Raw genomic sequence first — 575,407 nt, forward strand, 5'->3', positions numbered from 1 at the left:
CATAGTGACGTCTGAGTACCAACTTGATGTCTCCACGCAGGTGTCTCCCTGGTGGATGTTACTTGTCCAAAATCCAACTCTTGATTTCCCCCTGTCTCCAGACAAGTTCTCCCAGCGTGGGCAGCATCTTGCCTTCTCTCTGCTCCGCACATCCGTCATCATGTCTGGCCGATTTCATCTCCATTCTTCTCCATCTCCCACCCCATCCCTTCCCTGCCTCCATCATCTCTTCCCTGGACTTCCGCAGTGGTTTCTGAGCTCCCCGCACCCATCCCTGTCTCCCTATCGGTCATTCTCCACCCAGCAGTCGGAGTGGTTATTAAAATGTGTAAAACAACTCATGTCACTCTGCTGCTGAAAGTCCTCCAGGGGCTTTCTTTGAACTTAAAATAAAATACGAACTCCTTCCTTTAGCCTTCAGAGGGGCTCATGTGTGCCTCTTCTCTTCTGTCCCTCCTCCTCTCTGCTCCTTCTGTACCAGCCGCTCCCATGCGATTTGTTGCTAGAAGTAGCCATTTTTCCTGACCTCAGGGTCTTTGCACATTCCTGGAATGCACCTCCACCTGTTCTTCCCAAGCCTTGGGTACTTCTCATGTTTTAGGTGGCAACTTACCTGTCACCTGTCCTTAGGGAAGGCTTCCTTCATCTAAAGTAGATCGCTGCTGTCATTCTTTACCAAAGAATCCTGTTTATTTCTTTCATGATTCTAATTACAGTTCAGAATGGTGTTCGTCTCTCTGGTTAATTGTCTTCTTTTTTTTTTTTTTTAAAGATTTTATTTATTTATTTGACAGAGAGAAATCACAAGTAGATGGAGAGGCAGGCAGAGAGAGAGAGAGGGAAGCAGGCTCTCTGCTGAGCAGGGAGCCCGATGTGGGACTCGATCCCAGGACTCTGAGATCATGACCTGAGCCGAAGGCAGCGGCTTAACCCACTGAGCCACCCAGGCACCCGGTTTAATTGTCTTCTTGATAAGCCTTGTAAGCAAGGTTATTCTGTTCACCTTTTCTTTAATTCCCTACTGCTAACACAGTACATGTGATCAGTGCTCAATATACGTTGAATGGAAGAGTGTCACGCCTGCACTAAGCCCTCTATGTACGTTATTGTAATTAAAGTTCACAAGAAGTCTGAAAGATAGATGCTGTTATAGTCCCATTTTACAAACAAGAAAAACAAAGGTTACAGGTGTGAAATAATTTTCCCAAATCCACAGAGCCTATCTATAGGTGGAGAAGCTAGGATTTGAACTTGGAATGTTCAAAGTGCAGGACCCGAGTGCTCATCCCCCTCACTTCATCGCCACTGGGGTGTGTGGGTTGTGTAAGAGGGAGAAAGGAAGTTGTTAGGTCTCCAACATCAGCTCAGTCATACTCTGATGTAGAAGATCCTGACATAGAGATCTTGGCTCCTTTCTCCAATCTGCTAAATCACCTGTTTAGTAGATTTTTCTTTTCTTTTCTTTTTTTTTTTTTTTAAATCCACAAAAGGGAGTTCGGTTTGGAGCCAAGAAACCATTTAAACCCAACTTGCCTTTTCTAGCTCACCCTAAGTCCTCTGAGCTGATCACACATTTCCCAGCCTGGTTATTGTGATTGGATTCTGTTTCATCTCTCTCTGTGTCCATTGAAAAGAACTGCTCACCCAAAGGGCACTCTATAATAGGTGATTCCTTGTGACTCAGTGTCCCACAGCTGCGGAGTGAGATGCCTAAAGCATATTTACCTCCAAGATGTCTGCTTGGCTCCAACTCTAATCCAAAGAACAACTCTGGGCATATTAGAAAATGGCACCCCTCAGTTTCTACCCAAATGCCAATGATCTTCTTATTGTAGAAATAGGAAAAGTCATTCCTAAAATTCATATGGATTCTCAAGGGATCCTGAGTAGCTAAAATAATCTTGAAAAAGAAGAATAAAGTTGGTGGTCTCACATTTCCTGATTTAAAAACTTGCTGCAAAGCTATGATAATCAAAACAGTGTGATATTGGCATAAAGACACACTATAGACCAATGGAATAGACTGGAGAAACCATAAGTATGCTCTTGCATGTATGATCAAGTGATTTGGGGGCAGAATTTTTTTTTCCCAGAATGCATTTTGCCTGTGCCAAATGAGAGATACAGCTCCTGGGATATCTGTGGGCCCTGCGATCATGCTTGGGGTCTCCTTCTCAGCACCAACAAGGAAGAAACCCTACATGGGGAAGAACATAGGGGGAGCACTTTGCTGTAGACCTACTTCATCTTTCAAATAGTCTCATTTAAACCCCAAAGTTGTGGTGGTAGTGAGAGGGGGTTAGCAATGCATGTCATGTACTTTATCACCTAACACGAAAGTCCTCATACTAAAAGAGAAGAAAAGAAAATCTTCTTTCAAGCCTCCTTCCCCCCCCAAGCCTGCCTTCCTGTCCTTATCCCATCATCACGCCACTCCTCAGATGAGTGTCTACACTCCATGCTTCTCCTTCCTGGACAAGCCACCCTGTCTTCCTGGGACAGTCACGTCCTCCTTCCCACAGTTCCACGGGGCTCTCTCAGAGACTGCTGATGACTTTCCAAGAGTCAAATCCAGGGAACTTCTAAATTGTCATCTTATTTATTTCAGTTCTCTCTCTCTCTGACCGCACTTACACTTCTCTTCAGCTTGTGTCTTTCCTTTAGCGCACATCATCACAAGCATACTAGCTGTTTATCTGTCTGTTTCTATCTTTCCCATAAGAATGGAAGAACGGAGGTGAACATTCTGTTTTGCCCACTGCTCTATCCCGTGTCTACAGTGATGCAGGCACTTAGCTGATAGTATTTGTTGAATGAATGAAAGCACTTTGACATCTTCCTCTGCCTCAGAACCCAACCTCCAGAAAGTTCTTTAGTTCTGCTGTTTTTGCCTTAGAAATGTTTCTCCAATCTGGGCTCATGTTGGGCTTTCTTTCCCCTTTCTTTCCTACCACACTACTTAGATTAGGACCTGTGATCCCTTCCTAGCCTGCCACTGTAGCCCATTTTTTGCTTTACCATGGAGGTGGCTCTCTAAAGCACAGTCCCCAGTGGCTCCTTCCTCGGCTTCCCTTGCTGGATTTGCACACGACGGACGCTCATTACTGTGTGTCTGACAGTCTGGGACACCTGGGACTCCCTCCGGGAAAAGACCTCAGGGGAGCTCCACAATTTTGTCCCATTTCATAGTGAGTTGCAGGGAGGAACTGACACACAGAGCTCACAGGGGTAGGCACTGATGGGTAGAAAGAGGACAAACTGGAGACAAGTGATAGATCCTGTGAAAAGAACACAGGAGAGACACATGCCGTGTGGACTGTGGGCTAGAATTCTAGAATGAGTCATTACAACAGAGATCAACAGCCACACGGCAGGGAGGGGCTGGAGAGAGAGAGAGAGGGAAAAAAAAGAAAGAAAGAAAATCATGCTGAAGTCAGATAGGATTTCCACACCTGCCTACGTTTAAAAGCTAAAAATAGGGACATTTGGGGAGAAAAAATAGTGAGGAATCTTTTCATTCTACTGACATGGGCTATAAGAAGGGAGGTTTGCTGAGAAGGGTGTGTCTCTCACTCTTGGTAAAATTAGAATTAGGAAAATTTTATTTTGGGTTATCCCAGCCTTCACGTTTTTCTTTTTTCTCCTCAGGCTTGTTCTCTCCATCTTTCCCTACTACCAAAATCTCTTTTTTAGGAAAGAGTCTAATACATTGGACTTAATGTTACATGTTACAGAAGTAATTTTACATGTTAGTAGAAGCTCATATCTGAAGGTAAAGATGCTTAAATGAAGCCACCATTAAAGAAATCTATATAGTCCACTATATCCAGCACAGGGCTAAAAACAGTGGTTTTTCAATAAATATTTATTGAAAGATGTTCAAAAAGCATTATTTATACAATCAAACTCTGGAAACCATTTAAATACCCAACAAGGAAGAAACCACTGAGGAACCATTAATACCTAGAAATATTACACAGCTATAAAAAATTCAGGAAGCCCTTTTAACAGCCTAGGAAAATGCTTATAATGAAATGTTAGAGGAAATAAAGAAGATTCCAATTGCTACTATATGTTAACTCTAAAAATCATATGCATATAGAAAAGACAGAAAATCCATGGATATCTGTGGAATCTGGGGTTTGGGGGTGTTTTTAGTTCCTTATTTCTACTTTTCTGTATTTTTGAATCACTTATAGTTGGTATGAAATAAATATTTAAAAAATAACATTGGGAAGGGGAATATTTTTCAGGGGTCCCAGAGGTCATAGTGAGTAGGTATGGCTCTCTTGGTCTAACACATGGGAGGAGACAGGGAGGAGATACCAGCCTCTCTGGTAATGGAGGTTGGCTGTCTGGCCAGCAGAGGATGGATTTTTAAAGAGTAGTACAGCAGTGGAGAGTCTGACCTTTAAAGAAAAAGGGAGTACTTGGTGATACTGGTGTATTGGTGCTTTGACTGTGGCAGACTTCCTCTGGGAAGGTGTCACTGCGCTGGGCTAATAGGCTCTTCCGGCATCTAGAACATTTGGTGCTCCTTGATTCTTCCTCAGCGTTTATTCTTTAAACACTCAAGCCTTGCTCAGGTGTTGAGACATGTTTCCCATCCCTTCCCTTACAGCTGTAAGATTTACTGAAAACCTTTGTGTGTACCTCAGGGACATCCTACATTAATATCTTTAAAAACTGAGATTATGTGCCATTAAAAAAAATTATTATCTAATATCTTGCCTATAAAGACCTACGTAAAAGGCTCAGTGATCTTCATAAAGGGACCACAGATTTCAGCATTCATAAACAAGGGGACATTTCCTTTGGTTGTTTCTGGAAATCCCTTCTAAACATCTGCGTTTTTTTCGAACTTAAGTAGCTTCCCACCTCCTTCTCCTGAGATCTGTTGCCACTCTGTGGGAGAGTAAACTTCATAACCAGTTACAAACAAACAAACAAACAAAAACAAAACAAAGCAGAACCCTGCAACAGCAATCTGTCTCCATCCCTCTCCAAATTTTTAATTTCCTGCTTTAAAAAAAAAAAAGAAATATCCTAGGCTATACTTGTGTTTCAAGGATCTTAAGATCTAAATGGAGATTCGACAACTTTGAAAACCTAACCAAACCTAAGATTTTGTTTCTTTTATTTACTAGTTATTAAAATATCCGCCTTCCCTATTAAGGAAGGCTGGATGGCAGGAGGGGCCACGGAGGCGTGGGGGAGAAGTGTGAAAAGAAGAAATCCCAGCTCTGCCTGGAAGACTGCGTGTGAAAGAGCCCGACTCCTCCGGCGGCTCCAGGCCGCGTTTTGCAGGCGGCCGCATCTGCCTCCCCTGTCTCTCTTACCTCCTTGATGTTCGGCACTATTTGTGGCCGGCGTGGTGGAAGGACACAGTGAGGTTCTCACCCCCGCCCCCCGCCCCCCGCTCCCATCCCCAGTTCCATCAAAGCGAACCCGGGCCAGCGCAAGGATCTCCGAGTTGCGAGTGTGCTGAGGCTGGGACTGTCACTCATTCTCCGATCAGCGCGTGAACGCAGCTCGGCAGCCGCTGGCAGGAAACAATTCTGCAAAAATAATCATACTCAGCCTGGCAATTGTCTGCCCCTAGGTCTGTTGCTCTGCCGCCGTCCACACTCTGCAAGGGGGGGGGGCACAGAATTTACCGCGGCAAGAACATCCCTCCCAGCCAGCAGATTACAATGCTGCAAACTAAGGATCTCATCTGGACTTTGTTTTTCCTGGGAACTGCAGGTACATTTCGAAATTATGATTATTCTCAGGCTGATGTACTGATTGCCCCCTTACCCCTCCTTCTCCCCCGAGGACACTGCTATCTGGGGTGGCTTTACGTGGAACGCTAAGGGTGGTCGTTGTCGTTGAGCTGAGGAAGGAGCGCGTCGCCCTTGCTGCCCCGCGGAACCCCGCGCTCTCCCGGGCTGCGCCGGACCGGGGCTGCCTCCGAGCGCCGCGAGCGCCCGCCGCGCCTCCTGCGCGCCCGCCCTTCCCACTTTGTGTGCGGGCGGCGCGGGGAGCGGAGTCGCCTGCTCCCGGGGTCGGTCCCGAGAGCGCTACGGCCGCGCGGCTGCTGGGCAGCGCTCCTTCCCCGAAGCGGGCGGTGGGGCGGGGGTGCCGCGGCTCCGCGGTGCCGCCGGGGAGCTTGGGTTCCGCGGGGAAGGGGCTTGTCAGCCCTGGCTCCGCGACGAGTGAACAATAAGGCCGGGGCAGCCGCCCCATCGTTATTTCCCCGGGTCTAATAAAGTGGGGCTCGCCGCCTTCGCGCCCAGCCCCCCATCCCCGCCCAGACTGAATAACGGTTTGCAAAATGGGGCGAAATGGGCAGAATCTCAGGGCTGTGTGGCCGTTGTTGCACCCCCGTCGATATGACGTTAGTTTTTCATTTGCCAAATTGCTGGTTACTTGCAAAGCCTGCTCTCGGCCGGGAGCACGGAGGGATGGGAGGGCCGAGCGCCGCGTTTTGACAGGAGGAAGTGCGGAGGGGCGGAGGGCGAGGAGGGCGTGATCGGGATGCCTGGTGTGTGTGCGCGTGTGTGTGCGCGCGTGTGCCTTCACACCCAGTGTTGCACGGTGCGCGAGAAGAATGGCAGGTAGCCGCCCGCAACACCTCGCCCTAGCCTCCTTTCTTTGGGCGAGGTTCCTGATCCTTGCAAAGTGCGAACAATAGCGAGCCGAGGGGGAGACAGCCGAGGGATGCTGCCGCGGGTGGCGGGGGCTGCGCCGCCGCCCAGAAATCCTCGGCGTTCCGGAGGTTCATTTCATTTGGTGTATTTCTATCCCGGCCTCCCTGAAGATTTTTCAGTGCGTGCCCACCCTCCCCTCCAGCTGCTCTCCCCACCCCACCCCACCCAGGGATTTGCGCTCTGGCGTGGACGGTCGGGAAGGGGGTAAGAAAAGGAGCAGGGGCCGCAGAGAGCTGGGTGGGATGGGCGGACATTCCGGGCGGGGGGCGTGTGCTGGGAAGCGCCCGGGGAAAGCCGGGCGGAGGGGGCCGTGTGTCGCGGCTGCCGCTGCCAGGTGCCGCCGCGGGTGCTGCCCTAGACGGCCCATTCCGGGTGGGGGAGCGCGCGGGGCGTGCCCTCCCTAGGCGGCACGGGAGCAGCCCCGGCCTCCGCCTCCAGCCAACTCGGGTCCCTCTCCCATGGCGACCAATCAGAGCGAGGCTGGCTGGGCGGGAAGCCGCGAGAGGCTTTTATTGCGGCGCGGGTGGCGGCCCGGAGCTGCCAGGACCGTCTCCCGGTGTTCCAGCCTAACGGTCTCGCTCACCCCCGCCAGGAGAAACCCCGCCCCGTGGCCGGCCCTACAGTCTGGAGGAAGGAAGATGGAGTCCAGGTGTCCCCGGGAGGTCCGTCCCGTCCGTGCTCGCCCACTCGCGCCTCTCTCACGCAGACCCGAGGCATCCCTCTCGCCCCCCACCCGGGATGCACACTCCGCCCGCGTCGTCCCGGCCCGACAGCGTCACCCGGGAGGGCGCCGGGGCTGGGCGCACCGACGCGCGTGCGCCGACCGGTCGGCTGCGGGCCGGGGGCGAAGCTGGGGGTGGGGACCTAGTGGGGGGTGGAGCGGGGAGAGCCCCCAGCTGCGGGCCAGCCCCAGTCGGCAGATCTCTGGGTCCTGCCGCCACCTGGCCGGGGCCTCCCCGGGCTTGCCGTTTTCTGTCGGGCCTGCGGGGTCCCTCCAGGGGCCTTGCGTTTCTGGGACCTCCTCCCCTCGAGGTGGGGGTGTGGCCATGGAGACCTGATCTTTAGGGGATCGCGGGCCTACCTTTCCGCCACCGTGGTGGGTGGAACCTTCGGTGTTGGATTTGAAGGCAGGCTCTGGCTGGTACACGCCCAGGGAGTCCAGGATTGGGATCTGATGGCCGCCCAGACAAGGGTGGCATTCTGAGCCGTGTTCTCTGGAAGGAAAGCGGCGTCTGGGACCGTGGACCTGGCCCTGGGACCGTGAGGATGGGGCAAGGCAGAACATGAAACGCATACATGGTTGCTTAACAAAAGAAAGAAGTTGAACGGTTTTCCAAAGAGAATTTTTTGTTAAAGTACTGATAATACTATAGTTTAAAAAGAAATCAAAGACCTTAGTCAAAGGGTTAGGGGAAAAATAAAGGTATTATATACACACACATCTATGTGTCTGTGTATACATGTAATAATGATGTTACTATAATTATAATAGTAATTATTACTACTATTATTATTTTGGCCTCAAATGTTATATCATCTTCAGGGACAATGCTACTTCAGTCTCTGCACTCCACACAGTGCAAATGGAAATTTAGATACAAGGTATGCTGACCTTATTGACACAAAACAAATCGAGTCTGCAGCCTTTCTCATTTTGGTGTCTTTTGCTGTTTAGGAATAAAATGCCTGGTTGTGGAATAGAAAATTTTAGTCTATTCTAACAACGATTTTGGATGTTTTGTGGAAAAGTTATTTGAATGATCTGGAATGGTTAAGTGATATGTTTCTTTGACAATTTTACAGTCCTCCTCCAATTTTACTTGCCAGAGTGAAGGAATGAAGAGGACTGGTTTTCTAATAAGATAGCACTGGATTAAGAACAAAGGGCATCTTTGCTGCCTTACAGAAGCAGCTAGCACCTATATAAGTATACATAATACTCCTCACTAAATGAATTACCAAGAGGTGTTTCCGCCAAGTTTGCTGTAAGTACGGCAATGCTGAGCTGTATTTTTTCTCATTGTTGATTTTCGTTTTAAGACCAAAAATATGTTTCTGAACAGAGCTGTAACTGAATGTAATGTAGTCATATTCAAGAATGTGGTATAACTTTCATGACTCTATCCCAAAACCAAAGGCTAATTTTCTTTCAACAAATATTAGCCAACATTAAAATACCAAAAATAACTCAGAATTTATTTAAAATTCAACAGTTAAACACAAAGAGAATATAAGCCAGATATTGTGGAAGTGTGGCCTGTCCTTTATTTAATAGTTTTTGAGTTACCATCCCTGCTGTGGAGGTTCCCAGGATCTACCAATCACGCTGTTTCCGTTAGTCTGGCAATTTACATTTCTTTTAAAGTCAGTTTTTCATGAAACTTTCCCATTTTAACCCCAACAACTTGAACTTGACAACATTTACCCAGGGTCTTATTTTTTAAAAATAATGCTGGAATAGCAGGAAATTGCAGGATATATTCTTGTTCAATGAAGAAGGTTCATCCAAGTCTCTATGCTAATTGATTAAGGATTTGTTGATTTAACTGGTGACTATTTTTTGAGCACCATAGTTCAAGAATGAAGGCAGTAATTGTTTGCAAAAATGCTCCCAAGCCCCAAAATTATGGTGGATGTGCTATTCTCATGGGCTGTGGGTGCTTACTCAAGGCAGAGATAAGAGAGAGCAATTAGTCTCACAGAGCCCCACAATTCAGAGTTTTGCATAGTACTTCTCTTTGGAATACATTCATCATTAATTGACTACCTCAGATCGGTAATATGTAATTTAATGTAAGTAATCTGTATCTATATTTTTCTGTCACAGGGAACAAGGGCTTAATTGCCTTTCAAAATAAATAGCACCATTTTCTCATTCAAAACCTAATCTTTAGGCATGACAGATATTTTTGTTTGCTACGGAACTCAGTTTCTTAAATTATAGACAGCATCTCGTAAACTTTATGTTGCTTGAAATACGGACTTTGGAACTTCTGATCCAACCACTTAAATGTTTTAAGGTGACAAAGTCTCTATTTAAAATGAGTTTGATGAGTTCCCCATTTTTACATCTTCAACATGAAGGAAGTGTGGCTATTCTCCAGACAGAAAGTGACTTTAATACTACTGGCCGACCTCCAGAGAGATTTTACAGACAGTCCTTCCTGTCTCTCTGTGAAATAAGTGATTCATTACCTGTTGCTAAAGAACGGTTTGAACTTTCCCTGCCGATCTTGGGTTTGTGGTGATGGAGAGCAGAACCAATGGGCAGGGAGGGGAGAGGAAGGGACCGCACCTGCTGTCATCAGTCTTCTGGGAACAGACAGCTTGAGAGGAGACAAAGGCATTTGGAAAAGGCTCTCCAGGACTGTTGAAGTATTGAGTTTTAAGCACGCAAATGTTTTCTGGTGTCAAGATGAATATTTCAGTGTAGCTTCCATAACCGATAATTCCTCAGTTTAGGGATCTGACAAATATACAGGCTAAGAAACATCTGGAACTTTAAAAGAAATGGCAGCAAATTACAAATAGTGTTTTACTAGTCTTAAAAATGGGTTACAAATTAGACAAAATTGGAACCACAAATCAACTTGGCTATGTAATCATAATGACTACTTGACTTTTGAATTTAAAAAGACTTAAGTAGTTAAGTTCCTTTAGTTAAAAAAGAAGAAATGAGAAAAATTCAGAAGAACATTTTATACATGTCCTAAAATAGTAGGTCTCTGAGCAATACTGTAAGAGAGAGCCTCTTAGCAAGGGGGAGATGGCCAGGGAGCCCTCTGAATCCTAGGGAGTTGGTGTCCACGAGGGGCCCAGTGAGGAAACAACCCTGGCAAGCCTGTTATCAAGAGTACAGGTAGATGTGCTCACTACTGTAAGGCAGTAAAATCCACAAGTCTATCTGAAGGTCACAGTCATGTCATCTTTAGCCTTTTCCCTTGTGAATATTAACTCTTGGTGCCAAACCTTAAAACCATTTGCCGACGTAAAGGGATGTAAATTATTTGGCGTTGCCGCTGGTGCCATTGTGCCCTTTCATTTCAAGGTGTTGAAATGCTGTCTCTCAGCTGAAGATGATCATTCGGGGCGTTGCCTTTTGATGTCGGTCTTGGGGCCAAATGGCACCTGTTCAGGCAGTTTCCATACATTACCGTTAAGATGCCTTTAGGCCGCGTCTACATGCAGCCACGTAGTTAACTGCTTTTAGTTAGGATGGCACACTTCTCCCTTCTTGGGTGTTTGTGTAACTTCTAACAAGGAAGCTTGAGCGGGTGCTGGGGGAGGCTCAGAGGACCTTGGGTACCTGTGTTTTTTTGGGTCAAAAAAGGTTTTAATAAACCTATTGTGCATTCCTTTTCCCCCAGACAGAACTAAACACGTTTTCCTTTGGATTCAAGGACTGATTCCCATCACTGATGGGACTTGAGAGGCTACCATGTAACCTGTACTCTACTCTCTGTTCTCACCCGGGACTTTCCGATTTGTAGCTGCAAACACTGGCGACATCTGGCCCTGTTTTCTGTCTGTGTCATTCCTGGGATCACATGTGAGAAGCCTTTGGTATCTGATTACCTCATTGTTGAGGAATATCCCTAGTAATGTCACAGTGTTTGGGATTGTGTTACGTTAGGTGTTCTCTTAAAGGTTGATCAAATGTATTTATTGAGTGCCAGTTTTTATCATCAGCTCCGTGGGGAATTACAAAGGACTGAGATGACATACTTTCTGCTGTCAAGGAAGCTGGAGGGTAGAACTGCGGAGAGATTAAGAGTGGCCTGCAACCCCAGGTTGAAAGCCCAGCCATGCCGCATGTATCCCTTATTTACTGTCCAGTCTTGCTCGAGTCATTCAGTTTCCCTAAGCTTCAACTTCCCCTTCTGCAAAATGGCAAAATTAGCAATGCCTCCATTTTTGAGCTGTGAATGTTTTAGAGATCACAGGCCTTTAGTGCATGCAAGCTCTGTTTATTAATGAGAAAGAGGGATGTTTCTGGATCTAGGAAAAAAAAAATGATACTCTGACATAGTGCTCTTTTCAGGAGGACATAAAAAAGGATATTCTGAGAACATGACTCCTTCAGTGACTAGAACTTGACTTAAAAAAAAATCTTGTTAAATACGCCTGCATTGTCATCTTGGTTGTGAATATGTTAGAAAAGTGATCTCATGATGAGGTTGAAGACATTAGCACAAGGGTTGGTGTGGGTTTCGTGGGGCCTGAAGGATGTACAATTTGGAAGGCCCTCCTTTTTGACAATATAAAATTCTTGCTTCTGGAAAATATAGAAGATAAATGCCCATGGAACACATGGGCAGGTCCCCAGCCCACAGAGTCTTGGCAGGAGCCCATGCAGTGTGGAGCCCTGCAGATCTGACCCAGTGTTAGCAGTCGTGTGTTGGTCTGCTTGGGTCCACTTGCTTGAGAATAGAGACTAATCATTCCGGTTTGTTAAGCAGGTATCTCATAAAGGTTGCTTTGTGCTTTGAAGATCAGAATCATACATCAAAATCCAAATTATTTTTGGAAAGAAGAAGCCATTTGGCCTTATTTTATAGAAAATCTTAAGTAAGGCCTCAGGTGATTTAATATTTCTCCCTGCTTATATTTTTGTAAATTACTATTTGGAATAAAATAAAGTAATTGCTATTATTATTCAAATGAGTCAGACATAAGTGCCCTACTGGCAGGACAGGAAGTAGTTTTGCCAACTGCAAGGCATATGTTGTTTTGGAGAGGAGACTCAGATTTTGGGTCAGCTACCTAGGAGGAGAGAAACCGCATCGATAATCCCAATAGTTGTGACTTGAACATCATTAGCCAATCCCAGAGTTTTGATTTGCATTCTCTCATTTAATCTTCATATCATTTGTTCACTAAACATTTATTGAGTTCTGTGTTCTGAGAACCCAGGGGGGAGCATATATCATCTCTGTCCTCCTAGAGCGACCAGTCTAAGTGTGGAGGAACACAGACATGAGACAAGTCACACGCACATATATTTATAACCCCATGTCCTGATCGAAACTCGGGAAAAGAACAGGCTACCATGATTATTGGGGGAAACCACCTTTGACTGCGTGGTCGGGGTGGGGTGAGGAGGTGACATTTTAAAGAACTCCGTGAAATAGGAAGGACAGATGGTATTCGCGTTTAAGGCATGGTTGATTGCCTGATTCAACAGACAGGGAATCACAGCAAACACTCTCGAATTCCTCAATTCAGCAAACTTTCTTGAAATCTGAGAAGATTAGGTTGCTTCAGGAATTGTTCTGGGTTTCAGATTATAAAGTCAAGTAAGCTCTGCTTCTGGCTCTAGAGTTTACGTGGGAGACAGATATACTCTGCCTAGAAATAGAGATATGGATCAAATGCCATCGGAGACCAAGGAAGGAAGCAGTTGATTCTGCGTGGGCCTCCCTTGAGCTGAGCGTGGGGCACGAGTTGGCTTTCAGTCCGTGGAGCAGGAAGACTCGGGTGTCTGAGAGAGGAATGCCCACACTGATGCGCATGGAACAGGGTGTGGGGATGTGGTGAGAAGCAGCCAGAGACTGGCCGTCGGGGTGGTGGGGAGATGCCCTGTGAGGCCACATGGTGTTAGGTCTTGATATAGAACTGGCTCAGAGAAAGGGCTAAGTGACTTACAGGGGTGAGGCTGGGACTGTAACCTGCTTTGGTGGGCTGCAGTGAGGATAGTTTGAATACATACAGCATCAGATGTGCATCTGCTTGTTGTCTGCCCAGGTGCGGGATGAGTGACACAGTGGGGGGCGAACAGAGAGCACTGGGGCTGGTAGTCTAGGTTGAGTCCACTCACTGTGGGTGGGGGCCTGCGGTTAAGTGTGATTCTTGATTCCTGCTCAGGTCATGATCTCAGGGTCGTGAGATCGAGCCCCATGGAATTTGCTTAAGATTCTCTCTCTCTCTCTCCTTCTGCCCTCTCCCCTGCTTGCGCGCACACACACTCTCTCTCTCTCTCTCTCCCTAAATAAATAAATAAATAAATAAAGACTACACATTATTTCAAAAAAAAGTTCATCTTGAGTGGAGGTTTTCTTTGAGATGTTACAAAATATGTGTACTGGGAATATGACACACAAAGTTCTGTGCTGAAAGCTGAGGGAGAAAATAAAATAAATGAAAGAATGCTCTACCAGGCCTGCAGTGGCTTTCAGATCGGTAGAGAGGAACCACTTAGTTCAGACGGTTAGGAAATCGTGAGAGGTACTATATGAATCAGTGCCTGAAAGAAGGAGGCAGATATTAATTGTAGGCATTATTAAGTACGACAAAAAAATCGTCTCAGGTGCTATTGGTGTGTACAGAAGGTATGGACGAGCTAGTGATGGATGTGGATTCCCAGGGGCGTAAGGACAGCTAGGGAGAGGAAGGGCAGGACGAATCTAGCTGGAGAACTGAGATCTTAAGTGCTAGACGAGGGACAGGGACGCTGGAGAAATCTTTTAAAACATTTGAGAGGATGTTCAGTGGCAATGCTTGATCAGGTGCTGTGCTGGGCTGTGTGTTCGATGCTAGCCACGAATTCCCAGGGAGGGAAGTGGGAGCGGACTGCTGGGGTCAGTGCAGTGGAGTGTCTGTTTCTGTAGCCGCCACGCCAGCGGATGGACAAAATACCCGGCCAGGAAAAAGATTTTTGCTTCACAAAAATAAAATTTTAGACCATTTTATAAAAATCAAATTTTTATGGTTCCAGAGGGGCTTGTTAAAGGATTCCAGTGGTGATATAGTTTGTAAAACAGATAATCTTGGAAAGATACCCTTGTAGTGGTTTTGGATAAGGTTTAAAAAATGCACACGGCTGACATGTCAGAGATGACAAAGCGAAAAACTGGGGTAGACGAGAGGTTCAACACGGGAGGTGACGGGGAGAGAGAACAATCTTTAAGTCACAAACCCAAGGGAATGAAATCATGAAATCATGGAACAGTCAGTGTGATGGGGAGACTGAGAAAAGGGGTTACCTTGAATGAAACGTAGACTTCAGTAAAAACACATGAAGTTTTAGGGGAAAAAATTGGACATCTTGGTATCTTACCTTCTAGGTCAGTATTTTTCAGCGGTGGGTGGTGATATCTATTTAGCAGACTTCTGCCAGCATTAAAAAAGAGGAAAAAGAAGGAAAGGAAGGAGGAAGGAGGAAAGAGGAAATGGAATAGAATGGAAAAGGGAGTATGTATATCTTATGTAGCAAGGGTAAGTGTTATTTTGTGGAACTTCTTATTGACCCAGTTGTGAGGGTGAACATGCCTAATTATATGGCTCAGATCAAAATAATGTCATAGATATTATGGGACTAGACAGAGGCTAAACCACTGTGTGGTGCAGAGAAGGTGTAGGGCAGAGGCAGAAGAAGTAAGGGAAGAAATCCTTACTGAGCATGTGTGCGGTCTGTTAGCTGCAGGTGTACAACAAAGCCCCAAACTCAGTAGTACAATACCTTGACCTTGGAAAGCCTACTCTCTAGTGGAGCCTACATTCTGGTGGAGAACGGAAAGACAACTGGGAATATCGGGTAGCATCTAAAGCCAGAGACGTGGCTGAGATTTCCGAGGCAGAGTATAGATTACGTGGGCAGCAGGGGCGGTTGGAGAACCTTTCCCAGCGTGGTGAGAGCTGGAGGTTTTGTAGGAAGGATTTCACAGTGCATAGGGGAAGCCTGGATGAGGTGGTTTACCTGTTGCATGTTGGGAGGAAGCTGTAGGGAGCCCAGCAGGGAAACCAGGAAGACTGAGGGACATTAGTAGTCTATATTTTTGTCCCTTTTCAGTGGAGAAAAGAATCTTCATTGTAGAATCTTCATCACACCCAGAAGTATTCATGTGGTAGTATTTAAGTAGCATTTTTTTTAAAGATTTTATTTATTTATCAGAGAGAGAGTGGGGGAGAGAGTGAGCACAGGCAGACAGAATGGCAGGCAGAGGCAGAGGGAGAAGTAGGCTCCCTGCTGAGCAAGGAGCCCGATGTGGGACTCGATCCCAGGACGCTGGGATCATGACCTGAGCCGAAGGCAGCTGCTTAACCAACTGAGCCACCCAGGTGTCCCAGTATTTAAGTAGCATTTAGAACGGCATCTTGTCCATAATTCGGAAGGCAATATTGAACAAAAAGGCAGGGAGGGGGCAACCGGAGCCTGCCTAGTGGCATGGATGCTTCAGTTAGAGAAGAATAATGTTAAGTGGACAAAAGTTGGAAACAAATGGTATATATAAAACCGATTTTGTTTTTTAAAACTTTCCTTTCACTTCTTAAGCCTGGAAGAAGACACATTTTTTAAAGGCCATCTGAGTTTTCTCTAATGAACATATCTTGCTTTGTATTTGCATTACAAAACAAACACTGTATTAAAAAGAGGGCAGTGGTTACTGTGGGTTATGCCTGTCAGGAACATGAGGCACAATTAGAAACTTTGAATTTGTTTCATCTTTCAGGGGGATCTTAGAGAATTTTAGTTGGATGGTGGATGCATGTTCTGAGAGTCAGAGACTGACAGGAGCCGATATTCAGCATACTTGACCACAAAGAAGGGAAGAATGGGGTGTTGGGTTGGGGGAAGGCTTCACACCAGGGGGCCATCTGGGCACATGTATCTGTACAAAGGGAAAGACCCAGGCGATGAACAAACCTTGCAAAGGACAATGAGATGGGCTCATCTGAGAGGAAGTGAATAATGTTAAGAGGGTTTTCTCCCCAGGGATTTCATTCATCACGGCAGGCGATGCATTATAGACAGTTTTGTTTTCCTTTGCATCACTGCCCATGATATTCATACTTTCATTCTACACCTCTAAAAAAAGTTTGTTGAGAGCAACATCTTTTGAAGTTTGTTCAGTTTGTCACAGTGTAGATGGGTCGTTTTTACCAGATCGGCACAAGAGTGGACACGGGCGTGACTGACTACTGATGTTCTTTTACTCGTGCTGCCTGTGAGTGTCCCTTCTGTCTCTGTGAGATGCTGCCAATCGCTAGTTAAGCTGCAATTGCTGTATGAGAACTGGTTTCAGGGTATAACTTGGTCACGGCTGTCAGGAACATGAGAAGATGCGAATCCAGTGCAGGCTCTCTGATCTGAGTTACAATACAATTTATCTTCCTTTCTTAATTTAGTCTCCTTTTGGTGTTGTTGAGCAATGCGTTCTGTAGGGGGCGACTCGGGAGCCTTTGGCATCAAACTTGGCATCTTGTAGGGCGGCTCTCGTGCTTTCCATGATCTTGAGCCAGTTATTTTATGTCTCCTATGCTCAGTTCATTTCTCTGTGAAACAGGAATAATAATACCCCCCTAATAGGGTTATTGTGAGGAAGAAATGAGGTAATTTATGCAACTGTCTGGCACACAGTAAGCTCAGTCATTTTTTTCCCCATTTTCCCTTTTTCTGTTAAAGTTCACAGTTGAAGGGGTGTACAATTAGTGTTGGATTTAAGTATTGATTATAATTAGAATCACATTTTTTCCCATTTAGTTTCCATTCTCTGACAGTTCAGGATCACCATGAATTGCGGCTGAGTTAGAAACACCACGGCCAATGGCTTAGCTGTTTCAGCTCCCATGGCAGCAAAGTCTAGTAGATCTTGGTTCTGAAAAAAGGAGAATTTTAAAAAATAAATTGGTTTATATAGATTTATATTTGCATAGGGTTAATATTAAATCTGTCAATTCACCATAATGGTAGAGCCATAAAATTTAGTGTACTTAAATAATGGTTGCTGCTAAAGATCATATTGGTGACACTTCATTAATCTGGAAGTCATTTGCTGGCAACCTTAAATCTTTGGAACATGAAGCATGAAGAATAAGGGGAAAGAATGAAGAAGTGAGGGAAAGGCGCCTTTGGATAGCCAAAATAGATATCCCAAATTTAATTGTATGCATTTGACTGATAGGGAAGCCCTTTAGCACCCCCTTTTTTTTTTTTTCCGGAAAGAGTGCATATATTCTCAATTAATTTCCAATTTCCTTCTACCACTTTTAGAAGGGCTCTTAGATTAGAATCAAAGAAACATGACTGCTAGGTATAGGTACATTGATAGTAAGATATAATAACTTCAATGGATGGAAAAACAGATTCAAGAACACAAAAAACATGTCAGTCTCAGCCATTTAGTATTCAACTGAAAAACTAGCTCTTTATATCCCAAAATGCCAAGGGATTGTCTATAACACAGTGTAACATAAATAGTGGGTGTTCATAATTAAACCTCATTTGGAAGAGACAACTCTGGCCCATTCAAGCAGCGGCAACACTTGTATGGATTAGTTTATGGAGCATACGTCTTTGGTGTTCAGCACTTTGCTAGGTACCGAAGGAAGTATGATTTCAAGAAGTTTCCATATGGTTGCAAACATAAAACAAAATAAATGTAGATACCATTGTCTTCACCAGTGGCAAATTGGAATGAAAGAGGTGGTATAAATAGTGTTGCTCATATGGAAAATTCAATCATGAGACATTCTAATCCTAAAGGATTTAGGACAAAGGAGATTTCATGTTTCATTCTTATAGAATGACCTTGTTAAATATAGCTTCTCAGCTTGGTTTGAATTCCACAGCTATTTATTTACCATTAAGAGAAGTTGTGTCAGGGCACCTGGGTGGCTCAGTGGGTTAAGGCCTCTGCCTTCAGCTCAGGTCGTGATCTCGGAGTCCCAGGATCAAGCCCCGCATGGGGCTTTCTGCTCAGTGGGGAGCCTGCTTCCCCCCACCTCTCCCTTCCAGCCCTCTGTCTGCCTCTCTGCCTACTTGTGATCTCTGTTGAATAAATAAATTAATAAAATCTTTAAAAAGAGAGAGAGAAAAGTTGTGTCACCCATTTTCTCTCTTCTCCCCCAAATTTCTCTCTTCTCCACCAAGTTATAGTAAGTACATACTGAGATTAAAGATCTTAACTATTCAAGCAACTGGAATTCATTTGTTGTCATTCCTCCCTTTCTTAAATTCAGTTTTTTTCTTATAATTTAAATTCACATTTTAAATTTTAAATGTCATGTCCACATTGTTTAAAAGGTTAAATCATTTTATAAAACTTGAAACACAGAGCATTAGTCCCCTGCCCTGACCCTTAGGACCCCTTCTTACCCTTCCCTTGTTCTTCCCACCTCTGATTTCCATTCCCCCGAACAACCACTTTCTACCCATTTAGTTGTTTCTATATTTTTTTAATCTCCATATTTTTACTTTCTTACTTTTTTAGTTTTAGGCATTATTTGTTGATTTTTCTCTTACGTACTTCCCACCCCCTTATTTCCTTTACCCTGGTGTCCTCATATAATAATTTTTCTATTTTTGATTTAAACAATATTTAATGTTTACATTACTATGACCATGTAAATATTCACAGCTGAGCCTTGAGCAATTATATAATTTTTTATATCTTTTTTATATAACTTTCTTTTATATAACTTTTCTTTTTTTATGTAACTTTTTTATATATCTTTTTTATATAACTTTCTGTCTTTCCTGAAGTTTATGATGGCATCAGTTTTTTCCTTTGCATGGTTTTATATACATATCACTAATTCATTGTCCAGTTCTCAGATTAATGTGTAAATTTCCGCTAATAGTGCTCAAACGGCTATTTTCCTTCATCTTCAGGGGACGTATATCCTAGATCTTTCTCTCATTCTTCAGTCTTCTAGGCTTGCCGCAGTTAATTTATATTTGCCTGGTATACAATTCTCTAGATTGAAAATTTTTGTCTCCCAAGAATTTTGAAGATGTTACTCTGTGTTTTCTACCTTTCACTGTTGCATTTGTGAAGTCTAGTGCCTTCTGATTTCTGATGTTTTGTATGAAAGTTGCTTATTTCTCCTCTAGAAGATCTTAGGATCTTCCCTTTATCTACAGTATTCTGAAATTTCACAATGCTATGCCTTGTTGTAGGTCTGTTTTTTTTATTTATGGGAATAGATTCTCAGTGGGCCACTTTGCTGTGGAAATTCACATTTTTTTTGTGCCAGGAAATGTTTCAACATTATTTATCTGATACATTCATATCTGATTTCTCTCTCTTTTTTCTGGAGTTCTTATTCAGAAGTTAGATTGCTCTATTGGGTGAGGGTGTCTTCTCTTTCCTATCGTTCATTTCTTTTTTCCTCCAACCTCTCACCCTTTACTTTCTGGGAGGTTTTATCGGCTTCTTGCTCATTTTATATTGAATTTTCTATTTTGCTAACATATTTTTAATGCCTAAGAGTTCCGTTTTATTGTCTGAGCATCTTTTATATCTCTGAGTATTTTTTTTTTTTTTAAGATTTTATTTGTTTAGGGGCACCTGGGTGGCTCAGTGGGTTAAGCCTCTACCTTCGGCTCAGGTCATGATCCCAGGGTCCTGGGATTGAGCCCCGCATTGGGCTCTCTGCTCAGCGGAGAGCCTGCTTCCTCTCTCTCCCCGCCTGCCTCTCTGCCTACTTGTGATCTCTGTCAAATAAACAAATAAAATCTTAAAAAAAAAAAGATTTTATTTGTTTATTTGACAGAGAGAGAGATCACAATTAGGCAGAGAGGCAGGTGGGGGTGGGAGAAACAGGCTCCCCGCTGAGCAGAGAGCCTGATGCGGGTGGTCAATCCCAGGGTCCTGAGATCATGACCTAGCAGAAGGCAGAGGCTTAACCCACCGAGCCACCCAGGTGCCCCTTCTCCAAGTATTTTAGAAAAATTTTCTTGCTTGCTGCATTCTCTCTTTATCCTCTGAATTTCCCTTTATTGTCTGTTTTATATCTCCTCTTGTGTCTCATATCATTTCATTTCTCAAATTATAATGGCCCTTAGCTGTTTATTAGGAATTGGGAGCAAGGCACTGGAAAGCTGTGGGGAATCTTTGTGTGGGTGGACCTCACTGCGGTTGATCCGTTGGGTGGGGGGCACCCACCTTCACTCAGCACCTGCATTTTCTCTTGGACCGGTCAGTTTAAGGGAGCCAGCATTTTGCAGCCTGTGGGGGGTCTAAGTCAAACTATTGTCTTACTCTGAGATGAATGGTTTGGGAGTATTTTATCCACTAGTTGAGATTTCATGGGATCCCTCTATTTTCAGTGAAGGGTTTCTGCCCTCAGCAATGACGGGCATTCCCCAAGAGCAGATTCCCTGTGATTGAACTTTTCCAGCTAATAAAAATTCAGTCTCTTCCTGGAGTGAAGAAGAATTCAGGGTGGGAGAAGAGATACATGGCCCCACCCTCCTGCGGCTTACAGTTGGGTGCATGTGTGTTCAGTTGAAGTTAGTGGTATGAGAGGGAGTGGTGATAGAAGGGCTGTTAGCTTTCATTCTGAAGGAAGCTGTGAGAACCTTCTGATGGCCCGTCTCTCTCAGGGTTCATAATTGCTTTGAGCCAGAGCACATCTTTGAAACATTTCACTCACATGTTTCAGTATGGAATTTTCGAGATTTAAAGAAGCTTGCAGAATTCTTAAAGGAAAAAGCAAATGTCCCAGGGGTGCCTCCTAAGAAAAGACCTAAGAACGTGACTCTTAACTTCAAGGGAATTGACAGCTCAGGGACTTAGGACCCGTTGTGAAGAAGCTATTCTGTGTTGAAGAATCTTTTCTCAACTAAGAAGTCCTCAAAAGATTCCAGGGTGGGTGGCCTGAGATCCCACATTTCTTGGATATAAAGACGGGGCTTGGCAGGGACGCTGAGAACTAGAATAAGAGCAGTTTCATGAACACATTTGCAAATGGCTGCGTCCCAGCCTTGTTGGGTAGCAAGAACATTTATTAGAAACAGTCACTTAATTCCAGGATTTATGGAATAACTCCAGTGTTCCATGTAGTTGGGCTGCGAGTTGAAGATACAAGATGAATGCATTCAGTAGCTTTGTAAAAAATTCTAGATCACTTTTTAAATTGTTTCTGGTTACATTTATAATATTTATTCCTTTGGAATGACACCAAAAACAACCTTGAAATGTTGGAAAAAGATAACGAAGAGTTATTTATTCCTTTCTCTGATTTTTCCCTTTTGTGTATGTAAGTTAAAGTTATGCATGACATGTTTAAAATTTAAAATTTTCATTAAAGAAAGCCATCTGTCATAATGAAGCAAAAAAGGGACATCATGTGGTATTCTTTGAAGATAAGAGATTGAAAATGAGTCTGTTAACTGCCCTAGATTACAATTTGAGGTCATTTTGAGCTAAATTGGCTTTGGAATCAGAATTTAAATTATCGGTCAGACTCAATTAAGATAACTGGTCATGCAGACAGTTTATTCTCCTTCCTCCCCTCTCATTAAAAGAATATTTTTATTGTTTTTAAATACTTCTTCACAGCTAAGTTAGATATGGGATTTTTTTTTTTTTTTTTAGGAGATAAACGTTTTGCACATTAATTGATTTGGGTATCTAATTGTAATTTTATTTATAAATAAGAAACCCAGATGATCATTTATTATTTGGTTTTCTAGAGATATGCACAGTAGATCCTTCTGAAGTCGCTGAGAGGTAAATCAATACATTATTCTGTGTTATATTGCTGCTGTCCTGTGCAATATTAAGAGAATAGCTATCACAAAGTCAGACAGTTAAATTACTTTATTTAAATACAATAACAATAAATGTATAGTGTGGGACATTTCAGAAAACATAAATTTTAAATATGGGTAATCATTTCAATAATTTATGTATGCATTTCTAAATATTAAAGTTTTTGTTTGTGATGAGTGAGTTTAAAATTACATTCTTTTAGCAAACTCAGCATGAGAAATTTAAAATGATGAGTTCCATTGTTAATTTGGTCTTCACTTTCATCTCTTTTACTTATTTATAGACTAGAACAAATAAATCAGTTCTTTTTCTCTTTTGTTGTGAATTTTTTCAATTAGAATTTAAAAGTTGTTACAAAAGAAAACAATGTAAGCCTACAGTGAACATGCGATTTGACATTTGGGGCTGGTTATATATCTCATGCTGTCTGGAGACCCCAGGTGTGTGAGTGACTTGAACTGGTAGGACCCTAGAACTTCACAAGGAAACAAAAATATCCTGAATGATTTACTGATGTCCCCAAAATGATGGCAGTATCTCTCCTGGGGGCAGAAACTGATGGTACGCAGATGTCATGGTTGGTTCCTCATTGGTAGACAGAGTCATATGTGCTGGGACCAGGGGCTGCTGGCAAGAGGATGGGTTTGATGTGAACCATAATCACTATTGACCTACATCTGTTCTTGAAATATTTTCACTAAAATTAAATTTGAAGTCTCATCTGTATGTGACATCTTAAAACTGTCGCTATAGAGGATTTCTTTAAGAAGAACATAAAAGTCAAATTTACATCTTAATGTTTATTACATGGATTAAAATAGTTCATATCCAGAGCAAAATGTTTGAATCGTAGAAGATTTCTTGTTTTTTTGAAACATTGGGAAATGTTGGGCAGTTATGTGATTAGAGCCTGTTTGTGAGACTTTGTAGCTAGAAATAGGCAAAAACAAGAATAATGTGACAAGCGAGGTGTTTATTAAGGCAGGTCTAACCTCATATCCAGTACTTGACATTTTCTTGGAAATTTTAACAAAAAACCACCATGGAAATGTGTGATTGGAAATGCTTCTTCAGTTATTTTATTGAGATTTGATGTCACATGGACATAATTTGTAGTGCAAAGATTCTGTTTTCTTTGTAGCATTACATCTGATAAACTTTACTAAAGAGATTTCATTTAATTTTTTATCAAAACAAAGCCTTATGTTGAATTTAAGAATAATTTGGAAAAGTCACAAGAATTATAAAGGTGCACATAAGCTGGAGGAAGTACCATAATGATGTAATTTCTTAGTCTTATTTTGGAATTTATAGTGAATCTTAAAAGTTACAAGCTTTCAAAAGGCACATGCTAGACAGATCATTCACTATTTAAAAAATGAAGTGTAGTTTCTTAAAAAGAATGTAGAGCTTGAATCTTGCTTCATACAAATTGGGTTTCTTAAATTTGGGAAAAAAATTAATATATTAGAATCTATAGTTGACCATAGCTTTAAATATGAAACAAAGGGTTTAAAAATCTAACTTGTCATTGTTTACAAAATATTGGCAATCTGGAGCTAAAGGCTTGGCGTTATTGTGTAATCTTCTGTTTAAAAATAAACAGTGGAAATAATTGTAGAAACCTCTGGGTTTAGAAAGGCTTGTTGGTGGTTCTTCACATCCTACTAAAAAAGCAGGCTGTCTTTGCATATTAATCACCCTGTGAAAGGAAGCTTGCCTTATTTGCATTGTGCATGCACTAAGAAGTCCAATAGTGCGCCTGAGAAAAAAATGGGGGGATTGTAATTGTTGTTCTCAAAAGGGTTTTTATTCCATTCAAGTGGAAAAGCTGAATGCTGGAGAATTAGTGCAGTGTTTTGTGGAAGAAGAGTCCCTTTTGGTCACTGCATTTCGGGTAGTGCAATCCCAGTGAGTCAGGATCCTGATCTCGGGGGTGAAGAAGGAAGTGTGTCCTCTGCCTAGACCAGACCCTGTTCCTGTAGAGAGCTCTAAGCTTGGAAGCACCTCTGCTTGTTTGCATCCAAAAGAGTTAAATTCCAATTCTGGCGACACCCAGGGTGTGGGAAATCTCAGGATAATTAAATAGGAACTAAAAAAGTCTGAATCTTTGTAGTTTGTGTTTTAGGATTATGTTGGGGATACAGACTATGGAACTAAGTAGATGATGTAGTAACTTTTTTTTTTTTTTTTTTTTGAAAACACGTGTGATTTAGTTAACACCTTGCAGGTAGAACTTGCCCCCCAAATTGATTTTAGGTGATATAGTTGAAATTACCTTAATATCATGGTATCTTTTTTGCTTCGTTGTATTTTAAGACTCGATGGTTGAATATGAACATTGAGGATAAACAGCAGAAATGTTCTTAATGTTATCGAGGCTTTCTTTTCATAAGATCTCACAGAATGAGAGAGCTCCTTCCAACACGTTTCTCTTCTGACATGGTAGAACACATGTTCACCAAGCCTTTTTCTGATCTTGAAATTCTAGCTACTTCTCTAGATGGCAGCAGCCCTGCGAGCCAGTGTAGTTTCCAAAACCTCAGCATGTACATTGGTTAGTTTGGAGGTGTGTTACTTTGTACTGGTATATATACTTTTCATGTTTTTAGCATCTGTCAGACATTTCTGCACAGTATGTGGCATTCAGAGTTAAACCTTGAATTTTACAGGGGAGGGAATGGGTCATTATCTGTGTACACGTATTTTGACAACATGATTGTGGGCCATCATGGAGACAACCCCTGCTGCTCTAAATGATTGTATTAGATATTAGAAGGTAGTTAACTGATTTAAAAGGTTAGCCACAGATTTTTACTGAAAACCATTTGGCTGAAGTATATGTGACTATCAGTGTAGCTACTTTTTGTTGCTCTCTTTCATATTGTATGGACTTGGTTGTCTGACGGTTGCACACACATCCTCTGATTGAAACCATTTATATTTTATTTGAATTGCTTTCTGAAATATTCATGTATAGAAAATTGTGTGTAATTTAGGCTTATGCAGAGCATTCCAGAGGCTCTAAGTGTGTATTTGGGTTGCTGTTCTAAAGAATGGAAGTAGTCAAGATGTAGTTTGAGAAAGTAGGACCACAGAAGTTAGGCTGATAGAAGAAAAACACATATACTCGCCATGGTTTCTGCCATTCAAGAGACCTAGATAGAGTTCATAGTGAATTTTCTTCCAAGATAAATATATTAATGATATGTTTCTCCATAATTTTTGTTGTAGATATAGTTTTTAGAGTTTATAGTTAATAATTTAAATTTGAGCCCTTTAATAAAATATGAAATGCATTACACATTCATTGGATTGTAGAGATTTCATAAGTATGAAAAATCATTTATCAACAAAAACAGCTAGTATCAAGAACTGCATGATCATCTCAATAAAGGCAGAAAGGCATTTGATAAAATGCAATACTCATCTATGCTAGACATACTCAATAAACTAGGGATAGGGAGGACTTCCTCCATCTGAAAAAGGGAATCTCTGAAAAACCCAGAGGTAGGAGTTAGACTTTGCAAGTTGGCCAAAAAGCACAGGAAAAGATGTTGGACATCATCAGCCACCAGGGAAATGTAAATCGAAATCACAGTAAGATACAACTTCAAACTCGCTACAGTAGCTATCATCAAAAAGACCCATAGTAACAAGTGTTACTGATGATGTGAAAAAATTGGAACCCTCCTATGCCACTGGTGGGAATGGAAAATAGTTCAGCTCCTTTGGAAAACAGTCTGGCAGACCTTAAACAGAGTTACCATACATACCTGAAATTTCATTCCTTCAAAGTGTGAAAACACACATCTGTATAAAAACTTGCACATGGGGGCACCTGGTGGCTCATTGAGTTAAGCCTCTGCCTTCGGCTCGGGTCATGATCCTGGGGTCCTGGGATCGAGCCCCATATCAGGCTCTCTGCTTGGCGGAGAGCCTGCTTCCTCCTCTCTCTCTGCCTGCCTCTCTGCTTACTTGTGATCTTTGTCTGTCAAATAAATAAATAAAATCTTAAAAAAAAACAAAACTTGCACATGAATGTTCATAGCAACATTAAGAATGATCAGAAAATAGAACCAACCCAAACCGTTAACAGTTAACCCAGTCCGTTCACTGATGAATGGATAAACAAAATGTGGTATATCCATTCAATGCAGTATTATTGAGAAATAAAAAGGACGGAGAACCAATATGGGCCACCACATGGATGAGCCTTGAAAACACTATAAGTGAAAGAAGCTAGACACAGAAGATCACGTATTGTATGGCTCCATCTATGTGAAATCTGTGGAATAGGAAAATCCATAGAGACAGAAAGTAGACTGGTGTTTATCTAGGGCTAGGGGACTGGAGGGAGATGGGACCTATATTATATAGGACCTCTAGATGGACCTATAGTATGTAGGTAAGCGGTTTCTTTTTGGGGTGGTGAAATGTATAAAAATAGATTGTGGTGATGGTTGCATGATTCTGAGCATTTACTAGAAATTATTGAATTGTATACTTAAATGTATATTTAAAATGAATTATTATATGGTATGTGAATTATATTTTGACAGAGCTAACATATATACGTACATACACACATGTGTACATACAGAGCTGTTATATCCTGTCTTTTGGAAAGAAATAAGCAAACCATAGATTTTTTTTTCCCCCAGTGGAATCTATGAAAGCCAAGGTGAAATTACCAAAGACTTAAACTATGCCATTTAATTAAAATTAATTGTTACTATTTGGTAGGTGGAACAGAAGAGGATATAAAATAGAGATCTGTGACACTAACACCAACTACTACCCAACACATTTGTTGATGATATGCCGTGAGAGCCCATGCGCATGACAGCCAGAACTTCGCTTTATTCTTTGATAAACATTTAGTTGCCTAAGATGGAACTCTTTATTTTTCAAAGAAATAGAGACCCTCTTAAATACAGTTGCCTGAAAGAAAGAGGTTGTTAGGGGAAGGGTCATATTGAAGGCTTCTGGGGGCTGGTGATATTCTAGTTCTTGTATTAGGAGGTAGGTCATTGGCATTTCTCATATTAATTCATTAAGCCATGTAGGTCCTGTTATGCATTATTCTATATTTCATAATAAAAAAAAGGTTTAAATTAGATTTAATCACTCTCCTTGAGACATTCCCAGGGAAAGAAAATGTTGACTATGGTATTTTGTAATGTTTTAATAATGAAAAGCACATTTTTACACTAGAATTTCATTACACTAACTAGATGAAACTTCCTTTAGTCTGTTTGGCCTTGAAATTTTATGCCAATGAAGTTTTGTTTTCAGACTTTCTTGAGCTTTTATATAGTGCAGGCTTGGTTGATGGCGGGGCGTGTGAGGCGAGAGTAGCCAGAGTGGATTTTATCCTTTTGAACAATTCAGAATGGTGATAATTGGTGCCCTTTTGGTAGATAGCAGGTGCTTTGGGTGACCAGAGGGACTTGAACAGTTTCTTCTAGCGAGAGTATGTAAAAGAGAGAAAGAAAGGGCAGGGTTGGCATGTGCAGAGGCATAGCCATCACTAAATCACATGGGTTCTCTGTGGTCAGAGCATAGGAGAGGAGGGGAAGGTGTTAGGAACGAGAGACAGAGGGGCCAGACCTCAATCGGTCTTAACATGTGAGCTAAGTCCTGGAGTGACTCTCAAGGGAGAGAGTCCAGCAGGAAGTCGGGGGAAGATGAGCAAGTAACACATCAGGGTCTTCCAGTAAGTGGGAAATTTTTGAGAACAAAAGGCTAAACATAGAATTATGGTATGACCCAGTAATTCTACAACTAGGCATATACAAAAGATTGAAAACAATGTAAACAAATACACATATGCCAATGTTCATAGCATCCTGTTACTCACCATCACCAAAAGGTGGAAACAACCCAAGTGTCCATCAACAGATGAATGGGTAGACAAAACGCAGTACGTCCGTACAGTGGAATACTAGCCATAAAAAGAGATGAAGTTCTGGTGCGGCTACAACATGGTGAACTTTGAAAACGTTATGCTAAGAATGGGAGGTCAGACACAAAAGGACAAATACCCTATGATTCCACTTAACATGACCTTTGTAGAATAGGCAGATGCATACAGACAGACAGTAGTCCCTGCCCTTGACAGATAGCAGATTGAAGAAGCTGGGCTAGAGGGAGTTATTGCCTAATGGGTAAAGAACTTCTTTTGGAGGTGATGAAAACATTTTGGAAATAGATAGTGGTGATGGTTGCACAACACTGAATATAATTAATGCCACTGAATCATACACTTGAAATGTTTGAAACAGCAAGTTTTATGTTATATATTTACCACAATCAAAAAAAAAGAAGAAGAAGAAGAAGAAGAAAAAAGGAAAGGGGCGCGTGGTAGTGAAAGCAGCTCTGGGAAGTCCTTGGAGGAGTTTAAGCCGGCGATGAGTGCCTGGTGCAGCAGAGACACGGGAGCTGGAAGGGAGGTGGAGAGAGATAAGAAGAGGAAGCGGGCGGGCAAGGCTCTGCAGAGAGGGGAAGATGGGAGCAGGGTAGGAGGGGGCTAGAAGCAGTGCAAGCAGCTTGCCCAGGGTGTGTCTCAGGAGTATCGGGATGAGGGAATGACATTGGATTACATATTGTATCCCCCAGGCAATGAGATAGGATTTAAGTAAAGGAGAGATACCATGATTCATTTCTTTAACTACTTGTCTACACTGCAAACCTATCTTATAGATAAAAGCCCCCCCCCCCATTCCACTAAATAAACAGAGTAAGAAAGCCACTGTGATAACTATCATAGTCTCATTGGTGAACATACATTGTCCTAGAATCTATTCAAACCCATCTTCTTTCATTTGTTCATTCATTCAGTCATCGTCCAACAAATATGAATACTTATTCTATTCGCAGCGTTCTTCTGTAAGAACAAAATAATGACGATGGCTACCACTTGCTGTGCGCTCTCTTGAGTAGCAGACTCAGTCTTTATGGGTATTTTCCCATCAGCCATTTCCAGGGGCCATATGTGAAAGAAGTAGTATTACCCCTTTCACAGATCAGGCAGCCTGCTTGATGTGTCCGTGAATGGCCACCTTCCATCCATCTTCTACACCCTCTGTAGACCAACCCTCTGTAGCTAGATAGATTCCTCTTACTTCCTGTAACGTATGAATCAACAGTTCTTACTAATTCTACTTCCATAACATCTCTAGTCCGTATGTTTACCTCTATCCCCCTGCTGTCTGACTGGTTATGTCCCATCGTGTCTCCTGGGGACCAGGGACTCCCTCTCCCAGCTCATTTCCCACTTTTCAGTGTTGCCCCCTCTGATGGGAGCCATGTCTGGACTCTGAGCACTCCCTCCCCCCATCTCAGCAGAGGACCTTTCCCCTTGTTTGACAGGAAGAGGCGCTCAGATGAGAATTCTTTCCCTAGCACACCCGCACCCACACCCATCTTTGCCTTCCTCATGCTGTGACTCTGGTTTTGTCCAAGACTGACCCCGTGCGCCCAGTTCCCGGATCACATTCCCTTCTGCCTCCTTACAGAGTTCACCCTCCAACTGTTCCCTCTGTTGGCTCCTGTTCACGGTCATCTGAACGTGGGCAAGTCTTCTACAACCTAAGAATACCCTCCCTTGCTGCTTGTCCTCTTTGGGCTGTTATGTGGTCTCTGACCTCACCACAGTCAGGCTTTAAGCCCCATCCCACTAAGACTATTCTCACCAGAGTCACCCATGACCTTCTCATGCTGAATCCAAGAGAAATGCTTCTCAGTCCTAAACTTACCTGATTTCACTGACTTGACCCAACGAGGGCCTGCCTTTGGCTTCCACAGTCCCACATTCTTCTGACCTCTGCCCATCTCTTAAACACTGGTGCTCTCCAGGGCTCTCCTTGGTCCTCTTCTCGTCTCTGTTACACCTTCTCTGGGTTATCCCACCTATTCTCAGCTACCATCTCTGTCCAATGCATAATAATCACCTGGAAGGTTTATTAAAACGCAGATTTCTGGGGTGCCTATGTGGCTCAGTTGGTTGGGTAGCTGCCTTTCCGCTCAGGTCATGATCCCACGGTCCTGGGATGGAGCCCCATCTTGGGCTCCCTGCTCCTCTGGGGAGTCTGCTTCCTCTCCCTCTGTCCCTTCCCCCACGTGCATTTTCTCTCTCACCCTCTCTCTTTCAAATAAATAAGGAAAATCTTCAAAATCAACACAATGACACAGATTTCTGGGCTCTACCCTCAGAGTTTCTGATTCTGTAGGTTTACAGTCGGGCCCAAGGGTTTCTATTTCTAACATATTCCCAGGGGTTCCTGAGGCTGCTGATCCAAGCACCAGGCTCTGCGAACCACTGATCTCATGCAGTCACCATATTACAACAGGGGTGATCTGAGGAGGTGACCTCCCCTGCCTGGGCCTCAGAAACTACAGTAGCTGCATACAGCTAAAACCCAACCCCCACCATAGCTTATAGGGTCCTTCATAATCAGATTTCTCTTCCTATTTCCAGCCTTACCAGTCTCCACCCATCGGCTCCAGCCCCAGCTCCCACGGGCTCTGTGTAGCCTACAGCCATGTTTCTTCTTACTTCCATGCCTTGTCTCTGAGCTTTCACCTGTACAGGAGATCCCGCTTTACCTGGCAAAGCCTCACTAACCTCTGTGGTTCTCTACTATAAATGTGGCTTCTTTGAGGAAAGTGTTCTCCGACCTGTGAAGTCTGGGTTAGGTGCTGTGTCTTTCTGTCTGCTATGCCCCCCCTGTCATCTTTATTATAGTACTTCTCCATTGTACTGTGATTGTTCATTTGCTTCATTGTTAGCAACCACCAGACTGTTCTGAGAAGGTAAATATCACACAAGTCTTGGTTGTCATTATTAAAGTAGCAGATTGCACGATACACAGTAGGTGCTCAGTAAATATTTTTTGGATGAACAAATGAAGGAAGATTGGGGATGTTTTTAACTGTCTTAAAAGACTACACTGGATCCTCTACATAGTTCATATGATGTTTTAAAATGATCAGAATGCTGTTATGTAATATTTAAATAGCAGCATATACAATACTTTTATGATGTAGTGATTTAATACTTTTATGATATCTCCTAAAAATTTTCAGAAGAACATTAGATTGTTTATTCTTCTACTACATGTCACCACCAAGCTAGGAAATGGGGATCAGATATGAGGAGGAGGGTTCTGGCCTCAAGGAGCTCACAGTCTGATGGAGGATCCTTAACCGCCCTAGTCATTTATTTGCTTGTAACCATGAAATTTAATTTAATCCTAGTAAATCCAAGTACTTGTTCATATTTATCCTTTATTCCTGTTAACATTTAGGTTATGTGTGTTACATCCCCATGAGAATAGTTAAAATAATTTTATTTGGATATTCTTGAAAGGACTACCTGTTAAGAGTACGCTAGGGGTGCCTGGGTGGCTCAGTGGTTAAGCCGCTGCCTTCCGCTCAGGTCATGATCTCAGGGTCCTGGGATCGAGTCCCGCATCGGGCTCTCTGCTCAGCAGGGAGCCTGCTTCCTCCTCTCTCTCTCTCTCTGCCTGCCTCTCTGCCTACTTGTGATTTCTCTCTGTCAAATAAATAAATAAAATCTTTAAAAAAAAAAAAAAAAGAGCACGCTAGGATACACCTGGCACAGAGAAACGCACCTAGCCCCCCAAAACGTCCATGTCTGTCTGCCTTCGAGGAGAGGAGAAACACTCATATCTTCTCTTTGTGTCTTCATTGATGGGGGTACATTTTCCTCTCATTCTGTGAACTGTTACTCAGGGTGGCAGAAGACAGATGGTCACCTCTGCCCCATACCTCATAGCTTCACAGTGGTGCCGTGGTACTGTCTTATGCCGTATGCGGAGACTCTCACCCACCCCCACCCCCGCCACGCACCGTGATGATTTTAAGGCTTATTACCCGTTCTTTGTGTATGGGGAAAAATGGAGTGGTATGTTTTCCAGGATTTTCTAATCTTTCATCCGTGGGTTGCCGAGAAAGGTGTTCGTTTGTTCTTAGTCCCGTTAATCACAGAGCAACACACAACACATATTGTTGTGTTTTAAAGCCAGGCTAAGATGAATTTCAGATGTATTTCCTGGCATGCGGTACTTGTTCATCCTAAATAAGATGTTAATTAGAGAATGCTGTGGTGATTAATATGAAGATGGTGAAATAATTCTTAGATGGCCTGTATCGTGTTTGGCAAACATTGCATTGCTCTTCCAGAACAGTGGTGAGAATTCTGATACAACAGCTCTTTCCGCAGCAGCAGCAGAAGTCTTCACTAGAGAGCTTGAGTTACCTGGAACTGCTCAACTAACTTGTGGACCTCTTCCAGAAGCCTTGGTAAAGATGCATTTGGCCTGGTCCTTCCCATAATTACTAGAGGAGCCTTGCAAGACAGTTAACCCTGGGGGAATTAAGGAATTTGAAGGATCTTTGAAAGTTCATCTTAGTTAGGTTACTTCTTTAAAGCGAAATTCCCAAACATTTCAGATAAGAATCTGTCTTTAAAAATCAGACAGACATGCAGATAAAGGTTAAAGATCAAAGGTTATTTGAACTGTAATAAAATGAGTTGACTCCCATTAGGTGGTCATCATTTTTGAGAGTGAGTTTAATATTTAATGGAGAAAACAATGAAGTTTTATGTGCCTTTTCAGAGATACTTATTTAACGATATGGGCAGCAGTCAGCCTCTAATAGGGTTATTTCTCCCCAAGAGGTGTATGACTTATTTTGATTGGAAATTGGGATGCATCTTTTTTTCAGATGTTTGGACGTGCTGCAAATCTTTATATCCTCTGCAGTACCCAGTAAGCTCCCACTTGGCTCCCTTTCCATTCCAGTCTCTCGTAGGAGGCACTCATTCATTCCTGCATTCTGCGTGTATTTATGCCTTCAACTGAGAGGCAAGCTGCAAAGGATTTAAAGACTTAAATAGATATTACCGAACTGAATCGTAGAAAGCATTCCAGCTGGCAGTGCCTGCGCAAAGGTTTGGTGGCAGCGGGGAAGCAGGAATGCTGGTCTGGAAGGTTAAACGGTGGGTGGTCTTGTTCATCCCGTGGGGAAGCTGGGAGGTCACTGGAAGAGCTGGAGCCTGGGAATGACGTCATGAGAGCCTGTGTCAGAGAGCTGGATCTGGTGTCCTTCTCCGGGAAGCTGCGAGAGATGACAGCGGAGTTGGGAGAGGCAGAACGAGCTGATAGGAGTTTGAATTCGAGTTTCTCAAGTTTTTTATTTTTTCATTAAAGTGTAGTTGACACACAATGTTACATTAGTTTCAGGTATACAACGTAATGGTTGGTCAAGTTTATACGTTCCTCTGTGTCCACCATAAGGATAGCTACCATGTGTCACAGTGCCATGCTATTATTACAGTACCATGGACTGCACTTTCTGTGCAGTTCCTTTTTTCTTGGTGACTTATTCCTTCCACAACTGGAAGCCTGTATCTCACACTCCCCTTCACCCATTTTGCCTATACCCCCCCACTCTGCTCCCCACTGGCACCTATCAGTTGTTCTCTGTATTTATGGGTCTGTTTCTGCTTTTTATTTGTTCATTTGTGTTTTTTTGTTTTGGGTTTTTTTTTTTTTAAAGTCCACATATAAATAAAATCATATGGCATTTGTCTTTCTCTGATTTCACAAAGCATAATTCTCTCTAGGTCCATCCATGTCATCAGGAATGGCAAGATCTCCTTTTTTTTTTTTTTATGGCTAATATTCCGTTGTATATATATGCCACTTCTTTATCCATTCATCTATGGATGGACACTTGGGCTGCTTCCATATCTTGTCTATTGTAAACAAGGCTGCTATTAACATAGGGGCACATAGAGCTTTTCAAATTAATGTTTTTATTTTCTTTGGGTAAATACCCAGTAATGGAATTATGGGAACATGGTATATAAACTTTCTTTTTTTTGAGATTCATTTGATTTATTTTATAAGGGTGGGTGGGTAAGGACAGAGAGGAAAGGAGAGAGAAGCATAAGCAGACTTTGGGCTGAGCACAGAGCCCCACACCAGGCTTGATCTCATCACCCTGAGATCAGGCCTGAGCCGAAACCAAGAGTCAGATGATCAACCGACGGTGCCCCCCAGGCACCCCAGGTATTTTTGTTTTTAATTTTTTGAGGAACCCCCGTACTTTCATTTACTGTGGCTGCATCAGTTTGCATTCTTACACACAGTACATGAAGGTTCCTTCTTCTCCAAATCCTCATCAATACTTGTTATTGTTTTTTGGCTGTAGCCATTCTGACAGGTATAAGGTGATACCTCATTGTGGTTTTGATTTGTATCTCCCTGATAATGAGAGATGTTGACTATCTTTTCCTGTGTCGATCAGCCATCTATAGGTCTACTTAGAAAAATGTCTCTTCAGGTCCTCTATTTTTAATTGGATTATGTGGTTTTTTTTTTTTTTTTTCTGGTGCTGAGTTGTTTGTTGAATTTGAGTTTTGATTGTGTGAATTAAAAGAAGAGATTGCGCAAGAGACACTACAACAGGGGGCACCTGGGTGGCTCAGGGGGTTAAGCCTCTGCCTTCAGCTCAGGTCATGATCTCAGGGTCCTGGGATGGAGTCCCAAGTCAGGCTCTCTGCTGAGCAGGGAGCCTACTTCCTCCTCTCTCTCTGCCTGTCTCTCTGCCAACTTGTGATCTCAATCTCTCTGTCAAATAAATAAAATCTTAAAAAATATTTTTAAATAAATAAATAAAAAGAGACACTATAACAAGAAGATTGATGAACTCGGGCACTCACTTGGACAAGAGGGAAGAGTGGCCATGATTTAGGTTTCAGTAGTGATGACTTAGGGTAGCAAGAAGAATGAATTGCACTGGGAAAAGAAGCACGGAAGGGAAAGTAGGGGAATTTGAATTTTTTCAGAAGGTGATAGTTTGGCTTGTAGCAAGTTGATCCTGAGGTTAAAGTGGACTGTCTAGGGAGAAAAGCTGAACAGGCAGCTGGAAATATGGACCCGGAATTCTTTTTTTTTTTTTTTTAAAGATTTTATTTATTTATTTGACAGACAGATCACAAGTAGGCAGAGAGGCAGGCAGAGAGAGAGGAAGGGAAGCAGGCTCCCTGCTGAGCAGACAGCCCGACACGGGGCTCGATCCCAGGACCCTGGGATCATGACTTGGGCCGAAGGCAGAGGCTTAACCCACTGAGCCACCCAGGTGCCCCTGGACCTGGAATTCTTAAGAGGTTGGAGACACAGATCTGCAGTCATTTAAATAGTAGATGAGTCTCTGAGAGGGAGCCCATTTAGAGATAAAAGCAGAGGGGACCAAGGACAGAGCCTAGGGACACACCCACACTCTAGGGATGGGCACATTTTATATATAGTGTTTACCAAAAATGGTAGCTGAGTCATTTAAGCAAACTATATTTTTTGCACATTTCCAAAAAAAGTAAAACCACATGCATATTTTTCATATGTTTTGTATATTTCCAGAAAACCTAACCACACAACTATCATTTTTATATCAAGCTCCTGCCTTGAATTTTTATTTTCTTTTTATCTGTTCACTTTGGCTTCATTTTAATGAAGAAATTGGTTTCCAGTCCAGACCAATTTCTCATTGGAATTTTTAGATGTTAATGTTGGTGATGAGTAACATAACTGATGGATGAGAGAGTATTTAGCTTTCCTTGATCTCAAATCCCTTGGCATTAATGAAGTTAGATTCCAGGATATGGAAAGTATACTGTAAATAAGATTTTTGGACAGCTCCAGAAATGACCTTGAGAAATAATGAAAATGAACACAATTCTGATCTTTCCCCCCCAAATGGAAAAAAGATAGATTCTATGTACTGACGAATGTAATGTCCACCTTAGACACACTTTAAGGAATTTTTAAGAATTAAGAAAGTTTTCAGGGATGCTGGGTGGGCTTAGTCAGCTGAGTGTCTGACTCTTGTTTTTGACTCAGGTCGTGATCTCAGGGCTGTGAGACTGAGCCCTACATCAGGCTCCACGCTCAGTGGGGAGTCTGCTTGAGATTCTCTCTCTCTTTCTCAAATAAATGAGTCTTAAAAAAAAAAAAGGATTATGGGGGTGCCTGGGTGGCTCAGTGGGTTAAAGCCTCTGCCTTTGGCTCAGGTCATGGTCCCAGGGTCCTGGGGTCGAGCCCTGCATCGGGTTTTCTGCTCAGCAGGGAGCCTGCATCCCTGCCTCTCTCCCTACTTGTGATCTCTGTCAAATAAATAAATAAAATCTTCAAAAAAAAAAAAAGGATTATGAAAAATTTCAAAAACAAGCATGCATATGGGAGCCCAATGATGAAGGCCACCAGCTCATGGAGGTTTGCTTTGAGCAGATTATGTCAGGCCTCAGATCCTTCTCTTGCAGGATTTCTAGATTGCAGGTAAGAGTTTGTATTGGCTTGTCATGAGAGTCACATGGAGAAATGGAAGCTAGAAGCAAGGAATTAGTCAAATGACCACACCATCAGTAGCTTGACAGAATGTCCAGGTTAGGTCCTGCATTTGCAGGACTTTCTTCAAAATTTTTAAAAAACATTTTATGTATTTGTTTATTTATTTATTTGAGAGAGAGAGAGAGAGATAGAACATGAGCAGGGGGAGAGGCAGAGGAAGAGAGAATGGCAGAGGGAGAAGCAGACTCCCCACTGAGGAGGGAGCCCAGCTTGGGGCTCTCTATTCTAGGACTGGAAGATCATGACCTAAGCTGAAGACAGATGCTTAACCAGCTGAGCCGCCGAGGTGTCCCTCTTCTTCAACTTTTCCGTCACTATTTGACATGGAAATGCTGCATAGATAGTTCAGGGATGGCTGCTAGGACCAGAGTCCACTATCTCAGTAGGCTTGACTAGAGCTAAATTTAGCGTGGAATCTCTTATTCACTTATCACACTTGGATCCCAAACAGAGTTCATAATTCTCTTTTCTCCTTCCCTACCCCCTTTATACAACTTTTAGCAGAGCTAATTATTCTCTGTGCCATTAGCACCATAGGCTTAATTCTATTAAAGCTCTTTTCACCTTGTGCTGTTCCCATTTACTGGTCACTTTACCCCTCTATAGTGTGAACAGTCTGAGGACAGGAACTGTTATGCGGTATTTCCTGCACATCGGATGATTGCTTGAATATGTAAACTAGAACTCAGTGACTGCACTTTGAAAGAGGCTTAGCCACTTCCCCCAAGGTCAACGTATGCAATTGACAGATTATACCTGGTCAAGCCCTTCCCAGATCTGGATGTTAATGGATGAGCTATATCGACTAGGTGATCCTTTCTACTAAATGTTCTCTAGTGCATGACCTGAAATGGAAAGTGGACGAAGTGGCGGGAGCTGGGATCTTAGGGATTATTGAGTTTATCTAATTTACTGTACAGATGAAGAAGTGAGAACGAGTGACTTGGCCAGCCTGGTGCAGCTCATGGGGCTGGAGGGGGCTCTTGATTTCCGCTCTCAGCAGTAGTTTCATAGCTCATGTTTGTAGGAAAAAGTATTTTTGGTCATTATTTTGGACATATTTTGAAGTTTCATCAGTTAGTAATTATGAGTAATTATGATTCACATAAATTGTCTATAAAAATGGATAAAGTAGCATCAGGCTTGCATTTCTTTTACTGATGAGGAATGCAATAGCTGCCATCTGTTTGTTGTCTCACAGAAGTTTTAAGGTTCTCTCATGTCAGTTAACTTTTCTTAAGTCTTTAACACATGAAGTATATTTATGTGTTATTTTTAATGTTAGAGCATCTTTTCTTGGAAATTCCATTGTTAGTATGAGATGCTCTTGGGAGGGGGAGGGAGCCCTGCAGAAAATGGGGCAGGGGGGTTGCACAGGGGGTTGTCCGTTCTTTGTTTCCTCATGTGGCAGCTGCTTCCTCCTCAAGGCATCTTAAAGAAGGCTTTCTCTCCATCGGACGCTTTTTGTTTATTTTATGTGTTCAACTTTTTAATAAAAATTGATATACCCAATTGTTAAAAAATCATAGGTTTTTAATGAAAAGTACTAGTTGTGTAATGACTTCTACCATCTGTAGGAAGAACCCTCTGTACATCTTTTAATTGTTTCTCTGGTGTACTTGTCTCCTTGTTGCTGAGGAATATATTTTCATGTTTTAGATGTTAACATATTTCGTGATTAGAAAGGTGGTTCACTTGACATGTTTCAAAAATGAAAAGGTGTGGAAATGTATGTAGTGAAAAATCTTCTCACCACCTGGGTCCTATTCCATAGAATCACCACAGTGAGAAAAATCAGAAAAAAAAAAAAAATCAGTTAACTCTCATCACTTTTAGAAAATCTTGATTTATAAACAAATAAAAAATATACCTTTCCTTTTTATCTAAATTTGCACTGTTATTACTTGATTACTTTTAGTCACTGTTTATTGACTTGCCTCTATGATAAGGGTATCCACCTGTCCTCACCGCGTAGCTCACCTAACTCCCATCTTCCAGAACAGGTCTGTCCCTACCCCTGATTCCTGGGTATTGAGTCCTGAACTTTAAGCACTTCACCTGACACTTCACACTCTTTGTCATGCCAGCTTTGGATGGTTTTTCTTGATTCTCCACTCTGTGAGGTGGGGGTCACCGGCACCCCAAATCAGGTCTCCCCGTTGTCTTTCTTCTCTTTACAATCTGCCCTTTTCGTTTTATATTCTTCTCAGTGAGGTTAACACTTAACATTCTTTTTTTTTAAACCCATAATCAAATACCCCATGAGTTCTTTATAGCTTTAATAGTTGAAAATCAAGACGAAGTTTCTACATTATGCGGACTAAATACATATTGTTCACTGAGGGGCAAGTGGAGTGTTGGGATTATCTATCCTTTCTGACATACATTTCTTTTTTTTTTTTAAAGATTTTATTTATTTATTTGACAGACAGAGATCACAAGCAGGTAGAGAGGCAGGCAGAGAGAGAGAGAGGAGGAAGCAGGCTCCCCACTGAGCAGAGAGCCCGATGCAGGACTTGATCCCAGGACCCTGAGATCCTGACCGGAGCCGAAGACAGAGGCTTAACCCTCTGAGCCACCCAGGCGCCCCCGACATACATTTCTTAAAGCATGTTGGCGTTGGCTTTGCATTGTATTCCTTTATCGTTGGCTTTGCATTGTCTGCCTTTATCACCGTGTTAAGCTTATCCCATGTGTCCTGGCACCCAAGATGGCCAGGGGTTCTGCGGAACCCCCTTCTCTGAGGAGGGATCCCTGGTTTCCCCCGTCTGCTGCTGCCTCCCTGGGTTGATTGACCCCAGATGGGCTGCACATCTGACCTACAGGATGACTGTTCCTTGGTCTTCTTGGCTGAATCCAGATTTTGGAACTTCGTATCTTTTTTGTTCTTCTTTGTTTACTATCTAGCTTCTTTTGATACATTTTCAAATAATTTCCTCAGGAAGGGTGAGTGAAAGGTAAACTTTCTGCATTGTCAGTTAGCCCATGCATTCGAAAAATGACATCTGTGTTCTGCCCATGTGTGTGTGTGTGTGGTAATGTCTTTGTTCTGTCCTGTGGGTTACAGGATTAACCAGATAGGACTTCTAGACTGAAAATGCTTTTCCCATTAGAACCAGAAAGCATATCTCATTGTCTTTTAGCCTCCATGATTTTCATGAGAAGTCTGATGCCAGTCTAATTTTTTATTCTGCAAAAGTGTCTTCATTTTGTCCCCCTCTGGAAACTTCTGGGATCTTCTGTTCATCCTTGTTATGAACATTCTAACACAACATAGCTAAGTGTGGACCTTCAGAATTCATTTTCCATTATTACTTGATGGGTCATGTCAATGAGAAGACTTAAATCTGGGGTGCCTGGGCGGCTCAGTCGTTAAGTGTCTGCCTTCAGCTCAGGTCATGATCCCTGAGCCTCGGATCTGGCTCCCTGCTCAGCCTAGAGCCTGATTCTCCATCCCCAACTCCCTGTGCTTGTGTTCCCTCTCTTGCTATCTCTCTCTGTCAAATAAATAAATAAAATATATAAAAAAAAATAAAGTGTTTTTCAGAGTCCATAGTCTCTCATGATTCACCTCCCCTTCCAATTTACCCCAACTCCCTTCTTCTCTCTAACGCCCCTTGTCCTCCATGATATTTGTTATGCTCCACAAATAAGTGAAAAACAATCTGAAGGGTTTGAAGTGGCGGGGGGGTGGGAGGTCGGGGTAGCAGGTGGTGGGTATTATAGAGGGCACGGATCGCATGGAGCACTGGGTGTGGTGAAAAAATAATGAATACTGTCATGCTGAAAATAAATAAATTAATAAAAAAAAGGAAAGTACAAATGTTTAAAAGAAAAAAAATGGATTTCTAGAAAAAAAAGAAGAAGACTTATATCTCTCATTTTTGGGAAATCCTCTTGTATTGAGGATTATTAGGTTCAGAAACCTGAACATTTATTTATTTTTTATTTTTTGAAGATTTATTTAGGAGAGAGAGAGACCAAGTGTGAGTGGGGAGGGGGGAGAAGAGAATCTCAAGTAGATTCTGTGTTGAGTGCAGAGTGCCCTGAGATCATGACCTGAGCTGAAATCAAGAGTCAGATGCTCATCTGACTGTGCCACCAGGGATCCCCAGAAACCCAGACATCTAGCCCTCAGAGACAGGATGTTAAAGAGAAGGCGATGCGGGCTGTGATTCTTCACTAGTCCCCACTGATGTCAGCCCTGCCTCTCATGCTCCTTCTCCAGAGTGCCCGGCAGTCCTGTACCCGTAGTCTGTCTGGGTCTTTGCAGGGCAGGTCAGCTCCCTCCTAGGCTGTGGGTCCCACAAAAGTGTATTTTCTGCAGAACTTCCTTTTCCTTGCTCCTTCAGGCACCATTTTCTACCTGCTTTTGTAGAGCTCTGTTGCAGTCCTTGTTTGTTGATGCTCCCCTCCTGTTCTCTGTTCCTGTGCTTTCATGTTCCTGCTATCCCTTTATTTTAACTTTAAGGAATATTAGAATATCCCTTTGCAGTAATAGAGACTTGAGTGGCAGGTGAAATAAAGTTGTGTCTTCCGTCATCCCAAAGTTAGAAGGGCTCAGACGCGGAGTTGGAGCTTATCCTCAATAGGGCTCTGCCTCAGTCCCTAAAGCTAGGGACCTTGTCTTACTCATCTTTTTATACAGCCTGGAGCTTGGTGCATATAGTCAAGCCTGCATAAATGTCTGCTGAATTATAACAGGTGTGAAAATTGAGTTGTTCTGTGCAGGAATGATGAAATGACCTCTTTATGTTCAACTTTGGACAGACTTTTAATAGAACGAGTAAATTGTGCCTCACCCCCAACCCCCAGACTCCATAAGTATTAAAAAAGATGTGTGAAAAATAATGAGATTTTATGGTGAATTTGATACCTGCCCACTTAATTTTGGATTAAAAGAATTGCTGGCTTTAGTGATTTCATTTTCCATATCATAGCTGAGAAGTGGCTCCTCTAAGTACATGGCTTTTAATTGCCTGGTTTTTCCTTGCAATTAGAAGGCTGCTAGAACTTGACACTCCATTTTAATGTGAGCTAAGCTGAATTTTAACTAACGTAAGGATCTTGTGGTGGCATAAACTAACGTTTACAACAGTGTTTTATATTCTGTAAAGTGCTATACACGTTTGCTTTTTTGTTGGTATTATAATGTGAGAAGTGCCAGAATTATTATCTTTTTTTTTTAAAGATTTATTTATTTATTTGACAGACAGAGATCACAAGTAGGCAGAGAGGCAGACAGAGAGAGAGGAGGAAGCAGGCTTCCTGCTGAGCAGAGAGCCTGATGTGGGGCTCAATCCCAGGACCCTGGGATCATGACCTGAGCCGAAAGCAGAGGCTTTAACCCCACTGAGCCACCCAGGCGCCCCAATCCAGAATTATTTTTTAAGCTGTGCTGTTTTGAGCAGGGATAAAGGCATTATTTAGGATGTTGCTGATGTCTATTTTGTGCTTTAAATGGTGAAGGGATGATCTTGTAATATGTAGTGGTGAACCTTAAGTAGCAATGGGGGAGGTGGGACGAGTCTACATGGTGTATAATTATTTTCTAATTTATTTGGCTAGTGTGGACCTATCTTAGGGAAATGCAAAAGACTGAGCTGCCACGAAGCTCTTTGGACATCTCTCAAATATAAATGTAGTCCAGAGGCAAAAATCTGCTGACCCCTATCCGGTTCTGTTTGGCTAGTTCTGTTGAAGTAATCAATCAGCCTGGCCTGGCTGGGTAGAAGCATGGTGGATCCTGACGGCCAGATCTACTTATAACTTTAAATTTACTCCCAATTTTTATCTGTGTGTATTTGTACACTTTGTGTAGTTCTAAAAAGTAAGCACAGAGTAGTCTACTTTTCTTACTGAATACTATGTTAAATATAATTTGTAAACTCTGTGCTTACATGTGGACTGGTTTCTTTCTTTCTTTTTTTTTTTTTTTTTTAATATAATAAGAACACTTAACCTGAGATCTACTTTCTTAACAAATGTTTAAGTGTAAGCTGTAGTCTCTTAACCACAGGCACAGTGTCCTACAGCAGAGCTCTGGAATTTACTCATCTTGCATAACTGTAACTTCACATGTAATATTTTTAACAGTGATAAAGTATCCATAACATTGATACGCTGTAACATATTTAACCTTTCTCTCATTGTTATGAATCTGTGTGTTTTAATTGTTTACCATCATAAACAGTATTGATAGAGACACCCTCACACAAAAGACTATTATTTTTTGGTTTATTGTATTAGCATATATCCTTTAAGCAGGATTATCAGGTTTTATGTTTTATACCTCTTCTTTATGGAGACATTTTGGTGTCTAGAAAGACAGGGCCATGCAATTGTTTTCTTCTCTACTTCTGCCCTGGGGAGGCTGGGCATTTTCTCCTGTAATGATTTATTATTTCTCTTTGTTTTGAAAGGGAGAGCTCATCCTGCTGTACTTTTAGAAGAATTTGTTAATTGTAGGGAGAGAGTTTGAATGTGGGAGATGAGCGTCTTAATGATTTGATGATATACAGGTAAATTGTGAAAAACACACCACAATCAAGCTAATTAACATATGCTTCACCTCATATGGTCACTTTTTTTTTGGTGGTGGTAAGAACACTTAGGACCTACCTTCTTAGCAATTTCCAGTTACACAACATCTCATAAGGACACACAGTCATTTCTAGCCCTGCCCCTCACACAGTGTGTTTCTAGAGTAGATTTCTCCAGCCAAAGTGCAGACATTGCTGGTAAGAGTAACTCAGATTGAGTTTTTGGCGGCAGACCCTATGATAAGTAAGGATTAGTTTATCAGCCTGATGTCCAATCCTAACAGCTAGCTGAGGGCATTCTGTCTCAAGAACAGGACACAGGACAGGGTCTGCAGGAGTGGGAGTGGGCACAGAGGTTTGGGTTGGCTCTCAGAACCAGAGGTGGGGGCTGTAAACTAGGCACATTCCACACCTTTCTCTGGTCTCCTCCTGTTTATGCTGAAGTTAATCAGAAAACAAGGGTAATTACTGAATTGGGCTACGGGTGGTAAAGAACAATGGCTCGGTTGCGGAAATGATTATTTTGAGAAAATAGCTATTCAGAATTAAAAGGCTACTTTATTTCCACCAAAGTCAAACATGAAAACCAGTGATAATTAAAGTGAAGGAACATTAATTAATTGCACAGTATATTAATTCACCACAAAAATAGATTTATAGGTGTTGTCATGTCTTCTTGGTTTTTAGGGAGTAGATTTTCAAAAAAGAGGTTAATGAGGCCATGTAAAATGGTCATAAGAAGACTGGTTTTACATTCTTTGGTAAAATTGCTGTTGGAACATTGCCCGTTATTTCCAGTTGTCTTTCTGTGGAGATCCAAGTGATAAAGTCATCAGAGTTCAGTGATAGGAGAGAGTTGATTTTTTTTTCCTGAAAAATATGATTTATTTTATTAGATAATAAGAGATATGTAAACATATGTAAGTCTCTCCCTTTCTTTCCCTCTCTCTGTCTCTTTTTCACTCTCTCTTTCTTTGTGCCTGGAAGATAAATGGGAAATAAATGAATGAGTCAAAAGGGAGTTAAGACATAAAGGAATTATTTAGGGCTGTTCATTCCTGGAATGTCTCTCATAAGAACCATAATTAAATTAAGTAATAAAGAAGTTATCCCATCAAAGATTATTTTCACGTCTAAAGCAGTATATTTTGGTTGTAGCTAATTGATGGTTCAGCTTTAAACAGTATAGCTTTGTGGATATTTGATTCTATTCTTATGAAGACTTAAACAATTATTCTTTTCTTGTGAAGACTCTGCTCCTTCTAGATCCTTTCCAGTGTTTGCGCTAAGAGGTGGGTGGGCCTGTCTAACCTTAGCCCGCATGTCACGAAGAAAGAAGGGCCAGTTTGGGTGCTCAGCAGAGAGCTGAGGTGGGCTCAGATTTCCTCCTCAAGCCCCAGAGTCCTCACGTGCTAAGGGTGAATGAGGAGCTTGAGGCTAAGGGAGGACACATGCTTGCATCAGCGTACGCAGTTCATTAGTGGCACAACGACTCAGTCTCTGACTTGTCATCTGATTCACACCCAGACTCTCTTCACCCTGCCATGTCATGTTTTCCTCATAAAAGAGGTTGAAATTACAAGGTCGGATCTCCTGAGCCGTGGATCCTTCACCAAGACACATCCTGGTAGGACCAGAAACTGACATGAGCGGTGTCTGATGAGGAGGCCTGGCGGCAGTTCGACTTCTTTCAGGATGGATGGGAGAGAAAGGGGATTCCTACTTATTCATCTGATTATTCTTTTCTTTCATTATTGGTTTAATAGCATAAATATTTAAACTTTATGCTCTACAAACAAACTGTGGCGAATCCCACTTAGGAAGAAAGGGAAGAAAAATCCCAGAGACAAAGGTAGTCGTGGCTCGCAAGTTCTCCAGATACTTGCTCCGCCTCCCTTCACAGCCCTGGCTTCTGGACCCTGCTGTTTTCACGGCCATTTAGAGCTTCCGTGTTTCCTAGTTTCCACACGCTTCTCTACATTCAGGCGCTTTCTCCCCGTTTTAGGTTACCACATTTTAGCCAAAAGCTCAAAACAAATATGTCCTCTCTTCTTGCAGGTAATTCTGAACGCCTCTCACGCACACACACTGGGCCTGCCCCCGTCTGGTCTTTGCCTTCTCGCTGAGGACTTCCCTTTCTGAGGGCGATGGCGCATTGGTCAAAATGCCTTTGAGTATTTGGAGTCTGCCAAATAAAACACCATGTCCTAAAAGCCAAGCTAAACAGGTTCCTCTACTCCTCAACCTCCTCCACAACCCATAACATGGTTTCATTCTTGGCGGGCTGGGCCAAAAATTAAAACAAAAATAAACTCCCTTCATTTTAAGTCCTCATTGAACTACAGATGAAATCCCACCTCCTCTGGTACTTCTTTCAAAAGGTACGTTTTGGATAAACCATCAGGTTGGTATGAAACAGGTATTCAAAATAGAGGCAAAATATTAAAAAATATGTGGTACCATTAATAGGCCTCTTCCTCTGCTATTTTTATGGAACATCGAGTATGTTGTGCTAGTAATTGTACTAAAAAGGATCTACTGAAGGCCTTACCTCCTCCAAGTGAAACATGCCCCAGTACAAATAAAAATAGGGTCTCTTCGTTTTGAGGCTAATGGTCATTTTTGTAGTGACTTTTATTTCACAATGTTCAAAGGAGAAAGGTGCCACCAAAAATGTAACAGTAAAGTTTAAAACATACATCACATTTTCTGGAATACTTATAAGATCTATACACTGTACATTTTAGAAAATGCTTTTAAAAAAAGTGAAATGAAATATCTTTGCTTGTTTCCTTTTTTCTTTTTTCACTCTCTGGGTATTCATCTTTAAATTACCGAGCTTTGAGTTGGTCTGCATTTCATGTTTTGCAGGAGAGTTTTTTTTTTTTTCCATAAAAAATTAGAAGAAAGTGAATAATGCAGATAACCCCAATTAAGAGGAAACTAGGTCCCATACGGATATTGTCTGATTCATTATAAATTACAGCTTTAGAATTTAGAAAATTGTGTTATAAATCATGATGTCATTTCCAGGTAATCACATTCTGGGCAAGGTTTCCCTTGAGACTGTCCCTGTCACCGGCAGCTGTGTCATCAGCGAGAACTTGGTGGTGGGGGGGGGTGGTTCAGAATTATAGTATGCATTGTGTGTTTATTGTGTACTTTTTACCTTCATTATTGCTCACTGTAAGAAGTAAGGACAGTTTATTTAAATTAAAACACCAACATATGACTAAAGAAAGTTTATTTAAATTAAACACCATTTATCACTATGGCAGTTAATATATTTTCTACTTTAAATTATATTCAAATAATTGAAGATTCAGGTAAATAGGAAGCCTTGTAGCACGGATGCCAACCTGATTCCCTGCCACAGTTAAATAGCAGTGTGGCCTTTGCTAGTTTACTTGACTATTTAAAAAAACTTAATATCACTATCTGGACATGGTTTTCTTTATTCAGTAAAAATCATGGCGTCTCCACTACATACCAGGCACTTTGCTAGGTGCCGGGGATAAAGTAGAGCGTAAATAAGAAACAGTTCTTGATCTCCTGAGCTTACAGTTTTGTGGGAGAGCTCAGTATTAATGATATGCCTGCCTTTGTGTCTTTGTGTAGAGATAGCAAACAGACAGGCTGTGGAGCTATGTAGTGAAATCGCAATAATATTGTCTCCTGTCTCGAGCTTTGGCACAGAGCAAGCACAGTGAATGGTCAGAGGACTGTTGGACATGTTCTTGGTATTAGCGTCATGTCCTCCCTCACCAGAACGTGATCGAGGTCGGCCAGTGCGGATAACTCATTGCAGGTTATGTGATGAGCTAATGAAATGTGGTGAATCCAGGTTTGGGAGGTTTAACGCATGACTCCGTGAATTGAAATGCAGTCTTCCCACACCAGAGTTGTCATCTTCTAGGTGTTAGAGTGGGTGTTACCTTGATGGATCTTGGAGTGTTGCCTAGTTAATGCTCTGTTCCTGGAAGGTTGATGGGTCTGAATTGCTGCAAGAAGGTTGTGTTCTAGTGGTTTCCTTTTAAAAAATGCTTTTATTTTTAGCTCTTAGCTGTTTGGGGGCCAACCCTACAGAATTTCATGTATATATATGAATTTCATATATATATATATATACACACATGTATATATATGTGTGTGTGTGTGTACAAAGCCCATACATATGCATATAAATGCATGTAAACATCTACATTTATTTATATTTATATTCATTTTATTTATATATCTATGCATAAGCATGTGTATATGTTTATGGTTATGCCTCCCTCCATAGGAACTAGATACTTAGCTAATAACTAGGAAAGATGGAATCTTCCTAGGTCTGCAACCAGAAGTTGGGAAGCAGGCTGCCCTAAATCCAAAAATAGAAATTCTCTAAAGAGGTCATGTAGAGGTGAGAGGATTTGTGAGTCCTCCGTTTCCTTTTTACAACAGCAGTTCTGTGCATGTGCACGTGTACATGCACGTGCCTGCTCATTCTTGATGTGACAAGGCGGTGGGATGAGACAGTGCCCTAGATGTTCTCCTAGGTCTGCAGTGGTGACCTCATTACGATAGAGTACACCCCACACAAACACTGTGGGCAGCAAGTGTGTGGACTCTTGGCTGATGAATGGCAGTGTCTCCTGGAGCTTAGACATATCCTGGGAATGTTTACCCCATGCTGGGAAGCATTGTACTCAAGGGAGTGGAATTCTCTGCTCAAGTGACATGGAATGGCAGGTGTAGATTTCAGCCATGTTTCCCTTGTTAATAACAGTCATGTTATTGGGAGCTTCAGTATGTGCTGGTAACTGAGGAAAGTGATTTATATCGAGAATCTCACGTAATTCTTAAGACGAGCCTCTGAGGTAGGTCTAGTTGTGTCCATTTCATAGACGGGCATGATCCAAGGTGATGTATCCAGTAAATAGCACAGCTAGGTCCTGAACTTGGGTGTGTCTGATTGTGAAGTTGTTCTCACCAGATTTTCAGTTGTCCACACTTGTTCTCTCATCGTGGAAGAGGCACAAATACCCACATACTTGTCACATTTGCTGTTACAGCCCCATAGGTTGGCAGGGTGCCCAGCCCTGGTTTAGGTGTCTTAGTACTCTTATGGTTGCAAGTGACAGAAACATAACTCAAATCTCTGTAAGCGTAACCGACTGGCTTTTTTATTGGCTCATATAAATACAAGTCCAGTGGTGAGGTACAGTTCTTCAGACCTGGTTGGACACAGGTGGACCCCCTCTCTTTCTGCGGTCTTTTGGCTGTGCTTCCCTCGGTGTTGGCTTCATTCCCAGGCAGACTCTCCATGGGGAGGCAATTAGAGCAGCCAGCAGCTCTAGACTACTGAGCCCAGAAATAAGAGGTTGTCTTCTCTGATTGTCCTAACAAAAGCCCTAGGGGTGACTCTAATTGGCTTGGTTTGGGTCAAATGCCCATTTCTGAGACAGTTACTAGGCTAGGGAGATGACGTTCCTAACCCTGGGGCTTGGGAGTTGGAGGGTCAGCCTCCCCCATACCCCATGAATTGATATTGGGGGAGCGGTTGTTCCCTCAGAGACAGTGGGCAAGCAAAATCCTGTGTTCCTTGCCGAATGTATTTAGTAAATGTTTGTGGAAAGAATGAATGAGTGAAGGAAAGAACTTATCTGCTTTGTTCTCGGGGGACTTCAGAGGGTACAAGAGTATATAAAAATAAGGTGTCACAAACTGGGAACTGTAGTAAGCCTGCAGTACGTGTTTGTTTAACCGATATAGGAATGAATGGATACTAGTGAGGGAAGATGTAATCTAGATGTATTCTAGAGGAAGCCAGTTAGTACGTGTCCCTTCTCGGATTCAGGAATGTTTGAAGGGGCTTTCGTCAAGTCATTTCTGTTTCACTTTCTGCTGTGTCCCTCAGAGATTGGGGAAGTGCAGGGATATGGAGGGAGAGGAAGGTAAGGTAGGAGGAAATTGCATTTTCTAAGTTGCCTTCCAGCAGAGTCCCCTGTGGCAGAGGGAGGAAACTCAGATACCTTGTGGGCTCCTGAGAGAGGATAACCAAGTGGGAGGTCTTTGAAGTCTTGTGTTTTATCTTAAGGTTTATGCAAATTTGGGGACTATATGATATTTACATGATCCTTTTAACAATAAATGAATATTATCGATTATCTCGATTATCTTGAGAAGAAAACAAAACAAAACAAAACAAAAAATGTTTCCTGTGGGTCATAGTTAAATAGATGTTATATAATTGAATCCTACCAATTTTGGAAAATTGGGTTGATTGTGGAGAGTTGATGTCACAAATCAGTTTCGTGGTCCAAGCCTTTCCTTTTTCCTTGGGTTCTGTTTTCAGATCCATGTAAATAGAAGCTTCTTAATCACATAGGAGAACAGTTAAAATATTGCTGAAGAGGCTGGTGGTGAGAACACATCTCTTCTTGTTAAAGGGGTAAAAGTCATTATTCAGATACTCGTCTGATAAGAAGTTCTCTTTTTCCTATCTCCCTTCATCTCTCTTTTTCTCTCTGTCTTAGGGAGACTTGGTCAAAGGATTCCCGATGGCAAAATATTATTGGTAACCATGTTTTAAATTTTGTCACTGATGTTTTAGTTTTATCACATGTAAATCAACTAAGTGAACCAAATAATTCAGTCCCCATGATTTGTACTTTCCATCCAGCTTCACACTTTATTTATTTTTGCTGCTGTCCTGTCTTATGTGACAAAAGATTTGTTGTTCTTTTTTACATTACAGTTGTTGCTTGAGTATGAGTCTATTACAGTAGTCAACTCTGGGAGCTGCTGTATGTTAAGGTGAAGAGTGTGTTCATTCAACTTCTCCAGATTCTTAATAATGAGTATAGGTTTTTTTCATATAAGGAAAAATAAGAATTAGATCCCAGGTTCAAAAATCCTGATTAGTGCCTCCCTACCAAGCCAACATAAAAGCTACTTACCTGTGCACTTCAGGTTTGCTGTTAAAGTATTCAAGTTACAATACATATATGACAAATAATTTTAACTGTCCCTTTGAACGTGCTGAGCTAATTAGGTGTCATATTCGTTGAGGAGGAGAACTCCCAGTGAATGATGCATTGACTGGTATTCACAGAAAGTTTTTCTTCTCATGAATTTGTCCAAATCTGCTTGCATGTTGATACATATCAGTGTCAGCTTTGGTAAAAACTCCTACATCTCATTTAAGATTTCTTCATCTGATGGTTTACCTTAAGAATTTTTAAAGATAATTATCTTCAGAGACCTCCACTTTGTAACTACACCAGAAAATAAGAAGGTGACCAAGAATCATTGAGCAGGCTTTCTTCCAACCCTGAGAGAAACAATGAAACAAATTTTAATATCTAACTACTTTAAAATTATTTTTTCTCTCTCTTTTTAAGATTTTTATGTTCTTTCTGCCTTTTCCTTTTCTCTTTTGTTAACACACGTGCACACACACTTTTCTTTCTTTCTTTTCTTCTTATTTTTCCCTAACATGAGGATCATTTGAGAATTGTAGGTTGAGAATTTTCACTTGAAATTTTGAAGGCACTATTTTTTTTGTTCTTAGGCTTTCAGTATTGATGTCAACAAGTTCTGTTCTCTGCTCATTTGTATGTTCCCACTTTTCCATTTTAAGTGGGTTTCAATATCTTATTTCTGTTTCCAGTGTTCTGAAATTCCATAGTTCTGTGACTTGCTATGGATTCTTTGCATTGACTGTGTTAAACTCTTTATGGCCCTTTATGGTCTGAAATGCAGGACTATAATTTTGTGCAATTTTCTTGTGCTAATTCTTGGATTTTTTTTTTCTTGTTTTCTCTCTCTCTTTTTCTCTTTCTGTCTGTGTGTTTCTCTGTCTCTCTCTCTCTCTCTCTTTTTTTTTCATTCTTGTTATTCAGATTTGGAGCCTTTTGGATAGAGCCTCTGATTTTCTTAGTTTTTTAAACTGTTTATCTTTTTGTTATTCTGTTCTACATTCAAAGAGATTTCTTCCAACTCCAATATTGATTTGTCTTCATTTTTTGCTACTGTATTTTTTTAATTCTTCAGAGCTCTTTTTTGATGTTGCTCCCCACCCCAGTTCTTACTTCATGAATTTGCTATCCTTTCTTATTTCTAGGGTTTTTAGTTATTGTTCCTTTTCCATTTTGTTCTGCTCCCTACATGGTCTCCCTTTGTCAGACATCTTTCTTTCAGTGGGCTTGGTTTCTCTCTTTCATGTTAGAGGCTTTCTTCACATTTCCAGTGATCTTGGCTATCCATTCATCATCATACGAGGTACGAAAAAGCTGTGGGCTGTGGACGGCTATGGGTGCTGTCCTTTACCGTAGCGATACGAGTTGCCAGCCTGACTTAGATGAAAAGTCTGTAGCTCTCTTCTTACCAGAGAAGATCTTTTCACCCAGAGAAAAGATCTGGGTGGGTCAGTTTCTACTGAGTCTAGCCTGAAACCTGTGGGGGTTAGGGAAGAGGGGTTGCTTGACTGAAATGTTGGGATGGGGACCTGGAAGCCTAATGACTCAGTTGCAGACTCTCATCTTCAATATGGAAGTTAAGTGTCTTTCAAGCATGTTAAAACATCTTCTTTAACAGTGTCAGTCAGCAATGATGCCTTTTTTCTAAGTAGGTTCTTTTTTTCTTTCCTATTTTTTCTTTCTTTATTTTCTTCTTCTTTTCTTTTTTTTCCCATTTTTTTTCTTTCTTTCTTTTTTTTTTTTCCTGGAACCTGTCTTGAGCAGTCCAGAGCTTCAACAAATTTTCTCTCCAATAAGGCAGATTTGAGCAACCTTTTTATTTGTTTGCCAGATTGGGATTCATGTCGTATTGTTCCTGGCTAATACATGTCCCTTCTTGGTCTCAAAAAATTCTGGCAGTTTTCCTTCTGACTTTGTAGGATTGTTTGAAAAAAATGTCGTCCTAAAAGAAACGATTGTGTGCACTTCTTGCCTGTGTTTTCATAGGAGTTACCAAATTGAGCCTCATTTGCATCTCCATATAATAAACCCATATTTTAAAGAAACAGCCTATGCTTTCTTGATTAGCTATTGCTACTCACTATGGAGTCATGAATGGTGGTTGGGGGATTCCTGTCACTATCAGCTCATTGTGGGGACCCTCAGGAACAGTGACTTCCACGTCTGTGTCAATCCTCAATAACTTCAGGTAGTTATTAATTTTAATCATTATACTGCACATTTGCATGGTTTTAAAACCTCTATTTCTCATTTCCTGTTTCAAGCCCACAGTTGGAATTCCCAGATTGCAAATATAATTTTTAAATCATTTTATTTTAAACAAGTACATAAGTAATGATCACAAAAGAAAAAACACCATGTTTTTGATACTTTACAGTTGAATTGGAGAGTAGTTTTATGTTTGTAAACAGAGCTTTTGATCAAGTGCAATTATGGCAGAAAGTTGAATAAGTGGGTTGTTGTAGAGTCAGAAGTGAAAAAACAAAAGACAATGCTTTGTAAGGTGATAAGACAAACATAATTTTCAAAAAATTGGCCCTATAGAGGCCAGTATGAGCATTCACAGGTTCTCGGCATGGGATGGCTGGCGGGCAGTTCTGGCTTTGGTGATTTCTTACACAATAGAATCTTACTAAAGTACTCTGCCATTTACACAATAAGGGGACTGCAGCTGTGGTATTGACAGGGCAGTAAATTTTCCCATCTCTTAGGACTCCCATGAAGAAACAAAAAGATCTCAAACAAATTACCCACTGTAAAAGAATGGATTCTGCTTACCTTCATGAGCATGACAAACATTTAAGAGTACGGAAATTCACAACCCGTGATTCATCAGTTGCATATAACACCCAGTGCTCATCACATCATGTGCCCTCCTTAATGCCCATCACCCAGTTACCCCATTCCCCCAACCACCTCCCCTCCAGCAACTCTCAGTTTGTTTCCTAGAGCTAAGAGTCTCTCATGATTTTTCTCCCTCTCTGATGACTTCCTGTTTTGTTTTCCCCTCCCTTTTCCCATGGGCTTCTGCCCTGTTTCTTATATTCGAATAATTATACTTCAGGTCAGGACCTAGGATTTCAGGAAGAATCTCACAGAATGCATGCCATCAAGGGGAACATTTACTGAGTATACTGTATGCTAGACTTCTGGATGTTGCACCATGTGTGTTTCTTGAAATAGCCTGAGGCAGGGATTACCTCCATTTGAGAGAGTCATGGAGATGTTTCATAATTGTCTGAGCTCATGGAGCTGGTCAGTGGTGGACCCATGAATGGAACCCAGGTCAGTTCGGTTACAAAGGATATGCTTTTCCTGCTAGGAAATGATTCCTTTTCCTTGTGGTGCCCCATCCCTCCCCATCAGGTACAGTGCTTTCTTAGAGACCAGGTAAGTAGATATCCTTAAGCAAAAATCTCTGCAGTGCTGCTCAGGTTTGGGGCACAGTATCTAGAAATAATCTGTAAGTCTTATTAGGGAGCAGGAGCATTTAAGATCCCTCTGTAGTCTCAAATTGTTATAAAATAATCTAAAAGCATCCTGTGATTCTTTGGAATGTATCTGCCTAAACAGAATGGTGCAAATAAAATCCAAAGAATTTTTTTTTTTTAAGATTTTATTTATTTATTTGTCAGAGAGTGAGCACAGGAGAGCATCAGGCAGAGGAAGAAGCAGGCTCCCCGAAGAATAAAGAGCACGAAGTGGGACTCGATCCCAGGACCCTGGATTTCAGGATCATGACCTGAGCTGAAAAAGGCAGATGCTTAACTGACTGAGCCACCCAGGCATCCCAAAGCCAGACAGTCTTAAAGCCCTTAAGAGCTTTTTCTGCTTATCTAGGATACTCTTTTGGATTAGCAGACGGACTACGGGACTTGCCCAAAGTCACAAAACTACCATGATGTATTGATTCCAAGATGCACACGTTTCCATTTTACCAGTTCTGATAATAGGATTGCTTCTTATGGTCCGTAAGGGTTGTAAGGGTTCTCACCACGCAGCAGTTGGGATGTCCTTGTGACTGCCCGTGCATGTGCAAATATCCAAAGCACCAGCAGAATGGTTTATGGCGTCTGGGTGTCAGCAGCTTGGAAGGAAATCATGGGGACCATAGTGGAGCACTTTCACAGAACGCTGAGTCGTCAGTGCTCTCCATGTCCCCGAGGTGGTGGTGTGTGGGAAAACACGGGCCTCAATGGCTGGGAGTCAAAATAGAATTCGGAGCTGTATTCCGAATGTGAAAAATTGTTAGTCATACTTAACTCATTTATTGTTCAGGTATTTTCCTTTTTACTTGTGCAAGGGTGATATATCATTAAAATCTGTGTATAAAAGAACTTCCTTAATAGGTGTAAAATAATGATCTGGAGTGGTAAGACACTTGTATGTCATAATTTGACAACTTTTCTTTCTTTATTAGTACAAGAAATAATAGAGATTTAGAGTTCATGGATTAGGAAAGCCCCTTCTTCATACTCTTATTACAGTGTGCCCTCAGGACCACGGGTTCTGAATGTGAAGGGAGGCATTTTTTTTTTTTTAAGATTTTATTTATTTATTTGACAGACAGAGATCACAAGTAGGCAGAGAGGCAGGCAGAGAGAGAGGAGGAAGCAGGCTTCCCACTGAGCAGAGAGCTGGATGCGGGGCTCGATCCCAGGACCCTGAGATCATGACCCAAGCCAAAGGCAGAGGCTTTAATCCACTGACCCACCCAGGCGCCCCGGGAGGCATTTTTTGATGGAGGATCAGTACACTTACCCAAAGTTAGGCCTTCATACTATGATGTCCCGATACTGGCTTTATGAATAATCACTGAATAAGTTTTATGTGGCCATTTCTTGTAGGTTTCCCTCAGTACAAGCTAAGAGGATTTCTCCAAAGCACACCTCAGTGAAAGCAGTTTCATTGGGGTGGGAACACAAGGCGATGAGTTTAGCCAGGACAGTTTCACAACACAGTCTCTTCACTCACTTCAACCACTGAAAATATCTCATTGGTTCATGTGTCTAATTTTATTTCCTGCAAAACTCTCCCCACAAATTAGTTGCAAAATGTATCCCTAAACAGGTTGCTGATTATCAGCCAGTTAATATTGGAGGACTCCTTCCCAAAATTATGATCCTGAGTTGAGAGTTTAGGCTGAAGCCATTCTTCCCAGTGGTCGTTCTGGAGGATACCAGTTGTCTGTCTGAGCAGTGATCTGCAAGCATGTCACCTGGAGATGACTTCTCTCTCTATTCTCTATCATGATTTTAAATCGGTAAGTTAGAAGTTAAGAAAGAGAGCAAGAACGCTTTCTAGTTTTACACACTGGAATGTTTTCTGATCCACTGGAAGATCATTCTTGCTGGTCTTCCTTGGGGGATGATGTTAGGCAGCAGATTTCCCCTAACGGCTGCAGTCAGGGTCGGCGAGGGCCCGCTGAGCCCTGTGCACAGCGTGCCCCCATCAACGAAAGGTCAACACAAGCTTCAGACTATCTTATGTTGTCCTGACGGGTCTCTCATGGGGCAATGTAGGGGAGTGGTCACAGTGGAAGAAGACAGTAGCCCACTTTGGCTATCCATGAACAGGCTAGGGTAGACTGAGACACTCAATCTTGAGCTTCATAAAGGAGGAAAGTGGTAGACATTATGGTTGATATGCTATTCTTTCTGATTTGCTTTCTCTTTTTAAGATAGACTACTCCCATAGAATTATTAAAACATTGGCAAAAATTGTACCTGCTGAGTCAGAGTAGACGGTGAAATTGCGGGGACTGTAGGTCTTCATTGGGCTTAATTGGAAGGTCTTAAACAACCGCTGTTGACGTGAAGGCAAGCGTAACTAGACCTCCAAAGAGGATAGAAGCTCAATAAATATGTAACCGAATGTGACTTAGTGTTTCTCTCTCTCTAGGACTCATCACTAAAATATGCTCATAAATCAGAAAGCACTGTGTCATTGATGGGATGTATCTACACTTTGAAAAGTAAGATCAGCGTCCTAGAGATGCTTTGGGATTGTAGCAGATAAAACGTTCAGTAGCAGGTTGGAAGACTGAATTATCCTTGATAATTTAAAAAGGGCTACAGTGATGCTTACTTCTGTATAGGGATGAAAAAGGGGCCCACTGAGATAGGAATGAAGGGAACAAAAGCAGAAGGGACAAGATGACTTCCCTTCAAGTGCTTGAGGCTCAGTTGCACAGTCTGTAGTTTCCAGCATAAACAGAGGCCAACGGACAGGCCAGGATGCCGATGCTTTCTTTGACTTAAGAAATTTGAACCACATTTTGAAACAAAGTTGAACTTTTAATTCACTTTAAAAAGGAAAGCCAAAGCCACCTAATGAGCTGGTTTCATATTTTCTGGCAGTATGAAATTGGAAAAAAACCCAGATGTCAGAGCATTCTCTGATTCAGTCCTAAAGCAAATTAGTTTTCTGTTTGACTCATGTCTCTGGCTGTGAAGGGCTAATTACAGACCCTTCTTATATATTTATTAAAGCAGGATCTCATTTGAGCAATGCATTATGAATTGGTTTTAAAAAATAACTCTTTATAATTGAAAGAATTAAACTGCATTTCCTCAAAAACATTCTATAAGTCAGACTTTTCTATTTTAGTCAGATGGGCTTTCAATAATGTAAACACAAATGAGTGAGGCTTGATTCTAATCGCTTCATTTTCCTTGTTCTGATGAATATCAGGATCATATAGCTTTTCTATACAATAGTTGTTAATAAACCACCTTAGCTATTATTTATGATTCCTATTCTGTTCGCTGGGGTGCATTTTTCTAATGAGCAAACATCAGCTATAAACTGACAGAATAATTGTTCTTATGGAAGTAATTACTGATTTATAATTACTGACTTCTCCAAGATGGAAAGATCCACTTTTTATTACTTTCTTCTGTGTTATATTCAAGTCAAGCAGGAAAGTCAGTGAGTGAGAGTACCAAGTATTTAATTGTGTAATAAATTACTGAGAATACTAACTTAATTAAACTCAAGTGATGGATGTGTTGACAGAGTACTAGTTGTAAGGAGGACTTTGATAAGATGGGACACATGGGTATGAAAAGTCAAATGACAATGAAGTCAGGTTATCATTAATTGTCAAATGAACTCTTGAGACAGTCGCTCTTACAGAATTCTGGAAGAGGGAGGAATGACACGACTTGGGGTAGGTAGAGGATTCATGGTGGAAGTAGGCCTTAGTTTGGGCCTTTAATTAGGGGTAGGACTTTTAAGGGGGTGAGGAGATGTGTGGAAAAACAAAAATGTTGGTAGTAGTGGTACGTAGCAAAGCAACAACAAGAAAATGTATGTTCGGGATCTTAAGCTACCACTTGGTCCACAAACAATTGGTGTGTACGAACCAGAACTATGACCATGTTGAAAGACAAGGAAACGAAGAGCTGATCGAGGCGGAAGGAGACTCAGGAGGCTTGGCGTTGCTCAGTGCAGTCTGTGATCCTGGACTCAAGCCCGGTTTGGGGTAAAACGTTTTATAAAGGACATTACTGGGAAAATTTATGAAATTTGAATGCAGGCTGTCTATTAGATATTAGCATTGTATCCATGTTAAATTTCCTATAACTTTGTCAGTGGATTGTGGTTATGTATTGGTTCCCCAGGACTATTGTAATGAAGTTCCCCGAACTGGGCAGCTTAAAACATGCGAAGTCCACTTTGTCTCCCAGTTCTGGAGGCTAGAAGCCTGAAATCGGGAGTCAGGAGGGCCGGGCTCCCTCTGGAAGCCCTAGGAAAACACCTCTCCTTGCTTCTTGCAGCTCCTGGTGGTAGCTGGCCATCCTTATCTTGCCTTGCCTTTAGTTGCCTCACGGCTGTCAGTGCCTCCGGCATCACGTGGCATTTCCCCTGTGTGTCTGTGTCTTCACATGGCCTTATAAGGACACTAGTCATTGGGGTTAGGCCCCACCCTGACCCAGTATGACCTCATCTTAACTAATTGCATCTGCAGAGATCCTGTTTCCAAATAAGGTCACAGTCTAAGGATCCAGGTGGACCTGATTTTTTTTGAGGGGGGGTGTGTGTGTTTGTGTGTGTGCGTATTGGTGGGGGGAGACACTATTCAACCCAGTGTAGATTATATATGAGAACATCCCAGTTTTTAGGAGATCAGCACTGAAGCATTTAGGCGTAAAAGATGATGATGTCTGCAGCGTACTCTCTAATGGGTTTGCAATAATAATAATAATAATAATGTATATATTTATGGAGGGGGACACAAAAAGATGAGAAATAATGTGAACCATCGATGAATTTGAGTGAAGGACGTAGGGTTGTATGGTTTTTGAAATTATACAGAGGCTTGAAATTTTTCAAAATAAAAAATTTTCTAAAGCAAAAGCAAAAAAAACCACACAAAAAAGATCATATACCTTTTTCCTTTAGACTGTGTCATATCTGGAATGTCATCTGAAACCACTTAATCGATATGGCTGCAAATCAAAAGGTGTATAAAAGTTTAAAAATATTAGCAGAATTCCGAGGCAGTTTTTCAAATTAAATGCTTGCTTGGCATTTTGCCCAAGATTTTGGTACATAATAGCTGACCTAATTGTCCCTTTGAGTGTCCCAGATTAAACTACATTTCTTAAAGACAAAGAGAAGTCTAGATTTTCCCTCATGTCGTTTTGTTCCCGAAGGAAAGCACGCAGCAGGAATGTGTGTGAGTGTCTGTGTGTGTGTATTTTGCACGTTTCTAATATTTGAATGTTTGTATATTTATACTATAGCATGTACATGGTATTCTGTGCAGGCCTGGGGAACATTTTTCAAGTAGGTTTTGGTTTTTAGTTGATAATACAGTTTGACTATAAAAGGCAGTGGACTTGGCATTTCCTGAAATAAGTAAACCAGAACAGTGCAAAATACAGTGTGACGCAGCCCTTGGACACAGACCCGTGCTAGCTCAGGGCAGGCCGTTAGGTGGGAATAGCATGCTTTCGAAGCAGATGGCTCTGCTTCTACCACGTCCTGCAGAGGGCCAGGGGGCTTGTTTGGGCTCAGAGCCTCCATCTGATGGTGGGAGAGCCAGCTTGTAAAGCTATTCCCAGGGAGCTCATTCCCAGCTGCCCAGCGTCACCCCAGCGTCACCCCTGGCGGGGAACAGAACAGACGTGTGGCTCCTTCATTTCTGTAAGATGAATGAATGCTGTTGTAAAGAAGGAGTTTTATTGAGCAGTGTGATGTGGTGCAGAAAGAATGCTGTAATGAAATACAAAACTCTCTGTTATAAAAACAGGTAATAGAAGTCGTTTGGGGTGCCTTTTCTAACATCTCCCTTACTATCAGATGTTTGGAGGACTAAGTGAGAGCAGTAAAAGGCTGTGTCTTCATAGCATTGGCAACACCAGCAGGATTTCTGGGAGACTCTTGGCTGGTGGGACAGAAATCCATCCGGGCAAACCTGCACATGAGGCGCGGAGGGAAACAGGAGCCGGTGGAAATCGGAGAGCGGGGAGCCGGGGCTGGGCCTCCGAAAGCTGGGAGCTCCGGGGTGATTGTGAATCCCGAGCTGCTGGTCTGGGGCCGGCAGCAGCAGGTGTTTCTGGATCTTCACTTGAAGGCTGCGGGGGAATGTAACCCAGCAACCTGGGGCCTGGGTGAACGTTGCCAGCTGGCTTCCTGCCCTTCTCCCCATGGCTACCGCGCGGCCACCGCATGGCCTCTGTGCCACCGCCTCGGTTCCTGTTCTTTCCATATTCTCCCGGTGTCTCTGGTTCACTGCGGCCCCTCTGTCTGCCCCCGCCCCCCTGACCCTTGCAGCTTTTCTTTTTGCTCCTTCTTTTGCTGCTCTTTCAGGATTTCCTTGTTCAGATTCTGGGGTGGCCCCGGTGGGCTAGCAGGTGGAGCAGAACCTGGTCCCCTAAGGCCGCTTCCTTCCAGAGCTATGGGTATGGAAGCCACGGGGACGGAGACAATTGGCCCCACACACAGAGCACAAATATTTTCATTATGACCCTCTGCCGTCCTGGGCACTTTCACATAGTTGGGTTATGTCCCTCCCGATTTCATCTGGACAGTAACCAGAAGCAAGCGTTGCACTTAAACTCTTAATGTGCAGTCGGTACCTCTGTCTTAGGGTGGTTGTCAGGAGGGTGTTTGTTAGGAGGCAGAGAAGGACATTTTTCTTTGAGACGAAGGTGATAGTAGGAAAGAACTTTGATTTGAAGGCCTGAGGTTATCAGATGCCGAGCGGGCTCCCTAGGAGAAGAGCCAAACCAGGGGAATGGTGCAGGGCCAAGTTCTAAATATTTGATTTAAATTGATTAGAAACCAATAGCAGCTTTAATTGAGGAGCTCAAGGAAATGTCCATAAATGGTTCCATTGATGAAGCCCTTTCATGAGTTTCCTGAGGAGTCTGAGCACATGGAAACCACAATGGTCAGTATTGGGACTTCCCCACGATCAGCCCGGTACGGTCTAGAACTTGCGTGTGTGGTCCTCCGTAACCCCCTGGACAGGCTTTGGAGGGCACTTGTCCTTATCGAGTTTGTTTCACAGCGGAAAAAAATCAGGCCTTAGGGAGGTTAAGTAACTCCCCCTGGGTCACAGAGGTACTCACCCAGCTGGGGATTTGAATAGGGTTCTCTGTTTCTGGACACTGGGACCTTCTCTTCAGGTGCTTCTCCTACTGCCACCTCCCCCAACCCAGGCAGCTTTGACTAAGTAGTGACACGATGATTTGCCCTCTGATCCTGCTGGTTTTAGGCAGGAATACCCATCGCCGTGGAAAGCTTGTGGGAAGGGCAGCCCGTAGGACAGAAGGAGACACTGGGGGCCAGACGTGGGAGCTGCGCGGGCTGCACTAATAGCTTGTTGTAGGACTCTCTCGTGGGAGCCTTTGCTGAGGGCCTGCAGGTAACAAGCAGTACCCGGCTAGAGCAGGGAGACGATGAACAGGACCATTATCTTCTTCCTAACTGTCTGGAGGGTGTGTGCTAATGTACCGTATGGGATGGGGCAGGTCGACCCTTAAGCTTTATAGATCACTTGGAAGAATAAAAGGTTAGGACCTTGATCAGAAAGAAGACAGGGACATGTGTGAAAGCAACCATTTCTTAATGACAAATTATTTGGGTGCATACCCGGCAAACAGGTGGCACCTGGGTGAGTCTGCATCTTTGTTGCTTATTTTCCAGTGACACAGGTTTTTTTGGGAGAGGGTGCTTCCACCGAACGGTTGTGTTGAAGGGAATTGGGGCTCCTGGTCGGCTCAGTCGGTGGAGCCTCAGGCTCTAGATTTCAGCTCAGGTCATGATCTCAGGATCATGAGGGCTGGGTGTGGAGCCTCCTTGGGATTCTCTTTCTTCCTCTACTCCCTCCTACTGCTCTCTCTCTCTCTCTTAATTAATTAATTAATTAAAGGGAATCAAGTCCAGATACAATACTAACATAGTTAAGCTGCAGTTTGGAGCATGAGTCCTTCCTTAACTCAGAATTATGCCAGTGCATTTCAGGGACTATGGACCTGAAAGGCCCACTTGTTTCCTTCTTTGCATCTCAAGCAGTTTGCATGGAGGCAGAGGAAATTGCCCCACCGTCTCTCAGAGGACTTGAGAGAGCTTCTTCTCTTACAGCGGGAGCAGGTTTGTTGTTGGATGTGTCAGGGCTGTGAGCGAGGCAGACAGGAAAAAAAGCAGTGATGATACTACGTAATGAACCGGAATAGAAATTTAATTGTGTTTACATATGTGCAAAGTGTTGTTAAAGCAGACATGCAGTTGTTATGCTTTTCAAATCTTTAGAATTTATTTTCCAAGATTCCCCTTCTCTTACCTTTAAATAGGAACAAGTAGAAATAGTGTCTGTTGCTGTGAGTCCTGGAAAAAACAATGGTTTATATTCCCCTGGTGTCACAGAAAGCTTATTTAGCTAGTGAGTAATTCCCAGGGCTGCGATGATTTCACCAGTGGATCCGATGCACAAACAAAAACACCCTTCACTTGTGTCTAAAAACAAAAAAGATGATTGTTGGACCTTTTTGTTGATAGTGAAATCAGCCATGACGTGTGTGTGTGTGTGTGTGTGTGTGTGTGTGTGTGTCTCCAGAACTTGACGACACCTGGATACAGGAATGAAGCCCAAGCAGAAGCTTTGGAACTGAAGAGAAGGTATGCACACAAAGCAAACACAAGGCTTTTCTTTTCCCCTTCTGATGTATAGTGATGGCATACTACGTATGCTGTAGGTGTATCAGATCTTTTTATTGTGCCAACATCCCCATTTATCACAATAAATGAAACTTGCCCAAGATCACAAAGTTTGAAGTAATAGTGGCGCTGGCATTTCTAACGCAGGCAGTAAGGGTGAAATTAAGTTAAACTGGATTCCTCTGATCCCTTCCATCAAACGGATGTAAAGTAGGGACGTCAAAAAAGAGAAGTCAAACTAACCCCCAACTCCCCTGTTTGCACATGCGTGGCCATTTGTACTCATTATACTTAGAATAAGTTCCTGAGATTTGGACCTTCTGTCTCTTACACCTTCCCATTAGCCTATCATTTAGCTGAGCTTATGACTAGGGTAATAGCAGTCCATGGCTTTGTCTTTCTCTCTCTTCTTCCTTGCATTTTATTTTATTTTTTTAAAAAGATTTTGTTTATTTCTTTGACAGAGAGGTCACAAGTAGGCAGAGAGGCAGGCAGAGAGAGAGGGGGAAGCAGGCTCCCCGCTGAGCAGAGAGCTGGATGCGGGGCTCAATCCCAAGACCCTGGGATCATGACCTGAGCCGAAGGCAGAGGCTTTAACCCACTGAGCCACCCAGGCACCTCTCTTCCTTGCATTTTACTGAAAACTTTTAAACATTGTAATAAAAAGCCCACATAAAATTTTCCATCTTAATCATCTTTCAGTGTTCAGTAGCGTCGAGCACATTCACATTACTGTGCAAGAGCCGTGCTGTTCTCTTGCTTTGGCATCATCATCACCATCATTATTTCTGTGTGTGCATGTGTGCCAAGAAAAAGGGAAGAAGAATAAAAAGGAGATTTTGTTGGGGGGGGTGGGAGATGGAACTTGCATATTCCAAAGAATTCACTCCTCTGTAGCCTACCCCGTTGGGCACGTGGGTGAACCTATTCAGACAGCTCCTCCCTTGGACAATCTTTTTCAGGAGTGCGGTGCTCAGAGTGGTCAACGTTGCTTCTGCTTCTGATGATTCCCAAAATGGGAGTTCTGGATGGGGGGCTACTTAGAATTGCCGGATGATTCACCTGGTTTGAGTCACGTCGACCTCAGCCATGCCCATTTACTATACCTGAATCAGCCACTGCCAGATGAACTTGAATTAGTGGCTTTCATTAATGATTAATGATTAATGATCATTAATGATCATTAATCGTGTAGATGGTGGGCCCCAGTCAGTGAACAAACTGAAATATGGTTTTGGTTGCACTCAGTTTTTACCTCTTTCAGAGTAACTTAAAACACTCATAGCTTTAAATACTTTATTCGAAAAGGCCTGCCATTGTTGTTGTTGTTAATTGAAATATCATTGACACAGTGTTACATTAGTCTCAGATGTACAACATAGTGATTCCATGAGTGTGTGTGTTCTGCTGTGCTCACCACAAGTGCAGCTGCCATCTCTGAAAGACAGTGTTTTAATAGAGTCATTACAACATTGCTAAGTGGTCTGGTTTTATTAGACTATTATTTTTGGTAGCGAATTTTCAGTACAAAACTTACTCTCCACTACAGATTCCTATAATGGACAAGCATGAAGAACACGTTTCTGATTTTCAGGAGTGTTAGGAAGTTGTTTTACCCCCCTATGTACTCTGCCCCTAAGGTGAGAGAGGGACCCTCCACTTGGAATGCCCCAAATGAAGCAGGGGTGAGTCATGCCGGGGAGAAGAGATGGCTGATGTGTCATTAAATGGAAGCTCGCTATGAGCGCACCCCTGGACTGTTAACCCCCAACCGGTCTACCAAGCGAGAACAAACAGCCCAGCTGTGTCAATAAATCACACAGGTGTTTTGGAGTTCTACTCTGTTTTCAACAGCCATCTGAGGAGGTCATAGTTCTGATGTTTGCCTGATTTCAGTAGGTTGGGGCCAACTCTGGGCAGATGTCACCTCCTTTTTGAAGACTTGTTCATTTTTCACATTTATCCTTGTTAACTAGACACTGTCTCCTGAATAATTCCTATTTTTCTATTATTTCTTGGTTTTCTCCCCTGCCTCCTTTTCTCTGCCTTTCTCGTAAACATGGACCTGCCTTGGCCACGATCACTGTTTTCACAGTCTCCTTGGGCCATCTCCTTGGGCCATGGTGTGAAATACAACTAACATCTTCCTTATGGATCTGTCCCTCAGTCTGTCCATCCATCCATCCACCCATCTTATCTATCTATCTATCTGTCTGTCTCCCCACCTGTCTACCTACATTTGCACCTGAGTTCTAGGTCCCATATATTCAACTGCCTCTTGGATGTAACAATCCACGTATCTATACAGATACGGATATATACACAGTTTGTGTATTTGTAATAATTTCATATGCCCCATACAGAATTCATCCATCTGCTTTTCTTCTCTTCTCCTCCCGAACAAAAGTGTAACACACCGAGTTCTTACATGTGTTCCTGATCTCTGTGAAGGCAGGATTCTGGAAGCCACCCTTGACTTTTCCATCTCTGTTATTCCCTAGGTTTGCTGGTTGTTATGAAATGAATCGTGTCCCCCAAAATTCATATGTTGAAGCCCTTCCCCGCAGCGTGATTGTATTTGGCCTTTTGGAGGTAATTAATGTTTTATAAGGTCAGAAGTTCGGGGCCTAATGCTGTAGGACTGACGTCCGTATAAGAAGACAGAGAGACACCAGGGCGCCCCTTGAAGATGCAGTGAGGGGAGGGGGGCCTCTGGAGAAAGCAAGGCTGCCAGCACCCTGCCCTTGGCTGTGGCTTCCAGAACTGTGAACAAGTAAGTTTCTGTTGTAGAAGTCCCCCGGCCTGTGGTTAGTGCTGTGGCAGTCGCTTTGTTGATTTTCCTTCTGATCCCTCTGCAGTGATGTAATAACATGATACGACATCTTTTGCTTCGTGTTTCCCCTTGCAGTGCCTGGTTCTCAAGGGGTTCATTTCTGCAGCAGGGTGCCAGCAGTTTCCCGAGGGCCCCTACATCCTCTGGGAGTGTGATCATCCTCTATGGAAGCAACCTTCCTGTCACTGTCTGCGTCAGTTTTAACCCCGTCCGTGTAGGCCGGCCCTCTCCTGTCAACAGCTTTGCTGTGCCCTGAACAGGTGTTCGGCACTGCTCGTGGCCTTCACGAGATACAGCCTCTTTGTCAGCTCTGTGATGGTTTTCACCGCACACTTGCACTACGCCTTTGGTCTCCACCTCACCTGGCAGTCAGGAGGGGCAGACTATGACCCTGGGGGTGTGGGGGAGGACCCGGCACGGGGCAGGGCTGTTTCAGTGAGACTGCTCAGTTACAGTGCTCGGTCCATCTGCGAATGTGGCGCCCAGGCCGCCTGTGCCCTCCCGCGCCCCTCCTAACTGTGGGGACTTGGGTCTTCAGACCTTCAGACCCAAGGAACCCCTTGCACCTTACCTATGTACTGTCCCTTGGACTTTTTAATGTCGTTTTAAAATTTTATTTTGGAGGCTCTAAAGACTTTTTAGTAGCCAAGGATGTGCAAGCGTGACTTCAGATCGCTCTCAGAAGGAGGTGGGGGGCTATGCCTCCCCTGATGAAGCCACAGTGATGATTTTAAAAGCCTTTCCATATCCATCATTTTGCTAGATTCACGATTTCCTATCAGGTCATTGGTGATGTATCGCGGTTTGTTATTTTACTAGTCGGTGTCTCCTAACTTATGAGAAGAAATTAGTGGTGGTGATGGCTATGAGGGTGATGCCAAGCCCAGCACGTGCCCGGGGCCAGGCTGAGTGCTTGACTTGTGTTTGCGTGTGTGAACGGACCGAGCGCGTCACACCGTCCCTCCACACGGTCCTGAGTTAGCGCGCTGCAGGCCTTTCTCCATCTGTCCAAATGCGCCGAGCTCCATTGTGGAGGGTGCAGGGGACGGGCCTCCGTTGGTAGGATGGCTTTGCCGAAATGTCTAGTCAGGAGTCCAAGAAGTTAACCATGAATAGAGAAGACATGACATAAATGTGTCTGGGGACATGTTTGGAAGCTTTATTCTAATAAGAAACAGAACTAAACTGTGCTAACACTCTTTGACTATTCATTTGGGCTTAAGTCGTACAGTAGCTGGTTCAGGGAAGTGGTCTGAAGAGACAAACTGGAGTATGTTTTCAGCTTTCCGAAACCTCAGACGCAGCCAGCTTGAGGAATTTCTGTGAATTGTGTCCATGCTTAAGGATGGGAAGAAAATATTTTCCGTCTCTATATCATTATCAATGAAATCCCTGAAGAATTTCTCTTTTATACAAAATGCAACTAATCGTGTCATGGTGCTTTTCTAATTGTCATGTCACCGAATAAGTCGGTAGCTAATGCAGGTTTACAAATTGTCATTTTGCATGGTGACAGTATTACAAGAATTCTTTGTGGCTTTTAAAAAGATGACATGGCTTTGCTTGGCTTACCATCAGGATAATAGCACCATTGACTAGGCTGCCCTCAACCTCCGAAACCGCAAAGGTAGAGAACTGAACAAAGCCACAGCTATAGCAGTGGTTGTTTTCTGAGCTTGCAACGTGTAAGTATGCTGCCTGTCCTCCAATCTGAAATCTGAGTTTCGAAAATGCATTGAGATGAAGCCTATTTTGGAAGAAGTTGGTTTAAGCCAACAGACCTCTGACTGATTCACTTCCCTTAAGATAATGCTTTTGAAGCAAACACACTGTCTTCAGATAGTGAGTCTCATTCTCTGGTTCATAGTTCAGTGAGACAGACACATGTAGTTCTCAGAAGCAGATACTCTGCTGGCTTAGGAGGCTAATGAAGTGGACAGAACATTACAGAACATGGCCAGCAGAGTCTCCAACATGTTGTTTCCATTCTGAGCAGGACAAATCTCTTCTGGGGTTGCACAGGTGATCTCCAGTATCATTCCAAGATCATGCTATGCTTGCCATTTAGACCTGTGGAATGAAGAAATTTAGCTAATGGCTTCATATGAATCTTCCTGATGAAATTTGGAGACCATGTATTTTTAGAATTGCATATAAATGGTTTGAGAATAGAATTTGGTAGAAAGATTGCCAGGAAAACCCAAGAAGAATGCTCTATCAGTTAAGATTAGGTTTGGCCACATGTGACCAAAAGCCTAAAATGACAGTAGTTTCAATGAGATAAGTCTATTTCTCTTTTAAATAAAAGAAATTCAAAGGTAGGTAGTCCACGGTTAGTGTGATGTCTTCACCATGCTATCAGGAGCCAAGATTGTATTACTCTACTCTCAACCCTGATTACTAGGCTTCTACCTGATGGTCCAATATGGCTGCTAGAGCTCCACCCATCACATCAGATCTGCATTCTAGGCAGTTGAAAGGAGGGAGTGACAAATGGGCCAGTCTTTCATCCCCATGAGGAAGATACCTGGAGGTTTGGAGGTTGTACATTTCTTTGACTGAGGCTTGGTCACCTGATCACACCCAATGCAGAAGAAGCTAGAGAAAGTAGACTTATAGCTGAATGGCAGTGTACCTCACTAAACATCCAGTTCTTATTACTACAGAAGACACAAGAGAATATAGGAAGAAGTAGCAGACCCTGGTACAAGTGCTAGATATTCTACTCTTGATACAAAAATCAAATCTGGAAGAACTTGAATAAAAGTTGGCACTGTGGATGTGGGTTATCTTTCCCACCATGGACAAAACCGGAAAATTTATTGAAGAAACTCTTATTAGAAAACACATATTCAGTATTTGGTTGAAATTGAACATTAAAACATTGATTCCCTGTTAGCAGCCTGACATTTCTTATGCAAGCAAAAAGGAGCGATGTGGCCCAGGAACAGAGAAACGGAAATGATTAAGTGCCAACTCCGTGACTTTTATAGCGGTTCATTCAGCTGCCTACCCACAAAGCACTTCCCAAGGATATTACAGCCAAGAATTCACTTGGCTGGGTCTGTCCATTTTTTATTCATTTCAATGACCATCTCCAGGAAAAAAAACATTCTGAAAGAAGAAAACCCATTGGAGAACTTGTGGAGTATGAACAGAGGAGTTTTCCTTTAAAAGAAAAGAAAAAAGAAATAGCTTAAAGCCACCTATGTTTGATTAGAAATTTTAGGACTCTGTGTTCTGTGTGTGTGTGTGTGTGTGTGTGTGTGTGTTGTGTATTGTGTGTGCTTGTTTTTGTGCATCTACACCAGTATGATTGGAGTATTTACATACCTATTCAGGATCAAGTTAATAATTTTAGAGAATTAGCATCTTGGACTCTTTTCTTGTTTTAATGATGTTGAATGAAGACAGAAAAAAGGAGGAAATTCTTTTAAAATATCCTTGCCCAAAGCATCAAAAGGCTTTCAGCATTCAACAAACTATGCATTTCCCCCAATCAAGGGTCAGTAAACTCAGTTGAGTGCTTTGGCAAAATTTTGGTTTAATCTCCTGCAAAAAAACCCCAAACCAAAACAAAATCCAAAAACAACATTTTGTAAACCTGAAATACAGGTTTTTAACATCTTCTTTGTTAGACTTAGTTTTCAAGTTGCTTTCAGGTGTTTAAAATATTAGGTTCATTTCCCCTCCTTGCAAGTATCCATTATCACTCCAAGGGGTTGCCTTAGGGCACTTTCCTTACTTAGCTTCTGGTAGGTGAGTGCACAAGGTCAGAGCACTCCCAGGGGGATGGAGTGCTTTTACCCGGGAGAATCTCCTCCCCAGCAACCCCTAGTCTGTAAAGAGAGGAAGGAATGAGGTGATGGTTATGAATGGTCCAAAAACCATTAGGTAAGTCTTTTATTTATTTATTTGACAGAGAGAGAGAGAGAGAGAGAGAGAGATCACAAGTAGGCAGGGAGGCAGGCAGAGGGGGTGGGGTGGGGAGCAGGCTCCCTGCTGAGCAGAGAGCCAGATGCAGGGCTCCATCCTAGGTCCCTGAGGTCATGACCTGAGCTGAAGGCAGAGGCTTAACCCACTGAGCAACCCAGGCGCCCCCATTAGGTAAGTCTTAATAGAGTTGGAGGGGATAGTTCTTTAAGGCCAGAATAACTTTTCCCCCATTGACCTTTAGCTGGAGTTTAGAGCCAACAGGCAAATTTCCATTTTATGTCCAGTTTACATTTAATAAGTTTTATATCTTCAATGTTTTTTACTTTGTAGTTTACTATTTTACCCCCTTTGTAGTTTCTCCTTAGCCATTTTTGTAGTTTCAAGGATTTTCAAAAGATAGGATTCTATGGTTTCAAGGAATTACTTCAAGAAAATAGTTTACTATTTACCCATTTTTGTAATTTCTTCTGGTAGTTTCTTCTTCATGTAATTGTTGGACCGGTTTATTTGTTTACCTCTTGCTACCGTCTAACATGATCTAGAAAAAAAGATTAGTACGGGCCAATGAGTTGAAAAATTTTTTTATCTAATAAATACTCTGTAGAAGGTTTTCTGGATCCCAAAATGTGCTAACAAATTGTTTGCACAAATAATACAAGAATACATTTTTTATCTCATGAAGTTTATATTTTCAGCAGGAAAATGGAAATTCTGAAACCTTTTGACATATGATGTGGTAAAAAAAATTAACTAGTTGAACCCAAGGGTAATTTACAGCCTGTGCTTAGTGCTTACCAGAGAGAACTTGAAATTACTCTCCTCTTTTTTTTTTAAACCTAAAAGCGCCCTGCACTATGATGGTCGTCTCGGGTATCTTTACTAGGTGCATTAAAAAAAAGTAAGTGAACTGCTACAAGTGGTAGGTGCTTTCAAAAACCTGAAGTAATTGCTTCATCTGGACCATGTGTCCATTTGTCAGATATGGCCAATTAGGGAAAACTGTTTGAGCCAAGGTTGAAATAATTGAGAATCACATTGGAAATAAATGACCAGCATCCTTCCAGTTAGTCTCATCAATGGTTTCAGAAAATGAGGTAGTCAGAGAATAATGGTTTTGTCATTCAAATGTGTGACCATTTAGCCGGTGAACCACTGGAATTAAATAATGTTCTTTTTTAAAAAAAAATTTTTTTTGAAGAGAGAGTGAGCTTGAGCTGGAGAGTGGTGGGGAGGAGGGGCAGACAGAGAGGGGGAGAGAGAATCCAAACCAGGCTCCAGGTACAGCACAGAGGCCAACAGGGTGCTTGATCCCATGACCCTGAGAACATGACCTGACCCAAAACCAAGAGTTGGGTGCTTAACCAACTGAGCCACCCAGGCATCCCAAATAATATTCTTTTTTTTTTTTTTAAGATTTTATTTATTTATCAGAGAGAGAGAGGGAGAGAGAGCGAGCACAGGCAGACAGAATGGCAGGCAGAGGCAGAGGGAGAAGCAGGCTCCCTGCCGAGCAAGGAGCCCGATGTGGGACTCGATCCCAGGACGCCCGGATCACGACCCGAGCCGAAGGCAGCCGCCTAACCAACTGAGCCACCCAGGCGTCTCAAATAATATTCTTAACAGAGCCATTTAGATATTTCCCAAATCTTTTTTCAGCAGAGATTTTGTTAAATAGTATAGGTAAAATTGTTCTAAAGACTTTAAGGGATATAAAATAAAGAGAAACAGGCTCTTACCCATGTGTTGGATTATAGTTTGATTCACTTATGAGACACGACTGGAGAGACCATAAGAACCACTGATTTACTCATCTCTTCCTTCTTTGACATGTTCTTTGGTAGCGCCCACTCTTGGGTGCTGGGGTTCAGTGGGCACCTGTAGGTTGAACTCCTGCTGTCATAGAGCTGTCACTCTGATCAGAGGAGACAGATGGTAGGAGGTGAATGAATGCAGAGAAGAATGAACAAGTAAGATGTTTCCGATGCTAAGAAGTCCAGTGAAGAACATAAAATGGAACCGGGACAAAGAGAGTAAGTGGGCAGAGAGGAGGAAGTCAAAGCTCCTTCTGACTTTGGAAGTGAGACCTGAATGTTGTAAAGGAACCAGCAATGGGCAAAGAGGAGAGAAAGAGAATTGCAAACATCTAAGCATAGCATGAGAGAAACATCAACCATTGGCATGGGTTGGCTGCTGTAGGGAAACTTTTCTGAATTCTGATGTAGTTGTGCCCACACGATGCATCTCGATAGAGTTTGTGTGTGTTTTCAGAGTGGGTTACATCATCAGCTAATGCTTATTGAATTGTCAGCAAATATTTATGGAGAGCCTGCTGTGCTCAAGAACACTTATTAAGTGCAGAGCCCTGAATTATGAGTTTCAAGGATTTTCCAAAGATAGGATTCTGCAGCGTAAGGGAAATATTTCAAAGGAATTACAAATTAATTTGAAAAACTCTCGGGCCACCTTCAAGAAGCACTGTACATTCCTGATATTGCATATAAAGCCAAAAGATTAAACCAGATGGGCGATCATTTTCTTTCCCATTACCCAACTAATAAGACTGTAGAGATAGGCAGGGACTTGTGCTAGGACTTACATGAAATCATACTGGACCCAACTAGGAAGTAACTTAGTAGTTAAGATTTTTTTTTTTTTAAGATTTTATTTATTTATCAGAGAGAGAGAGGGAGAGAGAGCTAGCACAGGCAGACAGAATGGCAGGCAGAGGGAGAGGCAGGCTCCCCGCTGAGCAGGGAGCCCGATGTGGGACTCGATCCCAGGACGCTGGGATCATGACCTGAGCCGAAGGCAGCTGCTTAACCAACTGAGCCACCCAGGCGTCCGTAGTTAAGATTTTTTTTTTTTTTAAAGATTTTATTTATTTGTCAGAGACAGAGGGAGAGAGAGCGAGCAAGCACAGGCAGACAGAGAGGCAGGCAGAGGGAGAAGCAGGCTCTCTGCCGAGCAAGGAGCCCGATGTGGGACTCGATCCCAGGACCCCAGGATCATGACCTGAGCCAAAGGCAGCTGCCTAACCAACTGAGCCACCCAGGCGTCCCCGTAGTTAAGATTTTTATTGGCTAATTTGCTTCCCTAGGATTAGGGTTTTTTTGTGGAAATGGAATGTATCTGATGTGTAGAGAAGTACCTATTTTCTTGAGTGCCCTCAAGAAACAGAAACATCAGAGGAGCCTTCACAGAAAGGGGCAAGTCGCAGCAGACTTCCTGCTGTGGGTGTGGCTCCTTTGCGGATGCAGGTGGGGAATAATCAGTATATTATTTTAGAAAAATGAGAAGCAAACAGACACCGTGTCAAGTGTAAGCGGTGGCCACAGAAGATGCTAGACACTCTGAACTGTCCGTTATATGGTTCAGTATTTCACATAGGAGAGAGCACAGGCTCTGAAATGAGCCGGACAGATGGTTTAGATGAATGACTTCACATCTCAGAGCCCGAGTTTACTCCCCGTTAAGATCGTAAGAATAATGATGATAGCTGTCATTTATAAAGTACCCGCTTAGCATAGCATTTCACATACATGGCAGCCAGTGCTAGGTTGGAAGTTTTTAAAGTCTCTGTTATTGCTGGCAAAGCAGGCTCAGCACGGGTGGGCAACTTACCCACATGACGTGTTCAGTACATGGCAGAGCTGGACTCCCACCCGGACCCCCGGGGCCTCCGAGGTCTTCTGCCTTTGCCGCAGTTTACCTTGCAGGCTTATTACAAAGATTATCAACTGTGAATGCAGAAGGCTGGCAAGCAGGCTGGCAGATGAGGGAATGCCGTAGCAGAGCAGCGCTAGCGAAGATAATGATGAGGGAGGGGGAGTTGTCAAGAGTGAGGGTTTTTAAGGGGCACCCATAAAACACCAGTAACACTGTTGCGGAAGCAGAGATTCCTTGCATGTAGGCCAACTGCGAACATGCCTTGATTCGATCAAGTAGGCAGATTTACCATATAGAAGCTGTGCTATTCTAGAGAGGTTACATGAGAAGCAAGAGGAGAGAGATGTGGGGCTGTGGCCAGTCTTTTTTAAAGATGGTGTTTCAGCAGGTAATTCGTAAGCAGGATTTACTGTCAGTGTGCAACAAGCTGGGTGACTGGGGGCTGGACGTGCAGGAGCAGCCTGGGCTCTGAGTCACACCTGCACTTTCTGGGGGCGGGTCCTAGTGTGGGGAGCCGGGGGGCGGGTAGGATGGGGGGTTGGCTGTTGGAGGAGGCCACTCTCCAACCTCCAAGGTCATGGACTCCAGGAGACTCTTACTGCCCTGACCCAGCTCCAGACACCTTGGACTATTCCCAGACATTGAAACTGCTCTGATGTTACAAATCTCGGCTAACCCTGAAGCTACTCAAAGAATAAGCTTTAGGTAGATTATAAGCTATTTGTGAACAAAAGGCCAGTTCTCCTTACATTGTTAGCTGAAGACTTACTTTTTTTTCCTCCCCCATTTATATTTTGGACTGTATTGTTCTTCCGTTTTTCTTGTCGACTGCGGTCCTCGCGAGCTTGCTCCTGTTCAGCTTTGCTCTAACGGAAAGCCCTTCTTGGGCTCGCCTTTTTGCACAGGAAGGCTCATAGGGGAAACAAGATTCTGTGCAGGGGGGGAGGCGTGCAGAGCTGAAGTGTGCTCTGCGAGTGCCTCTTCCACACCCAAGGACCTGGGTCTTCTTGAGACCTGCCTGAACAGAGGAACAGTGCAGCATGACAAAAGCTAATTTTCAGAACAATTGAATTTTACAATTGACAACCTCTTTCATGTTACCTCCAAAAAGAAAGCAGAAATGTGTGTTTATTTGTTCCCTTAATGAGAAAAAGCAATCTAGGATGTGAACGATAACCTAAGACATACTGGGCAGTATGTAGGTGGAAGCGACTAGAGGTAAAGGAATGTAAAGCATTAGCGCTTGCCAGTGGACGTCAGTGTCACAGGCAACGTGAAGCCATGGTCCGGCGTGATGCGTTCCATTCCATGTCAGAGCTGCTCTTCGATACTGGGTTAATTTTGTGTTTCACCTAGACCTTGAAAGATGATCCTCTGGGTCTCAGTTCTCGGAATCATTGCCCTGTGGCCACCAAAAACCTGCTGAATGGTAAACCGTTGGTGTAGATAAGTTATCTGCATGAAAGTGGGTCTCAGGCAACTTATTTTGACATTTAATGATTATGGTGGGTTTTTATGTGAAAGTATAGAACTATCTCAGCCCAAACTGTCCAACCTAGGAAATTACTAGAGAAGCCACCTCCAAACATCCAAATACCTCAATCATAGGACTTCAGTGAGGTAATTTTCCTAAGAATGACTTGAGTTTCTTTTCATAAGGTTTGGTTTCAGTAACTTACAGTAAATTAAATCAGAATTTTACAGTATTTGCAATACAGCCATTTGCAAACACATTTGTTCAGCATTCTATGACTTACAGTAAATTAAATCAGAATTTTACATTCCTAAGGAGGTTAACTTAATAGAAACTGACTACCTGACAGGGTTTACATTCAATATTGAATAGGAGGGAAGCCCCTTCAAGGACCGGATCAGAGACAAGAATCGCACCCATGTAAACGGCGTTCTTTTCCGAGGGAGAAATGCACTGTTCATTCCAAAATTACTTGGAGATGTGCATCTGATTCATGCCAAACCAAATCCATGAACCAGTGATTGCTGGAAAGTGATCTCTCGAGGGTAAAAGACATCGATATAATAACTCGAATTGGCTTTGCACTGTAGTATTAAAAAGTTACTTAATAAATCAAACCAGTGTATATGCACATTTTAAGCAATACAGTATCAAAACGTTTATGCAGTGTGAGGGTGAATCTTCTAAGTTATTTGGGCAATTACATCGCTAGCCATTTTGTTTCTTCTGTGCACTCATCAGCAAATGGAAAGCAGTGAAACAACTCAGATTAGTTACTTTACATCCACTTTTATGTTTCCTTTTGTTCTCAGCAACATGTTAATGTAGTTCCTTTGGCGATAATCTAATAATATCGCTAGAATTTAGAAAGTGATACCTCCTAAATCTAATTTACAGACACATTTCTTCAGAGTTAGGAGAGGATCTGCTAATCCCAGCAGGCTGTGTGGTGGTGCAGAGCGGAAAGTTAACCAATCAGCCCTGCTCACAGACATCGTGAGCCTAATCTTTTCTCTGCCGAACCTAAGTCACATAGGTCAGTGTTTCTCAGGCACAGAATCAAACTGGCATGGTAGTGGTTGACCTGCTGCCAGGTCCCACAGGTGACCATAATCACAAAACTGCTTGAGAACGAACACCTGGGGGTATTTTTTGGAAGACATTTGAGGGGGATATGCTTCAGCAAAATGAAGAAGAAAACCAAGTAAGGAGATGAGGAATTCAGGAAAAATCTGTCTCTGTACAGTGGTGAGGTGACAGGAATACCCAGGTAACAAGAGATTTTCAGAGGAGCCGGTTGAGATGAAAACAGGAGAATGTAGGGCTCTTGGTGAGCGGATGCCGGGGAGAGGGTGTTTCTAGTTCAGAACATCAGGTATGATTAAAGAGCTTGCAACAAATTCAAGTAACATGAAGGTAACCAAAAAAAGGAAGGTAACTGAAAAAAAAAAGGCAATTAGAGACTTCTGGAAGCTATGTAAAAAACTACACAATAAAGGAAATTAATTTTTAACAGAAGATGTTGCTTTACTTTGAAGAGTGCAGCTCTTACCATGCACTCATCATAACATGAACTTTGCTATTGACTTAAATAAAATTAAGAATACAGTTATATTGAGGAGATGAGTGTGGTGTAAAAAAACAAGTCTCCCATCTGTCATGGCCAGAAGTGAAAAGATATCTGAAATTGATACATTGAACTATCTGTTTAAATAGAGTATTTAGAAATGGGAGATAGTCCCTGAAGAAAGTTCTCTGATGACTCCATTTTCTTCAAGGGAGTGGTTATGAGGTTTGGAGGGGTAAAGCAAAGTGCCTTCTGCTTTTTAGTATAGCACTTTCTGCTCAACTATTTGAACCATATCGCAGGTATTAATTAAATGGAATATTTCATTAAAAATGATGCTTTAATTTTTAAAGTGTCAGGTAAACTGAGATCATGAGGCTAGTGGAGGAAAACTTTGCCAGTCTGATGAAGCATGCTTGAAGTTAGCCTGTGCCCCACTGTTTTCTCAGAAGGATGGAAGTATGGTCAAAAACTATAGACTTGGAACCCAAAAAGGCTGGTGTTGAGTGCACCTTCTGTCTCTTACGGCTGCATGTCTCTGGACAATGGCCACAGTGCCATTGCATACACATCTACTGTTTACCTAAGGGCTTGGTGTTAGACCCGACACCTGAGGCTCAGGAGCTGGGGGCCGCAGGCAAGTTATTTGAACTCTCTGCACCTTACTTGCTTCCACTGGTATAAACAGAGCCTATCGGGTGGGGCGGTTGTGAAGATAAGGGATGCCTCTTGCACCCTGCCTGCATTACAGGCAGCGAACAGGTCTCCCTATTGTCGTTAAACTGTGTGGTTTTGGCCATGCTATGCATTAGGGGTTGGATTTAATTCCTCTTGTCTCTAAACGATAAAAACAGTAAAGCCAGACTACCTATCTGTCCAGTACTGGAATATGCTTTAGTGGTGTACATTGGAAGTTCTCTCAGGTCTGTGAGATGGGATTTGACACCGTAAGAAAAACTATGGGAGAACATGGTGTAGAGAGGCCATCTCAAGCATAGTCCTTTCCCTTCCAGAATTAAGGTGCTAACATTTGGTGATGCTTAATACTGAACAGTTGCCAAATAAATATGATACTTTTTATTTCCCCTATTTCGGTTTCAATGGGATTATCCGTCTCCTTGGAAAGCAGGAAGGGTCCGTAGATATTTGGAAATGAAAACACTAAAATCATTACATTTGTGCATTAGACAGATCACTTGGTTTCCAGATCTTGTTAAGTTACCAGGAAATCTCTTTATTCTCTGTTATATGAGGTAGTATTTGAACTCATAACATATCCTCTTTAAAAAAAAAAAAAAAGATTTTATTTGAGAGAGAGAGCACAAGCCAGGGAGGGGCGAGGGAGAGGGAAAAGCAGGCTCCCCATGGAGCAGGGAACCCTACTCAGGGCTTGATCCCAGAACCCTGAGATCATGACCCGAGCTGCCCTGAGATCATGACCCAAGCATAAGGCAGTTGCTTAACCTGCTGAGCCACCCAGGCACCCCTCTTATAATGTATTTTCTGTTTACTATTGAAAAGAGAAAATCTGGGGCGCCTGGGTGGCTCAGTGGGTTAAAGCCTCCGCTTTCAGCTCAGGTCATGATCCCAGAATCCTGGGATCAAGCCCCGCATCGGGCTCTCTGCTCGGCATGTAGCCTGCTTCCTCCTCTCTCTGCCTGCTTCTCTGCCTACTTGGTTCTCTGTCAAATAAATAAAATCTTTAAAAAAAAAAAAAAAAGAAAAGAGAAAATCTTTGCTCCACTAGGGATTTGAAGTAGGGTGGGGAGCAAATAGAGTGATTTCATTGGCCTACCATGCAGCTGAAGTTTAAAAGGAGGTAGTAGTCAACGTTTTTATACTCCCTTATGCATGCACCACTTACCATACATTATCTTGTATAATCCTCACAACAACTCTTAAAGCCACTAACAGACTTAGTTTTCCTTACTTGCACTGTTTTGGTTCTACAGAGTTGCAGAGAACACTGAATTAGCAACCATTGGATCATTGCTCCTAGGAGGAATTCCAGGGTTAGGTTCCTCTGAGCCTCTGGTCACAATCTTTTTGCCAGCTGATTACCGCGTCCCCTTGCTTCGTGTGTGTTTCTCCTTAAAGACAGTATCTCACATATATTGTTGATTCATTAACATTGAGCAGCCACCAGCATGACTAATTCATGACTGAGCGAAGCTTATCTAATACGTGTATTTTCTGTGTCGGGCACATTACGGCATTCTTGTGCTTAGGAACACAGGCCAGCTCTGCAGCTCTACTTTGGGGGCCATTTTCTACAGCAGAATCACCAGCAGAAAGAACAAAAATGTGAAGCAAAACATAGCACTAAATGGACCATGAAAAGGACACTTGTTTACAGTAGAAGAGCTGAAGCAAGAAGGCCGAGCGTGGCCTTGTTTGACCTCGGCTGGGACTCTGTTTCCTGTGAGGGTCTGCACACGTCCTTGATTGACCGTGAAGGTGCCGCGAACATTGGTTTGGGGGTTAGTGATAAATCTTACTGACTAGGCAAATCAGCGAATTTGGAATGTGTGAATAATAAGGATCGGCATTATCTTTTTTTAAATACGTTAAAAATTGAAGCTTGCACTGAGTGATTCTGGCGCATTTTGCACCTGCTCGGGCAGGATATACCCTCTACAGTCTGGCCTCTCCCACCGGGGAGATCACAGGGACTCGGCACAAGTCAGCCGGGAAGTGGCGGTGGGGCAGGTTTTGCTCCCTACAGTCATCCAAGGATTTGAACTCCTCTGTCTTCTGGTTCTTCCCAGAATTCCTGGCCCCCCACCCCCGGCATCCTGTCCGCTAACCTCCAGGTTGGGGTATGGGAGCGTAGAGGACCATGTGGGAGGTTCTGGGGACAAGGCTTCCATATGGTTTGCCTTACTTTCATCCACATTACACTGGCCCTGCTGAACTGCAGGGGATGCTGGGAAATACAGTTGACACTTGAACAACGGGGGGGGGGGGCGGTGGGGGATGAGGGGCACCAACCCCCCAGGCAGTCAAAAATCCAAGTATAATCTTTGACTCCCTCAAAACCTAGCTGCTACTAGCCTACTGTTGCCTTACCGATGGTATAAACCAGTCCATTAACACATATTTGAATGTTATATGCATTATATCCTATATTCTTACCAGAAAGTCAGCTAGAGAAAAGCAAATGTTAAACTCGTAAGGAAGAGAAAATGCATTTATGGTACTTTACTGTATTTATCGAGAAAAATGTGTGTATGGGTGGACTCCTCCAGTTCAAACCCAAATTGTTCAAGGGCCAGCTGTATTCTTACGTGCCAGGCAGGAAACAGAGTAGGGTTTGTGGAACATATGGTGTTTTCTCTGTCAAACATTGTACAGGGGGACATAACCATATTTTTGTGCCATTCTTAAAGGCTTTATGCAGTTTTTCTGTGTCCCTTTAAGAAGTATTAGGGACTTGGAGCTTCCCTTTGTTGGAATTCAATTGAAGAAGCGTGGAAGTCGAGGTTTTTGTATCTTGTGCAGTAAAAGTTTCCTTGTATGTCTGAGAAAATGAGCTGATTATTTCCTTATACTTAGCCGGGTATTTCAACAGTCTTTTCCAAAATTAAAAGAGTTTTCCAAATGAAATGACTTGATTTAAAATTAAAATAGATACAGAGACTCATTTTTCCCCCTCAGTAAATTTTCCGCACTCAGGTTCTTGCCTCCTATAATTGAAGGCAACCATAATAACGAATTTGATTGCATGGCTTTTCCTATTACTTTTGAGGTAATTGCCAGATTGGCATATACACAGTAATTTGTATGTGAGAGGTGATCAGATGTGAACATTTCCATTCAATCATCTCCCTGGAATTCAGACACATCACTGCTTCTGGCTTCAGAATGACGACCAGTAATTTCAGCTCTGGGATGAACTGTGCGTCTGAAATAGGCAGTGTTTCTAGTGTGATGGGTTATATGATCAGACCTGCTTTGGGAGGCAGAGCTGAGCAGATCCCTACCTTACTCCAGCATGAAAGTCGTCGTGGTAGTAGTAGTTGTTGTTTTGGGAATGGAGCAGGAAATGTGCAGATGGGGGTGGGGTTGGGAGGGCCCCCACTTCAGGACGCGCGAGTGTGCAGACAGAGGAGGGCTGGAGAACCGGGACGAGCTTTCAGAGGTTTCTCCCTTTTGCTTTCATTCCTAAATTAGGTACCCGGTTAGTTTTAATTTTCCCTTCAGCAGAAGGGAAAACAGATTTTTTCCCTCGACTCTGCAAAGAGAACAGTGGTTATTCGCAAAGAGAAGCGCAAGCTCCCATGAATTAAAGGCGAACAGCCACGCAGCTGTGGATGGCGTCTTCCTTCGGGAGCTGGGTCTTTACGAGGGATGCGTTTTCCCCGCTTCCTTACCCATCTTGGTGATGTGTGTGCTCTGAGAGCTCCACCCCCTTGGCATTTGCATACTAACCTTTTGAAATTTTATTTTTTAAATTTATAAAAATGTTAACTGGGTAAGGTGCCATATGTGCTTTACCCAGACACACATCATGACGTCAAAGTGACGTTATCTGTTTGCTCCGTGTCTTTTCCTGTCTTCCACTGTGAATACACGTGTTCCTCAACATCTCCCCAACCCACCCGGTGATCCTCTGACCGCTGATGGATGGGGATGGAGAAATAAGGCATGTGTTCAACTTGTCCCGGAAATAGAATTAGGTAGCACACTGTGGATTTTTTTTTTATTATTAATTTTGGGTTTTGCCAGTATAAAAAAGCACTTTTATCCCCCTGCTTGTCCTTAATTAATGAGCAGTTACTAAATATCCATTGTGTTCACAGCTTTTACCAAGCACTCCTGGTAGACACTAAAGAAATGACACTAAAGAAATTTGATCATTCCTGCCTATCTTGCAGGAATAGTTATGACATCTCTTGGGTGGCAACACTTTCCTACTTTGGTCCTGTTCTTAGTCTTGTTCTGGACATACTCTGTTTGATATCACTGAGCACGCATAAGAGAGGGAAAAATTGCTGTGAATTATAATCTGCTTTTGTTCAAGTTCTGACTTGTAGTCTATTCTGATTTCTTTTCGATTTGGTCTAGTTTTGTTTGAAGCTTGGGCCTGAGGGCTATGGTAATGTATGTGATTGATGAGCTGTCTTTTACTTTGTGCTATTGACAGAAAAGGAAAATTAACCTCAAATCCAGTCATGGTAATTAGGCTCATATTAACACCCACATGTCCTGGGGTTCAGTTTCTTCTGCCGTCTGTCCAGTAATACACAGGAGAGTGGCATGTTAGCATCCAGGCAGAGAAATTCTCGTCTGTTGGGGATTCGTCCTTGAGACAGAAAGCACATCTTTTTTTCGCTTTAACCTACCCTGGAGGGGCCATGGATGTGGGACATAGATTTCAAAGAAAACCTTTAAGGGCCTTGTAAACTAGGTGTTCAAGTTATAGAACACACTAGTGGAAGAGTGGGAGGGAGTCTTTGTACTTACCATGACTCTTTCTTTTATTAAGAAAGGAAGCTGTTTTTTTTTTTTTTAAACTGTATCAATGTGTAAATATCCAGCCACATTCCAAACATAAGATTATTTATTTGTACCTATGAATTGCTTATGAGGTTTTGTGGTTATTTCTTCTCCCTCTTGTTTTTCTTCTTTCTAATGGCCCTGGTTTCTGTAGACCTAAAAGATGTGTGTTTGAGTGACAGCTCCGATGGCTTAACGTTTCGTGGTGTAGGATACGACAGAAGATGAAGATGAAACATTGTTTTAATATTCCCTTTCCTTAGTTGTCAGCAGCTTTAGGGATTGCAAATAGCTTGTGGTTCATAAATATTAAATAAGGGATTCATTATTGGAAAGCGTCCGCATGACTTGCCAAACCCAGAATCCCAGTGATGTTGGCTATCATGGTACCATTAAGGATGAGAAACTCAGATCTGAAAATGGTTTCCATGCCCTTTGCACATTTAGGAACACATGGGAAATATTCCGTTATTATAATAAAATACTCTGGAGTCGATGTTAAGACCCTGTGAATAACCTCAAACCAAAACTCTCTAGAGTTTCTTTCTATGGAGAGGATAACACGATGAATACTTTTGTTTACCCGGGGGTCCGACTTTTAACACTTATGTTAGACTTTATGCACTTTGAGTGCATAGAGACGAGAAAATGGGACCCAGTGGAATATCTAAACAATGAGTAAAACAGTTGTCACCAAAGCTACGCCTTTTGCTTTGTTGGGAATGTATGGAGACACCCTAGAACTTTTAACTAGGGCCCACTTCGCTATACTTCTGTGAAAACAACAGCTCTTGGCCTAATAAATTTGATTGTATGTTTTTCCCTAGAACCCTTAGTGCTTTCACACAGATGCAGACAACACACTGTAAGATATCTCTGACCCTGAGACAAAGCTGTTGAGAAGAAAGAGGCTGCAAAATCACTAACTGTAGTGACACGGAGATCTAGGGCCTTTACTGAACGGGCAAGTACTTGGTACGTCTCAGCACCCCTGAAAGCATTATCATATATAGTCCAGCTAGTGACAGATTTTTTTAATGATGACCCCAAGACACCAGGAAGATGTTAAATTATGCTCGGCCTAGTAGGGAAATGTATTGCTCTACTTTAAGAACATGCTGTTAAAATTATTTTTGAAGGCCCTGGTGTTCTAGGAAGGAAGCCTAATTGTTTGGTAAATTCATGTATGGGGGCCCAGATTATCTAGCAGAGCTGGACGACAGGTGCATTGGTGATTTCTCTTAAGCTGAAATTAACACTGCTCCTATCCCCTATATTTGCATTTATTAAGTACATTTGGTCTAAATAATTAGTATCCCACTGTTATTTTATGATTACTGTGATCTCATCTTTAGTTTTATTTTCCCTGTTAACACATCATATTTCCAAGGCAGAGGAGTGGCAGAGAGGAGGGAAGACTGTCTCCCCCACTGCCTGGGACAAGTTCTGATCTAGGAGCATTGGGCATATCCCAGCCCTCCTGAAGAACACAAACCCTGTACCTGCAAAGTGCTCTGAATGAGAGCCTGGTCTGTCATTCCTTCCTCAGGGTGGCCCGGTCACCTCTCTGAGGGGGCAGAACCTCCAATCTGAAGCCAGTTCTCAGGGATTCCTTGTGGCCATGGCTCCTTGGCTTCCCATCTGGGTCCCCAGTGGGGCCCTCCAGACCATTTGCACAGGCCCAGACTCCCAGTCCTGGACCCCAGCCCCACTGCCCTTAGCAAAAGACCTTGGCTCCCGTGTGGAAATTGTAATCTGGTTGACCTTACTACTTCCCACTTTTTATTTCCCTACCTCACATTTCTCATGTCCTTAAACCCTGCTGCTCCCAGTCCCAATGGGAGAATCACCTTTTTCCTTTCCAACACTAAACCATGCACATGGGTGCCCACTCCTCAGGAATGGACCAGCTCCTCCATTCTAAGGCCTGAGCCATTTGTCAGCTCTCCTGCTATCTCTGCCATCCTCCACCGCCTTCCTCATCTGAACTCTGCCCCCTTCACTTGTTGCCACCTCTGCCCCCCTACTTTGTAGACCCCTCTTCTCCAGAGACCTTGGTGACTTCTCAATTCCTCAATCCTCTAGCTGCCCTAGGGTTCATCCTCCTAAATGGGCCGCATGATTTGGAACTTCTGACCACCTTTTCCTTCTAGAAGCCCCTCTTTCCTAAGGGTTCCCTGCATTCCAGCACAAAGCTCACAATTCTTGTTCTCATCTTACCTTGCTAAGCTCCCCTGCCTCCAGTCTCTGGAGGGGATTGATACTACACAAATAGACTGAGATTTCCATACCTTTCTGCACGTCTCTGATGCCCCAGGGGTGCCTGTGTTTAAGTTAAAAAACTAGAGGCTTCTCTAGGATGCCCAAAGCCAGGTAACTAGAAGTAAAAGAGCCTGGATTGGTAGCTGGCTTTCCAAGCCTCATGTTTTTTCTAACGCCCCAGTTAGCACACTTCCTGTTTTCTCTGGACTCTTGGTCATGGGACGTGGGCACTCATGGAGGTTAATCTGTCTGCTTCCTTCCCTCATGGTTCCCTCAGCCCTTTCGTCTGTCCTCATGACTTGAACTTCAATCTTAACTGATTTGACTTCCCAACTCCCCTTGAGGTGGACGCCTCAGGTGACATGGCTTTAGTTTATTGAGGCGCTGGATGCCACACCAGTGCCTCAGAATTAACAACCACATTGGATGGTATTTGTAAAGCATTTGGGGACTCACAGGGTGCTCCCCATATATAAACCTATCTGGTCCTCTTCCTAGTTTACGGGGGTTCAGTTATCAGCCGCCTCTTAACAGATGAGGCAGTCGAAGCTCTCTGGAAGGTTCCAGGAGTTGCTTGGCATGGCACATGGGGAAAATCAAGGAGCTGGGTTTGTGAATTCAGATCCCTGGTGCTTTGACTGCTGGGGCTGCTGTGGGGCCCCAGTCCAGGGCCGAAATTGCCCTTTCTCCCTCGGTGCTCCCCACAAATGGTAACAGGACACCACCACCAAAGCACAGACCAACAGCAGCCTCACACCAGTGCAGATGCCGGCCGTTCTGCTGCGGGAGCCTGTCCGACTCATCCCTGAGACACAGAAGGGGCTCGTTAGTAAGCGTCTGTTCTCTTGCACACCCAGACCCCAAACCTGAAAATCACCTCTGACTCCTCCCCCTCCGTTCTGCCAATACATTAAATAAGTCGAATAGAATTTTGTTTTCTCAGTGCGTCAGGTATTTCTGTGCCATGCTCTCCTTCAGCCTCGAACACATACCCTGGGGGGGGTCTCACTTCCACGTGACCCTTGTGGTGTCACTGTCGCCTCCTCCCTGGTCCCCATCCTCTCCCCAGGGGCTACATTGATGCCACATCAGCCTTCCTCCTGCATGCAGACTTATTCTTAGGGCAGGAGGGAATTTTAGAGACTGTTTCGTCCTGCCCACCTCCAAGGGAAAAAAAAAATCATAATATGGCCCCAGAGAACTCGAGTCACCCCCACCTCCCATCTCAGGGCTTCCCGATGCTCAGTTCGGCCTCTCGACTCCCTGTCATTCTACATCATGTCTTCAGTGACTGTCCCCAGCCTGCTAAATGGGGTCCGGGTCTCTTTGTGCGGCGCTGAGACACTCCCCATGACCCAGTTCCAGCTATTCGAAGTCTCTGTCACTAATCCCTGAATCAGTGTCCCAGCCAACACGTGCTGCTTATCATTCTTTCAACATGCCCGCTGCTGTCTTGCCTCTTTGTCTTTTGTAGGTAATTCCCTCCATACAGAATCCTTTTGTCGCCCTTCATCTCGCACCATCCTTTCCACGAAAAGTGGCCCCGCTGCTTCTCCAGTCGAAAAGGCAGGGACTTGCCTACCGGGGCGGGGCCCTCGTGCTTTGCCTCTCTGCTCGGAATTTACCTTGGTCTGCCTTCCGTCCGGCTTTTCTTTTCTTTTTTTTTAATTTTTAATTTTTTATAAATATATAATATATTTTTATCCCCAGGGGTACAGGTGTGTGAATCGCCAGGTTTACACACTTCACAGCACTCACCATAGCACATACCCTCCCCAGTGTCCATAACCCCACCCCCCTTCTCCCAAACCCCCTCCCCACAGCAACCCTCAGTTTGTTTTGTGAGATTAAGAGTCACTTATGGTTTGTCTCCCTCCCAATCCCATCTTGTTTCATTGATTCTTCTCCTACCCCCCCTTAACCCCCCATGTTGCATCACCACTTCCTCATATCCATCAGGCTTTTCTTTGCGCTCATCTTTCTCCTTTCCAATTCAAACATCTTTAGAGCAAGGAGGAAACGAAATCCTCTTCACCTTGCCATCAGCAAAGTGAGCGCAGCTGGCTTGGGGGTCAGTGGCAGTTTGGTGGTTGGAGACTTGAAATGCGACAGAGACAGAGAGACCGTGTCCCATGTCAGGGAAGGCTCTGATCAGCGTATCAGAGCACTGGGCTTCCGTTCATCCCCTAAAGAACTTTGGGTGTTTGGCCTCCATTGTGTTGAAAATGCGTAATTTTTAGAGATGTGGTAGAGGTGCTGACGGGCTGTTGGTGGTAGATGCTTTCCTTCCCACTTCCTCTGTCCCTGTGGCAGTGGCGAGCTGCTTGCCGAATGCTGCTGTTCCCTGAGTGGTGAAATCAGCCTGTTGCCGTCTCAGCCAAGCCTTACGTGGCAGGCCCCGTGTGGCTTTGGGAGGGGTGGGTGTGGACGTCTTGGGGAGGGGTACGATGTCCCACAAATACTGCAGATGTGAGGGCATGACTAGCCATCCCCAGGGCTGCCAGCATCTAATCGGCTATGGACATGTTCATCAGATCGTCTGCGCTACAAAGACTTCCATGAAAATAATGTGCTCGCCAAAGGGTAAACACACATATTCCGTATGTGGGTGTGAGGTGAGATACACACTCGCAGAATACATATGAAGCTGCAATGGTAGCTAATAAATTATGCAAGGGAGTTTGTATTGTTCAAATTTTCTTTGCATTTGGCAAATACGGGCTGACGTGAACTTGAATTTATCTGCCAGAGTGGTTTCTGCTCTTCTCCTCACCTCCACTTTCTTGCTTCTACGCTGCTGCGAATTTGCTGGAAGTGAGGGCTTGCGTTGTTCTTATCTATGCAATGAGGGAAGGTGAAAGAATGTAATTGAACTTCACCAGAATTTATTGTGCCTGGACAATTCGATCCTGGCAGCTTGCACTGTGTCTGTATGGACCTCAAAGACCAGATTATCCAGACAGGTGGTACAATTCAGTTGCTAAGCGAGTCGAAAAGCAAACCAATTATCTATCATTTGCTACTAGGTGGTAGGAGTAAAGCTTAGACACAGATGTAAGTTCAATTTGTTATTTTAGGGTCAGATCCTAGAAAGACCTAGTTCTCAGAGCAGTATTTGTTCAGGGCCTAGACTCTAAGCCACTACTAATCAATAGAAATAAAATGTATATACTTCATGTGCATTTAAAAATTTTCTAGTAGTCACATTAAAAAAAAAAAGAATGGCAGGCTAATTTTAATGATGTATTTTATTTAACCCAATATATCAAAAATACTATCATTGCAACAATATTGATCAATATTTTAAAAGATTATTAATGAGATTTTTACTTTTTTTGTTATTCTTACCGAGCCCTTGAAATCTGGTGTGTATTTTCCACAACAGTTCTGACTAGCTACATCTCAACTCTGGGCTGGTCACCTATGGCAAGTGGCTACCGTCTTAGTAAATGTCTAGACTGATTGGGATGAGATTGTCTGAGAAGCAGAAAGGTAAAAGAATCATTTATCGTTATTCTTCACCAGGAGTCAACAAACTTTCTGTAATGGAACAGATAGTAAACATTTAGGCTTGGAGGGTCTTGTGGGCTGCATAGCACTAAAGTAGCCACAGAGAATACAGAAACAAATGGGCGTGGCAATGTTCCAATAAAACTTTATGTGTACAAAACAAGTGGCGGGCAGATTTGGCTTGCCGATGATGGTAGTTTGCCTGTTCCAAGTTTTTTTGTTTGTTTGTTTCGTTTTGTTTTTTAAGATTTTATTTATTCATTTGAGAGAGAGAGAGAGTGGGAGGGAGGGGAAGAGAGAATCTGAAGTGGATTCCGTGCCGAGTGCAGAGCCCAAGGATATGGGACTCAATCCACGACCGCGAGATCATGACCGGAGCTCAAGTCAAGCCACAGACCCCACCTGTTCTAGTTTTAAAACTTAAAATAAACTGTTCTTCCGTAAACATCAAAATAATTTGTTCGGAATCATCGTCTCTGTGTTGGATAATCCTCTCTGTATTGAGAAGCTAACAAATGCAAATGTGTCCTATAGTTTATTGCATCTTTTGTGCAACTGTCGATGCTACTTCGTTACAGTTTGTTTGTTTAGAAAACGAAATGTGTTTCTATTACTATTAATCATGGCTTTTCTCTCTCCCCCCCTTACCCCCATCTGGCTGGAATAACATTTCTGGACGGGTTGGCTGTGGCATTCCTACTGTTATTATTGTGTTACAACAGGTAAGACCCTTCTCTGCCTTTTTGAATTATGATTCCGCCTAACATCATACAAAAATCAATATATAAGGTTCTGACTTTAATTTCAATGTTTAGGGAAATAACATGAAATAGTTTCCATAGATTTGCTTGATATTAAACTGTTTTCAGCTGCAAGGAGATATCACTGAGATAAGATTTCAGTCACCTGTGGAATGTCCCCTTAAAATATTTCATAAAACATGGCTGAAGACATAACCAAGAAAAAAGAAAGATGGGTGTGGGATTACACGGTCTTATTTTTTCATTCCCAAGTTGGATATAAGTGTATTATAAACCTGAACGTGCCTTGGTGTGTGTTATCAGGATGATGGGAAAAGAATGTTTCAGAAGTTCCTCTTCTCTGGAGTGGTGGTAGGTGGTGTTTCTCTGTGTCTGGGCATCGGGGCATGTTCTGGTACATTCTGTGAAGCTGGGAATGGTGGCTGTGTGATGAATTGCCCATTTGGTCAGGAAGGGGAGAAAGCTAGCTTCAGGTCTGTTGCGACCACTTGAGATGAGACGGTTGTAGACCTGCTCATTAGAGTGAAACAGGGAGAAGCATCTTGTGGTCTCTTCTTGTTGTGACATTTTGTTTGTCTTTGTGGAAAAAAAAAAATAAGATTTGTTCTCAAAACAATGTCGCGCCACCCCTAGGGAGCAGGGCCAGCCAGTGACTGACTGATGGCCCCGCTGTTGCCCCTAAGAACACCTGCTTCATACCTCTGTCCCTCTTCCTCATAACCAAGAAGGACAGTCCCCCAGCCTGGCAAGAACACCTTCACCTTTCCTTCTCCATCCCCCGGATGCCCCCTTTATTCTTAATCCACTTTCCTCCTCTTTCTCATTTCAAGGGAAAAAACAACTGTCTTTCCGAAGCAGAATTTTGCACTTGTCCCTCGCTTCTACCTCCTGTGACATCCTCTCACACCCTCTGGGAGGCTGTTTCACCGGTTGAGCCTCTCCCTCTGGGTGCCTGAAATCCGCTTTCCTCCAGCAGACCTTCCACTGCAGCGCTCCTACGTCGTGAGTTTCGCTCAGGCCCCAGAAGAGTGGAGAAGACTGCCCTCCACTTTCTTCCTTGTCCTTCCTTTCTTCCTCCTGCTTCCGCAGCCTTTCTGCTGAAATTGCGCCGCCCAGAACTCCCCGAGGGGGTCCTCCAGTCCCTGAGCACGGGTGGGCACTTCTCAGGCTCTGTCGGCCTGGACTGTGCTGTGTGTCCTTGGGAATCCTGTGTCCCGGCTGACGTGGGCATCTGCATCCCGGCTGACATGGGAAGCTTGTGTCTGCCCCGTGGGCCTGACCTGTGTCAGCTCTGTGCTCGTCTTTGAGCTCACCTTTGCTCCCACGGTCCCTGTGTTGACCAGCAGCGCTCCAAGTCCAGCAGGCCCCAAGGCCTCCACGTCTTCCTCCCTCCCTTAGGGCCTTCCCCTCTGCTGCTCTGTAGGGTCTCGCTCCTGCCTCTGCCCTCGCTTGCCCATTCCCTACAGGGTCATTGCCATGCCTTCCCTCTGGTTCGCCCCTTTTATCTGCCACTTTTTGACAGATCTTTGTAAAACATAATTCTGATCCCTCTCCGGCTCCAGAATCTTCCTTGACTCCTCCTCCTGACTGATAGTGAGGGTAAAGCACTTTGAACCTGACTTAACCCACTGTTAAGTGCTCGATAAATGCCAGTTATCTCTGCCCCCTGCTTCCTGCTCCTTGTTTGCGTTCTCAAGTCCTTATTCAGACATTTAAAGCCTTCTGTGAGCTGGGCCAACCTTTTTTGCTTTCTGCTGTTGCCTTATGTACTTGTATCTCTTCTTTCCTTGCCTTCCACCACCACATACTGATGGCCCCCTGAGGTGAATCAAGGACTGACATGGTTCCTGCCCTCAGGACCCTCAGTCTAGAAGGGACCGTGAGAAAGTGAGAAACGCTATGGGAGATTCTAGAATACGGTGTAAGGGGTTGCTGGGTGACCCTTTTTATTTTTTAAAGGTTTATTTATTTATTTGAGAGAGAAAGAGAGCGAGCGCTGTTGGGAGAGGGAGAGAGACAATCTCAAGTAGACTCCACTCTGAGCCCAGAGCCCGCCATGGGGCTCAATCCCCCAACCCTGAGATCAAGACCTAAGCTGAAACCAAGAATCGGATGCTTAACCGGCTGCACCACCAGACACCCCAAGCCCTTTTTAATTTTTGATTTTCTTACTGTTTTTCTGGAATTATGGCTAGGGAACAAAGGTGAGGACCAAGGCCCTAAGAGCCCTCCATCGTAAAGTGGAGCTACCTAGGGCTTGGGCCCTAACCCTGCCCCAAAGCTAAGAGGCAAGGGAACCAGCCTGGCTGCCATCCATCAGGAGAGCTCCAGTAGGGGCGTGGGGTTCTTGGTACTCTTGGCCTTGGGGATATGGGGTTTCTGGTGCTGCTCCCCCAACCCCAGGCCAAGTGCAACATGGCAGAGGCTGCAGGGAATTGGTCTGCTTGCAGAAGGGGATTCTTGCATTCTGTGCGGGTTTATGTGTGTGCTGAGCTTCTGAACATATGAGCCTTCCCGGGTATGGCCAGTGGGGCAGAGTGGACCAAAATGAACTGGATGGCCATTGGGGGGTTTGCAGAGTGTGACCTGTATCCCCTGAAAGTGCGCGCCCAGCTGAACAGGGAGAGTAGTACCACTGTTCTTCTGGAGATCGTTGAGTAGGGGAAGCTTTTAAAGATCCCCACAGTGGCAAGACAGGGAAGGATTGTACCCTCGAGTGTGGAAGAAGCAGATGAAGTTTAGAGTCTTCTCCTTGGTTCCCTGTAGTCCAGGGATGGTGCAGAATCACTCTTCCTGGGCCCCCGGACTCCATAATAAAAGAGGACAAGAAATGTGGCCAGTTAAGACAGTGCTGGAGGGGAAGGTTGGAGGCCAAGAGACGGGGGGGCTATAGAGACATAGTACTCGGTTCCAGGGACTGTGGGAGGAGCTGAACCCTGTTCCAGGAGATGAGACAGACTATACATGAGAATCATCATATCGTTGGAAGTCACCAGCAGACAGAGACAGAGGGAGCCCAGTGAGATCCGGCTGCCGCTCACGAGCAATGGTGGGCAGTCATGACCTCCCCTGTCTCCTCTTCCCATCCTCTCTGTGTTTTGGTCTTCCCTTTCCTCACCCTGACCTTAGAGAGGTGTGACAGAGAAGAGAGGAAGAGAAGGTCCTTCGTGCAGACCCCCTATTTCCCCATCCTCTGCCAGCCCCCTCCCCAGCCACCACAGTCCCAGGAGGTTGTCCCCTTTCCATCTTGCCCAGAAGAAGGGAAGGCAAGGAGTTGTGGAATGGAGTTTTACGTGAGAGTGGACTGACTTTAATGATCGGAACTGCCTGGAAATTTCTGGAATCTATGGCAGATGTGGCTAGGGCCTGGGAAGGGGGATTTGAAGGCGGTGATTAGAAAACAGAAACCGGTTTCATTTTCTGCCTTGACAAGCCGAGGCTTCTCCATGAGGCAGGACACGTGGCACGAGGAGAGTAGACCAGTTCTCCTGGGTTATGAGCAAGTTGGCCCTGAAGATCCTGGGCTTCAGCGTTGGGGACTGGAGCAGCCAGGTTGAGCTGGGCAGCGGGGGGACGGCACAGGAGGAGCAGTGTGTATACTGAAGCTTGAGGATGGACAGTGGAACAGGCACCTGGGGAACGACAGGTCCTGTCTCCCCGGGTGGGAAATGGGGAACAGTAGGAGGTGAGACTGGGGTGATCATTTAAAGCAGAGCCTTCACTCAGACTTTTGAATTCATCCCATGGGCGCCATGAAGGGTCTGAAACAGAGGCATGATGTGCTTGTGGACCACCAACCAAGACCACTCATTTTTGTACTTCACGCTATCCCCTCCCCTGTCTGTGCCTGTCGAGAGCCGACTTTTCATTGAGGCTGGATTTGGAATACCACCTTTTCCAAAAAGGCTTCTGTGACCTCTCGGGCTGTTAACACACCTTCCAAGTCCTCGAGTCTCCAGGGGCACTTTCAGCTTTGCGTCTTACGGTATGTGCCTTGTGTTCATGGCCTGTCTCCCTCACCACCTGCAGGGCACGTGGGGCACAGCTTGCAACCCTCCCAGTGCCTGGCACTGTGCCCCACACCTCATGGGTGACCTGCAAGCGGTTGTGTGAATTTCAATGGGATCGAGATGGTTTTAAGTACTTGCCATGTTTATTGAACATCACTATTTCTAGTGGATATTTTCAGACTGGGTGGAACCCTGATCGATCCGGCATATGCTCGTTAGCCACGGTCAATGAAATCGGTTCAGCCTAATGAATCAGGACTCTGACGGATCAACTAGGGATCCACCAAGTCTGAATGGTTTCCCCGCCAGATTCCAGACAAGGAGAGTACTTCCTTGCATGGTTCCTATCTTTCTAGCCTCTCTGTTTCCTGCTTTTCCTTAGGGACTATTTTCTGAACAACTCTGGCTGGGAAACCTCTCGAGGACGTGGTCACACAGCACGATGGACCTTTATTTCACTTTTTAGGGAAGATAAACTAATTTGTTTATAGTCGTTCTGTTGTGCTGTGTTTTCTTTGCCAGTTTTCACCACACACACACACACACACACACACACACACACACGGTGTAAAGATTGGTAGAGCTCAGTGACAAAACACATTTGTAAGCTCTTCCCTTTTTTTTTTTTTTTTTAATTTCTGGGGACCAGCAGGGTGGTATGTTTCCCAGCAAAACTATCTCTAGCTTTTGTGTATTCTTTAAATATATGTGAAATAAGGGAGTGCAGGTTAGCCTGAGGGAGATCACAGTTTGTGCATTTTGTAAGTCTTTAAGAGGAAAAAGCAGCTGGGGAAGGAGCTCATTTCCCCCGGTAGGCAAACCAGCCTTGAGCTACTCCCTCTGCTGTCCTCACTGTGCCCGGCAGGGGGCCAGGTGGCCATTTTCCAGGGTGGGCCCTGTCAGCCTCTCCAGGGGATGGGAGGGCACAGTGGGTCCCAACCTGGCCTAAGCAGCTAGGAGGTGAGGGAACCCCTCCTGGGGAAAGAGTAACGGAGGAGGGAAGTGCTTCGAGAGCCAGGTGAGCCCTGGGGGAGGCAGCTCTCTTCCCACTTCCCCCTGGAATACAGCCCTGCAGGGTCACCCACATTGTGACTACAGAGTAGAAGGGAATAGAACACACTTGGGGCATTAATCTGAGGTTCTGAAATGCCGTCATGCATTATTTATACCTCTTGCTAAAAAAATATATCACAAATGAATTTAAATGAGAGAGATAATATTTCTTCTTTTCCCCCTGATGATAGATTCAGACTGGATAAATTCCTTTATTTTATTTCATCCTCTCCGCTAAAATAGGCCGGCGTGTTACAAAAATATGCTTTTCTCTTTGAGGTGAGTGGAGTGGCTCAACTCAAGGAAATTTTTCTTGAATAAAAGAGTTTCTCTTTTTAAACTGGCTTTTTAACTATATTGCGTTATCTGCTGATCAGCTTTGGGAATGTTACAAATTCTGTCATTTAAAGCCTCGCTGTAAGATGAATAGAAAAACTGTAAAGCTGGAGGTGAATTATGAAAAAGAAGATGAATTGTGGTACGTTTCTGAAGACTCACTCCATCCCTTCTAATGGTGTTTGGGGAAAATAATGTGAAGGAGATAACACTGTTTGATTATATTTATCAGAAGGGCACACATTAGTCCATACTAATTTCATTGCTGTGAAAGGACGAGACGGAAAACCATCTGCAGGAGACAGAGTGGTAACATTCCTGAATGCTCAGGAAGTACCAGGAACTGTTTAAGCACCTTACTTATTTGATTTATTTAATCCTCTTCTGGGAGGTTGGTATTAAGATTGCCTTATTTCACAGCAGAACGAAGGGAGGAGCAGAGAGGTCAGGTAACTTGCTTAGGAGCACGGAGCGGGGAAGAGAGGAGGCCATGCTTGGAACACAGGCAGCCGGACCCCGGAGACCACACTCTCCACGGTTGTGCTGTGTCGCCTTGTTGGCCCAGGCTGGCATGGCCAAGACACCACTGGCCCAGGGCACACCAAGCCTGTGACCTGCTTAGTAGTGACACATGACTGTCAACTTCGCTTTCACGGCCATCGATGGACAGGAGGACCAAGGATACTCAGCCAGGCAGTTTTTGTCCACAGTCTTGAATGTTTTATGTTAGCAAGAGAGTGGATGATGGATGGATGGTTGGATGAACAGATGGACCGACAGACAGAGGACAGTTCATAGACATGGACAGAAACTGGCTGTTAATGTTCATCTTTTAAGAGTTTTGTGTTCCCTGGGTTTCTTTGTGTCCAATGTGGACAGTTGCCGGGGCACTGGCGAGAATTGAGACTTTCTACTCCTGGTCCTTACGGTGGGACACGTGGGTCCTTGCAGTGCTCATAATGCAGGAGCTGACTTTTTTACGGTGCCGTGTCATTTTTCTGAGTAATAATAGACAAGCGGAGTGAATCCTATTTTCCCATTATTCTATTATTTATTTCATTGAAACTTTTTTTTTCCATGAAGACTTCCTCATCCTATGTGTAATAAAATCATTATGAAGAGTAAAATGATACTTAAAAGGTAAAATAAAATGACACTTAAAAATCTTCTCAAATAAGATTATAATCTGAGAAAAGGGGTCATTAATAACGTGTTGGGCTTTCCTGAGTGAGCGCGGATCTCAGGCCACACCAGATGAAGGTGAAAATTGCGATGTGAGTGTTGTCACAGAACTATTTCGCATCGCACTCACTCTGTGGCAGTGAAATGATTCTGGATTGTCCTTGGCATCCCTGGAAGTCTGCGCCCTCTTTCTCCTAATGCTCACACGTATGATCCTCCTGCTTCCTGCCTTCTGTGGCACCAGCTGGCCGCAGGGACACCTGTCCAGGCTTCAGGTTCCTGGTCTAAAAGTGGGCCTGGTAGCGGTGGCTGCTTCCGAGGAGTCTTGTGGAGTCTGAAATGATCAGACACTGACTGCCCTGCCCTCTGCTTTCCCCAAGGAAAGGAGAGAGACAACGCTTAGAACTCTAAGAATTCGAGGAGGGAAGAACACTGTTTGTGCGGACCGGCACTGTCCTGTGCTCCAAGAATGTTCTTGACAGAAACAGTCAAGCTGTTTTTTTAACACTGGGCATCTGAATGGTTAGAGGGTGATTGGAAATTTTTTACCTCCCCACTTTACCTAAGTGGTTTTGTGTGTCCCTTAGAGATTAGGTTTGCCTTCTAGGGAGGCCTCCCCGCCCACGGTCCAGTCTGTACAGCCTTGCCCTGATCACCAGGAAACGGAAACGGCCTGTGACCGAATCACAGAAGAGCACGGACTCTCTCTTTTGGAATTGGATGCAAAGTCACCCATCCCGTTGGTCTTTTTCCTGCCCATCCTGCCCCTGAAGTGCCCTGAGCCCTCTAGTTTCTCTGAGTCCCTGGTTTCTCACCTCTCACAAAACTGGCAAAGGACTGTGCTCTGAGCCTTAGTCTCCTCGTCTGTAAAATGGCCATATTAAGAGGCAAGGGCTTGGGGCTGTAGTGCCCGGGTCCCTGCCGAGGCTCTGACACTGACCAGCCAGTGACCTCATACGAGTTGCGTTGCTAAATTTCTGGTGTCCTCATGGGGGATTAATGGGATAATGTAAGGTTTCTGTCACTTAGAAAGTGCTCAGTAAACCTCGTTCTCGAATCTGGTCCTGTTAACACTTACCCGAGTGCCCGCCCCCTACAGATCTCTGGATCCCGAACTGAAGGCCTGGCTCAGGGTCAGGAGGGGCACGAGAGGGTGAGGGGTTCACTGGCTTCAGAGGAAGGTCGTCTGCTCCTCGGTGGAGTTCTCCATCACTGAGCATCGCTTCAGCATGCGTTTACTGAGCCTTTCCTGGGAGTGAGGTGTGGTTCTGGAGCTGGGGACACTGCCATGGGGGGGGCAGCGGGCAGGTCCAGCCCTCAGCTCCAGCCCTCGGTGAGCAGGCCTCATGGAGACAAGCTGCCTTCGGTCCCGTGACACAGGGACTGACCAGGGTTTTCTGGTGGGGCGTTGTGGGTGCTTTGGAACTTGACAGAGCCGGCGGTTTCCCAATGTTGTGCTAAATGCCACTTGAATCGTACACTTCAAAATGGTTAATTTTTGTTATGTGACTTTGACCTCGATTACAAAATAGAAGACCACAGGATCAGCTCACTGGCCTTCACCTCAAACTATGATTCGTTTTGGGCCTGACTCTTACTGACCTTAGGTCATTTCTTCCCTGACAATGCCTTTCCTTTATTTGGAAATGCCTTCGAAACTCCCAGGCCAGGGCCGGATGGTACTCTTCAGGTGCCTTGCAGAGGGCTCCTTACTTGTGACGAGTTAGTCGTAATGAACTCTGTCTCCTAGTGAGGCCCGGAGTTCTACTCTTTCCATGCAGGATGATGTCCCCTCTCCCAGACGCCCTTTGGAGGTCTCGCAAAGTTGGGAACAGGACCGCTGAAAGCGCTGAGGGGGAGCTTGGCCCTCAGCCGTGGTCTCCACAAGCTGTCCCGCCACAGATGCTGCTGGTCTGGGCGCCGAAGCTCTCAATTCAAGACGGAGTGGAAAAAAGCAGGGCACCCAACGGAGGGCCCCCTAGCTGGCTCCAGTTTTCACCTTTCCCTGCCCTCCCCCGAGCCAGAAGGAGAAGAGTTACGGTCCCTAACATAAAACCACAGAGCCACGTGTCTGTCCTGTTGGCAGGGGCATTCGAGGGTCTTTCACCAGCTCTGCCGAAACAGGTGTCAGGGTCCCCATTCTGCTGGAGGCTCCGTGTGGTTCAGGCGTCTGACACAAGTCCGAAGCCGACATCTGTCTCCTGGTGGCTGGTGTGGGTACCTCAGAGTCAGTCGGGTCGGTGGAATGTTTCCATTTCTAGCCATCGCTTTGTTCTGAGCGAGCTGCGGGGCGGAGCGGGCCGTGGGGAATGGATGAGACAGAGAATGAATGAATGCCTGAGAGGAATAAAGGAGCTTGCGGGAGGCAGGATGTGACTTGCTTTCACAGAATCAAAGTAGTAAAGAGGTGAAGGTAGTAAGTAAATCGTAATTTAAAACAAAGCATTTTCGTGCTCATAGGATATAGACCAGATCAGAATCCAGAGCTACTTGCTCAGGTCCTGATCCAAATTTTTAGCTCCTATTTTTTTTCTAAATAGTAATAGATTGTTTTTAATAAAAGGTTTGAAAACACCCCTCTTTCCCCTCTTTTCTCAGAGAAGTGTGGTTAGACGCTTGGTTAAGTCACCATGATGCCGTTTTCCCTTCTAGTGCAGGATATTTGTTTTAACCTGGAGTAATGGGCTCCTAGGATAGTCACTTTCATGCTGTTTAACCCCAAACCTTGGTGATAAATATATTTTATATCATGATCAATAATACACACATACACACAAGTGATTTATATCATTAAATAGTCTTTAAATTTTTCTAGATATTATAAATAATTTCACAAGACAAAAATTTCACAAAATATTACTGACCCATCGTATATGCAAGATACAGTTTACATTATTTTATTCTTCTTTACTTCCTCATTTTCTATGCCATGTCATACGTTTTCACATCACAGTGCACACTGTAGAGCACACTATTGTGAGGGACCCTGGTTTGGGGTCGCTGTGAATCCCTAAACCGAATGATTTCTGTTTATTAGCGCTTAGGTGCGTTTTTCCAGGAACTCCATGGATAACATTCATCATGTATTTCCAGAGTCGTCTAAGTGACCCAGAAAACCTGAAAAAAAAAAAAAAAATGCTCTTCTGGAGGGCCTCTTGTTTCAAAATAAGTGAGAGATGATTTTGATAAGTTTGTAGTTCATTTAATTACAAATTTAATTTAGAGATAAACGTTAATGTGAATAGTGATTTAGGAAAGTCTTCTCCCTTACTGGTCGTAGAATCTCCCTTTTCCCCAGACAGCTTTCTGAGCTGCAGCCTCACTGTATGTACCATGGAACAGTGGGCGACATTATTACCTCCACTTCTTTTCTAATCCCAACTTTAACTGAATACTTCATTTTTTAGCGTTAAAAAGGTAATTTGTGCTTATTCTTGAAAATCTACAAATCTATAAACTCAGACATCAGAAGGGGAGGGAAGCCTGGGTGGCTGAGTCTGTTGCGGGTCTCATTCTTTTTTTTTTTTTTTTTTTAAAGATTTTATTTATTTATTTGACAGAGAGAAATCACAAGTAGATGGAGAGGCAGGCAGAGAGAGAGAGAGGGAAGCAGGCTCCCCGCTGAGCAGAGAGCCCGATGCGGGACTCGATCCCAGGACCCCGAGATCATGACCCGAGCTGAAGGCAGCGGCTTAACCCACTGGGCCACCCAGGCGCCCCGCAGGTCTCATTCTTGATGTACGTTCAGGTCTTGGTCTCAGGGTCCTAAGTTCTTGCCTCTCATTGGGCTCCACACTGGGCATGGAACCTCCTTAAGAAACAGAAGAGAAGAATGGAAATTACCCATTAATAACCACCTAAAAATAAATACTATTAACATTTTGGTGTCTATTCTTTGGGTCTTTTTTTGTGTACAAATGTGTCCATTTATAACCTAAAATTTTTATATGATGGCACAAACTATTTGATTATTCGCTTTGCGCACACAGAACCCTGTTCGTATATCCTTGTTTGTGTGTACTATGGTATTTTGTCGTGTCTGAAGGCACCTGTCGAGTATCTGCCTGGCCAGTATATTTAAGCAGTTCCTATCGCTGCACACCGGTTTGTCATGCCATCCCCAACACCACAGGGAACACCATTGAGCTTTCTACAGTCTCTGCCTTCTTGGTACCAATTCCTACAAATGGAGTAGCGACGTCTGGAGGTAGAAACAGTCCTGAGACCTGTTACACAGTGGTGCGTGGTACGGTTGTCCTCCTGGAAGGTGATTCTAATGTAGCACAAGGGCCGGGCTCGCCTGCGGCCCTGCGCCTCCCCGGCTTTCCAGGTGTCATGTCCACATGGCTCCGTGGACCGGGCAACTTTCGACACGGCACCAGATGCTCCTGTTGCCGAGAGGGTCTTTTCGGCATTCCTTCATAGAGAAGTATTCAATCCAGTAGTACGGGGATTTTATCTGGGACCGAGTCTGTGTGGGCAGTGAGCTGTTTACCTGCCAGGAATCCAGTCCAGGCCTCGGCGGGACTGCCTCTGCAGGTGAGGCCTACCTAAGGGGATTGCTGCAGGTGGAGCCAGCAGAGCTGATATCAGATGGAAGAAAACCTGAGCTGCCTGCGTGAAGGAGGAGGTTCCTCGGCAGCCCTGACGGTTAAAATGGAGTCTGCAGGACGCGAGAGCTGCCGTTTCTCACGAGCTGTCTTTTAAGCAGTGTGACTTGATTTCCCGTCTCGTGCCCAGCGTGGCCAGAAGCCGTGTGGCGACCCCCTTCCCTGCGCCCAAGAGGCAGTGTCCGCGTGGGTCCTGGGCGGATGCCGAAGCCCTGAGTAGGGAAGCGGGCAAAATGCCCAAGCTTTCACCGAAGGGAAGTTTAATGAGCACGTTTGAGCTTGGCCTGATCCAGAAGCGTTTCCTTGCTGCGCCGTCACTGAAGGAACATCTTCCCCTTCTCCCGGTTTGCTTTAAAGTTTGTGATATCTGGATTTATAAAGCAGTTTTAAACTTTTTACCCAAACCTCCCTAGCCTGTCCCTGCTTGTGTGACCGTAGTGAGGGTCGTACAAATAGTAGTGACCCTCGTGACTCCTGTCCCCCCTCCCCACGCTCTGGGCTCTTACCCATGGCTGAATTCCCCGCCAGCACCCGAGGGTCCCTGAGGGGGTTATCTCCTGTCCTGTCTCCCCCTCTGTTCTTCCTTTGAGTCTGCACGTCTGTCTTGGCCCCTGGGGCCTTCTGCCTCAGGTGCAGTCTCCATATACTTGAGAGGAGACCGGCACTCAGTTCCCGTTCGCCGAGTTTTCTGGAACGCCTCCCCGGGTGCCAGGTGTTCTGTGCTCCCTGGAGCCTGTGTTACAGTAAGCAAAGGCTCAGAGACGTGAAGTAACCCACCCTGTGAGTGAGTGAGTGAGTGAGTGAGATGGTTCTGATCCTAAAGCCTTTGTCCTGAGCCTTTTTTTTAAATTCCTGATACTTAACTGGAGCTCAGTATCACACAGTTTAGCACCCAGTTCTGGTGGGTTTGTGGCCTTAATATAAAAGTCCCTGCTCAGCACCAAATACCCTTACCGGAGGCTTTAGCTGACCCCTCTCCAGCCTGGTCCTGCCTTTGAGGAAAGGTACTTTCCAAGGGCAGTCCTCAGAGTGCTTGAGTTTCACTGGGTAAACCTTGAAAAATCTAACTGTAGTTAACGGCTATACCTCAGAAATTTCACAGAGGCTTGCAAGTTTGCTGGAATATTCTTTCTTTCTTCCCTTAGCATGAAACTAAGGGGAGGTCTCAGAGGCCTTCTTCACTGTGGAGAACTTGACATCTTTGGCTTTTGGGGAGGGGGCAGTTCAACCTGCTCCCCAAGTCTTGGCAGATGATTGCTTTATATTTTGATGGAAAGTCAAAAGCTTTCTTTCCCCCCTCTCATTTGTTATGTTACTTGAACGGCATTTGGGGGCTTTCTTCATGCTGTTGTGGTTAACCCTGAGTCAGAGGGAGCGGAGAGCCACTCTCAGGGAAAACAGGACATTTATGAAAAGGACCGAAGCCCTTTCAAGGGAGAGCACAGGAAGGCCTTGAGACACGGTTTTGCCTTGAAGTGACTGCTGTGTCATTGGCAACATTCAGTGCTGATTTGTCTGAAGAACAACTGGCCTGGTCATAACTTAGTCACAGGCTGCCATGTTTGTTAATAGATGTGACATAGTTTATAGGGATACATCAAAAAATTGCTGATGCAGTAAGCACATTCTTTATATTTTGAAATGTTTTAATATACTTCCTTGATGTGCCTTATTTTCATAAATTTCTCTTTTTCTGAAGAAAATTTGAACATTTCTCACTTTTCAGATTTCCATTTTTATGAGGTTGACATTTCCCTTTGTGTATTGTTGGCTATAAATTATTGAGGTATATTAAATAAAGTTCTGCCTTCTGAGCCCCAAACACCCTATAAAATGGATGAAAAATAAATGATTTAAGAAGATTCTCACTGATCTAAAGAGCCAGCTACAAAAATAATGATGCTAAAAGTAATGCACAAGTAAGAAATGGTCAATGTTTTAAATTTAACATTTGCCCCCAAACTCTGATCTATGCTTTACAGGATAAAAAAAATCATTTGTCGAGTTCTCTGGTAACCTAAAAGTAATTTTCACAAAAAGAAAAGGTGTATTTAAGATTGCGTGGTATGTTTCACACAGAAGCGTACTCCTTTTTAATATTTTCAACATACTTTAGCTCTTATTGGTCCTCTCCTGGCTGTTTTAGCTACATAGCCTTTCTGGTGAGTTCTCTCAAAACTGTGTATTTGTGTGGCAGACAGACTCCAAGGTGGCCCTTGGGATTCCCAACACCTGTTTTTCATGCCCTTGTGTAATCTCCACCCCTTGAGTACAGGTGAGACCTATGATTTGTTTCTAACCACCATAATACTTGTGACTTGTTTCTAACCAGTATAATATAGCAAAAGTGATGGGATATGGCTTCTATAGTTCCATTACATAGGATGATAATGTTTGTCTTCCTGAGAGACTCTTTCCCTTTCTGGCCATGCTGAAAAGGCCCATGTGGAAAGGACTGAGAGTGACCCCCAGCTGTCAGCTTTATGTCCTCTTAGTGGCTACCTTGTGAGACTTTGTGACAGAAGACCCAGCCAAGCTGTGGTTGGATTCCTAACCCAGAGAAACTGTAAAACAACAGATGTGTGTTGTTTTGAGCCATTGGTTGAAATGTTGTTACACAACAGTAGATTACTGATGTATTTTGATAGACTTATCCCCTGAGATAAGCCCATATAATAATTTATATATATATAATTTATATATGTATATAGATTTATATTTATATAAATTTATATATATAATTTATATATATAAATTATATATATATAATATAATTTAATAATCCGTACTCTGGTTTCTCTTCAGATCACATAAGTATTTATATATATATAATTTATATATGTATATAAATTATATATATATATATATAATATAATTTAATAATCTATACTCTGGTTTCTCTTCAGATCACATAAGTCTTTCGCCTTTTAATAATCCGGTCACTGAAATTTTCTTGAGCATCTGCTACAATGCCAGGCTTCATGTTTTGTGCTCGAGAAACAAAAGAATGAGTGAATCATCGTTTCTTTGAACTATATTAGTCATGAGTATTGTGTAGGGGGCTAGAGACACAGTGAGGGAAGGTGTCCAGGTCTCTCACAGAAACAGGGGCAGGGAGCCTAATCTGTGAGTGTGAAAGATGAAGGGTGAGATCAGGAATGGCTTTCTAGCAGCAGGGACACCCGGACCATCTGAGCAGTGATGGGAGATAACAAAGGAAGGTTGGGAGAGGACGGCTTTGGTGAATGCAGGCATCTAAGAGACCACATGGTGTGTTCTAGGAGCCACAACCCACAGAGTGAGGAAACAAGAGGTAGAATCCTGTACTAAAGAAAGGGGATTTGGTAATAGAGGATCTGTTCGTGGTAGCGAGGAGCTCGGGCTTCATCCTCTAGGCAGAGGAATTTAAACAGAATGATGAAGGTTTGGTGTAACTCAGAGCGAGATCTCTGGCTGCCTGGGAGTCTGAATTTGAGGGGACTGGGTTGAAATTAAGCCAGTTAGGACACCATCGAATGTCTACACTGGAGGTGTGATAGAGGAATGGAGAGGAAGCTTAAGCTTTAAAAATACAGGGATCTCAAGAAATTAAAAATAGAACTTCCCTATGACCCTGCCATTGCACTCCTGGGTATGTACCCCAAAGATACAGATGTCGTGAAAAGAAGGGCCATCTGTACCCCAATGTTTATAGCAGCAATGACCACGGTCGCCAAACTGTGGAAGGAACCAAGATGCCCTTCAATGGACGAATGGATAAGGAAGATGTGGTCCATATACACTATGGAGTATTATGCCTCCATCAGAAAGGATGAATACCCAACTTTTGTAGCAACATGGACAGGACTGGAAGAGATTATGCTGAGTGAAATAAGTCAAGCAGAGAGAGTCAATTATCATATGGTTTCACTTATTTGTGGAGCATAACAAATATCATGGAGGACAAAGGGTGTTAGGAGAAGGGAGTTGGGGTAAATTGGAAGGGGAGGTGAATCATGAGAGACTATGGACTCTGAAAAACAATCTGAGGGGTTTGAAGTGGTGGGGGTGTGGGAGGTTGGGGTACCAGATGGTGGGTATTATAGAGGGCATGGATTGCATGGAGCACTGGGTGTGGTGAAAAAATAATGAATACTGTTTTTCTGAAAATAAATAAATTGAAAAAATTAAAAAGAAAGAAATCAGTATTACACTGCATGTAGACTAATTGTAATTTAAATAAAAATTTTGAGGAAAAAAAAAGCTGTGGAATGTTCTAGAAAATACAGTGGGTTAGGGTGGTATGTTTTCAATGAGAAGGGGCACTGTGACAGCATAGGGAATGAGGGACTTTTGACTAAGGCGGTATATGTCCTTCCTCCATGCAGAAGTGAAGCTATGAAGCACTGGCCTCTTCCTGGGGTCTTGTGTTTATAGGATCTTTGTAGCGAGGAGTGTGAGTCCAGATTATTGAATGGGACAGTGTGAAATGCGCTACTGTTAAATTCAAGATTTGAGTGTCTTTCATTCGTATCTCTTTGGTAGATATGGTACGGGTTGCTTTCTGTCCACCTTTGAAGGAAAGAACAGAGTCTGGTCACCAGCCTGTTCCTGCTTCTTCACACCTTCACACGTCTTACGCTGACTCCCCTGGCTTAGCTGCAGCTGCCTCTGGCCGGCTGCATCCCCTGACACCCCTGAGAGCAGAGTGGACTCTCCTGGCCAGTAAAGACACCCTAATTCGGGGAAAGTCATTACTTACTTCTAGAGGTTCAGATAAATTAGAATTGAGGCCTTGAGGAACTGAAATACAGCCCATCTGTTATTGGCCATCTTTTTTTCTTGTTAAGTCTTTTTTTCCCTTTTAGTTCATTGTACATTTATGCTCTGGTCAAGCAGCTTGAAAAAATAAGCAGGAGGATGGCTGCACAGCCATAAAAGCGAGACAGAATTGTAGTCCTCTTCCTCTGGTTGCCTAAGACAATGTGACTGATAAACTCTGTGACCTTGGACAGCCACTTAAATGTTCTGGGCCTCAGTTGCTCTGTCTTTATACTTTGGAAATCTTAATATAGATAGCTCAACTAGGATTTCTTTAAATATTCCTCACCTCTAAAGCTCTTCCAAAAGCAAGGGGTCCATGGGAAAGTGTTGCGCTTCTCTCTTGCTGTATAACAGACAATCCCAAGGTTTGTTTAAAACCGAAACGTACAAGTTTATAGCTAAAACCAGAAGGATTTGGCTGGACAGTTTGTGCCTGATCATCATGGCATTGGCTTTGGCAGCTGGGCCTAGAGGATCTCCTTCCAAGATGGCATCTTCACTTGCATATCTGATGCTTCAGTTGTCCTTGGAGTCTCTTGCTACATGCCCACTCATCCTCCAGGGCCCCTTCTGGTGGCTTGGGCTTGTGACAGCAATGAAGCCTCATGATGATGTCTTCTAATGTGGCAGTTGGTTTCCAAGAGGCAGAATGTGGAAGCTGCCACCAAGTGAAGGTCTCACTTGTAACTGGCACAGTTCTACTTCTGCCATATTCTGTTGGTCAGGGCACCACAGGGTCCCCCTCTTGATGGCAAGGTCCCATGGGAGATGGGAGATATTGCTGTTGCCATTTTGTAAAGTATGCTCTGCCACAGCCAGTGATTTCTTCCCATTAAATGGAGAAAAAGGGTTTTATGGATAATGTATATAAAGCACTCCGCATAATAGTAAGTGCATATGAGTGACGCATTATTAGCAATCCTGCAGAGACAGAGGACAGACAGAAATGGTCGGCCAGACCTTCTTTCCTCACCAGATTGAGAATGGTGTTAGAATAGATAATAGCATATTATAGAAGATTAAATGCTGAATTGGAGATTTTCAAAACAGGTTTTAATATTTTTAAGATGAATTTTTTCATGACTTTAAAGTATCTGTCTTTAGGTTTTGGAGATTTGGGGTGTGTCACTTAAAAATTGGCAATTTGGAAACGTTTTCAGATAAGAGATTCAATATGATTGTGCTGCATACTCCTCCTGGTTGAGACATCATGTTTTATGACACTGTGGTGGCTGATTCCAGGGGATAATCGAGACTCGTGTCCTTTATATGGCATTAGGAACTGAGTTTGGATACTTGTATTTATGTGTGTGTGGTTCGGCCATTTTCTCACTGAAGACCTAATTGAAAGAAAGTATGTATTTCCTTTAAATTTTCTATTTCTGTGTTCAGCTTATCAAGAATTGTAGTTTTAGAAGTTGCTTTAGAAAGATTCTTCTGTGAACTCACTAAAACAGTTTACATTATTACTACAAAGACGATGTGTTTTACGTGGGGCACACACTATGGAAGACTCAGAAGGGTTCCCTTGCTCCCTATCCAAAAAGCAAATCTCCTGTTTCGAGCTGAAAATTTTACTTTTAAAATTCCTATATGTAAGTTTCAATATTTGGGTTGATAATGTGGATTCCAAAAGATATTTTGGAAATCTTAATATAGATAGCTCAACTAGGATTTCTTTAAATATTCCTCACCTCTAAAGCTCTTCCAAAAGCAAGGGGTCCATGGGAAAGTGTTGCGCTTCTCTCTTGCTGTATAACAGACAATCCCAAGGTCTGTTTAAAACCGAAACGTACAAGTTTATAGCTAAAAAGCAGAAGGATTTGGCTGGACAGTTTGTGCCTGATCATCATGGCATTGGTTTTGGCAGCTGGGCCTAGAGGATCTCCTTCCAAGATGGCATCTTCACTTGCATATCTGATGCTGATAGTTCCCTTGGACTGATATTTCCCTTGGACTTGCCATTAGTCAGTTGTCATTAGTCAGTCGGACTTTTTTTTTTTTTTTCCTGGAACTGTAGAAGAGTTCACACAGTGTTGATGCAGGTGTTGAAAGTTCATGAAGTTTATAGGTAAGGAAATGGTGGGTAAGTGACTGAATGATCTTAGCAGGAAGGGATGTCCTTCACCAGAGGGTTCCTCATAACCGTATAGTCCAAGTGCATTTTATTCCCAATACGGTGCCCTCCTTCCGACCTGTGTTTACCTGTAATCTCAAAGTAGGTGAACCATGGAAGTAAATATTACAAATACAGTGGGAGTCTTAGATGGTCATGGAGCTTCTCTGGTCATGACCACTGCCAATGGGACCGGCATTCACAGAAGCAGAAAAGGCACAGAAGAGGTCTTTTTCTGCTTTGAGATTTCCCACCTCCCATTCCCCCTCTGGGCCTGCTTGGCTGACTTGTTTCTGGGACACATCCATGGAACTCGTGTCCTGCTCTCTCTATGCATGAAATAAATGAGCTGCACCAGAGGTAATGTATTCATTTTCTACTCCTAAGTAATTGGTGCAGCTTGTCCTAAATTTAATTTGGCCAGGATAGTTACTATTGATTGTCAGCAGACACAAAGGGGCTGGCTTTGCTGTTGCGTCCTCTGACCGCTCACATCAGGAAGCTTTATGCAGGGCTCTGAGTTTGTGCATATGTGCAGCCCAAATGGGGATTTGCTTTTCACTGGGTGATGTCGCTTGATAAAACCAGGGAGCCCATCTTGATGGTTCAGTGTAAGCTCCTGGTCAGTGGCAGTTGTGTCCAGCAGGTAAGCGAGCCAGCAGCAGCCCGAGGAGAAGCTGCCTAATGCCCAGCAGGGACCGTGGGACACCCAGCAACAATGGACCATTGGTTTACACCACTGGGGGTTTTTTAGTGTAGTAAAAGACACATAAAATCACATTTCCTGTTAGTAACGTTGATTGCGCTACAGTGCTGTGCAACCATGGCCTCTGTATAGGCCTAGAACATTTTATTACACCAAAGCAAGCACCATGCCCATCAAGCATTCACCCCCCGCCCCCAGTGTTCCTTCTTCCCAGTACCTCACTGGGTCTGTCTCCACAGAGTGCCTATTTCGCGTATTTCCTAGAAGTGGAGTCTGCGACGTGTGTTGGTTTGTATCTGGCTTCTTTCACCGAGCACAGCGTTTTCAACATGAGCGATTTTTACTGGACACATGCCATGTGCCAGGCCCCACATCCGTAGTGACAGACAAAACCAAGAGGTTCCTGCCCTCAGGAATCTCATGCTGGAGTGGTAGACCAGACCCAAAACCAAGTAAGTAAATGAAATGATCTTGAGCCATACTAAGCGCTATAGAGAACACACTGTGAACTCATTGGCTGACTTTGAAATGACACACACCTTTCATCACCTTTGCCATCCCAGCGTTGACCTCTCTTTTCCTTTAGGATTTCGGAAGGTCAGTCCTTAGGTGAGAATGAGGCCCGGGAGGCCCCCTTGCTCCTCTTTCCCTCCAGAAAGAATGAGTCGCAGAGGACGGTACCCTCTTGCACAAGGAGTCGGCTGCCCCGTGTCTGCGTGCTGCTTTCTTCCCACTAGGCTGTGAGCGCCTTGTCTCTCCTGCTTCGTGTAGAGTTTCACACGTAGTAGGTAGTCGGTAAATGGAATTTGGCTCAGGAATGGAGGATGGTGCAGCATTGCCAGTGCCTGTAGTGAGGGCAAATACTTGTTCTCCAGCTTTCTTCCTGTTAAGTCTTCCAAAGAATCTCAGTCATGGGGAGCTCAGGGGTTCCTCCATGGATGTGAGTGTCCGAGGACGGAAGGAAGTGTGGCAGGACTGGAAAAGAACACAAGCAACTACTTTTGTGGTCTGCAAATTCGCAAACCGTGGTACCCATCAAGCAGCCTTTGCCACCGCTGCCCCTTTGGCAGACTGGCTCCTTGCGCTGGGTTTTGTGATTCATGGGATCGCATCACAGGACGTTGCTGCCCAATTCCATGAATGGGAAGAGAGTTTTCATTTGGCTCACGAATATCGTCACTGTTATTATGTTACCTGGCACTTGAGACGGTGACACGAATGCCTCCGTAGCTCCATCACTTGTAACAAATACTGCAATTAGCTCCTTTCTCCTTTTGGCCTCAGTGAGTTCATAATTCCTTCGGTTATCATCTAAAGCCAAATTGTGTTCTACAAAACATGTGCCCCCTGATATGTTACAAATGACTCCATTAAAAAAGGCTCCTGGAGTCAAATAAGCTTGGCGAATGCATGTTAAAGAAAGTTAAAAGGCTTGCTTTACTGAGAGACCTCTGAGAGTCCTTACATTATAATGTTAATGCTGACAGCAACCTCCAGGAAGGGCGTTCATGCACGGAAACTTGCTTGGACACAGGCTTATTAGTATGGTGGCCGCCGTGGTTACGGCCCTGGCTTCAGAGCCCTAGCCGTCTGGATTATGGAACTTCGGGAGAGTTCCATGTTTGTTTTAACTTCCTTAAAGGTGGTTGTACTAATGATAGAAGTTACTAAAGGAAATTAAATGAACTAATTGTCGGGCGCCTGGGTGGCTCAGTGGGTTAAGCCGCTGCCTTCGGCTCAGGTCATGATCTCAGAGTCCTGGGATCGAGTCCCGCATCGGGCTCTCTGCTCAGCGGAGAGCCTGCTTCCCTCTCTCTCTCTGCCTGCCTCTCCATCTACTTGTGATTTCTCTCTGTCAAATAAATAAATAAAATCTTTAAAAAATAAAAAAATAAATGAACTAATTGTGTATAAAGTACTTGGCACTGTGCCTGGCACTTGGGTGTCCTTATTAATAAATGGTAGTTTCTGGTAATATTGTTAATATTTTGGAGAAAAAGAGTTCTGGAGTTCTGCAAAACACCGTTCTGGAGGTGGCGAACTGTGATCAGACCCATCTGGTTTTACAGATGAGGCCCAGGAGTAAATTCCCGTGGTTTGCTGCCCAGGATAATAGGTCTGATATGTCCTAGTCCTCTATCCCTTGTATAAATGCCAGTCGTACAGAAGAAGACCACTCACTCCCTGTGCGTGTCGGGAACATTCTGCCAAGAGGGTCTCCTTCCTACACCTGGCCCCTGTGACTGTTTTAGGGACATTATGGCCACAAGATCTGAGATCTTGGTGATTTGGACCTAAAAGTAGTAGCTTACCTCTTCAGTTGTCTTGTTACGGCTCTCGGATATTATCTAAGAAGCCCTGAAATTTAGAGTACTGGGCAGTCCTGTCCTGTCAAGAAATCATAATATATGCTCACCAATGGACAGAAGGGGGTATCTGGCTTCATTTGATGGTTGTCCTTTGTTTATATGTGACTAATATTTGTACTGCTTTAGCAGATGTCCTGGCACATGGTACTTCATTTGTACTCATTAATTAATTCATTTATTGATTCTCAAATATTTAATAATTGCCTTCTATGTTATGGGTATGTGGAAGGAGGCAAAGATGAGTAATGAGGGGCCCTCATCTCCATGGCCTTCAAGTCCCCTTGTGGTGGGTGTCCTAAGTGTAAATAATCCAAGAACAGAGGAAGGAGGTGTCCTGAGGATGGACAGAGAGTTCTTCGGGGAGGAGGTCCCATTCAAACCGAAGCCAAAATGTCTTCAAGGTAGAGTAGAAATTTGACATGCAGCTAATGAGGGAGAAGAGGTTTGGGTGTTTTGTTTTGTTTTGGGTTTGTTTGGTGTGATGTAGGGGCAGGTCGGGGGGGTGGGGGGAGGGCAGGGTGGAGCTGTAGGGTGTGCCCTTGCAAGGGTAGGCTGGAGAAGGCCATGATGAGCCATCAGTGACAAGCAAGGCATTGAGACTGTGACATGAGGATTCCATTTCTTTCAATCAGGAGAAGGACCCAGAAGAAACCAAAGTGGGCTCAGGGAGATCAGCTAAAGGAAAAGAGTCATGCAGGACTGGGCTGGGTGCAGGATGAGGTATATTTCTGTTTTGGAATAGGGGGCACGCGTGAGTTTCAGAAAAGTCCAGGATCACTGTTCTGAGTCGATGAAGAGGGATTTATGAGGCAGTGGCCTAGGAGAAGGGGAAATGAGAAGATGTGTAAGCAAGAATTGACCGAACACGGTGGCTGTTTACGTTGGTGTGGGAAGGAGCGGAGAGGGACATCAAGGAGGACTCTGAGGTTTCTGGCTTTGATGTCTGCAGGAACAGTGAGGCCATTGACTGAGACTGGGCATGTTGTGGCCAGAGAGAAAAGCCGTGTGTCCCGTGGGGATCTGTTGGATCTGGGGTGTCTGTGAGGGATTCAGGAGGGAAGTGTAAATACAGCCTTTGCACTCCCAGAGGCCCTGCGTTGGTGGCGCGGATGTTCGCCCGTCTAGGGAGGGGGAACGCCCGTGAGAGGGGACGGTGGCACAGGCCAGCTAGGAGCGAGCAGGTGTGAGGGCCATCGGCAGGGTGAGCGAGGTGCCAGCACTCTGCCTGTCACTAAGGGTGTCCTCGGTTAGATGACAGATGGTATGCTGTGCTTGATGGAACCCTAAGAAAGTCCACTTTTGCGGGAGAGACAGGCCCTGAGGATAAGTAGGCAGACCGGCTACCATAACCAGCCGAGGAGTGGAGGGAAGGGCCTCTTTGCAGTGCCTTGGGCTTTAAAAGGACAATGAAGAAGCACCCCTCCTGGGAGAAGTACGCCTGCGAGGAGAAGGCCAGGCAGCTGGCAGAGGCCCTGGGGGCACCGAGAAGACGTGATCGTTTTAGTGACTGGGGGGGAGCTGGGCAGTGGACTGGGAGCCATCAGAGAGGGGACAGAGGATGACCAGTCGTGAGACCCCTGGGAGGGACGGGAGGAAACCAAGGGCCTAGGAAGGGAGAAGGAAGACTTGAAGAAAGGGTACAGCTTCTTGTTCGTAATCAGGAGTTGTGGGAAAGACGGAGGGATGTAGTTGGGAAAAGGGCCTGAAGACTGGTAGAATGTGCTCTGCGCCCTCCTTTTTGGCCATGAAGAGAGAGATGAGGGTATTTATATGAAAGGGAAGCGGAGGGAGGAGCTGGGTGCTTGAGAAGGTGCTTGGAATTTGGATAACCGGCAAAGGGTGCTGGCTGGATGCCTCCCTCACAGGAATATTTTTGGGGTACGCTGGAGCCGGATACTACAAAGTGGTCCCTAGTCCTGTCTGCATCGTTCAGGTTTCTTGGCTGACCCTGAACTGGAGGGTCACCTGGACACGTGGGCATTGGACCTATCCTGAAGACATGCAGGCCACGTGTGGTTCAAGGAAGAGGCATGAGGAATTAAGCTGGAAGGTGACTGAGCCCTGAGTTGGGGGATCGTGAAGTCGAAGGGGCTTCTTCGGTAGAAGAAAAAGGACCGGCAGAGGGATGCAGTCCCGGCTGGCGGCAGGAACAGGAAAAGGGAGGAACAGTCATGGATTATGGTTGGGGACCAGAGGATATGAATTTAAGCAGAGGTGAAACACTTCCCAGCAGTAACAGCCCAAGGTGTAGCCGTGGGAATTTGAGGGCTTGTTGAATGAATAATAGTATTCTCTGGATTTGAGCAGCCTTTCCTAAATGCCTTTGGCATTTCTTATTGCTGGTAGGCATTGTCCTGAGAACCTGGATCTCTTTGTGCCTGGTCTGGCTATAATACTTTGCTGGTGGGGGGGAAGCTACAGGACTCAGTTTTCATTTGTAACTCTTACCAATTAAAAAAAAAATTTTTTTTTGAAGTTTTTTTTTTTTTTTTGGTGATTTTCATTGGTAGTTGGTATCTGTCATTAAAAGTCATCATTGATAATTAACTTCTTCCAGAAGATGATACTAGTAGCTTTGTTGGATTTTGTCGTTAATGACCAATGGTTGCATTCATTTTGATTAAACTTACTAATAAAGACTAACATGGATGAGTAAATTAGGGATACTTCTTTTGGGGAAGACAAAGGGCATGGCCACATTTAAAATTTAAAAATGAACCAAAAAAGTTAAAAATAAAATAACCAATGATAGATTAGTCTCAGATGAGTGTATTATAGTGGAATGCAGCAGCTGGTTATTTTTCATTGCCTCTCCATTCATTTTGCGATGTCAACATCCTGGACAGTGAAGCAGAGCACTTCACAGAGACTTTGTAATGGTTCTTGGGGAGAGTGGAGCCAAAAGAAGGAAAAAAGAAAAAAAAAAGCTGAATCTGGACTCCTTTTATTGAGTTAGCATGTTTGATTAATCACATAGATTCCTCAGGCAGTGTAAGGGGATCACATTTTGAGACCACCCTCATTTACTGCACATTTATTACAATACTTGAAATATAATTTATGTCTTGATTTACAAGTGTGCTGACTCTGACTGTACGCGTCACACCTTTCCCAAATGGGTTGCGTTGTTGCTGGAGTCCCCTTTCTTTATTTTCTTGCTAAAGTAAACTTTATTCCACAGGTTTTGGACCAATCATCATGATTTCTAAGTGTTTTACTTTGCATCCTGCCTTGTTTTTAGACTATTACTTTTCTCTCTGAGTATAAATGCATCTCTACGGAAAGAAGGGCCTCTCCCCTCACCCCCGCCCCCGCCAAAAAAAACACAGCTCCTTTACAGTGGGTCCACCTGAAAAGACGTGTTCACCAAACTCAAAAGGATAAGACAGGGAGTCTGTAGAAAAGTTATATCCAAAAATTTAGCTTAGAAAACATTTTCACTTCTTCCAATTGGCAAGAACACCTCTGTCAAGATGTGTCTCTCTGTACCCCTCTCTCGCAGTCACTCCGCCTTCCGGCGCCCTGAGAGTATTTTTAGCGCAGCACTAGACATCCTGGAAGGTGTTCTTCAGTTTTTTAAATTGTAAGGTTTTTTATGTTAATTTTGTTATTTTAAAAATTTTGCAAACTTTTTTAATGTCCTGGGGCCATATGGAAGCATCTTATTCCAAGTTAAGCTAATGAGAAAAGAACCCTGAACAACACATTTGAATATACACAGCACATTTCAGAATACCGCCCCCCCTCACTGCGCATTGGATATGGCAGTGGGAGTGTGCGTGTGTCAGAAGTGTGGAACACACCTGCCGGGCGTTACTCTCCTGATCACTTCATTTGCAATGCCCCTGGAAGGAAAGTTGCAGAAGGAAATCGGAAACTCTCAGCTGTAATTTGAATTCTTACAGAATATCTACATCGGATATTTATGAGTCTTTAAGTAGCAATGCCTAGCTGTTTTCTGAGTGGGAGTTGATTTCTACTGTTGAGTAAATAGTAGGTGTTGGAGAAGCATTTGTAATGAGATTGGGAAGGAGAAACATGCCAGGGCAGAAGTAATAACAGTATTTTACAAGAGAGCACCTTGACTCAGGTACGTTATTTTAAAAATCCTTTTTGGTGATGCTTCTGGGTCCTTTTCTGCCAGGTTTTGTTTTTGTTTTTTGTTTTTTTGTTTTTGTTTTTTAGCTTGGCTGTATAAGGTCCTTATTTTTCCTGCATACTGAGGGATGACATGAAACATGCGAAGAAGATCATTTGGGGCGATCAGGGTTGCCCTTGGCAGCCATGACGCCGAGCAAGGATGGCATGCCTCTAGGGCACGTGACTGGTATCCTCTATGCTATGCCTGATACCCCTGGATTTGTATGACCTGGGTTGGGGGGTGGAAGCGCGCCTAGGGAAGCAGTCATTTCTTCAGCTTGCCCTCCACAGTGGCATTGACTTAAAGTAATGTGCATCGTCTCTGAGTTATGCCTCAAATAAAACTCTTGGGTCTCATTGGGAAAAGGAAAACAGTCTAGGCCAGCCCAGTCCAGTAGAACTTTCTGCAGTGACGGAAATGTGTTCTGCTGTCCAGTACAGTAGCCGCTGGCCACGTGGGGCTGCTGAGCACTTGGGAGAGGGGCAGTTGGCCTGGAGGAGCTGCTTTGTAACATCACGAAATGTAATGAGCTCACATTGCGATAAAATAGCCCGTGTAGCCAATGGCTGCTGAGTGGGGTCACAGGCATCTGAGATGAGCGCAGCCTCCTGAATTTCCGACTCCCTCTGTGCTCCCGTTCCCACCCCATCTGTGACTGTCAACCCTCTTGCTTAGGCTGTCTCCTCACACAACAGTCGGCATGAGGAAACTTGTCTGTCTCCCTGCTGGATCTGCGCCTCCATCCCTTGGCTCCTTCCCAAACAGTCACGTCGCTGAGCCATCCTCAGAGCTCACTAGTGATTTCCATGGTCAAGTGCCGAAGGCCAGGTTGAGGTGGATGGTTCTCGAGTCACGAGTTAGGGGTCTTTAGGGTAAGGCTCGCAGCTTGTCTTGACTCCCTCTACAAGTAGGAGACTGAAAAGGGACAAATCAGGAGAACTTCTTAAGGTCCTAGGTGGGTCTTGGTCAAGTTAGTGTGGATTAAAGGAAATGCCCCTGATAAGAAAAACTTTATCAGTCATCAAATGTGAACACTGGCCGGATGACCTTGAGTAATCCCTATAAGCTCTTCAGAAAGTGAGTTTCTTCTACATGAAGGGGATAATAATAACTGTTCTGCTCGCTTGTGTGGTTAAGAATAACAAATGAAATGATATAAATTTCAAAATGCTGTTTAAATGCTTATCGGCATCATTGGACAATAGTCTACTTTTAACTGTTTTCTTCGTGTGCGTCCGCTCGGACTCTTCCTCAAGTAAAAAGGAAGCTAAAATGAAAAAAAAAAAAAAAAAGATTGTACATACTAAAGGCCATATCTAGGACAATGAAAATCTTACTGTTGTTCAGAGAGAGAGAGCCCTGATGTCCAGTGGGCAAAGGTTTCCTCGTCCTCTTTTGCAGTGATTTGTACATAGTGGGGCTGGGCTCCAGCACGGGTAGTCCTGGGGTAGAATCAGCAAACTACGTGCCTCTGGTCAGAAAGCCACTGCAAAGGGAACTGGACTTGAGGGGAGAAGGAAGGGCCATTTGCCATCCGTAGTTTGCAGACTGAGCTCTCCTCCTTGCCCCCAGCAGCAAGCCACGTAAAAACCCATATGCCCGCCCTTCCATAATTCCAGTTTTTACTCTGCAAGTTGTGAGAATTGCCTGGTTATCCTCCGGCCAATTTCCCTAGGAACACGGCCTGTAGGCCCAGAACAGCACACTTAGTTCGTTGCCCTTAGAAGGAAAAACTGTGAAGGAGCGGGGGGCACGGGCTCCCTATCTCAGTGCAGGTAAATGGGTATTTCCTGGGTGTAGACATGAAGAACGACAAAGTTAAGTGACTTTGTCTTTCTTTGAGTCCTCATTCCCAAACCATGTCTTCTCATAGCAACCTGTTGACAGGGCGGTCTGATCTGAAATATCCCCTCCATGCACATATCTAGTAAAGGGAAACATTTCTAAGGGCATTTTCTTCCACAGAAGAGGATAGCAGATTTGTTTCTAGCATTTCCAGGAATTCTGTTCGGCTGGACTGAAACTGATACCTCTGGCTGAATCCCGTTCACGCTACCTGACGCATATATTTGCACCCACACTCTTGATTAGGTATGGAAGGTGGCTGAAGCCTTGGCGTTGCGCTCTGCTTGAGCAGAAAAGGTTTCTATTTTGTTACAAAAATATGATTCATTCTGACTTGCGAATACTACTCCACTTAAGTATCTGACCTCAGAATGTTTTAACATTTAATTATTATGCATGTTTCAACACAGGATCCTGACTCAGAATAAATAACTCTGACTCATTCATTCAAGAAATACGTTGAGCCGCTCTTGTGCCAGGTACTAGGGACTCAGGATCTAACAGACACAGTCCCTTCTTTCTAGGAGCCCACAGTTTGGAGAGGAGGCAGACTTAGAAGCAAATGGTGACAAGTCAGCACGATTAGCACCGTAACACAGGATTGAACGTACGGTTGTGATGTTACAGAGGGAGGAATGCTGGTTTTTCTAGGACTTCAGCCAGCAAAAGTTTCACCTGGGAGATGGCATTTGATTTTGGTGCAGAGACGCTCGGTGAGCAAAGAAGGGAGGCAGAGCTATCCTCCTTTTTATTCTTCCAGAGGGATCCGAGGCTGTTTCTTGTGTCCCAGAGACAGACGCCAAACTGATGCAGCAAATACAGAGTAAATTTTAACTTTTCTGCCAAGCTTCTTGATTTATTCTTTATCTAATTAATGTGAAAATTAAGGGCATCTGCGGAAAAAACCATGGACCCTCGCATGGTTTTCAAGGTATTTTCAAGATGCGATTATCTGTTGCATAATAAAATCAGTGACAGTTTTTTTAAATTAAAAAAGCCTGTGTTTGATGAATGTCAGACCACGACACTCTGGCACCTTGGGCTAAATCAGGCAGTCTTCCGTCTGTTTCACGGATGCTAAGACCACTGGTTTGATGATTTCTCCAGACCATTTTCCTTCACTGGCAGGATGTGGCCCCTGGGCTTGGACAAAACTATTTCAACATTGATCCATTGGAGAAATGAGCTCCTTCTTCAGCATACTTTTTTCTTTTGAAGGAATGGCCTTCGTTCTTCGGGAGACTTTGCCCATGGGTATAAAGGCATAAAGTCCCACGAATAATCACAGTCCTATTAGAATTTAGGCACCAAGTCTTCAAGGATAATGCTAGTGATTCAGGTCTGGAAATTCTACAGAGAACAGGCTCAGCTATCTGATTGTGTTTCTTGAAAAAGAGAAGCGATTTGGGGTTGAGTAGGGCGTGTGGGACTGGCGACTGTCATTGTCTCCCTATCATCCATGTATGGAATAATGAAAGAGAGGCTGCCAGCAGCTGATACGTCCTATTGAGTTAGTAATATATGGTGTGATTTTCAAGTGCCCACTACAGAAATGTCCTTTACCTGGTAATTTGAAAGAGGTCTCTCCGGTAAGCGTATATGTTTCCCCAAAGCCCAAAATGTCCTTAAAGAAATACTGTTTTATGATGAAAATTTAGGTTTGCAAAGTAAAAATACACCATCTTCCGTCTAAGTCACATACAGGTTGTCAGATCAGACACATAAACCCCTGCAAATGAAATGCTCTGAAAGACTTCTCTCTCTCTCTCTCTCTCTCTCCCTCTCTCTCTTTTTTTGAACTTGGAGGGGGGGGGTGGGGAGGGGGGGGGAGACCTGTCAGTCAGGTTTGACAGAGGCGGTATTCATATGCAGCTCCGCTTTTGTTTATAAGAGCAAGCATCTGTCCAGCTGAGCATCTAATTGGTAATCATGGATTATTAAGTTAATTGTTTGAATGGAGGCTATAACTGATATAATTTCTAAAGCTCTAGATCTATAACAGTACTTTCATAGTGACAAGGGGGAAAGAGACATGGCTGTGCCTGTAAATTGCCAAAACATTGGATCCTATAGATAGAATCATAATAGAGTTGTATTAGCCCCGGGTTGGAGGGTCCCTAAGTGCCGAGTCATTGTGTATCTAGTTGCCAAGGTAAATGCAAGTCATTAAGGGAACAGAGTGGGGTGACTTCTGCTGCATTATTTTCCACTTTGTTTTGCATATTGCTTGGATCCGGAACAACATGATTGGCGTTTGAGCAAAGACAAGCAGTGTACATGGGCTTTAAAAAGAAAAACAAAAAAGAAACCATTACTGGCTTGCAATAATAATTTCTTATGTTTATTTAGCCTTTACATTTTATAAATGTGCTCTTTGACGTGTCATGTAGGCCATTTCACTTAATGCTCCCAACACTCAAAGGTAGTGATTTCTACCTCCAGAAACCGATCAGAGGTTGGAAGTTACCCTGGGAGAGATTGGGAGTGCCTATAAAAGGAGAGACTGTCACTTTGCTCCCCAGTGAGCTGATTGCTTAGCCTGAGTGTTTACCCTCCTGTCTCTAGAGCTGCCCGAGCAGGACAAAGAGAACGTGTGGAGAGATGGTGGCAGGAGGGGGTGGGTGGCAGGAGGCAAGGGGTGTCTGTGGGAAAAGAAGTCTGGAAAAGCCCCCCAGCTTCCATCTTGAGACCTCAGTTCCCAGGAAATGTGCAGGAGTGGTCCCACCTCTGCTTGCAGGTCCACGAGTTAGACATGAACCACAGATGGTGGGAGCTACAGTCTTGCTGGACTTCCGCAGTGTGATGGGCAAAGAGGCACTCCCTTCCCACAAATGCTGTGTGATGTCTCTGGTTAGGGGTCTGCCGGAAGATGTACCCTGTCTCACGAAGCATCAGAGACTTTTCTTTTAAAGAAAATCTTTTCAAGATATTTTAAAATCTTTTAAAGATTTTATTTATTTGAGAGAGAGAGAGAGAGACAGAGAGACAGAGCAGGGGGAAAGGCAGCGGGAGAAGCAGACCCCCCACTGAGCAGGGAGCCCAACAGGGGTTTGATCCCAGGACCCCGGGATCATGCATGACCTTTGCCAGAGGCAGACACTTAACTGACTGAGCAACCCAGACACCCCAGACTTTTTTTTTTTTTTTTTTAAACAAAGAAAGTCTCTTCCAAGGATTTTTTGGTGGTGGTGTTTTGTTGTTTTTAATGGACTGAAAGAAAACAACGAATTCCCATGGAGGCTTTACTCTGCCTACTTGCAGTGATACTGACTTTGTATGTAATTTATATGTCATATACATATACACATACGTGTGTGTGTATATATGTAAATATACATATTTACCCTGTGTGCACATGAATTAAAATCTGTATTAAGATTATCTTTTAATTTGTATGCCTATTATCCTATTTAGAGTACAAGCACATCAAAAACTGGTTGCTTTTTCTTTTTTTCCTATTATTCTCTCACTTGATCCAGCCTTGAACTATAGGCTTGGTAAATTTTATTAAAAGACCAGTTGGTACTTCAAAGATACCAGTCATTAATGGCACAAAGTAGAAGGCCTGGACAAAGGCCAGTCATTAATGGAAAATCAAGAAGACCTTGTTGGAAGAGAAGACAGACCAAGATCTATATACATTGTTACTATATACTCTTAAGGCTACTTAGTATTTAAATTGGAAAAGCCCTGGTTCTATACTTTTTGATATGCCCACAGACTTGAATGTGTATCTCTTGAGACGCAGATTGGATTTTGAGCAAATATTTTGAACAATAATTTAATATAAAGCTATTGTAACACCACAGGGCTTAGTGGAAATTTTTGTTGTGTCACCATAGATACCAAAATCTAATTTGATTACTCTTGTGAATAGTTGCTAACTATAATCTGATATTGACTGTTACTTTTCATCAGCTGGAAGTAGTCTGCTAATTGAGCTGGAGCCAAGCCAGAGAAATCTTTCAAAGGAGTAGTTTTATATACAGCAGTGTTAATAAGCAATTCAATGAAATCCTTTATAAAAGCAACAAAGGCAAGAAGGGTCTGGACACGGTGAGCATGTCTGACATGTCATACAAAGGAAGGAGAGACAATACTGGATCATGTCGGTCACTCAGACCTAGTTTGGCAAGGTCAAATAAGAATAGCTTAATGTATTCAGCAGTGATGAGTATCCTTATTTGCTTAACAACTCTGTCAAAAGCAACCCTCTACCTCCCTGGAGTTCAATAAAGGAGCAAGGTGCCTCTCGTGCTATCAGATTACAGACATCTATAGTCATGCGCGGAGGGCGTTTTTGGCTGCTGGGTTTTTCAGTCCCAATTAAAGTTACATCAGATATCTGAACTCTGAAGAGAGGGTTTTCAAAGAGACAATGGTATCTTTGCCTGTCATCACTTAGACACCGTGTAGATAGACAGATGATTCCAAAACACGGTGAGCGTATTTTTTTTCTTGAGGAAATTGAAGCATAGATCACATTGGTAGGCCAATGATTCATACTCGTTTACCTTCACCAGCCTTTGCTACTGGTGACGGCACAAATGTACTTAGATTCTATCCTCTCTTAGTTTATTGATGACGAGATGGAATTGGAGATAATTTTCACCGCTAGCTGAGGTGCACGCGGTAGGTTTCAGGCTGTGCCAATGGAAAGTCTTGGCTTTGGTCCTTCCAGTTTTAGGGAGAGAGTGGGAGGAGAGTGTGATCCTATTTGCAGGAAGAAGTTTCCAAAATGGTGCTTTGTTGGCCCACAGTGGTCAGTATACCCTACTCCCAGAAGAACGTGCACGTGGGTCATTGAATTTAGATGAATCATTCACTTGTCTACCTTGTTGCACATAGTGAAGATGCTGTATGGAGAGCATTTGACACATAACTAGTAGCTGTTATCACTTGAGATGCTTTCCTGTGTATCTGGCACGATGCTGCCTAGTTGTGTGGTTCTCACACTTACTGTGCCTGCGAGGATCCTGGGAATCTTGCTAAAATTGAGATTCTGCAAGTCAGAAGTGGGGCATGAGGCTCTGCATTTCTCAGTTGCTTCTGGGCAGTGTGGCGCCAATGGACTGAGTCGAAGGCGCCGAGCCTGTGGCCATTCCTTGAGATCAGCAAGCGGTTTCCTTATGAGATGGGGTGTCGCGTATAAATCGGGGTTACAGCAGAGTCGCCAGCCCAGAGGAGCTCACATAGCTGATTTCAGTGAAACAGTGCAGACCCAACTGAAAGAACTTGGAATCAGGCATTTTAATAGAAATGGTGAGAAGTTGGAGAGGGAATAGAAATGCAAAGAAAGGCTCCAAGGCAAGGAAATACATCTCTACAGGAGAGGTGAATGTAACTGGAAATGGTTGCTCTTAAGTGTGAACGGATCATTATAAAAAGATCTTGAATGGAAAACCCAGAAGACACAGTGTCTGAATCCCCATGGTTTCCTCCATTCGAGACCCCTTAGAATGGGTCAGGCTAAGTGCCAGGGAGCGTGACTTAATGAGGCACTCCCTCTTAGGTACCCATCCTAGACTCACACCAGCCGGAGGTTGAGTGCCTCCTTAAATTTGGGGCCCTAAGCAACGTGACTCTCCTCACCCTAGCGTTAGCTGTGTTCTTTATATCGATGGTCCCTAGACTAGTCTGGTGGAAAAGGACCTTACTCATCCACAACTTCCTATTTTACAGATGTAGAAACTGAGCCCCAGATTATGTAATTTGTTCATTATAATTAGTGGTGCATTATATAATGCATTATATAATATCGTGCATTATATAATATAGTGGTGCATTTTATAAATTCTAAAATATCCATTTCCCCCAATTTAACACCTGCCTGTGGAATCAAGGTTGACTTAAATTGGTGGCTATTGACCACTGTGTCAGTCCGACTGACCATTTTTTCCTTTCTTAGTGGTACAGAAAAATGATAATGATGCACCTTATAATGGATGGGTTTCTCGTGCACCATGAAATACAGTAGTAGAGAACTGGCCTCCTGCCTCCCCCCTTCAGTACTCTTCTGCTGACTACCTTATGATGCAGATATCCTGAGGTTGACTCAGTTCTCCTACCCTGATGTCCACACCCCTACCTTGGTGCTCTCAGCGGCAGCATAACAAAGTAGTTAAGAGCATGGGCTCTAGAACCAGACTTTTCTACCATGTACTGTAGACAACTTCTGCCCACTGAAGATACTGCTTTGTAACACAAGGACAACAGAAATGTTAACAGGCTGAGAGCGTCCTTGTGAGAGTGAAGAGTGTTAAAGCATCCCAACCTGTTGGAACACTCCTGGCACACAGTGAGCCCTCAGTAAGCACGTGGTGGTTTGTGATGACGGTCTCCCCAACGGAGTGACCCCAGGACCCAGAACTGTCTGCAAACGTGCTCCCCCAGGCACCCTGTGTGAACATAACCATACTGAGAGTCTACAAAACCACAGACAGCGTTCTGGGCGTCAGTGTGATTCGATGTTTAGGTTTATAACTAAGGGAAACCATAGAATTTCCCTCCATAAAGGTTATTCACAAAGTACCTGGACAGAGATCTGTGCTGACCTATACAGGTAGTGGTCTGTCTGCAGAGCCGTGGCAGGAGAACTCCGTGATGATTCTGTGCTGTCCTGTTAGGGGAAGCCTGTTACTGTGTTGGTTCTAATCCTGCAAAGCCAGGGAGTTGTTATGGGATGGAGTCTGTTAGGAGATCAGGTGAGGCACAGTTTCGGGGTGCTATCCCTTCTCTGCAGCCAGCTCTGCTACTATCCCTCTTACTTGATTTGTCCTCTGACTGCCCAATACAATCATCTTGAATGGAAAAGATATGGACAACATTATGGTACTTCACACGTATCCTTAAGAGGCACCCCCTTTCTTTCCCCTCTTCTGTTCACGTGTCTCCATGGATTAGGAGCCTGGCCTTTCAGAAACTTCCTCTCTTCACCCACCAGGACACCATTTCTCCCACACAGCTCCCAGAGCATTTTGTAGCCTTCCTAGAACATTTATTACCGCCCGCATTGCCTTGTATTGTTTTCTGTGTTTACTTGCTCTGGCTTCCTTATGACCACCCTTGGAGCAAGGAGCTTGGCTTTCTCTTCTTGTCATTCTGCAGCGGCCAGTGTTAGCCCTTTATTGTTCTTAGGAGGACTTTATTGAGTGACTACTTTGGGGGCTTTCTAAATGGAGCAGGGATAGATTTATTTCACCCAGCTCGCATATGCTATGTAGCTAGATAGTAGCTCGTCTGAGGTTATGACAACCTCCCCATTGCTTGCCTTCTAAAAGCTGGACAAGCTCTTTCTCAAAGTTTAGTAACTTATATCTAGTGTCTCTAAGCTGCATTACACAGCACTAACAGGAACGGTGGTATGCCTTGACAGATGATAATAGATGAGTTCAGACAGATTTGTATTTGACAGTGGATTCCATATAACAGACTCATGTTGCTCTGACAACTGTTCCCATGAGAAAAAAATCTGTGCTCTCAGTGTGGGGGTTACAGGAGCCCGGAAGGGCCCTTGGCCCTGTCCGGCCAACAGATCACATGACCTGAGTTCTCGTTTTTCAGAATTTACAAAGTAGGGAGCACTTTCGGTGAGCATTTTGAGACGAACGTCCTAAAAGGCCCCTCTGCCTTCCTGCTCGTCTTCAGGTAACATTTCCCACGCATGTGACTCGCCAGCCTTGTTCAGTACATATTCAGCTGATCAGCCGCCACAAGCCGAAGGATGGCGCCGTCCAATCCTTAAGACCGAACAGCTATTTTTCTTTGAAGTAAAATCAACGTTCAGAGTCTCAAGAATGTATCCTGCTTCCAAGTTCTTATTAATGTCGTTAAAAAAGACAGCATTCACAGTTCATTGTCACCAAGACACTTAACTTTTTCTTTTTTCTCTCTTTCCTGTCAGAAATTGAGGGACACATGCCCATTCAGAAGGGTCCTTCACCTCAACCCAAGGTGAAAGGGACTGTTTCTAGCTTGGGAAGCTGTGAAGAGGTGTGCGCAGAGTACATTGGGAAAGCCAGATTGCCAACTTCCGGTAGAATCTTTAGTAGGTAGCTCAAAACCGCAAAGTTTGAAGTGTTAAATTTTTAGAGTATCAGTCGTAACTCGAATACAGTGGAAGAAAAATAAGTAAGATTTTTATGTTAGAATATTTGAAGAGTTTCTCTTGAATTCCCAAGCGTGATTATAGGTCGACTACACTTAAGCCCACTTTGTAGCAACACAGGGTGTATGTAGACAAAACTACAACAACCTTGAGGATCAGCCCAAGTCCCCAGGCATATTTTTTTTGACTGAGACCTCGGAAGCATCTATTTTTCTAAGACTCCAACAAATACAAATTTTAACCAAGAAGAAAGCACGTACTTATGTTTCAGCTGTTCTTTCTTGAGATGGTTGTTCTTAAACAGAATCCACTAAGCTCATCGCTGGTAGTGCATACAAGAGGCTGAGATACTCATTTTTTTGGAGGTTAGAGGATTTTTCTTTTTCTTCAATCCTTTGCAACTGGAGCTGGGCCGGTCACAGGTGCATCTGCCTCCAGGTCCGTCTCTGTTCACGTCACTGCGGTCCGCAGCGTTCCAGTTTCGAGCCAGCAGTGGGAAGACGGAGGGGCCAGAGAGCCTGAAGTACACTCCACACATGACCTGGGCTGACTTTGGTTCTGGCTTTTTCAGTTGAAAGTGAACATTTAGATCCACAATTCTGTCTGCTCTGATTCAGAGTTATTACAAACCGTAGCAGTTCTGTGACTCAGCCCCATTTTGCCTGACCTTTTCGGACGTTAGCACACAATAGCAACCCTGGAAATGCCCCACCTGCAGGCAGCTGACTTAAGGGGGCAGACTCCCCAGTCACCAGAGCTGTTGCACTTGGCCACCAGGATGGGGTGAGCATGAGGCAGGAGCAGCTCTCAGTTTGTTCCTGATCACTTACGGGCTTTCTGGCCTAATTTGACTTACTGTCATTGCGAAATGGATTTGTGCATCTAGGTCTGTGCATGGCTCTTTCAGCAGAAAGCCTTACTCCTACTTTGAGGTGCTTGGTCTCTGCACCTGCCACCGACATGGGCACTGCGGAGTTCAGAGGACATGGCGGCTTTGTAGCTGCTGATGTGGCCGTGTATCCTCACCACATCACTAGCCAGCCTGGGAGTACCTCGTCTGGTCTGCTTCTCTGGTGTCTGGGCAATCGCCTTCTCTGCCATTTGAGAAGAAAACTTCCCTTTAACCACTTTAACAAATGGTGACTTTTCTCCCCTGTTGTAACCGATTTTTTTGGCAAAATAAGTGTTTCTGGGGGAGCTCCACACACGGACGAATCAGAGTTTAGTGTGAGCCTTGGGCTGGTGTGTTTGAGGCGGCTTCATCAAAAGTGAACGCAGAGACCGAAGGGGAGATAGAGCATGGGCTTTAAACACAAACAGTAGAGGCACCTGGGTGGCTCAGTGGGTTAAGCATCTGCCTTCGGCTCAGGTCATAATCTCAGCATCCTGGGATCGAGTCCCGCATCGGGCTCCTTGCTCAGCCAGGAGACTGCTTCCCCCTCTGCCTGCCAACCCTTACCCCCGCTTGTTCTCTCCCTTGCTCTCTGACAAATAAATAAATCTTTTAAAACAAAGAAACAAACAGTAAGTAGATTGAAGTCCAGTCCTGAGCTCCAGATCACGGACAAATGAGCAGGTTGCAAAGGAGCGATATTCATCCTCAGTGGGAGGTGGGTGAGAAGACAGGAACCAGAACAGCAAGAGTGAGTCCATCAGATTTTATCATGATTGGGGGGGATGGTGGATGTTGTTCACTTGTCTTGTTTTGGACTAAGGCAGCTGTGACTGGGACCGGTATGTATGAAACATGTACAATTTACAAAGCAGCTGAGAAATCAGAATGTGCCATGTCTATGGATTTCATTAACACTACACTTTGGCTTAAAAATTCATTGGGTTGAGGGTTCTTCTCTTGAAAGTTTAAAAAATAGAGTTGACTAAGTTTCTCTTTCTTTCTTTTTTTTTTTTTTTAAGATTTTATTTATTTATTTGACAGAGAGAGATCACAAGTAGGCAGCGAGGCAGGCAGAGAGAGAGAGGAGGAAGCAGGCTCCCCACTGAGCAGTGAGCCCGATGCGGGCCTCGATCCCAGGACCCTGAGATCATGACCTGAGCCGAAGGCAGTGGCTTACCCCACTGAGCCACCCAGGCGCCCTCTTTTTTTTTTTTTTTTTTTTTTAATTTAGTGCATAAAGGTGGTTAACTAGGTTTAAGTTTATTCAATGAGCAAGCATGTTTCAAGACCATGACAGGCAGTGAGCCGCTCTCCTCTCCCCGCTGATTGTGGACTCACATGTGATCCAGCGGGCGGCAGAACTGGCTTGTGGGCAGAGTTGGGAAAGTGAAAGTAATTGTGTGATGAGAGAACATATTTCATAAAAAAGCAGTGGGGGCAGCATTTCTGAAAGGGGGGGATGAAGATACCTACCAGTGATAATCACAACATGAAAAAGATAGATTTTTCCAAAGGAAGAAGATAATGCTTGCTGTTTTGATTAATTGAGACCAAGAAAGCCTAACCAAGGATTCTGATGCATTTTTCTTCCCCCAAAGCAACTCTCAGGATTCTTGTCCCTTAGGCTTTCTTATTATATAGAAAAAAAGAAAAGAAATGGATTTTTCAGAACATCCAAAGTACTATTATGCAGATTGATGAAAAGAACATCTTTAGAATGTATGGGGGGTTCATGGGCCTTGAGTAATTGGAGTTTTTCTGGCTGTCTGTAAGTTGTGTTGTTTCCCATTGTTTTTGTTTCATAATCTCAATAAGTAGTTTCGAGAAAGTAATTTTTAGCTGTTCTCTCTGGGCTCATTTATATTGCATTATGCTATGGACTATTACTTGATAAACTCAAAGACCCCAGCAGGGAAGAATGTTGTTGGTTGTGTGTTTCAGTTAACATTTGCGATGGCTTCGCCTTGCATGGATTATTACGTAGAATATGACTGACCCATATTAATGGGGTCAAGACTAGTACATGTTCTGTAAAGGAGAAGTTTTGCATCACTGAACAATAAGGCAAGACAGCCAAGTTTGTGGAAAAGAAGATTTAGAACCACACAGCACATTATGTCACTTTCGGCAACATGATTTGTAGTGAAATGCAACGAATGAACTCTTGAACTTGTAGGGAACGCGAGAAGCATGAAGGCCAAGGGAGCAGTGGATGGGGATAATTGTCCAGCTGCTTTCCCCTCCTTCCTGACACCTGTGCAGTGCCCTGTGGCCACAGTGTGGGTCACACAGCTACCCCATCTGGGTCCATGCCGGGCAAAGTCAAGTCTGCATGTCTTACTTGGGAGTTATGTCTACAAAGCCCTAAATTCTAGCTCCTACATAGTAAAGGGACTGGGGAAAAGGAAGAGATAAAAACATTTTGAATTAAAATTTGACGACATTGGGGCGCCTGGGTGGCTCAGTGGGTTAAAACCTGCTGCCTTCGGCTCAGGTCATGGTCTCAGGGTCCTGGGATCGAGTCCCACGTCGGGCTCTCTGCTCGGCAGGGAGACTACTTCCCTCTCTCTCTCTCTCTCTGCCTGCCTCTCCATCTACTTGTGATCTCTCTCTGTCAAAAAAAAAATTTTTTTTTGATGACATTATGGGAACTTGGATGGAAACTTAAATTCTACCCAACACGGGACTCCCCAAAAGTCGACACTTCGAGGCATGGTGTATCTGATGTTCTGTTTTGATTCATTCATTTGCTTGGCAAATGCTCCCTGAGCAACACCATGGGTCAGGTATTGTTCTGGGTACTTGGGTTACATCAGCAAAACGAACAGCAGAGATTCCTTCTCTCGAGCTCCCATTCTAGGGGGGACTGAAGTAGATGATAGACAGTAAGCATAAGCATAAGTAAACAATTACATGGCATGGTAGTCGAGGCTCATTGATGGTGGAGAGGGAGAGCGTGGAGCAGAATGGCATGATTTGGAGCGTGTGTGGGGTGGGCAGTGTTGGGTTGTTGTCACAAGTTTGATGTCCTAGAAGAGCCAGTCCATCTAAGGGAACCTCCCCCACTAGTATAGACCATGTAGAATAAGTCTGTTGTAACCTAGAAGCTAAGCGTTCCTCAACAGGGTTAAGCAGCTGCCCCAGATCCAACTGGTGAGACAGACCCATTTGCATCATATACCCCATGGCCTCCCAGCTCAGCACCCTCCCTGGTCCCATTTCAGTTGCTTTCTGCCAGGCAGATCTTTGGCCCAAAACGGTTGATTTCAGGACAGTGTAGCATGGATGTTTTACTGGACTGGTGTTTTCTTCAGGCCACTCCGGGTTCCTATGCCAGAGCATAGTTCACTGATGCGGTCATATCCTCAGGAAGAGATGTCCTAATAACTGGGTGTTAGACATGCCTGAGAGGATAAGGAGGCTGAAATGCGAATGTTAGGGGGAAGGAAGTAGGTTAGAAGGCAGAGCTGTAGGAGAGGCGATGGGAGATCATCATTCAGCAAGATCGTGTCCGCGCTTGGTACTGAAGACTGTAATGAGGCATGAATCAGAAAATACTGGAACATGAATGATTAGAACTGCTGGCTCCTTCTAACACACAGCAATATCTCATTCAGTCCTCAAGTCTGACGAAACAGGTTTCTGCTCCCCATTTCACAGAAAATTAGAGGTGGCTTGCCTTGCTCACAATCACAAAAGGTGGGAGAAGGATTCATGCCCAGGCCGTCTAGCCAGAGAGGCTCCTTTTCAATACCTCCTGGAAAAAGAAGTTAGAAAAGGAAAGAGACAGAAATGAGAAAGAAGAACACAGCTTATCCTCTGCTATCTTCCAGTGATTCTTCTTGAGTAAAAAATGGAGTTCTGATTCAAGATGTATTGATAGGGTATAACACCATTAATTTCTACCCTTGTCTGAAGCCTTCTGGAACAGTCGTCCCCTCACGGGAAACTAACAATTCTCAGATTGTCTTTGATAGTACTTTCATAGCTGCAGCTTGTGAACAAGGACAGCTAACTTCTATTCATAATGTATGATTTCCCAGACACTGTCCTGAATTCCTCACATTAATTCATTGAAACATAGCGTGTGGCTGTGAGGTAGGGACTGTGATTTTCCTCATTTTATAAAGATGAGAAAGTTGAAGCAAAGAAAAATGGGCTTTCCCAAGATATCACAAGTAAGTGGAAGAGATGTGGTTTAAATCGAATAAGTTTTCCACCAGAGTGCCAAGTGGCGAGAGCCTGGGGGGTGCGGTCGATTAAGCATTTGACTCTAGGTATGGGCTCCAGTCATGATCTCAGGGTCACGGGATCAAGCCCCACTTGGCACTCTGTGCTTAGCATGGAGTCTGCTTCATACTCTCCATCTCTCTCCGCCCTCCTGCTCATGGTCTCTGTCTCTCATGCTCTCTCAAATAAATCAGTGACTCTTTAAAAAAAGAAGGAAGGAAGGACAGAAAGAAAGCCAGCTAGCTCTGTTGCTCCTCAAATGACAGACTAGTGGGTAATTAAAAAAAAAAAAAACAAAAACCCAAAACCATGCCGAGTGCTTTGCCGGGAATCGAATCATTACCACGGCCCTGGGAGGCAAGTAGTACTCTTGCTGTTACTATGACTTCACTCTATAGGTGAAGAAACTGAGGCACAGGGAATAAAACTAATACATCCAGTGGTACACTGCGACCAAGTAGTAGAATCGGGATTTGGATCCAGGCAGATCTGAGTCAGTTTCCAAATAAAATGACAATAATGTAAAAGTCTGTTGATGGTCTCTAAATTCAAAGGTAGTTACCAGTTGGAGGTTCTTGGAGGGTCAGAAATGTCTGACCACCTCCCTCCCTGCCTGCCTGTTTGTTGGAGGCAGTGGGGGCGGGGGAGTGATGGTGCATAAAATGAAGACACTATGGTCTAGGTGGAAAACTGCTTTTTCATCTTGGACAAATCCGTCATTACCCTTGGCTACTGGAAGAAAGGAGTGACATTACATAACAGGCCTTGTGACTGTCGCCGGGGAGTCCCCTTCTTTGTTGGGCAGCGGGAGCTGGCAGGTTCACAGCCTGGTTCTCAAACTAGGCTCCCGCAGGATACTAGCACTAAAAGGCTAAAGGCTAAAACCGACAACCACCTTAACTTGGCAATAAATGACTCTGTGGATAGAATGGGCTCATTTAAGTGTTTATTATAAATTCTTCCCAAGCCCTCGGCGCCCGGCTTGTTAATAAGTGACAATGCAAATGGATAGCAAACACAGAGTACTTAGAAGGTACCTGGTCCTTCCAGTTGTCTTCGTGGACGTCAGGCATGCAGTTTGCTCTTGCGTACGTCACCCACATCAGCATGATTTGGTGCCAACCCAGGGCGCCCTGCCTTCCCCACGGAGGCCCCTTCATTCGTGCTGCAGGCACAGGGCAGCGTGGAAAACCCACCATGTGCTGCCCACACGCCTTTTCTTTCTGGCATCCAGTTCGGCGCAGAGAAGGCCCACTCAGGGGAAGCTTGTTTCAGAGAGAGAGAAAAAAAAAAAAACGGTCAGTGGGCTACGGAGAATCTTAGCTCTTTCACTGCACCAAGTGCAACAGGAGAACATTTTTCTCCTTTTATTCTGAAACTTGAGTTTCTGTCCTGGTCTTCGACCCTCCCTCCCACCCTGTAACTGTTAGGCAGCTCCGTGCTGAAGGTTCTGCGGGCCGAAGATTAATGGTCTTATGGAGCACAGCTGGGGAGAGAGTCTTTATTCCCGAGCCTTTGGAAGGCTTCCCTTTGAAAGTTGAAAAACGCCCCGTCTCTTTTCTCTAGGTAGGGACGCTAGCGGCTGACTTTTATGGGAGGGAGGCGCGCTCGCTCAGCATCTGCCTGGCACAATCAGGTACACAGAGTCATTCCGTCTCTGACGGGAGGGAATGTTTCACAGCCTTTTACTCAAAAGCAAATAAGCAGATGGACTGGAGCAAATAGGCGGTTGTAAAGGGTGCCCTGCAGGTGGGCGGCGGCGCCAGGCAATGGCCTCCCCACCTCCGAGGGCCGTGAAGTCCTGCGGTTCTCCCACTGGTCCTCCTCCCTCCACAGCCCTCCTGGCCAATGGGAAACGGCCTTGTGCTGTGGGCTCTGCAGGGGATCCCTCCCTGCCAAAAACACACCTGCAAGCTGCCGCAGTTGCCGGGGCTTAGGAAGAGATAAAGCAGTCGTAGCAGATAAGTACTATCACGCTCCTTCAGACACAGAGAAAAGCAGAGCCCCCCTTAGGCAGTTAGAGCAGCAGCTACAGCAACAAAGAGAGATGATGGATGACGGGAGAGACGAAGGCTTCAGCTGCTGACCATTGGGCCGGTAGCTGGCGGTGGACCAGTTGGGTAGCTTGAACAGGGACAACATCAAGGGGAAAAAAAAGGCTGAACGGATTTGGGTGGTAGAGTTGGGAGAGAAGTCCTCCCGTTTGGCACCATTTTGATCAGAGATGGAAGTCAGACTTCTAGGTCGGCTGAAATCCTTGCAGGGATTATGGAGATGCGTGTTGCTATCTTCAGCTTTGGGTGCTGTACACACCTCCACGCCCTGGGCCTCTTTATCCTCAGAGTCTGGCTAGACAGTCCCCTCCGTCTTCCTTGCCGTCAGAGCGAGGAGTGGCTCTCCTTGGCTGCGCTTGTGTGATCTTCACGCACACAGGACAGGGCTCTCACACCGCCCTGCACCCCCATTTGTGCACGTCCTGTTTCTCCCATGGTAACAGGTTCTTGGAGGCCCACATTTGGGTGACATTCCTATGCTTCACAAGCAATTAGGGCTCGTGATTCACTGGACAGCTCCTTCCAGCCCTGACCCTGCCATGCCCAGGGCCGATGGGCTAGAAGCAAGCAGGACAGCAGGGGTGTCTGGGCCATTGGAACTGGACTAAAGGGAGAGCAAGCAGATATTTTCTGTTGGCTCTGAAACAGCTACGCTGGCTGTGATCTAGTGTTTTCTAAGTCATGTGGACAGGAACATCTAGCACACTTTCTAAATAGACACGTGGAGGGAAATCTTTAATACTATGTTTATATGCAGAAAGCCATAGCTGTATTTGTATACAGTGTTTTTATAGGAAAAGAAAATAGTATCTGGTTTTTGAATTATTAAATAATATAAACTTTTAAAAATGAAATGCATTTTACATTCTCTTCTTCCAGCTGCTAGGTCGCTTTCAGTAAATGGGACCTTTGAGGTTTGTAGTTAAGATTTCTTGATAATCTGGAGCACAGAGAGAGACTCAACTCTGATCATTTAGCTGAGGTCTTAGCAAAACCCAGTAATTCTGTAAAGGGAATGTGATTGAAGAACAGCCTAGCCAATCCATTATAAATGAGTATTTGCTGGGTGCCCTGATGGATTTCTGCTGAGTCATTGATACCCCCGCCCCAGGCAAAGCGCATGACGCAGTTTGCAGCGTTTGCTTTTCTCCTGGTATGGTCCTCTGATTGAGCCCTTATCTGGCTATGATATAATTTTTGTGTTTGCATGTTTACCTTGCCCGCAGACTGAGTATCTCCAATGAAGGATCTCATGTTAGGGAATCGGTGAGGTTAGCCTTCTTACCCCTGCTTGAGAACCTGACCCTCTAGGTTCACAACCTGTGCCTTGCCAGGTTGTGTGACCCTGAGCAAATGACTATAATCTGTCTGTGCCTCAGTTTCTTTATCTGTAGAATGGATAATAACAGCTGTTTCTAAAAAATCTGTTGTCATTTAATTTAAGTTTAAAAATCTGTTGTAAAGCTTAAATAAAATGCAGATGAAGTACCTAGTAGAATGCATGACTTGGGGGTCAATATTCGGTGTTTTTATATACGGATTATTGCTCTTAGAGTCACAGGAATTTGGAGGCAGACCAGTTGGGCTCTGAAGGAGTGGGCAGGGAGGTCTGGAAGCAGCTCGGGCAAAGGCCAGCCGGACTTCAGGAAGTGCTCGCAGCAGAGCTGAGTATGGCCTGGCTCGGGGCTGGCTGCCGGCCGGGAGAGGAGCCGAGGCTGTACGCCCCGCACCCACAGCGTTGTGGGCCTGGGCGGGGTCTCCGGCAGTGCGGTAACGCGGCGGGGATCGACTTGAGGTGCCTTTCTCAGACAGAACTGACAGAACATGTCATCAGTGAGAAGTGGGGAATGGGGACGGTGAGGCATCGATGTCGGGGGGCGGGGGGCAAGGGTGGCGGGGCTCTTCCCTAGAATGCGGAATAAAGGGGGGGAACCCGTGGGAGAGAAGGGGGTTTGGTGTGTTCGGTCTGGTGAGTGTGCGTGTGGTGTGCTCGGGTGAACGCACGGGTGAGTAAACAGCATTGCCAGCTGCAGCTTAGCTCAGAGGTTACGGCCGGGGCGATGGGTACCCTTGGGTGCTTACTGGAGGCATTGGGTGCGGGTGAGCGGACTCAGAGAAACAGAGGAGGGGGAGAACGGACGAGGGCTCAGGAAGGATCCCAACGGTCAAGTGCAGTAGGCTGAACCAGCACGTCCGGCCAAGGGATATGAGACTAGTGAAGTGTCCTTTGTGTCTTGGTTTGATTTTTTTTTTTTATCAAGAAACGTTCAGACTTACTCAAAGTGGAGTAGCACAACAGAACACAATATACCCATGACCCATGATCAACAATTACTAAGATCCTGCCCTGCTCGTTTCATCTGCCCTCGTTATTTGCCCAAAGTCCTTGAAGCGAATCTCAGACATGTTGTTTTGCCACTACATATTTTATTTTAGTAGGCATCTCTAAAAAGACTGGCATTTTCCTACATAGCAACCGTGCCACTGTCACACAGGCCGTTAGCCGCATTCCTGCACCTCCTCTACTCTCCAGGCCTCATGTGCATTTCTCTGTCTCGTTCTGTCTTTTTACAGCTACTGTATTCTTTTTTAAATTCAAGATCCCAGCAAGGCTCACGTGTTACATTGGGTTGGTATGCCTCGTACTCTCTTTCCCTATAAAAAGCAAATCCCTGCTTTTGATTTCTAATGCCATTGATTTGCCGAGCTTCTCACGCCCATCCTGTAGGAAACCTCACTTTCTGGATTTATCTCTTTGCTTCCGTAGAATGTTACTTAATTTTGATGAATGTTTGTAAGATACAGGCTTGGCAGGGCGGTGGGGGCGGGGGTGGGGCTGAGCCGGTCTGCTAGTGGAGTAGGAGCCAGAATCAAGGGAGAGGTTGGGCCCCTTCTGGAGAGAGGGCTGATGGCTGGGGAGAGCTTCCTGCGGCTGTCTGCTTCTCTGTCGCAGAGAAAGTCGTTCCCTGCCACCACAGTATCTACACTACACTGATGGGTATTTTCCTGTAAGCATGATGTGGTTGTGTGTGTGCACACACACATAAGTAAAATGCTGCGTTTTGGTGGCCATACACCCCATATTTTGGTGGTCTTGGGGACAAAGTGCTAGGTTGACAGGAGGCTTGGGTTCCAGTCTGGACACTGGTGCCAGCTTGTCTTGGATTCAGAACATATTTCCTGTGCACTCTGAGTATTCGTTACCTGATCTTTAAAAATGTGACCATTGGACCAGATCAGCCCTCAGGTTCCTTCCGACTCTGTGCTTTTGCAGAATTTCTAAACACATGGTTTGATTTTCTGGCAGTTTCTGTACTCCCTGCCCCAGACTCTCAGCGGATCTCTGCTTAACTGACGGTGCAGGTTTACAAACTCCTGGGTTTGGGGTTCAAAGGCCTCAGCCCACGCCTGTACCTTACCTTGTATTCTGCTGTCTTGTTTCTCTGGTTGGTCTAACATGGTTGACGAGAATTTCACTACCCTCAGACAGGTAAGGCCCACACAGCTCTCCTCCAGGCTCTGCTCACAGCACATCCTGTACCTGGAAGGCCTTCACCTGTCTCTCCCGTCACAGCTTTGGTTCAGAGCACAGCCTGCTCCCCATGGAGCAGGACTTCTGATCCCCATTTTACATAGGATCAAATTGAACCTGATGGGTTATGAAGTTTGCTGGAGATGCCACAGCTAGGAAGTCTCGGAGCTGGGATTTCCACATGCTCCATGAGTCCAGACCTCAGTTTCCTTCTCTCCCTCCATGCCACAAGCCCCAGGGGAGGTTGTAAATCTTTCTAATGTCGTTTTCTGCTTTAGTGCTTTCAGCATACTTTCATTGGGCATCCACTGTATGCCAGGCACATGTACAAATATTAACTCATCTGAGGGCACGTTCTGTGTCTTAGCAGTTGTATTCTGTCCAGGACTTCACTGAGAGATGGGACGCAGAGTAGAAATTTGATAAATGTTTGTTGAGTTCAAGCAAAATGAATAGAGTCACCCCGCTAATATAAAGAGTGATAATCAAATTAGGAGTCAACCAATATTTTCTCCTGTTAGCTGAGTGATCCACGTACCTGTCAGATGATTGCCAGTTTCACTGGGAGCTGTTAGCATATCAACTTGTCATTTACTGAAACTGGCTAAGAGATGAATTGGACTTGTTTTTACTCTTTGTCCTAAGGCTAGGAGCTGTGGGGTTTTTTGAGAACACATTTTAGAATAGCTGTTAGTGAAAACAATTGAGTTGTTTGTTAAAGGACAGGAGGCATTTATGTCAAAATAGATTTACTTGCTATTTGTGGACATTTGTTTTGACATAAATTCCTAAAATCACAGTAGGATCACGATTGTCATCAAAACGCATTTACAATGAACTTACGTAAGCTTCTATGTTACGTACACAAGTATTAAGTGTACAAGAAAGAAACCCAGAGAGAGACTTCATGTCTTTCCTATCTCAATATTTCAGATGGCTGAAGCGTCTTCTATGATGAAGTGGCAAGGCTTTTTATTTTTAGACATAATTGATGAAAGTATTTCTTAAGCAAATCAATAAGAGAGAAAATTTCTGAAATGTATGCAGTGTCATGAAATTTATGATATGGAATTTATTCAGCAAATTCATTTTGTAAACACTGGGCACGTACTGAGCTCAAGCTATTGTTTTAGCTTCCGGGGATGTGGCAGTAAGCAGTACAGGATGGCTGGGCTCATCGAGCTTTATTCTAGCAGAGGAGACATGTGTCTATAAGTAAACAAATCAATGAGAAAGGTCATCTCAGATACGGTGATCCGGGCCGTGAAGAGGCTACTAAGATAGGAAATGGTTTGCAAGGGTGAGGAAGGCGAGGCTGGTCAGGTGAGGCTTCCCTGAGAAGGTGACATGGGACCTGAGATCAGAATAATGACAGCTGTTTCAAGAATTGGTGGAGAACAAAGGGACTGGCATGAGAGGGAACATAGTGTGTTCCCATTTGAGTGAGCTGGTTCGGTTTAAGGGCTCATGAGAATTTTGAGGATTTCTTGAGAATTTCAAGAAGGGCTCATGAGAATTTTGAGAAGATAGGTTGGGCAGGCAGCTGGACTTGGGAATCAGGAACATGGGAGAATGATGGTGGAGGAGACAAAGACTGGACCGTCTTCAGGTTCAGAGATCATTAAAACCACTGCACAGGACCACTGCTTGGAAGAACCCTTATGGAAGTTGCTTCCCTTCCCTGGCATATATCCCCATAATGCTAAGAGATGAAATGCTAATGAGAGAAACTCATTGAGTCCTCAAAATGACATTAAAAGGGCGACGCCAATATTTTCCCCCTTTTGCAGGGAAGAAAACCAAGGTCCAGGGACATTAATTTTCCCAAAGTCATAGTTATTTAGTGGAGCTTGGAGACAAACCTAAGTACCTTGGTTTTGGAGTCCAGGATCTTAACTATGATATTCTGGTGCCTCATGGACTGTCCATCAAGAAAGAATAAGGAAGACCTTGAAGAAATCTGGGGAGAGGACTAGCGAGCACACCAAAGATGGGAGGGTGTTGAGGAAAAAGCGATAGATTTGGTGTCTGCTGAGCAGTGGGTGTGGCGTCCCCAATCTGAATTATGTCACTTGCATTCACCTGCCGATGACTATGGTCCTGTCACATTCACCAGAGGCTTTCCTGGACCAGTAGCTAGAACACCTTACTTCTGCTTGCAGTAACTTCTTCAGCTCACTAATGGAGCAATGTGAATGAGCAAACAAACCAGAAAAGACAAAAGGGGTTGAAAAACATAAGCAACAGAAGAAGCAAATCTCCACCAAACCCACATCAGCAAAGAGTGAAAGCACTAGGTTCCCTAACTGGTTATGGGACGATTGCTTGAAGTGATTTTTATTTTTAGCGAACAGACAGGCTGTTTGAAGTCCTGTCCATGGAAGAATCCCAGCTTCTCATCAGTCAGCCTCCCAGCCCGAATTTCGTGTATCGTGGCTGGTGGGGGCCACCCAGCAGTGTCTCTCCTGGCATGTCAGTTTCTAGACTCATCCTTGGTGGGTTGTCATGGAAACTAGAATCCAGGTTTTCCTAGAATGCTCCTGAACGACCCATCCCAGTCTTTGACCCCGCTTCCAGGTAATAAAAGAATGTGTTAAAAAGAGATCACTTCCTCCTTTTCTGTCTCCCTCTTTGTCCCAGAAAGGATCGTGATTGAATTCAAATTAGTAGGATCCATCTTATTTGTACCTGGAGGACTGAACCTACACTTTCTTGGGCGATTTAAGGAAAGATCTACCAGCTTTGCCTTTGACCTGGAAAGAGCTCAATATAATTGCTGTTCCTCGGCCTTGGCGTACTTACCTACTTCTAGAGTGTTCCTTGGTGACCATCCCAGAGTTCCTACGGTCTCCACTGTGTGGCAGTGCCAGGAGGTTTGAATAATTATGAAAAGCTTTAAAATGAGATATGAAAGAGCCAGAAGATTCTTCCATAATGGCTCGAATTCCCACATGGGCTGTTCGCACCACTAAAGGTGTGACCTTGTTTTTAATAGCATTGTTATTTTCCTCGGTTACTTTCAGACTCCACTTCTTTCCATGTTGAACTGGGCTCCTCTATGATTTCTTCTAAATGATGGTTGCGTGCTGTGTTGCTCCTTCATTATAAATCTGAGTGTTAACACTTTCTTCTGTTTCCTCCCCTCTTTTTGCTGATTATTTAATTTCTCCATTCTTTTTTGCCCGCCTTTATGCTCATTCAGCAACCGCTTTTCTTTTCTCTCCTGATGTATGAAAAAAAAGTAAGATCCTTTGGAAGAAAATGTGATTGAAACTTGAGAAATAATTCTAATAACTAAGTAATAATGGCTGACACCTTCAAGTGCTACAGTGTGCCAGCAGCTTTAGGGCATTAACTCATTTTGTGACCACAGTCTACGCTTCGACACCACTTTCCTTGTTGGGAAACTGAGGCCCGGGGTTATAGAACTTCATAAATTTGGATTTGCTGTTTCCTGGCATAGTGTTCCGAAATAGTTTGTATTATTTTATAATGTGAATAAGCTCATCTTCTTTTTAAAAGTTTTTTTTTTTTTTTAATTTATTTGGTGGAGGGGGGAGAAGCAGACTCCCTGCTGAGTGGGGAGCCTGCCCAGGTAGGGCTTGATCCCAGGACCCCTGGGATCATGAGCTGAGCTGAAGGCAGATGCTTAACAGACTGAGCCACCCAGGTGCCTCATGAATAAGCTCATTTCCAAACACTGAGCATTTCTGTTCTGTTTGCACACTTTAGCCTATTTACATGGTGTTCGGTTAGTCCTTTCTACAAATTGATTAAGAACACTGGTATGTTTGTTTTTATTTCCCCCTAAGTAGAGATTTGTACCCTGATAAAAACAAAGGGAAATGTGGATCTTTCCTAGTTCTGCAAACCCATTATTTGTTCAGAAGACTGTAATAAACTCTACCTTTGTAAAATGTCGGGAATAATAATTGCACTTTTTTAGTCATGTGAAAAATTTCCTTAGGGACTTAGGGAATATTATTCCCTCTGTGCTTAATTTCTCAAGAGGAGTTCATTTTTCCCCCTGAAACAAATTACAAATGCGATAGGAATTGTCCTCAAGAAAACATTAGAAGTTAGACTCCACAGGAGGACACATCTGGGCACACATATTCCCCCGCACAAACACGCATGTGGTGTTGGAGACACGGTTGACCTGTAAGAGCCACAAAGGAGATTGGGCCATTTCAGTCCCTATGGAACTTGGAGTCACATTGGCCGCAGACAGTGAGGTGAGACGCGGATGCCTTGCGTCAGATCTTTTCTGGCCCACGCACCGGTCTTGTGTGCTCCTCGGCTGGCGTGGAGGCTGTGAAGGTGGTGTTAATCCCAGCCACTGCCAGTTTGGGAGCCACGAACGGGATGACTGGCTCACGGGCATGTTGGTGCACCATCTGGGCCTCCCCTTGGTCGCCCAGCCATCTGTGCCTCTCTGCAAGTTGGTATTTACTTATTTACTTTGAATGATTAAAAAAAAATTTAAAAAAGAACTGAAGGGTTTCAGCGCGAACAAATTTTGATTAAAAATTAGGCCATCATGCTACTATTGTGCATAAATGAGCCACGGAAGGCAAGCCGCCGATTTAGCAATTTCATGGGGAAGGTGAAGAGTACAGCTGAGATTTCTGGAACAGAATCTTTTTAAGACCAGATCGACTATGAAAAGTCTTTTCATTCCCATTCCAGGATTTTGAGCGCCTTTGGAATCTTGCATTTTGGGTATTTCTTTATTGCCACATAAGAACAGAAACATATCTGCTTGATTATTAGACACACAAAAAAGTAGCTGATGTTCAGATTATGCCGTTTGGTCACAGACATTTTCCTGCGTGTTATTTTGAATCCGGAGAAAGACAGGGCCCTGCATTCCTTGGTAAGTGCAGGACAGAGTTAAGGAAACATAAGTACGTAGGGAGTGTTCATTAACCCATCCAATTAATGAAACTTTGACATCACAACGCTGGCTATTGTGGAGACCTTGCCTGTCTTCCAATTTCGGTTCACTAACTATTCTGTTTCCCCAGTGGCTTCCTTCCTCCCCCCGTCACACAACGGCCACATTATTAAGGGTGGATTAAAATGGCGTCCAAATTGATAAGAAGTAGTTATCTAGTGTTCCTGAATGTGTTTGTTACTTGAAAAAAGTTTCAGGCTAAATGGAGTGAAGAAGATTTGAAATGTAAATGGATTCCTTGTCCCTTTTGTAGATAATTGTACTAAATGCTAATTTGTGGGCAGCTAATGTGTTCTTGTGTTCACTGATAAGCTGTGTTGCTTGAAACAAATTTATAAAACGAGACAAGTCGTTTGTCGGCAGAAACTCTCAACCCAGTAAAGTTGGTGTGTCTGATTCTTTTCTGTGCTTCTTTGCAACAGGAATGCCATCTAAGCTGCCTCTCTCTGCAAATGCATGGCCTCCCTACCCACCCAGCGACAATGACAATGGGTGGTTTAGAACCTGTTCTGTTTCTTGAGATTCATTTTAGAGATTTGGGATGGAACGTACCCTTTGGCTAGGTTAGGCAAGGGATCTGCAAACTTTTTCTATAAAAGACTCGACAATAATTCGTTAATGGCCTTTGCAAGTCATCTGGTCTCTTCCAGGGCAACTCAGCTTAGCCTTTGTAGCCCACAAATAACCTTATGCAATGTGTAAATGAATGAACAAGGATATGTTCCAATAAAACTTTATTTTTTAAATTTTTTTAAAACATGTGATTTCTGGGGCACCTGGGTGGCTCAGTGGGTTAAGCCACTGCCTTCGGCTCAGGTCGTGATCTCAGGGTCTTGGGATCGAGTCCCGCATGGGGCTCTCTGCTCAGCAGGGAGCCTGCTTCCCTTCCTCTCTCTCTGCCTGCCTCTCCATCTACTTGTGATTTCTCTCTGTCAAATAAATAAATAAAATCTTTAAAAAAAAAAAAAAAAAAACATGTGATTTCTTTCTTTTTTAAATATTTATTTATTTGACAGACAGAGATCACAAGCAGGCAGAGAGGCAGGCAGAGAGAGAGGGAGAAGCAGGCTCCCCGCTGAGCAGAGAGCCTGATGTGGGCCTCGATCCCAGGACCCTGAGATCATGACCTGAGCTGAAGGCAGAGGTTTAACCCACTGAGCCACCCAGGTGCCCCAATAAAACTTTATTTAAAGACACTGAAATTAGGCTTTTATGTAATTTTCATATGTATGAAATACTATTTTATTTTTTACTTTATCTTAATAATTCAAATATATTTTTACAATCATATAATTTATCTGTAGCTCAGGGGCCTTTACCTAAAGAGGCAGTGGGAGAGATCTGGCCGAGCGATCACAGTTGGCTAACCCTTGGGTTAGATGCTTCTTTTGTCCTATGTGTGTCCATTTCCCCTTCAAATTTGTTTTCTTTTCAGCTTTCTAAATGCAAACCCACCACTGGCCCCAGTATCCTTCCTTGGTGGGTACTGCGACTGTGTGGAGCACCCCCCAACCCAGGTTTTTGTTTTGTTTCCATGGGGGATGGGAAGAGGGATAGGTGCACTTCTTTTGTCTGTAGGGGTGGGAAGAACGGCAGCAGTGATTTATACCGCCCCATTAAAATTTAGGCTTAATAGTTGAGGCACATAGAATTTGATGCTGCTTCTTGGCTCCTTTTTTTTTTTTTTTTTTTAATTATAAGAAAGTCAAATGCTGTAATTTTGCTGGGGGATAGGACCATAATGTGATGAGTGTATTGCATTTGAGACAGGTCTGTTTGTGATTTTTTAATTTTTTGTTTATTTTGGGAGGTATTCCTTTACAAAACCACAGATCCAATTGTGAAAACACAACAGGGTTTGGATGAGGTACTACTGGGCTCTGTGGCCTTTCAGCTTGGCTCGAAGTCCTTTCTAATGAGAACAAAGCTGAACTGGGGGTTATTGCTCATTGTCCACAGGCACAGTTAGCAAACTACCTCTTATAATTTGGAGGACACAAAACATTTCTCTGTCCTACATAGCTTCGTAATTATTGATCTTTTGAACCTCTAGTTGTGGAATAAATTGAGTCTTAAGCATTTGAGTCCTGTAGGAATATTTTACTGGAGGGTGAAGAAGTTAATGTATACCTTCTTCAGTTAGGACTTCAGACGCTTGGAACATGCCTTTGGTATTTAATCAACACAGAAACAAAGTAGATTGTAACTATGTAGGAATGTCTCAACTCTAAATAGGTTTTTTTTTTTTTTTTTAAATCAACTTAACCATTTATTGGAATGAGCTCTTTCCATTTGGAGGAGATGGCGCATCACAGTGGAAGGGAACTGTTAATGAAAATCTGATTTGCCTATTGACTTGCTTCAGTCTTTACTGAGAAAACCTTTTGGGGGGTCATTTTGGTCTCTCCCCATCAGCATCTGTCGTAGAGGAATGTCCTCGGGATTCGGCTCCAACATTTCTCTCTACTTCATAATCCAGGACTGATGATGGGTTTGGAGGATGGTTGGGGGGCGGGGACGGGGGGTGATGCTATGGTGACAGGCAAGCTTTGTCACCCGAGGCTGCATTTGGTTGAGGTTGGAAGCCCACAGACACACAGCTGCTGGTCACCACTGTGCTGGCAGGACAGCGCCTTGCATTCCCACACGGGCCTTACTTGGGTTGTTCCCACTTACCCTGCTCTCTCACACGTCTTCCTGAGAAACCCTCTCTGTTCACTGGCATAACATCATGCACACTTCTTTCTTTGCCAAAGATTGTGGTTCTTGTGAAAAATGAGACGCTTGACATATCCATGTGAAAAATGTTCATAGCAGCATTAGTTACAATAGTGAAAAAATGGAAACAAACCAAGTATCCATCGACTTATTAATGGATAAATTAAAAAGTGTGCATTCATACAGTGAAATATTATTTGGCTATTAACAGGAATAAAGTACAGATATGTGCTAGAACTTGATGACTCTTGAAAATATGAGACTAGGCTAAGAAGCCAGACACGCAAGACCACATGTCGTGTGACTCATTTACAAGGAATGTCCACAGTGAGCCAATCTATGCAGGCAGGAAGTTGATGAGTGATTGTTAGGAGCTAGGGGGAGAGAAAAGGGGGAGCAACTGCTAATGGGTACATTTTGGGGTGATGGAAATACTCTAAAATTAGTTGGTGGTGATACTTGTATGGTTCTATGAATATAAAGAAGAAACCACTGCACTTTAAAAGGCTGAATTATTTGGGATATGAGTTAGAGCTCAATAAAGCTGTTGTAAAAATGATGCATTTAGGGTGCCTGGGTGGCTCAGTCGGTTCAGTATCAGACTTTTGATTTCAGCTGAGGTCATGGTCATGGCAGGGTCGTGAGATCGAGTCCCATACTGGGTTCTGTGCTCATCACCGAGTCTGCTTGTCCCTCTCCCTCTGCTCCTCCCTCTGTTTGCTCTCTCTCAAATAAATAAATAAATAAATAAATAAATAAATAAATAATTTTTTTTTTTAAAAAGGATGCATTTGAAAATAAGAGAAATAATGTGTTTATAACACTTTGTTATCATGAAAAACCAGATTCTTCAGAGTTAGACAGTTGGCATAACTTCAATAAAAATCTAATTTTAGTAGATTCATATTTATGTATTGATTTGACCAGCTGGCACAGTCTTTGTCCCTGGGGGAGAAGGATCATCTGAAAAACCAAGTTTTGTTCCATGGATGACAGATCAAGTTTACGATTCTGTACTGTGATTTCAGTTCTTTCTAAACAGTATCAGGCCATTTATTCAGTTGAGTAGTTTGTGGTTGCAAAACACTCAAAAGAAGAAGAAAATAGAAAATATTTAGTTAGAGATAGAGACTACCCCCTTCCTCGCCCCGCCCCAACCAACAAGCACCTTAACTGACTATATGGTCGAAACATGGTCAGTAAGGTTTCTGCTCTGTACAGATTTGGCCTTTTGGGAGCCTCAGTGTTAGTGTCCTAACCTGTGCAGTTCAGCGGGGTGCTCCCCACAGAAAGGCTCCCCACCTTGATGAGTAAGAGGAAAAGCCAACAACAACAGTGAAGTTGCCCCCCATCTTGGATTTCCTCTTTTACGGCAGCAGAAGATAAAATGTCCTTGAACCCAAATGTTATTATCTGGTGTAGCTGCCTTAGAAAAGACAAAACAAAGATCAGGTGGTCCACAGGTTTGAAGCACTTCTTAGCTGATCTGCAAAAGGCCATTGTGGTTGAAAATTGACTGAACCATGGCTCTGGGACAGGAAGAATGCCCCAGGCCTGCGAAGTGGATTATTATAACAGAAGCAGCAGTTGTCTATGGCAGGAGAAATTATTCAGAAGGTTGCTATTTCTGCAATTCTGGGATGCTGCAGCTGCATACATTGGAACTGGTAATACTCCAGTCACTAGCCCATCTGTTTCTAAAAGAGTCCCAGGAACGATGTGAAGATGGCAGGCAGAGCAGCAGCGGCCGCGTGGGGTGGGCCGAGACGCAGCGTCAACAGTCACCCGTGGTTTCTCCCCCCTGTTCCCGGAGTGACTGCGCCGGAGTCAGAATTCTCTGCTTTTGCTCCGTGATCTTTTAGAGCATTTACCGCTTGCAGTTCCGTTTGATGAATTATTTGATGATGAAGATGAACATTAAGAAAATGATCAAATCCTGAGAGAGAGCTGGATGGGCGTGAGGTTTTGAGCTCCCATCTGTGGAAGGCAGAGATCCTTGGGGTGGGCGGTGGGGAATGTGGTTTTCTGTGGTAGAGTAGAAAAAGCCTCAGCTTTAAGGTTAGGAGTATCTGAGTTCCCCTTCCAGCTCTACCACATGATAGCTATACGCTCATAGCCAAGCAGCCCAACCTGCCGGGATGGTCATGGAGGGCCCTCAAGGGGGTTCAAAATACTAACGTCATCAGGTAATGAGAATTAACTGGAATAAAATGTGCAAAACTCCATCATTTTTGAGTAAGCACTCAATGAATGCTTTGGCGGTCTAACTTCTAAGAAAGAAAAGAAGCCTCCTAGAGATTCTATACCTGGTCACGTTGGCCAGATGGCACAAGTCCAGGGAGTGGAGCCTTCTGGAACAATCCCAGGAATGGAACCCAGCAGATGTAACTTTTGTGTCCTTAAACCTGCATTGTCCTTTGCTCAGAGACTATTAACTCCTAATAAAATTCAGAATTTTCTGGAACTTCTGTGATCCTTTGGAGATAAGCTTCCCCCAAACTCTGCGGCAGTGAGAAGGTAGGTTGTGTTCATCTGAGTCGATGGAAAAGGATTTGACCAACATAGTCTGGAGTCTCCATATTTTAATATTGGATTTTTAAAGATGAACTTGTGGGAAGTGAGCTCTGACTTGAATGTTTTCTGGTCTAGGGACTCTAGTGTATGCATGAGGCGCAGTATTGTCCTCTGTAGCGTAGGCTCCATGGGAATTCACTCACATTGTTGCGAGGACGGGGCAGGCAAAGCCACGCACTGGGTACGTGGTCGGCACATGTTTCTTGTCTCTGAGTTGGGTGCTGCAGGATGCCGTGTATTTGTTCCCCTGGCTTTTAAATTTTTGACACTTTGAAAAATAAGAGATGCCAGATGGGGATAGATATTGTTCCAAACTTTGACTTTCTGGGTAATTGTTTTATCAGATTTGGGAAGGAAATTACCCCTTTAGCATCCTGCTTGACTTAGTAAGAGGGTAAACATGCACTCTTTCTTTTTCTTGACTCCTCTCTCATGCAGGTCATTTAGTTGATTAAGACATAGAAGCTACCTGTGATTAGTGTGTAAGGATCTGGATAAAAAGTTCTTTTGTTGGGGCGCCTGGGTGGCTCAGTGGGTTGAGCCCCTGCCTTCGGCTCAGGTCATGAGCGCAGGGTCCTGGGGTCGAGCCCTGCATCGGGCTCTCTGCTCTCTGTCAAATAAATAAATAAAATATTTAAAAAAAAAAAAGTTCTTTTGTTACCTTGAATGCATATGGAAGATAAATCATTTCTTAATGCCTTCGTAAATCCCAATCCAAGTTCTCTGTACTGTCCCCAAAAAGTCTCCTCTTAAACTCTCAGCACTCAGATTGTTTTTTTTTTTTTTTAAAGATTTTATTTATTTGACAGACAGGGATCACAGGTAGGCAGAGAGGCAGGCAGAGAGAGAAGGAGGAAGCAGGCTGAGCAGAGAGCCCGATATAGGGCTCGATCCCAGGACCCTGGAATCACGACTGGAGCTGAAAGCAGAGGCTTTAACCCACTGAGCCACCCGGGGGCCCAACACTCAGATTGTTTTTGTCTTTCTGGAATTGGGCCCAGAGATCTTGTGGATGGACAATCTGACAGGTCCACCGAAATATTAACAAGGTTTCAAGAAGAGCCAGGAATTGTCAGGAATTAGAAATTCCAACGTGATCAAAGCCATATTCCCAAGCCATATTTTCTGGACTGTTCAGCTATTACTGTCTTATGAGAGCCAGCATTGGTTGTTGTGTCAAAATGGAGTAAAATATGATTCATTTGTTAGATTCAGAAAATTTATATCAAGCCCGTTTTGAACAAAGTGCTATGCCAGGGACTGGCAGAGAAGGGAAGAATACAAATACAAATTATCCACGGGCCCTGCTTTCAAGGAGCCTTTTGTTTTGTTGTGAGGAGAAGACGTGTACATAAAAAATCCAAAGTAGAAAGGAGGCCCTTATTGTTCCTGGCGTAGGGAAACTGGGAAAGGCTAGAGGGGGGGAGGCACTTGAGCTGTGTTGAGTGACAAATAGGACATGGAGATGGTCTGTTTTCTAGTTGAAAGAACCATCTCCTGTTATTAAACAGGCATTCGATGGAGTTGGGCTGGGGCTCAGGAGGTCATTCCCTGGTCTGTGGGATTCCTCAGTAATGTATATAGCGTGAACACTTTACGCACAGGCACACACATACATGCACACAGAGACATACACGGAGGAATGTGTGCATATGAATTTAGCTGTAATGTAATTATCATTATTTTTTGGCCAGAATGCTTGAGGCCAACTGTTCTGCTTTTAATATACGTGTACATTTGGCCAGAGACCGCAGACATGTTTTTATTGCAATTGCCATCTATTATGAAAAGCCTGAATCAGCTCATGAATTAGGAATTCATCCCAAGGACCTGAATTAAATGAGATGATCTATTTCAATCAAAACATTTGGGAGCTTCCCAATAGAGACAGACGTACTCACTTCCTGGCATGCCTCCCAGTCTTGGGAAGATAAAGGTAGATCAGATTTGCTTTTTATGAACTCATTCTCACCCCCAGGGTCTCTGACAACTAAAAACCTTACGGAGATGAACATCTACGATTGCGTGGTCTCACTGTGCATTGATCGGAGACGTCATGTTCTTGTTTAGACTACTAACTTTGCTATAATTAGGCACCCTTATCTCCCCTAGTTTGAGGTCAAACGGGATGGAGGAAGATCAGAGGGTTTGGGTGATGGGTACGGGGTGGAGGGAGAATCAGACCGCTGCAAATGCATGTGTTCATGAGGAGTGCGGAAATACGGCTTAAAGTGCCAAGCGTGGAGAATCTTTACTATTAATATTACATTTTCTGAGGCACCTTGAATAATGAGCCATCCCTTTTAAAATTTCAAGAATGGAAGATCACAGGGGTACACATTCATTCAGAAGTCGTAATAAAATAAGGATAACTTTGTTTAGAAAAATCAGAAGTTTTACGTTTTCTGAAGAGGAGATGTCTAGAATTTCATTTTAAGATTTAAAATATTGAGGGGACGCCTGGGTGGCTCAGTCTGTAAGCACCCCACTCTGATTTGGGCTCCAGTCATGATCTCAGGGCCGTGGGATAGAGCCCCGCATTTGGGGGGAGGGTGCTCCTCTCAGGGGTCAGCCTAAAGATTCTCTCCCCCACCCCACACTCAAGTAAATCTCTGTCTCTCTCACCCTCAAGTAAATAAATCTTTAAAAAATAAAATAAAACAAAATGTTGAGCTGGTGACCCAGCCCCCTTTCTTCTGCCCCTGCTTGTCATTGTCTATGCCGTGGCTCTTTTCCCTGGCCTAGAATGTTCTTTCATATTGAAACGCTCCCAGAGTTTCCAGAATGGTAGTAATAGTGACAAGAATAGCCAAATAAATCATAAACACAATTTTAGTACTAAAGATTACCGAGTGTCAGTGGTCTCCATGCACCGTCTCATCTAGTCCTTGTTACATCCGTACGGGAGGGGCACTATTTGAATCCCTAGTTCGACGTTGAAGCCAAAAGATGATAAGCAACCTGCCCAGAGCCACACAACTAGTCTGTAGGATTTTTGCTGAGCGCTGGCTGATTCTCTGTTGCCTCTCAAAGTTAACTTTTTGGTGAAGTAATTCCAGATTTTTGATATCTTGCACCAGTTTGTTCTCACACGTGCTCTCATGGCTTTATCTACTTATCATAAAGCCTATCACAGTTTATTAGCTTTTATTTTCATTTTTATAAATTGGAAAAATGTTTTTTAATGAAAAATTAGAAAACAGACAAAAGCAAAATAGCAAGAATCAAGAAATCATCACCTATAATCTCATATTCTAGAAAAAAAAAGCTACCATGATTCAAAAGGCTGCCTGCTGTATGATTCCATTTGTGTGGTGTTCTGGAATAAGCAATGGGATGAGGGAAAGAAAACAGATTATTGACGGTCAAGGTCTGGGTGAGGAGAGGGATAGACTATAGAAGGACATGGAAGAACTTTCTGGAAATATAGAAGCATTCTATATCTCTGTTGGGATGATAGTTATATGATCATGTGCCTTTCTCAAAACTCACGGAACTATACACAAAAATAGTGAATTTTACTATATATAAATTATTCCTTAGTAAACATGACTGAAAATACAAGCCCATATCAACACCTTGTGCATATCCTTCCGCTCGTTTTCCTATGCATCCTCATTATAAAAGTATGTTTTTAAAACAGATTATATATACTCTATGTACTTACAACCTATTTTTCACTGAAAAATATAACAAGTTATCCTGTACAATCAATATCATTCATCATAACTGTTAAAAATGAGCATGGTTATTTGAGTAAATTTCTAATTATTTAAACTAGTTCTCATCTGAGTTTTCTTACAGCAGATCTTGCTTCTAAGCTTTATCGTTAATACGTACTCTACAGAAAAGACACTGTCCCTGAACACAATTGCTTTGACTGAAAAATAGCAAAATGGGTGAATTGCCTACATAACCTCTTTGGGGACATTCTATGATTAGACTGCTCCTTGATAGGTGGTTGAAGACTACTTTTCTGTATACCTTTCTTGACCTTGACTTGGCCGTACAGCTAAGGCAGAACTAACTTGTGTGAGTGCACAGAAATGATGAGCTATTTTTACCTTACTGTTCCATTTGGGGCTGATGTTCATCTTTCATAACCTGATTTTTAAAGAACGAACTTCCGTCTTCCGTGTTTTGCCAGTGGAAATATTTACTTTATGTGGAACTTGCTTTTTTGGGAGCATAATGAATGTTATTTCTTTTAAAAGGTACAATAAATATTTTCCTTCTGACCTCTAAAAGTAAATGGATGAAAATAAAATCGATTGTTTTCCTCATAAATTCAAATAGACATATTACTTCTGTTTTAAAAATGACATCAGCTAGATCACTTTGCAGGCTAATGACACTTTTCCTGCCAGACCGAACACTTGATTTACCATTGTCATGAAGTCACCATGCCATCCTGTTTTCCATTCACGCTGCACACCAGAAGGATTGTGACATTTAACGTTTCCTATAATGAAAAATGAGAAAAATTGGACAAGACTCATTGTTTACCGTTAGGCGGAGAAAGCTCTCCCCAGACATGCAGAGAGCCTCTCCATGGGCCTTACTCTGCATAGCCAGCCTTCTCTTGCCCCAAAAGTTAACACACTCTCTGCCTCTTCCCCTCCTTTGTGGATTTTTTTTTAAAGCACGTGTTAGTTTTATGAAAGCTTTTCTAGCTTAGAGAAGTAGAATTAGAACAGAAGTCACCTTCTTTGTATGCAGGGTACCCCGACTTTGGAAAGCATTTTAGACTCTCAGTGGGTTTGGGGCGGGTGGGGTGCAAAGTCAGTTAAGCATCTGACTCTTGGTTTCAGATCAGGTTGTGATCTCAGGATCATGATCTCAGGGTTGTGAGATCGAGCCCCACATGGAGCCCTGAGTACGGAGTCTGCCTCAGGTTCTCTTCCTCTCCCTCTGCCCCTCCCACTCATGCGCTCTCTCTCTCTCTCTCAAATAAATAAATCTTTAAAAAATATTTACAGACTCTCAGAGGGTTTGATTAGCTACTGTTTCCTATCCTTCCTTAAAATTGCCATCCCCTGACCCAGTGGTAGCTTTGTAGAAGGGTCTGGGCCTCTGGTTCCTTTTTATATCTGCCCATGGATGGCTTTGTTTTGTTTTGTTTTAAATTAGATAATCAGTATGTCCCCTGTTGACCCCTTGCTACAGACCAGCCAGTGTAAGGAAATATACCAGCATCTTATTCTCTAGAAATTTGTTCCTGTTCATTTGAATTTGTTGTCTTTGTTTCTCTCTTGAATTATGTAAAATTTTCTATATGCTCCTTCTATGTTTTCCTTGAAAGAAACCTAAAACGGGCTGACATTCCCTCTTTGCAAGGTCCCATGTTACGGTTCCTCAGCAGGGAATGGTGTACCCATAGGCTCCCAGGACTGTCGTGCATTGGGGATGGGCGCCCGGCCGGTTCCAGCCAGGGCTGGAGAGCGTGGAACGGCTCAGGGAATGGGAGAGTCTTTGGTTGGTGTTGCGTGTTTTAGTCGCTGTAGACTAACCGACTCTCCAAAGCTTCATGAGCTAAGCTGAGCAAGTCTTGGCTACTTTATTTTGACGTGAGTCTTTTTCTTGAAGTCACAGTGCAGCTTAGATCACTCTCGGGGTGGCCTTCCTTTCAGATGGTAGAGGGCTCCGAAACCAACTTGGGGTCCGTATGGTGAATGGAGACAGGATTCCATGAGGGAAATTGGTCACCACGTCTGACCTTTTGAATCCCCTGGCTTGTCCTCTGCTCTTAACATCTGAGTGTGTTTTGATGCCCAGTGCTCCAGACGGATGCCCTTTTTAAGTCTAAGTTTGTCTGAAGAAGAAAGCGGAGACCTTGAATATTAAACTTCTGTTGCCATTTCTGTGTGTGAAGGCGGGTTGATGGAGAATTATTTGTTCTGAGGTGGAATCACAGCCCAGAGTGGGGAATGAAGTCATCCCAGCCCCTGTGCCAGGCCCAAAACAAGCCACAGAACCGATCTTTCCCCCAGAGTCAGAGACACAAATAGAATGGTTTCAGAGTCCCACGGAAGGGGAATTTCAGAGCTGTTTGGCTGTGGTCATTCCTCTTTCTGCTTCTAAGACGCGGTGCACAGTTGTGCCAAGGCGAACGTAACACGAGTGACCAGGAGACAGGCAGCTGCAGGAGATGCGGCCCACCTCGTGAACAAGCCCCCGACAGTGAAGCAGAAGGAAAAGGCAGGTCGGCTGGACCTTCATCCGCTCATTGCATTTATTTACATGGACCCCAAGATTTATTCTACTTGACTTTGGCTTTGACTTACATGCTTTCTGGTGGTGCACCCGTAGGGAACTTAGGATCTTTCCTCCTTTGGCACCTCTGTGGTTTCACACCAACTGTCCTGGGCACTGCGATGGCACCCCTACTCCCTCTGGTGGAAAGACCTGGTCCACTGGGCTCACGTAGCGCCTCACTTCCACCACCCGAAAGATCCAGACTAGGCCGCGCACTCAGATGACTCAGCCCTGCTGGTCAGTCAGTCAGCAACAGGTATTTCCGGCCTGATTGAGGCTGCAGAATCAACAGAAACGAAGCCAAGTCCCTGCCTCAGAGAGCTATTCTGGGGGGCAGTACAAGTTTGTCTCTGGAGTGCAGGTACCAAGAAACATGAATGAAGGCAAGTTCCCTTCTTGGTCAGAAAAAAGGGAAAGAAAAGTCTTACTGGATTTGGTGGACCCAACCCACCAGTGTCTCCTTTTTGTGTGAGGGAAACCAGGAATTTGTGGAAAATAGCTTCTTAGTCTGTGCAGGCTAAGGCAATCCAATAGCACAACCTGGGTGACTTCGAAACAATAAATATTTATTTCTCACAGTTTTGAAAGCTGGGAAGTACAAGGTCAAGGTGCACGTCTGGTGCCCATCTCTGCCTCCATGCCGTCTTCTTACTGTAACCTCACAGGTCAGAAGGGGCGGGGGAGCTCTCCAGGGTCGCTGATATAAGGACCTTCATCCTGATGCTACTGTTCTACACTCATGACCTAATCACCCCAAAGGCCCTGCCTCCTGAAGCCATCACTCGGGGTGAGGATTTCATTATATAAATGTTGAAGAGACATATGCATTCAGACCATAGCGGATAATTATAAATGTAGGGTATTTTTCAAGAGTCATAAGAAAATAAGTATACACAGAGAGGGGGGGGTCCCTGTGTGGTCAGCTCCCAGAGCCAGCACCAGCCCAGGAGAGAAGTGGTTGGGCAAGGCTGCCCAAGACCCACCTTGCATGTTTTCTGAGTTTCTGAGTTGCCATTTTCTTGGGCATTTTGTTCACTGCTCCCGCCACCTGACAAAGTGTATTCGGAGTGAGCACAAACCAGTTACATCAATCCAGATGCCCATCATAAAACATATAAAGCAGCTTGGAAATATGTGCTGGCAGATAAAGCTTTATTATTATTATTATTATAGTATCAATGGAAAGCCAAAAGTTGGACTGACATATTTTGCCTGCACGTTCCTGGAAAAGGTTCAAAATATGCAAGCAAAGAGTTGATAGCCAGTGTGAGCTTATCCCCAAGTCTCTGTTCACAAAAGGCCTGCTATCAGCTTTAGTTTTTATAGTTTCTGAGCATCACACAGAGAATCAAGAAAAAAAAAAATAGCCCCTCATCTCATGTCCAAGATGCCAGCAATGTCTTAGATTCTGTAAGGGACACAGTGAAGGTCAGGACTAATGGAGTTTACCCTTAGCCGACTCACAAAATGAGTTTCCAGATTGTTCTGGAAATGAGAGCAGAAGAACAGAGAAACTACAATAACAAGATCGCCGTTACACACACACTCCCGGGGATGGGTGCTCTGGGGGAAGCTTTATTTGCACGTACTAGTTGAGAAATGATTTTTGTTTCCAGTTTTTTTAATTTTTCAAGGAACCTTCATACTGTTTTCCATGGTGGCTGCACCAATTTAAACTCCCACCAACAGTTCACGAGGTTTCCTTCTTCCCCAGACCCTTCTCAGCACTTCCCCTGGTCCTTTCGAGGTGGTACCTCATGGTGGTTTTGATTTGCATTTCCTGGGTGATGAGTGATGCCAAGCATTTTTCCATGTACCTATTGGCCGTTTGTGTATTTTCTTTGGAAACATGTTTATTCAGATCTTTTACCCATTTTTTAATCAGGCTGTGTGTGTGTGTGCGTGCATTTGAGCTGTACACATCCCTTGTATATGTTGGATATTAGCCTCTTAGCAGGCCTGCGGCTTGCAAGTAATTTCTCCAACTCTGTAATTTGCCTTTTCATTTTGTGGCTGGTTCCCTTTGCTGAGCAAAAGCTTCTTTTAGTTTGCCACAACTGTGTGAGGCAATCGCTCTGTAAATTCACTTAATTATAATCCTTTCACAATACATCCATATGTATATGAAATCATTACCTTGCACACCTCTTTAAAAATCACGTTGTGTAATGTAGATATGTACAAATTTTACATGTCCGTCATACCTCAATAAAGCTGGGGATCCCTCCATCCATACATAAGTACATAAATATTTAGTAACAACAACAAATAACGGTAACAAAAACCTGGCCAAGCTTGGACTCAGAGGTTCAGAGTGGAGGGAACCAGGAAGTGAGAAAACAGCCAGAGGACATGTTAGCCCCAAGGAGAGGGGCCACTTATCCTTCACTCTCTCTTTTTAACTGTGGTACCATGCTACCACAAAATTGACCATCTTTACCATTTTTTTAGGGAGAGAGTGAGCACAACTGAAGGGGTGAGGGGCAGAGGGAGAGAGAGAGAAGATCAAGCAGATTCCCTACTGATCCTGGAGCCCATTGCAGGGCTTGATCTCACAACCTTGAGATTGTGATCTAGATGATCCAAAACCAAGAGTCAGACACGTAACAACTGCGCCACCCGCATGCCGCCATCTTCACCATTTTTAAGTGTACAGTTTAGCACATGGAGCTCTCTTAGAAATGAATGACCCTGCTAAGACAATAAAAAGTGTCTTTGTCCCTTCCCAAGTGTGACCCACCTTCTTTAATTCCCAGGAAGACAGGAGTCTGGCGCAAGCACAAAATCCTAGGGGCGCACTGGAAATTGATAGTTTCTGTAAACATTCATGGACATAATAAATATCTCCTTGTGTGTGGCTGCTGTCTGATTGTCTCTTCCCCTCCTGCTGGTGAGTTTCCTGTCCGGAAGTCGCTTCCTGTTGTAGCACTTAGCACAGTGCCTTCCTTGGGGATGCTTCAGAACTATTGCTGGAGAGTTACTACCTTTTTTGCGGGGAAGGGGGAGTAAGTCATCTCTGGTCCATTCAGTGCAACTGCCCTGGAATTATGTCCCTCTGGGCTCCTAAGCCAGAGGAGGGAAAGATAGCGGATAGGCCCCAGCAGGGCCCCAGGCTGCAGCTCTCCCCCAAGGAACCTTTCCTAGCCCTGCAGAGCCACCAAATAGCAGAGATGACAGCCCAGCAGATAGGGTGGACCTTCAACCAGAGCCAGGCCAAGGCAGCTGGCACCTATTGTCGAGTGAGTCCCAAACAAAACTTCTATCTGTATCAAATGATTGTGATCATTTTAGCTTGGAGTTATTAAAACGTATTGACTCAGGAAGAGAATGACAGGTTTTCCCTCTGGGCTCAGCCTATCTGATGTTAGTCTGCTCATTTCAAAGAGCTAGACAAATCGATAAAGATATTATTCCAGAAGATGCTGGGGAAGCTGACCCCAGACAAGGCTGGCCAAGTGCGTGGCAGTTTGTATCACTTCTCTGTGCACTGGGCGTTGTGGGTTGAAAATCCTTTGTTTGGGGTCTCGTTATGTGTTTCCTGGACTTTTTTGAAAGGGTACCATTGTGTTTTGGGGAAGGGACCAAAAAGCAGATTAAAATCTAATATTTTGACTAGAACCTTTTTAACAATGTGAGATTTCATGGAGAAATGTTTATAAAAATATGCCTCCTCCTGAACACAGATTACATTTTCTGTATTTGCTGAGTTCAAGTGGGTGCTCCCTATAAAATGAATTTTGTATTTTCTGCCTCAAGTCCTTTTGAGAATGATTGGAGAATACCTAAATTACATGTTTCTCTTTTGCAGATTGGCTTTCAATACTTCACATGCCAAGAAAATGTTGCAAAATTAGGGCAGTGCTCTAATGTATCTTTTTCCTAGTGCTCTCTGAAGACAGTTATTTTTTGTTTTTGTTTTTGTTTTGGGGTATTTTGTATCATCTCATAAGCCACTTGGGGACTGGCAAAAACTGGGGGAGTCAGCTGATGTGCTAGAGACTAACCTAGAATATATTCCGTGTTTGGATCTAAATCGTTACCAATTCAGAGTCCTTTCCCTTAAAGGGATCTCCGACAGTTTCTAAGAAACCTGACTGACAAGTGTGATGTCTTGCCTTCAGGTAAATTCCGCTGTTACTGATGAACAAAACCCTCCTTTACCCCTTGCATTCGGCTTGAGGGACAGACGGGGACCTGTACTTTGAAATCCCCACCTTCCCTCCTCCATCGCCCCCCACCCACCCACCCACCCACCCACAGACCATCTACTCTTCACATCAGAACTCTTATTGGTATTTCTGCTTTGAAACCAACCAAAACGACTGTAGGAATTTCGGTGATCCTCCAGAAATTTCTCTCTGTGGGTTTTAGTCTTCAGGAATAATGACATGTAATGATTTCCTCAGAAACTTTGTCCAGCTGTATTGAAGGAGAAACCAAACTGTGTATAAGAATTTTAAATTGGCAAAAACAACCTCAATCCTGGTAAGTTTCACACCAGTTATAAATGTGTGAGACTTCTTAGCTTTTATAGTTGGAATGGAATACAAATAAATTGACCTATGAAAGTCAAGTAATTATGCATCTTTTTATCATCACAGTGAACTACTTGACATTGTCTAAAAAAAATTTTGGGGGGGGATGTGGGTAGGAAAGACAACAGGGTTTTAAATGTACGGAATATTGTGCTTAGGCATCTCGGGCTGTTGTTGGTTCCACACCCACAGATCCTGGCTACTTAGCCCAAGGGTGATGAATAGCCACGATTGTAAGAAGACATTTTTTAAAGTGCATTATCATGTGTTATTTTCACTTTGGGTACCATGAGGTTACAGTGGTACTTAGTGTGATCCTTTAAATAACCCACTGCAAATAAGACTGTCATATCTGTCCAACTGAGTCTTTCCTTCTTTGAGGTTTCTTTTTATCGTTCGTATCTAGGTACTTAGAATCTAAAAATAAGTTACTAAATCTTCTCACCCTCTTTGTGCTCTCAGAGGACATTGATCTTCTTCCTTAACCATTTGTTCCTCAGCTGTGTCAGTGCTGGAGCGGGGTCCTGCTTTTTATTCAGCTGTTATTTTAGCTCTGATGGGGAGATGAAAAACCTAAATGAGCCCAAATGATTCTCACGTAATTAACAAGCACACCTGTTACGTGTCTCGGAGAAGACCACTGCCTTCGCGGGGACAGATTTTCTTGGGCGTAGGAAGATTTTGCTGAGACAGATCTGTTCTGTGTGCTGACGGGGCCTCATTTACAACCGTTGTTGCTTTCAAAACAACCGGATCTGCTACACTTCAGGGCCTTGCGGAAGGACAAGGGCTGGGGTGAAGGCCAGGCTTGGGAGAGGAGAGGCAGACAGCCAGGCAGAGGTGGACACTAGAATCAAGGCCCAGGGGCTGGAAAGGAGGCGGAAGACATCTATGTCAGGGGTGGATGGCGTGAATCATGACATGTATGACAGGGTCTGCTCACAAATCTGTGATTGATTGAATCAGATGAAAGGCCTGGAAGGGGAGGTTTGCCTTGCTGATTGTTTCCCAGGTGGGATCTACTTTATTTTGATCCCTCCCTATATAATACCCGAAACTCAGTAGATACCCTGATCTCACATCTGAGCTCATTACATGCTGCTTCTGTCTCATGTGCTTCCCATTCTTAGAATAGTTCCTTTTGTTGGTGGTGTTGGTGTTGGTTTAAAGCTGCTTTACTGTTTCAGTGAACTATTTGGGGAAACTACCGCACATATTTCATTATTTTAAAATTCTCATTAGTAATTTCTAAGGAAATCATGTAGAAAAAAAAATAAAACAAAAACAAACACGGATGGGCAGGAAGCTGTGCATCCTGAGTTTTGGAAATGAGGCGGGTCTGTTGTTTCACTGTTGTGCTCATTATCTGCCATCGAATTTCTTTGAGTTTGGAAAGACACATCTTGTCCTGTTTTCTGTTGAGTGATGTCCACTTTGGAGGTAGATTCAGCATGTTGGTGTGTTGGGAGGATGTAGCCAGTAATTTGGTCTTGGAAATGCCCTGGAAAGCACTTCGGACCTGGAGTCAAAAGGCAGGAGTTCAAATCCTCCTAGAGCGATGAGAAAAGTATCTTAAAACTTTGGTCAGGCCATTGCCCTGCTTCAAACCTTTCTGTGACTTCTTGGTGTCCTTAAGAATATAATCCAAAACAAACACAAAGAAACAATATATATATATATATATATATATATATATATATATATATATATATTCCAAATTCTGCAGAAGCATTCTGCATGCTGTGGTCTCTGCTGTGTCTACAGTCTTGTCATGTCACCTTCTCCCTTTTTGCTGGGCCTTGGTCACACATACATTCTTCCCAAGATCCTAGAAAACCCATTCCTTTCCCACCTCAGGGTTTTAGTGTTTGGTGTTCCCTCCCTGGAAGCCTCCCTCCCAGCTCTTTGCACAGCTGGCTCCCTTCAAAACCGGCTTCGAAGAGGCCTTCTCTGACTGCCCCTCTCAGACAGCCCCCTGCCTGGGCTCTCATAGCACAGAAATTATTTTCTTTGTAACACACATCATCTGAGCATTTTAGGTAGTCATTCTTTTCTTCCTTACTGTCTTTCTCCCTATTTAGAAGGTAAGCTGGTTGTCTTGTTGAATGATGACTCCCCAGTGCCTGGCTTACGTACGTGCTCAATAAAAAAAGTTCTGGGGAGTGGGAATTTGAGTCCAGAACTGAAGCGCCAAACTCGCGAATCTATGGAAATGAATCTGCAAGAAAACAAAACAAAACAAAACAAAAAATCTGGGGACTTGCTTACTGAATTTTAGTGTTGTTTGAAACACAGAGAATGAAATAAGCCGTTAGAAAACCAGAAATTAAAAAAAAAATTTATATTTAAAGTGAGTGAAGCATATAAAAAAAATCTCATGATTACAGAGCACAGACAAATGAAAATCAATTTAGCTTAGTTCCTCTAAATTTTTTTTTAGAAAGAAACATAAGATGTTCAAATCTCCTTAAAATTAAGAGAAGAATGTTAAAAACATTGGACAAATGCTAAGATATCTCTTTATGGCCAATTTTATTTTTTTTTAATTTTATTTATTTATTTGACAGACAGAGATCACAAGTAGGCAGAGAAGGAGGCAGAGAGAGGAGGAAGCAGGCTCCCTGCTGAGCAGAGAGCCTGATGCGGGGCTCGATCCCAGGATCCTGGGATCATGACCTGAGCCAAAGGCAGAGGCTTTAACCCACTGAGCCACCCAGGTGCCCCTATGGCCAATTTTAAAAGAAAGAGAGTGGGAAAAAGAAACAAAGTTGGAAGGTAAATAGGAAAAGGGGGTGGGGAAGGAAGGTAACAGGGAAATGGGGTGCCACCAAGGGAGGAAGGGAAGGAAAGAAAGATACTTCGAAGACTCCGGGCACAGGTCGGGTTGGAGAGTTCCCTCTGCCCTGTTAGATGCTCCTCAGGCAGTCAGCCTTGGCTCGGGGCTCTGGACGTGCCCCATGGGATGGAAATTGCTTTTAGGGCAGAGAGCCTCTCCAGAGCAAGAGCGGGTGATAGCCACGGACCAGGTGAAATCCAGCCAGTGCTTGGATTCAGCCAAAAGGACAGAAGCTCCAAACAGTGTTTTCTAAGCCACGGGCACTTGTGATCTGGAGGCCTTCCTGTCATCTGCACAGTGAAGTGGAAAATGGCGCCACTCACAGTGAATGGTCTTGTTTTTGTTAGCATGACTGGTAGCAGCACCCCGGACCCTGGGACCCATTTAGGGGCCTTCATGATGGAGTTTTTGGATGGGCGAAATTTGCTTTGGTAAGACTAATACAGGTTCTGACCTTGGTGGAGGAAGTGATATTTAATGTCACATAAAATCCAAATGAATTATTCTCTGGGGAGTCGTCTGGTTGGCATTTCTTTCCTATTTTTTCTTCCTTCCTAGGCCAACTCAATTCCATTAAAAATTCTGTTAGCTAAATGTCAGTGGGTTCAGCATGTCTCTTCTCTGTGCCACACATTGAAATTTTCCTATAAAATACTATTTTAATGTATTAGAGATAAACAGAATTTTATTAATGTCAGCACCATAGATCTACATATCCAACTCGGTACCCTGTGTGGAGTCACGTGTCCCAGCATCATCTGACTGTTCTTCTCAATTCCTGATGACAAAATAGTTAGGACACAGGAAGAAGGGAAGTAGCTTTGCTGCCAGATTGAATTGCCGGAGGGTGGAGATTTGCATGGAGCACTCCGGCTGCTGGGCTTAATTAGGCCCCACGGTTTCCTGAAAGAATTCAGTCTAAAGTGTTCTTCTAGTTGTCTTCAAAGAATTAGCCAGCCTTGACTGTGCCAGGTTGGAAAATGTACTGGTTTATTAAGAAAAGGCATTTCACAGAAACTACATTAGAGGGTTTTGAGCTATGCCGGCACTTTGGTTTCCCTGGTGAAGAATTTGTGGTGTTGATCCCGTGTTTGCTCTGAGGCACTTCTCTGGGCCATTAGCGCCCCGTGGGCTGACATTATCTGCAGGCAGTGTTCGGAGTGAACTCATTTTGGAAAGTTGGAAGGTTTCAGGGCAGAAGCGTCCTTATCTTCTTTAGTACTCAACTATTTACAAGTAACTGCTGACCTCTCTACCACTCCGCCTTGTAAACCCCCAACAACTGAGGCCTTAGTGGACAACCTTTAGTTTCGTTCAGGGTAATAATCCGCCATCAAGTAAAACCATCCCCCAGGCTCATTAGAAACACCACAGGCCTCCTGCGACATCGCTACCAGCTATCTTCTCAGGCCGATGTTATTATTCTGAGGACATAAAGCTTGGCCCAGAGCTGCACCGTGGATAGAACCGACAAAGCAAATAAACACTAATCTTACGAGATGAAGAGACACCCCACCTCAGAAAGTGGTTTTTGAGAAGAACTGTGGTGGTCTGCTTGAGGAAGGAGAACGGGAAGTAGAATTCACTGTGGGATTCAGAGTCGCCACCCTAAGACCCCAGAGGCTCCCTGTCTGCATCAGGCTTCGTGAGTCTCACGCCTGGATGTTCTCTTAGATGTGACCTTCTGGTCTCTCAGGGACCAGACTCCTTCCCGAGGAAGGCAGAGTCACCTCAGAAACTAGGAAAGGATGGGAAATAAAGGGAAGAAAAGGCAAAGAGGAAGCTTTGGAGGCCTTTTCAAAGATATTTGAGTTGTCCATAAATGGGGACTAACTGACTGTGTCAAGAATGACTTGCTCTCTAGAAGGAAGTCTTCGGCCCACACCGTTGTGCTTGCCTTGGTATCCTTTAAAGTAGATTTCAAATTCTTAATCTGGGTCTTTCTAGTCTGATTCTGATCCTGAGTGCCCATGGTTTCCAGGCTGTCACCGGCTTACCTTCCGATCCCATCTGCGTGGAAGACGTGGCACCGGATACCCATTGGCATGCCAGCCTCTGTCTCTCTACCTGGGACACCTCACGATGGTCTCCCCAGAGGACACTGAAATCCTTTCCTTTCTGTATACTCTGTTCTATCGCGATGCCTTCCTTTGGCCCCCCTCGCCTCCCCTTATGTAAGTCTTTGATCTCTCAGCACTTTTGCAGAATGCAGTGTTTTTCCTGGAAACAAAACTTTCTAAAAGCAATTGCTTCATCTTCGAAAGCTGTTGGAACTGTTTATGGACTGGCCTGCACTCGGTAGAGGTTCACTGGTTTTATTTCCCCCGCTCACTGTGGTTAAGTGTGCTGTGTTAAATCTCCTTTCCCACTTGTAGCAGGAGGGGCAGTGATCTTGTCTGTTGTGTTCACTGATGTCATCGTCAGCCAAGTACCTGAAATGGTACCTGGCACGTAGCAGAACCTCAGAAAACGTTTACTACATTGAACGTCTCTGGTGGCATCTTGTCACTTAAAAGTAAACTCAGGATCCTCCAGTTGAAAGCACCCATCGCTTGTAAATCCAACCTTTCGCTCTTGCCTCCCCAGCACTGGCCCTCTTGGGGCTTCAGGGCTTCAGAGTGGGGTAGGGGCAGGACTTCTCCTCCCATCTTCCTTTTCTTCCCCTCTCTTATTCTCCATCCCAGGAGAGACAGGTGTTGCTCACGTCACTGGCCTTGGCTGCAGTCCTCTTTCTGCAGGTGTGGCTCCGGTAGCCCTGGCTGATGGTGGGTGCCCGACCAGGTGAAAGACCTACAAATACTGGCCTTTTATCCTACGCAAAGGAGTCCCTCTTTAGGGGAATCTCCATTGCATGGTTCCCAGGTCTGGGACATCCAGTGTCCGCTCTATTCCATCTAGCCACCTGATGCTGTAACCCACCATCTGTTCTTCGTGAGGTCTCTTTCTCTGCAGACCGCCATCTTGAAAGGGTCCCGGCAAGGAGACTTATGGCTGAGTGACCCATGGGGAGCTTGTATATCCTTGCCTCCCCCAAGTGACCACCACCTCCTCTCTGCCATGCCTTTTCCTTCTGGTCTTCTTATCCCCTGCTCAGGTAGGCTCAAAGCAGATCAGCAAGTCTGCTGACCTAGCAGTCATGTGGCTGGGGACCAAGATGCCAGGTGCCCTTTCACATTCTCTCCAAAGGAATTCTCTGAGACAGTCACCTCTCCTGTCTTCAAGGGAGGGAGGGAGAAGCCATAGCAGCTCTCACTAGGTAGGCAGAAGACCCGGAATGAATGACTCCCCCTCCTTTCTTTCCCTCTGTCTTCCCTAGGCTGGGGAACGAGGACGAGGGACATGTGGGGAGTGAGGTGAGCCGGCCTCACAGGGAAGGGTCTCTTCCCAACCATTTGTGCTCTTTAGAAGGGAGAGCCCTGGACCATCTCTGACCTCGGTTTTCCTTCCTTGGTTACCAGGACGGGTCAGCCACCGAGCCCTTCTCAGCATTCTTCTGTTCAGTGATAGCCCCCACCTCTCTCTTTTGACTCCTCTACCAACTTGGGGGTGCGGGGAGAAGTCTGTCTGCGTAGTAGAGCCAATCTGTGCACCAGAGCTGTGGTGTGGGCCTCAGACTGCAAACTGTGGAGTCACGAGACATTTCAAAATCCTCTATTCATTTTTAGTCTTGCTCTCTTAAAGCTCATTACATATGAGAAATCGTGGTTTATTTCTTTTCTTCAGTATAGCTTCTGATGGTAATTTATTTTGAAGAACTTTCCTTGGAGAGCCACTTACCTAGAGACACTGGAGTGATAAGACATATAATACCTTGAAATTAAAAAAAAAAAATCCCATTATTCCTGTGAGTATTTGTCTGGCTTTCACTACAGCATTAAAGTCCGGCAGAAGGCACATTTGCTGACAGCTGGATCACTTGGGTTCTGGCGAAAGAGCATGAATTGATACTTCTGTGAAACTCCTCAGCGGGGCCTCGAATGCGTATTTACTGTGTGTCATAAAAGGACGCACGGATTGCTTAAGGCCTTCTGTCGTTAGAGGCCCAGATGCCTAGCACGAGCCATCCTGCTTGTGGTTCCTCAAATAGAATTGAAAAAGGTTCTAGATGAGCATATGTAATATTTGTCATTTCTATTAGCGCTTTAATTAAATCAGCCCTCTAATCAGACAACTTATAAAATTTTAAGTAATGTGATTAGAGCCAAACAGAATGCAACCCTCAGATGTTTGAAGCTCTTAATTGGGCAATAACTTTTGGGTAATGTTTTACCGAATGACTGAGGTCGTTGCATAAGGGCTTAGTTCAATGTTTGAGTGGGAAATCTGGTAGAGCAGGCTTTCCCTAAGTCCTCTGAAGATTCCAGACAAGGCTGGTTTTCTCGGTTACACCTGTCATCCAAGAGACCACATTTCATCTGTAATGAGTATTATAGCATCTGAGAAATTCTAATCCCCATCACTGTGTCATGCTGAAAAATGGTAGCATATTCCAGAGTGGATAAGGGGCTGTAAACAAATCAAGAGAAGTTTCAATTACCTTTATTAATGGAAGGGATTAAATTATATTAAGTGTTCTTTTTCCTTAATCTAATTGCACCATTGACTTTGGCCTGGGGTGGTGGTTGTGGCCTTTGCCACTGGATTCCAACAGACAGAACTGTCTACTTTGGTCTAGAGGCTGCTGTCTGAGTCAGGCAGCCACTGGTAGATGGCAGGACAGAAGGTCACCAGGTTGCACATGGGGGCAGGACTCCCAATGGCCCAACCCGCCTTCAAAATTAAAATACATTTTTGAAATCCCCCGTGAAGCCGGGTGGGTCCTGTCTTCCATTGCAAAGCTTGATCCTCCATCTTTCTGAGTCCTTCCTTCCGTAAACTACATTTAACAACAAGTAACAATAACAGTAAATTGCTTCTGTTTATTGAGTGCCCGCCATGGGATAAGCCCTGTGCTGTGTGCTTTCCAATATTAGCTCTACTTTTTCTATCACTCCTACAAGAGAGCTCATGGGTGCGGAGCTTATTCAAGGTTCACTCAAGGTCAGACCCTTCATCCAAGTGGTGGGGCCGGGATTTGAACTCATGTCTGCCTTGATTCCAAGGCACTGATTGCTTCCTTCCCCCCAAGGGGGAACTGAAGATGGGGTGAACGTCACTCACACGGCTGTGACGCTAATTCAGATGTTTACACCCCTGTTCCTTATGCTGTGCTTCCTGCCCTACTCTTTCAGGGCTTGGTTTTTAAGTAACACAAAAAGATCTGTCGTATCATTGCCGTTCGTTTTTCTCATAATTGAATTCTCAGCCGATGCGATTGACAAATTATAGAGCTTCTCTTGTCTCCCTTACGCTCTCATGTATTTCTGAAATGAATCTTAGATTAAAATTGCTCTCCTAAAAGCCATCGTTGTTATTTTCCAAATAAGAAGCTGCTCGGGGATGCAGTCCCCACTGCAAACACCATGCAAATTCGGCCCCACAGCGCAGGGAATGAACAGATTCATGCGGGAGAACCCCCTCTACCCCGCAGCTCACACCTGCCGCAGGGTCCCATACCCCCAGGACGCCCCGCCTCCCCGCCCCCGGCTTCCTCGCAGGATGAGGCTTACTCCACGCCAGTCAGATAGATCTTGGTGCAAGCCACAAGACTGGGCTTACCCTCCTCTAGAGGAGAAAGCCTCCCTCCTGCGGGCTGTGTCTGCCTCCCCCCGCCTCCCACAGTGGCGTCCCCGTGCCTGCTAGTTGCCCGCCCAATACACCTTTACCACCGTTAAACTCAAAGGAGGTGGCAACTTTCTGAAGGTCGTGTGAACCACACGTTGTTTCTCTTCCATCACCCCTTGTAGGTTAGTGAGAACTGTGATTCCCAAGTCCGATTCCCTCCCAGACCCACCTGAATACTTGTTAAATACGCATGCAGGGGCTTCACCCCAGAACCTCCAGGGATGGGGTTTAGGAATCACTTTTACAAAAGCTCTCCAGGTAATTCTGTTATTACCCATATCTAATTCGGCTGCCTTGGAATAATAAATGGAATTTGCAATAAATGGGACTTAGCGGGGTTGTAGCAATCCACCGCGTCCACCTGTGTGTGCCGTGGGGGGCCCTGAGGCGCATGCGCAGACAAGCGGCTTGTCTCTTTCGCTCCAGGAGCTCTTGCAAACAAAGCCTGCATCACCACTGTTCTAATTGCTCAGGTAACAAGAAGGGGCTGGAGATATAATGGAAGTATAAATGCAACATCTTTTTAGTCAGGAACTGTTTTCTAAAGATAGTGTTTTAAAACTCCCATTGCTTTTAGCAAAAATTGGTGATTGTTAAGTAGTGACAGGAGGATAGAAGTGAAAAAAGTATTGATAATAAGAGTTGCAAGGCATGGAAATGTTGTAATTCGATCTCCACCCAGAGGAAAAGTAATTTTAAGAATAAAAAGCTAAGTTATTGGTGCCCAGTAACAAAAACGAAGCAGCTGATCAGCAGGGTCCCTGTCCCTTCGTATGACCAGAGAGAAAGATTTGGGCACTTCTCAATTTAATGATGTATCTCAGTGGGTCATTTGTCTGTTGACTATTTGGAACTTATAACATCCTGGCCCTTGGATGTGAAGCAGCCACCTCTTTGTGCCAGGTACCCGTGTTACCAAGGGCTGGGTGCCCGGTGCTTATCACACTGGCGTGGCTGAACCCTCGTCTCTCCAAGGACTCCCTGTGGCATGTCACCCACCTGCCTGGCACTGAAGGGTGGCCCATTACTGGGATGGTTTTGTGCCTTTGCTCAGCTGCTCTCTGATCCATTACTTAATCTGTGCACCACTCACCCCGAACGTTTGGCATCAGCACTGCTTCCGGCAGCATCTACTACAGCATTGCCCGTTACTCAGTAACTGGTCATTACATGGGTTCTTCGTGCGGGAACAGAAGGATCTGGAACCAGGCAGACTTAGCACAGCTCAGGCTTGCCCCTTAGCTCCACAAGCTTGGGCAAGCAGCTTCTGACCTCCGTGCCTCCGTCTGTTCTTCTGTGAAATGGGAATAAAAGCACCCCATGAGTTTTCAACTAGTGAGATAAATACAAGAACGTCTCCTGCACGTAGGTTCTTCTCCGGGAGCTTCAGATGCAAGCATCAGTAATAAACAGTCCCTTCCCACAGAGCATTCACAGCCTAGGGAGAAAGACACTTGTGTGAGAAGAAAAGTCACTATACAAGGGGGTAGACCCCATGAAGACCGCGACGGAGACCTCTGCTTTTTTCACTTTGCAGGCCAGGGCCCTATCTCCTCTGCCCTCTTCCATGGGCATGTCCACTCCATTGGCCTGCTTTATTCTGCAAGATGATTGGCTCCTATCTCTCCTGTCTGGCCTTACAAGCTGAGAAATCGGCTTTGTATCGTGTTTTATGAGAGCCTCCTTTTCGGCAGGGTCGGCATGGGCTCCAGAGAGGAAGGAGTGAGTGGAGGATGTGGGGTTTATAAACACACTGACTGTGACCCTTGGCTCCATGCAGCCAGCAGCTGGAGAGTTAACAAAGTCACGCGGTCCCTGAACATGCATGCCTGTGCACGTGTGTATTCATGCGTGCTCACACACGCACTCCAGGACTCACACACACACAATTTATTAAAAATTAAACCTCCGGGGAGATTATGGATAGTGGAAAGGAGGGCAGAATCAATTTTTTAAAAAATTTTTATTTATTTATTTGACAGCTCACAAGCAGGCAGAGAGGCAGACAGAGAGAGAGATAGAGAGGAGGAAGCAGGCTCCTTGCCGAGCAGAGAGCCTGATTCTGGGCTCGATCCCATGTCCCATGTACCATGACCTGAGTCAAAGGCAGAGGCTTTAACCCACTGAGCCACCCAGGCACCCCAGGAGGGCAGAATCATTAAACCATCCCTCTGTCTGGGAGCCGCACCATTTGAGAGATTCCTTTTGTTCTCTCATTAGACTAAATCTTGGAGCGGGACTTCACCTGGAATGACAACTTCCCCCTTTCAGTTCTGCGGGATGGCAAGGGCCTCTCGCTTCCCAAGGAGGACCCCTTTTCTCTAACAAATGAAGATACTTTCCATCAAAATCCATTCTCAGCTTGGGATCTTAGGGCGAAGTATTGCATTTGAAAATCAAACTGTGGTCCTGGCAGGTTGGTTTCTGCATAATTCTGTGTGCACGCGGAGCTGGAGCTGGCACCGTACGTATCTGTTGGCTGTGTCTTCACTATAATGAGATGCTTCTTTGGTTTGTTTCCTGGGCACCGTGTAGACAAGGATCTGTATTTTTTTGTGCCCGTGACAGTGAGTGAGATGAGCGCGCATAGATCACAGGCTCCCTGAAATGCCCGCTCTGTCACAGCTGTGAGCCGAGCACAGGAGGCCGCGTGGCCGTGTCCTGTTCATTTCAGCGAGTGATTAAATATGGTGGGGTTTTGGAGGAACCCCTTACAATGCATGCCAGAGGACTACAGAATGTAAAATAAATAACCCTGGCACCCGATAGCTAGGAGAGAGGCAGGAATCTGTGTTTCGAGGTTCCTTATGGGTCTGCACGATATTGTGGGCGGGTGGAATAAAGATGTGTGAGGTAGCTAGGGTGAACAGCAGAAATTTCATTCTGTACCCCCCACCCCCGGGTTCTTTTCAGCCCCTCGCTAGCTAAGTACACGAGCCAAGGATTTAGCATCATGCTCTCTTAAGTCCAGGTTTTGCTGTATTAAAACATACATTTTGGGCAGGGCACGCTATCTCGCCTTCTTTATGTTATTGCCATATTTTTAATGGCGCTAAGAGCTCTAACGGTCCTTTCTGGACATGGGGGTGACCAAGGGTCACCTTCCTGGTTGCGCCATTACTAATTCAAATAATAAGATGTCCCCGTGAAACACAGGTTCTGCCAGCTGCATCTTCTGAATCCAGCCCCTCGTGCTCGACACTTGAGGTCCCCATCACTCGACAGTTGAGGTCCCCATCATTTCGTAGCCTTGCCTTGGATTTCCCTCTGGGGAGCCAGCTTACTGTCGTCAGAGAGTCTGAAGAAACTGGACCGTGCAGCTAAAGAATGTTTCCAACAACACAGTGATTGTTTGTTGTTAGTTTCGCTATTTAGCAACTGAGAGTGGTTTTCCTTCGTTTGGCCAGTATTTATTCTGCAACTACCGTGCCAAGAGCAGTGGATGAGGCCCTGGGATACAAGGGAGAACGAAATAGGAAATCCAGCCTTCAGGAAGCTTAGCATATATATTAGAACCAATTCAATAGCATGTTATGACAGCATGATATATATTATGGGGGAAATACGTCGAACAGGGCCACCAGACGTGGGGGACCCAGGGAACAGTGGTGTTGGCAAGTTAGCACATGGGTTTGAAAAACCAATTGGATTCAAACGGTAGGTTGGAATAGGCTGAATTCTGCCTGATGTTTGGGCTATTGGCATCTTTGTGACGTCATTATATTATCGTCTTGTTATTTTATTTAACCTCTGATGCTCACGCCCTGCCTGTACTCGTCGTTTCTAAGCAATTTGAAGACAGGAACTAAAACCCCAAAGTCCTGGCTTCCCCTTACAGCATCGATCCCAGTGTCACCCGTGTTACAGACACTGCATAGGTAGTAAATGAGTGTATACGTCTCCATCAGCATGAGACAAGTGTGACCTTGGCCATGGCTGTTTCAGCCTGTGTGGAGTGTGTTCTGGAAATGTGTGTCTGGGCATGTTTTCCTAAGGTGGAAGGTAGTAGTGCTACATCTCTCAGCTGGACAGTTCCTAGCAGTAGTCTCCCTGCAGCGTAGCACGCACAATCAGGAACACTATAGAGAGTTTTTCTTTTTTCCCTCCTCTGGAAAAGTTTGTTTCCTTCCTGTGGAAGTCACAGGAAGGATGGTCACCAAAGGCTTGACTGAAGCCAGTTGTTCCTCTATTCACGTTTATCTCCGAAGAGCTTCGGGACCTGTGGTCTGATCCAAGGTTCTCTGGCGGGAAATTCTTCATTACCTGCATTGTCAGTGACTTTAAGCCCCTTTGTCTTTTTCAAGGTGGGCTGCGGTGGAGGCCAGTGAGCGAGTTGGTGGTGTGGCTGTGAATCTTGTCTGTCAGTGCCTGTCAGGGGCCTTGCTTGTGGTGCTCTCAGCCCTTCTGGGGCGACCCCCCCTGCTCCCCACCCCCAACATTTCCTTCAAGAGTGTGTTCTGTTAAGAGATCTACTGATCAGGAGGAACAACTTATGTTCAGAATAACTTAAGGGGAGAGCACTTGTCCAAAGCATACAGAGGCCACTAACAGAAGTTAAGATCTGGAGCCCAGTCCCTCACAAGGTACTAGAACCTGTGTGTTCGTTAAGGGTAACGTGGACCTCTGTGACAGATAAACCCCAGACCCCAGCAGCTTAGTATAGAAATTGATTTCTTGTGCTCAGAAGCTTCAGCCACTGGGTGGGTGAAGCTGTGCTGCACACAGTCATTTGGGGCCCCAGGGCGCTCTGCCATCTTCACCCGGGACACCGGGTGTCCAGCAGACAGGGGTGGGGGGAGAGGAGAGCTGAACAGGTGGTTCGCTGGGCACGTCTTGGAGGTGGCATTGATCGCTTCCACGCACAGTCTGTTGGCCAGAACCCAGCCACATGGCCATGGCTTACTTCGAGAGAGACTGGGAGTTGCAGACCAGCCTTATGCCCAGGAGGAAAGGAAAGCAGGCTCAGAGTTGGTAATCTCTGACCCAACCATGAGATCCAGATCCATCTGGAACCAGGTCAGCCGTTTCCTTGGCTAGACAGAGAGCTGTGTGTCCTTCTGTGCTACTGTTCCCGTGAGAAGGAGTGAAAGGTCCTTCTTTTATGAGAGGGGAAATGCACATCCTCTACAGCCTCCCATGAGTTCTGTCGTCTGCTGGGTGGACCCTGGTTCGGCTGGCTGGAAGAGGCATCAGGCTGGCATTCAGTGAGTCCCATATGGTCCCCTTGCCCTTTGCCCTGGGGTAAAAGGTCAGCCAGGCTGTAAGCATATTTTGTGCCGGGCTCACCTCAGAAAGCTAACAATAGGCACTGAAATAATGTCTGGAAAATATGTTTAAAAAAAAAAAAAAGTTTTCCCAGGAGATGCTGACCTAAATTTTGAGCCAGGCTGTGAGAATTTGTCTTTTTTTAACAAGAAAAAGATGATTTTTTTCAAGTCATATCGGTTCAGATCGGTCCCGGCGCTAGGTAATGCGTGTTCCTCCATCCCTGAGGGGAAGGGGGCTTCACCATCTCTCCTTCCATTGTTTCAACCATGTGTTTTCTTCCCAGTGGAGCAGTGAGGACCACTCCCTGGTCCTGAGCCCAGCCACACAGCTTGAGAGCGCAGACGAGTTTGGGATCAGGCGTATTAGACAACATGTACATGGGGGGGGGGGGGCGTGGCTTTAGGCTCTGCCAGGGAGCACACTCCACTGTCCCTTTCCCTGTCCAGGGTTTGGGATAGCACAGCAATCCTGGGGGTGAGAGATACCGTCGACCTGGCCACCCCGTAGCGGGCTGCCCTCCGCCTCCCAGGATCGGGGTACCAGGGCTGCCTTCCTCAACAGAGACCCCTGAAGCCTCTTTTGCGGGGGCCACGTGTGCTGAAGATTTCCCAGTCACTTCCCCGGAATGTTGGGAAACATGGAAGTGTTGGTGCCAGCGTGTTAGAGGTATAGGGAGCGGACTTCTTTGCTTGGGTTCGAGAGAAGATGTTGCAAAGAGAGAACTCTGTACCCGGGAGCCCCAGAGTTCTGCGTTGTACAGGGAGGCATCACGGCCCTGGTGTTTTTAGTAACGGAATCAACCGCTAAGAAAAGCCAGGCTCGGGGCGCCTGGGTGGCTCAGTGGGTTAAGCTGCTGCCTTCGGCTGAGGTCATGATCTCAGGGTCCTGGGGTCGAGTCCCGCATCGGGCTCTCTGCTCAACAGGGAGCCTGCCTCCTCCTCTCTCTCTCTCTGCCTGCCTCTTTGCCTTCTTGTGATTTCTCTCTGTCAAATAAATAAATAAAATCTTTAAAAAAAATTTAAAAAAAAAAAGAAAGAAAGAAAAGCCAGGCTCAGGGAGGAAGTCACTGGGACGATGCCTGAGAGTCTCTTTGTTCTTTGTGCCAGAAGCAATGGATTTCTAATTACGATGGCAGGAGAGGTAGCTGTTACGGAGCGTGTCACTGAGTTTCAAGCTATCTCTGTGTTGTGTTATGCTGTGTTCCTCATGCAATAGAACGAACGTACTTTGTCCTTTTTTTCCAAGGACATAAACTAACGGCTTTCTCTTCCCTTTTCTTTATTGCTTTGCTTCCCAACCTGGGGATCTGCCGCTATGTCCCGTTGCAATGAAATGCCTTCACCTCTTTCACATCAAAACAAAAAGGTAAGGAATAGCAAATGGTATTATTTTGCTGAAGCAGCCCCAATCTATGTTCTGATATTGGAGATTTTTTTTTTTTTTCAATTTTGAAAGAAGAAGTAACTGATGGTGAGGCCCTCTGTTCTAGAATCAGTATTTGGCTGCTTGAGTTCATCTTTCCTGGGGACTGGTGTTGACCAAGGCACAGGTGGGGGGTGGGGGCTTCTTTCTGAGTTTTTGTCCGTGGCTCATGATCAGGGGCACAGTTCATAGGCAGTTCATGGCTAAGCTGTATAGACTGAAATGTTACGGGAAAGGAGGTAAGAGGAGTGAGAGGGCATATGGCTTTGTCTTCACACTTTGAAACAAAGTTAGTCCAACCAATAATGAGTGCAGTTTGGGGTTTTATTACACTTAAGGGATGGTAGGGGAGAGACCACTTGGGTTCTCTGCTGGTGGGAAAACTTGCAGTTTTATAGCTGCAAAACTCTGTCTATGTATCATCTGTGCTGTCTATAGATTTTGTTTATTGTGGTTAAAACCGCATAACCTAAAATTTGCCATCTTAATCACTTTCACATGTAGAATTCAGTAGTGCTAAGTACATTCACATCGCCATGCAACCAGTCTTTCTGACCTTGCAAAATGGAAACTTCTGTACCCATTAAACAATAACTTAACTTCCCTTTCCCCCCTCTCTCTAGCCCTGGGCAAGTACCATTCTACTTTCAGTTTCTATGAGTTTGACTATTCTAGACATGTCATATAAGTGGAATTACACGGTGCTTGTCTTTTTGTGACTGGCTTGTTCCACTCGGCGTCATGTCCTCCAGGCTCAGCCATGCCGTAGTATGGGGACGGACTTCTTCTCTTTTTAAGACTGAATAATATGCCATTGTATGTCTATAGCCCACATTTTGATAAGCCATTCACGTGTTGATGGATATCCAGTTTTTTCTCACTTCCTTGCTTCATGAATAGCACTGCTGTGAACAGGGGTGTGCAAAAGTGTCACCATATCTTTTCATCGGATGAGCTCTGCTAATACCCACTCCCAGAGCGAATTCTCGCAGCTTCTTGTTTTATTACATTTTTGGCAGAGCCAAGTCCTCTGGTGTTAGTGGCTCCTTGGGCTGAATATTCATGGGAGACTCGGTCTGGCAGGGATGTATATCCTGTCCTGTAATCTAGCCCTCACTTCTCTCCCCTAATTCCTTTTCCTATACGTTTCGGGCAGAAGGCTGTGAAGGCACATGCTCGTGCACCCTCCCCAACACCCCTGCCCCAGGATGGTGGTCCTTTGTAATAAACGGGTACAGGTGTTTCCCTGGTAACACTTACCATCTCATGGGCATGGTTTGACGTGAGCTAAGGATTAGTGATGAAATCAGACCTTGTTGCCTCATGATGCAGGAGATGCTCAGTCTGTTGCAGTAGTCCGTCCAAAGAGAGGGGAGTGTTGCGTGGGCCTGAAAGGGCAGCTGGTCTGCCTTTCCTTCCAGTTCCCTACTGGGGCACACTGAATCAGGCTGTGGCGAATGTCATCCAAGTCTGTTTGTGCCTGTGCTCTGGGCACAAACCTGGCCCCTTGGGGACCTGAACTTCTGATGACTAAACAGGACTGCTCTCCAAAATTTCTCTTGAGTGCCCCTACGAGTATGAGAACAGTGGAAAGTGAAGGAGCTCAAGACATGAGTTGGAGGGGCGTGGTCTGACTGCGGTCCCTGATGGTCTGCAGAGAAGTAGGACCCACCTTTGGACTCACCTTTGGATGGGCAAATTGAGAAAAAAAATAGTAACTATTTTCTGGTGTGTTAAAAACGGATATTAGGTCTGTAAGAAAGCATCAAGAATATGCTTCAATTTCCGTGATATTTTTAATGCAATTTTCACGACTTGTGACACCCTCTCTTCATTGCTTGAGAAGGTAAGTGAATGGGTGTGATTCAGTAGCAGTAGTAACGGTTTTGAGAGTGCATCGTAGCTGGACTCGGTTCCTGGGCAGAAAGCACACTTGGGCAAGGGGTCTGCGGAGAGAGGGTAGGAGAACTGAAGAGCAGAACCCACGTGTGGTCCCAGAGCGAGATGAAGGAACCCAGTGGGCGTCATCGAGTGCTCCGGGAGGTGCCATCCGGGCCCCAAGGCCTCCTGCTCCAGGATGCTGTGTGTCACCGACACTTTGAACCTCTGAGGGCAGCATGGGAGCCATTTTCCTTACCATGTATTTTGCGTCTATTTCTCAGTGCTTCCCGCGGGAAATCAGGGCATGTTGGATGACGCAGAGGGCCTTGGAGCCGGCCGGTCATGCCATGGAGGCAGGCTGCGCTCCACTTGCGTCCGTGCGGTGATCAGTGTGTGCGCCAGCTGCCCGGGGCCAACCATGTCTCGATGATCAGGAATGAGCTTTGGAAGCGGGTTCTCTTGCATCTTCGATGGGTCTGGAGGGCACCTCTATTTCCCCCACAACCCAGAAATTAATATAATGGATAGAATACAATGGACCTCCCTTGTGGTTTCATTTCCTTTAACATGAATTTGGAGGTAAGCGAGGTTCGACAGTGGACGCTGTTCAGGATTTGTATTTCAGTGCAGTTTGAATCGGAATAAAAAAATACACAGGAGGGCTAGTGATGGGGGTGGGACTGGTGAGAAAGGAGATTGTTTTAGGTCATTGTTGTCAGCAAATCACCGCAAACTAAGCAAGTAGCAAGGCACAGCAGTCCTGCCGAGGGACTGTTGTGGGGTTTGGTGAGAGAGACAAGATTTGGACATTATTCATATTAGGAATTACAAATGACCTAGGAGATGGGAAAAGGAACAGATAGGGTAGGTGGGGAAATGTCCTTTGGAGAAAATGCACCGGGAGCCACTAAAGATCAGGAAGCAGAACAGATGTCAGAAGGATCGGGATGAGCAGGGAAGACGGTCCGTGCCCAGAGCACAGCCGGCCGGTGACTTACCCGTATACACTGCGACCGTGCCGGAGATAGGAGCTCAGGTGTGGAATCACCTGGGGGCACTTTTCAAAATCGGCCAGTGTCTGAGCCCCATGCCAGGGTGAGAAAATTGGAATTTCTCCAGCCAGGACCCAGGCTGGACATTGTATTTTCTAAAAGCTTCATAAATGGTCCTTGTGCCCAGGCAGCGTTGAGAGCCGCTGATCAAGAGGGAAGGAAAGAGAAATGCTGATGAACTTGTCAAGACACAGGTGCGTGGTGAACCTTTAGTGTCGTTTTCAGTAACATCATGGAGCTAGAAGCAGGCCAGACTCTGGAAGGTTCGGAGAGGAATGAATGAACAGCGAGGGCCCACGGGTGGGAAGCAGGTAGTCAAGGGATTTGACAGGAAACACCATTTGACTGAAGAGCTAAGAGGAATAAGAGCGGGCTCAAATAAAGGGCTTTTTGTTTGTTTTAAAAAATAATGAGGTGTGAGCAAGGGGGCTCAGGAGAGAGAGAGAAAGTGTAGGCCGAGGTATCATTAAGAGTGGGCTGGGTATGACCTCAGACTCACAGGGCGGAGAGCGGAGAGGACCTTCTTGCTTTAATGAAGAATGGGGCAGACGTGTGACACACCCCCTGGAAGGTTGGCCTGCTCTGCCGTGTGGTGGCAAGGCTCTCCACTGAGGCCAGGCCGGGAGCATCAGCAAGGGAAACAGGCTGGAAGAGTTCCCATGGAGTCCCCACAGTGTCCTTGCTTCTCAAGGTGTCCATGTTTCGATCTGTACCAAACCAGGTATATAAGGGTTGGTGACTTGGTGGTAGGAATGGGCAGAATGGATAGTGGGGCTAGTCCAGGGCTGGGGGATCCCCTGGAGGGCTTTAGGAAGATGTCACAGCATTAACGGAGCCTGGGCCATGGGACAGCGTGGTTTGCAAATCATCAGCCCCGAGTCTTGGAAGGAGAGAGAGAGGCTGTTGTAGACGAGAGGTTGAATGGCCACAGGGCTCTGGGGAGCAGTTGGACTGGGGACCTGACTCCTCTCATGGAGGGTCATGGAGAGGGGATGCCAAGCGAAGAGCTTATGCTGACCAGGCAGAAGACAGCTCCGTGCCTGTCCCTGGGAGGCTGAGCAAGTGGGAAGAGTGCTCAGCGAGGGTCAAGTTTCAATTAAGTCCAAGAAGAGAAGGAAAGATTGAAAAGCTGATATGGGATAAAAAGTAGCTTCATTGTCCTAAAACAGAGCCTAATCGAAAGAGGTTGTTGGTACAGATAAATCTTTTTTAAAAAAGTCTATGTAGGTGTGTGTGTCCGAGGGAAGGGGGCAGAGGTGGGTAGCAGTCCTAACGGTTCCTTTCCCCTTCAAAGCCAGCAAATCAAAGAATATTAGTAAAATGTAGAAATAGCTTAAATAACACGAATATTCTATGTTCACCGTGTTATCTAGAAACCCAGCTGTTTGCTGGCCGTTAAAGATGGACGGTTATAGACCTGGTAGTGAGTTATTTAAAATGGAAACTCTGAACATGTATTTGTTAAAAGATGTTTCATATCTTGAATTCTCCATTATGTGTTTGGCCTCTGCAGAGAGAGAATGAAATAAAATTATGTACACACATCGTTAATTACTCATTAATCTGACATTTTGATGGCAGTAAGCAACAAATATTAATTTGAGACTCAACATAGCGATTATTTTCCGAGATGTATGACATCTCCAAAAATATGAAACCTGAATTTCAAAATTACTTTCTTCAAAGACTGATTGTGGCAAAACTCATTATTAGAGCCTTCTGTACCTTAAATGCTTTAAACGAAACACTGCAATTTACAGAATTCATTACTGTGCACCACTAATTAGAACTTTAAGGGAAATCGCAGTAGGGAATTAGACATTTTAAAGAGCATTTCCTTGAGCTGCAATGTTCTTCAGAATAAAGGTTGTTTTGCAGCAAATGAGGCACTTGAATTTTACATATATAGAGAGAGACACCCGGTCTAAAGAGTAGCACGTTTGACCAGCCGTGTTTGGAAACTGTTCCTGTTCTGTGCAGACAAAAAGAGAAGCAACAAAAGGCAGTGAGGGCGGGACAAGACAGAAATGCAAATCAGATGTCCGCGCGCTGTCCTCGGAAGCCCAACAAAAAAACACAGACATATATAATTAGTTTCCAAAGCCAGCTTTACCCTAGGAGAGGGAAGAAAAAAAATTCTCATCTAAGAAAACAGCAGTGAGAGCTGTGTGTGTCCCAGGTGTAGGGGTGATTACGGCGGAGAGCAGGGAAAGCCACTGCTGTTCCGCTCAGCTGCCTCCGCGCTACACAAATGTGTTTACAGAAAGAATATAAAATCGACCTTGGGTAACTCCCTCCCTTTCCCCAAACTGATTAATTTCTCGACGTGCTGGCAGATTTCTGCATGGACGGGGATGGAGTTTGAGAGATGAATGTGTAAATCAACAGCAGGTGGGAAGTTGAGTTGGTCTGGCCCAGCTGCTGTTCCGTGCGCTCCCTATTCTTTCTGGTTATCTCGGTCCAGCATCTGTCACTGAGCAGGACTCCCGGGTCTCTGTCATCCCAGGCCTGGGGAGCCACAGTGTGGCCTGCCTGTGTCTCCTGACAGCTCAGGGCCCCGGCTGGAAGTGCTGACAGCAAGAATGCCGGCCCCGTCGCTACAGCGGGAACTGACAGAGTTGAGCGGCCTGTTTCTTGGTGCTGCGTTTTGAAGCTTCTTTTCCTTCCTTTCCACCTTGAATTTGCCTTGCACTCTCTGGGCTCCTCTACCGCACCTCCTTACTTGATAATGAGACTCTGAGACTCCAGTGTGCTTTTCTTTGTATTTTAATCTTGGTGACGATACCCAGTGATAAAAAATGACCTGGTTTCTGGCCCTTTAGATGAAGTCTTGAAGGAACAGTGTGTTTTCCACACACTCCCGAAAGCTCTGTGAAATTTAATCATCCAGCAGACCCACATTTGCAGCATTTCCTAACGTCACAGAGCCTCGGAGTTGGGCAGAATCTGTAGAGGTGACCCCCTTGACTCTCCCAGGGTAGGACGAGCCTGTGCTCGGTCTCCCCCATCACAGATGGCCCCCCCCCCCCAGCTTCTGTCTCGGGGTTGCTGAGGTTTGCCGTGATCTCTGGGCAAACTGCAGATGTCTCTCAGACAGCACTCCCCCTCCTGGGGCACCATCCTGCAACTGCTGAGCCTACCTATCTTGGATAAGAAGGAGGATGGCTATTTCTCCAAGGCTTTCTTGAAAGATCAGACCTCCATCTTTCTTAGGGGCATGCTTGGATAGATCTTCTCTTCAAAATAAAATCACAGTCACTGACGTCATTTAAAAACGTTCTACAGAAAATACTGATGATTGCTGGCAGGCAGGAAATCAGATCCTTCTTTGATATTTATTTTAAAAGAGATGCACAAAAGTATTTTAAGTTTAGCTGTAGCACAGGATATTATGTTCACTACTACCTCAGGGTACTAGCTTGGGTATGTTTTTTCATGTGTATTTCTTATATTCATAATTTGGGCAGTGGTTTCCTTTACCATTTGTTTCCACTTGAAGTTTTTTAAAAGAATAATTTCTAATAAACTGAAATTGTCTAAGGAATTACTCTTTATTGTCCTGTCAAGTTGCAGGAAACATCAAATACTGAGCCTGTTCTGTCATCAGTCTGGTATGTGGCCAGGCCTACCGTCTCTTCACGTACACATGTCTTCGTGACATTTAATTATTTTTCACTCCCTAAACCTTAGCTAGAATATTTTAGGGCTTGTTATACCACATTTGTGTTTGTATTTATTTGCAGTCTTTAGAGTAGAGAGAGAGAGGACAAAGTGTTACTGTTTACAAATTCCTGGCAGAACTGACTTCAGTAATCTTTCTGTGCATTTTCAATAGAAAAAGAGATTGTCAGAAAGAAAAAAAAATTAAAAAGAAAATCCCAAATTATTTGGGGAAAAAAATCAAAGTTGATCTGAATAAAGAATCACCCATAGAGGGGTGCCTGGGTGGCTCAGGTCATGATCCCGGGGTCCTGGGATCGAGCCCCGCATCGGGCTCTCTGTTCTGTGGAGAGTCTGCTTCTCCCTCTCCCTCTGCCTGCCATTCTGCCTACTTGTAATCTCTCTCTCTCTCTGTCAAATAAATAAGTAAAATCCTTTGGAAAAAAAAAAAAGAATCACCCATATAAATGTGGAGTGTTCAATTAAAAGCTCGTTTAAAAAGCACAGAGATCTGTGCTACTAAGATTTTTAATCTGTCCAGGAAAAGGTTGTAGTATGCAAATATAAAGTTGTAGCCTCTCATAGTTGGCATTTCTTTGGACATAAAAGCCCATGCAGCCTCTCCATGAGGCCTTCAAGGAAAGAGATGCTCTTTAGCCTAACAAACATGTACTGAACGCCCATCAGACGCCAGGCACTGTCGCAGGTGTTGGGATGTGCTACTGAACAGACCCAGACCAAGTAACAGTTCGTACCGTCACGGAATTACGTTCGAGCAGACTGCCTAGCCGGTGTGGCGAGCTAAACGGTTTCAGTTCTGCTCCTCCTATTCTCCAGATCTGTTTCTGCATTTCCCAGACCCAGAGTTCAGAGTTAGGGTTATTGTCAAGGTTTGCTAGTCCAGCCTCCTACTGATGCCCGAAGCCTTTCTGGGGAGCCTCTATGTTTCCACGTGGGGTGGGGGGTGGCAACAGAATATAGGGATGCTGTTGTCTTCCCATTTCTAGACAGTAGAGCTTCCCGGAGGGAGGCAGCCTGAGATTTGGTATCTCTTATTAGCCCTGGCGCCTCGTTACCTGGCATGAAGCTGGTGGTCACCTACCAGTCTCAGTCTCCTTTACCATGAATTCCTTGGAACCACGTCTCCCACACCCTATAACTATGTATTGGATTTTTTGACCCAAAATGTAGAACTTTTTTTTTTTTTTGCATTCATCTCATGTGCATTTTATTATGGTTAAAATTATCCCATGTTGCAGCTTATTTTGAGTCCTGATTATTTTCTCTAAACATTTTTGATTGTTACTTCACCCATAAATAATTTTTGAGTATCCACTTTCCAAATATGTATTGTTTCTTATTTGATAAATACATGTGAGCTAATATCTCAAGCCATAATATATATACTTAAGGCAAGGTTTAACTAGTGAAGCAAATCCATATTGCAAATCCTTTTAATGATTTCACAATTTTTATTTATTTCCAAGCAGATCTCATCAGATCATTGTTTGGGTCTCCTGTGGCCACCATAGTGCTTATGCCTGGAGTGGGAGAACCTTCCACTCTACACTTTTCTTGTTCACCTGTGCTTTCTTTATTAGTATTATCATCAACCCACAATTCCTTTGTGGGAAACTTTTTTTTTTTCCTTAAACCATCTGTCTATTTTGCTAAAATTGGTTTAGTTAGAACTAGAGAATGTAATTCATAAGTCCACTGAACAGAGCTCTGCCAAAATGGCTGTGTTAATACAGCAAAAGAGACCAAGCTAGTCGGAGAAGGACCTTCGGTTGTCTGTGGTTACAGAGGCCCTCAGACTTCTTGTATACCTGACCTGACAAGCTGTCCTCTCAATACAGACCATGACGATATTGCAATGCACTGAGTGCATTTAAAATATTAGTGAGGCTGCACTCTTTTTTTTAGTTTAAAAATAGACAGAGCTCCGATGTTGTCTTCCCACACCCCAGTGGACCATCTCACATACTTCTTGGACTATCTTCATTCTACTTTAGTGATCTTCTCTCTGGCATGTATCAGTTGTCTCTCTAGGATTTTTCATCATGCGTATTTTTGGTAGCTTACCTGTAGGTGTTCATCAGTCTTACATAAAAGTAAAAACACGGTAAAGATCAGTTCTTAGAACGCTTAAAACCTCTCTCTAAGCTGACATTGGTCCATTCATCAGCCCTCTTAAAGCACGACTATTTTTTAAAGATTTTATTTATCTATTTGATAGAGAGAGATCACAAGTAGGCAGAGAGGCAGGCAGGTAGAGGAGGAAGCAGGTCCCCTGCTGAGTAGACAGCCCGAGGCGGGGCTCCATCCTAGGACCCTGAGATCATGACCAGAGCCAAAGGCAAGAGGCTTTAATCCACTGAGGCACCCAGGTGCCCTTAAAGCACAATCTCTAAACTAGCTAGGAATAAGTCTCATTGTTTTACAGCATGCCACTAATTTTTCCATGTCAGCTGGAAGATTACCACAAGACACCATCCAGTGTTTCCGTTCCAGCTACCCACGTGGCATCACTTACCGGGTCTCTGCCCGGGGGCAGGCTCCATACTAGGCTCTTTACAGATGTTATTTCCTTTGATTCTCATGGGATACCTATCCGTAGGCTTTTTATTCATATCTTACAAAGTAGGAAGCTGAGACACAGGAGGGTTAAAGTTGGGGGCAGCCCTCAGCAAGCAAAGGGCAGGCTTTTTGACATTGGCATTTGCCATTAAGAAAACGCACTCTGGTATGTCCCCCACATACGTCTCTAGAGGAAACAACAAGGTGGCTTCCGAGGTTCTGTTAGGAGTGTAACGCTTCGCTAACACTGTGTTCTGTTAGGAGTGTAAGGCTTTGCCCCCTTTGGAAAATTGGGACATCGGCACATGTGCAGTGTTCCAGTGCCTCCCTCTTCCCGCTGCCCAGCGTCTAGGACCTGGATCCGCACATGTCCACAGCTGCACACCCATGCTCCGGGAACCACCAGGTGAAAGTGGCCAGGGCCTGTGTGACGGCGCCGGATGCCCTCTTCTTGTAACCTCACCTGCCTGTGCTCTGTCTGCTTTTTCCCTGCATCGATCTCCTGTGGATGAAGACTCGTTCTAGGAAACAGCTGTTTTTTCTGATACCTCTTCCCCACCTCCTGCCCCAAACAGCGGTTCTCCGTTCTCTAGGGGTGGTGCGGGGTATGTAAGTGACAGGATTTTAAGTTATTTTTCTGAAATGATCGTTTAGTAACTTCTGATGTTTACTGTAAACTTTCAAACAACCCCCAAAATCTGTGAAAACAAAGTACAATGGACACCAATATACCAGCCACTTGAATTCAAACTAATGTTTTGCCATATTTGCTTCACCTGATATTTTTATGAATTATATTTTCTGAATTACTTATAATTTTTCTGAATATATATATATTTTTTCTGCATTATTTATAATGATCTGCAGGCATCTTGACACCTGACTCCCACATACTTCATTATTGCCTCTTCTAAAAATAAGGATGTTATCCCTAAAATAAGGTCATTCTCTAACATAACTGCTGTGCCATTTTCATACATAAGAAAATTAACACTAATTCTCTAGTATCACGTAATACCCAGTGCAATTATCCCTCCAAAATGTAGTCTAGATTTTCTTTCCCCAAACTAGGATTCAATTAAGTTTGATACATTGTGTTTGGCCTTTATATCTCAACGAGTTTTAGAGTTTAGACTTTCTGATGTGAAAGGGGCATAAATGAAAGACCTGGATGATTTTCAAAAAAAATAAAATTAAGTCTTATTTTACATGAATGATGACTTTTCAGATTAAATAGACTATTGATCTTGGTTGTTCCGGTGGTTTTTCACTTGGTAGTAAATGGTGCCAGATATGTTAAAGTTGTAAACTATAGAGATGTCTAAAGTGTGCACATGAACCACATCTTAACAGAGGCCGTCCGTCATCTGTAAATGGACATGGGACACTTAGTACTTTGATGTTCTATGTGTGAAACCATCTCCGAAGCAAATAGTGCATCAAGGGTTTTGGCTCAGCACCGATAATGGATTGTAATAGGTTGAAATTAAATATGATTTAAGTGACAGGAAAATGGTACCAGCTAAGTAAATAATTGATTAATCATCCCCCAGTTAAATCTGGCAGGTTAAATTGCAAGGGTGGGATTGAATGCTTGGTAGAAGCTCCTGTCCACCTTTCAAACCTAATAAAACTTGTACTAAGAGAGAAGAGTCAGAAACGATCTGGAGAAAGGGCACGTCCCTTGCTGTGTCTTACTTGCAACATGACGTCCTGTGTGTTCGTTGTGCTTTGGAAGCCTTGGTGAGAAAATAAAGATCCAGGAAACAGCTGTCATAGAAAACACATTAAAAAGTAGATCCATGGTCGGGTGGAAATCAACAGGTTTAGAAGGCAGATGACAGCACATCTTTTTTGTCTTCTCCTAAATTATGGTGAGTTGAGTAGGTTCAGTAGGACTTTGATGAATTAGGTTAGCATATAAAACTGGTTACCATGTGTCTTGGTCACTGTGTAGCTGCCACTGGACTCCTGGGTGGCCTTAGGCCAATCATTTGGCCTGCCATTTGTCTATGTCTCCAACGGCTCATCTGTAAACAAAAGGCTTGGACAAAGGACCTCTGAGGTGCTTTACAGCTCTGCACATCTAAAAGTCTAACAGCTAGAAATCTCTATGAAGTAGTGCCGTCCTGCTTCCCGTGTGTAATTTTAACTGGCCTTTGTCATGATGGTTCTACAGCATTGTAGTTTCCTGCTCCTGGATTATCGAAAGGTGTCCTTGGTTTACATTAAACACATACGATTTTGTTTCACTTCTTACAGATGGATGAGTAGTCTTCCCCTAACATTTAATTAGCTAGATTGTTTAATTAATCAAACTAGTCCATTCTAGGTCCATGTAGAATAAGATAAATTTTGTTGCAATTACAAGAAATATTTACATGTTAAAAAATGGTAGAGGGGTGCCTGGGTGGCTCAGTGGGTTAAGCCTCTGCCTTTGGCTCAGGTCATGATCTCAGGGTCCTGGGATCGAGCCCCGAGCCCCGTATAGCATCGGGCTCTCTGCTCAGCAGGGAGCCTGCTTAACCCTCTTTCTCTGCCTGCCTCTCTGCCTACTTGTGATCTCTGTCTGTCAAATAAATAAATAAAATCTTTTAAAAAGTGGTAGAGCCACTGATACATTAGTTATTGCTTAAAAATCCTTAATTCACAGTAATTTAGCAATCTAAGAGAGAAAGAACTGACTCACTCATCACCCAAGGCAATGTTTTTTCGCATTTTTTTAAGTTCATTTTTTTATTTATTTAAGTAATCTCTACACCTAACGTGGAGTATGAACCCACAACTCCGAAATCAAGAATTGCATGCCCTTCTGGCAGAGCCAGCCAGGTGCCCCAGTTGTGTTGCATTTTAAAGATTGGCTCAGTGTTTGTATTTTCCAGGTCAGCAGAGTATGTCCTATAGAGCCTTTAACAAATTTCTTAGAATTTTTAAGCTGTGTTTCTTCCTCCATAAATAGAAATAGCACTTACGTCAGAAAGTAGTAAGGATAGAAAGAAATCATGTAGGTGTAGTGCCTACTGCATAGCAGGTGTTGATGTGTGTTAATGATCACAGACATTTTACTATCAATGAATCCTTAGCAATTTCCTTCCAAGTAGGGTCCTCCAACCCATGTGCTTGATGAAGAACAAGACTTAGGACATATGATGTCCGTCATCTTTGTCTCACGACATTGGATTGACCTCAGGACACTTCGTTGTCACTTAACTCAGAACCCAAGAAAGGTAGACATTTCCTTTACTGCCGAAAATATGAATGCTCTAAGTTCCATGAATACTCTGTCTAGGAAACATTGACACCCATTCATCAACTTTTTTCATTTTCCTGGCCCCAGGAATACCAGTAGTTGCTGCCTTAGCATCAGAGGTAAACATATAATTATCATGAACAAAGAATCCACAAAACAAACATTTGTTATAAAATGTGATGATTATTCTTTATATTTGAACCTGGGCCACACCAAACTGTATTTCCCTAGCTATAAACACTAGAAGTGGCAAAAACCAGATAAAATTCAGGAACCTTGCCCAACACTAACATTACAATACAATCACTTATAATTTTATAAAAGTTGGTAAGTGATTTAGCATTTGTTTCTGTAATGGTTAAGAGAAAGAGAACTGAAATCTTCAACTCAACTTTTTCCTCTTAGAAAATTGAAAATATCCTTAATTGTGTTACTGAAGAAAGCTCTCACACTGATAGTCTTCCCAGTGTGGACATCATTTCTGTCTGTTGATTCCCTCCCCTAAAGACTTGTTTGCCCATTGTCTCCTTCATTGCTTTACAAATGGAAAAAATTTAGCTTTTAATATTTTCCAGGGCCATATAAAGAAAGGTCTCAATGTTTGGTTCATGTATATGTTAATTGAGGTCAGAATGGATTACCCTGAGCGTAGATTCCCACCCCCCCCCCACCTCCACACCCTTAGAATCAGGGTTAGAAGTAGTAAGAATTTATGGATAATTTAGGCACACCTAAAAGGAAACACAGAGACACACAACCCTCTGAAGTGAGTTTGCCCCACACCAGCTTTACGATTCATCCAGACACAAGCATGGGCAAAGACATTGACTCTGGTGACATTCCTTTTTTGTTTGGAAAATGTCAGTGTCTTTGGTTTTAATCAAAATTGTTCATAATCTGGTTTAACGATGCCATCAAGGCCTTGGTTTACTCTGCCCCAGGTGAATGAAAATATTTGCTGTGAAAAATAGGTTATTGGTTTTATAGCCCTACCTACTTCAGTGCCTCTATCAAGAATATGAGAAGAGGTATTAAATCTCAATTTTTAATAAAATTATTGACATCATTGGGGAGCTTTATAACACTTGACATTTGCTTGCAGTGTTGGGGGAAGAAGGAGAAAGTAAATTGATTTGGTATTTATTTCCTAGGTTGGAGTACGACAAGTTACTTTAAACATAAAATATGTGCATTGCCTCTGAAGGCAGTGAGCAGAATGGGTTGTTGGTTCTGAAAATGAACATAAATTTTAGAATAAAATAGGTAATATGGTCATGATAATGCAATTCCATTGCTAAATGAACCCATTTTATTATATTCATCATCAGATTCCTATTGCCACCTAGACACCCTTCAAAATTGATAGAAAGCAATGTTTGGACCCAGAAAACACTGCTCGTTGGTGAAAATACAGATCACCTAATCAAAGTGAACTTCATGTCATTAGTGTGCTCCTGGTGACACTTTTGCTACCGGCGTTAAAAATCAACTCTCAGAAAAACACCTTTGAATGTGGACTTCCTTGCAGAGACTATCCATTTCCCAGTAGAATTTTCTTCTAGTTGGTAATGATTTTGAGGTCTGGGGACGGGGCAGTGTTGGAGTTGGTAGTGGGGTTTGCTGGGCACAGGCAGGTCTGGGACTGGAAGAGGTGCTCTGAGAGCTTGGCGGGACAGGGTCAGAGGCCAAGGGTCAGAGGGCATCACTCTTCCCTACCTTGTCAGCTCAAGTCCTGGTTTAGTCTCCAGATATCGTATGCAGCAGGGTTCCTAACACAAGTTGATACATGATGGGTCTGCCTCATCAGAAATAGTGCTTCTTAAAATGGCAACTCTCCAGGGATGCCTGGGTGTCTCCCTCGTTTGACTCTAGACTTCAGCTCAGGTCATGATCTCAGGGCTGTGAGATAGAGCCCTGTGTCAGGCTCCAGCCTTGGCGTGAAGCCTGCTTAAGGTTCTCTCTCTCTCTCCCCTTCTGCTTCCCCAATCCCCACCCTGTAGAAAATAAATACATAAATAGATTTAAAATCAGTTCTCCACGACCATTGGTCACCGGCTCTAAAGAGAGCTGCTCCTGGAAAACACAAGGTCTGTTTTTTGGAAGACCTGTCTTGGTCAACACGTTCCCTCGTTGGGCCATCAGATGCTACCACACCTCTTGGAAAAAGCTGGTCGTGGTCATGACTGCTTGCATTTTCAGGAAAAGGCCTACAAAACTTGTACAAAGGCCAGCTGAAGTACAGTTCATTTTATCTACTGCTCTGAAACCGTGTGCGACAGACTGCCTGGCTTCTTTTTTTTCTTGCCTTACTAAAGATGATGCCAGCTTATTTACCCCAGCAGTGTTTTTAATGTAGATGTTAAACTGTGCGATAGATTTTAAAATGAATTTTTAATTACTTTCTGCTATTCTGAGCTCATTGCAATCAGCAGCCATCTTGCTTGAGGATAAAACAAAACAAAACCAGCTCGCTCATGGGAGGAGCAAAGGCCTGCAGAGAAAAGCTTTTGCAGGAATAGGGTACAGAAGCCCATTGTCAGCAGCAGCTGCTGGACGCCTCTCCCAAGCTCAGGTCCAACTGCCAGAGGGTTCCGGAGGCTTCAGTTTTCCACTGATGGTTCCTCCTCTCTAATGAGGTCACCTCTCAGCACAGTAGGTGGGATGACTCTGCTAATGGGAGACTCAGAAATGCAGATTGCAATTACAGTCTTTGTTTCCAGATAGCTCCCCTAGTTTCCAAACAGCCCAAGGAGCTAGAAACCGGGACAACTCCTCTACAAATTCCAAACAGCTACGACCTGTCCTTCCTCCATAATCATCTGAGTGCCTGACACCGTTCGGTGCTGTTTTTTCTGAGGAGCAGAGATGGGGGCGAAGGGGAGCAAGACTGGTCAGGGATTCATACAGTGACATTTACACCTAACGTCATGTACAGTTTCATGTAGTCGTGGTAAGGCATGTGATCCCTGCGGTGCCAACAGAAAATCCGTGGCGTGGAGGGTTGACGCGACCTGTCCTGTGGCCGCCACTCCAGGCTCGTCCTCTATGAAATGGGAGCAACACGGTCATGCCTATCTGCGCCACTGTGAGAATTTTGTCTGTGGCGATGCTTTTGGAAATGTTTAAGTCCTCTACACATAAAAGTTCCCTACAGCAGTGAGTCCTAAATGTTTATTTCTGTGCGTACCACACAGACAGTGGAAGAAATAAACATCTTCCCGACCCTCCTCTCCCTTTCCTTGCTGGAATCTGAGAGGAGAACCCGAGGTAGGGACCACGGAGCCCTGGGTGCAGCTCTCCATGGCCACTGCAGCCTTGGCGTCAGGGGCCTGGGATCCCGTGCCCACGTCGCCATGACAACAGGCAGCCGCTCTGCTCCCGGAGGCCAGATCTCGAGCCTGGGCCGGCACTGGCCTGCTGCATTTTTGTTGGTTGGTTTGGCTTTTGTTTAGGGGGTTTTCTTGTGTCGTTTCGCTTTGTTTTAATTAACCAGACAAAATCCTGTGTCTCATTTGGGTTTGTCATTGTCTTAACTCCTGACAATTTCTTGGATCTGAACTGTAAGCCGGCAGGTCTCCTTTCCCCGGATATTTCTTCCTAGTCAGACCAGAGAGAGTATGGAATACCAAGCAAGATTCTGCTTGAATTCCCGCCCAAAGATGATGATGTGGGCTCTCGTCTGAATGAAGATATTTGCCAGAGGTTGGTCAGGAGTTGGAGGCTCTGACCAAATGCTTTTGTGCGTCTTCCTGATCTCCAGTTTAGTTCATGCATACCATCTGTCTGTCTGTATTTTTCGGATGCCGTTGTACGCCCTTTCTTTGAGCGTGCTCCCTTAATCCTTACAGCAGCTGTGGGCGGAGGGCATCCTTTTTGCCCATGTATAAAATGAAGACACTGCAAATTCTCCGAAAAGGAGCTTTGCCCCAGTGCAGGGTCTCTTTCAGTATTGTACTGCATCTCTGGGTGGCTGTACTAATGGGTCTGTTCCCTCTGTTCAGAGAGATCCGTGGTAACCGAGATCATACAGAAGCCAGTGGGCGACCGTCTTACTTCCCCGTCCGCCCACTTTTAGCTGAGAGCCTCAGCATTCTAGCTCCTTTCTGAATTGAGGCATCACTTTCTGGTTTTCAGGAGAAGATCGGCCACTCGAAGACTGACTTAAAGGGAAAGAGCTTGTACTGTCTCCTGACCAGGAATCCCAGAAGTCATTTTGGGTGTCTGGATGACTGTGGATGGGAGCCAGTATTTCCACAGGACTTTACACAGGCCCCACCAGTGCGGGAGCTCTCCTCCAAGACCAGGGTGCTCACCACGACAGTTTAAAACTGGTGTAGGTCCTTCTGACTCAGTGGGGGTAGATGGTATCCTGTTGACACAGTGAGCCGCATGTTTAGAAAGGATGAGTCTGAGCGCTGGATGTAAAACGGATTTTTTTTTAAAGATTTTATTTATTTATTTGACAGACAGAGATCACAAGTAGGCAGGCAGGCAGAGAGAGAGAGAGAGAAGCAGGCTCCCCGCTGAGCAGAGAGCCCGATGCGGGGCTTGATCCCAGGACCCTGAGATCATGACCTGAGCCGAAGGCAGTGGCTTAACCCACTGAGCCACCCAGGCGCCCCTGTAAAATGGATTTTAAGGAGGAAATTGGACTTTGAGAAATCAACTAAGAAACCATTAAAATAGTCATGGGGATGGAGGGTGATGTGTGCTTGAGGACCAGGGCCGAGGCAATGGAAGAGAATGGATCCGTGGCAGAGTGAGGATGAACGAGGAATCTGGAGTGGTAACTAGATTGAGGAGCTAGGAATCCTGCAAGGGTTTGGAATTGGGTACCAGTCCTCTGGGTCTCTATAGTCTCTGCCCTACCGTCCTCCCAGGGAAAGAGCTATGCTGCACATATTAGCAACCGAGATAAACTATTTTTTTTTAATATTCACTTTAGAATGCTTCATTTAATTACTCATATTGTTACCATATTGCTTTCTGCTACTTTTCATTGCAGATGGATTAGCTAAGCTTTGTTTCCCAGCCAGGGAACTAACTGAATTACTATTTATAATGCAGTTTCTATGGAAAATGAATTATAAATTTCAAACAGCCTTGCAAATAGCGTTTTGGAATACAGACAGAGTTGCAGACTTCTCTTACTGCATTTTATTTAAAAAGGAGATATTCTGGTAGTAGATGTGGAGCTGACTCTCAGAAGAAAGGTGAGGTTGAGATGTATAGATTTAGGATTCGTCTGCATAAGTGTCAGAATTTAAAAGGATGAGTGTGATTGAAAGGAGGCAGTGGGGAAGCGTGAGGCACCAGTACCTGCCACTTGTTCATGTAGTTTAGAACTGAAAGACAATACAAGGTCTGTTTCATTTCAAATAAAAAAAAAAAATGTGAAGCTGAATCAACTTAGCTATGGTACAAATTAATTGAAAAAATGTGAAAGTAAATTGTTCTTTCAGAAAGGAGCGATCTGAATGAATGTATCTCAGTTTGTGAAAATATGAATTAAGAGTGCAAGCTATGTAAATATCCTCTTCAGGGGGAGGGGTGGATTGAGTTGCACATAGTAGTTTCAATTGATTTAAAATCAGTCGATTGGGCTGCTGCAAATGAATGGTGGCGTGTTCGGCCCTGTCTGGAGGGAAACTGAATGAGTCACCAGGGAGTTCATGAGCTATGAAACCAACCTGCTCCCTTGCTGTTTCCATGAGAGAGCATCATCTAGGACCCAAGTTGCCCCATTGGAAACAACTCATCAGGTGTTTATAAAGCGTCTGTCATATGCCAGTAGCAGTGTAGGCTTGGGGAAGGTTAAGAAGCATAAGACTCTTTCCCTGCCGTACAGGGATTTGTCTTTCAGTCGGAGGAACAGGACTCACACACATGAGTCAGCGAGAGAACAGAAGGGGCAGAGTGTGCTCTGTTCCCAAATTGTCGGGCAGTTTGTATGGCTGGGACAGCGGGAGAGAGAGCAATCTCTGTGCACTGAAGCAGCCTAGGGGGCTATGAAGCAAGAGGGTTTGGGGATGAGTTTGAGTGGAGACAGGATAAGGTGTCATCAGACTAGGACTATAAAAAATGAGGGTCTGGGTGGGGAGGAAAGGAAGATCAAAGATGCAGACTTGAGGTTGAGTGAGGCCTGCCAGAGGCCTGTCCGTATGAGTCATTATAGGGGAGAAGGCCTCGCTGGTTGAGGTCCGAGAAAAGGTTTTGAAGGCCTTGCATGCCTGGTTAAGGGATCTGGACTTGATCTAATAAATGACAGAAGCAGGATGTGGCCGATAAGCCACTATGGTACTTCCAAGTGAGAGCCCAGCCAGGTAAGGAGGACGCTCCTCTACGAGACATCACCAGCCACATGGGGCTTTCTGAGATGAGAAGCTCAAGAGTCGTGACTCTGACATGCCTCTAGCCGGCTCTTACAGACCAAATCTTAAATATATGAGGGGGAATGGGCTTGGCCTAAAAATGCCAACTGAAACCAAACTGAAAGAAACGTAGAGTCTAGGCAGAGAAACTCTTGCAAAAGACAGACCAAAGCTGAGGACCCCTTGCCAGTTTGCAAAAACCACGGCCCAGTCAGGCCGTATATGTGGGAGCTGCAGAGAGGGAAAATACAGCCCCAGTGAACTGACCATCTTCATGACCCTGAAATCCTCATCCCTCCCTCTGCTAGGGAGGCTGAACGTGACTAGTCAGTCGGATGTGGTTAGGAGACATGTCGCTGCTTGACAGATTCGGTGAATTTTTCACTTTTCACCCAGCGTGGCAGTGGGGAGAACAAGTCATAGAATTACCTGACTGGGGCGTGTTTTCTCAGACCCCCACACTCAGCCTGCTCTTGAGTAAAGTTGAAATAATGGAAAAAAGGAAATCTCTATTATTGACTTCCACTTCTGCCAGCAACGTTGATGGCAGCTCTTCACGCAGGGGCAAGGTTTTGCCGGAAGACACTTGCCTACCCCAGCAGCTCTGAGCCGTCCATTTTACTCAGCTCTGTCCCTCTCCTTGGTCACTGTGATTCAGTCTTTTCCCCCAGGGAGCGATGAGTGTGCAGCCAGACCCCATGGGTCCTTACTGGGCTCAGCAGCTTACAGGTGAAAGATGGAAAGGGGATGCTGGAAGGCCACAAAAGGGTCCTTACCCTTAAAGCATAAGATCCCCAGCAGGGGCACAGGCGCAGGAAGTGGGAGGTCATGGGGACAGAGAAGAGGCCCTCGATGTCTGGGCACCCCTAACTCTGAGCGAAACACTCCTGCCCCATGCAAGCTTCCAGCAGAGGCACACACTAAAAGTAGATCGTCTAAATGCAGATTTGGAGTGGGTTGAAGAGAAAGAGAAGACATAGTTGGAAGCAGCCAGAAATTTCGGAATCTTTTTACCGAGCTGTCAGATAGCATCCCTCACTGGTGACTGGAGATAGCAAAGTAGCTCTGTGAGCTAGTTCTGGGGTCAGAGCTCAGGGCTTCCGGCTTGATATACCCCATGCATGGGGTGGTAGGCAGGCCGGGCCTTGGCAGACCGGATCTAAGTGTAAAGGGTGCAGAGACCCCACGTGGACTGGCGGCATCACCGCTGTCCTGCCCGTGTGGATCTTTGCTGCTGGCGTTATGCTTCCCACTCCTTTTTTTAATCAATGGGAGCGATAACCACTGCACACGCCTTTGGCATCTTCTCCAAGCAAAGTAAGTCAGTGTAGCATGTTCTAAAAATATCCCTGTAACACACATGAATGCATCCTTGCAACACGCTCCTCCCCAGAGCACTTAGCAGCACCCTTGCCTGTACAGGTCTTTGCTCTCATGTTCCAGATCCTTCTGCAGCCATATTGGTTTGCCTTTGCTCATGTTCTCTGCGACACTGGCTCTCGGTGACAGGGCCAGGGAGCCTTTGCAACTGCCCTTTATTCATTCAACGGAACTGTATGGGACACCATTGCCACTAGCAGCTGAACATAAAAGGGAAAAAATGTCAGTCACTCCCTTAAGGAACTTACAATGAGCAGCAAGACAGCAAATACACAAATAATTGACACACCCTGTACGGACAGCATCATGGTCCATGGGAGCTTGAGAGCGGGCTGTGAGGACCTGGAAGGGCTTGGCTGTGGAGGGTGCATTTTGCAGTGTATCTAGGAGTTTGTGAGAAAGATTACAAGGAAGAAAAGCATTCCTTCCAGGACAAAAAGTGTGTGCAGAGGCAGCAGCGATGGATTGGAAGCAGCACAGTGGGGGAGGGAGCTGCGAGCAACCCAGTGTGCCCAGGGCAGGGCTCCCGCCTGAGGAGTGACTGGGGACAGAGGCACAATGAACCCCCCAAGCTCTTTATAGCCAGTATTAGGAGCTTTTGCTTGACTGTAGCATAATCTGGGAGAGCGGGCCATTGCACAGTGTTAAGAAGGGAAAGGACACCAGCAGACTCGTGCTTTTATAAAGACGCTCTAATGGAAGTGAAAAATATGATGGCTACATGGTCGAGCCAGAAGTAAAGAAACCAGAGAGATTTGAGAGCTGGTCCCCCCAGTGAGCTCCACAGGAGCCCGGACTCCAGCAGTAGGATGGTTGGGAGGAAAGGTTAGATGGAGAGGTGTTTAAAGAGAAAGGACAGGATGTAGTTGCCGGGGTGGGAGGGTGTGTGTGTGAGGGGTGTGATGGAGAAGAGGTGTCCCAGGGTTCTGGCTGGGCTATCGGAGTAGATGACAGCACCGCAGGTGAATGCGCAGGTTGGGGAAAGCTAGAGGTGGACTTCTGGGTGGAAATTTAAAGCGGACAGTGGTATGTGTGAGTCTGGGGCCAAGAGGAAGGGCTGGGCTCAGCATGCCAATTTGGGAGTGTGTCTTGAGTATGCAGGTGGCAGGGAGGGTCGGAGAGTGATGATCACAGGAGAGAGTGGAGAAAACACAGGTGACGGTGGGGTTGAGTGCTGGCTGTGCGCTCGCCATGTGATGCTGGGAAAGCCATTTAACTATTGAGCTTTCTTTTTCTCACATGTTAAATGAGGACAAGTATTAACTATTAATTCAACAAATATTTATTGAGTTCCTACTATGTGCTTGGGCCTGGGAATAAAAACGTGAAGAAAACAGACATGGGGTGTGTGCTGAGCTCACCCTTAGCCCTTTCTTTCATAGGGGATGCAGACATTAGACAGACAGTTGCCTCAATAATCATTAGAGTAAATGCGGAGAGGAATTGCATGAGATAATGAGTTTAAGATGCCTGGCGCAGCGCTGTGACCCAGAGCAGGCTCTCACCATACCAGCAGGAGTAACAGGATGCGTTAATGCTTTTCGTGGAATGATGCGACTAGACACTGGTTTCCAGTGAGTCAAGGAACAAGTGACAGGTGAGAAATTGGCAGTAAGGCACGAAGATTACTATTTCAAAAGTTCATCAAGAGAAGTCATGATTTAGAGGGCTATGTACAGAGAAAATTAGTGGTTGAAGAAATGTTTGGGGTTTTCAGCGTGGAAGATAGAACTGTGTGTGTACGTGCTGAGGGGACGTACCTGGTAGAGAGGGTGCAGTTACAGGAAATAGGGATGGAGGGCCATCAGGGCATAGGGAGAGGGAAAGCCAAGAGTCTTTGCTGAACCAGCAAGAGAAGCATGGAAAGAGGATTAAATGAGATAATGCATTACGAAAGGCTTGGCCCAGGGGTGGCACGTGGCGGGTACTTCAGACATCGCGTTGGGTGTGTCAGGACAGGAAGTGAGGGGCTGGACCACGGGGCTGGGCCAAGTAAGCAAGTTGGAGCCTGGTCGAACCCAGAGGATGGGTGACCCCAGATGGCTCTGTCAGATCAAAGGGTGATTGTAGAGGGTATTGACGGGACAGAGGAAGTGGAAGAACAGAAAACGGTCATTAGTCTCGTCCCGGAATCACAATCTTCAAGAGAAAAACAGACTTAGGTTGTGACTTAGGTAAGGAGTTGCTGAAGGAGAACGGAGGTGAAGGAAGTCAGGAATCTGGAGGCTGGTCTTCCGCAACGCTAATGAACTGAACCTTCCTCCTCCAAGGGCACCATAGTCTTTCATTGTCAAATGAAAGGGGCATAATGCCCCTTCTCCATTTTTCAAATCTTCGATTGCTCTTAGCATTCTTCACTGCTGACCGCTGCCTTCTTTGCACTCCGCCCGTGGTGGGCAGCTGGCATGCCTCCCCCCATTCTCCGTCCCCTCCCGTCCCTCTCCTGGATCCTCCTCTCAGCTCCCAGCTTGCTGGGGGACACGTTCCCTTAAGCCTCCCTGGGCTTGGGTGCCTGGGTGGCTCAGATGGTTAAGCATCTGCCTTCGGCTCGGGTCATGATCCTGGGGCCCTGGGATTGAGCTCCACATTGGGCTCCCTGCTCAGAGCTCCCTTCCCGCTTGCTGCCCGCTGGCACGATCTTCCTCTCCTTTGTCACTGCTGTGATGAACTCTCAAATATGTACTTCTAGTACTTGTTTCTCTCTTTCTTTTTTATTTTTTTTAAAGATTTTATTTATTTATTTGACAGACAGAGATCATAATCAGGCAGAGAGGCAGGCAGAGAGAGAGGAGGAAGCAGGCTCCCCGCGGAGCAGAGAGCCCGATGTGGGGCTCGATCCCAGAACTGCTACCCTTCTTGTGCTCTTCCTCTCTCTCTCTCTCAAATAAATAAATAAAATCTTAAAAAAAAACAAAAAAACAAAAAAAAAACCCACAAAAAAAGACTCCCTGGGCTGTCTCCACCTCCACCCTCAGAGTCACTCCCTAGCAGGGTGCTTGTGACACATGGGCCTGAAATAGGGACACGGTGGTGGGAAAAGGGAGTAGGAATAGATGTGGAAGGTATTTTAGAGCCTAGGATGAAAGCCAACAGCCCTGGGCAGCTGGAAGAAGTGTGTATGAAGGTGATGGAAACGGGATAAGGGAAGACTGAAATGTTAAGGCTTCCTGGGAGGCAGACACTAACAGAAAGAGAGGACACGGGGTGAGGAAGAAGGGAGGTGATGCCTCTGCATGGAGGACACATTGAATTTAGGTTTCCAGCTGCCCATTCAGGAGAGATGGGCAAATTAAAAATGGTGCTTTAAAGAAAGAGAGAAACAGGGCGCCTGGGTGGCTCAGTGGGTTGAAGCCTCTGCCTTTGACTCAGGCCATGATACCAGGGTTCTGGGATCGAGCCCCACATCGGGCTCTCTGCTCCGTGGGGAGCCTGCTTCCTCCTCTCTCTCTGCCTGCCTCTCTGCCTGATTATGATCTCTGTCTGTCAAATAAATAAATAAAATCTTTAAAAAAAATAAAAAAGAAAGAGAGAAACAAGTACTAGAAGTACATATTTGAGAGTTCATCACAGCAGTGACAAAGGAGAGGAAGATCGTGCCAGCGGGGAGCAAGCGGGAAGGGAGGGAAGGCCAAGTCGAGGCACTCGGGCACACCTGTGTCTAAGGGCGTGAGAAAGAAGCTCTTGGAAACACATTCATGGTGACGTGAGCAAGACAAGGCAAGACTGTGGAAGGGAGAGCAGTGTCTCAAGGTCTAGGGAAGGTTCTGGAGAAAGGAAAGGCTATAGTGTTCATGGCTCAGTGGAAGGAGAAAAGGGGGAAGAGAGAGATTACAAGCAAAGAACTGCCTGTTGGCTTAAGCGGCGATCAAAGAACATAGCCGGCGTCATTGTCCTTTGAGAGTAAGAGCAGGTGGAAGGGAACAAAGAATCCATGGCAAAGGGGGAGATGTTGAGGTATAGAAACATGGCGGCTGGTGGTCTTCAGTGAGAGAGAAGCCGCGTCTCTAGAGAGCTTGAGGGAGGTGTAGAGTAGATGTCCGGGGAGTGGGGGGATGGGGCTCGGTCAGATGTGGAGGTGATGGCCTGGGAGGAAGTAAGAACACCCTATGCCCTTGTTGGTCCTGGGCTGTCCCGATTGTGCCCAGTGTTCCCGCGTAAACATACCCCTTTTCCCTTGTAATCGGTCCAGGTCTGAAGCTGTTGCAAGGTTAGCCCAGAGAGAAGCACTGAAGACTTAAAGACAAAAAAGGGTCCCCTGATCAGGAAAATAAATAAAAGGGGACCCACCTGCATATTCTGCTTAAAAACCTGAAGCTCTTGAATTTGAATCACAATGTCCTGGCGAGCCACCAGGCCAGAGCAGCTAGAACACTGAAACACGGCTGACGCTTGATGGCTTAGCAGATGCCCACAGCCAAACTGAGAATGTCCCCAAGTTTTAGTTTCACATCAAACAAACCAAATAAATGACAATGTCGCATTCATATTGGTTCCGTTTGGAGCAATGGCCGGTGCATCCTTCTGTTCTCTTTGTCCCCGGCTTTGCCGGTATGCGGTATTCACTCTAGTTAGACATGAGGTTCCGTTGCTTTGTTTGGAACTCTGCCTTTAAAAAACAAAACCAAACACCCCTCCCCAAAAAACCCCAAACACCGTCATTGTCCACCTGAAACTAGTATGACACTGTTTGTTAGCTATCTGGAATTTAAATAAAAACTTAGAAAAAATAAATAAAATAAAACCACTGTCTACTTCATCAGCTCTTAATCTTTTAAGGCTCTAGGTTCTTGACACGTCTGAAAATTACTGCACTCCCCAAAGCGCTTTTATTTATCTTGGCTGTAGGAATCAATACTTATGGTAATAATGCTTACATTAAAAAATTAAATATTTATTTATTAGCTCATTTAAAGGTAGCAGTAATAAGTCTTTATGTATTATTATAAGGAATCTGTTGTATGAAAAATCACTACATTTCCACCCCCCCAAAATGAGAAGAGCAGCATTGCTTAACATTTTGGCAAATCTCTTTAAGATCTGTCTTAATGAAAGACAGCTGGGTTCTTCTGCATTCATCCGTTGTCCTATATTATTCTTATTGAAGTAGATGAAGAAAATCCAGCTTCACCCAAATATGCAGAGAAGTATTTTTAATAGACTTCTGGGATACTTGTGGATATTCTTTAACATTATATCAAAACTTGACAAGCAGCAGCTTCTTAAAGTTATTTGCAATGTGGAATGTGAAATTCTATCGGATCAGTTTCTTACACTCTATTGCATTAAAATCCATTGGTTTGGCACTTGGAGTGTGTCATTTACTCATGCGTGATTTTGTAATATCTTTTGAGCATTTAGAAGATACTGGTTCACTGAGTTATGCAGAGCTTCCAAATATTGATACATTTTATTATATGATACTTTAAAATTATTTATGATAGCACCAAGATTTCATCAGAGCAGTCTTTGGTATTGGAAAGCTGGTAAACTTACCTTGATGGATACAGGTTTTCTAAAATGCTAATTTTCACTTGAAAGCTTGAATGTTATCATTGGCCGCAAATACTGCCAAGTAATTTTTTGTAAGATAACACGCTCACTTCATTTATTTCTTTTCAAGATTTCTTTACTTGAAAGAGAGAGAGTGTGTGAGTGTGCGCGTGTGCACAAGAGTGTGCGTGCACGAAGTGGGGGCAGAAGCAGAGGGAGAGGGAGCATCCCAAGCAGACTCCCCAGTGAGCACAGAGCCAACACAGGGCTCGATCCCAGGACCCAGAGATCATGACTCCAGCCGAAATCAAGAGTAGGGCGCTCAACCCACTGAGCTCTCCAGCCGCCACTCACATCATGAATGTTGAGAAAAGTCTTCCAGATACCCAAGTCCAAATAACCTTCATTTGTCTGTCAATAGTAATCTCAAGTAAAAACGACGATCCATGAGAAATGGGGTAGTCATGCCCATAGTTGAGTTGTGTGAGTGTTTTTCCTCAAGCAGCCATCACACACAGTGTCCAGCAGGGACACGGTGTACCTTCTTGCCATTTTGTACACGGAGTATTAAGATGTGTGGCCTCTTTCATTCCCGCACTATGGTAAGGCAAGCCGTGTGTGTTCTGCGTTATCTTGGTTGCTTTTTAAAATGATCTCTTTAAGTTACGGTTCTACTGGCCAAATTCTGGAGACCTCCAGGGGCCCCAAATCAGGCTTCGGATCCTTCTTAGTACTAAGTGCCTAGATGCGTTAGGTGGACAGAACATGGCTGCTGAGTGGACATGGGACGAATGGAAGTGATGAGAGCTTCTCCTATTCATTGGGTTAATTATGGTCACTCAAGGCTTATTTCTGCTGAGTTGAGTGAAAAGGACAGGCACCATCATCCAAAACAGTAAATGTCCTTTATTGACCTGATAGAGCAAGTTTGTATTTGGAATCTGTTTCTTCAGTAATAAACAGCAGCATGCCATTTCTAACAATAGCTATCTCTAGAGACCTGTGCCTCCAATTGGAAACTAAAACTCGCCATCTCTTTTAATGTGAGGTGGGACTTTTTAGAGTGAGCATGGGTCTCTATTGAATAGAGTGACTTTTATTTTTCCGAATCGTGTTTAGAAGCCTGTGGGAACTCCGTAAGGTTAAGGCTCTCATATAATCAATGGCTTGATGCGACTTACCTGTAAAATGTTGCAGGGTAACTTTTAAAAACTTGCTTTCATGTATTTTCTCAAATGTGTGGTTAGGAATGTTGCAGTTTATAGATAGAAATTACACATAATCTACGTTTTATATACTTAAATTTGATATATTTCTTAAACGTTTCTATAATAGTTAGCTTCTTAGATATATAAGGCATCAATTAGAAATACATTAATGCTTAATGATTGGGAAATATCCGATTGCAGAAACCCCGTGTCTGCTTCCAGCTTCCCCGTCCAGTGTCATACCCTGAGCATCGCTCCCACACCTGGGCAAAACGTACCTGACGCTGTGAAGAAAACAGAACCATCTGTAGTGCGACTTTTACAGTTAATAATTTACCTGTACTTTCAGACTTTGTGTATGTAAACCTGTCTCTTATGTAGAGTTGTTTTTCTGAGTGCATTTTAAGAGAGAAACTCCAGTTGACGCTTTCAGTAATCTTTTTTTTTTAATTTTTTTTATTTTTATTTTTAAAGATTTTATTTATTTATTTGACAGAGAGAGATCACAATCAGGCAGAGAGGCAGGCAGAGAGAGAGGAGGAAGCAGGTTCCCCACTGAGCAGAGAGCCCGATGCGAGGCTCAGTCCCAGGACCCTGGGGTCATGACCTGAGCTGAAGGCAGAGGCTTTAATCCAGGCTCCCCTAGTAATCTGATTTTTAAGATATTTTAAGCACCCACTAACAGTCCTCAGTTGTTACTCATCACTGCAGGGGGCTTCTTCCTTCCTCTGTGCCTGACACAGGCCCCACCTGTTGTGGCTAAGACCATGTCGGCAGAGCCATGAGTGCCCAGCACTTAGAGAGAGACACTGTGGTCAGCAGAAGGTTCCAGTTTGCAGCCCATGTTATTTCCGTCAGCCCCTGAGGCCACACCTGAGGACAGACTCTGCTGGGTTCTCTCAGGCAGCCTTTGAGCCCCTAGCTAAGGAACTCAGCCTTGGACGGACTCTCACCACATTGGAGTTGACAGCACAAACGTGGTCCCGGAGCTACACTGTGTTTCGGAGAATGAGATCTCGCCGCCTCTTCAGCTCCCTTGCACCCTGGCTTACCGGCTGCCCCAGTTTCCATGGGATGGTTCCAATGGCAAGACGTGAAGTCTGAGGGCCCCTTTGATGGGACTCCATCTTCCTGGCACTTACAATATCCCACATCTTGCACAGTGAGAGTGAACTTGGAACGGTAGGGTGTTGCAGGAATTATGAAAGACTCAGACACAACCGGTGTTATTGATCTGCAAGGAAGAGAAACTCCAGAAGTTTCTTCCCCGGAGCTGGTTTAATTTCCTGCCAATAGCAGCCAATGCAAAGACTCAAAAACTTGGCATTTGGAATTTTTTTGTTGGACGCTGCCCACGTTGTTGGCCGGTGCTTGCCCTAGGTGTTCATCACGAGCACTCCCAGTGATTGCTTCTGCACTTGCAGATGGCTGTCCCAGCTCCAGACAAAGAGGGTCACAGAGGGTTCTGCTTATATAGTGCGGTTTCTGGAAGGAATGCGTTCCGGATTGTACCGCAAAGCACACTGGACTCTGCTGACCCAGGGAATTTTTACAAGGTTAAATCAACCGTAAATTCTGTCTGGGCATTGTCTGCTTCCCAGACTGTTCCTCTAAGGGCTTTTTGAGAGTTGCGATTAAACTGTACGTTCTTAGCCATTGAAATACCCCACCCCTGTGTCTTCTGTCCGGATCTGGGTCCACTCCGTCACTGGGACACAGGCAGAGTCCAGCAGACAAGACCGCTGAGGGGCAGGATGGGCAAATTACACTTGATCTTGGTCTACACACACAGTCTGTGTTAGAAAAACAAATCTATGAGAAAAGAGAGCACGGAATTAAAGTAGCTCCCAAATAGACAATTCCTTTAATTTTATAAAACTAAGATTATATACACTCTAAGGGCTTTCTTGGTCAGTTTTTAAAATGTTAACTCAAAAGTTTTTATTTCTTCAGAATGTTTAATTTCTTCCCCTTCTCCCCATATGGCATTTTAAAGTTGGAGGACATCATGCCATAGAGTCAAAATCCTTTGTTTTTCTTGCTGTTTGTGCTAAACCCCATGTTGGTGTGGGTTCCCACTGCCAAGTGTGTGGCTGCAGAATTATCAAAAATATTTGGACTTTCTTATCTTGACTCTGTTATCCTCTTTGCACAGCTCATTTCTAAGACTGAGCAATCTTGTAATCAGTTTAAGTCTCTTAAAAAGTGTACTTTTTAATGCACTAAAGTGCTTTTTAAATTAACATATAATGTATTATTTGTTTCAGGGGTACAGGTCTGTGATTAATCAGTAATGCACAGCACTCACCATAGCACATGCGCTCCCCAGTGTCCATCACCCCGCCACCCCATCCCCCCCACCCCCTCTACCCCCTCTACTCCAGCAACTCTCAGTTTGTTTCCTGAGACCAAGAATCTCTTAAGGTTTATCTCCCTCTCTGGTTTCATCCTGTTTCATTTTTCCCTTTCTTCCCCTATGATCCTCTGTCTTGTTTCTCAAATTCCTCAAATCAGTGAGATCATATGATAATTGTCCCTCTTTGATTGACTTATATCACTTAGCATAATACCACATTGTTGCAAATGGCAAGATTTTGTGTTTTTTGATGGCTGCATTTTATTCCATTGTATATATATATACCACACCTTTACCCATTCATCTGTTGATGGACATTTAGGTTCTTTCCATAGTTTGGCTATTGTGGACATTGCTGTTATAAACACTGGGGTGCACATGCCCTTTCGGATCCCTACATTTGTGTCTTTAGGGTAAATACCCTGTAGTGTGATTGCTGGGTCATAGGGTAGCTCTATTTTCAATTTTTGAGGAACCTCCATGCTGCTATTTTCCAGAGTGGCGGCACCAGCTTGCATTCCCACCAACAGTGTAGGAGGGTTCCCCTTTCTCCACATCCTCGCCAACACCTGCCATTTTCTGACTGGTTAATTTTAACCATTCTGACTGGTGGGAGGTGGTATCTCACTGTGGTTTTGATTTGTATTTCCTGATGCTGAGTGATGTGGAGCATTTTTTCATGTGTCTGTTGGCCATTTAGATGTCTTCTTGCAGAAATGTCTATTCAGCATTTAGTGCATTTATCAGTAGATCAACGTGCATAAAATCTATCTACCTACTGAATGCAGTGAGTAGGTTAAACTAGTAAAGAAGGTCACCACGCTTCCCCATTCAGCCTGAGGATGTAGCAGAAGAAACGCTTATTGGTTTGGCTCACAACCACCCCCACCCCCACCCCAACCTCTCTTGCTCCATCCTTCAGCAGAAACTGGAGTGTCTTGATGGTAGGCGGCTTGTGGCAGAACCGACGGGGAGGCGGGTGGGGAGGCGGGTGGGGAGGCAAGCCTGCGGCTGGGCTCCGTAGAGGAGCCTGCCTTCTGCAGTCTCCCGTGCCAGGGAGCAGCTGGTCGCATTGTCCTTCCCCTGAATTGATCTTTCCCCCGCAACTTTGGCTTGGATTGCTTCCTGCAAACGCTGTGTCACCAGCATGAATGTCGGGTAAACTGCCACTCCAGGTATTTCCAGAAATCAAGGGTGTTATGCTAGGAAGTCAGGATCCTCTCCGTCAAACAAACAAGCTAGCCGTTGTGGGGTTTTGCTTCGGTGTGATCTGTGACTTTAAGCTGTCATTCCTCAGGGAGGAGGAGCCGCCTGAGACGGTTGTGGTGTGTTACGAGGCAATTGCTGAAGGAAATGGGTCCAGATTCCTACTGTAATTGAGCGTTTGCAATTGGAGCTAAAAATATCAAAACACGATATTACAGCAACCGCCTGGTCTGCTTGGTTTCCAGTCATCTGAAACACATCCCTTGTTTTGTCGTTTATTTGTTAAAACACAGAATCCCGGCCTAGGCCGATAGGAGCGGAGGCGTGTGTCTAACCAGCAGCCAGGGCTGGGGGTTCACACAGAAGCGGGGAGACCGAGGCGCTCTCCGCTAACTGCCCACTCTTTCCCCACTGCCCTGTCCTGGCCCAGGAGCTGCTACTGAGCCTGAAAATGCAAGAATGCATTTTTTTTTTTCTTTTCTAAATTACAAAGAAAGCGAGCCCATGACATCACTCTTCCTTGAACAAATAACACAGGGAAAAAATAATTCCTAATGGCTTTTCAAAATCAAGATGAGTGGACGGGCAGAGGTAGCCATAATGTGATGTGGAAAGAAAGAAAATGAACCTAGGGTTGTCCACATGTTTGTCTCTACCAGACATGTTACTGGATTCAGCCCTGTTTGTTCCATTTGTTGTTATAGTCCTAGGACGTCTCTGCTGGCAGCACACAAGGCCAAGGCCACGGTGAAACCCGGCTTATGAATGACTCAACACGCCACCCTTGTGGACATGGGGACTTGAGATGGGCCTCGGCTCATGGCCTGGGCTCCCTGGGAGAGATGCTCGTGACCCAGGCTGCGTGTGAAAGTCACCTGGACCACGAACCATTCCTCAGGCCCTCCCTGTCCCCGCACACTCCGATTCTGCTGGCCGGGGGGCCGGGCCCAGGCGTCCGTATCTTCCCGACTCCCATGGGGCTTACTGTGCAGCTGGGGCAGAGCACCCCAGCTTGGGGGAACTTGCCTCCTGCCTCATCTGCGACCTCACGCCTCTACCCACATTCTCCAGCTGGAGAGAAATCTCCTTGCCTCCCAGAAGAAAAGCCAAAGGAATTCTTGGGGATTGGAGTCAGGGATGTAATTTTCTTAGTCTGTGGCAAATCTTTATCTTTCTGTAAAGTAAATACCACAAGGAGGCAGGAACACTCTGGGGGAAAAAAATTAAAAAATCACTCATGCTGCTGTTTCTGTGTCCGTCCTCTTCAGGCCTGGTCAGCCTGGCTCTTCAGCCTGGTCAGCCACACAGACTTACTGCTTTTGTCTCCATGAGGACCTTTTTCTGACCCCCAGGAAAATAGGACGTTGCGGTTTTGACCTCTCTGGGTTTCTCTGTTGAACTGGTCCTCAGAGCCAGAAGGTGCAGAGCTGGGTCTGACGTTCTGCTCTTGGCAGCTGTCAAGAGTGTTATGGGGGTAACTCGTCAGAGACAAGGCCCCTCTTGTCAGAGAGGTGATATTCTGAAGGGAAGGGTGTGTCCAGTCCTGTCCCAGAGAGCCAGTCAGCAGCGTGTCCCTTGCTTGCCAGGGAGGAAGGCCATATATTTTTTAAAGATTTTATCTTATTTGGTAGAGAGAAAGTGCGAGAGCGCACAAGCAGGGGGAGCTGCAGAGGGAGAGGGACAAGCGGGCTCCCTGATGAGCAGGGAGCTTAACTCCCCCCCCCCCCCCCCCCCCGCCAGTTCAATCCTGGGACCCTGGGTCATGACCTGAGCCTCAGGCAGATGCTTATAACTGAGACAACCCAGCACCCTGAATTTTGAGGTATTTTGAGCATTCTGCCTGTTGTGGGCCAAAGGCTAGATGAGAAGTGAAAATCTAGAGTAAAGGGAAAGTTTTGCTCATATCCGGCAGAGATTTAAGGAAGAAAATGTCAGGGTTCAGTTGCCCTAAAGTCATAAGTTTTGCTAATATGCCAGGCGCCGTGCCAACTGCTGAGGATACAGAGCTGTGCAAACATTTGCTGACCTTGGCATCCTAGAGTCTGTGGTAGGATGGGGAAAAATGTGAGAAGTATTTCCAAAGAGAAGTGCAGGGTGCTGCGGGAAGAGGCACCTGCAAGACCCTCTCCTTGGTGTGTTCTCATGTGGCTGCTGGACAGGGTCGTAGAGCACCCCACTGCCCCCCTGGGGCCATCGTGGACCTGATAGTGGCTTCAGTAGAGCTCAGAATCCCGGTACGCAGAGTGAATGTGGGTCCCTCTCGCGGTCTAATGGAACACTACGTTTTCCTCCCATGGAGATCGCATTATCTTAGACCAGATGCCTCTGGTGTGTTGGATTTGCAGTGGGCGCTTAGCACCTACACTTGAATTGAGGGTGGAAAAGGGTACCCACGGCTTGTTCACTGCCAAGCAGGGCCACACCTGTCCGTCTGAGCTGAGGACAGCAGCTAAAGAAAAGGCCACTGTGAAATAACCCCTCCCCCCATCAGCCCACCTTAGCACCCCTGGGGACCTTCCTTCTCCAAGATAGAGGGGCCTAGAAATGAGAGGGTCAGATCGACAGAGCAGTGTATGGAAGTAACTGCACAAACGCAGACTCATCGGGGGAAAGCGTGAGACATTTAGAGGTCTTGTGAGTTTGGACAGGGAGGCTTTATATAGGAAAACCAAGTCAGGAAGAGGAAATAGACCCAGACTGGAAAAGGGTCTGGGAATTTACAAGTCTGCTATTGCTTTGTTTTGTTTTTATTTATTTGCTTGTTTGCTCATTTCCTTACTTATGTCCTGAAGGCCGTGGAGGATAACAGATAGTCATTGGATAGAAGACCGTGCTGGTTTCTCATAGAGATCAGTGCCGTGGGCGGGTGTAGCACAGAGTGAAGGGAGAAGACACCAGAGGCAGGAAAGCCAGCTGCACAGTGATTCAAAGTGTCCCCACCGGAGATTATTAGGGCTTGACACAGGACACTTGTTTTCTCACAAGGACAGTACCCTTTCATTTATCCATGGCTGGCAAATAAATGCAAGTGGTCAGCCTTTCTTTACTGTTGCTCCGACAATTCCTAACATTGGTATGTTCTGGTCTTTTACCTGCCAGTAGCCTGATTATGTATTTCCTCTAAGTAGAAACAGAAGCGGGTTTTAAATTTTACCATTGTGAGGGGAGAAACCGTACAAAAGAGGAGAAAAACCTGAGTCAGGAGCCTGAAGATTATCAGTAGAATTAGATGTTAAGTTAGAATGATGAACAGTAATTGATGCTTTTATCTTGCTTAAAAGAGAAATAGGAAGAAAATTAAGCAGAACCACCTCTGTCCTCTTAGAGGGGTTTGGGCAGAACCAATAGATCTCAGAAGTGCTAATTCAGAAAATTAACTTCCCAGGGTCTTTCTAGAGCCAAGATCAGAATCTCACATGCGGTCTCTGGGCCCCGAGTAGACTCATTTACTCTGTTCTGATTGAGCCCCAGGCTCCCTACCTGTCTCACAAACAGTGGAGACCGGGAAGCACCGAGAATCACCACTTTGAGACTTGGGGTTAATTTTAGGAACAGCTCCTTAGAGAAGGAAGTTTGAACTTCTGCTGCATCTGGTCAGAGCTGAGACTGGTGTAACCTTTGTCTCTCACCCCGGACCGGACTGTTGTCTGTGTGGGGTGTCTTTCCCCAGCTTCAGGAGTCCATCACCCACCACCAAGTGAATGCCAGGTGGCCTCTGGTTTCGACCCACTTGAGAGATGCCCCGACTGCCTGAATTCCTCCGTGGTCGCTCACTCAGCTCTCGTGTGGACAAGACCACCAGGACCTACGCTGTCTTCTTGCCTGCTTCTTGCCACTGCTCCTAAGTAGCAAAATGGACTGATGCGTTTCCACGCCTTTTCATATTCCCTTCCTTCTCCCTAGGAGAGGTGATAATGATCAGAAGAATAGCAAAAAGGTAGTAGGAAGCAGGAAGCAGGAAGAAGGAGCCAGCCGGAACACAGGGCCTGGATCACAGCCATGGTCCTGGGCTTTCAACACCTTGCAGCTTGGTTGCTGGAGCGAGTTATGTGGAGGGAATTTGCAGAGGCAGGACCCCGAGAAGCCATACAAAAACGCAGTGACAGAATAAAGAGCCTCCCAGCGGGTTCCACGTATCTTCACATCAGGGCATCCGCTGCTGTGCACTTGCAAATCAGTAGAATTTGTATGACCTTGGGTGGGTCACTTCGACCTTTCTGAACTTCCATTCACCTTCCATTCACAAAGCAGGTGCCTTGATAGGGGTTGTTTTTATACCGATACTTTACCAAAGGAAGGTGACAAAAAATGACTTTGTTGGATAATGCAGGCGCCTTTCAGATCCTCAGATTCATGACCCGGAAGTTTTCTAGAAGGAAATCTGGGGCTCTGCCTCTGGCAAGTCATGAGACAAAAAAAAAGTCAATTCTATCTTACTTTATATAAACCTTACAATACGGTCTCCACAGAGGCAAAAAACAAAACAAACAAACAAAAAACCATATAATGATTAATAGAACTTTTAAGTCAGTCACAAGTTCAGCTGGGTTAGATCAGCTCGCAGACTTTAAAATGGCTTCTTACAGGATTCATTTACTCATTTGTCATTCTGTCAACACAAATTTGATTTCTGGCTCTTGGGAATTTGACATGCCGGGTTTTGACTTGCACTTGAAGAAGGCTGCGGTCCGGATAGCCATGCTCAGGAACATATGGGATATGATGAGTACACGGTGCTGATCCTGCTGTAATCAGAGGCGCCATCGGGGAACACATCCCTATCTGCATAAAGACGCCAGGCCCCCGAGCTCTCCCTGTTAGTCGCTGGGTCGGATCTGCCTCCCTTCTGGAAAAGGCTCATCTTTCTAAGCTTCCTCACTTCCATTCTTAGACAAAATTCTGTGTTTCTAAGTGATTTATGAGCAGCATTACAGAGCCCCACGGTCTGGGGTGCCATGAGGGACCCATCTTCCAAGGCCTCCCCCCAGTCCAGGCACCCTTGATCTGGGGTTGACTTTGGTCGGACAGTGGCTCAGGCCCCTTCCCCAGAGGCTTCCTTGTGAGGGTGGGCGCCAGGTTACCATGGCAGGTTACCGCCCACTATTTCACAGCGGCGAATGATTTTTTGTAAATGTTTTCACCAAAACCTTACTCAACATTCAGCAGTTACTAGAAGCCTCCATTTCAAACCTGGCCACTGAAGCCCAGCCCCTGGTGGGCGAGGAAGTCAAGCTAGTGGAGTGCAGGAACCTTCAGGCAGCTCCTGGCAGGGAGGCTGGGCCCCTCCAGCCTGCATTCACACCGTGTGGGGAACAGCCTCTGCCCAGGTTTCATACGACTCAAACCCCCAATGTGAACCAATGTGAATGCGACTCAATTTTTGGCACTCTGCCGCGTTTATAGGCAGACTTTCCTAGAACTAACCTAGTTGGCTGTGGTTTCATAACCTGGAGTGATGGGTAGGCTCTGTGTGTGTGTGTGTATGTGTGTGTGTGGTGTTTTTTATCCAACAGCTTGGGTTTTTCTTCTTTGAAAAGTTGAACCAGATCTCTAGGCACTCGTTCTAGAACCTCTCTAGAAACGGTATAGGTAAGTTAGAGTGTACTGGGACCACGAAGGCAGAATTTCACAGAACCCATTTTTCCATAGTGAAAAGGAAATGGAACTGAATTCAGAGCTGTGTTTAAAGTTGAACTGGACGGGGCACCTGGGTGGCTCAGTGGGTTAAAGCCTCTATCTTCGGCTCGGGTCATGGTCCCGGGGTCCTGGGATGGAGCCCCGAGTCTGGCTCTCTGCTCAGCGTCCTGTCTCACTGCCTGCTTCTCTGTCTGCTTGTGATCACTGTCTGTCAAATAAATCTTGACATATTTAAATATGTCTTTAAAATATATTTTAAAATATGTTAATCTTTTAAATAAATCTTTAAAAATAAAAATAAATCTTTAAAGTAAATCTTTAAAATAAATAAATAAATCTTTAAAAATAAAAAAATTAAAAAAAAAATTGAATTGGACAAGTAAGGCTTCTTCCAGGTCGGGCCAGAAACACAGGTTAATCAGAATTTACCTGTAGGACTCTCTGGAACGCGTGGCTTTGTGCGGGAGATGCCCAGCACGTGGTTCATCAGTCTGCATTCTCAGAGCCTGGATCTCTGTGCTCTGGCCTTCGTTTGTCTTTGGTCTCTTGTCCTTTTGCTCTGTTCACTTCCATTGCTTTTGTAAACACAGGTCTGGAATTCCAGCTCACAACTGTGCTTCGGAGCTGGACCTTGGACGATCCCACCCGATCTCTGCAGCCTCCCCGAGGTCTCCATGACTTGCCTGCCTCTCTGGGTTCAGGGCAGGCCCACGTAACCCGTCTTATTAAAAAAAAAATAAATAAAAAAGGGATGGTGTGCATTCTCTAAGATCGGTTTACACCCCGGGTCACTTAAGCATGTGTAATTGTAGTTAGTTGCAGTGTTGATATCCATTACCTAGTAATTAATGTACTTTCCCCTACTTCTATTTGAGATGTGTTATTAACTTCTCAGATCTGCCCTGCTGCTCCTGGTTTAGTCTGTACACAGTGGGAAGAAATCCTGTTTCTTACCCAAAATTGCAGAGCAATTTGATCCAGTTTCTTTTGTTGAAATGCTGAGTTAATTATATTTAACCACCGAAGATAGTAAAGTTGCACGAACAGCATTTTTTAATCAATGGGAAATGTTTAGCTGTGTGAGGTGGGGAGCTTGGAATCCAGATGTGGGGGGGGGAAGCCAGGGAGCCAATTCCACATGAAAATGTTAACTGTGTGATTAAGCATAAGCTTTTTAATGGAGTTATTACAGGATACTAAAGAGGCTTTTATTGCATGAACTTGGAAGCAGAATGTAAAAGGGCTTGTGTGGCTTTTAAAGAGGAGAGCGGGGATTACCTTTCTTCCTTTCTTTTTCTGTTTTTTCTCCCCCCCCCCTTTTTTTTTTTTTTGGTCTTTTGTTCATCTCCAGATTGCTTTGCAGAAAAACAACCAGCTTGGGAAGCCCAGGACAAGACTGACCTAGTTGATACCAACCATATACCAAAACAGGAACTGGGGACAGTTGTTTATATGGTTTAATGGCCGATAAGACGAACCTGTTTACCCACACTATGATGCCGGCAGATCATTTCAACTTGCCTTTATTGGTCGAACAATTAGGGCTGAAGTCTCCCCAGTGTCCAATCAGTAGAGCAGACCGGCTCCACATTAATAAGACAGACAGAAAAGCTGTTAGCATGGAAAAAGCTGGAACTCGCCTTCTTCTGCTCCCAAGGCTGTTCTTGCTCCTTCAAAAATCTATTGTTTAGAGTTTTACTTCACATAGGAGAACCGATGATTCGTATTTTCACTTATTTGTTAGTTCCTTGATTTTTCCTTAGGCTCTTGGGTATAAGTAAGATGCCTGTCATTTCCATGAAGACTTTGGTCTTGGTCATTGTACTGGGCTGTTTCAGAGTAGGTTGGGAAATATCTCTCACAACCTTATTTCATTAGTGTGTTTGTTTGATTGACTTTTTTCTAAGAGGCGTGAAATAAGAACCTTTGTCTAAGAGCCTTTCTCTGGTTTCCGAGTGTCTTCATTCCTTTATTTTTTCTGTAGATCAAAAGCTTCATTTTCTCCCTAGAAAAATTTTTTTTACATGTTTGTGGTGATTTTCAAAGCGCTTGAATGTTTGCCATCTCTTTGGGAACTCAGAGCTGCCCGAAACTGGGGAGGGCATTATTTGCTAGCATTGTCTCTCCCTGGGAGAGAAGGCTGTGGTCAGAAAGACTCAGGGCTTCATGGCCAACGGAAGGGAAAGGGCACCAGACCTCGCACTGCTTCCATAGGCCCAAGTCCCTTCCTTCTCCCAGTGAGGCTCATAGCAGTTTGCTCTCAGGTATGTTTTGGCCAAACAACTTCTTCCTGATATTAAAAATTCTACCCACTCTCAAAACGGGATTGCTGTCCTTTGGCCATGCCCATCCTCTCTGTTTCTCTCTGACAGCAGTGTGCACTGTGTAACATGTGTAACAATGAGTGAGCAGGAAAAAAGCCACAGGAAAATTGGTGGGAAGACAGGACAGATGATGTCCTTCTTACTTCACATCTAGGACCCTCTTACCCCCCCCAAATTGTAATGAATGTTTGTTCCATAGAGATATTTCTGCAAGTGTTGTTGAACCAAATGTCTAGTACTTCTTTCAACTTAAAGGATGAAATCAAAGAGGTGCACTGCCCAGATGTTAAGACGTTTTAAATATGCAACCTTATGTTCTACTATTTGAAAAAATATCCAAGGACCAAAATAATGTGAAGAGTCATTTTGAGGAATTAATCTTGCTGGGGAGGGGCGGGGCAGTGCAGGAAGGAGAAAGTGATTTTTGTTGTTCATTTCGCTTTATTTTGCTTTGTCTTACCTCGTCCTCTGTGGGCTGCATCTTTGGGTTTTATTCTTAGTCCTCCCTATCTATTTGCTTATAAGAAAGAGGCACTAAGAAAGCTAAGGGCAAAAAGGAGGCATTTTCCTTTCATACTACATTGGATAGACATGGGAAGTCATGAATCAGAGCTCGCTTGGGTGGAAAAAAATCAGTTAGCTTGTCTTCCAACACTGCTAAAAGCTAATTGCATTAAAACAATTACTTCTGCTGTAAATAAGGGCCAGGTAATCTGAGCCGATGGTGTTGTATTGTGTTTGTGCTTAGAAAATCTGCATGGTATAATTAAAAGTAAAATACAGTGACTTGATTTTGAGATGCCTTGCTTTCAGGGTTTAAGAGAGAAGCAGAAGAGGGGACAGGGGAGGTGATTTAATGGATGCTGCTGGCCCCGCATGACATAAGCTAGGTAGGACACGTGCTTTGTTCGCGTCATTTCATGTAATCCCCACTACAAACCTGTCAGGTTGATACTGCATTCTCCGTTTTACAGAGGAGGAGACAAATGTTCAGAGAGGTCAAGCAGTGTGCCCCTAAGCACACACTCTTTTTTTTTTTTTTAATTTCTTTTCAGTGTAACAGTATTCATTGTTTTTTTGCACCACAGCCAGTGCTCCATGCAATACATACCCTCCAAAATACCCACCACCTGGCTCCCCCAACCTCCCACTCCCCACCGCTTCAAACCCCTCAGATTGTTTTTCAGAGTCCATAGTCTCTCATGGTTCACCTCCCCTTCCAGTTTCCCTCACACACTCTTAAATGGCCGAGTCAGAATTGGAGCTCAGGTCTCTGTTGCTGCAAAGACCACGCTTCATGGAGCATCCTAACCCCCTCCCCACTGCTCCCCCACCCCTGCCTCCCCAGTACCACCACTGTCATGTTTTCCCAAAGGAGAGTTCTAGAAGGCATGTAGCTTGAAATGCATCTTAAGAAGGACAACTCCTTGCCCTCCCAGAGCTGATAGTGTGTTGGAGTTAACGATCAGCTACTGTCCAATTAGATAACCGTATCCTTCATACATGTTCCAGGTTGGATTGTGTCTCTTCTACAATTCATTTGTTGGGAGTCCTAATCCCCACTACCTCCGAAATAGGGTCACTGGAGATGTAATTAATTAAGAGGAGATCATACTGGTGTAGAGTGGCTCCCTGACCCAGTATGACGACTGTCCTTACACGAGGGGCAGATCTGGAGACAGAGACAGGGAGAAAGCCATGCGGAGGCCGGAGTTGCATTACCACGAGCCAAGGAAGTACCAGATGCCAGCAGAGGGGCCTGAAACAGACCTTTCTCTGGCACCTGCAGAAGGAGCATGGCGGTGCCAACCCCTTGATCTTGGACTTGTGTCCTCCAGAACTATGAGACAAGGGATTTGTGTTGTGTCAGCCACTCCTTTTGTGGTCCTTTGTCCGGGTAGCATTAGCGAACTCATATAATACATCTCGTCTTTTACTTCTATTTCGTCCTTAGTCCCATCCGCATGAGTCCAGACTGGGCTGTCGGAACTCCTGAGCTGCCTTCCCAGCCTGATGGCAGATTGTAGCAGCCGCCATCGGGCCATCTTGTCTGGTCTGGTGTACGGGGTAAAGGTCATCCCCTCTGCACTCCCAGTGAGGGTCCTCACCTGTCTGGCCCCCAACACCCTTGTCCGCTAAGTTCTCCAATTACTATTTTCTGTGCCACAGTGGATTCTGTAAGTTCTCCTTGGTGGGGGATGTCAGGAGGTTAGAGCGTGACGATCGATCTCAGCGTACTCTTTTTGTCTGGGTCTTTTATTTTGCCTTATATTGTTTATTCACAGATTTTAGAAGATTGCACATTTTGTTTAATTATGTTGGAGACAGACTGGCATTTTAGCTGTTACAGTCTGTAGGAGAGGGGTTGATAGCAAAAATTATGTGCAGTTTAAATTGTGTTTGGTGGAGGAAGTGGAAATGAATAAAGCTGTTTTACCATGAAAAGTAGGTATTTTGCCTTGGATCTTGGAATGGCTTTTTTTTCCCTTTCTTAGCTGGAGATGTTCTAAGTGGTGCATTGTCTATTTTGTTTGCCTTTTACAAGTCTGACTGTTATAAAAAGGAAATTTGTATCTGTATTTGCAAATTTGAGGCTGGCAGCTGTGTTTTGAAGGCTTAATCTGGGATCGAACTCAGATGCAAATGATCCCAGGTCGTTCGCTCATGATGGTATCAAGTTTTACTTTTTAAAAATACTGCTTGTGGCAGCTCCAGCCTCCACGGAGAGGCTGTTGACTTTGAGATTTTTAATAGGCAGTTCTGGAATGATGTTAGCTCGGGAAGGCAGTGGCTTCTGGTCGCAGCCTCCCTCCGCCCCTCGTGCATCGCCGCCCCCAGCAAGGACTGAGTCTCCCCCACCCCCCCACCCCCGCCCTGCTCCCCCGGCCCACCCCCGCTCTTATTACATTAGCCATGTTTTTGATTAGTCGGGGGGAAAAAAAATCCCTCACAAAACCACAAAGCTTTTTGTCTCCTGTGTCTGTCAAAATGTGGCTGATTTAATTTGAATGAAATTTTAATTAGAAAAATCCTGCCAAGATCCAGCCCTGATTTGAATATTTATAACTATGTTAAGAATCTCCATAAACCTGAGGTCTCATTTGAATTGCTTCTCTGGACCTCGGCCCTCACCGCACAGTAAGAAGGACTGCGTGAGAGCGCAGATTGCCCACGTGATGGCTGGAAGGCGACGTTCTACGTGCGTGGCCGCCGCTGTTCTGATGGGAGTGGTTTGTCCCGGTCCGTATGTTGGGCTCGTGGGCGCTTATTTGCAGGGGTGGAAAATGCGTGACCGACATGAGCACGTGACCTGAAACATACACGATCTAGGGACAGCAGATCTGGAGTTGGTGAGGCGGAGGGAGGAATTCACCATCGAGGTGCCTTCATTCCTACTTTGAAACTTGTGTTCTGGGGTTTAACCTGCAAGAGCCTCAGCCTCTTTATCTCTAATGTGGGAGAAGACAGGATGGGCACAGGCGCTGGAAGGGACCCACCAGCCCCGGGGACGGCGCTGCGACATCGCTCTTGGCAGTGGGCTTCTGCGGCTGAGGAGTAGAGGGGTTGCGTTCTTGAGGTGCACAGGAGTCAGCCTTGGCTAGCTCACCGCCAAATGTCACTTTGCCTGAGTATCCCTCAGCCCCAGTGAATGTGCCCAATATTAAAAAAAATGTCTGTGGCTTGTTACCTTTGTCGGTATGTTTTAATGTAAATGTTCTGTGCCGGTGCAGCAGAATAAAGCCTTTAAGTAGACAATGGAGTTCTTATTATCATCTGGTTTGATCTAGGACACCAGAAGTTGAAAATACTTTATCTTTCCCCTTCTGAAGATATCCTGACAATCCTATCCTTTTGACATAGCTGGAACACTGGAGAAGATCCTAGCAGGGGTTTAGTTTTCCTGCAGTGGGTCTCCAAGCTCACAGCCCCCCAGTACTCCTGGACTGATTGCCATGTTTCCCACTTACTGAGTTCTCTCTCTCGTAGCTCAGACTCCATTTCCCCCATCACACACCAGCTCTTTCTAAGCATCCTCAGTTTCCTTTAGGAATATTTATGCGAAGGAGCACAGGTCAGGCAGGAATGTGCTTTGCATTTGAAAATAAATTTGTTGGGCTTTAGTGAAAAAAGAAAAAAAAAAAAAACCCATCTGCAGTAGTGATTTGTTCTACTAAATGTCGTCAACAGGTAGGGCTGTGACTCCCAGAAAGGAGGTCTTATGTCATCCTGCCCCTTGGTCCCCGGCTCATGCTGCAGCCTGTGGGGCCCTCCTGAGCCCAGAGGCATGGAACAGTCCCTGCCCGGCTCTCCTGACCACCCTTGGCTGGCACAAATGTTAAAGATCTTACAAATTGGGGAATGTGAAATAGTTCACGTTCAGCTATGTATTTTTTTTGCTCGCATGTGACGTAGAGAAGCCAGGTCCTGTTCATGTTTCCATGGAGCTGAAGAAATAAAAGTAAAGGAATGGTAGTGAGGAGAAGGGAGCTGCATGAGGGGTGAACCCAGCCAGGGGCCCAAGCTCTGAAGCACACGACACTCACATCTGTGTCCGGGCCCACCACCAAGTGCGTCTCCTTCTTCAGGAAAGAGAACCTCTGCGTCTGCTGGAGGAGATATGGAGGGAGGGAGAGAGAGGGTGAGAGAGAGAGAGAGTGTGTGTGTGTGTGTGTGTGTGTGAGAGAGAGACTGTGTGTTTGCTCAGCAACTGGGAGCCCAAAGTCGTCCTCCTCGCAGCCCCTCCGAAACAAAAGTTTCCAGAGGTGTCTTGGCAGCTGAGGTTGTGGGGTGATGTCATGCTTTTGTGGGAGATCTGTATTCCTCAGATTGACTGAAGCCTTCGAATACTAACTTTGATGTGCTGTGCTAACCATCGGGAGACATTTTACAGTTGTTGTCGGGAGGCTGACTGAGGTCTCTCATGCAACACGACGAGTTGATGGGAGCTTAATTGAGTTTACCAGTTGCACTGGCTGTGAGTGACAGCACCCTAGTAACTCTGGGCCCGGGAGGTGGAGGCTGTGGGTGCTCTTTGAAGGAAGGTGGCAAGGAGGGGAATGCGAGGGGTGCGTTTTGTAACAGTTTAGAAAGCACTGGAAATATGTACATCCACCCAGTAGGGAACCTTTGTCCCACTGGTCACATGTATGTCATTCATGGATTCACCTTCTAGAAAGTTCTTTTAATATAGGAGTTCTGCACATTAGCCCCATTCCTCAAGAAGGGATGCCACACGTGGGTTTTACTCCTCGGCCAGCCTGACGTCCTAGGCAATGGCCTAAATACCCCCAGGGCCTAGGGCTGGGGGCTTGTCAGTGAGGTATTTATCACTGGAAGGGATGAGCCCTTGGGCTTTGTTCTGTCCTAATGTGAGGAATAATAGAATATCTACGTTTTTATGTTGGTTGTACCATTCATCATGGTGAAAAAAACATCATACTCCTTACATATCTGTACACATATTTATGTCCCTGCATTTAAAACCCAACACATTTATGCATGCACATAAATATGCATATGTGGAAACACAAGAGGGAAAGGAGAAAAAGGCAAGAATAAGGAAACTGACTATGCTATTTAAGTGAACTGAAGGCAACGCAGAAGTCGGTGAGTGGGTAGAAGAGGAAATGGTAGGGGGTAAAGACAAGAGCATGATGAGAACGTGGGTGGTTGGTCAACCGCCCACCAGATGCTGGTGTTTTTGATAAAATACAACATGTCTTAGTAGAAGAGGATCAGATCATCAGAAACTCTCATGGCAAGAATCCAGAGCTAGGAATGATGATGGTGGGCTCACTCAAGGCTCTTCCTCATCTGTGCCTACTCCCAGTCCTGTGCCAGGAATGGGGCTGCTGCCGGTGCTAGTAGGCCGAGAATGGAGACTGGACTGGCCTGTGAGAGACTTAGGTCTAGGGAGAGTGCTTGGTAGCCTTTTAAGAGCAAAGATGTGTAGTGAAGATTCCTAACATTACTTTAAGTTAGCTTCTGCTTTGATTGTGCTGGAAGGTTAATACAAGGAAGTGGCCAAGGTCGAAAGGAACGGTAGATATCCTATAGCTCATCAAAGCTGTTTCCTCCACAATGGACTGAATTGTTGAACTTTACAGGAGAGTAGGTAAAGCCCTATTTGACCGCTGTCCAGTTCTCTGACATCTTGAAAAATCATCTGGTGTGTTCTGAGGTCACCTCCCTTCCCCACCTCCGAGAACACCCACTAGTGTGGGAAAGATAAACACACCACTTCACAGTTTCCAAGGGAGGTGTTATGGGCTTTTGCAGAGACGAATTTTCTTTCTGAGTTACATCGTAAGATATGAGACATCTGTAAATCTCCCCACTGTTTATTTTTTATATGTTTAATTTATGTGGTTTTTCTCTGTGGTCATTGGGATGGGGCCAGATTTAACTTAACAGATTCCTGAAGGCAGATACAACAAATGCCTTCCAAATGTTTCCATTGTACCATTAAAAAAATACACCATTTATTTTCCAGCCTGTTGAGGAAAGCTTGTCCATCAACCCCTTATGAGGATTGTTCTCCTTGATGAGAAACGGCATACAGCAGGGCTTGAAAATGCTGTGCCGGGTTCACCAGAAGGGGTAAACTTGCCTTTGGGAGGTTGGAGCTTATGGCCCTGCTTCCACTTCTCCAAACTTCTCAATGGACTTTCTCGTCTGCCAGGGTGATAAGGGGTCATTGGCAGGAACACAGAATGTTTTCTCAAGCTTCTCCTGGGATGGTGTTTTCCTGGCTGGTGCAGATTCACGGATCGCATAGTTAAACACCTCCAGTTGGAATGCTCGTGGCGCAGGTGTGTATTGCACTCACAGGTAGCCTAGGCCCGGGTGTAAGCTGCTGCCCCTTATGGGGGGCAGGGGCGTCATAGCTGGAAGGGCAGCAACTCCTCAGGGCTCTGTCTTACCTGGAGCCACCCCACGTGGCCCGGAATTGTACCAGGAAGTAAGACAGGATACAAAAAGCCACAGTTAAAAGTCCTCTGGGAGAAGGAGCCTCCCATTTTTCCTAGAGTTTTTCATGGAACACGAGGCTGAGGAGAGCAGGTATGGTGCAAGTCAGGGCGATGCAGGGTGAGGGGCTGGTGTCAGGAGACAGACCCAGGCTGGCTGGGGAAGTACCGGCCCACCGTGGGCAGGCTCAGATGGGGAAGGAGCCAAGGGAGGGCTGCCCCGTCCTCCTCTCCACTTCCAGTTTTTCTCTTTTATTTCTGTCTCTCTTGCTTGTGAACCGTCATATTCTATCTCCCATGGGTCCTCCCCTGCTGCCCTCAAAAGGGATGCCTACAGCAGCAGTGACAGAGAATCCACTGGGGGAGGGGCTGCTATTTTAGAAAAGTGACTGTATAAATAGAGAGTTGAGCTCTGAAAAGACGTTCTTTAAAGACTGTGTGGGATTTAAAATCCAAGAAACAAGCAAGAGCTAGACGATACAGATGAAATAAATGCAAACACAGTCCTGGCGTTATGAACACCCTTTCTTCTTCATCCTGTGCTCTCTGTGTCTCCGCCTTAGAAGAGAAAAAGGAACGAGGAGAACCTACAAGCAGAGGAGAGACAGGGAGACAGAAAAAAGGAGGCAGATGCAGAGGAAAGCAGAAGAGGAGTCAAATAACTAGGATGGGGCTGCCCTCAGGTCACACCACATGCCTAGTGAATCAGTGTGTCAACTGAACTAGGGTGCAGAGCTCACCTGCAGCCCTGGGCCTCACTCTGTGCCCTTAGGCAGGCTGTGGAGCTCCAATGTATATTTCGTCATCAGAACCATGAATCTCGGGCAATGAGCCCCCTGCCTGAACATGCAGTCCAACCCCGGCTCATTCCCAGTTCTGATGAAGCCTCCATCATTGTGGGAGCCAACTGGCACAGTCTTTAACATGCCTGCTTTCTCCTAGCTCCTGACCAATGGTCTGGGTTTTGGCAGATGCAGGATGACCGAAGCAAGCCTGCCTACTGGAATCAAGAGGGAGAGCTCAGTAAAAAAGAAGGCTCGTTCCTTTCTAAGGAAGAGGAGGTAGCTCTCTGGTTGGCCTCACGAGAGAAAACCTTTGCTGGGTTTCTGAAGACTGCAGAAGCTGGGGAAAGAGCCCAGAGTGTGATGAGCACATGAAAGATGCCAGTGAGAGCTCAGTCTGCTGGGATGGCTGATGCCCGGAGAACTGAGGTGCCCTAGTGGGATGCTCATGCTGGGCTGGAAGAAGCAGCACTTGGTGAACCCCTCTTGGAGCCCAGAATTGGGGATTTTAATGTCAGGCAAGCCAACAGTGTTCTAAAGCTGTCCCATTGGCTTTCGAGAACTGATCATATGCAACTCTTTCAAACTCACGTCCAGAAATGTGGTGGTGGTGGCTGCAAATTTCTTGGTGGCAGTATTTACACCATAGGAATCGGCAGCTGCTATAGACGAAGGCTGTCCTGCCACCAAGAGTCACCTGATCAATATCTAGCAGCCTTCTACTGGGCAGACGGTAATGGCGGTCTTATATTTCTTAATGATCTATAATTACCCATTTTTAATGGCTTGAAAGCCTGGTCTTACTTTCTATGAGAGCATGGGTTTACGTGTGTACCGCTTCCACCTGATATGAATTCAGCAGTCTTTAGCTAGGAGATAAAATGAGAACACATTTCCATTTTCAAGGTTTGTTTAAGGATTTTGCAACAAGTTGAAGGGGATCACGTCTGCTCAGCTAAGCAATTTGGTGTCTGTTGATAGCCAAACAGCCTGGAAAATTATCTTTGCCTCAGCTCACCCACTGTGCAAGGAATGACACTGACAAGCCAGCTGCTTCCAAAGGCCTATTGTGTGGTGCTTGGCCGCACAGTGGTGAGGGAGAGGCGGACCTATGATTTAGCCACCTTTTTCTTCTGTCTGCTTTGCTTAATAAGAACACTGTGAAATAGTCTGTGTGTGGCTTTTCTATCAACACTGGGGTCATTTCTTTTCTTCCGTCTCTTGGGGGATATGGAGTATAGACAGTCATCAGTAAGATTCTGGAATGAGCTTCCTACAAACTACATGGAAATTTCTAGAAACATGAGGATGTCTGAAACCTCCTAAACATGAGATGCTGAGATTTCCTTTACTTTCAGATTGTGTCTCTTGAAATATATGGAGGCACATGGCTTTTGTGACAGTGTGTCCTTACGCAGATCTTGGAAAACAGGAGAAAGTAGATAGAAATCCAACTCATTCATACTCTAGAGTGAAGGAATGTTCACACTCAATAGCTCTGTTTTTATAACTGAAGAAACTGGGGACCTAGAGAAGAGGTGAACTTCCCAGAGGTCAGTGTGCAGAAGAGGACCCCAAATTTCCAGGCAGCACGGAGAAGTGGGTTCTTCTTCCAGAGCCAGGCTCTGCCCTTTCCTCCTGTTTGCAGCCCACTGGCCGTGGCTGAGGCTGTGCTCAATGTTCTGCACGCTCCTCCCTCATCTGACATGCACTGAGCACTGGCTGGGCCCAGGCACGGCCCAGTGCATGGAGGTTGGAGAGAATAAGAGGCAGCAGCTTACAATCTCTTCCTGCAGATAACAGCCATCCCAACAAGAAGGGCGTATTAAGCACATCAGGGTTGAAAGGCAGGGGAAAGTGTATTTGTTTAAGACACTTGGCCATCTCCAAGGTTCCTTCTTTGGGAAACATTAGCTAATGCAAGAAAATAAATCTCTAGAGGTAAACACTCTAGGGTAGAGTTTTTCGTAGCATGGGATCTGGTACCAAAAGAATTATAAGACATCGTCTGGAATGATCTTTCACAGAGCCTGATGTCTGGGCACCTAGCTTTGGGCAGAGGATCATTAAGGAAAACATGGATCTTTGGGACCTGTGAGCATGGTCTGTGAATGCACATTCCAAGGGACAGACTTTCTGCAACACTCAGATTTCCTTTCTTCTCTCCACCCCTTCTCGCTTCTCCGTCACTGGAAGCATCATGGTGGAAGAGAATGGACGTGGGAGTAGAACGGCCCTGAGTTCTCCAGGGCCAGCTCGCAGGTAGCCCGTCAGCCTCAGCGTCCTTATCTGCACAGTGGGTAGCACTAGGCTCCCAGGAGAGGTTCAGTCCTACAGTCGGGGAGTGCGCAGGCTTGGTACTGGGTTTGTACGGCGTCTGGCCCAGAGTCGGACACTTGGAAGCTGATGTGAGTGTTGCGTCTGGAGTGGGCGCCTCACTCATGTTGCAGTTTCTCCTTACTTCTCGGTACAGTTTCAAACAAGGATAGAAATGTCCCTGGTCTGGAATAGCCCTGCGGATTCCTCTGCTGGGACTTTGTTGCCATTTTCCCAGTCTCAATAGTGCTGGAGAGATGAGTTCCTACTGCCCAGGCCGAGAGAATCCGCTCGGAGGGATTTGCAAGCTGTGCTGTGAGCGCGCACGGTGTGGGAGAGCCCCGGACAACCTCTTGGGCACTGTCAGCCTCACGGCACCGAGCTGCCCGCTCGCCCGCTGCCTAAGTCCGAGCGACATTTATCCCGGGCTCTGTTTGGTGGGATTTAGACTGGCTGTCGTTGGCATGCGTGGATTCTAAGGCCTGAGTCCCTGCCTTGAGTGTGAACAGGCCTGTATGATATGCCACATTTTCCTTAGGAAAGGGTTTACCGTGTGATTGTAATTGGAGGCCTTCCGTCACCTTGCCGGGAACGGGACTAGCCTCAGAAGCCGGGGAGGCCGCTCCAGCCCCTCTGATTCTCTCCCTTTGTTACCACGACAGGCGGCCACCTGAGATCCAAGGAGGGAGTCCGCTCCATTTTTGACAAACTAGCCTCCAGAGCTTAAAAATTCTTTGAATGAGACCCTCAGCCACTTTTGCTTCAAAAAGTGTTCCCTGGAATGGGCCCCGGGGGTACAGCCGGAGCACATTTGTCGAGGTGGCCCGCGACTGCATAGCCCAAGAAGAAGAAGAAACACAGATAGATGGGGCGGGCAGTTTCTTTCTAGCTCCCTGGTTTCCTTAGAGCCGTGTTGTAATGATGTTATTTGGCAAAACACAGCTTACTGTCCTCCACGTTATTCATATGTCGTCTTTTAAGCCCATAGGGATTGCTTAACTCTTGAAGAAGCATCAAGCTTTCTGCCTATGCCCCAAGGGGACTGGAAGCCTTGAGAGAAGAATAGTCTGTCTCGTTCTCTCGTTCTCTAAATCCCTCCCCTATCAGACTGCAGTAGGTCCGGGGACGAGGACGGGTGACTTGGAGACGCGCTCCAGGCTCTGCTTCCAGAGCGCCTCCCTCTGCACCTGCACCACCACCCCTACCCCGTGCCCACCGGGTGAGAGGAGCGGGAAGGGGGTCACCTGTTAGGCTGGCTCTGACGCTCCTTTTCTGGGCTCTCCTGCAGTTACCGGGCACTGCCAGGCCCCGGCTTCTGAGGCCAGTCCCGTTCCCGGCAAGGTGACGGAAGGCCTCCAATTACAATCACACGGTAAACCCTTTCCTAAGGAAAATGTGGCATATCATACAGGCCTGTTCACACTCAAGGCAGGGACTCAGGCCTTAGAATCCACGCATGCCGACGCCAGCCAGCTATCGGGCGCTTGCTTTTCTGGGCCGTAGACTGTGTTAATGAAGAGCAATGGTGATCATGGTCTGTAGGGTGCCCACTGTGCACCGGGCGTTTCCCTTGCGTTCCCTTGCTCCTCACACCGTCAAAGAGCCTTCCCCTTTCTGATGGGAGAAGGGCCTGGGAGGGTCTGCCAATGGGAGCAGCCGCTGCAGGAGCGGGGAGGAGGGGCCGATTCTCAGCCCACCAGGTGGCAGCATGGTGTGTGTGCTGGGTCCCCTGTCTGATTGTGACCAGGATGTCAGCCAGTCGCTGAATCCAAGGACTAGGGCCCCAGCATGGGAGGGGGCTAGCAAGAGGTCAGGCCCACCAGGATCCCAGGCGTACTGTAGCAGCCCTTTAGACTTCCTGCCCTGGGGGTTAGGACTTGCTATGAGCTGTCGGGCTCCATGAAGTGTGGGTTGGCTTGGAACTAAGTGGGGTTTTTTGCCTGCCGGTTGAGGCCGCTCTGCCCTGCCTGACAGGATGGGATAAGCCAGCCTTGGCAGGAAGATGGGGAGATTGGGAGCCCTTTTGAAAATTGCCCAGCTGACCCCAGTTGTGTGACTATAAAGGTAGAATGGACCTTAAAAATCAGTCCAGTCCCTTCCTTTCTGCATGAATAAAGTGGGCCCCGGCCAGAGAAAAGGACTTGCCTCAGATCCTGTGGGTGTATCCTGGGGGCACGGCCAGAACAAAAGCCTGGTTTTCCGGTTCCTTTTCATCTGCTTTCTCACTTGGCCACCCTCTGCCTCTACTTTTATCCTAATTTTACTGCTGGGGCACCAGTGCCATGGCGCAAATAAGGTGATTAGCCCCAGAATCCAGGTCTCCTGCTATGTGGGTGCCGGATCCTCGTTCCACGGCACCTCCCTCCCGCACTCTTAGGGACTGACCCATGCATTGCCATTCAAAACAATTTTAAAATACGTTTTCTTAAACCATGTAATTTACCGGGAGATGAAACTTACATGAGAGGAAGGTTGCTGTCAGGCAGTGGAGAGCATTTATTGTAACCTGCTGGGTGTAAAGCCAAGTAGGAAATCCTTTGAAATTACAGAACGACCTGACCTCGCTCTTTGTAGCTTATGTCTAGCCACTTGGTGTGATTCTCTTATTCCTTCTTTTTCTCCGATTTATTACTCAAGTCATCTCTTAAATAATGTTATCAATTTCTAAATTTAAGCTCCCCATTATTTAGCCAGCCGGAAGTTAAGTTTGTACCAGCTACTTGAAAAGCAGGTGGGGTCCCCACATGGTATACAGGGCGTTCTCGGGGTCCTGTGGGTCAGTCCTCAAGATAGCGAGCTGTGCTGACATCTAGGTAACTTGCATTTATCCTGATAGTTTAAAACAGAGGAAGCAAAGGAGGAAGCAAAGCAATAGGAAAATGTATGTCTATACTTTCTTCTCCATTTCCTACCTGTGGGCAATTTGTAGGGAGTGTAAAAGACCTAGAGATCCACACTGAATGATCGGAAAGATCTGTAACTTAGGTGGAAAGGCTCCTGCAGGCCTGTAGTGGGTACGAATTCCTACACTCAGAGAAGAATGAATGAATCATCAAATGGCTTCTTCCTTTACAGTGAGACCTATGTTGTAGGGAGCGGGAAAAAAAATCAATGAGCAAGCATAAATATATTAAGAATAAATAATAATGTTTACATGGGATAGGAACATTTGTCCTTGGGACTCTGCAGCCTTCAACGCAAGATGAATTCAGCTATGACTTATTTGAAACAATTGGAAATTTTCTTTTATCAGCCTCTGCCTGGGATTGAGAGACCCGCTTAAATGCAGAGGTTTGAAGTGTATCAGTAAAACAGAATAAAGGTGAGAGAGAGGTATTTTCTTGTCCCACCAACCGGAAAGACTCCCGGGCAAAAGGACTCACATCCAGTGCTCGGTGTCCTTTCTAACTGCCATTGTGAAGGTACTCCATACAGTATTAACTCATTTTATTTTATGATTTATGGCTAATTCACGATTTTCAAAGGCTTTTTATATCAGAGCTGTGAAGTTTCATTTTAGGAGGGGGGGGTGTGTCATGCCTCCTGCGTATCTTCGCCTTCCCTTCCTGGGGCGGTTAACAAGGATCTGGGCCGAGCATGCAGAATAGATTTCTTACACCATAACTACGTAGGGACCAGCACATGTATCTGTGGGAGCTTTAAATGAGGCTTATGCAAGGATCATGGCAGGCTGAGCAGTGAACAAAAAAAAAGATTGCTGACCGGACCGACTGACACTTAACCGATGCCTTCTCTTTGCAGCTCATGAGTTCCCCGGGGCGGGACAGGCCAAGGACACTGGAAGGTGTGCTGAGGACAGTGGTAGCTAGTTGTAACTTCCTGTGCATTCGTACCGCACCCATTTTGAATGCAGGACGTATCTGCTTTAAACAAAGCATGATGTGTACGTGTGTTTGAGTTAGACTTTGCTGGCATCAGGTCACAGACCTGAACACCAGTGCGTGGAACAGGAGTTTCTGCAGAACAGTGCTCCAGCGCTTTGGCCACGGGGTGGTGGGGGGCAAAGTACCAGGGCAACATAAGAACATAAGAACGATGGTGAAGTAGAAACCTTGGGGCAAGAGCTGGAAACATTGCATTGAGTTTGATCTTGTTTGCAGTGTATCGGTTATCCCGGCTCAGCCAGGGATCCCTGACTTGGCTGCGTATCAGAACCATCAGAGGAACATTTCAAAGTTACTCCCAGGACCCCCATTGCAGAGATACTGAGTCAGGGTCTCCGCAGGTGCAGCAGGGAAATCTGCTTTCATAAGCTCTCCAGCTACTTCTTACCCAGGCCGACCCACGGTTCTAGGGCTTGGAGCCCCGCGTCTCATACACAATCCCACACTGTGCTAGAGCGAACCTCAGAAAAGAAGAGGCAGAACAGGATCTTCAGATTTGTTCAGGACAGAACTTTCAGGGTGGACGATGTGCAGAGCCCTGTGCTAAACATCGAGCGTACACAGGCTCATCTCTACAGAGGTCAGTCACCAAACAGGTATTAATCGAGTCCTCTGTGACACTGAGGGGCCGTGATGGAGGCAGAGCAGGGACTGGCCATCATACCTCATCACAACCCATTCCGTTCTTGTTATGGCCATGGAAGCCGTAAAGGCTGCAGAGGATCCCGGGGCCAGACCTTGACAGGCAAGACCAGGAAGTAGCCTCAGATCAGTCCTCCCATGGTCCTGGTTGACTTCCCAGGGAAGAAAAGATCAGAAGTGTCACTTTTCTGGAGACTGCACTCCATTCACTCAAGTCTGGGCCAGCTTTGCATGGGGAGTCGAGGTCTCGTGAAAGGTGCCAGCAGTAGCCTCAGTCTGTGGCACCCAACGGGAGGGAAGGCGCTGATCACACACAGCTTGGGTGTGAAGCTGATGTCGCAGTTGGTTTCTGCAAGGCTGAGAGAAGTCACAGAATTAGCATATAGGGAGCTTCCATACTGCATGAATGTGCCGACCAGTTCGTACCTTCTGTGTACCCTGATGTGCTTTCCTTCTAGACTGCAGTTCTGACCTCAGGGTCATTCTCTTTCGTGACCTTACAGAAGAATCTTGGTCCAAGACAAAACCCAACCTAGGACTCAAACTCATTTTTGGTCATTTAATAGCCTTGCTTCAAAGTGTTGGGGACAAAAGACAGCCCACAGAGGTCAAATTGTTCATGAGGTAGTTTGTGTTTAGGGTGTTTTTTTTGTTTGTTTTTTCAGCTTTATAACCTACCGGGAAGTTTCAGGTGGAAGTTTGGGTTTTATCATCACCTCTCCTTACCTAGGAAGCAGGCACTTCCCTCACAGTGCAGTGATGTTTGAGACGGCCATTGTTCAGACTGGGGGGTCTTGGGTGCGTGTGCATTGGAAATCTCTGGGTAGATGATTCAAAAAGTGTCATCTTGCCTGAATGGACACCATGAGAGAAAGTCTGTGAGATGCAGACCCTGCAACAGAAAAGTGGAAAAGAGAGGCATCACTTCTACCCTCGGAGAGCAGGATGAAATTTGGAAGCAGATCTGTTGCCCCCACGGGAACAGGAGCACCCCGGGGATCATGCACTTTCCTCTCTTAGGCATTTACTCAACCAGTTCCGGCCCGTTAGCAGACCTGGTTGTCAGACTGTCACTGTTGAACAGCTTTCTCTAAGATACTGCCCTCTTTGAAGGCCACCTAGTGATGCTGACAACTATGACTTGTTTCTAGAAATAAAGGCAGCTTGCCTTGTCACAAAATCAGGTCTAATGCATGACCAGGGAGAGGGGCATATATTCATGTGTGTCAGTGCTTTTTCTTCTTGGACATAGTTTGTTGCTGCTTCTGTTGGGAGAGTAGGACTATGTCTGTCTGTCTTATGGCAGTGAGGTGGGCAGGGAGGGAGGTGACCGAAGGGGAGTGAGAGCAGGGCCTCTCTTAGACAAAAGACAGGCCTGGTGGGGAGATCCCAGCCCGAGTGAAGCAAGTGGCCCATCCTGTCCCAATCCATGCTTCAAAGAGTCCTGCCGAGTTTACCCCTAGGACAACATAGTCAGCCTGCTAGTGGACAGAGGCTGACTCATGACTGACCTGTGGCACCAGCTGGCTGCATCGGGTTGGCCGTGCAGTGTGGTTTTGGCAAGGAGTCTCTTATGGGGATAGAAGGGACCAGAAATTTAACATAAAACAACCTTATCCTATGGGAGTGCCATTCATTCAAATATGACCAGGTCGCCTTCAGTCTTAGGGCTTCTGGGTTTTGTAGCTATGAGTGCAGTTTGGAATAGAAACTAGTGACTGCTCTCCCCCAAGTTTAGCTACTGTTGGGGCTGATTGTATTTCTAAAGAAGGAAAACTCACTGGCCAGTGGCCTCAGTTTGGCCACTGTGACCCGACACCATTTTGAAAGTTCAAAAGTTAGCTCCTGGACAAATCACTGTTGAGACAGGCAAGGTGAAGGAGAGATTGTGTGTGTGTGTGTGTGTGTGTGTGTGTGTGTGTGTGTGTGTGTGTGTCCTCCCCCTGTCCTGCCCAGGTCCCTTATGTAGACTTGGTGCTGGAAGTGTCAAGCGGCATCACTGTGGTCCCCGTGAACTCCCATTGCCAGGAGAGGGAGTCTGGTCTCCTGGAGTTAAGAGGAGGTTTTCCAGAAACCTCCCCTAAAGTGAGAATCTGTCTCTTGGTAGGTTTTCCTTCTTTTTGAGATGAGAATCCATAGGTTTAAGAAAGTTTAGTTACTTGGTGTTGAAGTTGCTATCACCTTGATGGAGAAGTTAGGAAGCATTGCTTCCATGAAGTCCTTCCTAAAAGAAAATTCTGCCTCCATCTTACAATTTTGGTTCTGTTTGTTTCTCATGAGTGAACCTTGAGTCTGTCCCTGACCTTCGAATTGGCTTTTTGGGATCCTACTCATTTTGGTCCTTGAACATCAAAGCCCACGACGACACGGTGCCAATGGGGGAGGGGGCCCTCTTTAATGTTCTGTCTTTGATTTCACAGACTGGGATTCAAAGATACTCCTGCCCATTGAGTAAAGCATAGCGAGAGTGTCAAGGACAGTTGTGTTTGGACTGGGGGAAGAAAGGAGCCCAAGTGAATAATGAAAGACCTTCACAGTGGTTGCTTAAATGAAATCTTGCTACAAAAACAAAATCTGAACAAAAAAACTAAAAAGGCTGTCATAAGAATCTCATTCCATATTTAACTTTATGACTTCTTAGCAGTTCTTTAGGGTTACAGCAGTATTGTGGGGGATGGGGAAAACTCGAGCATGATTAGCACATGAAGGAGATCCCAATTATCAAGATGAGCGTAACATTACCCATTGGGTTGTTTTTTTTTCCCAACTTCCCCAGCCCTCCTAAAAAATAACTCTACCCAAATCTTTGATTCATTATAATTTGAAAAGACTGATAGCGACCTAGAATAGAGCCAGCGGCCTTTGCTGTTATTAGGCATACAAATCATAAGGCAGAAGTACCAAGAGTGTAGGAAGGAAGGCCGATAAGCAGCCTGGGGCTGGAGAAAAGCTTCTGGGGCTCTTCTGGGTCCCTGAAATCACGCTGTGCGAAGACAAGAAGGAGGTGTAAGCGTAGCCAAAGGACTTTTAAGTGAGACTCAGAAAACAGTGTTATGGGTAATTCTATGGATGGATGGGACTGGAAGGCTGGCAGGTAGAATACCACAGTCTCCGAATGAAGACGGACTTGGGATGTGCCGCGACCACACATGGCCGCCATCTCCTGCAGCCTCTGCTTTCCTCTCCCCTCCCCACCCCCCTCCCTGGGCTGTGGCTGCTCTCAGCCCTAAGCTCCTGATAGGCCACAGAGCTAGATAGAGCATTTCAACTCGTACCCTAGATGGTGGTGCCAGTGGGTGCGTTGTTATTAGTTCCTAACTCGGGAAAACAATATGATTATTCTCCAGAATCATGGATGTATACTATTTGTAAAATTCTTACTTAAATGGCTCGGTTTTCTTCTGTTCTGTCCCCTTGAAACTATTGTGTAATGTGGTTCTGTGTGTCATCTGATAGGTCAGGCGCCGTCTGGTTGGGAGTGACAGTGGCTGAGGGAGTGGGGAATAGATTCTCCACCCAGGAGAAAAGATCGTGTGTGGCCTCTCCTAGGAAGCTCTTCACCATGGAAGCTCTACAGGTGGCCTTGTAGGGAGAATGACCCCCTGAGGGCCAGACGACCAGATCCAGGAATAATCCATTTCAAATGCACATCCTACAGAGGAGTGGAGATTCAGCCACAACTGATGTATCACCAAAGAACAATTTTAATATTAACATTTTGATAAGGGATGACATGGCTTATCCAGAATCCAAATCGGGGGGATTGGGAACAAGCTATAGATGGGAAAATCCAACGCAGAGCCTCCGGCTTGATCCTGTGGGCAGCCGCCACCAGTGCTAAGCACTTAGTGGTGGTGGAGGAGGGCTGCAGGGGGGCGTGAAGGCCAGGTCCGTGGGGGAGGCCGTGGAAGAGCAGGGAGGATTCAGTCTGGAGACGAAGGCAGGCTACAGTAGGGAGAGGCATGTGGCTGGTGGGCCCAGAATTCAAGGACCCTGTTTCCAACCCCCCCTTCATAGTCACTATATCCCGGAGTCTGAGTGGAGCATTATCCTTAAGGAGATAGTATTTTTCTCTACTTCCGTGCTTAGCTCATCCAGCACAAAACCAGCCCCTTTTCCACGAAAGTTGACAATTGAGCCCAAGTAACACAGACTTAAGATCAAGGATCCTGGAGCCGTATCTGCATTGGGTTCAGTTCTTGGTTCTACCTCTTCCTGGCTTTGTGACCATGGGCCAGTGACTTAACCTCTCAGTTCCTCAGCTTCTTTGTCCCATGGGATATAAGAGTACCTATCTCATAGGATTGTTCTGAGGCTTACGCGAATCCAATAAAGTGCTTAGTAAGGTGACTGGCACATACTAATTACTATATATTTATATCTGTCTTTGTTTGAAAGTGTGAATTTTTCACATGACAAACCAAATTTAACAACTCTTTGCACTGGTTGTTTGAGAGATTATAAGCCTTTGTATCTTCAATAGCCCAGATGTGCTTCAAGCTACGAACACATAAGGACATTTTTGAAAGACACGGGCAGGATCTGAAATTCTCAGGATGAAGTTGCAGGCAAGCGTTCTCTAAATTTCTATTTTCTGGGTGTAAAGAACACAACATCTGCAAACAACAGCTGGACAAATATTAGAACGTATAATTTCAACTTCTTGCCATGTTGGCAAAAGCTGTTGGGCGAGAGAGGAACAACTCTCCTTTGACCAAAGTACCTTTTCACAGCCGGAAGAAAAGAAGTTAGGTGAGTCATTTTGTGAACACAGCCTTTCGGGAGAGCGGACCTAAGAAAACCTTGTCGGGACGTCCTGGACACAATCAGATAGCGTGTAGGCAGATTGATAGATTTTTATGTTGTTCATCTGGAGAACCTTAGCCGAGTTCCAAAAAGCCATTTGCATCCTTGCTTGGTATTCCAGTAAGTTAGTTTCATGCAAAGGGCTGGCCTGAAAAAAAAGGCAGACAATAGGAAGGGCAGTCAGAAAAGGAAACAGGGAAGCGGAGCTTCTGCGAAAAAGGGACCGCGGTGTTGGAAGTAAGCAGGCGTTGTCATTGGCTTCAGACAGGATGGGCAGAGCCCCTCCCATTTGTCTGGCTTCCTTAACTGCGGTTTAATAGAGCAATTCTCTTACTTGATGACGCCTGCTCTTTGGGGACAGACGTGAGACTAGGGCTAAGCAGGTAAAATAACCACTGAGGACACACAGAGGAAGTAAGACACAGAAGGAAGAAGGGCCTCAGGGCGGGAATCCACTCGTGGAGCCAACACTGTGGGTCCCGGACTTGGCAGTGGGAGCTCTTGGCGGCTGCCCACCGAGTTCCACTTCTGTAAAAGGAAGGGGCTGCCAGTGATGCGTCAGGTCCTCTCTGGCTCTCCCCTTCTCCGTTACTAACAACTCTAGAGTCCTGAATCCAACATAGTGGCAGAGTGAGAAGTAACTAGACCCGCGTTTGCCACCTTTGACCACACACGCATGCTTTCTGCTGTGTGGTCCCCAATGCCGTCAGACAGTCCTGCCTTCACCCCTTGTGGACTGGATGAGAGCAGGGTAATGCCCACTTGGAAAGAATTTCACTCCTCATCTGGAATCGGGAACTTTTGAGACTTTACAAGTATACTTCTGGCTTTTTGCTGCTTTGGAGGAAAAAAATGTACATACATAGTAAATTCTTCAACACATCTCCTTCCGTTATGACCTTCTTTAAAATAAGCAAACAAAAAATAAACACACATCTCATCAGAGCCAAGCTGGCTCCTCTCCCATGTCTGATCGGTGGGTGTGGTGTGGAAGTCGTTGGGGTCCATCTTGGCTTGCTTAGTATCCCACTGGGTCATTTCTTCTGGCTACCCAGTAAGGATGCCCCCTGTGCTCCCAGTAAGAACTGCACTTTCTTGGGGATGGGGATTGGAAGTGGGAGTGAGGTCCTGGGCACCAGCATGAATCCGTTACTACTGAGCAGATTAAACGAACTTGTCTATCTTCTTGCCCTCTAAGCGGGAGCACAGGACAACGTGATGTGACATTTGTCGAGCCTTCTAGCTGCTGGGTGGTTTGTGGGGACACCAACTATGGCTTCAAACCACTGACTTCTTTTTTTCTATAAATGTAAACCATTTGATCAGACCTAACAAAAATGCTAATGTGGCCCAGTGAACTCGGGGAGGCCAAGAGAACTGAAACCATTACGTGCCTTGGCTCTGTGTTCTGACGTGAAGTCAGCCCCATGATTCAGAGCCGGCACCCCATTAGTCCTGGTTCCCAGCAGCTCCTGTCATGTAGGATACTAAGAAATAGAGCCCCCTGCTCCTGGCAGGTGATTTTGTTGTTTGGCTACCAGAGTTCCATAGGATGGAACGTCTGGGGAAATGGGGTATCAGATTAATCTCTTAGGCTTTGGTTGTGCAGTGATGCTCAGGACTTTTTTCCCTTGTTGAAAGGTCTATTGTAGTGTCATATGACATGGGAAGCTGAAGAATTCTAAGGCCATGTTCATGGTCTCCACACTTCCCCCATCACTTTGGAAGAGCCAGGGGACCTGAGGACACTAAAGAGAATTTTCACCGGGACTCTTTATTGTAAGGAAACATTGCCCAGTTTGGGTATTTTTATTAAAATGAAAGACTTCAGAAACCTGTCTGTTACAGGCACCCCGCATCTCCTTCGAGTGAATTCGGGGTAGCACTGTCTACATACATCTCTAACTTGGGTGTACGGCTTCATCGTGACACTGGGAGCTTTGGTGTCTCCATTCTGGTGAATAAAGAATGAACCCTGCACCACCCTCAAGATTAATCCTTCCTTCCTCTTCCCGTCTTGAACTGTGCTCTGACACACTGGCTCAACCAGGAAAGACCACAGCTTTCTGAAGGGCTTCCTTCACTCTCTCGGCTGGCTGGCATCCGGGGGGACGCCGGGGGTCTGGCTCGTTCACACAGAGGGCTTCCCCAGGGTCTCGTTATAAACTTAGTTGGCCTGGGAAGCCTATCTAGATGACTTCTGATGTTTAGGTTTAGATGGGAATTAGAAATCAGCATTTCCGTAGAGGGGGCCCCAACGGAGCAGCCCTACACATGGCTTCTAGATGGTTTCGGTTGCTGCTACAAGCCAACTTTAAGCAATGAGGATGCTTCCAGCGGCAGTTAGGGTACGGTCTGCCTTTGTGATGACATTATACAGAACCTGAAGCCAAAAATCTCTGAGAACACGTATTTTACAGTTCCTTTAAAATGACATTTAACTTTTGGGTTAATATTTGAAAGTGAAACAGTCTACCTCATTTTCTTCCTCTGCCCAGCTGGTATCCGCGGTAGCTCAAGCCAGAATTCTAGGACTCATGTGTCTAGTAAGGGCGAGACTCCTTGTGATTACTAATTGTTTATTGGTTTTTCTCTCCCCAAATGAGATAAATTTACCTACGTCTAGCTGCTTTTTGAAACAATAACAATCTGACCAGTTGCATTTTTCTACACACACACACACACACACACACACACACACACACGTTTATCTAGGCTCACAGCGAATAGACCATATATACACATAGACATAAACATAATATGTGTCTATGAATAGTCTGTAAAGGGTTCCCGCTCTCTTATTCTTGCTACAAGCATTATGGGGGATTTTGTTTGTTTGGGGGTGCGTGTGTGTGTGTTTAAATGCTATCATATATGTACCACCATGGGAAAAACAGCCAACAGAGCCTGAGCTGGTGTTTGGTACTCTACCTACATTACTTTTCTAAATCATCTCAACATGCCTAGAGGTAAATAAATAGGGTTGTTACGTTCATATACAAATGTGGCAAACTGGCTCGGAGATTTCTCCTGAGAACTCAGAGTTTTACCTGAAGTCCGAGCCGGGGTTTAGTCCCAGGCCTTTCTGGCTCTAGACCCTGACTTGTTAACTAAGGCTCTCTCTTGACATTAATTAACATGACAGTCCGGCCACACAAAGGCGATCTTACCATCCTTTCCATTTTACAGATGAGAAAACAGACCACGGTGAAGTGGTTGTCTAGAGCGCCTGCATGATTATTGTTTGCCTTTGATTGAATTCAGTCATCTTTTTACCAATAAAGTTGGGATTAGCAAGTAGAATATCCTAAATTAGTATAGAGAGTGGAATTGGGCCACCTGGCCAACTGGATCATTTGAGAAGGTTACCTGATCTTAAGCCATAAAGAGAAACATTGCTTCCCTCAAAAACTGTGATCAAAATAATTTCTTCAGTAAGGGTTGTTAATGCAGATTTGTTAAGAATAATAATACACAGCAAGCATAAGATGTTTATTATGTGCCAGACACTAGTCTAAGTGCTTCACAAATATTAATTCATTTTGTCTTTCCAACAGCCCTCCATCTGTCCCCATTTTACAGATAAGAAAACAGAGGCACCAAGAGGTTAAAACACACGGCGAGATCACACAGTTACTCAGTGGCACAGCTGAGATTCACACTCAACAGTCTGGTCCAGAGTCCCAGGCCTCAGCCATGCACCAGTACTGCCACATAGGTTTTGGCTTTGCTTTCGTTGAGTCTGGTTGGTTTAGTACTCAAGTTATCCTGTATGTTCTCTCAGGTGCTTTCCTCATAAGAGAGCAAACTGCTAGAGGCAAGTGGGGGCCCCTCCGTTGTTACACTCCTGGTCCAGACATCTGGATCTCCCACGGGTACGGTGACATGAAAGAGAGTTAGCATTCAGTTATAATTGAAAAATAAAATACAATTCTCCATGGAAGTGCTTGAGAATGGTGATATGCAAGGTTCATTTTTAGAACAATAGCTAACAAAATAAATGCATAGTGACACTTTGATGTCTTTTTCAAAAATCCTGAGCTGTTATTATATAGGTTCTAGAAAATTCTCTTATCTGGTGCATAGTCACCAATCACATTAATCCTCTGTTGTTCACCCTTAAATGGGTGACCAGGGCATCTCCTTACCTTGGTTCTGGGCCTGCTGCACACCTACAGTCCATCTTCCTCAGCAATTAGCATTTTTATCACCATTTAACAAGAAAATATTTTCAATTATCCGTGGGAGAGACCTGGGTTTGCATTCTGCTGTTACCTCCTACCTTGTCAAACACGTTAGAATCTTGAAAAGAAAACCGGTAAAAATCAAACTACAGCAAGAAGTCACTGACTCCAGTAAAATCTGTGGTCTCCTTCTTTAACTCAGAATAATTTTTCTCTGTTGCTTTGCTTTGGTAAGAATTCCACCTCTCCTGATAAGTGCCTTAGCATGTTTTATGAACTAAAATCTGAATTCACTTTTCTTTAGCAACTAAAGGAATTTCTCTTGCTTCTCTAGAAAGTCGAGGGTGCCCGAACTTCTATTTACCTCTAAAACGGTTTGCTAAATTAAGTGTGCCTCTTTGCGAACATAGCATTTGTTTTTAAAAACCAGTTAAACGGAAAACACATTTGAAAACGTACAGATCTCCCCCAAGCTTATTTTACTTTTTAAATCAGATGAGCACGGGGGCAGGGGGGGTCATTCTGTTCTTAAGAGAACCCTTTTTCTGTCTGTTCACAAGGGATGGAAGAGTATGGCAGAAATATCTAGAGTTTTCGACTCCATCCAGCCTGGGTTGGAATCTGGACTCCCCCATTACCATTACTTATGGCTCTGGGCCTCCACCTCCCCATCTGTGAAATCGGGATTATAATGCTATGATCATATAATATAGCTATGTGCGTGAAGAGGCCAGTTAGAGTTAGCCAGGGTATAGACGAAAGAGCAACTTGACTGTGAGATGTTTGTACACTCTGTTCCTTCTAGCCCATGATTTGGAAAGAGAGCAAATGCTGACTACTAGGTCATCATGAGCCTATGAGATAGCCAGCCAAAGGTCTGTGGTGGTTATGGGGTGTGGAGGGAAGAGCTGGAGCCTTAGAATCGGATGATTTTGAGGCACCTCCGTGTCTCAGTTTGTTGGGCATCTGCCTTCGGCGCAGGTCATGATCCTGGGTCCTGGGATCGAGCCCCGCATTGGGCTGCCTGCTCAGTGGAGTCTGCTTCTCCCTCTCCCTGTCCCTTTCCCCCTGCTTGTGCATTCTCTCTGTGTGTCAAATAAATAAATTGGGGAGGGGGGGAGAATCAGATGATTTTGAATCTTAACTGCTCATTAGCTGAGTCACCCGAGGCCAGTTATTTTGCTTCTCTGAGCATTAAAATTCTCTTGTATAGGATGGAGACAATCAGGTAGGCCCTTCCTCTGTCTCTGAACTGTTGTGAGCTTCAGACGAAGGAATGGCGTATGTTTTGTAAACCGGAACCTGTGATCTGGCTGTGGGGGATGGTGACCCTTTGGGTCCAGACACCTATGCGTGTCAGTGTGCATCTCTGGACGCATCTAGGAGGGGGTAGGGTAACGCATGGCCTTTTGCAGAGCATTTGTGCAAAGCAAGAGTTGAAATACTTTTTCAGGGAGAAGGGTTTTCCTAGGTGTCTTTAAAGGTAGGAGTTATGCCTGGTGAGGAATTTCTACTTATATGTGCAACCGGAGAAAGGGCAAAAGTTGTGGGAGGAATTTTTATTGCAAACAATGAAAGGCCTAATAGAGTGAGGAGGACGGGGCGCCACAAAGCAGAGGGAACAGGTTTGGACAGTAGAGACGGATTTCCACGTACCGTTGTTAAACCTAATAATTCAAGGTTGTGCGTTTGAGGAAGAGTCATAAGCCATTGTGCTTTGGTGGAAACCATCCAAGCGTTGACTTTCAGAGTCTGGGGTTCCTCTGGCCCAGCGTTAACTCTGCTGCTTTGCAGGAGGAATCACGCTACCTTTCCCATGTGTGCCGGGAGTCTAAACGGACATGTCTTCTCTAAAAAACTTCTGTGATGATGATGAATGTATGCGTGGGCTCTGCTTAAGCCGGGAATTCCTTTGAAACTTTTGTTTCTGATCGCTCTCCGGGGCCCAGAGGAGGAGACGGGCCGCATTTGGGTCTGAAACTCTTGAGCCTCGCCGTGTTCTCTGGCCCCCGGAGAGTCATGTTCCGTTTGAAAAGAGCTGAAAAGATGAAGGCTGTTTTTTCACTTGGGATAAGAATATCCTTCTCAAGGCAGCGAGAGCTCTGTGACAATAACAGGATCCGTATGTCGGAGCTGGCGGCCGATGCTCGGCATATGGGCCCGTGAACCTTTCCGGCAGAAATATGCCTCGAATTCTCTAAAGAATGCCCCAGTCAACTCCAGAAAGGACCATTACTTAGGTGACGGATGGCACAGGCACGGCTCCGGGGCTTTCATGGGCCCATCGTTCCGTGGAACGCGAGCCGCGGACAGAGTGGAGAGGCCTTGGTTGGCCTCACGATGGATGGCGCTGGCCTGCAGCCCTCGCCGTCAGGCCCGGCCCCGGAGTGGAAACAGCCTTAGCAGCTCTGGGCTCGCTCTGTTCTGTTAGGGGCTGGTGAACCCGAGCGGCCTGCCTCATGGTCTCCAGATTGTTCGTTAAAGCGAATGAGTGGAAACTTTTTATCCTCTACTCAGAGAGGCAGCGTTGTAATGGAAAGAATGCTTCCCCGGGAGCCAGGGGGCCTGGGCTCTACGGCCACCACCACCCTGGCCCTGAACAGAGATGATCTTAGCGGAAGCACTTTCTCTCTCTTTCTTGAGGGAGAAAGAAGCAAGTGGAACATGGTGCTGGTTGAGACTCCTCCTGTCTCCCTCGATTTGGAGCCGAGCGCACCTAGCTCTGGCCAGAGGAGACGAGAGAAGCACCACAGCTAGAGACACCATTGTGAGCTGCCCTCTCAGCTCCGTGTGTTGTCTGGCATTTCGGGAACGGTAGGGGATGCCCTTTCGCTGCTCTCTGAGAGTACAGTCCCGGCCCTTGGGTGAGTCATCGGCAGTAAACCCAGTGAGTGAGTGGCCGGCTGCCCCCGCATTACTATGGTGTTCCTTCCAAACCAGCCCTGGGAGGTCGGAGTCCAGCCTCCCCTAGTTCTCATGGTGGAGCACTCAGCATCCTCCCTCTCTGCCTCTGCGGCTTCTCCAGGGTCTGCCTTGTCATTGGTGGCGAGCAGGGTCTCGCCTCCCGTGGCCCAGTGCTCCCCACGGCTCCCCTGGCCAGCCCCCCACAGGCCCTTTGATCCGTCTGCTCTGCTGAGTGCCCCGTGGCCCCTTCATCACGGAGCACAGACTGAGACCCGCAGCAGCTCTGCCTGCGAGTCCGTCTCCATGGCAACCAGCAGGCCCGGGTTCTGCAGCGCAGAGAAAATGGCCGTTGGAAGGAAGGGCTCACTGAGTCTCTATTACCCGGCCTGTTGGTCCTGGCCCGCCTCCGTATCCGCTTGAAGAGGCGACATGCATCGAACCAAATGTCCGTTAGCTTTTAGCTTTCACATTTACTTTCCCTAAGAGGAGGGGAGGCAGAAGGAAGTTGAATCCAAATGGATAAAAGCAGTTTTTTCCCCCTGCCCTAAAACTATATTTTCATAAGGAACAGTTATCTGCTCTGAGCAGATACTCGAGGAACCAAATGAACCCGGCAGTCTGTGGGATGCCGGCGGTGTGTTCTGTCTTATTGGTGGAGAGGAATGACAGAGCACGACGATCATCAAAGGAAAATCTAGTGCAGGTAGCCAGGCGATACAGGGAACTCCTCAGGGCACAGACTACAGCCTTCTGGGAGGGCATCTGACTGACTGCCGTGACGAGGCTGTGCACCGTCTCCTCTCACGGAAAGAGGGGTGTGGGTCCCCTACTCACCCGGCGGGCTGAGCAGTAGGCGTCCCCTGCTTCCAGATCCGTCCGGGTCACCACGGTGACTCCTCCTCTGTAGTCATGAAGCACGGTGACATGGGGAACTGGAGAGGTCGGGAGTGGCAGGCCTCCTTGTCACACAGCTGTGGGGACACTTCAGGCTGATTTCCAGAAATAACTGATCTGTTATTTCTCTGAATCCCAGAAGTGCTTCTGTTCAGAGCAGGACCGTGGCCTACTCAAGAGGTCAGAAACATGTGGTGGGGGTGTCACCCCAAATCTCCCAGAGGACCCTGCGCTGTCTGATAGGGGATCGCCATTCCACAGGGAAGGATCCGGACCACGTCCATTCCTGGCTTTGGCACAGGAACCGTGGATTCTTTGGTGACAAGCTCTCAACCCAGACCACATCCTCCCTTCACTCTTGCTTAATGTGAGCAGGGAGACCCTGCTTTTGGATGAAAGCTCTGGGTTCCCCTCTCAAAAATCCTGATGTGTGTTTCAGCTGGACTTTGTCTTTTTCAGTTTCTCTGCAGGTGGATATCGTCCCCAGCCAAGGAGAAATCAGCGTTGGAGAATCCAAATTCTTCTTATGCCAAGGCAAGTGCCCCGAGCCCCACTGCATTTAAGGAAAGACAGTGAACCTAGCGGCAGCCCGTGGTCCGTGTGTGTGCATGGTCGGTCCCGCCTGGAGCTGCCCCACTGGAGGGTTGATGGTGCGGCCAGAGGGCCAGGGAAGCTCTCGGGCCCTCTTCCTTCCCCTCACTAAGGGCTTCCATGACACAGAGAAATGACCTCTGGGCTTCTGCATGATGGCAGAGGAGGGCTAGGGATTTCCGGGGGAAAGTCAGCACAGTTCCCAAATAGTGAAAGACCCCGGATTCCCTGCTCTGTATCCAGCCGGAGTTCTCTGCCTGATTCGGGAGAACCATGTATCAGGGGGTCGGCGTAAGGCTTAATTCTTAGAATCTCCCAGGACACGAAAATCCAGAAAAGTCAGAAACTTGCCTGAAAGACAATTGCACACTGGTATCTCTTGTGCCGTGAGGATGTGGGTCCCAGGTTTTCCAGGTCTGTCATGAATACCCATATTCTGTCCCGTGGTCCCCACACTGGGGCCCCGGGCTTTTTTTGGATCTGGTGTCCTTGTTCTTTGTTTAGAAAATGTGCCCCGTTTCCACAGCTCAGAAATCATCAGGAAACGTCCTGTGGAGGAAAAGCTTCAGGTTAGGCTTTGGATTCCCCATCTGTGACAGGATTGGGATTCGGATCGTGGAAGAAGCAGGGCCATTGAGCTGAGCTAGGTGTAAACCGTGACATTTAGCGAGCAGCTTTTGGCAGGGAGGGGCCTTTAAATGCAAACATGATTTGCGTTGGACGAGGTGCCTGGTGGCCGCCGGATGTGTTCACTCCAGCTTTGCCTTCATTACAGCAATTTAAATGATCTGGAGATGCAGCCGTGGAGCCCACAGCACATCTTGCAAATAGCGATATTTATTGAAAACATGATGGGCCCTGAAAGGAAGACGGCTTCATTTCCATACTAAGCATCTGTGCAGGGCTGGGTGGTGTGGCCTGGGGAAGGGCGCCGTGCAGAGAGAGCCCGGAGCCCTCGTTCCCGCACAGGGTCTGAGATGGCCACGCGGCAGCACCCGCCTCTCCTCGGTGCCCTGGGAGAGGATGCATGGGTGATTCAGGCTGTCTTCCTTGCAGGATTGACGGAGACGGATGTGTCTGTCTGAGAGGGGGTGCTGAAATGACAGTCGTGCCAGTTTTGGCGGGGCCAGACGCTAGAATAAAACGGGTTAGAATCCATGCTCTTAGATGATGTCTAATGTCCCCTCCTCCGCTCTGGAGACCACAGTCCGAGCCCTCACAAATAAGCTGATTAGTTGGTGCAGACTCGCCAGGCCCTTGAGCTCAGATCCTAGACTTGAATCCCCTCTGCTTTGTCTTCTGGGAGGCTGGAGCTGCTCACTTAGAAGCCGGCACACAGTAGGTCCTCAGCAAATACCTCTCCATTTCCCTCACCAAGGAGAAGGTGTACTCACAGGGGGTCGTCGAGTTCTTTCCAGGCACCCTGAGTGGTGGTGTGTGTGTCACGACAAAGCACGGAAGCCAGGGGAAGGCGGTATCACGTCCTCCACATGAATGGTCTCCCTGCCGGGTCATCAAGCCCCGTGACCTCTTGTTCCCTGGCTCTTGCTGAGTACCCTCGGTCACCCCGGAAGACACGTCGTCTTTTTAACTCCTACGGTTTGAAAATAATCTCTTCCTCTTCAGTGGCAGGAGATGCCAAAGACAAAGACATCTCCTGGTTCTCCCCCAACGGAGAGAAGCTCACCCCGAACCAGCAGCGGATCTCCGTGGTGTGGAACGATGACTCCTCCTCCACGCTCACCATCTACAACGCCAACATTGACGACGCCGGCATTTACAAGTGTGTGGTCACTGGCGAGGATGGCAGCGAGTCAGAGGCCACGGTCAACGTGAAGATCTTCCGTAAGAGCCGCCCCTGTCTCCTTCCGTACTGCCAGTCCTCTTCCTTTGGCCAGGAAGATGCAGTCAGAGTGCGATTTCAGCCGAGGGCCGCCTGAGGCCTTCCTCCTTTCCATTCCCCGAGTCTTTTCTGAACTGAGCTGAGAGCGCCAGCATGTTCTTAAATGATCCTGAGCCAGCTCAGAACTCACAGCCCCGGTTCACACGGATCCCAGCTACCTCCCTCTGGCCTCCATTCTCTAAATTCAAATTACACAGTTCCCAGAGGGCTGCTAAGGGTTCCCCTTCCCTTCTCCAGGCGCTGGCTGACTATCGTGCCATTCAAGTTTCCCCTCTTATTTCACTCTCCCCTGCTGCTAATGGAGTTCAAAGACTCAGTGGGATGTGGGGGGTTATTATCTGAGCACTCCGGGCCACTCAGAGCAGGCGGTTCCCATCGTCAGTGAAACCCGGTCTGGAGGTGGCATCTCATTACCTTGTTATCATGCCTCTGTCTCGTTGGCCAGTGTAATGGTGGGCGACAGCTAATGGAACAGTATTGATCGCCATAGTATTTACTCCCATTAAGCCTGCCTTTCCTCCGCTGTGTTCTTCAGAATTTTCTCTGCTCTAGGTAAATGGGTTTGGGGTGTCCGACGGGTGGGAGACGGAGGAAGGGCTGATGACCAGTCATTGTAGACTAGGTGTCATGCCAGTCCTTTCCGCCTGGCTTCGTGCTTCATCAGCATCGTCCCACATGGCAAGGGACCCTTGGTTGACAGACTCCTTTACCTCCATAGACCCTTTCCACACAAAGTACAGTAAATTTAGCACTCCATGAATAGACACTGACTGCCCAACATCGATGCCACATTCCCCAGCTTACACCAGCTGCTTTGCCTGGCATCTTGGCCAAGGATGGGGCGGGACCCTCTCTTGGGCCACCATGTATTTGGACTGAGAGCTGCCTACAGCTGGAGTCTGAGCAGTATGGCTCTAACAAAAAGGGGTCAGTGAGGGGGAAGCGGCTGTTGCCCTCACTCTCCTCTTGCTCATTTTCCAGAGAAGCTCATGTTCAAGAATGCACCAACCCCACAAGAGTTCAGGGAGGGGGAAGATGCCGTGATCGTGTGTGATGTGGTCAGCTCCCTCCCTCCGACCATCATCTGGAAACACAAAGGCCGAGATGTCGTCCTGACGAAAGACGGTGAGGCCTGAGTTCCCTGGCGGCTGCCCTTCCAGGCCCTGGGTCCCCTAGGGTTTCCACCTAACCAGCCTCTGAGCTTCAGATCCCAGTGTCCCACAGCCCTGTGTGCCTTTCAGGTCCCAAATGCGTGAATGTCCCGAGCTTGCACGTTCAGGCACTTGACCTTGTCTCCAAAGAAAAAGACAAATTTCCTGTAGACTTTTGCTCTTGGCTGTCAGTGCCAGGGCCACATGTCCTGATGTCAGTGTAAAGCCACTGCCCCCCTCCACACCCGACCCCTAGCTCTAGATTGTCGCTAGGGAAGAGAAGAAGTTCCCTGCAACCTTCCTGCAAATTCCAGAGTTCTCTGACTGACCCTTGGATGAACCCGCCTCTTGTCTCTTCTAGTCCGATTCATAGTCCTGTCCAACAACTACCTGCAGATCCGGGACATCAAGAAAACAGATGAGGGCACTTATCGCTGCGAGGGCAGGATCCTGGCACGGGGGGAGATCAACTTCAAGGACATTCAGGTCATTGTGAATGGTGAGGAGATCGCGTTCTTCCTGCTCTCTCCATTAGTAGCGCCTGGTCACCCCCAAATCACGCTCCGTAACTTCCTCTTTGGTCTGTTAAATAAATCCCGTCCTGACTTACGCATCCGTCTCAAGTGAATTGTTCCTCCTGGGATAACCTCTGGCTTGTTTTGATTTTTTTCTGAATACACCTGCCTTTTGGGTCTCCCTTAACCCGGGGGACTTCTAGCACCATTCTTGAATGTTCTTCACTGTTTTATAGCACTGGAAACTTTCCCCATGCTTTCTAATAAATCCTTATTCATCCTTCACTGTCCTTAATGTTATCATGATTGTGGGGTTAGTCCCCCTTGGTTCAACGTTCAAAGAAAATATTATTATCAATTCAGTCCTCAGAATAGTCAGAATCATGGGCCACGGTCTTATTAATCTTAATCTGCAGTGTGTCAAATAAACACACCCGTGGAATCGATCTGACATTTACAAGATGTTTACAGGAAATTATAATGTCAGTACTAAGAAAATAAGTAAATTAGGGTTGAATTGTTTTTGGCTTTTGATACATATTTTTTGCCAAATTCTCCCCCTCTCATTCCTTTGGTAAAAACTGTTTGTGCACAGGGCTGTTTATGACAGTGCCAGAGAAATGTCACTTGGTGAGCTGGTGACATCTAACCATTTCCAATTGGTATTAACCATCTAAGCACTGAGAACAGGCATTTTCAACTTTTTCCAGAATCAAGAGCCCCCTTTGTTCCAAAAAGCATCAAGTTCCACTTACGTGGTAGCTATAAGATTGATACGCATCGACTGAGAAAACACATCATGATATCTAGCAGCTATGAGTTGAATCCTGTTTTAAAAGGAGTACATCCTATTAATGTAGCTTTTAAAGCTATTTTATTAAAAACCAATATTATATATTACATGTAACGATAATCTAGCCACTGATGCATGTTTGCGGATGACTTATTCCGTTTGGAATAATTTTCTAGGACACATCAGAGTTTAGATCCCTCATGCAAACTCTGCGGCTGCCCAGAGCTCCTGACCTCTAGGCCATGACCCTCCGACCTAAGGTCCCCCGGAAGTGCCTCTTCTCCGGGCCACTGGGTTCCTGCAGGTTTCCACACACCCCCTGACAGCTCTCCTCTCCCTCAGTGCCGCCCACCGTCCAGGCCAGGCAGAGTATCGTGAATGCCACCGCCAACCTCAGCCAGTCCGTCACCCTGGTGTGCGACGCCAAAGGCTTCCCAGAGCCCACCATGAGCTGGACAAAGTAAGAACCTGGCCCATGCCTTTTATCGTGGGCTCGTGGAGAAGGGAGCGTGGAGCTCCGTGCTGGTGTGTCCGTGGCACGGGTGTGGGCCGCTGGGATCAGCTGCAGGTGTAGCACGGGTTCCGTTCTGTAAGCTGCTCTCCCCTCCAGCACTGGATCCCTTCCAAGGGGGCAGAGCCAGAGGGCGTGGGCTGGGAGGCCCTCTTTGGGAGGTGTGTAGGCAGTGTGCAGCCCTTGGAGAGACACAGAGGTTTAGGCAGAGGAAGCAAAGGTTTGTGTGTGGAAGTACAGTTTGGGGTGTTGACTTTGTGTGAAGACCGAGTCCTTCCGTGGGCTCAGTCTGCATTCCGTGGAGACGGGTTAAAAATAAACCTTGTACTTCCGTGGCCAAAATCATGGCAATTGGCTTTTCTGCACCATGTAGGGATGGGGAACAGATAGAGAACGAGGAAGACGAGAAGTACGTCTTCAGCGATGACAGTTCCGAGCTGACCATCAGGAAGGTGGACAAGAGCGACGAGGCAGAGTACGTGTGCATCGCCGAGAATAAGGCCGGAGAGCAGGATGCGTCCATCCACCTCAAAGTCTTCGGTAAGGACGGTGGAGGTCAAGGTCATTGTTCTGCCACAGTTCCTCTTACCCCACACGCTCGATCCAGCAGCAAGACCCCATTCTCTCTGCCTTGGAATCTGTCCCAGCTGCAACCACATTTGCCAGCTCCACCCCCTAAGCCAGAGTCCACGTTATCTGCCTCCTCTCCTGGTCCGTGACAGCCTCCCAGCCCCCCATCTAGTCCTCCCTCCGCCCCCGCCATGTGGTCCCCCTCAGCCCCGCCTCACAGTAGCCAGAATGACTTCAAGCACCATCCTCTGTGTAAAATCCTCCCGTGGCTTCCTGTTGCAACCAGAATAGAATCAGATGGCCCGCCCTGGCCTGCGAGACCTAACCCGAGCTGGCCCCTGCCCTCCTTTCCAGCCTCGTCTTTCCTCCACTTTGCTCCACACCGAAAACTCTCCAACCCCTCGGGCCTTCCTTCTGTGGCTCAGATGACACTGAGCTGCTTTCTTGTCTTCGGGACATTGCACTTGATACCGCTTCTGCTTGGAATGTCGTTCCCCCACATCTGCTCTGAGCAGAATCATGGTCTGCAAATTCCAGAGTTCTCTGACTGACCCTTCATCTCTCACCTCTCACCTCAACCTGCCTTCTCGATGAATCCTTATTCCTGCACTGCCCTGGCAAATGCACCCCCCCCAAGCGCCTCCATCCATCTGACTGTACCTTCTTCACCACACTTGTCCTACCCGACCTGGCCTCATTTCCATATTTGCCCTGGGGATTGTAGTCTCCCACCTCCAAGAAGCAGGTAAACCCTGGGATAGCAGATTGCTGGCTTTTCTGTCTCTTTCCTGCTTTATCTCTGCCACTCCAACCAGTGCCGGCCTCGGGAAGACCTGTGGTAAACATTAGGGACCAACCGGCTGACTGCCTGTGTGTCCCTTGCTTCTTTCCGTGGCCCGTGTGAAACGGTGCCATCAAAGCCATGAGAAGAGCCCCTCGTGTCTGCTCGCTCCATCTTGATAAACTCAGTTCACTTCCATTCATTTGGAACTGAAATGCATCTTGACCTGACCTTGAAAAGAGAATTTGTGGCAGAGAAATGCTTAACCTATTGGCTTTCAACACTTCCTGCTCATGTTTTTTAAAAAGACACGGGGCACCTGGGCAGCTCAGTCAGTTAAGCAGCTGACTCTTGATTTCGGCTCAGGTCATGATCTCAGGCTCATGAGATCAAGCCCCTCGTGAGGCTCCAAGTTGAGCACGGAGTTTGCTTAGGATTCTCTCGGTCCTTCTCCCTCTGCTCCTTCCCACTTCTCTCTCACTCTCTGTTCCTCATTTAAAAAACAAAACAAACAGGGAAGCTGGTTCAGTTTAGATGGTGCCGCCAGGCCCCGGAGGGCAGCTCTGGTTCCTGTGGTTCCCAGGTCGCTACAGTGTGTGCCTGGGAGCCCTCTGGGACCTGCTTGTTGGGCCTGGTCGGAGACCTCTGACGGGTGCAGCTGGACGTGCTCATCATAAGTAAATCTTATTTCTCTGTTAATGACAGTTGGGTTTAGAAACAGGTTATCAGTTCTGTTCATAGCAACTGGTTATACTGGAGAGTGAAAGCTGACGGCCTTGGAAAATATTCTTTTTTTTTTTTTTTAAGATTTTATTTATTTGTCAAAAAGCTAGCACAAGCAGGGAGAGGGAGAGGCAGAAGAAGAAGCCGACTCCCGGCTGAGCAGGGGATCTGATGCGGGACTCAAGCCCAGGACCCCAGGATCATGACCTGAGCTGAAGGCAGACGTTTAATTGACTGAGCCACCCACACGTCCCTGCCTTGGGAAACATTCTTCACAGTTCTTTATCTAGTTCTCCTCCCCAGTCCCTCGGGTTTCAGGTTCTTCCACATTGTAAAGACAGGTGCATTGTTAACATAGTCCTTCATTGAACAGATACTGATGAAGCAGCCTGTTGCTGGACTGAGGGGCATCTGAGATATGAGTATGATGTGGTCCTTTAACTCTAACAAACATGGGGAGGGAGAGGAATGTAAAAGCATATAAATGATAATAGAGAGTGTCCGCCAGCTATGTTTGAGTGCCTGTGTGGGCCCAGCCATTGTCAAAGTGATGAGGATGAATAACACGTGCTCTGTCCTCGTCCGTGGGCTCACGGATGACCGACGCTGAAATTTTTAATGACGGCTCATTGTAAGGACTTCGGAATGGCAATGGGCACCATGTTTTAGAGGAAAAGAAGACCTGTGGTCATGAGAGACAAAAGGCAGAGAGGTCTTCACAAACCGTGTGCTGTTTCCCAAGCAGGGCTTCCCAGGTGAGGAAGGGTGGCCATGGGTGAGGACCCCAGGCCGCCCGGGCACAGACATGGAGGCAGGAAAGATGCGTGCCGCGCCGAACGTGAGCTCCTTGCAGACGGACTGTGAACCCCCAGCTACGAGGACAGTGTCTGGCAAATTGTAGGTGCTAGAATTTGCCTAAGGGAAAGCAGAGCCGTTTGTTTTATGTGAATGAAGCACAGGCAGATGGTAAGGACGTGAGTCTAGAAATGGCTAACTATCCCTTGTCTTGGGAAATTCTCAGGTGTTAGCACCATAAAGTAATAGTAATACCCGACAGGAAGTGAGCACTTCTAATGTGTCAAGCACCACCTGAAGTCCTGTGTGTAACTGACTTGCAATCCGCAGCACAAGGCTGTGTGGTAGATTTCATCCTTGTCCTTATGTCACAAGTGAGGAAACTGAGCCCAGAGAACTGAGTGGCCTACCCAAGGAACCAGGGCTCCAAATCCAGGCAGCTGGCTTGGAAGTCCCTTTCCCTGAGCTAGCAAAGGGGAGTTACCACCCCGTGAAGCTCCACTTAACACAGACGACGTCTGAATTACGGATGGGACGGCTGAGAACGGTGAAGGTAGCGTGCCCTCCCTGCGCCCTCCCTGTGCCACCGGGGGTCACACGGTTTGTCTGTAGAAGTAGCCTCCGTTCTCACCGGCTGGTCAAGAACAGGTCTTGGATTCTCTTGCAGGCCTCTCTGGTGCTGGTGGCTGCCCCACGAAGGAGGCGAAGGAGGTGTGGGTACTGAGTCCGGAGCCAGGCGGGGCCCGTGGAGAGTGGGATCAGGTGTAGGGGCGGAGCTAACGAGGCAGGAAGTAAATTCCACATGCAGGAACTGTGGCAAGGCCGACTTTGTCTTTCCACTCGCATCTTCACCAGGCATTCCCTCCTGCACCAACCCCCAACCCCCACACACACACAGCTTCTTCCCCAAGACCACAGCTAGGAGAATAGATGCTATCCAGAAAAGCAAATAAAGGAGAGGTGGCCAGACTCCAGCAGAGACAAGTAAGAAAAGCACAGACTCCGAGGACTCTTGCCCCCATCCAAAACGCAAGCCCCTCTGTGAGCTTCGGGGGAGTTCACATAGCCTCCTGAGAAGCTTCCTCACCTACACAGTTTTCCTGTCCATTCCATGTTCTTAACCTCCTCTCCCTCCTCCTCTGGCTTCCCTTGGTTTAGGAGATGGGTAGTAAGGCCAGGACATGCGGTGGGGAGGGGTGAGTGAGGTGGGGCTCCCTCCTCCTTTTACTCTCTGTCCTGCCTCTTCCCCTTGGCTTGCTGTGGGGCCCAGCGCTAGGGGGGAAGCGAGGCAGGTTCCCCCATGGAGGCCGAGTTGGCAGCAGTGAGGCAGAAGCACATAGAAACCAGTAGCTCGGATTGTAAAACCAGAGCTCAGAACTCCTGTGATTCAAGACGGGAAGGCAATTAGTCAGTATGGGGCACGTCTAAATTAGAGACTGCCATAATTGTGCCTTACCGACATCATTTTTCCCTAAGAAAGGCGGATGTTCTAGCATGCATTGCCCTAGTTATCAGCCAGAAGCTCTTTTTACTAAGTAGTTACATCTTACCTTTCTTTAAATCTGGCAGTGAATTTCCATTGCTTTTCTCCCCCATGGGCTCTTCTGAAAAAGTATTTTTGTCACTGCATATTCCTGTTACGCTCACACAGGTGCTCATGAGGTCTCATGCTGCTGTGGCCTGAGGCAGGTTCACCAATGGCCTTGCTTATCTGACCCCTTGGGACCAAAGCAGCCCTTGTGAGCTACAGCACTGGGTAAAGGCTGAAGGGAGCTGCACCGGGTCATGTCCAGCCCCTCAGTTCAGAGGAGCAGGGCCGCAGAGCCCTCCTTGGGCTGGCATCAAAAGGCATCAACCTTTTGATGCCTGGATTTGGCGCCTGGGTTGGGGTGGGACTAGATGAGACCACCCCTCAGTGGCCGGGTGCAGAGCCGTGGGCTTGCCAGAAGAGAAGAGCCATTGTGCTGGGAAAACTCCCAGGGACATTTGTGCTCCCAGGAGGGTCCGTGGGGAGAAATGCAATGGAACACTCGGAGGCAGTAAGTCCCCCTCTAGGAGACAGAAAATAGAACGGGGATCCAAAGTCAGGGGCCCGCAACAGACGTCAATTAAGAAGGTGTAAGTACCATCTGAAGACAAAACCTGGAGATGTTCCCCTAGATGCTGTGTGCAGAGGGATGTGACGTTGCATCTGCCCGTTTGCCTGATGATGCCCATTGTCCCGGGGGAGTTATGTAGAGAATCCCTTTTCACTCTCAAGAGTGCCCTGATCGGGACTATAAATTATATTGATATTCTAACTCCAAGGCAATATTCTGAGCTTTCAATGAGTTCTGACAATGGGCCTGCTGCTTCTGTAGTACAGAGAGGTTAGGTCATTAGTGAGAAACTTGCCTGCCTTCCAACGGCCCTCTGTAGACTATATAAAATCAGCTGTTGTTGATAATGCTTTTAGTAAGAATATAGTTTGCTTTTTCCTAAAGATTTGTGCAGTGGACCCTTTGTAACCCTGTGGTAAATGGAGCTGCCAAACCAGATATTAATAGACGTTATCTATCCCTTGTCTGTCTTTTGTTAACCTTTTGATGCCCGGACAAAGTCCTAGGGGTCAGGACGAGTCCAGCAAACACTGTCTAGGTCACGATATCCATCTGGGCTTCAAGAGGCCAAAAATTCAAACAACTGTTCAGTGAATTCGGTTGTGTGGCTGAATTTTATTTTTTTAGACTTTTTTTTTTTTTTGAAGATTTTATTTATATGAGAGAGAGAGGGTGAGCGAGGACATGAGCAGAGTGAGGGGCAGAGGGGGAAGCAGACTCCCTGCTGATTAGTGAACCTGATGCAGGGCTGGATCCCAGGACCCCGCGATCATGACCTGATCTGAAGGCAGAGGCTTAACTGACAAAGTCACCAGGTGCCCCTGCATTACTCATTTCAATCTGTGATTTTAACAGTGTAGAAATTCAACTTTTATTTTGTCTTTCTCAGACCCCTGTCCAGCTGCAGTGAACAGTCCTTTCGTTATGAGTTGTGACCCCCTTGGAAGTCTTGTTTATCAAGATCAGCACAAAACCTTCCTGTGGGAAAATCTCGCTCAAGTGATCTCCATCAGTTCCAATTCGTGATCATTTGGCCCCGTTGGATGGAGACGTGCCTGGGTGCTTGCCGTCAAAAAAGGACTTGCCAAGCAAGCTGTTTAGTACAGATTAACTGTAGCAGAATATTTGACTACATGGATAATTTTATATAGAAGCAGGTATTTGCTGCAGAAAATGCACAGCCTAGACATAAAAGCAGAACCAGGGGGACCTCAGCTTGCAGGAAATGTATAGGGAGGAGTTTATTAACCTACTCACAGGCGGCGTATGAATTTGAATATAAAGGAAATGTAATTCTTTCAAAAATTATCCATAAATTTGATTTATTTATTTTTTTTGTTTGTTTATCTCGCCTCGTCTTTTTCCCCATTAGCGAAATAAGTTACATTTGTGCTGTGTTATCTTTTCTCTTCTGTGGAAGGTTTTGCAATTTCAGAGTATAATTGTTTTAAATCAGGAAAAGTCAATTTTCTCTAATGTTTTAGCATTTAACTCCACTTTTGAATGCTCGTGTTTTCTGGCATTACCCAAAACATTTGGAAAATGAACCCATCTTATCTTTCCACCCCAGCCCATTCTACAGCCCCCAACTCCTCTCTCGCCCCATTTCCTTGCTTAGTCAAAGCTAACACAGCTCTCCCAGCCACTGAGGAGCTCAGAGTCCCTTGAACTCCTTCTCATTCCTTCCTTCGATCCTTGCCCTCTGTTCATTTGGCACTTGGAGCGGAACCTCTCGTGAGCATCTCTCTCCAAGCCGCCCTTCCCCGTCTGCCTCTCCTCTGGGACCACCCAGTTCGGGACTCTATTTCGCCACCTCTGGGGCCCTGTCAGAGCTTCCAAATTGGTTTTCTCACCTCAAGGTTTCCCCTGTTCTCAATCATCTAGAGTGTCTTCGTAGATTAGGCTTCTTGAAGTACAAATGATCATTTCAGTCCTCTGATCAAACACCGCCAGTGGGCTTCTGTCAGTGCCCGGAGACCATTCAAAGCAAGCGCCATAACCAGGCGGCCATGACCCTGCGCCCGGGCTGGGCCCCACCTCCCCGCACCGCCATACGCCAACACCGGCCCCCATCACACTGCCCTCCTCCCGTGTCCTTGCTTCTTTGCTTCCAGTCAGGCAGTTTTCTACACTGAGAATGACTCTCCCCATCCCAAAGTTCCACGTACTGAAGATCTCATGGCCCAGCCCGAAAGCTTTCTTCTCATGAAGGCTTCAACCTCTGCCCTCGCCTTCTCTACCCTCTGCCCTGAGTGCTCTTTCTCTAGGATCTTGTGTTTCTTGCTCGCACACTGATGATGTCATGCACCTACTCAAGTGTACGTCTGTCGGGGATTCAGTTCTGTAGCTCCCACGACACCTAGAATATGGTCTTATACTTCGTAAGTCTGTAACCTGATGAGTGGGCACATGGCTGAATTTAAACCCAGAAAACAAAAAAAATCAGACAAACTCACACATGTCTTATCTTTTCAGCAAAACCCAAAATCACCTACGTGGAGAACCAGACCGCCATGGAGCTGGAGGAACAAGTCACTCTGACCTGCGAAGCCTCGGGAGACCCCATTCCCACCATCACCTGGAGGACCTCTACCCGGAACATCAGCAGCGAAGAAAAGGTATGACGTCACCAAGAGTTCAGGGTCATGGGGTGCAGGTTCAAAGCAGGTCATGTCTGCCCAGGCCCCGTTCTCTTCGGGGAGCCGGAAGATGGGATGCGGGCCCCGGAGGCCACGCCAGGTTCCACGGCCTCCATCCCCCAGCCTGCTGGCTGTGCAGGGGCAGGGCCACAGGTTCCTGCATAGATCTGCCGGGCTGTGAGTTTTGTGGACGTGGTCAAGTTAGACGTTCTGGGGAGGAAGCAGGGAGTGCTTTTCAAACCCAGGATTACGGAGCTCTGAGGAGCAGGGAGAAGCCAAGAGCTTGGGGGTCCAGCTCTCATCCTCTCAAGAGTCCTGACGGGAATGTGTCCTGGAAATAGCAGGGATCGGCATGAGCCCTATGAATTCTCCTTGTGTTTCGTAGCCTCACGCTGTACATGCACTTATGCACAAAAGCTTGGTTGCCTTTGTGTCTGCCTGTATTTCCGGTCACATTTGGATATCATTTTGTTCTGAAGGCAAAAATAATTAGCAGTTTCTTCATGATGATGATCACACCGGGTTCTCCACTACATTCTAAGCACTCAGCTTCAGCTCTCAGTAGCACATGGTAGCAGGCTTCCTGGTAGTTTGAAATGACTGGGGGAGATTCAGCTTTAAAGCATATAGATTTATAGGCCACCGGAAAGCTGTCATTATCATTGACAGTATGTACGAATTGAGGTCTCCCCACGTCAAGCAGCCCTTTGCTCCTGAGTGGGCCAAAAGCAAGAGAAAGAAGAGGCTTCATTTTAAAGCAACTTAAACCCCCTTATTGTACTTCTCCAATCTCATCTCATGTGCCCTGTAGTATAGGGCTTCATTTGAGTTGGCAAGAGCTTTGTCACCTGGTCAGGAGTAATGGCCTTAGCCTTAAAGAACATTTATAATGGATTGCTTCTTGACCACAATGTCACAGTTGATAGACCTTCACTCTTCTGCCTGCCTAAAGGAAACCCTTACAGAGGGTAAACTCAAAGTAAAAAAAGAGATAGGGTGACAGAGCAGATCCACATTTGGGATTTGAACTTGAAGATCTGGTTTCTGCCCCATGAATAAAAGACAAAATGAAATCCAAAGGAACAGAAACTGCTGTTCCAAAAAGCCCATGATTTTTTGCAAGTTTTAACTCCACAGTTGAATTCAACTTAACAAAAGCTCAAGGAACTGCTAAGTATTTTTGAAACTCGCATATGCTGTTCGATATTGTGGAAACCAACTGGATTAAGAAATGTGGTGTTTACTTGGATACTTTCTTTATCAACATTGGAATTAAACCCTAAGCTCAGATTTCAGCTTCCATCCTGTGTGTTACGTGGATTGAATGTACATTTCAGGGCTTAAACCGTAGGGCTGCGGCTCGGCACATATTTCTACATCAGGCTTGTGATTTGTCCAGAACGACCCAGTGTATATCGCTGACCTACAGGGAAGGACAGAAATAATATCTATCCCAGATGCATGATGCTTTTAAATTCGATGTCTTTTCTAGGAATAGCTTCACAGCTAAGCTAGACCAGAAGGGTTATTAAGATTTGTGCCTACCCTAAGTTCTTTCATAGGTGGGCACTTCTGGCCTGTATCTGTAAAGTCATTTTTACAGAGTGAGAACAAAAAACCAGGCACCAGTCCACACTCATACTTACTAAGTATTGATACAAAAGGCATCCAGCGAGATCATCTCCGACCAAGGAGGGTTGCATGATTCAGCTATTAGTGTAGACCATTTGTCTCAATCTGGGATAATTATCTAAGCCCAGCCACATAGGTTGGATTGTGGTTTCTTTTACTACGGACTGCCTTCAAGTTTACTCAGAGTGACATTACTGGAACGTGGGTGAATCCATGTTAGAACAAGTCCTCAAGCCCTCTAGACTGGCTAGTGCCATGACACCGTATTAACATATTTGCCGAAATGAAACCCTACGTAGGAAAGTTGCCATTTCTATTAGTTACATATTAACCCCAGAGAGGCTTGATGTCCATCTTATGCCATGAAGAGCTCATAATTAAGAGAACAAAGATGGCCGGCTCATGCTGGCCGGACTCTGGGTAATCAGTTTCACTTGCATCTGGCAGCAGCCCCTCATGTTCTCCCCCATCCGAAGGGGCATCGTATATGATCAGGGATCGAGATGATCAGAGGCACAGTGTCATAGTCATGAAAGAAAACAATGTCCTTTCTCAAGTCAGGATGGTCCATGAAGCAGATAAAAACAGATGATTGTATCTACCTGTTAAGGTCAGGAAGGGTCCTGAGAATTAGACCACACACAGTGCTGGGATCCTAGAGGTTGGGAAGGAGGGTCCCGTTTGAGGTTGTCCAGTCTCAGCCAGCACTCACTTTGCAGCTTATCTGCCCTAAAGGTCCCTCCCTGAAGGGTGACGGTGTCTGTCCTCTCCAGGCAGCTGGATCCGGAAGGTCTTCCTTTCCCCGCCCATTGCTCAGCCTTCCCACCTCTGCCCCTCAGTCCTCTGGGTGAGAACTCTTGGATTTTCCACTAGCTTCCACTCTCTGTCCCTTAGACACACTCACTGGTCTTCTCCATTTCCCATGCCGTGGGTTCAACCTCTTGTGCTTCCTGGTGGCCCTGTCCCAGAGAGTTTCAGTCCCCGGGCACGCCCCTAATGTTTTGTGGAGCCAGTGGAGCCAATGCAGATTTCCATGCAGTGACCTGCTCTTTTGTTCTGGATGGTTCCCTGTTCTGGGCGCCATCAGGCAGCTGAAGTGTTAGCGCTGTCGCCATTTCTCATTCTCTCGCCTCCTCTTGAGCTTGTGGTCAACTAAAACGCTCAGCTCGTTTTTACACAGACAGCACTGAGGCCACACACCCCCTTGTCCTGTTCTTACACAATTGATTGCCTCACCAAAAATGCAGAATTTTGTATTTCTGCTAAAAATTGTTTTGTTTGTTGCAGCCCGACGTTACAGCCCTTCCTTGGGGAAGGCTCTCCCTTCCTGGGATGGTACTACCGGTCCCCTTCCCTCTCAGTGCCAGCAGCCACCTCTAATCATTTTGACGATCACCAGTGCCACATATACAAACTCTTTCTGCCTTCAGAAACATTTTAGTCCATCTTCCTGGCTTTCCTCAGAGCTGTCCTTAGAGGTCTGGAAGTCTCGGGCATTTCAAGCCACGTGGACCCACCCCCACCCTGCCCCCCACCCCGGTTTTGTGTATGTGTTTTTAAAGTAATGAGGTCTAAGAGTGGTGACCCCCACTTCACAAGGCCCAAGGGCAGGCAGCTCGGTACCCTTCCCCAGTCCAGCATCGGTATTAGCCGTTGCCTCCAGTCTTGCATGGACACTTGCATGAAACATCTTTGTCCAAGCCGCTGATAAAAATGTCAACTGGGACAAGGTCAAGTGCAGAGCCCTTAGAATGCTCTCTTGACTTCCTCTGGGTCACTGGCTCGGATGGAGCCCCTACCACCACGGTGCTCCTCAGGATTGTGATGACATTTGTGCAAGGCTCAATGATTTCTTCAGTAAAGTTGGTTACAGTATAAGCTCGTTAGAACAGCTCGGTCTTTTGCTTCATTGCTTAGTTAAGTCTAGTATTTGTCTAGACTTAACTAAGCCTAGGTAGGGGTGTCTCTTCTTAAGAGGAGAGAAAAGGCTTCCAACCTTAAGCACAGAGTTAGCAACTTTCTAATGGATCCTAATATTCCTCTTCAAAAAAAAAAAAAAAAGTGGTGGGGGGGAGCAAGCAAAAGCCTGTCACTGAGCCTGATCGCCACACCCTGCCCGCTCGTGTCTCTAGGTGGAGCGCGGCTGCTCCTTGGAGACTGCTGCTGGTCAGTCGGCTAAGCCTCAGTCATAATTGGGTTGGTTTTGTTCACCAGCCGATAAGAGCTAAGCTAAATTTGGGTCATAAAGACCATTAGGGTAGATCATCTGTCTGAAAGTTAATCCATTCCTTAATCTCTATTATGTTGGCCAAAAAGAAGACAAACCATCTATGAACATCGTAACGAGGATTGGTTTGACCCGTGTGTCTGGAGGTCCTTGTGATAACGCAGAGCAAAGAAAGGTTGCCCACCCCCATTCTCCCACCGCTCATCCTCCCTAGACTCATTTTAAACATTGCCAGGTATGTGAGTGACTGGGACTAACTTCCAGGTGCCATTTATATACTAAGCGAGACCTTTGGAGGCTGATTTGCAAAATCTGTCGCTAGCAGAACACTTTTGCTGTGTGCTTATTTGAACATTGACTGGTAAAGAAATTCATATGAAACCTTAATATTTAAGGAAAAGAAGAGGGGCAAAGAGTTGAGATCAGAAGAGATAGACAAAAAATGGAATTTCATGAGCCTTGAGTCTTTAGCTGGTGGAGTATCCCACAAATGCCTCAAAGAAGAGAGAGCTTTGAAATTCTGGATTCATTGGAAACTGGATCTCTCTGTCACCGGGAGGAATTCCTCTTCTGTACAGCCTAGGTGCCCACGTATAAACACTGGAAAGGGTGCCTGTATTGAGCAGTTAGAGCCTGGCATATTCTGCCTGCGGGCACAGGTAGAGGACACTTGAGGACAACGGTAGGGGGCTTCTTGTAGTTTATTTACACATTCCTAAAGACTTGTGTGTGAGGTCATCAAATGTGCATATGAAAAGAACCTGGAACTTAAAATTTCTGGAGCATGACCAGTCCTATCTTAATGTGTTTCTGTGTGTTCGTATCAGATTGTCTTCACCTGAGCCACACCCCATCACCAAGTTGTCAGGGCCAGGGTATAGCCCACCATTCCCTGAGGCACACAGGCCAGAGGTCAGGCTACTGGAAACGTCTTGTTCCTAGCAAATACTTATTCTGAAAGCCACAAAACCATAGCGATCTGGGAGAGAAACAAGAAGACTCAGTTTTGAAAAGCAAATAACTCCATATGATATCGCCCTTAAGAAACGATCTTGATTCACACAGCCCTGGCATGTGACAGACAAGCTTCTCGGTGATGTGAACTTGGCAACCACGTTTGACATGTTGGCCCACTGTCCCTTTGGTCTCTGCATGCTCGTTCCTCTGTTCTCACTTTTTTCTTCATTTCAACATCACATGACATCATCCAACATTTCCCTCCTCGTTCCTCCCAAAAGCTCTTTGCGTTTAGTGGGCTCTTACTAAATGTTCGCTAACTCATTTGCGTTTCCTGGATTGCATCGCTGTGTCTCTGGCCTCTGTTCTTTCCTTTCTCTATCTGAACATCAGGGACAACCAGGCACTTGTGCCGTCTAATAAAAAGCACAATGCAGGTATGATGTTTTTCAATCCGGGTATGAAAACAGACACGCCGTCAGCATCGTAGATTCCCAAGTGCTGGATAAGTAAAATATCTGAATGTGGGCAGGAAAATACCCAAGCCTCTGTGCTTCTGAGCTGACTCATGAATGCCGTGTTGAGTGACGGTGGTGCACGCTCAAGCCCCCATGCCGTCTGGGCGTTCCTCTGGAGCTGGCCACAGCAGAGTGTGCTGGCCTGAAAGTTTCCTGCCCCACAACTTTAACGAATTCATGCTCAACATTCCTGATATACCTCTCTGCTCCTTTCTTAGTTCCTTTTTTTTTTTTTTTAAGATACAAACTTGATTTTTAATAGCATGCATGCAACGAGTTAGAAAAATGCATGAGCACAAAATGGCATTCGTTGTTTTGCGATCGACTGTCTAACAGAATCCAAAGGAGGAAACCTACCCTCTACATTTATCTCTAGATTATGTGGTTCGTATTAGGGGTGTCCTCAAATATGACGAGAAATGCTCAAGACATTTTAAAACAGAAGCAGTTGAACCCGTCTGCTGGTGTCCATGTGTATGCCTACCAAAGATTAGGAAAGACTTCTCCTTTGAATGATACATCATAATGTGCGGAAAGGGGGGGGGAACATGAACTGCCTCCTAACTTAAAGTGGGTGATAAACACACCATTGAAAGTGGGCCTTGGAAAAAGTTCTGAGTTTAAAAAAGCAGCTGCATGTGCACGGAACACAGTGTTATACATCAATGTTCTGAAGCAACATGTTGTAAAATTTTACTGCTTTCTTGTTGTGTTTTATATCTTGTTCTCTCCAGGCTTCGTGGACTCGACCAGAGAAGCAAGAGGTATAGCTTACCTGACCACTAGCCAGTCTTTAGTTTTTGAAAGCATTCTAGCTTAACTCACCATTCCAGTTCAATAACCAGACATGCTAAACTAATTAGTCCTAGAGTTAGATTAAAGAATAGGTCAATAGTGGTAGACATTACTTAGCAATAGTGGCGTTCTAGGGTGAGCAAGCAAGCTGTGTTGGGAGTGGATGAACAAAATCCTTATTACTTCTTAAAATTGGATCTTATTCTCTTGCTGGTGCTGGTAAAAATCACATCCAGGTAATTATACTTACAGAAATAAATCGCTCCAATTCCCAGGCCAGGCATTTTGAAATGACATTTTTTTTTTTTTTTTTTGACTCTCACCTGGTTGATGGGGCTTTGGGTCATAAAGTCATGGAGTCAGTGGTCTAAAAACCCACTCAACCCTTCCCAGCTCAACTCATCTTGTTGCTCGCTTGTTTTATAATGATTGGTCTCGGTAAATGATCACATCACATCCCATTTCGTGTCAAAGCAATGCAGACGACATCTCTCCTTGGTTTGCCCAAACTGCTAAACACACGTGTGTCACTTTCACAGAGCATTAAATTTATGAGATGAGCACGATTTGGCACAAGCAGTTGTATGTTTTTTAGAAGTCCATAGCATTTAGCCCTTGAGATTTCTCTGACTACTTGCTTCAGCTCGGGGAATGTGGGACTTTGTTTGAAAACTGAAGCTAAATATTAATCTTAAGATTTTAATGTTACCCACCCAAGACCCTAATTATAATCACGCTTATCATTGTTTTCACTGATTTGTGTGATTAAGTGACAGAGAGTGAAATAAGAACCAGTATGCTTCCAGTGGGGTTTGAGGATCCAACTCACAAGTATTTCTTTAAAAACTAGCTTTTGTCTCTTCTCCAGAGGAAATTTTGATCTTGTAATAGTATAAATGTAGACTACGGGAATCCTATACACTATATTCTAATCGGGTAACCCGGTCCTCTTGGTCTCCCAGAAATGATAATTATTCGGAACACATAACTCTTGTGTTCAGGTCGTGGCTATAAATATTTAATGCTGTTTAATATTGAAGAGTTGACTGCCTGTCCCCGGGCACTGATCCTAGTTTCTGCACGTTAACACGTGGTCGTGATCAAACCCAGTGTCTGATAAGCAATCTTCGTATCCTACCTACTTCCTTGTCATGGGGACCGTAGTCAAGTGCGCATCTTGCTGAAATCGCCCCGTGCTGTCCCATCCTAGTGTTGTATTGCCCCAAAGTCACGGACCCACTGGGATTGGGGGAGGGAGAAAGAAGGGTTCATTATCACCCGCTTCTGAGCAACTACAGATCTAATTCTGCTTGGCCTTCTGCATCTTCCCCTGTCATTCTGATGTGGACCTGGCTGGAAGGGGAGGGAGATTCATCAGGGAGCATTAAGGGAGGGTAGGAGAATTACTAGTATTATAAGTAGAAGTAATAGATTTCCTCCCAGGAAAGCAGACAAGTCACTTCCGTTCTCCAGAAGTATCCTTACCTTGAGTATCTCACTCTGGATGTAATTGACTTTCAAGTGAGTGCCGCCCCTGGGGCTCAGAAGTTCCATTCCTTCCTATTTGTCTCATTCAGAGACAAAGACCGTTAAGTCCAGATGAGTTCCAGAGAAGGCTTGGGCTATGGCCAGTTTTGTTCTGTAAGCTCGGAAAATTAGCACTTTCACCTGGAACAAGGGATGCAAAAAATGTTTTGATGAGAAGGTAACTGTAATTGCCCTACATGCTATTTTTGCGAAACAGGGTCTCCTTGTCCCAGCCGTCCTTCCATTCTTGCCCAGAGATCCTCCGCTTCCTCTGCAAGGCTGAACTGTGAGCAGGACCCGTACCTGGATGGCTCATAGCTCGCACTCCTTGCCTTTGTCCTGGTGCCACAGTAAAACGTTTCAGAGGGAAACAGTCTAATCACACTGGAAGTCTGTGCGCTTCCCCTTGGAGCGCGAACTGGGCATCTGACAAATTCCCATTCCCAATCCTGTCGTGAGCCACCGCGAAACAAGAATTCTGTGTAGAGGACTGTCTCCTGGCCTCTTGACACCATGAAATGAGAAAATTTTCCACACACAGAAATTTAGACCACCTAGAAGGGGAGGAAATCATGGCTGTCAATGAAACCACTTCCCAAACTTCTCTTCAATCACTTTCTAGAACATTCTGAGTAGACTGGTCATGCCCTGCTTTGTTGTTGTTACTGTCCTCCTCTTCCCTACATGACCCTCTTTGCATCTTTTGCTGCAATATTGCTTCCATTGTGGAAATGTTCTCTTGACTTCCCAATGATCTGGTCAGTTTTCCATGTTTGTGGGTGTTGAGCCCAGGACAAGCTCGTCTGTATGACACACGATCATAGTTCAGCCGCTGGCCGGTGTCACGGTCGGTTGAACCTGTGTTCTCACTGAGATAACCAGAAGGGCAGGGGGTAGATCTCGAGCCTTTTCTGCCTTTATCCCATTGTGTCTGGGGCACAAAGGAGTGGCAAACCGGTCAGGTCAGCCCTCTAGAGGTATTTGCAAGGATGCCCTCAATGCCACTCGCTTAGACTGATGGGTTCATTTCTGGATGGCTCGTGGAAGTGCCACTGGGGTGTATTGGGACAACCCTGTCAGCCCACAATAAAGGGGGTCCCAGGATCCAGAGACCTTGCGATGTGTCACGGCTTTCTAGTCAAGTGCTCCACACCTGTCTGTGGTCACCTCTCACTAATGTGTAGCATCTCCTCAGCCAGTCAGCCTTGCAGACCTACAGGTCAGATGGGGTGAGAGCCTGGGCTTCGGGCGCTCCTCTGAGAGCAGAATGGCCCGTAGGCAGTGGTGATTTTGCTCAGCCGTCTGCCTCCTTGCCTGCACTGGTGTTCCAGTTTCCAGATACCTACCTCAGTGGGGCTTAAATGCCTGAAGTGGATTAATTCCATCAGCGATGGTCAGAGGGACTTCTTGGGTCCCTTAGGTCTGTGGAGACTGCCCCACAAGGCCCATGGAACCTTGTTTTTGAGCTGCCCAAACCGGCTGTGTGTGACATTGCGATTCTGGGTTTCGGGCTTCCAAACCAGCAGATCAGAAGAACCTGAACGAAACAGGTGTTCTTTCATTCTTTAAAGGCCCAGCCCCATGGACAACAGGTGCCATATGGAGAGCGCTCCCCTGGCCCTCTCCACAGTATATCATATGCTAGAGATAAGAACGTGGCCCAGCCTACGAGGAGCGAGACTCCTTCTTCAGATTACCAACTTTCTTGAGGATCTGACCTTGGGCAACGCGCCCAGACTTTTCCTAGGCTGGCAGCCATTTCACTTCGAGCATCAAGGCAGGAGCCCCTTGGACATATTCCAGGACCCATTGCCTAGGGATCACAGGCTTATTCCCCTTTTGACCAATCACTGGAATTCCAGAGACTCGGGAAGCCAATTATGTTATCAAGGGCTGGAATGCAGAATCTGGTGGTGGCTGCCTGGGACTCTGTGCCACTGTCCCTGGAGAGGGGACCCAGGGACCCTCACTTCCAGCTCAACAGCTCCTCACCACCGAGCTGTTGGACTTTCTCTTGAATGAAATTATTTCACTTTTAAGCCTTCAGGAAGGCGAGGCATCTGCAGAAATATAGGTTTCTTGTATAAGTGTCTGCACTTGGCGCACTCTGATTTCCCATTATGCATGCGTGCACCATGGAGCTGCCAGATGGGCAGACGCCTGGAAGGAAAGCACAGGGCGCAGGTTTCCCAGAGTCTCAGGACGCAGAGCTGTTGCTGCTGGACCATCCACTGGCCAGGGCTTTTGCTTCCATCTTAGATGTGCCAAACAAAGTCGTCTTGGGGAACCTTGCTTGTCCTTGCCCCGAACCAATCTTGGCACAGAGTCTAGGCTGCTTCCCATGAACTGGGTCCCATTTTCTATTTTGGATGCACTCGAGTTCCCGTGGCGCTCTCCAGAGCCTCCCACACTAGCTGGGACCGTAAGTAAGAGACACGGGCACAGCTTGGGGAGAGAAGGTGAGACTGGTCCCAGACAAGAGGTGGCCCGGTCTCCTCCCCCTGCGCCGCCGTGGGCTCTCACGCACTCTCTTCCCTCCCGGCAGACTCAGGACGGGCACTTGGTGGTGCACAGCCACGCCCGCGTGTCGTCCCTGACCCTGAAGAGCATCCAGTACACGGACGCGGGAGAGTACGTCTGCACGGCCAGCAACACCATCGGCCAGGACTCCCAGTCCATGTACCTGGAAGTGCAGTGTGAGCCGCAGCTGTGGAAGGATGAGGGGAGGGGTCTGTGCAGGGTCGGGCTGAGAAAGGGGACAACGGCAGCCAGGACCCGAGCTGCATCCCCCTGGCTCTGCTCACACTCCGGTGGCAGTTGCCTGAGCCATTCCAGAGCTCTGTCCCCAAGTCATCCCCTGACACTGTCCCAAGCTCACGAGCCCTTCTGTCCTCCCACGCAGCTCATAGGACCGCTGAACCAGCCTGACCTTCACTACATCCCAGCGCTGGCTCTGTTTGGGGTGCACCCGCCCTCCAGGGGCTGGGAGACGGGGCGTGCGGGGCTCCTATGTAGTCGTGGTCTTCCTGATAGGCATTGTGGTTCCTTGCAGATGCCCCCAAGCTGCAGGGCCCCGTGGCCGTGTACACGTGGGAGGGGAACCAGGTGAACATCACATGCGAGGTATTTGCCTACCCCAGTGCCACCATCTCGTGGTTTCGAGACGGTCAGCTGCTGCCGAGCTCCAACTACAGCAATATCAAGATCTACAACACCCCTTCCGCCAGTTATCTGGAGGTGAGTCGGGGCGGGGTCAGGAGAGTGGGGAGAACGGACCGTCCGACTCCGGATAGGCTCCTCTATGCAGCTAACATCTTCTCGCTTGCTTCTCTGGCATCGTGACCAGGGGAGCCATCGGCTACAGAAGAAACTGAGCCTCAGCCCTGCCCCTTTTCTCTCCCTGGGGCCAGGTTCTGGCCCGGGAGGCCAAGAGTGCCTCTTCTCCCTGGCCCCGTGGCAGTTCTCTCTGGCTTCAGGCTGGGCTGGAGCTCATGGTTCATGCTTTCCTGGTTCTTTTCTTATTCGTCCAATAAATAAAGATCTGAGTTGGTGGCCATTGCTTGGGACACTCAGAACCCACGAGTTCCTTCTTTCCAAAGGTGACCCCAGACTCCGAAAACGATTTCGGAAATTACAACTGTACAGCAGTGAACCGCATTGGACAGGAGTCTTTGGAGTTCATCCTTGTCCAAGCAGGTGAGCCCCCTCATGGCTGCACTACCCTTCCCCTTGCTGGCCTGGTCCATGCCCTTCGGTGACACCAGGAGAGTGAAAGAAGAGAGGACCGGGGTGGGGGGGGGGCAAAGACAGAGAGAGAGGGTCAGGAAGCAGGGAGCCTGTGGAGCCTGGAGGGTGTGGGCACAGGACCTTCGGGGAGACAATCATATGGTGAGGTGGGCTGGGCGACAGGATCTAGGTGATAAGAATCCCAAGAAACGAGAGCCTTGCCTTGTGGCTGAGAGTGCTGTACCGGACCTGGTGGGGCTCACCAGGGTCTCCATCTGTGCCCTCCCCGCAGACACCCCATCTTCGCCGTCCATCGACCAGGTGGAGCCATACTCTAGCACAGCACAGGTGCAGTTTGACGAGCCCGAGGCCACCGGTGGGGTGCCCATCCTCAAATACAAGGCGGAGTGGAGAGCCGTGGGCGAGGAAGTGTGGCATTTCAAGTGGTATGATGCCAAAGAAGGTAAGCGGGGGAGAGCGGGCACTCCCTTTAGGAGGATGGGCTGCTCGGTGTTGGGCAGACACTGCACCCTGACAGCCCATGGGGGTGGCGTAGCACACCGCTGTCTGCTGCTGAGGGTACCACAGGCCAAGCCCTGCCAGCCGTTCATCTCCTGGGCCGCAGCCCATCCCCGTCCCTCGAGAATTAGGGCGCGCTCGCATCTCCTCTAGAATTGTTGGCCTTCTGTGCCCTGGTACCCGAGGACCTGCTTCCCGGGGCCATGCCAAGGTGGGCGAGGCGGTGTCAAGCACGCTCCAAGCAGAAGCCCTGCTTAGGTGCTGGGCACACCCAGAGGAGTCCGGCCACCCCTGCCCTGCACCTTTGGGGGTCCAGCGCTGCGGGTTCTCTGCCATCTCCCACCCTCTGTCCTCCCTGGTGGACTCAGGGACTGTCACGTACTTACAGTGTTGACCAAATAACGAACAGCCCGAGAGTAAAGTCTGCTCTTAAATCCATGCTGCAATATATTTCCAAACCTGAAGTTCAGAAGGTGACCCTTGGATGCCTGCAGTTTGAAGATTCTGAGCCCAGACCATTTTGCCCCAAGGACTGAGTGTATAACTGTGTCTGACTCTCCATTTGGGGTTTAACCAGGTCTGTGAAGCTTGCTTTGTTTCTGTAGAAAGTCTTAATTCTGGTCCTGTCTGTGGTGATGGAGCAGCCCCCTCCCAACCCGGTTTTACTGAGAATTTGTTTCACCAGGACGCTTTCATCATTGTTTTCAGTTTGGGGGGACGGGACCTGGGAGGAATTTCTGTGAGTCAGGATTGGAGCCAGAAGAAGACAACCTCTTTACCTCCCTAACTTCCTCTGAAAACTCACACCACATTCATGGCGAGTTGGTCCCATGGTTCAATCTGTCCAACTGGCTTTTTTTTTTTTTCCTTTTTGTCATGGCTACAGCTGGATGAAATAAAAAATGTTTATATTTTTAAATTCAAGTATGATGAACTTTCTAGTTTTATTTTTGTTGTAGCAAAATACGTAGAATCTGAAATTGACCATTTTGGCCACTTCTCAGTGCACAGTTTCAGTACACAGTACACACGGCATTAAGTACATTCACATTACTGTGCAGCCGTTACCACCATCCATCTCCAGAACTTTCTGGTGATCCTGAACTCAGCACCCGTTCAACACGAACTCCCCGTCCCACCTCTTGCTGGCCCCGGCAACAGCCATTCTACTTCCCGTCTCTGGGTAGCTGACTATCCCCAGGACGTGTATGAGCGGATCATACCATCGTCGTCCTCTTGTGTCTGGCTGATTTCACTTAGCTGACGTCCTCGGGGTTCATCTACACTGTAGCCCGTGTCAGAGCTCCCTTCCTTGTTAAGGCTGACTGATTCTCCTTTAAGTCCACAGCCTATTCTGGGCACCCAGTCACCCCCACGGATGGACAGGGCAGTCATTTCCACTTTTTGGAGATTATGAGCCATGCTCCAGTGAACGTGGGCACCAGGTATCCGGTCCAGGTCGTGTTTTCAAAGCTTTTGTGTGTATCCCCAGACGAGCAGTTGCTGGATCACGTGGCGACAGCAGGTGGAAGTGTCCGAGGACCCGCCGCGTTGTATTCCACAGCAACTACGCCGATAGGCTTTCCCTCCTTGGTGATCCTTCTCCTCTTCTCACAACAGCCAACATGGAAGGTATCGTCACCATCGTGGGCCTGAAGCCTGAGACCACGTACGCTGTGCGGCTGGCGGCCCTCAACGGCAAGGGTCTGGGTGAGATCAGCACAGCCTCCGAGTTCAAGACGCAGCCAGTCCGTAAGTACACGCAGCGCCTGGCCTCTTCCCCAGACCCACTGTCTTCTGGGGGGCGGAGGGGACCCCGAACTGCCCCATCCTCTGTTCGGATCCAGCTGTTTGTGCTTCAGATGGCTATGCTCAGGGAGGGCTCACCTCCTAGCCCCCTGGCCCTCAGTGCCGGCTGGTCCCCAGCCCCTTTTATGCAGTCTTTTCCCAAAGAGCTTGGTGAGGCTGTCGCAGTAGCTGGTCCCGCTTGTTAGCATCGCAGCCAGGGAGGAAATCACTGGCGCCTCCTGAAGGGGACCAGGCCAGGGATGCGGCGGCGTGTTGTGAAGGGATCTGGCAGATTTTGCTTTTTGATGCAGGTCACAAAGGCCCTAAAGCACCCTGTGACTTGAAGGAAGAGGGAAAAGACGATGATGGTCGTGTAATTAGTCGTGGGATTTTTGGTGCAGCAGAGAGATTACATCACAGAAAAGAGGAGACCGCTATGGGATGTGCGTGCAGTAGCGAGACCCCCCCCCCCCAGCAATGCGAAAGGGGAAGGAGGGCTGAGGCCTCTGCGTCCCACTCCTCCTCCCTCCCACCACGAGCACGCATCAGGGTCTCCCTCCCTTTTGGCCTCTTGTGAGAGAAGCGCTTCTTCCTGTTCCACTCGGGATGGCGTCTGCTTTCCTCCATCGCTCCCTCTTTCCTTACACCACACCTGCCCTGCTTTCCCTCCTGTCCCACCGACTGCCCTGGGCCAGCCCTGCTCCGGGGACCCCCTCTGCAGACCCACCAGGCTGCTGCCCTGGAAGGACCGGGCACCCGTCCAGCGGGAGCAGGTACGACAGACCCAGACTCCTCGAGCGGTGCAGAGCTCCCTGGGTCCCTGCTCCCTGGGTCCTCTCTCATTGCCGGGCTTATCAAGCAGGCAGGGCAGTCCCTCGCTTCCTTGTCTTCGAAGCCAGAGGCCTGCAAGGCAACCTCCCACCTCTTCCAGAAACAGGAGGCCTGCCTCGTCTTCCTTCCACAGGAATTGCTTCTTTCTGGATTTGACGTAACTTGATGATTTGAGTTCCAGCTCCGTGTGCTTCGCAGACTCTATTCATTTCTTTTCCATCTTTTTTTTTTCTCCCCCTTGGGTCTGTCTCTTGTCTTTTCTTTTCGTCTGTGTTTCGTCCATGGGAAATGCAGACGGCTCTCTTCCACGTAAGTGCCTCTTCTTACCCCCTTATCTGTTCCAATGGTGTTAACATCCGCTAGTTCTAGTTCTTAATTTAGTTTTGGTCCCTCTTTCGTCCCCTAGGCTGAAGTAGATGATGCCGTCCGGGCCCTAACCACACTGACCTTAGTCTAGCTGTGCTCTCGTCAATGTCTGTAGGTTCTACTCCCAGAGGCTAACACGCGCCCTGTTCTAGAGCATGCGACTTTTGTGTCCTTTGAAGTTGTGTTTCTTTATTAATTTCTGTGTGTGACGATTACCCCGTGGTGATGGGGACGCGCGCCTGGCCAAGCACAGTGGGAGTCTGCAGGGGGTCTCCGAGTCACACACGGCGGCACCCTCTCACCTTCTGCCTGGACTCTGGAAACGTGACCACCGCCTCACCAGGGATTCAGAATCCCTTCTGGGAAAAAGCAGCTGAAAGGATTTTCCCATTTGCTTTTAGGAGATGAGAGAATTGAGCACAGAGCCCCTTCCGTTTTCTGCCTGTGGTGGCTGGAGGGCTCCGGGAGGCCCGAGTGGCAGCTGCAGTTGTAGAGAATAGCGTGGGCTCTGGCTCCGGGTCACAGGTGCGTCCTGCAGACACTGGGCGCTTAAACCCACACTTTCAGACGGTTCTGTTCTTCCGCACTAGGTTCTGGCAACATGCATGTCCCTGTTCGGGAAAGACTGACCGGCCACTCAGTAACCTCACCGTTGAGCGGAAGCATAGGGGGATTCTCCATGGGGTGGAAGCGTAAGCTGGAAATTAAAAGTATAAGGAGCAAGGGTTATAGGAGGCCAGCGCGCTGTTCCACGGGGCACAAAAGGGTCTGACCTGCCCAGCAAGATGTCCCCAAGGGTCACTGCCACCGAGCTCTGCCTCTCACTTCCTGGGCTGAGCAAATAGTGAAGGGGAGCATTACCCAGAGAGACTCAGAAGGAAAGGTATTCAGAAAACTGCACACTCTTCTCATAAAAAGCTCCTAGCTCCTGAAAGGCACTCAGGGAAGCTTATCTTTTTAAAATTTATTCAGAAATATTGCAGCAACAGCAGAAACTAAGTAGCTCAGTGTAGGCGTTCTGAGATTTTGAGTGAGCGCAAAATCCATGATCTCAGCAGACTTGGTTCCTGAATGAACCGGTTCTGGAAGGAGTCAGGATTGGGGACTGGATTGGCGTTGTCAGGTCAAGACTGACAGCTGTCTGCTCTGGGCGGCCACTCGGACCCTGACAGCCCCTGCCTCCTGGATCCCTAATTGGAGCTTCGGTGTCCCTGCTTCTGGATTTGATCAGTGAAGGAACGGCGGCTTAGTTACATGGCGGAGAGCAAGGCCGAGATGAGGCTTCCTTCAGAGTTTCTTACCAGCCCCTGGGGGCCGAGTACTGAATCAGAGTGAGTGGTCTTTAGACGTCAAAGCCCATCCGTGGTTTTCACTCATTGTCAGTTCAGCCCCTAGAAAGGTGAGAATTTCTTAAGCAGATGCTTTAAAAGTCAATGTTTAATTTTAAAAAAGAGAGAACTCCAGACCTTGTTGTTATGTGTACCAAGATTCCAAGAACCCCTCTGGAAATCGGAGTGAGTGGTCAGCGGCCCATTCCTAGTAGGCCACAAATGGCACAGGAGCATGCATCACTAGTGGCGTGCAAAGCATTTTCTTGACCATCTAATGAAGTTATGGCCTAAGCAATCAAACTGCTAAGGAAAGAGAGTCATGGCAGAGCCTTACATTTGACTGCCTTTGTCAAGAACTTGAGCGGATTAAAAGCCAGCACACACGTACTCATATGCTCATGGAAGTTGCTTGTGATGGTCTTTCCTGTACCCCCATGACCTGCATAGAGGGGCTGAAGTGAGGGCCTAGCCCAGGGGGTGGCTAGACTCCTCCTGAAGAAGGATACAGTGAGGAAAGGCTCTCGCGTCGGACACCGCCATGCCCACACTCACTGCTACTGGGAAGGGAGGGCACGTTTCAGGCGGAACTTCTCTGAGCTCTCACTCCCATTCCTCAGAAGGCACAAGGGTTGTCCGAAATTAGGTAAATAAAGTCAGCCATCCGTTTAGCTGCATGCTTACACTGAGCCCAGGCCGGTCTCTGACACTGGCTCGTCTCGCCCGCTGACCTTGCTTTCCCCCTCCTGTGATGTTGGGGTGCTGATGCATGCCTGATCCCATGACGTTGGAGTTGGGCCCTAAGGGCACCCTCACCCCAAGGGGGAGAAGGTACGGGCTCAATAAGCTGTCATACTGAACAGAGAGTCATCGCTGCCAGGCTCCCTTACCCCCAACCCTTGACCCTCCTACTCCCCACCCCTACCCCAGTTAGGGGGCAATAGGTGAGAGCTGGTAGATTTTGCATTAGCTTATCACTCCAAGTTCCTTGTGTGCCAGTAATGGGGTTGCTTTCTTGGTTTCTTAATAGACTTACCCACATGCAGGGGCATGACCATGTCAAAGGGGTGAGCGGGCGAAACTAGCCAATGCTGCAAATACTTCAAAGAGTCGGGCTCTGAGCTACCGGGTCAGAGAGCCGGGCTCACCTGTTTGAAGATTCCTTTGTGCACGGCTCGTGTGTGTGTGAAGGTCACACGGGAGCAGTGACTCCAAACAAACAACCAGAACTCCAGCCTGGGAAAATGTCCTTGGCTCATGTATTTTTAGGCCGGATGTCTGCGTGTTGTCATGAAGCTTTTAGGTGGAAAGCTCTCGGACTCTGTCTGCTCTAGGAGGGGCTGCTTCCCTATCAGAGCCGCTGAGGCCCTGAAGACATAATGTGGCCATCAGTTACGCACCCTTTCCTCCATGACCGAGCCACACACCTTCATTTTGTTGCCCGAATGTCATCTCCTGATTCGCTTCTGAACCATGAAGCAAAATAGACAACTTCTTGCAGGGGATAAAGATCATGAAGGAGTTGTCTGCTTTTCAAAGGAGGCACCTTGAGATTTTTTTGTTTTCACATTTTGCCCCCAGATGGCATGTTGCAAGTATAAATTAAATACGTTCTAATATATTGTATTTAAAACACATAAATTTGCCAGAATAATATGGACAGTGATGCAAACGATTCAAGCCAAGAAAAGTACAAGAGAAAGGAGCGAGAGAGAGATACGCTTTCCCCTGAATGAACCAGCCCATCACATCCCAGCGAGCTCAGAGTGACTTCAGCGAGCACCTTGCCCCATATGCTTCATCTGGAAGAGAGACGGAAGACCAAACTATGAGTGTGCCAAGGCAATGGTGGAGATAACAGTGACGTTCTTCCAATGTTCATCTCGCTCTCAAAGGAGACTTTGTTTTGTGATTATTGATGGGACAACCTCTGAATAACTGACAGTGAAAAACTAAAGATCTATTCAGTGTCCAGAATGCCTCAGATGTGCCATTTCTAACAGCCCTCCGAGTGGAAAGTTGGGTTAGCGTTACTTTATTTAGTCCCAGTCTCTTCAGCGATCCCTTCTTCCGAGAGAGCAAGACCAACACTCAGCATTATTTGCAGGGGTCTCCACGCTCACGGCTGCCCCCAGAGAATCACCTTCTGTAGGGTTTGGGACGGCAGCAGCAGTTACAGTATCATCTGGATGCCCAGTGGTCCTGACGTCACCCAGCAGTGAACGTCAAGTGGAACGGTCATTTGTGTTTCTCTGGGACCTTGAGATTAGAATGAGGCACACAGGCTTTGTTCTAAGTATGTGCCCAGAGTGTAGACATGTGCCTGTCAAGAAGCACATGCAGAGATCTATCACATGAAGAGCCAAAGCCTCCTTTTTCCCACGTCTGCCTCCCCTGGGGGTCCAGGTTCCCTGTCCTCCTGACATCGGATCCCGTGGAGGCGGCTGGTCCTGCCCAGTTGGCTGTTTGTTTCAGGCAGAGTTGGAGGTCTCTGCAGCTGCTCCCAGCCCAGTCCCTGACCTGAACTCGGGGCTTGGCAGGCACACTGGCCCCCAGCTTGAAGCCAGAGAACCCAGCTCCCTGCGGGTCCGCAAGCCCCCTGCCCTCACACATGGCGTTCTTCCTCCTCACTGTCCCTGCTTCAGCTCCGGCCGCGGACACCCCCGGAGCGGCTCTTCTATTTTTTCATTCAGTGTCTATGTGCTTCAATGAGCTTTTTTCCCTTTTTTTTCACTTTCATTTTTCTTTCCTCAGTGGCTCCCGCTAGCTCTTCCACCCCTGTTCCATTGTCTCCTCCAGATAGTGAGTATCATTTTCTTCATCCGTCTCTCTGCAGGTTGCTTTCCACCAGCCGTGGTGGGTCTGCGTAATGTTATCTCCTTCACCAGGTGATAATTCAACTGTGTTGGCAGAAAGCAGGGCCGGGTTTTAGAGAAGCAAATGAGAAGAGAAATAGGCACGGGGCCTCCCAGATTCATGGGAGGCCTCGCTCCCCCCGAGGAGGAGGCAAGTGACAGGCATGGCTCTGGACAGAAAATCGCACAGTCGGGCTGCCCAGGGCTGGCGCGGCCCAGCCCGGCCCTGTCCTCAGGACTCTCCATGGGCTGGACCCAAGCTGACATTTGAAGAAACTGAAGGAATTTGCCAAGAAAAATATCTCTTCTGCAGGGTCATAAGAAATGCTTTGGGGTGTTGTGTTTCCACCCTTCATTTTAATTGGCACAGTTGGATTCAGACATCGAAATTAGATAGTGAGGCCTGTAGCTCTTGCTTTCTCCATAAACGCATACTTGTCTCGTAAATATTTGCAGGAAAATAAACAGCGTCTGCTTACAGATGTGCCTGGCGGTAGGCGCCTCGGCAAATTATTAACCCTTCCCAAGTGGGCCTTGTCATTCTCGTCCATAAAATAGGATGAGTAATCGCCCTCCTCCCCACTACCCACCCCTGTAAGAGAACATTCCAGCACGTATCAAGCTGCGTCTGCCCACCCCAAAGCAGAACCACTAAGCCTGGCAGTGACTCTGGCCTCGTCATTCCTCACTGAGCCTCTCTCCTTTACCATCTTGTTCCATTTGGTTGCCCTGTCCTTCTGTTCCCCTGGGGACTCAGGAGAGAGCGCTGTGCCTGCAACGGTGTGGAGTTTGGAACCCAGCTCTCGGGGAGGGGAGGGGAGCAAAGGGAGGTGGCAGCTGCCCGAGGCCAGCAGGCGCTCAGGGGGCCACAGGGTGGTGCCGCCCACCAGGCCCACAACCTCGGGAGGGGGCTCCAGCCCTGAGCCAGGAGCCCCTATCGCATCTGTGTGGCTTTAGCAACAGGCCCACCACGCCCACGTGGTGCTTTCCAGGCCATAGCTCTAGCAGCAAGCATCCAGGCTCAGGAACCAGAGATAGCCGTGGGTTCAAATCCCGTGTCCACTCCTGTGTCCAGCATCGTGGCCACAGAGTCATCTCTCCAGTGAAGGGCAGATTCTCCTTCTCTTGTAGGTGTCTGTGGAAATGAAAGACTCAGTATGAAAAACACAAAACACAGCGCCCAGCATGTAGTAGCTGGAATTTGTGGTGAGAGTAAATGAGGGTTATGTTATTTCTTGCCGAATGAGAGTAACTTGTCAGCAACATCTCTGATAATTTTCTTAAAATATCCATACTTCTATTGCTAAATCGGGGGAAGAGGCGGTGAGAGAATATTCCCTTCACTATCTCTTCCTTCTTTATGTGTATATCTATTTCTATATATATCTCTCTGTATGCACACATATGCACCCTTGTATAAACACGTTCCTGTATTTACTTATGACTATAATTTATATCTCCATTCTCTCCTTCACCTTTCCATGGCCTGTCTGCCTTTCGTGTTTCCATAGCAACCTGGCCTCTTCCTGCCCTCACAACCGCAGAACCGGCTAGTGAGTACAGAGTTATGGTGGCCCTTGGCCAGATTGCTGCTTGTCGCAGAGCTGACTTCCGGGTCACAGTGCTGCCCATCGTTGTCCCTTGTATTGAAAGTAACCGTTGTGAATGCATGAGGCTCTTTCCTGGTGTGGTTTCCTAAGCATGCTGCCTGCGTGGTTAGGAGAATAGACCCAGCGCCACCAGAAGGGCTGGGATGATTATTTGAAGAATATTCTGCATGAAGAGAATTTTCCAAATTTCCCTTCATGTGAAAAAAGAGAATAGGATTAGAGAAACACTAAGGAGACAAAAGAAAAGCACCTCCTCCCAGCTTTTGTTGTGTGTCCCCTCTCCAGCGTGCACACACGCACAAGTAGCCAAGTCTGTGGACGAGGGAAGGAGCCGAGGGAACGCTGCTTCCAGAGAGGTGGGGGGTGCGTCAGGGAGGGAAGTCGCTGCTCCTTCTGGACAGCTTGCCCTGCTTTGTGGGGCCTCGCAGCAGGGCCAAGGGGGCATGAGGAGTGCACAGAGCGCCCCAGGAGGGAGAGGCCTCCTCACAGCCCTCCTCCTCAGCGCTAGGAAAATGGCGGCCCCTGAAAGCAGAGCTGGGCCCGCCCAAGACTGTGTGCTGAGAGCCCAGATCCGAGTTCTGGAATTCATCTGCAGAGGGTAGAGTCAGGGCCCGACTTGTGGAAAACATCACACTTCATTGCAATGGTGACCCGTTCCAAGCTGGCCTTTATGAGGCTCTAATGAGGTGAGCTTGTGGGTTAGGCCTCAAGTCCCAAGTCAACAGGAGCCCCCGCTTGCACGGACGTGTGTGTGTGTGTGTGTGTGTGTGTGTGTGTGTGTACAGTGGTGTTCATAGCCATGTGGGGGTTTAGGTTTTATAATATTTGTAAGTGCACAGAAAAAAACTGACACGCGTCCATCGAGCAGTAGTCTGTGGGAGAAGGCAGAAAGCCGGTATCAGAAATACAGCTCCCACTCTGCTCCCTGGGCCAAGGTTTCGGGTACATAATTGAACAGAGAAGAAAAGAGTTTCCTGGTTGTGCGTGTTGCAGGAAATGGTTCTTTTTTCTACTGCAGAACATAGCTGAGGGTCTGCTTTCTTGGTGTTCTCTGTGTGTGTGTGTGCTGCAATGAATTTTAATTCCTGACGCTTTTTGAGGTTTCATTTTGTCAGCAGAGCTGAGCGGGTGACAATGAGCTGTGCTCGCATGGGTTTCACTCAAGAGGATGAGTTTGTGGTTTTGGTTTGATTTGGTTTGGTTTTGTTCTGTGTTTGGGAAAGGAATGCAATTAACCCTTTCTTCTTCAAACAGCCATGCTCCTGTCCCTTCCAGCTTGGGGCGGTGTGTGTGCGAGGCAGGAGAAGGCTACAGAACACTCGCATGGCTCGCGTCATATTCATGTGTCCCATGGTTGACTGGTCCTCCCTGACATCTAGAATCCAGATTTTTCCTTAAGGAGGAATGAGATGTTCCTCCCTGACATATGTTTAATTTTTAAACATCACACATTTCTGTCCATGGATCAGATACTCAGTAGTGACATCAAAAGAGAAGAAAGTTTGTTTTTGTTTGTTTGTTTGTTTGTTTTGGGCACCACTTGACTACTGACCAAAATTATAGGTCCCAGTGGATCCTGGGATATGAGGAAAGACAGTCACAATTGGGCAGCGGCTTGTATTTACCATGAGCGTAATCATAAAGAGGAAGGTAGTGGTCATCAGCCAGTCAGTAGAGCTGAAAAAAATGTCTGTTATTTTTGCCCATGTGTGTGTGTTAATCCTTTTATAATCATGAATTCATGAATGAATGAAGGTACCCTAGATAAGACCAAAAGAGAAACCGATCAGTTGCATATAATTCCAGCGGGGCACTGTTGGTTGGAATGTTCCAGAGCCTGTGTGGTATGGAACAATAGGGCGGACAGGTTCTATCAGCGCAGTGGCAAGGGATGTGTGACTGGGCTAAACGATTTCTCCTGCAGTATTTCTAAACAGTGGTGTCTTTTGAACAGAAAGGTACCTCCACCTCCCCTCTTTGCCCTCTTTGGCTTCAACCAGCCAAAGCCTGAACTTCCCCTTGATCTAGGGCAGGAAACCCAAAATGCCTTTTGACGAGGCAGGTTATTCAGTAACGAATTAGACCGTAAATACAATATAAGACAAAAAGGAATGTAGAGCAAGTCAAACAAGAAAACCTTTTTTTTTTTTTTCATTGTCAAGGTCAAATCCATATCTTATTGGTGCAGCCAAAAGTCTGGAGAAATAACTGTACCCAGATTGTCCAAATGTCCAGGCCCTTGTTCAGCATCAGAGTGTTAGCTTACGAGGCCAGGGGTTCAGTTTCATTGCCAGATGTCAACAGAGCCATCATCTCAGCCACCAGAAGGAAACCTGTTCCCTTCTGCACTGGCTTCCGCCTTTGTAGGTGGCTCAGTTCGGGTATCTCACTGGGGGCTCTGGGATAATGTGGGTCGATGAACAGGGGAGTGAGAAAGGACCTCCAGGACTGCATTCTCTGGCCTGCGTCCCCCAGATCTTATTCAGCCCATCCCCCTCTCCGCATGCATCACGGGAAACAGGAAATGGCTTTTCTCCATTTAATACAATATTTTGTACCTTCAGGGCACACAGTCTTGGGACTTTTCCTGCATGACCCATGTTCTCTCTCATCGCCCTTGTTTCCCAAGGATGCCGAGACATTTCTGGACTCTGTGAATAATAACTTGCTTTTTTTTCTTTTCCTTCAGCAGTCTCCTGGATTGACTTTGACCTCCGGGTCCTGAAAGAACCACCTCCCTATTTCCAAACAAGCGTACGCCCTCCTTGATGTATTAATATGCAGTGTTGCAACTGTATCTAATGCTTATTGGTGTCGTTAACCAAATGCCCTTATCGATTTATTATCCTCCTATTTCCGGGCAGTTTGTCCTCCCAATGTTTCCTATATATGCTGCTAATTTAATTTGATTTCTCCTTTTATTTAGTCTGTGATTTTGTTGTTGATTTTTTTTCCCTGCCCATTGTTTACATCAGTTTTTAATTTTTTTGTATTTTCCATGTGACCTCCTCCACTTTCCTTTCAACCAATCATGTGCGTGCGTATCATGTGACTTTGTCATGTGGCTTGCATGATGCTGATGATGTCGTCCGCGCTGGTGAACAGAAGGTAAAACTCTTTGTTCTGATTAGGGAACTACACCTGGGACCACAGCCTGGCACCTAGAGCCCACTCGTTTCTTCCTGTCTCCGATTTCCCGAGAGAAGCCATTTGAGAGATTTGCTCTCGTTCTCAGTTGCCCTCTAGAATTCATCATTCTTTGCAGCCTTGACATGACGATTTGATACTGGGACAGCCTTTGGTTTAACCTTTCACTTGGAGAAACTCGGCCCTGCAAACTGCCATCTATAGTGAAACCACGTTTGCCCCGGGGCAGTGGGCCAACTTGAATTTTTACCCAGTAGTTCGTAAAAATTATTTCCCAGAAAGCAGTTTTGCAAATTGCCTTTGCAACATTGTTGTTTAACTTTATCCAGTAGTCCTGAAAAACCACAGTTGCTCTAAAATGAGTCATGTCTGTGAAAATGTGAAATGTATCTGTTTGCAACCCTGAAAGGCTACAGAGAGAAATGTATCCATTACAGTGGTTCTGTTTGCTCAAAACCAATGAGAGCACTTCATAAAATTCATGCAAATTGAGGACTTAACTGAAACGAGAGTTCTAAGAATTTGGAATTAAAGCAGTTTGGATCGTTGATGTGTCACTGTTTAAGAGTGACCCTCCCCCTGGGCAGTGGGGACAAGAAATCACAGCTAGAAGTTGGCAGTTACCATGACTAGAGATCTCTTTGTAATCGAGAAGCACATGATTGACCCTTACAGCAAAGGAAATAAAATTATAGCCTAATTAAGCACAGAGCGGTGACAAAATAATTAGTTAATATTGTGACTGTCACAACCTTGTGAAAACATTTCTCACTTATCATAAAGAGAAAAGGAAGCCTCTGCTCACAGCTTCCCCACTGTAAAATCAAACACCTATTCGAAACCTGCCCTGGGAGTCATCTGCATTCTGTTCTCTTCTAACTGAAACTCGCACGTCAGATCACAACCTGAGACACACACGGGCTGCATTGATCACGAAAGCCAGACTAACACGAATAACCGCCCAGTGTGCCCGTGCATGCGAGGGGGTCCCCGTTTGGCCTCACATCTCTGAGGAACTGTCTGGGCGATATCCACACGGACAAAACCATCCACAGCTGTCTCGCATGCATGTTCTCTGTTCCTGGTCTGTCCTATCGTTTTGTGACCCCGACGTGTGTGAGCCCAGCATACTGACCACCTCCGGAGACGTCAGCCTTCTGGGCGTGGCCACTGTGCTCTTTTTGAGTCCCATTTACAACCAGAGTCCTGGACGAGGTCTTGGGTCAGAGCCGTCTATCATTTCCAAAAAGATGTTTGGTGTTAACGCTGTATGAAGTAAGGGTGTCCCCAAAACAGGGGAGTATCAGATGTGCTAAGGACTTTGACCTGCCTTTAAGAGGCGACCCAATCTGGGAGTCTTAGGACAGACAATACTCAGAGCCTATGATTTTCTAAACTCCCAAGTCTCACCCAAAATGCTGTGATTTCATTATTCCCCTGAGGGGAACCGTGTTCTTTTAAGACTTGAGGTGACGGCTCCAAGGCTAATGTACTAGGGAAAAACCTGGATCTTCCCCTGAGATCTGAAGCAGGAGCAGATGTGGAGTTGAAACCTGTTAGTTTCTGCCTTAAAAACAAGTGTAGTCATTTCCGTGCAGTGCTGTCATTCAGGATGAACCAAAGCACCACACGAACGAGGTTGAAACTGACCCACACCTCTGAAGAGAGATCTCTTCCAGAGGTTTTAAGCAAAGCAAGAAATGTTTGAAGATGTTTCCTGCAATTGCCCTAGAAACGCACCTTAGCAATGGCCTTGGGTGTCGGTAAAAATGTGGCCAGTACTAAAAAAAAAAAAAAAAAAAAATCCCTTAAGTGCCAGGGGAATTTGGAAGCATGATTACTCCCTGATCAAAGCACATTTCCCTTGTGGGACAGACTTCTCTGGCCATTTGCAAAGGGACAAGCAGAGGACTCCTTATACAGATGAATAGAAAGCAGCAGGAAATGGCTTTTAATAATAAAATTGAAGGGAATGGGCAGAGCAGAGCAACTAAAGTTTATGGGGGAGAGAAATAAAGCTTAGTTAAGAACACGATCACCCCCTTTCTCTGGACATGAGTAAGGCTTTCAGGTGAGAGGGGCCTCACTGAGGAAGGTATAGTGAGCAGGGAGTCTCCCAGGAGGGGACTTGCTGTGCCGAGCTACGGTGCACCCGTGCTAAAGTTTATTTTTAATATCCTGGCGCCTGGTCACGGCCCGACCTCCTTCCTCCAGTTACTCCCATCAGCCATGAGGACTCTGTGGAAATGGGCCTCCTCCCCCTCCCCACCCCCAGCATGTGTGCGCTGAGAAGCCCCCTGCACCCCCTGTCCGTGTGCCGCATGTCTGAGCATGGTTCCCCGGCCCCCAACCCATTCATAATGATGTTCTTTTCTTTAGCTACTGACACTGCCTCTCCTACTAGGACATGCTGATTCTGATGAACTAAACTCCGTAACACCCACTCTTCCTTCTTAGATTGAAAACATCACTAACCACCCCTTCCACTACCTCCTTTATTTTTTTTACAGCTGTGTGTCTGGAATGCCACGGGTCTCTGGCAGGTCGGCCCAGACTTGTCACCAGGGGTTCTGCTCTAATTGCCTTTATTCCGAAGGATTCTCTGCACTGGTGGCAGAGAGCTAGCGTGAAGGGTCTGCAGGGGGAGGCAGTGACGTGTATTGGCCCAAATCCCAGGTGCAGAGGCCGGGGGCTCTGGAAAGGGCCCAGTTCCCTAGCGCGTAGCAGTGTGAGGTCTGAAACCTCCCAGGGCCTCATGCTTCTTTCTGAGTAACCTAATGTGCGTAAAATAGTGTCGTGCACAACCTCCCTTGCGGCCTCGGAGGCAGGAGCTGAGTTCATTATTGGGGGCTATTTTGGTCCTAACTTCCTCAGCCTGGACACAAGCCACACCTTCGTGGTCATATTTTCTTTTTAGGTTGATGAAACAAAGATAATTGATCAATTAATCTGTTGGTGTTTTCATGACACCCACGAGGAAGGACTCAATGCCTCTGTGGTTCAGTCTGTCGAAGTTCATTTGTTGCTGTTTCACTCATGCCCCAGGCTGCCGTTGGTCTCCCCAGCCGCCCCCCAGCTGCCCCCCAGCTCATACACTCACACCCATAATTCCCGAGGAACCCAATTTGAAAGGGACGTGTAGGCCAGATGCCCCCATGACCGTGGCCTCAGAGTGAAACGTCCTTTCTGTAAGAGCCGTGCTCTCTCATCGTGCCCCCCAGTGTTTCCTGGAACCTGTAACCAGGATAGCAAAGAGTTAAGTCGTGTCAGCACAAGCAAATTCTTAACAACAAAGAGGAAAGAGCTCAGGAGAAAAGGAACACTTGACTCCCAAGGCCTGTTTTGGGGGCCCAGGGCTTAGGACAAATGGAAACCCATCCCACTGTCGGCCCCTCGCTAGGACTGTCAGCCCCCTTGGTACCCCTAGAGTAGCCAGGTGGGCCGTCAGAGGGGGCATCACAGGGACTTGGAGGCTCCAAGGCACATTGGACTCACCTGTTCGGCAGAGAGCTCGGTCTCAGGAAGGACAATTAGGCTAGCAACTGCACATCCTGCTTCCCTTAGGTAATTTGCCCATCCGCCAAGGACCAGCCAGACTTCTCACCTCTTGTAATTTCCAACGTTCCTGAGTTGGAAAGACCTAATGGGCTTCCTATTTGAATAGCCAAATCATACACTGTGCACTTTTCTAAACAAGTAACAAAAAGGCATCCCTATGCTTCAGATTGGTTTTTAATTGCTTGCAAGAAGTAGTTCAGGGCAGGGAGCAGGAGTTAGGATACGCAAAAGTAACAGAATTTGTGATGCCAGACAATCCTGTTTGATAGAAAAAGGGAGAGAGTCCAATGGGAGCCCTGCATCCGTCCCTGGTTTGCACTCAGATGCCCAAAACTGTGCCGTCCCCAAGTGGATGAGGAAAGAGTATGGGTCGGGCCTCCCTGAGCACTTCAGTCAAAAGATAAATAGAATTCTTGGTACTTGGGCATTTGTCAGTGAGAACTAGAGTCTTGTTTTCCTTTTCAAATTCACAAATGCTGTCCACACACCCTGGGCTTTGCTATAATTTGTGTTGTGGAACTCAGATACCCAGCAGTAAGATTTCTGACCTCAGGGCTTGTGCTGATCAGGGGAGGGGCATGAAGCCGACTCCGATTTTAGGGCACAATAGCACAAAAATGACAACCTACAATCTGCAAAGCCAGAAATAGACATTTCAATTACAATCTCTAAGGGGAATTTATAGGACCTGCCTGTAACATTTCTGACTGTATGCCATCTCTGTGGCATCTTCTTATTTTCTGGCACACACGATTTACATTCTTCAAGCGAATACCAGGGCTGCCTAATATTTTATATTTGTTATCAGCAAGGTTTATTTTTAAGGTGCTGTTGGGGTTTTTTTAGTCTTTACATAAAATATTTTGGGGGGGATGAATTTTACTCATGGCTGAAGCTAAATTCCAAAGGTGTAATTAACCCCAGGGGTTTTCTTGGAGCAACCTGCCGATTGCTGCTGAATTGCAAACCAACATTTACAAATAATTACAATATTGGTTTTGCTGAAATTACCCATAATGATTTCAATCAGAGAAGCCATTTCAGAACAGAGCGCACATTGGGACCCTCTAAATAATTTCCTCTCCTGATAGTGTTCAGTAAAGCAGTGAGCCTCCCAAATGCCAAGGCCCATTTCTCCAGCCTCAGCCAGACGTCAGACGTGGCTAGAGCCGCCTTCTTGCCGAGAGCTCAGGAAGCAGTTTCTTTAGCCAATTTGTAATCTTTAGAAGAACTGACAGATGGTGAACATTTGAAGATGGATAAGACAGTTCATTTGGCAAACAAAACCTTGTCTTGTTTACCTTTGAGAAGCCAATGCCTAAGGGTCTACCTAGTACCTAGAAGGGAGATACTCGGTAAACGTTTGTGGAGTAAGTCAGAGTTAAAGCACTTGAAGTGATAACACCTAAATGTTACACGATATGCTCTCAATTCTATAAGACAGTTAAACGTATGTGTCAGAATGATGTAGTCATCACTCCGATGAAATGATAGTGACAGAGAGCATTCCAGCTTTGGTCAATGTTAGAACTGTGTTCTAACCGCGCCGTAGAGTCTTTAGTGATATCTCTGTGATTCCGATTCTGTTTTTTCTGAGACACATCTGAGGATAAGACTTGACTACTTTCATTGGGGCTGTTGGCTTCCGCAGAAGTTCCTTGGCCAGATTTTTGCTCAGAGGTCTTTGAAGAGAGCTGGGGGAGGTCTCTTTTCAAAGACAGGACTTTTAGGAGGATAACGTTTTACATTGTTTAAAAAAAAAAAAAAAAGACAACCGTGTGCCTTAGAGATGTGGAATTAGTGATCTGGGGGTACATCGCCCTGAAATTGGCAGGACATCCTTATTTTGAGTCTCTTTCACAGTGTTGTGAAAATGACCAAGGTGTTCTTGGATAGTTCATCCTAAGGCAGTGACTGACTTCAGGTCACAGCGCTGGCAGAGGGAGAGTGGGCCCTGGAGAACACCCAGCCCAGGGCCCCTAGTCTGCATCTGCGGATAGTGAGGCAGAGGCCTAAGCGATTAGTTTTACAGGGACCCCCACAAACATGAAAGGGAGCACCTTTTCTAAGTAGATACTCCCCCCAAAGCAAAGGCCTTAGGGGAAGGACTGGGTCCTTGCCTGGCGAGTGTGTCAGAAGGGCCACGATGCTGCCTCCTTCCCTCCTTAAGGCAGATAGACCACCACCGAGTTAGTGTCGCAATTCCAAATATGGAAGTCGTCATCCGTGCCCATCCCTGTTTGGGCCACAATCCCTCCCCGTCTGCCTGGGACTGAGAGTTGTTCCAGAGCGCAGGACTTGCCCGGGCCAGCCAGGATGAGTTGGTCACCCTGCTTCAGAGATTAGGATTAGAAAGTTCCACTGGGCCTCGTGATTCCATTTGTTCAGCACGGGTGACTCTCCACAGACCTGCCCCGTTCTGACGTAGCCTCCACGGGGTTTGAGGTTCTTCATACACTGGATATTCATAACGATATAAGCCACTACTAAACTTCTGCGACTTAGTCCAAACGAATTTGGAAAGTGTGCCCCCCTTGACATTATCTAAACCAAATTCCTAAATGTCCTCCACTGAAGAGTTGAGGCCAGTGGCTAGGGAGTGGCACAAAAACAGGACATGTCTTTGCCTAAAACCTTGTTTTTATCTTTTTTAATTCTTGGTTTTCTTTGTCCTTCATCACCAATCGAGGAAAACAAGCCACAAGCACAATTTTTCCTAAATCCTTTCTCCCTCAGACATTAAGATGAGGCATCCTCCCATCACGCACCCCCACGTGTCCCCATCACCATGGCTTCGCAGGCCTAAGTGTGCACACAGATCGCCCGGGATCTTGTTAAAACGGAATCTGCATTTCTGATGAGCTCTGGGTGGTGTGCGTGCTACAGGCCCAGGCCGAGTAGCAAGGGCTGTCCTTGAGTGCTACCTCTCTGGTTCCTTCTTGTCTCAGAGGGAGGGGCGGATGAGCAGCCGTCGTGAGGTTCCCGAAGTAGCTGAATGAGGAGGACGGGCTGAATGGCTTTGCCGGTGGCCTTGTCACAAATGGCCAATGGTACACTTTGGGATGATGAGGTCCGAAACTTAGTGACAGACCTTTCTGGGTTTTCGGTCACATGTCTGTGATCCTGTCCTCCAACAGACAAGCCAAGACAACCCACAGGAGGGTGATTATTGGATAGACTCTCCCCAGTTTCTGTCAGAGGCCATGAACTAGACATAGAGTTATGTCCTCGTAGGAGATGCATGATCCCAAGTGCATTAAATATCCACTGGGACCCCTACCAGACCTTCTCTCACCTCCCTGCTTCTAGTATCCACTTATGATGTAGCTTGTCTTAACGTAAGTCAGTGTCTTACAGAGGAACCATCCCAGCCCTAGTAGTTCATCCCGTACGAGCCCAGCTTCCTTCTCTACCTTGGACTCACAAGCCGAGTGTGTACTGCAAATAGAGACCTCGACTCTTTTCTCTTGAGGAACCCTAAAGACATTTGTTTCCTCTCTTCTCACAAATAAAAGACTCTAATGATTGTCACTTTAAACAAGGTGCCAAGGATTATCACACAGGCAGCTGAGCCCTGAACGCAGGATATGCTTATAGGAGACTTGCCCCTGGCAGCTTGGGCTTTATTTAAGCACAACTGGAAACTTGTCATGTTTTTAAATGAGTCTAAGTAATAGACTTTAATTCATAGAAAGCAGGTCACAAGCATGCAGTGTTGTTCCACCCCTGCTAGAGATGTGGGTCCCCAGGACCCCCAGGTTGAATCATGTGTCCAGGGAAGAGACTGGCTGTTTTGAAGAATTATTTTCTGGGCTTAAGTTTTCTCCTTAAACACTCTGACACATTTTTCTGTATTTCAGGCCATTCTTCAAAATGTATCAGGCTCATCAAAGTTAAATCTGCAGTTGTAAGAGCAGGCAAAAAGGAAATGCAAGCACTAGAGAGAGACATTAAAAAAAAAAAATCCTGTTTCTAAAATGGTAAAAGGACTGTGCTATCAGGCAGGGTCTCCCGGAACATTCCCAAAAAGCGCTCCCAGTTTGGGGCTGAGTCTGACGCATTTAACTGGAACCCGAAGTTTTCTATTTATTGCTTTTTCACCATTTGAATTTCTGGGAAAGCAAGAGAAAAAAAAAAAAAACACCCCAGCCCCACCCCCATCACTACACCCCATGCTGACGGATTGGATTTTCCTTTGTGGGTGAAAATATCACATGACTTAACTGGCTGTTTCAGGTGAACCCAGCGCACCTAAGCTCGAAGGGCAGATGGGAGAGGACGGAAACTCCATTAAGGTGAACCTGATCAAGCAGGATGACGGCGGCTCCCCCATCAGGCACTACCTGGTCAAGTACCGAGCGGTGAGTGGCTCCGTGGCCCCTGCCCCATCTTCACCCCCACGTCTGCAACCCTAACATCCACCTTGTTAGCACAACATGCAAAGCCCAGGTGGGGCAGAAATCGTTCTGTGTCTTGCAGAAGGCTCAAGAGCCCTGGTCAGGGTTTTAAATCCCAAGCTTGACCTACAGCCTTCAGGCCATGCCCACACTGGGGCCATTTTTTTTTTTTCTTTTTAATTTTATTTCTTTTCAGTGTTCCAAGACTCATTGTTTATGGATCACACCCAGTGCTCCATGCAATCCGTGCCCTCCTTAGTCCCCACCACCAGGCTCACCCAACTCCCACCCCTCCCCTCCAAAACCCTAAGTTTGTTCCTCAGAGTCCACAGTCTCTCATGCTTCGTCTCCCCCTCCACCCTCCCCCAACTCACTTCTCTCCTTCATCCGATGACCTCCATGTTATTCCTTATGTTCCACAAGTAAGTGAAACCACATGATAATTGACTCTCTCTGCTTGATTTATTTCACTCAGCATAATCTCCTCCGGTCCCGTCCATGTTGATATAAAAGTTGGGTATTCATCCTTTCTGATGGAGGCATAATACTCCACTGTATATATGGACCACATCTTCTTTATCCATTCATCCATTGAAGGGCATCTTGGTTCTTTCCAGTTTGGCAACTGTTGCCATTGCTGCTATGAACATTGGGATACAGGGGGCCCTTCTTTTCAATACGTCTGTATCTTTGGGGTAAACAGTAGTGCAATTGCAGGGTCATAGGAAAGCTCTATATTTAATTTCTAAGGAATCTCCACACTGTTTTACAGAGTGGCTGCACCAACTTGCATTCCCACCAAAAGTGGAAGAGGGTTCCCCTTTCTCCACATCCTCTCCAACACTTGTTGTTTCCTGTCCTGTTAATTTTGGCTCTTCTAACTGGTGTAAGGTGGTATCTCAATGTGGTTTTGATTTGAATCTCCCTGATGGCTAATGATGATGAACGTTTTTTCATGTGTCTCTTAGCCATTTGTATGTCTTCTTTGGAGAAGTGTCTGTTCATGTCCTCTGCCCATTTTTTGATGTGATTATCTGTTTTTGAGTGTTGAGTTTGAGGAGTTCTTTACAGATCTTGGATACCAGCCCTTTGTTGGTAGTGTCATTTGCAAATATCTCCACCCATTCCGTGGGTTGCCTCTTTGTTTCGCTGTTTCCTTTGCTGTGCAGAAGCTTTTGAACTTGATGAAGTCCCAAAAGTTCATTTTCGTTTTTGTTTCCTTTGCCTTCGGAGACGTGTCTTGAAAGAAGTTGCTGTGGCCGATGTTGAAGAGTTTACTGCCTATGTTCTCCTCTAGGATTTTGATAGATTTCTGCCTCACGCTGAGGTCTTTCATCCATTTCAAGTTTATCGACATGTATGGTCTAAGAGAATGGTCGAGTTTCATTCCTTTTGCTGTCCAATTTTCCCAGCACCATTTATTGAAGAGACTTTTATCCCCTGTATATTTTTTCCTGCTTGGTCAAGGATTAGTTGACCATAGAGTTGAGGGTCCATATCTGGGCTCTCTACTCTGTTCACTGGTCTATGTGTCTGTTTTTGTGCCAGTACCATGCTGTCTTGGTGATCACAGCTTTGTAGTAAAGCTTGAAATCAGGAAATGTGATGCCCCCCGTTTTTTCTTTTTCAACATTTCCTTAGCAATTTGGGGTCTCTTCTGGTTCCACACAAATTTTAGGATTGTTTGTTCCAGCCCTTTGAAAAATGCTGGTAGAATTTTGATTGGGATGGTATTCAAAGTACTGATGGCTCTAGGCAGTATGGACATTTTAACAATGTTTATTCTTCTGATTTTGAAACCTCTAAATTGACTGAGGTGGTGACAGACTCCTACCACGATTGATTTCTCTGCTGCTTGAACATTTCTACAAAGTGATTTTGCCATTACCTGGTACTTTTTGCAAATAATATATTGGTATCTCATAATCAGTGTATTTGATAAAGTGTGTATTATGGGCTGGGCACTGCAATCATGTGCATTGTCTCCCCAGGAGAAACCTGTGAAGTTGGCCTTAGGATTATCTGCCCTTTACCAAGGAAGTAACGCACCCATGTGATCTCTCACAGCTGGGTGAGCAGAGTCTGAATCCGGGTCTGTCTGAAGACACTGGGCTCTTCACCCCTGCCTTAGGCTGCCTTACCATCCCACATCACAGTCGTTCTCACCTGCCCCTCAGATCCTCCCTAAGCTGGTCTAATCTTGCTCACAGTGAACTTGGCCCTGAACCCTTTCTTCCTGGTTTGCTCACCATCTAAGATCTAAGAGGTCATCCTACTTTGTACCTCCAGGCCCCCAAAATGAGAATCCCTCCCACTTTCTTAGGTTTTAGAATGACCCTGGGCCACTGCCAGCACACTCAGTTGCTGAGAGGTCGAGAGGCAGTGTCTGAGCACTGGGAATAGCCTCTTGCTAGGACTTCTTACCTAGCAAGGACTTACCTTACCTAGTAAGGACTTCTTACCTAGGAAATAATGAACCAGAGAGCAGTGTGCTTTCCTGAAACAGAAAGAAAGGATTTTTCAAGGAAGCTGACTTACTCCTCTTTTGATCAGCTGCCGCTGAAGGGATGGGGAGCCCTTGCCTGGTTAGGCTTAATGGAGAGTCACTACAGCAGAGCCCCACCAGGCACACTTCCCAGCTGGTAGGCAGACCTGTCATTCTACTCAGCCCTTCCCCAGTTGATTGCAAAGCCAGGCAGGAGGAGGACATCAGAGGAGGAGCTTCTGTGGACAACCCTGAAGCCAACCTGAGGGGTCCCTGTGGCTTCCTCACTGTGGAACAGGATCAGGTTTGAGCGGTGGCCCAGCACTGCCCACGGGAAGTGGACAGTGTGGTCAGATGGGCTGTCTCTGGCCCGTTAGGCCGATGTGGCCCAGCCAGACATGGGATGCAATTTCGGCTTTACCACTTCCCAATAGGTCACCCAGACTTCCAAAAACCTCCATTTCTCCACCCATAACGTGGAAATGAAAGAGCTCATCAAGTTATTGTAAACATCAGTTATAATATAAGCAAAGCACCTGAAATGTGCCCAACACATGGAACCCCCATCCCCCACCCCATAATACAATAATATCTGCTAAGCGCTCGGCCAGGGCTGGAGACACCTCCCAGATGAGGCCCCCAGAGATGTCAGTTTTCCAGAAGAGCCACTGTGGCTGTGCCTGGCAGGTCTGCCTTTAAAAATTGGTGGGGACAGGACATTGAGCTATGTGAGATTTCAACAGCCTTACCTGTCTTGTCTTCTACTCCAAACGCTCAGTGTTTGCTAAGTATTGTTGTTATATGTTACTAGTATTTTTGTGTAACATAATATTTGCTTTATATTCTGGTTGCCTGTTTTATAGAGTTTACCAAGGAAATCAGCCTTTGAGAGAAAGAGAATGTAGACCACTGAATTTCTTTTAAGTTTTTTACAAGACCAGTGCTCTAACCCCTGAGCTATAGGGCCCTTTTAAGTTTTTTAAATTCTAATTGGGCCACTGGTGACCCTGGCCAAGCAAACGTGTGGCCCAACAAAACCCTTCACAGGCTGGGATACAATGAGAAAATAGTGGAAAGCCTAGAAATCATGGGGTCAGGCACACAGTAGGTGTTCAACAAATGGTAATTTTTATTAACAAAATGAACCTATGCCACGTTCCCGTGTGGGAAGGTGAGTCACACAGCTGAGTGGGAGCAACATCCTGAAACCAGACAAGAAGCATATTCGTTGCATGGCTCTTCTGGGGTGTCCATATGCCACGTCTTCCGGAATGTTCTTGAGTCCCTGGGTGCCCTGGATGGCAATGGGACAAGACACTGGAGAGTTGCCCTATGGCACCCGCCATCAGCTGCTGTGCTTACAAAATGCGAGGTTGACCTCCTGACCTTCATTGTCCTTAGGGGTTTTCAGGCTGGTAAAGGACAACCACCCTGGCCTCTCATCGGTTTTTATTTGTATTATTTTGTAATAATAGTAGTGACTCCCTGAAGCTCTTCCCGTGAGTGGGTCTCACCAGCATTTTCATCTAAACTATCCTGGTGTCTTGTGTCCTTCCTGCCGGTTTCTCCCAGAAGCTCTCCTCCGAGTGGAAACCAGAGATCCGGCTCCCGTCTGGCAGTGACCACGTCATGCTCAAGTCCCTGGAATGGAATGCGGAGTATGAGGTCTACGTGGTGGCTGAGAACCAGCAGGGGAAGTCCAAGGCGGCTCACTTTGTGTTCAGGACCTCGGCCCAGCCCACGGCCATCCCAGGTATGACGGCCTCTGCTTTTCTGTGAGTTTCCTGCTTGGAATTAATGCACAATGCTTCACCTCCTAACGTGCCTGAACAGCCCCTGACAACTTGCTTGCTGCCAGCCATCCTCATGATTGGTCGCCCGTGCAAAGCTTTGTTGTGCTTTGTACCTATCTGTGCAGTGGGTTGAGATGTATTGGACCCCTGGGAAGGCTTGGCCAAGCATCCTGGGGCAACGGTCCTATGTCATTCAGCCCTGGAGGACGGAGGCTAAGCCGGCCCGCGGGACTCCTCAGATGGGAAAAACCCAGCTCCAGCCAAGCCTTGGCAGTTGGTTGAGTAAGGATCTTTTTTTGAGACCTTATCTACCCTCTGCCATTCCATACAAGGACCCCCTAATTGTTTTTAAGCGCTTTCTTTTCGATGCTTGCTTATTGCACAATCATGGTCCAGACCTCTTCTCTGTGGGGACCCCAAGAGAAGGAAGAGACGGTGCCCAGTTAGTTAAAAATCCCATTTTCTGAGGGCCTCTCCACTGCAACAAAGATTAAATTGAATCGCTTGAAACAGAGCAAGTGGAGAAAGGAGATGTTGGCAAACGCCATCTGTGAAAGGCATCCGCTGGCGACCATGACGGGAGTCGTTCTCCTAGGAGACACAGACCTGTCGCTAGGGATCCAGGACCAACTCAAGTGTGGGAACAAAGTGAGAGTCCTGCCTGCTGGCCCAGCCCCCTTGCCGCTGGTGGTTAGTCTCCGCATTGACCAGACTTCAGAGCAGAAAGCAGTCTTCAACACCACTCTGCTTCTCCAGATCAGCCAGTGCCAGCCACAGGCAGGAGAGGGGGACACCGGCCCTATAGTGCAGCCTGTTGGAAGGGGGCCCCGTAAACTCTCTGCGTCTTCAAGCATAGTAGGAAGATGTCCCAGTCTCCCAGCTGCCTTAGTGTGGCCCCCTCATGCCTGTCCTGTCTCTGATGCTTGCCTGGGGGCTCTGCTCAGTTGTCACAATAGCGCCTCCCAGCGGGAGAAAGAGAGAAAGGCTGTGGCCGCCTAGGACGTGGGCCTGCGTGTGCATGAATGGGTTAAGGAGATGGCAAAGTAAGACCACTGTGGTTTGCGACGGTTGAGTGTGCATGAATGCGTGTGTCTGACAGACATGCGGGGCTCCAGGGAGTGGGCAGGCCAGACGCTGATCAGTCCTACCCTCCACATTGTCAGGCAGGGCTCTTAGTGCCAACAGGCAGCAGTAAAGGCACTGGGCATGGCTGCAAGAGGTGTTCTCACTCCTGCTCAGCCCATGTCCAGAGGTGGCCCTACCATCCTGTGCCCCTTCTTTCTTTGTGCTCTTTGGTCCATTTTTCATTGAACTCGATAGTCTGGAGTGTGTCCGTCTGTGTTCAGCCTTTATGGGACGCTTAGGAGTTGGGGGAGTGACAGGTTTAAGTCAGCCCTTTGCAGCGAGAGAGATTTCTGACGGCACCTGTGGCCCAACCTAGGCAACATAGGCATGTGGCTGGGTTGCGCTGCGTTCCCATGCTGAGTGCTGCCCCTGGCATCAGCCTGTGGGGCTGGAGCAGGTGGAGACCCTGTGAGTCAGATACAGGAACAGAAGACCTTGTCCTCCCAGGTCCTTCTTGGTAAGCTCCCAGGTGCCCAAGGAAGCCAGAGAGTGCTAGAGGGATGGCTCACCTCACCTGCAAGGGCTCTGCTGTGTGCTGTCTTGAGGTAGTTCTGTGCTTGCTTGGACTTTCCTGGCCATGTTGTTGGGACCTGTGGACAAAACCTGTGAATTTTAAGCTGTGCATTCGTGGTGGGATCGGCGGTCAGCAGGGTGGCAGGAGGTGAGGCGTGCAGACTAGTTCGTCTGGAACAGTGGGGGGGTGGGGGAGGCAGGGCGTGGCGCCCGAGGAGGAAGAGTCCAACCTCTCACTGAGATGCTTATGGTGCATCTCTCCTACCACACGCAGAAAGCTGTAGAGGCTAGGAGGCTGTGGACAGGCTCGTTGACTGTTCCTAAGAGGCCTGACCTTAGTCAAAGGTAACACTCTCCTAATCACACTCCTGGATTTGACTGCAGAGGCTCTGTTCTCTCACTTGAATTTCATTTGCTCGCTGACCCCTAACCCCCAAATTCGCCCTGCTGTGCTGCTTCTGGCCTTGCTGAGCTTCGGAACTGGCCTTACGGGAGTAATACCATACTGAGCTCTTCTCTAACCTTTGTCAGTTTAATTTACTAAGTTGAATTAACCTTTGATTCTTGCGTTTTCTATATTTGACCTAATTTTTTTTTCTTTTTATCTATTTTTTTTTTCTCTGTTTCTGTCTCTACCTTCTCTTTCCTTCTCCCCCCTCCCCTTCCTGTGTCTGTCGTCACACATCTCACCTTGGACGTCCATCCCTGGGACATCCCCACTGCCACATTTGTTTTTAAACAACCACATTCTCTCTGGGCACCCACGGCTTGGACCTGCAGCGACCTTGGGCGGCTGCTCTGCGTCCTACACTTTTGTCTCGTTGCTTCTCTCCGCAGTGACTCTGCTTTTGCTCTGTTAGGAACTTGAATACACACACACACGCACACACACACACACACACACACACACACACATGCAAATTAAGTTTGCTTAAATGCCCAGTTCCTCTGAGAATGATCAGTGACCCCTTTGGAAGAACCTGTCAGGACTGCCACGGCCACACCACCAAGCACTCTGTGTGGAAGAGGAAGGTTTGGGAACTGGAAAAAGCTGGACGTGCAGACAGTTTACCATTCACAGATCCTCTGTGCTGCTTTACGAGGATGTTTGCCCCTTTCCAATGGCAGACTATGAAAACATGCGGGAGTGCTTTTCTTTACATGGTTTAAAAAAAAAACAAAAAACATTATGCTAGGTTTACAGAGACATTTCCACACATCTGCTACCTGTTGCTTTTTTTTGTTGTTCTTACCTGAAAATGATGTAGCAGAGGAAAATGTCTAAGTACCCCTAAAGCTTGCATCAGATTGTTGGGATGACCACGTGCTCCTCCTCTGCCCTTCCGAAAGCAGCTGGCTTCGCTTGCCTTGAAGCACCTGTGGTAAGAGAGCCAGACTCCTGGGACGCGCCCAGGCATTTTGCTGACATGATGGGCAGAGCCATCACATTGCCCATCCAGTGGAAGAAACTGGATTTGTTAGGCATTTTCTGGGAGGCGCTCTGGCCCTGGTATCACAGCCAGCAGCCTATGCTGGTTGGTGCTGCCCAAAGGGCCAGCCTATGACACACCTAGTGCCCATCAGCTGTGTAGGATGGGTGTCCCCCCCAGTCGGAGTGATTCGAGCTGCACAGAGCCTTGCGTCTCGGGTGTTGTGGTCCGACAGTCTCGCCTACACTCCAGTCCCCACCACAAGCCAGGCGTGGCTTGCGCGCTCCCCACCCCGACACACTCAGCAGAGCAGAGGGTGGGGACAGGTCACTCCCGGACTGCCCAGTCCAGAGCGTTTACACGCTGCGACCAGGCCAGCCTGTCCTACTTCCCAAATGCCCCAACCCCCTGTGGTGGTCAGTGGCTTTAGTGACCTTTAAAAAATTCTGGTGACCACCAGCTAGTGCTCTCTGCTGTTGGAAGGAGGCACAGTGTGCTCGCAGAGTCACATGGAGACGGCAGGCTCCTGCTCAGTAACACCTGTGCGTGCTCGGGGATGGACCTTCTAGTGGATAAAACCTCCCTCCCTCCATTGTGGTCACATCATTCTACATATCTCATCTCTAAACATCCCACGGAAGTTTAATTTTTGTTCTGTTTATTTTTTAGTTCTGTTTGTTGTATTGTTTTTTGTTGTTTTTTCTTTTTTTAAATTAACGTTTGAAGACTAGTCTTTCCCTTTGGGAACCCCAGTGATCCCGTCTGCAGGGCAGTGCTGCCCGTGTCACTTGGCACGGGCTCGTGTCCCCCAGCACTCACCATTTAGAGGCTCATGATAGACACCGGAGGCCGCACTTTTCCCAGTAGCTCAGGCAGGTAGTGCCTCTTGCCTGAGCCCTGCCTCCCTCCCCAGCCCCACCTCGAAACTCTGCCCCTGGGGTCCCTGCCCTGCCTTCACACCAGCACAAAAGAAGCAGGCATGGTTCTTAGGCACAAGTCGGAGCATGGAGGAGAGACACATGGTGCCTCCGGGCCTGGCTTAAGAATCCCAGGTCAGTTATCGAGAGCTCTGGGGAGGGTGAGGGAAGGCGAGATCTGTCCTCACACGAGTGGCCCATCACTGTCCTCCTGGCTCCTGGCACGCTCTTGATAGCATGTGGGGCAGAAGTCCCATATTCACCCAGGAGGGCCCTTGGTGGTGGGGGGGGTTCTACCCGAGCCTGACCCTGGTCCCACCCACAGGGGAGGGCCAGTGTCCTGTTTCCGGAGGGACTCTTTGGAGATCTAGCCAAAGTATAGGGAAGCCTGACACAGCCCTGTCCCACCCCACACACACCCCAGGCGAGGCGGGACCTCAGCCGAAGCTACTCTGGAGTCAATGCAGGCAGGCCCCTGGTCTGTAACGGGATGCCTTTTGAGAGACCTCGTTAGGGCACACCCACTCCCACTGGACACCGTTCTCAGTGGCGGCTGCAGCTCCTGGCCCTGCCAGCAGTCCCCAAGGTAGCAGCCCTTTGAGTTCCCGGAGTTGGGCTGGGGGGAAGCACTTACCACCTCAGCTACCCCCACCGCTGTGCCCTGTCCAGCGCTACCACACTCCGCACGCCGCGGGGTTCCTTTGCTCACTTCTGAAATATTTATACGGCAGGTTTGGATCACGTTTGTTACTAATAAGAATGCTAACACTGTTGTGTAGATAATCAGCGAGGCCTTGATGAAGTTTACACCTTTGCGTTATTAAAGGAAGTAACAGTCCGTGTGAACTCACCAGCGTGCTTTGAGTTTATTGAATAGTTGTGTGTCCTACAAAACGTCAAAAGCCCTTTCCTTTCACCTCATGTGTACCTGAATAGCTCTGATTACCCCAAATTGGACCCCGAACTTGGAGCCTGCTGCTTGGAGTTCTAGCAAAGGAAATGCCTTCCTTTTCTGATGAGGAGCTATGCATTTTGCTCGGCTGCCCTGAGAACCCTCGGGGGTCACTGCCTCCTTGGATGTTCCTGGTCCCTGGCAGCAAGTGGAGGGGGCAGTCCCTTCGCAGAACCAGGAGGTGGTCACTCTGGGGTCAGGGACACCCTGTGGGCCACCAGTTGGTAGCTCAGGCTCCTGATTTCATGGCTCCCATTAGAAGCCCATAGTAGGGGCTGCACAGATTGACCTTGTGATATGTGAGAGAAGGCTCTCATTGGCAAATCCTATTATGTTTATAATCACAGTGTAAGGACACTTACCGGAAGCCCTTGAGACTGGCCGTCTGTTTAACAGCAGGTTCTGGGAAGGAGCAAGCAGAGTGAACCGGAGCCCAGCGCAGTGGGCAGGACCCCTCAGCTGCACAGAGAGCTCCTAATAGGGACTCGGGCCCATCTGGTGTCTGTAAACATGAGACCCGGATTCCCATTCTGAGGATTTAAGAAAGACGTAGGATGTAGGTCTCGGTCGTGGGACAGTGAGCTCCCTGTTTAGGGTCAGCCTCTCCCAGGCCAGGAACCACAAAGGAGGGACAGCCCCCCGCCCCACGTCCATCACCACTGGGGCGGCTCTGACCCTGGAGGTTATGGAGGAGCTGCTCCCAAGAAACTTTCTTTGCATGCGGGTGTTCGGGTAAGCCAGTCAAGGCCAGCCAGTGGCACAGTCAGGCAAACGTAGACCCCCTGGAAGGGTTTTACATTTCCCTTCTATTAACTCTTACCTGAGATACAGGGATACCCTCCGTTCTTCCAGCAATCCTGGCCTACAGTCTTGTATCATCCTCCGAGAGCCAGTGGCTGTTGGCTTGTCTTCAACACACATCCGTTTCCTGGTATTTCCCTTACTTTTAGTTTTTTGTTTTTTTGTTTTTTTTGCAAAAACTACACACACTTTCTCTAGCTTGAAGGAGCGCCTTACTCCATCTGAAAGTCAAGACTCTTAGCGGTGAACTGGGTGCTCCTTTTTCCTTCGGGACCGTCTTTGCTTTCTCTCCGTCCATCCAGTCTGCTAGGTCAAGGGCACACAGCGAGACTCCGCAGCTCCTCCTCGGGAACAGCTGTGGCTCCTTGTAGGGCAGGCGTGGGAGGACCCGGACATGGCAACCCTCAAACTCTACTTGTGCGAGGATCAGGCGGGCCGCTCCTCCAAATCCTGATTCCCGAGCCCCACCCGGAGACTCTGACTGGGTAGAACTGGGAAGTCCCAAGTCTAAATTTCAGTACCCCAGGAATCCTGCTGCAGGCGGACAGACATTATGCTAAAAAGTATCTATTTTCCATATAAAAATAAAATCACAAGAATCCGTGACTAAAAACAGGCCCGCCTGAGTGTGGTGGTCTTCCAAGGAGAAGTCCTCAGTACACAGTGAAGGGGATCTGGACGGTGCTTGGGGTGCTGCTGGATGGTGACATGGGACCCAGGCTCTTGTGGCTGAAGAGGACGTGGGGACGCCGTCACACCAAGCCCTGCCCCGCACGGGGACCTCTTCCAGAACGTTATAGTATCCCTGCCCAGGGGGGTTGTCCAGCCTCTGCTCGGTGCCTCCAGCCACAGTGGGCCTAACTGCCCAAGCAGCTCACACTCTCTTAGTCCTTTCTTGAGGGGAGCTGAAATCTACCCCGGATCCTAGAGCTATCATGCAGAAGTGGACTTCTTCCATTTCATAGCCTACCTGTAAGTCTCTGGAGGTGGTGCTCTCATCTCCAGGCTCAGCAGCCACTCTTTTCTTTTGACAAATATTCTTTGAACATCTCCTGTCAGTCAGGTTGTCCTAGATGCTGGGGAGACATAAGACACAGTCATAAGACATAAGACAGTAGAACCTTCCAGAAGGGTTAGCCAAATGAAAAGCATGTAAATGAACAGAAAATGGCAGACAGAGGCAAAAAGAGGAAACAGGTAGTGTGGTAGATAGTGGGCAGAGGTCAGTCACTGGATAAGAGATCAGGGGATGGAGGGAGAGGGCTCTCTGACAAGGTGACGTTTGAGCTGAGGCCTGTAGGATGGCAAAGAGCCTCCCTGGACGTTATGGGGCTAGAGTGTGGCAGGCAGGGGTCAGCAAAGTCCCAAGGCAGGAATGGGCTGGGTGTGTTCAGCAGGTGGCGTGAAGGCTCCGGCCGGAGCACAGGGAAAGGGGTAGAGGGCCAGTGCCAAGACTGACAACAGTCAGAAGAGTGGGAGAGTCTATAAGCATGTAGGGCCTTCAGGCCAAGAGGAAGAGTCTGAATCTTACCTCCAGAAGAAGGGAAGACGACTTCCCTTCGTTCTGTCTCATCACAGGGGTCCTTGTACCCTCTGCCCTTCCCCAGTGCGTGCACGTGCTGCTGGCCTTCAGAGCCAAGGAAGTCCTCGCTCTGGATCTGACGAGCCCAGAGCTTCAGCTGGACAACCACTGCCTCTCACAAACCCGGAGCCACCTGGCAGTGGTCTGTCATCTTCTTTGGAGCTAGGATGCATCCCCTCAGACCATACTTATGCATTCACCTCTAAATGGACAGTTCGTACCACTGAGTCTGAAAACACAAACACTCACCTCACACAGATACTTCAGGTTCCTTCTTCAGGAACAAGCTCTCAGCACCTACGGGGCACTGATCCCAGGAGGCAGCAGTGGCTTCTGGCCCAGTGTCACAGGCTAGAGAAAACGCCCAAGGCTGATATTTCCTCCCTGTTTAGGGAAGCAGCTTTAGGACTCGAAAGATCAAGAAGGCTTGCCTGCTTCTCTTTTCTCATTAGGGTGGAATGTGTGAGGACCTGCAAGAGAAGAACAAAATGCTTTATTTAGCTTTTCTGAGCTGCTAGGGAGAAGACCCACTCTAGGAGACCTCAGGGGCTGGCCAGCCATTTGCTGCTGCCGAAGTCTGGGGACAGCGTGGCCAGACCTGGTTCCTCTGAGCACAGAGCCCTTGGCCCATCTTGATGCCTTCCTGGGGATAGGCTGGGGTTTTAAATATGGGTTGGATGAGACCAGCCAGCAAGCCCAAGGAGGAAAGCAAGGCCAAGGTCCCAAAGAAGCCACAAATATTCAAGAATTTGAGAATCTTCTCCATCTAAGGCCCATCTGTGCCATGGGCAGTAAGAATTAAGCTGTGAGTGAGCAGTCATCTCTGCCTTGCTGGGCTGGTGGTTCATACCCTGAATTAAACTTTCGAGGCAAAGACCAGTGGTGCAGGACCACTGCTGAAGAAGCCCCATGCGGCCTGAGCAGGGACGCCAAGGCAGACTGAGGAGTGCCCCCAGGAACACAGACTGCACAGAAAAAGAAGAACGTGGCCCGCTGTAGCACCTGTAACCTTGGACTACACGTCCCTCCGTTATCTGGTGTGATATGTGGCTGGCAGGCCAGTGGGCCTGGCCAGGTGTGCAGCAAAGGCACAGTGAGACCCAATGGTGTTGGCCACAGTTCCTGCCTCTAATGGGCAGACCTGGGTGATCCCAGGAGATCCCAGTGGCACAGGAAGCCTCAGGCCAGGTAGGGGGTGCCAGGGGGTACACCAGGGGCTGTCAGTTCTGTAACTGGGTCCTTCCAGAAGGAAGCAGATGTGCTCATGTCTGCAAAGGAGTCTCCATGGTCCCCACACTGGCTTATGGGCAGAGCCCTGCTGGGTTCCAGCTTCCCGGAGCTTGAGCAGGTGTCTCCCAGACACTGGGGGACTCACCAATCAGAGGGCCGCCTCAGGCAACTCACAGGCATCACGCGGGGCATGGGGAGCTGAGCCAGGGGCCCTTCTGTGAGACCATCAGTCCCCTGGGGCCCTGGGGCTTTATAGATGGACCACAGGAGAAGAAGGACACAGGCCGTGTCATGCAGAGTGAGCCCGGCCAGCATGGGAGCGCTGGGTGCCGCTTGGGTGTGAGAATGCGGGTCTGTCTGTAGTGGACACAGAGCGTACTTGCCCTGAGTGTGAGTGTGCCTGTCTGTGTGGACGTGCATCTCTGGGTGAGTCTACTGGGTTTCCTGAAGCCTGGTTCAAGTGTGCCTGGGCTCCCAGAAGGTGAGTACACCCAAACCTTTCACCTGGCTTACCGGGGCTGGGCAGAACTCCATGTCTCCAGAGTAAATGGGCTTCATTCGGCTCCCTGGGTGCAGTGAAGGATAAAACCATGTCTGTTGTCCAGTGCTGGAATCCTCTGGAGCTGGTCCTAAAGGGGAGAGGGAGCAGGATAGCATTTCGGGCATACCATTGCACCTGATGTCAGCACAAGCCCTAAAAAAGCCCTGGGAACCCCCTGCCGCTCCAGCTGGGACCCTGCCCCTGACGACTCCCAGGAGCCACGGTCCAGCCTGAAACCAGTGACCACTGTCCACCTGCCTGCTGCCCGGGCTCACGGGGAGATCAGCTAAGGATGGGTTGGGGGGAGGCTCAGAGACTGAACACAAGGATGCAGACACAGCTCCCAGTCCCCACTGCCATCCTGACCTATGGGTGCCTCATGCATCTGTCCCCTGGTCTCAGACATAAGGCTGGCATCCCACCCTCTCGAAGATATGAAGAGACTCTGTTGTCTCAACACTGGGGTACAGAAGGGCCCCAGGGACGGTGCCCCTCTTGACACGAGTGCCCTGACTTTGCCCCATAGGCTCTCCCCGACCCAGGAGCTGTTGCTCTGCAGGCCACAGAAGTCGGCCTGGTGTGTTAACCACCGACCATCTCTCTCTCTCCCTCCCTCCCACTCAAGCCAACGGCAGCCCCACATCAGGCCTGAGCACTGGGGCCATTGTGGGCATCCTCATTGTCATCTTCGTCCTGCTCCTGGTGGTGGTGGACATCACCTGCTACTTCCTGAACAAGTGCGGCCTGCTCATGTGCATCGCCGTCAACCTGTGCGGAAAGGCGGGGCCCGGAGCCAAGGGCAAGGACATGGAGGAGGGCAAAGCCGCCTTCTCGTGAGTGCAGCCCACTTGCCGCTGCTGGGGTCTGGGCTCTGCCCGGGGCTGGTGGGGGGGCCCAGCCATGGAGCCGTATCACGGGAGAACTGTTTCTCAGACACAGCCTTTGGGGGTACCTGTTTGCAAAGCAAACCGTTGGGCCCAGCCTCACAGCTAACACATTAGAATTTCAGAGAAATCTGAAAATCCCGGCGTGGATGAAAATGAGGGGAATTTTCAGAGCTGAACCCGGAGGGGAATTTCCATAGCGCTTCAGAGACCTACTTGCCTTGCTGTCATTCATTCACACATCTCCCCACAAACACTTACTGAGCAGCTATCGTAGGGCCAGCTGATGTTCTGGGCCCTAGGTTACCCCCAAGCATCCAACAGATAAAACGTCCTTTCCTTTCGAAGCTGAGGCTCCAGATGCTGTCCCTTCCAGCATCTCTAGACAAAGCTTGAGCTAATTATCAGGAGCCTTCACAGACTCACGGTGAGAAGGGACAGAGCCGGGGGCCAGGGGGTGGTAAGCTATGAGCAGCAGCGCGTGTCAGGCTCCATACATAAAGACAGACTATCCAAGTACTTCTCTGCGCCAGGCACCGTGCTAAGCCCTTCACATTCATGATCTCAGTTAATGCGAGACAGCTAGGCAAGGTAGAGACTTATTTACCCCATTTTACAGATGAGACAGAAGCAAGTGTGATCAAGACAGGTGCTCAAGGTCACATAGCTCACACAAGTGGGAGCTGAGGCTCAGGCACTTGGACTTGGCTTGAGATGTCCCTGCCCCCCCCCCCAACTGGGCCAGGCCCAGGTGCCATGATCTGTAGCTGTCTTCTCCAGGAGCCCCCCTCCCTGCCCCAGTGACCCAGAATTGAAACAGCCCCTCTCTCCACAGGAAAGATGAGTCCAAGGAGCCCATCGTGGAGGTGCGGACCGAGGAGGAGCGGACCCCAAACCATGACGGAGGGAAACACACAGAGCCCAACGAGACCACACCGTTGACAGAGCCCGAGTACGTGGGCGGGGAGGGGCCAGACCTCGTCAGCAGAGACCTACACCCACTATCACCCTACCCACACCTCCCATACCTCCCACCCACCCCCCACTCCCAGTCAAACCAGCAGGCCAGATCCTGGAGCCCTTGGCCAGAAATGCCTGACCCCCCTCTCTCCCTAGAGAGAAGGCATTCTGGGTTCTGTTAAGGGACTATAGGTGCTCTGCGGACTCCTGGGATGAGTGGGACCTCTAGATCCTCTCCCTGAATCACACACACATCCCGGAAATGGCCGAAGGGGGCAAGACTTCAGTGAGAGGGGCTGAGCTTTAAGAGGCTTAGCAGATTCTGCTTAGGGTTTTCAAGAACTCTAGAGGTTTCTGTGTCCTCCGAGAAGGGTGAGAACAGGTGGGGACCCATGAAGCTCCCCGGCCCTCCTGTTCCCAGAGGCCTGGGGAGCCCTCTGTCAGAAACCGTGCCCAGCCGAGCCTGGGAGGACTGCTGACTGTCCTGAGGGCTATGGGTTTGAAGGGAGTGGAGTTAAATGGTGGCACAAAATCTCTGGCTGGGGAGCCCGTGGCCCCTTGGGGCTGTTTGGAGCACTCATTGCCATCTTCCCGACTTTGCCCATCACTGCCGGAGCCCAGTTCCTCGGGGGGCCGGGGACACCGGCAGCGATAGACACCAGACCGAAGCCTGTCCCTCCTGAGTTGGGCTGCAGGCAGGGCTCGGAGAGGCCCTGACAGGGCTGTGGGACAAGGCACCTAGCGCAGAGAGCTGGAGGGGCATCCGCAGGGAGGAAGGGCCAGCAGGTCCCTTTAGACCTCCACGTGCTCTGTGTTTCCTGTCTCCGCTTTTGCCCGCCTGGGCGTGTGCTTCCTCTCGCCATCCTTGTTTCTCTGTGGGCCTGTGTCCGTGCCTGTGCGTCCCCGCATGGCTGCCCGCGCCCTGCTTCTTGGCTGCAGCCCTCCCCCTGCTTCTCTGTCTCGTCTGAGCTTCATCGTCTATTCTCTTCTACTTCCTGTCCTCCCACAGGCTGCCTGCTGACACCACAGCCACTGTCGAGGACATGCTGCCTTCTGTCACCACCGTCACCGCTAACTCTGACACTATCACCGAAACCTTTGCCACTGCTCAGAACAGCCCCACCAGTGAGACCACCACCCTGACCTCCAGTATTGCCCCCCCGGCCACGGCCACACCTGACTCAAACTCTGTGCCCGCCGGCCAGGCCACCCCTTCCAAGGGGCCCGGCGTCGCCACCTCCTCCCCAACCCCCGCTTCAGCCCCCAAGGTCGCCCCCCTTGTTGACCTGAGCGACACTCCGATCTCAGCCCCTGCTGCCAACAATTTATCTTCTAGTGTCCTGGCTAACCAGGGGGCAGTGCTCAGCCCGAGTGCCCCTGCCAGCGTGGGGGAGGCCTCCAAGGCCCCTCCAGCGAGCAAGCCGGCCCCTGTGCCAGGGCCCGCCACGGCCGGGGCAGCCAGTCCCCTAGCTGCAGTGGCTGCCCCTGCCACGGAAGCCCCCCAGGCCAAGCAGGAGGCTCCCAGCACCAAAGGCCCGGATCCCGAGCCCACCCAGCCCGGCGCTGCGAAGAGCCCGACCGAGGCAGCCACGGGCCTCACTAGCCCGAAGAGCGAGGCTGCCTCCGTCAGCGCCACAAACCCTGCCCAGGGCGAGGACTTTAAAATGGACGAAGGGAACTTCAAGACCCCAGATATTGACCTTGCAAAGGATGTTTTTGCAGCCCTGAGCTCTCCTGCTCCCGCCGCTGGGGCCAGTGGACAAGCCCCCGAGCTTGCTCCTTCCACTGCCGACAGCTCTGTTCCGCCTGCACCAGCAAAGCCCGAGTACGGCCTCTCTCTGTCTGCTGTGGTCGGGTTGTGTCCGGTGGTGGTGTGCGTTTGTGCTGTGCTGTGTCCTGTTTGAGAGAGGTGTCTTCAGCCTGATGCTGGGTTTCTCTGAGGCGACTGTCAAGCAGGGGCTGGGATGAGGCAGAGAGCCGGGCAGGCAGCAGGGCCCGGCGAGCCGCCGCCTGCGCACTAACTAGGCCATGTTAATTACGTCTTAGCCTGATCATACGAGCAGAGGCTTCAGTTTTCCCTGGGGGTGGGGAGGGGGGGCTGCCATCGGGCCACTGATGAGCATAGCTTGGCAGGCGAGCTAAGGAGGCCAAGGTGCCCTTACCAGCCACCCCAGGGCCCCCAGACAGTCTATTAGCCAGGGTCAGGCTGGGTCGTTCCACAGGAAGGAAAGGGGCAGGCCCCAAGGCCCCTGTGGGGAGAGGGAATGGTTCAGAAGGCCCTGTCCCACTCCAGCCCGGATGCCTACAACGCCCCCAGGACTATGGGCTACTTGGGCTTCTTCTGACCTGCAATGTCTGGGAAGACGTGGAGCTCACAGGCACCGAATGCCTGTTGGGTCTCCAAGTCCAAGCAAAGGTCCTTAAGATTACAGATGTCTTAACTGTGATGCCGAGATGCAGCCGGAGCCGGGGTCTGGCGCTGCACTTGCGTCCGTGTGCCCTTAAACCAGACTTTGACTCCTGGGACTGAATAAGGCAGAGTCAGACCTAGGTTTTTACAGAGGCCCGTGCCCCCCAGACGAGCTGTCATGCTGCCCACAAGAGCCAAAATGGGACCCTCCCTGCGAGCCCTGAATCTGAAGAAGTAGGAATCCACTAGTCCTTCCCACTCAGCAGCCCCGACTCCCCCTGACCCTGTCCCCATGTAGTGTGCCAGCCCACCCTAGCCTCCCGTGCCATGCGACACCACCTTGGTGGCAAAGAGCGTTTCCCACCCTAACCACAGAGCACAGGGCCTGCTGCACTGAGGACAGGCATGAGCAAGGTGGTCGGCAGAGTCTGGGTCCGCACCCCTGGACTCGGTGCTGGGGAATCAAGCCCAGCATGCGTCATTTATGCCGACCCAGGTGGTCTGCTACTGCACCCGGGCAGTCAGGGTGAGGAGCAGGCCACGTCTGCTGCCCCCTTACGCCGCCCCAGGGAAGCACTGGGCTCCGGGCCCCCAGCATTGCAGGAGGGCCAGAAGGGAGGGAAGGTCTCGTTCCTCTGATTCAGTGGCTCTCCACTTTGGCTCCATTTCAGAGTCACTTGGGTGCTTTTAAAAGTCATCGTGCCCCACCCGATTAAATTAGGATTCCTGGGGGGCTGGCTCAGGTGTTGGGGATTTTTAGAGCTCCCAGGTGATTCCAGCGGGCAGTCAAGAAGGGGGACCACTGCTGTATGCCTTAGCCCGGCTGGAGGGTGACAACTGCAGACTGTGGTTTCAGTGCTATTTTCCCAATTCTCTGCAGGAAGGGCCCAGTAGAAGCAAAGTCGGAGTGCCAGGAGACAGAAACGAAGCCAGCGCCTGCCGAAGTCAAGACGGTCCCCAACGACGCCACACAAACAAAGGAGAACGAGAGCAAAGCATGATGGGTGACAAGAAATGAGCAGATCAAAGTAAAAGTGACACCACAGCTTCACCAGAGCATTCCCAATATCTCACACACGCACACATGCACACACACGCACACACATCTCATTCCTCTAGTGTCTTTTGCCTTTAAAAAAAAAAAAAACTAAACAGATAAACATGGGATCTCCTTTTTGTAGGTTTATAGAAAGGGTTCCTTTGCTGCGCGCACTCACTTGTAAGAAAATGAGACAAAAAGGTTAAACCCATAGCCAAACTAGGACACTCTGTTCCCTGAAACCATTTAAGAATCAAACAAAAGGACCCCAAATTAAGAATCTAGGAAGCTCAGAAAAAAAAAAATCTAGGTTCAGGAAGACCGCACTTGGTGTTGCCCAATTGGCACAGACCAGTTTCAGAGAAATACTTCCAGGCACTAAGACTAACGAATGAACAAAGTCCAAGTTTATTTTTATACTTTGAGTCGAGTTTGAACTCTGTAAAGCCCCATAAATAAGTTATAATTTCTGTTCACTTTGTATTTGTTCAGTATGCAAAGTGTGTCCCCCTTGCTAGCTGAATTCAATTCCCACGTAGACTCCCGTTTTGTAGGAAGAATGCCAAATCGCAACTTCTGGGGGGGAGATCTCGGTTTGCAATATTCTGATTTCTTTTTCTTTCCTTTTCTTTTTCATTCTTTTTTTTTTTCCTTCCTTTCTGCCAACTTTGTTTTCCAATGTTTACAAGTTGACAAATGTTTGACTTTGGTTGTGTTTAAATGTCCGTGTAAAATCGCTGCCTTTTTTTTTTTTTTCCTTTAAGTTACAAACACTGCCTGGAGGCGGGTAGGGTCATCACAGGCTTGCTTTCGCACGGGACAACTTTACAAAATATGATTGTTTACAGTGGCTCTTCCCCCCACACACACCCCCTCCACTTTCTGATTTGAAATTTTTGCCTGTGTGCAATTCAGGTGAAAACCCATCTCGTTCTGGAGTGGTTTTGGTTTTTTTTGGGTGGGAGGGTTGGTTCTCAGTTCTTTTTGTATTTCCTTGGGAGTTAGAGACCACTTTCTGATTAGCCACCACCTGCCTGTATCTGTGGAAAAGGGTCTGCCCCCACCCCCAGGCGTCCATGTCCTTCCTTTTGAAGGACTCCTTAGGCTTTGTTGAATGAAGCAGAGAAGATTGTATAGTTGGGGCTGGTCTTGGTGAACACACATTTTTACCCCAAACATCCCCTTTTTGTAGAAAGCCAAACAAAATATATACACACAATTTCCTTTTGAGCCCAGAATCTAGATTTGAGCGGAAGAGCATTTGTGCTTCAGGGAATTAGTGTCTTTTTTTGGAAATCTGTTGAAGTAAAGTAACATCGGCCTTCTGTTCACTTAGGCAGCATTTATAGAAACAAAAGAGAGAGAGAAAAAAAAAAAAGAAAACAACCTGCTGTCTGGAGTCATAAACACAACTTTCCTGGATTGGAAACCAAGTGGGGGGAAAAATACAGAAACTTAAAGGGGGATGGGAGGGGGGAGAAGGGAAAAGCCAGCCCTTTGTATAGAAATTTTGCTTTCTTTTATCATTCTACTTTAGAAACTGCAAGCTTGTGCACTGTGGATGCGTGAATATTTTAGTGTGAAACGTGTTTTTGTCATAGTATTGAAATAAAATTTCAACATAGTTTGGTTGTGGAAGGTATAGCAGATAGTTCAGAAAAAAAAAATATTCAGGAAACAAAAATAACTCTTAAAAGGAATTAAAGCCTTTAAACAAAGAAAATGAAATTAAAGCAATGATGATGACACTGATAATGCTAAGGAAACAGCAATTCAGCCCTCCGGCATGCGTTCCTGTCCCAAGGTACAAAACAGCAAGAGGTTAGGGTGGCCAGACCGCCCCTGAGTCCGTCCCATGGGCCATCCACCCCCATGTTCTGACATTTCTGCAGTCTGATCCGTGGTGATCCGCTACGATTATAATTTCAAACTGTGAAAAATAATGGTCTTGTCATTTGCTAAATGTGGGGTTATTTTGCATTTTCTCAGCTCCTGGGGATGGAAATGGAGGAGCCAGTGTACCCAGCTCTGGCCCCCTTGATTGTAGGGCCTTTGCACAAATCTCTGGTTTCAAATGCACAGGCCCTCAGGCACGAGTAATGAACGCGCAGACAGTTCTTAGAGCACACAGAAGAATAGGAGCTCCTGGGGGTCTGAGATAGGAGGACCCAGCAGGGCGTGGGGGGCCCTTCCCACTGCTGGGCTGTCCACGGACTCAGCTGTTCATCTTCTGATGGCTGTGGTACTGACTACCCAAGCCAAGCCCACACTATCCCTCATTGAGACTGTGCATCTCATGCCAAGTGGTTGGGCCAGATGCAACAACCTGGGCTCTGATGGTTTGGAAGAGGAAAAGGTATAGCCGACCCTCAAGTAACCCGGCCCAGGGCAGCTGATCCTCCCCACCATCACCCACCCAGAACCGGCTCCGCCATCAACTGGCACCAAGACTCTGCCCACCTTTTGGTCTGCCTCTCTCATTATACATAGATTTGTCTCTGCACGCATGAGCTTTCCTTTCTTTTAAAAAAAAAAAAAATTAAAAATACTAAAAAAAGCAAAACAACAAAAACAAAACAAAAAAAGAGCAAAAAGCTTTCTCTAAAATCAAAGAGAGAGTCACTTTATTTTCAAGATGTTCTATCTTTTATGTTAAGAGATAAAAGCTTATAGTTTTCCTTTTTTAATTTTTTGAAGGCGGGATCAACTCTACCAGTTTGCAGTGTGTATGTGTCTATATGTGTATGTGCCATACATATGTATTCACGTAACCAGCGGCATGGCCACGTTCTGCGGGAGGGGGCGCACCCTGTGCCACATGCAGGTCTCTGAGTCCTGGGGGGCCGTAGTGTACGTAGTGCAGCTTCTGAAGTGGGACCGTTTTCACACTTTTCTATGGAGCCCTTCCGTCCCGGGCTGTCACTCGAGGCTGTCTGTCTGGATGGTGGTTTTCAGACCTCCATGAACATCCCTACCCAGCATTCCGTACTTCGGGGGCCTTCTCTCTTGTTATAAACTTTTTACCGAGTGAAACATCGATACCACCTTTGTTTCCATTCTCACTGGTGTAAATACTGAGTACTAACTGAGAATTTTGACTTTGCATTCTGTCAGAATACTTGTGTTCAATAAAAATTGAAAGAAAAGAAAAATGATGATGGTCCATCTGGGCTTTATTTCGATTCAGTGCAAGTCTGCCACATGAATCATAATGTGGAAATGCCAATTGTTTGGCTTTTTTTTTTTTTCTGTCCTTGTGAACAAGGTCTGTTAAACCCAGTGTCTTGAGTTCATGTGGCCTGAAGGATGGTGTCCCTCAGGCTGATAGAGGAATCCTCATTTTAGAATGGCAGTCATCAGAAGATTTCATTCAAGTCCTGGTTCTGCCATGTCCTTGTTCACTTTGGAAGAGTTCTTTAATTTCCCCAAGACTCAGTTTCCCCTTTTGGCAAACAGAAGATTCCAAGCTCGTAGAGCTGAGGCCCTGGCTAATGAGGGAAGCGATGTTTATGAAAGCAGAGTGTAGTGCTGGTGGCACTCCAGGGGTGTGAGAGCATCAAACCCAGTTGGAATAACAATCTGAACTGGAGCGCCACGGTTTCAACAAGGAGGCAGACACATGAAGCTTATTCCAGAATACATGATTCCTCTCCTCTCCCTGTCTTTACCATACTGCTCAGCCCTTGGAGTTTATTAAAGTCTCTGAGATAGATAGAGTGAAGGAAACTTCAGAATTCTCTTGCCTGTGCTGCTGTCCAGCTGTGCTGGGAAGAGCAGAGAGTTGGAATTACCTATTAGACTTCGGAGTTGGAAGTCCCTGGAGCAGAGCAGGTCCCAGGGCCAGCACTAGGGTGAGGCAGGTGAGTGAAACTTGTAGGGAGGAAGATGTAAGGAGGCCCTGTCTCAGGGCCAGTCCTGCACCTGCACGGGTCTGAGCACCTCCTTCCTTTGTGTCCTACATGCTCATCTCTAGCCCCAGCCTGGGGTGGTATCTTCCTCTGGGGTAGTGTCTGCCTCTGCCCCCAGGAGTTGGCCCTTCACTGGCCCTGGAGCCTGTTTTAAGGACCCAGAGCCACGTGTATATATGTGATTTCCTGGGCCACCAAAGTCCAGTTGCATATGGCAAGGTAAGGAGTGATCAACAAAAACATCATGAAATGATGACCCTCTCTCTAATGACCCATGGGGGCTTACTTCCAGAGCCTTCCTCCTTCAGGGTCGTCTCCTGCGAGACTCGCCCAGTAAGTATTCACTGAGTGTCTCCAAGATGCTCGGGATACAGCAGTGGAATGTTGGCTGACGTGTGGGGTGCAGCGGACAAGCTCATCGCCAGCATCCAGTTCTCCCTTCCCTCCTTCCAGGCACTTGATAGGTTTGTACTTCTCTGGTCACACAGAGCAGGCATGGCTGTATCAGTGGAGTATGAGCAGGGCGGTGCATGTCACTTCTCAGCAGAGCCTCAATGGCCTTTTCCCTTGTCACAGCAATCAGCAAAGCTGCAAGTGGTGGAAGGGCCACCACCTGGGCCCAGAGTGAGGGGTACACAGATGGCATGATGGACACGGAGAATGCATGAGGGGTAACCCCAATGGCGATCTCTGGTGAATGTTTAATAACCGGCCCTCCAAGGGAGGAAGACGAAGGGATGCATATACACGTGGTGTGTGTTTATCATAAACTTAACTGAGACAAAGAATGCAATTCACAAGTGATATACCATACTCCGTGTTGAAATTCTACATATCCATAGGATACAGAACATTTTGGTACATTTTTGCCGCACTCTTGTATAGAACCAACCTGCAGTTGCATGAGTTGGTAAGTGGAATTCCAGCAAGAGCATCGGTTGCTAACATTCATGGGTCAGATGGAAGTGGAGCACCGGGAGATCCGTGTGTTGGACCTTCACTTGCTCATCAGTGGTGTGAGTTTTGAATACTAGAGCAAGGCCTCGATGTTTTGTGCTAGCCACAGTGGGATGGCTATGCATAGGGCACAGTCCTAAGCTTAATCTACATCATAAGTATTTCCCCATCACTCTCAAGTCTACACAACCAAAACCAAGCAAACAAACAAAAACCTATTTGTGGCACTCTCTGCTCTCAATGGTGTGTAAATACTCCCAGCATGGCTGGTTTGAGCATGTCCTCGCTCACCAGAGGCTCGCGGAGAGATCCACTTCATCATACAGCCTACTCCCCCCGTAAGGATAAAAGACCACCTAAAGATCCTCAAGCTCAGAGAAAACAGCGATATCAAGCAATAACAACAATAAGCTATCGATATATGTTCGTAAGAGTAAAATGTAGTAAAATAATTGAGAAATGATACATTTGGGGTACTTAATGCCTTCACTTTAAACACAATTTTGTTGATTGTAGGTTTATGGAGTTAAACTTTTAATAACATCTGGCTCGTATTTATGAAAACATAATGATTCTCTCAAGCCAGTAAAGGCTGGCTCCTGCAGACACTTGGATAGCCCTTATGTTATAAGCCACTTAGCCTTAGTTAGGATCTGTTACTAAAGCATGACTTAGTCTGTCATGAATAAACAGGGAGGGGTAAGTGGCACCAAGAGCAAATCAAGGTCAGTAGGTGATCAGGGTCCTCCTCTCTGAAAAGGGGACATTTGAGCAGTGACCTGAAAAAAGGTACTAAAACACAGGACTATCAGAGCAAAGATACCTCAGGTAGAGAGAACAGCTAGTTCAAAGGTCCTGAGGTGGAGACTGCTTAGAGTGTCTGAGGAAGAGCAAGAAGGCCAGTGTGGCTGGAGCAGAGAACAATGGAGGGGATGGGGCAGAGGTTCCCATGAGCCAGATCACAGGGGGTCCTCAGACAACTGCAAGAATTTTGGCTTTTTCCTTCAAGTGAGGTGGAAAGCCAGAGGGAAATTTGGAGCAGAAGCCTGATAGGACTTGATTTTTGAGACAATCGTTTTTGGCTGTTGGTTGGAGAACAGACTGCTGAAGGGCAAGAGAGGACGTGAGGATGCCAATAAGGAGGCAAAAATCTAGATGGGACAAGACAGCGTGCTTGGACAACCGGCTTCCAGCCAAGTGTGGGCAATGGCCAGCTTCTGGCAAGCTCCCGAAGGGGAAGCCAGCAAGACTGGATAATGGATCGGATGTGGGGTTTGAGGAAATCATCAAAGGTGACTCCCAGATTTGGGGCCTAAACAATTAAAAGGATGGAGCCACCATCTACTTTCTAAGAAACAGTGAAGACGAAGCAGCTGGGTGGGGGCATGCAGAATTTGGTTCTGGATAAGCCTGAGATGCCTGTGAACACCCTCGTGGAGATCTGGAACAGGCTGAAGTACAAGAGGTCCAGTCCACAAACACAGAGGAGCTGTCGCATGGAGCTCGTATCTGAAACCCCGGCACTTTGTGAGATGAGCAAGGAAATGAAAATGGATTTAGAAGAGGAGAGAACTAAGCAAAAACCCAGAAAAGAACACTGCAGGCAGCTCTCTGCCGAGGAGAATCATGGGAAAATCCTGCTGTGCCATTTGCAGCCTCACATCAGAGGATCAGGGTGAGAGAGGCAGGGACACCCTAACAGAATTCGCCTCCACCCATCCTGCTGCCTGGCACACAGGGTTATGGCTCAAGAGTCTAGAGGATAGATTCTGACTTGCAGCTACAAAAAGATGCCCTGAAACACTTGCCAGGCTGGTGTTCACCTGCTCACTGCCGCTCCAGTGAGGGCCCACTGTGGCTGGGGAGACCCTCCATCCCCACTTCCTCCCACGGGGTATTCAGAAACACTCCAGTAAGGTCGCCTGAGAGGACGGCCTTATGTGACCACAGCCCCAGCCTCACCGCTAGGGCTAGGCGCAGGCAAGGTAGGACGCATCTGGGTGAGAAGAGTTGCTCCCAGCATGGTCATATGAATCTCACACATAAATCTCTACCCCAGAAGCTCTGGTCTCATGGAAGGCGAGCTTGGGTGGCCATAGCTGAGTCATGTAGGAAGTCTCATTGACTTTTATCCAGTGGTCTGGTGGCCACCAATCCACTGGCCCCACTTTACACAGAATGAGTTGGACAGAAGGTGAATTTTATCATACAAACCCCCTCTTTCCCCCATCTTCCCAAGAAGATCTTTAGGAACTCCCAACTACACTCAGGATCAAATGCAGAGTCCTTAACAAAGCTCACTAAAGCCATCTTGGCCACTGTCCTGCTCCTTGCTTACTGCTCATTCTTGGCACTCCTCCAAATCATCCTCTGCTCCGGCCCCTGATGTTCTACTACCTAGAGTTGTCTGCCTTCCCTCCCATGTTCCCAGAACTCACACAAACCCTATTTCCTTTCCCTGCAGTGCCTGGGATTGTGAAACATTTTTTACCTATTTTCTGAAAGTGAGCACACGGCTTCTGGTGGTTTTAACAGAGTTTCATACAAGCAGCTCAGCTGCAGAGTTCACATGTGGCGGGAGAGGGTCTCCCTACTGGGGAACCACAGTGGCTGCTGCCCCAGCCCCTGATCGTGGGCTGCCATACCCCTCTCCCTCCTCTAGGCTGGGACAGTGTTTGGCCAGTGAGTAGCAGCTCTACAATGGAGGCAGGCTGGGACCACTTGGATTAGGGGGCCCTGAAAGGCAGAAACAGGATACCCCATGTCTGCCTCTCAAAAGCACAGTTAGCTGGTAGACAAAGCTGACCCAGCACAACCAGGGATGCTCCTTTCTTGGCGTTTTCCCTAAGGGGGAAATCGATAGATTGGGAGGCTGGGAAGAGCAGACAAGAGGCAGGAGAACAGGAAAGTGTGATTGGCAAAGGGTCTGCTGGTCCCCAGGTCTAGGTATCAGGGGGCATTGCTGTGTTCTGTCCTTTTCCTGAGCAGGTAAGCCCAGAGCTGACTGTGAACTCCAGCTCAGAACAAGGTGACCCACAAGGAACTGTGTGTTTAGAGTACTTCCCACCACCATGGCTGTCAACAGCCTGCTGGAAACATGGAGGCGAGCATGAGGAACAAAACTGCGAAGACCTCAAGGGATGATGGGATGAAACTTCCCCAGGGAGCCACGATCTGGAGCCCAGGACCCCACCTACAAGTCCTGTCATGCTCCTGCTGAGGGAAGAAAGAAAGCAGGTCTGTAGCCAAGGAGAAGGTCACCAGCCTACCCTGTGGCCTACGCTGGGAAGTCAGCAGCCGCCCTACACCCTGGCCCCACTAGGACAAGCCCCTGCAATGACCCTCTCTGCAGGCCTCTGTGTCTCCAGGGATACAGTAGGGACTGCATGTTCTGGATCACAGCCCCTGGATCCCTGGACTTCGGATCTGGGGTGTGGCGTTCCATGACAGTTGTCTTCAGCCAGCACCTGGAGACGCACACACGGAGGCCCAGCTAAGGGCTGTGGCAGAACTCCTTCCCCTCTGGGCGGTTCTGCGGGCCCACACAGACAAGAAGTGCTAGAAACACAGTGGAGGGTCTGCATGTCAGCAAGACACCTCCCAAGGCTCAGCACACTTCAGCACACACACCTAAGGCAGACAAGCACCCCATATGAGCCCAGCCGACCAAGCAGATGAGCAGCCCAGATGAGGTCCCGCCACAGGGACCCCTGTCAACTATGCTCTCTGCAAATACAACTGCTGAAGTAGATGCTGAGAGGGGTGGGCTCAGAGGAGAGCATTTGAGAGAGAGAGAGAGAGGAAAGAAATAAAGGGAGGGAGGGAGGGAGGGAGGGAGGGAGGAAGAAAAAAGGAAGGAAGGAAGGGGGAGGGAGGGAGAGGAAAGGAAAGGGAAAAGGAAAGAAAGAAAAGAAAAAGAAAGGAAGGAAGGAAGGAAGAAAAGAAAGGAAAGACAGAGGGCAGGAAGGAAGGAGGGAAGGAGGGAAGGGAAAAGAAGAGAAAAGAGGAAGGAATGGAAAAAAGAGAACAAAATAAAAGGAAAGAAAGGAGGAAGGAAGGAAAAAGAAAAGAGGGAAGGAGGAAGGAAGGAGAGGGAGGGGGGAGGGGAGAAAAAAGGGAAGGGAAGAGAAAAGAAGAAAGAGAGAGGGGCACCTGGGTGGCTCAGCAGGTTAAAGCCTCTGCCTTTGGCTCAGGTCATGATCCCAGGGTCCTGGGATTGAGCCCCGCATCGGGATCTCTGCACCACGGGGAGCCTGCTTCCTCCTCTCTCTCTGCCTGCCTCTCTGCCTACTTGTGATCTGTCTGCCAATTAAATAAAATCTTAGAATTAAAAATAAAAGGAAGAGAGATAGAAAGAAAGAAAAAGAGAGAGAAACAAACAAAAAAATGAATGGCAGAAAGAGAGAAGAGGAGCAAGATGGCGGAGGAGTAGGAGACTAAATATCATCAAGTCCCAGGAGTTCTGCATGATAGTTATCAACCATTCTGAACACCGACAAACTCAACAGAAGATCAAAGAGAAGAGCAGCAATTCTAGGAACAGAAAAGCAACCACTTTCTGGAAGGTAGGATGTGTGGAGAAGTGAATCCGAGGCGACAGATGGGAAGATAGACCGCAGGGGGAGGGGCCGGCTCCCGCCAAGCAGGAGAGCAGCAGAGCACAGGATCAGAACTTTCAGAAGTCTGCTCCACAGGGGGACATTGCTCCAGAGGCTAAGCAGGCGGTGGAGCTCTTGTGGGGTCTCTGAAACACCAGGGGTGTCTGAGGGTGGCAGAGCTCCCAGGTAACCCAGGTATCAGAGCGGGGAAGCCGCTGCAGAGACAGAGGCAAGGAAGGGGCTCTCAGCTCAGGGTTACCTTAAACCATGATCCGAGACACAGTCAAACCCCTGCTCTTGGAATAGGGACCCCACAAGTGACAGATCTAGGGAGACACTCACCTTCCTACTCCGGGAGGAGCAGCGCAGGAGCACGCTGCAAGAATCTGCTGGGTTTGGAGACTCCAAACAGGGCCAGCGGCAGAGACAGAGACACTCAGTCACAAGCTGGGTCAGTTCAGAGCGCAGCCGGAGACCAGGGAGACGGGAGGGACTGATGGCTTTTTTCTGAGGGCGCACTGAGGAGTGGAGCCCTGAGCTCTCGGCTCCTCCTGGCCAGACTGGGCAGCTGCCATCTTCATTCCCGTCCTCCAAAGAGGTATGGAAAGTGATCAGGGAACAAAAGCTCCCCAGACCAAAACTGTGTAGATTACTTAGCCTAGCCCCTGGCAAGGGCAGTGCAATTCCGCCTCGGGCAAAGACAGGTGAAAATCACTGCAACAGGCCCCACTCCCAGAACATCCAGCCAAGACCAAGTTCACAGATCAATGAGAACAGCAAAACTCCAGCATTAAGGGAATAGAGCACATAGAATTCATGGCTTTCTCCCCATGATTCTTTAGTCTTTCAAAGTTAATTTTTTTTTAACTTTTTAAAAATTTACTTGTTTATTTATTTGACAGACAGAGATCACAAGTAGACAGAGAGAGAGGGGGTAAGCAGGCTCCCCACTGAGCAGAGAGCCCAATGCAGGGCTTGATCCCAGGACCCTGAGATCATGACCTGAGCCGAAGGCAGAGGCTTAACCCACTGAGCCACCCAGACGCCCCTAAAGTTAAATTTTTTTAGTTTTATTTTTTCTTATTCCATTTTTAAAATTTTTCCTCTTTCCTATTTCAACCTTTTTAAACTATTTTATCTTAACAATACCCTTTTAAAAGTATTTTTAAGTTTTCATTGTTATTATCATATTCTATCCCTTCATTATATTTAACCTTACATTTTGTATTTAACCTTATTTTTTATATACATAGAGGTTCTTCTTTCTTTAAAATCTTGGGATACAGGTTATTCTAACAGACCAAAATATACCCTAACTCTAAATATAATTTCAACTATATAACTCAAAATATACCCTACACTCTAGCACACTGCTTTGTTCTAGTCTCCAGCCTGATTACATTCTTTTTATTTTTCAACCAACTTCTTATCAATTCCTTTTAGAATCTTTTTAAGATTTTATTTATTTATTTGTCAGAGAGAGAAAGAGAGAGAGAGACAGCACAAGCAGGCAGAGTGGCAGGCAGAGGCAGAGAGAGAAGCAGGTTCCACGCTGAGCAAGGAGCCTGATGTGGGACTCGATACCAGGATCCTGGGATCATGACCTGAGTCAAAGGCAGCAGCTTAACTGATTGAGCCACCCACACATCCCTAGAATCTTTTTAAATTCTCATCTTTACAGTCATATTCCATCCCCTCATTGTGTTTACCCGTATTTGTGTGTGTGTGTGTGTGTGTGTGTGTGTGTTTTTCTCTTTCTTTACAATTTTGGGAGGCAGTTTCTTCTAACAGACCAAAATACACCCAAAATCAAGTGTGTGTCTCTGTTCTATTCATCAGTGTAATGTTATATATATATATTTTTTTTTTCTTTTCTCCTTTCTTCTCCCCTGATTTGGTTAATATATATTTTTCTGGGGAGGTTGCTACTCTTTTAGTATTTTGTTCTCTCATTCATCTATTCTTATTTGGATAAAATGACAAGGCAGAAAAACTCAACAAAAAAAAAGAACAAGAGGCAGTACCGACAGCTAGGGACCTAATCAATACAGACATTACCAAGACATCAGAACCAGAGTTCAGAATGATGATAATCAAGGTGCTAACTGGGATCAGAAAAAGCATGAAAGATTAACTAGAGAATCTTTTTCTGGAGAAACAAAAGAACTAAAATCTAACCAAGTTGAAATCAAAAAAGCTATTAATGAGGTGCAATAAAAAATGGAGGCTGTTACTGCTAGGATAAATGAGGCAGAAGAGAGAATTAGTGATATAGAAGACCAAATGATGGAGAATAAAAAAGGTGAGAAAAAGAGAGACAAACAAACTACTGGACCATGAGGGGAGAATCTGAGAAATAAGTGATACCATAAGATGAAACAATATTAGAATAATTGGGATCCCAGAAGAAGAACAAAGAAAGAGAGGGTCAGAAGGTATATTGGAGCAAATTATAGCAGAGAATTTCCCTAAACTGGCAAAGGGAACAAGCATCAAAATCCAGGAGGCACAGAGAACCCTCACCAAAATCAATAAAAACAGGTTCATACTACATCATCTAATAGTGAAATTTAAAAGTCTCAGTGACAAAGAGTAAATCCTGTACGCAGCTCTGGACAAGAGGTCTGTAACATATAATGGTAGAAATATTAGAGTGGCAACAGACCTAACCACAGAGACCTGGCAGGCTAGAAAGGACTGGAATGATATATCCAAGAATACTACATCCAGCTAGGCTGTCATTGAAAATAGAAGGAGAGATTAAAAAGCTTACAGGACAAAAAAAAAAAAAAAAAAAAACTAAAAGTATTTGCAAACACCAAACCAGCCCTACAGGAAAAAGTGAAAGGGGTCCCCTAAGCAAAGAGAGAGCTTACAAGTAACAGACCAGAAAGGAACAGAGACTTTATACAGTAATAGTCACCTTACAGGCAATACAATGGCACTAAATTCAAATCTTTCAATAGTTACCCTGAATGCAGTGGGCTAAATGACCCAATCAAAAGACACAAGGTATCAAAAAATAAATAAATGAAAAAAAGTTTTAAAAGACACAAGGTAGGGGCGCCTGGGTGGCTCAGTGGGTTAAGCCACTGCCTTCGGCTCAGGTCATGATCTCAGGGTCCTGGGATCGAGTCCCGCATCGGGCTCTCTGCTCAGCAGGGAGCCTGTTTCCCTCTCTCTCTCTTTCTCTGCCTGCCTCTCCGTCTACTTGTGATTTCTCTCTGTCAAATAAATAAATAAAATAAAAATCTAAAAAAAAAAAAAAAGACACAAGGTATCAGAATGGGTTAAAAAAAAAAAAAAGACCCATCAGTATGCTATCTGTAAGAAACTCATTTTAGACCCAATGACACATGCAGATTTAAAGTGAGGGGGTAGAAAACCATTTATCATGCTAATGGACATCAAAAGAAAGCTGGGGTGGCAATTTTTATATCCGATAAATTAGATTTGAAGCCAAAGACTATAATAAGAGATGAGGAAGAACACTATGTTATACTTAAGGGGTCTGTCCAACAAGAGGATCTAACAATTTTAAATATCTATGCCCCTAACATCAGAGCACCCAAGTATATAAACCAATTAAAAACAAAATCAAAGAAACACATCAACAATAATAGTAGGGGACTTTAACATTCCCCTCACTGAAATACACAGATCATCTAAGCAAAAGATCAACAAGGAAATAAAGGCTTCAAATAACACAGTGGACCAGATGGACATCACAGATATATTTAGAACATTCCATAGCAAAGCAACAGAATACACATTCTTCTTTAGTGCACATGGAACATTCTCCAGAATAGATCACATCCAGGGTCACAAATGAGCTCTCAACTGGTAAACTGGTACCAGAAGATTGGGATCATTCCCTTCATATTCTCAGACCACAGTGCTCTGAAGCTAGAACTCAATCACAAGAGGAAATTTGGAAAGAACCCAAATACAGGCAGAGTAAAGAGCATCCTTCTAAAGAATGAATGGGTCAACCATGAAATTAAAGAAGAATTGAAAAAATTCATGGAAACAAATGATAATGAAAACACAACAGTTTAAAATCTGTGGGACACAGAAAAGGCAGTCCTGAGAGGAAAATATATAGTGATACAAGCCTTTCTCAAGAAACAAGAAAGGTCTCAAATATACAACCTAACCCTACACATAAAGGAGCTGGAGAAAGAACAACAAAGAAAGGCTAAACCCAGCAGGAGAAGAGAAATTATAAAGATCAGAGCAGAAATCATGAAATAGAAACCAAAGAAACAATAGAACAAATCAATGAAACTAGGAGCTGGTTCTTTGAAAGAATTAGTAAGATTGACAAACCCCTGGCCAGACTTATCAAAAAGAAAAGAGAAAGAACCCAAATAAATAAAATCATGAATGAAAGAGGAGAAATCACAACCAACACCAAAGAAATACAAACAATTATAAGAACATATTATGAGCAACTATATGCCAGCAAATTTGACAATCTGGAAAAAATGGATGCATTCCTAAAGACATATAAACTATCACAACTCAACCAGGAAGAAATAGAAAACCTGAACAGACCCATAACTAGTAAGGAGATTGAAACACTCATCAAAAATCTCCCAAAAAACAAGAGCCCAGGGCCGCTTCCCAGGGGAATTCTACCAAACATTTCACGAAGAATTAATTCCTATTCTCCTGAAACTCTTCCAAAAAACAGAAATGGAAGAAAAACTTCGAAACTCATTTTATGAGGCCAGCATTACCTTGATCCCAAAACCACACAAGGATCCCACCAAAAAAGAGATAAATATCCACACCAATATCCTCGATGAATACAAAAGCAAAAATTCTCACCAAAATACTAGCCAATAGGATCCAATAGTACATTAAAAGGATTATTCATCACAACCAAGTGGGATTTATTCCTGGGCTGCAAGCTTGGTTCAACATCTATTGGCAAATCAATCAGTGTGATATAATACATCAATAAAAGAAAGAACAAGAACCATATGATATTCTCAATAGATGCTGAAAAAGCATTTGACAAAGTAGAGCATCCTTTCTTGATCAAAACTCTTCACAGTGTAGGCACAGAGGGTATATACCTCAATATCATCAAAGTCATCAATGAAAAACCCACAGCAAATATCATTCTCAATGGGGAAATACTGAGAGCTTTTTCCCTAAGGTCAGGAACACAGAAGGGATGGACTATCACCACTGCTATTCAACATAGTACTAGAAGTCCTAGCCTCAGCAATCAGACAACAAAAAGAAATTAAAGGCATCTGAATCAGCAAAGAAGAAGTCAAACTCTCACTCTTGGCAGATGATACAATACTTTATGTGGACAACCCAAAAGACTCCACTCCAAAACTGCTAGAACTCATACAGGAATTCAATAAAATCTCAGAATATAAAATCAACCCACAGAAATCAGTTGCATTTCTACACACCAACAGCAAGACAGAAGAAAAAGAAATTAAGGAGTCAATCCCATTTACAATTGCACCCAAAACTATAAGATACCTAGGAATAAACCTAACCAAAGAGGCAAAGAATCTGTACTCAGAAAACTATAAAGTACTCATGAAAGAAATTGAGGAAGACCCAAAGAAATGGAAAAACTTTCCACGACCATGGATTGGAAGAACAAATATTTTGAAAATGTCTATGCTACCTAAAGCAATCTACACATTTAATGCAATCCCTATCAAAATACTCATCAATTTTTTTTCAAAGAAATGGAACAAATAATCCTAAAATTTATATGGAACCAGAAAAGACCCCGAATAGCCAGAGGAATACTGAAAAAGAAAACAGAAGTTGACGGCACCACAATTCTAGACTTCAGGCTCTATTACAAAGTTGTAATCATCAAGACAGTATGGTACTGGCACAAAAACAGACACATAGATCAATGGAACAGAATGGATAGCCCAGACATGGACCCTCAACTCTATAGTCAACTCATCTTTGACAAAGCAGGAAAGAATGTCCAATGGAATAAAGACAGTCTCTTCAACAAATGGTGTTGGGAAAATTGGACAGCCACATGCAGAAAAATGAAACTCAACCATTTCCTTACAACACACATGAAAACAGACTAAAAATCGAAGAAGGACCTCAATATGAGAAAGGAATCCATCAAAATCCTTGAGGACAACACAGGCAGGAAGCTCTTCAACCTTAGCCACAACAACTTCTTCCTAGAAGCATTGCCAAAGGCAAGGGAAGCAAGGGCAAAAATGAACTATTGGAACTTCATCAAGATCAAAAGCTTTTGCACAGCAAAGGAAACAGTCAACAAAACCAAAAGACAACAGACAGAAAATACTTGCAAATGACATATCAGATAAAGGGCGAGTATCCAAAAATCTATAAAGAACTTATCAAACTCAACACCCAAAGACAAAAAATCCAATCAAGAAATGGGCAGAGGACATGACCAGACATTTCTGCAAAAAAGACATCCAGATGGCCAACAGACACATGAAAAAGTGCTCCACATCACTCGGCATCAGGGAAATACAAACCAAAACCATAGTGAGATACCACCTCACACCAGTCAGAATGGCTAAAATTAACAAGTCAGGAAACGACAGATGCTGGCGAGGATGTAGAGCAAGGGAGACCCTCCTACACTGCTGGTGGGAATGCAAGCTGATGCAACCACTCCAGAAAACAGCATAGAGCTTCCTCAAAAAGTTGAAAATAGAGCTCCCCTACGACCCAGCAATCGCACTACTGGGTATTTACCCTAAAGATACAAATGTAGTGATCTGAAGGGGCACATGCACCCGAATATTTATAGCAGCAATGTCGACAAGAGCCAAACTATGGAAAGAACCTAGATGTCCATCAACAAATGAATGGATAAAGAAGATGTGGTGTATATATACAATGGAATACTATGCAGCCATCAAAAAAACCCAAAATCTTGCCATTTGCAATGACATGGATGGAACTAGAGGGTATTATGCTAAGTGAAATAAGCCTATCAGAAAAAGACAATCATATGATCATATTATCTCTCTGATATGAGGAATTTGAGATGCAGGCAGGGGGTCAAGGAGGGTGGGGACGGAGAAAATAAGACCAGAAGTGCCCAGGGAGGGAGACAAACCATAAGAGACTCTTTTTTTTTAAGATTTTTTTTTTTTTTAATTTATCAGCGGGGCGGTGGGGAGAGCGAGCACAGGCAGACAGAATGGCAGGCAGAGGCAGAGGGAGAAGCAGGCTCCCCGCCAAGCAAGGAGCCCCATGTGGGACTCGATCCCAGGACGCTGGGATCATGACCTGAGCCGAAGGCAGCTGCTTAACCAACTGAGCCACCCAGGCATCCCGGAGACTCTTAATCTCAGGAAACAAACTGAGGGTTACTGGAGAGTGGGCTGGGGGAGGGATAGGATGGCTGGGTTATAGATATTGGGGAGGGTATGTGCTACGGTGAGTGCTGTGAATTGTGTAAGACTGATGATTCACAGACCTGTAACCCTGGGGCAAATAATACATTATGTGTTAATAAAAAGAAAGGAAGGAAGAAAGAAATAGAGGGATGGAGGGAGGAAGGCAAAAGTCTTTAAAGGGAAAGTCTTTAAAGGGAAAAGGGTTTAAATTGGCTGTAAATTTGGTATCAGTGTAAACATTCAAAAAATTTGTGATGTTGACATCGATAGTTTTAACATTCTAAGCACTTAACAAATATTTACTCTGTTGGTGCTTGTAATAATTCTATGAAAGAACTATTAGTATTAACCCTGTTTTACAGATGGAAAAACTGAGGCACGGAGAGGCTTCTTAACACGCCAGAAGTCACATAGCCATTAAGAAATTGAGCCAGAATTTGAACCTAATCATAAGGGATCCGCAGCAAGGAACATCTGAGTGTGCCTTGCCCTGGGTGGTTTAGATTTCGGATCGCACCCCACATCCAAGAGCACTGCAGAGATGGGCCACCACTTTCTCCCAGCAACACCACGTCGAGGTCAGGCATAAGACCTTCCCACCTGCTACCACCTACCCACCTCACCCACACCTCAAAAAGAAAGCCAATAGTTCTGCCACTATCCTTGTCAGCAAAACAGTAGGTTCTGGGCAGAACCTGTCTCCTCAGGTTGCTCACATCTGCAGAGTGAAGTCTCACTTGTGAATCTGGTCGGAGGGACCTGTGTCTCCCCTGTGTATAGTGGCGGGCAGTGGCAAAGACATGTGGAGAGGGTAGGTCTCAGGCTTCAGCATGACAGAGGTGGGACTAAGGCTGGAACATCCTCCAACAGGAGCAAGGATGTTCCATAAGTGCTGGCACCGAATGTGAAAAATGTCTGCTAGAGTCCCAAGCCCAGGCTGTTCCCCAAACACATCCCCATCCTCCTGCCAGTCCTGCAAACTTCTGGTGGAGGTACCCCACACTTGTGCAAACCTCCCTGCAGTCCTGACACACCACTGAAGTCCTCGGTATGCTTCTGTCTACATGTGACTTGTCCCCATCCCCAGCACGAGGGAGCATCTCATGCAGAAAGTTTGAGAAGTGTGGACCCTGAGGCTCCTGGGAAAGCTGCAGTACACTTGCAGGCACCAGGCAGGGAAGGGCACAAAACAGGCTAAGGCTGCCACCCTGTGGCCATCCTGAGAACCACACCTTCCCTCTAACCCAGAAGTCAGGACAGAAAGCCGGGGACCCCCACCACCAAGGCCTGGGAAATTGAGCTCCTCCTCCCCTCTTCTCCTGAATTGGGTTGTCTAATCTGCTCCGAGCTCCAAAGGAGATAATACCTAACATTCATCTGTTACCCTGCAGTGTACAAAATGCTTTCACACCATAATGATAATTACACGATAATATTAATTATTATTGTAGCAACTACTATTAATCGAGGGTTTACTATGTGCCAGAAACTTCACAATCTCAACCCTTAATCCCTACAACAAAGCTGTAGTAAACAAATATATCTTCTCAGCAAGCACCCATGTTCCTTTCTGCTCTCAACGGCACCTTCATTTTTGGGAAGAGACAATTCCCTTCTACTCCCAGGACTTTTATTGAAACTACTGGCAAAAGTCAGCTCTATTTTCAATGAACCCAATAGAAGGTAAGTCTTCCGGTGCCACCCTGAGGGGCAAGACTGCCTGAGATTGAAGCCAACACACAAGAAGCAGAACAAATCTCAGTGGCATTGGAGACCCCTGGATTCAACTGTGCCTGAGAGAGTCTCTGGACTTTTCCACTCCATGAACCAATGCATTTCCCTTTACTTAAGTCTATTTGGGTGGGAGGGCTTGTTTGTTGTTTGTTTTTTAACTCAAACGCAAAAGAATTTTATTAATTTTTATTTCATAAAATAAATTACCATGTGGAAACAGGGAGTTTTAAACAACAGATCCAAAAATAGGAATTATGAAAGTCAAGGGTGGGGGATATTTATTCCACACCACATGCATGCCACTCCTTGTTGTCTGTGCTGAGGACAAATGAGCGCCATACTGTCCTGAGATAATTTGGAAGCAGAGAATGCCACGGTGACTGAATTAGACGACAACAACTAGGAACGGATGCCATGCAACAAAGGAAAACAGCTCTGTGATTGCTGGAGCAGCGGGTGGCCACTTGAGGTTGGTCAGGGCTGGTGATGTTCTCTGTTGCCATGGTTACATCAGGGATGGCATTTCCCAGAACTCCCTTCCTTGGATGGTTCCAACTAGAGTTGGCCAAAAGAAGCGCTCGTGTGACGGTAGAAGGCAGAAGGGACATCGTGTCCATTACTTTCTTCTGGACAGTGTGCAGTCCCGTGTACTGATGGACAAATGCCAAGGGCCTCAGTGAGTTCCAGTGCATCTCCCCCAAGCTCCACTCCAGGGCAGCGGCCCATAAGCAATCTTTTGGATCCCGAGCCACTGGCAGATACACAAGCTCCCACAACAGCTCCTTCACAGCTTCACGAAGGTGGTGACTTGGGGGGGGAGGGAATACGAGCAATGGAAAGGGAATAAGTTCAAGACCTGCTTTAGAGCTAGACTTGGTAGGACTTGCTGGTGGGTAAGAGGGAGGGTTTGACACAAAGGGGTCTTTGCCTTAAGCAAGATGGCAGATGTCTGGGGCCATTTTCTAGATAGGAAGAAGCATACTAAGTGCTGGAAACAAGAGTTCTGTTTTGGAAGTTGTGGTAGACTGGGAAAAAAAAGCCACATTTTAATGCATTGAAAAAAATGACCACAAAAAAAAAAAAAAGCCACAGCTCCTCCCATTCATAACCATAAACTTATATAAAAGTGGTGAGTACAATGCAAAGACGTTTCTTTTTACTGACCCATTTGTTTCGGGCCTGATATCCCATCATCTGCAAATATTTTACTATTTCATACAATCAAGGACCTTCCCTCCCCTACCTAACCACAACCAAAGTCAAAATCAAGAAATTAACATTGATACAATACTATTGTTCGATCTGCAGTCCTTATTCAAATTTCTCCAGCTGTTTCACTAATGATCTCTAAAGCAAAAGGAAAATCATTTTGGTGTGTCCATCATTTACTCCAGGAATCCACATTTCATTTAGCTTCATGATGACCCTCATCTTTTCCAATCCAGAAGATCTATCCTTTAGTGTGTACCATGACCTTGATCTTTTTGGAGGGTACAGGCCATTTCTTTTGTAAGAAGTCCCTTGATTTTGGTTTGTGTGAAATTTTCTCACAAGTCAAGTCAGGCAATGCCTCTTTGATTTGGCATATCACAGAGGTGGTAATGGGTTTTTCTCACTGCATCCTGTAAGGTGGCACACAATTTCCATTCCCCTTTATCTGAGGAGGATGTGCACTCTGATCACTTAATTAAGGTGATGTCTGCCAACCTCTCCACTGGCAAGTTCCTCCTTTCCCCTTCGTAGTTAATAAGCATTTGTCCATTATTGTAGTAAACAGCATTAATTGAGGACTTTATATACAGGAAGTATTTAAAGTTGTAAATATCCTTTGCCTTAGCAAACTTTTGATCGAGTTATCCTTTATTTATATCAGTGTCAATTAATGGTTTTCAGTTTCTTTCAGTGGGTTGTTACTCTCATTATTTATCTTGATGCTTGTATTGTCCCTTGTCTGGACCCTCAGTGAGAACCTTTCAAGCTGGCTTCTGTGTCTTTCGTAAATGACCTCATGGTTTCCGAGTACCTTCCTGCTTGCTGGCATGAGATGTACCATGACCATCTTGCACCATGTCCGCCTCAGCAGTGCAAGCGGCTGAGAAGGGTGTGTTGCCTTTAGTCGGTCTCCTGAGGCTGACCCATCTGTGGCTGCTTCTCAGCCTTTCCTTGATTTCCGTGATGTCGATTCTTTTGAAGAATGCTGATCGGGTATTTTGGAGAATGTCCCTGAATCTGGGTTGTCTGGCATGTGCTCATGGCTAGATCTGAGTTACAGACTGGGGGAGGAAAATGTTGCAGAGACAAGTGCCCTGATCATCATATCATATCATGGATGCATGACATCAACGTGACTCGTCACCTTGGTCACCTGGATAAGGAGGTGTCTGCAGGTTTCTCAACTGTGAAGTTAATATTTCCCTTTCTGTACGCTGCTATTTAGAAGTGAATCACTAGGTCCAGTGAACACTCACGAGAGAGAAACTGACCTCTCCCTGGAGCCGTAGTATGTAATCACTTAGAATTCTACTATGATAAGATTTGTAGGACAGGAGTTTTCAATTTTACTTTTGCCAGGACCCCCACCAGAAGTCAAGTGAAACCTATGGATCTCTTCTCAGAAGAGCATTTTAAAATTCAATATATTTATTTAAAAAAAAAAAACCCAAGGAATTGCAGAGGAAAACAATGATACTGAAATACAATGATCAAAATATTTTATAAACAAATGTGTGATGTGGCAATAAATGTGTTTGTTTATTAACACATCCAAACACATGTTCTAAGCTTCATGTCTAGTCACTACTGTAATTTCCAAGTGTTGCTGAGTATAAATGATACCACTGCTCCTGCTAACACAATGGTTTGTTGCCTGCATTCACGATGGGATGGAAGGAGTGCTACCTCAGGGACAAGTTTATAAAAATAAAGATTTATTTTCCCAAACAAGTTCACAGACTCCCTGAATTCTATCCACAGATCCCCTGGGAGAGTCCCTGGACCCTAGGTTAAGAACCTCTGATCTAAAAGGATCCAAGGTAGCAAAGATGCTCTCAGAATGCAAAGGAAACAGAAAGTGCCTGCATAGTGGTGAAAAGTAAGAGCGGTTTCACCCTCTCTAATGATGAAAGACATGCAAAGAAATCCACATATCAGAGATTTTCTTATCAGACCATTTATCAACATTTTTCCCCCCAGTAAGCTCTACTCCAATGTGGAGCTCAAACGTAAGACATGAAATCAAGAGTTGCATGCTCTAACCCCTGAGCCAGCCAGATGCCCTATCATCTTTTAGAGCGAAACAACAACAACAACAACACTCAGAGCTGGTGAGGATGCTGTGAAACTGGCATTCCCATATACTTCTAGATACAGGGCAAATGTGTACAAATGTGTGCAACCCCATTGAAAGGCAATTCAAAAATATCCACAGTCATAAAAAGTTCAAACTCCTGATTGAGAGAACCACTTCTGAAAAGCCACCCTAAGAAATTAATCCTAGATATATAAAAAGTTCTATTTAGAGAGCCTTGTGACAGCAATATTTATATCCACACACACAAAGAAAGATTAGCGGCAAATAGAGATCTAAAAGGAGGGCGAGGAATTAGGTGCAATGCATACAGGTGCATGGATGCATGGAAGGCAACGCAGGTATGAAATGAACATTACTCCAACAACACAGCGGTCTGCTACAGACTGATGAGAGGCAAGAGGTGTAGGGATCCCCTCTGAGCCTCAGTTATCTTATCTATTAACAGAGGGATATAATACCACCTCCTAAGATTGCCAAATGGCTTCATGAGATAACATATAAGTCTCTAGCAGGAGCAACATGGCGGAGGAGTAGGAGACCTAAATATCATCGGGTCCCAGGAGTTCTGCATGTTAGTTATCAAACCATTCTGAACACCGACAAACTCAACAGGAGATCAAAGAGAAGAGCAGCAATTCTAGGAACAGAAAGTCGACCACTTCCTGGAAGGTAGACCGTGAAGAGAAGTGAATCCGAGGCGACCTACGGGAAGATAGACTGTTGGGGGAGGCGCCGGCTCCTGGCAAGTGGTAGATCAGCACAGCACAAAATTGGAACTTTTGGAAGTTAGCTCCACTGAAGGAAGTCGCTCTGGGGGCTAATAGCATGGTCTAAGGACCCATGGGGGTCACAGAAAGACCGGCGGCGCCTGAGTTGTGGCAGAGTTCCCAGGTATCAGAGCGGGGAAGCCGACTGCAGAGACGGAGCTGGGGGAGGCTCTCAGTTTGGCGTTACCTTAAATCATGATCCGAGGTACAGTCAGGCCACTGTTCTTTGAGCAGGGACCCCACAGGTGGCAGATCTGGGGAGACCCCCACCTTGCTCCTCCAGGAGAAGCCGCAGGGGAGGACGTGGCAGGAATCTGCTGGGTTTGGAGACTCCAAACTGGCCGTGCGCCAGAGACAGAAATGCTCGGTCACAGGCCGGGTGAGCTTGGAGCGCGGGCCAGAGACCAGGGAGACGGGAGGGACTGATGGCTTTTCTCTGAGGGCGCACTGAGGAGGGGGGCCCTGAGCTCTCGGCGCCCCCAGGGTGGAGACTGGGCAGCCGCCATCTTCATTCCCGTCCTCCAAAGCAGTACGGAAAGCAATCAGGGAACAAAAGCTCCCCAGACCAAAACTGCGCAGATTACTTAGCCCGGCCCCTGGCAAGGGCCGTGGAATTCCGCCTCCAGCAAAGACATTTGAGAATCACTGCAACAGGCCTCGCTCCCAGAACATCAACAAGAACATCCAGCCAAGACCAAGTTTACGGATCAATGAGAACTACAGAACTCCAGCACACAGAATTCATGGCTTTTTTCCCATGATTCCTTAGTTTTCCAATGTTAAAGTTTTTAAAATTTTTTTAATTTCTTAATTTTATTTTTTCTTATTCTATTTTAAAAATTTTTCCTCTTTCCTATTTTAACCTTTTTTAACTATTTTATCTTATCAAAATGCTTTTAAAAATATTTTTTAATTTTCATAGTTATAGTCATATTCTATCCCTTCATTGTATTTAACCTTATATTTTGTATTTAACCTTAGTTTTTGTATACATAGAGGTTCTTCTTTCTTTAAAATTTTGGGATACAGGTTCTTCTAACAGATCAAAATATACCTTATACTCTCACACATGGCTTTGTTCTAGTGTCCAGCCTGATCACATTCTTTCCTTTTTTTTTTTTTCAACCAACATCATATCTTATCAATTCCTTTTTTAGAATCTTTTTTAATTTTCACCCATTCATCATGCTTACCCTTATTTTTGTATATATAAAAGTTTTTTTTTCCTTAAAATTTTGGGAGGCAGTTTCTTCTAACAGACCAAAATATACCCAAAATCAAGTGTATGGCCCTGTTCTATTCACCAGTCTAACATATATATACACACATACACATACACATATATACATACACACATATATATAATACACACACACACACACACACGATGGAATACTATGCAGCCATCAAAAAACAAAAAAACACAGAATCTTGCCATTTGCAACGACATGGATGGAACCAGAGGGTATTATGCTAAGTGAGTAAGTCAATCAGAGAAAGACAGCTATCATATGATCTCTCTGATATGAGGAATTTGAGAGGCAGGGTGAGGGGGAATGGGGAGGGAGAAAATAAGACCAGAAGTGACCAGGGAGGGAAACAAACCATAAGAGATGCTTAATCTTAGGAAACAAACTGAGGGTTACTGGGGGGTGGGGGCCTGGGTGATGGACACTGGGGAGGGTATGTGCTATGGTAAGTGCTGTGAATTGTGTAATGCTGATGATTCACAGACCTGTATTCCTGGGGCAAATAACACATTATATGTTAACAAAAATAAATTAATTAATTAATTTTTAAAAATAAAAACTCTAGTAAAGAGCATGGGGCATCCTGGGTGCTCAGAATGGATCATCTGTTGCCATTATGATGATATCATGCTGTACAATAAAGTAAAACAAAAAATCATACATAAGCACAGTTACATCATTGCAAAAAAAAATGCAGGAAAAAAAAGCAGAGGAAGTACCTCAAAATATGAATAGCAATAGTTTCAGGGTAAAGAGGTCAGGCATAATTTTCTGTTTTTCTCTATTTTCTAAGTTTCTAGGATAGGCTTTTAATACACTATCTACCTGTTAATACAAAAAGCAGCAAAGGCATGTGCTGGAAATACACATCCCTCCTCTTTCCCAACAATTGAGATGGAGCCCATATCAGGACAATAAGTAACTCAAAGTCCTACATTTCCCTACGTGCCCTCTCACCCCCGAAACCTTGGAGGCAAAGGAAATCCCACTGTCCAAAGCTGACATCTCTTTATAATCACCGCTGGGGGGAAGTGCCCCAAATGAACAAAGAAGAAATGCAAACGCTCACTAGAGCCTAGACCGTTGCCATCACTGAATTCACTACCCACAGAAGGAAACTCAGCAGCAGCAGCAGCAATAGAAGGAGCCTAGCCAAGTCCGCGAAACATCATCCGTTCTCAACAAACATTAAATAAATGCGCGAACACTGGGTGAAAGGGTTGCCTCCGTGGTGGTCCCAGCAGAGCCACTGTGCCCACAGGGTGGCAGTGTGGTTCCACACTAGGCAGAATGGGTTCCACCAGGACCTAAATGTCTGCAGCCCAGTCCCTTTCCAGGCAGAGGAGCCCTGAGACCCACAGGAAGCCTCCAAAGGAGAACACGGCAGGAGTCGCCCTGTTTTTACTGGAGTGGGTGACACAGCTCTCCAGCTGTTAGAGAGAGGCACCCTGTCCGTTTGGAGGGTTGGACCAGCCCCTGCAGCAGACAGAGCGCCCTGGAGGGAAGTGCGAATATCCAGAAGGCAGAGCTAGGGCGGAAGGTTCCCAGGAGGGCGGCTGCCCTCAGGCCTTGGAGACAGAGCCCTCTGCGAAGGGCGATACTGGGGGCAGGGTGCTGAGATGGATAGAACAAACTGGGGGGCCGCTCAGACCAGGGTTCACATCTTGGCTTCCCTTCTGGCAAGTCCCATCACCTCCCGTATTTCCTTATCTGTGCATTTCCTTATCTGTGTAATGGGAGTGGGACCTTGCCAGGTTGTGAGAGACGGAAGTTCACTAATGCAAGAAAAGGACTAAGAGCGACACCTGACATGCAGCCCCTTGGCCAGGCTGGTCACCAACATACTGTTTTTTATTGTTGTTGTTAATAACTGTGGTGTCATTAATTACACATAGACATCCCAAGGAAGACTTACCCTCTGTGGGCACACAAGATGAAAGCTGTGACTGGATCTTGAAATCATTTCTTCATCCTCCATCAGGCAGGAACTGAAAGAGAAAAGACCAAGAAGCAAAAATGTTAGCTATTTTTTTTTTTTTAAATTAAAGGACATATGTTTGGGGGAACTATCAAATGTGATTTCTGAATTCCCTTCAGGGAGAGAAGAAATAGCGCCAAATTCCCCCCACCTCCTCCCCTGCTCAATCCTGAGGCCAAAGCTACCAGAAGAACTGTGGGCCCAGCATCTACATGAGGAATTTTGTCCAATGGGACACCTTCAGGGTGTGGCTCCTGGCTCTGAGCTGACCTTGTCTGCACCCTTTAATGCCAGCAGGCAAAGGCAGGATCCCTTCATTCTGCATACGGCTGTCCTGGGGGTGGGGGGGGGGGGGGTGGAGGCAGATTTCTTATCTCTCCTAAGCTTATAAGGTATGATTGATGAGAAAAAGCAAACAGCTAGAATCATTTACACAAAAGGAAAACAGAGAAAAGAGACAACTTAAGATAATCTCCAGGTCTCCAATATACTGCATAGTGGAAGGTGGCCAAATGTTCTCCAATTTTTATGAGGACTTTTTTCCAAATTTGATGAGGAATTTTTATAAAGAAAGAGTAAAACTTGTTTACCACAAAAGGGATCTAGGCTGGGTGGAAGCAGCCACTGGGAAAGTACGATTCATGAAGGTTCTCCAGGAGGGATAAACTTGAAATGTGAGGCACATACGGTTCAAATGTCTCTTTTCCTCTATGTTTACAAAAATGAACGTGTATGAAAATGCAGACACTGACTCTTAAAATGTAAGTCACAACGATCGTAATCTGCACACCTGGGCACACGGTCCCTAGATTTTGTCACTGTAGCAAGTGAACTTCAAGAGTCTGAGTGCTTGTATTCGACATGAAAGGCTGTGTCATGCTGCGTTAACAAAGAGGTCCAAAATATTTGTGGATTAAAACAAAAAGGGTCTATTGCTCTGCTCATTCATGCTATATGCCCATTGGACCTAGACATGTCCTCTTACTCAGAGACTCAAGCAGACACAGCCTCCACTCCCTCGTTGCTGGGGCAGGGGAAGGGTTGACTATATACTGTAAGTCACGCATGGGCTCCTAAAGGTTTCTGCCCTCTTCACTTCTTCCCACACAGCACTGAACAAGGCGAATCACCTGTTCACAGGGAAGTAAGAGCCTACTGTGTGTGCAGGGGAATACTGGAATCATTGGAGACAGCCCAATGACTAGCCAGGGATTACCCCTCTGACATTTTGATCAATCTGTCAAGTACATTTACCCTGAAACATATTTTGTGGCTGTAACAATGTTTGCCCTCCAAATCAACTTCTCTGAGAAGGCTGATGCAGAGGAACTGTAAGTACCCTTATTCCTTCCCCTAGAAGGATCTAGAGTAACTTGGATTGGAGCCTTCCTCCAATCTTCCTCCACACAGAGCAAGAAATCACTTATTTGGCAAATCTAAATTTAGCTCCAACTAAGTGTCAGGTGCTAAGCACACTAAGACAAAGTAAAACACAATTCCTACTCCCAAGAGATCCACAGTCTAGTTATCCTGTTGGATCAGAGGGCTGGGGCTTGGAGCAAGGTCTCGGCTCCACAGAGATCCATGTGGGCACTTGCCCTCTCCTTGACATCCCTCCTGCCCAGGTATTTTGCTCAGCTCTTGCCTGGGGTCCTCCTTGCCTCTGCTCTCCCTATGCTTCCCTCTTCGAGACCCTGTGCCATACCTATTTCTCTGGCTCATCTCTCTCCACTCTTGCCTTAAAACTTGTCTGTTTTCTCACCCATGACACAGGGTTCCTGCTTCTAAATGTCTGCTCTGCCCAGAGCATTGCACACAGGCTCAACTTCCACACAAACCATGTACATTCCTATTCCCACGGGGCTTTCACTTCCCTTTCATCCTCCTCCTTTACCCTGTAAGCACTAGACCTTCACTGTGCCTATCACACCACTCTGTAATAATCTGTTTATGCATCTACCTTCCTCACTGGACTGTGAATTCACTGAGGACAGGCACTCTGTCCCTGACTTATGGTTAAAGCAAAAAACAAGCACTCTGTCCCTGACTTATGGTTAAAGCAAAAAAACATGCTTGTTGATATTTCTGTGGCAGAGAATTAGGATGGGGTGATCAATAAAAGACATTCAAGCATAAAAATATCCTGTATTCAGGTAGTATTCTGAGTATGTGGAGCGGTTGTCAAATAGAAATAGGACTTCAAGGAGAAAAAAATTACTTCTAACTATAAAAATACGTCTAACACGAAGAGAAGATTGTTCATGAGCTAATCAGTGTGTGGCCCACAGTCCACAATGAGGCATCACGCAGAATCTCAGAACCCAGTCTCAATGAATCCAAATTTGCAACTTAACAAGACCCTTAGGTAATTCTTATGCACAGTCCAGGTTCTGAAGCTCTGGTCTAACGCATACTAATCACAGTGGTAGTAAAAACAGTTCTTAACGTTTCCTGATGCTCCTTCACTGTCTAGACACTCCTCCTGTGCCTCTCACACTCCTGTGCCTCTCAGAGCAGTCCTGTGAGATCGATACTACTTAACACCCTCATTTTTTCAGGTGAGGGAACTAAGACATGGAGAGATTAAGGAAGGACCTTGACAAGGTCACGTGGCTAGTAAAAGTAGGAGGGAAGAGTGGAAGCTCTTGGGCACCTAGCTTAAGAAAGGTGCACAGGGGTACTTAACAATATTTTAATAGATGCTAAGAAATGGAGAGCTGAGATCTGAACACATGCTGATGGGTTCTAAAGCTCCTGATCACTCAGCGCATGATAAATATTTGTCATTTGTCAAGGACACCGCGGGGGGTTCGGGGGGCTTTCCACAGCACCTGGCATGCTGTACACCGCCCACAACCAACACATGAGTGTGTGACTGAGTGTGGTGGGCAGGCCCCTCTGGAGTCCGGGACCTCAGTGTGGTGAGGAGGCGTGGAATAGGAAGTAAGTGATTTGGAATTAAGACTGTCATCGGCCAAGTAAGGAGCCTGAGTTGGAGACTATGCCTGCATGTGCTCAAGAGCTCTCAGCCAGAGACGATACTAATAGCGGTAACCTGTGACTGGTTCTTGTCTCCATCAGTCCCCACAGGCTCCACGGTCACTGTAAAGTGACCTGTGTCTTTCCGAGAATTTCCAGGCTGTGGCTGGCACAAGCAAACCTCCTCTGCCGGACCCTCCACTCGGCTACTTCTCAGGAGCAATCTCGGTCCCCGGGGACAGCTGCTGTGCCTCTCCTGCTGGGTGCCCCAGGCCCCGCTGCCTCCTGCCGCAGCTGAGGGATATGCTGAAAGACTCCACTGCAGCTGCACCCACTCTGAGGCCAAGAGAACGCCCAGCCCCTTTGCGCTCCGCTCCACCCCGTGTTCCCAAGCAGGAGTGACGCGACCAATGCCTTCTGGAGATTTCAATCAAGCAGCCCCCTATTCTCCAGCTCGAGCCCACAGGACAGAGTCCACAGACTGTACTCAACCAATGTTGGATCTAGTTGGCCATGCCTGAACCCTTCTCCCCTCCTGGCAAGTCTTAAACCCCGGGGGCGGGCGGGGGGCGCTCCTCAGCCCCAACCAAACAGGTTTCTGAAATAACACCCAATTTGCCAATTAGTAGTCCCAGGTGTTTCTGAACATCAGCTTAAGCTCAAGATGAAGTTTCCCCCCAAATCTGCTTTTCTCCCCCTTTTTAATCCAACACAGAACACTGAACTTTTAAGAAAAACAGACCGGAATCTCTTCAAGACTGTGTGCATGTGTTCAAAGTGGACACGTGCCCACCGTCTCATTCTGCATCCAGTCGTAGGACTCCCTGGATCATAACTACCACGTATTCCTACTGACTAGATGCCTGGCACTTTAACCAAAACCCTTACGGGCCATTTCTCCAGCTTGTAAACGAGGAAACCGGAGATCAGAGGGTTACGTAACTCCTTGAAGTTTCTCACACTTGCCAGTAAGCAAAACCGGATTCACACCCAAGCCTGTTTCTCCCAAGTACACTGAAGGTTGTCCCCTTTTTGGGCCAGGGATAGTAAGCTAATGGGAGTGATAACCCATCCTTAGAAGAAAGAAAGGCGAAGACCTGGCTTTGACTCAGAGACCAGCGCGCTCACCCCGAGCTCCTGCTTCCTGCCAGCGGCCAGGGTCCCAGCTCAGCCGAGACGCGGCGTCACACAACGTGAGCGTCGGGGCCCCGCCCACTCCAAGCCAAGCCCCGCCCCGGGCCTTGGCCACGCCCCCGGCCAGTCACCGCCCGCCCACAGCCGTCATTTCCTGTCCGGCCCTGGGTGTGTCAGGTCAGTGCGTCGGGGTGACCCGGGGTCTGCCCTGGGATGTGGTCCTGATCTGGCCGTCAGCGCCGAGCAGAGGACCCTAATGTGGGCTGCAGCAGATGGGACGGTATCAGCCGCGAGCTGGGTCCTCGCTTTGGGCATGGGAGCCGGTGGACGCTGCGGAGTGGTTGCCAGGCAACGGTGCCGTCGGCCCCGCCCCTCTGCGTTGGGCGGGGCGGGGCGTCCAGGCGAGCGGGTCGCCTGGCTCCCGCATGCGCACCGCGGGTGCAGTGCTTCCTTGAGTGCACCTGCTGGCCGACGGTGTGTTCGGCTCCGGTCGCGCATCCTTACACCCCTGCGCCTGCCCGGGCAAGTGCTGAGCCTTCTCTGCACTGGCAACTTTGGGAAAGTCAGCTCGCTTCACTAGGCCTTAGTTCCGTGGGAGCCTTATTATGTTAGAGCTGGAAGGAACCCTATCGCTCATTTAGTTAAGCCACACGTCCCCGCCCCCGTTTTGTAGATAAGGGGGCCTCGCATTTACCACTCCTTGCGTTCCTGGTGCTTCAGTTAACCCCCTGGGGAGTCCTCTTGGATCGTGTTACCTTTTCCATAGAATGAGTTAGGCTCAGAGAGGTTGTCGACTTTAGCAGAGGTCACACAGCTTGGAACTTGGTGGAGTCTCAAGAGTCAAGTAACTCCCACTTTGTTCATGGCCGAGTTCAAATTTCCATTTAGAGGTGCTTCCACGACTGCATTTCTACTAAACCTAGTTGTAAATCAGAATCACCCCTGAGAGAGTCTTAGAAAAGTCTTTATTCCCGGGTTCCCTGGCAGGTTGACTGACTGAGAAGCTTTGGTGCTATAGCTAAGAACTCTGTTTATTCAACAAGTTTGAGGATGGTTTTCATGGCCGGTGGGTGAACTTTGGAAACCCCTGGGTATACCCGGAGGCCTGTTTACCCACAAACCACGGAGAAGTAATAAACCTGAAGAACCTAGCCAGGAGAGACACTGGTGCACAGTGCCATCAAGGTCTGCTCCCTTCAGCCCGTTTTCAGGTTCTCTTCACTCCTCAGAAACAAGCCAGAGGCTTACAGTTTAAACGAGTTTGGACGGTTACATGCAAATTCTCCAGCTCCTGGCTACCAGCCACATGGCCAGGTCCAGGCTTCTGGCTGGGAGGGCCTGTCATGACCAAAGTTAGGCACTGGTGTTCTCTCCATTCCTGCCAGCTTGTCAGCCTCTGTCCCCCGAACTCCTTCATGCCAGGTCCCTGAATCACAGCGGCTGTTGTTGGCTGTGGAGGAACATTTTGCAGAGCAGTTCTCCCTGTGGAGGGAGGGCTGACAGCTTTCCAGAAGTATCACCACAAATAATGAGTATCCCTTGGCCTTATCAGCAGCCAGAGTGAAATAGATCACCCTGCTGTTACTCGTGACATTTATGAACACAAATCCATCTTTAAAATAATCACTTGTCTCTTCATTTTAGAAGGCTAATGAGCTCGACAAATTCCGCTTAGTGTTTTATTATTATTAATTTTCATCACTTATGCTGCCTCCCCCAGGTACTCTGGTTGACAATGGCTGACGATCACGAGAAAGATTTGCAGAAATTTCTTAAAAATGTGGATGAAATCAGTGAGTACCAGAAAATCATAAACAAATTAAATTCTGTGCTACCAAGGTGGAGTGACTGGAGAGAAATGATGAGTCTGAGCTAGTTCCTGGGCTGCGTGATAGGTTTATGACTCTAAGAGAAAATGTAATTGAAATTAAACAGAAAGGGTATTGAGAAGCAAGTAATATTAGAGCCTGGGGTGGTGTTTTATGGCTGTTAATTGGTATCAGAGAAGCCGTTAACATTCTGGTTGGAATTGAGGCTGACAGCTCTTCTCCATATTTTGACCCCTTCTGTATAGGATTCACGTCAAAGGAAACTAGCTGTTCCCTTTGAGATCACTCAGGAACCTCACTGATCAGTGTGGAATCCCTCTTGTTTCAGGGCAGAGCCATTTCCGATTCTGAGCTGCAGAGGCAAAATCAAATGGCTTTCCCTCAGTGTCGGTCTAGTTATATGGGTGGTTCATGGTTGTCACTATCCTGTCTCCCTGCCTCTAGACAGGAAGACCCCTCCTTCCCCAGGTGGGATCTCAAAGGACATCCTCTGATCCCACAAATCCCATTCAAGAGATTTAAAAGCAGCTGGTTTCCTATTCAGACTTTAGGGAGCTTGTGTGATGATGGAAACAAGCAAACCAACAATCAAACCAACCTTACATATCAGACAGAAATATGTTGAAAGTGCTCCTTCCAGCAGGCTGTACAGGTCCAAAGAATTAAAATGGTTTAAAAACTAGTTGAGGTAATTTGATAAAAGACACAACCACCATGTGTTCTGTGTTCATCCCTGGGCCCATCCTCCGCCCATCCCTGAACGTTGTTCTATGGACTTCTGGCCTTGGCCAGCCTGCTGCTCACCTTTCTCTTCAGGTGGTCTAGTCCAGGCACGTGATTTTGCCTACAGCCTGTTTACTCACCAACTCCATGACCCTGTTGGCTATGCTTTTTTCTTCCCTGGGCTTCGGACTCTGTGCCAGGTATCCTATCCACTGCACCCACAGAAACTGCAAACTCCGTGTGTCCAAAAGCCTTCTGTCCTCCTCCCAAATAAAACCTGCTTCTACCTTCCCTTTCAGTCTAGTCTGGGTGGGCGGTACCACTAGTTGGAAATTTACAGGTCACCTTGGATGCCTGCCAGCTCTCACCCTCCATTGAAGTGGCCATCAAGTCTGGCTTCTTTCTCCCACCCTGTCCTCCCTGCCCCCTCCTTTTGTTCTGGTTCTCTGACCCAGACTATTTCAACAACCCCCTGATTGTTGCTCCTGCCTCCAGGCTTACACTCCCCACAGAGTAACGTATCTAAAATGCAAATCTGATCCAGACACTTCTCTGCTTGGATTCTCTCCACAGCCACAATAAACTTCAAGCTTTCCTCTGGACTTAAGTCCTCCTGTGACCTTGTCCTTACCTCTTGCCTCTCCCTAGGGCAGCAGACTGCTTCTAGTTCCGCACAGTTCCCCTGATGGTTCACGCTCTGCAGTTGCCTTTGTTGTTCCCTCTGCCCCCCATCTTTCTTTATCTGGCTCGCTTTCATTCAGCCTCAAAGTCCCTTCGGGTGCCATTTATACTAGTACTGGCCCATAGAACTCTGTGTGGTGATGGAAATGTGCTACAGTCTACACCGTCCACTAGTGCCTGCACGCAGCTATGAGCCTTTAAAAGGTGGCTGGTGCTACCCAGGAACCGAGTTTCTTTCTTTCTTTCTTTCTTTCTTTCTTTTTTTTTTTTAAGATTTTATTTATTTATTTGACAGAGAGAGATCACAAATAGGCAGAGAGAGAGGAGGAAGCAGGCTCCCCGCCGAGCAGAGAGCCTGATGCAGGGCTTGATCTCAGGACCTGGGATCATGACCTGAGCCTAAGGCAGAGGCTTTAACCCACTGAGCACCCACAGGCACCCCAGGAACCGAGTTTCTAATTGTATTTCATTTAGAGTTAGTTTCAATTTGTGTAGCCATGTGTATAGGTTCTATGCACTCATTTCCTGGGTTCTTGCTATGTATTGAGCATTGCTAGGCCCTGGAGACTATAGTAAAGATAAACAAGAATTAGCTTTCTTCCTGGTGACTGCAGCCCAGTGGGGAGAAAAGATATGAAACAAATCATCTCCAGGATGATGTGTGATACAAAGAGAGATTTGCAAAACACAAGAGACACTAATGCAGCTTACAAATTGTATTAGTCTGGTTGGGCAGCTGTAACAAAATGCCACTTAAGCAGTAGAAATTTCCTTTCCACGGTTGGTTCTGGAAGTGTGAGATCGAGACATGGGCAGATTTGGTTTCTCCCGAGGTCTCTCCCTTGGCTTGGAGATGACCGCCTTCTCACTGTGTCCTCACAGGGTCTTTTCTCTGTGTGCACACATCCCATGTGTCTCTTCCTCTCTTAAAATACGGACACCAGTCCATTTGGTTTAGGGCCCCATCCTGATGACCTCATTTAACCTTAATTATGTCTGCCAGGACAGTCATACTGGGGCTTGAGGGCATCAGCCTGCCAATGGGGTGGGGGTCACACTTCAGTCCTTGACAGGAATTCCTTGAAGTTTGAGTAGGAACTGGGCACTGGGAAGAGGGCAAGAGAAGATTCAAAGTGAGGAGAAAGTAGGTTGGAAAGCTGGAAGTTCAAGAACGTGGTGCTTTTTAGAACCAGGAAGCATAAAAGCTCTGTATGGCTGGAGAGTCGAAATCACGGATAGAGGGGTCCCATCTGAGTCAAGAAAGGCTGAATCAGGGAAGACCTTGGAAACCACAGTGGGAACTCACGTTTACCCTCTGAGCAGCTAGACGGTTGACTCGGCGCAGGAACGTGATCAGATTTACGCCTTAGAAAGGTCATTCTGGCCACTGTATGTATGTGGAGACAAGGACACTGGAGGGGAGATGCTGGGATCCCCCGTCAAGGGGCTGTTCCAGCACTCCAGGGAAAAGAGGCCAGCTGGGTTTAGAGCTGTAGCAGCAGGAACGGGCACGAGTAAATGGACTCAAGATATATTTAGGATTGACTTGGCGAGCTTTCAAGTGTGAGGGCTGCAAGGGCAGAGGGAGAACGAAGACTCAAGAATGAGTCCTTAAAGTTTTGGGGTCGAATGCCCAAATTTGGCAATGGTTTGGCCATCTGCTGAGAGAGGGGGCGTTTGGGGGAGGAACAGTCTGAGGGGAAAGAGGACAGGCAGGCCAGGACTGGTAAGCACAACACTACATGTAGATGTTCAGAGGACAGTTGGCTTTGCAAGTCTGAGCCTAGGAAGAGCGCAGAGCGGGGGATGTCCCTTTGGGAGGCCCCAGCTAATAAATGGTATTTAGAAGCATGGGAGAGAACGGGACCACCTGGAGGAAATGGTCCAGAAAAAGTAGTGGGCTCAGGCAGAACTTTGAGGCTCACACAGTCTAGAAAGTAGGTAGGACAGGGAAAGCAGGAGCATGCAAAGGAGACCAGAAAGCAATGGCCAGAGAGGTAGGAGGGCGACCACCAGTTTGTCCTGTGTCCTTGAGAGTCCGGTTTTTTTGTCCGTCTCTTTTTGTCTTTGTTTGTTCCTTTTGTTTCTTAAATTCTGCATGAGTGAAGTCATACGGTATTTGTCTTTCTCTGACTGGTTTCGCTTAGCGTGATACTCTCTGGCTCCATCCATGCTTTTGCAAATGCAAGATCTCATTCATTTTTGATGGCTGAGTGATATTCCATATCTGGCTATTGTAAATAATACTGCAAGAAACACAAAGCTGCATGTGTCTTTTCAAATTAGTTTTTATTTTCTTTGGGGGAAATACCCAGTAGTAGTAGAATTACTGGATCCTCTGGTAATTCTAGTTTTAATTTTTTGGAAGAACCACCACACTGTTTTTCCACAGTGGCGGTACAAGTTTGCATTCCCACCGACAGTGCCCAAGGGCTCCCTTGGTTGGAGGCAGTTTTTTAAAGTCCATGGGAGAAGGATAGGATGACTTGTTTGGGTGTGATACTGTGCTTTATAGTAAGAAATATATATGTATTCTTTGTCCCTGTGCCTGGCAAAGAGCTCCCCAAATCCTTGGAACTTCTAAGTGATCATACGGATAAAGGCATCTTTATATTCATGACAAGCCCTTTTCAATCACACCTGAGCTTATATTAATGAGAGACTTTTGGAACCTGAAGGTGGGAGCTGGTTGCCAGGGAACCAACTCTGTGATAGTCTCAACCCTCTGGGAAGGGGAGAGGGGCCGGAAGTTGAATTGATCGCCAATGGCCAACAATTATTTTTTTATCAGACCTATGTAGTGATGCTTCCCTAAAACCCCAAAAGGACCAGGATCAGAGAGCTTCCAGGTTGGTGACCGGAGATTTTGGGAGAGAGATGCGCTCAGAGAGCCTGGAAGCTTCGCACCCCGTTCCCACATACCGTGCCCTATACATCCCTTCCATTTGGCTCTTCTGGGTTATAGCCTTTTATGATAAACTGATGAGCTAGTAAGTAAAAGATTCTCTGAATTCTGTGAGTCAATCCAGCAAATTAATCAAACCGGAGGAGGAGGAGGTTGTAGGACGCTCTGATCTAGCCGTGAGGTCAGAAGCGTAGGCGACAACCCGGACTGGCATGTGAAGTGGGGGGTGGGGAATGGGCCGTCTCATGGGGACAGAGCCATTAACTTGTGGGATCTGACATTATCTCAGGTCAATGGGGTCAGAATTGAGTTGACTTGTAGGACACCCAGGGAGTGTCAGAATCGCATGGTGTTGTGGGGGGGAAATGCCTTGGAATTGGTGTCCCAATCACGCGAGGCTAACCATGGGATTGCCGGGTACTTTGGACTAGCCGGTGGAGTTAGGATGGGTTCTCCCTGGTGTCCATCTGTCTTTGTCAGTCCTCCACATCCATCATAAAGGCCTAGAAAAGTGGAGAGTTGGGTCTGGAGTTGGAGTTTTGTCTGTCACGTGGGGTGGGAGGGCAAGGGGGTTCAGTGTGGAGACAGGATGGATCATGGGATCTAAGCTGCACGGGCAGTGACATGAAGACGGGGAAGGATAGCTTTAAAGACTGTTCTGTGGTCCCAGGGTAGTGGAAATGTACCCCTTTGTCTCCACGCAAGATTGGAAGCTCTTAAAAAATAAGTATCTTTCTTATTCATCCTTGTTATCTGTAGCATTCTGTGTAATATCTAACTCATAATAAGCTCTCCATAAATTGTTGTTGGATTAAATAAGTAGCTTGACACTGCTTTGAAGGCCAGAGTAAAATTCTCCTGCATCTTCTTCCAGGCAAAACAAATCCTGTTTTTAATTTTTTTTTCTCATTGGTTCTAATTGCTTTAATTTTTGCTTTCCATTCAGAACCTTCTTTAAGAATAGGGAAGAGAGGGGTGCCTGGGTGGCTCAGTCGGTTGAGCGTCTGCCTTTGGCTGGGGTCATGATCCCAAAGTCCCAGGATCGACTCCCATGTTGGTCTCCCTGCTCAGCAGGGAGTCTGCTTCTCCCTCTGCACCTCACCCCACTCTCATGCTCTCTTTCTCAAATAAATAAATAAAATCTTTAAAAAAAAGAAAAGAAAAGAATAAGGAAGAGATAACCTAAGGAATGGGAAAACTATTTGCAAACCATGTATCTGATAAAGGGTTAATATCCAAACTATATGAGGAACCCATACAGCCCAATACAAAGAAACAAAACAAAACAAAAATCTGATTACCTGATTAAAAATGGGCAAAGGAGGAGAGCCTGGGTGGCTAGGTGAGGTAAGGCCTCTGCCTTCAGCTCGGGTCGTGGTCCTTGGGTCCTGGGATCGATCCCGGAGTCAGGCTCTCTGCTCAGCGGGGAGCCCGCTTCCCTCTCTCTCTCTGCCTGCCTCTCTGCCTACTTGTCATCTCTCTCTCTGTCAAATTAAAAAAAAAAAAAAAGTAAAAAATTTTAAAAAATGGGCAAAGGACCCAAACAGACAGATCTCCAAAGAAAATAATATGAAAAGCCCATAGTACATGAAAAGATGCTCAGCATCACTAGTCATTAGGGAAATGCAAATTAAAACCCCACTGAGACATCACGGGTGCCTTTCAGCCTGGCCATCACCAGAAAGACAAGAGACAGCAATGCTCGCGAGGGTGTGGAGAAAAGTACACAGTGGGGGGAATGCAAATGGGTGCAGCCAGTGTGGAAAACCATGTGGAGATTCCTCAAAAAAATCAAAAATAGAGCTACCTTACAATCCCGTGATTCCACTTTTCAAAGTATACCCAAGGAATTGGAAACTCTATCTGGAAAAGGATCTCCACAGCCCCAGGATCATAGCAGCATCATTTACAGTAGCCGGGACCTGGAAACCTACGTGTCCGTCTATGAATGAGCACGAAATGAAGTCGTGGTGCAGGTACACAATGGGATATCATTCATTCATTCATAAAAAGTAGGGAAACCCTACCATTTGTGACAACATGGATGGACCTTGAAAGCACCGCGCTAAGTGAAATAAGTCAGAGGAGACAAATACTTATCTCACTTATACATGAAATCTAAACAAACTCATAAGGAGATCAGACTGGTGCGGTTACCAGAGGCTGCAGGGGGAATGGGAGGGAGGTGGTCAGAAGGCACAGAGGTGGTTCGAAGTCAGTCCCGGGGATGTGTTGCACAACCCCGTGATTACAGCTGATGCTCCTGTAAGACAGACTGGAAAGTTGTCAAGAAAGTAAATCCTGAGAATTCTCATTGAGAGGTGAAAACTTTTTCCCCCCCTTTTTTTTTCCTTTTAATCCTATCTATAAGAAAAGATGGATATTAGCTGAACCTATTGTAATCATTTCACAATGCACGTAAATCAGACCACCATGCGGTACGCCCAAAACTTACCCAGTGATGTGCGTCAGTTACGTCTCGGTGAAACTGGAGGGAAAACAAAGAAATGGGGAGATGTTGGTCAAAGCGTACGAACTTCAGTTATAAAATGATTAAGTCCAGGGGATCTATTGTACAACATGGCGACTGTAGTTAATACGGTATTTTATACTGGGGCATCCAGGTGGCGCGTTCAGCTAAGCGTCCCGTGCTTGGTTGTGGGTCAAGGCCGTGTGCTCAGGGTCCTGAGATAGAACCCTGCATCGGGCTCCAAGCTCAGTGGGGAGTCTGCTGAAAATTCTCTCTCTCCCTCTCCCCCTGTACTTGCTCACTCTCTAAAATAAATAAATCTTTAAAAAACACTGTATTTTATACTTGAAAGTAAGAGAAAAGATCTTAAATATTCTCAGCACACACATAAATACTGTTATTACATGAGTAGATGGATGTGTTAAGTAACCTTATTGTGGGATCACTTCACAACAGATGCGTGAATCAAATGATCACAGTTGTGTACCTTCGACTTACATGATGTTGTGTGTCCATCATATCCCAACAAAGCCAGAGAAACAAACGTTCTTCCCCGTGAATGTTCTACACTCTCCTTTCTAGTGAACAAAGCCTTTTCCTTTTGAAAACCTCATTTAAATGATTTCACCTCTGATTTCTCCTCCAGCCAGTTTAATCCAAGAGATGAATTCTGATGACCCTCTTGTACAGCAGAAAGCTATCCTGGAGACAGAAAAGAGACTACTGTTTACAGAGGAAGTCCAAGAGGAGGACGGGTGCCGGACCACTCTGAACAAGACCACGATCAGTCCTCTGCAAGCTCCTCTGGAGGTCTCTTTTTCTATTATGAAGTTACATAAGCAGATACACAGAAGAGGTCTGCCTTGAAGCAGAGGAAGCCACAGTTTAATCTCAGACTCTCTGGGGAGGCTGAATAATCTTTTGTTTTTTTTAGATCCACTAGATTTATTTTCCACAAGGAAGTATAAACTCTCATTATTTTTTTCTTTTGTCTTTCTGAGTCATCTTTAAACAATGGGTTTATTTTAATGAAAATTTACCCTCCCCACCCCCTGAGTTTGTGACCAATATTTCAGCTGTACTGTAAAGGTAATATGTTCTGCCTCAGATTTCCAACTCCTACAGCCCTAGCGGCGGCGGGGGGGCGGGGGGGGCCCCTTGACCTGCTTACCCGGTAACAACTGTACCCATAATCCTATCTCCTGATTTAAAGCAAGCCCTATGAATTTGGGGCCCTTTAGTATTGATGGTTAGAGGAAATAACCCTACTCCCCACTTGTAATGGATCTGCATTTTGGGATTGTAGACTTACAAATCAGAGAGGGGTTTTTGAAATTTGTTTTTTTGTTTTGTCTTCATGATAACCGGTGCCCTGCAGAATGCAGATGGGATAAGCTCAGGTAAGGACAGCATCTCTCTTCCTAATGTGTATTATTTATTTAGGGTCAGTGTTTATTGCTTGTAGCTTCCAGACCCTTAAATTATAGCCTCTGGGTTTACAAAGAACGGCTCAGCCAATTCTCTTACTAGTCAGAGGGGACAGCACTCAGAGGCTTTTCTGTATTTTGTCCCGGCCAGTCTTTTGTAAACTGAATTCAGTTATTCTCTATCACCCAATTTACTCTTAGCTGCTCTAAGGATGTAGGTAGCTTCTCTGTTGCCCAGCTCAGCAGCTCATTATGCTAAATGGAACAAAAAATTCTGCCTTTAAAGAAAAACTCTTTTAAAAGACATAATTCAAATTTGAAGCACAGACATAGCCATCATGTATAATAATACATCACACAGATTACCATTTAATGTCAAATTAAGAAAATGTCATTTAGTTGCTTCAGCATGTGTGTGTGTGTCTACATATATATGCATGAGCTGTGTGGCTCCAAAGCTTTCTTCTGAATTTGAGCTAAAGAACTGATTATAGTATTTGGATTTTTCTCTTTAATACTTGAAATTACTCTGCTGTCAGAAGCCTTTTTGGCATCTATGGAGTTGGATGCAAGAGAACGTGCCAGGAGAAGAAGGGAAAACAAAGTCTTAGCAGATGGTAACTGTCAGTCTTCACTTTTCAAGAACGGGGATGATTCGTGCTAGAAAGATCATGAGTGTGCCTGCTGATCTTTGAGGACAGCGAGATTCCCAGTGAGGGGGTTTGTAACGGGCCAGAGGCAGTGGAACCCGGCCAGGCAGAAACGAGTGGTGTCGGTCCCTGTCTCTGCCGCAACAGGCAGGGAGTGGGACCGAGCCCTGTCAGCCGCCCCCACCAGACCTCTTTCCAAAGCATCTGGATGGACTTAGCAGAGCAGACCAAGCGTCAGGAGTGGTCCTGGGACAGTAGGGAGGGACAGAAGGGGGAGGTACCCTGGGCTGACCTGAGGAACAGATGAAAAAGTGAAAACGGAAATGAAACAGGAAAACAAAGGTGTGAGAAGGGAGAGGAGAGATGGAGGGAGGGGGAGACAGGGGTTGTGTGTGGCGGGGGCGGCGCATGTGCAGGATGTCTCCGGCCCTTGTGCACCCCCCAGCGGTGTGCGTGCTGCAGGTCTGAACACGTCCACGTGTGCTAGCAAGTGACTTGTCAGGCCCTGTTTATGAGACATTCAGTGTGTAGACTTGGTCTTTGTGGCCCGCTTGGAGAGATTCCGAGTTTTGTGCCAGAAACATTTGCTTTTTCTGAGAAGCTCCTTGGGCAACTTGGGACGGGTGTGAGGAAAAAGAGCCCTTAGGAAGTCTGATCGTGAAATGTCTGCGGAGAAGCAAGTGACAGACAGGTCTCCTTTGGACTGATGGAAGCTATGTCCTCCAAAGTAGAATTGCAAAGTCAGAGGAATAAAGTAGGCGAGAATTTTCCAGTGAGTGGGGAGACCTCACCTGTGCGACTTCTGTTCCCCCAGCCCTAAAAGAAAAGGGGAATGAAGCCTTCGCCAGAGGGGACTATGAAGCAGCCATCGTGTGCTACAGCGAGGGTCTGGACAAGCTGAAGGACATGAAGGTGCTCTACACCAACAGGGCCCAGGTCAGTGAGCCAACACTGTGTCCGTGCTGTTTTCTCAGGGGACAGTAGCCACGGAACTTGTGAAAGCAAACATGAGACTGATGGTAGCCGTGGTGTGCCTGTCAGTGTTTAGCTGCCGACTGTGGTTGGGGGCTAGTGGGAGTCGATCTGTAGGGACCATTTGCCACTGTCCGTGGTGTCAGCGCTCTCGCCATGGTCCAGTTTCAAGCCACCAACTTGCAGTGGTGGGAGGAGGACTTGGGAAGAGCTGCACACAACCAGCCCTGTGCGTGGTCTGAGTCAGCTCGCACACATCACTGAGGGCAAAGCGTGAAGGAAACCACCTCTGAGAACTGCTCCTGCTGTCGCTGGGTTTGGCCAGACCCCATTGCTGGTAGGCTTACTCATTGTATCGGTCCCTGTAGAAGTAAGATTCCGTGCCCCAGGTCGGCTGGACAGCTGATGGGCTTAGACCCAGTTTCTCAGAAATGCTGAGTTTCCGAACTCCCTCATCTCTCCATTTTATATTACAGAGAAGCTCAATTTCGTGGAACACCAGGTCAAAACCATCACGCAGTTGTTTATAATCTCCTAGTTAATGAAGGGATGAGGTTGATAGTTCTCAGGTGCAACAAAACATCACGTATGGCCTTATCATTAAAAGCCCTTGAGCCTGTGTGTGGCCAAGCTCCCTGTTGCTTAGACCTGGAAAAGTGGCAGCTCCTTGGGCATGATTATCTGATGGTCAGAAGATGTCAGCAGGACCTGTGCAAGCTGCACTTGACACCGTGTCATTGACGGGAAGAGCCCTCATCAGCACCAATTTCTGTAACTTGGGATCAAGGATGTCCTGCTGTGGGAGTTTGAGGAAGAATGTCGAAAGCAAGAAACTGGACGTTTGGAGGCCAAAAGGTCCAGGGAGTGATGGTGATTTAATGATAAATAAATCCAAGCACAGAGTAACCTCAATAGTTCAGCGGTTTGGGTAAATCAGACTAGAGTTGAGCGCCACTTACTTGGTTCTGTTTCTGGAGAAAAATCTAGTGGAGTTAAGAAATTGGTAAATCCAATGTCCAGAGGTTGGCCTAGCGGTGTACATGTCATCACCCTAATGAGATTCATTGACTTCCCCTCCCCCATGCTTTATTTATAATAGATGATTAATAAATTCTTGTTAAGTTACATAACACTGGGGCAACAATAAGTATTTAAGGGAATTAAGTTTCTTTTGACACTTTGAAAGAAGCGTTCAAATGCAAGAAATTAACATAATAATAATAATTCCTTTTTACTTTTTACCAGATTTGGTCTCCAAAACATTTACCTATTGATGCTTTTTCAGTCTTGTTACTTTGAAGTTATTTGAAAGTAGTAAAACTGACTTGCTTTTAAAATGTTATGTAATTCAGACTTATATCTAATTCATATGGCCCGTACCCCAACCCATCTAAATTAGTTACATTTTTACTGTACTCAAGTTTCAGCAGCACTTTGATTAGGTTCTGGAGAATCACATTAAGAATGGGTGTGGAGGCGCGCCTGGGTGGCTCAGTGGGTTAAAGCCTCTGCCTTCCGCTCAGGTCATGATCCCAGGGTCCTGGGATCGAGTCCCGCATCCGGCTCTCTGCTCATCAGGGAGCCTGCTTCCTCCTCTCTCTCTCTCTCTCTCTGCCTGTCTCTCTGCCTACTTGTGATCTCTGTCTGTCAAATAAATAAATAAAATCTTTAAAAAAAAAAAAAAAAAGAATGGGTGTGGATAGGGACACCTGAATGGCTCAGTCGGTTAAGCATCTACCTTTGGTTTAGGTTGTGATCCCAGAGTCTGGGATCGAGTCCCACATGAGGCTTATTGCTCAGCAGGATGCCTGCTTCTCCCTCTGCCTGCTACTCCACCTGCTTGTGCTCTCTCTCTCTGACACATAAATAAAATAAAATCTTAAAAAAAAAAAAAAAAAAGAAAGGAACGGGTGTGGATAAAAATAAGCTAAATGTAGTGAAAAGCTTTGGGAGAGTAATTCTTCCCAGCTTTCCCGAAGAGAAAGCTTATTCAGAGACAAATAAATACAAAATGTGCTGCCTGGTGTTACGAACCACCAAATCACCATTGACTATTTTTAAAATGCCTCCCCTGTTTGCATGCAGCATTAGAAAACACTTAATAAGGACCCTGTGAATTGAGTGTTGCTACTTGCTAGAGGAAAAAAACTACCCTTTCATCGCTCTGTTTTTCTCCTGGGGTTAATGTTATGATCAATAGATTGCTGGTGTAATTTAGAAAAATCAGGCATTTAATTGCCATTTGAAAAAGAGTTCTTTTTAAAATGTGGAAAAGCAGAAGAGAACAGGGAATTTATAGGGTGTTGAATCCGAGCCTTAAAAAAAGAAAAAGGAAAAAAGAAAAGAATAAGTAAAGGCTGTGTAGAGAAACTGTTGAAGCCCATGTATGCATTTTCAGTCTGTATGTCTCCTGAATAACAATGTCACGAAATTGTGGCTCCGTTTGCCTAAAAGGATGCTAGTCTCCTCCTCACATCCTCTGACTTTCAAATGAAACCCCAAGCCCCGAGGGAAAGGATGGTGCTTTATAGACCAGACAGTTCAAAACATCGTCCTCTTCAATTAGTACAGAACCTGAGTTAATGAAAGCACCACAGGGCAGCTTTTCTTTCTTGGAAGGACTTGGACTTGGTTAGCCCACTAGTGCCAGCTCCCTCCTCGGTTGGGATGAATGCTTACATCCCTCATGAGTCACCACACTGACCCTGTGATTGGCTTGATCATGTAAATATCTCTGCAGAGTTACAGATAAGAATGTCACCCTGCCCTGGGACAGTTTTGCTCAGGGACAAACCTACACATGAATCAGCTCTAGGTGGGGTGACTGATGAGGACTCTGGGAAAACCTCTTATCCTCCAGGTGCCTCGTTTTCCTTTTTTACACCAGGTGTGATCATTGCCGCTTCCCGAGAACTTTCCAACAGAAGAGTGCTTAAAGCCTGTTTAGTTCAACTTGATACGTTATTCACCGCCTATTGTGACCAGTCATTCATTCGGAAGTGGAGTAGCCAGTGCGTTTGCTGGGACACAGCCCTCCCTTACTTTCTGTGCCATGAGGCCTTCAGTGTAGATTGGGTGGATCCCAGCATCCGGAGTCAAGTCTTGATTTTCAAGATGTCCACCCCACTCTAGGGGATCCCAAAAAAGGTCCCCAGAGCTTTTGGCACCGATGGATCGTAGTGATGGTCTGACTCTTAAATGTCAGCCCATCACCCATTTTGCTTTCTTCTTGCTGTACTTATGAGGAAGGAAGCAGAACTTTATCTTTTTTGAGTAACCACTTTATTGAGATGCAATTGACATAACATGCATTTCGCCCATTTAAATATACAATTCATTTTTTTTTTTTAGTATATTCACAGAGCTGTGCAACCGTTGCCATAACCAGTTCTAAAACATTTTCATGATCCCAAAAAGAAACCGCATACCCTTTAAGTAGTGCCACCTTCCCCCAGTCCTTGTTCACCCCTACCCTCAGTATTGGGCAACCACCTATCGACTTTCTGTCTCCATACATTTGCCTGTCCGGGACATTTCATATAAATGAAGTCATGTGGAATTTTTCCTTTTGTCTGGCTTCTTTCTTGCAACATGCTTCCCAGGCTCACCCATGCTGTAGGGTTTACCCGTGCTTCATTCCTTTTTATGACCAACTAATACACCACTGCAGGATGGACCCTGTCTTATTTATCCATTCATCAGTTGATGGACGTTTGAACTGTTTCTGTTTTTGGCTTTTGTGAATAATGCTGCTGTGAGCATTTGCCCAGAAGTTTTTATGTGCGCGAATGTGTGCCCCGAAGAGTGGCTTGATCGTAGGGCTGCTCTGTGTTTAACTCTTTCAAGAACCGCCAGACTGTCTACCACAGTGGCCACACCACTCTACGCTCCCACCAGCTGTGTCTGCGGGTTCGGATTTTTCAGCACTCTCTCCAACGCTTACTGTCATCTTTTTGATTCCCTTTGTCATTTGATTTCCTTCTGGAACATCCGCAGTGGGATAGACCCTAGAAACCAGCTCTTCCTTTGTAGAGGGATTTAATGTGCTAGGTATTTTCTTTGGCCTTTCCAGATCCTTCTGTGCCCTGGGGGACTGACCTCTGTGGACCTGTCCCCTGACTTCCCGGCTCCCTAACTTGCGTTTGGACTCAGCCAGTGAGATCAGAAGGAAGGAAGAAAGTGAGAGTGAGGGCACTCATTCTCCCACCTGCAACTCTCCTAAAGGCCCCAGCTCCCGCTCGGCAGTGCCGTTCAGAAAGCTGTGGCTCGTCCTGCCCCTTTAGGTCTGGCAGCAGTACTGGCTGTCCATGGTCGCCAGCCCTGGGCTTCGGTAACCTTCCCGCAGATTGCCGCAGAATTACATATAAATATAGCCCTTTGTGTCATTCTAGGCTTATCTAAAACTCGGGGACTACCAAAAGGCAGTCGTGGATTGCGAGTGGGCTCTGAAGGTAAGAAGGGATCCTCTTCCACGGGACGGAGTTGGGCTCGCCGGGGGTCTGGGTCCTGAAGTGAATGCGGGAGAGTGGCCAGTGGTTGGTGGCAGGCCGGGGTCTGAGCTCTGCTGTCCGGCCCCGACCTTCCTTATCTCTAGTGGGGGCCCGTGGTGTAGCTGTGAAGGTCACGGCGACCGAGCTCATAGTGAGGACTGCGGAGAAGTAGCTGTTCATGCTGCGTTTTCAGGGTTTGCACTGCAAGGGCTCACCGTTCACAGCATTCTGGCCACCCCTCCTTCCTTATTCCCTCCTGAGAGGGTGAGCAAGGGAAACTGGGCTGAACTGGAAACTCACCTTTACTAATAATGGTCTATAAAAAATTCCAAAACGGACATATGGGGTGCGTGATTTCTTTATCCCTTAGGAGACACAGAATGTCCACAAATCCCGTCTCATCACATCGTTACATTCTTAAAGCTACAACAACTGCCCCAGCCCATGAGATCGGGCTCTTCACAGCCCCAGCATAGGCCCCCACCTGCTTTGTCACTTGATGTGATCTGCTGTGTTCTCTACCACCATTCTGTAAGAGAAGAGAGAGGCAAGGGCGTTTTCCCACGATTACAGCGCAAGCCACGGTTTGCTGCATGCTGGCCACAAGCCTTACGACATGCTAGTCTGTTCTCTTCAGTACCACAATTATCCTTGTTTTTCTGGCAAGGAAACCGAGCCTCAGAGATTAAGTAAGCTGTGCAGAATCATGTAGCTAACGTTGGTCGAAACGTAAGCCAGTGCTCTACATTGCCTGCCCTGTACAGCTTCTCCACTGGATCCTGAAAGCCCCACAACCCTGCGTGTGGACCTTGTTCCTTCTGTGGGAGAAACCAGAGCTCCTGGTGCGGTGTCCAGGAGTATCTGTTCTGATCTGAAAAGGACCAAGAGGAGGTCACGCTGTTTCATGCGGATTAGGATAACCCACTGGCCTAGTCCCAGTTGTTAAATGAAGCACAATGTAATAATTAACGACACCAAAGCAAAGGAGGCCCAACAAAGCTGACGTTCGAGAACTCTGACACTTGGCAGCCAGTCTTGTGAGATGCCGGTGAGGCTCCCTGTCGAAGAGGCTTGGGTAATGAGTTGGAGCCATAGGGGAAAATGCAGAAGGAGCTCTCAACACTAGCAATGGTTGGCTCTGTGTCAAAGCCGTGATGTAGAAGTTTCACTCTTTTTAAAAGTAATACATCAATAACGCACGTCAGTGTATTCATTATTAATAGTCTTCGTACTTTCATGCCAATTTAATATTTTTGACACTTTTGAATGCGTGGAGACAAGCTCATGCGATGGTATTTCAAGACTGATGCTCCTCGTCAGGGAAGATAAGGCGGCGAAGCTGGCTTCAGTTAGGATCAGAATCTTCCTTTGTGGGCAGAGCTCTCTCTGCACGACATAATCCATCTTTCTCTGAAAACAGGACTCCTTTTAAGGGGGTCTGGGGCTCACCTGAGAAAGCCTTTGTGAGTGTTGACCTGTGACCCGAGGAGACAGGTCGGGCAGTGAGACATGCATCCAGGCCCCCTGCGTCAGCATCCGAGGGGGGCCGAGTCCCAGCGATGCCCCCTCACCATGACACATAGTGGCTTGGACAGGGCTCTGAGACCACCGGCTGCCCCCAGCGTAACCCGATGCTCTGCCCACGAAGGACCAGTGGGCGTTTGACTTTCATGGGCCTCTGCTCTGGCCTTTCCTTTCCCTTGGCCCATTCCCTTCTTGCCCTCTTGACCTCATCGTTTGCGGATTCTCCAGGGCTCACTCCCCGGCTCCCTGCATGCCTTCTCTCTACAGCTTCTCCCTCGGAGCTCTCGTCTCCTCTCCAGGGTCCACCTGGCCCTCAGACCCCCTTCCCTGTCTCCACCTCCCGGGGCCCCAGGGGTGCACATCAGCTGCCTCCCGCAGGCCCCCATTTGACTGTCTGGGCCCACTGGAACCACGCTGCGTCTCCCTTCTCCCCTCCACCTTCCCTGCCCCCTGCCCTGACTTAACCTCTTTCTGTTAATGACACACGTTGTCTTCCGGTACCAGACCCAAACCTGTGACCTGACATCCTCCTCCCGTCGTCCTCCTTTAGCGACTGTCTGTGACCCAGCTCTGGCATCCGCGCTTGCCTCGCACCGCCACCACACTGAGGCTCGTCCCTCATTCCGTGGGACTGCTTCGCTTCTCTCACTTGTCCCCCTGCCTCTCCGCCTCGAGTCGGCTCTGCACGCTGCCTTCAGAGCAACTTTCCTGTGCGCCCTGCTGTTCACCGCCCTCCCCCAGGCTGGCATCCAGGGCCTCCGTGTGGAACAACTGTCTGGCTCACCCCTTCCAGCCGGACCCACCCCTACCCCGATGCTTGCCCTCGGCCTGGCCGGAAGCCCCCTGTCCTCTCCCATCCCCCGGCCTTGCTCTGCCCATGCTCCCTCCTTCCTTCTCTCTTCACCTCTTCATAGCCGGGAAGACCCAGCTCAAATGCCTCATCTGCCTGCCCTTTGTGAAGCCATGCTGCCTCACCGTGGATTTCCCTCTCCTCAACTTCTAGAGCACTTTTCTGAGGAACAGTTGCTGTAGTTCGAGGCCTCTGGGACCTGGAGTCAGATGGCCAGATTTTAAACCCCACCCCTGCCGCTCCAGCCTCTAGTTTCCTCACCTGTACGATGGGGATAATAATCGCGTGGACTCCACAGAGCTGTTAGAAGGCGAAGCGGAGATAACCCGTACGAACCGCCTGGCAAGGACCGGATGATGCGGTCCTCTTGTCATCACTGCCTTTCCCTTGGCAGCACGTCAGGAAAAGATGCTCACGAGGACGCACCTGTGAAGGCCTCTCCACATACAACAGTCCCCTCTGCCTCTTCCGTCACCTCCTGTCATTTCTTTCAGTCGTCCCCTTTGCTCTTCAGGCCCATGTCCCACTTCTGGGGAGAAGCCAGCCAGGAATTCACCCAGGAGTGCTTAGAATCTTCAACTTGCACTCTAGGCCCCGGGGAGGGTATCCTTGGCACGATGCCTCACACATAAAAGGGTTCGACTAATTAACTGGATGTTAGAAGTTGTAGTTGGCATCTTTGTTCCATCTCTCCAGAGTTGTAATAATTAGGGGTAGGCAGGTGCAGGGGCCCCTGTGCAAAGGCGGTGGCCTCACATAAGTTCCGATCCTGCCTTCTGATGGGGGCTTCCCTCCTGATCAAGTGACAAGAACATAAGTTCTCGGGATATGCATGCGGTTTATTTCAGGGGAGGAACTTGCCAGGCCCACTAAGACGTCACGGTCACCTCAGCTGTTGACCCAGAGTGGACATCGTCTCTTCTAATAAACCAGCGGTCCTCAAGCCTGCCTGCGTGCCTGCCTCTCCTGGGGGGCTTACAAAATTATTGCTGCCTGGGCCCTACCCCAGAAGATAATTTTTAATGGGCACAGGGTTCAGCGTGGCCTCGCGGGTTCTGATAAGCATCCCCAGTGATTCTAATGTTTGGGTGAGGTCAAGAGCTCTTCTAAAGTAAGGGTTTCTGGTTTGTCTCCTGATTGAGTCTCATTAAATGGAAGTGAAGACCGGCAAGGATTGTTAATTAATTTGATACAGAGCTTGCTTGTGCATCCAGGCTCCTCACAGGCTTCAATTAGTTTGGCCACAGAGGTACAGAAAAGTTCTCACTGTCAACCCTAATAGCTGTCCTGACAACCCGCGTTCTGCCTTCTCTCTACTTAGCTGGGCAGTTAGGGGAGTGGCTCATGACTTCAGACCTTCTGAAACATCTGATCAGTCATTCTCTTTCATGCAGTGTGATGAAAAATGCACAAAAGCCTATTTCCACATGGGAAAAGCCCACCTGGCCCTGAAGAACTACAGTGTGGTAAGTGCTGAGAGGAGCGAACACGCGATCACAGAGCAAGGCCTCAGATCTCCTCAGAGAAGAACCACATTCCTCCAAAGCAAATTAGATACTAGGCCACCTTCTAGGATTTTCTGAGGTGGCTCTCACAGTCTTTGAATTGGGAAGGACGTTGGGTGTCCTCCAGGACAGCCCCACCTGCCCGAGAATCCCTTCTGCCGTGTCTCGGACCAGTGTTCTGTCGGCGACCAGTGTTCTGTCGGCCCGGGAGGAGCGTCTCTGGAGAGACTAACACAAAATTCACTCCTAATCTCATCACCCCAGAGTAACCGTGTAGCTGTATTTACGCACTAAGCTGTTCTATATTGTTAACAGCAGCTTTGTTGAGATCCCCGATTCACACACCAAACAGTTCATCTGCGGGAAATACACAGTTCAGTGGGTTTTCCTGTATTCAGAGACGTGCAGCCCTCACCGCACTCAGCTTTAGAACATTTTTGTCCCCCCAAAAGCCCTATTCCCACTGGTAGTACTCCCCTTCTTTCCACCCCGCCTCAACCCGGGCATCCGCTAATCAACCTCTGTGTGTTCTAGACTCTTCTTATAAGTAGAATTATACGACATGCTGTCTTTTGTGGCTCTCTCTTTCACTTAGTGTAATGTTTTAGGGGTCCTCCATGTTGTAGCATCTAACAGTACCTTGTTCCTTTTATTGCTGGGTAATATTCCATTGTATCGATAATCTACATTTTATTTAACCCTTCCTCGGTTGGCGAACATGAGGGCTATTATGAATATCCACGTACAAGGTTTTGTGTGGAGATATGTGCACAGTCCACCTGAGGATGTACGAGGGACTGCTGAGGCCTATGGTAATCGTGTGTTTAACCTTCGGAGGACCTGCCAGAGGGTTTCCCCAAGTGGCTGCACCATTTTCATGCCCATCAGCCGTACGTGCTTTCAGTTTCTCGACATCCTGAGCGATACTCTTATCTCTTCTTGATTACAGCCATCCTAGTGCGTGTGAAGCTTAACTCCTTGTTTGGATTTGCATTTCCTTGATGGCTAATTATGTGGAGTCTGTTTTCTTGTGGCTTGTTGGCCCTTTATATATCCTCTTTGGAGAAAGGTCTCTTCAGATCCTTTGCCTATTTTTTAGGTTATTTGCATTTTTATATTTTATTTTTACTCGGTTATTTGCATTTTTATATTAAGTAAACAGTACTTTATATGTTTTGGATGCAGGCCCCTTATTCGACAAGTGATTTTCAAATATTTCCTTTCACTCTCTATGTTGTCCTTTCACTTTCTTGACTGTGTCCTTTGTAACACAAAAAAAAATTGTTTAATTTTGATGAAGGCTAAATTATTTATTTTTTCCTTTGATTGCTTATATTTTTGGTGTCATATCTTAGAAATCATTGTCTAATCCAAGATTTACTTCTGTGTCTGATTCTCTGTATGGCTTTAGCTCTTATATTTAGATCTCTGAACCACTTTGAGTTAATTTTTATGGTGTGAGAAAGGGCTGTAATTTCATTCTTTTGTATGTGGATATTCAGTGTGCCCAGAACCGTTTGTTAAAATGACTGTTCTCCCATTGAATAATTTTGGCACCTTTGTCAAAAATCAGTTGATCATAAATGCATGTGCTTATTCCTGGACTCTCAGTTTTATTCCATTGATTGATATGTCTGTTCTTATGCCTATCCCACATTGTCCTGAGTCCTATAGCTTTGTAGTAAATTTTGAAATGAGGAAGTAAAATGTGAGTCTTCTAACTTTGCTCTACCTTTTCAAGATTGTTTTAGTTATCCTAGGTCCCTTGAATTACCATACAAATTTTAGGATCAGCTTGTCAATTTCTGCAAAGAAGCCAGATGGAATTTCAATGGGGATTTCATTAAATCTGTAGGTCAATTTAGGGAGTATTGCCATCTTAATAATATTAAGCTTTCTAATCCATGAACATGGAATATCTTTCCACTGATAAGACACTATTTTTTTTAATTGCCTCCTATTATACATTCAAAGATTATTTTTTGGTGGATTTAAATCTAAACGTAATACAGGCCTATTGTACTAAGGTCAAATAGTAGAACCCTCCCCTCTCCACCAAATTCTATCCACTTATTCATTCATTCAGGTAACTAATTCACTCAGCGAATATGTATGCATACTTTCTACATTTCTGGCACTGCCCTAGACAATAAGAGTACTGTAGCAAACCAGGCAAAATCCTTGACTTAATGGAAGTTACATTCTGGAGTAGCAGTGGCTGGGAGACAGGAACCACTTAAGTAGGTGTGTAGTATGTTGGTTCGTGAAAAGTGTTATTGAGAAAATGAAATCAGGAAGCAGCAAAGGTGAGGTCAGTTTTATATAGAGCTGTCAGGGAAGGCCTCCCTGCAGGAAGGGAGGGAGTGAGGTGAGCAAGTCACGTAGGAGTGGTCCAGTCAGAGGGTCAGCTAGAGCAGAGTGACAGGTGGTGAGGTCAGGCAGACGATGGCAGTACGGGAGGGACTGATTCCCTGCAACCCCACAGGCTTTGGAAGTACTTTGGCTTTTACTCTGAGTGAGCTGGGAGCTATTGGAGGGTTTTGAGTGAGGGAATGAAATGATGTGACTCATATTTTCAAGGTCACATTGATGTGACTCATATTTTCACTGCTGCATTGAGAATATATCTTGACATAGTAAGCAAAGAACAGAGAACTAGTTAGAAGGCTATTACAATAGACTTTCCAAGTGAGGTGTAATGATGGCTCGAACCAGGTTGGTGTTGAGGGAGGTGGTGGGAAATGTTGGGATTCCAGATATATACCAACAGGGAAGCCAACAGGAGTTGCTGATGGACTAGATCTGGGGTTCCAAAGAAGTTGCATACAGGTTCACTGCCCTCATCCTTTTGGGCTACCCTAAGAACTACCAGACACCAGGTGGCTTAAACAGCAAACATTTTAATTCTCACAGTTCAGGAGGTTGGAAAGTCCAAGATGAAGACACCAGCAGGCTGGTGTGTGTTGAGAACCGCTTCCTGTTCATACACAGCCAGAAGGCTAAAGAGAGGTCCCTGGGGTCTCTTTGATAAGGACACAAGTCTCACTCAAGAGAACTGCACCCCAATGACCTAATCACCTCCCAGAAGCCCCACCTCCAAGAACGTCACATTGGGGTTAGGGTTCAACATAGAAGTTTGGGGGGGACACAGTCTATAGCAGTTACCGTGTTTGCTCTGCGTACCTCTGTCCCGTGACACCAGTCTGTGTTATGTCATGTTTTCTCTTCCATTCATTTCTTAATCCTGATCTTCTGGATGAGCCTGGAGCTTTCAAGACAGCTCAGAGCCCATTTTCTTCTGTGCTTGTTTTTCTCAGTGACTGGGTAGAATTCTTCATACCCCTGAGACAGTACTGCCCAAAACCTACTAACATGCCCTACGAGCTGCAGTCTTCTTTTTTTTTTCCCAGAAATTTTCCAGCAGTCTCCTCAGGGAGAGGCCCTCACTCTTAGGTTTTCTTGCAAGTCTTACATGGCCAGTGAGTGGACCCCTTAGGGACTCTCTTTGCAGCCCTGTGTGTATAAGTAGACACTTCTCTTTTCCTGTTCCCAAAAGTCTCTGTCAACAGTGTCTCCATCTTCATTTCTCTCCCTGCTCCTTGTGGGCATATCTGACAAGTAGCCTCCTGTCCTCTCTCGGTGCAAGCAAAATTTCTAAATTTTGCAATCACCTCAGGATTATTCCTCTACCAGCCAGGCACAATCAATGAAATTCGGGACTGAATGTTTTTCCATCACAGCTGGACCTGACAACACTATTTTTTTTTTTTTTTTACCAAGTCCTGCAAGAACGCCTCTTGCCCCACAGAACCAGAGAAGCTTAAACAAAATGCCAACCGCATGCTGCGTTCCCATGCCTGCCTCCTACGCTGGGAGCAGGAGAAGGCCAGGAGGAAATAATGAAGCCCAGCCCTGTGGCGCCTGGTGTCTTTCTTATAATCACCTTCACCCCCTGACTACTCTTCAAGGTCTTGTCTCTTTTTTCCAGGCTAGAGAGTGTTATCAGAAGATCTCAGAAATAAACCCCCAACTGCAGGCCCAGGTGAAAGGTGAGGCTGTTCCTACTGCTGTCCTACCTTTGAATTGCACTTTCGCTTTGTGCTCTGGCCCTGAGGTGCCTCCCATACCTTCTCTGCACTTGACCTCAAAGCCACATCAAGCCCTCCCTGTTTGCCCGCTGTCCGCTCCTCTTCCCTCTCTGTTCTCCCACTCAGACCTTTGCCTTCCTCCTTTCTACACCATCGTCCCTTAGAGCCTTCGAGGTAGGGCATAATGTTGTCCTTGAATCCCGAAGATGGTTTAAAATTCTGGGTATAGGCTGGACATCCTTCCTAAAATTTTCCCTGCTGAAGCCAGGTTTGAATGATCGTCAACACTTCACGCCTCTCAACCTCCCGTCCTTCACAAAGGCTACTCTGCAGTCGTGATGTTGATTGTTAGGGCTCTGTTTGTTTCTCTTCTTTTCTTTCCCTTCTCGTCTCACAGATTACCTGAATCAAGTGAATCTCCGGGAGAAAGCAGACCTTCAAGAGAAGGAAGCCCACAGATTGCTGGATGCGGGAAAGAACACGGCCGTGACCGTCAGAAATCTCCTGGAGACACTGTGCAAGCCCGATCAGACCCCCTTGTTCTATGCAGGAGGGATTGAAATCCTGACTGAAATGATGAAGGACTGTAAGCCAGAGACGCGTGTGGCCTTGTGAATATAGTCAGCATAAAAGGGCAGGGTGAAGGTCAGCCCCGAGGAGGCGGAGAATCCCTATACCCCTTCCTTCCACAAATGCTGCAGGTCTGCTGTAGTGTCAGGACTGAGCAGGCCACGGGAGAAACACCCCCACCCCGGCGCCCTCCCCCCGCAGAGCATGCGTGCGCTCAGAGCATAGGCGGCCCACGCCCCCAGATACACAACAACACAAGACACACGCCCACAAACCACACCCCGGGCACATACTCACCACACGTATTTACCTCACATACGCACACGCCTCACCTAAGCACCCCTCACCCATCCTCCTCATGCTGTCCACATACCTGCACACCTTCTGGTTTCCCCATAGACCCCCCAACAACACCATCTCCCACCCTCACACATCTCCCCCCAACCACGGAGGAACGGAAGACAGAATTTTCTAAGACAGACCATAAGGTTCACCCCAGTTACATGTAACGGCTTCTCAGGATGCGTAGGTCATTCCAGAGCAAATGCGCTAATATCTGCTGCTGGCAAGAGCCTTGCTGTCCTCTTTCAGTGGTGCTTGTAGACATCACGCCAGAGCTTCGGCCACTTCTGTTCTCAGTGACAGGATGCCCTGGGCACAGAGATGGGATCTCGGACCTCCCTGTAGTGTGTGATGGGGGAGGCGCTCAAATACACCCTCCACTGATTTCTTAGAGAGTACAGGTTCCTCTCTAGAGCCTAGAAACAGCTTCAAAATACATATTTAAGAACAGATGGATATGCTCTTCCCAGAAGTTAAGCAGCTCCTGGAGACTCTCTAAAGATGACAGGGACGTGTTGTCAGATAACCGACAGGGGCACCCAGGCCCAGCCCCCCTTCTCAGAACAGGAGGTCCCCCTCCCTGAGGCTAGAAGTGGCCGATGACAGCTGTAGGTTTCAGAACGTACAGGTATTTATTTCTGCCCAGTCTGTGAATTTGGTGACCTTGACATTCCATAGTGGGTTTCTCATCATCAGCTGGCTCTGTTTTGGCCAGACATCAGCCAGACGGTTCCGAAATCCAGTGCGGTTTTTATGAATTCATTCCAGGCACGGAACAAACTTTATTCAGGACACACAACGGATTCCGTCTCATCAGCAAGAATGCGGTCCTGAGAAGGTAGGGGTGTTTATAGAGGCCGTCAGCAGTAACGCAAGGAAGGATGAACAGTTCTCAGTTCTCCGTGAAGTATCCCTGGTCACACGGGCGGAGCCTGGTTTGAGTTTGGCCACAGTTAACCTCCGAGAGGAGGTCGGCCGCACTCCCTTGGGCTTCCACCAGGCACTGCCAAGTCAGAGAAGTGACCATTTTTTCGCTTCCCAAAAGGGCAAGATTGCCATTTGTTCTCTCCTCTCTTGGAATTTGCTGATCACATCAAGAAATGAGATCTGCTGGGTCCTGGCTCGTCCCATTTGTAATTTTATCTGAAGAAAAACCCATAGGAAAGGAGGTGGATTGCTAAATTCAGTTTTATTTTATTTTGTAGTTCAGTGGTTTGGGTGCAGCTCCTCAGGCTAGGAGAACACTAGTGTGGGTCGGGGCCACCAGCACACGTTTGGGTGTGTGTGGAGGCCTGTGAGCCCTCAGTAGGCTGCTGGCCTGCTACCGTTCATGTCACCGCGCAGCCATTGCCCATGGCCCCGGCTCAGCAGCCTCCCTCCCTGCAGCCCCAGCTCCTCGGCCTGCACCCCTGTGCCGGAGCACTCAGACCCGTGCTGCCCAGACCCCAGGTCCCGGTGACCGGCGGCTCCTCGTTAGAACATTGCCCACATTGGAGGAGTCAGGAAGCGGACGAAAGCCAGCCAAGAGGATCAGGGCGACTTTCCAGTTTTCCTGTTGCCATTCTTCGTCTGTTCTAGGTGCTTTTCCACAGCAGAAAAAGATGCAGCGGAAGAGATGGTGTGCGTGTGTGTCCTCAGGCTCTGGCAAGCAGTGTGCGCAGGGAACGGTAAGCACGGGCCGTCGCCGCCTCCTCTTCCTGCACTGGGAATGCACGTGTGCGGGCAGGACCATCTCCCCCACAGGCCGGGCCCAAGGGAGGTGATGTCCAACAGGCCCTTCCCCCAGGGAGAGCCTCGGGATCAGAAGCACAGCCTGCACTTCAGTCGTGTCTCTGTCCCTTACAGCTGCCTTGACGGTGGGTGAAGTCACCGTCCGCCGAAGGAGCGGTTTCCTCACCTGGCGCTTTGCAGATGCTTGATGTCTGCTCACACATGGGCAATACAGTGGACAAAGCTGTTCCTCTCCTGCCCATCGAAAAATACCATTCCTTTTTTGCTGACCGCAGTACCCATCTCAGCATTGGGAGACTTAACAGTGGTCCCTGCTGCCGTCTTACTTGTGCTGCTGATCAGTGTAATACTGGGACAGTAAATGCTACACGATGTTTATTGACTTATTCACATTTATTTGCCTGTCCACATATTAGCATCTTCTGGGGTTCACGAAGTTTTTGCATGAGGTTTCTGACCCCTTTTGTAAAGTAGTAAATATAAATAAAAATTATAAGTATACCCTTCATTTTTAAAAAGGCATGTTTTCATAGGGAGAGGCCTGACCTAGGACGGAAAACACTGAAAATGGGAGAGATGCTAGCTGGGTCTCCTTTCCTTAGGGCTGCTGTGGGAAGCCGGCCATAGAGCCGGGGGAGACAATTGGTAAACTAGAACAGGCTGAATATGAGATGATACGACTTTTCCCCTTGATTTAGTAGAGTGAGGGAGTCCTCTTAAGTTCCGGAGGACTGGAGAATGAGGGGGACTCTTTCCTGAAGGGACCTGGGCTCAGACGAGAGCCACTATCAAGGCGCCCTGCCACCCTGTGGCATTCTACACCTGGGGTGGAGATCCCACACCCCCACACACACATGACAGGGAGGCAGGCAGGGCTTGGTGGCTGAGTGTTTCTTCGGTGTGAACCAGACCTGGCCCTCCCTCCTGGCAGCTCTGATTTCCTCAGCCTGCGCCGACTTCAGTTTCTATGAACCTGAGGGTCACGTTTTTCTCTAACACAAGAACAGAGTCAGACACAGACAGGGACACACACACTCTGTCGGATCCGCGAAAGCCAAGTGCATCAACTCAGTGAATGCAAAGAAGCTTTTCTAAAGGACCCAGGGATGCTTACAAAGTTACAGACAGGGGACTGTGTCCGTGATACGCTGTTGAGTGGGAGAGAGAAGTCAAGACAGGGTAGGTGGCTCATATTTCTAACAGTAGTGTCACAGGAGGTGGGGGGAGGAGGCTCCTTTAAGGAATGAGCTTACCCAGAAGGGCCACAAGAGGAGGAGACCTTCACGGTCAGCTTTATACTCCTGTGTTACTTGGCTTATTTACAATGAGCTCCTTTTCCATCCAAGTACTAACCAGGCCTGACCCTGCTTAGCTTCCGAGATCAGACGAGATCGGGCGCGTTCAGGGTGGTATGGCCATAGACGACAATGAGCTCCTTTTCCAGCAGAAGAAAATAGATCAGCTACACAAACTCGCTGTCTTTCCTGGCTGAGTCTCCTACTCCAGCCCATCCCTCTCCGTCCTCTCAAATGTACTCAGGTCCCTGCTTAGACAAGGAACGAGCGGGGAGTGGACAGAGTCAGTGCCACCACCTTGGAAGTAGCTGACATCTAGGAAAGGGAGGGTATGCTCTCTCCATGTGTGGTCCACGTGATTTCTAGTTTTCTAGAAGGAACTCAAGGCTTTCTCTGGCCCGTGTATGAAAACTGACGGCCTAAAGGCATCTACAGTTAAGCCAATTTTGGTCCCTTTCCTCGTGTTCCAAATCCCACACACCAAGGAGCCTTTGCCAAGAGTAATGCTACATGGCCCCCGCCTGTGAGCCAGCCCCTGTTCGAAGCACCGGCTTATCGTCACTCCCTGAGCCCTGCTAACACACCAGCCATCTTCCTCCGTTTCACTCAGGAGGAAGCTGAGGGCCACAGGGGTTCGCGACTCAGCCACGATCGTGCACATGTCGCCAGGGCCCAGCAGCCTGGTTCTAGAGCTCGTGCTCTGACGTTTATTACCCCGCCGCTCAAACAAGGGCAGAGGAGGCCTGGGTGTCCTAGTGGGAAATGGTGGGAGAGATGAGTGGTTTACCCGCTGTCATTGCATGAGGTGCTCGTCCCTTATCTTGCAGAGGAAAACCAGCGCCTACTGCTGGAGAGCCCAGACCTGGGCCGGCTGCTGCCTTCCTTGCTGGCCGCCAGGGCTCTGACCGTCCGCCAGCAGAGCCTGGCCCTGCTCCTGCAGCTCACGCAGACGGACCACGGACGAGGCCTGATCATCAGCCACCTTGACCTGACCCGGTAGGACTCTGCCAGTAGGAGCTGCCCTGGGGCTTCTCAGATGGTCACCTGCCAAGTTAACACTTGCCCGTACCCCTTCTAGTGTTGAGGGACCCTAGAGGTGCCATCAGACTTCATTAAGGGTCCAAATCAGAAAGAGTCTGTGGAAGGAGGCCTCCCTCGGGAAGACCTCTGGGACGAGCTCCCATGTGAACTTGGTGCCTGTGGGCAGTTTCCCTTCTCTGACCGGCTTCCCTGTCACAGATGTCACAGACAGTGTAAATGGCAGCCCTTCCAAGCCCAGCCTGAGAATTTGTCTCAACTGGGTCATTCGCTTCTGCCCCGTCGGCCTCCGTCTGTTTCTGCCCTCCTGCTGCCCGTACGCTGCTTCTTTCATTCCTGTTTGAGGTGACACTCTCTGAGTTGGCATGTTCTTAAAGCCTTTCTAGAGCAAGGTAGAGTATCAATAAATAAAACACACCTGGTACATTCTCGTACGTCAGGATTTCCGAGGTGTACAACCGGGGAAATGGGATGTGCCTCTTCCCTGAGGGCGCTTCATAAAAAATTTACCGAACGCCAGCAATTCCTTCCAGTGCTCTTAGTCGCAATATTATTAGTTTCTGTGTGTGAAATTATCATTTTTTTATATCAAAAGAATTACATGTTGGCAATTTCGTGGGGCTCAACCCGGCAGAAGTAGTAGCAAGGATCACTGCTGGCTTTACACGTGTTTCATACACAGTCTAAAAACAAGTTAGCTTCCAATTCTCTTCACTCTTCTACCTTTTCTGAGCCTGAGAAGGAGACAAGATAAGTGTTATGAGCCCATTTCACAGATGGGAAGGGAGCATCTGCGGCACATCACCAGGCAGTCTCACCCTGCTCTCTCCCAGGCCCTGAAGGCCAGCTCCTGCTTCTGTTCCCACCAAGAGAAGCAGCCCAATTAGAAATCCTGGCAGATCTTTTCTGTGCCAAGCGGAGACCTCTGGCACCTGTCCCATGGAGCAGGGAGGTCTGTCGTGCTCAGGACAGGGTGTTTGCTGAGCCTTGACTGCGGCCCTCCCCCTCTCAGCACTGCCATGGCCCCTGTGGCTTGTGAGCAGAGAGGCTTGGCCGCCCCCCAAAGCTCAGGCCACAGGAGCAGATAGATTGTTAGAGTTAAAGCCTCAAAAGCACATTTCATGTTTTAAATGACTGCAGTCCTTTCCTCAATGCCTTCCTCATGGTTTTTCATTTGGTTTTGGCCTCTCTGAGTAAGTATAGCTGCGGTAGTCCTAAGCTTCCTCCCTGCTTCCCCCCACAGTTGTCTTTGATTGCTTGAGTTTTCATTTGAATTTTTCCAGTGTTTTGGAGATTGGCATTTCTGAGCACCTCCCGCAGTCCCTCCTTGTCTCCAGACTGTCAGAGACACCTCTGCTGATTACCTTCGTGCCCACTCTTCTCGTTAATGTCCATCTCAGATTAAACCAGAAAGAGGTGGATTGTGTTCTCTGAAATGGAGGGAGATGGTTTGGTGCAGGACGAGGCTGCACACAGGTCCCGTGACCTCCCAGAGAAGCACGCATACCCCTTCCCTCTTAAAATGCTTTTTCCTATGTGAGAAGTGGAGAGGACAAATGAGTACTGACAGGAATCCAGAGAAGGCCAGTGCCACTTTGTGGAAAGCCCTGGATTTTTCGATGCAAGCAGTCATGAGCTCAGATCCTCTGCTTGCCGCCTTCTATGTAGGTGGCCTAGGAAGGCTGCTTAACCTTGACCAGCTCTGGTGTCTCATTTGTATTGTAGACTCGTGAGGAAGCTTAAGAGAAGAGATAATGTGCGTGCCAGTCCCATGTTTTCTGCTGCGTTTTACAGAATACTTAATCGGGAGAAGATGGTCTTGTTTGTCTCACAGAACAGAAAAGACTACAGATGGCCACAGCCAGTTCCGTGGCTTAATGATATCAGGGTCAAGGTCTCCGACCTCCTCTTGATCTCTCCCTCCTGGTCTCAAGAGGCTGCTGTAGCTCCAAGTATCATATCCCTTATTAAGACAGGTTACCAGCAGCTGGATCTGTCCCTTTTATCAAGAGAAGCTACTGCTTATTTCCGTTCACTCAGGACTGTGTCACATGCCGCCCCTGGTGGGGACAGTGATTCCAGCTTCTGTATTCGAGTCAGGCAGGATAGAGGGGGGATAGTGGGGTGTCTGTGGTATTAGCCAGCAAACAGCGCCTGACATAGTAAAGAAACAGGATATATGTTTCTTCACATGGAGAGGAAGCCTCGTTGTTCATGTCTCCTAAGACAAACACCAAGATGATCTAAGATGGCCAGCTCCTCTTCTGTACATTTCAGGTTCATTAGCATCCATCCTCAAGACTGAAGAAAACAGATTTAATTGGTGAAGGAAGAATCTGAACTAACAGCAAAATACATGATTTCTGAGAACAGGAACACTAGAGCACCCCGGAAGGAAGTGGGGATTTGCAGCAGCTTGGAGTCACCCAGGACCACAGAAACAGTCCAGTCCTGCCTCACCCAGTGCCCATGTCCCCTGTAGGGTACCCCACTATGGCCTGGGCGTGATGCCCTCCAAGAAAGATTCCAGCATTACCATTATGCTTTTCTCCATTTGATTAGGATGGGCGCAATAACAGCTAATGACGGGTTCTTCCCCAGCCAGTGAAAGGATGCAGAGCTCCCCTCCCAGACCAACTCCTCCTGTTCCAAGAAAAGTTCTGAGTGATACAAAGTTATCTCCTTACACCAGACACAAACTGCCTGGCCCATTCCCTGCTCCCTACGCGGAGGCCTTCGTTTGGTCTATTGAAGGCCCAAGGAATACACCAGAGCGTCCACTCTGGTGCTTGTGACACTGAAGACTCTGATCTTGTCCAGATTAAGGATCCTGGTTTCCTTGACCATCCTTCGGATGATTTGACTTCCAGACCCCTTCTAGACCTCATGCCCGCTTCTTATGCATCCACTGCTAACACACCACCCAACACACGCGGACCCCAAGACTGCGCCCCTGTACTAAGCACAGCACTCAGCACACTGCAGGTGCTTAGGATGGGTGGGCTGGACAGACAGATGACTCCCAGTGGTGCCAGTCAGTCTGCTAGGACAGCCGAGGATTGCGTTAGCTTTTCTGGGCAACAGCATCATACTGTTGGCTCATACTAAGTTTGCAATTGGCTGAAAGCCCTTAAGTCTTTTTGGTATGAACCAGGCATACCCCCGGTCTCCCAATTTTATCACTTAGATAGAATTTCCAGCTTTAAGTGGAGGACTTTGAATTTAACCCTATTCCATTTCATCTGATGTATTCAGCAGCCTGTCAAAATCTTGTTGAATCCTAATTGCACCCCCCCACCTCATTAGGGGGCCCTCCCTCCCACTTTAGTCATCAGCAGATTAGTAAGCATGCCACTTAGATGTCACTTATGTGACTGAACTTGGCTGAGCCAGAGTCACATGGCAGAGGCACTAGAGATTCCTCCCCAGTTGACATCTGATAGTCAATGAACTTTGGTTAAAACTGTTCAGCCCTCTGGGAATTAACATTGAGTTGCAGAGCCATTCCTGTTGGAGAGTGTCTCTGTCTATGGGGTGGCCAGGGATCTGGGCTTCCTAGGTGGAAAGAGCGAGGCCACCCTTTCGGCTTCTTTGACCCAAACACAGACTCCTTCCTGGTCTCTTTGCAAGGTCTCCTTGTTGGGGAGGCTCTCAGCTGGAGGACAGCCCTCTCTGAGGTTGTTATGGATTTTTTGCAGATTTTTGGAAGCCCTGGTGTCATTTCTTGATTTCTCAGATAAGGAGGCCAACTCAGCTATGGGACTGCTCACAGACTTGGCTCTGGAAGAAAGGTAATTTTTATTTCCAGGAATTGACATTTCTCATGCAACCTTTGATAAACTGATCTTTAAAAATGTGCGGTGTGTAGGGAAGCTTGGCCAGCATCACAAGATTCACTGAGTAGGAGGGCTGGCGCCTTCCAAGCAGGCGGCTGGAGTTAGCCACTCTTGTCCCTCCGCGTGCAGGGAGCCCCAGTGTTCGATGGGTTTGGAAGAAGCAGCAGACTTAAACAGTACCTCTCACAGTAAACAAGCCTACAGTGTAGTGGAGAAGCTTCTTTCCCTTCATCAGTACCTAATGGGAACTGCCCAGAAAATCTCTGTTGAATGAATGGGAGAGAAGGCACAGTAGAAGGGAGCCTTCTCTTGGGGGACCAGTGGCATTATGGGTCACCCTCCCCCAGCTCCACCTGCCTGCTGGGGAAGACAGCAAATGTCTCTCTCAGATTTTCATAATCCTTGAGGGTTTTTTTTTTAAGTGCATCTCTTGTCTGTTTTTTAAATTTCCTCACAAACTTTAGGGTGTCTTGCTTAGAAATAGTCATATAACGAAATAGAGCTATTTGTGCTCATAGGCCATTGGCATGGGCTGGGAACAGGTAAGAGCCAGTCTCATACATGCAGATGTGTGGACATCTGGGCCTTTCCCACGACTGTGTTCCAGAAACATGCTTGGACTGTGTTTCCTGTTTGCAGGGCACACAGCCTCAGAGCATGGGGAGAGCAGGGGCGGTGTTAAGTCAGCTTGGCAGACATCTGGGGCTTCTGGCAACTTCTGCATGGAGATAGCTGCCATCTGAGGTCTGCTGTTTAACATCAAAGGCAATTCTCCAGACTTAGAAAAAATAAAGCCACATCCATACCCGGTGACATTTGTGGGGGAGGGTCAGAATAAATCATCCATGCACACTCCAAATCCCGTGGGCCCAGAGTTTGTGACAGTCTGCTCCATTAGCCAAGGTGCTGCGTTTACATTATAGTTTGTGCAGAAATAAATCAAGGGATGTTTTCTCAACAGATTCCAAGTCTGGTTCCAGGCCAACCTCCCAGGTGCGCTCCTGGTGCTCACAGGTGTTCTGGTGAGCAAGCCCCTCACTTTTATCACCCGCAACAGGCATTCTCAGGCGCGTGAGCAGAGCCATTTAAACACAGTTTACACTCCAGGGTTCCCGTCGGGGCTCAGGTTGATGAATCATTTACTCACAGCTGGAGTCTGAACGGTCCTCGGTTATTAAAACAGCTGCAGTCGGGACAGGTGGAGGTGACGTAGGGATGGGGCCAGGACAGGGGAGACAAAGGTGGATGTGGACTGTGTGTCTTACATGAAGGCAGAGAGGGGGTCAGTCCCTGTCCGTCCCCTTCTGACCCTAATACCCGTCATAAGGACCGCAGGGCAGCCCTGTTCGTTCAGTAGCAATCATCTCCACCAGGAGGGTTAATGGAAATTTTGAGCCGAGGAAGCAGGACGTAGCAGAATGGGGTTCTCCTAGGAGAGCTTGCCGTGACAGGGACTTGTCCTGAGGAAGCCATTGGAGTCCCAGGGGACCTGAGAGCATATCCACACCCGCGTATTACACACATATGGAAATGGGAGCTCTGAGAAGGGACAAGACTTGCCCAAATTCTCCAAGCTGAGTGGTGGCATCCCCAGGATGAAGCCCTAGGCCCCCCGACCCCAGGCTGAGGCGCTGGGTCTCTCCCTCTGTGTGCCTCTGTCCTGGTGCCAGCATGAGCCCGTTGATACCCCTGGATGACATTACACTTTCTGGTTCCCAAGCATTTTCGTGAGGGACACCCCTCCAGATGGCTCTGGCGTTGTTTGCCTGCTCCACGCAGACTTTCTTTCTCTCAACTCCTTTCAGAAGAGAGACCCCATGATAACCAACCCCTCAGCCCTCCGCTGTTGCATTGCCCTCATGGGGAACCTCAGTGCTGAGGCTGCCATCCGAAGACAGATGTCTGCCTCTGAAGAATTCCGGGAGGCCTGTTTGGGCCTTATGGTAGGATAACTTTTCTAGTCAGAATCCGTCTTTTCCCTGCTTTGGGAACATTGGCTTCTTATTGATTATCTGGCTTTTCCAAAACTTCTGTTTGAGGGTACTGGAGCCAGTGGCTTATCCCTTCTATAACCATAGATGTTGTGGGTGGCCGGCCTCACAGAGCCCTCCAGGTCAAGCCTCAGACCCCTGGAGAGGGTTGAAGGATTTTCTAGTAGAGTTGGCGCAACTACTCATGTCAGCCCCTCGCTCTCCAGTTTAAACCCAGGACCAGGCCAAACCAGGGTCACGTGGCACAGGCACTGGGGACTCTTTGCAAGTCTCCTGCACTAACACTTATCTATGGAACTGGTCTCTGATCTTGAAACACCCTCTAGGTTCATGACATTGACAACTTAGGGCGTGTAAGTAATGCTGGGGCCATTGCCAAGGGGATGAGATGGCCATGAAAAGCCATAGGGCAGAAAGGTCATTGGTTACTTTGCTTTGTTTCCAAAGGTCCGGTGTGAGGAGGATGTGGACCTGTTCAGAGAGATCTTGTACACGCTCCTGGGACTTGTGATGAACTTGTGTCTTCAGTCTCCCATCCTCTACGAGGTGCGGCACTCTTTCCTCCCTGCCAGGAGCCCTGGGACACCCCAAGCCCGTGCCATTGCTAGAGCTGATCTCATTTTCACAAAGAGAATAGCATGGGGACTCACACCCTGGCAGTGGGAGTGGGGGATGCTGGACAGATGCTCTGTCACTTTGTCCCTCCGAGAGATGTGTGAGCCACTCGGGTGTAGCCCGGTGGGTGTGTTGAGCACGTGCTCGGTTCTGCATTTACCAAGTCAAACAAAATGGGATCTCTGATCTCAAGACACTGCCCTGTCATGAGGGAGACAGCTTGGAAAGAAGTAAGATGATAGAAGAAAGGGATGTGAGGGGAATATGGCGAGGGGCCCATTCTGTTTTCTCACAAGAAGCTGCAGAGGGGATTCAGATTAACCGGCTGTTCAGTTGTCCTCCTGTCTCCCTGTCGTGGCAGGTTTGGGCCTCAGAGGTGAGCAAGAGGTGCATCTTTCTACTGAACAGCCAGGATGGAGGGATCCTGACAGTAAGTGTCTCCCAGGGAAATCCAGAAAGAGCTTCCTCTGTGGTTCCTGGGAATCCAGTGATACCCCCCACCCCATTGCCCATCTGTGGACCCTCTAGAGTCTAAGCACGCAAGCTAAGAATCCCTTTCCCGTGTAGTTTGCAACTTAACAACTTACACAGCGTAATTTATCCGATTTGTCCTACTCCAAGATATCCTGGTGCAAATTGAAGAGGCCCCAAGATTTGGTTTAGATTCTCTTTTTCCCTAGTCAAGAAAGCCAGGCCTGTATTTTGTAGCCCATGACCCTGGAGGTTATTTATGCATAATGGTTTTAGCCCCCTTAGGGATATGTGCCGGGATAGCCTTCATTTCTGTTTCTAACATTTGGATAAGGAAGTCAAGGAAGCGCTGTGGTTAACACAGAGCATCGGGAGAACATCAGTGTGATTCAGCAAACTATTTACTGTCATTCCAGGATGGGTTCTTTACTTGCCTAAGTAATCACCCCAGCTTTTTCACCTATTAGTTCAGGGCCCCGGTGCTTAGAGAAACAACCAGGGCACATCCAGCAGATCTGGGAAACCAGCCCTACAAGGGCACAGACTGGGGACTGGGTCCAGGATCATTAAAAAGGTTCGGAGCAGATCCAACAAGTCCTGCTTGGGGCTAGTATGCCTACAACTTCCCTGAATCAATTCAGACATGATAGGATGGAGGTTTTTTTTGTTTTTGTTTTGGTTTTTTTAAAGACTTATTTATTTATTTATTTATTTGGCAGCAGGCAGAGGGGCAGGCGGGGTTGGGGGGCGGGGGGAGGGGAGCAGGCTCCCCGCTGAGCAGAGAGCCCGATGCGGGTCTGGATCCCAGGACCCTTGGGATCATGACCTGAGCTGGCGGCAGAGGCTTTAACCCACTGAGCCACCCAGGTGCCCCAGGATGGAGGTTTTTAATGTGAACTCTGGGAACGTGTGGTAGCTCTCCAGGTTCCCCAGAAATCCCTAATATTGTACAGACAATTTTGAGAGTATATGCATTTTCAAGGGAAGGCATCATGGCTTTCATCAGATACTCAAAAAAAGATCCATAACCCCAAAAGTGGTGAGCGCCACTATTCTCAAGTGCTTGGGTTTTTCTGAATGATGTAGACCAGATCGAGGCCTAGGGTGGTTGTGAGCTAACCCTTCAAGGACTCTGTCCTGGCCAGATTTTCCCAGGACTCTGCCTGAGCCTCAGTCTGGTGCTGACCTGCTTGTGGAGCACAGCAGCCGAATGTCACCGGGGGGGTCTGGTCCTTCGGTAGAGGGCTCTCCCCACTGTCTTGGGCCTAAAGAGAGATCTGGAATGTCAACTACAGCAATATTCTAGCATCTGCAGGGAGCAGCTGAGGGAAACAAAACTCATAATAGGACAATACACACATTTATCCCTTCTCCCTCGGGAGAACCTCATTAAAATCAGACTGAAAGCATTAGGGAACATCAACAATGAAGTTAGAAACACGTTGACAAAACAAGCAGGCAGGAGGTCGCCAGTTGGTTCTTTGATCATTTTAACCTGCTTCTGGAAGATGGAGAATAGCTGCGAAAGGCATCATTCACGAGGCAGAGCCAAGGAGACCGTGCCAGCTACAGATGCAGGGATACGGGTCTAGCCTGGAAAACATGGAGACTCTAGAACACCAGGTACAACACAGGGCATGGATAAGAGATGGGGGACCACGTGGGGCAGCCAGGCAGCTATGCCTCAGGTGGAAGATTTGAGCTTGCTCTCTTCCGTGGAATTGAAAGACTAGAGGAAAATGTTTTGCTTTCTAGGATTTGGAAGTGCCTCTTTTCCACCTGTAAGTCAACAACAGTCAACATTTTTCACAAATGTGCCCAGAAATGGGCAACTAGGATCACTGGACATTTTGGGAAAGCTGCACACAGAAACAGAAAAACCAAGATTAATAGAAAAACCAACTCAAAAGAAGTAGAGATGATATAGGAAACAAAAAATAACTATTGTTTATGTCCTCAGAAAGATTCGAGTGTTCTATCTAAAAGACAGTAACAGCTAGCTATTTAAAAAGGGGGGAAAAGGAAGGAAGAAAGGAAATAAGTTGGAACTGGAAGATCCTAAGTGGAATCTCCCCAAAAGTAGAACAAACAGACAAAGATTCAGACAAGATGAAGGAAAAGCTCCAAGACCCCGAGGGTCCATCCGAGAAGTCTATCTGGCAGGGGTTGTGGAGTGCTGTGGGGACTTTCTTTGCCAGAGCTGAACTGGTTGGTTCTGTGTCGAGCTGACGTGGGCCGGGCCTCTGTGTGCCAGGGGACCATGTTTCCAGCCTTTGGAGTCACCTACCTCACAGCTATCGAGTGAATGCTGCTTACCACATGGGCCTCCATATTTGTAAAACCAAGGTGCAGGTTTTGCTCCCCATACTAATGATTGTTTTTCCCTCCCCAAGTGACTTGCTGACTTTTCAAGGTCATCAGCACTTCTGCACAGAACGATTAATTATCTTTCCTTTCCACCCCACTCAGAGAGCTGCCGGCGTCCTAAGCCGTACCCTTTCTTCCTCCCGGAAGATTGTGGAGGAGGCCCTGAGAGCCGGAGTGGTGAAGAAGATGATTAAATTCTTGAAGGTAGAGTGAGCTCCTCGGGGACACACACTTGAATTCCCAGGAGCATCATAGATCACCCGGGGGACACAACTACAGAGGGCTGTGTTCAGTTAGGGGCCCACATTGTTCCTTGCCCGAATGTTACACTTCTGGACTAAGGATCCCTTCCACCTGTCACCCACGTAGTACTCTCCACACCCACGTAAGATTGTTGGACAAATAAGTAAGTTGTTCATGGAGAAGCAGCTGTAAAAACTACTTAGCAGGCAAGCCTCACTTAAAGGTGCATGGCCTCTTTCCCTGAAGAAGACCGTCACGGTGGCTTTCCACAATGTCCCACGGGCCCCTTACTTTGCTCCCCTCTGCTCACCATGCTTCCACATCTGCCTGGAGAGAGACTGCGCTCCCTTTGTGGGATACGGAGGTGCAGCCTTACAGTGGGACAAAGGATGCTCCCATGGTGTGAGCAGATCGGTGGCACAGTTGAGCAGACTCGCCGAGAGGACACATGTGGAACGAGGCTGCGTCCGTGGCTCCTGCCCGGCGAGCTTCACCCACCGGTGTCAGCGTGGTGGCCCCATGGCAGACCTTCCCATCAGGGCCCGGGCCGAGCAGGGCCAGAAAGTGAGCTCTGACGGGGGGACACTGCTGGGGCACGGCAGGACTGAGGGGCCGGGGTGGTGGGTCAGAATTCAGGCTACATGTGGAGGATGGCCGTCACTCGCTCCCGATCGCAGGCATGCACATGTGCATCTTAAAGACAGTGCCCTGGGTGATTTTGAGGGTCATGATTCGACAGTTGTCACCTCTTAAAATGACCGACATTTGTCATGCTCTCCATGCTGGCCTGTCAGCTTGACAGCCTTAGTAAATCACTCCCCAGGAAGTGGGGGCCTCTTCCTCTCTTCCTGGTAGATCTGCCAGCCGACTGCATCCACCCTCCTCAGCTACTCACCTGTACAGCCTTCTACGGGCAATCACCGAGGTGTGCATGTCAGGCCCGCAGTCCTGTCGGAGTTCGTATTGGGCTGCGGGCTGTCCTACTGGGGACCTGAGTGACACCAGCCCGACAGGGACCTGGCCTGCTCCTCGGAAAGCGCAGGCCATTCTCCAGGGAACGGTGTTTCAGAAGTTCCAGAAGCCACACGAACACAGGCACAGTTGCTCGCTGCTTTCTGGCCCAGAACAATCGCAGGATTGACCTTCTTTTCTCTGATTTCTTTCTGAAACCCAGACAGGGGGCCAGACGGCATCACGCTACGCCATCAAGACACTAGCTGTCTGCACAAACAGCTCTCACGAGGCGCGAGAAGAAGTGATGAGACTGGATAAAAGTAAGTGATGGTTTCCTTCAGCGGCGCCGGCATCCCGGACACTCAGCCGTCCTGGAAGCCACAAAGGGAGCTGGGACAAACAGAAAGAGACTCCCGTAGCCCTAGACTTCTGCAGTGTGTACCGAGTAAAGTGGCTGTTTCTCCTTCTGGAAACATTTCACAGCCTTTGGCTGCACACGTGTCGCATGCTCTGCTGTGACCCGGCTCAGAGAGAACGGGGTCAATGCGGGGAGCCACTCCCCCACAAGTAAACAGAAATGGTTTCTGAAGTCTTCTGCTGAAGCTGGTCTAACACAGGTTCTCACCCTTCAAGGGGTGTGTGGGGGACACCTTCGGCCCTCAGTGAACAGGGGAGATGGCGGAGTTGGAGCCGGCATCGTGTAGTAAGGGAAAGCGGCCGCAGGCACCTGCAGCAGGGGGCCCCAGCGAGCCAGCCTGCTGATGTCCGCCCTCACACCTGCTCTGGGATGCGCGGGGAGTGGACGGAGCGGGCCCTTCTGGGTCCTGCCCCTTGCCCTGCAGCCTCAGGGAACCAGCTGTCAGCTGGAGTGTAGGGGTTACGAACGGGGACTTCAGGGGAGACAGACCTGCTGCCGCATAGCATTCATTGACACCACAGCCGTGTCACCCCAGGCACTGCTCCAGACATCTGAGGGATGCCGGAGACATGGCAAGACCTGAGGAGGTTCACGGTGCTCAGCAAATCCTTGCTCAGCAATGACCTGTCAGAGATTTTGGGGACGCTCAGTGTCCACAGGCGCTCCCTGCGCCCCTTGCGTCTGTTGCTGGCCTCCTGTTTGGGAGCCACAGGGACCGATGCTTGTTCTCTCCACCACCACCGCCCCCCCCCCCGCCCGCAGAGTTCGGCATTCTCATGACGCTGCTCAGCTCCAAGGACGAGGTCGTGGTGGGCAATGCCGCCCTCTGCCTGGGGAACTGCATGGAGGTGCCCGGCGCGGCGCCCTCCCTGTTGAAGACGGACGTCGTGCAGGTGTTGCTGCGACACGCGGGGGGCGATGCGCAGAAAACGGCTGTGCAGCTGAACGCGGGGATCGCTCTGGGCAAGCTGTGCACGGCCGAGCCCAGGTATGCAGCGGCTCCTGGTCAGGTGGCCTGTGTGGGTCACGTCGCAGAAGGCACAGGGCCAACCAAGACACTGGATGGTGGCTGGGCCTCTGTGCCACCCAGGACTCCAGAGGGAGTCGTGGGAGCCCTGGTGCTTCCTGAGCACGCAGGTGTGGGCCCAGTAGCTGCTTCCCTGAGGGGACAGGGGGGCTCCCAGCTCCAGCCAGAGCGGGAAAATGCTTCTCTGACGGGGCTCTGTTCCACGTGCTCATGGCCACTGTCTTCCCTCCAGCCCACTCCCTCCTGCTCTGCCAGCTTCTCGCCCCTCTTCCCACACACCCTCCTGCTTCACATTTTTGCCTGGGGCCTGAGCATATGGGAGAATGTCCAGGGAGGGTAATGTTCTCGTGCTGGAGAAAACTGAAGCGAGAGGGGGAATGGCATGTTGCAGACCACCTGGCAAGCCGGGGCAAGGGATCTGGGCTTTAGCTGTGTCCATGGCTTCTCTTTTAGCATCTGTTCTGCCCTGGCTGGGTTCTGAGGTGCTAAAATACCTCGGCATTCATGCTCCCAGAAGGGGCCCCCCACGTCTGAGGGATGGAGCCCCAGCATAGAAGGGGGTGCCTTCCACAGACCGGGAGCTGTGCTGGCCTGCCTGACTCCTTCCCTTACAGACAAAGCCCTCTGATTCCTCCTCTGGAGAATGAGAGAGTCGGCTTGGGTGATATGTGAGGCCCTTTCACCGTTCATCTCATTGTCCTAATGCAAGGCCAGGAGAAAATCTTTCTTCTCCAGAACGCAGGGTGCATTAGCTAGAATGAGCTCAGAGGGGCAGCCTACTGGGGAGTCCCTGAGAGCAAGGTCCCATCGGATCAGCCTGTCCATCTGCCACTTGCAGACAGCATGTGGTGTTCTGTGGACCTGCCTTGACGGCGAGGGCTCCCAGGGCTGCAGCTCCTCCCCTCCGGCCTTGCCAGCCAGCTTCTCCCTGAGCAGGGGTGGCTCCAGGCACCACGCATTGATGTGCCCAACTTTGTGTTTCGATTCTGGCAGATTTGCCGCTCAGCTGCGGGAGCTGCACGGGCTGGAGATTCTCAGCTCCACGATGAAGTACGTCGCTCATTAAGACACGTGGCGTCTGTGCACGTTTTTCACAAACGCAGAGCCGGGTGCTGTGGGTGGTCCCGGTGCTAATAAAGACTTTCCGAATGTCTGCTCCAGAGATGAATACTGTTCCCAGGTGCTTGCCTTCTGGCTTTCCCCGGTCATGGGAGAGCAGGCGTCAGGCTGTCCACAGTGTTGGAAAACCGCTCCGTGTCCCCCATGCTTGCTTCTACGGTCCCTTCCTGCCCTGCGGGGACTGGACTCCAGCAGACGGAAAGCCACATTTCCCAGATTCCCGTGTAAGTAGTGTTTCTAGAAAGGAGCTGGATTCTGCCTGCTGAACGCCCTTCTTGCCCCTGTGGCTGTTCTCTGCTGGCACCGTGCTAGAAACATCCAGCGTTTTGACAGCAGGATCTCAGGGTCCGAGTTCCAACCCAGGGACTGTGAGGGCAGCTGCTGGGGCCCGGCCTGCCGCTGTGCCATGTGCTCTTGAATTCGGTGGGTTGAGCGATAAGCGGCGACTCGCCTGGCAGGGAGTTCTTGACGATCCAGAGACTCATCCCCAGAAGCCCCACCTGGTGCCTTTGTCCAGCTCATCGAAGGATTTCCAACACCTGTCCCACAGGTTACGTGGTTTTCTGCCTGAAGTACCAAAGCAGGGGGCCCCTGTCTCCACCCCGACCTCACGTAAGCTTCGAGGTATTTATTCCCCAGATCCACCCTGTGCCCTCCCCCACCCCCCAAACACACTGCTCCCTTGCTGCTGCTGCCTCTGGACACCAAGTCCCTAAGTGATAAGTCCAACAAGTGACACCCTTCTTCCATGACTCGGCACAGTCACGTGACTGTGAGTAACGCTTTGAGTGTCAGACCAGAGTTCCAAAGACTTACGGCCCTGGCCCGCTTCCTCGCAGCTGTTTGACTCCGGGCAAGTTGCTTAACCTCTCTGAGCTTTGACTGCTGCTTCTGGAAAAGCTGGAGGAACACCTGTCCGACCAGTCACTTACATTGCTGTGATGCCTCCACGAACTTCAGTGGCACTTGGGAAACTATAAAGTGCTACACAGAGATGACCAGGCCCCATCTTGAGATCGAAGGGGTTGACTGTGACATCAGTCAGGTCAAATCTGAGGGGTCCAGGCAAGAGTAAAGCCCATGTCCCTTTAGGAATCAGAACTGGACATTTTGTGGACCATGTAGGAAAGGAAACGCTCCCCCGCCCCAGAGTTTCTATTCAGGACCCCCAAAGAAACGGTTCTTCATAAGTGTGGTAGCGCTTAGAGTGAACTAAGAACTCGGTTCCTAAAACTGATGTTAAAAATTGACACTCTGAGGGTGCCTGGGTGGCTCAGTGGGTTAAAGCCTCTGCCTTCAGCTCAGGTCATGATCCCAGGGTCCTGGGATCGAGCCCCGCATCAGGCACTCTGCTCAGCGGGGAGCCTGCTTCCCTTCCTCTCTCTCTCTGGCTGCCTCTCTGCCTACCTGTGATCTTGGTCTGTCAAATAAATAAATAAATAAATCTTAAAAAAAAAAAAAATTGGCACTTTGAGGGGCCGAAAGGAAACCAGCAGCCCTGTGCCCCTGGTGCTGGGCCGGGGCGAGCTCCCTGGACTTTGAGATGCTTCCTCACAGGGTCCCTGGGGGACAGCAGGTGACAGCAGAGAGCTCAGGACTGGCCCACTCAGGACCAGCAGGCCAATACACTACTTCGAGAGGCTACCGAATGGCCAAGGGAGTTGCCTTGACACGAAACAGCCCCGAGACGAAAATGAGAAGCTACAGAATATGCTGTTTGCAGAGAGAATTCAGTGGGGCTTTAAAAATGTAAAAGGCTGGGGCGCCTGGGTGGCTCAGTGGGTTAAGCCGCTGCCTTCGGCTCAGGTCATGATCTCGGGGTCCTGGGATCAAGTCCCGCATCGGGCTCTCTGCTCAGCAGGGAGCCTGCTTCCTCCTCTCTCTCTCTCAGCCTGCCTCTCTGCCTACTTGTGATCTCTCTCTGTCAAATAAATAAAGAAAATCTTTAAATAAATAAAATAAATAAATAAAAATGTAAAAGGCTGCTGGAGTACGCAACAGGCACTCGGCTCCTCTGGCTTGAAGTTCGGCCCCTCCTCCTCCCAGGCTCAGGCTGCGCCCTTCCTCCCTGGCTCTTGAAAATGGCTATTATACGTGTAATCTCTTCCCCGAAGAGTGGGGAATGTAAAATTATATTATTATCTCTGCTTCAGAGTGCCTGCCGCAAGCAGTCATCTTCCCTGCTTTAGAGGAGGCCCGGCTGCCCCAGGAGCTCCCTCCTTGGGGCGGGGAGAGAGGAGGCTTCATCTCCAGCGCAAACCAGCCCTCCCGGGTCTGGCCAGGCTGACGCGCACCCTCCTCTAGGGCTCCCAGGCGGGGTGGGGCCGGTGTGGGACTTCATAAGCACCTGTCGCCCCCACAGAGCTGTCAGGGGACGGATGGGAAACAGCCATCCTGGACAACGCGCTGGCCGGGGTTCCAGAGGCCAGCGAGGCGGGCCTGAGGTCACATGTTGGGAGGACCTAAGTGGAAGGGGCAGGACATGGCTTTGTTAGCACTTTCCTGAGGATCTGTTACCAAGAACTCGGTTTGGAGAGCCAGACGATGCTCCTGCTGTTTTCTCACTGCCTTCAAAATAGGGGCTCTTCAGAGGGCCCGGTAAGGGGGGAGTCATTGGAGGTGAGGAAGACATTTCCAGTCTACCTCCTTTCCCCACACGAGAGGCTGCCTTGGGCCAGTGACCTGCAGCCCCGCAGAGGGAGAGAGTGACGTCCACGCACTCAGCATCCGCTCTGTGCCAGGCGCTGTAACAGGGGTCTCTAGACCCTGCCCCGGAGAAGCCTCACAACACCCGGTGATATGTAAAGAAACTAAGTAGAAAGACGCTAAGTACTTCTTTTCCAGGATCACAAGAGCTGGTCAGTAGGGGAGCCAGAATTTCACTCCCGTGAATGTTCGTCTAGTTGGGAGCACGGCTTGGGGGAATGTCCGCTAGCTTCTCTGAGCCTCCATTTCCTCCCTATAAGATGGAAGCCACTGTCCCTGCTTTCAGAGTTCTTAGATTTGAATATAACATACATGAAGTGCTTGGCTGCCCTCAGTGACTAGAAGACAGAAGGCCTTCACTTCATGGTGACTGTTATTTCAGGTCGGAAATTACCAAGAACTCACTACCTGCCTCCTCCCATCCTCACCAAAATCTGCTCATCTCCGAGGTACCCCCATCTCAATGAAGGCGATTAGTTATCCGGCTGTTATGTTGGCCTGACCTCCTCTCCTGGGCCTGGTGGCAAACCCGAGGGTCCCCCGGAAGCTGCCCTCTACTACCTCCAAGGCATCAAGGTCTGATGGCGTGGATCAGGTGGGGTTCTGAGTGGAGCTTACTGGTGGTGTGACGGTGCCGACTGCCAGGAGCGTGCGACCAGGGCCTGCATGAGCCCTTGGGCCCAGGGTGCGGCGGGCTAGGAGCCCTGACACAGGAGGGATCTCCAAACCCCTTTGCCACACAGATGCTCCCTGTCACTTGCGGTTTGTCCTCAGCTTAGAATCAGAAAAACCTGTTGATTCCAGACTGTGCTCATTCATCAAGATGCCAGCAGGGGCTGCAGGGCCCCCTCCCCCCTCCCCGAGTGCCCTGGAAAGGAAGCGTGAGTGACAGCTGACTGCCACCAGCTCCATGACCTTTTTTTTTTTTTTTTTTTTAAGCGAGACCTCTAATTTGATCTCAAATTCAAAACAGCAAAATGAAGAGGTGAGGATCATATTTCTCCCGGGGTGAGGGGGGTGGGGGAGGAGAGAGGCTGCCCACTTGCCGCCGGCCACGCCAGCCTCCGGTCTGCCCAGTTCCGGGCTGAGCTCTGGCCACGGGTGGGTTGAGAGACGCTGCTCCGTATGAGCGTGTCTGCTGGCCAGACGTGCCCTCCAGCCCAGCCTGAGCAGCGCCGCCCTGTCACATGGCCATCTCCAACTTCCCATTTGCTCTTTTAATCTTCAGCCGCTCCATCTGCTGGTGGAGGGCCCCCTCCCCCCGGAGCCACAGTCCGCCCACGCGCAGGCTCCCGCTGCAGCCTGCCTCTCCCTGCCGCAGAGAGACGAGTCTCCTCGTGAAAACGGGTTGGTCCACACACAGTGGGGACGTAGGCCAGATCACAGGCCCACAAGATAGAAATATTGCAATGGATGATGAGGACAAAGGTTTCTAGAATGTTCTAGCTGAAAATAGCTCAGGGACTATCAAGTCCAGCATCTGCTTTATTGGAATCCATCCGAATTCACTAGCTAAATACAATTCACGTGTCTGGCCCATGCCGCATCATTTACAAATAAGGTAATCAAGACTCCCAGAGGCAGGTGCAGAGAAGGCCAGGGGCTCACAGGAGGCCCGGGGAAGCAGAAGGCACGGTGGCCGCAGTGCCTGTTCCGGGTCCAGTGTCCAGACTCAGGGCCCAGCTCCCAGCTCCCTGGGTCCTAACCCCACACCCTGCGTGTGTTGCCAAGTCCCTCCACTGCCTTGTCCCTAGAAGGTGGGGGCGGGTGTGAGGTCAGGCTTGGAGGAGATGATTTCGGGAAGGCTCCCAGCATTGGGCTGGGTGCACAGCAAGCCGAAGCCGACAGGGACCGGTGGCCACGGTGGAAGTCACTATACTGAGTTGGCTGCTGCCACTGGCACCCCCTGCCTGGCCAGCCCTCTGTGCTCTTGTCCAGAGTTCTTACATATGAGGAGTCCTGTCAGGGCCAGCGGGCTTGGTACGGGACTCTGTGCACAGGTGGAGGATGGAGAAGTGTCACCCAGGGTGTGGACTGGCCTCCAGAAGCAGAGGACCGGGCGGGTGAGGATGGCCGGTGGGTGGAGGCAGGCGCGGACGAGCCGGGGGGCTGGAGACGAGAGTTTGGTGGGAAGTCCGCACTGTTTGCTCGGGTTCTGGCGGGGAGGGGCTCAGAAATAGCCATGCTGGAACCGTCTCCTTGCCGAGTCCCTTGTCCCCGCTCTGTCTTCGGAGTCCCCTGCACACTGCAGCCCAAATAATCCTCTCACACCCGGCTTGGCTTGTGACGTATCCCCTCTTGGCCACCTTTGAACTGTTGCCCACAGGATCAAGGACAAACTCCCTTGCTGGGGAGTGTGCTCCTGCGGGGGGCTTTATTTCGCAGGGTGCTTGTGGGTGTGGGGATGGTAAGAACGGAACACTTTTTTACTTTTCTGAAGTTTTGCCGATAAAGCACTGCTGTTTTTTTACCTGAACTACTGTAGGATTGATCGCACTTCTTACGCTGCATGTAAGAGCTATGATTCATTGGTTTTAGGTGTAATTTGAAATAAGCGTACCTATTAATACCCCCACAGTATTTTTTCCTATAAGTAATATTGATAGGGGCCCCTGGGTGGTCCAGTTGATTAAGCACCTGCCTTCAGTTCAGGTTATGATCCCAGGGTCCTGGGGTCAATTCCCACATCAGGCTTCTTGTTCAGCAAGGAGCCTGCTTCTCCCTTTGCCTGCTAATTCCCCTGCTTGTGCGTGCTCTCTCTCTCTGAAAAAAAAAAAAAAAAATTTTTTTTTTTAAATAATATTGGTAAAATCACACATGGCCCGTACAGTGTGATCTCGCTGAACCTTAAAGCTTGCCTGGGTTTAGGGTCCTATTCTGGCCCCAGGTCAGCTAGCTGATCCTGGGTTCACAGTAGGGCTCAGCATCTCACGGAGCCTGAGGCGCACTTGTTGATGGGGACTCCCCACCACGTACTCTGTTCCCTTGAGCCAGCTCCCAGGTATTTGCCTGCACACCTTCTGCTCATTCCCATCCTCTTGTTTCTGCTCCCTTCTTACTGAAAACACCATCCCCTTCACTCTCTTGAAATCCTACCCACTCTCCGACCCCCAACATCATAAAAATGGCAGGTAATTTTACTGAGTACTCACCAGCTTTCAGAGCCTGCCTCTCGAGGTGAGTTGTTGTATGATTCTCCCTTTACTGATGAGAACACTTAGGACCAAGCAGCTGGCCCAGGATGGCACAGGGTCCTTCCAGGTGCACAGCAGCCCTACTGGGCGCACGCAGCCCACGCCACCCGCCTTTCTCTTAGTCTTGCGTGGCTTTGCGGCACTTTTAAATACTTCATTCCTGCATAAATATTTTCTGTGTCTTCATGTTTTTTGCCTCAACCACTAGAATTTAAATTCTAGTTGGAATACCTGGAAGACTGCTGTGAGAAGTTTTGAGGACAAGCAAAGAGAATTAGGTGTATACAGAAGGTGTTTATTAACCTCACTCTAAGGAGGGCACGCCCTGGACTTTCTGGTCGGCCCTGTCACCACAGTGACAGTGGCTTCCCTTCGGTCATGACATTCCCTTGTTAGGCTCCCAAGCCCCTGGGTCCCCTGCTCCTCAGAGAAGAACTTGCGGTGACCACAATTGTCCTTCATAGCAGTCCTAGGATTTTTTGCCGAAAAAGCACTCCTTGGCACTTTCTCTGCGCAAATGTAGTCAAAGACCCCATTCGTGGTCCCACCCAGATAGTCCTGGGGTTTCCAGCGGCGCCCTCAGCCTGTGGTCTGTCCCCCACACATGTGCCCCCACAGGGAAGTTCTTCCAACTCCCTCAAAAGGGCTTTCATGCCTCTGCTCTCACTTCATGCCAGTAACACCCCGGTCAGGCAGTCATTATTTCCTGTCTGAGGCCAAGGAAAGAGAAGTTCAGCGACTGCCTGCTTGCCAGAATTTCCCAAGGAAATCGTGGCCGAGCCAAGCCCCAAATCCAGCCTTTACCTCGAACCTCGCTGCCCACTGCCCAGCCTTGTCCCTCCTCTCGTTAACTTTCTGGCCCAGGCTGCAGCACAGGGAGGTGGCCAGTCCTCACTCGCTCCCTGAGCGTGAAGTGGAAAGCGAAACCCTAACCCCTTTAAGGTTTTATCCAAAAGCCCCTCTAATCCATCAGCGGTCAGTTAGATAACCGCTTAAGTCTCCCCACTGCAAAGGATTACTTTCGCGGCCGATCTGGAGCCACACATTACCGGAGGCGTGGGATGGTGGTGGGGGCACGCCAGGGCACCTTCTCTGGGACAGTGCCTGCATTTCCAGCCAGAGACTGCTGTTCACCCTCAGACTGGGGAGCCTAGAGCCTGTCCTTCCATTTAGTGGCTCCTCAGCCAAGGTCATTTAAAAGACATCTTGGTCCTGAAAAGCTCCTCATTCATTCAATAAATATTTCTTAAGCACCTACTATGTGCCAAGCTGTGTGCAAGATAGTATTGAATGCCTTTGAGTGAACTAGATACATCTCTTCCCCATTTCTACTATAATCAGAGCAGAGCAACATCGAAGCAGGGCGGGGGTGGGGGGGTGGGGGCGGGGAATCAGCCACAGCAGAAAGCTCCTCTTGGCTCTAATGTGGTCTTGGCCCCTGATCCATGCACCTGGCATGAGGAATTAAAGAAACATCCGATGAGGGCCGTGGTTCTCCAAACCCCAGGCCTTGGATTACAGGGATTATGGCTCTAAAGTCGAGGTATGGGGGTGGGGGGGTGCCTGGTGTCCTTCAAGCGAAGGTAAGCGGTTGGAAGTCTTCAGACTTCCCTTGGTCTGGGATCGGTTGCTAGAGCAGTTTATAAAGGCAGGAATGGTGTCTGATAAACCAGACCCTCTCGTACGTGGTTGTATTTCTAGGTCTGTTTCTACCTGACTCAGCTGTGACTTTTATCCCCCAGGGCAGTTTAGATACACATCAATGGTGTGCACCATTGACCCAATCTGCAGAAGGGGAGACCTGTCCCCTCCCCCAGCCCTGCTCCCGGAGCACCAGTGAATGATGTCTGACAACCGCAGCTAGACGTGCTCTCACCTCTTCCTTGAATGTTTGCTGGGGATACCCGCCTCCCTTAAAGTGCTCTCGGTCTCAGGTCCTGCTTGGGCCACACGGCCAAGTCTCTGGATCATTAAAAAGTAATAAAGGAATATGTGCCTCCCCCACTCCCAATCCCGCTTGTCAGAACTAGTAGAATCATATCAAATTCAGGTCAGGAATTGAAGTAGAAATAGTATTTTTGGAATAAGAACTTTCTAAAGAGCTTGGCTATGTGCTGCCATCACCACAGTCATTGAGGAAAGAGAATCCCTGTCTGCAGGGGTGGCTGGGAAATGTCACTCGTTCAGCAGTCAGAGGCTAGGAAAGGTGACCCCCACTGGCTTCTTTCTGAACGCACTCTGAAACCAGCGCGGACCAAGAGCTGGCATTCCAGCCCTGCCCTAGCCAGGTTTGTGACCTTGGAGCCATCGGCCACCCTCTCTGGGTCCCAGCCTCTGACGTGCCATTGCTGTAAAGACTGGATAATTGGTATTTGCTTGCCCTGTCCCCATTCTGCCTGTTCTGGTAATGACTCCCCGATTTTTCCTGGGGGTAACCACTCCTCTGCCACGGTTAACCACATGATTCAGGAGGAGCCCGAGTCTAACCCTGGTTTCAGAAAACATAGAATCCAGGACCTGCCAATCACAGCATTGTCATCCCTTTCATCTTATTAATTGGTTCAGAGATGGTCACGTGACCCGAGGAGTGCCCATCAGGGCTCAGCCTAGACTTGTGTGGGAAGCTCTTCCTTCACTGATGATGCCCAGGGAAATAGCGGATGATTTTGGAGCTGTACTGTTGACTTTACCATCCTCAGCTTCTCAGAGAACAGAGTCAACAGAAGAAAGCAGCCCAAGAGCTGAGAGTCCTGACATCATTATTTTGAGCCTCCAGATCCTGCTGTGTCCAAGGCGGCTATCACTGGCTTCCCAGTTATGGGAGATAATAAATCCCCCTTTCTGCTTCCGCCAAGTTGAGTTGTCATTGTTACCAAAGGGGCCCTTGTCTGTCCCCTAGTCCCTTTCATCCTGCCTGAGTTCTATTTACCCTGAACGCATCAGTTTAAATGTTGAGTTGTCCTGCCCCATTTCTTTCCACAATTTAACACAGACACATATTATTCTAACATGCTCTATCGTTTGCTTATAAGAACATACTGTTTACTGCTTGCCCTCCACCTCTCTTCCCACCGAAATGTGAACTCCGTAGTTCTTGTTAGTTCCCAGCCCTGATGTGACCAAGAACCTAGAAAAGTGTCAATGCGGGACAGGTGCTCAATAAGCACTTGTTTGAATGCTAACATTTAGCAGGGAAAGTCATTAGGGGACTTGCACAAGGGCCAGCTTGGTGTGAAGTCTGGTTTTAAACTCTCCATGCCCCCCCCTTCCACCTCCCACTGGTGGTAATGGTTTGGACTAAAATATTATAATGAACAGTGGCTTCCATTGTCAAGTGCCCACCACATGCTAGGCGGGTAAGTGCCGGGCACATGCAGAAGACAGACCCACACAGTCTCTTCTCTCAACGGGGGTCTGCTCAAGAGAAAGGGGGTGAACACACACAAAATCACATGCCTTTGGAGCTAGTGTGACGTTTGCCATGCAGAGCGAGGACTTTTAGTCTAGCAAAGGCCACAGGGGTCAGAGACTTGTCCCTGGAAGGGGTGCCTTCTGAGCTGTGTGCTTCCTAAGCTGGAAGGAGGACTTGGCAGGGATGGGCATGGATTGAGCAGGGAGAGGAGACGGGGAGAAATGAAGGACACTCAGACCACACCAAAGGCTGGGGCAGGAAAATGTGATCTGATTCCCTCCTTCCCTTGTCCAGCTGTCCTGCAGCCAGCTCCATTAGTCCCTTACCTAGTCTCTGCTTCCCGACCGCGTTCTCCCTTACAAGGCCAAGTAGTTGGGAGTATTTTACCCTTGTGTTTTAAGGCATAAAAGACTCAACCTCCTTTGGCCATCTGCTCCCACATCATCATCATTCTGGAAATATCCATAGGCTGTTGTCTGTTAAACCAGTTTTTGTTTCTATGAAAAGCCAGCCCTGGCTCTCCTCATCACCATCACCACTGGATGCCTGGAAAGGAGACATCCTCCATTCCCAATTCCTCCTGAGTGCTCCCTGGAGCATCCATCACTCCTTCTTTTCTGGGACACGCCTGGGTACCTCTTCCAGGAGAGAAAGGCTAGCTCAGGGCTGGATGAAAGCCAAAAGGCTCCCCTTTCTTGGCCTGAAGTCCCTTCTGCAGCACCCTATGTGCCAAGTTTCCATACTCAGATGCAAATGTGCAGGCACGTGTGTAGTCTGCTCTTACTGGTGGAAAAGTCTTTCAACAGTCCTAGGGACACGTTGCCTTCTTTCCTGCCAAAAAAAAAAGCCAGAGACCAAGATTCATTTCCACTGTGACTAAATAACCCATAAGTTTCTCCAGAAGCGGAAATTGTTAGAATGAATGCAGACCTTTCTACCAGCACAGCTTCCAAAGATATCTTTTAGCCTCAGGCAAAGTCCTGACAGCGAGATGTTAGTCAAAGCTCTGTCTTCAGTGTGGGGCTCCACCTACACTCACGCGCAACTGAGGGTTGGTGGAAAATGGACCGACACAGAAAACCAAGTGCTCATTTCTGCTGCAGGGGGTCCCTCTTACTCAAACCTGGCCTCGGGGCCCATGACCCCAGCACCACACCAGAATGAGCCTCAAGTCTGAGGGTTCTTGTTTGATTTGAGCAAAGCTCATAAGGCCATCTTAACAGCATTAAGAGCCTTTGCCTTGGCCAGGGACAAGTCAGATCCAAGCCCTGGGGCATCTAATTACCAACTGCACGACCACGGGCAACTTACTTAGCTCCTGTAAGCTTGTAAAAATGGGAATAGCCATAGTACTTAGCTCAAGGCATAAATTAAATGAGATAGTGTGGGCTGATCACTGTGGATAGAGTGGGCACAAAGTGAAGACTCAGTAAATGACAAGTCTGAGCCTCATCCCTGGTCCCTGGCAACAAGCCACCCCATAACTGGGCCAAGGAGTCCACCTCCCCCATGGCCAAACCCAAATGAGGTGCCAGTCCCTCTAAGGGTGGGACAGAGTGCAATGTCAGGAAGGGGAGCTCCCTGCAGACAGGCACCCAGCCTCTCACCCTACTGTCCCTGCTGACCTTCTTGGTGACCTTCTTCTTGGTGACCTTCAGCACACCAAGACTGGTTGACAGAGACAAAACAAAAACCCCAACAATAAAGGTAACATTAGGCCAGTCAAGTCAAAAAATTCAGACCAGAAAATCCCCATTGCAACTTTTTTATTCCATTCTCCAGTGGAGGGGGAGGGGTGCATTCCCGTCCCCAGACCCAGCAGAGAGACCCCTAGCACAGTCCTCAACCCTTCAGAAACCCTTGGTACATGTGAGCAAGAATAAATAAATCAACTTCCCAACTTAAGCCTGGGTGGAAATTGGGGGGGGGTCTTCTCTGGGCTCCCGTTCAGGACACCTTCCTCCCCAAGCACCTCCTGTAGCCCCAAGGGTGGCAGGTGGGGTACCAACGGAAGGCTGAGACTGAGGAAGCGAGCTGGGGGGGGGGTGTCTCCAGAGGGAACGGACCCTCCTCCCAGGCTCAGCCCTGGGCCCCATAGCTGCTGGTGCCCAGGGCTCAGGTGTGGGTGTCCCCGCCCCCTCGCAGGGCAGGCTCCGTCCCTCCTTGCGGGAAGGGGGAAAGGCCGGCACCTCCCCTTGCTCACCCCATGGGCGGAGCGGCAGGAAGGCAGGAAGCCTCCAGGAGCCCAGCCTTGAGCCTCGCCTGCACCTGGGGCCGGTGTGGATGGAGGATGCGGGGCCTGGAGGGGCCGGGCCGCCTCCGACCCCATGGCCCCCTGGGGCAGCGGCTGGGCAGCCTCGCCATCTTCACCCGCGACGACTTCAAGGGCGCCTGGCGCCGTGTGGCTCACGGCGGCTCCAGCCTGCGCTCCAGGTGCAGCGAGTCCGCCGTCAAGGCCCCCACCCATGCCTTCAGCCGGACGCCGCCAGGTACCTGCCTGCGCTGCCCCGTTCGGTCCGGAGGGCACAGCCGGAGCTCCCCTGGGAGGGGTGCGGGGCTTGACCCCGGCACGGCCCCGGCAGCTTGTGTCCCCGCCTGAAACGCGGTGGGGCCCCAGTTCCCCTCTGTGGAGCGCTCGGAGGGCTGGAGAGGGGGGAGGGAACTACCCTCCAGAAACAATTCGGCCCATCTGACTGCCCAGACTGGCCGGCTCCCTTCATCCTGGGTGTCAGGGTGCCCTTGATGGCCCTCTGCGTGGCCCCAGGTTCTCCACCAGGCCCGGCTGGGGTTGCCCAGAGTCTGTGGCACTTGGCCCAGCGACTCTCAGTGACCTGTGGAGGAGCATGCACTCCCTCTCTGTGCTGTGGCCGTGGGCTTGGCCCCAGCCCAGCCAGTGCAGGCCAGGGGAGGTGTGGGGACTGGAGACTGCCCAGCCTGCCGGCCTGAGAGCCTGCCCAGGCCGTGTGCCGGAGCTCGGGTAGGTCCTGCCGGCAAGTCAAGCTGGGGATGCGGCAAGTCAAGCTGGGGATGCGGCAAGTCAAGCTGGGGATGCGTGGCTCTGTCCTTGCTTTTGTTTCCAGCCCCACCCGACCCCCGCCCCTCCCCCCACCCCCCCCCACCCCCGCCGCCCCCTCCACCAGGTGCAGTATGGCCCACCCTGGGTATGCCTTCTTTCTCTCAAGGCTGCCGCTTTCTCACTGCGTGCGCCTGTCTCTTCCTTCCCACTGAGATGGGCTCCAGTCAGTCTCCTTCCCATCCGATTTGCTTGGAGTGGCCTTGTGCTTACCCCCGTGCAGCCCTGAAGGAGACACTTAGGACGTGAAGTCTGAATGTGAGAATTGTGTCATTCTCCCAAGACTCCCAGGCCATCAATCAAAGAGCCCGGTGAGGGGCATCTCCTATTGGCACCTTCTATGGATGTCATGTTCTCTTCGGTCACCATGCAAGTCCCCAAGACAGAGCTTCAGGTCCCACACACTCGAGACAGCCCCAACTTGACCCTCTTCCTCCTTCAACACGCTCATGCTAGCCTTGGGGTACAGTCGGGTTTTTCTAGGGTTTGTCCACATCATTGAGACTTTGAAGTGAAGGTCGAAAGGACACAGATGGCATTGACGAGACTGTATTGTTGGGCACTGACAACGACTTTCCCATCCCAAGCTCTGGGAAGCCTCTGGGGGAACGGGCCAAGGGATTTAATGATGATGGATGTCTGCTGAGTGGGAGTGACTACACTGGCAGCTTTAAGCGTGTTCACTGGACTCTCTCTACCTCTTCCTTCATTCCTTCACTGGATGAATGGTTTGTGTCGCCCGCTGTGCTGGACTCTGAGATATAAAGAGTACAAACAGATACAGCCCTGTTCTCCTGGAGCTGGCAGCCTGGGGGGCAGAGGCACTCATCAGGTGACTCCATGTGGAGATGTCAAATGTGCTGCTGTGAGAAGAGCAACAAAGGAGGTTGATGGTTCTGTGAGAGCTTATTCATAGAGTTTGACCAGGATCAGAAAAGGCTTCCCCAAGATTACAGCTCAACTGAAGAGTGAAGGATGAGTGTGAGTAAAGTCGTTGAAGTGGAGAAAACTTTCCAGGAAGAGGCAGCAGAAAGTGCAAAGGGCCTGTGGCAGGAGGGATATAGTAAGTGAAAGGGTAGGAAGAGGCTGTTGGGGCTGGAGTTGAGAGAGGGAGCAGTGGAAAGCCACTAGAGAGTTTGCAACCACGTTAGGGGGGTGTGACAAAAAGGAGTTGATCAAATTTGCAGGATGGAAGGTGGATTGGAAGGATTGAGTGGCTGCTGGTCCACAATTAAGGGTTGTCATTATTCAGGGAAGAGATGATCGCCATCCAGCTTCTACGTAGTGATAGAAGGAAAGGAATGCATTATGCAGTATTTAGGACATAAACATTCACTTGACTTGGTGCTGGGTTGTCTGGGGGGTATGATGAGGAAGAGGAGTGTCAAGGTTAACATGAAGGTTGGCTTGCCCAGAGGAACAAAGGCTCGTACAATGTCTGTTCCCGAATGATGTTGTTGACAATTAATAAAGGGAACATGAAAGGATGTGCAGGTGGGGAGAAGAAATTCTAGAGCTCAGTTTCGTACAGGTTGAGTGTAAGGTGCCTTTTAAACAGCCGAAAAGAATTATCAAATAGATTTCAGGTGAAGGTCTGAGCTAACAATATGAAAATTTGTGAGTCATTTGTTCTAAGTCCTAATTACCGCTAGGGCAGGAATGAAGCGCATTCACTGTAGGCACAAAGTAAGCGAAACAAAGTCCCAACCTCATGAAGTTTTATAGTTTAAGGAAGGAAGGAATCCAGAGGAAGACAGGAAATAAGTAAATAATACAGAAATAAATCATTTTTATCTATAACACTGACAGTCTCCTGACATGTTCTTGATGAAAATACCGAAAGAAAGTTGAACAATCTGATCTTCCAAGAAAACAGTTGATCTGGAAATATTAACTTAGGTGTCCAGGACCACGACAGATACTGCGGTGGTAAGAGACAGTGCCGAGTAAGAAGGCAAGGACCGGCCCAGGACTGGCTGATGTACCGAGACCTGAAAACTTTCCTAGCCTGTAGCCCTGGGGGCTGGGAGCGGGGGTGGTCTTTGCACACCTTAACAACAGCTTCTCAGAGAAACATCGAGACCAGACACCCCATGACGGGGGCTGGTGGGGAGGGATGAGAAGCAGACACGGGACATGGAGGCAAGGAGTCTGGGTGCTGGGGCAAGCAACTGGCGTTCCCATTTTACAGAGAAGAAACTGAGGCCCAGAGAGTTTACTGGCCTGGGGTCATGCAGAGCATAAGTGGGTTTGAAATCAGGGCAGATCCCTGGCTTTCCCCCTCCATGACAGGTGTCTCAGTTCCTGGGACTGGAAAGGACAAGAGGAGACAGATAGGAAAGTCCGCAGAGGTAGAGGCGGGAGCAAGGGGCACCTAAAACGACCCTGTCCGGAGGTGAGGGACAGCAGGTGCTTTCTCTGGAGGTCGGCAGTCTCTGGCTGGCTTCCCCGGGCGCCCTGCACGCGCATTCCCGGCAGCCTCCGACTGCAGGGCCCACGCAGCAGCTTTGCAAATGCTGTGCTTTTAAAAATGTCATTTCTCCTTAATCCCCATCCCCGCAATCCCCAAACAATCTCAACAATTTGCATATCTACTGGTCAGTGGGCACAAACAGTGAAGCTAACGAGAGTCTGCAAACGAGTCTGCAAACGCTTATGCTGTAAGGCCTTCCCTTAAGTCTTGACTTCTGTTCCGTTCAACAACGATGTATTGTACTGTGCACGCAATGGGCTGGGGCGGGAAGCCAGAGGGGTGATTGCGGTCCATCCATAAGACGGAGTACGTGCAATCACTGCAGACCTCACTTCGGGAGAATGGCCGTGTGAGCAAGCCCCGTGCCACTCACACTGGAAGAGCAGATTGCAAAGCAGCCCGCAGAGGGGGGAGGGGAGGAAGGAGCGCAAAGGAGAGAGATCCCTTGCACGTGTATGTATAAAAGAAGATACTAAAATATGAGCAGAGGCCAGCTCTGGCAGGTTGGATTGCTGATGGTTTAATTTTCTTCTATAAAGCTCCCCATATGCCCTTGATTTTCTACAAGGATCTATATTACTTTCATAATCCAAACGGCAATAGGCAAGCCTTTAAAACACAAGCATGGGGTGTGATGTTGGTCCTCCGGGGGCTTGTGATCTCCTGGGGGAGGCAAACATGGACAACTGCCAGAATAAATGGGGTGGGGGGGGGCTTTTCATGGCCGCCTCTGTGGAATGGGCTTTGTCCTGAGCCAGCAGACGCCTTCCCTTCCTGTCCTGTCGCTTTCGGCCATCCAGGCCCCACTGAGGGCATCTTGCTGGGCCTCCTTCTCGGACTCTCCCTCTTCCTGCACTGCCTTGCCGGCCCCCGAGGCTTCTCGGGGTCTCCAGAGCCTGGCACGAAGCCTCGTTTGTTGCTCTGCTAACCGCTGTTGGAATGAACCGGTCATCTCCTTCCCCGACCAGTGTCCCACCTCCCCACAGCTGCCATGTGGAGCTTCTCATTGAAGAAGCAGCCGAAATGGAGAAGATCAAATTTCTGCACATCATGTCCATCTACGGGTGTGCGGAGAGCCCCTGGACATGGTGATGGAGTTCATGGCCAGCGGCTCCCTGGAGAAGATGGTGCCCACACACAGCCTCTCCCGGCAGCCCAAGTTCCACATCACCCCTGAGACCAGCCTGACCTTGAGGTTTCTCCATAGCATCAAGCCACCCCTGTTCTACCGGGACCTCAAGCCAGGCAGCCTCCTTCCAGATAGCAACATGTAAGGTAAAGGCCCGGTTGGCCTCCCTGCCCCCTTTCCACACCAGACTCTCCGCCGGTGAGCCAGCCCGCCTGGCCTGCTGAGAGTTTAAAATAGCTCCCTTCATGGACAAGTACTGAAGGCGAAGAGATGAGTAGTGGAGTCTGATGCTTGAATCTGGATATCAGGATGCCTGCAATGACTCCCCTAGACCTCAGGCTTCTGTTTCTACTGTGGGTAGAATATTCCCCATCCCTCCCCTTGCTTTCTTTGGGTGGGGATGTGTGTAAATGAGATGATTCCCAAGAAAAATTATGATGGCCTTCAGTTCCTAAAATGTGCCACCTTCTTTTGCCCCAGGACCTTTGCACATTCTAGCCCTAGTGCCAGGAACAGTATTCCCTTACTGCCTTCTTTATCTAGCGAGTCATGCTCATCTTTCAGTGCTCTGCTTAACACTATCCTCTTGGGGAGGTTTTCCCTGGTCTACCCCAACAGCCCCCTGTTGTATGTCCTCACCCCTCTGACTCCTCAGACTGCTAACCGCACTCGTTAAGTCTACAGTCATTTGTGAAACTATTTCATTAGTGACTATACCCCCTATTGGAGTGAGCACTTGGGAGAGTAATGGGTGTTGGGGTCTCATCTTTCTTAATCTGCTGCCTAATTCTCAGCGCCCAGCCTAGCTGACCTGTGAATGAGTCCGTGGATAGAGGCAAAGTGGGGGATAAACACACATGGTGTATTCAGGGCCCTTAGAAGTGGACGAACAGAAGCTCATCAAAGATGGTGACTTTAGGGGTGCCTGGGTAGCTCAGGGGGTTAAAGCCTCTGCCTTTGGCTCAGGTCACAATCCCAGGGTCCTGGGATCAAACCCCGCATCGGGCTCTCTGCTCAGCGGGAAGCCTGCTTCCTCCTCTCTCTCTCTGCCTGCCTCACTGCCTACTTGTGATCTCTGTCTGTCAAATAAATAAATAAAATCTTAAAAAAAAAAAAAGATAGCAAGTTTATCCACACCCCTCTGGCTAATAGCAACACCTGTTAAGTACTTACTGTGTGCCCGGCTCTGTTATAGACACTTTTTGCTTATCCCCCATTTCATGCTTATACTAGCACTATGAGCTAAGTGTTCTTGTTATTTCCAGTTTATAGATGGGGAAGGTGAGGGTCTGAGGAGATCAGTAACATGTCTGAGATCATGCCGAGGTCACATGTGGCAGAGCTGGGAGAGGCCTTGGCCCTTAACCACTCCACTGCCCTGGAAAAGGGAGGCTGCGGGACAGGGAGGGATCAAGGCAGGTTTTTGGAGGCAAGACTCCTGCTCCCTTACCCCTGCTGGTGGCTTCCTCCCAGATTTCGGACTTCGGCCTGTCCAAGTGGATGGAACAGTCCATCCAGATGCAGTACACGGAGGGGTCAGTGCTGTGGGGCACCGTCAGCTACAGCCCCCCTGAGATGTCCCTGGAAGGTAACAAGGCCGTAGGACCTAAGTACGATGTGTGCAGGTGAGAGGCGGCTGGGCTCCATGCCACATTCCCGGGGTTGGGGGAGCTGGTTATCAGCACCCGGCCTGACACCCCCGGTCCCAAGGGCATGACGGGACAGGGAGGAGGAAGGATGCAGGGGCACTCTGGCTGGAGAGGCTTTTGCCCAGGAGGGTGTGGCCCATGGGGCCTCCTGGGTGGGGTGACCATGGGTATCTGAGAAGGTGACTCAGGGGGCGCTCTGTCCTGTCTGCAGCTTTGGGATCCTCATCTGGGAACTCCTCACTCAGAAGAAACCGTATTCAGGCAGGAGATGGTGTGGCAGCCTCGGGTGGGGTCCCGGAAGGCACTGAGAGAGGCTAAGGGCTTGCAGGGGTGGGATAAGAGGCGGCTTTGGGTTGGGAAGCGGCATATGCTTTAAGGATTCCCATGCCCCCTCCTTCTTCCCTCCTCTGCTGGAATCTCAGTCTGTAACCTAGCTGTTTATTCATGGTGCATTTATGTTGCCCCTGCTGTGTGCACCCCTGTGGGAAATCCCCAGAGCCGCCCACCACCCTGCCCAGCCCGCTGCTCTGGCCCTGGCTCCCTGCACGCACACAGCCTGGGCCTCCCCTTCAGCATGGTGACCGTTGTCATCTCTCCCCACAGCCTGTCTCAGACGAGTGGCCAGGTGGGGCCCAGAAGACAATAAACTGAGGAGATGCTGCGGGATTGGGACCCCAAGAAGAGGCTCTGCTCCCCAGGTTCTTGTCTGGCCTGATGCGCCGTAGGAGCTTGGGAACTGGCTGCGGCTGGAGTGCATGCGAGCAAGGGCCGAGGTTCGAGGGGGCAGGAGAGGTGGTGGCTGAAACCTGGGCCACTCCTGAGGGCTCTGTGTGGCCCTGGGGCATGGTCCGCATCTTGGTGCTGGAGGAGGGCAGCGGGGGAGGGGGCAGCTGAAGGCTGCCGCCCATCTCTCTGGGTCACTGTGCACCCTCGTGGGAGGTCAAGGAGAAGACCCAAACCGGCAGGGTCTGGGCCCGGCTCTCCTGCTTCTGAGTCCTCCAGTTAGCCGGGCTCTGTCCGGGGCCACAGCACCCTCATTTGTGAAATGTTCCCAGACTGCGAGATCACGGGCATGGAGCGACTGTGGAGACACACACCTATGTGACTGTGAGCCCTCAGAGATCACCCACCTAGTCCTGTCCCCTCATTCATGGGAAAGGACTGACCCTCAGAGGGCCAGGGACCTGCTAAATGTGGGCTCGCTGAGCCACAGCCGGGATCCAGCTGTCCCAGGGTGCATGTGTGGGTAGATGTGAATCCAGCAATGGATTTTGGGGTGGGGGGGGACACAGGGACCGTTAGAGTATCTAAAATGGGGAACAAACTGGTGGCCAGCCTGTTGCTTCCTTCTCTGTCTTTCTCCTTCATGGAGCAGACATCACAGTTGAGACAGACATACTGCTGCCCCTGTTCCAGGGTCCTATGGCAGACCCCGAGAGCAAGGCTGTCCAGGATGGTGTCCTGCCAGCTGTCTCCCCCAGCCTGGGGAGGTGCATGTGCGTGTATGTGGGTGGGGGGTGGTCATCTCCCATAAGGGTAAGACCTCCGGGGTGGGGGAGGCGGGGGGACCACATGCATGATGCGTGGGCTTGTCCTTCTCAAGGTCCCCTGGCTGAGAGAGCAGATGGGGACTGAGAGCCAGCCCGGCCCACACTGCTGGCCGTGCCAGGCAGCCCACTTGGGGACAGCTGTTCCTAACTTGCACAGTGGTGGCTGTGGCTCAGAGTCCCTGAGAAGGACTCATCAGAGTCCTGCCTGCAGGCTTTCATGCCGGCATCGGTGTCCCCAGCGTCCTCGCTCCCTAACACCGGAACCAGCCGTGGGGTAGCAGGGACTCCTAGCCAAATCACGGGGCCAGCCACCCTGTACTCCACAGGGTCCAAGGGCAGTCAAGGCCCCAGACCACCTCTTCTTGCAGGCTCTCCGCTGCTCAGGACTTTCCTGCAGACCCAGCTGTCGGCAGGAATGGCACCGGGAGGGGCTTCCCAGGACAGGTGCTGGAGAGAGGGGAGGAGTGGAGGGCAGAGACCAGAACTGCCTCACTGGTCTAATCTGCCCCATTGTCTTCTGATTCCCTTTGCCACAAGTCAGTGTTGAGGTCAGCCAAGAGCTAACAGACAGGGGTGAGTCCACAGAGCCACGGCTGGAACTGGTGAATTCCCAGGGAGGAGAAAGTGGACTCAAGCTGCACCCTTTCCACCTCTCCCCTGCCCACCACCTTTGACCCAACCCTCTGCCTTGCTCATCCCAAGTCAGAAGTTGGTATGTCCCTTTCCAGACACTGGCTCCAGGTTCCAGAAATGCACATGCCTTCAGGGGTCAGGCTCTGCTTCCCCTCCAGGCTTGTGTTTTCTAGAAGGCCTGACTCCTGTCCTGGCTTTCTGGTGGGGTGGGGTGGGGACGGTCGCAGGCATTGGCATGCAAGCCTGGCTGCATTGTTGAATGACCTGGGGGATGAAAGCTGCCTCATGCCTGGGCCACCTAGAGTCCACCTAGAGTGATTAAATCAGAATCTTGGGGGCGGGGTTGGGGGGTTGGGGTTGGGGCAGTAATTGGCCTGGGCAGGGATATTTGTTGTTGTTGTTTGTTTGTTTGTTTTGGAAATTGTTGCTTTTGGTCCAGATACACTTTTGGTAGAGCAGGAGGAAGCCTTAGCAGCCAAAGCTCAGATCATAGAGCCTGTTTTCAGCTGGCATTGACTTTGTGCCAAGCACGCCCCTGAAAGCTCTTGGCTACCCAGGCTGTTCTTGCAACGGTGGCACGATGTGAGCATTGTTGGTGGCCCCTTTATGGATCAGGATCTGGAGGCTCAGGGAGGGCAGGGAATTGGCTAAGGTCCGGCGGTGCGAAGCATGGGTTTGCTCCCAGGCCTTCTTCTGCCCCCTCTGCACGGGGTGGGCTGCCAGAGTCTGACCTCCAGGACATGGGAGGCTGTGCAGGGATCTGTGATAGCAGGAGAGGCTCCCCCCACTCCCAGAGTCTCTGTTCCTGGTTGGCACTTGCAGGAGGCAGGGGGCTGGACGAGATGACCTGCGGCCAGGCCAGAGGTCCTCCTTCCAACCCCATCTTCCCCAAAACAGACTCTGGAGACTACTTGAAGCACGTCCTGGGACGAGGAGCAGCATGGCTGTGAGAACAGTCGCTCCCCTCACTTCCCGGTGGTGCGGGGCACAGGTGAGGCTGCTGCTAGCTCATGAGGTCCACATGGACGGCCCGAGCGCCTGCAGCTACACACTCCTCCTCATCGCCACGCAGGACCAGCAGCCCAACCTCTGTGCCCTGCTCCTGCAGCACGGGGCGGACGCCAAGCTGGCAGAGGAGGACAGCTGGGCGCCGCTGCCCTTTGTAGCCCAGAGCAGTGGTGACAGCTCTGCCCTTCCACCCCCCGGATCACAGGGGCCCACGTGGGTGCCCAGGAGCACGAGGGTGGACCCTGCCCCACCTGGCCACACAGAACACCTCTGAGAATGTGGCACGGCTTCTGGCCTCCCGTCAAGCTGACCCCAACCTGCGTGAGGCCGAGGGCAGGACCCCTCTGCACGTGGCTGCCTACTTCGGCCACGCCAGCCTGGTCAAGCTGCCGACGGGCCAGGGGGCCGAGCTGGAGCCCAGCAGAGAAACCTGAGGATGCCTCTGCCCCTGGCGGTGGAGCGAGGTGAAGTGAGGGCCATCCGGCACCTGCTGAAAAGTGGGGCAGCTCCTGATGCCCTTGACCGGAGCAGACAGCAGCCACCAGGGGTAAGTGCCTGGCCTGGGAGGTGCTGCTCAGGGACGGGGCCGGCTTCGAGCTACTAGGGCGGCAGGGCTGGACCCCCTTGCACCTCGCGGCCTACAAGGGCCCCCTTGGAGGTTGTCCACCTACTGGTAGAGAGGCAGGCGAACGTGGGAGCTCCCAGAGGCATGAAGGGGACACCCTGCACCTAGCTGCCCACCACGGGGAGGAGCTGGTGGCGTGGGCGCTGCTGTGGTGTGACGCTGACCCCAGTGCGGCCAAGTGGGGAGCTGGACACCTCTCCACCTGGCCATCCAGAGGGGTCGTCTTCCTGAGCATCCTCAGCCTCCTGGAGCACCACGCAGATACCCCTGCCCGCAGCAAGGTGGGCTGATGCCAGCCCACCTGAAAGCCCTCAAGGGCACATGGCCATCCCCAAAGGGCTGCTCTCGCTGGTGCCTGGCTGGGCATCCAGGACAGGGCGAGCTGCGCACCCCCACAGCTGGCCCTCCGGAGCCAAAAGCAGAGCACAATCACCCTCCTGGTGGGCAAGGAGCCCTCCTCACTGGCCCTTCTGGGTGATGGTGAGCCAGGAGCCCAGGCAGAAAGCCAGACAATGGGGGGGGGGGCTTCCTGGGAGGGTGGGGGCCTGGGAAAATAACTCTGGGCTGCTGGCAGGGCCCCTTCCCTGTCCTTGCCACCTGCCCCTTGGACCTTGAGTGGAAGCCGAAATGTGATCTCCCCCTGGAGGGAGGGGAAAACCGGTGGTGAGGTGGGAGCTGGGTGGGAGCCAGGGGCTCCCTCTTCCTCCTCCTGTACTGGGACCCAAGCCCTCCTCCTCCTCAAGACTCCTGCCACCTGTCATTCACCCCTGAGCTCACAGGGAACCACAGAGAAGAGGGACATACACCCTCCCACTTGGTCCCTGTGTGACTTGGTCCCCATCTCAAGCCAGGCCTGACCAGCCAGGCACATGCTTTTCAAAAGGGGCAGGAGCTCACTTTTGGGAGGAAATTTCTGCCACTGTTGAAAGCCCCAGCCAGCCCACTGTTGCCACAGAGACCACACCTTCTGGTTGCCCTGGCTCCGGTGACTGGGTCTCCCCTGTGGTTTCGGCAGGGGAAGGAAGGCTGTGCTCCAGCCGCCCACAAGTGCTCCGTGGGGCGCTCCATCCCCCCTTCCCCACCCCTTCACTGTGCCTCCGTACAGGGCCAAGTTTTCAACCCTGAGGTCTGGATCTGAGTTTTTCCTTTGGAGATGGGCTGACCTCTGGGGCCAGTAGTGTTACTGTGGGATGTGGTGTGTGTGCAAGTTCACGCAGCAGGAGGAGGCAGGGGCAGCTGTGGGGAGTGAGGGGCTGAGGAGGGTGAGGGATGGCTTCCTGGGGCCCGGTGTGGAGCTCCAGGACAGGGATGTCCCTCCAGACAGCTGTTGCTCCGGGCGCTCTTCCCTGGGGCCACTCCCTGGTCCCCGGCTGCCAGCCTGGCCGTCCTCCCGGCTGTGGGGCAGGCTGGGGTAAGGCTGGGCTGTACACACTGACCAGCTTCTGCTTCCGCCCTGGCTCTGCCAGGAATGGCTGACCTCGGGTCAGGGTAGAAGGTTCGAGTGGGGGCAGGATGGGTGCCCTAAAATCCCACCCCGCACCTCTCCACCTCTCTGCACTGCTGGAGCAGGCCCTCCGACTCTTTGATTGTCAGAGAAAAGGAACCTTCTGCCCCAGCTACTGTCCCGTTCTCCCCCCCCCCCCAGCCACGTGGTGGGCCCACCTCCACATGTGGTCCTGCTGGGCTGGACTAGGGCCTCCTGTCCGCATGGGGTGAGAGGTGGAGCCGAGAATCTCCCTGGGGTGAGCAGGCTGATATCTCATAGCTTCTCCCTGCTTCCTTCCTTAGCACCACCATGACGGCAATCACTGGCCAGCAGCCCCGGGGAGCCCAGGTTTTCCTCTCCTGCCTGGATGAGCAGGGACTCCTGAGGACCTCTGCAGGTGACACTCAGCAGAATGTTCCATCCTCCTACTCCGCTGGCCGCCCAGTCCATTCTCCATGTTCTTCCTGGGCCTGGGCTTCAGGCAAGACTCGTAGCTGAAAGTCCCCCTGGGAGTTCTGTCTTCCCTAGAACGTGTTAGAGCAGGAAGGGGGAAGGGGAGAGGGCTCCGTGCCATCCGTGATCCTTGCACGCTGGCTCCCAGTATAGGATTCTTCCGCACGAGCCAGAGGGCGGGTGTGGGGCTATGTGTACAAAGCCGAGTGGGCTCAGATCAATCCATGGGGACGGCCAGGAGCGAGGCACCAGGGGACAGTGGTGTCTGGGCTATCCTTTTGGAAAGAATTTGAGGAAGGACCTTGCAGAAAAGATCTAGGAAAGATAAACGATTCTTGTGTGCCTATTGTCCTATAATGGGGCCAGAACTACCCATGGGAATCATTTCAGCTCACTAACCTGATGATCCCAGGGACCAGGCTGAGATTCCCAGACCGCTGCTTTCTCTACCCGCTTCTTCCAAGAGGTAGCGGAGGGCTTCAGGCCAGCTCTGGCCAACAGCCCTAGCATCGCCTACCGGCACCTTCTTCTCCCTTTTCAAACCAACCCGAGCCAGACACAGACACACAGCGTCTACCCTGAATCCCACTGCAACACAGCCCCCTTCTAGAGATTTCCAAGGCACGTTCAAAATTGGATTTCATGGAGGCCCTTGTAGTTCCCAAGGTGAGGGTCTCCAGTTCAATTTCAAACCCTGTTTAGGGGAGTTTGGGGAGATTGAAAATAGGAACTCCCTCGTTTCCTTCTGGGCATCTCTACTTGGAGACCCTACAGGCCCCTTAAACTCAAAAGGTCCCAAACTGAACATTCCCTCCCCCTCCACAAGTCTGTCCATTACCCTCTCTCCCTCACTGTAGTTGAAAGGTACCTGAACTGCTCACCCAGTTGTCATTCTAGACCAGTGTTGTCCTGGGAAGGTGGAAGCCTGCTCTGTCCGTGGCTGTTCCAGAGGATAGCCGCCGGCCCCATGTGTTACTGAGCACCTGACGTGGCCAGCGTGGCTTAATAAGCTTAAGTAGCCACATGCACTGGTAGACCACACGGTCTCTAAGCTCCCTGACCTGTCCTCATCCCATCAGCTCCCAGGCGCAGCGGGTCTGACAGGAAGGGCTTTCTGGAAGATGCATGCGTGGAAGGAGGACAAGGACACAGCAGGTGGCGGGCAGGGCCTGGACTAGATGAGGGGCCGGGGCCAGGGACCCCAGAGGCCAGGGAATGTGGACGAGCAAGTAGGCTGGGGGTGCAGGCAGCTGGAGAGCTGATGGCGCGGGGAGACCCTGATGTCCATCCTGGTTCCAGAGCTTGGACCTCGGACTCAATGGAAGGGGCAGTGGGGAACTGCTGTCACTTTGTGAGCAGAGTAAAATCCGAATGAACTGTGCGCTCCCAAGACCCTCCAGCTGGGCGCAGGGTGAGGAAGGGATGCTCTAGTGAGGGAAGACCCTACTCTCATGTGACCGCACCGTGTCTGCGGCTGGGGCCACTCGGGAAAACCCGCATGCGCCTGCCCGAACTCTGTGCCAAGTCGCCTGCCCCACCCACCCCCAAGCGGTACCAGCCTCTCCCCTGGCACCAGCCCACCTCCCTCTCTCTGGCCTCTTGCACATGCCCAGGTCTCAGGAAGGAGTCGGGCCACAGCATGGGCTCAGAGCTGCCAGGCCTCCAAGCAGAAGGAAAAGGCCTCTCCAGCTGCCTTCTCCATCGGGCTTCTCCCCAGCAGCGCTCACCCTGCTGCCTTTGCCAGGTCGCAGAGCTTGGATGGCACAGAGGGACCAGGTACCCTCTTGTCCCTGCGCCACCGGGCCCCCCAAAGCCAGGGTGGAAACCGTCCCTTCCAGAGATGCTCTGGGCTCTTGGTGCCACTGCCCCCACCCGGCTTCTCCAGAAGCAGAGTGAGGGGCATCTGGTTGGCAGGAGGGTACGCCCAGACTCTGATCTGCCACTAAAACCCCTCTAGAAATGACTCCCCTCTCCGCACACCTGTCCCCCCACTCATTTGCTCTGCAGCCCAAATGGCTGTCAGGCTATTCACAGGTACTCGAGGGACCCAAAAGTCTGGTCCCAGATGTTTTCTCTTTCTGTCTCCCCACCTTGGTAGACATGCGCTCAGCACGCTAGCCTCCTCCAGCCGTGCTCAGCGCTGGTCAGGAGACAGAGTGCACAGTGCAAGATGGAGATTTGGAGCCCTGGGCTCAGGGGCCAGCCTGCCGTCCAGGCAGTCGGCCTCCCCGTGAGAGAAGCTTCTTCTGTAACAGGGGACCCTGTGGACGGATGCTGGGGGTATGCAGAGGGCAGTATCACGGGGGCAAGGCATAGGATGGGAGCTAATGGCCACAGATGCAGCTTATGTCTTGGGGCCTGGGAGGGCGATGAGGTAGGGGGACACAAGGCTGGGTCACGCAGTCTGTGGGACAGGGATGGGTGGGAAGGGATCCCAGATAGGTGGACACGCTGCTCCCCAAGGCTGGCCAGTCCTCAGTGTCACTCCTTGCAGATGACTGACCGTCCCTGTTCTGAGACCCCTGGGGAAGTAGGACAGGCAGTCACTTCTTTCAGGGGCCTCCTGCCCCACCATTCAGGCTGTCCTCTGTGCCACCAGCCTCTTGCCCTCACCAATTCCAGACCAAGGCGTGCCACGTCATTGTCGTCACCTACGTGACCAGTGTCCCAACCCCCAGCCAGGGCTCTGCTATGGAGAATGTGCAGTTTGTGCGGCTGTAGTGAGATTGTTGGATTAGCGCCCTCCGGGCGGGGAGCTCTGCAAATACCATGGTCACGTCCCCCGTTCCTGTTTCACCACTAGCACCTTGCTCAGGGCCCAGAGCACAATGGTTGCCCCAGAAATTGCCACCGAGGACCCCAGCGGTGGGTGGAGGGAGGAAATGCAGTGTCCCCTGCATCACCCGCCTGCCCAGTGCCCAGGACGTCTCCCTGGCTGGTGGCCCGCGGGGACTCCTCCAGAAGGAGGCACTAGGAGAAGAGCAAGGGCCTGAAGCCTTGAAGACTTGCAGTCACTCAGCGACATGCGCGAGGACATGTGCCAAGTGCCAGCTGTGCCTGACCCCGCGCTGGGGGACGGTGGGGAGGGAAATGGCTGTTAGACGCCACAGGCCATAAAGGCAGATCATTTACCAATTAAAAGTCATTCTTGGGAGAAAGATGGGCTTCCGGGCAGAAGCACGGGGAAGGTGGGGAGCAAAACAGGGCCCTCGTCAGGTGGCCTCGTGGGAGAGAGTGGAGCCTGGGCTGCCCCCTCCCCCCGCAGAGTTCCGGGGGGGGGGCACCTATCCCTCTGCCCCTGAAGAGTTGAGGGGGGAGGGGGTGGAGCCGGCCCTCCCCCGGCCCCCTCTAGCTGTCACTCTGCTGTCTGGCAGAAAGCCTTGAGGCTTCGTGACAGCTGTGGGCAACCTTCCCCTGCCCCGCCTCCCGCCCCTGCCTGCCCTCTTCCCCTCTCCTCCCCTCAGCACCTTCCCAAAGTCAGCACCTTCCCAAACTGCTCCAGGCCTGCCTCCCCCCGTCTCTGCCTGTCTGCCTGCCATCAGCCCGCCCTCTTCTTTCCTTCCTCCATCCTTCCTCTCTCCCGGCCTCCCTCCTTCCTTCTTGCCTCCATCTTTCCTTCCTTCCCTCCCTCCTTTCTCTATTCTTCCATCTTCTCTCTCCTTAGCATGTCTTCCAACCCCGCAGCTGAGAAACCCGTGTGACCTCGGAAGATTTCCGATGATGAGATGAGCGTTTTAGCTTCCGTCCAAGGCGAGATCTTCCGTAGGCTGAGTGTGTGGTGTGTGTCTGTGTGCAGAGCTGGGTGTGTGTTGGCTATGGGGTGTGCATCAGCAGCCGAGAAGTCCTTGGGGTTTCTCGCCCCCCAAGGGTCTGCTGCCTTCCGCAGGAGGCAGCCGCTGGGTTGTACGGATGCCTCCTGAGCTGGACCAGGGGCCTGCCTTGCCCAGCCTCCAGGATCTGGGTGCTCCCGGGGACAGGGGCCTCTCCCGGGGCTTAGCACTACGTGCAGGTTCAGGGAGAAGATCAAAGTCCATAATTAAGTGTTCAGGGCAAGTTAAGTGCTCCAAACTTTGGTGCTAAAAATATTGTATTTAGCATGCAAATTATGCCCTGACAGCTCCCCAGAGCCTGAGCCCGTGGGTGCCGGCACCTTGTTTGTCATCAGCGCTCTTATTCTCAAGGTACTGAGAATATTCCTCCTTCGCCGGGTTGACTTATATTTCATTTTTTAAAGCCAAATTTCTGTTTTCATGGCAGTGCCAGTTTGTGGCTCTGGAAAGCTTGGAGATAGGACTGTGATGGAGGCCGAGGGAAGGGAGGACCCCGCCCCGGGCTATGTCGCCCAGGGCTTCCATGCCCCCGCAGCCTGCTCCAGAGGAAGGGGGTCCTGCTGTGTGACCAAAGTCAGGGCAAGGGGCAAACACAGACACAGCCAGCACCGGGGAGTCTACCTTTCCTGTGGAGCCTTCACTGCGCTGGTGGGCCACAGAGGCTAAGGAAGAAAGGAGGAAAGGAGGAGGTGGTACGCAGGGACCACCTGTTTTCCCCACCACAGGGATCAGGGGAGCCCTGGGTACGCTGCGGGATTCCCAAGGGGAACGTTCTCCGCTCCTGTGTTGGTTGGCAGTTGAGGTTTGGGACCACCCGGGGGGCTGGGCTGGTTCTTGTCTGCTCAGGAGGCGAGGACAGGGCGAGGGGGGAAGGCAGGCACTCACATCTTCTCCTTGGTCCGCCTTGGAGCAGCTCCTTTCTTCCTTTCCCCTAGTGTTCAGCCTGGTGGCCGTGGTCAGGGTCACCCTTTTCCGGAGGGGGCTGCAGAAGGCCTCCCCGACTCTGACCCCAGCCCAGACACGGGTTGGGTGTCTCTTCGGTACACCTGCCGTGGAGGACGAAGGCAGGCGGGGGGCCTCGTGTGTGACTCTTGTCAGAGTTTTATTCGTTTGGAGCATGTGTAGTGATGTTACAGAGTCTGGGCCCAGGGGCTCCCCAAGCTGCAGCCTCCCCTCCTCCCTCAGGGCAGGGCCAGCCCAGGCCAAGTGGCACTCCGCAGTCCCCTTGCCACGGGCTTCTCTAAGGTGGAGATAGCGGAAGGGAAAGGCAACGGGAGAGAAAAGAGGGAAAGGAGAGGTGGTTTGTGGCAGAGTGTGGCAGGAGGCAGCCCCCCGGGGACTCCAGCACCCCAGCCCAGATGTGGTCCCAAGCCCACCTTCCCTGCCTGCTTGCAGGCCAGCCCCAAAGTTGCTACAAGGGACAAACCGAGTCTGTCAGGAGGTGGCAAAGTGGGCTTGGGGGAGGTCCCCCTCCCCACACACGTTCCTGGGGGCCCTCCATGACCCGGGTTCCTGCCCTTAGCAGGTACAGAAACCATGTGGATGCTGGAGCGGGCTGGAGCAGGGCGGGGCCCCACGCTGGGGAAACGGACGCTCCTGTGGGGCAGGACAGGGAGCGAGCAAAGATTTTTGGCTTGGGCTCCTCTGGGGTTCACCCTGTGGTCTGGTATTTACATGGGGCTCCCAGGACTACAGCTGCCTGGGGCCTTGGCAGGAGCTCTGGCTTCCCGGGCATGGCCTGTGGAATGGGACCATCCCTCCCCACGGCCCACCCCAGCATCGGCCTGTGAAGACCGAGCCAGACCCAACAGAAAGCATGGTCTCTGAGCCGTGCCTCTGGCCCTGGCAACCCAGGACCCCAGAGAAAGGTCAGAGAAGGCGGCTGCGTCTTTGGTGCCAAGGAGAGGGGGCCTCGAGGTGGGAGGGGGGCTCTGTGAGCTGCCCCCGAGCCAGGGGTCCAGCCCGCAGGCCGGCACAGTGCCTGGCTCCCAAGCACTACCCCAGCAGAGTGTGGGCGTGCGGGCACAGAGGGGCGTGGAGCCAAGCAAAGAGAAGGCCCAGTCCACCCGGCCCCGCCCACCCTGCCCGCAGCTCCCCGGAAGTGCGAGCCGGCCGGTCAGGCGGAGAGGCGCGGGAAGCAGGCTGCCGTGCAGGTGGCCGCAGGTCAGCAGTGCAGGATCTTCATGAAGGCCTTGCGGAACTCGACGTTGAAGGTGGTGTAGATGATGGGGTTCACGGCGCTGTTGACATAGCCCAGCCATGTGAAGGCGCTGTAGAGGACAGGCGGGATGTTGCAGTCACAGTGGATGTTCAGGATGTGGGTGATGAAGAAGGGCAGCCAGCAGATGATGAACACGCCTAGGGGAGAGCGTGGCGGTCAGGCTGGCCTCCAGGCCCGGGGAGGTTGGGCAGGGCAGGCCTGCGCTCCGTGGGCATCCAGATTGGGAGCTGCAGGCCCAGGGCCCAGGAGCACTGCAGGAGGAGTCCCGGTCTCAGATTCTAGGGCTGTCACGGATACCTGTTGCCAGTGAAGGTAACTTTACTTCCCTCAGTCTTACCTTCCTCATCTGTCAAATGGGTATAATAAGACCTGCCCCACAGGGAAGGAGAATGGCTTGAAAACAAATCCACCAGGTTGACATTCAGACCAAGCTAACATTCAGACCCAAATCAGTAGAAATGGAAAGATCTACTCTACTTTCTGGTCATCTCTGAGAACAAGCCTTCCTCAGCAGTTGGAAGTGGAGCATTTGGTCATTGCTGTGGGGGACGAACAGTTTGAGCCCGAGGGACAAAAGGGAGAGTTAGATCCCTATATTGCTCAGGTTCTGTGTCCCTGTGGAGTAGACACAGGGAGCTAAGGCTCCAGAGGCTCTGTGAGGTATGCAAGGCTGCCTCACTCACAAGTGACGAAGCCGAGACCTGAACTCCAGTCCGTTGAGGTCCCCCAATGGCCAGTTTCTTGCTGTGCCTTCCCCCAGCCCTTGGGGGACACCTCTTGCTACTTCCTGCTTGGGGACACTCTGACCCAGATTGAGCTCCCACCTGTTGGCTTTGTCTGACTCTGGACGTGCTGCTCAGTGTGGCAGTACTGTGAGCACACCATGTCCCACAGGAACCCAGCACGGCAGCAAGACCCCTCCAACTCCGACCTTCCTCTGTCACCGCCAGCCAGGTGATCAAGAGTCAATCCCTTAATGAATGCACACATTCACAAAAGCTGGGGAGGTAACACCTGGCCCACTCGTGTCACAGGACTGTCGAGGTCCAAGGGGAAGGTGAATGTGGAAAGGTGTCCCGTGCTGCCCTGGGTGCCGCAGGGAAAAGGCTGAGTCACAGCAGCCCCTCCTACCCGCAAGCACTACATCAGTCCAGCCTTGTTTTTGACTCTGATTTTCTAGGAGACCTTTATTCAAGAGCCTTGCCTGGCTGACAGCCACATCCTCATTCAGATGGGCCTCGCCCCTCACCCAGGTCCCCTTTCTCTGTTCACAGCTCTGGTCTTGGGTGAGCTGAAGTGAACTGAATTTCCCAATTCCTCAACAAGAACAACATTCCCAGAACCGTACTGCTAACCCCTAACCCGTGTGCCCTGCTTTGCACTTTACAAAATGTTTCCACCTTTGTCTACCTTGTGACTATCACCACAACCCTGAGAGGTTATCTCTTGCTGAGGGGACTCCAGAGAGAAAAAGGACGTGTCTAGGATCTGGAGATTCTGGGGGTCACTATGGTAGACTGGTCAAGCTCACAGACTCTGAAATCAGACTCCCTAAGTTCAAATCATAGGTCTTCCCTCGTCACATCATACACCTACTCCAAACCTGTTTTCTCGTCTGTAAAATGAGTGTAATTTTAGAATCTACTTAACAGGGTATGCCATTGGGTGTGGCCTGCACCCGAGCAAGGGCCAGTCCCATGATCCGCCAGCCATGGTCAGGAAGGGGGGATGCCATGGAATGGAAGCCACCGTGATGGCTCCATTCCTCAGTAATGGCTGGACAGAGCTGGGCTGGCCTGACTCACCAAGAACAATGGCGAGCATCTGGGTGGCTTTCTTCTCCTTCTGCTGGGACAGCTTCCTGCGGCTCATGGTCTTGAGAGAGGTCCGGGTTTTGCCATTGGGCATGGACTGGATCTCAAAGATCTTGGCAATCTTGGGGTGGTCTTTGGCATGCCCATTCTTCTCTGGTTTGACGGGGCTGTTGGCAGTGCTGTGGAGGCCGTGGTGGGACGGGTCGGGGAGGGTCAGCTGGTGGTGGCTGGGTGGTATGGGACTGTACCGGGTCCTCTCAGGGGGGCTGGTGCTGGACAGCATCTCCATCTCCAGCTCCTGGGCTCGGCGGGCAGCCTCCTGCGCAGAGGTAGAGAGCTCCGGGTAACGGCAGGCCAGTTCTCAGGCGTTCGGCACCCAGACTCACTGGGACCCCCTCGCCCTTCCCTATACTCCTTTAGACTCCTGCCAACACCCCAGGGTCACTCTGCTGGAAAGGCAATGAACACAATCACTGGGAGGCAGGAAGGGTCTGGGTATAGGACCCAGGACCCACAGCAGTCCCTGCCTCTAGGGTCATGCCCAGCCCCTGTCCCACAGCAATCTTTAAGGAACCTTAATAACCCCACAACCATGTGTGGGAGCCTACTACCCCAGCAATTCTCTCTTACTGACTGAGCCCCATGCACTGAGTGCCATGTGCCAGGCACTGAGCTGGCTACCGGGACTCCGCTCCTGCTTGACGCTCAGTGCCTGCCTCTGGGAGCCTGCGTTCTAAGTGCAGAGAGGGCCGCCTGTTCTCACTGCCAGGGTGGCCCGAGGCACCTGCACTGACACTCACACGTGGGTTCCACATGTTCCTTTTAGATGGACCTGGATACCAAAGGGCTCACCCCTGGGTCCCCCGCATCTTTCCTGCCGGGCTGACCTGGAGGCCCTGCTGGGGGTCCACTCATGGCTTTCCAGGCTCTTCCCTGCCTTGGGGTCTCAGTCTGAACTTCTGAAGTGTCGCCTGACCCTGCACCTGGGTGGTTTATCTGTACTGCTGTCCCAGGCCCGGTCCTGAGTCCCTGTTGGGCACCCATCCCATCCAGTGACTCCCTGGCGTCCCGTCCTTGCCATGCAGGTGAATGGTGGGGGCCCTGCCTCCCAAAGACACCTTCCCTGGACTTCGTGTGGGCCCTGTGCGCGTTCCATGGCCCAGCTGGGGAGGGGACACCTGCTGCTTGGACCCTGGTGCCACAGTCATCACTGGACAGAGCCCGGGGTCTGCTCTGCGTCTCTAGGCTCCACGCACAGGCTGCACTTCCCCACCAGCCCTGAGCCTGTTCTGCTCCGTCCGCCCCCCCTTCCACTCCCATGCTCAGCCTCCAGCCCAGAACCTGCCCATAGGAATGCAGTACAGGCAGGTGGGAAGAATGGCAGAACGGCGTGTGGATTCTGGGGTCTCATAGGCCTGGGCTCAAATATGCACGATCTCACTACCTAAAAGCTTTGCCTTGGGTGAGTTACCTTCCCTCTGCGAGCCTCTGTTTCCTCTTCTGTAAAATTAAAATCAGTAAACCGAATAAGACCTAACTCTCAGGGTCGCTGTGAGGATTTGATGAGCTACTAGGAACACGGTGGGTGTTCAATGAATGGTAAGAGCCATGCTTCTTATTTTTATTATGTTATGGCTAAGTCCTCCCTCCCGACCGTCTTGTGCTGGGGGTGCCTATTTGTGCCTGCAAGAACCCAGCCGTCTCGCTGCATGCCTGCCTGGGAGGTGTGCGTGGGGAGTCTGGCCCCCGCGGAAGCAACGTTGGGGAGCCTGGGAGGTGCTCCTTTGACCAGCTGGTAAGATCTCCGAGAATCTTGGCAGGTGGGTTTCCCTCGGGGCGGAAAGACTTGGCTCTGGGTCCCTGACCTGAGCACTTACCACTCTCCGCCTGTTCACTGGGAAACTGCCATTGGACTTCATGATAACGGTGCAGAGTTTCATGTCCTCGGGGTGGGTGTAGTTGCCCTGTGGAGTGAGCCAGTACACTGGTCATGATAGGTAGGGGCTGGGGACAGACACCCAGTGTGGGCTAGTCAGGCTGGAAACAGGGGCTCCCAGAAAGGCAGAGTTGGAGGGTAGAGGCCTGAGAAGGTAAGACTGAAGGCTGGTACTACAAGGAAAGATGATGGGCAGGATGAGGGACAAACAGGCCCTGGTTTTGTGGGCACATGCTAGGCATAGTCATATCCTTCACAGTGAATCCTCAAGATGCCTCCCTGAGAGGTTGGCATTATGATTCCCATTTAACAGATGAGAAAACTGAGGCTCAGAGAAGTTAAGCAACTTGCCCAAGGTCACTCAGCAAAAAGATGGGAGTGCCAGACCTTGAAACTGATACGTCTAACCCCAAACTCTGGCTCCTTTGATGCCCTCACACTGCCTTCCTCAGGGAGGGCCGAGCAGAGGGGAGAAATCAAGAGATGTAAGGGTTGGGAACGAATGAAAAAAAGGGGGGAGGGGAGGAGGGGGAAAAAGCTGGGGAGGAGGAAGGAGGCGTGCATGGAGGGGCGGACAGGGACCATGGAAGGTAAAGGAGAGGGAGGGAAGCACAGATCGCGGACAGGGAGAGAGGGGCCAGAGTGAGGAAAGGACAAGTGATGGGAAAAGAAGAAGAGCCAAGGAAGGTACATTCAGACCCAGATCTCCAAGCAAAGACTTCTCCCAGGCAGCTCCTGGAGGTCACCACATGTAGACTCAGCCCTACCCAGGTGCTGGGAAACCCTCCAGCCTAGACCGCAGTCTGTCGTGGTGTCCCTGTGTCCCCGGCCCCCAGCTGAGCATGGGCCAGCCCCGTGGGTGATGGTGGGGGGTGGGCCCTGGAGGGGAGGGGGTGTCTGAGGACCTTGAGCGGGGCCTTCAGGTTGGCCCTGAAAGCCCGGCTGCTCCGCTTCGTGTTGACCCGCTTGCGACGCCTGCGGAGGACGATGTAGATCTTGATGTAGACCAGCAGCGTGACGATGAAGGGCACATAGAAGGACACGACAGAGGAGTACACCACGAACGCGGGGTTGGCGATTATGCACTCGTTCTGGTCTGGGGGGAGGAGAGCCGGAGGAGGGGGTGTCAGCAGCCCCGGGGGCCACAGTGCTGCCGCCAGAGACCTTTCTGTCCTCTGTGGGACAGAGCGCAGCAAGGGGACAGAGAGTACGCCTGGGCATCTGCAGGCGCCTGGAAATGCTGGATGGACACCAACACGTGGTGTAGACCAAAGACTGAAAAACAACCTTGAGCAAAAAAGCTAAGCTGCTTCCAAGCTTTTCCATTAATGCTCCCTCCTTAGTTCATTATTCCTTTCGCCATCCGTGAACACCCACGTGGAGCAGGAGTGTTGGGAAAAAATAACAGAAGGAAATTCTTTTAAAAGAGTAATCCCTTCTTTGCGCCCTTCCCGTCTACTTGGGGGAGGTCTGCCACCTTTCAGTTCTAGGACAGGGAAACTTGGTCCCGTGTGCTGAACCCGCCTGGGCTCCAGCGTGCTTCCAAGTTCCCTTCCTGGTCTAGCCGATGTCCGTCCTCTAACTCAGGGCCTTTCCAGATTGAGCTGAGCATATCAAGCCCTAGTCCAGCTTCTTGGAATTCCCACAAGACTTGGATGGCAAGGCTTCCCTGTATCCTGCCCCCTGACGGTCTGCAGAGGTGCTCCACACCCCCGGGGCCTCCCCCGTGAGAGAAAGCATTACATCGAGCCGGGCTGGCAGGCAGGCCCAGGACCTGGTGGCATCAGAGGTAGGGACAGGCGCGCCACACTAGCTGCTGCTGGTTCCTACCTTCCCTGTCCCAGGTGCCTCAGGCTATACAGGGCTTGGCCAGCCCCAGGGCTGTAGCCTCCTTACACGGATACCATCGCTGAGGGTGGGGGAGCCCAGGGCTCACCCCCAGTGCATGCACACACACATACATGCATACACACATAGTTTGTGCCGCTGTCTGACTTGCTTCAACTTAATAAAGCTGAAAATGACCAGACAGCCTCCCGTATCATCCCTCCCACCCCACCCAACCCCATCCTGCCCTGAGCTACTGCTTCTCCCTGGCCCATCCAGGTACAGTTCAGAGCCAGGCTTGGCCCGGGAGACCCAGCCTGGCCTCCGTCCTGTGTCTGCACCAGGGGTTCAGCTCCCTGGCAGTCCTGAGCTGGAGGCCAGCGGAGCCCCAGACAGACCGAGGCGAGCCTCACCTGTGTTGTTGAGTCCAAAGAGCAGCGGGCAGGAGATGGTAAAGGACAGGACCCAGACGATGGCAATCATGATGGTGACGCGGCGTTTGGAGCTGTAGCGAGTGTTGTAGAGCATGGGCATGGCCACGGCCGTGTACCTGCGAGGGTGTGGGCCAGGGGACCCTGAGTCTGGGCTGCAGGCCCGGGGACCCCTTGTTCCACAGCAGGTACACACCAGAGATGCCCTGCACCTTAGGGACTGAGAGTTGTCACCTCCATGAAGCCTACCCAGATGTAGATACCCTACATCACTCCTTTCTCCTGACCCTGCCCACATAGCCTTTGGAGCCTCATGGCTGACCAGCTACCGTTTACTCCTGGGCCCTCTTATCTATTACTCCAGTCTCCCAGCTTGGATTGTAGGGTGTCTGAGGGGCCAGGCTCTGGGTCTTTGCACCTCTGAAACCACACCTGGGCTGGGCTCCCAGAAGGTGGAAGTGTTTGCTGATGGATTGGGAGCCAGGCGCCTCAGAGCAAGAGTGAAGCCGCATTGGGTAGAAGAGAAGCACAGTAGTAATTGTTTATGGTCCCTCATACTCCTCTACCCAGCATCTCTCGAAGGGTAGCTCATCCCATGTTCCAAGAACCCCACGAGGGGAGTAGAGCCAGGGCCTCAGGGAGCCTGCGTGGCCTGTGTGTGCAAATCAGTGAAAGGTTCCAAGGCTATGGTTTGGCAAGCTGAGCATGGCCTGGGCCCCCTCAGGCCGGTGCTGGATGTGAAATTCACCCAGACGCTGCAGCCCCGCCCGGACAGGTGTCATCATCCTTGATTTCTGGACAAAGCAGGGCTGTGAGGACTTGCACACTCTGCCCAAGGTCATGTCTGTAGGAAGTGACAGCTAGGGCTGCAGCCAGAACTAAGAGCTTTCTTGTCTTTAGCAGTTGCTGTTTGGGTATCCATGGTAGCCTCACTGTCTGTTGGACGGCCTGTACTCCCCCAGCCAGTACACGGGCCCCTGCACATGTGTGTGCGTACACATGTGCGCACACACACACAGCATGCACAAACATACAGGCCCGCAGGCACAGCCGTGCAGCCTCACAGGCAGAGCCTGCCCCTGCAGGAGAGCTGTGGAAGCCCAACATGTGACCGGCCTGGGTCCCCCTCCCCGCTGGCTGGGCTCACCTGTCGATGCTGATAGCACACAGGTTCAGGATGCTTGCCGTGCACATCATGACGTCCAGAGTGACAAAGATGTCACAGTGAATCCTGCTGAATTTCCACTCGCCCACCACCTGGGGACAAAGCACCAGAAGGGGTGGGCAGCAGACGAGGAGATAGGCTTCGGCCCCATAGCTCGCCTCTCCTGGGGCAGATCAGGCCGCAGGCTCAGTTACGGGGGTCTTGTGAGGCTCCAGCTGGGTTCTGGGGGAGAAGTGGGGCAGCAAGGGGGAGCCTGAGGCCCTTGTCCCTAGTCCCCTCTCCTTCTAGACACATAAGGTCCCTTGGTGCCAAGAACCAGGCTAGAAGAAAGATGAGCAACTTTCTACCAAGTGCCACTACTTCAAGCCTTCATTTTGCAATACAGCCATGTGATGAGCTTGCAATCCCATTCCACTGATGGGGAAACGGAGCCTCAGAAATGGGCAGTGACTTGCCCAAGGCTGGTCGGCTCAGCTTCTGATCCTGCTTGGGCCCAGGTTCCTGGGGCCGGGGTGGGGGGTGGAAGGGGGCGCGGCAGTGCCTTCAGAGCAGCACCATGCAGAGCACAGAATCAGGGCGCAAAGAGTGTCTGTTAAAGATGACAGTGAGGACCATGGCTCTGAAAGGGAAGACAGTGGTGCTCTTTGTCAGACCTGGAGAACACAGGACAGAAAAAGCAGGGCTTGAGCTGTGGGAACAGCAGGCAGGCGCAGGGAGAGATGCTGTATCCACATGTCCTTGTAGGCCAGGAATGAGGACACCTGCTCCTGGCAGGGGCATCCTGCATCCCTTCACACACACACACACACACACACACACACACTCTCTCTCTCTCTCTCTCTCTCTCTCTCTCTCTCCCCCATACCTCCTGTTGTTTACACACAGAGACATGCACAGTCACTCCGCAGGTGGGCCTGAGCACAGAATCAGGACAGGGAGAGCCAGCCTGGGCCTCTACCAACAGGAGGAAAAGGAGCCGGAAAGCCACCCCCCGGGGCCTGGAGCAGGGCAGGACCCACTCTCCTGGCTCAGCTCGGCCACAGGGCTACTGATGACGTGCTCATTCTCCCCGCTGCCCTTTCTGTTCTGCTCCCAGGCATGAAAGCAAATATTGGCACTTCAACTCTCAGTGACCGGAGCTGTGGCCACTGTGGTGGGACATGAAGACACAGCAGATTGTCCCAGAAGACAGGCAGACGGCTTCTCTGGGCCCACATGGCCCACGCCAGGGCCTCTCCCCCTATGGCAGCACAGGGCTCCCCAAGGTCTGGATGGGGATGGGGAGCTTCAGGTGTAAACAGAACTGACCTCTAAGGACACTACTGGGAGGGCCCCAGGCCCACCTGGCCCACTCTCTACCTACTCCCTAGGCTAGTACATCAGCGCTGCTTCCATGTCCCTGGAGCTCTAGGTCTGAGACACCAGGGCCCTCTTCCTCCTGCTTTTCCCTCCTTCCCTCTTCCTGGCCTTCCTTCTTTGCCATAGAAACTTATGAGCAACTTACTACATGCCAAGCTCTGTCCTAGACTCTGGGGTACAATGGTGAATGGTACGGGCATAGTTCCTGCCATTAGGGAGCTCTCCATCCCCACCCCCATAGGCCTTTCTGGAGCACAGAAGAAGGGAGGGCTTTCCTACACAGTCCTGGGGGCAGCTGACTCAAAGACTCAAGAGAAATTGTTGGCAGCCTCCTCCACCCACTGTGGGCCTGTGGGCATCTCACGCTTGCACAAGACAGGGTTGCTGTGCCTGCTCATCGGGGAGGGGACTGACACTCACACTCAGTACATGTGTGGCACGCCTGGGGCTGAGAACAGTTCTCCGGGAAGCACGTCCTATGCTCTCTCGTAAACCACCTTGGGAAGGGTCATCTAGCTTGTCACTAGAGTAGACACCTAAGTACAAATGACTAAGCGCACATAAAGCATGAAAGCAGAGGTTATTGTTGCAAGGCGGGTGTACAAGCTTTGAGTCAGAGAGGAATGTGGACTTGTCCAAGGTCACCTGGTGATTTAGTGGCAGAGGGAGGACCGGCCCCCAGGTTTGCTAGGACAGCACCAGAGCTGGGACTCGGCATCTTTGGACACCGCTTATGGACCTCAATGTCTACATGAAGCTGAGCCATGAGACGGCTCGGCAAAATCCTAATAATAATCAGCCTGTGTTAAGCAGGGACTATGTGTCAGGCATTGAGATGTGTCATCTCTATCGACGGTGACAGCTAAACTCTGAAGCTAGTGATAGGGTCACTGCCCCTCCAAACCCACAGCCAGTGACACCCCATACCCTGCTCTGCAGCTTTGCCTATTTTTTTTTTTTTCTCGGCCCAGAATGCAAGTGCTTTGCTCCATCCCCTGGATTCTTCTTCTGGAAGCATCACTTCTTCCTGCAAGAATTCCTTGTCCCCACATGCCCCTCCCCACCCTCAATCTTGTTCCTACATCCTCTTTGGGGACGGCTCTGTTGTCACCACCATCAGGCTATATACTACAGTGGTCCTATTGGGTCTTCGCTGATGGCAGGCAATGCCCTGAGGATGCTGTAGGACACGGCAGGGCTCAGTCCCTGCTGAGTGAGTGAATAAAGGCAATCTGGGCCTGTTCCCTTCTCAATCTGATCTGCCCACCGGGAAAATGCACCTGGTGTACCCTCCCCTCATAGGGTGATGAGGCCAAAATGCGGACAAGTGATCCTGATTCCCTTCTCCCAAGACTGTCTCCAGATGGAAAGTGTCAGAGTTGGGAAACGACCCCCATCCTCTCACTGCAAATCAGCGTGCTTTCCCTGTGCCAAGCAGAATAACTAATGCACTCCCGGTCCCCCGTTAGATATGCCCCGTTGTGTCAGGCCATCAGAGGCACTAATATTCCTGGGGACCAGGGGGAAAATTCTAGACAAGGGTGTCTCCTAGAGAGGACAGAGTATATGGATCAAAAGGACACTCTGGCAGGATATTGGGATAGGCTGAGACTCTACTTGGGGCAGTCTCTAGGGAACCATAAATGGCTGAGATGACGTCCTGTAGGACTCATGGCCCAGTTCTTGTTTTTCAGGGACACGATGGGAAAGTCAGAGCGCTCCGAGACAGCGTTCTTCACCCTGCCCCACCAAAAACACTGAGCATCCCCTCCAAAATAATGATGAACAGCTATTTGGAAATATCCAGTCAAAGAACTTATAGATGCCTAGGAGTCCCAAAACGGCCTTAAACCACAGTGTCTGGGGAGGGCTTGCCGATCTGCGGAAGCCCAGGAGCCACACGTTGAGCTGCAGGCAGAGCACGGCTCCCTTTGGGTAGAGGGGGCTTGGTTGCCCGGGCACGGGGAGGGCCCTCACCCGGAGGACAGGTGCTGCATACCTACTACCATCATCTTCCGCTTCATCGCCATTGCCACGCTGACTTTTACGTACTGTTCTCTACGTGTGCCCTGCCACTCTAAGCGCTTTACCTCTATTAACTCCTTAGACCTCCGGCAATACCACGAGCAGGCACTGTATGTGCCTTTGTTCGCATAAGGAAAGCGAGTCACAGAGATGTTGTTCGCCCTGCCACTCACCCCTCATTTTTCTCAGATGGCCTGAGGCCTGGGACCCTCTTTTGAGAGTGAGCAGGAGGGGAATGGCCTTAGGATTAAGAAGGGCTCCTCTGGGACAGGCCTTTAGGACGTGAATGGATAGTCTGGAGTCCCTCACAGATGTGAGAGTCACAGAGGAAGCAGAGCCCCTGCCTGTGACGTCTGTAGAATTTAGGTCTGTTTGGTTCTTTGGGTTCTTCCTTAACATCCATTTTGAATGTTCCAACCCGTTTGGGAGACAGGGAGAGAGGCCACTCTGGACCAGCCTCCCTTCCCCACTCAGCTTCTTCTCCTAGATGTCTCCTCTGCTCAAGCAAACAAAATCTCATGTTTTCCTTTAAAAACAGAAAAACCTTCCCTCTCTGCCAGGGACTTGCCTCTGTGGCAGAGGTAAATCCCTCTCTTGCCCAGGCAGGAGGGTACCTATCCAGCGATCTGAGCGACCTTAGCATTGGCTCTTCCCTCAAGGGCCAGTCCATTCCCAGACTTCACCCCAGAGTCCTTGGCCAAGAAAGGGGCAGATCCAGGACCCAAGGCCCCAGACTCTCCCATGTCTGCCTGGCAGCTCTGGGAAATGTCCACCACTGTGAGGGACTCCTCCCTTAGTGCTTTCTCCCCTTGCTGTGTGATCTGCATGAGGACAGGCAACTTCTTAAAGCTTCTGTTTCCTCTTCTGTAAGCCGAGAAGAACAGTGTCAACTCCCAGGATTAGCATGAGTGTGGAGCCTGTGTCTGCGACAGGCCTGGCCCAGTGCCTGCACCACAGTGGGGGCTGCCTGCTCTCTGTTCAGATGCACAGAGTGGGGCTCTGTCCTAGCCGAGCCCTCAGGGATATCCCTGAGCAAAGGGACTGTGACACAGGGCGTAGACACCCCTGCCTGGGGGTCCCAGACACAGGCATTAGACCAAATTGGGGGAGGGGGGAGGGATAAGGGGCACATAGAGCAGCAGCCTTTCTTTGGAAGTTTGAACTGAGAGCCGGAAGCTTCCAGCCTGGAAGCATGAACATCCCCTTCCTTAAGGACCCTACTCAATGACTCAATGACTGCCATGGCCGGCATGATCAAATGAGCCAACCTGGGGCCCGACAGAGCTCCAGCTGGGACCCATCAGCTGAGTGATTTCTCGGACCGCCCAGCTCACCTCCCATGAACCGGTGTCCGTGGTGCAGTGACCTTGCAGGGCTGCTCTGAGGGCCACACGGGAGACGTGGCGCATGGAGGACGGGACACAAGGCACAGCCCTTAGTAAGCACTCTCAAATGGAGCATTGGATGGCTAAGGAACAAACAGCCCATTTTATCCGGAGAAAAACTGAGCCCAGAGTGGAGGAAGAGGCCAGGCCAGCGGAGAAGGCACCAGGCAACTTGTTGGTGGGAGCCAGGGAGGACCTACCTCCAGGTAGACGACCCAGGGCATGACGAGTGTGGCCACCAGGAGGTCGGCCACCGCAAGGCTGACGATCAGGTAGTTGGTGGTGGTCTGCAGCGCCTTCTCGCGGGACACGGCCATGCACACCAACACGTTGCCGAAGACGATGACGAAGATGAGCAGGGTGAGCAGCATGGCATAGTAGTTGTAGTGGGGCTTGCCCACCTTGCCTTCCGACCCGTTGAAGGGCCGGCTCCAGTTGCGGCTTTCCGGATCATCATCGTACCAGGACAGGTTCAGGGGATCCATCAGGGCAGCGGGTGGCCGGGCTCTGGCCAGGAAAGACGGACACAGGGAGTGAGCAGGAGGACCTCCCCAAGTGTGCCGCCCCCCCCCCCCGGGAAGGCTCCAGGGCTAAAGCCAACCCCGGGCAGTTAGCAGCAGTCTCCAGCTTTGAGATTGTCAGCTCTGAATCTACCAATTTTCTTACAACATTGGGGCCCGCTGCCACTACGCTGCTGGCAAGTCCTTGCCGATGGCAAAACAAATGAGCAAGTGTGATTTTTTTTTTTTAAGTATAATAGAGTAAATGAGCTTGAAAAGAGCTGGTCGTTCATTCGTCTATTCCACAAACAGTAAGCACGTCCCAGGCACCCCACACTTGAGACAAGGTAGGGAGAAGGTCCAGCTTTCAGGGGCAGGAAGAGGAGTGTGCCTTCATTCATTCTTGATTCTATAAATACGTAGTGAGCACTGTTCTATGGAGTGCTAGAAACAGGGCAGGTACAAAATACACATGGTTCTCCGGCGCACGTTCTAAAAGAAACAACAGCTAGTGAATCAAGCAATTTAATCTCTAAGCAGTGGGCACTAGGAAATGGAATGCAGGAGAGACACCTAACCTAGTTTAAGGATAGAAAGAAGACTTTCCCAAGGAAGTGACGTTTGACAGACACCCAAAGGTGTGTAGGAATAGAACAGGGGAAGAGCTGGGAGCCCAGGGAAGGGTCTCAACACAAGAAGCATCATAAGCAAATGACAGAGCGAGAGAGCAGGTGCCCAGTGGAAAGCTAGGAGGAGATTCATTTGGGACAGCTGAAACCCAGAGGGATTCGGCATGAGTGGAACTGAGGAGGCTGCCACAGCAAGGCCCTGGAAGGCTTTACAAGGGCTGCTAGATTTGACTCAGAGGGCAGCGGGAACCACATGATCAGATATGGCTCCCAGACAGAAGGTTCCTGACCGTTCTATAGAGGATGGAAGGGTGTGCCAAGCAGGTGGCAGGACAGCAGCTGGGAGGCTAAAGGAACCCGAGGAAGAGATGATGAGTTTCTACAAGAGAGCCCTGAGAAATTCCTGAAGGAGGTGTCATGTGATACAGTAAAAAGAGGAATTAGCCAGACAACAGAGACTGGGAGACATTGCAGCTAGGGGGAATACAACACAGACAACAACTCTATTTGGCTAAAAATGTAAGGCATGGTGGTGGGGTGGGGAATGAAACCGGAGGGCAATTCATGGGTCAGAGTGGGTCTTATAAGCTTGGGAGCCCACTGAGAGGTTGGGCACCGAGGAAAGATCACTGGGCTGGTGTTTTAGAAAAGTGGCCGCTGCAGTGTAGAGGGCCCCTTGGAGGAGGCGAGGCTGTGGCTGTAATTCAGGTAAGAGAGGGTGGTCGTCTGAATGACGGTGGCAGCAATGAGAATGGAGAGATGTTTAGCATCGGTAGCTAACTTGTAAGTCAGTATCCTGGAAATTGCTCATTGTGTAGATGTGGGATGGGAGAGGGGCCGGAGCACACGAGGAGAGAAGGTGTAGAGGAAAACTGCATTTCTGCCTTGGGCTCTGGAAGAAGAAAGAGCAGGAGGCAAGAGAGCCTGAGCGGCAGACCTGAGCTGCATCGGGCACCGGTGAGCCTGACAGCCTGTGTTTGGGTTTTGATTGGAACATAACACACATAGAATACAGCTCACATTCCTGCTAACGAAAGTGTCCCTAGTTTCCATGATGGGAGGCAGCTTATCAGGAATTCAAGGCATTCCACACAAAGCACTATGCTTTCCAGGGGCTTTGCTACCCCCACGGGATTGGAAATCCACTAGTTTATGCCATTTGGGATGAACGTGGTTCCAGGTCCGAATCAGGGAGGGAAGTACACCAGCTACAAGAGGTCAGAGAGGGGACTCTGGAGAAGGGTCTGTCCACCTTCTTCCACCTTCTGGCCTCATCCTCGTCTGACACACCTGCTCTGCAGCTTCTCAGCGCGAGCGTGGAAGGTGTCCTACCCAGCACCACCAGTCTGGAGTCTCTGGGGAGGTCACAACGCCTAATTCCACATGGGATGGCATGAAATGACCCCCGTGCAACTCATCTTCCGGCTCTAGGGTGGAGAAACCCAGTGTCGTAGCGGTGCTGCCCTCTGCAAACCCATGGCCCGTCTTCCCACTTGGAGCACACAGCACATACCCATCAGGCAACAGGGGCTCCTCCTGCTCCCTCCTGTTCTCAGTCAGCACCTCTCAAGCCCGCTAGCCGTAGAGCAATGTGCCAGGCACTGAAGGGGGCCTGGAGTCACAGAGGCTCCTGAACATTCTTTCTGCCTCCCCTCGCACTTCCTCAGTCCCTCTCCACGGGGCCAGTGGCCTCTGATGGAGACTCTGTGGCTTCCTTTCTAGCCCACCCCACGCCCTCTCAACACCCAACCAGACTCGTGCTTCTGCTCAAAATCCAGAACCAGCCTACGACATCGCTTCATACACCTACAGAGGGTTTGATAGTTGGCTCCAATACATATATATCATGCAATATATGTATTACCTCATTTACCCTCAAAACAACCTCTATGGCTTATAATTTATCCCCACACTACAAATGAGAAAGGTCTTTGGAAAACATTCCTTCCTTTCCCCTGCTAGCCTAGCCCCTACCCATCCTTCAATGCAAGGCTTGCACAGGAGCCTCCTTCCCTGGAGTCCATCTCAAGCGCTCTCAGCTGGACCATCTCCCCTTCTCCTTGGGGGGTCCCAGAGCATCATCCCTGAGTTCCATTCTGGAACATACCCCCTCTGTGTATCTGGTTTTTTTTCCCCCCACAATGGATTGTAAGCATCTTAAGAGTTATACCACGTCTTGCTCATGCCTCGTCGTCTTCATGGAATAAACAAATTAAAGAGCATATGCTCTTGTTTTCTGGGATCTGCAGGTAATAAGTTGTTTGCTGAACTGACTGGGAGGCTCTGTGAGTTCAACTGGGAAGAAAAGCCCTCCGCCTTGGAATGTGGGTACACAGCTAGGCCACCCGATGAGCAAGAGACAGAAGAGAAAGGCAGCCCCAAAGTACCACAGGTGTTGCATGTTGGATCCCCAGAAAGAAGACTCTGGGGAGGAAGTTAGCGCGTAGGGAATTTACTGGGGAACTTTCGTAGGATGGAGGCTTGCAGAGAAGGGCAGGGAGCGGGACTGGGCCGAGGAGAAGCTGAGTTGCTTTGCAGTCCCATCAAAGGCCGCCTCAGGTGAGCCCCTCAGAGAACCTACAGAGGTGTCCCTTCTCATAATGATCACAGGGTGTGGGCTGTCCCAGGGAAAGGATGTGACTTTGAGAGAGGCATCTTTCTTTAAGTGGGTGCCCCAAGAGGGTAGACCCGTCCTGAAATGTCAGCTGTCAGCAGGCCCAGTAGTTGGGGCGGGGAGGGGGGGGGGAGACATGTTGGTCCTGCAGGGGTCTGGGGCTCACTCTGCCACCCGTGGGCAGAGATCAGAGAGGAAACGCACAGGTTCATGGCTGGGGTGCTCATGGAGGGCTTCCTGGAGGGGCAAGAGCTTCAACGAGAATTTATAATCATGGGTCCAGTGAGATAGCGAATTGAGCATTGCCAGTCAGGGCAGGGGAGGGGGTGAAGCTCTCATTCCTCTGCTTGTCAGCCTTTCTGCAGGACAAGAGTGAAGAACGAGTCCCTTCACCCAAGGCTGGAAAGGCCTCATGCATTTAATTTTCTAATTCAGTATCTATTCTAGATAGTTTTTTTTTTTCTGATACAATGTAATCGATTAACATTACAGAAAGAATGGGGAAACCAAGTTAGTCCTAAATGCCTGTAGACCCTATCAATATCTTGGTGCAGGATTTTCCTCCAACCCCCAGAGCCAGCCCCTGTCCCTAGCGTGTCCGCAGCACCTTTCCACCTGGGGCCAACACGGCTCACAAGCAGGGGCCCTCTGGCTAGCTCTCAAGTCACACCAAGCAGAGCAGGAATTCAGCAAATTCAGCCCCACAGAGGAGGTACTCTGATACTGGCATGAGAGGTATCAATGTAAGATAGGACTGAGGTCTGAGAAACCTGGGTCCCAATCCTAACTCCATCTTTATTCGCTCTGGGGATCTTGGCCAGACTACTTGGCTTCACTGAGCCTCAGTTTTCCCACTTGCAAAATGGGGATAAAAATTACTGTCATGAGGAGAGAGTAAGATGATGCTTGTGTGGCTGCCCAGGTAAGCTCTCAAGGACTGTGAACTTTACAAATCAAACCAAGCAAAAGAACTAAAAGAAACAAGCACTCGGACCACAAGCCTGAAGCTCCTGGAGGTGAAGTGACTAGACTGTCCAAATGCAGTCCCCTGGGGTCAGGGGTTGCCCTGGGGACCCGCTGTTATACCATGCTGCCTCCTCCGGCTCAGCCTTGGAAAGCGGGGGTCTAGATAAGGGGAGAAGGAGCCCAAGACACGGCAAACCACCCCTGGGAGGAAGGAAAGAATAAAGGCAAAGTCTATGCCTGAGCCAGGCAATACCAACTGCCATGTTTCCTAGGCTCCAAGATAGAGCTGAATGTGAGATGCACCATTGTTTAATGCACCACTAGGAAAGAAAAAAAACGCTATCAACCTGCAATACAGCTCTAAGATGGGCTCCACTGTACAATGCATTTTGATTTCAGAGACATTAAAATGTGTGTATGTGGAGGTGGGGGAGGTGTGCACCTGAGAATGCTTAAAATATAGCAGTCTTCTGGCAATTTCTTTGCCGGCTTTTTTTCGGGACACCTTAGTACCCGCTCGGCACATCCCTGCTCCAGCCACATCCCTTCCTCTTTGCTTCCAGCCCAGGGCTCCAGGAGGTGTCCCAGAAGGGTCTGTCCCACAAAGCTATGGTCTTTCTCACTCCAGGGGCTCCAGGAGGGCCCCTTAGATGCCTGTTCTTGCTTGGGCCCTCCAGCCTCTCCATCCCTGTCAAAGCTTCTGTTGGGGGTCGAGGGAGGGGGCTCCAGGTTATTCTGGCTGGTCCAAGCCTCAGAGAAGCCACGTGAGGTCAGGGCCTGCTCACAGCCTCTGGAGCTGACAATGGCCACACTGGAGAGCAGTTGGCACCCTGCGTGTACCAGGATGGTCCAAATTTCTTATTCTTTTTCAAAAAGGAGACGGCTACATGTATGACCCAAGGCAAATTACCCTTAAAGGAAATTTCAGATAAATAAATTTCGTATTATTTTTAAAACTTTCTGTCATCAGAACAAGAATCCCGATTTGGGGTTATGAAAATAGGGTCACCTTGCTCACCAACCTCCAGATGCCACCTCCATTCTCCTCCAGGCGGCTAGGCTAGTGGCTCACGTGTCAAACTCCTAACCAGTCCCGATCAATGAGCATTTAGTGAGGGCCAGATACATACATGGTCACTGCCATGCTCAGCAACTTAGTCCTGCTCCTAGAACAGGAATGGATGAGCTAACCTTGTTGCTAAAGATTGAAATGTGTGCCTCTCAATGTGTGCCTTGGGGACGTCATCCCCCCAAGGGGATGGTATGGGGAGCTGAGGTCTGGATGACTTGAGGACAGCGTCAAGAGAAGGCAGCCATCTGCAAGCCTGGAAAGCAGCACTCACCAGAACCCAAGCACGCAGGCCCCTTGACCTCAGACTCCCAGCCTCCAGGACTGTGAGGAAGTTAATTTCTGTAGTTGAAGCCCCCCATCTAGGGTACTTTGTTAAAGCAGCCCGAGCTGACAGAGACCCCAGTGGGAAGAGCTGCTGTTTCTCTCCCAAAATATCACCCTCCTCTTCCATGTGCGGCGAAGCAGGGCCTCTGCTGCTCCACCAGCAGATGTTGGCAGAGGAAGTCCTCAGGTGCGCTGTGGCCTCCTAGATGACTTCTCAGCTGCCCTGGTGCAGGGGAAAGAGCTTTGGGAGCTCCGTGGTGCACCCCACCCCCCACAAGCCTCGGGCCATCTTAGTGCCAGAGACCCCCCTGACCCTCATCTGTCTCCAGTACTCAGCTCAGAAGGGCAACCATCACCTGAAAGACCTTCCAGAATCATCCACTTGTTGGTCTCTTCCCCTTCCATCCAGCTCTCCTTAACGTCCAGCCTTGTTCCCACCTGTTCTGCTGGTTGCTGCCCTCAGAGCCCACAGCAAAGCTTCCCAACGTGGCGTCTGGAGTGAATCGAGGTGTGTGGGTTAGTTCAGTGCAAGTGGACAGTGGAGGGGGCTTTTCTAGCTTCCTGGCCTTCCGCCACTTACCCTTTGGGCTTTCCCGTGTGTGACCATTTCCTGTTTGTGCTCTCATTTGAAAATGAGCCGGCTGTCCAGGTGAGGAAGACAGGGGGCCCAGACGGAGAGCTGGGGCAGAGCTGGCCCACGGAGGCTGCCCCTGCAGTGCACCTCTCACACCACCTGCCAGAGCTGGGGCAGGGAGGGGAGGAGGGGAAGGTGGAGGCTGGCTGAAGGAGGCAGGCAGCTCTCCAGCGCACCCCAGCAGCCTGCAGTCCCCACAGCCTGCAAACACAAACAACCTTTCACAAGTACTTGGAAGGAAAAAAAAAAAAAAAACTTCAAAATTCCAGTTTGAGGCTGATACCCCAAACCTGGTGGGTACAGTGGCCCTTGATCCCCAGACTGGTGGGATGGGGCCAGAGGGGTCAATCCCTTAGGAAAGCCTGGGACCCGGGAACAAAGCTGGCGGGAGGGGTGGGGTTACGTTCCCTCTCTAGTTTGATTCCATCCACCAGCAAAACTTGGGGACACAGGGCCCAGAGGTGGGGCGGGAGGAACCCTTGGCACAGTAGAAACTCCAGCAGCCTGGTTCCCGTGGTGCTCCTGGTGCTGCCTCCCCAGAAAGTTTGGCATTTGAAGAAATCAAATTGTCTAATTAAAATTTAACAATCTCTTCTCAGGTTCCATTGCTGCTGAGACACTGCTGTCTTAAACACATCATTTTCCCTTTTTTTCTGAAACTTGAAGCATTTCAATGAAGAAGAAGGGGTGGGGAGGGGAGTACTTTGCATTTGCATCTCAAAAGCAGCTTGTGGAGTGCTGGCACGGGCGGGGACTGGGGAGGGAGTGCGCAAGGGGCTCCTCCTCAAGGCCCAGGAATTCCTGCTGCCCCTGCTCCTCCACAGAGGGGTCCAAATTTGGGGGTGGGCACCTCCCGTGCCTCCTGCAGCTCCAGCAAGAGTGGGATCCAAAGGAGGGGGCGGGAAGGAGCCTCCAATCCTTCCTACAACAAAGGGAAACCCGAAGTCTTTAACTAATGCCCTGGAAGGAGAGATGGATGCTATCATCTCCAGGCTGACCCTTTCCTCACCCCTGACTCTTCCTTGGCCTCCCAGGCCCAAACAGGAAAGGTGAGTCAGGTGGTGAGGCCCTGAGTCTGGCCCAGGTGCCAGTGGTCATTCTTAGGGGAAGAAACACTTGCTTTTGCCCAGGGGTGGGAAAGGGCCCAGGTAAGGTCCTGGACCTACAAATTCCTAGGGCTCAGGCATGGAGGGGGGTATCTGTTACCTCCTGGACTCCCTCCATTGTTCTTGCTTTTCTCCACCCAGAGCCTCTGGGCAGCTGTGGGGGATCAGGTTTGGACTATTTAAAGAGACCTAGGCTAGTGGGGAAGGAGGGGGTGTGGTCCTAAGAACCAGGGGTGGCAGGCACCTGCTCCAAGCTTCCTCACTGCTCCCTGGAGCTAAACCTGGCCAGGCTGCCCCTTGCCTCCTGCCTCACAGCAGAGAGGAGCTGCCCTCGGGCACTCACTCAACTTCCTGTTCCCAGAGCCACAAAGCCACCAGCCTAAGTACCACTTGCTGCTCTCCCCTCCTGGGTTCCCAAGTCTCTACCCCTAACCAGGCCCAATCCTTCCACGGAGGCTCACGTTCCCATTGTCCCAGCTGACCTCGTCCTCCTGGGACCCTCCAGGACAAGCCCTTCTCCAGGGAAGCCTTCCCGAGGCTCCAGCCCTGAGCCATCGTCTGGCGGACTACGTTCACAGCCCCTGTGCTCCTTAGTGGCCCTCATCAGAGCGTAATTAAGTCACTTGTCTAATTATTTGTTTAGTGTCGGTTCTTCTTGCCAACCTGGGAGCTACACCCGTGTAAGGATAACACTTATGTTGTCTTTTATTTTCCTGGCCTTCTCAATTTCCAGCATGGTGGTGGCCATGGTGAGTAAATGTCAAGGAGGCACTCATGGGAGCCAGAACCTCACTCAGGTCGAGAGGAGCCAGGCCCAGGGTCTTCTTCTGCCCTGGTTGTTATTCCTCCCCCAGATCCTTCTGGAGGGGTGCCAGTAGCCTCCCCCAAGATCTCTCTCTGGCCCTCTGGGCCTGGGTCACAGAGTTGGATACCCAACTGTTTGGGGTCCATAGAGGGAATTTTCCAGTGGGGTGCACAGAGTTGCAAGCCACTGAAAGAGAGAATGCACATATGTGAAGGGGATTGAATATAGGCATGTGGGGAGGTGGGGAGACGTCAGTTCTGTGGGAAGAGGTGCAGAGAGCCTGTGGGGATGGCTTCTGGGCTCCCAGAAGGCCTGGGGGGGACAGCAGTTCACAGTGTCTAGATGAGGACCCCACGGAGGGAGTGACATCCCAGCAGGCCAAGGCGGCTGGAGCTGTTTCTCACACAGCACAAGCATCGGCCTGAATGTCGCGGAGACAGGGTGGGTCCCAAGAGATGAGAGCAGAGCATGATTGGGGCCTTCCCAGTCCTCATGCTGCCATGTTTCCCCCTCTTTCCAACATGGCCAGGTGCCCAGGCCCTGCCCAGGGGTCCCTGGGAATATGAAGTGTCCCAAGAGGCCAGGACCAAGGAGGACTGCAGGGCTAGCTCAGGGCTGGCCCCCTCTCCCTCTTCAGAGTAGAGTGAGGCAGGGTCTGGAGACCCAGATAATGCAAGAAAGGAGTCTGCCTGACAGCCCCATCCCTGTGCATTTTGAAGGCTCCGTAAAAATGTCTCTTCACGAACTGTCAAAGTGTCACAAATTAATTAACTGTTAGCTGGGAGTGACTCAGTGTGGGGAGGGGGCGGGGAGCCAAGGCTCCAGTACTGCTCAGCTAAGCGGGCTGGTGGTGCTATTCTCTCCCTGCGTGTGCTGCCTGCTGATTAAAAATCCTTGCAGCTCAACCCCGCGCAAGGGACAGGGCAGATAGCTGGGGCAGCTCACGTGCAGAGCAGAAAATTGGCAGGTGGGAAGCAGGGTGGAGGGCGTGGGGCCCGGGGCCTGGGGCCCCCTCCCCAAGGAAGGAAACACAGTGGGGAGAAGGAGGCCTCTACAAATTGCTCAGATCTAAATTCAGAAAGGAGCCCACAGGCTGGCACTGGGTTTTCCCCCCTTCCTTTCTCTTTTTTCCCCTTTGCAACTCCCCCTTCCCCCTCAGGATGACAAGAATTGGGAAGTTGAGCTGGGTTTGCCCTGAGCACTGGGTCACAGAGCCCAGGAGGCAGGTACACTTAGCCAGACTCACCAGCAGGAGCCCGGAGAGGAGGGAGGGTGGGTCTCAGACCAGCCTCCTTGACCTTTACTTTAATTTCAGGAAAGAATTGAGAAAACATGCTCTTGAAAGCCAAGAGGGAGACAAATCCTGAACCTTATTGCTCTGGAAGGAGGAAAAACAGTCCTTGCTATTTGGCAGAAAATGGCTTCGCTTTATGAAAAGACACCCCTGTTCGTGAAAACAAGCGGCGGGTGAGTCCGAATAAGAGCCAGCACCCACCATCCCGCCACTGGGAGCCCTGGGGTCCCATGCCTGCCCCCCACCAACCCTTCAGTGCCGCAGGCTGGCACTGGGGACTGTGGGGACACTACTTTTGCAGGAAGGAGAATGGAGCTCTTTCCCCGATGCAGGGTGAGGGAAAGGGGGCAGCAAGGTCTAACTTTATGACTCCTGCCCAAAGACCAACTGAAGGTAAAACCTCACTGCCAGGATGCAGTCAATAAGATCCAGATTGTGGAAAAATATAATAAGAGAAACTTGAATGCCGAATCGGCCAATGTAATGTGGGGAACTTACTTGAATCCCAATTCAGAGAAATCAGCCTTTTAAAGATCCCTGATGTTTCACCAGACCGCTGACAATCTGAAGGGTGGATTCCGATGCCAGGAAGGGTTCTAGAGTGTGGCAGTGGTGTTCTGGCTCATTTTTGTAGGGCCCAGATCGGGTTGCGATACACAGCCAAGTATTTACAGACGAAATTCTTTGATGTCTGGGGTCTCTTTGAAACGAACACAATGAGTTTATGGATGACTCAAAATGGGCCACACGCTGGTCGTGGTAGAAGCTGGGTGATGTCCTAGCCTTGGGTCCTCCCTTTCCCAGAGGATGGTGGCTCAGCTAGCAAGATCTAAGGTGATAAGGGACAAAGGGAATACCTGCCAAGCTCCTACTCCGAGCTTGTCACTGTGTGAAGCGCTGTGCACAGACCGTTTCCCTTCGTCCGCACCACAACCCTGTGAGACACAACATGGTTTCTGGTCCTCAGACGAAGAAAGAGGAAGAGAGAGGGGAGAAACTGGCCCGAGTTCAGCCAAGCAGGTTAGAGATACAGATCCCTCTGCCCGCAGAACCTACAGACATGGTTCCTTCAAGGGCATGACCAGGCTCTCACCCCAACAAGCTGTTGGGTCTCAGACTGTGTCTGCAGGGCCCCAGAGGAACGGCTCACAACCTTACAAAGAGGGACATGGCGGTCCGGGCCACACGGAACTTTGCTCAGAGTTCCAAGTGCCCTCAGACTACCAATGTTTTCCAGAAAACACCACCTCGAGAGTCTCTAGGGCATTGGGCTTCTCGGCCCCAGTAAGCTCCTAAAAGGACGGGACAGGCTGGATTTCAGGTAAGAGCAGCAGAGAGTGTGGCCAAGAACAGAGGTCATCCCAGGGGCTGTCTCTGGGCTCACCGCTTCAGGCCAGTCCAGGGCAGGCTGGGGTCATGGACAGAGCCCAATTTCCTCTCCCACACAATGGAAGAGGCAGGAAGGCAGCCACAGCGATGCGCAGAGTCCTCATGGCCTGCTCTGTGCCCACCAGCACTGCGCTCCCTTTCCCCATCCCATCCCTGACCCCCACATATGAGGCTTTCCCAAGCAGCAATGACCAGAATCCAAAGAGGAATAGCTTCTTTCCAACCCGGGAATTGAAAAGAGTCAATGCAGCCTGTTAGTTTTTTTTTTTTTTTTAATCAGACAGACAGATCTGGCTTTTAATCTCACCACCAACACTTGCTAGAGGTGCAGCCTTGACAACGCAATCACTCTGGGCCTCAATCTTCTCACCTGTAAAACGGACAAAACTCCCTCCTCACTGGAGTGGCTGGGAAATTAGCTCAGAAAATGCAAATGAAGGGGCCAGTAGGTGGCAAATGCCCAATAAATGGCAGTTAATATGCTGATGACAGATGCTAGGGCCACCAGAGAGGTGGGGTTGAGCCGTGGGACAGGGTCCAGGCAATACACCAGGGCTGTGATGAGGGGTGCTAGGGGCAGGAGACCCCAATTCCTCTGTGGCCTCTCTCTGAACAATACAGAGAAACTCCAGCCATATAACACATGAAGTTCCCACCAACCAGCCTCGAGATGTTGTGGGTGCCTGGTAGGTGACTTTGGGTAAAGTCTTCTCAGCCTGTGCTATGTGGATTTACAGCAAACTTGACCCTTCCCTCTGACTCTTTGAGAAAGAGAAACCCTACTTGGCCTGTAGCCTTCCTAGTCAACTCTGAGTCTGCCCCAGCCACGAGATGCCTCTGTTCCTAAAGGTGGGGGTGAGCCAGGCACGCAGAGAGACCTGGCAGACTCTCTGAGGTTCCCGAGCAGCCATCAACCCTGGATCATCTTGTCTTAAATGTGCAGACGTCCGACCTGCAGAAGGATAATCTAGTTCCCTTGGCTGAGCCACTTCTCCAATCCTCAATTTAATAATTAACAATAATTTAATAATGAGAGCAGACATCCCCAATTTCAGCAAGAGGTAGGAGAACTGCATAAAATGGTGTGTTTCAAAGTGTCTTGCAAACTCTAAAGTCTTATGAAAATGTTAGTGTGTTATGATCACCTCCACGGAGACCTTTCTCTGGTTATCTGGAAACTGATCATACCTACATTCTCATTAAAAAGCCTTGGTGCTTGCTACCATCTGATTGCTGTTTGCATATGTTCTTTGGTACCTGCTTTGCTCAGTGTCTGCCCCATCTCTCTGAGTGTCCATGAGGCCGGATGGGCAAAAGGTGTCTTAATCCTGTGTACATCCTCAGCAACTTCTGGGAAGCCTACCAGCTTAGCTGGAGTTAATGAGCATCTGCGGCACGGGTGGGCATTGACACAGCCATGCTGCTATGAACAGCTCTAAACAGGGGGAGACTACTTTCCCCCTGGGGTTACTGTGAAGGTTAAATGAGGTATATCAAGCCCTTAGCATCGTCTCTGGCCCAGAGATGATGCCATTATTTCTATTCTCTTGATAACTGACCTGGAAAAATGTAGAGAATTGAATTCCACTCCTGGAAGAAACCTTCAATCTAATCTTTCACTTTACAGAATAAAAAACTAAGATGCAGAAAAGTGAAAGGAACCATCCAAGTTCCCAGAGCCAGTTGCTTTCACTACCAAGATGGCGGTCAAGGTTTCTAGGCAGCACCCCACACTTTACACAGCTCTCTACGCTCTCCCCCTGGCTGGCAGACCTGACCCAATGAGGGCAGGTATTAGCTTCCCCTGTGGTCATTATCATGTCCTCAGCAGCCACATCTTCAAAGATAGGAAGTCAGCTCAAGGAGGACAATTCTGGGGGCTCCGTGGGTATCTCTCCTGAGTCCTCCCACCGCACCCCGACATCATCCAACTTGTGTACACACATCTCTCCCACACCATCCTGCTCAGAGATGGACATGTGCCATCAGTCCTTCCAAGGGCTGCCTTCCAAGCCTGATACTTGCATTCCTTTGGATATCGGTGAGGCTGTGCACAGAGCAGGGTACAAAGTCGTGCATGGCCGCCACATGCAGGGAGTAGCCCTGTACCTGCTAGGTCTCTTCATGGGCTGCTGCTTCCCAAAACCATGTTTCTAGGAGGCGTCCATCCCCTTCTTCTCCAGGAACCTGGGGAAAGGACTGAGCATCTGGGTTTGTGGCTCTGCAGCCTGGCGGCGGCAGTGATGGAAACAAGAGCAGAGGCCAATTACCCACACCCAGGACAGCCCCACTCCACGCCAAGCTGGCAGGATTGCTGCTCAGCCAAAGGCAGGTGGATGGGCCCGGGGATCTGCTCACCTCAGGCCATCTCTGGATACCTCTGACCCAGAGAACCCCTGTGGGTGTGGGGAAGTGGGGAGAGGAGGAAAGGTGAGCCCCACTGGAGAAGGTGGCTGTTGGGAGCATCACTAAGGAAATGCCTCTGGCTGGAGCTCTCAACCTGGCTTCCAATCCAGAGAACTTCTGAGGCAGAACATAAACACTTCAGTCTTTTCCTGGGACTCCTGGGACACAGATGAGCTAAGTTTTCGGAGCCCGTCATGGCAAACAACATAATGTCGCTAATCAAACTTCCTGTGCGCCCACCCAATTTGATAAATCAGCCTTTTGATGCACTAAGTGAAGATGAATTAGGAGTAATGAGGCTGTGACAGCTCCCTGAGGCACAGGCTGACGGGGAGCTGTGATGACTGAGGCAGGAGGGCGGGGGGAGCTCCTCGCAAGGATCAGCTCAGCTCGAGCTGCCAGGTTTGTGCAAATAACCCACCGATGCTGGGGCACCTCGGCTTCCCACTCCCCCCACAAATCCCGTGCTACATACACACACACACACACACACACACACAGTCACCATCTGAGAAGTGTAAGCTGGTATGTTGGCTACCTTCCTACAAAGAACGACACACCGTAACCCTCAAACCAGTAGCAACTTGGGGCAAGTCAGAACGTGGAACCGATGGCATTTTGTTGCACAGGAGAAGTGGAGGCTGACAAGGGCAGCAGGCGGTGAAAACCTCGCGGGCAAGGCTGCCTGCCACTAAAGCCCCCGCCAGCCCAGCCGCAGAGACGCGGTACTGCTCAGCTAATCCCTTCCTATCAGAAGTGGTGAACTGGCAGCCTGTGAGCCACGTGGAACTTGCAGATTCGTTTCGTTGGGCTCATAAAGAGAACACTGTTGAAAAATTGCAGTTTATTACTAATATTTCTAATTTGGAGATCTTAAAATAGATCTCTAGCTTCTCTTATAAAAGGAATCACGAGATTTTGGAAATAGCAGGTTTGCATTCTTACGAGGAAACAGCAGGCTGGGTCAAGTAGAGGCAGCCCCCTTAAAACAGGGCACGCACGCATTGAGTGAAGAAGGCCGAGGCCCTCCCCAATTAGAGGAGGGCCCAGCTTAAGGGGAAGGGGCTGTGTCTATACTCCAAGAATGGAAGGAAAGAAGTAAAAGGAGCTAACCTCCACCCTGGGCTTCCCATCCTCTACGTTCTCCCCAGGTGCCCGAGCACACAAGGGGCAAAGCCCCACACCTCTGGCAGAAGTCCCTGTCCCCTGTCGCTATGTCCAGCCTCAGCCAGCTGGGGCTGGCTCAAGTTCTCAAATGTTCTCAAGTTTGCCACCGTCCCCACTAATCCTTAGAGCCCGCGCTCAGTGGGTTTCACTGTTTATATTTCCTGCCAGGCCCCAGAACATATTTGAGTCCCATAACAGGCCCCAGAACATATTTGAGTCCCATAACAGAATCCAGGGTAGCAGAGCTGCTGATATACTGTTGAACTACAAAGGCTGAGTCTGAACGATGCTCTAGTACCCTCTTACTGAATTCAATGCTCACTGTCAAGGCTGGTGGTGGCAGGAAGATGGGCACTCAGAGCTTGGAAAGGCTTCTGGAAACACAGGTAAGTTATGAGCAAAGCAAAATTTTCTCTAACCCTCCCAAGCCATGCCTGGAGACTTTAGCCCTCTCTCCTGAGGCTGCGGTCCTACTGTTTCTGAAGCACAGCCTCTCTTAGGAGCCTTTCTGCCAGCTGATGTTCAAAGTGACACAGTAAAAACAAATATCTCTCCCCAAAGGTTGCCTTCGCTCTAGCCTTTCTATGATTGATCCTCTAATTATATTTGTGGTCCAGGAAGTACTAATCTCTTCAACAACCAGAGTGTTTGCCACAGGTTGAAACAAAACATCCCATCTTCCTGGCATGAGAGATAAAGCGGGGTCTGGAATTTTCTGCATGCACCAGTCTGAGAGGCAGAGCCGCTGGGGACCTGGGAGAGGTGGCCTGCTGGTCTTGGCTGCCTTCCTTACTCTGGAAGACCAGCATCCTATTCCTTCCTAATCTATTATTCTAACACTCCAAGGTTGACTTGATGGAGGGGAGGCCCAAGGATCCTGCCCCTCCAGAATGGATGGTGGTGACACTGAAGAGGTGGACCCTGCTGCCTCAGGTTCCTTCAGCTTCCATTTCAGAGAATAGCATCTTGAGTCCTTCAAGAGGATAATGCTCAGTGGTCTCTGCCTCTTCCAAATTCCCTTCTCATTCATCATCTCCAAGGCCACCTCCTCCAAGAAATCTTCCAGGATCTTCTTCTAAGTTGTTTATTCCTCTTCAGTCTCAGGGCACACAGATTGCTCTTCCTGGTGCTTCTGGTACATCTGTCTCTTCCCCACTCTGTGCTCTTTTATGGCAAAGTCTGTGCCTTCTTTCTCTTTTGCTGCTCCAGCAACTGGTACTCGCCAGGTGTTGTGTGGGAGCTTAGGAAATGACAACTAGGTGAAAATCAAAGATCATGCACCTGAAAAGCTCTCCAATGTCCTCCACTCTGCTGGCACATAGAATGAACCATCACCCTCCAATGCTCTTATCAGGAAGGGCCTTCGCTGATGTCCATAGCACACAGCATGCTTGATCCATGAAGCTGGGCTTGGCCTCCTCTCCCGGCACACCTGGAGAGCCACGTACCCACCGGGCAGTTAAACCAGCTGCCAGGTCTGCTCATGCTAGCTGCTCTTCTAACTGCCATTCATCTCATCCACCATTTCAGGAACAATGAAATATGAATGCAAAATCAGTGGGGCACCTGGGGGCTTCAGTCAACTGAGCAGCTGTCTTCAGCTCAGGTCATGATCCTGACGTCTTAGGATCAAGCCCCATGTCCTGCTCCCTGCCCAGCAGGGAGTCTACTCCCTCTCCTGCTCCTCCTGCTTGTGCTCACTTTCTCCCCCCACCAAATAAATAACTAGAATCTTAAAAAGAAATAGAAATCAAAATAGTGATTGCATAATGATGGTGGAATGCATTGGGGAAATTTTTTTTTTTTTTAAAGATTTTATTTGACAGAGAGAGAGATCACAGTAGGCAGAGAGACAGGCAAAGAGAGAGGGGGGAAGCAGGCTCCTTGCTGAGCAGAGAACCCGATGCGGGGCTCGATCCCAGGACCCTGAGATCATGACCTGAGCCGAAGGCAGAGGCTTAACCCACTGAGCCACCCAGGCACCCCCGGGAAATTTTTTTATAAAGGAAAATGACTAGAAAAAAAAATCCCGCCTAGTTCTATGTAAATGAGATCTCTAAAAGTTCTGAAAATCTGAAAACTTGGGAAACAAGTTTCCATCTCTGCTCTACTTTATAAAGTAGAAGTGAAAACACCAGAGGTCGTTATAGCAAGACTTATGCAAATAAGTGGAGCCAGACTCACATCAGAGGGCTCTACTCAAAGAAAAGACCAAAGATACACACAAAAGTTTGGTAAATGGATGAACATGAATGTTTTAAGGAAATTAAATGTCTGAAGTATCATTTTAAAATGTATCCTCTCTTAAATGAGTTACTTTCACTGGTCACTCAACCGTGCTGGACAAGAAAGCCTCTGCTGTATGGTCTGACCAGTGTGTTAGCTTTGTGTGTCTCTTTTTAGCCTCCCTACATGGCCCCTGAGAAAATGATACTTGGACTTGGACATCCATAACCCGCATGGCTACCCTTCGCATTCCAAAGGCCACCTGCAAACGGGGGCCGATGGAGACTGCTGCGTCATTCAGCATGCTTGCTGAGCCCCTTGCAGATATGGTGCCAATTGGGAATGGGGGTACGGCATTAAACAGGGGACACCCCCTCGTTCTCGGGCAGTCTACCAGCTAGATGGAGTGACTGGCCCCACAGCTAAGGCTCAGACATGAGCACGAGCTGGACAGTGTGAGACAGAAAGAGGACGCTTCTTCAGAGGGGAGGTGACAAGACTAATGTGACCCACGGGACATATGAGCTGCCAGTCACTTTTGTACCTGAATGAGATCTTTCATCCCACTAGGCAGAATTTTGTGCAGAAGCAAAGGCTCTGGACATCTAGGGAAACGTAACAAAGTGGAAATATTTGAAAGCAAGGCTGTACAACCCAGTGCTGCCCACTCCACGACTAATGCTGAAAACAGGTGCCACACATTCAACAAATACCTGGCCAGTAGTCTTCCAAAGTCTCCATGTCGTGAAAAACAAGCAGACACTGAAGAAGCATCCCAGATCAGAGGGGACTAAAGACACAGGACAACTAAACGCAACACAGGATCCTAGATCCCGAACCTAAAAAAGGGCATTTGTAGAAGAACTGGCAAAATGCAACTCAATCCTCTTCTTTCGTTAATAATACAGAAGCAATGCTACTTTCCAAGTTTTGAGAGTTATACTCCGGTTAGGTAAAAAGTTAGCATCAGGGGCAGCTAGTGAATGGCAGACAGGACTCTCTGAACAACTTCAGCACATCTTCTGTAAGTCTAAGAGTATCTCCAACAGGCACCAGGTGTGGTCAGGTAGGAGGCACCTCCCGTCCACAGGTGTCTAAGTGAAGGGGCTGGGCTACAGCTCCCGTCTTCGGGTGAAGATGCTGGAACTCCTCCTCCCAGGCAAAGAGGAGGTTCCCCTGGCTCCTCTGTCCTCCAGAGATGGAGCACAGGCCGAGCATCAGGTATGTGTCAAACTCCTGAAACAAGGGGCAGGAGGTGCAGAAGGAAGGGCTGAGTCGGATCTGCCCCATGATTTAGTGTTTAGTGTTGGTCATTTTAGTCACCCACTGTGTCCTGAGCACAGTGACACTCCTTATGTAGGGGTCCTCCTTTATTCTGATGGCATCCCCATTTCTCTGAGGGCCAGAGAGGGACCCAGCTCATAGGTAGCAGAAGCAGGACTCCAGCCAAACGCTGCCAGTCCCCAGAGCCAGTGCTGCAATAACAAAAATAGTAATAGTTGTAGTAGCTACTGCTCACTGATGAGTCACTGCATACTGGACACTGCCGTACACTTCACACGGCTCCTTGCCAATTTTGAACACAGCTGTAAAAGGGGAGCATTGCTAAGGGAGCCCTCATTGCAGACAGAGGTGAGGCTGAGTGCAGTTCCTATCTTAGTGGGGTTGCAGATACACGGACCACAAAGCTTGAGTATGTCCACTCGCAGAGCCACTCCTTCCCACGGGGCTGCGAGACCCCCACACGCATGACAGCCTTAGACTTTCTTCCTGCATCACTGCCAAGCCTCACGGCAGTACAGTAACCCCATTGTGCAATGCAGGTTGACACAAGGAGTTGTGAGAACAGGAAGAGCCCGTCGTGTATATCATGCTAATGTGTGCAGATGTCGTGCTGCCTGTCCTTGAATAAAGGGCCACACGTTCCCACCTGCAGTTCTGCTGCAAATCTCCAAGAACACAACTAGTCAACAGCAGATCTGGGCCGCTCTGGCTTTCCCCAGCCCTCCTCCTTCTGCCACCTCCAAAGGTAGGCGCCACTGGTAATGTCCCATCAGTCTGGAAGAAGCCCTACTGAGATGTGGAATTGTGCAGGGACCATTTAGGAACCTGGTGTTTGCGGCAATGACAGTGACTCTGCCCCCCGAGGCCAGACATTTCCTCTTGTTTCCAAAGTGGAAGTTCATAGGAAACCAAGCACATGTCCCCATCTGCCTGCCCTGCCTGCTCTATGCAGACGGGCTGGTGTCACAGAAGCCCTAACCGGCCACCTCTGCTCACCACTGTAGCTATTACTTGAGCGGGGCTGGGGCTGGCCCAGGAAGCCAGCCGAGGCTCAAATGCTGAGTGTACACAGGAGCCCTCAGAGCACATGCAAACCGATCCTGCAGCATTTCCCAGTCCTGCTCCAACCAAGAGATATAAAGAGAGCAGCAGCCACAAACCCTGGGCCTGGGCTGAGGCATGAGCTGAGAGGGGGTGAGACCCACTGCCTCGCTCAGCAGCATTCTGCTCCCCACTGTCCCCCACTGTCCCACCACTGCCACACTGGCAGCTACCCAGGCTCTGGGATGCTGTTTCTTAAAACCATAAAATCCCCTCCACTCCTGTGCCTTTCTAGGGCCTGTGCCCTCAGGTTGCCTATGGTGTTCATGATTCCTGGCCCATCCCTGTTGCGCAGAATGCCTGCTGTGGGGGGAGGTACATGGCTGGGAGAACAAGAGAAAGCAAACTTCAGCATGTGACCATGCTTCTGTTTCATCATCTGAGAAAAAAGGCTGAGAAACAACAGCATGCCTCGTCCCAGCACTCAGAGCGCACAGGACCGGGCAGCCAGCCAGGGCATGTGGGCTCCATGGGCAACAGGGACGCAGGCAGAGCTCTGGGGTTGAGCATGACCCCACGACAAGATGCAGAGACACAGAGGCGTGCAGGGAAAGAGCTCTGGCCCAGCTCTGCCCCACATTCATGGCTGGGTGACCTCCCAACAGGTTACTTCCCACCTCGGGACCTTGGTTTCCTTTTTCTAATGAATGCGCCACAGGTTTTGCAACACCCCCCCACCAGCTGCCCGCCCTGAGGGGCCAAGGGTGGAAATTGGGTGCTCTGCTCCTGACACTCAAGGAATCCTCCCCAGTCAGGGTGGGGACAACTGTATGCTGCAGCTACGACATGTTAAAGCAGATATTCACGATTGTGAAGAGGGTAGGACCCCACTAAAGGATCCAAGGGGTCTCAGGAGATTGGGCCTAGCAATGGAGTACATGCTCAGAGGACCTCCGGGATGGGAAGCCACCGTCACTCTGTGAGATGGAGCCGGGAGACAAAGTTGGTGGGTGAGTCACCAGGGATAACGAGCTTTGAGACAGGAAGACTCCGACACTTTCTGACACCGTTTCCAAGCCCTGATGAGACTAGCCACGCACTTAACCCCCAAGGGAAGCCCAGAGCCATGGGGAAGGAGGTCTAGCTTCGATCTGGGGCAGCCCAGCCTTGGAGGCAGCTGGCTTCCAGTTCCCACCCCAGCCCCGAAGAGCTGAGGCTGGAAACTGTGCCCCACGCTCCGGGGGATCTCCCTGGCTATTTTTGGAAGCACAGGGACTCCTGGTACCCCGCTCAGAGCTGCTCCCCACTCTAATAAGCCCAGGAGTCCCTGCCACAACATTTTCTCCTCGAAAGGAGCTGCTGTCTCTGTAAATGAGTGGGATGCTTTCTTGGCAGCAGCAGCAATCACGCCCCGAGTCCCAGCCCCAGCCAAGGGAGAAGGAACCAGGGGCAGGCAGAACCAGGGTGGGCTGGCATTGCTGACTGTCTCCACCTAAGGGCAAGGGCAATGCCGCTGCCCTGTGCCCTCCTCCAGCCCAGTCATGCTTCCTGGAGAGGCCTGGGCTCTCTTCCTTCTGGTTCTCCTGCCATGAGGAATGTTGACCAGAGGCTGGTAGCTCTCCCTGGCCCCTGCAGAGGAGCTGTGCTGAGCTCGGCCTGGGCCATGACACAGCCCCGCAGGCCTGGAACCCAGGCTTCTCTCCTCCTACTGTCCTCTCTGCCCCTTCCTGACCAGTCTGCACTTGCCTTCCAAGCCTGCCTCCCAAAGCCACAGCCCCAGGCTCCTCTCATGGTCTTGTCCAGAACTCCCTTCAACAACTTGCCTGAAGTATATAGTCTAAGCCTTTTGCCCCTTCCCTTTGACCTTCCTAAATGACCCCTGCTGCTCTTTTGTGGAGAGCCTATACTCCAGCTAGAGCTGATCTGTCCTGTGGCTTCCCCCCCACCTTTTCCCTCTGCCTCATCCTCTCTATTTCCTGATCTTTGAATGTCACCTTTTCCCCACCTGCCCTCTTTCTCAGCTGTCCAAATCCTACCAACCCTTCACGGGGCAAATCCTACCTCCTAGAAGAAGGCTTCCCTTACTGCAGGAGCTCGTGGGATCTCTTCCCTCTGCACTACCAGAGTTTAACAAGTTGATGTCTGTAGCTGGTGTTCATTATAGAGCTGAGGAGCATCGGAGATCCCCAGGAAAGGTGGACAGGTGAGAAAGGAAGTGTTCCACCTTCACTGGGTGTGGGCACCTGGGCAATGCAAGTGAGCTGTGAACTGAAGGTTGCAGGTGTCCCTCCAAGAGACCCAGAGCACAGTGTGCTCAAGGCGGGTATGGAAAAGCATCGTGTTTCTCCCACTGAGCGCCCAGCAGTAGTAAGTGCTCAGCAAAACTGGCCGAATGAATACATGTTGTGCTGGCAAGTGACACTGTGACATGGAACTGACGGTGTCAGCAGGGGTCCCTCCCAGAAGGCTAGGTTGAGATCGGAAGCTGGAGCAGGAGCTGAAGGAAAAGCAGAATGAGCCGTAATGTCTGGCAAGTGAATGTACTCAGACAAGCCAGATGGGTCTTCCAAAAACCGAAGCCAGAGGGGCTGTGAGAGAAGTGAAAAGCCGCCCCACAGTCAGAGCTCAGTGGCTCGGTCTGTGTTAGTGAGCAGAGGTGCATTCCTGTGCAAGGGGAGCAGCCGTGCCCCGAGCTTATGCTCAGACTGGCACAGGTCCATTGGTTGCACTTTACACACTCCACGGTTAAAGAAAGGTTCATATTTTCAGGTGTACTTCTATCCCCCAGCCTCTAGCACCACCCCAGCCCCTGGGGCACCCTTAATAAATACAGTGCTTGTGGGTGATGGGCTGGGTGGGGCTGGAAAACTGGGGAGAACATATCCCACTGAAAGGAGGCCCCTTGGTCTATTGTGGCCATAAGAGAATGTCCCAGAACTTCCAGTGTATCAAAACAAGACTAAAATCTGAACTTTTATTTGTACTCCCCTTATTTTAAAATGTGGGCAACGAATGTATCACCATCACTGTTTGAGCCAAAGCAGCTGGATGGTTCAGACCCAGCTTGCGTCCTACCCACACATCATCTAAGATGCCAAAGCTAAACAAACAGTCACCATTTAAAGACATGTTGGGGTTTTCAAACATCTCAAAACAGCCCTCTGACCAAGGGGACAGGAGTTATTACCACTTCTTTAAGAGCTGAAAAACCAGGCCCAGAGAGGCTTACTAATTTTCCCAAGGTCAATCAGCTACTTAGCAGCTAAGGTGAGATCAGAGCTCACATCTCAACACATTCTCACAGGCTCTTTCCCTATACCCCACCTCCAGGCCCTAATGGACAGTAGAATCAAAGCGGCCATCATAACAGTCAGATACACAGGGACCCTGACATCAGCTAGCTCGTCACAGTGTCCCTAGAAGTGAAACAGACAAGCATCAACTAGATTGCTCCCCAAGCTGCACAAATGGAAGAGTTTTCTCGGGAGGCCTTAGAAGTTGAACTTCAATCACCAGAACAGGGATTCATAACCCTATTGTCAGTTCCAAGACGTGAGCCAATTTATAGACCCAGATACCTTGAAGGACGTGGAGGCTGGGTCCCCTTGAGGAAGAACCTTGCAACACTGCCAAAATATCATACTGTTTGTCTTTCTCCCAGCCTTCCCCCAAAGGATCAACAGCCTTTCACCAGGATGATTCTGCATGGGAGAATGGGAAATAATCAGACTTTTCAGGGATTAGCAGACACTGGCCCTGAACTGAATTGATTCCATCACCCTAGCCCCACCGGGGCTGGTAGGGGCCATGGACGTCACATGGTTAATGTGGTTTTGAGCTCACAATGGGTCCAATGGGTCCCTGAACCCCTCCTGTGGGTTCCAGAATGCACAGTTGGACCAGGCGTCCTCAGCAACTGGCAACCCCACCCCCCCCCACACACACAGCAAAGGACCAGCTGGATCCCTTTGAGCTGCTCAGAGAATATATCCAAACCTGAAAATAACGCACGGGGGTACCTAAGGCCCATCTGACTCTCTAGGGGACAGTCTTTTATTTACTGTTTACTACCCGTAAGGAACCCAGCCCTGTGAGAGACACTACAGAGAGAAAATTGGTAATACACAATGACTTCCACCCAGTAGGGAAGAGAATCCCAAACTTTATGACTTCATTGTCCTGTAAGACATTCATAAACTTCATCTCGATTGGCAATCTTATTCTAGCTGCTTTCTTCCTTCCACTGATATCTATCTATTTCTCGTATCCTCTTTTGAACCTGACTTTGTCATCTCTCTGGTTCCCTCACTAATGACTTAAATAAATCTTTGACATGTAATGGTTTGAGAAAGATGTTTTTAACCTTTTGAAAATTATTACTTTAACAGTGCTCAAAAAGTAAACCCCCACAGGGAAATTCAGCCACGGCGGGGGGATGGGTCAAGAGGCCGAGTGAACTCTGTTGGCTCATGGCTTCTCCCCACATTCAGCTCCCAGCCAGACCACGCACGTGGCTCCTGCTCAGCCCACCCGGAGGACAGTCTACACACTTCCTCCTCTAATGGTGACTCATGGCTCAGTCTGGGCTGCCGTGGCTGCACCACGGCCCTCACTGTGCCAGATGGCTGATTCCAGACCCCATGTGGGAGATGGGCACTTTCCAAGTAATGCAAAGCTTGACATCCTCTCCAGAAGTCATAGAGGAAGACCAGGGGAATCGCCCATGCCATCCGGGCAGCCTAGCGGCCAGCAGATCCTTTAGGTAAATAACTTCAAAAACAAACGGGAGAAATGGCAGCAGCTGCCAAGCCCCTCTCCTGGGCTCTCCACAAGATGAAATGAGCTTGTCCAACGGGGAGCAGGGGGCAGGGCCACTGGTGTGAAAGTTATGTGTGTGTGTGTCTTGGAGGATAGGGTGGGAGGTATGGCATGGGCTGAGCCAGGTCAACCTTGGCTCCCCAGGGTTCAACTCAAGCTGCACTTCTTCTGGAAGGCTCCCCTGACCATGTGGCATCCCGGTAGCTGCCCTTCTCTGAAAGAGCCCTTGTTGTGCACGGTACCTCAGGCCACACTTGATCATGCTGCTTACTCTATCAGGCATCAGGAGGCCTGGGTCTTCATTCTGGCGCTGCCTCCTGTTAGCTGTGTGACCTTGGGCATCACTTAACTTCTCATTCTCTAAAGCCAGTTTTCTCACCTATGAACTGCTTTCTCTACTTCATGGGACAGTAAGGATCAGATCCTAGGTTCGTATCCTGCCTCTGCACATACGATATCAATAAGGAGAGACATTGGGAAATCTACTTAATTGCTCTTGCTTCTTCTACTCCTATTTGAAAGAGGATGATGCTAATCACAGCACCTACCCCACTGGATTGTTGCAAAGATTAAGTGAGATACTGTGCTGAGTGATTATTTTGATGCCTGGCATAACAGAAGCACTCAATAAAGGCCAATTGAACTGAAAATGCCTTAGGCTGCAGGATGCTTATCAAATGAGGAGTTTTATCATTATGATCGACTATTATATTATTTTCTGAATATTTCAGATGTGTTACTTTTACCTCCTCGGGTAAGTGTCAAACTCATGGCATCAGTTCACAAATACTCACTGAATACCTTCCATGGGATGAAATGTAGACACTGAAATAGGGAGGACGTAGTCATTATCTTCCCAGAGATCAGAGCTCAGTGAGAGAGACAGGCACAGAGGTGATTAAAATGTCACATGATAGAGCTAACAGCACAGGAGAAGGTTGCCTAACCAAGCTGGAGCCTCCAAAGGCAAGCCTCTAGGACACATGCTTTAAAAAAATCCCCTCCCTGTTCTTCCAGGCCCTTATCCTCTGTTTCCAAGTCAGGGTTTTATGTAGACTAGAAGCTCAATATATATTTGGTGAATAAACATGGAGAATTGACTAACCTCTCTCTATCACCTAGGTCACCCAGAGTCCCTCTGGTGGGGTGAGGAGAGGAAGGCAAGCAATATTATCACAGCAGAAGCTGACACAGCCCCAACACCGGGCAGGGCATCTACACAGGGGCCAGTGACATGCTCAGACTGGTTGTATAGACCTCTCTTCCCGACGCTGCCTTCAACGTTGGATTAGCAACTAGAGAACAGCCTCCGTTGCAGTATTTATACAAAGAAATTGGCAAATGCTACCCAACAGGGTATCATTTTTTCCTTGGTGACCTGGTTGTTAGAATATTTACCAGCATACAACCATATGGATCTCTCACAAAAATCTACTTTATTGATGAAGAAATGAGGGTTCAGAAAGGTGAAGCAATTAGTTGCAAGTCACACCTAGAAGCTAGACTTAGGATTTGAATGTGTCTCACTCCAAAGCTCTGGACTTTCCTTCTGTTACTTATGGCTGCCTCCTTTCTGTCAGACCCTAGCAGGCTTGATCAGGAGCAGATTAGCACATCCTCTGTATCTTGTCCCGGCTAGAGGGGACAGCAGAAGAGCTTCACTGTCTACTCAATCTCCTTGGAAATAATCAGGACTCCCTAGACCCAGGCTGTGTTCCGTAGGAACCGCACAATATCTGCCCTGTTTATTAGCTGCTGGGGGCCCCCTTGTTCAGCTCCACCAGGAATGAATGAACCTATGGAAAGACGCTCAAAGTCACTAGTCATTAAAAATGCAAATCATGGGCGCCTGGGTGGCTCAGTCAGTTAAGCATCTGCCTTCAGTTCAGTTCATGATCCCAGGGTCCTGGAATTGAGGCCCGAACTGGGCTCCCTGCTCAGCTGGGAGTCTGCTTCTCCCTCTCTCTCTGCTCCTCCCCCTTCTTGTGTGTGCGCTCTCACTCTCTGTTGAATAAATAAATGAAATCTTAAAAAAAAAAAAAAAAGAAATGCAAATCAGTAAGATATCACCTCCCACCATGAGGAGAGCCTTTTAAAAATAGAAAGTAACAAGTGTTGACAAGGACTTGGAGAAATGGAAACCTGTGTGCTGCTGCTGGGAATGTTAAAGGATGGAACCACTGTGGAAAAATATGGAGGTTCCTAAACAAATCAAGACTAGAACCACCATATGATTCCACAGTACAACTTCTGGGTTTATAACCAAAAGAATGAAAAGCAGATCTTGGAGGTATTTGCACACTCGTGTTCATAGGAACTCAGGTATCCATCAAATGTGTGAATAATTTTTTTAAATGTGACCTATACATATAATGGGATATAATTCAGCCTTAAAAAGGCAGGAAATTCTGATGAATCTTGAGGACATTATGTGAAATGAAATCAGTCAATCCCCAAAAGAAAAGCACTGTATAATTCACTTATGTGAGGTGTATCAAGTGGTCAGACTCACAGAAACAGGAAGTGGGATGGTGGCTGCCAGGGCTAGGGGTTGGGGGGCGGGTGTGGAAGCAGAGTATGAGAGTTTAATCAGCATAGAGTTTCAGTGTTGCAAAAGGAGAAAGTTCTGGAATGTGTCACACAACAATGTGAATATACTTCATACTACTGAACTGTACACTTAGAAAATGGTCTAGGTGAGGGTGTGCCTAGTTGGCTCAGTTGGTTGAGTGACAAACTCTTGACCTCAGCTCAGGTCTTGATCTCAGGGTGGTGAGTTCAAGCTCCACCCTGGGCTCCATGCTGGAGTTAACAAAAAATTGTTAACTACAATGAGATACTACCTCACACCAGTCAGAACGACTAAAATTAATAAGTCAGGAAACAACTGATGTTGGCGAGGATGCGGAGAAACACGTACATTGTTGGTGGGAATGCAAGCTAGTGCAGCCACTCTGGAAAACAGCATGGAGGTTCCTCAAAATGTTGAAAATAGAGCTACCCTATAGAGCTACCAAAAAACTGAAATCTTGCCATTTGCAACAATGTAGATCGAACTAGAAGGCATTATGCTAAACAAAATAAATCAGAGAAAGACAATTATCATATGATCTCACTGATATGTGGAATTTAAGAAACCAAAGAGAGGATCATTGGGGAAGAGAGGAAAAAATAAAACAAGATGAAATCTGAGAGGGAGACAAACTGTAAAAGACTCTTAATCCTAGGAAATAAACTGAGGGTTGCTGAAGAAGAGGGAGGTGGGATGGAGTAACTGGGTGATGGGCATTAAGGAGGGCATGTGATGCAATGAGCACTGATATATAAGACTGACCTCTGAAACCAATAATACATTATATGTTAATCAATTGAATTTATTTTTTTTAAAGATTTTATTTATTTATTTGACAAAGAGAGATCACAAGTAGGCAGAGAGGCAGGCAGAGAGAGAGAGGAGGAAGCAGTCTCCCTGCCGAGCAGAGAGCCCGATGTGGGACTCCATCCCAGGACCCTGAGATCATGACCTGAGCCGAAGGCAGAGGCTTAACCCACTGAGCCACCCAGGAGCCCCTAATCAATTGAATTTAAATTTATGAAAAGGGAAAAAATGGTTAAGATAGCACATTTTATTATGTGTTTCTTACCATGATAAAAAAAAAAAAAAAAAAAAAAGGAAAGGAAATTAAGGTTGGCTTCCCAAAGAGTTTACCTCCTTCTCTCCATGAAAAGAAGAGACAGAACCTGGGGCTCACTGTGGGCCTTCACGGTCATCCCCTGAGCCCCTGAGCCCCTGAGAGGCAACTGCCTCTGTGCAAGCTGCTGGGCCAGGAGGTTGACCTCCTGTGATCTAACCAGCTCTGGAGGTGACCATCGTCCAAAATCCTCCCATGAAGAAACTGAGACTGTCAGTAATTTGTACCAGTCTCCAGAACTAAGTAGGATGGAGGTAACTAGTTTTATAAGAATTCTAAAAATGAGTGCACTCATTTGATCTAACAAATACACATCTGTGCCTACTATGTGCAAAGCAAACCCTGTGGGGTGATCTAAAGCTAGCTGGCTCCTTCCCCGGTCCCCCCAACCCCCGAAGCTTGTATGTGAGTAGGAGTGGCAGACAGTACTCTGAAGCTGTGGGAAAGGTCAAAGGAAGCTTCTTTTGCATCCTGGCTGGGCCACTTGCTTGGACCCATTCCTCCACCTCTGGGAGGCTCGGCTGCACCGTCCCCTCCGGAATGGAGATGGACTCTTCCCTGGTGGGTCTGGATTGTGGAAGGACCTGAGCCTACCACAGTGGGTGGCTTTATTTGATGAGCATTCACTGGATCATAAAAAGCCACCAGGCAACAGAAAGAAGGAGCATTCTCCCTTATAAAAAACAAAAACAAAAACAAAAACAAAAAACCCGTTCTCCTGTATAACGCTTCTCGGTGGATGGGGGTGTTTCTGTATGTTTCCGGGGAGGAAACTTGAGGATTAAGCTATAGGATTGAAAGAATTTCCACTGCCACCATTAGAACCAGCTCTCAGTAGGCTCTGGCTTCCCTGGCTCCAAAAGGCTCCTGCCCCTCCTCCAGGCTCAATAACCAGGTCCCCAAGGCCCCTCTGGAATCCCTACCATGCCCTCCATCCCCACCACCCCCTAGCACAAGGACCACAGCCACAGGGGGACATCTCTGGGACAAAAGCTCCATTTGCATCTTAATGACAAGGGACCTGAGGGAGAGGGATGCTTAGGGTATTGACTATGAATGAAATCACTTGCCCTGTAAAGCTAGCATTTTTCTGCTTTCTGCAGCTTCTGCCAGCACTGCCTCTGAGCTCAGTCTGCACCATGAAAGCCCAGTCTCAAAAGCACCTAATCTGGAAATTATGTGCTGGCCCGATGGCCACTCCCCAGGCTGATGATTTGAGACTGCTCCTGGTCACTACGAAGCGAGCAGTTCCATGCAGCTGACTGGCTGTGTCCCCTGGCTCTGCCTCATTAGAGCCAGGGCCAATTTCTGCCTCAGTCGTGGAAGCTGAACCCAATAGCAGCTTCGTGTTCTGGGGCTGCTCACTGGGCTGGGGTGTGCGGGCCAGAACTAGCCCCGGAGGAGGAAGGCCACTGAGGCTCTGAGCACCCCCAGCCTGGAAGTGACGGCAGGAGCTGACAGTGAGGAACTGGAGACTGCCTGAAAGAGATTAAAAGGGCAAAACAAGGCTTCCTTAGCCTCCCTGTGGGACTCCCAGCTGGTGATACAGCCCAGACCTGCAATTAGAAAAACAACTGCCTGAGCCATAGCTCAGCTGGTTAAACTGAGTGTCGCCCGAGTATTTAGCAATTCTCATGCACAAACACACATATCCCTGTAAAACACACGTCACTTTTTTTTTTTTAATTATAAAATGATTTTCCGGCCCTCAGATTTTGATACATGTTTCTCTCACTAATTCCCCCATTCCCTGTCTCGCTCTCCTTCCCGAGTCTGTGATCTCTGGCCACGAGGGTGACACTAAGGGCCAGGTGCAGGCCTACAAATATCACCTGGAAAAAAACGAGAAAAGGTTTGTGTTTCCTGCTTCTTGATGTTTGCTGACAGGGAAACACGACCCATTATGGTTTTTGCTAGAGAAAACACAGGGATCCCCCTTCTGTTAGCACACACACTTGCTGCTTCCTCCAAATGTGTCAGCCAAAATGCACTCACTAACTTATTTGGAAGGACATGTATCCATGGTGATCCTCAAAAAAAAAAAAAGAAAAAAAAAGCCTGGTCCATCAAAACCTATGCTGTGTGTGTATGGCCACAAACAAGCCCTGATTATTCGTGTGTGCATTGGTATCCCTGTGCATATCCCTATGCATATGCATTAGCACTTACTGAAGCTCAGGGTCTCCTGTGTGCTTAAACACTAAGGACAGGAAGATGCTCTAGCTGATCTCACAAGCTGGGGATCAGGGGATGCGGAGGAAGTCCTGATAACACACAGTGGTTTGCACTGTTAAAAGCAAGACAAGAGGATCCAATGGTATCACTGAAGTTAAGGCCCATGTCATGGAATCTAGACTCACGAGTGTCTGGGTGGCATGGACAGTAGAGCATCTGCCTTTGGCTCAGGTCATGATCTCAGGGTTCTGGGATCAAGCCTCGCATCGGGCTCCCTGCTCAGCAGGTAGCCTGCTTCTCCCTCCCTCTGGCTTGTTCTCTCTCTCTCTCTCTCTCTCAAAAATAATAAATAGAATTTTAAAAAAAGAAAAGAAAGGGAAGAAGGAGGAAACCTAGACTCAGTTACAGTTTTGGCTTCTCCCCAAGAAATGGAATCTTAAACGGCTCAGTCAGAGATCACCTCATTTCCCCAGTGAGGTATCTGCCTGAAGGACCTGTGTCATTCCCTGTGGGAGAGTAACCTTGCCACCACGGATCATTGGTCTTTTTTACTGGTTTACTGGTTTTACTGGTCTTTGCCAGTAAAACTTCCTTGTCCCACTCCTTTTTGCCTATAAACATCTTTCATTTCATACAACTCCTTGGAGCCCCTTTCCATCTGCTTGATGGGATGCTGCCCCATGCATGAATCATTGAATAAAGTCAGTAAGATCTTTGAAGTGTACTCTGTTGAGGGGCACCTGGGCAGCTCAATCACTTAACCAACTGACTCTTGATTTTCCCTCAGGTCATGATCTCAGGGTGGTGAGATCGAGGCCTGCATCAGGCTCCACATTCAGCGTGGAGTCTGCTTGAGATTCTGTCTGTCTCTGCTCCTCTCCCTACTTGCGTGCACATTCTCTCCCATTCAATAAATATGTAAAATCTTTAAAAAATTAAAAAGCAAATAAAATGTACTCGGTTGTATTTTGTCTCACTAAACTCTGTGATGAAAGTGAAGGCCAGGAAACTCCTGGTGGTTCAGTCGGTTAAGCGTCTGCCTTCGGCCCAGGTCATAATCCTGGAGTCCCTGGCTTGAGTCCATGTCAGGCTCCCTGTTTGGCAAGGAGCCTGCTTCTCCCTCTGCCTGCTGTTCTCCCTACTTGTGCTCACTCTCTCCCTCTCTCTCTCTCTCTGATAAATAAATAAATAAATAAAATATTTTTTAAAAAAAAGAAAAAAGATTCTTCTCCTACCCACTTAAGCCCCCATGTTGCATCACCACTTCCTCATATCAGGGAGATCATATGATAGTTGTCTTTCTCTGCTTGATTTATTTCGCTAAGCATGATACGCTCTAGTTCCATCCATGTTGTCGCCGTAGGAGAAGAATCAATGAAACAAGATGGGATTGGGAGGGAGACAAACCATAAGTGACTCTTAATCTCACAAAACAAACTGAGGGTTGCTGGGGGGAGGGGGTTTGGGAGAAGGGGGTGGGATTATGGACATTGGGAAGGGTATGTGCTTGGGTGAGTGCTGTGAAGTGTGTAAACCTGGTGATTCACAGACCTGTACCCTTGGGGATAAAAATATATGTTTATAAAAAATAAAAAATTAATTAAAAAAAAAAAAAAAAGTGAAGGCCATGACCCTGGCCTGTGGGAGAGCTTCACGATGCTGAGCAGCCGTGAGGGGATAGCTGTACCTTCTTCCCTAACCCCCACCACAACCTGTCACAGTGAGGGGATTCACTTTTCTTTCAGGGCTTACATAATTGCTGAGCATCTAGAGTGAATCTGATCATTACTGCTGACCAACATCCAGATTGGAAAGCCCAGAAGGGCAGGCTTTGGGGGTCTGGTCCCACTGGGATATGTTACAGCAGTTTCAAGTATTGTCACACTCTCTTCTCAGGAAGCCAGGAAGGTGAATTCATCACAAGAAGGTAAATCTGCAAGGCTTCAGGGTCCATATTTGCAGACATGTAATATTTATGAGGGGCCTGGAAAACTCCCTACCACGTCATCATTTCGATGTCTGTAAGGACTGGCCAGCTGGACACACCTAATAATGGGGTTTCCTGGGAGGCTCTGGCTGGTAGTGCAGAGTGGGTCTCCACCAGCCTCTGTCTGGGAGATCCCAGCTCTCCTCTGCAGGGAGCTCCCACAGCTCTCTCCCTCTACCCCCACAAAGCTGAACTCAGGGGCTCCACCCCCACCACATCAGGGAGCTTTTGGGGACACACTCTGTGCATGATCAAACTCTGGCCAGATGCAAGGGTTGATGACTTTATTCCTACTGGCTGGCAGAGATCAGGGACTCCCATGGCAAACAGACATTACTTTGTGGGAGGTACACTCAGAGAGTCAAAAGACTTGGATTTTGGTCCTGCTCTGCCCTCAAGAAACCTTGAAGAATGCTCTTGGCCTTCTGGATCCTCATTACTCTCACTTATGAAATGAGAACATCAACACACAGGAGGCCTTAGTAAATGCCTGCAGGATGAATGTGAGTGAACAACCGCAAATCCTTGAGTTCCTTATGGTCTATACACGGCACTTAGCATGTGCCCCCAGCAACCACCTTCTTGGTCCTGAGCCCACAGCTATAGGGCCTCCCCTCTCTGGAACTCTGAAGGGACCCCCTTCCTCCCTTTTCTTCCTCCAAACTCCCTTTACCTCCCCCTCTTACTACCCACTGTGCCAGGAGGCCAATGAATCCCAGTTAATCCCCAAGTTCCCGCTGTACTAATTGCTTTCTTTCTTGTCCTTACTTGCCTTCCAACATGGGAGATGAAGCTTCATTTGGGTAAATGGGCAGCTGTCCCAACAACAGGTAACTGGAAGGGAAATGGGGTGCCTGGGTGCCTCAGTTGGTTAAGCATCTATCTGCCTTTTGCTCAGGTCATGTCCCAGTGTCCTGGATCAAGCTCCATATTGGGCTCCCAGCTTGGGGGAGATTCTGCTTCTCCCTCTCCCCCTGCTTGTGTTCTCTCTCTTGTGCTCACTCTCTCTCAAATAAATGAAATGTTTAAAAAAAAAAAAAAAAAAAAAAAAGGAAGAGGCAAAGAATGCCTCCAGGACCAGGAACCAGCAAGTCAGGGAGCTCCCTACAATGGGATGAATGGTGTCCCCCCAAATTCATGTCTACCCAGCGCTGCAGATTCTGGCCTTATTTGGAAACAGGGCCTTAGCAAAGGTAACTAGTTAAGGATCTCGACAGGATTCTAACAGATTGGCGGCGGGGGTGGACCTAAATCCAATAGCTGGTATCCTTATGAGAAGAGGCAAGGACAGAGAGCGACATGGAGAGACACAGATGATGTGAAGACGGAGGTGGAGATTAGAACCAGGGGACACATGAGCTGTGAGAAGCTAGAAGAGGCCAGGGATCTTAGAGCCTTCAGAGGGAACATGGCCCTGCGGGCACCTTGATTGCAGACTTCCAGCCTCCAAAACTAGGAGAGAATACCTTCCTGTTGTTTGAGATGACCTGTGTGTGGTACTTTGTTACTGAGGAAATGAATACATTCCCCAGGTTCCCTGGGCCCTACAATGTTCAAGGCAAATGGCTGGCGAACTTTGCAGAGGTCTGCCCACCTTCTGCCTCCCTCTAGAGACCCTCTCCCTGTGTGGGGCCCAGGGAGCCCACACAGGTTTGCAGCCATCCTACACTGTGAGCTTTTCTTAGTGCATTTGGGAACCAAACAAAAGTCCTTAAAAAGAAAGGTCGTGGACATTGATTTCTCCAAGCTGCCTGCCTCATTTTTTCTCCAGGCCCTTCAGGATGCGATGTTTAAGTTTTCCAGCCAATCTCAGCCTGCCATGCAAGAGAACAGTATTCATTCGTTCACTCCTGCGTACGTCCACACATGCAACCATGATCTACTGACCACTTCTCCCCAGAAGCATGTGCTCAGCACAGAGCATGGGAAGCACCCCTGCCCCTGCCCCTCCTGACTGTTCAATGACAAAGGGGCCATCAGTCCACCCTATTCTGTTATTATTAATGACAATAACGTCATGTTCTTTTTTTTTTTTTTTTTAAGATTTTTTTTTTTTTTTAAATTTATTTAGTCAGAGAAAGAGAGCGAGAGCGAGCACAGGCAGACAGAGTGGCAGGCAGAGTCAGAGGGAGAAGCAGGCTCCCCGTGGAGCAAGGAGCCCGATGTGGGACTCGATCCCAGGACGCCGGGATCATGACCCGAGCCGAAGGCAGCTGCTCAACCAACTGAGCCACCCAGGCGTCCCTAACGTCATGTTCTAACAGCTTTTGCATGTCATTTGATACACTGAGCCCCCACCTGCTTACAATCTGCTTCTCAGTAAGCAAGGAAGATGTTGACAGTTCGCAGCTCTGTCCCTCAAAGCTGTGAGTCCCTCAAATATAGACGTACCAGCTCGGTTTGCTTCACTCATCTGTTTCTCAAGCGTTGGAGTAGAGCTAAGTACAAAGGATCACCAGCTCAGCCTTTTGAGACCCAGAAATGGGAAGAAAGGACAATGGGTAAAACTGAGGGAATTTTCGATGAGGCAACCAGAGGCCCAGCCATTGGGCACAGCGCGGGACACTGGCTGGGTGTGGTGGGACATCAGCAGGGTCCCTGGCAGGCCCTTGGTTTGTGGTCTGCAGAGAAATAGCCACGACACTCTGGGAGCACAGATTTCTCACCCATGAATCAAGAGTTAGTCTGGGTCCCTAAGATTCTTGACGTGCTGGGGTCTCTCCAGTCTATGTTAATTGCTGGAGAGACTTTCTTTTCTCTCTTTCTTTTCTTTTCTTTCTTTCTTTCTTTTTTTTTTTTTATTTAAAGATTTTATTTATTTATTTGAGAGAGAAAGAAAGCACAAGAGGGGGAAATATCAGAAGGAGAAGCAGACTCCCCACCGAGCAGGGAGCCTGATACAGAAATTGGTCCTGGGACTCCAGGATCATGACCTGAGATGAAGGCAGATGCTTAACCAACTGAGCCACCCAGGTGTCCCACTGGAGAAATTTTCTAGCCCGACTCAGAATACAGGGGATTTTAAGGATGAGCAGAAGACAGTGTGTCCTCTTCTGTTATTACTGTGTAGTCAGGGGCAAAGGATTCCCCTGATCACGGTCCCACCATGTGCAGTGCAATGGGCTGGTATCCAAGCCTGGAGAGGTAAAAACGTAATTCCCCTTCCTCAAGGAATTTGCCATTGACTGGGGAAAGAGAGTCAACAAGCAATTATAAACATTACAATATGGTGTGATAGATCTTACACTTCATGTTATGGAAATATAGAAGAGAGGTCCCTAGCCCAGGCTGGTGGGATCGTGGCGGGGGCTCCCTGAAGAGGTGATGTCTGTGCTCAGTTTTAAAGGCTGACAACTAGAAGTTAGCTTCTAAGGCCAAGGGCTGGAGCATTTAGGCAGAGAAAGCATCCTCCAAGGCTGGATATGGTACAGTGAGCACAGAGGACCGACAAATGTCAATAGATCCATTTGCTTTTCTCTTCCTTGTAACTGCCCCCTCTTCCACCTCTCATCCAGAGTTTACACCCACTCATCACCCTCTGTTCTCCTCTGTTCTCTTTCTCCTCCATTCTCTGCAGATGAGGAGAGGAATGTCATCTAGTGAGTTTGGAGCTAGTGAGGGAGCAGAAGAGAACACCGCCAGTGTGGGGAGACTGGAAAGGTGTGTCCCGTGTCAGCCTCCTCTGCTAACACCGCAACTACAGCCTCCCTGTCTCCTTTAGCCTTTCTCTGCCCTCCCGTGAAATCCCTGTTCCTTCACGGTGCATGCCACCCATCTATAACCTCACCATCTGTCCCTGTCAGGGCCATTTCCCGGCTTCTCAACGACTCTGGCACCTAGTTCCCTAGCCTGCACTCCAGCCCCAGTCCTGCCATAGACTTGGGCGGAATCCATGTCTGGAACTTGGCCTCTCAGCTCCTTGATGCCCTCATCTCCAAGGACACCCTCCCTTTTGGTCACCTGTTCTCATGGTTGCACCCTGGACCTTGTCATCACCCAGGACTGCTCTGCTCCTCTCATAATCAGAAGCCGAGTTATCCCTGCTCTGTGACCACAGCTGCCTCCGTGTTCCAGCTCATGCTCTCGGTCCCTCCAAGTATACTAGGTCTCTCATCAGTACTACTGGGTCACTGCTTCCAGTCCCTTGTGCCCCATCCTCCAATATCCACTGCCCTCTCTACTAGACTCAGGTTTGTGGCCCAATATTCAGATACTTTATACCAATATTCTTTGTTGCCTTGCTTCATGATCCTTAAATCATCTTTGGCTTCTCCCTCCCTTCGTCTCCACAGCTCATCACTCACCAAATTCTATTGAATTTTAATTAACTTTGCAAATCACTCCCATCTTTCTATCTCCACTACCCCACCTCATTCCAGGCCTCCAGCATCACTATCTTGACAACCAAAAATCCTGCCAGTCACCCTTCTTTCAATCTTGCTTCTGTCATACCAGCTCTCCCAGAGGGCAGCCTCTATGATTTCTTTTTAATGCAAATGAAATCAGTTGAGATCTTCTCTGGATTAAAACCCAACTTTCATAACGGCTTCTTGCCCTCAGGATGAAGTCTTCACAAGGCTCTGGAGTTTACAGTCTGGCCCTGCTCCCTTGGACCTCAGCCTGTACCGTCCCCAACTCAAACTCCAGGCTTCAGCCCTTAGTTTTTTGGGTTCCTTGACTACTGCATGCTCTGAACTGAAGTTGATGACAACAGGGTATGGCCCAAAGGGACGTGGGGCTCTACCATTCTGTCTTGCTGTAGGACATTGGGTTCTTCCAAAAATAACATTCTTGGTGTCAGGTCCCACCTTGTCTGTTTTCCTCTTCTTGCAGTGATGTCTTTCTTCCCTCCAGAGGAGAGATGGAATTTAGAGCATAGACTGGGAAGGATCCTGTGGACATATCAATGTCCCTACTAACTACAATGAGAATGAGAGCTTACCATGTGTCAGGTACCAGGCTAAGCACTTTCTATGCACAATTTATTTACTTTCCACCAGCCCTATGAAGTAAGTGTCATGGTCACCCCTATTTCATGGAAGAAAAACCTGAATCTCAAAGGGTTCTAGTAGCCTGACTGAGGTCACATTTCTGGTTACTGGCAGAACACAGCTCTGAAACTCTGTCGGTCTGGCTTCCAAGTTCATCATCTGAATCACTTTGTTATACTGAGTAGCTAGATGGCCAGAGGGTGGGTATCTCATTTTTTAAGAAGTGATTTTGGGAAAGGTTGGCTCTAATTGTTACTGCTTTCAAAGGGTGTCAGGTAAATTATGCTTATCTGTACCTTTTAAGCTAAGGATCATTCCTGTTCCCAAAACCCTAAATCCCAGCTTCAGAGCAAACCATCCAGAGCTCCAAAGAGAAACCCCAATGACTATTCCATCCTGTTTGTCCTCAAGTCCTCAGACAGACCCAGACCAACACATTTCTAAGTGTTTCCTTGACAGCTCACCCAGCACCTTCTTCCCCATGTGTGTGTCTGATCGAAGCAGGTTCCCATATGCAATAACATCCGAATTCCACGCCCTGCAACAATTGTGAACAATTTTCAGCCACAGTATAATGTAACTTGTGGCTGCAGGTAATCAGAGGATGCTAGGTGAGGATGAAAGAAAGAAGGTAAGAAGCATCCTGCTGACCACCAACCCTGCCAGACACTCTTGCTGGGCTTCAAGTCAGTGTGGCTGAGGGGAAATAAGCCATCGCCCACCCACTCACTCATACTCGCCCATGCCACAATTTAAGTAAGTGGCTACCAAGTGCTCAGCATTCCTTTCTGCTCTAAAGGTTCTGGAGACACATGAAGCAGGCTCTGCTTCAGGGAGCTATCAGTTCCATAGGGAAGACAAGAAATGCACAATCGAAAGATTAGCACTGAGCATTCAGACAGCAATATATGAAGGGAGCACTAGAGTTTCCCCGAGGCCATAACTCTAGTCCTTCCTAGCTCCGTGAGCCTGAGTAGTTTCAGGAGGCCTCTCTGAGCCTCAGTGGCCTCATCTGCAAGATAGAGGTTGTAACAGCTACCTCCGTGGCTTGCCATAACAACTTGCCATAACAATCAGTCCGGGTAGGGCCAGAGAAAGTGATTTACAAATGCAAGAGATTGCTATGGCCTCAGGAGCTTTGAAAATTAAAAAGGCAGAGTATTACTACTGCTCCACAGGGAGCAACTCAAATTACTAAAAGTGTTTTAAAATGCAAGAAGACCTCATGATCCCCCTGCCTTGGATGCTCTCCCTCTGCTAGCTGCAAAATCCACTCCCCTACATCCTTTAAATCTCTTCTCAGGTGTCACTTTTTCAGTGACATCCACCCTGACCACCATATTTAACAAGGCAAACTTCCCACTCCTCCCAGCCCAAAGTGTGCCTTATCCCAAAGCCCTAATCAATTTTCTCTCTTCTCAACTACTTACTGCCTTCTTGCACACTCAGTCACTTACGTTTTATATTTATTGCACACCATCTGTCTCCTCAATGCAAGTTCCAGGAGGGCGGGGATCTTTGTGTTTTGTTTTTTTTTTCTTCATTAGTGGGTTTGCGACCAAAATGAGTGCCTAGTATCTAGCTCGGTAATTTGGGTTCCGTGAAAGAACGAAAGTGAGGTACATGCAGAATGGCAGCCACGGCTGAAGACATTCAGGGAGGAGTGAGTACAGGAAGACAGAATACAGAGTACAGATGTCGGCAGCCTGTCGGGTAGGACGAGGGCTGAGAGGTGCGTGACCATAATGTGTGAAACACAAGCACTTTGAAATCTCGGAACAAAACCAGAGGTGCGCCTTGAAGCTCACTAGAGGCAGCTTGAGTCCAGTCAGAGGAATCCAGCTTCGGCTCAGACAGTGAAGTGACTCCCATGTCACTGGGGCAGGAACGGGTGAATGACTTCATGGAGAATAATCTCAGAGTGTGTATTCATTTTCTACTATTAAGTAATAAATTATCCCCAAACTCAGACTTAGCACAACAAAATCGCATTATCTGAATGAATTTCTGTGGGTCAGGAACTCAGGCAGCTCAGTTGAGTGGTTCTGGCCCAGGTCTCTCACAAGGCTAAAACTAAGTCCTTGAAGTGGTCAGTTATTTGAAGGCTTGCTGGGGAGGAAAGATCTGCTTCCAAGACGGCCCATTCGCATGGCTCTTGGCAGGAGGCTTCAGCTCCTTGCCATGCAGACCTTTCCATAGGGCTGCCTGAGTGTCCTGACATGGCAGATGGCATTCCCCAGAATGAGCAACCCAAGAAAGAATAAGGTGGAAGTCATGCACCTTTTCTGACCGATCCTCAGAAGTCCCGATCTGTCATTTAGGCATTGTCCAGCTGGTACACAGGTCTTCCCTATTTCATGTAGAAGGAGCTAACATAAAAGCATGAATACCAGGAGGTAGGGAGTATTGGGGGTCATCTTGGAAGTTGGCTGCCACAGATTGTAACTAAGGAAGGATTCAGAATGTGTGGATGGCAGCACCAATCTAGGGAAAGCAGTCGTCACCTCTTACCACCTTCCTCTAGCTCACCAGAGAAGACTGTCCAAAAGGCAGACTTTGTGCCATTGGTCATCGAGAGAAATCTAAGCCTTCAGTTATACACACTCTCCAAAGAAAGGTGTGTATGGAAATATCTTTGCTCCTTTGTGGGGGGCTGACATCCTCTGCTTGGAACCTTAGCTGTTAGACTCTGCTTGTCAACACAATTCTCTTGTTGATCTGCCATAAATGAACATAAGAACAAATCAGAATCCAAGAAAGGAGTGACTACTCAACCTGAGGAAGAAGACCAGGGAGGGGAACACCTGCCACGCCCTTGGAAATCTTCTATCTTCCCTAAACAGTAAAGCTTCATAATTGTCCAGAAAGAGATGCATCAATTAGGAAAGAGTCTTCACCAGTGAAGGATTCAAAGAAAAGGAGAAGAGCCAAAGAAAGGGAACAGCTTTCAGGATTGGAGAGTCCTAGGGCCAGAAACTACAATGTTACATCCCTATCTTAAGCAAGACCATCCTTCACCCAAAACACGGATGGCACCTGCCTCTGTCATTAATGACCCCAAAAGATGAAGAGTACATGTTTGTTCTGAGGATCTTAACGTGAGGTTCTTGGGCTTTTCAACCACGGTAGAAGAAAGGAAAGTTTCCTTGTCCTTATGCACTGCTACTTTCTCCTTATTTGGGATTTTCAGTAAAAAGTGGCCTATGCCAGAAGGCATCATGTCATGTTACAATGCCAATCAGGAAGGCTCCACCTGAACAAAATGATGGGTGCTAGAAGGGTGAGGGTGGAGGATGGTCAGAATGGGTGAAGGGGAGTGGGAGATATGGGCTTCCGGTAATGGGATGAGTAAGTCATGGAGATAAAGGGTACTGCAGAGGGATTATGGTCAACAGTATTGTAATAGTGTTGTATGATGACAAGACGGCCGCTACGCTTGTGGTGAGCCCAGCATAACGTATGGACCAGTGACTAAAGCTCCTTCCTCTTGCCGAAAATGTGTAAGAGCTTCTGGCTGGGAAGTGCCCAAGACAGCAGTGCAGATAAGTGGAGAGCATAAGAAAGAAAGTAAGCTTGAATTTTGTGAAAGTTTTAAAAATGTGCTTAATTTCAGAGATGTAAAATCAGGTGTTGAGTGAATTCAAAAGGAAAGCAGCTAGAAATGCTCCCCCTCGAGTTCCTTAATAATAATAATAACAATTACTACAGTTAAGATTTAGGGAATGCTTACTTTTGCCAGGGACTCTAAAACATCTTGTATCTATTGCCACAAGTAACCATCACAACCCAGTATCTCGGTATTCATGTCCCCACTTAGAGATGAGAACCCCAGGCGACAGAGGTCAGCCAATGGGCCTAAGTTAACATAGCTAGTAGGTACACAGTCTGGATTCAAATCCTGCAGGCTTGCTCCTGAGCGCTCAGGCTTAACTATGTTGTATTTTAAGGGCTTAAGAAAGGGACTAAATGCTGTTAAGTGGCATTCATAAAATTCATGGTGAGGTTTACCAACAGGCTAGAAGTTATCCAGCCTATTGGGAGGTGAGCCCCATTATCAGTAGAGCCTAAGTGCTGTTGAATCCAACAGCACTTGGAATCTTGAAATTCCAAGATAGTGGGCAGCAGATAAAAGTTCTTTTGTTTTGTACCCAAAGAACCTGATACACAGGTCAAGGGCCTGGCCCAGGGATACCCAGGCCTCTACTGCCTCTGTCCAGCAGAAAAGCACCAAGCAGCTAGTTCTTAGGAGAGGCCTGACTTACTCCCGCATCTCTGCAAGATCCCGGGCAGATCCTCTCTGCTTGCCCTGAAATCCAGCCCCTTTGTCCTGGAGATATGACAAGTTTCCATCCTGTGGCAGTAAGAAAGCAACACCAAAAGACCACAAGGTGGGCAGAAGTCTGAGTTACATCCTCTGCAACAGTTCGGTTTACCTCAAAGAGATGAACCTTCCCCAAGGAAGCCAGCCCTTCTGTGAATCCACACCTTCTCCTGCCCTCCCTCGAACTAGCGAGACTCAGGTGACTCTGCCTCCTTCTGCTCCCGCCCCCTTTTCCTCTGTTCTCATTGCTTGCTGAGGTTCATTCCCAGTGCACTGTACCCAAAGGAGTGAGATCCAGGCACAGAACAAATTCTTAGATGGTCCTTGACATTAAGAATCCCAAGAATTTATTGCACCCATTCTTCTCCCTCTGCTATCTCCTCCTTTCCTGGGCTCATGTGGAAAGCTTGCTGTTATTTCAGTTTATCCAAGAAAGTGCCTTGTTAGTCCTATTCTCCACCCTTTCTTATTCTTCTGTTAGGTAGGTCAGAGAGGGCAATTGCTTTAGCATGGGACAGTCTGGCTTTAAGTCTCCCCCTGCATATTGGCCCTGTGACCTTGTGCAAGCCACTTACCTCTCCACACCCACCTCCACACAGAGGCAGCTCTGGGGAAAGAGGGATAACAACAGTGCCTACTTTGTAGCATTGTTGCCAGACCAAGAGTTGATATAAAAAACACACGGCAAGCTCTTGGAACAGCACCCTGCACACAGCAAGTGCACAGTAAACATTAGCTGCTAGGATGATTAGGGCAGCAGTAGAAGAATTGGTAAGCCCGGCCAATTGTCCTTCTAAGGAAGCTTGAGACGAAGCCACTTTCCCAGACCAAGGGTTCCTGGGGAACTGCTAGTGATGTTGCTCCCTGGGGTAATAGGAAGGAGAGAAGGCAATTATACAGCGTGTAACGAAAATAATTTCATTTCTAATGCCTTTCTCCCGCTGAGCCACTTAGAATCCAAACAATGACAACAAGGCAGGGGTGGAAATGAGCAGGGCAGTCACGTTCTGAAGGAGCCCAGTGATGTGTGGACAGGCCCCAGGACTCACTTTGGCTCACAGACATCTGCAGGGGAGAGTCTTTGGGGCTATGGCTGCTGCTCTGTGCTAAGCCACAGCTCCCCGGAATGCCCGGCTACCCAGGCTGGCTATGGGCCTATTCATGTGCCCTGGGGAATGAGTCTGCTTGACTTCACCTCTCATCCTCTGTCTGGGAGCAGGTTGACATCACTTAGAGTGCTCCAGGGAGAGCCAGAGGTCCTCCCCCCTTCCCCTACCCATCACTGTAGACAACAAAGAATCCCCATCTCCTCTTGGAAATTGTGAACATCAGATCAAAGAAAATTGCCCAAACTGCTTCAAACTGATGTCTTATACATATGTATTTAACATCCGCCTTTTCCAGGAACCCCCAAAGAGATGGCTTCTCATTAGCTCCCATCCCCATATACTGCCCCTCACACTCTCGGGCCCCTGAGTCTGGGGCACTGCAGCAACACAGCCTCTTCCACCTAGGGGAGAGGGGAGTCCCCAGGCCCCAGTGCATCATCTCTTGCTCCTCCCTGAATGCTAGAGCCAGTGGGAGCCTCTTCTCTGCAGAGAAGCGTTCCCATATCTCCTAGGGAGAGAAGAGGCTGTGCCTCCCCAGGGGACATCCCAGCTGCCAAATGTGTTGATTTAACCCATTTATCAGGTGGAAGTGAAAGGGACAAGAAGAGGGGAAATGCATAGCAAGTTTCTCCCCTTTCTCTGGACCCAGACTAGAACAAACCCTGTGGCTGAATCTTGTAGTTTTACTCCTCCTCCCACACGGACTGACACTATAATCAAGCTATTTTCCACACCTATGCATTTAAATAATATGATTCTATTGTTTAAAAAAAATAAGAAAGCAATCTTCAATTACAATGGTGATAGGGACAGTTGAGAGGCAGGGATGTATTAATGTTGGTTTCTAACACGATTACGGTAATTTAAAAGGCTGGAGAGAGTATCAGCCTACCACCCCAAACCAGGAAATAAGCAACTTGCACAGCCTGGGTGGCTCCATGTAGTGTCCTGGAGAGCTGCAGAGCTTAGGCAGAACCCCAAAGCCGAGTCGTCTCAGGGTCATAAGAGCCCTACTGGGGGCAAGGAAAGGGAAACACAGTGCTGGTTCAGCTGAGAGCCCATATACAGCTAAAGGTTACCTACCGAGGAGCCTGGTTCAGCTCACACCAAGCTGTGCCCTTCCAGCTGCCTGCGGCTTCCAAGCATTTGCTAGATGCAGGATGCTCTCCTGCTAAGCAGAGCTCCCAGCAGGATGGAGAAGCTTTGGCTGCCAAACCCAGTCCTGGTGGCTTGGGACTGGAAAGCTTACACCACTCCTTTTTCAGAGTACTTTGGTAACAAAAGAGAGATCACCGTATTCTAGACTAAGAGAAAAGCTACCCTGTTTAGGGGTGAGGAGAATCCAGAATGACCTCTGAGGAGCCCAAATAATCTAAGGATTTAACATCCCAGTTACAATGTCCGGGGGGATATGGGACTGACTAGGTAGCCATGCTAAGTTCTTTTCAAGACCTCAAATCTTAAGTTACTGTGACCTGTGATATGCAGCCTAACTCTGGGAGATTCATTTTGGGGTTCTGACTTTATAAAACCTCAACATCGGTTCGCCTGTCATTTCTGAGGGGCCAAAACACCTTCACTGCTGGAGAGTCATACGTATTCAGCTACAAGGGAGGGAGACATGGGGGGTTGGCAGATCAGAAAACATGAGTCACTAGAAGGGGCAGCGTTGGCTCAAGGAAGTCTCATTATTCTTCCCCTCTCCCCCCACTGCCAAACCTCTCACAAACTCTGCTATTTTCACAGCCATGCTTCTTCCTCAACACCAAAATACAACTTTCACTTGCAGGGAAGATAAAGACAGCTCTTTCCAGGCCAAATCCACACATCTTTCCCCTTATACATATATATCCCTTATACATACATTTCCCCTTATACAATAGAGACCTCAGACCAGTCTAGCTTCAGCACGTCAATCCCAGGTGAATATGAGACTACATTTTTTATGAGACCCTGAGTTCCCTTTCTTTCCTCTGGTTGAAGGAGGAACACAGGGTTTCTCTCAAGTTCAAATTCTCCTATATCATTGCATGTTCTAGATAGAGATAATCCAACCTTGTGAGTAAAGTTGGAAAACTGACTAGCCCACGAGCATCATCCCTGGCCTTATTCACCCCTACAAGCTTACTAGCTTAAAGAGCCAAATCAATACAGCCAATATGTCACAGCGAGCAGAGCACAAGTAGCTACCAGCCTTGGGGAACATGACGTGCTACTAAGCTGAACTAATCACTCCTTGGCATTTCAGGAGCAGTTGGGTTAGCAGACCACAGTACATATATAATGAAAGACAGTAATTCCCCCAGAAGGGGTGGGCAAGAGGAACACAATGGGTTGGCCCCCAGGGGAGGGCAGTTACTATTTACACAGGTCAACATAATGCCATATTGGTGATTCCTAGAGCCCAAAAATCTGATTTAGAAATAAGAAAATACCAGGAGGATCTTGGAGGAGAGGAGATCAGGCTACACACTTTATTTCAGCAAAGGGACCGAATCCGGGGGTGGTCCCTCCATCAACAGCCCCACGCCTGAAGAACTTAACATGATAAGCAGCAGGAGGCAAGAGTCAGTTATAAAGGCCTGAATCATGCTCCCTGTAGTCAAAGTATGAACTTTCATGAGCAATGATTTCTTAACCAGCGTATACATGAATCACCCAAAAATATTGTTAAAATATACATTCCGGGTCTCAGCTTGAGGTTCTCATTCAGCAGTCCTTTAGAGAAGAACAAAAAAATATCCATTTTTATCCAGCTTCCCAGGTGATTCAAAGATAGGGAGTTCATTAAAACGAAACAACCATTAGAGAAATCCTGCTCTGGACCCATATAACAAATCAGAATCTTCCATTTCCCAGTACCTTTTATCCCCAAGCTGTGCAGAGAAGGTAGCAGGAACTGAGAATGTTTTTCAAGAGAGACCAAGGCTGGGGTTACCATGGCCCGCCTCAGCTCTAGGTCTAACCCTCTCAAACGTCTTCCCTGTCAGATACCCAATTTCAGAGATACCTACCACCACCCATGTCCCTATCAGATATGCCAGGAATCCTGAACATCAAGCAAAGAAGTCAAATGCAGGGACCCAGCAAATCAGCCCACTAAGTTCTCTTGCAAATGGTCACATTCACCAAGGCCTCTCTTTCTGCCCACCCTCCTCAAACAGCAGCAACAGGGGAAACATGAGAAGAATGAATTCCTTTTCAAGTGGTCCTAATGCTGCGGGATGAATCAGGGACAGGTTGAATATTTGCATCCCAAGGGGAAGAATCACTGATCACATACTTCCTGGGAAGGAGCCAGGATTAACCTGAAAGGTTTACATCCTGGTCAAAAATCCAGAAATGATCCGATCTGCCAAAGGAACTGGAGAGGGATCCTCAAAGTGCCTTGTACCTCCCCAACCTCAGGAGCCCCCAGCACAAAAAAAGTAGTGGGGTGCCAGGTGGGGCAGCATCACTCGCTCAGATAGCTTCCCTGTGGCTGAGAGAAGGGCCTGTCCCTACGGAGCTGTGAGCTGCGGCGCTGTGACTTGTGTCCATGGCGAAGCCTGTTGTGTAGACGCACACGCACTCTCTTAACCTCTGTTCTTCAAGAGGAACCACTCACAGGGCGCCTGTGCAGACAGGGATGGGGACGCGCTCCCTCTGGCTCTTAGAGCTGCCTCTTGTCTCCGCACATGACCCTCTCGAAGCTCTTGGTCCATTCCACAATTAAGCAGTCACCCTCCGCTACTGCCCCAAACGTCACCCCCATTCCAAGGCCGAGATGGGTCAGAAACCCCAGCCTCCCCACTCTACAGGATCTCAGAGCGAAGTAGAACGTATATTCAGTACCAAGGACAGCGGCACACCCGGAGTGTGAGAGTACAGGCAGAATCGGCCTCTTCCCTTGGGTCTGTCCTCAGAAACGGAAAAAAGTCAAAGGTCCCGCAAATGTAGACTTGCCAAGAACAACCCTTCTCCCTCCGAGGCAATCAGAAACTCTGGCCGCGCGCCCTGGGGTCCCGGGTGGAAAGTGCCCTCCCGAGACCATCGGGAACCGGCCGCCCTGTGAAGCCTCAGCTCGGCAGGGCTGGCCTAGAGCGCTCCGCGAGGAAGCTGTCCCGGCACCGCCCGCCCATGCCTGGAGCGAGGATTCCCGCCCGGGCCGAGCAAGGGACGCCAAGAGGGAGGCAGAGGGCATGGCAGTGCTGTGTTCCTGTCGCCCCCTCTCCGTGGTCCAACGGAGAGGTTCTCTGTGGAGAACCGGGTAGGTCCCCGGCAGACGGCAACAGAGTGGCCGGACAAACTTCTGCTCCCAGTTGCGCCACCCTCCGAGCTCCCTCCTCCTCTCCCTGGGACTGCCTCGGTCCTGGCCGCCTGTCGCTCTGTCCTGCACGAGCTTACCTTCAAGCCATAGGGCGCCCGGGGGCAGAGACCGCGCCGGCTGCTCGAGGCTTCCAGCTCCCGCCGCATCCACGCGCGGCCGCCCCTCTGGCAGCCGTCCGGGCCGCCGCTCTCCTCGGCGGGTCGCTGACTCCCGGCCCCGCCGCGCGGTTCAGAGTCCCGGCGGGCAGGCGCTTGGCCGGCTCCTGCCCGCGGAGAGCAGTGGACCGGCCGCGGCGGGGCGGGGCGGGGCCGGGCACGGGGCGGCCGTGCGGCGCAGGGACGAGGAGCGGAGGCGGCGCGGTGCGCGCGGGAGGCGGCCGGTTACCGCACTGAGGCTGGACAGCTTCGCCGGGCCGGAGCACCTAGCGAGGGAGGAGGGGCGGGGCCGCCTGGCCACGGGGCGCCCCTGGGCCCCGCCCCTGGGCCCCGCCCCTGGGCCAGGCCCCGCCCCACCCCACTGCACAGGGGTGTGTGGGCTCTGTACGCCGGGCCTGTGGGGAGCAGCGGGCAGGCAGGGGATGGAGTCAGCCCTGGCTTCGAAGCAGATGGGAGCCTAGGCGGAAACTGATTGGTCACTGCCCATTGCGCTCGCCCCTTATCCCCAAAGTGAGACCCTGTAAATTTAGGGCTGCCGGTGACCAAGCATCCTCATCGTGGCTTGTCATTTCCCTCTGAGAAGTCAGAGGATAATGGTTGGGGGAGGTACCGCCCATCCAGGGAGTAGTGTAAGGAGGAGCAGTCAGTGTTGGTTTACAGACTTCCGGTCTTGGAACCCCTGGGGTCAGTTCTGTTTGTTGCTTGACTCTCAGGGGAAAGCCTGCTTGGAGTTGACCTGAAGTGAAAATTCAAAAAAGGGCCTCTAGGGTTCCAGCTCACCCCTGACTCCAAAGGGAGGTGGAGTCTTCAGCAATCAGTTTTTGACTGTCCTTCCTTTGCCAAGCGCTGTGTCAGAGCCCCGGGTCACAGAGAGGAATAAAACCAGGTCCCTGCTCTCATGCAGAGGAGACCTCCAGGAAACATACCACAGCGCCACAGCACCTGCGGTGCTAGGTGCTAGGGGGCACAAGCAAGGAGACCTCATGGGAACTGGAGCTGAAAAAGCAATACCCTTTCCCACGGGGGTCGGAGGGAGAAGGCAGCACTGCTTTCCAGGCAGAGGGAACAGCATGGGGAAAGAACTGGGCATAGCAGGGGGTCAGTCCATCCCTGCTGGAGTCAAGCCACTCTGAGCCACAAAGATTAGGTTTGATCACAGAAGGGACTGTGCACTCCTCTAACTCCCCACCCTCATCACTCTAGAAGGGGAAACTGAGTCGCAGAGAACTGGAGTGCCTTTCCAGATTCCACAGAGATCCAGAGCTGGGCCAGTCTCCCATGTACAACGTGCCCATCAGCACTTTCCCCAAATACAGCCATCTCTGGAGGCAACTGGGGAAAGGCAGGAGCTATAAGTGGACGCCTGGCACCTCTTCCCCTGCTCCTTGCCTTTGCACTCTCCTGTGGATCTGGCCTGGCTCCCATCCATGCAGGGTTGATAGGGAGAAATTCTAGCAATCAGGATTACCAGTATTTTGCTCTATTTGCATTTAAAACAATGAAACATTGCAGATATTCTTGAAATTTCGGTGTTTCCCCTTGGCTACCCCTAGGCCATTTGTTTCCAGGTTTAATCCACCTAAAGAAGGACATGGTCCCTTCTAGCTCAGCACCTTTCTATTCAGGGAAGCTATCCAGCAGACAGCCACCCTTCTCCTGACTAGTCAAAGGACCCAGACTGGTGTCCTGCCTCTGTCCCATAGCAGTTTTGTGACCTTGGCTAACAAGTAGCTTACCATCCCTGAGTCTCACTTCCTCCATCTTTACATTGGAGCTAAGAAGGCAATTCTCTCTGGGCAGCATTGAGGATAATAGATGAGGAAGTGTTAGACAAACTGTAATCTGGGCACCCCCTGGCTGTTCATGGGTGGGGTGTGGATGGGGGGTAGAATAGCCTTGCTCCCTTGGGAGGCAGAAGGAGAGAACATGACCTCCATGGGGTGTGCCAACCCAAGGGCACCCTAGCTCCCTACTCCTGCTTTTACCCCAGTCTTGCATGGCTGAGTGGATTTCATGCTGGCTGTGAGTGAGACGGATGGATCTTTCAGTTTTCAATTAGCAAACGCCTCGCTCTTTAAACAAGCGGCACAGCAAACAGATGCACTGAGTGATTGATGACAGGGAGCATCTGCGGCCAAGCGGCAGGCAGCTTCCTGTAGGCTCCCGCTTTCCAGGCTGCCAAGGCCCTCTGGAGGTCATTTGCCACCTCCCCTGCCTCCAGGCAGAACTGTACCCAGTCCAAGTAGGCCAGGCAGGGGCAGGGTGGCCCTTTTCCTTCCAGCCTTCCTGGAAAAGGGGACACATGAGTCTTTTTGACATTCTCATCTGTATGTCCCTGAACCTCGGTCAAGAAATTCTTCCTGATGCGCTCCGTAAATCTTTATACGTTTTTATTGTTGAAGGTACTCAGCCAGTGGTTACTAATGGGCGTTAGGGGTAGAAGATGGGTTCAGGCAGGCAGTGGTTTTGCTGGCCCATGGTAATGAGAAAACAAAGGCCAGAGTCAACAGAGAATGAGGGAGATCTAGATCTTTCCCAAATGCTCCAAGAGCTACCTCTGAGGTAGACAATAAGATCTGGCTGGAGCTTGGAAGGAGAGTATCTTGCCAGCCTCTGTCAAACTCTGATGTGTCCACACCTTGGCACAGTCACCCTTCTGAAAAACATTCCACAGAAAGCAAGGGGAATGCCATAATGGGGTGGTGGGGTCAGAAGCAGAACAGAACTGGAGTCACATGGGACTTTGTTCACGTCCAAACTCCCGTATCTTGCAGAAGCTCTGAATAGCTCTGAGCCTTAGTTTGCTCAGCTGTAAAATGGGGCTAGAGATCCATATTGCAGTGTTAGCATGAAGATTAAGTGGGGATGACAATGAGTACATCCTGATGCTTCATCCATGTTGCCCATTTTCCCATCTTACAGAAAACTTGAGCTAGAGAAGCACTGAAGGGAATGCAGACACCCTCTATGAGGTGTTCCAATTCTAGATTTCCTAACTTAGCTCACAGATGAACCCTGAACTCCCAGCAATTTCTTCTTCTCTCATCCTCCCCTCTTTTGTCACTTAATTTTTAAGCCATTTGCAAATAACTCTGAGAACAATAAAGTGGCAGTCCTTCTGGATCAGAGGAGGTGTTGAGCAAAAAGAAAATAAACTCAAGGGGCAGGGGTCTCAGTCACCGATGCTGCTGAGAGCCCCAGGCCCACATGTGAGTGATCCAGTGAGAGAGGCCAGGGTACCTGAGGAAGGGTGAGGAAGGACAGGATCCTCTAAAGAGGAGAGAGGTTCAGGTAACTGTCTCTGACCAAGGCAGGAGAGCAGAGGGAGTTACTTGAGAGTGTTGACCTCTGCCTGTGTAGTCACCCTTAGAGGATGACGGCCTCCCTGGAAGACATACTGGGTTTGTCCACATCCATGCGAAGTGGACATGTGTAGACAATCTTTGCATCCTCCTATTTGGGAAGAGTAAAGAACACAGGTGTGACCCACTTTAAGAAAGTCTATTCTAAAATTCTTCAGAATTACAAAATAGAGAAAGTGTAAATGTCCATCTTATAAACTTAATTGCTTGATGGGAATAGGTCATAAAAATACACACTTATTTGCACACTCATATTCAGAGTGTGCATTATTCACAGGTGCCAAAAGGTAGAAGCAACCCAAGTGTGCACTGAACGGTGAGTAGATGACCAAATGTGGTCTGTGCGTACAATGAAATACCCTGGCTACAAAGTGCAGGTTTTCAGAACTTGGAGAGAAATCAGGAAGTATCAGAAGGGTGTGTTTATTTCCTTTTTCTCCAGCCACCTCCTCTGAGCCAGAAGGACTGCCACCTTATCATTTTCAGAGGCGTTGCAAAAGGAGTAAGAACAATCCTTTCATTTGCAACAAGGTGCATGAATCCTGAGGGCATTGTGCTAAGTAAAACTGTCCAGTCACAAAAGGACAAATACTGTATGATTCCACTTATGTAGGGTACCTAAAGAAGTCAGAGTGGGGTGCCTGTTGCCAGGGGCTGGAGGGAAAGGTAAATAGGGAGTTTGTATTTATTTATTTATTTATTTATTTATTTATTTATTTATTTATTTTTTAAAGATTTTATTTATTTATTTGACAGAGAGAGAGATCACAAGTAGGCAGAGAGGCAGGCAGAGAGAGAGAGAGAGAGAGGAGGAAGCAGGCTCCCTGCTGAGCAGAGAGCCTGATGTGGGACTCGATCCCAGGACCCTGAGATCATGACCTGAGCCGAAGGCAGGGGCTTAACCCACTGAGCCACCCAGGCGCCCCATGGGAGTTTGTATTTAAAAGCAACAGAGTTTTGGGGTACCTGGATGGTTCAGATGGTTAAGGGTCTGCCTTTGGCTCAGGTCATGATCCCAAGGTACTGGGATCGAGTCCCGCATTGGACTCCTTTCTCAGCAGGGAGTCTGCTTCTCCCTTTCCCTCTGCTGTTCCCCTTGCTTTTGCACGTGTGTGTGTGCTTGCGCTCTCTCTCTCTCTCTGTCAAATAAATAAAAAAATAAATCTTTTTGTTTCTTTCTTTCTTTCTTTTTTTTAAAGGTACAGAGTTTCAGACTGAGGAAACAAAAAAGTTCCATGGGTGGATAGTGATGGATGGGCGCACAACAAGGTGAATGTACATGATGCCATTGACTTACACACTTAATAACAGTTAAAATGGTAAATTTTGTGGTGCATATTTTACTGCAATAAAAAATACAGAAACCTAGTGTTTCAGTGGCCACTATAGTTGCTTTGTGTGAAAACAAACAAAACATCTTGAAATGGTAGATAGGTGGGAAAGTGACTGAACTTAGAAAACAACCCATCTGTATAGAACTTCTGAAGCTGTATTTGCAGAAACACAATTGGTACAGCCTTGGATTCCTTCAGCCTTTTCTGTAGCTATTAAAGCACTATCTCATCAGTGGTCTCATTTACCTCCCAGTAGCCTTGCGATTTCTAGAAGATCACTAATTTCGGAGAGCCCTGAGAGGGTTCTTAAAGTTCCCAGCTTCCAGAAGATGGGAGCAGACCATGGAATTTGGATGACACTTTTCCAATAGTTTGAAATGCAAGGACCATTCCACCATTCAGGTTTTGAATGGAGTGGTGCAGCTTAGGGAAAGCTCTACATAGTGAAGAAAAGCTCAATCCAGGCTTTCCGCATAGAGGGTGAGCCAATCAGGAGCCAAATGGCAGCATTTGGGATTCTCTTCTTCGCGAGCTGCTCTCCTGCTTGTGTTCGCTGTGGCTGAGGACTGAACTGGCTGCTCACATACTCCCAGCCTCTGAGGCAGTTGGGGTATCTGGCAGGAACAAATAATTTGGGCTATTTAAGCAGAAAAGGAATTTCAGCGAAAATATTGTCATAGCTCACAGAATCACAGGGGAAATTAGAGAACCAAGGTTCTAAAACAGCCAGGAACAAAAGAGCTAGATGCTATAAGGTCTTCACCTGAAATGGAGCCCACGCTGCAGTCCAGTGGGAGAGCTCAGTTAGCACAAGTAAACACAGCTCACCAGCCGGCCGGGCCATGGCGGCTGGCAGCACACCCTGGCGTCCCCCTGGCCCTCTATTACGCTGCTTCTGGAAACTGAAAGTTGTGGCTACTGGTGCAGCCTCCGGAAAGGATGTTCCCCTCTCCCTGCTTCTCTGAGTCACTGGCTCTTGAGTCAAAATCTGGGGCATCTGCCTGTCATGAACCAACCAAGAACCACACAGCAGGTGGTCCTCTAACTTAGCAAAAGACAAAGGCTTGCTGAACCAAGCAACAGTCATCCCCACATCCCAGATCAAAGGAAGAAAGAAACCAGAGTCCTGTGTCCATCCCAGTTTCCAAATGCCACAGAGAACTGTCCCCTCTCCACACTCGCTACCACCACTCCAATCCAGGTCCCCACCATTCTCTCATGGAGATTATGACCAAAGCCTTCTCCCCACCTCCTAGCTCCAACCCATTTTCCACACTGCACAAGAAGGCTGTTCTAACACATAGATCTGATCCTGTCGTCCTTGCTTAAAACCCCCAAAGCCCATTGTCTTTGAGATGAATTCTAATTCTCTTAAAGTGCATTCGAAGTCTGCCATATCTGTCCCTTACCTCTGTCCCAGCCTCATCTCTGCTAGCATCCCCTCTGAAGTATATGATCACTGAGTGAAAACATGAGTTGGGGAAAGTGTCACAGAGATGATCTGCTCCAGAGTTTCGCAAATGTCAGTCCTTAAATTGGATACCATAGAAAGATCTGGGAAATGAAGAGAAAAAAAATACAGATTTGACCTACTAGGTCAGAATTTAGGGGGTAGGGGCTACAGGTCCATATTTCTAAAACACCAACCAGGTGGGGAGACACTAACTTAATCCAAATCCCTCCTTTTGTACATGTGGGGGCTGAGGCCTAGACAGGTGAGACACTAAGGAAAGCCAGTTTGTTGTTATAATGAAACAAGACTCGTAGCAGAGTTACCCTGACACATTTAGTGTTATATGTATCATTACTGTGCCACATGGTAATTAGGCATGAAGAGAGGGTAAGTTATTCAGAGAGAGGACTATTATTACAGTTATAGAAACCAAGTGTTTGGGGTCCACCTGGGAAGAAGGGAAAGGAGCCATTGGGAAAGACAGAGGGGCTTCTGTGAGGTCCCATAGAGGGTCTCCAGGTCTGCCACCTGGGCTCTGACAAATCTGATGGCAGGTGGGTCTGCCCACAGATTTGGGGAGCTGGTGGGGGGAGCTAGGCTGCAGGCCAGTGATTTAAGACAAGCCTGTAAAGACTGGAGAAAGCCAAAACAGCACCTGACCCCTTCTTCCAGTGAGGGAAGCATCAGAAGAGGGAGGAGAAGCAATATAGACCTGAGGTCCTCCTGCTGCAGGAACACACTGAGAGATGGACTTAAAGAAATGCCTTTTTCAGACTTAAAGAAATGCCTTTCGTCCTCACACATCAGAATTGCCCATTGTGTTCTAGATGTATGTTCCTGGTTCAAGTCCAGGGTCATGCCCACAGGGCTCCCTTCATCTGTAATGCCTGACCCACAGACCTGCCCTACCCCCTTGCTGGTCTTTCCAGGCCCTGCTCAGCCAGTTGTGCTCTGGTCTGGCTTCTCTCTGCTTCTGCCTCTACCTTTGTCTCTGTTTCCCTCCTGCTAATCGCTCCCCTCCAACCCTTGGTTCCTCCAGGCCCCTCTAGTGATAACGGAGCCCCATTATCACAAGTCCTGAGAGGCTACATTATCCTTTCTGGTTTCTCTACACTCCAGCTCCACTTTCCTAACAGTCTTCTTTACCAAACTCTTCTTGAATTACCCCATTTGAGCGTGTGATCTGTCTCCTGCCAAGACTCAGACTAGCAGAATACCTGAAGTAAAAACCCAGGGTTCAGGACAGGGGCTGTGGAGAGCAAGACAAGGTAAGGGAACCCCGTCATAGTCAGGAATGAGAACCAAGGGCAGACCCCCATGGGACTAAACAATGCTGCAGGTTCTGGAAAGCTCAGTAGAGGAGAAAACAGTTCAAACTAATTTAAGTAGAGAGCATCTTCAAGGCTGTCAAAGAATTTGACTCTACCTTTGGTGTCCACCATCCAATCCTGCTCCCCCTTTGAGAGACTCTTCCATGGGATTACCAGCCATAGGTCTCACCCATAGCCTACAGGAGAGGAGGGATCTTTCCTCTCCCCACCTCCTGGCAGGCAGGGCATTGACATGGGACCTAGGTTCAGCCAGTTGCATGCTCTCATCTCCACTCTGACCCTAGAGCCCTTACTCTACAGTGAAAAATCTCTAGGAGTTCTTCGTGGGGTAGCTGGGGTGTCCCGCAGTGACTGCTTGGATGCCTTAGATAGACAGCTCCTGCTAAAGGTTACCATGTCTCCTTCCTTCCTCTCATCACAGCTGCCTTGGTGACTGCCCATCTTCTGAGTTGAGGTCTTTGTTCTGAGAGCCCACCATTCTCCTCTACTCAATTTCCTAACCTGCTGAAGCTAGCCAGGACACATTTCTATTGACTACATCAAGGACCCTCACATGTGACTAGCCTAGAGCTCCCTAAAAGGCCTCAGATGGGATGCTCTGAGCAGAAATAAGGCTGGCCTCAACAGGGGTCTTCATGCTCCTATACCAGCCCATGATAATCCACAGCCCAATGTACTATACCTCTGGCTCATGCCAGGTGACTCCCAGTTTCCTTTCTTTGGCTGCATTAACCTCCCAAGCCAAGTGTGAAAGCCAAGACAGGAGAGACCCTTGGAGTCTACCACTGACTCTTTCCCAGTCACCTCACCTCCGTCCCTAAGACATCCCCTTTCTGGTTTCTCCAGCTCCATGGCTTACTGCCAATCTCCCCCCATCATGCTCATCATCCTTGGGGCTTTTGGCCTCCAGGCCACTCTAATCTCCCCCCACCACTACCTTCCTTTTTGATGTGGACATTCCAGTCCCCTCTCCTCTCAAATCAACTCAGAATAAGTTGGTATTTTGCAACTTTAAAAAAACTGGAAGAAAACCAAACACAGACCAAATGGAAAATAATGAAAAGGCCAAGCAAGACACATCCTGTTTGTCGAGCACACAGGCTTCATCCCAGTGTTATTGAAGGCTCACCTTGGATCACCTTGGCCCATACAGGCTTGGAAATATCTCCAGGGTCACCCTCGCCCCGGGCTCTCAGTGGCTTCTAGAATTGGCTTCCTTGCCTCTCTATTCTATGGGGCCTCACCAAACGTGACTGGGCTGTTCTTCACCATACCTGTCACTCCTGTCACTGGAGAGAGTGGAGACTTGCCACTAGACCCTGAGATTCCTCATGTATTCCCTGGGATCCAGGCTATTCTGTCCTTATCTTTCTCCACCAGGGAGTTATCTAAGACTATGAGAAACCCATCCTTGCCCCAGATCCAAGTCTAAATGTGCCAGTCACCATTTGGGAAAGAAGGAAGCAAACACCTCCCGGGGACTTGCCCTGCGGCTGGCCCTATGGTGCACACAATGGCACTTCACTTCATCCTCCCAACACTCAGATCCCCCACATGGTGAAAGGGGCTCTGGAAGTGCCAGAAGAGAGAGAACCGGATTCAAAGACCTCAAACCCCACGCCCAGAGCTTGCTCATGCATGTCCTTACCGACCGTCTACACCAGGAAAGGCAAAGAGGCTTTGTCTCCGATACCAGCTCGGATCAACTTTGGAGCTGCCTGGAGCATGCGGTGAGGAGGATGAAGCCATGTCTGCGCTCAATGGGAGAGAGGATCATGAGGAGTGAGAGATGTGGGGAGAACTGGAGAGGGTGACCGCAAAGCAGAGGTCACCGAGCTGCTGCCCTTGATCCAAGCCATTTTTGTGACAGGTGCCACTGTAGCCAAAACATCTCATGCCACATGGACGAGCATGTCTCTTCTCAGGGCTTCAAGTCTCAGCTCTGCTCCTGACCGGCCCTGGGACTATAGGCAAGTCACTATACCCTGTTGAGCCCCAGTTGTGCTGTCGGTAAAATCTAGCGGAGTATGACACTTACTTACTTCCAAGACGTCAGGAATCATCAGCTGTCTTAATGAGTGTGAATCCCTAGTACAGTGCCGCCCGCACAGTAAGCCCCTGACAGCGAGGACTAGTTGTTGAAGTTGCTACTGCTGTTGGCCATCATGCTCTCAAGCAGCAGTGCCCACACGGGTGCACATATGAGCTCCTTGGTTCCACTATCTGCCAAGATAAAAAATGCCCAGTTTGCTCCAAGTCTTCGAAAACTCCCAGGTGGCCCACGCTTGCCTTCAAGTGCCGCTGGTTCTGTGGCAGTCAGCACGGGGTCTGTGTTTACCCTGAAGTCCCATTCCTTTCCAGTCTACTGTCAGACATTTCAAATCCTCCATGGGGCTCCCCACCTTGTTACTATGATTACATGTCCTGATTATTTCATCAAGTTCCGTAGAGCCATCAAGTTTTCGTAGAGAGGCTAGTAAATGCCCGGTAGAACATGGGAGCTAATTACCATCTTAATTGGAGAGAATGACCTGGTAAATAAAATTGTGTAATTTAATTAATTATCAAGGTGTGTCCTATAAAGGTTAATGAGAAATCAAAACCCATAGCCAAAGGTTTTGACATTTCTGGGCAGAGAATTCCCAAGCTTTGGAAGCAAGAGGGGTCAGCGTCTATGGCATAGCAAAGTACTTTTCCTTGCATGGGCCAGAAGATTAGATCCATTGCCCTTTCTAATAGGGGAGATGGTGGCTCATAGATCCAGTCTGGGTTACTGTTTGTTTGGTTCGCTTTCGGGTTTTTTTGTTTGGTTGGTTTTGTTTTTTACATTTATTCCTTTTATTAAGCATTTTTTAAGGGCCTTGTGCGTTTATTATGAGTTAGGACCGCCCATCCTCCAAGGATATTTATTGTTTTTCCCACATGGTGAGTGTTCTGGGAATAAATTCTCCTGGCTTGGAACGCCCTCTTTCCAGAAACAGCTGGCAGTTTGTGTCCGCAGCAGATTGGCCTTGCCTCACGTCCACGCTGTCTTTGCCTTGTGCGGGTCTGCCCTCTCCCCTGTCTTGGGCTTCCTCTGTGGCAAAGGGATCCCCATGGTTTCCTGTAGAATTCACTCCAGTAAACAAACTTGCCTATTGCCTTCATGGAAACCTGGCTCTTGCCCCAAATGCTGCTTCCCCTGCAGGTTTCTCCATCAAGAATTGCGATTTTTCCCACAACCCAGAAACGTCTCTGTCAGCAGGTGGGGATGGCCTTCTCCATGCTCCCTGGCACAGCCTGTCCTCCGGGAGCCCGTGTCCCTACCCCGTCGCCCCCCTGTCGTCTCCAGGCCCTGGCGACTTCCGGCCTTACAGTCCCCTCCATCCCCAGTTCTGAGGCGACACCGGGCGCTCCCGGTCACCTGCCTCCCAGGGCTGGGACACCTCGGCTGTAGGTGGTGTCGGCCGCCTCCTCTCAACCGCAGCCCTCCCGGCTACGGCCAGGATCTAGTCAGCAGCTCGCAGGGCTCTCGCACAAGCACTCTGTCGGACTTGGCCTTCTCAGCTCTAGTCTGTCCCTCCGCTGCTGGGCCCCTTCCCAGCCTCCGCCCTGTCGGCCTGTCTTGCTGCCGGCATACTCACCGTGTCAGCCTCCGCTCTCTCCGCCCCCTTCTCGGTCTAGCCCGGACTCCACGGCGTCTGCTCCGAGCTGCTCTCTGGCGGGTAGTTTATTCCCTGTCAGCCCCAGGCCGCAGGTTACCCACCTTACCCGTGACGCCCGCATGCTCCGCGGTGCGCACGCCTCTCTCTGATTGGCTCGCAGCTGCTTCCGGCCCGCTGGCTGCCATGGTGCACTGTGGGCAGAGGATACGCCCCCCGCCGGTGGACGGCGAGAAGCGGACCGCTGTGGGCCGGAGTGACCGTGGGCAGGAGTGATGACGCGCCTGCTCCCAGCCAAGGCGTTAAGAGGCGGTCGTGTTTCCTTCCGCTTCAGCCTCTGCCGGCAAGCAGCACGAGGAGAACACGCCCTGGCCAGCTGACGGGCCCGAGGCGGCTGGGAGGCACATGGAGCCGACCCGAATATGCGCACCTCCAGCGGGATGCACAGCCAGACACACGAGTGAGTCAAATGTTTGAGAAATGTTTGTTCTCACCATAAGCCGCTGAGATTCGGTGTTGTTTATTATACCCCGTGATTGCAGCAATACTGGACGGAACCTATCCCCTGTATCTTCATCTGCTTCCTTCCGTCCAGACCTTTCCATCCTTGGTTAAACACGCTGAAGTCTCTCCCAGCTAACAGAACAAACCCCCAGTCCGTGTGTCTTCTTCTAGTGATTGCCCTTCTCAGCTGTACTCTTCTCAAGGTGCTCGAAAGAAGTGTCTCTTGGCACTGGTCCCAGGACCTACCTCTTGTTCTTGCTTCTTCTTATTGTGATCTGGCTTGCTCCCACTACTGCCCCGAATCTGCTTTCCCAGGGTTCTTGTTTTGCTTTGTTTTGTTTTCAGCAAATACTGAGTGCTACCCATGCTGCAGCTGGACATCAGGGACACGAGTAGGAAAAGGTGGGGATGGGCTCTGTCAGCCTCATGAAGCTCATGGTCTTGGGGTACAGGGACAAGAAACCAGATGACAACAACCAGAGGGCAGGTTCCTGGGCATCATTTTATCGCCCCCCCCCCGGGGGGGGGCTTGTGGTAGGAATTTGATAAATGTTTGGTAATACAGAAAAATTAACTGAACAAGATATGGAGGAATTAATAAGACATTCACAAGTGAACCATGAGAAGTACAAAGCAGAATGTTACTTGCTGAGTTCCCCAGAAGACTATTATTGATAATTGAGTGTTATCACAAAACTAGCCTTTGGGTAATGTCTAATTTAACATCAGCTGCATGGTTGGTGCTTCATAACTGCTTGTTGAATATATGTAGGGTTTGGTAACTTAAGGGACTTAAATTACAATATTTTATAATCCTTACAACATCTCATTGGAGAAAAAAAAATAACAAAAACAACCCTGAATTTCTTAAAGGTTAAGTAAATTTCCCGAGGTCAGTCAACCCGTAAGTAGTGAAGTCACTACTTACTACTTGGATCTTAGGGCTTCGGGGTGGGGGGGGTTGGGCAGAGTTTGTGCTCTTTCCCTGTTACTCATCAAGTAACATTCCATTCTATGCTTCTCATGTTTCACCTGTGAAGGTCTTGTTAACACTTCCGTATTTTGTAATTAACTCTTCGGTATTGCCAAATATTTATCAAAGTCCTACTACAAGCCTGATGGCAATAAAATGCTGAACAGACAGCAGATCCTGTGCTCTTTCCCTGAAGTCCATAGAGTCCATCTGTAAATGAAGTGCGGGGTTGGCCTCCACACAGGGGACACCTGAGCTGGGCTATGACAGATGGGTCACATTTGGATAGACTCAAAGCAGTATGGAGAAGAAATTCTTGGGGAAAGGACCAGCATGAACACAGGAATGGAAAGGGGATGGCATCCTGCTTTCAAGGGACGGAAAAGAGAAGGTCTGCTGTAGGTGGTTCCATGGCTGGGGAAACATCCTGTCCAAGGGTCAGCTTGAACTCCAAGAGCTGACTCTGAATGGCAACTCTTTGGCTGTAATAACTGCATATCAAATGGTTGTAGATCACAAGCATCTAGGGCAAGAAGGAAACATCATAACTAAAACAAGGATTGCGATCAGAGGGGAGAGAGGACACCACAAGCTTCTCTGTCCTCAACCTCACAAGGCTCCATAAGACACTGGCAGATGTGCACAATGCTAGATGTGTCTGTGCGCACATAACCCAGTGGGGTAGCTTCGTAGGACCAGCAGAAGATGCCTGTGTGACTCATTGGAGTTCATAAGGCCTTCAATAAAATTCAGTATAAAGTTTTGAGCTTAACTGTTTGCAAATCCTCCAATGGGTATAAAACTTCAGTTATGCAAGGTGAGTAAGAATTGGAGACATTGGTGAGAAGCCGGTGCCGCCTGGGGCTGGGAATGGCCACGTGCATGTGGGGGGACAGTCTGAACGAGGCTGCAGAATTAGTTGAAACCCCTAAGGGTTAAAATTAGTACCCCATTTCAGGTGCATTTACTCCAACTTCCCCAGCTCAGTTTTGAATAACTTCATACTTATCAAGGAGACTAGGATTTTCCCAGCACTAAATGTTTTCAGTGACTTTACCTCTTATAATTTTCCCTCCTTTACTGCACGCGAGGTTCCTGCACGCAGATCAACTGCAGGAGGAACTACAACTGAGCAGAAAGGAAAGAATGAAATTCATCCATAATCTTAGCACCTGTGGAGAAATACTTTTCCCAGAATCTTTGGATAATTTTTAAAATAAAAATAAGAGCCTACTACATACACAATTTATATCCTGATTTTTTTATTTGATGATATCCTGTTGAACATCTGTTTGTGCCAGTAAATATTCCTCCACAGCATCTTTTCATAGCTGTGCAGTGTCCTGTGCTGTTAGAGTCACTGCGAAGCTCTTGTTTGACATCAGAGCTCAGATCTCATAATCGTGGCTGACGCTTCGGTGAGTCTATGTATTATTATTTCCTTAGGGCCTCTCACCTCCCTTTCCAGTCTCCCTGCTTTTTGGCTCCTCATTCCTGCTTCTCTTTCTGGCCAAACTGAACTTCTTTGGGTTCCTTGCACACACTGTGCTCTCTCTGCCCCTTGTGTTTTCCTACAGCCTAGAACATTCTTTCTCCACCTGAAACCCCACACGGAGCTATTCCCCAACCATCTTGCAGACATCACTGCTTTAGGTGAAATTTCCCTGATGCCACGTCATCCCCATTGCCGCCACGGACTGGGTCAGCTGTCCCTTATGCGCTGGCCACCGCCACTTGGTGTCACTCTACTAGAGCAGGAATCAGACCTGTTTCCCTATCTCCCCTCTTCACCAGCTCGTGATGTCCATAGAGACTGGAATCCAGTCTGTCTTGGTCAGTGCACCTGAACAGTGCCCATAAAAATTTTTATGGTACTCCATAAAAATCCATTGGACAAGAAATACACTATCCCTAAGAACAACGCAGCTGGGTCAAAGGCATGCACTTTTCAAGGCTTATGACACATATTGCCATCGCTCCCTCCAAAGACCTTCCCAGTTTACCTTTATTCCAGTGTGTGTGTGTGTGTGTGTGTGTGTGTGTGTTCATTTCCTCATGCCCTGGGTAGCCAAAAGTTCTGAGAGTAATTTCCCTGCACAGCGTTTTATTTAGGGAGCACTGACTGGAATGATGTGCACTGGGTTATTGAAAAGTCTCAACTCAGAAGGGTATAAACACGAAAGTTAATTTTTTCCAGTCACTGCTCTCTGCTGTGTTCTATCGAATCCCTTTTCCCCATCACTTAATGATATTTTGGGCAGAGGGTGAACGTTCCTGTCACTTCCAGTTATTAAAAACTCAGTCGAGTCAGTTTAAAAGTCCGAATCCATATCTGATTCAAAGCTCTTCCTTCCTATCCCCCAGACAGACTGAGGCTCTCGGGACATGGAGATGGAGGGGGCAGTGTGGGCTCTTCCTACACCTCTGCCCCTTCTCCTCCCTCTTCTGTGTCTAGCTTTCTTGGCTTAGGGGCAGGCAGGGAAGATAGGGAGGTGGGAGGCATCTCAGCATGGTGGAGGACCAGTGGTGGCGAGAAGACGTCTCCCATTTTGGCCTGGTTCTATTCTCATGTGAGACTAGTGGGCCTTCTGAAATGCCATTCTCCATGTGGGGGCTTAATTTTGGATTAATGCTTAACTCAACATGGGTCTCATCTCATACAAGGACCCCATCAGAGAGCAAGTGCCAAAGTCCCTCTTCAACTGGGACTATGGCCCTCAACCCTTTCTGGATGAAGCCTGTCCTCACTTGTTATGACAATTATCTGAGCAGACGACAGCTCCTCACTCTCCTTATTCTGCACTCCTTTAGCTGTAACCTTAGAAAATGCTGTGGACTTAATCTGTGTTCTCCAAGGGCTGAGGGAATGTGGAAAAGGGGTACCTCAAGTACTTCCTTCTAAAGACCTCTAGAGCCCCTTCTCCTTCTCTGTCATGGGCCACCTCCATAGGCCTTTTATAAAAATCTCTAACCCAGAAATAACGGATGGTCTCTGTGATAACGTATGTCTTCCAATGGAGAGAAAAGGGAATTTCCTCTCACCATGGACACTGTGAAGCTAGAGCCTCTGATGCTACCTCCCCACATTGCCCAGTCCTCTCCCTGTATAAGCAAGAGCTCAGGAATAGGGGTCAGGATGGGTTGAAGGTGGCAGGCTGGTTCCTAGAGCCGTGGCTACAAACTACTTTGTCCTATTGCCAGATGTCTTGGCTCTGCTCCTGGGCAGCCATCTTGAGAAAGCAAGTTCTTCAGTGTCTCTCTCTCTCTTTTTTTTTTTTTTTTTAAGATTTTATTTATTTTTAACAGACAGAGATCACAAGTAGGCAGAGAAGCAGGCAGAGAGAGTGGGAGGAAGCAGGCTTCCTGCTGAGCAGAGAGCCTGATGTGGAGCTCGATCCCAGGACCCTGGGATCATGACCTGAGCTGAAGGCAGAGGCTTAACCCGCTGAGCCACCCAGGTGCCCCTCTTCAGTGTCTCTTGTCTGCTGCTTTGTTTTGGACCTTAGCCACAATTCTGGGACACCAGACAAATCTCCCTCATCGTCTTGTTGCAGGCGTACCAGTCATGGACCTCAACAGTATTTTTACAGTAATTGCAGAACCAGATTGCACATGGGTGTTTCTTGTAGCAGCACTAGGTAAAAGCTGAGGGCAAGACCAGGCAATTGGGAATTATGGGGGAAATGGCCACATGAAACAAAAGAGACAGAGTCCAGAGCCCTGTGATGTGGGAGTGGGGGAGGGCAAAGCGTGGATAGAGAGAAGAGTAGGCGCTCTTGTGCCTCCAGGGGCCTTTTGGCTCAGGGGACCTCTCTGTCCAGTCTCATCCATTGTCAGAGACAATCAGACATCTCATGTGAAGAGGAGAATGGGAAAGAAAGGGGCCTCAGTGAAAGCCTCTCACCCTCCCTCAGTCTTCCCAATGCAAATGTCACATCCATTTGAGCTGATGGCCTGTCCAAAGCCCCTCCTGCCATAATGAGCCACACGGCCCCCTCCTGGACACTGAGCCCTTACAGGCTGATTGGGTAAGTGCAAAGGTGGCCACAGGATGGGAAAGGCATGGCTAAGGATTGTTTCTAGCCCCTAGCATCCAGGAGAGAAGGAAGCTTGGACAGGGTTTCAGTGAATCAATCACTGTAAGAAAGGCCTTCTTCCCTCTGAGTTCTCGGGCATGGTTTGTGGAAATGAGCTCCTCAGTGTTGCAGTTACAGTCAGAGTGTTGGGAGCCCTGGGATTCATTCATCTTGACTTCAGCATCGATTTCTTGTTCAGTAATTAGCTTACCAGAGCCCCTGATGGCATAATCACTCCATTTACATAATTAAGACATAAATCTTGAGCCTGGGTAGTCACCAGGACACTAAGGACACTGGACACAAAGAACAGCAGGTGCCTGACAGCTTGTAGCCCCAGTTCTACACTCACACCTGCTGATTCCATTTGCCATGACTTCAGCAGGCTGAGAACTTCATCTTAGAAACATTTTTTTTTTTTGGAAGGCTCATGCCAAGGAGATCAATCCACTTAAACTAGGCTTACAGAGAGGCTCTAATGGTCTTAAAATACGCTCACAATTTCTTTGGCACTGGTTCATTCAAAAGGTGGCGTCTAATTCCCTTTCTCGTCATCGTGGGCCAGAATCAATCAGTGACTTGCTTCTAAAGAACAGACTGTGGCAGATGGTATGTGATTTCCAAAGCTAGCTCAAAATTGCTGCTTCCTCCTCTGTCTGTCTGTCTGTCTGTCTGGGGAACTCAACTGCCATGTTATGACAGTATTCAAGCAGCCTACATGGGGGAAGAAACTGAGGCCGTCTGTCAGACACTGGCACAAATTCACTGTCCATGTGCGTGCACCATCTTGGAAGTGGATATTCCACACTCAGACAAGCCTTCAGATGACACAGCCCAGGCGGACATGTTGATGACCATCTCATAAGAAATCTCAAGTTAGGACCACCCAACTAAGCCATTCCCAAATTTCTGACTTACAGAAACTGTGAGGATAGTAAATGCTTCTTATTATATTTAGCCATCAAATCTTAATTTGTTATCTATAGTAAATAATTAATACAGAGAGCACGTCTCTCCCCAGTACTGCTTCTTCAGGAGAAGCTCTGATATCAAAACAAACATAGCTAAAAATGTTCATACTTTGTGATCCAGGAATTCCTCTTGTAAGAATTTACCTTATAAAAATATATGTATTTGCAAAATGTTTGTATAAATGTGTTCATTGCAGCATTCCTTGTAATAGTGAAATGCTCCATTTCAGTTTTCAGTGAAAACTGAAAGCAATTAACTTTCCCATCAATATAATTCAATTAAATAAATTATGAAGAAAAGTTGAATAATTCTATATAAGAATGAAAAAAATTGAATTAGCCATTAAAAAAAAATTTTCTACATGTAAAACTTCCCATCCAGACGGTTTATCATTTGGTTTGCCAACAATTTATGGAAGAAACACTTGAATTTTTATATAATTACGAGGAATAAAAAAATGGAACACTTTCCAACTCACGTATAACCTTGGTATCCAAACCTGACAGAAATATTAAAAGAGAGGAATATAATAAACAAATCTCACTCTTGAACATAAGTGTAAACATTTTCAAAAAATTTTCAAATTCAACAATTTATTGAAAGATATAAATCACGAATAAGTATAGCTTAAAGCAAAAATACAAGGCTGATTCAACCGTCAAAAAAAATCAACCTAATTTACCTTATTAATAGGATTAGGAGAAAATTCATGTGACTATCACAACAGATATGGAAAAAATCCAACAAAATGCAACACCCATTTATAGTTTTAAGGAAGAACCCCTTGACTGAATAGAAATAGAGAGGATACTTCCTTTCTAAATTATTATTTAAGACCTTCCAAAGTGCTCTACCAGCCTCTTCTCTTCCCTGGTTCAGAAATTTTGAGCTGCCTCCCGGTTTGCTCCTACCTCCTTTTTCAAGTCTACGCTCAAATATAATTTCCTCCAGAGGATTGTGTGCTACTGCTTCTTCAGGAGTTTATTTTAATTGGTGGATTGACTCTAAGTTTTGTCTCCTTCTCTAGTCAGAAGCTCTGAAGTCAGAGAGTTGTGGTCCCCTGCTTACTCCAGCACCTGACTCATCACAGATGGTCAGTAACTGGTTTCTCAAGTGATAACTGTGGGTTTAAGTGGGTGTCTGCGGGTGATTGCCTCCGGGCGAGAGAGCTAGTGGGATCCAGATAGTTCCCCTGGGAGAAGTCATTGCTGATGGCTACTTGTCCTGCTACTTAATGTCATTTCTATAACGGCATCCAAGATAAGAAAAGTTTTTCTGCTTCAGCAACAAAACTGTCCTTCCTTAAAATCAGTGTTTGATAAATCTTATCATGTACTATGTGGAAAAATGAAATAAGAATAAATTATTATTTAAGACCTTTAGTATCAGGTGTTTGCGGTTTGTTGACTTTTTTGAAAAAATCAAGTTAGGAACTTTTATTAAAATGAAAAATGCTCTTTCTTCATCTTAACCAGATGTGAAATGATGTTAAAACCTTTAAAGATGTATTGAGAAAAACCAGGCTTAAAAGAAAGATGACAAAACACATATGCTGTCACCAAAAAGAGATGCCTTCAGAGAAAAATAATTAAAACTCCAAGCTGCACAGAGATTGCAGATAGTTCTAGTGATCTGGCCAACAGGGAAAAAGCAAGCACTAAGGTCTTTGCCTCCAGTCTTTTTGTTCATTGCTTATGGCTGAAATTTCATATTCACTTCTTCCTGTTTGACTACACCCGACAATGGTAGCCATGGGAGGCGGACAATGACTCAGCCCACCCCGCTCAGCCTTGGAAGGGAGCAGATGGATTCTCAGCTGGTAAATGAGCTGCTTTTGTCTCCTTGCCATTCTGTGGTTTAGGGTTTTCTGCAGGGGTGTGGATGCTGAGCTGTCTGCTGACCTTGGGCCTGCTCTCCTCGGTTTTCCTGCCCTTCTTCACTACCATCCTCTCTGTCTTGGCCACGGGTCCTGCGGAATGGTGGCCTCTAAGGCCACTGTTGTGTCGCTGGTCTTCCCTGCCCTTGGCAGTCAGTCCTTCCTGCCCTTGGCAGTCAGTCCTTCCATTCCCTCTCCCTGCACAGGCAGGCTGGACCACCCCGGTCTGAGCCCACAAGGTGTCCACGTGCGGCAGGTGGGAACAGAGTCTGCAGTGGGGCTGGCACTGTGGGCTCCCACCTCGGGAACATTCCCTATCCCTCCTTCTGTCCCTGCTCCCACCCATAATTCTGGCAATCCTACTGTAATCCGGCATGAGATCCTCTCCTGTGGAGGCTGCTACAATGATTAGGGTCTGCTGGGTATTGACTGCCTTGTCCTGGAGCCCACCGGGGCCAGCGAGCTTTGGCTCTGCACGTTCTCCTCAACAGCATCAAACACCGTGCTCTCTCCATCCCCTGCACCATGGAGGCATCACTGGGATTCTTCTAGCTGGAGCAACGTGTGGACTAGGACGTCTTCCTCACTGTCCATCCTGCTGATGAAACCATATCCATTTCTTAATTGAGCTCTTTTACTGGCCCCAGACCTCGCTGGGATGCCTTTCCTGGCCCTGGGAGGTGAACCCCTCTCCCCACTGCTTCTCCAGGTGCTGATCTTCAGGGTCTCCCTGCTGCTGGGGGTTTTGATCCTGGTCTCTGGGGCTGAGCCTTCTCCCCGGTTGACGGCAGCTCATCAGGTGGTGGGAGGGCAGCTCAGGACTCTCCACCAGGATGTTTTCCTGTGGTGGTGCAGAATATCTAGAAAATGATGAGTAAAACAAGCAACAGACTTGATTCAATACTTCCATATAGATTACATCAGCAGAACATTTGCAAAAATTCCTCATGTATTTGGGACAAAGCAAAGCTTGATTACAAAACATAAGACTTGTAATAAGTCATATTCTCTGACCATAATCTTTAAAAATCTGAAAATCAACAATAAACAATACTCACTCTCCTTTGAAAAATAAAACCCTAACAATATAACAACTAACTGAAAGTAAGATACACATCTCTTAAATAATGACTACATTTAAATTATAACTAGGAAATAATAGAAAAAATATTATATATCAAAATGTATCCAGCTGAATCTACTTACAGAAATTTCTTTTTTTTACTATTAATGAAATTGGAAATAAATTAGGTAAGTATTCAACTTAAAAAAATAGAGGATATGATAACAAAATAAACCAAAACAGTCTAGAAAAAATTAATAACAATACCAATTAATTTACTAGCAAGTAAATTAATGAAATGGAAAACGGTAAGATTCTGGATGAATAAACAGTAAAAAAATGGGTTGTAAAATAAGACAATCTCTGCATCATTCACTGAAGACAAACCAGAAAAAGCAGTGTATGAAACACAGGTAAAAAGGATATAAGTAACTACAGATATGCAATACATATAAAAAATGAATATTATGTGGAACATAGCTGAAAGTTAAAGGAAACAGAGGATTTTTTTTTTTTTAGTCTTATATAATATCCAAAACTGGCTCAAAGAGAGAAAAGAAATCTGAACAGACAATAACTGTATAAGAAATTGGAACGACAACTAAAGATGTAACATTAAAAGCAATTCTAGATTCAGATGTGTTTCTAGGCAAGTTCTATCTAACCTTTAAAACACTGATCAATTCCATGTTATTTTAAATATTCCAAACCATTGAAAAAATGGAAAGTTTATAACTTATTTTAAGACAAATAAGCTTAGTTGAACTTAATACCAAAACATGACATTAAAATATTGGACTAATTTCACCTATGGAAAAAGATATAAACATTATAAACGTGATAATAACAACCAAAACCTCTCAGTGGTATGAGAAGACTCGGTACATCACAACCAAGTAGGGACTCTTCCAGAAATAGTCATATATAGGTTCGACATCAAGAAATCTATTAATGGGGGCGCCTGGGTGGCTCAGTGGGTTAAGCCGCTGCCTTTGGCTCAGGTCATGATCTCAGGATCCTGGGATCGAGCCCTGCATCGGGCTCTCTGCTGATTGGGGAGCCTGCTTGCCCCCTCTCTCTCTGTCTGCCTCTCTGCCTGCTTGTGATCTCTCTATCAAGTAAATAAAATCTTTAAAAAAAAAAAAGAAATCTATTAATGTATAGCTGCCACTAATCAGAAGAGAAAAGCCAAGACATTATAACAACAGAGTCTGAAGAAAACAACTGATAAATATTCACATTATTCTTAATTAAAATGCTAAGTGTAATAGGAATAAAAAAAAAATCATTGATGGTAGATGAGTATTTTCCCGAAAACAACAGCAAATCAGCAGTTATCTTCCTGGAGCTGGGGTAGGAGGAGCTAGGCTAGCTAGAGGAGCAAACAAAACTGGTAGTTTTTAAGTACGTGGTGGGTTCAGAGGTACTCATTATTAATTTTCATTATTTACATATATGTCACATATTTTATGTATTATTTTCTACATGATAATATCTAACACAATAGTGAACTTCATATTAAACAGTGAAATTCTGAGCTCTTTCCACTAAACTCAGGAACAAGACAGGGCTGTCATCAAGATTATTAAATATTATTTGGAAGAATTAGCTAATGTCCCCTAAATTAAATAACCCACATAAAAACATTTGCAATTGCAGTGCTTTTATAGCTAAAAGGCCCAAGGAATTCATTTTTTAAAAAACAAACATATATAATTGATAACTTGGTATGAAGACTAGATACAAGACCAATACAAAAACAATCCATGTCTTTTCTTTGTACTCAACAAAATCAGAAGTGGAAATAAAAGTCCCATTCCCAAAAGGGACAAAAAATGTAAAATATTGGTGAGGAAGATTTATAAGAGCACCGAATCTTTAAAAGAAAATACTAAAAACAAAATAGTCATATAGAGACACAGAAAAAGATAGGCTGTCTATACAAACTTTTTCATTTTGGTTTATGACAAATGATAAGAAAAATGAAAATAAAATAATATAGGAAAAATATTTAGAATGATATAAGAGATAATATCCTGAATATCCTGCTTGGGACTCTTACTCCCTCCCCCCGCCCCCTCTGCACTCTCTCTCAAATAAATAAATCTTTTTAAAAAGGGGGTGGGGGCCTGCTCCAATATACCCAATATCCTTAAAAAAAAAAAAAAAAAAAAAAGGAAATTTGGACACAGAAACAGACATTGAGGGAAGATGACATGAAGAGACCCAGAGAGGAGACGGCCATCTATAAGCTAAGGAGAGAGGTCTGGAACAGATTCTTCCCTCGGAGAAAGCATCATGGCCAAGACATTGATTTTAGATCCCCAGACTTCAGCACTGTGAGACAATGAGTTCCTCTCTGTTCAAGCCAGCCAGTGTGTGACGCTGGGTGCAGCGACCCTGGGGAATGAATGCAGTGAGACTGGTGGATGGGTAAAGGTTTGGACAGAGATAGGAATATAATAAAACAAATACAGTAAAAAGTTAATGAGAGGAAAACTCCAGGTGCGAAGCACTCGGATGTTCACTGTAAAATCCTTTCAACTTAGTCATAGGTTTGAAATTTTTAAATGTGAGAAGGAAAAGGAGCACATTACAAAAATGTTCCCTTAGAAGCAAGAACAGTCAATTTTCTTACAAATGGTAGTACCATTCCTAGGAGTCCCATGACTAGGAAACCCCACAGAGCAGATCAAAGAGTGTCAGATACAGCGATTGCCACAGTAACAGCATGTCCATGCGCATGTGCACACAGACACAGACACACGCACATACCTCCACAACCCACATCCCTGCACGTTGGCTTGGAAGTTCTACCTTGGAGACTCTCTTGTAAGAATAAAAATACCAGCATCTAAGTATGTGCTTGCTTCACTATTGTTTTTAGTGACCAAAACCTCCCCCTCAGCAGGGGAAAGGCTGACACGGCAGGGGGGCGAGGCCCGGGGGGCTGTCTGTGGAATAGTATGCTGCCGTTATTTGAATGAGGTAAAGCTATCTTGCTTTCCCCACCCTTAGCCTCTGCTCTATACTATGTTTCGACACAACCTGTATTGTAAAGAGTATTTTTGCTTTTATAATAAAGACATGTTTTTTTAAATGAAAGAAGTCACCCCTCTCCGGAGCCTCTTGCCCTCCAGACATGTTCCTGCACCCCCCAGCTGTTTAGGAGGAGGAGAGGCCCCAGGCCAGGCTGAGACTGCTTCCCCTGAGGTCAGGTGGTTGAAGCAAAGGAGCACAGACAGTCAGCCCAGGAGGCTAAACTGAGGGGACAAAATGGGCTCCTCCTGCCAGCTGAGCACAGTAGCGGTGGACACTGAGTTGGGCTTCAGGTCTGGTGAAGAAGCTGGGATTTGTTCACTGAAAGTCCAGGTCTTGGGGAGAGGGCAGTGGAACAAGGAACAGGGGATGGGTAAACAAGTCGGAAGATTCTAGAACCAGAATAGTCTGAGTCTGACAATTCTGGCCGTCCTGTTGCCGGAGAGACTGAGGAGACACCTTGTCCCGTTTTGTCTTTTGTAAAATCAGAATGATATCTACGTCCTGGTTTGGTGAGAGGAGTTGATGCCATGGTGTATATAAAACACGTGCCCCAGATGCTCAGGCGTGATCCTGTCCTTAGGATCCTGTGCACCCGGCCACTCAACAGCAGGTGCCCAGCCACGGGGACCACTGTCGAATGCCTGCAGTGTTCCCCTAGTCTCTTCTGGAGACGGAAGGAGGGAGAATCCTGCTTCTGCCCACCTTGCTCTCTGCTCCGCCGCCCAGAACTTCCTTCTGTCTCTTTTATCCTGCCAGCAGGCAGCTGAGGAATGCAGCCCAGCTCGGATGGCAGAAAGCCATGGGAGGAACACCCCGCACCAGAGGCCTGGTATTGACCGGTCTTGAACACTCACGCCAACAGCTCGTGTGTGCACGCTGCCCATGAAGACGTCAGATTTGGGGACCAAGTTAGGTATGTGGTCCCGGGCTCGGTTCCAATTGCAGCGTGTGTGTGTGTTTGTGTGTGTGTGTGTGTGTGTGTGTGTGTGTGTGTGTGTAAGTGAGAGAGAGACAGACAGACAGACGGGAGAAAGACGGCTGGCTTATTTCATACAAAAGCAGAAAGAAGAAGGAGGCAAAATCACGTTAGTCAAAATGTTATTTATGAAAGTCAGCAGGTGCTGAGCCTCGTGTGCACACCGGTCAGTGCCGGGGGTGTTTAGGTGAGTGTGTTCTGCTCCAAGAAGTTGCAAGGCTTCTGCGTGGTGTGCCGCTACCCTACAGGCAGTCTGGTCAGAGGGGTGAGGCAGCAGGAAACGCAGGGGTGGACCAGAACCCTGGAGAACCTGAGGCTGTGACAGACGTTCTGGGTCTTCCTTGACCTACAAGACGACCTACTCCTAAGCCTCCCAGACAGAAAGCAAGCCTCCTGTGCCTGGAAACCACTGGGCACCCCTCCCCGACTTCCTGCCATGCTGTGCCAATCTCAATGGTAATTCTACTGCCCCGCTAAACTCCTTCCTTGATAGAAGCAGAACACCAGAAGTCACCCTTCTTCAAATAAAGTGCCTCACACTGGATGGTGGACCCATGGATGGACAGGTCCTTCCTGTCCTCCATGACAATGTCCAGATCTCAGTGGATTCATCACAACTCTGCCCTTATCATGAGCCAGCCTCTGCCTTGTCCCATAGTCCCCCAGCACGTTTCAATCCTACTAACACTGCAAGATGACAGAGGAGGAGACAGATGGCTTTGGCTGCAGAATCGGAGTATGGGGGCTCTGACTCCCTTGGCTTCCCCATTGGCCTCGGTCTTGATCTCAACTGGCTTCTTGAACACCCTATTGCTGGCTTCTCGCCCACCTTTCTTTGACAGCCCTGTGTCCCGTCGCCTATGGCCTTCAGGTCTGCTCCTCAGGTCGCCTGTCATCGTCAGGTCTGTTTGCCTGCTGGGTGGTCTTTGAACACAATCCTCTTCTCGAAGGCTGGCCAACCTCTGTCGACATAGCCACTTCCCTCCCGTTACCTAAGGCTGCAGGCTGAGCTTAGTCTGGTTTTCTCTCCCTTGGCGAGGTCGTTGCTTCGTGGCTGTGCGATTCAAGGCTGCTGCCCCGGGTTGGCCCTTCCCATCATGTCTATTGCATAATAAGCGCCTTTGTTCCTGGCTGAGTGTCGACATTACTCAAATGTGACAACGCTCCCTTTGTTCTCCTCCTCCCAGTGCATCAGCGTCAGCCGTTCCACACCACACCACCGTGAAAACCAAATCAGCGGGCGCCTGCTGGAAAATTGATGCGTGATGCCCGAGAAGCTTCTTGCTCCGGATGCTAAAGAGATGCCCATTACTGGCACCTTCCTTGGCTGTCTCAGAATTGCTCGAGGGCCCTGTCGCTTTGTGAGCTGCGCCAGTAATGAGCTGTTAAGCCTCACCTACCTTGGCCAATTGCACTGTCCTCTCCGGACTCACTTCAGTGTCTAGAGTCGGAGATTCCCAAGCAAGACAGTAACCTCAAGAGCTCATCGAGCCCATTCTCCAGCCTTTGGGCCGACAAGACCCCTGCCCAGTGTCTAAGAAGAAAGCACCACCGTTATCCTTTCAACCCTCATAAGCCCCCCAGCGAAGGAGGTATTCCATTCCCATTTTACAGATGAAAACAATGAGGGTTGGCAGGAATACAAGGCTAGTAAGTGCTGGCACAGGCCAGGAACCCACACTGAGGGTTGGTTTCACCCTCCATACAGGCCCTGCAGACTTGGAGAAACACCTTCTAGGTCAGCTTCCCCTCCCCTGCTTCTCATCTCCTCCTGTCAGAGTGGAATAGGACTTGAAAAGGGAGCCTTTGCTCCAAAGGCCAGCAGAGTCCCAGGTCTTATCTCTGTGGAGCAGCGTTCCTATTCCTCATAGAGGGAGGGTGGCAGGGGCTGGATGACAAGCAGGCATGACTGAGCCCAGCTCGCAGGCCATCCCCAAAACTCGGCGAGGACATGGTCTCTGTAAGCTAGAGCTTTCCTCTCACCATCCAGTATGGAGGGGGTTGGCAAGAATAGAGGCCCAGGTGAAATGCAGGCTCATAGGTCTCCAGGCCCAGGGGCAGCCGCCCTATTGAGGTCATCCGGACAGTGAGGCAGCCAGACCGTGAAGCCTAGAATCGCAGGCGGGCAACTTCGGGGCTTCCCTGGTGAAGTTGCAGTCTGCCTCCCACATCTGTATCCTTCCTTTGCCTGCCTCTGTCTGTAAGGTGAGGCTCCCTGAGTTTGGGGAGCAGGACCCCCTCTCTGAGCTGGAGGACAGGGGATAACCTCCCTCACTTTAATTCCCAGCCCTAGAGGATGGCTTCTCAACAATAGAGAGAACCATTCTGGAGGCTACAGGCCCAAGATGGTGTTGGTCTGGTCCGGTTCTGGCGAGAGCTCCCTTCTGGGTCGCAGCCTGCTGATTTCTCCTCGTGTCCTCGCGTGGCAGAGAGAGAGGGGAAGCAAGTTCTCCGCGATGCTTCTAAAGGCACTGAACCCATTCACGAGGGCCCCACCCTATGACCTCAGCTCATCTAACCACCTCCCAAAGCCCCAGGCCTACCATCTCCTTGGGTGACAGAGCTCCCCCACAAGGACATTCAGGGAGGACACAAACGCTCAGTCCATCATGGGCTGGAAGGTTTTTCCTTTCCTTTTTTAATTTTTTTGTGAGTAACCAGAGCAGCTTTCATGGAGCTAGCTCCATTCTTGCCCATGGAGAAGGAAACCCACCTGAAGACCACCACAGCTCATGCTTCTGGCCTTTCTGGACAGCACCTGCTCCCCCCACCTGCCCAGGGTAGCTCAAGCCGAGGCTGGGGAACACACAAACGTGGGTCAGCCAGGGCTCCGGGACTGGAGTAAGAGAAGGCAGAGAGGGTGGTGGGGTGGAGACCCGGGCAGGACGAGGGAGGGGAGAGAGGACGAAGACTAGAAAGAAGAAGTGAGGCGGGTGGGGGGGGCGGGACGAGAGAAGAGGGGAGAATAATAAAGTGTGGCAGCAGAAGGGCAGAGAGGTGACACCAAGTGCTTCTTGCTATGGGGACCCTATTGGTTTCAGGGCCAGACTGTGGGAACTTCCGGCCCCCTGCTCACTGGTTTTCCTGCAGGTGACCCAGCCTGAGCAGCCCAGAGCAGAAGCCGCTCTAATAGTGATGATAATACTAATAAATAAAACGGGCGAATTAGGGCTGAAAGAGAAGCCATTCCGCAGCACGTTTGACCTCATCTGGTGTCTAGTGGGGGAGGGGGATGGATTTTCAATGCCTTAAAATAAGTGTTTTTGAGCCAGAAAAAAAAAACAAAAAACCCTTGGGCATCTCAGGGACTTTGGACCCCCTTATTTTACAGATAAGGCTCAGAGAAACTAAGTGGTTTTGTTTGTTTGTTTGTTTGTTTGTTTGTTTGTTTTTGACAGCTCTTAGCAAGTGAGGAACGGAATCTGACCCAGGAAGTCTGGACTGCCAGTGTGAGTGGCTTCCCAGGGCTGAGTGTCAGGGGCTCAGAGGCCGGGCAGCCCTGGGTTCCGGTCCCAGCTTGTCCTCTGCCCGGCAGGAGAGACTGTTCCTTTAGAATCGCCCATCTGGAAAGGGTTTTGGGAGCCGTGGCAATGCAGGAACAGAACCGGTTCTCCTTTGAGTGTAGCAGGATTCTTCGGTGGTAGCGTCCCCTCGCGGTGCTGGAGGGGCCCCGAAAACAAGGACTGTTTTAGCGCTCCCCCCCACCCCGCCCCAGCCCAGCCCAAGAAGCTCCGAGAACCTAGCTCTCACTGCAAGGGAAAGTGTTTTATAAAGTGCTGCTCCCCACACAACAACGACTTGACATCTGTGCCCACATCGTCTGTGCCCACCGTGTTCCACCCCCCGCCGGGGACCTCACTGCACAGACCTGTGCCCTCCCATAAAGGAGCCGCTCGCCATGGTGGCTATTTTCATTTCAGTTCATTCACAGGAAACAAAACGTAAACTTCAGTTCCCCGGCTGCTCACCCTCCGAGGACGGGACATGTCCATCGCTGCGGAGAGGAGCCCTGGGTGCTGATGGCCTCAGGTCCACTCGGGTAGTTTTGTTGTTGTTTGCATGCTTGTCCGTTTCTGCTGATTCTTCTAAATCGTTGTAAGCCCAAGTGTTGGCGGTCTGCAACTCCCCAGACTCGGGGACGGCATCACTCCATGTCCCCAGCTGGCTCTGCGGGTCAAGGAGAGGCCGCGTGTGCCTACAGAGTGCGTGCTGGGACTCCTTCCAGAGCAGCAGACAAGACAAAAGAGGTGACTTCCCGCCGTCTTCCACCTTCCCTGGGGCTCACTTAGTCTCTTTCCTCTGTCATCCCTGATTTTCTCTGTCACTCCCCCAAGTCCCCAGGGACCACAGGTTAAATACTTTCAAGGTCTCCTCAGGCTCCAGGGTCCTGCTGAGTGGAACTGAGCACGGGGGATTGATGGCTGAATTCCAATCGGCTCATTCCTCCACCGCCCTTCTCATTTCCCCTTCCTTACCATGACCTCAATTTCCAATCTAATACGTGTGCTAACAATAAGGCAGCAACTGTAGCCACCTGCGAATTGGAAGCTGAAAAGTCCAGACTCCTGTTCCCTCGCAGCTGTTGGCTTCTCCAGAAGGAGGAGAGGAGGTACAGGAAGGAGGAAAGTGCTGCCTCCTGCTTCCCCAGCAAGTGCTGTTTATTTTGCCACTCAAGTGAAAGAAGACAAGCCTAGCAGAAGACGATACCCACCAATTTCCTAAACCATAGAGAACGCTCCTCTGTCTCTGCTGCTTCAGTTTCTTGGTCCCAACTAACACTCTTCCTATTAGCTCAGATGTCTTGTGTGCACGTTTTCACTGATTCGGTTACTCACTCGTTTTTTCTAAACCAGAGCTGCACCTAGGAATCACCCGGAGAGCTGCTGCGAAGAACACCGGCGCAGATGATAGGCAGGAGAACTGAGTCTGAGTCAGTGAGGAATGGGGATGGAGGCACATGGAGAGTGGAGGGGCTGCTGGGCCTGGGCTCCTGTGTTTTGCAAAACATTCCTGCATTATTCTGCAGTTCAGTCTTGGGTAGGAAGCCCCACGTTCATCCATTCCTTCATCACCCCTTCCTTTATTCATTCAACAAACATTCCCTGAATGCCAAGGACTGTGTTGGGTAACGGGGAGACGATGGAGCTCATAAAGAGAAAAATATTTCGGGTAACTCCACTATTGTGGCTTAGGGTGAAAGAATTCTATGAAAGCATGGATTGGGGGAGGATAGGGGGTTCTTACTTAGCCTTGTCTGGGGTATGGGGGCCAACAAAGCCACCCTACAGTTGGACACAGTGACAGCATACACTCCAACCAGCTAATTATCTCTAGTATCCTTCATCAGGCAGTGATCAAGACAGAGAAGATGGGCAGGACTGACCCAGGGCAGAATTCAAAGGACACAGATCTCAGCACTGTCCCAAAGAGGAAAGAAGCCTACCACAGCCCCTCGAGTTGGTCAGACCACAAACCTGAAATTGCAGTGGCCTTGCCCCATTAACAACATGAAATCTGATCAGAAGCAAGGCAGTGTGTGCTCATGAAGAAGCCACCAGGGCTGGGGGGAATGGCCGTGGGAAGGCCAGGGGAAGTTTTCACTCCTTTGTCCACATTTTTGTCCATGTTTTTGCCAACATTTCTGAGCATCTCCAGTGAGTCAGGCGTGCTGTCAGACACTGGGGACCTGGTCCCAGTGTCTTCAGTGATTGCATGGTCTTGAGCAAGATAAGGACTTGGTCTCAGTTACTTTACCCATAATGGAGGGCATAATGGGGGAAAATCTCTGACTTCTGAGAGGCTCTAACATAACTTATTCTATGACACTCTGATGAAGGGTTAGAATAGAAACACATTCTTTGCCTCCTAAGTGTGGCAACCCGTTGCCGCCATTACAAGATGGCGCCGGAGAGCCTCGTAAACAAGTGGTTGGACGCGTGGCCTTAAGCTTATTCTGCCCAGCAACAAGGCTGACCTACCATAGTGAGCCACGTACCCCAGAATGAGACACGCCCCAGCTAGCTTGTATATATGTGCAGCCCTGGCTCTACCCAGGCGCTTCCTGCTTCCATCACCCTACAAACCTCAACCAAGTGCACTTCAATAAAGCGTGATAGAGAAGAATCCTGTGTCGGTGGTCTTCCTTCCTCGCGGGCGAGCGTTGGCGGGCCACAGCTGGTGCCGAAACCCGGGATAGTTCGGCGGACACCGCGGGGAGCCTAGAAAGGATTCAGAACTCTACATGCGAAGTGGTCGGCGCCGGTAAGTATTCCCCGGTATGTTATTTTGGACACTTGAGCCTTGGGTAGCTGCTATAGCTATAATTGTCCTTGCAGTTGTAGCCTTGCTTTTTTGCTTTTGGATACGTGAGTGCAAATATCCAGACTTCGTGAGCCCCATACAGGCACTATTAAAAGAGAGGGGGTTAAGGATCTCAGAGAGGACAGTCAAATCCGTTCTTAAAGACATAGATGAGTGTGCCCCGTGGTTTGCCGTGTCGGGGGACTTAAACCTTCCCTGCTGGGAAAAGTTAGGAAGAGATCTGGATGCAGCCAAGGCCAATCAGCAGCTTAAATCAGGCACCCTACCCTTATGGAGAGTTATACATGCGTGCTTACGGGACGGAAAACACGTAGAGCATCTGAAAAAGGGCAGGCGTGCTTTAGCGGAACATCAGGACAGCCTTTCGGAATCAAGTAGTATAAAGGAAGGGGGAAACAAAAAACAAATGAAGAAGTCAGAAAAGGGATATAAAAGAGGAAGTGAAAAACAAAAGGAAACAGATGATAAAAGTAAGCACAAAAAACATCAGGCAACCGCTCCCAGTGCACCCATCTACCCGAGTTTAGATGAGTTCTATGAGGAATTCGCCGCTCTCAGTGTAAAGCAAGAGAGGGACTCGGGAGATGACTCACTAACGGAGGACGAGGAGGAGGAGTTAGAGGAAGAGGCGGCTAGATATGAGGAGGAGCGATACGGACTGCCGCCTCCGGCAAGAGCTCCGCCTCCGCCTTATCCAGGCAAGCAGAACGGAGGGGCCCATAGGCTCTCTCGAAAAACGCTCAGATGCCTTGCCGAGTTCACCCCGCTGGACGCTGTCGCGTTCCCTGTCTTTGAAAACCAAAACCAGCAAAGATATCATGAGCCCATACCCTACAAACAGTTGAAGGACTTAGTAGAGGCCGCCCGTACTTGGGGGCCCAATGCACAGTATACGTTAATTTTACTGGATAGGATCACCACCGCAGCCCTGACACCAAATGATTGGTGGGAGATAGCTCGAGCGTGCCTAAACACAGGACAGTATCTAGACTATAGAGCAGTGGTTACAGAAGCCGCGCATAATCAGGCGCGAGTGAATGCTCGTACACCAAACACAGCACCCTGGACTGCTGATATGCTACTGGGGCAGGGACAGTGGGCTGATAACCAGACGGCCTTCCCGGTGCCTGTTTATCAGCAGATCGTAGAAATATTTAAAAGAGCATGGAGGATGATACCTAAACGGGGAGAGGTATCAGGAAACCTGACTAAGATAATCCAAGGACCGAATGAGCCTTTTTCAGATTTTGTGGCTAGAATGATAGAGGCAGCTGGAAAAATTTTTGGAGACGCTCAGGAGGCCATGCCTCTAGTGCAACAGCTTGTTTATGAGCAATGCACTAAGGATTGCCAGCGAGCAATCACACCATGGAAAGGAAAAGGTTTAGATGCGTGGCTAAAGGCCTGCAGAGAGATAGGAGGACCACTCACCAATGAAGGACTGGCCAGAGCTATGATAGCGGCTACTAAGCACGGGAGACGTGATGGCTGCTTCATTTGCGGACAGCCGGGACACGTAAAGAGAAACTGTCCTAACAAGGAAGGCTTCAGGGCAAAGGGACCAAATACCAAGCAGCCAGGGACATGCCCAAGATGCAAGAAGGGGAAACATTGGGCCAATGAGTGTAGATCCACAAAAGACATTAATGGACAACCTATAAATAACCCATATGTCCCGGAGTCAAAAAACATGCAGAGGGGCCCACGCCCTCAGGGCCCGAAAATATATGGGGCGTTTCAGGAGGGGATCCTTCAGCCGCCGAGAGCACCCGACGAGCCACGACAGGCTCCGCGGGGCTGGACCTCTGCGCCACCGCCGGACTGGTTTTAACCCCTCGTATGGGTATACAAGCGGTTCCTACTGACATGTCAGGACCTCTTCCTGTAGGCTCGGCTGGGCTGGTTTTAGGCCGATCATCCAGCACCATGAGGGGCTTATTGGTCCTCCCCGGGATCATTGACCCAGACTATCAGGGTACAATTAGGGTTATGTGTCACTCACCTTTTGGCATTGTCTCCATTGCCCCTGGGGACAGAATAGCCCAGCTGGTAGTTCTCTCATCCTTGCATGACCGTTTCCCCGCCCAAAATAAGGTCAGAGGAGATAAGGGCTTTGGATCCTCTGGAGTCAATATGGCCTACTTATCTTTGGAGCTAACAGGTCGCCCCATGTGTAGTTTGGAGATAGAAGGAAAGGCCTTCACCGGTCTAATAGATACGGGGGCCGACCGAAGCGTCATGAGCCAACGATTCTGGCCAAGGAATTGGCCGCTGCAAAAGGCCTCTCAAACATTACAGGGGCTAGGCTATCAAAACACACCTGAGATTAGTGCAAAAACTCTACATTGGAGGATGGAAGGGAACAAAGGGACTTTTCAGCCGTTCGTACTGGACCTTCCCATCAATCTCTGGGGAAGAGATGTCCAGAGTCAATTAAATCTAATTCTGACTAATGAGGGAACGTATTCCAAACAGAGCAAAGATTTGATGATGAAACAAGGCTATATGCCAGGCAAAGGCCTAGGTAAATACTTGCAGGGAGAATCAGAGCTAGTCAGTCCTAGCTTGAAAAATGATAGAAAGGGATTGGGTTTGAGCGCGCTAACCGCACGCTTAAAGAACTAATACAAAAACAAAAAGGGGGAATAGAGGCGGTTATGACCCCTCGAGATCGCCTATCCCTAGCAATCTTTACTATCAATTTTTTAATTCTGGATGCCAATGGCAAAAGTGCGGCAGATAGACACGCAGAAGAGGCTGAGGCCATAAAGGAACGTGTAATGTGGAAAGATATCCTGGATAACAAATGGTATGGACCGGATCCCGTGATTAGGAGATCCAGGGGAGCTGTTTGTGTTTTTCCACAGGACCGCTCGGATCCGGTGTGGGTGCCATCACGACTGACGCGAAAGTTGGATGAAAGAACCGATGACAACACCAAAGAAGCAGACATGGACTCCAACCCTGGAGATGCTGATAGTGCTGATGATCTGCCTGACCAGAGTTGAGGGAGCTACCTTTTGGGCCGTTTCAAGAACATGGCCCATCCCCATGCCAGTCACAAACGCGACAAAAATATTACCCCATCTGTATGTTCCAGAATGTGTTTTTGATTTACCCTGTAAACAAATCAATAATAAGGTACAGCGTTATAACGCTACAAATTTCAACCTTCAAGGCACCTTGTGCTTTACCACTCTCGAGAACAGTAGTTCCTGTTTCATATTAGAGAAAAAGGACTTCCCTGTCCTAGCTCTAATGAGGGAAAAGAGGGATTTTGGCATTACGGCCGCCATCGTCACAGCAATTGCAGTATCAGCCGCTGCAGCAGTTACAGCTGGAGTGGCCATGGCCAACCAAGTTCAGACGGTAAATACTATAAATAACATAGTGTCTAAGACCTCAGAGGTCCTAGTGCAGCAAGAAGCCTTTAACAGACATTTAGCCTCTGGTATATTACTTGTTAATAAGAGGATAGATTTGGTAGAAGAAAGTATAACAAAAATGTTTGATGTTGTGGCTATGGGTTGTGTATGGCGTAAAGAACACCTGTGTGTAACCCCGTATTATGCTTCATGGAATGACTTAAAAGTCCTGTCCAATTATTTGAAAGGAAATTGGAGTGCAGAATTCGATCAACTGCAGGCTAACCTGAGCCTGCGAATCCTTTCCTTGAACTCTACCCGAGCGGAGATGGTCTCCCTTGGGGAGTTCACGGACTGGCTGGTTTACACCTTCTCCTATATTAAGGAATGGGCTGGAGTAGGAGTCATGGGCATGCTAATGTTTGCAGGACTACTGGTGGCGTTGTTCTTAATTCTGAGGGTAATGAGGGCTCGCAGAAGAGAGAAGGTGGCCATAGCGCGTGCCTTTGCCGCTATAGGGGCTGGAACATCTCCCCAAGCTTGGCTCAGCATGTTAAATGAAACATAGGTTGTGCTCTTGCACTCGGAGGGCTTTGAGTAGCCCATTGCACCCGAATAGAGACAACCTTGCATTTTCCGCGGGTGGTTTGCACCTAGGAGTGCACAGGGTGAGCCACCCTGAAAGTCATGAGTGTCTGCATACGGGTACCTCCGTTTCTCTCCCGTCCCTAGGCAAAGGAGGACATGTTTACTAGGGGACACTCCTCTGATTTTAGCCATGACTGCAAAATAAAAGAAAAAGGGGGAGATGTGGCAACCCGTTGCCGCCATTACAAGATGGCGCCGGAGAGCCTCGTAAACAAGTGGTTGGACGCGTGGCCTTAAGCTTATTCTGCCCAGCAACAAGGCTGACCTACCATAGTGAGCCACGTACCCCAGAATGAGACACGCCCCAGCTAGCTTGTATATATGTGCAGCCCTGGCTCTACCCAGGCGCTTCCTGCTTCCATCACCCTACAAACCTCAACCAAGTGCACTTCAATAAAGCGTGATAGAGAAGAATCCTGTGTCGGTGGTCTTCCTTCCTCGCGGGCGAGCGTTGGCGGGCCACACCTAAGCTGATTTTTCTCGTGGCTGGTGAATAATGTATATACTTTTGTGGTGTTATGAGGATGACCCAACCATCATCCATTTCTGGAAATCAAACTAAATCCCAATGACATGTCTACAACCAGGGGCTGAGCCCCGATGAGAGGTGTGCACTCTACGGAGCCTGGGGTAGAGATGTGTTGAGACCCCACCCCATTCCCTTTTAGTTCTCGGGGGTCCCTGTCTCCAGTCTGCCCCATCTCAAAAGCAATGCTGTGCGAGAAACTCTATCTACTCTGGCATTACCTATGCATTTCTACTTAGTTATTTGTCTGTGTGGTTGTGGTTGTTCCAAGCCCCAATTCTAGCCAACGTGCTTTTTGCCTAGCAGCGCTTAGACATGGCACCTGTTCAAGAAAGTCTCACCAGGCCAGTGCTCCTTATAGTAGGAAAAGGGCCTTCCGAAGTTGAGGGAGAAAGAAGGGTTCATATTCTGTTCTGCCCAGAACCGGTTCCCTTCTGTTTTGTCCTATCCTTTGAAAACTACAAAAGAAAGGCTATACTCTACATAAGGGAAGGCAGGAATTTGGCAATTCAGAAGCACCAGGCTTTAAATTCTGACTGCTTTCTAATTAAAGCCATAGGAAGTTCATGATACTCTTCCATATTACACCTACAGAAGCAGAAATTTCATGTGTTTCACTCTACAAATAAACATAACCTCTTTAGGTCTGAGTTTGTTCATACGTGGAATGGGAGCAAGTCTATTTACCTAGCAGGACTGTTGCGATGCTAAAGGTGGTGGTTAGTAATGTGCCCACATGGTACCCAAATACACTCCTTTCGTGTGAAACCTGAAACCCAGCATCTACTGAGCGCTGGGTCACTGGCCCCCAAAGTTCAGCAGTCATCATGGTAATGAGCTGCTTGACAGCCATCTGGTCACCCTTTCTTGCCCAAGCCCAGGTCACTGCAGGGACCACATCACAGCCTGGCATGGTGAAGGACTGGGATCACACAGACTCTGCAACGGTCTGCTCTGCCCTTTTCCATTGGTGGCGCTGGAGCACGTCAGGCCTCCTAAGACCCCTGGCTGCCCCTCTGATGAAGGGGGATGGGGAGCCATTCTGCCTCCAAAGTTTGTTTAGAAAATTAAATGATCGCATTTACAAAGTTCCTGTCTAGAGCAGGTTCTAAATAAATGGCCCAAGTTCATAAGGGACACAGGGTGGGGACCCCAAAGGGATCAGAAGAGGGGCCAGGGGGTCAGGTAAGTGGGGAGAACTGAAAGCTGGGTGAACCCAGAAGTTTCCCTACCCATGCTCTGAAACATCACCTTGGAGAGAGGTTTCGCTTGTCGGGAACCTGAAGGAAGGATCCCCTTCCACTGGAAATTGTACTGGAAAGAGAGAGAGAGCAAAAAACAATTACCATAACCATTGGCGAGCAGATGCCGGACGCAGCTAAGACCTAGTGCCTTAATTGGGGATTAGAGGCTGAACTTTACCGACGCACTGCCTCTGTGGCCTTGTTAATAACTGGAAAATTCTCTATGCAGGTGCTGTGACCTTTTGTGATGTGACCCAGAGGTTGGCTGCGCTCCAAGGAACATGCTGCCCCCAGCCAGACACAGCGGCGACCTCCCCACCTGCTTCTCTCTGGCCCAGCACAACACAGGTTTGTGCTTCCCCTTCCCCACTCCTGCAGCACTGACCCTGAGGGACAGGGGAGGTAGACAGACCTGTCAAAGACATGTGCCTACTCGTCTGTGTCATTTGATGGGGCCTAGGTAGTCCTGGGGTCCCCAGATTTCTCTCCTTCCCATGGTCTGAACTTCCATCATTAGATTTAATAAAATCACTTTAAACTCAAGACCTAAAGGTTTTGCAGTAACAATGACCTGTCTACTAGGTTTCCCATGATCCAGGTGGAAAGTCCCATTATGATGTCATCTTGTTTGATTCCCTAATCATCCCCTAATGGTCCTGTCAGTGGGGAAGGACAGGAGATGCTCTTCATACTTCCAGAGGCAGAACCAGAGCCCAGAGGTTGGGCAGCCCCAGAATCAAGACCCCGTCCAGGTTTCCTGACACTCAGTCCTTTCCCACAGCGTCGGGTGCATGAGTTTCAGGTGGACGGGAGTGGCTGAAAGCCTTGGATGCCCATTGTGTGGGGGTGGGAAGCAGGTGCCGCTGACCGGGAGGGGCGTGAAGGCCACTGTGCTGGTCTCTGCTCAGCCTTGCCCACGGGCCACTAACCACAATAATCGAAGGATGTTTAGGACAGAACGTTACCCAAGAGAATATTCAGAGAACAAGAGTCAGAGCTCAGAACCTATCAGGAAAAGCAAAGGGTCCTCTGAAGTCCTTTGGTGGGGGAGTAGGAGGGTACCAACTCCTGCCCCACTAGGCCTGGCCTGCCGCAGGGGCTGCACAAGGTGACCTCTGTAAGACCCTGGGCATGCAGCGTGTCTACCTCTGACCTGGCAGCACTTCCTCTGGTCCTCCTGGTCCTGGGAAGAGATGAACCCTTCAGCCATTGGTCATGGGTTGAGACCTGCTTTGCTGAGGGAGGGTGCGATGGCAGTCACAAAGCAGGATGACTCCCATTCTGATTCATGGAGCTCGCAGCCGATGCGGAGAGCTGGGACAGACAGATGTCAAAAGATGAGGAGTGCATCACCAAGTGGTGATGCAACATGGAGGCTTAAGTGGGTAGAAGAAGAAAAAATGAAACAAAATGGGATTGGGAGGGAGACTAAACATAAGTGACTCTTAATCTCACAAAACAAACTGAGGGTTGCTGGGGGGAGGGGGTTTGGGAGAAGGGGGTGGGATTATGGACATTGGGGAGGGTATGTGCTTTGGTGAGTGCTGTGAAGTGTGTAAACCTGGTGATTCACAGACCTGTACCCCTGGGGATAAAAATATATGTATATAAAAAATAAAAAGTTAAAAAAAAAAAAAAAAGAATAAAAAAAAAAAAAAAAAGATGAGGAGTGACAGCAAAAACGTCTTTGATTTATTTGCAACTTTGCCTCATTGTAAAGCACTTTATTACTTGGCATTATAACCCCCTTTATATTTTTCTATATGTAAAGCATTTAACCACGTGCTGTGGAAAACACAAACGTGAAACTATTGTTAGTATTATAATTTGGGTGATTTTCTACTGAACTACAAACTCCTTGACAGTGAAGCTGAGTTTTATTCATTTTTTGTCCTCTGCACTTAGTCCTGTGTGTTTTGAACCAAAGAGAGAATAAATGTTTGTCAATGTTCAATGAAGGAAGGTCATTGAAATTGCATGAAAAATCTCTGAAGGCATATTTCTTTCCTTTAAAGATAAGGAATCTGAGACAGAGGTAGGGAGAGCAAAAGAGCTGGGGCTAGAAGACAATCTACTTAGAGTATAAAAGGAGGACATGGGAATTCTGCATGGAAGGTGGTCAGGGAAGCCTTCCTGGAGGAGGTGTCCCTTTTATAGGCTTTTTCACAATGAGCCTCAGAGCAGCATACAAGGAAGAGGAGTCTATAAAGGGGAACTGCATGAATGAACTCCTGCAGAAGGAAGAATGCACTGCACGGTTTAGAGCACAAAATGTCCAACCCAGCATGCCAGCCAAGATCAAACCTGAGAGAGCCTTGAATGTTAGGTTGAAGATTGAGGTTTTATCATAAAACCCTTTAGGGCTGGGGTACCACCTGGACCACCTTCCACTGAAAGTCACCAACACTGGGTCTACATCCATTCGATGTGGGGGCTGTGCATTGGCCTCCAGGCCCAGACCCTAGAAGAAGGGGCGTGCCTTCCCCCCAGCCCAGCACGAGGCCATCTGCTGGGCAGCATTACTCATTCATTAGCACCAGGAAGAGAAAACCAGCAATCTGCCTCAGGCCCTAATGAGAAAGATTGGAGCCTACAAGGTGCATGCTTATTACTGAGGGTGCCGCATTAATTATGAACTCCTGAAAGTGGGCTGGGAGCTGTGCACCCGAGCCAGACATCTGAAAAGTGAGGTGAGTGCTACTCTGGGCCCAGCCAGCACATCTCACACGCAGCCCCCTGAGGAATGTTCACTCAGCTTTATATTCACTCATTCATTCAACAAATACTTACATACCAACTGTGTGCAAGGCCCCTAAGGCCTGGAGGTCTGTGCTCTGGGAGGGGAGGCGGGGGCAGAGACTGGTGACTATTGGAGACAGATTCATAATCAGAGACTTCAGATAAAATCTGCAAGGATAGACTTGCCCAAAGCATGAGCTCCTATCCTAACTTGGGGGTGACAGACGACCGGGAGCTCTCTGGAATTCCTTGTTAAGTCACTTTAGCGGCTGGTTCTTTACCTTTCCAGCAACGAGAGCCACTGAAAGGATGGAGAAGGGGAGTCACGAGGTCAGGTCTGCTCCGTCTCTCTTCATGGTACCCAGCACCCCTGACGGCCTCCCCCCTCGTCTTGGGGCCTTCGATCTTTCCTCCTCCAACCTGCCTGGCCTGGCCTCTAGTTAGACGGTTGGTGCCAGGATCCCGCACCACGGGGCTTCTGGAGTTGGCCTGCCTGGCAGCTAGGCAAACGTTTGAAGGGGGAAGACCCATGGAGGGAAGCATATTGCAGGGACCACAGGCTCACTTTGTTCCCCAGCCTGACCTAAGGTAGAGGGCAGCTGTACCAGCCCAAGAGCCATCATGGGACCTAGAACCAGAGCTGTCCTAAGACCTAGTGTTGGGACAATAGCACCCTGGAGACCATGTGTTGGAAGGGGGGCATGACACACTCAGAGATCTAAGCTACCATCACCCTGACTCACCATCATGTGTCCAGTGCTGAGCACAGGGCCTGGAGGAATCCTGAATGAATGAAAGAGTGAATGAATGAATGTTTGGATCTCAACTCAGTCATTTTCCAGCTCTGTGACTTTGGGAGGGTCACTTCACCATCTGAGTCTCTCCTTACCCGCTCCAGAACACAGTGGTCACAAGGTGCCCCACCCAGAACTGCTGAGCTGATGGAAAGTGGGAGCCGTGAGTCTAGTACAATGCCTGACACTCAGGCCATGTCAGGAAATCCTTAAGAAAAGCCAGCCTTGAATGTGTAAGTTCTTGTAGGATGACATCTGAAGTAGGCATTTAGACCACCTGAGAGGCAACGGTCCTTTTCACAGGTATGGCCTCCCAGGGTGGTCATTTTTTGAGACACTTATTTCTGCTGAAATTGAGGTCTAGAGAAAGCTAGTGATGTATCACAGGTCACACCACTGGGTCTCTGATCTAGTCTTCTGTGATTCTGTCATTCAAGAATGTTCAGCAAATGTTCATTGTGCACCCCCAAGTGAAGGGCACACCCAGCGTTCTCTCCTCTACACCCCAGCTGGAAAGGGGCAGAGGCTCCCCCAAAGCCTGCCCTTGAAGACCATCTATGTACTCTCCCCCTCTCACGGGCTAGGAAAAGGACACTATTTGGTGACAGCTACAAGGCCATCGGACTAGGGAGTGGTGAAATAAGTTGCAGGATCTGGTCTCCAACCCCCAGTCTGGGTTCCTCTCTTAAATAGCTCCCTGCTCTCACTGAAACCAAAGGTCCGTTCCCCAGGATCTGAGAACAGCAGTGATTACATTGCTTAGGCATATGGGGAGCAGAAGAGAGAAGGGAAGGAGGGAGAGTACAGGAGAGGATCAGAGCTTGTGAAGGCCCTGTTGTCACCCAAGCAGCAGAGGTAATTCAGCAGTACCCTCCAGGAACATTCCAGAAGGTCTGGGTAAGGGGGAAGGAACTCCAGGTATGGAATGGGCACCAAGACCCCCCACATGGTCTCTTAGGGTCAGCCCGAGGATCCCCTTCTGCTCTTGGGATGCTGGATCCACCTCTCCCCCTATCCATTCTTAGGCTCCATAAGAACTGTGTAGATAGGTGTGAGGCAGAGGAATGGAAGCAGGAGAGAAAGAGAGAGAGAGAGAGAGAAGGGAAGGAGAAATAGTAATGCTGTCAAATCCCATTCTGGACCACAACCTGAGGGGCAAATTGTGTGTGTGTGTGTGTGTGTGTGTGTGTGTGTGTGTGTGTGTGTACGCACTGCAGAGAAAAGAAACTAATAGAATGGTGTGTATATCTAAAAAGATTTATTATAAGGAATGGCGTGCATGACTGTGGAAACTAGCAAGTCCAAGATCCGCAGGGTGGTCCAGCAGGCTGGGGAGCCCACAGAGCTGACACTGCAGTTCAGTTCTGAAAGCCTCCCGCTGCAGAACCAGGGAGAGCTGATATTGTAGGTGAAGCCCAAAGACAGTCTACTAGAGAATTCTCTCTTGCTCGTCAGAGACTGGGCTTTTTGTTCTGTTTGACCCTTTGACTGGCTGGTAAAGCAGGGTAATCTGCTTTATTCAAAATCCACTGATCTAAATGTTCATCTCCTGCAAACCTACCCTCACAGAGACACCCAAGATAATGTTTAACTAAATATCTTGGGCTGCCCAAGATAAATACAAAAGTTGAAATACAAAATTCCCCATATCACGGAGCATGTGCATATTGTGTGTGTGTGTGTGTGTGTTGCTTGGGGGAGGGGTTAAGGGCATCATGTCTCCCACACCCATACCAGCTCCTGGCACCATGAAAAGCCCCTGCTGGGGCACTTAGCTAGGAGAAGCCAGATCTTTCCCGATGTCCCTCAGCAAGTCTGACAGGATTATGTTTGGACCAGGGAGCCTGAGTGTGTTCCCATGCCTGCACAGCACTGTGTGTCTCTTAGCAGAGACCCCTGTGCGTGGGAGGTGGGTGTCTTTCTATGTCTGGGTCTAGGGTCAAGGAGTGGGTGTGGCAAGATCCTGGTGACAGAGAGCAGATAGCTCTCTCCACACTGGCCAGGAAAAAGAGCATCTGTTTCTTGTTGTCCACTCCACTTGCCACTTTCCCAGAGCTAATGACATATCACCGTCCAGAAAAGTGTGCAGGGCTCTCTTCGCGAGACCACAGAAGCCTGAAGTGGGCGCTGTCCTGTCAAAGCCCTCACACCGTGGTAATAGGTCACTCATGGGGGGCTCAACTGACTGGAAAAAACCAGGGCTATACGTTCATCAAACCAAGAAACATATCATGGGACACAGAGAGCTGGGCAAGCCCGGGCTTTCTCTTAATGAGAAATTCTGCAATGAGAAATGACACTGTGTACCTGGGTTGCACCTCATGCTTGACCTTGTACCTAAAAACACCTAGACTGCATCACTTCTGCTGAAATTCAAACCTATTTCTGTTGTTCCTGCCTCTAGAAATGGGCAACAGCCAGGTGCCCACCCCCCATGTCAAGGTTTCACACTTCCTCTCTGACTGGTGATGCCACCCGCCCCAAACCTTCATCCCTAACTCTGGCTACCATCTTCCCCATGCTCTGTGCAGCCCTATGCTGCTGTTATTTCTATAGCTTTGACTTTGTCTTGATACATGGGCAGATGAGCCTCCTTTCTTTGTTCTTTTTTCTCAGAATTATTTTAGTTGTTTGTGCCCTTGAATCTATCATGTGACTTCTGGAATCATTTTCTCAAATCTCTGAAATAGTCTACTGGGAGTCTGATTAAAACTGCACCGAACATAAAGATTAACTGGGGAGAAAGGGCAATTTCTGAGCCTTCACATTCAAGAATATGTTGCATCTTTCCATTTGTTTGTTTGAATATGATCTTCTTCCAGAAAGGTCTCGTACTTTCACAGTGAGGTTTATTGGTTTGGGTTCCCCCAGAAGCAGCCTCCAAACCAAGGGTTCAAGTGTAAACAGTTTAATGAAAAGTACAAGAAATACAGAGAGGAGTGGTATGAAGGAGAAAAGGAGCCAATAAATGGCATGTTAATAAATCAGCTTCCCCATAGGTGACTCGAACAGGATCCTGCAGGATAAATCTGGAAAACAGTGCAATACACACGCCTCAGAATTACTTGTCCCCTGCTTGGTGACAAGGAGCCCATACATCTGCCACTCATTGGTTAAGGACTGCCCTTGGGAAGATAATTCCCAATTCACTTCTCACATTTGGGCAGGTGGGTTTTGATAGCCCAACGATAACGAGGCAAGAATTGGTATTTCAAATAGTGAAGGTATCCAGGAGTTATGGGCACAGCCTCTGGAAGCCTGTGGGAGAGAACCCCTCTCTCTAGGTGGGAAAAATCAGAGCAATGGGTGGAAACCAGAGACCGTTCTATTGGGATGAGAGCTGTCTGAGGAAGCTGCCGCGGGAGGGTGTGAAGGACGCCCCCCACCCCCGCCGACGCCCCCCAGCAGTTTTCAGGCAGAGGCAGCCTGAACTAGGTGTCAAGCATGTGTATCCATCATCGACAAGAAGTTCAGACCAGAGCAGTGATTCTCGACCTTTTTCTGCAGAGATCTCTGTGCTGATGCTCTTAATTGGAGATATTCAAGATGGCACAAGGCCCTTTCTCATTCAGCCAAGAAGACTCTCAGAATGCAACAGAGTCATAAACTGTAACTTCAGATCTGCTACTGTTTATGGTTTTTTAAAATGCAATAAACCACTTGCAATTTTTATTACTTGGTGGTTTGTCCCCAAGGGTGGTGCAGCACATACTCCAAGTACTGGTAACACATTCACTGTCCTGGCACCCTGGATGGGGACTTCAGGGCCAGATGACTTTTGAGGGCATGTCCTATGTTCCCAGCTCTAGTGTGGGGACAGCGCAGGGGACTGTGGATGGGACCTGGCTCCCCAGTCCCGAGGGCCCTTCTTCCTCTTTTGGCAAATCGCTTGGAGTGTTAAGTGATGTCGTATTCTTCCCACTGGAAGTAAACACTGCATCAATTATTCGAGCCTGAATGACCCTAGAGGGGATTTCAACTGGACATGACCAGATGGATCCTCTGTGTAGACTCGCTGTCAGATGATGGCTACCAAGCACGGATTTTTCTCTGGAAACCGGGGTCTGAGTGAAGGGACGAGGACAGCGACTGAACAACCCCCCTTAAGGAGTGGAAAACACAAGGCATTCTGGACTCAGTGAGTCCCTTCCGTCAGCGGCCTCCTCCTGTCAGTGAACCCCCAGAGCTCTCACCATTGCTGGAAGCTTCTCTTTCTTCACTCCGCTGGTAAGTATGTGAGGAGAGCAGGGAGTCATCAGGATGGGCTGATGGGTAGAGCCATCCCCTACCTCCACCCATGGGAGGTGAGGCGGGGGGAGGGGTAGGGCCTCAGCTAGCCTTCTTAGACGCACTCTGATCCCTCATCAAATGGCATCTAGTGCTTACAAAAACATGTCCATATCACAACTGATGCTTTTGCAAATAAAGACCACCTGAGGGGGAGATGGGGTGGATGATAGACGGTCCCAGAGCGGATATTAGCTTACCCCCCAAGCTCTCTGCAGATAAACTTCTGAGATTTACTTTGGGGCAGAGATGCTGTGTTTGATTCAACTCAATAAATACATGTTGAGCCTTTATTATGCAGAGGTAGCCCCTGTCCAAGACACTAGAATGAACTCTCCTCAAAGACAGGACAATTTAAAGGGAGAAACAGAAAAATAAAATATATATAAGTGCTAGTTCAGTGTGATATGTGATTATAGCAATCCTTCCTTCCTTCCTATAATATTTACATGTGTCTATCTTACGTACCATCACTTTTCCGGTTGCTGAGAACACAGCTTATATGCCAGTGGGGAAGGTAGACAATTAACAAACAAAAACATCTATAAAATAACATGCTATGAATGCAAGTAAATTGGTCAGAGGGTAACTGGGGGTGTTATTTTATACAGGGTGGCCAGGGATAGCCTCCCTGAGCAGATAACTTTTGAGCAGAGACCTAAGCAAAATGAGGGAACACATAATGAAAAATAGAGGGAAAGGGAGTTTGAAGCATAAGGAAGAGTAAGAGCAAAGGAACAAGAACAGAATCTTTGAAAATAATGGGCTAAATAAGAGATCCAAAGGAAGCTCAAGGTGAAGTTAATTAGATGAGGGCAAGAGAGAATGGAGAAGGATCAAGGAGGGCTGGTCTCTGAAGGATGCGTGAGAGGGCTGAGCCCTGCAGGGGCCGGGGAAGGAGCTGGCGGGAGACGTCTACACGCAGAGAGGGCAAGACCCAGAAGCTGAGGGTGTGGAGAACCTTCCGGGCACTGCTGGTTTTCTTCCTAAGAGCTCGTGCTTAAGACCAAAGGCTTCTGGGATGGTTTTGTGAGGCAGAATGGTCAAGAAGAGAAAGAGCTCATGGCTCGAAGTCAGCGGGCTCATTTGCTTTCCCCTCTACCCTTGGTTGCGCCATCTGTAAACACGAGATGAACACTCTTGCTCCGCCCTGCATGAAGCACACTGAAGGTCGTGGAGTCCTTGCCGTGAACAGAGAGGACTCTGGGTCGTTTGGAGGCAGAACTGCAACTGCTCCCCCAGCTCCCCTCGCCTCTTCCCCTGGTGCGTGGTGGTCAGGAGCTGAGGACCCACTTATAAGACTGTTCTCATCCTCACCTGGTCTCCCATCTCCGGAAGCCTGAAGAGTAGGGCCCTCCTGACATCTGGCAGGGCTCCTGGGAGCCATTCGAGTCAGGCCTGTCTCCAGTCAGCAATCCCCACCCCCCGACTGTGACCCACCCCCCACAACACAGCTGTGATGATCATAGTACCAGCTAGGACGGCCACCTCCCAGTGTCATTAGAGCAACGTAAAGTTGGCACTTCCTTCTGCTCCTCTCAGAAATCACCTCAGTGCAAGAAGCAAACGAGAAGCAGGAACACAAACTCCATCTTCATGAAGCAGGACAGACTGTGGAAATGGCACCCCAGAAATGAAGATCCGGTTGGAAAAGGGGAGCCAGGGCTCCCAGCAGCAGAGCTCATTTCTGTTCCTTACAGAAAGAACTCGCAAAATACATTTCCGGGAGGTGAGACGCCCTCCCTGAGATGTAAAACTTAAAACTCTGTGATTGCCAACGGCCAAGAGCTGGTAAGGGGAAAACTCCCCTCCTTCCGAGTGAGTATTCGGCAAGGAACCGGCCCAGGATTCCTACCGAAAACCCAAGAGAAGAGGAGGAAAGAAAGAGGAAAAACAGGTAGTAGATGAAGAAGAATCAACAGGAAAATGTTTTCACAGGGCTGGATAAATTTTGACTAAGTATTTCACATGATTTTTTAAAGAGAAAGTAATGAGGCAATTATCTCGGTGAACCGAGAGCATTGAACAAAGATATGAAAGAAATTACTACCTATTATCCAAAGAAATAGAAGATTGAATGTATTATATAGAGAATTAACAGATACTGTCTAAAGAAATGGAGGCTTAAACGCATTAGATAAAGACATGGTTATGGAGGTGACCACCAGAAAAATACAAACCTTCTAAATTACACTAGGAGGGCAACGGGGGTCCACACAGAGAAAGATTCCCCCCCCCAAAAAAATCAGAAAACACATAAAAACCATGCCTCGAACAAAGGGATCCAAAAGGTTGAAAATAAAAGGATGAACAGTGCTATGCCAGATACATGCACAGAAAGATAAAAGAGGGCATGATCTAAATGAGAGAGAAGTTGGATTCTGATAAGAAGCAGACAAAGGATAACACTTTACAGTGCTAAAAGAGATAACTGTCAGCGAAGTAAAATTCATTATGATTACCTATGCATAAACAGCATAATAATACTAACAAAGGAAGTTAAAAAAAGAAGATACAAAGAGAAGTAGGCAAAAGCACATCAGTACTAAAAGGTTGTAATTCAACTTTCCAAGATCAAAGATCAAGTACATAAAAACTAAGTTTATGAAAGACCAAAAATAACATAGCTTAACAAGTACATTTAATTTATGTACTTCCAATTCCTTATCCTCTAAACAGAGAAAACTTTTTATCTGCAATGTACCTAAAGTAAAAAAAAGTACAAAATTCATTCTCTGGTCATACTGCACTAAAACCAAAAAATTAAAAAAATATATTTTTTAAATCCTCGCCACTGGGAGGGGGAAAATGTTCAAGTCTTTGAAAAACAATCCTTAAGTCAAAAAGAAATGCAAATAAATATGGCAGAATAGCTAGATCATGATAATTAAGGCAATATATATAAATCCTATGAGACACAGCTAAAGTAATATCAACAGGGAAATTTATTTCATTAAATAGTACTAATAATCAAGGTTACAGAAAATAAATGAGTTAAACATTCAATTCTAGAAGCTATAAAAATAATAAAACCACTTTTAGGAAAGCAGAAGGGAGGATTTAAGAGCTAAGAGCAGAAATAAATATATTAATTTAAAAAGGAAAATGTTAGAATAAATCTGAGAGCTGGCTTTTAGGAGCATGAATAAGTAAGTAACTAATCTAATTAATAAAAAAGAGAGAGAGAAAGCAAAAGTCAAACAAATAAGGCATACATAGGAGGGGTGGGGACCTAGGTTCTAAAGGAAATTAAATCACTACTTTACTCAATTCAATGTAAATACATTTGAAAATTTTGAAGGAATGAATAATTGCACAGGTCATGTAATTTTCTGAATTGATTCTATGAAAGATAGAAAATCTTTTCAATATGAAAGAGCAAATAGAAAACATTGGCAAACTTTATCTTCATAAAACTAACAAGACAGAAATTTTTGTAAGGTAATTTTAAGCCATTTTTAAAAGAAGAAAAAGAAAAACAGATTTCCAAAAGCTCTTAATCTTTTGTACAGAAAATTATTCCAAATTATTTCAAATAAAATGAGCATAATACTGATTCTAAAACCCAACTACAGACTAGCACCCTTATAAATGTCATTTGTAAAAATTCTAAAGAAAATGACAGACCAAAACCAAGTAATATTTTTTCAGGAATGTAAGAGAGATTCATTATTAGGAAATCCATTAACACATTCACCGTATTAATAGCTAGAAGGAGAAAAATGATATGATTATCTCTACAGATGCCAAAAAGGCATATGATAGAATTCAACAATCATTCTTCTCTTTTTCTTTTTAATTTATATATACTATATATACAGTAAACAGCACAAAACTTAAGTGTACAGTTCAGTTATATATATATATGTGTGTATATATATATATATATACACACACACACACAGACATTTATATAATCACCATTAAAATATAGACACAGAATATTTCCAGGCCTCCAGAAGACTCCCTCATGTTCTTCTTCCATGTTCAATAATCCTTCCACAAAAATAACCATTGTCCTCACTTTTGTTACCTTTGATTCGGTTCTTGTCCACTCATTAACTTTCACATAAATGGAATCATACAGTGTATGTCTTTACCCATTCATTCACGAAAAAATCTTGGTTAAATAAGAATACACAAATACTCCCTCAACATGATAAAATATATCTCTCTGAACCCCAGAGTTTAATGTGGAAACATCAGAAGCATTTCCATTAACAGTAGGAATGCAGAAAAGATGTGCACTATCTCCAGTTAGCACACCGTTCTAGAAATACTAGCCAATACAATTAGACATAGAAAGAAAATAGATGTATAGATGTTGGAAAGGAGGAGGTAAAATTAGTACTATTTTCATACGGGAATTCCAAAGATCCAACAAGGAATAAAAACACAAAATAAACTAAGGTGAGCAGTAAGAGAACTCACTATGTAGTCTGGAAATAAAACTAGCATGCAAAGCCTTCATATAAGCAAACAGCGATCTGAAGGCATAATAGCGGACAAGACTCCATTTACAACACCAAAAAGTACACATGCAAAGAAATATGAAATACCAAGTGATGAGAATCCATGATAAATATGCAAGATTGTCATGAAGAAAGCAAAAACACACAAGAAGCCTTGAACAAATGGAAAAGCATGCTATGTATGGTCTTGGCAACACTCAACACTATAAAGACGTAAATTCTCCCCGATCTATGAATTTTAAATTGATGTAAAAAAGCACTATCTAGATGTTTTGAAGTTCATATGGAAAAACGAGCAAATAAGTTCAGAACATCATGAAGACAATTGTCTTTCTATATATTCAAATATATCAAAAGCTATAAAAATGAATGCATTGTGATATGATATATGAATAGACTGACAGATCATTGGAACAGAATGAAAAGACCAGAAATAAACCTAAATCACTTACGGAATCAATACTTTATAAAGGAGACATCTCAAGTCAGAAAGGATAAATGGATTTAAAAAAAAAAAAAAACGATGGTGGGAAAATAGGATGGAACCTCCCCAAACAAATTAAATTTTATTCATACCATATCTACATAAGAAGAAATTCCAAATGAGTAACAGTTTTTAATGCAAAACTAATACCTTAGTAATACCAGAAGAAAAGATGATGGAACTTTTTTTTTTATCCTCTCAGAGTATGAATGGCCTGAAATTGATGGGAATCTCAAAAGCCTTAAAAGATGGGTTTTAGACCTAAGGAAAAAAGTGCTTATCTCCCCAACAGTAAGAGAATTCCAAAATAAAACGAGGCTGGAGATTCACTTTTTACCTATCACATTGACAAACACCAGAATGCTAGCTATTGCTAAATTACTTTCTTAGACGTTATCCCAATTTACATCCAATGATGTATGAAGGGCTTATTTGCTGTTGGTGGAAGTGTAAATTAGTTTAACTTCTTTGGAACTTAGCAAGAGCTAACAAAATTAAAAATGCATGCACCATTTTGATCCAGAAATTCTCCTTCCAGAAATGTCTCCTTATCCACCCCATCATGAACACAGTAATGTGTGACAACAAGAGCCTGCACAGTAGGACATTAGAAAGGACTTTAAAGAATGGGCTTCTATACTCATGAAAACTTGTAGACAAAAAGTCGGGATAGAAGTGCATTATAGCATTAGAAAATATATCTGCACTTATATAATAAGCACTTAAATAATCCCCAAGAAGCCAGTATAACATTGTTCATTGCCAGGAGAAAACCTAGTTACTTAGAAAGCAGTGGCTTTAAAAAAAAGGGGGGTTCCTTGTACCCATAATTTTATATGTTCTGATTTTTGAACCATTTGAAGGCTGTGCCTGTTCCATAAATAGACTAAAACTGTTAATAATTATTCCTCTTGTATCATCCTTGTGATAACCCTATCCTTCTTTCCACAGATGAGGAGACCGAGACATACAGAGTTTCGATGGCTTACCTAAGATCGCAGAGCTAGAATGCACCCAGTACCTGAGCCAGGACAGAACATCAGTATTTCTACTTGGGGAAACTCAGGAGCCCCAGCTGTTCGCCACTCAGAGACACATCCTGTTTGGGCCACATCTGTTTGTGGGGTGCTTGCCTACAAGGTGGACGGCGTGTGAATACGCCAGCCAGGATCAACCTTGTCCTCTCCAAGAAGTCCTTCCCTTTCAGAGACATGTTCTATCGAGGCACCCGGACTTCAAAGCAAGTCCCCTGGTTGGTTGTACACTTTTGTGCCCTGTGTAGGCAGGTGCATGAATGGGGGGGGGCAGGAGGAGGCATTAATCCTTATCTCCTCCTTTTTCGCCCTCCGACTCCCCCTGCACCAAATCTCACATTTGTGACTTCCAAAGCTTCTCTCTCTGATGTCTCCCTTGCTCTGCATTCCATCTGCCGTGGACTCTGTCAGGCTGCCATCACATCCGAACTGTGTTTTGGTACCAGTCTTCTCATTCACTGGGTAGAAGCTAGAATAATGCTTTCCCCTTTGTATCATATTCTACAAAAGTAAATGTTTTTATTACAGGAAATGATTTAAATGTCATTATGCAAAAAGATGTATTTCTAAGGCTCTCCCTTGGTTTCAGAGGATCAGGGCTTAATAAAGGACATGAACCTTCATGTTCTAGGTTTTCTTGGCTCATTTCTTCCTTCTAGATGTGTGGAAGAAGAACTAAGTCCTATTTTCTGATGCTGTCAAGGTATTTCTTACTGCTAGGCCTTGACACACTCTATCTCCTCTTGGATTTTCTAGACTTGCCTCATCAAGCCCTGTGTTGCTTTCTTGAGCAGCTACTGACAACTGGGCTTCCAAAGGCCACATGGTAGACTACGACTTTGGTGGTCCCCACTGTGCCACACTTTCTGATAGTTACCCACTGGTGCAGCCCCCCTCCCCAGTGATGCTGGACCCGGTCACGTGACTTGCTTTGGCCAGTGGGACATTAGGAAACACAATGCACACAGAGGCTGGGTTAGTGCTTATACCCTGGGGCGTGACCTCTTGAAAGCTGCCTGCCATGTTGTAGAGGAGCTTGGAATAAACTATTGAAAGATGAAAGACCCCGTACATGAAGGATGACAAGTCATCTTGGACATGCCAGCCCTATCCTGCTCCCAGCTGAAGGCAGCCTCATAAGTGATCTCAGCTATACCTTGTAGAAGAGAGAAGAGGGCGCCTGGGTGGCTCAGTGGGTTAAGCCGCTGCCTTCGGCTCAGGTCATGATCTCAGGGTCCTGGGATCAAGTCCCGCATCGGGCTCTCTGCTCGGTGGGGAGCCTGCTTCCCTCTCTCTCTCTCTCTCTGCCTGCCTCTCCATCTACTTGTGATTTCTCTCTGTCAAATAAATAAAATCTTTAAAAAAAAAAAAAAAGAGAGAGAGAGAGAAGAACCTCCCTGCTAAGCCCAGTCAACACACGGATCAAGAAATAAGAAGTTATTGTTCATTTCAGCCACAACTTGTTCTGAAAGTATTGGGGCGATTTTTCAAGCAGCAGCAGACAACTGAAGCAGAACCATATGGAAACTCCAAGGCTCCTGACTCCAGGGAAAGAGCAACACAGCCTCCCTGGTAATCCTGGCCGGCCACGACTGCTGCCCTCTATGCCAAGGTCATCTGCTGGAACCATTTGCTGGGTCATTTGCAGGCTGCTAGGACTCACATGAGAGAACTGGAGCCACCGAATCAAAGCACAACCTCCCAAGAGAAACCTGGGGAAGAACTACAGGTGTGTCTGAGTGTGAACAGCCTTTGTCACAGAGAAGAACCAAGGATCCGGCCCCACTTGGACGTGGCCTTCCTCTGGAACTTCCCCACAAGGACGCCTGGCAGTGGAAATGCATGAAACTGCAGCCTTCCAGGGCTTTCGATAGAAAAACAAAGTGTTGTTCAGCACCAACCCCCCTCCGTGCAGAGACCCCTTCTCCCTCTGTCCAGCATCTCTGTGTGCCAGGACTGTGTAGAAACCCAGGATTTCAGCTTCTGAGCAAAAGGAGATGGAACAGTCAACCCAGAAAGAAGACCGCAAAGCAGGGAGTCCTGAGAAGCAGGAGCCTGAAGGGAAAAGGTATCTCCTATGGATTTGTATACAGTATTTTCTCCTCCAAGACCAAGCTAGAGTCCTTTTGTATGTTTTGTAGCTCTCATTTCAATTACAGTTAAATCATGTTTCTTGCATCTTTCTTCCCCAATAGAAAGACAGATCCTTGAGAGCACAGATCATGTCTGTCTTACTCCAGCAGTAACTACTTTGCCCCGCACACAGCATGGCATGTAGTAGGTACTCAGTAAGCTGCTGTGGGGTGAGTGAATGAACAAACGAATTACCCAGCCCAGTGCCATGCATAGAGCATTCTTAACCATGAGGCCGATGACCGGGTCTCCCGTGTCTGTGCCTCTGTGCTGGCTGTTTTTGTGCTGAAATTGCCTTTCTCTCCTTGTCTATCTGGCTTTTTTGCGAGCTCTGGAGAGATGAGCTAGTTCTAAGCCTCTCTGATCCTCTGTGTATGGGGACTTGCACCCTACCTTGTGGGGAGGGTTTGGGTTGAGGTCAGACGATGCCTAAACATGTCTGACACCCACTCAGGGCTCAGCTATGCTGGCTGGCTCTGACTTCAAGCCAAGGTGCCCGTGACCTTCTCTCTGTGTCATGTTCGCCACCCCTGGTGCTGAGTAGCCAGAAGTTATCTTGAGAGTTACCCTTAACAGAAAGGCACAGGGCCGTGATGAGAGCCCATAGGTAAGCAGAGGTATGTTTCGGACCTTAATGTGAATCCATATTCCCTGGGGATCTTGTTAGAAAGCAGATTCTAACTCAGTATGTCTGTGGAGGGAGGAGGAGTGAGATTCTGCATTTCTAGCAAGCACTCCAATGTCAGGATGCTACTGATCGGGAGAGCACACTTTGAGGGGCAAGAGGCTACAGCGCCAGTTACAGGAGGAGCACAGAGAGGACCATGGGACAGGGGGGTGGTCACTGGAAGTGGGGTGGCCATGGTTGTAGCTACTCTGAGGAACCCATGCCCCTGGCTAGTGGGTAGAGGGACCTGACTCGAGTAACTCTAGGGCGCCTCTCTAGAGGCCAAACAGCTGAACTGCAGAGAGCTCCCAGAGCAGTTCCTTTCCCAGGGGTGGGAGTGGGAGGGAGCTGGGAGCCTTCTGCTGGGGAGTTTGGGGAGTTTGCACATTTTCCCAGCTACAAGTCTCTGAGGGCCCACTCCATGGCCCAGTACTACAGGAAGGTGGAGAAGAGCCGTCATTGCAGTTGGAGGCCAACACCTAACATCATTCTAATGGATTGGGCATCCTCCCCAAGTCATGCCCTAGCTGGGAGCGGCTATTGTAGAAAAGGAAGGGGAACCACGCAGACTTTTCAAGGAGCTCAGCCAAGCCTTCTGGGGCCTGTCAGTGGGTGTGTGGTACATTCTTTGTCACCCAGCAGCCTGGGAGGAGAGAAAGCAGAGCCCTACCCAGGCCAAGGGGGCCTTTTCTTCTGGCTTCATCTCACAGCAGACACACCCACGGACCTCCGGACTTCCCCAGGAGAGCGCCGCTGCTTTGTGTCTGTTGATTAAAGAAATCATCACAGACCTATCAGACAGTCCAGGATGCTTTTGCCTGCATTCACGTCTTATTTGTGATAAGAGCACCGATGGACATGGGAGGAATGGTTGAGCACATGTGAGCGGCAGTGCTCGTTCAATGGGGAGACAATGGGCTTGCTGTGCCCAGGACACCAAGTCCTTGGCAGTGACTTCATCGCGTCCCTCCCTCCCTGGTCTGCATGATCTCATTAAATCCTACTTTATCCCTTCTAGTCTTCGTAACTAGTCTTCACAGTAAGTATTGCCGCCCCGACTTTACAGGTGAGGAAGCTGAAGCTCTAAATGGTGAAACGATTTGTCCAAGGTCACATGTCAAGCAGAATCTGGGGGTGTGTCTGTGTGTATGTGTGTGTACACGCGTACATGCATACATACATACAGACGACGTATATATATGTTTTACTTATCCACTTTTTAAATTGAAGTATCATTAACTGAGAGGGTTATATCCGTTGCAGGTAGAATCAGCTTTTAACCTGCATCTTTGTGTCCAAGCCGCTATGACAAAGGTCGCCTTTAGCAGCAAACTTAACACTGAATCCCTCTGGCGCCCTCTGGAGGTCACTCCTCCATCCTGCCCCCTCGCAGAGGTCCGTTTCGCTCAGAGGAACACCCGTCGCTTTCCTTTCCTGCTGTGCAACGTCTGGCACTGGGAGAAAACTCTTGGCTGAGTCTTATAAAAATCTGTCCAAGAATGGAAGCACGTGGAGGGCCTCTCAGGGCCCTCCCACAGCATCAAGAGAAAGGGAGGAGGTGACAGCCCCCTCCACCCCCGCCCCGCCCCCTCGCGGGGCCCAGCTGTCTGTCTGTGTCAAATGTTCTGAGCAGAGGTTGGGGGCTTCAGCTCCCCACACAAAGAGAGTTCAGAGCTGTCAGTACCTTTCCCACGATACTCTAGGTGCTGAGAAGCTGGTGATAATTGTAGCTCTGTCACCCTTGTCACCTCTGAGCAGGCTGGGTTTTTTTTTTTTTTTTCTTTTTCTAAAAACAAATGTTGTGCTGCCTGGAAATAAAAGTTGGAGTTTCAGTTGAGGAAATACCCATAGGCAGACCCCTGCTTTTTCCCCAGAAACCCAGAGAGGAAAACACCTCCTCCGAGATTTCTGGCGTGGCCTCCCCATCCTGGGGGAGAGAGGCCCGGCCTCTATGTGAACGCTTCCGGGGGGATAAGCCTGTCCCACAGCTGCCTGGGTGGTCAGAGCACCCTCTTCCTCTTTCTGAATGGAAAACGACCTTCACCTATCCATTTTCCTCCTGTGCTTTGGAGAAAACATGCAAGAACTCCCCACTGAGACCCTTCTCATCTCTGGGAGACTCTTTCACATTCTGACCTTGCACTCTCTTCTCTGACTTTAGATGCTCTCTCCTCCTCCCGCTGCTCTGAAGTCCTTGCTGAGGAAGGACCCCACTCCTATTCGTCCCTGCCCTCAGGACACACTGGTGCACCCGTGAATGTCTGAGTCACACAGGAGCAGTGAGATGCAAACACCGCCAAAAGCACATACCTGGTTTTGCACATTCATATTCACACCCATGAATGCAAACCAGACCGGTCTCCCGTAAGGAGCAGAAGCAGGTGCCCATAATAATAATATCCCACGTTAATGGGGCTTTTTACTATGTGTCCTGTGCTGGGGGCAGCGTTTACCTGCATTATTTCATTTAGTCCTCGTACACCCTGGGAGATGCCATCCCACCACTTTACAGGTAAGAAAAATACAGCTAAAGTAGGGAGCTTGCCGAGACTCTAATCGAGCTAATCAAGGCTTGAGGAAACACTGGAATCCATGTCTGTTTATCTCCAAAACCAATGCGCTTACCCTTCCTTTATATGATTTTACGTAAAATTGCACATAAACTCCAATATAGTTCTTCTTAGAGCCACGCAGGCTTGAATTATATAAGCACGCACAGGTAGAGATCCGAGTGGGTCCCTTGCAAGCTGTCATACAGATAAATCCAAATTCCTGCCCCCCAGAAAATCCCCACTGAAATATCACTTCCCATTCTCAGTCACTTAATCAATCTTATTTACACCTGCGTTTCATTGTAGGAAATATCCTTGCAGGGAAAAGCAGCAAACATTCAATACATCCGTGGTTCGCCTCAGCAATTTCACCCCTCGGGAAGCCAGGGATACGGACAGGGCGTGGCATCTATTCTGAACCTAATTCTGCTCCAGTGCGTGGGGGAACAACTTGGTGAAGGAACAGGGGAGAAAACCCTGAGCCTTGCTAGCCGGGTCACCTCACGGGTCACACTCTTCATGGGGGGAAAGCCGGGCAAGGTCTGACATGTAACTCAGACTTGATGAAGGCAGCTTGCAAAAGCCTTTGCAGGAAAGAGGCTGGTCCCGTGACTTCACACACTCCGGGAAGACAGCTAGGGAGGGATGACTTTCAAAAATGAAAATCCGACAATCCAATTGCAAATGACTCTGAAGGGGAGAGATGCACTTGTGCAGGATGAATACAAAGGAGTGACACAAACCCTCCAGGATAATGTCAGCAGATAATGTAAACGCTTCACAATGTTTGAAGTGATTTCGACACAGAAACAGAGTGTGGATGACCACAGGTGATGAACATCCAAATGTGTTTTGGATGCCTAAGCGCCATAGCCCGCACATCACTCCCAGTACGCAAACTGCCCAGTGTACGTCCTTGTTCTATCTTCGTTCCTCAGCGGAGAAGATACTGTCATAATTTACTATCTACCTGAAGGAGTTTCCCTGAGCAGAGAACTTCCTATGTTCACCGGCAAGGGCCCATCTATGTGACACTTCATGATTTTAACACAGACAAGTCCCACAGCTTCCAACTTTCCACAGACTCATCCCTCTCATGAGTACGTCCTATGTCACAGTTGCCTCATGACAATTGAAGTGTTTTGAGCAGAGGTAGACACTGTGGAACATCACAGGTGGTGAACTTCCAGTATGTGTCTTAGAGGACTAAGTGCCTTACCCTGCCCTTCACTCACAGTATGCAACCTGCCCTCTGTCCGTCCTTGTTCTATCTTCTTTCCTCCACTAGAAAGACACTGTCAGAATCAAGAATCCATCTGAAGGAGTTTCCCTGAAACAGAACTTCCTATGGTCAAGAGGATGGATGTCTGAGACTAGAGCCCTACACGCACCTATTCTAGTTTACCAGAAAGTCCCAAGTTTCCTTCTTTGACAGACTCAACAAAGCCACGAATCCCTCCTAAAGCACACTTCGTTCACCTTGTTTGAAGCATTTTTGACACAGAAACAGAGTGTGGATGACCACAGTTGATGAACATCCAAATGTGTTTGGGATGCCTAAGCGCCATAGCCTGCACTTCACTCACAGTACCTAAAATGCACATAGTCCGTCCTTGTTCTATCTTCATTCCTCAAAGGAGAACACACTGTTGTGAATGAGTATCCCCCTGAAGTAGTTTCCCTGAACAGATACCTTCCTATCATACACCTGTAAGTGCTCTGTATGCATCACTTCACGATTGCAACTCAGAGAGGTTCAACAGAATCCAACATTCCACAGACTCAACCCAGCCCTTCACTCACAGTATGCAACCTGCCCTCTGTCCGTTTTTGTTCTATCTTCTTTCCTGCACTGGAAAGACACTGTCTGAAATGAGATTCTGCCTGAAGGAGTTTCCCTGAAACAGAACTTCCTATGGTCGAGTGGATGGACATCTGAAACAAGAGCCCTACACGTGCCTATTCCATTTTACCACACAGTTAGTCCCAATAGCTTCCTACTTTGAGAGACTCAACACAGCCACGAATCCCTCCTATAGCACAGTTCTTTCACCTTGTTTGAAGCATTTTCAACACAGAAACAGAGTGTGGATGACCACAGGTGATGAACCTCCAAATGTGTTTGGGATACCTAAGCACCATAGGCTGCACTTCACTCACAGTACCTAAAGTGCCCATAGTCAGTCCTTGTTCTATCTTCATTCCTCAAAAGAGAAGACACTGTTTTGCTTGAGTATCCCCCTAAAGTAGTTTCCCTGAACAGGTACCTTCCTATGAATCACCTGCAAGGGCCCTATATGCGTCACTTCACGATTGCAACTCAGAGAGGTTCAACAGAATCCAACCTTCCACAGACTCAACCCTGTCGTGAGTATGTCCTATAGCACAGTTCCCTTACAACACTTGAAGTGTTTTGAGCAGAGGTAGACACTGTAGAACATCCCAGGTGGTGAACTACCAGTATGTGTCTTACAGGCCTAAGTGCCTTACCCTGCTTTCACTCACAGTATGCAACCTGCGCTCTGTCCGTCGTTGTTCTGTCTTCATTCATTCACTGGAAAGACACTGTCAGAATCAAGAATCCGTCAGAAGGAGTTTCCCTGAAACAGAACTTCCTATGGTCAAGAGGAAGGAAGTCTGAGACTAGAGCCCTACACGTACCTATTCCAGTTTACCAGTCAGTCCCAATAGCTTCCTTCTTTGACAGACACAACACAGCCATGAATCCCTCCTAAAGCACACTTCGTTCACCTTGTTTGAAGCATTTTTGACACAGAAACAGAGTGTGGATGACCACAGTTGATGAACATCCAAATGTGTTTGGGATGCCTAAGCGCCATAGCCTGCACTTCATTCACAGTACCTAAAGTGCCCATAGACCATCCCTGTTCTATCTTCATTCCTCAAAGGAGAAGACACTGTTGTGAATGAGTATCCCCCTGAAGTAGTTTCCCTGAACAGATACCTTCCTATCAATGACCTGTAAGGTTCCTGTATGCGTCACTTTACTATTTCGACTCAGAGAGCTTCAACAGAATCCTACTTTCCACAACTCAACCCTGTCGTTAGCATGTCTTATAGAACAGTTCCCTCATGACGTTTGAAGTGTTTTGAGCAGAGGTAGACACTGTGGGACTTCCCAGGTGGAGAACTACCAGTATGTGTCTTACAGGCCCAAGTGCCTTACTCTGCCCTTCACTGACAGTATGCAACCTTCCCACTGTCCATCCTTGTTCTATCTTCTTTCCTCCACTGAAAGACACTGTCTGAAATAAGATTCCGCCTGAAGGAGTTTCCCTGAAACAGAACTTCCTATGCTCGAGTGGATGGACGCCTGAGACTAGAGCACTACACGCGTCTATTCCATTTTACCACACAGTTAGTCCCAATATCTTCCTTCTTTGACAGACTCAACAGAACCACGAATCCCTCCTATAGCACAGTTCTTTCACCTTGTTTGAAGCGTTTTCGACCAAGAAACAGAGTGTGGATGACCACAGTTGATCAACCTCCAAATGTGTTTCGGATGCCTAAGCACCATAGCCTGCATTTCACTCACAGTTCCTAAAGTGCCCATAGTCCGTCCTTGTTCTATCTTTATTCCTCAATGGAGAAATCACTGTTGTGTATCAGTATCCCCCTAAATAGTTTCCCGGAACAGATACCTTCCTATCAATCACCTGTAAGGGCCCGGTATCGTCACTTCACGATTTCAACTCAGAGAGCTTCAACAGAATCCAACATTCCACAGACTCTACCCAGTCATGAGTATGTCCTATAGCACAGTTAACTCATGTCATTTTAAGTGTTTTGCGCAGAGTAGACACTTTCGAACTTCCCAGGTGGTGAACTACCAGTACGTGTCTTACAGGCCTAAGTGCATAACACTGCCTTTCAGTCACAGTATGCAACCTGCTGTCTGTCTGTCCTTGTTCTATCTTCTTTCCCCCACTTTCCAGTGAGATTCCGTGTGAAGGAGTTTCCCTGAAACAGAAGTTCTTATGCTCGAGTGGATGGACTTCTGAGACTTGAGCACTACACGCGCCTATTCCATTTTACCACACAGTTAGTCCCAATCGCTTCCTTCTTTGACAGACTCTACAGAGCTACGAATCGCTCCAATACCACAGTTCTTTCACCTTGTTTGAAGCGTTTTCGACACAGAAACAGAGTGTGGATAACCACAGATGATGAACATCCCAATGTGTTTGTGTTGCCAAAGCGCCATAGCCTGCACTTCAATCACAGTACCTAAAGTGCTCAAAGTCTGTCCTTCTTTTATCTTCATTCCTCTAAGGCGAAGACACTGTTGTGAATGAGTATCCCCCTGAATTACTTTCTCTGAACTGAAACCTTCCTATCAGTCACCTTTAAGGGCCCTGTATGTGTCACTTCACGATTTCAACTCAGAGATCTTCAACAGAATCCAACCTTCCACAGACTCATCCCTGTGTGAGTATGTCCTACAGCACAGTTAACTCATGACATTTGAAGTTTTTGAGCAGAGGTAGACACTGTGGAACTTCCCAGGTGGTGAACGACCGGTATGTGTCTTACAGGTCTATGTGCCTTACCCTGCCCTTCACTCACAGTATGCAAACTTCCATCTGTCCGTCCATGTTCTATCTTCTTTCTAGTCTACAGGAAAGACATTGTCTGAAATGAGATACCGCCTGATGGAGTTTCCCTGAAACAGGACTTGCTGTGCTCGAGTGGATGGACTTCTGAGACTTGAGCATTACACGCGCCTATTCCATTTTACCACACAGTTAGTCCCAATAACTTCCTTTTTTGACGGACTCAACAGAGCCACGAATCCCTCCTATAGCACAGTTCTTTCACCTTGTTGGAAGCGTTTTCGACACAGAAACAGACCACCAGTGATGAACATCCAAATGTTTTTGGATGCCTAAGCGGCATAGCCTGAACTTCACCCACAATACCTAAAGTGCCCATTGTCCGTCCTTGTTCTATCTTCATTCCTCAAAGGAGAAGACACTGTTGTGAATGAGTATCCGCCTGAAGTAGTGTCTCTGAGCAGATACCTTCCTATCAATCACCTGAAAGGGCCCTTTATGCTTCACTTCATGATTTCAACTCAGAGAGACTGAAGAGAATCCAACCTTCCACAGACTCATCCCTGTCGTGAGTATGTCCTATAGCACAGTTCCCTCATGACATTAGAAGTGCTTTGAGCAGAGGTAGACAATGTGGAACTTCCCAGGTGGTGAACTACCAGTATGTGTCTTACAGGCCTAAGTCCCTTACCCTGCCCTTCCCTCACAGTATGCAACCTTATATTTGTCCGTCCTTGTTCTATCTTCTTTCCTCCACTGGAAAGACATTGTCTGAAATGAGATTCTGCCTGATGGAGTTTCCCTGAAAGAGAACTTCCTATGCTCGAAAGGATGGACTTCTGAAACTTGAGCACTACACGCACCAATTCCATTTAACCACACAGTTAGTACCGATAGCTTCATTCTTTGACAGATTCAACAGAGCCATGAATCCCCCCAATAGCACAGTTCTTTCACCTTGTTGGAAGTGTTTTCGACACAGAAACAGAGTGTGGATGACTACCGGTGATGAACACCCAAATGTGTTTGGGATGCCTAAGCGCCATAGCCTGCACGTCACTCACAGTACCTAAAGTGCCCATAGTCCGTCCTTGTTCTATCTTCATTCCTCAAAGGAGAAGACACCGTTGTGAGTGAGTATCCTCCTGAAGTAATTTCCCTGAACAGATACCTTCCTATGAATCGTCAGCAACGGCCCTATATGTGTCACTTCACGATTTCAACTAAGAGAGCTTCTACAGATTCCAACCTTCCACACACTCAACCCTATTGTGAGTATGACCTATAGGACAGTTAACTCATGACATTTGAAGTGTTTTGAGCAGAGGTAGACACTCTGGAACTTCCCAGTTGGTGAACTACCAGTATGTGTCTTACAGGCCTAAGTGCCTTACTCTGCACTTCACTCACAGAATGCAACCTTCTCTCTGTCCGTCCTTGTTCTATCTTCTTTCCTCCACTGGAAAGACATTGTCTGAAATGAGATTCCACCTTAAGGAGTTTCCCTGAAACAGAAATTCCTATGCTCGAGTGCATGGACTTCTGACACTTGAGAACTACACACGCCTATTCCATTTAACCACACAGTTAGTCCCAATAGCTTCCTTCTTTGACAGACTCAACAGAGCCATGATCCCTCCAATAGCACAGTTTTTTCACATTGTTTGAAGCGTTTTCAACACATAAACAGAGATTGGATGACCACAGGTGATGAACATCGCAATGTGTTTGGCATGCCTAAGCGCAATAGCCTGCACTTCAATCACAGTACCTAAGGTGCCCATAGTCCGTCCTTGTTCTGTCTTCATTCCTCAAAGGAGAAGACACAGTTGTGAATGAGTATCAGCATGAAGTAGTTTCCCTGAACAGATACCTTCCTATCAATCACCTCTAAGGGCACTGTATGCGTCCCTTCACAATTTCAACTCAGAGAGGTTCAACAGAATCCAACCTTCCACAGACACAACCCTATCTTGTGTATGTCCTATAGCAGAGTTCCCTCATGACATTTGAGTGTTTTGAGCACAGGTAGACACTATGGAACTTCCCAGGTAATGAACTACCAGAATGAGTTTTACAGGCCTCAGTGCCTTACCCTGTCCTTCACTCACAGTATGCAACCTTCCATCTATTCGTCCTTGTTCTGTCTTCGTTCCTCCACTGGAAAGACATTGTCTGAAATGAGATTCCGCCTGAAGGACTTTCTCTGAAACAGAACTTCCTATTGTCGATTGGATGTATGTCTGAGACTTGAGCACTATACGTGCCTATTCTATTTTACCACACAGTTAGTCCCAATAGCTTCCTTCTTTGACAGACTCAACAGAGCCATAAATCCCTCCTATAGCACAGATCTTTCACCTTGTTGGAAGCGTTTCAAAACAAAACAGAGTGTGGATGACCACAGGTGATGAACATCCCAATGTGTTTGGCATGCCTAAGCGCCATAGCCTGGACTTCACTCACAGTACCTAAAGTGCCCATAGTCCGTCCTTTTTCTATCTTCATTCCTCAAAGGAGAAGACACTGTTGTGAATGAGTATCCCCCTGAAGTAGTTTCCCTGAACAGATACCTTTCCGTCAATCACCAGTAAGGGCCCTGTACGCGTCACTTCACGATTTCAACTCAGAGAGGTTCAACAGAATCCATCCTTCCATAGACACAACCCTGTCGTGTGTATGTCCTATAGCACAATTCCCCCATGATGTTTGAAGTGTTTGAGCAGAGGTAGACAATGTGGAACTTCCCAGGTGGTGAACTACCAGTATGTGTCTTACAGGCCTAGGCACCTTACACTCCCCTTCAGTGTCAGTATGCAACCTTCCCTCTGTCAGTCCTTGTTCTATCTTCTTTCCTCCCTTGGAAAGACACTGTCTGAAATGAAATTCCTCCTGAAAGAGTGTCCCTGAAACAGAACTTCCTATGCTCGAGTGGATGGACGTCTGAGACTTGAACACTATACACGCCTATTCCATTTTACAACACAGTTAGTCCCAATAGCTTCCTTTTTTAAAAGACTCAACAGAGCCACGAGTCCCTCCTATAGCAAAATTCTTTCACCTTGTTTGAAGCATTTTCGACCCAAAGACAGAGTGTGGATGACCACAGGTGATGAACCTCCAAATGTGTTTGGGATGCCTAAGCGCCATAGCTTGCATTTCAATCACAGTACTTAAAGTGCCCATAGGCCGTCCTTGTTCTATCTTCATTCCTCCAAGGAGAAGACACTGTGGTGAATGAGTATCCCCCTGAAGTAGTTTCCCTGAACAGATACCTTTCTATGAATCTTCAGCAAGTGCCCTGTATGCGTCACTTCACGATTGCAACTCAGAGAGGTTCAACAGAATCCAACCTACCACAGACACAACCCTGTCTTTAGAATGTCCTATCACACAGTTCCCTCATGACGTTTGAAGTGTTTTGAGCAGAGGTATACACTGTGGAACTTCCCAGTTGGTGAACTACCAGTATGTGTCTTACAGGCCTAAGTGCCTTACCTGCCCTTCACTCACAGTACGCAACCTTCCCTCTGTCCATCTATGTTCTATCTTCTTTCCTCAAAGGAGAAGACACTGTTGTGAATGAGTATCTCCCCGAAGGAGTTACCCTGAAAGGATACCTTCCTATGAATCACATGCAAGGACCCTGTATGTGTCACTTCACGACTGCAACTCAGAGAGGTTCAAAAGAATCCAACCTTCCACCGAATCAACCCTATCGTGAGTATGTCCTGTAGCACAGTTCTCTCACGACGTTAGAACTGTTTAGAGCAGAGGTAGACACTCTGGAACATCCCAGATGGTGAATTACCAGTATGTGTCTTACAGGCCTAAGTGTCTTACCCTGCCTTTCACTCACAGTATGCAACCTGTCCTCTGTCCATCCTTGTTCTATCTTCTTTCCTTCACTGGAAAGACACTGTCTGAAATCAGATTCTGCCTGAAGGAGTTTCCCTGAAACAGAACTTCCTTTGCTCGAGTGGATGGACCCCTGAGACTAGTGCAGTACATGCATCTATTCCATTTTACCACAGTCAGTCCCAATAGACTCTTTCATTGACAGACTCAACAGAGCCACGAATCCCTCCTATAGCACAGTTCTTTCACCTTGTTTGAAGTGTTTTCGACTCAGAAACAGAGTGTGGATGGCCATAGTTGATGAACCTCCAAATGTGTTTGGGATGCCTAAGCGCCATAGGCTGCACTTCACTCACAGTACCTAAAGTGCTCATCGTCCGTCCTTGTTCTATCTTCATTCCTCAAAGGAGAAGACACTGTTGTGAATGAGTATCCCCCTGAAGTGCTTTCCCTGAACAGATACCTTCCTATCAATCACCGGTAAGGGTCCTGTATGCGTCACTTTACGATTTCAACTCAGAGAGCTTCAACAGAATCCAACCTTCCACAGACTCAACCCTAATGTGGGTAGGTCCTATAGCACACTTAACTCATGAAATTTGAAGTGTTTTGAGCAGAGGTCGACACTGTGCAACTTCCCAGGTTGTGAACGACCACGGTGTGTCTTACAGGCCTAAGAGCCTTACCCTGGCCTTCACTCACAGTATGCAACCTGCTCTCTGTCCGTCCTTGTTCTATCTTCTTTCCTCCACTCTAAAGACACTGTCTGGAATGAAATTCCACTTGAACGAGTTTCCCTGAGACAGAACTTCCTATGCTCGAGTGGATGGACGTCTGAGAATAGAGCACTCATCGCGCCTTTTCATTTAACCACACAGTTAGTCCCAATAGCTTGCTTCTTTTACAGACTCAACAGAGCCACGAATCCCTCCAATTGCACAGTATTCTCACCTTGTTTGAAGCATTTTCGACATAGAAACAGAGTGTGGATGTTTGGCATGCCTAGGTGCCATAGCCTGCACTTCACTCACAGTACCTAAAGTGCCCATAGTCCGTCCTTGTTCTATTTTCATTCCTCAAAGGAGAAGACACTGTTGTGAATGAGTATCGGCCTGAAGTAGTTTCCCTGAACAGATACCTTCCTATCAATCACCTGTTAGAGCACTGTATGCGTCACTTCACGATTTCAACTCAGAGAGACTCAAGAGAATCCAACCTTCCACAGACTCATCCCTGTCATGAGTATGTCCTATAGCACAGTTGCCTCATGACATTTGAAGTGTTTTGTGCAGAGGTAGACACTGTGGAACTTCCCAGGTGGTGAACTACCAGTATGTGTCTTACAGGCCTAAGTGCCTTACCCTGCCCTTCACTCACAGTATTCAACCTTCCCTCTGTCCATCCTTGTTCTATATTCTCTCCTCCACTGTAAAGACACTGTCTGAAATGAGATTCCGCGTGAAGGAGTTTCCCTGAAACAGAACTTCCTATGCTCGAGTGGATGGACGTCTGAGACTTGAGCACTACACGCGCCTATTCCATTTAACCACACAGTTAGTCCCAATAGCTTCCTTCTTTGACAGACTCAACAGAGCCATGAATCCCTCCAATTGCACAGTTTTTTCACCTTGTTTGAAGCGTTTTCGACACAGAAACAGAGTGTGGATGACTACAGGTGATGAACATCCCAATGTGTTTGGCATGCCTAAGCGCCATAGCCTGGACTTCACTCACAGTACCTACAGTGCCCATAGTGCGTCCTTGTTCTATCCTCATTCCTCTTAGGAGAAGACTCTGTTGTGAATGAGTATCCGCCGGAAGTAGTTTCCATGTAAGATCCGTTCCTATCAATCACCTGTAAGTGCCCTGTATGCGTCACTTCACGATTTCAAATCAGAGAGACCAAAGAGAATGCCACCTTCCACAGACTCATCCCTGTCGTATGTCCTATAGCACAGTACCCTCAAGACATTTGAAGTTTTTTGAGCAGAGGTAGACACTGTAGAACTTCCCAGGTGAACTACCAGTATGTGTCTTATAGGCCTAAGTGCCTTACTCTGTCCTTCACTCACAATATTCAACCTTCCCCCTGTCCATCCTTGTTCTATCTTCTTTCCTCTCCTGGAAAGACATTGTCTGGAATGAGATTCTGCCTGAAGGAAGTTTCTCTGAAACAGAACTTCCTATGGTCGATTGGATGGAATTCTGAGACTTGAGCACTACACGCGTCTATTCCATTTTACCACACAGTTAGTCCCAATGGCCTCCTTCTTTGACAGACTCAACAGAGCCACGAATCCCTCCTATAGCACAGTTCTTTCACCTTGTTGGAAGCGTTTTCAAAACAAAACAGAGTGTGGATGACCACAGTTGATAAACCTCCAAATGTGTTTGGGATGCCTAGGCGCCATAGCCTGCAGTTCACTCACATTACCTAAAGTGCTCATAGTTCGTCCTTGTTCTATCTTCATTCCTCCAAGGAGAAGACACTGTTTTGAATTAGTATCCCCCTTATGTAGTTTCCTTGAACAAATACCTTCCTATGAATCTTCAGCAAGGGCCCTGTGTGCATCACTTCACGATTGCAACTCAGAGAGGTTCAAAGAATCCAACCTTCCACAGACACAACCCTGTCGTAAGTATGTTCTATAGCACAGTTCCCTCATGACTTTTGAAGTATTTTGAGCAGAGGTAGACACTGTGGAACTTCCCAGGTGGTGTACTACCAGTATGTGTCTTACAGGCCTAAGTGCCTTACCTGCCCTTCACTCACAGTATGCAACCTTCCCTCTGTCCTTCCTTGTTCTATCTTTTTTCCTCCACAAGAAAGACATTGTCTGGAATGAGATTCCGCCTGAAGAAATCTCCCTGAAACAGAACTTCCTATGGTCGATGGGATGGACGTCTGAGACTTGAGCACTACACGCGCCTATTCCATTTTACCACACAGTTATTCCCAATAGCTTCCTTTTTGGACGGACTCAACAGAGCCACGAATCCCTCCTATAGCACAGTTCTTTCACCTTGTTGGAAGCGTTTTCGACACAGAAACAGAGTGTGGATGACTACAGGTGATGAACATCCAAATGTGGTTGGGAAGCCTAATCGCCATAGCCTGCACTTCACTCACAGTACCTAAAGTGCTCATAGTCCGTCCTGGTTCTATCTTCATTCCTCAAAGGAGAAGACACTGTTGTGAATGAGTATCCACCTGAAGTAGTTGCCCTGAACAGATACCTTCCCATCAATCACCTTTAAGGGCATGTATGCGTCACTTCACGATTTCAACTCAGAGAGAATCAACAGAAACCAACCTTCCAAAGACTCAACCCTATCGTGAGTTTTTCCTATAGCACAGTAAACTCATGAATTTTGAAGTGTTTTAAGCAGAGGGAGACTCTGTGGAACTTCCCAGGTGGTGAACTACCAGTATGTGTCTTACAGGCCTTAGTGCCTTACCCTGCCCTTCCCTCACAGTATGCAACCTTTCCTCTGCCAGTCCTTGTTCTATCTTCTTTCCTCCACTGGAAAGACACTGTCTGAAATGAGATGCCGCCTGAAGGAGTTTCCCTGAAACAGAACTTCCTATGCTTGAGTGGATGGACGTCTGAGACTTGAGCACTACACACGCCTATTCCATTTTACCACAGAGTTAGTCCCAATAGCTTCCTTCTTTGACGGACTCAACAGAGCCATGAATCCCTCCTATAGCACAGTTCTTTCACCTTCTTGGAAGCGTTTTCACACAGAAACAGAGTGTGGATAACCACAGGTGATGAACATCCAAATGTGTTTGGGATGCCTAAGTGCCATAGCCTGCACTAAAGTACCCATAGTCCAACCTTGTTCTATCTTTATTCCTCAAAGGAGAAGACACTGTTGTGAATGAGTATCCCCCTGAAGTAGTTTCCCTGAACAGATATCTTCCTATGAATCTTCAGCATGGGCGCTGTATGCGTCACTTCACGATTGCAACTCAGAGAGGTTCAACAGAATCCAACCTTCCCATGACTCCACCCTGTCGTGAGTACGTCCAATAACACAGTTCCCTCAGGACATTAGAAGTGTTTTGAGCAGAGGTAGACACTCTGGAACATCCCAGGTGGTGAATTACCAGTATGTGTCTTACAGGCCTAAGTACCTTACCCTGCCTTTCTCTCACAGTATGCAACCTGCCCTCTGTCCGTCCTTTTTCTATCTTCTTTCCTCCACTGGAAAGACACTGTCGGCAATGAGATTCTGCCTGAAGGAGTTTCCCAGAAACAGAACTTCCTATGTTCAAGTGTATGGACATCTGATACTTGAGCACTACATGCGCCTATTCTATTTTACCACACAGTTAGTCCCAATAGCTTCCTTCTTTGACAGACTCAACAGAGCCACGAATCCCTCCTATAGCACAGTTCATTCACCTTGTTGGAAGGGTTTACAAAACGAAACAGTGTGTGGATGACGACAGTTGATGAACCTCCTAATGGGTTTGGGATGCCTAAGCGCAATATCCTGCACTTCACTCACAGTACCTAAAGTGCCCATAGTTCGTCCTTCTTCTATCTTCATTCCTCCAAGGAGAAGACACTGTTGTGAATAAGTATCCCCCTGAAGTAGTTTCCCTGAATAGATACCTTCCCATCAATCACCTGTAAGGGCCCTGTATGTGTCACAACACGATTTAAACTCAGAGAGCTTCAAGAGAATCCAACCTTCCACAGACTCAACCCTATTGTGAGTATGTCCTATAGCACAGTTAACTCATGACGTTTGAAGTGTTTGAGCAGATGTAGACACTGTGGAACTTCCCAGGTGGTGAAAAACCTGTATGTGACTTACAGGCCCAAGTGCCTTGCCCTGCCCTTCACTGACAGTATGCAACCTTCCCTCTGTCGGTCCTTGTTCTATCTTCTTTTCTCTACTGGAACGACATTGACTGAAATGATATTCGGCCTGAAAGAGTTTCCCTGAAACAGAACTTCCTATGATCGAGGGGATGGACGTCTCAGACTTGAGCACTACACGCGCCTATTCCATTTTACCACACAGTTAGTCCCGATAGCTTTCTTTTCGGACGGACTCTACAGAGCCATGAATCCCTCCAATAGTCCAGTTCTTTCACCTTGTTTGAAGCGTTTTCCACACAGAAACTGAGTGTGGATGTCCACTGGTGATGAACATCCCAATGTGTTTGTCATGCCTTAACTACCATCACCTGCACTTCATTCACAGTACCTAAAGTGCCCATAGTCCGTCCTTGTTCTATCTTCATTCCTCAAAGGAGAAGATACTGTTGTGAATGAGTATCCCCCTGAAGTAGTTTCCCTGAACAGATACCTTCCTATCAGTAAGTGCCCTGTATGCGTCACTTCACGATTTCAACTCAGAGAGACTCAAGAGAATCCAACCTTCCACAGACTCATCCATGTCATGAATAAGTCCTATAGCAAAGTACCCTAGGACATTTGAAGTGTTTTGAGCAGAGGTAGACACTGTGGAACTTCCCAGGTGGTGAATTACCAGTATGTGTCTTACAGGCCTAAGTGCCTCACCCTGCCCTTTACTCACAGTATGCAACCTGCCCTCTGTCCGTCTTTGTTCTATCTTCTTTCATCCACTGGAAGGACACTGTCTGAAATGAGATTGTGCCTGATGGATTATCCCTGAATCTGAACTTCCCATGCTCGAGTGGATGGACGTTGAGACTAGAGCACTACACGCGCCTATTCCGTTTTACCACACAGTTAGTTCCAATAGCTTCCTTCTTTGACAGACTCAACACAGCCACGAATCCCTCCTATAGCACAGTTCTTGCACCTTGTTTGAAGCATTTTCGACACAGAAACAGAGTGTAGATTACCACAGTTGATGAACATCCAAATGTGTTCTGGATGCCTAAGCGCCATAGCCTGCACTTCACTCACAGTACCTAAAGAGCCCATAGTCCGTCCTTGTAATTCTTCCTTCCTCTAAGGAGAAGACACTCTTGTGAATGTGTATCCCCCTGAAGTAGTTTCCCTGAACAAATAGCTTCCTATCAATGACCTGTAAGGGCCCTGTATGCATCAATTCACGATTTCAACTCAGAGAGCTTCAACAGAATCCAACCTTCCACAGACCCAACCCTGTCGTGAGTATTTCCTATAGCACAGCTCACTCATGACGTTTGAAGTGTTTTGAGCAGAGGTAGACACTGTGGAACTTCCTAGGTGGTGAACTACCAGTATGTGTCTTACAGGTCAATGTGCCTTACATTGCCTTTCACTCAGAGTATACAACCTTCCATCTGTCCCTCCTTGTTCTATCTTCTTTCTTCCACTGGAAAGACATTGTCTGAAATGAGATTCTGCCTGAAGGAGTTTCCCTGAAACAGAACATCCTATGGTCGATTGGATGGACGTCTGAGACTTGAGCACTAAACCCGCCTATTCCATTTTACCACACAGTCCCAATAGCTTCCTTCTTTGACAGATTCAACAGAGCTACGAATACCTCCAATAGCAGAGTTCTTTCACCTTTTTTGAAGCTTTTTCAACACAGAAACAGAGTGTGGATAACCACAGGTGAGGAACATCCCAATGTGTTTGGGATGCCTAAGCGCCATAGCCTGCACTTCACTCACAGTACCTAAAGTGCTCATAGTCCGTCCTTGTTTTATCTTCATTCCTCAAAGGAGAAGAAACTGTTGTGAATGAGTATCCCCCTGAAGTAGTTTCCCTGAACAAATAACTTCCTATTAATCTTCAGCAAGGGCCCTGTATGCGTCACTTTGCGATTTCAACTCAGAGAGGTTCAACCGAATCCTACCTTCCACAGACACAACACTGTCGTGAGTACGTCCTATAGCACAGTTCCGTCATGACGTTTGAATTGTTTTGAGCAGAGGTAGACACTGTGGTACTTCCCAGGTGGAGAACTACCAGTATGTGTCTTACAGGCCTAAGTGCCTTACGCTGCCCTTCACTGACAGTATGCAACCTTCCCTCTGTCCGTCCTTGTTCTATCATCTTTCCTCCACTGTAAAGACACGTCTGATATTAGACTACACCTGAAGGAGTTTCCCTGAAACAGAACTTCCTATGCTCAAGTGTATGGACATCTGAGACTTGAGCACTACACATGCCTATTCCATTTTACCACACAGTTAGTCCCAATAGCTTCCTTCTTTGACAGACTCAACAGAGCCATGAATCCTTCCAATTGCACAGTTCTTTCACCTTGTTGGAAGCATTTTCGACACAGAAACAGAGTGTGGATGACCACAGGTGATGAACATCCAAATGTGTTTGAGATGCCTAAGCGCCATAGCCTGCATTTCACTCACAGTACCTAAAGTGCCCATAGTCCGTCCTTGTTCTATCTTTATTCCTCAAAGGAGAAGACACTGTTGTGAATGAGTATCATCCTGAAGTAGTTTCCCTGAACAGATACCTTCCTATGAATCACCTGCAAGGACCCTGTATGCGTCACTTCACGATTTCAACTCAGAGAGGTTTAAAAGAATCCAACCTTCCACCGACTCAACCCTGTCGTGAATACACCCTATAGCACAGTTCCCTCACGATGTTAGAAGTGTTTTGAGCAGAGGTAGACATTCTGGATCATCCCAGGTGGTGAATTACCAGTATGTGTCTTAGAGGCCTAAGTGCCTTACCCTACATTTCACTCACAGTATGCAACCTTCCCTCTGTCCGTCCTTGTTCTATCTTCTTTCCTCCACTGGAAAGACACTGTCTGAAATGAGATTCCCCCTGAAGGAGTTTCTCTGACACAGAACTTCCTATGCTCGAGTGGATGGACGTCTGAGACTTGAGCACTACACGCGCCTATTCCATTTTACCACACAGTTATTCCCAATAGCTTCCTTCTTTGACAGACTCAACAGAACCATAAATCCCTCCTAGAGCACAGTTCTTTCACCTTGTTTGAAGTGTTTTCGACACAGAAACAGAGTGTGGATGACCACAGGTGATGAACATCCAAATGTGTTTGGGATGCCTAAGCGCCATAGCCTGGACTTCACTCACAGTACCTAAAGTGCCTATAGTCCGTCCTTGTTCTATCTTCATTCCTCAAAGGAGAAGACATTGTTGTGAATGAGTATCCCCCTGAAGTACTTTCCCCTGAACAGATACCTTCCTAGCAATCACCTGTAAGGGCCCTGTATGCGTCACTTCATGATTTCAACTCAGAGAGCTTCAACAGAATCCAACCTTCCACAGACACAACCCTATCGTGGGTATGTCCGATAGCACAGTTAACTCATGACATTTGAAGTGTTTTGAGCAGAGGTAGACACTGTGGAACTTCCCAGGTGGTGAACTACCAGTATGTGTCTTACAGGCCTTAGTGCCTTACCCTGCCCTTCACTCACAGTATGCAACCTTCCCTCTGTCCGTCCTTGTTCTATCTTCTTTCCTCCACTGGAAAGACACTGTCTGAAATGAGATTCCACCTGAAGGAGTTTCCCTGAAACAGAACTTCCTATGATCGATTGGATGGACGTCTGAGACTAGAGCACTACACACGCCTATTCCAGTTTACCAGACAGTCAATTCCAAAAGCTCCCATCTTTGACAGACTCAACACAGCCACGAATCCCTCCTAAAGCACACTTCGTTCACGTTGTTTGAACCTTGTCAACACAGAAACAGAGTGTGGATGACCGAAGGTGATGAACCTCCAAATGTATTTGGGATGCCTATGCACCATAGCCTGCACTTCACTCACAGTACCTAAAGCTCCTTTCTGAAAGGTGGGACGTGTGGAGAAGTGAATCCGAGGTGGAGAGGCCACAGGGGAGAGGGGGAGGCTCCTGGCAAGTGGTAGAGCAACAGAGCACAAAATTGGAAATTTTAGAAATCTGCTCCACTAATGGAGGTCACTCCAGAGGCTGAGCAGGGGATGGAGCCCTTGCAGGGACAGTGTGGTCTCAGGATGCTCAGGGTCACAGAACCATTAGGGGTGTCTGAGTGTGGCAGAGCTCCCAGGTATCGGAGCAGGGAAGCTGCTGCAGAGATGGAGCCAAGGAGAGGCTCTCAGCTCCGGGTTACCTTAAACTAGGATCCAAGGCACAGCTGGGCCAACATTCTTCAAGCAGGGACGCCACAAGTGGCAGATCCAGGAAGACTCACCTTTCTCCCCTGGGAGAAGTGGCAGAGGAGTGCACTGCTGGGTTTGGAGACTCCAAACGGGGCTGTGTGCCAAAGATAGAAATATTCAGTCTCAGGTGAGCTCAGAGTGTGGCCGGAGACCAGGGAGTGGGAAGGATTGATGGCTTTTCTCTGAGGGTGCTGTGAGGAGTGGGGCCCCGAGCTCTTGACTCCTCTGGGGTTGGAGACTGGGAGACCACCATCTTCATTCTCATCCTCCAACGCTGTATGGAAAAGGTTCAGGGAACAAAAGCTACAAGAGCAAAACCACACAGATACTTAGCCTCATCCCTGGCAAGGGCAGTGCAATTCCACCTTGGGCAAAGACATTTGAGAATCACTGCAACAGGCCCCTCCCCGCAGAAGATCAACAAGAACATCCAACTAAGACCAAGTTCACTGAGAACTGTGGAACTCCAGAGATAGGGGAATGCAGCTCATAGAATTCATGGCTTTTGTCACATGATTCTTTAGGCTTTCAAAGTTACATTTTTTTTAAAAGATTTTATTTATTTATTTGACAGACAGAGATCACAAGCAGGCAGAGAGGCAGGCAGAGAGAGAGGAGGAAGCAGGCTCCCCGCTGAGCAGAGAGCCCGATGCGGGGCTCGATCCCAGGACCCTGAGATCATGACCTGAGCCGAAGGCAGCGGCTTAACCTACTGAGCCACCCAGGTGCCCCCAAAGTTACATTTTTAAAAAAATTTTTTTCTTATTCTATTTTTAAATTTTTCTTCTTTTCTATTTTAACCTTTTTAAACTATCATTTCGTATCCGTACCTTTTTAAAAAAATCTTTTAAATTTTCATTGTTATAGTCATAGTCATATTCTATCCCTTGTATACATACAGGTTTTTCTTTCTTTAAAATTTTGGGATATGATTTCTTCTAACAGATTGAAATCATACGACTCATATTCACAAAACCATATCCACTATTCTCATAGATGCATGATATGGCTTAACAGAGAGACTAACTCCATAAGCTCATTGGTCTGATCCTAAGGCTGGAAGAGAACACAAAAAAATAATTTACACTCTATCTCCAGCAAGACTACCCATCAGCCAGAAAACAAATCCTGCCTGCTCCAAGTCAAGGTAGCTGATTTGAAAAACAACAACAACAACAACAACACAAAACTATTAAAACAATCTCTCAGTCATCAAAGACATTCATAAGTAACAACCAGAATTGACGGCTTTGGGCACTTGACCTGGTATTTAATTGTCAAGAGAGCCCCATGACTTGATCGTTGTCATTTCTTATTTTGTAAGTGAAATATCATAGTCAGAACTAAAACCTACAATTAGGTCTTCTGACTCTGCAGGGAGTCTAGCACCCACACAGTGCTGCCCCCATTAGGCGTGGGCTGTCTTGACCCCCAAGAGAACCAAACCATGTGCCATTTGGCACGTTGGGCAAAGAGGACATTATCTGGCAGATCGGTCCCAGAAAAGAAGCTGAGTGGTTCTTTCCCTCTCCTTCCTCTCTATACCTGGTGACAGGAATAAGCCCTACAAAAAGAGTAGGCTTCAACGAGTATGGATAATCTCCTTCAGACACTGGTGGTTGGGAAATACATAGATATATATACACTCTGTCATTAAAATAACCACGTTTTTCTAAGCTGCTAATAGGATTATTCAAAAAGTTTTAAGCAACATCCTAAAGCCTGTTATTGGTTTGCCAAAGAAACTATGTTTTTTTCTTTTTTTATTTTTATTTTCATCTTTCTCTGAACATTGATTCAGAGTCAGGCAAACAAATGAGCACCAGTTCTTAGCTGTGCCAGTCACTCAACAAGTGAGGAGCTCCCCAGTCGGCTTCCCCAGTGCTGAGTTCCCCAGCACTGCCTTCTTCCTTTGGTCCTCTCCCTGCTCCCCGCCCGCCTCTCCCCGCCCCCCACACTGCCCTTCTTTGTTCCACCCCAAAACATGGATTTGTCAAATGCTATCTGGGCAAACTTTCCCAAAGTAACAGAAACAGAGGAAGTTCGCCATTTTCTCCTTCGTCCACTCAGCACTCAGGTACTCGGCTTGGAGGGTAAGAACTCATGGCCATTTTGCAAGTGCTCTTAAGTCACTTAAAGCTAGTACGTTTTCTCCTGTCAATTAGATTTTGAGGGATCTGAGGACTAAGGCAGATTTCTGTTCCTTTATTCTGGCTTGTTGCATCTCTCTTTCAATGCGGCATCACCCCTCGCGAAAACTCATTCATTGACATCCACACAGTACGTGGTGCTGACTGATTGATTAGGAGACCAAGACCAGGGTCAGAAGTCAGCCTTGGCAAAAAGAACTGCTTTTTGTCTGAGGGGTGATCACAGGCCCAATTAAACAGTATGGAAAACCTTTCCAGAAAAGAACACCCAAGTAGAGAAGACTGAGGAGTGAGATGCGTAGAGATAGAATATCCAGAGCAGTCAAACCCTTGTAAACATAGGTTTGCAAGATGTTTATAGAAGCTGTTTATGAAATGCAAAGCAGAACACCTCTCCAGATAGATCGATAGCTCCTGCATGTTTTTTCTGCCTCATATCGTCTCTTTTTTCTTATTCCCATACACTCTATGCCATGGGCACTTAATATCACTGAAGTGAGACATAAATATCACCCCTTTATGAAAGTCTTCTCTGACCATGACCAGACCTGCCCACACCTTCTCTAGCCCTACTCCCAGCTGCACAGCTGTCTCTCCTAAATCAGAGTCCCCAGAACACTTGGAGTTTAGCTCTACTTACTCTCGTCCCACTGTAATTAGCTCATATTCATTTTTCAAATTTCTAATGACAAGAACATAAGGAGAAGTCATTGAGCGCATACTCAGCGAACATTTAAGATATGAAAGAATTAACAAATGCCTGGGTGAATCAGATTGGCAAGTCTTGTGTCCCCATCGCCAGGTTTTATCTCCACTCATCATTCTTCCATATGTTTCCACCCTAAATACAAATGGCTGAACTGCAGGTCCCCCATCCTTCTACCTGGTGCATCTCAGATTCCGCAAATAATGGTAGGAAATTACAGGATAATCATCTGATGGCATTTAATGTTAGAATATCATTTCCTCTTATGACCTCACATTGTGCATCTACGGGTACAAATGCTGATGTGCTACAGTTGCCGTCTACTTAGGTGGGTGGCAAAGTCCTCCATGGATTGTGTTTGGAAGAATAGGTCATTTGTCTGAGAGATGTGGGAGGAAAAGTTGATATTATGGTGAAAGAAACAATTAGTATAATAGGGTCATTAAATTGACAATGGAAGAGAGTACTGCTCCATAGTCCCCCAGAGCAATCAGGGTGCCCTAAAATGGGAGACTGACAATGATAATAAAAAAAATACTGAACCTTCTCCGCCTCCCTTTTGTAGTTCCCCTGGGTCTGGGTTTCAGTGTAATCTGTATCTGGGGAAGGCTCTGATTATGTCTGTTGCACTCAGATGCCTGCCCTCTAGAAGCTAAGTGACCAGAGAACAGGAAGAAATGGTAGACATGCTAAGGGGGAAGGAGGCCATAAAAATGCTACGAGGGGAAATCGGAAAAATGGGCAATGGACCAAAAAATATTTGGGGGCCTTGCAGGGGAGCTAGTGTTTTTCGAAAATTACTTTTCCTGCAACAAAAATTTGATCAGAGATCTCACTTTCTTTTAGGAAAATGGAAACCATCACACATAAAATCTCTTTTCCTCCAAATATCAAATCTGCAAATCTGTTTTTCCTTCACATTTCCTCTTCCTCCCTTCCATCACAGATGGGCACTCCGGCCACTCATTTACTCAAGAGAAAGAAAAAGTTATCCTTGACTTTGCCCATTCTCTTTCTGCCCCTCAAGTAAGGCAGCAGCAAATTCTCAGTGTCTCTTAGATGTCCACCTGTTCCATCTCAACAGTCCAAACCCTTAGCAGGTCAGCCCTTTCTCTTACCCGAACTAGTTCAATAGCTTCCTCATCTGAGTCCAGTTTCCACCCCAGACCTCCTCTGGTCTATTCTCCACACAGAAGTGGAGAGATCTTGTCCATTTCCAAACTGAAAACTTCATGTTACGGTTACATGTAATATTCAACTCAGAACCCTCAGTTTATGTCCTATTCTACTTGGAAAGCCCAAGCTTCTTACTGTGATCTTGTAAGTCCTGTAGGATCTGGCTGTCCTCGCCCCTCTCTTTAGCTTCTGGCCACTCTTCTCCCTGTTCACTAGCCAATGACCATGATTGTCTTCTCTGGGTCTTAGAAAACACCAGGCCCTTTTATTCATCTACTTACAGTAGAAATGCTCTCCCACATTACTCGCTTTGCTAATCCTTACTCCTCCTCAAGCCTTTCCTGATGGCTAGGTCCAAAGTAGAGCCCTACCGTAATCCTCTATCATTGTCTCCTTACTGTTTTTCATAGACTTTTTTCCTGCAGTGATTCAATGTATGTGTTTATTTACCTGTTCTTGGGTCACTTGGCAGCATGTAAGCTCCTTGAGGTCGGGCAACCTAGGGGACAGTTTTGTTCACGGCATTACCCCAATATACACTATCATACCTTGAATATACAGGCTTTAGGTTCATTGAGGGAACTCTTATAATTCAGATGAATTGAGAAATAAAATAGGAAAGTAGTATAATTATAAAGAAATGCACTTTTATGACTTTTAGGACATATAACGTATTCCTGAGGAGGCCTAATTTATTGGACGGATAAGACTCATTTGTAGCTGGCAGTCTCTATTTGTACCCATCTGCATCCCAGTAATTAATGCCAAGTTCTTAGAAGCAGTCTGTTCCCTTAAGGAGGCAGAATCTGTGTTTAAATTTGATAGAAGTGGCCTGGGCAACAGCAGAACTTGAGTAGATGGTCTTAAATTGCTCTCTCATTTTTGCCTATGTGAAGATCTTTTCAAACCAATTGTAAGACATTTAATAGGAAGGATTTCCCCCTCTGTTTTCTCTCTTTATTAAAACCTAAAATCTACAAACTGTTCTTTCAGCTAATTATAAACAAAGAATATGCCCTTCATATGTGAGATAATGAATGTGTATGTGACCGGGTTGTGTGTGCATACACAGGTGTGTGTGTGTGTGTGTGTGTGTGTGTGTGTGTGTGCGCGTTTAAGATCGTGTTGGCTCAGTCACTGTCCCTATAATTGCAATGAATAACATGTCAGAATCTCCTACTACTTTTCCATTCAGCTGAAGAATATATTGTCTCTGTGTCTCCCTGTTATTTTGTTTCTATTCAGAATATAATTGAAAAAAAAAGGGGGGGTTAATTTCATATAAATGGTGGAAAATATGAGTTCTGTGAGGGCAGGCGACAAGGTCTGCTTTGTTTGTCCCCAATTCACCAGACGGCACACAGCACTATGTCTGCTTCCTGCCAGAAGCACAAGAATGTCCGAGTTGAAGTAAAAATTCCTATAGGTTTTGGTTTTTTCATAGGCTATGTCTTCTGCATATCTGCCTCCCGGCCCAGTCCTTCCCAGGGTTCATGGCAGATACCCGCAAAATAAATACCCGCTGATTTTCCTTGACAGTTGAGCTTTTCAATGCCTTCCTATGACTCCAATTCCTCCAGGTAAGCTCTTTTTGGGGAAATAATACCTTCCCGTGATTTCAGTGGCCACATCATTTATCTGTAGGCAGTTTTTTAAAATAGCCAAAACAAACAAGGGGCTCCGGGACCTAAAAGGATAGCCTATCTCTGCCCAGCTCACAGGGGTCCCCCCTAGGGCTGAGCCCCGCAGGGTCCTCAGGGAAGGAAACTTTCCCCTCTGTTCCCTCTGGCACTTCCAGAGTTAATGCCTTAAGCATTTATCCCTGCACCTTCTCTGTTCTCAGATAACCCAGAAATGGTTGGATTAAGAATGTCAAACTTGGCCTTTAGGTAATCCTCAGTGCAGAAGGCAGCAGAGTTAAATTTGAAGGGAAAAATGGTTAAAAGATAAAGAAGATCTGAAGCAGCGTGAGGAGCCAACAATCCTTCTTTCAGGGAACACAGAGACATTTTCCAAAACCCCTGTTGTCAATTAGACATCGTGGAATTTTCCGCACGTTCCCCATGGCCCGTCTGGTGTGGACTGCAGGATGGCAAATAGAGAGGGGGCGGGGACAGTGAAGCCCCTCCCAGACGTGCCATCTCTCCACTGGGGATCCCTCCCCGCAAGTTCAGCTCTGGGCTCACATCCTGTCCCTGCCACGTGCCAGCTGTGGGAACTTAGACAAGTTCCTTAACCTCTCGCAAGCTGTTTCTCCTCTGTCCAGTGGAGGCGTTAACAGTGTCTGTTATTGTACAGTGCTGGTGGTACGTGTTTACCTGGAACAGTCCTCACGACAGTACTTGCGACATCACTGAGGCCTAGGTCAGCCCTTTCTAGGGCTAGACGGTCCTCCCTCACCTTTCTGATTCTTCTATACAAATTCAATTTAGTGCCACCTTCTCCATGAAGCTTTCCTTGACTGTAAGCTCAGATATCAAACCCTGATTTTCTCTAACACTTTAGAGCCTATTTCTCTCTTTCAGGGACATGGTAATCAGACACCGCTTTATCCATGATTCATGTAGAATGCTATATTGGAGAGCAAACAAATCTTGGTTCTGTCTGTGTGACTTTGGGGACGTTATTTAAATTCTCTGGGACTCCACAGAACACATAGAAAATGGAAGCAATTACATACACCTTGACTGATTGTATAGAAATGAAGTAATCTAAGACAAGTCATGTAGCACAAGGCCAGGCTCATTTTAGGCATTTAATAAACAACACCTGCATTGTCTTGTGTTCGTGTAGGTCTGGGACCCTCCAAGGACAGGGGCTTTATAATACTTAGCATTGTTGCCTAGAAGTATGTCAGTCTCCCTATATGTCCTTAGTTCATGATTAATACCTATTTGTCAAATGAACAAATAAATGAATAAAATGTACTTCTACCCAAGAATCTTTTTCTGGCTCAATTAAATGTGTTTGCCACCCAGCTTTTCTGGTACTCTGTGTGTGTGCATGTGTGTGCAAATGCACATGCATGCACAAAAGCACATACAAGCATATTTTGCAATTCCTCTGATAGACACACTGCCATATGTAAAATCATTAGAACCCTCCAAAGATCTTCATGCTGACTTCCAATACCAAAGTGTCACAAAAACTAAAATTCTACCGTCAGAGAGCTTGTCCTGTGGGTGAAGCATTGGACTCACCCAGCAGTCTTTTAGATAATATAAAGACTTGTGTCAAGGTCCAAATTCATCAGCTTGGGCTACCATAACAAAATGCAGAGACTAGAGGGTGGAGACAACAGAAATGTACTTTCTGACAGTTCCAGAGACTGAAAAGTTCAAGATCAAGGTGCCGGTGTGGTCAGTGTCTGTGAGAGTCGTGTCTTTGGGCTGTAAATCAGCTACCTTCTCACTAGGCCCTCCCATGGCCTTTCCCTGGTCCATGCGTGCGGAGAGTGAGCTCATTCTCTCTTCGTCATTTTATAAGGCCACCAATCCATCCAATGAGGACCCCACCTTTAAACCTCATTTAACTTTGCTTACCAACCCAAATACAATCCCATGGCAAGTTATGGCATCAACGTATGAATTTGGTGGTGGTGGCTGGGGAACCATTTGGGCGATAGAAAGATTGTTCACCTCTTAATGTAAATTCCATTTTCAGGCATTTTCTCCTCCCTAACACAGACAGCAGTCTAGGTGGGGAGTACAGTCCTCAAAGCGGGGAAATGACAAGTGGGGTACTGCCGGCAGAAGTTATCCCGGGCCCCCCGAGCACAAATTCCTTGTTGCAGAAGTATTGTCCTGTCCCAGTACATTGGGACCAAGGAGCTCATAATCTCACTTTGTCCAAGGAGCTCATAATCTCACTTCCCAAACCTTCAGAGCCACGGGAAGGAGGATGTGTGTGGACCTTTAATGTTCATCCATAGAACCCCACCACCGCCATTAAATCTGGCCTTCCAACAACTGCTGGAGACTGGGGTCACTTCTCCATAGCAAAGGGACAGCGTAATTAGTTTCCAGTGACTGTCCCTATCTATTGTGAAGATCAAAGCCATAAGGCCTACCCTCTGCTGGAAACACAGGGAAAAGGACATTCAAGAGGCAGGAAAACAAAAATTGAGTTGTCAAAACTCAGTGTGAACCAACTTTCATAAATCACTGCTGGCCCAGAGGAGCTCTGCAATTGTTGGTGTTGTGTATTGTTATTTATTTTCTCTCTAGTTGCTCTTAAACTAGAATCTTCCCCCTACTTTTATGTCTGGTGTGTGAGTGAGTGTGTGTGTGTGTATATGAGAGAGAGAGAGAGAGAAAGAGAGATCATGATTTTTTGAAGAGTACCAACCCATTGTCTTGTAAAATCCCCCTTCTATTAGCTCCCTGTTGCTATGAAATAAATTACCATTAATTTAGCAGCTTAAAAATAACATGCTTTTGCTATCTCCCAGTTTCCGTTCAGGAGCCTGGGCCTGGGTTACACGGGTCTTCTGCTCACAGTCTCACCAGGCTGAACTCAAGGTGCTGGGGGCTGCTGTCCCGTCTGAGGATTGGGGTTCCTCTCCAAGCTCACTGGTGTTAGAAGAATTCAATTCGTTGTAGTTGTAGGTCTGAGGATCTCCATTCCCCAAGGCCACCACCTGTCATTTGACCCTCTCCACCACACAGCAGCTTCCTTCTTCAAGACTGAAAGAAGAATGTCTGTTGTTGCTTCTTTACCTGGGGAAAGGGCTGAACTCTGATTCGAAATCATCCTACTGAAGGAGTCATTTCCTCTGGGGATAATCTCCTTCCAACTAATTATCTTAAAGTCAACTGATTAGGGACTTTAATCACATCAGCCAGATCCTTTCACCTTTGCATGTACACACCGTAATCAAGGGATTGACTATGCCATCATCACCCCCAGGGCCTGCCCCTCCATGGTGGAGGGGCTACACTGAGCATGCGCAACCAAACCCGGGAGTCTGAGGATCTGTCTTAGGGATCTACCTGTCATATTCTCCATTCTGAACTTGCCAGATTTGCTTATTCACTCATTATTAAATTCAGGGTACAGATTTTTGGCAAGGATACTGATAAGGTGGTTCCAACAGGTTTCCTTGTCTCCAATATCTCTGATTCTCCCTTGATCCCTTTCCACCCTGACACACACTCTCCATACCCTCTCAGAGGTAGGGTTCTTCTAAAACATGGTGAAAAGGAAGGTTGTCCATGTCTATCTAAAGACTCTGATAGCATCATGATATTAGCTGGCTTGAATGGGCAGCACCCCTGGAGGCCTCCATAAAAAGAAGTATCAGGTACTAGTTGAGAGTCCTATAATAAGACTGCCTGAGTTCAAATTCTGCCATCAGCACTTACTAACCAGTAGCTAAGTTTTCCATTCTTCTGTTAACATGCCTACACTGAGCCCATCCCTAACATTATTGGGCTCCAGTGCAAGAGTACACATGACAGCCTATATCAAAAGTAAAAGTTAAGCAAACAGATTAAATAAAGCATGTTCTCTCCTCCAAGCTTGACAAACACATATTTATAATCACCTGGAAGCACAAGGTTTGAATTTAGAACTCTTGATGGTATAGGAGATAGCACACCCCAGGCTCACGTTCCTCCTCTCCCTTTCCCATACCTGGCTCCTCCCCACACTGCAAGTCCCGAGGAGGTAAGTTTGCTAGCAGTCCAGCTCACACAAACACTGTGTGACTGTGGGCCATGCAGTTGGCATGGAGATATGGGATCACATTAGGAACACAGTCTGCAGCAAAGACAGACCCAGCTAGGAGGCCTGCTCAGAAACTCAATTTGGTCCAGGGATATGACAGAAGGAAATTGTTTTGTCCCCGGTGTCTGGTGGACATGTCCTTTGGCCCTCATGGAGCCACTTCTTACCCTCTGGGGAGGGATACATCTGGAGAAGAACCGAAATAGATCCACTAAAACATGGTCCAGGTAGAGGCCTCTAGTCTAAATCAAAGGGCAAAATCCACCTATTTCATGAGGTTGAATGAGAAAAATAGAAGGACATACCCACTGAGTGCTTAAACCAGCGTCTGATGCAACATAAGTTTTTAATACAGCGTGACCTCTTATTTTTGGATTCCCTGTGGGTCAAGAGGTAGATAAATAGCTGGGCAAATTCCCAGTTTCACCAGCACTTGGTACAAGCCCCCTGCAATCCGGCATTTTCTAGCCTCTTCTCAAACCTGAAGGCAAACACAGAAGGAAAGCTATAGGCGAGCTGTATTCTCAAATCAATTTCTGCAGCCAGGGATGATGTTGGGTTCTAAGCTATGCAAGTCAAATTAAACTCCCTCCATATTCCCCTATCTCAACTAGAGCCTGCCTGATCAAACCACGGCTCACAGACAGGGACAAAACACACATCTCACCGTGTTTGACATCCCAGATTCCTTTTTCATTTGGCTCATATTCATTCACTGTCTCTCGGAACCTCTCATTCTGTTTGTGAGTTATCATTAATTACAGAATAAATCAAGAATACATGCTAATCTGGAGGATCTTGTCTTTGAAATGCTTCCTTGTGCCTTCCCAGTTTGTAGAGAGCTAGGTTGGGAAGGCAAATGTATCCCTGGCTGGCAGACTTTGTCTCTCTTAGAATTTAGGTGTGATCTATATTCAAATGACAGTTTAATGAGCCTTTTCCTATTTCCAGAAACCTTATCACATCATTAAAGCATAGAAATGAATAATACATCTAGCAGTTGGATTAAGCTGAACTTGAGACCTGAGGCATCTTCAAAGAGGGGAAGAAAGTGGAGCAGAGGCAAAATCGAGGAATGCTGAGCTAAAAAGAAAGGGTTAAATGAGGGGTTCTGGGACGGGGGCTATTTTTATTCTGATGTACCAGCATAACTAAATGTCACCAGCATTTTTTCAAGTTTTAATGTGGCACTCCTGTTTCTTTGAGCATGGCCTGGAAGAGAACTTGGGCAGATCATCTTCTGCCAGTCATCATGGCTTAGAATGAAGAGTTAACCTGCAATGACTTCATTGTGAGCAAGGTGCAAGCCACCTGTGTTAGTGTCCATTCCCAACTTCTTCCTCAGGAGCAGAGGAGCTTAGGGTAATTAGAGGTCTGAGCCCTGGGGTCAGAATTCCAGATCTGTCTCCTGGGAGCTGTGTGACTCAGGGTTGAGCAGTTTGGCCTCTTTAAAACCTCAATGTTTTTCATTTATAAATCAAGAGATAAGAAATGCACCTGCTTTGGTGGGTTGTGGAGAAAACCCAGGGAAAAAATCTTAGATCAGATTCTTAGCCCGGTGCTTGGTATACAATAAGGGCACAATGTCTGTCAGCTCTTCTTTTTCATTTCTTGGTATCTTGGTCTTTCTTCTACTCTTTCTTCTACTGAGAATGGATTTCAACCAAGTCCACTCTGTAATCTCAACTCCCTGATCATTTCTCCTTCTGAAAACTTCTATTCATTCTTCAAAACCCAACTGAAATGGTCTCCACCATCTTCCTCCCTGATACCCTAAGCCAGATCAAATGTTTGCTTCAGACCTCCATAATTCCCCTCAACAGACTTTTGTGATCAAAATTGCACTTTGCTGAGATTTTGGTATTTTTCAGTGGGTCCTTGAATGTCGGTGGAATGAGTCTAGATTCCCTTTTCTCTCCTTTCCAATGTTTAGAAATAGAGCTGATGGCACATTTCCAGGGGGCCTCCGGGCTTTCTGTCCAATGCTGACAGATGCACATGTTGGTGATAAGAGCTCTTTATTGCGCTGGAGAAAAGCCCTTTGATAGACGCTGCCAAGACAGCACAGATTCTAACCCAACTACTCTCCATACAGAATGTTAGTATGAAAATGGTTAAGTGAAGTCTGCCCTATTCCATTGCCTGGACAAAGGGCCCTGGACAGGTTGGAAACCTGGAAGACATCACTGACTGCTCCCTTTCTCAAGAACATCACATTCTGGACAAGGCAAGGGTCTCTCAGCTCCATTCAGGATTCCTCCACGCACCCCCTCTGTATCCCTCTCTCTCCATCTCTTGGCTCACATACTCAGGATCTCCCTTCAAAATCCAGTCTTTTCCCACCTGGATCCTGTCTATCTTCCTGAGGAATATATCTAATAATATTCTCTTCCTTTAAAAAAATGGCATTTTTTATGACAAAAGCTAAGAGGTAGAACCTTCTATACTCTGATCCTAGCTTTCTTTTATTTTATTTTATTTATTTATTTGACATATAGAGATTACAAGTAGACAGAGATGCAGGCTGAGAGAGAGGAGGAAGCAGGCCCCCTGCCGAGCAGAAAGCCCGATGCGGAGCTCGATCCCAGGATCCTGGGATCATGACCCGAGCCGAAGGCAGAGGCCCCAACCCACTGAGCCACCCAGGCGCCCCCCTAGCTTTCTTTTAGATCTGCTTCCTACCGCTTTCCTTTGCTAGCGTTATCTTGAAGCTAAACCTCTGTGCCATTGTATTCCTTCAGCCAGTGATCTTTTAAACGTGAAAATCAAATCCTGCTGCTACTCTGTTTATACTAGTTTTTGTATAACCATGTTGGAAAATGATCTGGAAGTTCCAGTAAAACCAATCATGTGCACACGCTAGGACCTAGCAATTTCTCTCCTGATACATACCCACCATGAAGCCATGTGCAACTCCCCTGAAAGACATGTATCAAGATGTTCAAAAGAGCATGATTTCTAATAATCAAAGTGAAATATACCTAAATGTCTCTAATAGTATAATGAATAAATTACATTATATTCACACCATGAAATACTATACATGAATGATAAGAAATCTTTAGTTCTGGGCACCTGGATGGCCCAGTCAGTGAGGCATGCTCAGGTCATGATCTCAGGGTCCTGGGATCAAGCCCCACATCAGACTCCATGCTCAGTAGGGAGTCAGTTTGATACCTCTCTCTCTCTTTCCTCCTCCCTCTGCCCTTCTCCCCACTCCCTCTCTGTCTCTCTCTCTCTCTCTCTCTAAAATAAATAAATAAATAAATAGAAATTGTCCAAAGCTATATACAACTATACGAGTGAATCTCACAAATATAATTTGTGAAACTGTTAAAAGCCAGGGCAGGGTTGCCCTTGGGGAAGGAGTGACTGTAAGGGATTGTCATGAGTTCAGCTGTGCCTCCCAAAAAGATGTGTCCAACTCTTTCCCCTGATACTTGTGAATGTGAGCTCTTTTGGAGATAGAGTTTCTGGAACTGTCATTAGTGGAGGATCTCAAGATGAGATCATTCTGGATCAGGGTGACCCTGAAAGTCCAGTGGTTGGTGTCCTCCTAAGAGAAAGGAGAAGGTGTGGGGCACACAGAAGGGAAGGATATTTGAAGGTGGAGACAGAGGTTGGAGTGGTGCTTCTATGTGCCAAGCAGGGCAAAGTTTTGCTGGCAGACCCCAGAAGTGGGGAGAGAAGATTGTCCCTCAGAGCTTCCAGAAGAAACTAACCATGCCAACACCTTGACTTCAGACTTCTGGCCTCCAGAACTGTAAGGGAATACATGTCTGCTATCTTAAGCCACTTAGGTTTTGGGAATCTGTTACAGCAGCCCTGAGCATCCCATGGAGGGGCATTACACAGGTTACTGGGATGCAGCTAGAATTCTGTGTCCTGTTCGACATTCAGTTTAGGAAAATCCATTGATCTGTATACTTGGTCACTGTGCACTTTTCGATACATGAATTATACTTCAAAGAAGTTAAAAGTATATATAATGACTTTTTATTACACTTTGAAAGCATTCTTTGTACCAGAGTGTAGCAGCCAGAAAAAGGCAGGTTGCTGTCCCGTAACAAGTAAACCCAACCAACCCACAACATCGAAGGTCTGTATCTCGCCCATGCAGCTTATCTTCTGGGGATCTGCTGTGGCTCTACTTCACAGCATCTTCATGAACCAGATCAAACTTTAACTGTTCCTGTAGCTTTTCCAGAATTCTCCAGGTGTGCAAGTAAGAAACAACATGAGTGTCTTTCTCCAACTGCATTACTTGTATTTGGCTTCTTGCTCACACATTTATTTCTGGCACTGGATGTGAACACCCAGATGGCAGGCATATCAGTTTATAGACTGTAATGATTAGAAGCACATTTTTTATATCAGACTGGATGCTAGACGGACTTGAATCCCACCTCTAGTGATCCTCCATTCAGCTTCGGTTCCCGCCTGCAAAATAAGGGTAGTTCTACTAAGACATTATAATAGGGTGAGGATTATAAACATGTGTAAAATTCTTTAAAATCCAAGGCATAAAGAAGGCATTCAGTAAACATTAACCTGTGTACTTACCATTATTGCCTACCTACTACAAGTCAGGCTCTGATCTAGGGTTCCAGAATTAGTGGTGACCAAGTTGAAATCCAGGCTCTTAGTGGCTAGACTGCTATAGTAACTACTAAAACTGCTATTTATATGTCCACCTAGTTAGCATGATGCTTGGCACATAGTAGGTCTACAGTAAAAATCATTGAACAAGTAATTCTCAGTCTCTTACTCCAAAATGCCAAGCTTATCCTTAACTTCTTGCCTTTAGAGATATTTCTTTAATATTTATTCCTCTCTTAATTCTCATTCTCATTTTTTCATGATTCATTCCTCTAAAAAAAAAATTAGCTTTTGGGGTGACTGTTTGAGCTTAATCACGTTAGCGTCACATACATAATAATCCATGTTAACAGATGCCCTATTTATGGGGAAATGTAAAGCCATGATGTGGGGAAATTATTCATCTCATGTTTTTGTTGAAGAAGCAAAACGCACAGTAAATTAAGTCTAGTCTTCTTGATATTCTGCATTTTTTTTAAAAAAATTGTGATAGAAACTGGGGAGCACACTTCATACAATGTGGCATTAATTATTTAGTCATTCTGAATAGGTTTCAATTGCATTACATGGAAAAATCTAAGAGCCCTCCAGTGGCCAAATAATCCCTCTCAAATCCCAAGGGTTATTTGGTGCAGACGGCATCTCCAACTGAATGAAATGCCTGCTTTATCTTCTGCAAGGAAAGAAGGAGGGCAAGACCTATTCAAGTCCCATTTTCCCATTTTAAAAAGGACTCTTGTCTGATTCCAAACACTCAGACAAGTTTGAAGTAAATTGTTTTATCTCTTAAAGCAGAGATAATACCCCTTTTCTGATAGCTAACCACTGTAATCAAGTAACACTTTATTTTTTTTAATTGAGCATCTACTGTAGGTCTAGCACTGGACTTTGTGGAAGGAGATGGCCTATGGAGGGAGAATGAAAGATGATATAGAACATCCATATTCTGTCCTTGAGGGGACAGAATGATCATCATATGTGATCATTTTATTTTCTGAGGTATTTATTTAGGGAAGAAATACCTTCAGGTATTTATTCAGGGAAGGGAAAAGAAAGTGCCTCGTAAGAATTAATGGGGCACCTGGGCAGCACAGGTAGGTAAGTGTCGAGCTCTTGGATTCAGCTCAGGTCATGATCTCAGGGTCATGAGATACAGCTACTTCCTGGGGCTCCACGCTCAGCAGGGAGTCTGCTTGAGATTCTCCCTCTCCCTCTGCCCCTCTGACTCATGCTGTCTCTCTCTCTCTCTCTAAAGTAAATAAATAAACCTTTTTAAAAAGAGTTAATAAAAATTTATTTGCAATTTACCAATGGTAAGCACTTTGCTAAGTATTAGAGGGGCCAGAATCAATACAGACATGGTGCCTTGCTTTCTTGGCCCTTAGAAGGGGGGAAGAACAATGAATAGCTATTGCAAAGAACTGTGTCAATTACTGTGATAGATGAAGCACAGGAGCAATGAGGGCAGAGGGAGGAAGCATTGAGCCAAAACTGAGGAGGAAATGGTGGTCAGGGAAGGCTTCCTAGAGGCCAGCACTTGAAATGAAGAGACATTCCTTAACCTTGTGATGAGATGAGGGTTAGAATGTTCTAGGAAGAGAGAACAGAGGATGTCAAGAGCTGATGGAGAGGGTGAGGTATGGTTGAGAGGCTGAAGGATGTTCTGTGGGGTTGAGCAGAAGAGAAGGGCATGGAAAGCTGGGAGACAGGGACCATGTCTCAGGAATGGCAACTAAGGCTAAGTCCCACTGCCCATCAGATTCCGGTAAGGCCCAAACAAGCACATTCTTCCATAATCTTCTGTGTGATTCCATAATCTTCTGTGTGATTCGCATGTGTCTAATCAGAATTTATTTTTTTATTTCCAATTCCCCAAAATAGGCATTTTTATTCTCGATCCTGGCTTATCTTCGAAATCCACCCCTCCTCCTCCTCCATCCACCCATTGGTGCCAATGAGTTTCTGGGTCCTGGTCTTCCCTCTCACTTGTCAAGACAATTCTTGATGGGTTGTTTTTTTTTTTTTTTTTTTTTCAATATTATTTCCAAAACCATTTCCTCCCACCCCTCTTTCTCAGCCCTCAGTCTGCACCATGGTTTGGTTCCTCTGCTAGGCCTAGTCGGAGTTCCTGGAAGGAGTCAACGGTGAGGCCTGGGACAGGCAGGAAGATGCTGGAGCACCTCGGAAGCCAGCAGGTGTTTGAGGGGGGTGCCCAGCTGCTACCTGCAAGAATCATCAAATCAGGAAGATGGGAGGGCATTGCCCAATATCAAAGTCAGGACAAGAGAAAATCAGGGTGGTTTGGATATGTAATTTGTCAGTGGGATGAACAGCAAATCTGTCCTGAGCCTCAGACTTTGTAGTGAAATGATGTTCCTACCTCATATCACTGTGCCTAAGCCCCTCAAAATGAATTCACCCATTGGGACAACAAGAGAGGGCACTCCCCTCTTCTGGATCCGACTCAGTTACACACGAAACCAGCCCCAGCACCCCCAGCAGACCTCATCCCAGTTGCTATTAAGCCTTCCCATGCTTCACTGCCACCCTGAAAATGACCCGGCCCTCAATATGGGAAAGGAACGATTCTCAAAGGGAAGTAAACACACTTTCTTCTTTCATCAGAGAAAACACTTTTCAGGGGTGATAAGAAAGGCTAGACCTTTGAGCTACATTAGCCTGAAGGGTCAGGATGACAGAATCACTCGTTCATACTTGGGCAGAAAGTAATTTGGGCCCCACAGCTTTCCGCTCAGTAGAGAGCGAACTGAGCAATTTCCATCAGCCGGGACTGCGCGTCACCTGGCGCCAGATGACTTACTCCGGTTGTCACCGATCCCAGTGAGGTGGAGTCCCAAGGGAATTCACGCACGTGAATTTTGAAAGGTGGATTTTTAAACCATAAGCAACATCCCCCAAATCTCTGCCTCCTCCCATTGCCATTGTTGAAAGTGAAATGCACATGCAGCCACTGTTGAACTTCCCATGTTTGCAACTCTGCTCTCTCTCAGGACAAAATTTCAACCTTGGGGCCGTTTTACTCTTTGGTAACAAGATTGGGAAGGGTAAAGGGTCTATAGATTCTGATCCAAACAGTTCTAGACGACCGCTGCCTTGTCGGAGGTTCTTAGGGAGCAAATGCCTTCTAAATTCCATCACCCTCCTATGGTGCCCACCTTCCTCCCCCAAAAGGATTTTCTCCTCTCCCTCCCCGTCTTTCTTCATCTTCCTCTTCTTCTTTTTTATTAGGACAAGAACACTTGAGATCTATGTCCTAATCCATTTTAAGTGAGTGATTCAGTTTCATGAACCATATGAGCAGAGTTGTCCAGCATCTCTCAAATATATCCAACTTTCTTAACTGAAACTTTACGCCCGTTGAACAGCTACCCCTCATTCCACCCCCTCCCGGCCCCTGACCATCACCATTCTACTCTGTTTCTTGAACTTGAAGTTTCTAAGATTCAGTAGCAAAAAACAAACACAAAAACAAAACAAACAAAACCCCACATGGCCCAATTTAAAAACAGAACAAGGCATTGAGTAGATATTTCTCCCAAAATGACATACCCCTGGCCAGCATATGTATGGAAAGATGTTCGACATCACTCATCATTGTCATCGTTGGGGAGATACAGATCTTCCCCCACCACCCCGAGTTTCTGAGTCATCTTTAAGCCCGAGGAGGAGGAAGAGAAACGTACTAGAGTATGTCAGGGACCAATGATGCCATAGGAGCATGTGTGTTGGGGGCGGTGGGTCAAGGTAGGGAAATAGTGGGACGCTGGTGTGGGGCTTGGCAATGGGTTCCCAGAGACAGCATATGGGTGGCCTGGGAGTAAATGCTTTTAGTCTGCAAGTCAGTTTTGAGCCCCTCCTCTGGCACTTACTGGCCAGAAGAGCTCAGCCAAATCTGACTGTCTCTTAGCCACTGCTTCTTCACCTATGAGAGCAGAAAAAGTAACAGTGTGTTCCCCTACGATAATTGTGTGGTTTCAGAAATAGAGGACGGAAGTCAGAAAACCCAGACGGCAACAGAACCCATTATATAGAACAAGAATAGAAAAGTTAAACCCAGCTTTGTATAATAGAATAGGAATCCTGGGACTGGGGCAAACTAGAAAGCACATGCCCCAACATCAAGTATTTTAAATTCAATTTCAAACAAGCAGATCAATGTACATCTGCCCCCCAAACTTTTATTCCATAGGAAAATGCCTGGCCCTAAAAATGAGGCTGTGGTTGTTTCATTATTATTCTTTCCTCCAGGAAAAATCCCAGCTCAGACATTCAAGATTCATCTGAAGGTATGTGGCTTAAAGCCAGAGCCTGCTCAGAAACCTGCTCATGCCCTGGCCTAGGTGCACCCAATTTCCATTTTTCTTTTTCTCTTCTCTGTACGTATTCCAGGACAGGGCCAGGCAGTCACCTGACTAGAGGCTCACAGCTGCCCAGCAGCATTGCCAGAAGCCGGACCAAGATAAAGGGGACCCTTCAAAGGCCAGGGGAAGAAAGCGTGAGGAGAGTCAGCCCGATAAACAACACATCATGGGTGCGTGAACTTGACAAAACAGGGCCGAATCTAACGCAGGAGAGTCATCTAATCCAAGAGCCTGGGAGATGGCATCCCTGGGGATACGCCAGGGTCTGACTCACCCTCTCTGGATGGACTTGAACTTAGCCTGATTGTTATCTACAAAATTGGGAGAGTAGAGCTGCATCGTCATAGTGAAAGAAAAAACTCCAGAGATCTGTTGGCCTGAAACCCCTAATTTTGAGGACAACTTAACAAAGGCTCAGAGAAGCCAGGAGATTTGCCCAGGATCACACAGCTGGTTTGTGATAGAGCTGGGAGAAGAACCCACCTCTCCTCGTTAGTCACCTCTCCATACCACGTTTCCTGTGAACAGCATTTCAGATTCTTAGAAAACAGCTCACTGTGCCATAAACATACAGTGTTGCTCTGTGTTGAACCTGCTGACTAGAAGGAGTTAAGCAACAGCTCTAGAAGCCCAAGGGCTGCCGAGATCATTTGCCTAAGGTTTGTGCCTATGAAATTGTGTCTGTGGCTCGAAGCTACATTGAACATGAGAGTCAGGTAGTCTAAGGGAAGTATAACAGTCCGATATTTCTTCCCTTGTTCATGCTCTCTAACCCCAAACTTGATGAGGTCCCTGGGTTGTTTTTTTTTTTTTTTTTTTTTCCAGTGTGCTTTCATTCCTGAACCTTCCACGATTTGATTTCCCATCAGCTCCTGCTCTGACTGTCCTGGTTTCACGTACCCACCTGCCCATCCACACTCACCAAACAGAAAAAATTTTATCAAGTGCCCAAGCTGCAGATTGTCTCTAAACAGCTGGGCTCAGGAAAAGCTCTGGGGATGAGTTCGGATCAGGAGTTATCTTCCCTGACACGCTGTTTCTGGATTTGCATACACGGGGGCTGGATGTTTTAATTAGCGCCATCAGCTGCTCTGGTCACAGCTCCCCACCGACTGCTTTGCTTCGTAGGTGAGTGGTCGGAAGCTGTTGTATTGAGAGGCTGGGTGCTCTGATTTCTAGAAAAAGAAAACAACACCTGGGTGTCTGCATCTTATTTGTTCATTCGTGTTCGACAATGTTTTATCGGGCTCTATTAAGTGTCGGGCACTGAGCTGGAATGTGGGGATTCTAAGAAAATAAAACATAATTCCTGTTCATAGAGAGAGCACACTTAAGGGACAGTAAACGTTCTAAACACATAATGGAAGGTAAAGGGGAATAACTGATGGTCCAGAGATGCACAGGGCGTACGTGATGAAAGACCAGAGGGCCAGCATTTTCCCCCTCCTTGGGTGTGTGGTGGGAGGGGGCTGGGGAGTGGTTTCCATTGTTAAGCATCTGGGAAGGCTTCCTGGAGGAAGAGATGTTCAAACAAGTCCCAGATGATACAGAGAGCTAATAAGGTATGAGATGGGATTGGCAAAGCTTTCTTGGCAGAGGAAACAGCATGAACAAAGAGATGAAGAAGAGTGGCCCTGTGAGAGTAGGTAAATAACCAACAGGTAGTTTCATGGCAGCTGGAAATAGAGTTCGAAGTGCTTGGGGTGGAGAAAAGGAAGGGGAAGAAGTGTGGGCAAGGACACATAGTTGACATTTGTCTAGCAGCTCATGCACTGAGCAGCCCCGTGAACTTTACAGGGGAGACACCAGTCCCTTCCAAATGCACCAGGAGGCCCTCAGCACCAGCCCAATGATCCCCCTTCCCTTTTCCTCCCCCTTTCTGCACAGGCTGCCTGGCCTGAGCCCATTGTCTCTCATCCTCCAGGATCTCCTTCATTCCCGTCTTCCCCGTAGCTCTCCGGCTTTCCCTCTCAAACACCTCAATAGCTGGTCAGCTTCATTGGAAGCCCCAAATGTTTCCTTCCCTGGGGATTTACCCTTGGTCCTCCATTCTCCTTCCTGTCACCACCACGCATTCACCCACATCTCCATGACTCCCAAACCCAAACGGCTCCTGCCTTTCTCCGAGGTGTGGTCATGAGCCCTCACCTGACCAAGCAGACACCTCTCCCTGAGTATCTAACAGGTGTCTCACCAAATGGTAGAGAACAGCCACCATGTAGTGACTAGTTCGAGGTTGAGACTCTAACAGTATCTGATGATTGCATAAACTGTCAGGTTACATAAAGGAACTCTGGGGTTTGGCAAAGTTGAACATCTTGTGAGAAGCTACACACTGGTGTATCTGGGACCAAACCTCTTGGCTCTGGGTCCACGGCTTTTTTTTTTTTTCCTTTAGAGCCAAAAGGAGCATCCCTGATCCCACAACGCAGTGCCAACTCTACAGACTCTCCACAAGGCATTACTCTTCTTCTTGGTAGGCAGAAGAACCTCCAGTGAGCCCACAGCCACCACACTCCAGGCAGCCAGCCTCTATAGCATGAGACACCAGGCACTGAGAGCCCTCAGAGTTGTGGGACAAGTTAAGTTTTCCAAGTTATACTTAGGAAACGGTAGGCTTCTAATACCAGTTGAACCTGCATTTGACTCCAGCTCTGCCATTCACCAGCACTGTGACTTTGAGCAGGTCACACATTACACTAGTATTTTCTCAACAATAAGAATAAATAGAACTACCCTTCACAATTGCACAGAAAACAGGCAACAGTCTCAGGGATGGATACAGTTTTCATAGACCTTGTTATTAAATCTCTATTTATTTATATTGACATAACTGGAGCCAAATAAGTTCTCACCTTGAGTGGCATCAAGCTAAGCTTTGTCCGTCCAGCTATCTGATCTCATTTCAATAATTTTTCGAAGCCTGGAATCCTCCTCAGTCCTCGCTCTTGGCCTCCTAGACCTTGACAGTGCATGGGAAGAAGAATTCAAATTCAAATAACAGAAAGAATTAGAACCTTCCCTGATACACTGTAGTTTGACCACGGTTCTGTTTTGCATAGTTTTTGCGATCCTTATTGTGGTCATTTTTTGCAAGATGCCTTGATAAACTCAAGGGGTGAAAAAAAGGGCAGGCAGAGAAATCCCAGAGTAACGATGGGTGAAAGAAACCCGCAGAAGAGGATCCTGGAGGGCTGAAGGCGTTTTCCCAAGAGGGTCTGTGTTCATTTCACACTTTTCATGCTTCTCTTAAAGAAAGGGCCAGTCTGCTCCTGGTATTAGAAATCCAGCCAAACGGTATGAGCACCCAGGAACGTGTTCGGTCTATTTCTGGGAATTCCCACAGGCTTAGTCACCCCAATTTTTACATGTCTCATACACTTAAGACAAAAATTTCCAACCCATGTGCTAGTCTTTGAAGGATGTGGGGTTATTGGAGGCAGTTTCAAATTTGGGTGTGCGCAAAGTGTCCTCTCACCTTAAAAAAAAAAAAAAAATTATTTGTGTTTTGCAAACACATCTATGCTTTTTTAAATTTTCAAGCTTATTTTAGATTGTTATAAATAAATATATACCTATATAAGATCATTATTGAATTTATAATGGCTGTTTGTCATTGTGCATTCTCCTACAAAATAAGTATTAAAAGGATTCATAATGACTTCAAATTTGAGTGTGGGGAAATTGGCAAGGAGTGTGCTTTGCAAAACGTTTGACATAAAAAGCAACACCAATGCCAGGTGTTTAGAAATCACTCTGAGCAGTCAGAACCCAGGCTCTGAGTGGACCTGGAAGGCAGCTTTCCCAAGCAACTCAGACATATGTATGTTGCAGAATGACCTTGAGAAAGATCTTTCTGCTCCCGAAGATGGAGCTATTCGGGTCTCTCTGCCAACCTAATCCACCACCCAGCCCTGGCATGAGATGCAGGGAGAGCTAATCTTTCCTCCTTCTATCTGGGGGTCTGGGGGGGTGGGGCACGTGGGGAGCACAGCAGCAGCTGCCAGCCGAGGGCTAACAGGAGGATGAGCGGGAAAGGGCAACACAGTGCCACCCAGACAAACGCGAGCATCTCTTCTCTGTGCCTCCCAGATCCCTCTCCATCAACCCCCAGGACAAAGTAGCAGCACAAAGTAAGTCTGGCAAACACGTGGCCAGGAGAACACAGAGGTAAAGAGCAAGGTGACTAACCTCATCAAGCCATCACAAATTAAATACTATCTGTGCAGCAGTGTTCACCTCCCAGCTTGCTCTGGGAGCGGGAAGCTGTGATTTTCTGTGCTCTGACCAGATAAGAGGCTGCAAGCCAGCTAGCCAGCCTGGGCAAGAACAAGATGAGTGAACTACACATACAGGAGGTGTGTGTCAGGTTGGCAACTAATTACCGGCCGGACACATTGGTCATCGGGGCAGGTCGCTGCCTGCTGCCACAGGCAACATGGACCTGGATCCCAGGCACCTGATTGCAGGCTCCTTTCTTGCCCACTGACCAGGGGTTCCAGAGGTACAAGCCACCAGACAAGCCATGAACGCCACCATGCCTTTGTTTCTATGCCAGAGAGAGGGCGCCACAGGGGGCCGGGAACCTTAATTAAGTGTGGTTTGTGAAGTGGTCCGAGGTTGCCAGATGGAAGCTGAGCTCTGAGTGCAAACTATTATTGTTAATTAATTATTGTCAGCAGAATTATTTACTCCGTGTTTTCAGGTCTAGGGGCCCTGGTTTACTGGTAAAAGAATGCTTTTGTTGTAGATTTTCCATCCTCCTCTCCCACCCACATCTGTGGCCTCTGATCTCTCCCGTTCTCCTCTTTCCTCCCCTTCCACCGTGTCCCAGCCCTGCCTGGAAAGTGAGAAATGCAGCTTCCCCCTTGCACCCGGACCGAACCAGGCTTTCACAAAGAGAGGCAGAGAGATCTAAAACATCAGGAAGAATCTAAGACAAAATATGTGCAGCCTTGCCTGGGAAACACAGTCTCTCTGGGAAAAATATGCAATTAATCCTAGACAGGATATAGAGCTGAAATATGCAAGTCTTTCTGCTAAGATGGTTTCTGCTGGTGCATGATTATGACCTCTGAGGGGCAATGATACGCACGATCAAGAGAAGGCATCCGAAATCCTGGGAGCAGTGAGCCTATCGACGGGACCAGGCGGCTTCGTTTTTTACAATGCCTTCCCTCAGCACCCCAACCCCTGCAAAAAACAAGGCCAGCACAACTTTAATTTTTATCTTCCATTAGTTAGGATAACGATCCTATAGAATTTCTAGAATAAAGTACACCTCTGAGATTAAAAACAAGGAGATCGGAGGCATTAGGGGAACAAAGCAACCCGGATGGAACAATGCGTGTCCTCCCATCTCGGCTGCCGCCTGGCACTCGCCAAGCTGGCATCGGAAATCAAGGGCATTGTGGAGGCAAGACAAGAGAATCCCCAGTGAACTGTAGCTTTTAGGAATAAATTGTACTTGCCAAAATTGGTCGGTTGTTTGTGGACATTGATTTATTTTCTCTGATTCTTTCTGATTGTTATATTTTGGATGGTGCTTACTGGTGTGAAAAAGCCATCTAGGATTGCTGATAAATCTAGAGATAACGGCAGAGGTCAGAAAAGGGGGAATAAAGGAGAAGAAGGTGTGCTTGCCACAGAATGGAGGGAGTTTCATAGGTAAAGGGCCATTTGCGTGCCATTTTGCCCTGGTGCGTAATTGTATAATTGGTCCCGTCACTTGCTTCGTTTTTTCCTTTCCCTTGTGGAGTTAAGGATGGAATAGAGAGCTTGGTGGGAGGGCTTTGTCTGTCTGAGCGTTCAGACATTTTGTTGCATTTCATTTGTTACTTCTCCTGCTCCTCTTTCCTCTGCACAAGTATATGGTGTGTGTGCGCGAAAGAGAGAGAGAGCGCAAGGTGGGGAAAGGCAGAGAAGGAGAGAGCAGGATTTCTGTGTAGTAACAGCACCATTGGGACCGGGGCGTTTTTCTTGTTCTCCTTTGAGTGTGTGCCCCTAACATTTTCAAGGTCATGCAGATAGGCACATTTCCTGCCTTCAAGGTGAGCCTAAACCACTCTGATTCCCTGGGTCTCAGCGCTCTCTCTACTGGAGTCCTAGTGCCAAGCTCACATCTGGCAGGCTTTCTAAAAAAAGAGCCTTGAACTCAGTGAAACTTCTAGGTGGGATGGCTGGGCACTGAAGGAGGGACTATGGGGAGGGAAAGCAGGGAAGGGGTGGGCGGCAAGACGCTGCTGACTGACTCCGTTTCCACCTTCGTATTACAACTCTTGAAACATTACACCTGAACTAGGTCAACAGGGATTTGGGATAAAGTGGGATAAGCTTTGGTTAATTATCCCAACGTGCAGAATGACTGCTTTTAAATCCTGAGTTGGGTTTAATCACAGAAGCTGAGAAGATCTCCCAACATCCAAATGCATTTGAAAATTGACCAGAGGGGCACACTATCCGAAGAGATGGCTTGTTCAGTAATAGGGTCACAAACATAACAATTGCACAGAGACAAGCCCATACAATGACCCGTCTGTGTGCTGGTTCCTGGTATCATCCAAGGGAGCAGCGCAGCAGACAGAATCAAGGAGTGAGGACTGGCTCTGATCATTTTTCCACATCCTCCCTGTCAGGTTGGGTCTCCTTAGCAGAACAAACCTCAAATACAATACAACAGAGACACACACACACACAAAAGACAAGGGATATCTGCAATCAATTGGCAGAGAGGTGTTAATAATAGAGACGCTGAGGATGGGGAGGGACGATATTTTAAACCTTGCTTTTAGACATACGTTGTATTTTGAGTTATCTTTACTTTTCAGTAATCTTGCATGAATGAGAGTACCATGTGGGTGCATTTTAAAAAACACAAACCCTCCTGGGATAAGTGGTCACTAAAAAGACTAATTTTTTCTCATCAGCCTAACAGCATGCTGATGTATTTTAACAACAGTTTGGGAACTATCACAGGAAATGGTTCGGATTACCCTCTACTGATTACTTTATAAAACAATCTTTCCACAACCTTAGGAGAGCAGAAAAATCCAGAACAGAACTTCTCACAAGTTCTTTTAGGATCACAGATCCATCCTGCCCCCTCCACTCATGAAGGCATCGCCCGTGGGAGGGCTGGTACTAAAACTCTACCATCCCATCCCATATCCATTAGTTAGCTTTATATTTTATATATTTTTTTCATTTTGCTGCCATCTTGCTAAACATCCCCAATCACATATTTACAGAGGGCAAGAATCACATCCATATCATTCTTTTTTTTTTTTTAAGATTTTATTTATTTATTTGACAGAGAGAGATTACAAGTAGGCAGAGAGGCAGGCAGAGAGAGAGAGGAAGAAGCAGGCTCCCTGCTGAGCAGAGAGCCCGTTGCGGGACTCGATCCCAGGACCCTGAGCCGAAGGCAGCGGCTTAACCCACTGAGCCACCCAGGCGCCCACATCCATATCATTCTTGTTGTGATTGTTCAAAATCTCAAAAACTATCATTTTGCACAGAGTTGCAATGTGGCTGATGTTTGGTAATGGCGGTCTAAGAAGCATTTTATGGAGTACCTGATATGCACGAGGCATTGCAATGTTTGCAACAATTCAAGAGTCCTTACCCTCGGAAAGTCTGCGGGAAGGAGGGTCATAAGCAGAAGACACAAAAATACATATAAGGGGGGGGTAGAATAAATTGGGCATTACAGGAGGAGTACAATAACATGCTGTAAGGATATAGAGTAAGAAGGGATTGACCTGAGAAGACAAGGTGAAATGCCTTACAGAGAAGGTGACCTATGAGTCAGGTTTTATAGCAAAGTAGGGCTTTGGTTGAAGACGGCTGGAAAGGAGTTCGAGGCTGAGAAAGCTGCATGAACTCCAGCTCAGATGAAAGTGATGGCGAGACTAGCCTCTGCTCTGACAAGGGTGCCCCTACCAATGCGGGGAGATCAAGTCCAAGTTTCCATGCAGAATTCCTTCACTTGCCTGCTTCTAGAATTAAGGAATCCTCATCGATACCCAGGAATCAGATAAATCAGGTGACTTGCAAAATCACCTTATCACTGGGGGTTGGAGTCCACAATGTGATCACGGGCTTCGAACTCCCAAATAGCAGACAGATGAGAGAGGGCCCTGAGTTTCCCAGAGGCCACTCCTGTGACATTTCCACCCCGACCGCAAGCCCCATGCCCATGGGTTCTGCGAGAGACTTCACACACTCACAGATACAGAGCTTTCTGCCAGACTTTAGAACAAGAATTTCACCTTGGAGGTGAGAACGGATATGAGAAATTTCAGGCCCAAGAGTGATTTTCCCTCCAGGCTGTCATGAGCTCCTGAAAACAGGGGTTTATAATGGAAGTGGCATCACAAACGGTGACTTTGTGGCCGCAGAAGTGTGACACTGTCCTCAAGTACAAGCACTGCAAAACGAAGAAACATTTAAATGGCGTTCGGAAAGTCAGACGGGATCGGCCCTCAACTTTTTCTAGATCATCACCTCTCCTAATCTCTTCCATTTCCAGCTAAAAAGACACTTAAGTTTCATGGGGAAATTAAACACACACACACACACACACACACACACACAAAAACAAAAACTTAGTGCAAGAACAGGAAGTTTGGTAACGGGAGAAAAATAAATTATGAAGGCTGTTGGTCTCTGACTCGAGGCGGTTGTCACAAGGAAGCGGTGATAACCTCAGGGCTCTTGGAGAGTTCACCGGGGTTCAAGTCCGTCCTGGCCTGCCCCGAGCCTCTCTGAGCAATTCCCAGGCATGGTCCCAGAGTCCATTACCTTAACATTCCATTCAAGTACAGACTCAAGGTGATGGGATTGGGCTCTATTAGCCCAGCATAAACGGCAACTCTTTGCAAAAAAGCTGTAGCATAAATGAACACAAAAGGAGGTTCTTTCTGCAACAGTCCTATGAACCCCTCCATCGATATGCTTCCGTATACTGAGATCATATGGAGCGTCAACAAATTAATAGAAATGTCCCAAGTGCTCTCACTTGGGAAAAGTTGAAATTTACATGGGACATCAGGTAAAAAAAAAAAAAAAAAATCTAGCAGCAAATAAAAATCACCCATGATCCCCCAGAAAGCCACGTGTCTGTACATACATACATTGTATATAAATATGTGGTTCAAAGCTATAAGCCTATTTTTATACTGTGTGTGCCTAAATAAATATCCTTTATATGGCAGAATACTGCACCCCGATCTGTGGTTCTCACTCTTTCTCTCATGTAAAATGGGGGCAATTTAGCTAATTTAGCTTGACCTTCATTCTGTTAGTAGAGGTAACCCTCTTTGAACAGTTTGTTGGTTTAAAGAATAACGAAAACCCATCCTCCACATTTAGCTTAAGACAAACGGTGTCTTAGGGTCAAGGCATATTTGGTGCTCCAAGGGAAAAGAGCCCATCAGTGTGGGGGGAGCCTATGTATTAGCACACTGAGGGATCTGAGAAATCCAGCAAAAAATCCCTACAGATTTTCCCAAACCTATTTCCCAGTAGTATTTAATATTTAATATTCCCCATGCTGATCTTAATTACTCTGCTAACACGACAATGATCTGTAGGAATGCATGTGGACGATTCTGCCAGCAAGTCAGTGTGCACACTGTACAGAGTATAACATAGATTAGAGGCCAAGGTCACCGGTATGGGCTGCAATGTCAAGGAGGCAATATCCCCTTCCCTGGCTTGTGTTTCTAGGTGGAAGTTCTCACACAAGAGAAAAGCATCTGGCTCTACCCTCCCCTCTCTGGATCAGCTTTTTCCCACCTACCTACTGGGACATCAGGGGCAAAGACTGGCAGTGAGAGGTATTAAGTCTGTCTACTTCAACACATAAAGTTTTAGCAAGTGCCCTTGGCAGTAAACAAGTTACAGTCTCCAAACTGTTTCCTCTCCAAACAGATGAAGTTTTGGAACTTCATCTCTGACCTCTGTATCTGTTGTTCAAATGGTCCTGAAGTTGGGAGAATAGAAAGATACTTTATTGACACCCTAAATTTAACTAGTAACGAAAGTGCTTTTCCCTCTACACCCAATAAATGGATACTCCAGAGCTGAGCTCACTTCACCAATGCGCTTTTCACCTGCCTTCTTTTCCTACCCATGGAATGGTCTCAAGACCACCATGATGAGGAGAACACAAATAAAGATCTCCAAGGCAACTTTGCTAGTTAAATACAGTTCACTGGCCTCTGAATGCTTAAAGTGAATTGTCTGACTTAAGTCCTTCAAAACTTTTCAAATGTACCTATGAAAGGTACATGTGAAGTTGTGCAGATATCGTTGACACAGTGAGTTGATCAGATCCTATCTTGGACGCAGGTCTGAAGTACAAGGAGAAAGCCACATAACCCAAAGCAGGGGTTTGCATAGTGGGGATACAGAGGAGACTGGAATCGATAATTTTACTCAGCAATGGCGTAGACACAAGGAAGGGGAGTCCAGAGTACTCAGAAAAGATAGCTTGGCCCAGGCAAGTCATAAGCCAATGCCTGCTCCTGATCACGTGCCTGTGGATGCTTTGGAGAGAATCCATCATTATTCCTCCACTAGACACCAGGGGCGCCTACTTTATGGATGGTGGATGAGCCCCCAGGTTCATCTTTATATTCAAAAGTAGCATGAAGTTCATGCTTTTCAATAATAGCAAATAATTACTGGTATTTACCATGCACACCACACACTGTTTAATGCTTTATGTGCATTAGTTCATCTAATCCTCAGAAAGAATTCAGTAACACCTACGACATAGGTGTAATTTTTGCTATTATGACCAGCTAACAGGTGAGGAGACCAAGGCTCAGAGAGTCAAGGCCGTGCTTAATCAGCAGAGGGCAATCTGCCCCCAGGAACATTTGGCAATGTCTAGAGACGTCTTTCCTTGTTGAGACTGGGTGGAGGGCCCCAGGGGGCGGATGCCATTGGCACCCCAAGGTTGAGCACAGGGAGGCTCAGAATCCCCTAACACACACACAGCCTTCTTCCCCAAATTGAATGACTTGGCCCAAGATACAGTGCTCAAGTTCTGAAACCCTCCACTCATAGGTTATTCTAGAAACCTCAGATACTTGGGAAGCACTTCAAAATTTACAAAAGGCTTGTGACCATGTCTTCCCATTTGATCTCACAGCATTCCCGTGTAGGAAGGAGAACACCTTGCACCGTGTTTGTTCTGCAGACATAGAACGACTCGAGAGTGGGGCCGGCTTGTCTGACATGGTGTAGATGACATGCCAACACGACAGTCCGTGGATCCTAACATCCAGCCACTGCAGGTAGGGTGGGGCTGTTACATGGGATCTGGCTGCCTCTTTCCAGCACACTTTATGTTGTTATGAACTCTTCCCTTAGCCTATGCAAATAACCGGGACCAAAGGTTTATTTCCTTCTCATTGGTAGGATAGATAATTTGAAGTTCATGAGGCCCATCTTACAGAAATAAAAGACCTACAATTTATCAATGACTACAACACTAGCAACAAGCATACAGAATATACTACTTCCTTTCTTCTTTCCAAGTGCTCAGGACTGGTAGGTGGGAGAAAGGATAGTCATCTGTTCCGGGAGCCAGCAGGAGCCAAGGATGAGGACAGGAAAAGCCTTCCCGGGTAGAGTCAGAGCCGGGAGACCCCGAAGAGCCAGGTCCAGCTCTCCAGTGCCCAGCTGTATGATCGTGGGTCATTTCCCGAACCTCTCCGCACCTCAGTTTCCTGATCCATGAAATGGGAAAAAGTTCTTCCACGGCAGGCATGTTGTGCAGATTACAGGGAAGGGTGCATTAGAAACAGACGGACAAACAAAAACCTAGCGCAGAGGAAAGTCCTCCAAAAGTATCTGTGGTCATGCCCCTCCTGTCATCCTCACACGAGTGGTTTAAACTGAGCAAAAGCAGCGCATTTCAGCCCCCGTGCTACCTCCGTCTTCTGTCAAAGACCCAAGTCCTCGGCCTGAAACAGCTAGAATGAATCTATGCAGCATGTAGCTCGTTGAAATGAGGTTATGCCTCTTGACCCAGAAGAATTCTATTTCATGGCTTGAAGATGACATGCCGAGTGTTCCTCTGTTGTTAGGAATCTGTCCCCTAGGATCAGGGAGGGGACAAAAGGCACACCTGCCACACAGCAAGTGCTCAGCTGAAATGCGTTGAGTGTTGTTGCAAGGGGCAAGACACAAGCAGATGCCTTGATCTTTCTAAAGGGCTAGAAGAGGAGTGTGAGGTCCGTGCCAGGATGAACTCCAGATCTGCTCATTTAACAGGTGGCTTTCGTGCCTTTGGGAAGAGCTGCCGTGATCCCCCAGACAGAGACGGGTCCATCAAGAGCCTGTCATTCCTGACATCCCATGTTTTCTTTTCCGATAGAGTCGTCGGATGATTAGCCAGAAAGAGCAGCAGCTTTTGGCTCACAATCCCGGAGGCGAAAGTGGGACTTGCTGCGGAAGGACCCCACTCCTATTTGTCCCTGCCCTCAGGACACCCGTGAATGTCTGAGTCACACAGGAGCAGTGAGAGGCAAACACCGCAAAAGCACGTACATACAGGCAGGGGCTTAGGAACTGATGGAGTGACTGTGTCCACAGACAGCAGATTAGCTGGGTCAGTACCAACCTGGAGTCCTGCTCTCACTGGCCAGGGAGAGCACAGATAGTTTGCTGATCATTTGGGAAGGAAACATGGAGGGCCCGTCCCTGAGTCGGGGCCAAGCTCCATTGCACCAGCTGAATCCGGGGTCAAAAAACCAACGTTGTTTCCATAAAATCTTTTCTTTCTTCAGACTCCAGAGTTACCTGAGCCAGAAGCTTCTCCCACTCCCTCATTCCCTGAATCCATTCACTTGTCAAACTCACGGGTTTTAACTCCTAAGTTGTTCTCAGACTTTTCTAGTAGTTTCCATCCCACTATCACTGCCCAAATGCCGCCCCATGTCAGCTGAGGGTTTGGAATCTGGCCGGAGAGAACCATGTTCGAATCCCAGTTGATGCTGGCGGTTGTGTGATCCTGGGCAAGTTATTGCATCATTCAAAATTTCAGTTTTCTTGTAGTTTACACAAGAATAATAATAATAATACCCACTTCAGGGGTTGTTGCAAGCTTTCTGAGATGACTGCTTGCAAAGTGCCCAGCACCGTGCCTGACACAAACTCAGTAAACCTCAGTTACTACTACTGGACAGTTGTGCTGACCTCCCAGTCGGTCTGTCCACCAGCAGCCACACCTGCCCTCTTATCAGCCACACATCTGCCTCTTATCAGAGGGGTGATCAGATCCAGAACCCATCCATGATTTTGCCGGAGTAAACACCTTTACACACACGTGCACAGCCACACATGGGCAGGTCACACTCACACACTCAGCATTTCCCCAGGACAAAGTCGCAGTCTGGTGCACAAGCACCTTCCTGACTTTTCTAAGCTGCAGTTATAACTGTCCCCTGTTTCCCCAGTGCAGGAGGATGTTTCCCACCTTGAACGTTTTGAGAGAGCCTTTTCCTCTGCCTGGAGTACCCTTGCCCTCTGATCTATCCAAGGACTTTCAACTCATCCATGAAAATGCAGGCAGGTGCCTGTCTTCTGTGGAGCCCTCCGGGACCTCTTGAGGTGCCCTACACCCTTCGTGCCTAGTAGAGACATCCAGGAGCCTCCCCACCTGCCCCTACAAACGCTGCTTAAAACAGCAGCTCCTGGGGGTGTCTTCATGAGAACTGAGGGAGGTAAGACACTCAGCACGGCAAGGAGAGTGGACCGCAAGGAGAGGCCTGACAGCGCTGGGCCCTTCCCCTTGCAGGCGGTGGGCAGAAGTGGGATGCTCACCATCTAAGGGTAGAGAGCCGGGCCTTGAACGTGAGCCCTGACAATGATCAATAACGAAGCAAGTGAGCAAGTCAGTCATTCTCTCCGGGCCCCTTCTTCCCACAAAGCATACGGCCACCATTTTCCTGGAAGTTTACCAATAGTCACACATCGTTTCTGGTAAGGGACGAAGTTGCTTTCTCGATCTTGTGGGTGCCCCGCATTCTGGTAAAGCAGAGAAGATCACACAGCTCCGACCCACAGCTCTCGGAGGGGAGGAGGGAGTGGGGCGTGGGGGTCGGAAGCTACCATGGTGCCCCAGCTGGGCACCCACAGCACCTGCTTGAACTAAAGGTTAACTTGCTTGGGTGGACTCTGCTTCCTGAGGACCCCGATAGCCACATGGACCAGCCAGAGACGTGTGGTCCCTGCATGCCTTGGCAGAGGGGCACCTGCCGGAGCGCCTGGCCCATCCCCAGCAGAGAAGCCCGGCCTCTCTCCTGCACACCTGGGGATATTCTATAGCTCTCTCTGCCCCAGGCTGCTGGGGCTTCTGCCTCCGTCACGGCCACAAACAAGAGCCCCCTCCTCTTTCTCCAGAGCTTTGAAAACCACAGGAGTGGACATGTTCCATGTCAGGGCCGTGAGACACAGGTGAGGTTGGGCCAGGCACTGGCTTAGACCAGGTAGGGAAGAAGTCAGACTTCCTCCACATGGAAAGCAAGAAAACTTATCTGTTCACCCAGAGAGCAGAAATGCAGACAAGGAGAACAGAGGCACCGGCGGGAGAGATTCCTCCAGAATAAGCCACAGACATGTCTGCCATTCAGGGCAGGACACCTGGGAGCCCGAGTCTTGTTTCTGTAAAGCTACTGTGCCCAGAGCAAAATCTTGGGTCTGCCAGAGAGGCCAGGTCAGCACTGCAGGTGCCGGTGACCGCACAGGGCCAGGAAGCTCGTCCTGGGTCCTTACCCAGATCAGGGCTGGGACAGCAGGCTCTGACAGTGTCTTCTGACCCTTGGAATCTAGTAGCTAGCAGGGCCTGCTGGCCTGACCCCCCATGCAAGCAAGAGCTGCCAGGATGGACGTTGACCAAGCCCATGAGGCTTTAGGTAACCCTGGGATACCTACTGATGAACTGGACAGCTTTTGAAATATAGTAAGTTTTCCATCTTTGCTTCATCATGTTTCTTTGCAAACATCTCAGCCCATATAGGCCAAGGTAAGGATAAAAAGGTTTCTCTCTTGGGATGATCAAAGCCCCCATAGATCAAAGCCCCCAAAGTCCAGCCAGAGACTGGTTCATTCCTGACCACCAACTATTTGCCAACCCCCGTTCCATGTGTGAAGGAGAACCACAGGCCAAGCAGAAAGGGCCCCTGCTCTCGCGGAGCTGACGTCCAGAGGGAGGGAGGCAAACAGTACAGCTAAACAAATACCGTTAAGTGAATTCAGAGTAATCAGGGCGTCCAAGGGTGGCCATGGGCACCTCTCTAAGGAGGGAAGGGGGTGCCTCTGAGCTGCTTGAGGAGAAGCAGCCAGTGTTGCAAAGCACTAGGGGGAAGGAACGGCAAACACAAAGGCCCCGAAATGGGCCCAAGCTTGGCGAGCTGGAGGAACAGCCAGAAGGGAGTGTGGCTGCACCTGGTGAACATGGGGGGTGGGCAGGAGACGGGATTCGAGGTGAGGGCGAAGAAGCAGGCAGGCAGGCTCGGCTGGCAAGCTGAGCCCAAGGGGGACCTTCGCTTTCCGCTGTGCCCCAGTGCCTAGCTGGGTTCGTGGCTCAGAACCCGTGTGTGAAAAACACTTCCTGAACAAGCAACCGCACGAGAGCCCGCTGCTGTCACTGACGAGCAGAGCGAGGCAGATGAAAGCCATCACGGGGGCCTTTCCCATGGCGGACACTCTCCCAACCTCCAGGTCCACACGTGCTCCCCACCTGGAGGGACAGACTGAAATGAGGTCTTTGGGTTGGGAGGCCTGACTTCCATCCCTCTTCTTTGCAGAAAACGTGAGCCTCTGGCATGTCAAGACCAACCCCCATATGGGAAAATGGGGATTTTCCACTTAAGTCACCAGCCAGACTTTCTTCCCCATAAAGTTGCGTCTGGCACCTAGGGACCCCCAAGCCCTGTCTTCGTCTGGAGCTTGTGATGAGTTTATCCCAAAGACCCAGGCTGGGCCTAGGGGCTTCTGGACTGCTGATGCTGGCGAACGTTGGCTCTGCCATGCAGAGGATTTTATTTTTTAAGGAGAGGTTTTTAAGCTTTGTTTCCATTTGTCTGGTGGCAGGACTGAGCTGAAGAGTTCGATTGGGATCGATATACGTGTATCGGCCTGGCTTGCTAGTGCCAGGCGCTGGACTGGCTCGGGGATTGAGGCCAGATGAGGAGCATCTAAAGCAGATGACAGCCACATAAACAGGACACGAAGGCCCCGTTAACACTGTCTCACACTGGTCAGTAAATGCCACAGAGTGCGATGTGAGTGAGGATTTCATTCCTGCTGTCCTACCCTTGTTTCTTCATCTTTTTTTTTTTAAAGATTTTATTTATTTATTTATTTGACAGAGAGAAAGCAAGAGAGGGAACACAAGCAAGGGAAGTGGGAGAGGGAGGGAGCAGGGAGCCCAACGTAGGCCTCAATCCCACGACCCTGGGATCATGACCTGAGCCAAAGGCAGATGCTTAACCCACTGAGCCACCCAGGTGCCCACCCCCCCGCACCGCCTTACTTCTTCATCTTTTGTTTGTTTTCTTCCATGGCCAGAGCACAGGGAGCCTGAAGTCTGGAATTCTGGAAGCGTGTGGTTCCCAGCGAGAGGACGGACTGAGAAAGCATTACGCTTGTTAATAATACCCTCCAAATCTCCGGTGCCTGTAAGACGGCGGGCCTCTGGGAGGTCAGTCTGTTCCAGCCAGACGTTTTTCAGGGACCAACCCAGCATCCCTGATGGTGCTTTTGGAAGAATGGAAATGGCCCGTTTCCCCCAAAGACTTAATGCAGAGGCGAGGGAAAGGGCAATTTACTCAGCCTGTCTCCAACCATTATTGAAGCCTCAAGCAGACTTGTACACACTCAAGGGGACCCACCCTGCTGTAGGGGTCTTTGTTCACCTCTCAGGGGCCTCAGTTATCTGTTTCTGTCTTTCATAGTCCTGTATAGTCTGTGGTCCCAGAATTGGACCTTCCAGCCAAACCTCACAAACCTGCCCCCACCCTACAGAAGCCGGGGGGGGATGCACCAGCCTCTCCTGGGACGGCCATGGTGTTCCGCTCCCAGGGCTCCACCTTGGAACCCTCTCCCCCCTCCCCTTTCTGGCTCCCATAGATAGTGAACTTGTCTAGAGCTCTCCTCCCTGCACTTGAACTGAAGGTTTCCTGATTTTAAAGCACCGCTAGGACAATAAATTCAATAATTCAACAATTAGCCGTTATTCACTCTCTGTCTGCCAAGGGCATTCTTCTAAGCACTTGGACTGATGTGAACAAATCAGACAAACTTTAGGGTGTGTGGAAATTACTGAAACCTACAAAGAAGAAAAAAATTAAACTACAATCCGTTTGGCAGTGATCTAGGGATAATGGGGTTAACATTTGTAGCATTTTCTTGGTTTTTCTTTTGTTTTCCTGCCATCTCCCAGTATGTGGAACAACCCCCTCTCGATACATACATGTTAGGTGTGTAGATATATGTGTATACATGTGTCTATCAGGTCACGGATTCCATTCCACGGAACAATGCTTAATTCTTGAACCATTACTACACTGACCAATTATTATAGCTTCAGGAGTTTTTTTGTTGTGGTGGTTTTGGCTTTTAATATAGAGGCAGCCCTCTCACTAACCTTATTTTACACTTTTTGGTCATTTTCAAGGGATCATTCTTCAGTCTAAGTTTAGGGGCATGAAAATGGCAAACAGTTATAGAGCCCCTGCTCTGGGCTTGATAAATGAGCAAGAAGTCGCCTATCTATCAGGCTGGAATGTGCAGACAGAAGGAGGTGACCTGTGTGAGGTTGGTTGGTTCATTCTGAGCAACTCACCGCTGGGGCAGGTTCTGTATTAACCCCACTTTCCAGATGGGAAAACTGAGGCATAAGGGACGACTGCCAGGTCAGCAGAGCTGGTATTTGAACCCAGGCTGGCTCCAGAGGCCATTCTCTGAAACCACCATTATGTGCTGCCACAGTGAATTCCCACAAACTCAGTGACTCTCAAGCAACACACACATCTTGCATCAGGGGGCCATGGACTGGGAGTCTGGGGTGCAGCTTATCTGGACCCCCCACTTGGGCCTCCGAGGCTGACACCATCGTGTCGGTGAAGCTGCTGTTCTCATCTGAGCCTGGGTCCTCTTCCAGGCTCACGGGTTCTGTGGCCTGTGCTGCCCACAGCGGCTTACAGCAGAGCAGCTCGCTGCTGCTTCTAGAAGCCAGCAGGAGCACCTCTTTCTGGATCCTCCTCTCTTGTCACCAGCCAGAGAAAACTCTGCTTTTAAAGGTCTCCCCTATTGGGTTAAATAGTTGAAAAGTCAAATAATGTCTGGGTCTTAAGGTCAACGGTCTTGAGACTTTATTTACATCTTGTGAAACCCCTTCACAGCAGTAGCTAGGTTAGTGTTTGACTGACAGGATCTGGGGGGACCCATCTTAAGAATTCTGCCTCCTGGTCTTTAATATGCATTTAGTAATCGTCCAGATACAACTAAGTCCAACAGATATCAAAACAACTGCCACTGAAATGATACTTCGTTCCATTCAGAGATCCCAAGTTGAAGGGCATGCTAGACCACAGAGGGCCACACAAGGAAGCCGGGGGGTGGGGAGGGTAGGGCACGTGGGCATGGGAACCAAGGGCAGGAGACTTTATTGTGATTTTCCTGGGAAACAACCAGGCTTAACATTGGCTAGTTTGAATAATTTCAGCAGGCTCTGGGCTGTATCGAGTTGTCTGATACCTGGTGCTGGGTGATTAGTGTAGAGAGATAGAGGTCGGGGTGTGATAGAGGGGACTGGGACTGTGGGCTCTGGATTGGCTGGTTTGCATCAGAAAGACAGACTCATAAGCGATTCTAGGAAGAGGCTAACCCTGGGAAAGGCAGTCCCTCCAGACAGGACTCAGGAAGGCTCCAGACGTCAAAGCATCAGAACACAGAAAAGATGTGGCGAATGCAGAGAGATGCCCCATTTGGTCAAGTTTCACTTCTTTCCCTGTCTCCCACCACCCCTCCCAGAAGAAAGCAACTCTTTGTCCTTCTGAATCACACTGTATTAAATTTAGAAGGAATGGCATTTTAGAAGGCAATTTGGCAATTTAGAAGGAATGGCATCTCTGCGACAGTCTTCCTATCCAGGAACATAATATACCTCTCCCTTTATTCACATTCTTTTTATAAACTTTCAGTAAGGTGCTGTACTGTTATTTATATAAATCCTCACTCTTTTGTTAAAGCTAGTCCAGATATTTTGTGGGTTTTGTTGCTGTAACAAACAGGATTTTCCTCTATATTTCCTAATTTGTTTTTACCCATGTATAGGATCTGCGTATTTTTTATAGCTTTACTGAGAGATAATTGAGATCTAATACACACATTTAAGGTGAGAGTGGAATATGTTTGACCTAATACACACATTTAAGGTGAGAGTGGAATATGTTTGACCAATGTAGACAACCATGTAACAATCACCACAATTAAGACAACGAGCGTATCTATTATCTCCCAAATTTCTTCATGCCTTTTTAAAATCTCTCCTTCCCAGCCCTTATACCCCACAACCAGGCAACCATTGGTCTGTTCGCTGTCCCTATCCATTGTTGTATTTTCAGCTACTAAATTGTCATACTACTTTTCATAGTTTTTCAACTTACTCTATAGACTTTTCTAGTACAAAACAGATCATCAATACATAATTATTTCCTACTTTCCACATTTACATCACCTAATTCTAGCCCCGGCATAGGACATCAACAGTAATTCCCAGAACAATGCCAAACCCCATCAGAGCCTCTTGTGTCCTTTCTGACTTTCAGGGGAATGACTACAGTGTTGCATCATTGTTGCAATGTCGTTGTTGCAATGGTAAATCCATTGCAACCTGTAACCAGGCATCAAAACACAGAGAGTGGGTCCTGTGACCTGGTGGCATCATCTTTCTAAGCCTGAGTCTGTCCACACACTAGCCCTGTCTCTTGCCTTGTCATGTCCAACCCATTGAATGACTGCTTCTTCTGCAGCTGGTGTACCCATCTCTCACACTGGAGTGGGACTGGTTTCTACCTGTCTTTCTCCACTACAAGACTGGGAACTAAAGCAGAAATTGTGTCTTCTTCATCTCATCGAGCAAAACACCTTACACATAGTAAATCACTTCACAAATGTTTCTCAAACTAAACAGAAATACAGTAATGTTTACCTAACACTGTGGCTCCCAAATCTGGGTCACCTTAGCAAATGAGTGGAAGGGAAAGCAAAAAAAAACAAGCATATATATTTTAAAATAAATTTTTTAAATTAGTAAGTGAATAATTAAAAAAACAAAAAGGATGTATTTTCCTATGTCCCATCCCGCACCCTATAAATTGGAATCTGTTGCCTGGTCCTAAAACCCCGGAATTTGTATTTTTAATAAGTTCTCAGATGTTTGCTATCCAGCCTGCCTTGCATGGGATGATGATCAGTTTGGAGAATTATCATCATCTTTAAGTAATAAAAACAAGCTGGGAGGAAATGTCACTATCATGTTGATGCTGAAGGAATTACAAAGAGCTAGTCCGCTCCTGCATTGCACAGTGGGCAAAACCTCCAACAAGTAAAGTGTTTTGCCTAGCACGTTTTCGGTCACCCTGGCTCATCTCAGACAAAAACTGGGACCCAGAGGGTCTATGTCCACCTTCCCCTTGACCTCCCTGGAATCCCATCTGGTCCTTGGCAGAAATGGATGTCTCGCCCCAGCTATGCGGCAGTGAGCCACGGGGACCACCATGGAAAGCATGTCGAGAATAATTACTTGGGGAGGGATATAAGGACAATAAACCAAACCAAATTTTTTAGCCAAATGCTTGGATCTGAGTTCTGAAATAATTCAAACTCTTCAGATAGTTATAAACAAACACGGAGCCAGACAGCAGGCTATAATCCTCCAGGCCACCTCTGTCGGATGCATTATTTATAAGGTGGGAAATATATTTTGTACATTTTTTTTTCTTTGTAGACATTCAATAAAAACCTCAAAGCAAACAAAGCAGTTCCTTCCGGTCGCCCTCCCAACACCATCAGACGCCGTCACCCACTGACTCGGGTCCCTGAGTGACCCCTGGGGAAGACATCTTCCAGGCTTGACTTCCAGAGAGTGCACCTGAGTACTACTCAGTGGCAAAGCTCTCAAGACAAGAGAGGAAGTTGTGGACCATCTGATGCAGCCTGGGGACTTTACAGAGAAGGAGAGCGAAGCTCAGAGAGGGAAAGCAATTTGCTGACAGCCACCAGCGTGGCAGGGTGAAACTGAGACCAGGACGGTCTTGGGTTCCGGGTAGCGTTTGTGCCACCTTGAATTGAGAACTGTGTGCTAAATTTTGTTCACCTTAATCCTGGGGAGAAGTCTTTGTGTCTCATCAGATTTACAAAGAGGTCCAGGCCCCTTATCTTCCGGAAATGTTCAAGTCCCCACTGCCCCACGAACCCCCTCTCCTCTATCACTGCTTCTATTCAACGTCCATCGCCTGTCACCGGCATTCGTGCGACATCTTCTTGCATGCTGGCTGCCTCTAGCTGTGCTCTTTCTACCATGCAAACCTACGTCACTGCCCTGCTGGTAGGACCAGAGGGTACCTGGGAGGTCCTCCATAATCTGGCCCTTTGATGGTTCCCCAGCCTCAAAACTCACTATATTGCTGGCCCCCGCCCCAGTTGAGGACAGGGGGCCTCAGCAGGGATATTTGAACCCTCATCTGTTTGGCATGAAAGCACCATCTCTAGATAACCAAACAGTGTCCCACAATGGTGAGGGTGGTCCTTTCATCTCTGTCTTGACCCTCAATAGATACTTCTTAGGGGCTTTCTTAAACCCACAAAGACCAGCCCGCTCCTGCCACAGACATACGCTCCCTCTAGCAACGGGAGCCTGTCGGGATTCATTCATGTACTTAGAATGCAGCTCTCATGTGCTAAATATCAATTTTACCCCAGCCAATGTGCCAAGTGTTCAGATGGGAGCAGAAATCAAACAGCACCCAATTATTCGCTATCAGGGAAATGCAAATGAAAACAGTGCAAGACTCTTCCCACCCACTGGGATGACTAGGAAAAGGGGCAATGAGGATGTGAACAAATTAGCCCTTGTACAGCACTGTGAGAATGGAAAATGCTTTGGAAAACAGTCTGATGGTTGCTCAAATGATTAAATAGAGTTACTCTCTGACCCAACAACACAGCTTCTGGGTATGCACTGAAGAAGAATGAAAACAGGTGTCCACATAAACGTGGGCATGCCACTGTTCATAGCAGCAGGATTCCTGATAACCGAGAAGTAGAAACGACCCAATGCCCAACTGCAGACGAACAGGCAGATAGATGAGCTGCACCCCCATGGTGGAATACTATTCAGCAATGAAAAAGGTGCAAAGTGTCGCCTTGTGGGACAACATGAATGAACCTTGAAAACATTACACTAAGTGAAAGAAGCCAGACCCAAAAGGCACATACTGGGTCGTCCCACTGATATGAAACATCTAGAATAGACAAATTTAAAGAAACAGAAAGTAGATGATCAGTGGTCCAAGGCTGGGGCTTGTTGGCAGGTGGAAGTTGAGCAGAAATGAGTGACTGCTTGCGAATAGGTCCAGAGTTTGTTTAAGGGGTGATGAAAATGTTCTAAAATTAGTTGTAATGACGGTTACACACTGTGAATGTACTAAAAACTCCCAAACTGTGCACCTTCAATCGGTCCATGGGTGGCATGTAATTACTCTCAAAGTGGTTATAAAAACAACTAAAGACAGCCCCAGCTCTCCACGAAACCTTGAGAGTAACCAACTGGCCCTGGTTTGCCTGGGACTTGCCCTGTTTTAGGACTGACCCCCTCAGTCCCAGAATCGCCCCTGCTCCCCCACTGTGGGGCCACTTGGGCAGCAACAGGACAAAAGCCCCACCTGCAGGTGCCAGGGCTCCAAAGTCAGATGCTGAAATAAAAAAAAAAAAAAAAGGGAGGAGCTGGGAGGCAGAGCAGGGCAGTGGGGGGTAGGGGGTAGGGGGCAGGGTGGAGGGTGACTCCTAAACCTGAGCTGACAGAGCGAACCCCACAGGACACTGGTCACTGAGAGGGAGTTTGTGGCCAGAAAGGAAAGCCCCCTGTGACCCCAGCCCCACTCTTCCCCGAGAGCAGGGGCAACTGAGGGCACAGTGCAGCTGGTCCCCACTCTGGGTCCTGAGTTTTTAAGGTAACCAAACAATTTTAATCCCATGATCTGCTCTGTCATCCCCTCAGCCCTGCCTTCGAGAGCTCCTCTCCCACCCACG

The 575,407-nt window shown here is 47.5% G+C and overlaps 4 protein-coding genes and 4 long non-coding RNA genes across 34 annotated transcripts; 5 read left to right on the plus strand and 3 right to left on the minus strand.

Moving 5' to 3' along the window:
- Window positions 1-5,398: 5,398 nt before the first annotated feature.
- On the plus strand, window positions 5,399-302,556 carry NCAM1 (neural cell adhesion molecule 1). 15 transcript variants are annotated; one of them, XM_082682573.1, is made up of 21 exons: window positions 5,399-5,745; window positions 236,350-236,424; window positions 238,108-238,326; window positions 239,366-239,509; window positions 239,897-240,034; window positions 241,186-241,303; window positions 241,728-241,894; window positions 248,798-248,940; window positions 255,030-255,059; window positions 259,163-259,313; window positions 259,670-259,854; window positions 260,217-260,313; window positions 260,636-260,806; window positions 262,483-262,614; window positions 263,776-263,790; window positions 280,582-280,706; window positions 284,800-284,980; window positions 294,737-294,944; window positions 295,831-295,947; window positions 296,965-297,780; window positions 299,246-302,556. In XM_082682573.1, the coding sequence occupies exons 1-21, from the start codon at window positions 5,694-5,696 to the stop codon at window positions 299,364-299,366; spliced, it is 3,405 nt and encodes a 1,134-aa protein (XP_082538699.1). In that variant the 5' UTR covers window positions 5,399-5,693; the 3' UTR covers window positions 299,367-302,556. The 15 variants fall into 15 exon arrangements, with proteins under 15 accessions (XP_082538699.1, XP_082538706.1, XP_082538707.1 ...); XM_082682580.1 differs by having other exon boundaries at window positions 284,803-284,980; XM_082682581.1 differs by lacking the exon at window positions 263,776-263,790 and having other exon boundaries at window positions 5,400-5,745.
- Window positions 6,572-8,131, plus strand: LOC309840496. The gene is made up of 2 exons (XR_014298633.1): window positions 6,572-6,760; window positions 7,285-8,131. It is a non-coding gene; the product is annotated as an uncharacterized lncRNA (long non-coding RNA).
- On the minus strand, window positions 284,337-329,458 carry LOC309840493. 4 transcript variants are annotated; one of them, XR_014298627.1, is made up of 8 exons: window positions 329,371-329,458; window positions 325,232-325,304; window positions 294,084-294,199; window positions 292,590-292,810; window positions 290,320-291,834; window positions 287,912-289,716; window positions 286,660-286,735; window positions 284,337-286,551 (listed from the first exon to the last, which is right to left on the minus strand). It is a non-coding gene; the product is annotated as an uncharacterized lncRNA (long non-coding RNA). The 4 variants fall into 4 exon arrangements; XR_014298628.1 differs by having other exon boundaries at window positions 286,655-286,735; XR_014298629.1 differs by having other exon boundaries at window positions 284,337-286,735.
- A 90-nt stretch (window positions 329,459-329,548) lies between these two features.
- On the plus strand, window positions 329,549-371,587 carry TTC12 (tetratricopeptide repeat domain 12). 6 transcript variants are annotated; one of them, XM_082682588.1, is made up of 22 exons: window positions 329,549-329,584; window positions 331,128-331,200; window positions 338,662-338,825; window positions 339,394-339,415; window positions 339,982-340,059; window positions 340,907-341,028; window positions 345,456-345,515; window positions 349,323-349,394; window positions 353,422-353,482; window positions 353,919-354,107; window positions 355,202-355,271; window positions 356,012-356,100; window positions 358,287-358,455; window positions 362,196-362,288; window positions 363,295-363,355; window positions 364,139-364,276; window positions 364,772-364,870; window positions 365,301-365,369; window positions 367,880-367,981; window positions 369,195-369,294; window positions 370,155-370,380; window positions 371,413-371,587. In XM_082682588.1, the coding sequence occupies exons 2-22, from the start codon at window positions 331,143-331,145 to the stop codon at window positions 371,483-371,485; spliced, it is 2,115 nt and encodes a 704-aa protein (XP_082538714.1). In that variant the 5' UTR covers window positions 329,549-329,584; window positions 331,128-331,142; the 3' UTR covers window positions 371,486-371,587. The 6 variants fall into 6 exon arrangements, with proteins under 6 accessions (XP_082538714.1, XP_082538717.1, XP_082538719.1 ...); XM_082682591.1 differs by having other exon boundaries at window positions 339,985-340,059; XM_082682590.1 differs by lacking the exon at window positions 329,549-329,584 and adding an exon at window positions 329,865-330,473.
- Window positions 371,588-383,140: 11,553 nt separating this feature from the next.
- Window positions 383,141-397,650, plus strand: ANKK1 (ankyrin repeat and kinase domain containing 1; the record flags this gene model as incomplete). The annotated part of the gene is given in 19 exon segments (XM_082684199.1): window positions 383,141-383,364; window positions 387,383-387,459; window positions 387,462-387,667; window positions 387,669-387,677; window positions 388,999-389,150; window positions 389,386-389,445; window positions 389,778-389,799; window positions 392,349-392,549; window positions 392,552-392,594; window positions 392,597-392,779; window positions 392,782-392,921; window positions 392,924-393,013; window positions 393,015-393,087; window positions 393,090-393,167; window positions 393,170-393,210; window positions 393,212-393,275; window positions 393,278-393,329; window positions 393,331-393,470; window positions 397,529-397,650. Coding segments are annotated over 19 exon segments (1,977 nt in total).
- A 2,192-nt stretch (window positions 397,651-399,842) lies between these two features.
- DRD2 (dopamine receptor D2) lies at window positions 399,843-471,173 on the minus strand. 5 transcript variants are annotated; one of them, XM_082749001.1, is made up of 9 exons: window positions 471,040-471,173; window positions 469,459-469,639; window positions 413,123-413,429; window positions 408,136-408,245; window positions 406,971-407,107; window positions 405,636-405,826; window positions 404,672-404,758; window positions 402,786-403,113; window positions 399,843-401,117 (listed from the first exon to the last, which is right to left on the minus strand). In XM_082749001.1, exons 3-9 carry the CDS (start codon window positions 413,405-413,407, stop codon window positions 400,924-400,926), a joined length of 1,332 nt encoding a protein of 443 aa, XP_082605127.1. In that variant the 5' UTR covers window positions 413,408-413,429; window positions 469,459-469,639; window positions 471,040-471,173; the 3' UTR covers window positions 399,843-400,923. The 5 variants fall into 5 exon arrangements, with proteins under 5 accessions (XP_082605127.1, XP_082605126.1, XP_082605125.1 ...); XM_082749000.1 differs by having other exon boundaries at window positions 469,455-469,639; XM_082748999.1 differs by lacking the exons at window positions 469,459-469,639; window positions 471,040-471,173 and adding an exon at window positions 459,859-460,255.
- Window positions 471,174-484,336: 13,163 nt separating this feature from the next.
- On the plus strand, window positions 484,337-488,019 carry LOC309840494. Its single transcript, XR_014298631.1, has 3 exons — window positions 484,337-484,476; window positions 485,727-486,131; window positions 487,938-488,019. It is a non-coding gene; the product is annotated as an uncharacterized lncRNA (long non-coding RNA).
- A 602-nt stretch (window positions 488,020-488,621) lies between these two features.
- LOC309840495 lies at window positions 488,622-497,179 on the minus strand. The gene is made up of 3 exons (XR_014298632.1): window positions 497,056-497,179; window positions 496,651-496,713; window positions 488,622-488,706 (listed from the first exon to the last, which is right to left on the minus strand). It is a non-coding gene; the product is annotated as an uncharacterized lncRNA (long non-coding RNA).
- Between the last annotated feature and the right edge of the window lie 78,228 nt (window positions 497,180-575,407).

The sequence above is a fragment of the Mustela nivalis genome, assembly GCF_964662115.1.
Source record: "Mustela nivalis genome assembly, chromosome: 9".
NCBI lineage: Eukaryota > Metazoa > Chordata > Mammalia > Carnivora > Mustelidae > Mustela > Mustela nivalis.

Excerpts from the sequence above, each read along its gene's own strand:
- NCAM1 (XM_082682573.1), top strand. The coding sequence starts at position 5,694 with ATGCTGCAAACTAAGGATCTCATCTGGACTTTGTTTTTCCTGGGAACT. Across the intron at positions 294,945-295,830 it reads GAGGGCAAAGCCGCCTTCTC|GAAAGATGAGTCCAAGGAGC; the intron begins GTGAGTGCAGCC and ends CTCTCTCCACAG. Across the intron at positions 297,781-299,245 it reads CCTGCACCAGCAAAGCCCGA|GAAGGGCCCAGTAGAAGCAA; the intron begins GTACGGCCTCTC and ends AATTCTCTGCAG.
- TTC12 (XM_082682588.1), top strand. The coding sequence starts at position 331,143 with ATGGCTGACGATCACGAGAAAGATTTGCAGAAATTTCTTAAAAATGTG. Across the intron at positions 355,272-356,011 it reads AAGAATGCGGTCCTGAGAAG|GTGCTTTTCCACAGCAGAAA; the intron begins GTAGGGGTGTTT and ends CGTCTGTTCTAG. Across the intron at positions 367,982-369,194 it reads AGATGATTAAATTCTTGAAG|ACAGGGGGCCAGACGGCATC; the intron begins GTAGAGTGAGCT and ends TCTGAAACCCAG.
- DRD2 (XM_082749001.1), bottom strand. The coding sequence starts at position 413,407 with ATGGATCCCCTGAACCTGTCCTGGTACGATGATGATCCGGAAAGCCGC. Across the intron at positions 403,114-404,671 it reads CAGTGAACAGGCGGAGAGTG|GAGGCTGCCCGCCGAGCCCA; the intron begins GTAAGTGCTCAG and ends ACCTCTGCGCAG. Across the intron at positions 401,118-402,785 it reads GATGCTCGCCATTGTTCTTG|GCGTGTTCATCATCTGCTGG; the intron begins GTGAGTCAGGCC and ends GCTCTCCCCTAG.